Source organism: Planococcus citri, chromosome 3, assembly GCF_950023065.1.
Source record: "Planococcus citri chromosome 3, ihPlaCitr1.1, whole genome shotgun sequence".
Taxonomy (NCBI): Eukaryota; Metazoa; Arthropoda; class Insecta; order Hemiptera; family Pseudococcidae; genus Planococcus; species Planococcus citri.
Window position 1 is genome coordinate 35,936,498 of NC_088679.1, and position 426,715 is coordinate 36,363,212.

The 426,715-nt window shown below is 34.5% G+C and overlaps 9 protein-coding genes across 17 annotated transcripts in view; 6 read left to right on the plus strand and 3 right to left on the minus strand.

Moving 5' to 3' along the window:
• The window catches only part of LOC135840692 (uncharacterized), a 3,400-nt gene extending 3,338 nt beyond the window's left edge, over positions 1 to 62 (plus strand). Inside the window, exon 13 of the mRNA XM_065357338.1 lies at positions 1 to 62. This exon is cut by the window's left edge and continues 163 nt beyond it. The gene's annotated coding sequence lies outside the window, so the exon portion shown is untranslated.
• Positions 63 to 1,300: 1,238 nt separating this feature from the next.
• Positions 1,301 to 2,408, plus strand: LOC135841255 (uncharacterized). The gene has a single exon (XM_065358126.1). It carries the CDS (start codon positions 1,421 to 1,423, stop codon positions 2,237 to 2,239), a length of 819 nt encoding a protein of 272 aa, XP_065214198.1. The 5' UTR covers positions 1,301 to 1,420; the 3' UTR covers positions 2,240 to 2,408.
• Positions 2,409 to 3,496: 1,088 nt separating this feature from the next.
• On the plus strand, positions 3,497 to 5,845 carry LOC135840152 (uncharacterized). Of its 2 annotated transcripts, none has more exons than XM_065356526.1 (9): positions 3,497 to 3,736; positions 3,829 to 3,963; positions 4,061 to 4,222; positions 4,305 to 4,445; positions 4,567 to 4,704; positions 4,787 to 4,918; positions 5,025 to 5,189; positions 5,272 to 5,406; positions 5,588 to 5,845. In XM_065356526.1, the coding sequence occupies exons 1-9, from the start codon at positions 3,608 to 3,610 to the stop codon at positions 5,762 to 5,764; spliced, it is 1,314 nt and encodes a 437-aa protein (XP_065212598.1). In that variant the 5' UTR covers positions 3,497 to 3,607; the 3' UTR covers positions 5,765 to 5,845. The 2 variants fall into 2 exon arrangements, with proteins under 2 accessions (XP_065212598.1, XP_065212599.1); XM_065356527.1 differs by having other exon boundaries at positions 3,614 to 3,749.
• Positions 5,846 to 9,724: 3,879 nt separating this feature from the next.
• On the plus strand, positions 9,725 to 12,060 carry LOC135840859 (uncharacterized). The gene is made up of 9 exons (XM_065357585.1): positions 9,725 to 9,950; positions 10,038 to 10,172; positions 10,244 to 10,408; positions 10,504 to 10,644; positions 10,737 to 10,874; positions 10,986 to 11,117; positions 11,218 to 11,382; positions 11,500 to 11,634; positions 11,766 to 12,060. The coding sequence occupies exons 1-9, from the start codon at positions 9,822 to 9,824 to the stop codon at positions 11,928 to 11,930; spliced, it is 1,305 nt and encodes a 434-aa protein (XP_065213657.1). The 5' UTR covers positions 9,725 to 9,821; the 3' UTR covers positions 11,931 to 12,060.
• An 18,893-nt stretch (positions 12,061 to 30,953) lies between these two features.
• Positions 30,954 to 33,401, plus strand: LOC135841172 (uncharacterized). Its single transcript, XM_065358007.1, has 9 exons — positions 30,954 to 31,289; positions 31,408 to 31,539; positions 31,639 to 31,800; positions 31,883 to 32,023; positions 32,152 to 32,289; positions 32,358 to 32,489; positions 32,632 to 32,796; positions 32,887 to 33,021; positions 33,113 to 33,401. Exons 1-9 carry the CDS (start codon positions 31,104 to 31,106, stop codon positions 33,242 to 33,244), a joined length of 1,323 nt encoding a protein of 440 aa, XP_065214079.1. The 5' UTR covers positions 30,954 to 31,103; the 3' UTR covers positions 33,245 to 33,401.
• Positions 33,402 to 47,332: 13,931 nt separating this feature from the next.
• LOC135839718 (hemicentin-1-like) lies at positions 47,333 to 395,658 on the minus strand. Of its 7 annotated transcripts, XM_065355873.1 has the most exons (17): positions 338,480 to 338,637; positions 313,238 to 313,448; positions 312,463 to 313,136; positions 191,815 to 191,947; positions 188,630 to 188,844; positions 169,390 to 169,503; positions 164,224 to 164,427; positions 131,029 to 131,180; positions 114,412 to 114,562; positions 72,744 to 72,874; positions 71,757 to 71,916; positions 70,327 to 70,620; positions 63,743 to 64,039; positions 62,031 to 62,237; positions 58,204 to 58,301; positions 55,853 to 56,056; positions 47,333 to 48,093 (listed from the first exon to the last, which is right to left on the minus strand). In XM_065355873.1, exons 3-17 carry the CDS (start codon positions 312,560 to 312,562, stop codon positions 48,001 to 48,003), a joined length of 2,553 nt encoding a protein of 850 aa, XP_065211945.1. In that variant the 5' UTR covers positions 312,563 to 313,136; positions 313,238 to 313,448; positions 338,480 to 338,637; the 3' UTR covers positions 47,333 to 48,000. The 7 variants fall into 7 exon arrangements, with proteins under 7 accessions (XP_065211945.1, XP_065211944.1, XP_065211946.1 ...); XM_065355872.1 differs by lacking the exon at positions 338,480 to 338,637 and having other exon boundaries at positions 313,238 to 313,868; XM_065355874.1 differs by lacking the exon at positions 338,480 to 338,637 and having other exon boundaries at positions 47,333 to 48,075; positions 313,238 to 313,867.
• Positions 86,493 to 90,075, minus strand: LOC135839721 (uncharacterized). The gene is made up of 5 exons (XM_065355882.1): positions 90,033 to 90,075; positions 89,885 to 89,917; positions 89,089 to 89,540; positions 88,648 to 88,857; positions 86,493 to 88,569 (listed from the first exon to the last, which is right to left on the minus strand). The coding sequence occupies exons 3-5, from the start codon at positions 89,534 to 89,536 to the stop codon at positions 87,254 to 87,256; spliced, it is 1,974 nt and encodes a 657-aa protein (XP_065211954.1). The 5' UTR covers positions 89,537 to 89,540; positions 89,885 to 89,917; positions 90,033 to 90,075; the 3' UTR covers positions 86,493 to 87,253.
• LOC135839720 (neprilysin-2-like) lies at positions 295,961 to 322,059 on the plus strand. Of its 2 annotated transcripts, none has more exons than XM_065355880.1 (14): positions 295,961 to 296,226; positions 317,459 to 317,555; positions 317,630 to 317,707; positions 317,781 to 318,026; positions 318,117 to 318,325; positions 319,644 to 319,820; positions 319,918 to 320,135; positions 320,297 to 320,407; positions 320,483 to 320,629; positions 320,707 to 320,803; positions 320,889 to 321,057; positions 321,130 to 321,248; positions 321,357 to 321,488; positions 321,572 to 322,059. In XM_065355880.1, exons 2-14 carry the CDS (start codon positions 317,495 to 317,497, stop codon positions 321,908 to 321,910), a joined length of 2,103 nt encoding a protein of 700 aa, XP_065211952.1. In that variant the 5' UTR covers positions 295,961 to 296,226; positions 317,459 to 317,494; the 3' UTR covers positions 321,911 to 322,059. The 2 variants fall into 2 exon arrangements, with proteins under 2 accessions (XP_065211952.1, XP_065211953.1); XM_065355881.1 differs by lacking the exon at positions 295,961 to 296,226 and adding an exon at positions 308,988 to 309,125.
• A 3,465-nt stretch (positions 395,659 to 399,123) lies between the features above and the next one.
• LOC135840583 (uncharacterized) lies at positions 399,124 to 400,332 on the minus strand. Its single transcript, XM_065357205.1, has one exon. It carries the CDS (start codon positions 400,330 to 400,332, stop codon positions 399,124 to 399,126), a length of 1,209 nt encoding a protein of 402 aa, XP_065213277.1.
• Positions 400,333 to 426,715: the final 26,383 nt, after the last annotated feature.

Here is a 426,715-nt window from a genome sequence, read left to right on the forward strand (position 1 = left end):
GTATGTACTATGAATGTTTTGTGACTTCATTAAATGACTACGATATTAGCAATTAATTTTGATTGCGGTGTACATTTTTACTTTGGTACCTACTTCACTGATGAGGATCTGAAAACCATGCTTAGCAACACAACAGTCAAACAAATTACCAAATTATCATTCTCTCTCACAAAACGAGGAGGTTACATGTACATATTAATGAATAACAATTGAAAATTTCTCGGTTTACAATTTGAATTTGTAATCTGTTCTCTTATCACTTTTTCAATATTTGAGTCTTAGCAGAACCTATAGAGTAGATAGGTACATATTACAACTTTAGAATGACATTTGGATCTATGCCTATATTCGATTCCCCTGGAATCAATTGGCAGTGCTACCAGCCACTTTGAATTCTCCTGTGATTTTTTTCAATTTTCTTGTTTAAAAAAATCACTAAAAAATTCAAAATAAAATTAAGGATCTGGAAACTCAAATCTTTTAATCGGTTCGAGCACGATTTTCAAGATCAACTTTCACTGGTTCCAATTTAGATAGGTAGGTAAGTACAATTTCTATGCAGTTTTTCAACAACTACATAAATAAAACCCTGCAGAAATCCGTTCATGGTTTCAGAACTGCTGAAAACTGCTACCAAATTGATTTAGGGAGCTAAGGGTGGGATAACCCATCAGGATACTGGAATTTACTTAGCTCTTTTCTTCAATTGAATCGGATCTTCGATAATTGTGGTGGGCCGAGTATAAACATAAATTTATTTTTTGGGATATCTTCTTACAATATTAGAGTAGTCCAAGCTAAAAATTTTATTTAAAAAATAGTTTTCTCAATAATGTTTTTAATGCTTCGAAAAGGGAAGAAGTCACGAAAAATTGCATAGTGATTTTTCCGTGGAGTGTAATATTATGGTGTCATTATGAGTGGCATTTTTATCCCGCAAAAAGCCCCGGAAAAATTGGAAGTTGAGGCTGAAAAGTATTTACGTTATGCAGTAGCTACCTATCAACCTAAAAAATTGACGTTGGTTTCTGCAGATGCATTTGATAAATAGGTACCTAGGTAGGTAGGTAGGTCGGTCTAGGTATGCATGGGAATATCTACGCGTAAAAGCGTGTGTATCAACATGTGATTTTCAATGACGAAAAACTCATATTTTCTAATTGATGTTCAGTGAATAAACAATGGTGTCTGGCATCCATACTTTTCACTTACACAACGTGAAAATTTCACGATGACTTTCAAACTTTTATACGTATGAAATACAAATATTTAAATAAGATACCGGCATGTGAGGTATTATTCAGTTTTAACATGCAGTTTTCTTGGTGCACGCCCAACCATGAATTTATCAGTTATCATTATTTAGTTCATACGAATCAAGTGCAGGTACGTTATAAAATTTTTTCAACTACAATTCACCATGTTCTACATGAAGCTTGCGTTGCTGTGCGTAACTTTCCACCAATTTTTATACACAGTGGATTGTAAGCCAAGAGGAGGATTTGGTTTAGGATTAGCTGCTGGGGCGGTAACAGGAGCTGTAGTTGCACATGAACTGAGTCATCCACCATATTATTATGCACCTCCGCCAATTGTGGTTGCTCCTGCAGTTGCGCCACCACCAGCGGTGGTTGTTGTCCCAGCACCTCCACCACCACCACCTCCACCCCCTCCAACTCCACCACCGCCGACACCACCACCACCACCACCACCACCACCGCCGCCGCCACCACCGCCACCGCCTCCGCTGTATTATCCTCCTCCACCGCCACCTCTATATTATCCTCCTCCACCGCCACCACTATATTATCCTCCTCCACCGCCAGCACCCTATTATCCTCCCCCACCTCCTCCCTTACAACCACCGCCCGCAATTCCGCAACCACCAGTAGTTTACCCACCTCAAACACCCACACAACCTTATACACCTGCTCCCCTGCAGCCGCCAGTTGTAACACCGGCGCCAGTGCCACAATATACACCGGAAGTGATTTTACCAGCAGCAGGAACACCTTTGATGGGACCACCTACAGCAGCACCGCCGCCTCCTCTAGCAGCGCCTCCACCAGCAGCCCCACCTCCAGCAGTTCCTCCACCACCTCCACCACCTCCAGCAGTTCCTCCACCACCTCCAGCAGTTCCTCCACCACCTCCAGCAGTTCCTCCGCCACCTCCAGCAACGCCTCCACCCGCAACACCGCCACCAGCAGTGCCCCCACCCACAGTACCACCACCATAGGTAGGCTAATGTGATGTTTTCAGCATTAATGAGCTCAAGTTTACTTTAAGTTCGGCTAAAATTATTTCGAAAGCAAACCCTGAAAAAATAATTCATAGAATGCAAGAGCATACATTTTAATATTAATGTTATTTGAATAAATTATTCAATAAAATATGAAATATGTAGAGTTGTTCATTCAACTTTGAGTTGATAAGTATGTACTTAAGAAAGGTAATCTCTCACATACCTACATTATGTAATGTAGGTATAGTAGGGTGCATTGCGAATAAAAATTCATCGGATTTTGACTAAATTTATCAGATACCTTCATTTTGAGCTGAAAATTCTTCAGAAAGAAAGGAATGTCAGCTTCGGAAGTAGATATGAGCCGTCAAAGAGGGAGAATTTTCGAATAAACCGTGGTTTTTTCGCTCTAGCCCCCTACCCAACCTGTTCTGAGAAGAAATGGTCCAACCCCAAATAAAAGTACGAGTAGGTATTTGACATTCTGCGTCGGTTTTTGGATAAATTCATGTTTTGACATTTTTTTTCTCGCAAATACCTACTCGTATTTCGCATTAATTATGCCAAACGATTGAAAGATATAATTTTTGAAACTGGGGAAATGTTTTAAAACGCAGTGGTACCTACATTTTTTTTGTCATTATTGCACCTAATTTTATAGATTTTTAAAAATTGGGGTGATAATGATCGAAACTATATTTTATCCCCGCATACTATTATCTGCCGTACCTACCTACCTACCTACCTACCTACCTACCTACCTACCTACACCTATGTACATCATCATCGAGTCGTATAACCGCTCGTGGTGGTATCGCGTACAAATCAACGCGTACCCTTATGCATTGGGTATTTGGGCTAACATCCTTTATGTTGGTGTTGCCTACATATCTACCTAAATTTACAAAAACTTTTCGTTTCGCTATGCTATTTGTGTTCTAAAACTGCAGTACCTACCTACCTAATTCAATACATATCTGCTGAATAAACTTCCGTTTCATTTTTATTTTGTTTTAAGTATTATTATTTTTTTTTTTGCAAAAAAATAATAATGGAAAAAATGTCGATTATGAACTGTGAAAGTACAGCTGCACATACCTACCTATTTACCTACGTTAAACATCGATAGGTAGGTACCACTGCAATAGAAACATTGGGTGTGTAGTGATTTATCGATCACAAAGTAAACACGAACATTATAATGATGCGTCATTTCCCAACTGCGTTCTCCTCTCCAATCAAGAAGCAATGGTTATTTCACACAATTGACATTCGACAAACTCATCTTTAAAAACTTACAGTGATTGTCGCCATCAAATCTATATATTTTGACATCTCATGAAGTGAAATCGTCCAATAAGTATGATAATTTGTTGGTTTTGTATTCTTGGTTTGATTTTCGACTTGACTGAATTCGCTTCTAGTGATCTACCTAATGTTCCGTCAACCATAGTGATAAAACCACCATCATCAACATCATCATCAGTATCGGTACCAGTACCAAGTATTATTTTAAATTGCCTATCTATTTTATATATTTATCCCACTTTTAACAAACGATTATACTTATTCGTATGCACTAGAAACCAAGTCTGACAATTTACTATGACGCGATGGAAGAAAATTCGCAAGTGTTTTTCAACACAACTTTGGTAAAAGAATTCAGCTGCTTTTCAACATACATTGATGTCAGTTTTATCCCATGTCAGCAAGCTACGGTGAGGAATTTTTACAAACCATTGCTACATATAAACATAATTTCGTTCTCAATTTCAAGTCTTTGAAAGTATGCATTTTATGTATTTTTGATAAAAGGATCAGAATGGTGAACTGACTTGTCCTGCAAAAGCTGATCCTTTATGCAATTTAGATAAAATACAATCATGCGCCATTGCCCAAACAACGGATAAGACACAACTGGTCAATTTTCTGGCTTGTTCAATGAGCAGTGTGAAAAAACTTCCTGATTTCTTGACGGTATAAACGATGACTATGTTTTTAAGGATTCTGCACATTTTGAGTAAGTTAGAAAACTGACGTTACTTTTCTACGATCATAGTGCGCTATTCAAAGTAAAATTGATGACAAGCAGCTTCAATCGTGTGCCAGTTCAGATACTGGAAAGACTCTGTGCAAAAATAATAGTGCGCAGAAAATGCCTAATTGCAATACAATGCCAGGATTTATATTCAAAAATCCGGTAGGTACGAGGTTTTCGTGTTCGTGTACCTACCTCCTACCTACATAATGCAGATACTCTATCCAACTTTTCAAAGATGTGTTCTAATTCAGTGTATTTTCTTTCAAAACATTTCATTCAGAATGATATTCAAGCCACCGATCCTTTCGAACATTTGGATAATTATATAAACGACGTTTGCGTGACTGATTTCAAGTCAGCAGTTTGTGCTCAGCTAATGGCTACTTCAACAACATCTGTACCTCAAGAATGTAATCAGGTTTGATAATCTGTTCTTGAGTTCTACTTTGACAGGATAAATCTGTGATTATTTCATCTCAAATTTTTCCTATTTTATTTAGAAACTTGTCATTGGAATTTTTTACAAAGCTATGGATGAAAAATCGCAAAAATGGTTTCAAACGTTTGCCAAAGTATATGAAAGTTTCAGCAATTGTTTGACAATAAAATACGAACCTTGTATGTTTGCTGAGGTATGTACCAAATAATAGCTAGATACGATCTTTTTCCAACCTGACACGAACAATTTTTCAAAAATAAATCATAAGTTTACTTACCAACTACCATAAACACGTACAGCTTCCTGATGGCGGGGATTTAGACTGTAAAGATCCAACAGATACTGGCTGCACTGCTGCCAAAACACACGCCTGCGCTGTATCTCAAATAACTGACCCCAAGGCTCTTTACCAGTTTTTAAGTTGTGCGATGAAAGATGCTACAAAAGTACCAGATTTTGAAAAAGTATGCAAATTTTGATATCTAGCGTAATCTATTTATTATTTATTTATGAATCCTTATTACTTACCTACGTATTCAATTATAGTGCGCTACCGACAGTAATATTCCATATGAACCGATTAAAACATGTGCTAGCAGTGATACGGGTAAACAACTATGCTATGATTACAGTAAAACACGACCAAAATCCGATGAAATTCCATCCTTCAGCTATGAACTAGTAAGTTTCCTTGTTTTCAAATACCTACTTGAGCAAATCACTTCATGTGTTCAACCAGGTATTTTGATAGCTAGAGTTTTTATGTACCTACCTAGTACCTACATTTGCTTTGAAGTATTGACTATTACTCGTACTACAATATTTTCGCAATTTCTTATACTTACGTGAAATATTTCTATAGACCTTTGATGATACAACCAGCAAGGAGACTGCAACTGCAACAAACTTGCAAACTACCTTCTGTCAACAAATGAAAAAGTACAGTATTATCTGTGCTAATTGCACTTGTAACACACCAACTCCACCTCCCTACGACGATGAATCTGACGAGAGCAAAGATGATGGCGTGTATGAATAATGATCCCTGCTATTTAAAAGAAAATGAATAACAGAACCTGACTTCGAAAATTTTTGTATTAAAGGAATGTTTTTCATACGATGTATCGGTCATTTTTTTCTTTCTTTCACTTAAAAGTCAGGCAAGTATCCAAAGTCCCAATAAAAAAAATGTATGACCACTACCCATAAACCTTAAAAATCAAGAAATTAAAAAACGGTGAAAGAAAAAATGTTCAAAATGAATTTTATTGTGGCAAAATTGTGGCGTTCACTCCTCAAAAAAAATCGTTGAAGCTGATTTTCTACTCTGCTATAGGTAAGTAGATACCTAATAATCGTCTCAAAAACAAAATGAAAAAAAAATGAAAAAGAGTTGTCAATGGAAAAGCTTTATAGTGTAACTATCTCTCGTTAATTTTATTAAATGATATTGATTGTGTTTTAGGCTCACGTGATTCAATAGACTTACATGTTTATTGAATAAAAGTGTGATTACCTACCTACAATCTTATTTATTTATTTTTTTCACACAAATATATTGCAAACTGTGAAAAATCAGATTTCAAACGGTGTAATGCATTTGTATTTACTTTGAAAATCTGTAGGTATAACAGCAATATTATCGATTCACTGACGACAAAGTGAACGTGAACATGAAATGATAGGTACGTAATTTACCAACTAGGTAGTAGGTACATTCATTCTTCTTTTCTAATCATAAATCAATTCCTGATCTAAGGGCGAACGAAATTTCGCAAAATCGACTTTGAAAGCCCACAGTGATTGTTACAATTGAGTCTATTTTGACATCTCGTCGAGAGAAATTTTTCGATGCCAAAATGAAAATTTGCTCGATTTTCATTGTTATTGTGGTTATCGGTTTGCATGATTCAGTTTCTGGTGATCTTCCTAACGTTCCTTCTACTATTGTGATAAAGCCACCTCCAGCAGCACCTTCAACAATATCGGTAGGTACCTACCTATACTACCTTAGCAGATATTATTCTTATATAATTTGTACCTATTGATATTTTTTCTTTCTTAAATAAACGATGCATACTTAATGTTTACAAATTAGCAACCAAGTCTGACTATTTATTATGACCCAATGGAGGAAAATTCGCAAGTATTTTTCAATACAACCTTGGTGAAAGAATTCAGTTACTTTTCTTCTTATGTTGATTTCAATTTTATTCCATGTCAGCAAGTTGTAACGGTAAGAAATTTTCACTAAATATTATTTGTAGTTATATTAGATAGGTACCTACCCAATTTGAATAAAATCACCAGCACAAAATTTGCTTTTAAATTGCACATTATGCTTTGAATAACAGGATAAAAAATTTGGTGATCTGACTTGTTCTGCAATAGCAGACCCTACGTGCAACTTGGACAAAATACATTCATGTGCTATCGCTCAAACACTGGATAAGACACAATTGGTTAACTTTCTCGCATGTACAATGACTACCGTGAAAAAACTTCCTGACTTTTTGACAGTAAATAACTAATGGAACATCCATTACTATAGAGCAAAGTTTCCAGAAAATACACGTAAACAGATCCGCTTTTCTCAATAGTGTGCTGTTCGATACAAACTTGATGACAAGCAGCTTCAAACGTGTGCCAGTTCAGATACAGGAAAAACTCTATGCAAAAATAATAACGCACAGAAAATGCCACATTGCGATTCAATGCCAGGATTCATATTCAAAAATCCGGTAAGGTTTTTAGTTACAATGAGGTAAAGTGTCCAAATATGGCAACCCCTATAGGCTTTTTGGATACATGCAGTCTAATAGCAAGCTATACGCTAGTTATAGATCATACTTATTAGCTTCAAAACCACGTCAATCAAAATTGGAGGGAGTTTCCCATTTATTGAGTAAATTGATGTTTTGTTGTTTTTTTTTTTGAAATTTTATTCGTAGAATGATATACAAGCTACGGATCCTTTCGAACACTTGGATAATTATTTAAACGACGTTTGTGTGACTGACTTCAAAAATGCAATTTGTGCTCAACTTAAAGCTACATCAGCGACATCTATGCCTCAAGAATGCAATCAGGTTTGACGAACAACCCAAAAAAAACCTAGATAGGTACATATATTATTCAATCACAAATTCAATTTTTGTCATGAACATTTAGAAACTCGTTCTTGGAATTTTTTACAAAGCAATGGATGCAAAATCTCAAAAATGGTTTCAGACATTCGCTAAAGTATACGACCAATTCAGCGATTGTTTAATTATTAAATACGAACCTTGTATGTTTGCTGAGGTAGGTCAATGAGAACTGATATATTTTTAATTTCAACTTACCTACCAACCACATTCGATTTATCATTATTTATATGTTTACCTATTTATCTAATGTATCTAATCAAAAAATACCAGATTCTTCCAACGAAGGTATTAGATTGTAAGGATCCAACAGATACAGGGTGCATAGCTGCGAAAACCCACGCATGCGCCATATCTCAAATAACTGACCCCAAGGCTCTTTTCCAATTTTTGAGTTGTGCCATGAAAGATGCTACAAAACTGCTGATTTCGAAAAAGTATACGTTATTTTTTTTCGTACTTGTAGGTAATAAACGAAATATCTGCGCACCAGAAGTTATTTATTATTAGAACATTTTATAATTTTTAATTGTAGTGCGCAACCGATAATAATATTCTATATGAACCAATAAAAACATGCGCTACTAGTGAAACTGGTAAGCAGCTGTGCCATGCTTATAGTAAAACAAGACCAAAATTTGATGAAATTCCATCGTTTAGTTATGAACTAGTAAGTTATTTGCTTGGATTTAGGCACAGGCACACCTACTCGAATTTTTTCGATATTTTTTGATAAACTAATTGAAAAATGTTTACAGACTTTTGATGAAACTACAAGCAAAGAAACTTCCACAGCAACGAATCTGCAAACTACATTTTGCCAACAAATGGAAAAGTATGGAATTGTCTGTGGTATTCGCCCTGCTGGTATTTTGTCTTCTGCTGCTTATTATTTGTATAGTGGATACGAAGTGTACACATAATCTGATATTTTACACGTATATTCTTAAAGACAATAAATGGCAAATTATGAATTTGAAAAACAAATTTTAAAATTATTTAGTAGTTTTTCTATTTCCATTATTATAATATGAAGCCAGCTGCGATATCTGTTCTTATGCAATGATCAGCAATATTCTTCATGAAGGAGCAAGATAACGTGACAAATCTGTACAGTGTATGGTAGGGAGGGAAGGGGTGTCATAGTATTTTAATCACTATCAGTCTTCGACCTACGAAGTTCATCAACACGGTTAGTAAGGTGATCAACATTTTCGCACCCCTAATTATAATAACGCTCATTTGTATTCAATTTCTGACTCTGAAATGAATTTCAAAGACTCAATTATTTTTGACTCATCCTGAATTGAATTGAAAAAAGTTTCTAAGTGTTTTGAACACATCTGTAACTTTCAGAAAAAATTTTTTGTTGCAATTTTCAATAAATTTCATCCAATTACCCAAGTTGAAAAACTGAAATTTGGTGTTATTTTTAAAATTCTTCAAGCTATCGATTCAACATAATACCCATATCATTTTCAAAAATCTTTTGTTAATTTTTTTGAGGCACTTCAAGGGAAATGAAAACATTCAATATTGACTACCTATGATCATGTGTACATATGTTCTAAAACTGCAGAAATGATTCAATAAACGTTTACTAAATAAATTGGAGTTTATATTTTTTCATTTTTTGAAAAATGTGAAAAATGAATTTTGAACCATAGAGGTCACGTCATAAATCGATAGGTTATCACAACTATATAAACACGACTAGTACGTAATGTATAGGCCTATCAGATTTATAGATGAAAAAGCAAACGTGAACAAAAAATTGTACGTCATTTACCAGCTGTATTTTGTTCACCAATCAAAAAACATTCTAGGTACCTAGTTCATTTAAGAGAATAAAACTATGCAAACCACTTTGAATATTCACAGTGCTCGCAGCGATTAGGCCTACTTTGACATTTCAACAAGATAAACTTTTTTTTTTGCAAGACAAATAACATGAGAATTTATCCAATTTGTATTTTTGTTTTGATTTTCGACTTGTATGACTTGGCATGTGGTGATCTACCCAATGTTCCATCAACTGTAGTGATAACGCCACCTTCTGCTACGCCATCAACAATATTGGTAGGCAACTGCTTCGGTAAATACTTTTTACAATTATTTTTTATTTATGTCAATTCGCATTGAACAAACGATAATAATTGCATATAGCAACCCAGTCTGACCATTTATTATGACGCGATGGAAGAATATTCGCAAGTTTTTTTCAATACAACGTTGGTGAATGTATTTAGTTGCTTTTCTTGCAGCGTTGATATCAGTTTCATTCCATGTCAACAGGCCAAGGTAAGTCATCATAATATGTACCTATATCTAACACTCATTAAAATTTGAAACCATTATTTCATTTTAAATAGAAAGATCAAAACGGAGATCTATCTTGTCCTGCTAAAGCAGATCCTGCGTGTAATTTAGACAAAATACATTCTTGCGCTATCGCCCAAGCATTGGATAAGACACAGCTGGTCAACTTCCTCGCATGTACAATGAGTACTGTGAAAAAGCTTCCTGATTTTCTGACAGTAAGCATAATTATCTCGTGTTTATGGAAAACTCGTGATTACTAAACAATTGGCCAGGAAATACTCGTAAACAGATGCATTTTTTTTTTCAATAGTGCGCAATTCGGTACAAGTTCGATGATAAGCAACTCCAATCGTGTGCCAGTTCTGATACAGGGAAAAATCTGTGTAAAAATAATAGCAACCAAAAAATGCCAAATTGCAATACAATGCCTGGATTCGTATTCAAAAATCCGGTAAGATTTTCAATTAGGTACCTACATACAATATTTATGTACCTAACATTGTCAAGAGATCTTAGTGTGATCCCAAAAAATTTTCCACATAGAATGATATACAGGCCAACGATCCTTTTGAACATTTGGATAATTATATAAACAACATTTGTGTGACTGATTTCAAGTCAGCACTTTGTGCACAGCTTAAAGCTACAACAGCAACCTCTATACCTCCAGAATGCAATCAGGTTAGAAGATGATCAATTTCCTTTTAGAAGTATATAAATTGGATGTATGTAGGCCTGCACCTATCAACTTACACGTTCACTTTCCTCACCATAATTGTCAACTTTATCTAGAAACTTGTGATGGGTATTTTTTACAAAGCAATGGATGCAGCCTCTCAAAAATGGTTTCAGACATTTGCCACTGTATATGAAAAATTCAGCAGTTGCTTAACGCTTAAATATCAACCTTGTATGTTTGCTGAGGTAGGTACCTAATTAAAAGCTCGATTATTTCATTTCAACCAATACCTTCAATTTTTCAATTTAAATTCATGTACACTCCTATCAATTACAAAATGTGTAGCTTTCTGATACGGGGACATTAGATTGTAAAGATCCAACAGACACTGATTGCATTGCTGCCAAAACACACGCATGCGCTGTATCAAAGATATCTGATCCTAAGGCTCTCTTTCAGTTTTTGAGTTGTGCCATGAAAGATGCCACAAAAGTACCAGATTTTGAAAAAGTGAGAATCATTATTTTCATAACGAATGTATATAATTATCATATTTGTCATATTCGCAAGAAAAACAAATGAAAATTTTCAATACTGAATAACTAAATAATATGTGCTTCATTGTAGTGCGCAACCGACAATAATATTATATACGAACCAATCAAAACATGTGCCAGCAGCGATACCGGTAAACAGCTATGTTTTGATTACAGTAAAACGCGACCAAAGTCAGATAAAGTTCCATCTTTCAGTTATGAACTAGTAAGTGCTTAAAACTTAATAATACCTACTTGAACGCACCTGGTTTCCAGTTGGGTGTTCATAGTTTGGATCTTCGCTGGAATAAGTACAGCCGTTTGGGTTGACTAACTTTGAACTTTGAATATTTGTAGACTTATCACATACGAGCAAGTACGGAGACTTCACTCGCAGCAAATTTGCAATTTACCCTCTGTTCCCAAATGAAACTATACAGTGTTATTTGTCCTGCCTGCCCTTGTGGTACTTCAAGTATGTCTGCCTACAATCAGCCTGGCACCGGCGTCACGCATGGTTAATGTGAAATGCATATCAAAGTTATTTGTAAGCCTACTGTTTCATGCACTGAAGCATAATAAATGACAAATCCATGATCTTAAAACATATTTTACTTATACGAACGATACTTTGTATCTTTTTTATTGAGTCGATTAGAATAAACTGGTATTTGATCTTAAGTAACGATCATTATTCATTAATATAATCCCTCATACCATAAGCTGTCCATCTCACGTTCGTGTATTAGTAATCGGATATTGTCTAGTTCTGAGATTGAAGGAGCACAAAAAAATTATGAAATTGATATTCAGAGCATGAAGTAAATTAAAAATAGCCACCCCACTTATACAAAAAATGTTCGCCGTACCTGATCGAGTCTTCTTATCCAATCATTATAGGCAGCCAAACATACACAAAAGTATGATTGATTGAATTTTTGAAAAACAGCCAAATACTCAAATAAAAGTAGGAAGAGCCATGACAAAAAAATTAGCACAAAATTGATGGTACGTATAACTTTTTGCTTTTGGTATTTTCAGTTCTAGAAGGCTGACACTTGAAAATTAATAGCTTCTTCAAAAATAGAGATCAGTGAAAATCGCCTACCAAATACCTATAGGTGCTGTATAATATTTCGTGGCAAAATTTCTTCCCTATGTAAGTATCAGACTCTATCATTTAAAATACATACCTACTCCTGCGTGAACGCGTTCGAAGTCAAATTATTAATATTCAAGTTTTTCTGAGTCCTTGAATTGATATTTCTCGCCAATTCCTTACATAAAAAATTAAAGAAGCATCGAGATACAACTAGATAAAATTTATATTGGAAAAAAAATCGTCGATCCCCAAGAACGAAAAACCCGGCGATTTGACGTGAAATAGTTCAGTAAGTATTTGCTTATACACTTACGTGCAGCAGTCCAATGGATTTTCGAACCCTTTAAACAAATTAATTGGGAAAACAAATCTGTGTAGCTCTATCAAATTCATGTTTTTTCGTGAGATGATCAAATAGAAATTTCTGCTCCCAATTGTAAAAAAAACAAAAAAACTAGTATTCATTGCCACCAAATAAACACCAACATGTAAATACAAAATAGTAGGTACGACTTGGATTCATATTGAAATTCAGTGAATTATGAAATTGTAGATTTTTTCAATTGAAACGCACATCGCTTTACACTTCAATTACCAGATTTAAAGGTCGAAGTTGACAGATTTTATCTTGGGAATTTACCTATCACTTTGAGCCCATTTCATTAGGAATGAAAGTAATATTCGCGTGTATCATTTTTCATCATCTTTTCTGTAAGTCGTATTCGGATCCTAGGTACGGAGGGTATAGGACGGCATTCATAACCAGTGGTAATGATGGTCCGTCACCTGAACCTGCGCCTGAACCGGCACCTGAACCTGCACCTGAACCTGCACCTGAACCCTCACCACCACCTCCCCCACCCCCAGTACCGGACACGTTTTCGACAGATTCTGTAAGTAAAATAAGATTGAAGTAGGTACTTACCTACATCCGTTGATTTTTATTTATTTCATGTTCAGATTATTAATTTGGGTAGTTAACGTTTCAATTAATGAATACTAATTACAGGGCGCAAGTTTGACAATTTATTATGACGCGATGGACGAAAATTCTCAAAAATATTTCAAAACAAGTCTATTGCAACTGTACAATTGTTTCTCTTCTAACATCAACATTACCTTTGTGCCGTGTCAACAAGCCGAGGTACAAATAAGAAGTTTTGAATCGATTCGGTGTTAAAATTAGAATTAATAAGTCGTTATTTTTCATTCCCCCTCCCCCCATGATTAGGATAAAGATGATTTAACTTGTTCTGCTCAGGCTGACACTTCGTGCAAGGTAGATAAAATGCATTCTTGCGCAATCAGTCGAATTACTGACAAGACGCTCCTCCTTAATTATTTGACATGCACCATGAGTAATGTAGACAAACTTCCAGATTTTCCAAAGGTAAGTCTAAGTTGGTGTTGGTAATTGTATTCGAGAATTTTGATTTTTGCTGCGAACATTTGCGAACATTGATCAAAATTTTCAAATTCTAAATAAGTACCTACATAATATGTAGTTTATTTTCAAACTTTCAAGTAACAATAACTGATGCAAACTCTTTTCAAACATATATGTTCAAAGTTTTGTCAAAATTCGGCCACTTTTTTCCCCAAACGCGAAGATTTCAGAACTCTCAAAATAATCGCATGAGAATATTCGCAAGAACCTACTCATATTCGGGAATGTTTGCACTGAACTCAAGTACATTTTTACAGTGCGCTGCCTCAAGTAAAGTGAATGATGATGACCTTCAAAAATGCGCGAATGCTGACGAGGGAAAAAATCTTTGCAAAGACTACAGCAAGCAGAAAATCCCAGGTCTAGATACACTTCCAGGATTCATCTTTAAACCTCCTGTACGATTTTTGTCTTAGTATTTGAAGGAAATTACAAAAATCTACTAATTATTTCTGATTGCAGGGGGATATCAAACCTGATGATCCCTACGAACATTTGGATTACTACAGACGCAGTGTTTGTATTAAAGATTTTCGATCGGCTATTTGCGCCAAACTTGTAGCTTCTAAAGCAAACAATGTGCCCAAAAAATGTAAAAAAGTAAGGATTTAAAATACAAAAAGTGTGAGAATACGTTCTCTCTTACCTAACTTGACTAAATGCCTATTTACTTAGTTTTTGATTCATTTCATTCCAGAAACTTGTCCTCGGATTCTTCTACAAAGCTATGGATAGTAAATCACAGAAATGGTTTCAATTGCTTTCTAAAATCTACGATGAATTTAGCAGTCATCTAGCTCTTCAGTACCAACCATGTATGCAAGCAGAGGTAAAATCGACATTTTTGCTTTCAAATTCACATTTTATTTTTTCATTTTAGCACCTACTTATTCCTCAATCAGACATAATATGGTACCTAGGTATCTATATCAATTTTTTTTTTTTTCATTATCACAGCAATCTGAAGACGGAACACTAGACTGCAAGGACGAACGAGATACAGATTGCACAGCTGGAAAAACGCATGCATGCGCTATATCGCTTATTCAGGACCCGAAATCCCTTTTTCATTTCTTAAGCTGCTCCTTGAAGGATAGTGCGTTGCTGCCAGATTTTCAAAAAGTATAGTGACTTTATTTTGTTACGTACATGTGTTCAATTACAATCAAGTTCAGGGCGGCTCTAATTTGGGACTTAAAAAAATAACCTTCAAATTTTTTCAATTTTTTATTGTAATTTCTGGTCATTTTTCAATTTTTTGTTTCAAATCGACTTGAAGATCTTTTACATTTTTCAATGAAATTTCGCAACACAGTTTCTTTTAAAAAAACACACACCTACCTACTTAAATAAATAAAAACAGTTGATATGTAATGATAAAATTCTGAAATACCCAGGTACATTACAATTTCGAACAATTTTTGTATTACTTATTTCAGAAACCAATATGAGAACTGTTGGGCCTTTTTAATCTTTTTCGTCATTTGGAATTTTCAATAAGAAATACAATAGCATATTCGCAATGAATGATTCGGTAATTTTTTTGGTTACCAATTTAGTGCGCAACTGACAACGGAATTCAATATGATCCCATAAAACAATGTGCCAGTACGGACGAGGGTAAACAATTATGTGTTGCTAGTAGTAAAACACGACCAAGTTTCGATGACATTCCTTCGTTCAGCTATGAATTGGTAGATAATATTACTCGTATTATCCACATTCTACAGATTCATTTTCTTAAAAAATATAACACCAACTAAACTTAATATTACGAATGTTTAATTTTTTTTCATTCAGACTTTTGACGGCGACACAAGTAAAAAAACGGCTGAGGCAACAGATCAAACTCTAAAAACAATTCTTTGCGATCAATTTATGAAATATGGCATGGTGAATCCATGCATTCAACAAAATAAGAGCACGAGTAAGTATACTGAGTAGAATATTTTCCAAATTAATAGAATGGGCCAGCCTGGCAAATGAGGCTTCAAGAAAACTGGCATAATTGTTGTGATGAAGTATTTCAATTTTTTAATATTAAAATCAATCACTGTCTAATTCATATTTTTGTTTTATATTATTTAATATTCAGCTTCTACTTCATTACCAAATGTTCCACCAACTACTGTAGTACATCCAGCCCCAGCCAGTAACACATGAGTGCCGACAAGAGCTAGCACTTGAAATTTTTCGTGACATCCATAAATGTACCTATTTATTGAACTGTACCGAGTTTGGGACCCATAATTTTATTCCTCTGATTTTATTATTTAATTGGAAATAAAGTTGAATTAACTCAAGATGAAAACAATGTGAATTTTTTAATACCTAGGTACCTACATAAATAATTATGATCATTTTTTCAGCTATCAATTGATAAGCATTGCTTGGTCTCATTGTCAGCCATGGAGGGCCGGGTACCTTAGCACCTCACCAGTTATGGACTAGGGTCTACTCATAATTATTTAAAATCACAATATAAAATTATAAAAAAGTATTCGAACTTAGGTACTATATACGTGAATGGTCTCATAAAGATAGCTAGGTAGGTACCTACATTTGAACCAATTTCAAAAAAATCTACTGTTAATTGCAATTTTGCCCTTTTTTGAAATGATTAAGAGTTCAGATAGTGATCTAAGAATTATTGTAACACGCGTTATATAGCTAATAACGAAAAGGATCAACTTCTACTCATTAATTTCCAAATCACCTTTCAAGGCCAATTTATTACCTTTAACTAGATATGCTCTATATGCCTAGTACCTATGTATTGTATTTGAAGATTTAAAGGAAAAGAAAAAAAAAACGAAAAAATCCATTTTGGGAAACCGTTGCTTAAAGCACTGGTGATTTAGATTTCACAGGTTTCAACATGATTAGGATAACCTCATTAAAACTTCCGCTTTTTTGAAAATTGTCGGTCATTTGACCATTAAAATTAAGGTAGGTAATGGTGCAAGAAATACACAGCCATATTTTTAAAGAAATTACCTCAAATTTTGTGCACCTTGACCATATTGAAATAGAAATCGTCGACCCTAAGAGTAAAAAGCCCGCGGTGGTTTTACATGGAATGGCCATCTCGTAGGTAGGTCTAGGTAGGTGCCTACTGCCTACTTTATTTGAGTGTAGCAGAAGTCTGACATGATATACTTAATTAGATAAGTAATTTTTGAAAGTTTGGCATACGTAATTCACTAATTTCTAAAAGTCACCCTGCTTCAATTTCAATAAAATTTCAGAAATTGTAATTTTTTTCATTTTTTAAAAGTTTGATATACTGTCGAAAATTCTTCAGAATTTGTTCCAAGTTCTTAAAAGCCAGACAAAACATTGGAAAATCAAATGTTTTACTCAGCTTTTGAAAGTCTCCCAAATTTGAAGTCAGTGTAACATGAACCGGAATCGTGAGAATTTTAGACCCCTCCAAACATTTCATAAAAAAAAAATCGACATCTTGTCTGAATCAGAAAACCAATGAGTATTTTCCCTAAAATCATCGAAAATCACTTTTGCTCCCTAGTTGAATAAACATCTATTGCACAATATTGATGGTACCGTGTATAACTTTTTGCTGTAAGTCATTTCATTTCTGGATGACTGACACCTTTCAAAATTATACTTGTATATACAGCTTCTTCAAAAATATTGTAATAATTCAGTTTGAATTCACTAAGAAAAAGGGAACATTTTTTCGATTGATTTTTTTTTTTTTGAAAATAACTTGAGATCTGCAGGAATATTGGCTAACCTAGGAGCTGCATAATATTTCGCAGAAACATTTCTTCGCCATGTACCAGACTATTATTCAAAATACGTACCTACTTACTCCAATAAAAGTTTTCAAAGTGGAATAATTATCAATACTTACTTATTGTAATAGTTTTTCTGAGTTCTATGAATTGATATTTCTCACTAATTCTTATATCAAAAGCTGAAGGGATTTGAATAACTTTCATTCTTTTGTCATTTCGCGAACATACGAGTAAAAAAAAAAACGTCGACCCCAAGTGCAAAAAACCTGCGATTCGACGTGGAATGGCCCAGTAGGTATTTGCTTGTTCACTTACGTGCAGCGCATCTACAAATATTCGAACCCTTTAAACAAATTAATTAGGTAAACAAATCTGTGTAGTTCTATTAAATTCGTGTTTTTTAGTTAGATGATCAAATAGAAATTTCTGCTCGCGATTTAAAAAAAAAAAAAAAGAAAAAAAATAGTATTCATTGCCACCAAATAAACGCCAACGTGTAAATACAAATAGTAACTTGGATTCATATCGAAATCCAGTGACTTGTGAAATTGTACATTATTTTCTATTGAAACTCACATCGCTGTACACTTCAATTACAAAGTCGAAGCTCACAGATTTGATCTTGGGAATTTACCTAAGTTATCCACTTCGAGCTCGTTTCATCAAAAATGAAAGTAATATTCGCGTGCATCATTTTTCACTATCTTTTCTGCAAGTCGCATTCTGATCCGGCGCATGGAGGATATAGGACGGCAGTCGCAACCAGTGGTGGTGATGATGGTGGTGAAAATGGTCCTGAACCTGCACCTGCTGGTTGTCCAGTGGAGGAATGTCCACCACCACCCCCGCCGCCACCACCTCCGTCACCGGACACGTTTTCGACAGATTCCGTGAGTAAATAAGATACCAAAAGTACCTATACTAAAATCCGTTGAAGTTATTTTTATTTAGTTCATGTTTAAATTATTATTTTGTGTACCTATTAATAACTAATAAACGTTTCAATTAACGAGTAGGTACTAATTACAGAACCCAAGTTTGACAATTTATTATGACGCGATGGAAGAAAATTCTCAAAAATATTTCAAAACAATTCCATTGAAACAGTTCAATAGTTTCTTTTCTCACATCAATATTACGTTTATGCCGTGCCAAGAAGCCTATGACGTACAAATTAACAAGTTTCGAATCGATACCTAGTATTTCAGTATTAAAATTCCTATTAATAAGTCGTTATTTTACATTTTTTCCCTCATGATTAGGATACCTTAGGTTCATTAACTTGTTTTGCTAAGGCTGACACTTCGTGCAAGGTAGATAAAATGCATTCTTGCGCAATCAGTCGAATTACTGACAAGACGCTCCTCCTTAATTATTTAACTTGCACCATGAGTAATGTAGAAAAACTTCCAGATTTTCCAAAGGTACCTAAGTCTAAGTTGATTTTGGCAATATTCGCGAATTGTGATTTTTATTCAGCGAAAATTCGTGAACATTTTATTTTTACATTATTTTTACAGTGCGCCGGCCTAAGTAAAGCGAATGACGATGACCTTCAAAAATGCGCGAATGCCGACGAGGGAAAAAATCTTTGCACAGACTACAGCAAGAAGATGCTTCAACGTCTACCTCTACATTCACTTCCAGTATTCATCTTTAAACCTCCTGTACGATTTTTGTTCATGGCAACAATTTTGAATCCCATCTTTTTTAATTTGCATGATATACCTACCTAGTATTTGAAGGAAATTACAAAAATCAATTAATAATTTCTGAATGCAGGGTGATATTAAACCTGATGATTCCTACGAACATTTGGATTACTACAGACGCAGTGTTTGTATGAAAGATTTTCAGTCAGCTGTTTGCGCCAAACTTGTAGCTTCTAAAGCAACCAATGTGCCTGAAGAATGTAAAAAGGTAAGGATTTAAAACAAACAAAAGTGTGAGAATGCGTTCTCTCTTACTTAACTTGACTATTAAATACTTACTTAGTTATTGATTCATTTCATTCCAGAAACTTGTTCTTGGAGTCTTCTACAAAGCTATGCATGATAATTCACAAAAATGGTTTCAGTTGCTTTCTAAAATGTACGATGAATTTAGCGATTATCTAGCTCTTCAGTATCAACCATGTATGCAAGCAGAGGTAAAATTGGCATTCTTTGCTTCCTAGTTCGCATTTTATTATTTCATATTTACACCTACTTATTCCTCATTAATACAGATTATGATAAGTCCCTATACTTTTTTTTCATTGTCATAGATGTCTGCTGACGGAGTACTAGACTGCAACGACGAACAAGATAAAGATTGCACAGCTGGGAAGACGCATGCATGCGCTGCATCGCTTATTCAGGATCCGAAATCACTTTTTCATTTTTTGAGCTGCACAATGAAAGATAATGCATCGCTGCCAGACTTTCAAAAAGTACAGTGACTTTAATTTGTTACGTATGTTCAATTAAAATCAAGTTTAGAGAGGCCCTGGTTTTTTGGGAATGTTGAAAACGTTCTTTCCCTCTCCTGGCACGACTGTTTGCATCTTTTCCAAACTTTTTTATTGAAACAGCTGGAAAACATCACCTTTAAATTCTTTTAGCTTCTAATTGTAATTTGTGGTAATTTTTCGGTTTAAATCGACGTGAGTGGAGATCTTTCAAATTTTTCAATGAGCCATGGGCCATTTTTAATCTTTTTCTTCATTTGGAATTTTCAATAAGAAAAACAATAGCACATTCGCAATGAATGATTCGGTGATTTTTTGGGTTACCAATTCAGTGCGCAACTGACAATGGAGTTCAATACGATCCCATAAAACAATGTGCCAGTACGGACGAGGGTAAACAATTATGTGTTGCTAGTAGTAAAACACGACCAATTTTCGATGACATTCCCGCATTCAGCTATGAATTGGTAATATGATCCACATTCTACAGATTCACTTTAAAAAAATATATAACACCAATTAATATGTACTTCATCACAAATGTTTGATTTTTTTTTCATTCAGACTTTCGACGGTGACACAAGTAAAAAAACGGCTGAGGCAACAGATCAAACACTAAAAACAATTCTTTGTGATCAGTTTAAGAAATATGGCATGGTGAATCCATGGGATCAACAAAATAAGAGCACGAGTAAGTATACTGGGTATGATGTTTTCCAAATTAATGGAATAGGCAAGTCAGGCAAGCATGGCTTCAAAAAATGATTGCTGCGATTATGCGTCTCAATTTTTTCAGTACCTAGATAGATACCTATTGTAATCAACCATTGTCTAATTTACATTTTTGTTTTGCATAATTCAGCTTCTAATGCATTACCAAATGTTCCACCAACCTCAATAGTACAGCCAGCCCCAGCCAGCAACTAATGAGAGGGTAGAAGAGCACTTTAATTTTTTGTGACATTCATATTTTTATTAAACTATAGTTTAGGGCGCATGATTTTATTTTTCTGGAATCTTCGTCCGTTGTCTATGTAATAGCAAGAAAAAGTGATTATTAGGCTATAATAGTTTTTATGAAACACATGAGTGCCAAGAAGAGCACTTAAAATTTATTGTGACATCCACATGTATTTATTAAATTATAATTTGGTACCCGTACTCGTAATTTATTTTTTTGAAATCTTCGTTCGTTATCCATGTACGAGGTGAGTACGAGGTACACGTCTTATCACTTATGCAGTTATTAGACTGTTTCCCCACTCTCATTATACCACAGAGGAAGGAAGTTGCGGAGAGTACTTCTGGAAAACTAAAAACGTGAATTGTCTCATGAAAATAGCTAATTACCCTAATTACCTACATTTGAAACAAATGCAAAAAAATTCCAATGACAAGAATTTTCAACAAAAATTGCAGTTTTGCCCTTTTTGAAATGATTAGGGTTCAGAAGGTGATCTAAACAATTAGATATTATAACACGCGTTATATGGATTACAATGGAAAAGGATCAACTTCTACTTGTTAAATTCTAAATCACTAGGTACTCAAGGCCAATTTACCCTCAAAGTTTTCGATTTCGATTTTCGTTTAAATATTGAGTGTAGGTTTACTTACCTACTCAATTACTTATTTACTTATACTACGTACTGCAGGTCATAAACATTCAAAAAATTTGCGTAATATTGAGTTCGTGTGTTTTCATGATACAATCAAATAAAAATTCCTGATCACGATTGCATGACACAAGTGTTCATTTTGTCGCCGCAAAATGAACAATAACAAGTAAATAGATGTTTGGTTTCACTTGGAAATTTACTTACTGATACATACCTACCTACCTACATGAAAGCAGCTAGGTATTCCTGTTACATTACAAGTTATCCAAATTTTTGAAATTTATTCATTTCGAGCTCATTTTATTCAAAATGAAAGTACCTATGTACATATTCAATTCACGTTTTTGTGTAAGTTTTTTTACCGCCGTCTCTACAAATGTAATTTTGAACCACCGTTTGGAAGATAAAGTGTGAGTGATGTATTTTTTCAGTTTGAAAAATTTCCACTGGATTGAAGTTGAGTGGGGTAGATTTATTTTAAAACTAGAACATAATATATGTAAAACTCCGCTCGTGAGTTGGGGCTCTGATGAGCGAAATTACGAGTAAAACAAATAAATTGGCCAAAAATATAAATTCGCTAGAGGTGTGCTTATGGAAACCGCAGTCTTGAATTTTTCTCTGTCGAGCCAAACAACTTTTCTACCGATTGGAAAAATTTGTCTTGCACAGGTATTTTTTGACCTCACTTATGTAGATTTCACCATTCCAGAGGTGTACGTGGTGGTTATGGTCGTTACGATAGTGGCGCTACCATTGCATGACCCATTTGAATTGAGAACATGACCTTTTGTAGAAGTTCTCAGCAATATGTAGGTATAATTCATGGCAGAAATGTCTCAAATTTGTAATATTGCATCTCCCTACACGTGTACCTACTTACATAACTGGTATTGTGTATCAAAAAATTGTCGGTTTTCTATTTGAAAAAAAAACATGAGTACCAAGTAAGTACATAACAATTAATTTATAAAATTTGACATTTTCAATTGATTTTCTGCTGCATTTTGAATGTAGGTAATTTATGAGTTGAATATAGGCTGTGTCCTTGTGTAAGGCTCTCATATCAATTGTTTCTAATGTAGATAAAAACAAAAACATGCTGTACCTACATCATTTCGAGTAATTGTTGGCGGATTTAATCTCCTGATTTGCTATTTGGTTGAAGAGATTTTCAATCCACGATCTATCTCACAGCACTATTAGTTGGAAGTTTCGCGGAATGACATTGGTGGATTAAAATTTACTGGTAAGCTATTCAGTCGAAAGTACCTATTTCAAGTCCACGATTTATTTCGCAATACTATTATCTACCTATCTAGTTAGAATTGAAGTTATTGATATGATTTCATTCAATATGAAAGTTGTTTTACTATGCATATTATGTTTACAAATTCTATACTTGGTTGATGGTGGAACTAATCCGATTAGTATGTTCTGGTATAATATTGGGAAGATGTTCGGCATGTACAAACGTCGTCATAACAAGTCATCGCCAGACTTGTCTGGTAATCCAAAAATAGGGCCAGCAGCTCCAGGCAGATTCAATGACTGATGCATTGAATTTCCTACCCCATCTTCATTTTTCAATACCATATTCAACTAAAATGTTTGTTTTATAATCATGTTTTTTATTTTACTATGGATGTTCTACAGATTACTTTAGAATAAATTCAAGAATGTTCTTAAATTTAAAATAAAGTGTGTATTATGCTGAATAGAAGTTATTAATGAATTCTAAAAGCTCAAATCTTTTGGTGCACGATCGGGATTCGGAAACTCCGCAGAGGTAGGAGTTTACCAGCTCCAGGACAGGAGTTTTTACAATCTGCAAGAGCTCCAGAAGACTTCATCGCTATTGGTCATACTTCGTGTTCATCATTCGTTCACGACAAAGGTAAGATGAAAATTTGAAAATCTTACTCTTACATGGTCTTTATACTTGGAGATTCACAACTTCGATAAGTTATGATGAATATTTAACGTAAGGGAGCTTCTTAATGGAAACACAAACAGGCTTTGCAGAGAGGGGGGAAAGGGGGATTTCCTCCCCGGACTCGTGAAAAATAATTGAATTACTCGTAGATTGAAATCTCCTAATTAGCCGACAAAGTCACCAATATTTTCAAAATTCTTATTTTTTTCAAACGCTTTTGCCTCTCGATTCCCTTCTTTTCCATCAGAATTTGAAAAAACCATTCATTAAAATTGATATTGTACTTTTCGAACAACAAAATATGTATAACGCAAATTATTAGGTAGGTAGAGGTACCTACTAATGACAGTACATTTATAATGAAGGTACTTAATGAAAAATGTTCAATTTTTTTTCATTCAGACTTTTGAAGGCGACACAAGTAAAAAAACGGCTGAGGCAAAAATAGATTAAACACTGAAAAAAATTCTTTGCCATCAGATTAAGAAATATGGTTAATCCACGTGATCAACAAAATAAGAGCACGAGTAAAGTACTGTGTAGAATATTTTCCAAATTAATGAAATGGGCAAGCCAAGCAAGCGTGGATTTAAAAATTATTGTTGCAATTGAGCATGTCAATTTTTTCATTAGGTACCTATTAAAATCGATCATTGTCCAAAATTTACATTCTTGTTTTGCTTAATTCAGCTTCTAATGCATTGCCTACCGATTGTTCAACAGTTCAACTAACCTCAGTAGTACATCCAGCTCCAGCCAGCAACACATGTGGGCCTAGAACAGCGCTCAAAATAATTTTTGTAACATACATATTTTTATTGAACTATATTGTTTAGGATCCATGATTTTGTTCTTCTGGAATTATTGTGGTCCGTTGTCTTATAGCAAGAAAAAGCGAATGTTACCTATACCGTCCTGTAATGGTTAAATCTAAACGATTATCATAATTATAGGCAGTATTTATTTGAATTATGATTTTTCATTCGTTTTCCCTCGTTTTGATTTGTTAATTCAAAATGGAGTGGTGTAAAGTTGTACTCGTATTACATAACTAGTGAGATTTTTATCAAGTTTGAATTATTTAAGTCGCAAAACAAACAGAAAATGTAGTTTTGCAGCTACAGATAGGTACATAATAAATGGTATTGCGTGATGACGTCGACTCAATAAATTCATTTTAAAAAAAAACAACTGTGAAATGTAGTATATAGATACGTACATTTTTTTCATGCATATACATACTCATTGTCATTGAAAAAACAGTCTCATGTTTATTCAGTGCGATTAATAGAAATCATGATAAACGATCGACTTGAATAGTAAAATTATTTTCGTTTAGGTACATTGGATTCCTACTTCAATTTTTTTTACTTTCCGAAGTAAAGGCTCCTACCATAAAAATGTGTTATGCAATTTTTGACATTTTTTTCCATATTTTTATTATAAAGATCAATTTTAAAACTTTTCAAAATAATTCTTACGCAACCAGTCAAGTATGAGCTGACAAAAATTTTGTTAAGTAGGTATTTGCAAAATTTCTCAAAACTTTTTCCATTTTCATGAAAATTTTTTGAATTTTCCGAATAATATAAAGTCCACCTAAATGAAAAAATAAAAAAAAATTGAATGAATTAGGAACTACCCTTTTACGTGAAAATACGTAGGTATTTAAAAAAAGAAATAAAACAGAATAAAAAAGTGACTTGGATATTCCTTCCTTCAGGGTAGGTAAGTAAAGTGTAGCCTACAGATTTTAAAGAAGCAAAGATACCTAAAACACAAAGCTGGCGTTTTCAAGGTACGACATAAATTTCGTTCCCTTCATGAAATGGACCAACAAAATTTCTCTTTGTAATATTACTTCACCCTATCTACACATACGTAGGTACGTAACTGGTACTATGAATCAAAAAATTAATGTTTTTTTATTTGAAAAAAAGTGAGTACATAACAATTAATTTATGAAATTTGACATTTTTAATCGATTTTCTGTAGCATTTTGAATGTAATTTACGAGTTGAATGTAGGCTATGTCCTTGCGTAAGGCTCTCAAATCAATTGTTCCTGATGTAAAAACAAAAACATTCTTTACATCATTTTTCGAGTAATTGTTGGCGGATTCAATCTACCGATAAGCATGCTATTTGGTTAAAGAAATTTCTAGTCCACGATCTATCTCTCATAGCACTATTGTTGAAAGTTTCGAGGAATTACACTGGCGGAGTAAAATATACTGGTAAGCTATTCAGTCGAAAAGATTTTAATTTCGCAATTTATTACGCAGTACAATTACCTACCTAGTTGGAATTGGAGTTAGGTATTGATATTATGTCATTCAAAATGGAAGTAGTATTACTATGCATATTATGTCTACAAATTTTATACTTGGTTGAAGATGTAAGTGGAAGACGTGGTGGAGGTCCAACTAACCCATTTAGTTTTTTCTGGTATAATATTGGGAAGATGGTGGGCATGGCCCAACGTCGTCATCAAAAGTCATCGTCAGACGGATTGTCTGGTCATCCGATAATAGGGCCAGCGGCTCCAGGCAGATTTAATGACTGATGCGTTGAATGTCCTACTGCGTGCAGTTCATTTTTTAATAAGTACAATATATACCATATGCAACTAAAATGTTTGTTTTACGATCATGCTTTTTATTTTACTACGCAGTGGCGACCCCCCCCCAAGCTCTGCGCCGCGCCGTCGCGTAAAAATACATTTTTTTATGATATCTTGTATGTTGATTTCAACCCCCTCCCCCGAAGGGGTGTCATGTTACGCTACTGTTACCTACTACGAATGTTCTTCGGATTACTTTAGAATAAATCTCAAAAATGTTTTTAATTACCTATAAAAATTAAATTGTATGATGCTGGATAGAAATTATTACTGAACTCTAAAAGCTCGAATCTGTCGGTAAACGATCGTGGTTCGAAAACTCCGTAGAGCCTAAAGACAGGAGTTTTTACAATCACTATAAGAGTTCCAAGAGACTTTAGCCATTGATACGTACCTACTTTAGTCTACAATCCACGAGGCAAAAAGTGTTCACCTACCGGGATTTTTTTAGGGACAAAAAGTTTACCTTGCTTGACGTTAGTATCACTTCAGCATTTACGAAAATCACAAAAAAAAAATTTTCGCTTGCACATAGGGTGGGGGGAGGTGAAAAAGGGGTATTTTTTGACCTAGAAGGGGGACAAGAAATTCGACCGGGGATGGATAGGCTGGTGTCTTGGGATGCTGAAAATACAAAATTTTCTATCAGCCTCCTGCACAATCAAAAGTTATGCAACCCTAAACGCAATTTTTGCCCATTTTTTGAGGTTTTTCCGCCCTAGTGCCTGTTGTATTCGGAGGGGACAATTTTTTCTCTCATATCCCGTTACATCTCACCTCTACCTTTCCAAAACCACCACATTCACGAAATTCGACCGGCACATTTCGTTGTAATTAATTTTCAAAGTTGGGTAAGTACGACTTTTCATAAAATACAAACTTCACAATTTTTTTTCAAAAGTGGCCGTGTGACCTATCAAAATGGGTTAAAATTTTGCGCTGGACTCAAAAATATCAACAGTTTTTGTGCTACCCTCTTCCCCCCTGTACTAACCCCATAAAACCTGAAAAAACGTCAAAATCACGTTTTTCCTACTCTCTAAATTTGAAACAGTCAATTTCACTGCTTAGCAGTCACGACATTTTGCCTTTTTAAAGCAGTAGTTTTTTTTTACTGCAAAACAGTGAAAAATTACTGAGTTGGTCAGTAAAAAATCATTTTGACTGACCAATTCAGTAATTTTTCACTGTTTTGCAGTAAAAAAAAACTACTGCTTTAAAAAGGCAAAATGTCGTGACTGCTAAGCAGTGAAATTGACTGTTTCAAATTTAGAGAGTATTTTTATGGGAAAATATAGAAAAAATGAAAAACTGATAATCACTAAAAGTGTTCAGAATTAAATTTCCTTTCAAATGAGCTATATCAGGATAGATTTCACCCTCTCCCTCCTCCTTGAGAATCTCCCCCCTCCCTCTTTTCCGACCCAAAACAGAGGGATTCATGAAAAACTCGCAAAAAAATAGAGATGGGAAATTTTTTAAATTCTTTGGAGGTACTGGAAAGGCTTTGGAAGCTTTTGAAAAAACATCCATAAATTGAAGAGCTCTATTCCAAACTGGATTAATTCATTTTTTTCTCAAAAAAATTCGTTTAAAATTTTTGATGCTAAAATTTGTTCTGTTTGCAAAGGTCGGTGCACCTTTCCTTTCTTTGAACATAGAACAATTGCTTGCAGAAAAATTCACTTTGAAAAATCGATGACTTAACCCACTTTTGAAGTGAAAATCTCCGTAAAACGTGCTTTTTTTTGAAATGACTTATATTAACCCACTTTGGAATTTAAAACTTTCACTCAACTTGATAATATAATAAATGACAATTTTTTATGCTAAAAATCACAATTTTTCAAATTGTGAAATCATTCGGCTTTTCAATTTTTTAAGCCTTCGATCGTGGATACATACACCTTAATCAAAATTTTATTTAAGTAATCAAACTTGAAACTAAGATCAGCCGAATGATTTCACAATTTGAAAAATTGTGATTTTTAGCATAAAAAATTGTCATTTATTATATTATCAAGTTGAGTGAAAGTTTTAAATTCCAAAGTGGGTTAATATAAGTCATTTCAAAAAAAAGCACGTTTTACGGAGATTTTCACTTCAAAAGTGGGTTAAGTCATCGATTTTTCAAAGTGAATTTTTCTGCAAGCAATTGTTCTATGTTCAAAGAAAGGAAAGGTGCACCGACCTTTGCAAACAGAACAAATTTTAGCATCAAAAATTTTAAACGAATTTTTTTGAGAAAAAAATGAATTAATCCAGTTTGGAATAGAGCTCTTCAATTTATGGATGTTTTTTCAAAAGCTTCCAAAGCCTTTCCAGTACCTCCAAAGAATTTAAAAAATTTCCCATCTCTATTTTTTTGCGAGTTTTTCATGAATCCCTCTGTTTTGGGTCGGAAAAGAGGGAGGGGGGAGATTCTCAAGGAGGAGGGAGAGGGTGAAATCTATCCTGATATAGCTCATTTGAAAGGAAATTTAATTCTGAACACTTTTAGTGATTATCAGTTTTTCATTTTTTCTATATTTTCCCATAAAAATAGGAAAAACGTGATTTTGACGTTTTTTCAGGTTTTATGGGGTTAGTACAGGGGGGAAGAGGGTAGCACAAAAACTGTTGATATTTTTGAGTCCAGCGCAAAATTTTAACCCATTTTGATAGGTCACACGGCCACTTTTGAAAAAAAATTGTGAAGTTTGTATTTTATGAAAAGTCGTACTTACCCAACTTTGAAAATTAATTACAACGAAATGTGCCGGTCGAATTTCGTGAATGTGGTGGTTTTGGAAAGGTAGAGGTGAGATGTAACGGGATATGAGAGAAAAAATTGTCCCCTCCGAATACAACAGGCACTAGGGCGGAAAAACCTCAAAAAATGGGCAAAAATTGCGTTTAGGGTTGCATAACTTTTGATTGTGCAGGAGGCTGATAGAAAATTTTGTATTTTCAGCATCCCAAGACACCAGCCTATCCATCCCCGGTCGAATTTCTTGTCCCCCTTCTAGGTCAAAAAATACCCCTTTTCCACCTCCCCCCACCTTATGTGCAAGCGAAAAAATTTTTTTTGTGATTTTCGTAAATGCTGAAGTGATACTAACGTCAAGCAAGGTAAACTTTTTGTCCCCAAAAAAATCCCGATAACATCGATTTCTAGTGCACTTTTTGCCTCGTGGATTGTAGACTTCATTCGTTCACGACGAAGCGTGGGATGAGAACCTAAAAACCTTACTTTTACAGAGTCTTTGTTTGGAGATTCACAACTTTGATAAGTTTTAATGAATTTGTAGGTAACCTATAAGAGAAATTCTTAATGGAAAGGTTACAAATACCTACTATCCAGAAAACTATAGAATTTTTGATAATAGATAGGTAGGTACATACTTAACTCGATGTTTGTCGATATAGGGTCTTTTATTGCTTTGCTAGGTCGAAACATTCCATGTGACAACAAAACAAATTGGAAGTATAAATCAGCAAAATACCAACTTTTTCATAATTTATTAATCGAATTCACGCTCATGCTCAACGTACTTATCTATTCAAATAAAAATCGAATTGCCCCAAAAAACAACAAAAAAATGAATTTTCTACTAAAGTACACAATTGTATCTGGTTTTCGCATTCGAGTACGTGGCCTACTCGATAACTAATCGTAATTACGAGATTATAAGCATCTAGGAAGCTGAATAATTTTTTCTCATGAGCAGATACAAAAATGTAAAAACATGATCGGTTTGAATACTTTGTTCGATAAGAGTACTTTTTCAAATCTAGGCGTGTCTTCTCAAAAAGTCACATTTTTCAGGGGGTGCGTGAATATTTTCACTCAATTAAATTGATGAACATACGAGTACCTAAAATATTGCATGAGTAAATTTTTGTCAAGGTTTAAAAACCTTACGATGTGACAAAATTGTTTGGACCTAATAACAAAAATCAAAAAGGCGTCTATAATTGTACCTCCAGATCACACTGATCAAGTTTTCCATGAAATAATTAAAATTTGGTCAAATTGAAGTACGTCATACGCTACATAGAAGTAGAGTTGAATTTATACCTATCCATTTTTGACCTCCCAAATTGATTGAAGGTGATTTCAAGATGTTCTGGAGCCTTCGTCGGAATTTTGGATTTTATTGTTCTGAATAAATTCCCACAAAAGGATCAAAGTTGCATTACTGATTTTTTTGCAGTAAGCTGTTGGTATTTGTCCTCATTTAGAAGGAAACTAGATTGATTTTTTAGGAAAAAGGTAAAATTTTCAACGTCCTCCTACAAATTCATTTGATGAGTTGGGTGCTCATTAAAAATTAGCATCACAGCACCCCCTGCTTTGCCGACATAGGCTCATTATGGCACGTGTTACTAATGTTCTTTTTGTTTCATTCGATAATTTATTGCATTAGAATTGGAATGCTTCACTTACACGCCTCGAAAATCATAGGTAGTGATTTATTCGTTGAAACTACGTTTGTTGGTATGATATTCAAACAGAACTCCAACGATTGAAAAACCATGTGTGATGTGTGGTGGTAGTTACAAAGCAAATAGTGTTGTCTTTTTGTGGTATATATCATTCGATGAAATCACTAGTTAAATAGAAAAAATGCATGAAAAAAAGTAGGCGTGTAGTAGGCAGGATTGTCACATTGAATATAGAGCTGAACTGCTTCGCTTGCCACAGCCAGTATCAGTGGATACCTCTAGTTGAGTGATTCTCCGAGTAAGTCTTCAATAAAATCTCATAAAAATCAGAATGAAAGCCATATCATTCAGTATCATTCTTTATCAACTTTTGTGTACTGTGATCACGGTACTGGCACTTGAGAATTGTACCCCAAACTCCTCTCCAGTCCCTCCTCCTACAAGCCCTACGCCAGCACCAGCGCCAGTGCCAGCTTCATCGCCACCAGCAACATTAGACACATTTGCAACGACAACGGTAAATAATCTAAGAGATTTATATGATTAATTTTTTACCATAATATTACATTATGTTGTAGTTCTAAGCGATATTCTAAACTTACGTATTAATTGGTTGCATATTTTATGCATTGTAGGATCGAAGCCTAACAATTTTTTACGATGCTATGGATGAAAGTTCTCAAATGTTTTTCAATACAACTCTGATAAAACAGTACGAATGCATGCCTTCTTATACGCTGACTTTTATTCCATGTCAAAAAACAACGGTAAAAATATTCATCGGATTTTCGCCCAGTAATCATTATCTAACTTATTTCAAAACTTGTTTAAAATATACGCATATTTTTGGTTGTCGAAAATATTAGGAATCGAATGGAGTTCTAACATGTCCGGGCAAAGTTGACCCCACATGCAGCTTGAATAAACTGCATTCTTGCGCTATTGAGCAAATTCCAGACAGGAAAAAACTCATTAGTTATTTGGCATGCACTATGAAAGGTGTAGACGTACTTCCAGATTTGACTGTTGTAAGCATTTTATTTTAAACTGGCTTGGGCAAAATCACTAAAGGGATAGATTAACTGATTTTTAACCATTTTCTTCATCCAGTGTGCGATTCAGAATAACGTTGATGATGCGGCGCTTCAAGCGTGTATAAGATCTGAACATGGAACAAACGTGTGTAAAGTGTATAGTGCAAAACAAATGCCAGATATGAATACGTTACCAGGATTAATTTTCAAAAAACCGGTAAGTCTGGGATATTTTTTTAGTGCATAATTTTTGAAAATGTAGCTCTCGTGTTGGAGTATAGGTAGGATCCTTACTATTCAATTTTAGAGTAACCCTTTTCTATTCAATCACCTTTTTTTTTGTAGGAGGTTATCAAACCTACAGATCTCTTCCAATACTTGGATTATTATAGAAATCATATCGCCAAATTTGACCTGAACGCAGCAATTTGTTCTCAATTAATGACTTCCAACGCACCTTCTGTGCCACCACAATGCACCAAGGTTGGTATCATGAAACGATTTAAACAACCCTAAGTTTGCATTTCACTCATTTCCCTTTTTTTCAATAGGAGCTTATCCTTGGGATTTTTTATAAAGCAATGGATGAGAAATCTCAAAATTGGTTTCATGCGTTGGGTCCAGTTTATGATCAATTCAAAGGTTTTGTGAAGTTCAAATACCAACCTTGCATGTTCGCTGAGGTAAAATAACTTAATTTAATTCACTTTAAAGTGCAGCGCTTTAAAATCAATCGGCATTTTTGAATTTTTATGGCATAATCACACAGCCTTAGATAATTATTCAAAAAACTACACCTAAGTTATCATGTAAAATTTATCATAGCTTTCCCCAGACGGAATATTGGATTGCCAGGATGAAAATGACAAAGATTGTATTGCGGGAAAAACTCACGCATGCGCAATATGGCTTGTTGACGAACCCAAAACTCTGTATCAGTATTTGAATTGTATAATGCAAGATCCTAAAACCGTACCGAATTTTGAAAAAGTAACCATCTAAAATTTTCAAATTTGCATTTTTTGACTCGTCAAACATCAAATGAAATTTAACATAAAAATGATTATTTTTGTAATGTAGTGCGCAACTGATTTTAAAATTCCATATGATCCCATCAAAGCATGCGCCAACAGTATCAGAGGCAGAGACCTATGTTACGAATCCTCGAAAAGTCGACCAAAATCTCAAGACATTCCAATGTTCAGCTATGCTTTGGTAAATTAATATCATCTATGCGGAAGTCTATTTCTTTGAAAGTGCCAACGATGCTCATCACTGAAATACATGATAAATATTATTTTTTCAGAGTTTTGATGCAGATGCAAGTAAGAAAACATCAGAGGCAACCGATTTACAAACTGTATTTTGCGATCAGTTGACAAAATATAAAATTACTCCACCTCAAGTATGTAGCGCCCCGAAATGTGCTGGAAAATGAGCAAGAAATTTGTTTCGATGGAAACATAGATATCTAGGTACTTATGTATGTCCAATAATGAAGAACCAAAATTTAAACTTTTATTGAAGAATTAAAAATTACGAAAAATACAAAAATTAAATGAAGTTGAATGAAAGTTATATTTGTATTTTCATTTTTACTCAAGATAGAACACTGAGCAACTCCTGGAACAATTTTTATTTTACAAGAGAACCCCTCGACTCCAGAATTTTCTGTTTAAAAGAAACTTACATAACATTTTTTTCAAAAAAAAACTTTTTTAATTGATTTTCGATGTAAATATTAAAATTTGAAACCAATAGAAATGTGATGGTATTAAAATTTATAAATCCAAAATTTTTTCCACAGTCTTTTGAGGTTCTCCGTTCTCCTACAACTTTTTTTCGAATTCCCCGTCCAATTTTCCGAAAAATGTTAAAGACAGGCCACCCTAGTATCTACCTGGGGAACAAAAACTTCAAATAAATCGAAAAATTAACATCAGTGGTTGAAAACTGAGACATAAACGCAAGTTTTGTTCAAATCAGAAAAACCGCGTAGTCTGAGCTTGACTATAAAGATAATATGGACCGAGCTACAAACTTCTCGAACCGTTTTTTTGAAATGTGTGCTCACAGTTAGATCTGTTGATTTTCCATCTATTTATGTCTAAAACTTAATCCTTTATTAATTCGAGTAATACAAATTTGATGAACTTTTATAGTGATTTCATCATCAGTAATGCGTGTAATTTTACAAGCTGTTATTTTTCTGGAAAAAACTCATTTTTAAGAATTCAGCCCCCCCCCCTCACAAATAGCTCACGTTGAGCGCAAAATATGTTCTGTCGTGTATGAAATAGGCTTTATGTGGTGTCGAATTGTGTCATTTTTTGTCGTTCATTCAACTTCTATATGAATGTAAAAATTCTAGTAGTGTTGGCGCATGACGCCCTTTTTGTCATCTAAAAAATTACTTCCCTTATTTATGATGATACTCAAAAAATGTTCTCAAAATTATAATTCATGAAAGAAAAATCGATCTGCGCAGTTTTTGTAGAATTGAATAAATTCCAATTTTTAGGTTCGCAGAATTTTTAGTTACGATAGTGTATACGAGTAGTACGTACGAGTACTAACGAGTATTTCATAAATATGGCAAATCACAGTGAAAATGATTTGTTGAAACTGCCTCCGTTTATAAAAAAATCAAAAAAACTTGTGCCAATAAAAAAAAGGTGCAATGGTTGTTACAAAACAAATACCAAGTTTTTTACCAATACAAAAATTAACGAAATCATCAGAAAAGTAGAAAAAATTGATTTAAAAAAATATAGGTGCAGTAAGCAGGTAGGTAGGTACTTGTAATAAACTCATCAAAAAATGTACGTTAGGTATACCTACAGTTGAAATCATTAAATCAGTTAATACGTGAAATAACCAGTTATTTCTGGTTATTTTATACAATAACGACGAAAGTGTTGATTCTTGTTTTTTTACGTAGGTATAGGTACTTTAACTAGGTAATGTGTAAAATACGTAATATTTTGTACAATAACGAGTAAGTGTTCCTTCGATCTTAAATCAAAAATTAGTTCACTAAAAAACACAACGAAAAAATCGAACATTATGAAAAAAATATGATTTGAATTTTAATTCAATTGGATCACAAATCCGAGGCGACGAATTGAGAAGTGTATTTTTCTACAAACCGGATGTCTCAAATTAATCGTCAATTCTCAAAACTTCGTCTACTCTTCCCCAAACTTGACTAATGGACTCCACAAATCGATTCCGACCACTTTTAGGCCGATCCAGCGCCTTCAGAACAAAATAAGTTCTCTCCAGCGAATTAAAAATCGCTCCAGAAGGCGTTGCAATCAACTTCGGCGGATGAAAAGTTCAAAATTTCGGATGGATTAGGGCTGTATAGTGAATCGCAAATTCGATGTAACGACTTGAAAATTGTATTTTTTTTTTACCAGTCAAAAATCACAGAAATTGATGGTTTTGGGTAGGTAACTTTTTCAATTTTATGTTTATATTGGAAGAAGTTTCAAGTAATTTGTTCCCAGAATTGACGATTCATTTGAGGCGTCCAACTTGTAAAAAAAATTTACCCCCCCCCCCGCACAATCAAAAATATATATTAGAGGGGCAACTGAAAGGATAGAATTTATTTTCTAACATTTTTAACTTTCTGTCCTTTGAAACATGTCTATTCATAAATTTTAATTGATCTCGTAACTGAATTTTTTTCAAGTAATAAGATTTAAGGTGGTTCCAGTCAAATAAACTAAAAACTACACATACGTCAGCAAAAATTAATGCGCACAGGATCCGATTTGTCATCTTGCATACAACCTACCAGCCTAGCATCTCTGACGTGTAATCATTACAACTGCACACGCTCTTTGAATTTCATCGATAATTTTTTGGATTGTGTTAGATACTTTGTTGATACGCCTGGCAAATCATTATTATTCATTACATAAAATTACGTTTGTTTGTAAGAAATTCAAACAAAATTCCATAGATGAAAAAAAAAACAAGGACAGGGATTGTCACAAAACAAATAATGGTGTTGTCAATGTAGGGAAAAAATGTATCAAACAAAAGTAAATGCAGTGGATAGAATCATTAAATTTATGTACTTACATCACGAATTCTCGAGTTATACCCAGTTCAGTGACCAAGATCGATTTACCGGACGCAACTGTAAGCAATTGAAATGAAAGTCGTATTCCTCGTTATAATTGTTCATAAATTATTGTGCGTAGTGAATTCTTTACCTCGTTTTGGAGCTTGCTGGACTTCCCCCGGCGTATCATTCGCTGCTGGAGCTGGAGTAATGGATGCACCAACTCCACCGCCTGTGCCTGATACCACAGTGGTAGAAGACTCGTCTTCAGATTCTTCAAACCCTGCGCCAGCTCCACCACCGCCGCCACCGCCACCAGCAACACCAGATACATTTGCAGCAACAACGGTAAATAATCCAAGCAGTTTTCCCCTCCAGTTTTTCAGGTTGTAATGCGGACTTACGTTTGATTGGTTCTTAATTTCACGCGTTTTAGGATCGAAGCTTAACCATTTTTTACGACGCTATGGAAGAAAACTCCCAAACATTTTTCAATACAACTCTCATAAAGGAATTTCAGTGTATACCTTCGTTTATAAATGTGACATTTATTCCATGTCAAAAAGCAGAGGTAAAAATTGTCACCTCATTTTTCGCTTAGTAATGATCTTAAATCAAAATTGAAAATTAATATTTTTATTTCGAAAATTTTAGGAATCAAGTGGAAGTCTGACGTGTTCAGTTCAAGCTGACCCTACTTGTAGCTTGAATAAAGTACATTCTTGCGCCATTTCTCAAATCACAGATAGAACACAACTGATCAATTATTTAGCATGTACTATGAAAAGTTTAGAAAAGCTTCCAGATTTCATTACTGTAGGTGTTCCATTTCAAATTTACCTATATACGTTTAGTCGTTTATGCTTAAAGTATTAATTTTCATCATCCAGTGTGCCAATCTGAATAACGTTAATAATACTACACTTCAAGAATGCGCAAATTCAGACCAGGGAACGAATCTTTGTAAAGACTACTGCGCAAAAAAAATGCCCGACATGAACACGTTGCCAGGGTTCATCTTCAAAAAGCCAGTAAGTAAATGAATTATTCAAAATATTGTTTAAAGTTTTCAGTAATTCAATTTCCAGTCACCGAAGTTGATGACAGTACTTTCTGAAATTATTTGAAATTTTCTAGTGAAAATTCAACCTTTTTTTTGAAAGCATCCAGATCGATAAGAATGTGATAGCAATCGATTTAAACCAAATATTTTAGAACAAAAACAGGCTTTCAGATTTTTATCCTCAAGATTTACTGTTTTGTAAAAAATTAATATGCCAATGGGAGCTTTCTCTCTCATTTTTGAAAATTTGCCAAAAATCAGATAATCACTTTTCGACAGCTGAAAATTGATTTTTGAGGTGTGAATAACATGCAGTTCGTGTGAGCTCAATTTGAGGATCTATTTTCTACTCTCTACTTTTTTATTTTATTTGTTTTTTCTTCGCAGGATGATATCAAAACAACTGATCTTTTCGAGCACGTGGACTATTATAGAAATCATATTTGCTACAACGATCTCACATCGGCTATTTGTTCCGAATTAATAGTTTCTAACGCGCCTTCTCCGCCATCACAATGCTATAAGGTTGGTCAAATGAAATGATTTTACAAAAACGTTAGCTTACCTGTGTTTGAACTTCATATTTGTCAAAAATAGGAACTTGTTGTGGGAATTTTTTACAAAGCTATGGACGAGAAATCGCAAAAGTGGTTTCATAATTTGGGCACAATTTATGATAAATTTCGCGACTACATAAATTTCAAGTATCAACCTTGCATGTTTGCTGAGGTAAGCAAATTTTGTTGACCCAGATCCAGAACTTGGTATTGATATCATCAAACTTACTTTAAGTCGGATTTTTGATAAAATTCATCATGTTGGCAGCTACCTCCAGATGGAAAATTGGATTGCCAGGATGATAATGACCAAGACTGTATGGTGGGGAAAACTCATTCATGCGCAATATGGCTTGTTAAAGAACCCAAAACTCTGTATCAGTTTTTAAATTGTACGATGCAAGACACCAAAACGTTACCAAATTTTGAAAAAGTGGGTATCCTTTACTATGCCTAGCACACATCTGATGATATTCAATGCATTTTTGATTTTTTTAATCGTTGAATCCAATTTAGTGCGCAACCGATTACAATATTCAATATGATCCTATTAAAGCATGCGCCAACAGTGACAGAGGCAGAAACTTATGTTACGATTCCTCAAAAACTCGACCAAACTCTGTAGACATTCCTATGTTCAGCTTTGAGTTGGTAAATGAGGATTATATATGTATTGTAATTATTTTCAGTAAAAGGTATTCGTTTTGAATCATATATCATTCTTTTTCAGACTTTTGATGAAGCTACAAGTAAAAGCACATCCGAGGCTACCGATTTACAGACCGTATTTTGCGATCAATTGAAAAAATACAAGATTACAACTCCTCAAGAATGCAATGCAAAATGTTACACAAAATAAGCGAATCGTTTTCTAGATACAACACTGTGCTACATCTTAAAACATGTTTTTAAAATGAAAATTCGGGTACTGTTTGCGTTTGATGCAGGATTTTTTTAAAGAAAATTTTTGTATAAGTACTGAAATATGTGAACTTTACTTTTATTGTGAATTACTTCATACGTTAGAACTTATTTGAGCAACATGCCATTCAACCAATAAAGTTTATGCCCAGAGGCTAGGAAGTCCAAGTTGGAAAATTTCATATCTTAGGTAATACCTAGATCAAATACAAATTGGTGAAAACATATGCAAAAATACTTAGTGGTTTCCATCACAGTTGACTTTATTTACTCAGGAATTCTAGGAAATACACTGCTCAAGCTAGTCAGGCTCTCATTTTTATGGCGTCATTATTTTGAGAAGCTGGTGAATTGCCTAATCAATTTCTCAACGTTTTTCCCTCCAATGATTGGATGCTTCAGGGACTGTCCCTGGATGCAGATGTTATTCTGATGTACTTATTTACATCTTGTTTTTCACCTCTCAAATCAATTGATGAGGGTCTCGAGCCCTTTTAGAGCTTCCAGTTGATTTTTGGATTTTCCTTCGTTGTAAAAATAATCCCAAATATCTCTTGTTTTCATTTTTTAGAAATTTTCCGAAAAACGGGAAACTGTAAAAATCTGCTGAAATCGATTTGAAAGATCAAAACTACCTAAACATAAACCAAATTTCAGCAATGTATCTGAATTTCGTCAAATTTCAATATTTTTCATGGAAAATGGATCTAACTACCTCTATACCTACCCATCACACTGCGCAGGCGCATTCAACTTCACATTAAAATTAATGATGAATAATCTTTTAAAAAGGTCTTCGAGACTGTTTATTAAACATTTGGTCATTGTCGATTCTCTTGCCAGCCTCCATTTTGAAAAAACTGATTATAGAAAGAACATTTAAAAGTCGAATATGAAAAAATAATTGGATAATACACGCTTATTTAGGAATCGACATGTTACCCCAAATTTTATTCCTTTCTCAATTCTCATAATTAAAAAATGGGAAGAGCATTGGGGAATTGATTTTAGAAATGGTTGAATATTTTTTCAAGTGGCAGAGGGGCAGAGGATTCAGAACAGCCAGATATACCTACGTAAAAAATAAGAATGTATTCAAACTCAGCACTTTCAAGTTCATTTTAGAATTCACTTTGATCAGAACTGGGGCCATTGTTTCCTTGTGGGGAGAAAGAGAGAGGGCTGTTAAAGGTCCCATTTTGAAATTTATTTTATTGCAAAGAATATAAAAAATCGTGTTCAATGCACTTTTTTCAGATTTTCAAAATGGTTTGCACTATCATAATAAGTTGAGCTTCAACCTGAGCACCAACAAAATTCGAGAACTGGGCTTCTCATTTGATTTGAGTCAGTGTGTAATATAAGCCCATTTCGAGATTTTTACTTTCCTATAGCGACGATACAAAATGTTGAATTGCATCACATATCCTCATTAAACCCAATGCCTATATAAGCTCGTGTGATCGTTGACAATTATTTCATTCCACGTTTTTGATACTTCAAATTGTTTTCGGCTTATTAGACGAATTCAGGATAATTTATTAGTTGAATTTACATCCACGCTCGTCGTATTCAAATAAAACTTGAACTCGCCAAAAAAATATCAAACAAGTAAACAGTTTTTTCCAAATACACATTCGTACCTGTTTTCACATAGATTAGGTGAAAGAAACGCTCAGTTCATCGAAAACTTATGCTGTAATGCGTTCGTCAACTGTGTACAATAATTATGATTTTCAAAATTAAGGTGATATTCTTTTGCCTAATCGTAGTTCAGATCATATGCATAGCGTACGTAGATTCCAGAGGTGGAGGTGGACGTGGAGGTGGAGGACGTGGTGGTTTTGGTGGCAGCCGTAGTTCAGGTCGTAGTATGAGCAGTGCAAGCCGTCCCGGTTACAGAGGCGGTTATTCGGATCCGTTTGGATTACGAACATGGGCTATTCTAGATTCGATCGGAGCATTATTTCATGTCAGCAAACACAAGGACAAGAATTCATCCTCTGATGATTGATAAGTATGTTCAACTCAAGAAAAACTGCATGGATGCCTGATTTTGTTGACTAATTTTTCAATAGGAACTTATCAGTGCACGTATATTTCCCCTCTGATGTAAAGTGAATGAACCTTGCACGATTTTTTTATTCAATTTGTTAAAATATTTCCACATTTATGCAAGCAATTTCTCAATATATTTCACTATTTTTACACATTATTCTAGTTCACTTATTATTAGGTACATACATCGAATTGTGACTTATTTTCAACTTCCTTGAAGTGACTATTCCAATTTGAACCGATTCCTCGGTGGATATCTCAAGAATGTTTTTTTTATCGACATATTTTTTAATGATAGGTACTTGATTTGTGAATTCTGGTAAAAAAAAAGACCACGAGTTGTTCGAAGAGAAAACCTGTTCAAATCGCAATGGGAATTTTAAAGAAGTTGAGAATAAGCCACAGTTCGATTCTTAGCTGATCAAATTACATAGTTTCGACGCCTTCTGGAGAAATTTTTAAATTATGGAGCAATCAAAAATCAAGCCAAGAGCTCCAGAATGACCAAAAATGGTGAAATTTTTCACAATGGAGTTGATACGTATTAGTTTCAAAAATAATTTTCTTAATTTTTACGAATAAATAGTAGGTATAGCATGTATTTCGAAAAATCAATTTGGGCAGGTGAAATTCTATGTACTTGTAGGAGTTTCAAGCTACATATTTATCAAGTAGGTAAGTACCGATTTTTTTCATTTTGTTAAAATTGTTGCCTGACTAGATAAGGCATCTTTTCATCTCTCATTCTCACAACTGAAATTTTATATGTACTTACCTACGTTGTTTAGGTGCCTACCTACCTGGGTGCATATTGTTGATTCTCATGTACGTCACTTGATAATTTTTTGTGCTGAGATTCTTCATTAATATGGTGGCAAATCGTAATGATTTACCTATTTACTGAAATTATACGTCTGTTTGTAGAAAAAATTCAAACCATAATTTTGCCGATGAAAAAACAAGTGCTGTTGCGATCGTAATAAAACAAACAATGATGTTTTTATTGTTTCAATAAGTTGATCATTGCAAAAACATTACCTGGAAAAAAAGGTAGACTCTGTAATAATTGATACCAACATAATTCACAATGGAGTCAGGAATTTAACTAGGTAGGCATTCTTTTTGTTACATGAAATGTAAGCAGATATGCACCTTTACCTTGATTATCATGGAAATGAAAGCCATATCGTTTGGTCTGATTCTTCATCAAACTTTTGTCGGTGGTATAAAATGCTGTACCAGGATTTGGAGGTTGTTGGGGGTCTTCGGGAATTGAGTTTTCAGCTGGAGCCGGAGTATGCTGGACGCACAAAGTCCACCGCCAGTTCCTGAATACAGAAGTGCCCACCTGGTAGAAATATTGATGGATTCGGACCCCTGGGGTGTTTTTCTCAATAGTACTTTGTCGTTCACTATATCGATTTCAAAATGTTATTTCAACCATCTTCTACTCACTACGACGAGAGTTGATGCATCATAGCATTTCTTGGGATGTGAAAAAAATACATTTTTCTCTCCTACATCTCGGATGGTTCACAAATAGTTAGCAAAACTTTGAAATAATGAACAATAAATCTAAATACAAGATTCTTATGGTGATACCTATTATTTACATCCCGTGAAATTTCATCATTTTTTCCCAAAAAATTTCATGTATTTTTTGAAATTTTCACCTGAGGGAGTGGTGTGGTGGTCAATGATATCTAGCGATTTAAAATGTTTAGCATAGCCGGAAGACCCAAACCCGAAACTGGGTGAGCTGATTTGAGGTGACGGAATGACCTTTCTGTGTTCCCAATTTATGCTTCGAAATAAATTTTTACACGTGTTTGAAAATTGACGCCTGATTCATTTTCAGTCGAGTACCTATTAGGTATTGGTTTTATTACTAAATCAATACAGGTTCGTATCAAAATTGTGAATATAATCAAAGAATTGAAAAATTATTAAAATGAATGAACAATAAATGCCAATACTTACCTGTTTGAGTTGAAATAATGCGTACCTATATTTTTAATGAAACACTTGTGTAATCTGTGCTGTGACAATTTTAAACGCAATGAAAATAGGCACCTACATTCTCAATAAATTTTACGAAATATGATTACGAGTATTTCTAGTACAATTACATTTATAGTCAACACCATGAAGGTCGAAACGATTACACTATTTTATAGACTCGGATTAGGGTATCAAAAATTTTTGTACATCAAACAATATATAAAATAAAATTTGAAGAAATTAAGTCTATAATTAGGAATTATTTTGGGACATCAAAAAATAGGTTGGTGTTTCTTCTTCGAATTCAATGAAGCATTTCTTCGAAATTTCAAAAATGAATAATTCAGCACATTTAGGTGCTAGGTGATTGGCAAAAAAAATCTATGCCCAAGTTTCAAAAATTGAGGGGAAAACCATATTGTAGGTATAATAATTAGAAAAAAATAAAATTGTAAAATTGTCCACATTTCATATCATTTATTGGGATGCACTCATATTAAGAATGACCTTCGCGTTTCATTAACATTAATTTATTGAATAGGAAAGTTGATCGTAAAAATCTCAACGTGAATTTGGTTTATTGATACAGTGTAAAAATACATTTATAAACATATGCTTCGAACTGACGTAGGTACTTAACTATGCAAATACCAGTCCTACTGATAAATGGAACCCATGGAAGCCCATATAAAGCTATAAAAACAAAACTATTTTAGCAACGAGTTACACTCTACCCATTTTCAAAGTTGTGCTCCTGAGTCACTGATTTTTCACACCCTCTACAAGATGTTTCGTATTTTGAAAAATATTATTTTACTTTTCGTCATTTTTTCTTCAACTGTGAAAACAAATGTATTGGATGAGCAGGTATGCTATTATATGTGTAGTTACTGGTACATTTACTTATTCCAGAAAATTTTAAGAAGCGTCCCAATTTCGTAATACCGTAACACGTTTTCATATGAATAGGCACTAACACTTTACATATATTACGACGCAAATCAAAAAGCATCAATTGATTGGTTCAAAACTGGTCTTCCCGGATACATCAAAACGTTTCGAGATGGCTTCTACTTATTTAACTTTAATCCCTGCCAGCAAATAAAGGTTAGTGTACTGCTGATTTTTTTGAACATCGTACATATCTGATTCCACATGTACCTACTTATAGTTGAGTTCTGATGGTAAAAAAATTACATGTGACGCACCGGATGAAAATTGTGAAATGAATATACTCCATTCCTGTGCCATTTCCAAAATCAAGGATGACTCGTTTTTAGGTGATTTTCTTACTTGCTCTTTTGAAAAAGGTGCCAGCACTGCTTCGAAACAGGTAAAAAAAAAAGTATACACACAGAAACTATGAAATAGTTAGGTAAGGAACTTTGTTCCAGTTTGTGACTTATTATATCTACACAACATATAATTTTCATACACGTACTTAGTGCTTAAAAGATCAAAATTTAGCCAATGAAATTGACGCCTGCACAAAAAAAGAAGGATTTCAAACTTGCGTAAAATTTTCAAAAGCTTTTGAGAGACCTTTACCAACGGAAGTGACGCCTTTTTTCTTGATTCCACAGGTATCTTTGAATTTTTAAACTTTGTTCTCGAATGGCTGTAATAATAATAATATGCACATGCCTGATCTGTGTTTTTCGTAGGATTTCTATTATTATCCTCCATATTTATCCACTGATGTGATGTGTCGTCACTTGCATGTTTTACAGCGTGCACATCCACAAATATGCGTGAGAGTGAGTACCCTTTTTTTTCTCTTTCCGAATTACTCTTTATTCTTGACTATCCTATCTTATACCAACCTGACGTAAAAATTAGTATTTTTTGGGTAAATTCGACTTTTTTTACCCTATTAAATGTAAGTAGTTTAATCTTAAGAGCAGCCATGTCTCTCACTCATTTTTTCCTGCATTTTTGAAATTTTCTACCTTTCTCGCTCCGAAAACTCTCACAAAATATTCGATTTTTTTTTTTAAATCGTCACATGGGTACTTACTTTTATACACCGATCTAGTGACTGCTTCTGTGAATGTTTCAAAATTTTTTTGGATTACTCTCGTAAGAGATGAAATTGAATTTGGACATCTAATTAGACTCAAAATAATTCAGAGATGTTTTTAATTTTTTCGGTGAGTTTCATGAAATTTGGTGGGATGTGCTGATTTTCCAGCTTAACCTTAACGGCTCTTTAATAGGTATTTATATTTTGAAACCATCTATAGGTAATGTAATGTTGTTGTGATTTAATTATGTAAATCACATCTCGGTGCATCCGAAAAAATCGTGAACTTGATTTTTAAAATCTTTGCCTGTCAGTGTAAGTAAATCCCAGTCTTGTATTTATCCGACCAAATTCTTGATTTCCTCACTTGAAATAGCTGTAACTTTGAAAATTCGAAAACCTTTCTTTTAAGTAGGTACCTACCTCAAAAGTAAAATCCATTTGTAATTGTGAGAAATCTTATTTTATTTTCGTAAAATGTTTTAAAGTACCTACCTAATTAATTTAGGTATCAGGTAGTGTTACCTCTAGAATGATTTTTGAGCATGAAAATAATGTAGTTGTTCATTTCGTATGCTCTTATAAAAATGTTTCGCTAATTTGACATAATTTTTCAGAACGATCTATAAAATTACCACAAAGAATGAAAAAACTAGTCAATTTTCTGTGCATGCCTATTAATGAAATTTAGCTTCATTTTCCACAATCAAAAACCTATACCTACAGATGGTTTAGTAGATACCTCACACAGAAGTGCAGCATTCATTCAAAACCTGCAGATTTCGCATTTCAATTTACTTGCAGTGCATCGAGAAATACAATTATCTTATTCATGCGCATAAAATAAAATGTTAATAAGATTCTAACCCCTCCCCACTTGACAATAGATTCGCCGCTTTAAGCCGAAACGCCGGCTGATTTTTGTAAATCTGCCACTTAAAAGGCGCTCAAAAATGACAGTAAATTTGCCGGTGAAAAAACGCCAGCTAGAAGCGGCTAGTTTATAAAATCAGCCATTTAAATCAGCCGCTTTCCGCCACTTTTAGAAAAACAGCCGCTTTTGAGCCGGCGTTTTAAGCAGCAGTTTTTTATTTTGTTGATTTGCCGATTACAATGCACATGCGCAACCTGTGTTCAGAACTCATTTTCAAAAAATTTAAAGGAAAGTACGAAGTGCGGTACATGTATACCACTTGAAAACGAACATTTCATTGTTGCTGTGATAGCTGAATGGTGAGCGCTCTGGACTTCCACGCAGGAGTCGCGGGTTCGATCCTACCTTGGGCTAGAAATTTTTTGTAGCTTGGTAGATTTTTCGGCGTTTTAATGAATTAATCAGCCACTTTAAACAGCCGCTTTTGGCTGGCGTTTTTTTACCGGCAAATTTACTGTCATTTTTGGGCCGGCTTTTTCACCGGCTTTTTCGGGCGGCGAATCTATTGTCAAGTGGGTCATTTCCTCTCATTGAACGGAAACAGACCAGTTTGGATATTACCTATGTACTTACAATATTAGATTACCTATGTTATTTTTAATATTTTTTTAAATAATAAAAAAATAATTTAGGAAGGTACTTCGATTTTTTTTCTTCAAAACACAGTGGCAGGGGGGTGGTATGAAAATTAGGGACTTGAAACTTCAATTTAGCGTCGTTCAAGGAAGGAAATAAAAAAATGTCTGCCTATATCATAAAAAAATAAGTAGGTTTGGGTACCTATTTTACTTGATACTTATCAATTTCATAATCCACATACGTAATGTACTACTTACCTTCACCCAAGGCACCCACTTAGCAGATACCCCACGCATGCATTTGGAAAAGTTACCTTCAAATGAAATGATACAGTATGAATTTAACATCTGGCTTTTCTTCGAAAGACGAAATGTTGGTTTCATGTAGTTGTTATCACGACAGAATACAATTCATACACGCTGCGGTATACCACAAGTTACTAGGCTGTTGTTTTAAACTAACAAACCCTCCCTCGCATATGCCAGCATATTTCGCATACACCTATACTCACCCGCCATACACCAAGGTAACAGTCCTTCAGGCTTAATTTTTTTGCGCCTTTTGCGCGATGACGCGTTGAAATATTAATATATACGAGTAGTATGTAGCTCTCTAGGTATGTTACACGCGGTGTTATTTCGTTGTACCCACTACCTACACGTAGGAATAAGTACGCAGATACATTTTTTTAAAAATGCGATCTTTTTGAATTTTTTTTACGACCGGAATGCCGCAAAATTGCGACGATATTGAGCTCGAGCAAGATGTGCTTCATATATCAAAATGTATGATGTCTAGACTATAATATTATGCTTTTTTATAGGTACCTATTTTTTTCGCAAGGTGAAAATATACATAATTACGGGTAGGTACCTAACTACGAACTTGGACTTTTTAAAATTTTAACCTTCAAAAGTATACACGTGCTGCACATATGTATAGGTTTCCCGCATCTTCATCATTTCCAGACGATAAAATTGAATTAATTGCTACGTTTAGTACTGTTTTAAAAACATACCTATGTAGCTTTTTACTCAGAAATATCGCCAAAATGGGATCGTATTGAAGAACAAACCAACTGTTCATGGTGATTAATTCTTGTGAGTTGTGAGAGGAATTCTAAATTTGAATTGTATTTTTTTCCAAACACTTTAATACAGAAGTACACAGAATGCTTCCAACAAATTCTCAAAAAGAAATTTCGGTACGTAGTTCAATTTTTTTCTCGTTTCTTAAAGGACAATGTTCTTTAAGCTCTGAAAAAAAGTTAATTTAGACTTAATTTTCATCTCAACACAAAAATGACGTAGGATCAAATTAATTAGAAACATTTATTGAAATGAATACATTGAGCAACATTTCTACAGAATAAATACATACAAAATAAAAAATAAATAAAATTGAAATTACATAACGCGCAAAAAATCGTTAAAAAAAATTAATTACGACCAGAAAATCGTAAATAGGTACACAAAAATCAACGACGAGTAAACTTAGGTGTACGTAGAAAATATATACAACAAAAAAAATGGCACGAAAAAACAAATCTATAAATACACAAATAATCTAATCAATCATCATTTTGAAAAAGAAAACAAAAATATCACAATTTAATAAAACTTTTAAGGCAGTGTTGGCCGTTACAATATCATTTAAAATTCAAACATTAAAAAATACTCAATTTGAATATCATTTTGCCCGTAAAGGCGCAGTCTTTTGTAAAAAATGTTTCGATTAATGCCAACACTATTAACAAACCTTAAAAAATATTACAGGTAAAACGTAGTAAGTAATACAGGTAAAATACAAATTAGGAAAAAAAAGTCAAAACGCGATTGTGTAGTATAAAAATGCACACCGGATTAAAGCATTTTTATAAAATAAAAAAAAACATTAGGAAACATTTATAATCGCAGCACCAGGTTGCTTTTGAAAAATCCATATTGGTGGGAATAGTGCAATCGCGAGTTTCATTTCGTTTCAAAATCTAGTAGCGACGAATTGAGGAGGGTTACTAGGATCACAAGGGTTTCTCGAGAACAAATCTGTGTCTTTCTGCAAATCATATAAACACTGTAAACAATCAGTTCAACGGTCTTAGGACTTGGCGCAACAATAACAAGGAAATACGAGTAAAAATCAATAACTATAGACACATTAATTTTAGCAAGAGATTTGGGTAGGTATAGGTAAGGGGAAAAAAGATTCAATCTAAAAGCAAAACACCAACATGCAACGAAAAAAGTGATCAAAAGAACAACTCGAACGTAACATACCTTTGTTATCAAACCATTTAGTGTAGTGTAGGCAAAAGCCTATAAAGGAATTAGTCGTTTATCTGTAATAATGCAACTTTACCATTATGGCATTACCTATAGCACACAATCAGCAAAGTACGTTGACTTTTATCATCAGATTATACTACACTAGAATGATCCTTGCTTTCAAGTTTCGAAAACTCTCGTTTCCCTTCGCAAATTTGTTGGTTTTTGTAAACAAATCGATTTCATGTAGGAAAAAAAAGGATCACTTTCCTACTTTGTTGTTCATTTGACGTGAAAAAAAAAACACTCAAGTTTCGGAAAAGCGTATTTTGATGACATGATGTAATTTAAAATTTTACGTCGCAACTGAAAATGATGTGCTAAGAAGCTCCCAATATTTGAAAAAATGAAAATAAAATAAATGAAACATTCTTTAAAAATTCTCGTTTTTCCCATTTCCAAAAAAAAAAATCCTGCTCTCGATTTTCCAAGAAATGTTAACCTCTGAGTGCAGCGCTTCAAAGAAAATGTTTAATTATTTCAAACAGGTAACGTATGAAAAAAGTATACGAGATTCAGGTTCTTTTATAAAGAATCTCCCAACTTGAAAAGAAATTTTAAAAAAATATGGAATCATTTCTGATGAAAACTTGGACAATGGCAAAGTGTCAATTTTCAAGCTCATCAATGTTTGTGAAAATCCGTGTATGTACCTAAAAATATTTTGAGTCCAGTTTTAAGACCCCCCCCCCCTCAAAAATTAATTTAAAAAAATTGATCAAATTCTGATATTTTAGACGTTTTTACTGCCTGCTAAATTCTGACAGAACCAGTGACTAAAACTGAAGAACTTCCGCACTTGAGTGTCTTAAAATTTAGTACTGTTGATTTTTCCTGGTGAAAATCAACATCGTTACGTGTGGATGAGAAAAGAAGCGAAGAACTAGAGAATAAATCTAAATAACAACCACCCCAATACATCATCTTAAAATCAACACAAATTCCCCAACGAGGCGATTCTTTAAAGAACACCAAGATTCTTCCTTCATTATCTTTGCAATTTCCACCGCAAGCTTACCCCGATTAAAAATTTATTAATTTCGACTAATACTCTGTTTTTTTTCCTCATCTCTCAACAAAAACAAACAAACGTAATTTAATTAATTTTATTTTAATTACCTTATTAATAAGTATCCCCTTTACGCGTCATAAAAATCTCATTAAAATGAAAGAGGCTTTTTACTTAAAGATAAAAGACCATTTATACAGGTATCATTTGGGAAAACATTAACTCTTTCTGTTTTAAAAGTTAAATGAAAAGTCATTAATCATCTAGCGCTTTTTGAAGATATCCTCAGCTTGGTAGTATAGACGTGCACAGAATGACAACGTAAAAAATTTAAAGCTTAATCTGTCATCACACCTATAAAAAGCTTTTTTCCAACGTTAAAAACGTTGATTATAAAAATTTACAGAGAAAGAGAGCGAAAGGGAAACAGAAAAAAACTACGCCTTATAAGAGTAGGTATAAAAAAAAACCAACGCAGGTAATGAAATACTACGCTTCTCAACTATGTACGTAGTCTTTCGTATACCTAACTTTGCCTCCCTCATCTTGACTAGGTGCCTTATTTTTTCGAGCCTCCTTTACCAAAACGACCACGATAAATAAGCTGATAATAAAACCGTACCGATTGTAATACCCGAGTCTAAAAGTTCACAAAGATGAAGCGTTTCCCATTGATGTTTAAATTGTGTATAATACCCGGTGGAATTTTACCTAGATGATTGAGCCATCTCTGTGCATGCACTACAAAGGTTTGATGCCCTTTTATACGTATATCTCTATAGGTAGCAGGTAGGTACATAAATAGGCATATCTACCAGAACACGTCACGGTGTTGTGTGAATACTAACGTGTGTGTATTTTAGGCACGAACACGCCGCTAAGGTAGATACTAGATAGGTGCCTATTCGCTAACAATTTATTAATAGAGACGGATTTTGGATTGAAGGAAATATCTATATACTCGATAATCTCGTAAACAACAATGAGAAATGTATTCGCTTTGTCTGATGACAGTCTTGTGTACCAGTCATACATTCATCTGTATACCATACCCATAGGTACACATTTCGTATGCTTCAATACCAGATTACATAGCTTCTAGTAAATATACCTACGCTTTATATGTGTACTTGTATGAACAGTAATACTCTCATCAAATTAGCTGTCACGTCGAAACACCCACCGTAAATTATTTATTGGAAAATCTGTTTCGTCGTTATTGCCCTTACACTGTGTGCTACATAGGCTAAGGTGTAAAGGTATGCTGCGCTAGGCTTGTCGTCGTACATCGTTTTCGATTCAATTACATCGTTATGGTTCACTCGACTGAAATACAAAGGTGCGCTAATTACTTCCTTATGTAAGGAATTCGAATACTTCATCACACCCTATAAGAAATAAGCTCATTGTTGGTGTGATCGTCGATTAAAATAATTTTGGGTATCGAGTCAAAAGAAGGCCCAATGCGAAATATTCTCTCAAAAATTTCAAAGAATGTGGAAAACTAAATCCAGCAAGAATTATTTACGTCAATCTATGAATGAAAAAATAAAAATTACATACGATAGGAATTTAGAGTAAGTTATATGTAAGTTCGTACTGAGACAGTTGCCCAGTGCACTTATTTGTAGTGGTGAATACATTGTTTTTATCAAAAATACTGTCTATCATTTCATAAGACAGAATTGGCGCCCAACAATGAAGATTCAAGGTAAATATTTTGTTTAATTGAGTAATTATTGAGTTGTATTATTATATTTGCACCTTTTGCGTAGGTAATTATTTTAATGGTAAATGAAAACATTGTGAGCACCACTAGTGAATTGTCAACAATTAATATTTAAAGTGGATCAGTCTGGATCAATGAAATAACAAAGAATCATTTTGAAAAATTATTTAAAGAGAGTAAAATTAAACCCCTAAGAATATTTAGAAGGTTATTGTAGTGAATTGCAAAAACTTGTCAAAGTTGATAAAATAAAATCCAAGGCAATCAAAGTAGCCTACTTCAGAGATATTTTTGAAATTTTGAGCAATAATCCAGAAGCACTGGAAGCCCAACCAAGTAAGTATTTGTAAAAATGACAAGTTACATACCAGCCCCAACAACATCCAAAATACTCACTTTCCACTCAGACTCATTAAGTGTAAAAATATGAACTTTATGCAAGCATAAACGAATGGGATGATTCTAAAAAATACAAATATTTCCCTGCCTACTTGACTGACATAGCACTGAATGTGTATGAAAATAATAGATAAAAATGAGGTCAAGGACTAGAAGACATTGAAAGAACAACTTTTGGATGAATTTGATGGAGGTGCAAACAGAAATTATAAGACAAGGAAAGATGTGAGCATGAGGAACGAAAGAGTACAGAGTTACAGCCAAGAGATAAGATCATCTGAAAAACAGGTAAATACTAATCATTTTCATTTTCATAATTGTTCAATAAATTCAGAGCATAAAATAAAAAATTTTCACTGAGTGACAGTAGCCATAATTTTTCAACATCAAACAATGCTTCCCTTTAAAAAAAAGGCCCACCTTATCCGAAATTTTTGCCAAATCTTATACCCCAGCCAGGCACAATAGTAGTTCACTAGGTGGCAGTAAGCTGTTACTAGGTGGCACTGGTGCCACCCAGTTTATTTGTTATTTTATGCGCTTGTTCAATTGCCAAGTTGCTGTGTATATGTACTTCCTAGCTCATATTTTTTAAATTTTTTTAATGAAGCATGATTTGACTACTGGTGCATCAAATGAAAGCAGCACAAATGCTAAACTTTCACCATCCCCAAAAGATGGCAAAGAAAATCATTCAGCTCAAAACGATGAAAAAAATTCACAGTTACTGAAAGATGTTGCAAATAAGCATCTTGTACAAAACAAAGAAGAGATCCACCATCAGATGAAAAAGTGATTAATTATTATTTTTAAACCCACGTTTCTCATAAATTTGCACAATTCAATTCATATTATATGTAATTATAGATTTCTAGGATAAAAGCTTTGTCATCTGATACAGATATGAGAGTAGTGACTCAGATGACAAGGGAGAATGGCAATTATTTGGGAAGAATTGTGAAGATAAGGTATGTGCATGTGTTTCAGGTCAATTTTAGACAAATTTTTTTAATTTTCATATTTTTTTGGTGATGTTGTATGAGGATCGGAATTTATAGAGAGTGAGCTAACTGGATGAGTCAGAATTCCAGGAATAGCAGAGTACTCTATTTCCAAGAACCCCCAAAGCCTACTGTGAGAATTATTAATTTTATTGGTGTAATATTGTTAGAATAAGGTGCATTTCCCCAGCCCCCCCACCACCGCCAAAAAGGGTCTAAGTAAGGTCATTCGTTTGTGCTTCGTTAGTGCTTGTTTGTGCTTCAAGTCCGGTCGTTTGTGCTTTAACCCTTTCGGAGATATTGAGAAAAGTTTGTGGGGGGGCTGGGGAAATGCACCTGTTAGAATAACATATACATATACATGGACTGACAAACGATGACATCATGAGGCCATCCTAATGGTGAATTATAGCAAGCAATTGGAAAAGATGACATCACCAATCAAGAAAAAATCAAACCAGGGGGATACCTGATGACCAGCAAGAAAAATATACTTAGGGAAAAATTATTATAAACTGGAAAACTGAATTTGGTTGCAGTATTGCGATAGTTCAGAGAAGTATTGTTTCATTTCGCGAATCAAGAAAAATGGATCTATATTACACCAATGGAAAATATGACAGAAGTTACTTCCATAGGATTTATAAACCCATCCTAGAGGAAATGATCAGAAATCGGCAGGCCATGTCACCAGCAACCAGAAGGAAGATAATGGACCAGATGAGGAAAGAGATCAACAATGATAACATCAACTAGGAAGATGTGCAGATGATCGAGGATGGCCTTAAGAGGCTTGAAGAACAAGAGAGAATCAAACACGAAGAAAGATTGAGGGCTGAGATCCTACCTGAAGCACCTGACAACAAAGTCATAAGCATCTACTCAGAGGACAAGGTATTCTCAATTCCAAGTGAGCAGGAGACCGAGCTAGATGAAAATGAAGTGGGAGACCCAAAATGTGTGATTTGCCACAGTTGGCAATCAAATATTATGCTAAAGAAGTGCAGACACGCTAAACTCTGCAGATGTTACCTTGGACTGATGATGTGGAAAAAGAAAAAGCCTGAATGCCCAATATGTAGGTGTAACATGAGAGGCCACACAGAAATTTTCACCTGAACAAGTCAAAAAGAAAAAATCATCAACCAGATCCAAAAAAAAAAAACATCTCCAAATCAACAAGAAAAACTTCAATCAAGTCATTCAAATAAAATCAAGAAATAGAAAATCCATACCCACCTAAGATGGCAAGGTCAATGACCTATAATGAAATGTACACTCATTGTAGTGCACATAAAATACCTATTTCACTTATACCTACAAAGGACCTTAAAAGAGATTTAATAGCACTGATTGAAAAACTTAGAAAGAGAAAATTGACTTAGCCATACCAGTGTCCAAAATACTTCAATACTACACACTAGAAATCACCCACTATCAGTTTTCAAGTTCTTCAATTTTTGTTGAAATTAGAGTACCAGTTGAAAAACTTCATGCTAATTGGAAATCAGCTCTCAGCCAAGGCTAGAGATGCGATCTTACAGTGTGCTGAAAATCTCACCAAAATGAAGAACTGGGTTGCAGTCCCCCACAAAGAGCTGCTGAAGAGTATGACATAGCGGATCTGCGAGATCAAGCGTGATTTACACAATTGCAAAGAATGCAAATGAAATAGTGCACTTTTCATTTTATCAATTTTATGTGTGTTATATTAAATTTGATCAAAAATATCCAGTTGCATTTTTAATTTTATCAAGTTTATCAGTAGGATATAAAATTTGATCAAATATATTAAGTTTTCAAATTCTATCAGATTTGATCCAAATTTTGACCCGATCAAACCTGATAGAATTCCTATATTTATGTAACTGGATATAATTTTATCCAGTTCTATCAATTTGGTGAAATTTGATATAAATACATATATCAAATTATATGTAAGTAAAATATTGTAAATACTTTTAAAAATGAGAATGTAATTTTTTCTTATCTACCTGAAAATACTTTTGGGGAATTTTGTAACACTTGTTAAGTATAGCCTCAAATCAAAGATTTGGGAATTTTTGCATTTTTAAATGTGATTCTCAGTTGAAAATTCATTTTTCAGAATTATTAGCACTGAAGTATAACCTTAAGTCAAAATTTTGTTTTACTTGAGTGGTTTTTTATTTTAATTTTTTTTTTGAGCCACCCTGTATGTGAAGATACATAACAAACAATGACAGTAAAATTTCCTCACATGATGTGAAATTTTTTCAAGTACGAATACCATAAAATCTGAAAATCACTTAAGGTACCTACACCTTGAGATATTTGAAATTTATGAATGTTCAAAAAATTCATGAGATCGTGATTTGCAAACCCCTTACCCCCTCTCCTGGTCATGCCAGAAAGAGAAGTCTTCAGAAAAAACTACGTTAAATTGGAGGACCCAATATTTCATTATTGTTGGTTCAAGTTTACGCATTATCCATCTACAGCTAAGATGTCATGGTGGATCTTATGCACTGTATTTACGGCAAACTGGTTATGCAAATCCATTAACACATGAGTGTTTTTCAAGCGGTTTGCTAAAAACTTGGTGAAGTGGAGAGGCACAAGGATGTTTTAATGTTATGCGCGTTGATATTTTTACAAATTGACTGCGATATCCCCCCCCCTTGAACTTGTTTCTCCCAATGCATCCTTCCCGTGGATATTTTTTGGCATTCGTCACCTTGCTTTTTTATTCCTAGGTATTGCGATTTTCAACGCTGCTCTGATATACAGGTCCTTCTATCCAAACACTATTCTGATTTCAAAGTCCAAGAAAAAAAAGCCATTTTACCCCGGTGACTTATTTTTCTTAGGTTTTGATCAAACAATACTAATACCTAATCAAATAAGCATCATCGTGTAATTGCACTCACTTTACGATATTGTAAATTTACTTCGGAGTAGAAAATCAAATTCGATGCGAAAATCAAAACTTCATTATATATCTACAAAAAAAAAAAAACTGAACTACGAGAAAAAAACTGAGCTAAATACAGGTGGAGGGGGGGGGGGATAAACCAAAAAAAAGCATCAAAAATATCTACTCAAATCTGCCAAATATGCGTTAGCCTAATCTATCAAAACTAATTCTTCACAAGTGGATGATATGACCTTCACACAGATGTAACGAATCACAGCTCGGCTTGCCTGCCCAAATATGTACTTAATCCAAATTGAACCAGCCATTTCAGACTCTTGAAGAAAATCAGAACTTTCTTTACAACGATTATGGAACCGTTCTTAACACTTTTGTAATATGTACTTATTTCTAATCTACATATAAGCGAATAGCAAAAGCGAAAAATTCTACCTCAAATATATTCGAGCATTATACCATGCTTTCTCGATGATGTCCATTGAGCAGCGGCGTCTCTTGCGTTATATCCGCGTCGATTTTTGTACACGTTTCTATTTGAGCGTAAATGGTTGGCTCTTCGATATGCGATCTAGGATTATTACTGATACGTTGCACATCGACTGGATGAATATTACGTGGTAACGATAACTCAGCATAAGTAATTTCTTCATTCGTCATCGGCTGTAAGCAGAACACAGATTCGAGTTGCAATACATTCTAAATAAACCCTCCGTTGCAAAGGCGAAGTACCTATCCTATAAGCTGTACTACAAGGAAACGAATCGGTTGTAGAAGTAAGATGGCAAATCCGATAAAGTCGTGTCTTTCGTTTAAAAGCCATTTCAGAATTTGACACTTATTCGCTTCGAATCGTTCATCGGCACGTTTTTAAAAAGGTTAAAAGAAAAATATTTTAATGATTTTCAACGTTTATGGTATTTGGATTTTTTTTGTGAATTACTACATTTAACCTTTAGCTATTTTAAACGATGGTAAAAGTTTTCTTCTTATATGCTATATATAAGTTGAACTTATCCGTCGTCCAATAATTTAATGTAACAGCTGGTTACGCACAAACGAACACGTTTCGCTAGCTTGAGCATTACAACTGGCTTCGTTGGAATTTTTGACTTAGTTAAGTTATTTATATCGATCTTATATAATACCAAAATACTATCGCAATGTGTATAAAATAAATTCTCCGGCAAAAACTAACAACTACATTTAATTCCAAAGTACATATATTTTATGACAATACTTTTCTCTACAACTTTTTCTCCTTTAAATTACACCACGAATTCGCAAATCGATTGCTACCTATACAAACTCTTAGGTACCAGAATATCCACACTTGTTAGGTTCTTAAAAAAGTGCGATTTTTTTGCTCCCTTTATTCTCAAGTTGTGAGATTTTTCAAGAGAAAAAAATTCTAAAAAAAATCTGGCCCTCCAAGAAAAGTTAAAACATTATGCCCAAGTAGATTTGAGAAATCAGAAGGACAGCCTATCCACATTTATGGACACTGAGCTCCATTTTAGTACTTTTATGACATTTTTTCTGTGGCTAGAAAAATTAAAAATCCTCAGGAGATCCTAAAATGGTTCTAAAACTCCATCAATGGATTTGTCAAGTCAAAAATTGAAAATAAACTAAATTCCAACTTTCTTCCTTAATTTTATCTATTTTTTCATATTTAAAATTTCAATTCACCAAAAATTGAAATAATAATTCAAAACCTGTTATTTGGTCTGGTAGGGTATTTTTGGATAGGTAGGTAGAGGTACTCATTTACACCTACTCCTTAAAATTTTGGGACTCGAGCTAGGTCACATGAAAAATTTCAAGTTTGAAAGTGCTGAGAGTTTTACTATGTAGTTTAATTTTATTCCATTTTGGCTACCATTTGTCTGTTTGTGTGCATGTAGTTTTTTTTTCAAGACAAAATGATTTCTTCAGTACCTATCTTTACATACAATTTCACTATTCGAAAAAAAAAAAGGTAGGTACCCTATATCAATTTTCCCCCATCTTACAAAGCACCAACATCATTACACGTATAAGTACAGTAAGCAAGCAACATATTTTTCTCACAAGTACCTTCACCAGATACTTCGTACCCTACTTGTGAAATCTTTTCTCGACGATTAACACAACTGCCAACGCATTATTAACGTCGATTTTGCTTCATTTCGCGACAAACAGGGGCAAAAAACCGAGCCAAATGTGTAGTACGCGAATTTTCCATATCGAAATGCTTTTTATGTAACAACAACGTTTCGCGCCGTAGAACGTTTCGAGACGCGGGAGGCTGACGTAGCAAACGAATAAAACAGTGATTAGGGAATAAATATCTCTAGAGATGTACCCGAAACTATTTTCACGATAAACTACGTATAAAATATAGCGTCAAGTTATATTTATACAGTTTCTCAATAGGTACTTTGTGTGACGATAAAATTCAAACATGATTACATTCGAGTATTCGAATTTATACAATGAAAAAGCGAATTTGCATTTTCGTACCCATAAACAGCATATAATAAAATTTTACTCTCATCTTTCTGCTCCAGTTTTACTTTTTCTTTTTATTATTACTTTTTTGGCATCGGATTAAAGTAGATATCTAAAGAGATTGGTCTTGTAAGGTTCGTGTTGAAATCACAAACCCGAATATTTTCCGACGAGTCAGCGTTTCAACCGCGTTATAAGAAAATTATAAACGTTTACGTTGCGCGAACGTTTCAAATGAAAACTCCGCAATGTGGATGCTAAGTACGTACTTATCCTATCTAAATAATATTCAAGAAAAAATATACAGTCGTAATTACCTTTGGTAACGTACAATTATCACGAATACATTGAACACCGTAACATCTGGAGCTATTGTTTAAGCGCTCAAATGCTTTTTCATCTTCGTCCAAGTATTCTGCGAACAAGATTAAGAAAATATATTTCAAATTTCATCAACCCCGCGAGGGAATTGCATAAAATGTCAGACGTTCATTTTCATAGGATTCGTATGTATTATTGGGAAATGCTTGCTTGACAACTGCGAATTCAAATTTTTGGTTCCTGATAGTGATTTATTTTCTCTGATTTGAACGTTCGAAAGTTCCAAAACAAAATTCAAAATAGCTTAATTAAGAAAAAAATATGAGAGAAATCAGCCAAGTGCTGGAATTTTTTGCTTATTGTCAAAGAAATACTATAATATGAACTTTATTTAGCGAAATCACCTGAAATTTACTGATCAAATTCTGTGGAAATCCACCTTGAGTTGTAGGTTTGTATCAAGAAAATATTGTAGCACTGGAGATGCCCCCTGGAGGGGAAATATGGATCCTCAAAGAGAATATTTTTGGAAAAATCGTGATTTTTCGCTCTATAGCTCCTACCCAACAATCCCAACATGTTTCTGAAATAATTTGAGGCTCTGTGTCGATCTATGCTATCGCCGTCAAAATCCAATACCATTTTTAGGGTTCTACTGAACGATTAAAAATTTGCAAATCGCACAAATTAGGCTTAATTTTGGGATAGGATAAGATAAGATTGGGAAGCCTGTAAGAAAATCGGAGGGTTTACAGGGCTGGAGAGATGATTCTGAGAAAGGGTGAGGAAATAGTAGTACATATATCCCTTACCCATCGCATCCTCAGAACCTCTCCTAAATTGTGAATCTGCCTTACGTATATGAATAGGTATAAGTTGCTGCAATAATTATTGAAAAGAATTCAACGCCACTCCAACAAATACAAATATCCAAGAAACATCAAGAAACATGCCTTATGTTATTTGCTCTGAAGTCTAGAAGGACTTTGTTCAGAGAATTCAAGAGGAGAATTCTTTCCTGTACAATCAAAGTGCTAAGTAGGTCCCCCTTGGATAAGTGACCTTTCATATCTCAGCTTCTCATGGCCCTGGGGCATCCCAATAGGGTGCCCTGGGAGCACCAGCTGAGAACACACTCTGAATTGGACAAATTGGACAATCAGTATCAACAAGATGGTCTTCAAATTCCACTACCAGCACCAGAAACTGGCCATACGATATTAAGAGAGATGCACCAACCTTGATATCCTATCCTAGAGATGAAGAATTTTGGAAATTTAATCAAACATCAGCACATAAGATTCGATTTTTCCGGGTATTTTTCAAAGGGTAATTTCTCTTTGAAATGCCAGATTCTACAAAGGTATGGCGATGAAATCAATAGATTTACTTGGATTTATTGATACGAGGGGTGTTTCATAAACCATAGCCACGCTCTGTGGCACAGCTCCCATGAAAGCTACAGAAACGAACGGCCGTTTGTTGGATTCAGCAAGATTTTCTGAGTTGGAATACAAAACTTTGTGTCGCTAGGTACATTTTTGTGTGTTTTGCATTCATTTGAAACGGAAAGTGCTTTGACGTGTCCGTCCAAATTTGGTAAACGACATGCAGACATCCATTTTCACATTGAGGAAACAATTTTGAGGAAGAAAAATCACTGATCAATTGAAAAATGTTTATGGAGAGCGTGCCATGCCATTTGGAACAGTTAGAGCCAGTGTAGAATGATTTAAAGCGGAGAGAGAGTGAATACTTGACAGAAACCGAGCGAAAAGGCCGAGCCAGTTGTCAGCTGCAAAAATGTACCTAGCGACACAAAATTTTGTATTCCAACCCAGAAAATCTTGCTGAATCCATGGAATGGTCGTTCATTTCTGTAGCTTTCATAGGAGCTGAGCCACAGAGCATGGTGTGGCATCGTAAATCGCGCCATATTCGACGACTCGTGTTCTCGTAAGAAAACATGAGCCGTCGAATGAATTTTTGTTGATTCTTGAAAAAAAAATCATCCGCCAATACGATGGCTAAAATATCACGCCATCGCATCGGCGGATACAAAGATCGTGCCCAAAACAGTATCAAACGTTAACGAAGTGTTTTAAATCGGTGACTCGAAATTTTGCCATATAAATTTCAACGATCAAAATTTTTCCAACGATTCGGTACATCATTTTTCCTACCGGTAACATCGAATTGAACCAGTACCAAGAAACAGAAGTTGCAGATTTAATCGACGATAATATTTCAAATGAATCTGGAGGAGGATGCGAATACGAAAATCCAGTTACTGAGATATCGTCCGTTTTCAATAGAAATCAAAGCTGATACAAATTCTCAAATTTCGAGCTAGTTCACTCTGGAGATCAATAATTAAAACGTGAAAAATCCAAAAATTCAAGATCCTGATAACCAACTGTCAATTTCACAAAATAATCCAAAAATTTAATGTGCGTGGCTGAAAATCTAATCGAATAATTTCACCTATCATTCGCCTATGAGTTGGTACATAATCAATATCGTGAATACGCCAATAAATTTGCCGTTTAAAATATAAACTGACCGCGGACGTGCTAAATTTTCCTTGCCAGTCAAACATCATTATTCGAAGATTATTCAGATCGTTGACTACAGCAAACCGCCCCCTAAAGAAGATATCAGAACGTGAATTTATTAAATATTGCCTTCCATTCGTCCATGCGCTGATACAACATTACTATCGCAAATTCGTCGATCAATTTTATGGCTTATGAAGATTTGAAGAAGATATCAGAACGTGAATTATTTTGGCCGCCCAAAATTATCGTCATTTGTTGCTGAAATTGTGAAATATTACCTGTTGTCACCGAAAATTATCAACCATCCAGCCGAAATTCGTGGGATCCATCATCAAGTCAAAACAGAGAAAGTTCGGTGAGTTCATTGACCCATAATGAAATGTACACTTCTTGTAGTGCACATAAACTACCTATTTCACGCATACCTCCTTAGAAGAGATTTGACAACACGGAATGAAAAACTTGAAAATGAAAAATTTACTCTAGCCATACCAGTGACAAAGATTAATGGAACGTTGGAAGCCCCCATGCCCATCAGAATTAGACAGACTCATAAGACAACAAGAAGAGTATGCATTGGAAATTCCTTCCCTGGTGGCCAGAGGCTGAACCTGTCATTTGGAGGGACGATCCGACCATATTGTCATATCCCAGAGATGAAGACAGTAGGGTTTGAACCAGAATACAGGCTCCTGGAGGAAGGTGTAGAAGAGCCAAAGCAGATAAAAAAATGTGCGTTATGCTGGGAACATCATACAACAGAACTATGGTAAAAAAAAACATAATTTTTTTGAAAATGCCTCTTTCTTGAAGACCCATACCTATACTTCTTTCAGGTTCACCTTCTTGAGTTGAAAAATTTTCTTAGGACTTTTCAACTCAAAATGAAGATTTCTACCGAATTTGATCAAAATCCTCCAATATTGTTTTGTTTTTCACAATCCATCCTCATTTATGCAGACTGATGAGAAAATTTTAGAAAAATTCAAGTATGTACCTACTCAAGTGCCTATTTGATTTTGAGAGTAAGTATAAGTATGATTTGTTGAAAATTGCCGAAACAAGCACATTGAACTTTCAAGTACTTGCTTGCTTTTGAACAACTTTTGAGTTGAACTTCATAAAATTGCATTTTATTAAAATAAATTATTTGTAAGAATTGAAATATTACTGCAAAAAAAAAAAAAATTATTTTGAAAATAACGCTTCGTTATCTGCAAAACAAGTAAAACTTACTCGTATATCAAGATACGGTATAAACTTACCTTCATTATGTGGTATAATATCGGGATCTTTCTCGACGCTATCGACGCTATTGCTATTCTGTTTATGAATTTCTTTTTTATTTTTATTTGACGACCTGCATCGTACTTTGATTACGATAACGATACAAATTAGTAAAATCACAGAAACGCCTGTACCGACGAACACACCAATTAACGAACGCAGATCCAATTCCGCCGGCGTAATGCCTGCAAAAATAAATTATAATTATACGTCATCTCTACCACAACCACACTTCAGAATAATTTCGTAATAACTAACATTAAAAATAACGACAAACTCGCGAAAAAAAATAAGGAAAAAAACTGCCAACGTAATAACCATCACTGCGCTGTGATTCATTTACCTATCGTAAACTTTTTACCTTGCAACTATTTAACCGCGTACTTGAAAATTTTATTCATTTTTCAAGACAGAAAACTTTTATCTCCCTAGATGGTCCAACTTTGAGATAATAAGATAATTTTTTTAAATAATTAAACTTCATTTATTTAGTGTATCAACCTCCCGCCGTATTTTTTCGCTCAACATTAATGAAGATGTATTATCTGATGGACAAAGTTGCAAATTGGTGTTTTTATAATTCATTATATTCTAAACAAATGTTTCTTCGCGATATTTCGTATTTTTTAACCAATTTTAGACCACCTGCGAGGTTGATTTATGTCGATGTTAAGCAGAAATGGGCAGTAAAATAATTCGTCAGAATTTTACAAGGAGAAAGTGGGTAGGTACGTATTTAGAAAAGCGTATTCGATGATTTTATTCAATTATTTTCTACGATCTACGACCTAAAGTACATATGTTCAAATTCGCCATCCCCAAACCAACAAGAATTAAGCCCTGAAGAAAGCACATGGCATTACGTACATTATCGCATTTCATACACCCGGGATATTTACGAGTATAATACGAAATAAGACTAAATCAAGTCACGATTTTTCATACCTTCGTATATATATTTTTTTTAATTCGCAGCCAAGCGGCGTAAAATGTCCTTTTAATATTTACATTTATCTAAAGACAAAAGTATACACTTCTGAGGCACAAAAAATTTCCAAAAAAATATATACACGCGTATTCGCACACGAATATGAAATTCACGCGGTGGAAAATGCCTTTTAACTCGAAATCAAGGGGTAGAAAAAACCCACGGCCGCAAAAAACAATACAAAGAATTTTTTGATTTAAAAATGGAGCGCGAGAGAGAGAGAAAAACACTCTCCGGCAAAGGTACCGAAATGAGGAACAAAGCTACTGTTAAAATGATGCCGAAAAGCTAATTGTAATAAATCATTACTATCGGGTAACGTAGTACGGCATTTGTCAGCTAGAATCTTTTGTTATATAAAATAGAAAACGAGATAGAACGAGTGAGAAGGAACGCGTATGAGCCGCAAAGGCTATTTCTGATTTACTGTTTCCTTTTATGCTGAACAAAATCGCCATAAAAGCGTATCCGTTTAACAAGCTTTTTCTGACTTTATACGATATACGCACATATCTCTACACCACACCGTCACGTCATACGAGGCGACGGTAGCGAAAATCTCGGCCTCTAAGAGGCTCACTGCGAAGAGAAAAAAAATCCGCTCAAATGCCGCCTTCGCGTCGTGCACCATCATCCATCAATCATGACACGCGAACTGGCATAGTCTTAAGTACTCAAAAACTTTAACAACTTATCACTTACCGACGTGTTTCTGCGGAGATTTCAAAGTGAACGCTTGTATTGGTACCATACGACTGCGTCCTTTCGAATTATAAGCGTACAATCTGATGTCATATTCGACGCCCGAAAATAGACCGGTAACTGTGAATACCGGCTCGCTACCGGTGGAATTTCTAATCAACTCTCCGTCGAACGTTTCGTAAACTTCCATGCCGAATTCTTGACTTAGACCGCCGTCAAAACCGCTGTCACAGCTGATACTTAATGCGTCGTAAGTTCGATTAGTTATGCTACAATTTGATACTGGGTCTGGCCGTCCTGCAAATCATAAATTCGGCGTGCTTTTTTAATCGCCCACTCGAAGCATTTCCCTTCGCGCTTTTCTTATTCATAGTGTGTTTATCATAACTTCCTTCTTAACATTTCGCTTTCACGCTTTTAAAACATGATTTTTTTTCGACCTCAAAGAAAATTATATTAAAGTCGTGTCCTGATTTTATTTTGGCAAGCAGTTTAAAACCCATCTGACATTTTCCATCGGAATAATAAAACATGGAAAAGGCCCGCGACCGCTACAAAAAAAAATCGCTTTTTATTTATTTTGAAACGAAATATCAAATGAACATAAGTTTCAAAGTTACTGATAAAAAAAGAACCGTAGTGAGAGGTTTATTTTTAACACAAAAAGGAAGAAATATAACCATGTAATTTTCAGCTGTTCTTTTAAGCAGATATTAAATTTCTGAATCTTTTTTTTTCTTCTTTGACTCGACAAAATTTTGGAAAATTATAACACAAAATGTTTAGGTTAAAGTAGATTTTTGTAAATATTGTCCTTTTAAAGAAATGGAAATTTATTCGCAAAATAATATTACTTTGTTGCGAACGAATTTATATCCCACTGATTTTTTTCCCCTTGGTCGCGTTGGCCGAGGTAAAATACCTACCTACTCATTTCATATCGTTTGAAAAAAAAAATGAACAAAACCCAGGAAACAAATTGAAAAAATATTTAAATATCTTTCAAGTTATATCATAAACGACAAATTTTTGGTTGCATAACTGGTTCGCCTTAAAAACTTGAACGTGTGAACAAGCTGTATAGCTAATTTTATTACCATTATGACCAACCTTTAAGATAAAACTCAAAAATGAAGTGTCAGACCGAATGCAATACTAATTTAAAAGCACTGAGGTCGAATTTTTCGGATTTAACTCGTCGTCGCGTCGGTGCCACCCTTACAAGGAAGGAATCCCATCTGACAGGAAATTTTTTCGAATTGGACAGACCTAGATCAAAAGAGAATATAAAGTATACCCACACCCAAAATAAAATTTCCGTTGCTTTAAGTGCATTTTTAAACTTTTCGTGAATTTTTGAAAATCAAATTTTGGCCCACTAAGTATAAAAATGGAAAAAAAATCAAAATTTCATTGACCTAGAAACCTGAAATTTGATGTGTACATATACTTTAATTATGATCAGCAGAATAGATTGAAAATAGTTTCGAGCCGCTTTGAGCAATTCTGGAGTCTCCAGCAACTTTCTGAAACTTCAAGTTTCCACCAAATTTTACGTAATAAAGATGGAAAACTGAAACTCACGTTGTATCGCAACACGTTGAGTCAACTGGCGGTGGTTTCAAACCATTTTGGAGTCTTCGTCAATTTTTTGGAAATTTCAGTTTTAAAAAAAAACACCATAGAATCTGTACAAACTGACTTTAGCACAAATGCTCGAGAATTGGTGCTTCCTCTGAGCTGTTTTTGCGTTGAGGTCAACATTTCGTGAGATATTAGTCAAAAAACTATTTGTGGAAGGAGCCGAGAACCACAAGGCGCACACTCGACACCATTATATATGTATGTACTATTCGTGTTCATTTTTAGAATTTAAAAATTGACCTCTCACTATCAGTAAAAATCCTCGTGTTAAAGCATTTTTCAATATTAAACAGAAATTTAACGCAAACAGAGTATGCAATTTAATCAACATATGGTGGGATTTACGGTGAACTGAGTATGCAACTCATCGAACTGATAACTACCACACTACCAGTCAAGTTGGTACTTCTTAAGGAAATAAGGGTAATGTATATGAAACGTAGGTAGTTAGGAGAATAATTTTGCAGGTGCTCATTAGACTGACGTGGTCAGTTCTTTTAAATATGAAAAACTGAAATTACAATTGAATTGAAAATTTATCATGAAGAAAAATACTTTTGATACCATATCAAACAGACTCATTTTTTTTAAATTTATAAACAAAAAAATAATTGTAATTATAATTTATTAAAATTAAAATTGAATTAAGAATAATTGTGACGCGGCCAGCGATACCATACCATATGTTGGCAAAAAAATTTTTCGTTTTATTGTGGTTTCTGGTAGTGTTTTTCTTCCTCTTTTCAATGGTGCAAACAGATTTTCAAAATATTAAAATCTGACAAATTTTCAAAATTTCAAAGTTGCGTATTTTTTGAAATTCAAAAACCAAAATTCTGAGAAAAACGTGTTTGAAAGTTTGGGTTATTTTTGTAACATTTTTAAATTTTTTTTTTTTTTTTTTGATTTTCTTCATCTTTTAATGGTTTTACATCATAATATTTTTTTTTTTTTTTTTGACATTTTTTTATGAAAAGCACTTTTGTAAAACCGGGTTTTCACCACTAAAACGACGTGTTTGAGATCGGTGAGTACACCCATTCCAAAGTATAGGCTTCATAGTATATGAATCGACAAAAAAAATTTTTTTGATATTTTCTGACTTTTTCCATGAAAACGCGATTATCTCAAAAAAAAGTTTTCCGACATATGGTATGGTATCGCTGGCCGCGTCACAATTATTGATCATTTAAAAAAATTGAACTAACTTCTCATTAACATGTTTTGTTTTTTGTTTTTTTTTTTTCAAAATTGGTTTTATAACGCCCTTTTCTGCAGGAATCCCAGAAATCATGACCTGATTTTGGGTTAACAATTCTTCAAAATTATTTTTAAAAAAAAGGAAATCTTTGAATTTTGGGAGAAGTAACTATGTGATGAGCAGGACTGCCCTGACCGCCTATACGTGGTCTTAATGTAATTTCTCCTCAACATAGTTTTATGATCTTGCCGACCTTATAGGCAAGATTATGTGAATCTTACTGTAGGGGTGCGTTCAAGGCTATCGTGCGACAATTCTGTCAAAGCTGAGGTTCAGCTCCAGCTTTGTATTCCTTAAAAAATCAGTCTTAAAAGTAACGAGTTCGCAATAGTTTCTCTTAAGCTCTAACCAGCTAAATAGGTGACCTGGTCGGCTCTCTGGAAACCACACATTCGTTGTACCCATCCATAGATGGTAATTTTTGTACTTATAACGTGTCAAGTCGTTAATTTCCTCATACGGACATGGTACTATTTTAAATAACGCGATCTTTGTTAATTTCCCGCGTAAGATCGTGGTACTTTTTAGTCACTGGCCAGATTTATCCGGAAATCTGAGCCTTTGTCTCCACAAAAATGGAACTCCGACCCAGACCTGCCGAAGCGACTATTATTGGGGTTGCCAGGGAGAGGCAGGCAATGTGAACAGGTAAAAACAGAAATGTACTCAAACCATCTTAGGTAATTGTGTATCCTTTTATTCAGGGTTATGTGCGCCCTTAATTTATCTAATTATGTTAATAATATATCTTGTGTAATTGTATCAATTGGTAGATGACGATGTGTTAATCATCTATCAATTGATCTATTTTACTTAAGAAGCTGTTTTACTTTGCTTCGATATGTATTTTAATTCACCCTTAAACCAATCTTCCGAGCCTAGCTCATGTGTGTTGTAATCTCGCCACATAATCTTGGCCGATTATGCTGTCGCCATCGAATCTCATGGCAATACAGAATAATTTACGTTTAGACTCTTGTAAATTATTTGGTACACTTTGCTCAACTATGTATATATGTATTTCTGATTAAACTAATTGTACATAATTGCTCCTTGCATTATCATTTCGTTTAATTAAAAAGGTAACCAAAGATTGTTCTAAGTGAATAGTGTAGTTTGATTGACTAAGTCTCTCCATCTTGAGCTAAGCAGGCATCTAAGAAATATTTCCCTCTTAACGAATATTTCTTAGAATTAGCCTATAACAAAATTATTAGAATTCTTCTCATACACAGTCAATATCATACTTTTTCCTTATACGAGTCTTTCTCACTCTCACTATTACAACTAAGTAATTTTAATATACATAATACTTTTTCATCGAAAATGCACCATTCCAAACAGTAAAGGTCATTCAATTTAGGCTGCTTATTATTTTACATTAGGTATTTATAAATATTCCTTCTGGAAATTCAGATTCAGAAATGTCTGACAAGATGAATGAAACGTACCTACTGGTACAAAGAAACCAGATTTACACAACACTTTTTCTAACTGGAGTAGGAGGTATGTTCGAGCTACATGATTTTTCACAACTGAGATAGGAAAGAGTTGATTGTGATACCTGATATAGTGAAGGAAAAAGTGATGTATCAGGCACATATCATCTTAGGGGGTGCACGCCAGGCTATTGCCACGGCGTATGGAAAAGTAAAGGACTTATACGAGTATTATTGGAGAAATATGTACACAGACATGAAAAAATACATACAAACATGTAAGGCATGTCAGGAAAGGAAATAGGAGAAGAAGATAAATGGGCTTATGCAGCATGTAAATGTAGGAGAATGCAGAGTCGTGGGTCACCTACAATATTAGACTTTGTAGGACCTCTCACAATAAAGAGTGAGGGGAAGGAAAACATCCTAGTAGGAATTGATGTAGGCACCAAGTACGCAATTTCTTAGAGAATATAACAAATGCCAATGCAGATCTTGTAATAACCTTTACAATACAAACAATCACTTGGACACAAGGTACCTAATTTACTTTACTATTTTAAATTTTCATTGAAGTAAGTAATTTTTTTACCTAAGTTTCATTATATTTTAATTCATTCATCAATTTTTGTTAATTCGTCGTGTTTTTATTGCTTTTTCAACTTGTGTTCAGAAGAGATCTCAGAAATTTTTATGCGATGTACTCATATGTTGTATGTAGGCCTATGTAGAGATAAGGTTATTATGATGAAATCAACAAAACAAACACACGCTGAATGAAAAGCAAATGCCAGGATTTTTTTTCCTTAATTTCAATTTAACTTATGTACCTATTATTCGCGTGAAAAGTAATGGTTTTCATTTTCCAAGTAACTATGTATCATAAAGGACCCTGTATTCTTAAATATAAAATATACCTACATAGTACCTATTCTCTTAAAATTTGTTCCCTCTGCGGCTATATCTTTTTTACTCTCCTAACATAAGTAGGTAAGGTAGTGTAACGTTCTAGAGAATGGCCGAAAACTTGAACACATCAAGACAAAGTAAAACGAAAAGTAAGTTTCATAGACGGATTGAGAAAACGCTCGTAAATTTTAGCGAAATACAAAATAAATGCGGAATACCGCACCCTCGGCTACATTCGCGAGGGTGTAACTGTAACCATCCGGTATGTATATTGTAGAAACACTTCACGTTCTTTTTCTAGCAATAAATCAAGTAATCTTGGACTATGGTATAAAAATACCTACACAACAAAAACAAAAACACCTCACACGATAAGAGGTTCTCGTCTTCCAACACCTCGTCCGTTGAAGTGCCATCATGAGGGTGAAACCTCCCCGAAGAGATAAGCAACAATTAAAGATATTCTTTACAGCGCTTACGTTGCAATAGCAATATTATAAAGTGGGTATTTGTTGAATTTTCAGCAAACATTTGTTAAGAAATTCGATTCAACTTTTACAGTTGACGTTTGATTGCACTTGTATTAAATTCAGATCGCTACAGACAGAGACGCGTTAACTTTTCGAAAAATATCAAAACAGTATTTTAAAATATGATTAAACGAAAAATTGTTCACTCTATTATAATGTAAAAGCACCCCGGAGATTTGAAATTAACATCAAAGGGCTGAGAACATTGGAACCACACGAAAAAACAATCGTCTCACTCAGACGGTTTAAAATAATCGAAGAGCTCTTGTCTTCGACAAACTTTGCCTTTCGCATTATTTTCTCAAGAACTGCATGGAAAACCGTTCGACTTTTCCCCGCCTTTTTACCCACTGTCTTGGTATAAAATCCAAAAACCTCTTTCATAAGCCAGAGTTTCATATCCGATTGCGCACTTTTGATGCAAACGGGATAAAAAAATAGAAGAAGAAAACTCGACGAGAGTTTGCATTTACTCGGAGAAAATTTCAAAATCTCATTTATACAAAAGACGAAATACCTATAAAAATCGAATCGCTATTAAAAACAATATCAAAAGCGTATTCGTCTACGTAGCAAACTGGATTAAGTACATTTGCAGCGACACGTAAAAAACTATGAAAAAAAACTTTTTCACTGCTCGCTCGCGATTATCAAGTGTAATAGTTTTCTTTGCAATAAAATAAAAAGAGAAAACAAGGTACACGGTACGACATTCTCTCTTAAATCCCCCTCTATCTTCGAACCCCATCTATATAAAATTAATCTCGCGCTAATTCCCGTGAAACTTATAATTTATAATACCTGCCGGAATGATGTGGTAAACGCAAGGTTCACTTTGCATGCCAAGTTGGTTGCTAGCCCAACAATACAAAGATCCATAATCCAGTTCGGTAGTTGGGATAAACTTCGCTACACTTCTGGTTCCTTCAATTCGGAAGCTCTCCGATGATATATTCGTGCTCCCTGATGTATTATTAAATTTCCAAACGAATTTCAAATCTGTCGGATTAGCTTCGATTTCGCAGGCAATGAGAGCTACCTCGCCTCGGCCTACTCCATATGTCGTCTCTTGGCCTGGTCTACAAATTGGTGCATCTGGAATGAACAAAATCTCGTCATTATTGTCACAATTTTTAAAAAATTATAAATTGACTTAATTTATAATTTTTGGTATTTCAAATCATTAAAATTAATCTAGGAGGCCACACGGAGACAGATGTGAGATCATGATCAAATTTTTAAAATTTAAATAGGTTCAAGGAATCGATGTTTCCACACTTTCTAATTTTGTATCAGCTCATATAAGTTTTCTATGCACTTAACGGTAGAAGTCACTTGTTGATATGGCATAAATTTACGTTTTTACTAGAAACAAAAAAGCACGTCGCGACAAATATTGTTTCGTTGCGAAGCTGTTTCAGTTTTCTCTAATTAATCAACCCGTTCGTTTATTAATTATTAAAATGTTCTACTCGTCGAACAACTGTTTTCTTCCGTGAGTTTTTTCCACTCGATCGTAAAAACCCTTCGTCGGTAAACCGATCGTCTGGTTTTTTTTTCCATCGCTAATTTAACCAAACTTTACCTTACAGTATGAAAATTTCGCCCATCGAGCAAAATATGAAAAATATACGTTCGACAATACCGACAACTTTTTTAATCTCTCACAGTGCATTTTTTTGCAGCAGCAACATTTTACATTAATTAATTCATTTCGAGTATAGCTCCAGCGATAGAGAGAGAAAGAGAGAACGAAAAAAAAAACTAACACTGGAAGATATCGCAGGGTAAACGAACGTAATAGAGAATTCATTTTCACGGACAAATTATGCAGATTTTAGACAAGTGAAAAAAAGTATGTAGTACTTTTTTTCACCTAGTTATTTAAAAATTAGTGCAGAAAAAAATCAAATTTTTCCATTAAACTTTGCAGGGATAGCATCAGCTCATCTCGTTATACATAGAGAATTAAATAGTATAATCTCATCAGTTGATTTAGCTATAGCTGTAAATAAGCTTATACTTGGTAAAACGAACTATTTGTAGTTACGTAATTTGCTTAAAATTATAAAATACTTTTATTCGCTCTCTCACTCAGTCTCGTCTATAGTACGCGCATTTTAGCATACACTGAAGCGACAAGAAAAAATAACTAATTGTAATTTTAAAAAAATATCACGTAGCGGCCATTTTATTTAGAGAATACTTACACGATAAAAAGGTAAACTTACATTTGACATCCAGATAAAGTGGACTGCTTTCCCCATCGCCTTCTTGATTACTTCCAACGCACGTATATAAACCTGCTTCCATTCTGGATACCTTTTGAAGGACTAAACTCTGATTACTCACTAACATTCCCTTACTCGGATTATTATGTATGGTCTTGCCCTTTTTACAAACAAATAACAAACACATATATGTAATCTCATTATGTTCTCTTTTTTTCATTGCTTCTTTTGCTTTCTTTTTCTCTACTTTTTTTTTGTTCGCGTTATCCCCGAGTTTTTATATATTTTTATCTTTTCTACGCGCTATAAACCGAATAGGTACCTAACTACCTACCGTCCTTGTTATCCCGTAAAATTGAATTAAAACGTAAAATCGTATTTAAACATACCTTTTCTTAAAGATACACACGTATTATCAAAGGTTACCAAAATGCGAGATGTTCATTTTAATTCCAAATAAATGGCGAGTATTATATCTTTATCACTTTATGAGGAGAAGGAGGGCAGTACAGAACTAACAATAAATAACATTATTATAATTTAAGCGACCGAAGTTATCTAAATGAACTGTTCTGGGGGGGGGGGGTCTCAAATTTAGGGACATCATTTTGAATTTAAAAACCATGTCGTACAGTTTCTCATCTTTAATGTGATTTGGAAACCAATGTAATGCAAATGCATGCACAAATTACTGAAGAGCATTTTTTTCTTTCGATCATTATTCGTTATTCAATAAAATTTGAATCTTTAAATGTTTTTCAACGATTATTTTTTGAACATTTGAATGCAGATGCCTGAATACAAAAATTTTAATTGAATTCTCCAATTATTTTTTTTTCAATTTTTTGTTTTTAAATCTGTGAATTCTTTGACATCATTCAAGAAAGCCTTAAAACCATCAATTTTTTCAGTTCTTTTTTCTTTCTCAGACTGGATTACATTGATACTACTAAAAATAGAAATAAAAAAGAAATAAAATATACTTACATTGAATCTCCAATTCACTTTGTATACCCAAGGATTGCTTTTAATATTGCATTCAAAATATACATCCACACCTTCTCGTATAATGCTACTGTTCAATTTGCTGCCAAATGCCAGTGAAACTATGGGAATATCTGCAGAACAATCGAAAACAAAAATTATTACTTACCATCATCATTATAGAACTGTGAACAGCTATGAGGCAAGTGAATGGAAAATCCAAAATTGATTCTTGAACTACATTATAATTAGGTAATACTTCAGAAGGTGGGTACTGGGTAATATAGAAGATATAACCCAACAGACACAAAATCTTTAGACCGGGCAGAGGGAAATCGAAAGAACCAGAGGACCTCAATGTACTTACACCACCAACGCAAATTCACATTAAGTACTGAAAATTCATGTTTCGACTTTTAGACAGTTTGTTCAAATTTCAAAGAGCTATTAGGTACCTATTTCCCATCAAAAAATCAAAATTAACATGAAAGGCTGAAATTAGGTAGGTACACTTTTATGTTGTATAGGGAAGATCGCCCAGAATAGTCGGCGAATTTTGACCAAATTCGGCAGAGACTTTCATTTTGAGTTTAAAGTTGCCCACAAGCATTTTCATGCCCCAAGGTGTCCCTAATTTTTTTTTTCAAAAGTCGAGGTTTTTTCCCCTCCTTGTCACTGCTCAACCTGTATTGGAAGAAATGATCAAGTCTCAAGTCCCAAATAAAAGTATGTGAGATTCTGCGTCTATTTATGCCATTGCCGTCAAAATCCAAGACCAGTTTTAGGGCTCTACTGCGAGGTTGAAAATTTGCAAATCGCTTATTTTTGGATTGATTCGTGAATTTTGAAAACTTTTTCGTTGCAAATATTTCGCATTAAATTATGCCAAAATATTGAAAGATGTCACTCCTGAAACTGACGAAATATTTTTGAACACTGTGGAGTAAACTTTTTAAGTCATTTTTGCCCACTTCGAAAAATCAAAAAAATTTCATACATAAGTTTTTGGATATTTTTCTGACTTTTTTTGAAATTGGAAATAATGACGAAAAAATTGACTCTACTGCGTTTCAAAATATTTCCCAATTTTTAAGAATGATATCTTTCAATATTTTGGCATAATTCGAAATATTTGCAAAGAAAAACTTTTTGAAAGACAAATTTAGGTACATACTATACTTAGTATTAACTTATCCAAAAAACACAAATTTTCAACTGCGCAGTAGAACTTGGATTTTGACAACAATAGCAAAGATCAGCGTAGAATCTCAAATACTGAGATTGATCATTTTTTTCTAAAACAGGTTGGGTGGCGACAGGAGCGAACAAATCACGATTTTTTTTTAACAAAACCCCCTCTTTGAGGGTTTATATATCTTCTCAAAGAAATTCAAAAATTTCGGAGAAAAAAGAAATCATGCCAGGGGTTATAAAATGGCTCAAATTGATGATATTCGGTTCGAGGGAGTTGATATCATTTTCAGGACTAATTTCCACCATATTTGCTGAATGAATCCCTACTTTTCCAAGAATCGTGGCCCCCCTCAAATTGAAAGTGAGCTGGACACCTCAAGTTAATTCAAATCAGATGGATCTGTATTTTGTCGTAAAGTTGATATCCTTCAGTTTTGAACATATCTTCGAATAACCATCTCCAGAAATTTGCACTTGCTTAATTAAGTTGCTTGAATAAAACGAGTAGGTACCTACCTATTTCACTTAATCTCACCAGTTGCTTATTATTTTGCAAAAATGATCGAATCAGTACATCCACCTACATAATAAATTTCATTTTGATAAAATTTTTGAAAAAAAACTCGAACTGTTCCACATGGTTACAATATATGAGTCAATTCGCTTCATTCGAGCAATCTCTGCTTGATAAAACAATTTCGCTAATTTTTTCGTTTGCTCGACGAGACAAATTTAAAATTATAAACTCGTCGCACAATCTTCGCAACCTTTCTCATAACAGCGCAAGCCTCCTCACCAGTGAGAAATTTCTCTCGAAAAACCATATTACGTTGACAACCAGCCGTAAAATAACTTTCAACAAAATTCGAATACAGAACAGTAGGTAAGTAAAATACGCTCGAAAAAACATGTCTTTCGAAATCATTATCCTACACACATACGCATTCGCATTGACTCAATTTTAAGCCATACGCATTCTTGAAATCAAGCCGAGTTGAAGAAATATAAAGTAATAAGTAAGGAAGCAAAAAAATGCAATATTGACGCGAATCTTAAAATCACCTACACAATCCGCACAGTAAAAATGTGAATCACGGCGAAACAAGTTTCCACAAAATTACAACTCGTACGAACATTCACTTGTGAAATATTATTGTTCAATTTCAGACACAAATTAAGGAAATGAGAGAGGGAAAAAAACTCCTCCTAAGTTCATTTTTAACGTTTCTTCTTCGAAGGAAGCGAGATGAAAAGCGTCATATTCTTTAATATTTTTCACGTATGTACTACGTGAACATCGAAATTTCACACTTCACCGAAAGCAATGAAGCATGTAACAATCTCATCAAATAGCTTAATCAACCGAGGGATGATGACGACGACGATGAGTTGAGGACGAGGGAAAAAACATACTGCCGGTTGAAATTCAAGAAAGCACTTAACACGTCAACCTAAGCCCTTTTAATTAACACGCTGTAAACATTAGAAAAATAATCACGATTGAAGGGCCCATTTTGAATACAACGTATTTCCATATAGCCTACATAAGTTTACACACTGTACGAAAAGTTGCTCTCGGCTGCGGCGCGGCGCATACCACAACGACATCCTTTTACTCGGCATCAATTTCCATGTATCACGTTGTGTTTCATTAAATAATAGTAATTATTTATCGCGTGATTTTCTCGGCTGGATGACGATTATTCTGGTCTGTTTTTTTTCGCACTCTCCTCAGCCCAGTATATTTTCTCAACGCAACGTCCCTTTCGGTAAACGAATTTCAATTAAAATTCTCAATTATACCGAACAAAAAAAAATTTAATTTATTAAAACGTTCGTTTGATCCTTCGAAGCGTTTCATGACTGGTTAACGTTACACAATATCCTCCTCCTTAACGACAAAGCCGCAACATTTAGCTCTTAAGAGTTGTACTTCATTTTGCCTCGGTTCTGCTTTATCTCCTAGCGTTAATTAAAAACTCCTCTCCGTGCAGTCCCTTCCGCGCTTTTAGAGGTCCCGATCTTTTTTCCGGCGCGCCGCACGCTGCTTACCATTATTTACATAACGGAGGTTTCGGGCATGATGAAATTCACTCGTTAACTACCGCGTAAAAATAGGTATTAAACGGAGAGGTTTCATCTCTCGAATTTTGTTGAATTTTAAATTAATTACAAAACCTTCTAATAACAATGTCTATAAAACGGCATTTATTATCGTCGGTTATAAATGAGAAAATTTATGGATTTATTGCAAGTACCTGCAGTGAATTTTTACCTACGTTGTCAGCCTAGTAAGTAGGTAGAACACCTGATGAAAAATTACCCGAGTGTTTGACGATTCAAAATTCCTCGAAAGTTTAATTTCCACTTTGGGGCAAAGTTGTTTTTAAAAAATGAATCACGCATGTTATCGTACCAAATCACTGTCTAAACAAATTTAAATTCAAGCACATCTGAAATCTAGAGAATCATGACTCAAGTTTGCATCCAACAGTCTTCAAAAGTGCACAAAAAAATGTTGTGATGAGAATATAACGAGTTTCTGCTGAAATAATAAGAATAACCTAAGTATTTTGATATAGGTTGCAGGACGCTATTTTTAACAATCCCAAAAATACGATCCAGTTTTGGGGACAAAATTCTTCAAAAGTGCAGAAATTAAATTTGGATGAAAATTATTCATCTTCTTATCAAGTTTATCTTGAAATTTGAAGCTTTCAATAAACTACCCTGACAGGGTACTGTTACGTAGAAAGTATACCGTTATCGAATTTGACAGGATTTGTTTTATAAAATTGATGAGGTTAACAAAAAGCTCAGCTCGCCGAACCCAACGAGCTGACATAAGAAAAAAAAATGCGTCATCTAATGGTAAAACATAGGAAATAGGGAGGGGAATAGGCAAAATCGTATTTCTTGATTAATTATTCGAATACTTAAGTATGTTTTTTTTGTGACTAGCATTCGAGTCAGATAAAAAAGAACCACGTCTTGTTCAATACCCAATATCTTCCACTTCTCGTCGGATTAGAAAATTAATATTACCGAAATAGTTCGATTTCTTTTATCTTTTTATCTTGTGGATTTTTATCGAGATATTAAATTGTGGATTTTGTTTGATATACTTACCTATTTAATAGTAAAACAGGGAAAATCTCGTTGAATATGTCATTGTGTCAGTCATTTTCATCCGAGAAGTGAGTAGTGAGTCGAGCTGACCTAAAATCTCTTCTATATCTCGTTGGGATTGTGAAATCAGTGTCACCGTAATTGTGCAAGATTTCTTTAAAATATGTTGAAAATTTGAATTGTGTCAGTTATATGTATCTATTAAAAAAATGGTACAGAGATAGGTGGTTTTTATTTATGAAACGGTCTGAGGCCAGTGGAACAGTACCATGGAACGATCAGCCCAGCATAAGAGCAGAACTGGAGGGGCTAATGGAGCAACACTGGAGGGATAGGATGGACATCCTCCTCCTGAGCCAGAACCAATGGTGCGGAGAGACGAAATGCAGTTTATCACATACCCTGGATATAGACCAAGGTACCAACGAGAAAAATGCAGTATCTGCCAATAAAATGATAGGGAACAAATCAAATTACTACCATGTGGACACAACACCTATTGCCAATGGTGCATTGGCAGATTACTGATGGAGAGGAGGAAAACCCCATGTCCATTATGTGGGGCTAATATAGAAAATATTGTGATTCTAGTAAGTAGACTAAGATATAAAACATATTTCCATAATAAAAGACAAATAATAAATAAATAAATACATAAATGACTAGCCGAAGCTAAGAAATATTCTAAGTACGGATTGAAAGATATAACAAAACCATTGTTTGAGATTTACGAGTACCTAGTTTAAACTGCTGAATCCGCAGAATTCATTTTTTTGGTGAAATTAGCAATTTCTAAAATAGTTTTTCCACATAGATAAGTGGAGAGAGGAGTTCATTTTATGGGAGATTTTCTCAATTTCTGCTGCGATGCAATCACCAAAAAAAAAAGTTTATCCATTGTAGGAAAACAAAAATAAAATCTAAGAAAAAATACAAAAATGTGAGAGAAGTAATCCTCAAGGATCATGCCAACCTTATCACCACAACCACTTCTCTGAAAATTTTGAAAACATCACTCGAGTGTTGAGACAAGTAGGACTAGATCTTGACAAAGAAAAAAATGAACATTTTTGTGTTTGAGAATTGGCAATGGGTTAACTCCTTTGTGTATTATTGCATTATTTCTGAAATTGGCAGCCATACCAATTTCAGAAATAATGGAATACTACACAAAGGAGTTAACCCATTGCCAATTCTCAGGCACAAAAATTCATGTGGAAATCAGAATACCAGCCAAGAAACTCCAGTCAATATGAAAATTATTTCAGTACATCCCAGTGTACTTCAGACATGAAGATGAACTGTGTAGATCAGATGCTGATAGCCTATGACAAATCAAACGATGTATTCAGAACTACAGCAGGAAATGCACAGAAGAATTGTGACTTAACTTAAACACAGGCCTATGCTACATAGACTACCTACTTTGATTATTCAGACGAAGCACCTAAATGGGCACAATACCTCTTTCTGAGCAGAAGTTACTTAGAACTCAACAAAGTTCATCACTTCAAGTGTGAACCAGCTCACACAAGAGTACTTGTGAGAAAACTTAATACAAACCCGTCCCTGATTTACAAACTAGGTAATTAAGTATTCACAACACCACAGAAAAAAATAGAAAAATAGCTCAAAATCAATTATAACCTGCCAGGAGCAATTTCAACCCATATACTATGTGACATAGCCTCTGCCAGGTAGTCATTTTCGAAAAATGGTGCTGGTGGTTTTATGAGCTCCAACTTTGAAAGTTTTTCCTCCAATTCTTTCTGACTGGTTTTGATTTTGAAATGTGGTGTTTGGTCCTTCCAATTGGTGTTGGAAATTTTACATTTCGAAATCAAAACCAGATAGATGAAGTACACTGGGATGTACTGAAATAATTTCCATGTTGAGTGGAGTTTCTGCAGATATCATATACCTCACCTAGTTGATAGGCATCACTGCAACCATAGGATGGGTTGTATATATTATTATTTATAAGATAAATAAAAGAAATTTTGAAAATAAGGCTAAGTTAACTAGAGGAAAGAAGGAAAAGTTTGGAAGAAATAAAAATTGATTTGAAAAAAGGAACAAATTTCTTTAGGAAAAAAATTACCCTGTGTAAAAATGAAGACTTTCCTTTTTGAGAAGAGGAAAATTTGCAGTGTGCAAGTACAAATGTATAGGTAGAATGAAGGACAACGAACCTAAACAAGGCTTAGGTAAAATAAAAGTATGCACTTGGTAGGTACGTGAGCGGTAAAAAGACATTTGCGCACACTTTCCCTTTCGTTTGAAAAGGTATAGGACACTTGGGCACACCTATTAAACGAGGGACATTTGCGCACACTTGATGAATTTTCGTCAGTGGTTCCCAAACGAAGGAAAATTTTATTTATGCGAGCATTAAAATGAAAAAATAAGTTCATATTCGTACTCAACGACCTCGAAAACATACCATTCGATATATCACTCAACTTTTTCACGATTTTTCAAAATTTTGGCTCCCACAGAGGGACATTGAGGGGTTGGACTCAGAAAATAAGTCCATTCATATTCGTTCTCAGTGACCTCGAAAACATACCATTCCATAGTGTCGCACGACTTTTCACGATTTTTCAAAATTTTGGTCCCCTTTTTGGGGCACAGAGTGGCTTTGAGGCGTTAGGAACCAGAAAATAAGATCAATACTATTCGATATATCGCACGTCCAAATTCGTTTACCAAATAATATATGATTCAGGTGTGTGTTACTTGAAAAATCGAGCACATCCCCCCCCCCGCAAACTACGGGAAGGGTTGAAGACCAATCGATAGTGGTTTGATTAGTAGTTGGGTGATTATTTTTGTCAATATTTTGGAAACCCCTGACATAAAATGAACATTGTGCGCAAATGTCCGGTTTTCCAAAAAAATCCATTAATCATTTCTCGTCCTATTGTTATAAAATTGTGCGCAAATGTCCTACAATTTTCTTCTTCAAACAATAGGTGTGCGCAAATGTCCTATAGCCATGTGAGCAGAGGCACGAGAATGAATTATTAACAGAAAAACAACCAATGCTAGTTTTAAGCATAAAATACCCATAGGTACATATAAATATAATCTAATTCGTAGCTTAATTTATCATTGTAAACTCAGTTTCAATTTGTGAATAAACCTTGTTCGTGTTATATTTGTGTTCTCATTTGGTAGACAGACTCTGACTTGAAATGGAATACCTATCCAAGTGGATCATTTAATCAAAAAACTCTCCACCTATACCTACTTGATAAGACAACTCCGTGAAATTACACACTCACATACTCTAAAACTTGCATATTTTGGCCTATTTCATTCTAATCTGAGCTATGGAATAGCACTTTGGGGTGGAAATCACAGTCAACTTCAACGTGTACTTCTAATACAAAAAAGAGTTTTAAGAATAATGTTTCGAAAACATCCAAGAGAATCCTGTAAATCTGTCTTCAATGATAATAACATACTGCCAGCTCCATGTGAGTACATAATGTACTTCAACTGTGTATTATGATAAAGAATGGAATAATTAACCTAAAGGTACCTTCCCACTCCTATGAAACACGATTTAAAAATTTGGCAATTGGTGAAAATTTAAGAACAAAAATCATGCAAAACAACGTTGATTTTATGGCCTCAAAAATGTATAATAAAATACCACAGGATTTAAAAGATATTACCATCAAAGAAACATTTCAAAAATAAACTTAAAAATTGGTTACAGAGATATGCGTTCTACAGTGTTGAAGAAATGCTGCAGCTAGATGGATAGCAGTTCTTCAAGTTTATTTTGTATTGTTTTCTATATTTTTTATTTTTTTACCTAAATCTTCCTTGTAACATAATTATTTTCAAAACGGCATGTACTTGTAGGGGGAGATTAATGCACACGTGATGATTAAAGCATGTAAACCCTACTTGAGAAGGTTATTCACGTCAGTCTCAAGTAGGAACTAATTTAGCCATATTCCTGGGTTCTAATCAGGGGACTAATTAATTATGAATCTCACCTTCCACTACCAGGACCCCCTCGAACCAGAGAATTCCACTTAGGGGTCCAGCCCTATATACGAGAGCGGGTATGAGTCAGGATAATAATTAATATTTCGTAAATGAACTTACTCAACATTACCTATTACCTAAGTGAGGGACCCACCCCAGGTATAATCATAGGACGAATTTAGATGTGTAGGATCGTATGTATATAAAGAAATAGAAACACAAATGAACTTCAAAACTGTTTATAATTACTTCATCACGTAGAGAAAAGATCAACATTCGTTGGTATCTCAAGAAACGTAATTATAATTGAAGTTAAAACAAGAATTACTACATTCATAGCCTATTCTTGTGGATTTGGGGAAAAGGAAAGTATTTGTTATAAAAACTAAGAAAATAAATGATAAATACCTTGGAATTGGGAAAGACAATATAAATACCATTCCAACACCAGAATGATAATTAAAAATTGCTGTTTGGTGTTGTATAGGTATGTACTTCCGGAATAGTACACACTACTATTGACTCAAAATAAATAGAATAAATGGGGAAAAATCCGAGCCATAGGAAAATAATCCCTCGTGAGCATCATCTCTGTGCTAGTTTCAGTACATTCGAATCAATAGAATCAATGCACTGGACTAGACCTCACACTTCCCTGGCAGTCCAAGCTCGTAGTCTTGGAGCTGACCAGGTCAGGTGGCAGTAGAATGAATACTGAAGTTCTTAGAAACTAGCTTGAGAGAGCTCAATGATGAAAATATGAATAGGGGACGAGCTGCGGATGCAGCGGCTGCGCGCGATGGTGCGCTGTGATTGGCTGGATATTAGGTCATATTTCGCGGAATTACCCCTTTCTATGGTAAGGCTCGCGGCGCGGATATTCGCGTCAGGTTGGGTAATACAGCAATACTTTTTATCCCAGCTAAGTGGTATAAAAAGCATGATTTTTCTCCCTCTACATATGCCCCGATTTAGGTAACACATGTAGCGAGGTCGAAATATGGTACGTAAATCCAAAAAATAGCAGGAGAATCAATAGAATCAATAAGTAGATGACCAATATCCAGCGCCACTGCCCCGATTTATGTACGTTATTGTGTACTCGTGTAGTGTGTACCGGAAGTAATAGAATTAATAAACATCTTCAAGAATTCAAGGTATAGAAAGATAGAAGTAAATAACATGGAAAACATCCACAAGATTACAAAAAGAAGTTACAATTCGAAACCACGTAATATAGAAAATACAGCTTAAAGTAAGTTTGAAAAAAGAAAAAATACGTAAAAATAAGATAATTACGTAATGCTATAGAAAATGAAAATTTACAGAAATTTGAAAAATGGGAATGAAAAGCAAAATGTGAAAAAAAAAAAAAAATAATGATTTAACAAGTAGGACAACTGTCCAAAAGGTAGTACAGTGTAAAAGTAAATACGTACCTATTTGCTTTGGATGTATCAATAAAATAATATAACTTCTGTAATAATTGAGCTTATGTTTTTTTTTTTTATTTCAGATGTAGCAGTTGGAAACGGATACAGCAGTCAAGTCAGGAAGTTGAAGATTACTTGATCGTCGTATAAATGATGAAAGTAGGTCTAAATCATTTACTGTGTAATAGATTAATTTCGTAGTATGACGGCTAAGCGCTACAATTATATGTGGAATACTATCAAAAATTGAATTGTTCTGATTGATTAAACGAACTAATATAATTGTGGCTGACTGTTTCCCTTGGTATTCATGTACCGTGTTAATGGGGAATCCGTTGCGTGCTAAGATCTGTTTTTCATTTTGAGTAAAACATAAGTAATGAGCGTCGACTATATGAGGTAGGGAAATAATATTTTTTAGTTTGACGAGATTCATCTCATGATGTATTTGCGACGATGAAAACATACCTTGATGATAGTATTGAAACAATAATGCTGAGGTGGTTAATGTACACCTATGAGAAATTGATAAATAGGTATAATTCGAAACGGAGTCATCTGATATTGTAGAAAAATGCACAGTTGGTAATAAAGAACGATTGATATATGGGATTTGATTTTTGTCTCCAACAAGTATTACTTCCTTCACGTTGGACTTCGCTATAGCAAATATAATTTCACCTAAATGAACCAAAAATGCTTCATCTATAAATAATCGTGTATAATTCTTATTATTTGTACCCATTAGGTAAGAATCAATTGTTCTGTAATTACGTTTTAAATGGTATTCATCCAAAGTATGTTCATTTTTCAAAATCATTTTATTTCGAAAATTTTCAGCTCCTTCTTTGGTTGGAAATAATACAAGATCTGATTGAATATTTACGTTATTTAGAATAAACGATGTTTTCCCACAGCCTGGTACACCTTGTACAATTGTAAATTTCGGAATTAATGTGTTGCTCAGATCAATATTTTTGCAAGAAAAGAATAGGTCATAATCACTTAATATTCTGGTTTCATTTGTTACAATTAATTTTTGAGAATTCAAGGTGTCAGAATTAATATCGTTAAGAACGAGTAAGTTTTTTCCGTCGCAGGCATATTTGTAATTACTGTATGGTGGAGAATGAATAAATTTTCCAAAGTTAGTATCGTAAATTCCTATTTCCAAATTTTTAGCAGGCATGATTCTTGAATTTTCAAATGAAGAATGAAGTATACTTGCATTCCATAGTGCCGAAACCGAGTTCAAATACCAGATATATAATTGCTCATTAGCAGCATTCAAGAAATTGATAGTCTCGTCGATCGTAGAATTACTCATTATGTAATAAATGAAACAATAATTCAACTCAAGAAATAATATATTCAATGTAATAAGGAAACAATAGTGTCCAGCAAAAATAATAATCGATTATTAAATAAAATTAAATAAAATATTCAGTCTTCGAAAGAGAAAAAAAAAAAAAAAATATGAAAATTTGGCAAATTTTAATTCACACTTCTAATTGGTCCAATAATTGATGACGTAATAAATATGAGTATCGATAATCTATCTGTAATGATAACAAAAATTAACAGCGTTTGTTTTTAATTTGTTTCAGATTATGCGCAAGGATAATTACGAAAATATCGGCAGAATAAACGGGAAGTAATTATAGATCGCGATATTATTTAATATGATACATTGGTACTTTGTTAATCATTATCGTCTTTTTTCAGCGTGATCGGGCTCATCCGTATTGGCGCGTTTCATGAATGGTTTCAACAGTCTTCGCTCTGCAAGATAAGGAATTAAGCCGAGTAGAACTTCAAGATGACTACTCTGTGTTAATGCGGGAATGTTTGACCAGTGTGCAATTGGTAAATGATGATCTACCACAGTTTCCACTTCGTGTAGATAGACAATTCTGGAGGAACGACTTAATAATACTGCCGTATATCGAAGCCAAGCTCGTAAGTCCTTACATGTCTGCTCCGTCTCGCTAGTGTAGATTGGAGGGATTATAACGATTTTACAAACATGCGTCTTGAGAATAAACTCCAATAAATTTTTAGCATCTTCGGTGATATCAGTCAACAGTGTACCGTTCGCTATGTCTCGATGTCCAAGAGAAAGAATAATGTATTTAGGGAGTACTACCACATATTTCCGTAAGATCCTCTGAATATCTTTTATTGCTATAGATCGGTTCACGAAGAGATTCGAGGGAAGCTGATCGACCAAATCAATGTTTCCGGCGACAGCATCATCTACAGCACCACATAGGATGCCATCTCCAATGATCCAATGGCCCTGGATAAAATAGACTGGTTCACGTACGCCATCAGATCTACGTAGCTTGCCCGATACGATGTAAAAATAGAATTTGTGGTCATTTATGTACTTAGCAACGTCTCGTGGCACTTGACGATCGATGTAAAAAGGTAATTCGGAAATCAACATATGAAAAGTCGCAGTAGTTATTACACCATCAGCTGGAATTCTCACCTTTGGGAACGAACCGATCGTCGGACGATGGTAATATGTAATAGGAAAATTATTACGAATATCAAGTCGATTTACTTGTAAGCGACGATTTTCTCTCATTACAGGTACGATGGCAGCTGCTGGCTCAGGTACGGGTACTGGAGCAGGTTCGGGTACAACAGCATCGAGAATCGGATGATAAAGTTGATCGAAATTCATGGCAGAATCATTCGACGAAGCGGACGATGGCGAATATTGATCGGCTGGGATCGGAGCTCGGTAGCCGGAAGTTGATGGTGGTGAGTTGTCAGTTTCGAAATTACGTAGTGCGGCTTGTAAATTTTCAACTGTTACCTTGGGTCTAGGTGATGCGGAGGTAGACGGAATTGATGACTGATTATCGATCTTCTGTTTAGGTTTAGACTCCTTGGAATCGGAATCAAGCGTCTGCATAGAATCGATCGAAAGTTCCAGAGATGCGAGTTTGGCACGTAAATCTTCGATTAGACGGTCTCTTGCGCGTAAATTAGCTTGCAATTCGGCATTACGATCTAAGGTTCGTTGGATTTCACCGTTGAGTCGATTATTCTGCTCGTATGTACTATTCATTTCTTGATTGAGCGACATTATTTGAGCTCGCGTAGAATTATTAATGAATAAACGTAGGCTCTCTGATATAGGCGATACTTTAACTACGATTTCATGAATTGAAGTAACAGAGATCGACGCACCGCAATTATCGTATAAGCAATTTAATTTCCTATCCATCATACCCTTTGTTTTTAGCATCAGGCATTTGAGATGCATTACGTGGTGGCAATTTGAACCGGTTACCAAGACAGGAGGTGCTGTAGATCCAGCCGGCGGAGCAGCTAGCGTATCATCGCAAATGGTACAGACGGCGATACTCAGCTCAACGGAGTGCGTTAAATTAGCAGCAGCCATAATCTCGTTCCACAAAATAAAATATCGAACTTTACGGAAAACAGCAAAAAATAGCACAAAATCGCGTACGTCAACTGAAATGGAGCACTAGCAATGATCACGTCAACATTCAAAATACTAATGAAGGCTAATAGATATTTGCGTAAATTCCTTGTGGATATTATATCGGAAAAATGCTGTAAATGGAAGGGATTATCTTTATAAGGCTGTTAAGTATCATTGTATTTAAGTAGGTGGGGATTATCCATGTAGCAAAGGCCTACAGATTATTGTAGTATTCGTCTGGCAAATTCTATTTATACCTTGTTATCTCTAGTAGACTGATTCTTCCGATAAATTGTACCTGTAAAATATTTTATCTTAAATAAATGGCTGTGAATATTTCCGTATTGTAAATTATCAGAGTTTATACGATTTCAGCATATAATAATTTCAGGTGAAAGCATGCATCTACTAGTATGAGAATTGAGTACACGGAAGATGGAACCATAATTAGAATTAATTGCGGTATAGTATGGTCACCAAGTGACAGGTTAAATGGAATATTGTTTCGTAAGCGGTAAAATAGAACCTATCTGTAGTAAATATCATGAACATTAAACCAATCATATTGCAAAATTCCCTCAGTACTATGTCGAGTTAATTGAGTCGCGAAATTAACCAGATTGAAACTTTGATACCGATAATCCCAAGTAGTGAATAAATTGCCTTAAATCATCTTCCAATAGAAATAATCATGAACAAATAAATAATGCGATTTCTGCAGAAGAGCGTATACTTCTTACAGCTCTTGAATATTTATTATCAAAAAAAAAAAAAATAAAAAAAAATCATAGCCTATTAATACTGGCATACTAGTGAATACAACGTATACACGAACTCGAAAAAATGATTATGCATAAGAAATATAACAAGAAAAAAGAATCAAACAAGGAAATACAATTCACAAACACGTAAAAATAGAAAATACTTCCGAAAATTCCTATTATATCATAGAAAAAGTAGAAAAATTAATCATAATAAACAATATACGTAAATAAATGCTTCGTAGAACAAATTAGCTTAGTTTTTATAATAGAAATAATTTCGTAGAATGCGTAATGGTACAAAACATAAGTCCTAACATAGGTACTTATGTTGATCGAAAAACAGCGAGCTTTGAATTGAACAAATACCGATCCATGTTCAGCTTGTTACCGCATTCTTGTCAAATAAACAACTTAAAAATAGGAAAAATTCAACGAAAATAAATTCACAATTTGACAAACGAAAAAGTAAAAAAAATAAATGAAAAATGTCACCTTAAAAAATAAATATTTACGTAAATGTCTGCTTTACGGCCTGTAGGCGAGAAGATGGCTAATTCTGTAGATTACGTCGAATACCACGAACGGATGAACGTATAGGATACCACCCATATCGCAATGATAGGGCTCTACGCGATCGATAGTTTCTTCGATGAATTCTAAATAGTGAATTCTTTCCGTATCCATCTGAGGCATGATACTTCTCTGCCAGTCGCGATATTCTAACAATCTCTGAGCGTCTTCTCGTCTAGGAGCTACGATAGTCGGAAGAACTAGAATTCGCCGTACGCCGTGGTCAAGTAAACATTTCAGGACAAGGTTGGTGTTTAATCGAGTAGCCAATTCATTTTCAAGCGTATTGTCGTGGGTTCCCATAGAGAGAATTACGTAAGGCGGGACGTTTGTCAAATGGTTGTCAATATTATGCATCAGCCTTTTGGCGCTAATGAAGCTCCCTGCAAATCTTGACCTATCCCACCGATTCTTCAGAACGGAGTTTCTTCTTAATGGCTCTCTCGCCAACGAATGTGCCAAGCCATCACCAACCACCCACCACCCATTGAAGAAACAATGGGTTGATGGCTGGTTATCGTTCGAAGACCAAGTCGTAAAAACCGATGAATACATTTCTTGCGTTTGAAATGAAAATTCTTGCCTCAGCTGATGTTGAATTTGATGGCCATAATGGTAGTTCGCTCTTTCGAGAATCGCCATAATATTACTGCGGCGGTTAGGAAAGATCGCTCTTTGCATTGAATGGCCGTTTACTCCTCCGTCGTAAATGCGTATTTCACGTTCATTGCGGAAGTCTTCATTCGGAGCGTCTTCATCGTCCATTAACGGTCTTTGAGCTTCGGCGATGGTGGCCACACGTGGCGATATTACGTTACGGGTCCGCGGATCTCGCGACATGCGTGTAGCGTTCGCAGACGGTGCCACGATGTGGTTGACCAGCACGTTATGTGCGTTGAAAAAACTTCCCAATACGTTGCGGCCACTTGGACGGAAGGTGTCGCGAAATCGTGAAGTCGATGGTACAGCATCATTTGCCAATACTGGCGGTTCAGTTGACGGATGAGCAGGTGGCATGTTCACATCATCGAGGTTGATTTCTGATGTTTTCGAATGAATTTCTTTATTTTCCTCGATAGTCTTAGGCGACACGATGACCGACGATGAAGTCGAACCGTAGATTGATACTTGATCAGTATTCGTCGATTGGCGTGATGGACCAGCTTCGCCGATTTTTTCGATTGGAGGTAACGTATCAGGAACCTTGGCAATTAAGCCATCTTGCGCATCCAATTGCAGGTCTAGTTGTCGTTGGAACTCACGCTCTTCAGCTTCAAATAAAGAAAGAATGCTAGAATTAGATGAATCAGTTGACTTGTTAATTGAATCAATAGAATGATTAATAATACCTTCTTTCGCGGCGAATATCGACGATAATCGATCAATCGGTTCGTTCAGGTCGTTACGTCCAATTGGGCTTGTGTTTTCAGCTTGTATTGTATCTTGCGACTCTTCGTTATTATTATCGGTATTTACGCAATTGTCTACTTCATTAATATCATCGTCAATCGTATCTTCGACGTATTCACCGTTTTCTTGAACTAATTCTTCATCAATATCTGTGGGAATACATGGATTATTAAATTTTCTTAAATTATTAAATTTTGAAACGAATACATCTTTAGAATTAATGTCAACAGGTATAGGTAGTAAATTCTCGTTTCCACAGGTGAAGTAATTGAAAAAATGCAATTCGCGTAGAAACAATTTCTGTTCAGCGTAATTAAAGTAATTGGTACGATGATGATGGGTACGTGTATATTCAGGATGGTTAAAACAACAAAACTTACCGTCGAGATGATTAACTTCATTTTCACGTCTGATATTATACAATTGTTGTTCCAAATCCGAAATTCTATTCAACCGTACGACACACACCGCCTCAGCATCTTCGAGAGATTCTTGGAGATGGTTAATGCGTTCGGATTGTCGACGGATTATTTCTCCTTGGTTGTCAATACTAATTCGATGTGATTGATTCGTACAGACGCATGATGGTGTACCAAAACGGAAGGATAAATAGTTGTACCGTTGGCGTACAAGGAGCGCGTTACAATTTTTGTTTGGACATTTATTTTTCACCGTCTTAAAATTTCCAGCCGGGGTCCGTTGTTCTGTTGCATCTTTAATACAGGTTTGATGGAATACGTGCGGGCAATATTCGTTTTTTACAACTTCTTGACGCATCTCGAAACCGTCGCCGCAGCGTTCACACATAGGCACTTTGAACGATTCCATGACCCTAGAGGAATGAATAGAATTAGTGTCAGAATCCGATATATCTATGTCTATAGATTGGATAAAATCAGTTGGGAAATCATTATTAGGCTCTGCACAAATAATGTCATCGACATACGTTTTAGTGATTGGTCTATCAGGGTCGAAAATTTTTGATCGGTAGAATGAGTTAGGTTCGTTGAAATATGCTCGAACTAATTCGGGCTTGTAAAGAGATAGGTCTTCTTTGTATAAAGCTCTACGAGCGTCATGAACATCATTGTCAATCTCTTTCTTCGAAAAATAGTACCGGTTTCCTTCCCATTTAATAAGATTGTGAAAATTCATCGTATAAAGAGTAATAGGTACCTGGCAAAGAAATCCGCGTCGTCAGAGTCAGATCTAAACAGTATCGAAATAATTCCCGGTTAGCCTATTCGAACAGTAATTACGTAAATTCAATAGCTTTGTGAATAAATCGGTAACAAATAGCGACAAATTGTAAATGGTATTTTACCTGGTCGTGTTGAATTCAAGTTGAAGAAACCGTATCAACAATTCGCCGAATTAATCGAACCAATAATCGTCTAGTAAACAAATCGAAATTGCTAAATTATGACGAAATTTAAGTAACGAATGAATATGAACTTAATTCTTACCAACAACGTTGAATATTCTTCGCTGATATCGTAAATCACCAATAAAATCACACAGCTGGGCTGTTGCCAAAATACCACGTTGACTTCTGATTAATCAATGAATAAATGTTGAAATTAATGAACGAATTGCACGTAATTAATCAACAAATATCTATACGACTGGAGTATTTAGTCTTGTCTATTATGGAATAAATATCCTAGCTGATTTCTTACCTTTTAAATTCAATTCTCACGCATAGATAGATATAGCCGTAGAAAACACACACCGATCGGAATCAATGCTAGTGAATAAGTTTTTCGGATTAAAACCTTGTCTCGAGTAGAACAAATAGGTATATCGTGTGCTTGCTTACCGTATTCAGCTTCCAACTTATAATTAAATCAAGATTCGCTTATTATAAGGATGAATCCACTGCGACACAATCTGACCAAAGTCACTGAATTAATATCCAAAACTGAAAGATATTCACGAATCAATCAAATAGGCTATATAAAATGGTCGTAGAGATTATGGATAGAAAGAGTATCGCAATAGTAGCTTCCAATCAAATATGGTAAACAATAACAACGTGGCACTTACAGCAGGATAATTTGCATCAATCTAAATTAATCCAATCGAAATATAATACCGCATTAATCGCATAAAAACACCACTGAAATTAAAAAAAGAAGTTCATGAAATGCCTTTAGGCTAGTATGGTGTAGAAAAAATCAAATAATATTCACCGAAAAAGATGGCGACGTAAATAAAAGCACACACAATTCGAGAGAGACATTCGCATTGAAAGCTAAACGTTGAATAATCGTATGTCAGCATCGATGGTATAGGTTCAGTTCGTAGAAGCAATAAATGCGATAAGGAATCTGCCTTTTGTATAATTTTTAGGCGACGGTTCCTTATCTGATTCCCCTCCCCTCCTGTCGTCTCGTACGGCTATCAATTTCCATCGCTAAATATAACTTCTTATGCGACAGAAATCAATCTGGTAAATTTTTGTTCAAGGTTGAGAGGAGAAAAAATGAAACAATTCGTACACGTTAATAGGTAGTTTTTTTTTTTTTATTTATTTGCATAATAAGTAGGGACGTAATTATAAGACAAAGTAGAAAAAATAAAATCAAACTTCTTCTCTTAAAATTAATACAGTATGTACAAGTGTTGGACAATAGATAATTACGTAAATATCGGTAGAAATGATTAAAGTTGGTTAGAAGCTTCCAGGGACTGTGTGAATTTTACAATTCTGTACGCAAGTTCTGCATAAATTAGAGGGTTTGCGTAGTAATTTCCAGCTCCATCTTTAAAGAAAGGGTCTGCTCGATCGATAATTTCTTCGAGAGCGTGAGCATACTTAAGTACTTGTGGGTTAATTTTAATTAGATCTCCTTTGAGCCAATTTCGGAATTTACCACGCAATGATTGATCTGGAAGGATTCTGGAATTAATATTGGGAAGAATCAATATGTCTTCGACACCCTGGTCCAGCAGAAAAGCAATTAATTCTTTAGTGTTGTAACAACATTTGGTAAATGACTCTTTTAAGATGTCGTGACTACCAATAGAAAGAATAATTCGTTTAGGTACTTTAATTTTATGATGCTGGATGTTGTGGCATAATCTCTTCGCAGAAATATTCGTACCTGAAACTTTTGAGGTATCCCATAGTTTCAAAACCCTTTTTTCTTCTTTTACAACTTGACGTACGATAGCGTGTGAAATGCCATCGCCAATCAGCCACCAACCGTTCAGAAAAGCACTCATAATGTGCATACCATCGTAACGTGAGAGAGAAATATAACGGCTTATGAAAAAATGTTGTTGAGCGTAAATAAAATGTTCTTGATATTCGAGAGGCATGATTGGTCCATAGTCACATCCTTCGTTGACCAATTTATCTTCGAGGTTTTCCCAAGTAATAGGTAAAAATACGTCTTGATATACTCCATCAAATCTTCGAATTCTCACGATGTTTTCTGCTTTATTTACATAACGTAGAGGGTAACTATTGTCCAAAGCATACATATTGAATAGAATTAATAAGTTCTTCCTGAAATAATAAAATATTCTTATTTGAAGTAATGCTGCTTAAATGGGATTAATCGAGAACAAATAAAACGAACAAATAGGTAATATATTTGTAAAGAGGTATTTGCGAGTTAGAGATGATCGTTTGAAGAAGAATTAATATCGAATGAACAAAACTTGAAGTTACTTTTTCAAGGTAGGTAGAAAATATTCAACAGGTGAGATCGAGGGAGATTGAGGAAGCTGTCGACCAATCGGGGAGTTCTGATAACGAATGCACCAACGCAATTCGTTGATCATGGTTAAGCAAACTGAGTATAATAGAATTAACGTGTTTGAACCTTTTCCTCTCCCTTCGAGGTTCATCTTCGGGTATGTCAGTTCCTTCGTCGTAATTTATCTCCATACGCCTGCGCATATTATATCGTTGATTAGCCTGTTGTTTAAGATCTTCGCGAGATTTTTCATCTGGAATAACTTGTGATAATACAGCATTAAATTGCTGAGATTTATAATCATCTACCTTTTTTCTAAATTTTCGACGAAATCGGTTAAATTGAATCAATTTCTCATCCTCAGTCATATCATCGACTTTTGATGTGGTTTTCTTCTGTTTTTGTGATTCGAGTTCTTGTATAAATTTCTCTAGCAAATCACGATGCTCAGCAAATTGTTTCATTCGTTTCTGCAAGGATCGATTATCCCATTTAGAACGAAGCTTAGGTTCCTCTGTTAGCAGCTTTAAATGACGTAAATTCAGGTAAGTTGTAATTTGTCTAACGTTGATCAATCGCTTATCACTTTTGTGTGCAATATTGCATACTTCATAGCAATTTGCCCCAGTGTGAGATTTAATAACATATGGCCCAAAACGCTTAGGATATAATTTATACGTAGTTCCTTTATCAGCCGAAGACTGCTTGTGATTAGTAATCATAACAAGTTCTCCAGGCTGATAAATCCTAGGATCTCCATAACGCTTATTATGTTTCTGTTCTTTAGATTGGAAAATATCTTCGCGTTTCTCTTTGATGTATCGAATAAGAGCCTGGTGTTCAGTCAGCGAATCAATCAACGCTAAATCATGATCCACGGTATAGACAGCTTTACGAGCTAATCTATCAGCGGTAAAATTCCCAAAGTCCGTTTCACGAGCATATACATGGGTAAGTTCAAATAATTCAAATTGTGATTTCAAATTAATAATCTCTTTGAACAAGTCCTGATGATGAACTGGCTTCTTTGCAGAGTTCTTCCAATCATTTTCGCTCCATTTTGAGAAAGTATTATTGACGGCAGATGTCAAATACAAAGAATCAGAAATAACTCGTAATCGAAGAATTTTATTATGAATGGCTATTTTCATCGCGGTAAGTAGCGCAACAGCCTCTGCTAAATTGTTCGTTGGCGTATAATTTTCGAGCTTGATTCTTTCTGAGATGTTTTGTTTACCTTCAGGATGCCAGCAGATGCCAATGCCAGCGATGGCATTATCTGAACCGTTATTTGCACAGGCTCCATCAACCGAAACCCATACGACATCTTCGCTGGAAATATAAACGTTGTTCAGTAAATCGAGCTTGGAATTTAAGAGCTCTTCGCTAGTAATTGAAGGTAATTCATCTTGTTTTCTTTTTTCTCGGAATTTACGTAAATGATATTTAGCATCAAATTTAACTCTTTCAGAAGGAAAATCAGTATCGAACTCAGAAATGCTCCAGATTTCGTTAGGAGGAACGTTAACGTCGTTAGGAGTATTATTTATTTCCTCTTCGATATCCCTGATGTAAGTGGACCAACCATGATGCGAGTAAGCTCCATCAGCAGTACTATTCATCTTAATTCGTAACCGGTCACCAATTATACGCATAGTACGTTCGACTAAATTGGATTGGGGGTTGTAGGCCGTGGAGTGCCCAATTTTAATTTTATATTTCTTCAGCAATTTTCGCCATATAGAATTAGTAAACTGAGTTGCATTATCTGTGATAATTTTACGAATTTTACGTTGATCTGATGTAATTTGTTTGATTACAGATTCCATAGCAGTAGCTACGGTTTCTTGAACGATATTCTTCAGTGGTGATAACCAAACTCGTCCTGATAAAACGTCCTTCGATACCAATAAATAACGCGGCTGATTAGAATAGTTTGCAATCGGACCAAGAATATCAACGGAAATTACATCTCCAAGTGAGTGAGCTTGCGTATATCCAAATTCTAATGGCTTACGTTCTGAATAAGTTTTATTTGCTTTACAGTTTAAACATTCGCTGGTTATGTGACGAATAAAGTATTTAGCATTCGATGAATAATACATTCGACGGAAAATAAGTTCAAGCTTATTAGCACCAATATGACCGTAAGTTTCGTGTAAAAATATAATAATATCTTTAAATATTTCGTCTGGTAAAACTGGTACTCTACTCTCATCGGGATAATTGAACATTAATAATTCTTCATCGTTGGTAACATCGATGGAATATCGTTTAGCGAGGTTGTTTTTAATCGATAATTCCCTGGAGTTTAATTCTTCGTCAGGGGTTTTTAAACGTCGAATAATATTTAAACATTTTGAGTCTCGTTTTTGGAAATGACTAAGTCGTGATAAATACTTCAAGAGCTGAGCTCTGATACGTGTGGAAATATCATATTCATCGAGGATAAAATTTGAACAATTGGCACTGTTGATAGTGAGTTCGGGAGCTTGCATTCCGAACCACTTCTTGTGTCTCTTTCGTAAATCGTAAATTAAGTTGTAGCAATTGAATAAAGTGATCCACCCGGCCGCTTTACGGTGGACTTCTGCTATGGTTTCAAATTTATGTACGATGGATAATAAGTCGCTTCGGACATGAATTGTCCGGCCATGGAGCCATAGCTGTAACTTTTTGATACTTTTAGCAAGGGTATACATCTCTTTTTCAATCAACGTATATTTCTTTTGATGACTTTTGAAACTATGACTCGTAAACATTATTATTTCATCGTTATTCTGATAATTCTGATATAATACTGCGTTCATCGCATCACTTGAAGTATACGTATCTAAATAGAGATCAATATCGTCTCTCGGTGGAACTAAATCAAAATCTTTGGTATATTCTTTCTTCAATTCTACAACAGCAGCATCTTGACGAGGTCCCCATTCAAATGGTACGTTGTCGCACGTTAGTTCATATAATGGCGCTATTATCTGCTGGTATGTAGGAATAAATCTACGATATAGGCCAGTAAGACCTATAAATTCGAGTATTTGAATTTTGTCTTTAAGAATAAATTTACCTTTCTTCGTGTGCTTCGTAATATAATCGTTAAATTTATCTATTTTGCACGATTGTTTCGAAATTTTAGCATGACTTAAATCGAAACCCAGATGTTCAGTTTTTCCTTTGAAGAAAGTTGTCTTTTTTGCATTCAGGCGTAGATTATTTAACCGTAATATCGTAAGTACTTCGACCAATAATTCCAACATATTTTCAAAAGTCGCAGATCTGAGTAAAATATCATCGACATATTTAGTAATTCCCGCTTTATCAGGTATTATGGCATTAACCATTTTTACAAAGAGAGCTGAAGATACTTTCAAGCCATAGGGCAAACGAATAAATTGATACACGCGTCCATCAACCTGAAAAGCGCAATATTGGCGAGAATTCTCATCCAATACAAGTTGCCAAAATCCTGAGACAAAATCGAGAGTGCTGAATAGTTTGGATTCGGCATCTTCAGTAATGATTCTATCCAATAATCCCGCTTCATTGTAATTAATGGCTAAAATGGGGTTTAAATCGACAGGATTTAAGCACACTCGTATCTCACCACTTTTCTTAACGTTAACTACGATGGGGTTAATGAACGTGGAGTCTGATGGTTCGATGACATTCGTGGCCATCATTACTTGTAATTCTTTACGTAAATCATTCATTAACTTTTTTGATGGATTATACTTAGTTCCTTTATATTTTATTTCTGTTTCAGGAATGATGAACTTCAATGGAATCTTCTCACCGACATATTTTCCCGGGAATTTTGAGAATACATCGTAAAATTGGCTCAATTTGTTGAAAGCTTTCCTAGCTTGCTCGGTGGTGATTCGATTATCATCGACAGCATCTTGTAAGTCGGACTCCAATTTGGCAAGAAAGATTTCTGGTCCATCGTCGATGATACCGTAAGGTAGGCGATGATAATTATCTTCAGTATTAGTTCTTCGTAAAATATCGTTCATTACCAACCTATATTCTTCTTTCATTCTAGCTCCGGAAACAAATAGCTTACCCTCATATTCTGATGGCGACATAAAATCAATAACCTCAGTATGGACTTTGGCGGATGGTCGACACAAAGCTTTACGTTGTCTGATACGAGGCTCAATTCCTAAGTATTCCATGGACTGAGTACCGATGAGAAAAATATGATTGCAGCCTTTGAGTACATAAAAAGGTATTTTAAGAGCATGAGAGCCGAAATATAACGTAGGAACAATAATATATTTCGCAGTTTCAGCTTCCTTTGAATCAGCAAGCACACATACGGCCGGTTCGTCGAGTGCAATAAAATCTAAATCATCAGAATGATTTTTGATCAAATGTAAAGCTGTTTCTTCGGACATGATGTTTGGAACTGCCCCAGAATCGAGTTGAGCTGGGTAATTAGTATTTCCTAATCGTAGTGGTATTACGCAAGTAATTATTTCGTCTCTATCGTGAAGTAACTGCGATCTTAAATTATTGTTCATTTCAGAAACTTTCATCGGAGTTTTGTTGAAGCTAGAAGGATTGAATGAATCAGTGTTTTCTTCGTTTACTGAAATGCGATTAACCATACCTACGGAAAAAGTCGGAAAATTACGTAATTCTGTAGGAGTTTTATTAGGATCATCGTTATGCGTTGACTCAGGTGGAACCGTATCATGAATAGCAAGACTAAAGTCATCAGATGTATTCAGTGTATCAACGAGAGATTCACCCGCACCAGTACTAGTGTTCAGAGTTTGCATTACATCTAAAGCTACTTCTTGATTTGGAGCGCCTAATATTTGTTCAATCAATCGTAATGAATTGGTTGTCAAATGTTCCAGCGACCCATCTGGTCGAGCCGCAAATTGAGCGCCTTCATCTTCACTAATTGAGATATCTTGAATCGTAACAGAATCACGTGTATCCATCAATCGTTCAGTTGGTTCGCACAAATCATTGATAAACCTGAGAATGGTATTTCGATTTTGGATTCTCAATTTATAAATTTTCTGATCTTCATCAAGGTAAAATAATTTCTTATCTGGAATTACGTTATCGTTAGCATCAGTAGCAACTAAACATTTTCTTCCTAGATTTTCAAGTTTTACTTCTTCTGCAAAAAATATTGCTGGGTATAATGAGTAACGAACGTTCCGTGCTGGACAAACATCCTTGAAAACGTGGAGAAAATCAAGCCATCGTCTATGTGAAGTTGTTGCAGTATCATCGGCCTTGGGACGAACTGGAGGAAATATAACGAGTATGTCTTTAAATTGTTTATTGACCAATAATCGCATAATTCTGTCTACATAGGTATGAACGTACTTCATGTCTATTGAAGAATTATTTAACTCGAAGTCGCCTAATGAAATCAATACGTGTGGTTTGGTGAATGTTGCATTTTCTATTTCATGAGCCAATTCTTTTAATAAAATAATTTCCTTTAAATAAGGTTGTGGATCGAGATCGAATAATGCAGCACCGTGTTTAATATAATACGCAAGACTGTCACCAATAATTTCATAGTCGTCGAGTGGATTTGAAGGTCGATTAAATGAGATGGAATTAATTACTGTTCGTTCCCTTCCACATTCGTCGTGGAGGGTTTCTTCAAGTTTTTTGAAACATTGATTTCCTCAGCGTCAGATTCGGAATCAGAATCGGAACTTATATTTTCTTCATCTTGTTGTTCACCGTAATGTGCTAATGCTTTCTCTAATTCATTCATATTGATTCCAACTGAATGTAAATAATTACGCATTTGTCGATAGGGGTGTTTTGAACGTTCTTTTTGTTCGGTTTGTGTTCCTGCAGCAGCGTTCGATGTACCACTAGGTCCAGGCATGACAGCATTTTCCTTTTGAGTATCATTTCCTTTATTCTTCGTCTTATTGAATAAATTTTTTATCGCACGATTATTTGGAGCACGATTCGGAGTCGACATATAGGGAGGCATCCAGAATTTGTAAAAAGGAGGAACACTTTGATCTTTACTTTCAGAATTAGTATTGGTGTATTCTTCGTGACGTCGCATAACTTGTAATTTATTTTTGAAACGAATACGATTTTCTTGACATTCCGAAAATTTGAACCTCAAGTCCTTAGGAACTTTCTTATAGATCGTGTCTAATAACATGGCATCGGTAATATCTGAATCGGCTAGAATATTGAACCACTTTAATAGTTCGCCAGCAAGTTTCTTCGATGATTTGGCGTTTAATTGCATTTTCATAAAATGATTTCGAGCGTTGTTTTGCTCAACACCATCCCATACCTTCTGAACAAATCCATCCCTAAAATCGAGATAACGTAATTTCGGATCAGCATGTTCTTTATAAGCCTTAGCTTCTTCACTTTGAATTAATTGCGAAAACAACTGTCGATACTGTGATTCGCTAGCTCTTTAATCGCGCATGAAGTGTTCAAACTTCTCAATGAAACTCATTACTTCATATTTATTAGTATCGTCGTAATAAATTCCGTTATCCTGTAAATGCTTAGCTTTTAATTTTAATTTACCTTCCAGGAATTCAAGATCATATCGAAGAGTTCGTTGACGTGGTTTCGTTCGGGAACTGGTATTTTTCTTTCGATTAATCTTATTGGAAAAAACGCCTGATTCATTGAAAGGATTAATATTTCCATCTTGATCATCGTCGTCGTCGCTGCTATCACTGTCAGGTTGCTGACTGCGATTAGTTCGATCATTCGAACCACCGGGACCGGAACGTCGATCATTATTACGTGTTTCATCGGAGATATTGTCTCCGCGTGACGTCGACTCGGGAATTTTCGTCCTGTACTTACCATGAGCATTGTAATAGAACAAATCATCTACTGAATCAGTAAGTTCATTGGTAACCTCTTCAATCGCATCAGTTTTACGATCAATATGAACAACGTCCTTTTTCAAAGAAGCAATCATTTTATCGAATACATTAAATTTACGTGAAGTTTTACCTAATTCTTCGTTCAAATATTTACTCATATTTTTATAATCTGCAGACCGTTGTTCTTGAACAGTTAAGTAGACATCCTTAAGATCGCCTCGAGTGGTAGAAATCCCACTTTCTAGACCTTTAATTCGATCCTTAACTGCAGACGTCCGAGAAGCCCATCCATTGTTTTCTCTTTTAACCCAATCAATAATTCCTCGAGCATGTTGTAATGATAAAACTGCATCTTCAGGAATGTCGAAATCGTCAACATTGATTTCCGGATAAGGAGTTTCGGGATCAAAAGGTTCGAAGCTATATACTCTTCCGTGTTCCTCTTCTTCTTCTTCTCCAGTGTTAACACCTACAGAACGAGTTATCGGTTGTCCATCATTACCGAGAGTAATAACTTCATCTTCTTGGTCATCTTGTGCTGGAGGTGCTCGTCGCAAAACAGCTGGAGGAGGTACTTCTAAATTAATTTCAGGTACTTCATCAAATTCATCGATCCAATGATATGTTGCGTCCAATTCAATACGTTCATCTTCATCGTCATCTTCCTCTTGAACGGCGGATAAATTGACACGAATGGGTTGATGTTCAATAGATTTACGTGGAGTTGAAGAGGAGGGTTCCAAAATGGTACCATCTGGAAGGGTATATCGAACCTTCTTTTTGCCATTGACCTTAGTAGTCGTAGGACTAATAATTACGGATTGTTCAGAAGGAGTCTTCTTTTTGGCATTGTAGAATCGTTGGGTTTCTTCAACGAACCTTGATGTAGCTCCCTTTTCGGTGCTCTGAGTTGGATGGTCTGATTCTGCAATTCTTCGAGCAGTTTCACGAGTCCATCTCGGACGTGATAATAACTGTGATGGTTTGGAAGGAGTTGACTTTTTTCTTTGTTTTCCGTTGGAATTACGGTCGTTGTCTCCATTGCTCATAATATAGAATTAGTAATTACGTAAATTTCTGATGCAGTAATATTTTCGATTCGGAGTTAAACGTCAATATTATTCTGATTATTACGAATAAGAAAATACCAAATTAATTCGAATTTTATTAGAATGAATAAAATTAAATAAATATCTCCGTGTAATGTTTCAGAAATATCAGCGTGATCGAGGAATGAACCAATGGATCGTTCGATCAATTCAGATAAGTACAGCACTCCAGAAATTACAATTGTCAGAAAAAATACAATCTGGCAGGGTAGACGTAAATGAGTCCAAAGAAATATCCACATAAATAATTACGAATAAATTGAATAATTAATTCTGTATTTATTCACCAGGTTCAGAAGACGTTGACAGGTAACGAAGATTAAATTCAATAATACTCACCGCGATGTACGTAGAGGTAAATAGTCAAGACACCAGCGTAAAATCTGCTAATTCCGGAAAAATGATAAATTTCAATAGAGAATAACTTCTCCAAGTATTTCCGCAGTATATTATTAACTAGTTGGTTAATAGAATTAGTAATTACGTAAATAACTGTACTATATTTCACAGGTCGATATATTATTGCACCAATATCAAAAAATGAATGAATAAGAAGCAGTAGCAAAATTAGAAGTTAACTAGTCGAGAATGAAAAACATAATGAAACTTCTATCCACTGGCTGCTGACCTATCGACCTACTACTCATATCGTGAAAGAAGGGGTGTGTCACTTGTTTCCGGGAGTAGGGATAGATAATCGCGAAATGTAGTCGCTATTTCCGATGGTGGTGGCGTTATAAAATTTTACCAATATCGTTATCTCATAGATAAGGGATTCTGCAGGTTCTTTCGCACCAAATGATTATGTACGTAACGTTCGCGGTTATTTATTAAGGGGTAGATAACGATACACCGTTCGCAGCGTCTTGCGGATGGGTAGCTACAATCACTCCTCAATGCGATATAGAATGTATTATACTCAATCGTAGGATGCTGATTAGGGAATCAATATGTGTAAAAATAGCTCAATTATCTAGCGATTCTCGCGTAATCGCGAAGGGTAAACAATAGGTTGCTATTTTAATCTTGATAAATACACGTACGTATTTCCCCAGTTACTGGCCTGTAGGTACTCTTATTGCAATAATTGACAGGTATGAGATAACAATCGTGTATAATGTGTCGTGAATGTGAGATAACGATCTTGTAGACATTCGCGGCTATTGTATTATATCGTGAATAATTCCTCTATCTAATCTAAGCGCCAGCTTTTGGTCCGATTTTAGGTATTTTTCATCTAAACATGTATAGAATGGAAAGAAAATGGAAATGGGAAAAAACCCAGTGCAATTTTTGTCACATTTACGACTTGTTTGATTTCTAGTTCAAGGTCGTTCGTGGGCATATGAATAAATCCCAATACGTGTATGAAAATTATAATTTCTTGTGTCATATTTTCGTAGAATTAATGACAATACGTATTCCATAATATTTCCTCTCATAAACAATGAAAAATATAACTATCATGACCATTAATATGTCGAAATTGGATGAACTGGTCTTCTAATCATCCAATATAAAACCATGGAGAATAAATAGCATGAATTAGATATGAATTCGACTGATAATTTCATTCATAAAAGGTGATAAAAATCCTATGCTTAATGGAAGCTGGAATGAACGAATTTTTTGATAATTGAATTTGAAATAATATGTAATCGAGTGGATATATTTACGTTAAGCTGCTGAATGGTGAATAATTATGTGTAATACATAATTTGAATCAATTTACTCCGATGTATTTGGTGGTAGAATTGCCCCAGGGGGTTCGAAGTCCAAGGGTGGCTAAAACGCACACAAATAACAAATTTTTCTGCAGCATACGAATACGATTACATAAATAATGCGGAGATTTACGAATGAATAAATATCTACGAGGTGTTATATTATGGTGTGAGATGTTAAATTCGAGCTCGAGTAATTTTCAACACCATAATTAATCGTTGAGAATGAGAATGAATTCCATGAGTGGGTAATTTCATGGTAAATTGAATCAATAAGTTGATAAATTCTCATTCTTCATTTTCGTGAATCGAATTAATTGATATTTACATAAATCTCTGTTGTATTTGGCATGTTTCGTGAATTAATCGCTGACTTGATAGAATCAATTCTATTGGCGGGATTAACAGAAATACATGGATACAATAATCATGAGAAACTTATTTCCTTCTCGCAGTTTTCTCTGAATTTTAATTCATCTGCGCAAATGAACTAATCAGTTCTTCTTCCGGAGAATTAATAAATTCCTCAATGAAATACTGTATCATAGAGAACCAAGAGTATTTCTCTTCGAAATATCTTGGTATGTAGAAATAATTGGAACTAATAGAATTAATTTCTTCTTATTTCTACACCTATGGGTTGGGTTCGTCATAGGAATTTTTTACTTGAATTAATATCTCAGTAAATAAATATCGTTCCCCACCAAGGATGCCAAAATGTAGGGGGAGATTAATGCACACGTGATGATTAAAGCATGTAAACCCTACTTGAGAAGGTTATTCACGTCAGTCTCAAGTAGGAACTAATTTAGCCATATTCCTGGGTTCTAATCAGGGGACTAATTAATTATGAATCTCACCTTCCACTACCAGGACCCCCTCGAACCAGAGAATTCCACTTAGGGGTCCAGCCCTATATACGAGAGCGGGTATGAGTCAGGATAATAATTAATATTTCGTAAATGAACTTACTCAACATTACCTATTACCTAAGTGAGGGACCCACCCCAGGTATAATCATAGGACGAATTTAGATGTGTAGGATCGTATGTATATAAAGAAATAGAAACACAAATGAACTTCAAAACTGTTTATAATTACTTCATCACGTAGAGAAAAGATCAACATTCGTTGGTATCTCAAGAAACGTAATTATAATTGAAGTTAAAACAAGAATTACTACATTCATAGCCTATTCTTGTGGATTTGGGGAAAAGGAAAGTATTTGTTATAAAAACTAAGAAAATAAATGATAAATACCTTGGAATTGGGAAAGACAATATAAATACCATTCCAACACCAGAATGATAATTAAAAATTGCTGTTTGGTGTTGTATAGGTATGTACTTCCGGAATAGTACACACTACTATTGACTCAAAATAAATAGAATAAATGGGGAAAAATCCGAGCCATAGGAAAATAATCCCTCGTGAGCATCATCTCTGTGCTAGTTTCAGTACATTCGAATCAATAGAATCAATGCACTGGACTAGACCTCACACTTCCCTGGCAGTCCAAGCTCGTAGTCTTGGAGCTGACCAGGTCAGGTGGCAGTAGAATGAATACTGAAGTTCTTAGAAACTAGCTTGAGAGAGCTCAATGATGAAAATATGAATAGGGGACGAGCTGCGGATGCAGCGGCTGCGCGCGATGGTGCGCTGTGATTGGCTGGATATTAGGTCATATTTCGCGGAATTACCCCTTTCTATGGTAAGGCTCGCGGCGCGGATATTCGCGTCAGGTTGGGTAATACAGCAATACTTTTTATCCCAGCTAAGTGGTATAAAAAGCATGATTTTTCTCCCTCTACATACTTTGTTTATTTGTATCTATTAATACCCAAATTTTTGTTTGTACTGCCCTGACATTGTAATACAGCGAAAGCTGTCGACTGCAATAAAGAATTTGAATTTGAAAACTCACCCAACCAACACCCAATCTCATACAACAGAACTCAAGATAGAAGTGCCAATAATCCCAAAGAAGTACAACGGACATTCTTTCTTAAGGATCTACGAACCTGTGCTAAAAGAGCTACTAAAAAATCGCCCCCTCCCCATTAACGCGGATACCCACAGAAAAACATAGAACATCAACATCATATACGAAGGCAAAATAAACTGGGATAATGCAATTCACATAAATACAACCACTGCACTGTATACATATAAATGTTTATAAATGTATTCTTACAACCTACATGACCATCAGCAATGACGATAAATTAATGGAAAAAATAAACATTCCATCACACCGCGGTCCAAATTGTAATATCATCATCACCCTTTACGAGGCCCATAGGTTCGACGAATAACAACGAACAAAAATCCTATCAGGAAATGACATTTAGAAAGAATGAAAAAAAAGGTTCATTTGCACAACTCAGTGAATTGGCTCAGTCCTGCTAACGTACCACTTGCAGATAAATAACTGTCCACAGAGACGCCAAGCGCATTGCGATAGGAAAGAAAAAAACACGTTAATACGAATTTAAACGAAGTAGAAAATTACACATTGAAGAAAATAAACCCCCGCCATATTCGTTATACGGGTGAATTTAAATTACAAAGAAAATATACTCTCGTGTGATTTTTTTTTTCGTCTATGAACAATCCGCGAATACGGTTCGGCTTACTGCTGGTAATATTTTTGAAGAAAATGCAATATCTCAACGGTCTCGTATAACGCAGGAAGCGGTATTACTGTTTAAAGAAAAACGCGCGCAGGAAATGAAATAATACGAGAAAGTCTCAGCAGACATATTCGCTGCTAGGTCATTATAATGAACAAAGAAAGTTATTAATGGCGGCAATTTCTTCCATTTGAAAAGGGGGGCAAATTCAGAGATTTAGCAACTCCGGTAACAACGGACGATGCTTATGACAGTTCCGTTTTCGAAAGAAGTTTCGCGCCGGAGCAATTTGCTATCTCGATTGTAACATATTGTTATTTCTTCAACCAACCCGGACCGTCGGCGTTTTCTATTTTAAACGTGTCATCCTCTAATTAAATCCATCCAGCTATTAATTCCTCTTCCCTGTTCCCCGGCCTATACCAGTCCCAACCTTGTAAAACGAAATTTTCCATACAAAATACGAATTATAGCTTATTAACGAAAATGTTCCGCAACGACGACAACTCGCAGCAACCGAATTCCCATCGCATCGTAGGTACGTACCTCTACCTATAACGTTTCTCGCCAGCTTTTCGCGATATTCATCTATACCTACATATACCACCAACACTCTACAATACACTGGAAACTATTACGAGTTACTTTGATTCGGAAATATTTTATCAACCTGTCTATTCTTTGGACCTTTCTTCTTTATACAAGCCGAAATCATAGAGCACAAAATGTCGCTACGGGATGTAATATTTTCCACACCTTGGGTACGTTTTTAGAGAAAATTTCATCTCACAGACACGTGCCAACGTTCATCTTCTTTATCGAATGCGAGTTTTTGATGTGTTTCCGCCTTCGTCTATGCGACATTTTTCATTCCGACGTCAAAATATGCTACACGACTAACCTCGGCTCGTTTAATTGTTTTCTTAATTTCCGACCTTTCGCCGAACCAGCATTTTAACGCGTTATCGAAATTTTCGCTTTGGCATATGAAAACTCGGCAATCCTCGCGGGAGACCAGAGAGGTTCGTGACAATATTTCGCTAAATACTGTAGATTAACGGTTTCACCACATTGAATAATCTTATTAATAACAATCCCTCAACAACGGAAGGATTAAAAGTCATAATCGTTGTTATTTAGATTTAATTTTAGTTTCAGCTCTCGACGCATGTAACAAACTCCAAAGCTGTTTTCTTCAACTTGGTGCTTTATTCCATATCTTGAATTACCATCGAAATATTGCGAAAAAAGCCTCGCTGCGTGTCAAGCTGTGATCCTGTTTGAGCCGGATTTCCTTCATACTTACAAGGGAACCTTTACACGACACGTCGACTTAGATTGAGCTGGAATATAGCGCAAAGAATGAGCATGCCACCTATTTTCAAAAATTCGCCAAGAATTAACCCAGGAAGCTCAAAATTTGGTTCTCAGGCCTGGCCTGCACGACATGCTGTTTCAGTGACTCAAAACTGTTTATGTGTGGAAAAAATGTTCTTTGGCTAGATATACGTATTCATTTAAAGAATCTTTTTTATTAATTAATTTTTTATTTTTGCATAATGTATTGGGACACATTGTGAAGTGGTTTATATTATTGGTTTCATAGGTCTGTCGTAGGCAGTAGGCACCTACTCAATGCAGAATATGAGAAAACTTCAATTTAAAAGCAAGTCGAATCACTTTCTTGTAGAAATGATTCGTGATATGTGATTCAAATCATATTTTCTGCGATTTATTACCCAACCCTGCGTAATAAAAATGCCTCTCCTAGAAAAAATGAGGGTAAAGTCTCCTCTCCGAAGAAGTTTTGAATCAGTCATGTTACCAATCTCAATAGGCAAAAATTTTACGAGAAATTCAGCATCTGAAGAATCTCAAGTTGAAGTTAAGATCATGATTTTTAAGGTTTTGGATTTTTTTTTGAGTAGGTAATTTTGAGCAGAAAATTTGGTCATAATTTTCGGAATTTTCAAACAATCAATGTTCAATAATGCACACGGCAACTCTATAGCAAAATTTTTTCATTTTAACTTTACTGAAATTGCATTGGATTTGCCGGACGACAATTCTGACTGCGAGTCAAAGACCCAAGAAAGGTCAACCATTCGGCCTGGACTCAGAGGCGATGGGAAAAAGTGACGTCAGTTTCTCATGAAAATATACTTAACGCTGATGAAGGTTACAAACACCAATAATTCGAAATGATACATAATCTAAAAAATTTAACCATGGCAGATGCTAGCAGCCTTATTTCTGGCATCAAAAATGCACAGTACTATGAAAGTAAAACGAGGAACTCATTTTCTTGGTACATTCTTTCATTTTTGCAGTAATCTGGTGAAAGATAATGAGATATCATTTGTTCAATATATAATGAGAAAATGCTAAAATAACATTACGATATTTTGAAAGATCTGGATATAGATCAACATAAAACTATTCTAGAATCTTAGGAAGTCCTAGCTAACCTCTCTTAGATAAAAAACTCAAATTTTGCTAAATTTGCTTTTATTCCGCTAAAATTAATTGATGCTACTGCTACTGAGGTCAAAATGATAGCGTGACTCAGTATCCAAACAGTTTTCCAAAACTATAACTCCATTTTAGACCACTGCCGACTAAAAATCATCCCAGCATCCAACATTATTTCAAAATTCATTCTTCTATCTGAATGAACAACTTAAAAAAAACCTAAAAGAATTCAATATGGAACTTGCCATTCTATCCTCCAATCCCAAATCCTATTTCGAAATATAGACCACCTATTGCCATTTTTTGAAGACATCAATACCCCAATCCGATCTTTATGAAATAGTAAGTAACTTTTTTTCTGGAGCTTTGCTACAAAAATGTAATTCAAAAGGAAAACTATGCCATATGCAGCCCCACATCCACCAATCAATCCATTTTTGGTAACTGTGTTCATCTTATATTCAAAAATAAATCGACATTGAAATGTACAAAAACAGATGCTTACTTAAATGCACCTAACCTCTATTAAAAACTATAATAATCCAAACAGATTCATATATCTGTTACCGTTAAAGTATTTATGCCAGGTAATGTATGAAATAACTAGTTATTTCATACATTAACGAAAAAGTGTGAAATAGAATTTTCTTCTACACTTTACCTAGTTATTTCATACATACACGAGGTGTGTTTAGTTAAAGTGTGAATTCAATGAATGAACTAAGATAAAGTAAGAAATGAAGGTTAATTCAAAGCTGCAACATATATGAAGGGTCATTCCACTTCAATTTGACCAAGAAATGGTAAGGGTCGGAGATCATTTTTAATTTTTCCTGTGGAAAGACCTTCCGAAGGGATGACCAATGGCGCAAATCGCAGCCCTCTAGCCCTTTTTAAAGGCTGCTAGGGGGTGTCAAAGTTTTCAGTGAACTTGAAATATCATCCATTCAGCAGTGGATTACTCCATAACCACGATACCTACCAAAATGGAACTTTTTCCCATAGTTAGGGCTTTGAAAGGCTTTTTTGGTGATATCATAAAATCAGTGTTATTGCCCTTTTTTTTCGTACGAAAAATCAGCTCGAAAAGTTTCAAAATGTAGTTTTCATATCGTTCCAACTCTCAAAAATGCTGAAAAAAATATATTATGAACAACTTTTCATGCTAAGCAACATACTAAAAAATTGGGATGGCATTATGTCGTAAAGTCGATTTAAAAAAATTGAAAGTTTGCGAAAAATGTGATTTTTTTTATTAGAACATGAAAAAAAGTGTTGACTGGTGAAGTTGAACCATTTGACTTCCTGTTTTTACGTATCCGTTGAAAAAGTTGAAAAACTCCCTTCACTTGATGAAAAACTCACCACAAAAATATTTTCAACAGCTCATTTCATGATTTAACTGATCACACATAGCTATTTCATGGAATAACTAGATAATTCATACATTACCTAGGTGAACTGTGAACAATTTACTAGCATTAAATACTTTTTCGTTAATGTATGAAATAACTAGTTATTTCATACATTACCTGGAGTAAATATGTACTTTAACGGTAACATATCCAATTGGTTCATTAATGATGAAAAATTCTGATAATTCCATCAATCATTTATAAATTGATAATGGTGCATTGAGGTCTTACAGAATAAATCTGGATTCCGATGCACAATTAATCGAACGTACCGCAACAATGAATACGTACGTTATTATTGACAAAATTATCCCCTGCAAAAAATCGTTCAACTTTAACCCACAAAAATTAATTCCAGCAGCGTGGACATCTTAGGAAAAAAGTGGCATGCTTGCCAATGATTTAGATGAAATTATAATCCTAAATGTTTCTAAAATCCTCAATCCCGGTTGGTAAGCATTTACACCTTATTTCAATTCACTTTTAAATGAATCCCGATTACATTAAAAATTGAAAGAATTTCAATAGAAAAATACCTATAGATGATTCCCAATCAGAAGGTACCTTCCTTAAAACGTCTTTAATTACCTATTGTAAGTTTCGTGTTATCCATAAATAATTGACATAGCGCTGACCATGTAGGTATACACTTAAGGAAATGAGTAATCGCAGAAAACCACACTTCATTGACCAACCCATGAGAAAAAAGTTGAGAAAAATGGTCAAAATTTCAAAAATAATCAAACTAGGTATTATTGTGTTATACTTTATGCCGCACCACACTTTTACTGCAGAAAATTCTACTAAAAATAACCCATTTATCGCAAACAAATTGGGCGATTTTTTTCACCTAAATATTCGAATACTTTTATCTAAGTAGATATTTATTTTTAGGGCTAAAATACCGCTATTTTTAACACCGTTTACTCGACTAATTCCTAACGAAAAAAGGCTCAAATAACGGCGAACCAAACGATAAGTAAATACCTACCTAACGCAAGAAATTTCCATATTTAAAAATACCTGTCATAAAATCTGTAAATACCTTTGATAAAAAGCAAACGCACTCGTGAAAAAAATACCGAACAAAAAAATTCTACACAACGCGGGCAGGTAACAACTTTTTAATGATTTTTATCCACCAAAAAAAAAAAAAAAGGATACATAGAAGGGAAGATTTTACAAATCGCGAATAAAATATTAAAATATTTAACATTCCGTAATCATTACCGAATTATATAACAACAAAAAGAATAAAACTCATACCGCAAATGAATACTGGTTTAATTTGAAATTAATGATGCGCAATTAAACGCTCGCTGGCGGAATTTGCAAACACGAGGACGAAACTTCATTAAAAGAATGTTTATTAAAATGACGTTGTTTGGTGGGGAAAAAAATTTCGTCATTATCGTGCACGCGCTTCGTCAGCTAAAAAATTTCTTTCGTTTTTTCAGGCGTGCTATAATTAGCGCTATTTCTCAGTCTATATTTTATACAGAATCGTGCAACCAACTGTTGTACGTATTCGATTTTATTGGTTTTATTTTCAAAAAGACATACCTACCCTAAAGAAACTCTTCTCTTTTAAAAGTACACCTACCTATCTACACCACCTTATACATACGTACAATCACAATATTGAAATTTGGATACATTTTTGCGCACTACAGGCCCATCAAATGCCTCAAGTTTTCTTTTTGTTCGCCCTTGTCGTCGTTCAAATCCTTCAGATTCTTGACGTGAGCATTTTGCCATGTTTTTTATACGTTAGTAGGTATAAGCGACGTTACAGTTGAAATTTCATTGAAAATGAAAGCAATTCGGTTACCGACTGATTGACGTGTTTGAGTGTGCTGAAATTCCAAAGAATTTATACATTCTCGAGTGTTGACATTTTCTGGTAGGTATTGTAAGCTTTAACGACAACGAAGTCAAAAAAAAATAAAGAAAAAAGCAACGTTTTAAAAAAACAATTTTACACGTGAAATTGTCGAAAATATCATATCGTGTGTCTAGTTCCATACTCTGCAATGGTTTTTTGTTTTTCAAACACACCTATAACTATTTGGCCACCTCAGAGACTTTTGAAGCAGACAAGGTAATGCATCAAGGAGTGCTATCTGTTGAAACTAAAAAATGAATAAAACCTGCCTCTAACTGTGGCAAATAAGCTAGGTATATAAAAACAGGCTCATCAAAGTAGAATTTTAAAAAATACAAAGCGAATGAGAATATTAGGTTTTTCTTTCGAGCTCATCTACATATTATTTTAATTAATATGATAATTAGCTGTATCTTATTAAAATTAGAAAACTATCCAATGCGGCATTAACTGGTGTTGAAATTTCATCATTTTTAACACTTTTGCTCAAATGAATTAATATGTCATACCTAGCTGATGGTTTTTTTTTAGTTTTATTTCTCATAAACCATACTTAGAGAGAAATGCGGTGATCTACAAATTTTTGAACGGTTATACATACTTTTTTTTATAGGTCAAGTATATTCATTTTTGGCAAAATGATTAATTTTGAAAGAAAATATAATGAGTGATCGACTAAATATTTTTGTATTTTAAAATATCATTAAAACAGCGAGGTGCAAAACTTTTACAGCCCCCAAAAAAATTCAAATCAAATTCAAAATTTGGGAGGGGAACTTTACAGAAATAACAGTACAGCGAAAAAAGATCAAAAAATTTGGTTCAAAAATTGCTAAAAACAAAACAAAACAAGCAACAAATCCAACCTAAGCCTAGACCCACATTCGCTTCAATAATGAAGCAACCAGTTAATAAAAAAAGACAACCTATTGCACAACAATCTAGTGTTGTGCAACAGGTTCAAAAACCCATAAAAGAGGGGGAAAATGCAACTACAATTCTTGAACATACCTACTGAACAGGGAATCAAAGCTACCTATCGACGAATTTAAATAGAGGGCAAACCCATATGACATGGGGTTACCTACCTAAAAGAAACAACAAACGGAGCAGTGAAAACTTCTTTTAAAACCTACCATGGAGGACTTCTACAGCACCCTCAATGGGCATCTGTTAGAAAATGCAGTGAACTCAACATCAAAAAATTAACTGTCCCGAGAATGGGGCGCGGGCGTGGCGTGGACTCGACAAGCTGGACTGGTCCAACCATTACCCACTACAGATACAGCCTGGAAGTGCAATCTGGCAACGTCGCGCATCTAGTCCGGCTTTATCAATTGTTCTTATGTAGTTATCGATGCGTAACGTTGAAATTCGAATTTTTCTCGGAACTGAAGGGGTTTAGGAAAATTTTTGTCACAACATAAATTGAAGAGGGTGAAATTTCCTATCGATTGGTATATTTTTCTTCGAGTTTTGTACAGAAATGGCGATTTTTTTAAAACATTTTTATGGACAGATTTTTTAAAATGTCAACTTTAAATTGAAATTACGCAAAATTTTGAGTGGATTCATAGGTACTTTAACATACCAAAATGTTCAGAATTTCATCACCTTTCAAATGGTTTTTTATCAAAAGCGCTAGCAGTTACCGTTCAAAAGTTTCTAAAGCTCAAAGCTTTGAACTTTCACAAGTTTTGATCGAAAAGCGCTAGAGCTCTGGGGGGGGGGGAAATCGAGGTTGTAGAGGAGAAAGAGTAGATCATTTTTCATGTTTCAAACACCTATGTGCTCGATCAAATTTTTGATTTATTAAAGTTCAAAGTTTGAAGGTAGGAATTTTTTTACAAGCTGGTTTTAATTCAAATCTGTAGCATTAACCATTCAAAAATTAGGTATTCAAGAAAAACTAAGAAAATTGGGCAATATCCCATAAGACAATGCAGCCGTATAGGACTACACACATCGTATGGTTTTTGAGACGTTGCCGCTCTGCACTTCCAGGCTGTACCTGTTAGAAATAATGTAAAATTCGCGTATACATTGTAATCGTTTATTTACTTCATAATTACACGTAATTCGTTGTATTATCGAGATACATTGTATAGTTTACGTTTCCGAGAAGTCAACAAACATAAATAGTGACTTTTAGATTTTTTCTATTCGAATATCCGTTTTCGTATTCGATTAAGTATTACCGTATTACGTTTTCCATTCGCATTATGGCGATTTTATTTTTGTTTGATTAATGTACATATTTTAATTATTATATATTCGTGTAAATACATCTTTATTTCGAATGTGCGAATCAAGTTTATCGCGTTTGTAGTAGGTAATGGTCCAACAGAAAACAAAACACAGAAAATTTTTACAAAACAATATATTTACCTCCAACAGCCTAAGCCAAATTGTATTAAGAAAAATGGGTATAATTTCGAAACTTTGTAATTTTAACCAATTTCACTATTGTGTGGTCCGGATAACTGGATAAGGTTCTCTCCGGCCATCATATTATTCTATATTCAGAAAACTGAAATCTTGTTAACCAACAACTGACGAGAGGGGGGAGGGACAAAAAAAATCACGATAATAACTACGTGAATTCTTTTAAAATACATCCAGCTTAAATTTTACTGTTCTCACCAATAAGCTTTTTTTCACATAATACAAAACCCTGGCAAGTTCGAGTTTATCTATCACCTCATTAGAAACCATTTACCACTTCTTATTTTCCCCACAGGCGTAATTATCTAATCAAAATCGTCTACTAAAGTATTACTAGCTACTATCTAACGTAAGTTGAATTTCATTACAAAACGGAAAAATATGGTTATTACATAAAGCAAAGCGAATAGCATAAAAACCATCCTTTTTTCCAGCATTATTTTTATCCAACAAGATGCTCGATGTCTGGGTTAATAAAATTTAATACACTTAAACGCCACAATAAATAAACCACCAAAAGGTTACAGTAGCTAAGTACTTCGCTTAGCTTATGCTTTTACATACAAAGGTGAGATTTTTCCCATCACTTTTACATATAGCTTTTCCTCTCCTTCAACACTTTACAATTAACACGTTATAAGATTCTTTCTGAAACACCTTTCATTTAACGAGAACCGACAAATGTGTAATTCGCGTTGTAAAAACCAACTTTGATCTTCGCGTATAATACCTCTAGGTATGTACGATGCAAAGAATAAAAATTAATTGAGATAAAATAAAAAGTACATCTCGAGAGACCTCTCCGGAGGGAAATATTAAAACAAAACAGAAAAAAAACAACTACCTTTTCGAAGAACGAATATTTTGTAGTGTTATTTTCAGTAGGTGGTACTCTTCTTGTTAAGCCATTATTCAGAAGAAATTTGATTTCAAACAGAAATAAGCTTTAATTTACCCTTAAAGTGTTTTCCAGTTTCGCGAAAATGAAACACTTTAGAATGGGGAAAAAAATCTTGTTTCTTTTTTTTTGTACATTTTCATCGTGACGGTTGAGCATCGCCATTACCGTAAATGTTGATTAAAAAAGTTACCAAGTACCTATCGTTGAATTGTGCTCTATTCTTTCCATTATACAATGTGTATACATCGTGTTAAACGATGAATAAAAGTGATGAAATGCACCAATTTTCAAACAGCTGCCATACGAACGTATATGTTAGGTAGGTATTCGTATTCCAAATAGAGTAATTCTTCACTCAGTGAGTAGTACATATAAGTACGTCTTCGTGTATCGAAAGAAAATGGTATTAATTAAACCCCCTCTCTCCTATTACCCTCCTTTACCATCTTGCTGCTTAAAGTACTTACACGATTCGAAATTCACACTTCAAGAGGAATACCTACCTACGCAAAAGTATACACGCAGCATTGCATAGAATAATGTAAAAATACTCACGATGAACGTTCAGTTTCCACGAATCTTCGTATACTCGGTCGTTTTCAGATGGATATTGCGATTCCGCTCTACAGGTTAATGTTTTGCCAAAATCGTCTACAGATGGTGTAAAGGTTACGACGCCGGTGGTAGTGTTACTGTCGTCGCTCACCTGCGAATAATTAATTGAAAAATTTCCATCAAACGTTAAAAATTATTCTATAGAATACCGCTAGGTACCTAGTACCTACTACCTACACCTTCAGGGTTAAAAATCTATCGAGTTGGCGTCTCTTTTTTCTACAAACACAAACTTTGTTTATAGGAGGTAAAAATTACCTTTAAAATACGAGACTGTGCAAGAGTGTTCGATTCGTTCCTTTTTCAGGTCAAACGAAGAGTAGTTTTATGGTTCAATAAAAACCATTAGAAAAGTTAGTAGGTATTTGGTTGGTTTGAAAACGTTGATATCTTCGTTTAACGTCGATATGATTTGTAATTTAGATGAAAACCACTTTTCCGACCTTATTCTCGTCTATAGCATCTACATTTAAAATACTCTAAATTCAAATCAACACTAAAAGAACTAACCGAATAGAGTTAGATCTGGACCAGGTTAGGTACACATTACACACACTGTTTTAGCGACCATTTGACGGATAATCTCGCACTTGATGAATTTGAAATATCGCCATTTCCCGCTCACGTGCGCAAAAATTAGGCGAAATTTTGACAGATGAAAATACCAGTAGCTCAACATAGACCCACTCGCATGAAAACAATATGAAGGGCGTAGTCAGCTAATACCCATCATCATTTTCACTCTCGCTTTTATTTTCATTTTTTTTCCAAACTTATACAATAATCATCTTTATGCCATCGTATCACAGAGTCACATTATAAGGCTATTGTTTCAACGCGTATTTTTTCCATATCCGTTTTACAAAAATTTATCGTATCGTGAAAAGCTTGGATGGATGGCTTTATCATTATTTTTCAGGTCATAAAGTTAGTTATATATCGCACATCGGCCACTTGGCTAGTTAATCAAAACTTTTTTCAACGACGTATAATTACCTCGGATTTTTTTTTTTTAATGTTTCGTGTCTCCAGTTGCTCAGTGGGCGTAACTTGCCGAACTGTCAAAATGTGAAAAAAATTTCAACGCGTTGATTCATTGCCTTTAAAAAAAAACAGGTACAATAACCAACACGTTTTAATTAAAATATATACGAGTCGTTCTTTTTTTTTTTTTTGGAACGTTTTTTCTTAGGAACGTAGAATAAGGTAGAAAGTCAACACACTTCACACTTGAGAATACACAAACAAGAGCTTATTTCGTGGAAAACTAATCTTTCAGACATTTAAATGAAACCGTACGTTGTGCCATCATCGTCCGTGTGGTGAGCTTTAATCGTACCAATGTACCGGGTCACGAAAACAAACAATGTCCTTTTCCTGCATTGTGTGTAAGTAATAAGTTGGTAAATAGGTAGGTAGGTAGGTAGGTAGGTAGGTAATAGGTATATTTGGTAATTTAGCCATCTCAAGATATTACGTACATCAGAATATATAGCATACATCATGATAAATCACATTACATTTTGAATGTGGTAAATTTGAAAATACATAATAACCAATTCAGACTGCTTCAATATTACTACAAAATCAACTACGTCGTAAAAACTTTGAAGCTCAATTGTAGCTTTTTAAGGCAAAATTTTGAAAATCGAATGTCCAGTGGACCATCTAAGTACACCATAACATCTACGGTCAAAATTTCAGTCGTTTAGCCGTGATGCTGTGACAAAGAATTTCGAACTTCCCTTTTGTATAATAGAATATTGCCGAAAATTGTTCATCATTATTATTTACTTTTTACGAACCTTCTTACGAGACTTATCATCTATCTACGCAATTTTAAAACCAAGTGGAATAAATTTAACTTTTAAATAGGTACCTTGTTTCAGGTCTAACCATTGACGAATTGACCAACTCGTTGTATTGGATAAATAAAGAATCCTTATGGAACAAAGTGATCTTATCATCATGGCGAATATATGGCTCGACTAATACAATATTTAGAAGAACTAATACTGATTTTTTTTAATTTGTAATTTTTGGTAAGAAAATTTTTTCGAGATCAGATATTTTTCAAGAAAACGATCATAGAGCAAGTGAAATTGAAGTTTTTTTGCCAAATGGTCTATTAGATACAAAAACAGACACAAAAGACGTTAGTGTTAGCCCAATTAAAATCAATAAAAAAAAAAAAACAAATACAAACAATGACAACTAATATGTACATGTACAGGCTGAAACCCTTCTACTCGCTCAACCTATACCCTAATTTCTTCACCATGGCTGGTTTCATCACTCCAGAAGGAAAAACTGCATCGGCGATTGCAGCTTTTAATATTATTATCATCGCTACCCAATTTCAAAAAAAGTTTTCGTTTGCAATAATTTATACTTCCTAATCTAGGGCGTTGTCACCTTTGTCCAAAAGTGAGGGGGAAGTTTGTGAAGACAAAAATTGTCACATTTGACCCTTGTTGTAAAACACGAGCCAAATTCATTTTTTTTTTATAAAAAAAACAAAGGAAAAAAAAACTATTAAATCATACATACGATTGCATGCAAATTTTCCATACGCAAATTCGTTCACAGCGAAGTCCAGGCGATCAAAAAAGAATTTGCGACAATTCAACTAATACTTTTAAAATAGTGTACATATAAACAGCCAACATTCATAAGTATTTTTTATAAAAACTCTAAAATCAGCGTATAAAATCTAAACTATCATTATGACGATGAAAATCGCAGTAAGTACTTAAAATATCAACAACTCAGCATCAAGTACCGAGAAACTGAGTAAGTAAGTACCTATTAAAAACTCTAAAATGAAGGAACATCCAACAGGCGTGAATTTTAGTATCGTCACCAACGACAAGTACAGTTACCTAGTTATTGATTCACAGTGAAGTTCTGAAGTGGTAAAATCCACTAATTAAACGACACTCGACTTGACGAAACTTTTGTTGAACTTGACTTTGAGGTAGCTACAACTGTTTTGAAATAAGAAACACCTACCCGGTGAATATTACTTCCGACGGGGAAAATGAAAAGTTTTAAAGTACCTAGGCGAATGATGGAAAACAAAGCAACAGCTGAGGAAAAAAATTTCAGAAAATATGAAAGAAATTTCAATTATGTAAGTATGTATAAGTGTATGTTTGTGTTCGTATTTGTATTTGCATTATTTTTTTCGTTTAGAAAATAAGGACCATAAATAATAATATTAATAATTATTCATGAAATTTATAAGTAGTAAGTAGGTACACATTTCATCAATATGTAGGTACTTTACTCACATCAAAAAGAAGTACAAATATGAAACTATCAAAGCAAAACGAAAAGCATGGGAGAACTTTGTGACTCAAAAAGAGGCATGGGGGAAACCCTATAACACTGTAAAAAGATTAATACAAGACAATTACAACTGTATACTACTCTTGAAAAACTCATCAGCCAAAAACGAAAAAGAAAATATTCAATTCCTCCTCAACAGCATGGTTCCACAAGATGGTGAGCCACTATACTCAACGAAGATGTAGAACTCACGATTGAAATGGGAGCGCAGATAGCAGATATCTTAGAGCAACCGAAACAAAGCCAAATAGACGTGATAACAGAACAAGAACTTAGAAACATAGTCAATGAGTTAAGACCAGGGAAAGCCACATGGGCTTGACAAAATAGACAACCGTATGTTCAAACTAATACACAAGTAAAACCAACAAACCATTCTGGACATCTACCAAGCGTGCATGGACTAGCCTACTTTCCGCAAGCTTGGAAAAGTGTGCGTTTGGTGGTTCTCAAAAAACCAGGCATAAGATCCTGATAATGCAAAATCCTACAGACCAATATGCCTCCTAAAAACAATGGGAAAAATTTACGAAAAACTACTCCATAGACGAATTTCATCATTTCTAGAAGAAAATCAACTCCTAACCAAGAACTAGTATGGCTTCAGATCAGGATTATCCACCGATCACACCCTGCTGGATATAGAGATCTTATTTTTGAGTGATTTCCAGTATCGATATTTATCGATATTTTCTCCCCAAGTATCGATAATATCGATAAATATCGATACTTTTCAATTGACTTCAATGACCAGTTATTTTGCTCATAATTTTCAATTTATTAGGAGTATTATTAAAATGAATTGTCGCCAAGCTGGACAGAACTCAATAATTTAAATATTTGTTTTCTTGATAGAAATTACATAGTTAACACCAAAAATTAATGCTCAAATATAAATTACAAACCAAAAAGAGGCGGAAAATGGAGATAAGAACGTAAAAACGAAAATATCGATACTCATTCGATACTACAAATTAGTATCGATACCTTTCGATACTGCGAAGTATCGATATTATCGATAAATATCGATACTCATAAGACCTCTAGCTGGATATGATAGCTGAAATAGAAGTGGGATGGGAGGAGGGCGAATACGTCACAGCAGTGAGCTTCGACGTTTCGGCAGCCTTTGATTCAATCCCACATAACGTCATCCCAATTTTTGTGTTTTGAATTAAAGTAAGTAATTTTCACAGATTTTTTTGCATGATTTAAGATGGGTTCTAGACTACACATAAGTTATTTGTGAATTTGCCCATTTCCAAGAACTCTCATAATAAAATTCACCATCATACACCAGAAACGAGATCCATTATTTTAGATACTAATTTAAAATTTTTCAATAACTTATATTTGTATTCTTTTGTTCTCCTCATTGGTTTCAAAGATTGACTACGTTCAATTTTCTTGCAGAAAAATATCATTACCTTCCGGTGTGTAGTTAAAGGACCTAATTGATAATTTTTTTTCTCTCTATTAGAATATGAAAGTTTGCTACCGACGACCCCCCCCCCTCTCCCAGTATTTGATTTCTACAGACAATTTTTAGGTAAGATAAAAACACAGTGTGTCTGTCCTACATCCGCAACTACACTTTTTTTGCATAAAAATATATTTCATTGACGAACAACATGCTTTAAAATGTTGGGAAATTTCAAAGTGAAAAAAAAAGTGCGAGGATTTCCGCATCTACGAGGGGTGATCAAAATGAACATAGACAATTGCTCTGGTAAGAGTTCTATTGAAGCTACACAACTCACAAACATATCATCTGAAAGCTGCATCTTTCCTCTATAAAATCATCCTTAGTATACGTATTTCTGTTCAGTGGTTCCCAAAATATGGTACATAGAACAAAAGTTCTCAAGGTGCACTCGGCGATTTTTGTTTAAATAACAAAAATTGGGTGAAAAAAGGTTTATTTGTTCGATTACACGAGGAGTATTAATTAATTTTACATCACCTTCAAAGTAATAACCAGCGATATCAATACATTTGCCCCAACGGCTTGTCAACTTTTTAAAAAACGTTTTTGATTCCACGACACGAATGGCACAAAATCGAAAATCATTGCACAGTGTTTATTGAATTTTGCTGATGGACTGAAACCGCTCCCCTTTCAAAAATGCAAACATGTTTTAAGCAGTTGAAAGGCTGTTGGGCTAAATATATCGATAACGGTAGTTGTTAATTTGAAAATGATGAAAAATTAATTGTGCATAAATATTTTTTTCATCCAATTTTTGTTATTTAAATAAAAATCGCCGAGTGCACCTTGAGAACTTTTGTTCTATGTACCATATTTTGGGAACCACTGAACAGAAATACGTATACTAAGGATGATTTTATAGAGGAAAGATGCAGCTTTCAGATGATATGTTTGTGAGTTGTGTAGCTTCAATAGAACTCTTACCAGAGCAATTGTCTATGTTCATTTTGATCACCCCTCGTAATTAAAAAACAGCATTCTATAAACGGTTTGAAATATTTCAAAATTTTCAAACCTATAGCAATAAAAATTGCACACATTAAAACTTGTTATAATATATTTTTTTTGCATGTAGGTATAAACGAGCCGTGTTACACGTTCATCATAGTTTACATTTTTGCACGCGAATAACCATCCCTATCCAGATACGTGCATTATTTTATCACATTTTTGTATCACCTGATCCATCTTTGAAACTAAACCACAGTGGGGAAGGGATTCAATATGTATACTCGTACTCGTACAAACGAAATGTAAACAATTGCGTGTGTTTCAAGAACAACACTATTCAGTAATTTATTGGTTGAAAAAAAAGTAGGTACCTAAGTAAGGTACCTAGTAATTATACATACCTAATTGAATCGATAGATAAGATTTAAATTCGACGAAGAAAAAATAACATTAAGATTTCAAAAGAAAGTTCGCACCAGAAAAAAAGCTTTTCAGACTTTTTTTCAACACTCATTTTGTAAATTTCTAACCACCAAACAGTTCATTTAAAAAGGTCCTTTTTCTACGATACTTTCAAGTTTCGATAACGTGACCAGCTTTTTTTCTTCCAATTACTTTCCCAAAGTTTAAAATCGTTAAAGACTTTAGTGCACGAGTTTTTTCTCATGTTGTATCACTTTAGTATTTCAATGTCCTCTTAAATATCCTCGAATAGAAAGATAATTTCCAAATAAATCAATGCAAACAAAATAGGGTATGAATTTTTTAAAAATTAGTTAGGTATTTTTAAAAATTATCTAATTTTGAAATGATCGGCAATAATCCATTATTTCTGTTTCATTTTATTTTACGTATTTTTCAAAATTGAGAAACTGTTCTAAGCAATTTCTTCATTTCCATAACAAGAATTGATGCGACTTTCCAACTTTGTTTTTTTTTTTTTTTGTTATAAAAATCACAATCTTGTTTTTATTGAAGTTTGTTCTGTGTTACGAAATTTCTCCAAGTTCATTCCTCGAATTTTATTCCCTGACGTGAAAAAGGTTAAACGTTGAAAAATATACCAAACACGATAGACTAGCCAAATATCCAGGCAGATATCTAGGTCCAAGTACCAGTATCCAGGGAGTTGGTAAATTTCTCAAAGTTCAAAGGCCGTTCAACAAAAGATTAAACGGTTTACTGCAGGGAAAATATTACAAGTTTACTATCATCCATCTCAATTGTACAGGGTTAAAACAAGCAAATAAGGTGAAGCGTGCTGAAACGAACCCTCGGTATGAAATTTTTATCACCTCAGACCCAGATTTGTCGAGATGCACGCGGAAATTTAAATTTTTCAGCGAGTTTGCGAACAAACGTACGAACCACAAGAACCACAAAATAGGGTATTTTAAGCTTAATCAAAAATTTCAACTAAGATTCGAACTCATTAAATATTTGTCAAAAAAGAGAGAAACTTCGGTACACGAAAGACTCAATTATCTAATTTAAGATACGCAGTATAAAACCTTTATATAAAACTGGAATTCACTTTTGAAAATCGTGTTCGAAAGTTTATACACTATACAGAGCGAATTAATTCCCTCGAACCTCGACAGGACAAAATCAGTCAACTTGTCATTCGTTTCCATTACAGTATAGAGCAAGTAAGCACTTTCATGATATCTGCGTTGACATAATCGTTTATTTGCTCTTTTTTTCATTCTCCCTCGGTTTTTGAAGAAATGACCACGTGCGTGAAAACGTACGAGCGTAAAAAGTACAAAAATTGTATCACGATGAGAGGAATCATCGAGTCTGCTACATATATTGCAGTATAATTTTATTATTCAATTTCACGAGCCGTCAAACTCTTGTTGGTACACCCTCACGACTTGGGTCAATTTTCCATCATACACAAATAATTTGATGTCTGAAAATAGCCCTTAGCGTGCGCATGTATTCGCTTGTAAAGAGCGCCTTTAAAAAATTCCGCCTTAATCTGAAAGAAAACCATAAACTGTACTTGGAAATGTGACAACTTATTGTTTTAGTTATAAATATCGGACAAACTGAGACCCTTCTTGGGAAGCGATTGACGCGCGTCTTTTCCAATGCGATAGAGGAAGCACGAAGCAGGGAGAAGGAGAGGGAAAAAGCTCGATTCTAAAAAAGAAAAAAAATATCGCTTCCAACTCGATTCTCGAGTATCACTTTAAGTGATTAGTTTAAAGCATCTACAAAGAGGGATTTTCATTTGAGTGACACGGCTCGAAAAAAATGGACGTTTCTAAATGAATTTTTTATTTATTCTACAAACAGTTAGGCTTTTTTTTTTTAGCCATACCCTCTATCTATTATCTTCTGTTTTAAAGCTTGTCACATATTTTCCGACATTTCATTACGATTGACGCGATACATACTTTTAATTGCTCATTGAAAACAGATCCGATATGTTATTATGACCGCATTACGCTCGATAAATTCCACTTTACGTATGAAAATATTCAAAATTTTAAGCTCTATTGATGTGGTGCTTCATGGCGAGAGTATTTTATGTTTTTTTATTGGCTTTTTAACGACAAAGTCACGTCGCCGATAAGTTAGATTTTTAATTGCGATTATCAGTCACGACTGACGAAAATAATCGCCTGAAATATCGCGTCAGCTTTAGGATGTTGACCTTTTAAGCCTACTACGGTATATTTTTAACGACCAACTATATTTTTCACGATTAATTTTTCAACTTTGTAACGCGATGCTCTCTGTATTCGAGCATCTTGGGTCTAACAAAGTACCTATAATACTTAGTTTTCAAAGATTTAAAAACTATTTTTCATCCTTTTGAATAATATATACCATCGGAAGGATGTCAATTAACCGAGGTATAAACAAAAAATAACCCCTCGTATTAATTCGAGTCTCGTTTTTATTACGCTTTGTTCACGCGACACTCGTTTCTTGTCCTTTGAGAAGACTTGGCCTTTTCTTTTTAAAAGTTTAAACGAGTTTGAAATTTTCAATTGAATGTACGAATGAAAAAATACATCCATTATTTCTCCCTCTTCTCGAACTATGGCGTAATGTTGTAAAATTCGGATAAAATTTTCACCTTTTTTTCTTTCGTACTGCTTCTTATGTTCACGTGGCTAAGATTTTTCTCTTATTTCTTGTCGAAAAAAAAATATAAAGAAGAATGGCATATTCAATGATAGACAATGTCGAGAGATGAAGAATGGAAAATGGGCTCCTCAGCACTTCTGTTAAGTACTTACATAATCAAATAATGTGAATTTATTTTCAATAAAATTTGAATTAGCAACAGATTTATACAAAGAAGATGGTTGCGCGAAAAAATTGAGGTGAATACCTCCCTTGAAGCCCTCAAAAAACTTTCAATTGACAATAAAGGTAGGTATAAAATTGCTACCATTACAAGGCCATGAAAAATATACCTCTACCTATTGAATTCAAAAATTATGAAGATAAGAACGACATATATACTCGTACATATCTATCTATGTATATGTAAGCTATGTATAGGGTAAAAATGCACTTTCTTGAAAAAACAAAAAAAAAACAAAAAACACCAATTATTTTATGACAGAGTTAAATTTTGGGAGAAAATTGTTTGTGCTTCTTTTATGTTTTCCAAAGTGCAAACGATTTAAAAAATTCGTCGATTGTGCTTTCACTTTTTATTATGGCTGTTGAGGTTAGATGAGGTCTCAAAATGCGTTATTCATCTACCACCTTCTTCCAATGGTCATATTGGAAGGAGAAACTCAACGCTAATGACTAGAATAAAAACTACTATGCTAAATAATAAAAATTTTGATCCCGAAAAGTCACTTAAAATAACATTGTATGAGCCATATAATGCAACGCCAAATAGGACTATCAACCAAATGACGCAATTCTATCCGATGTTTGTTAAGCAAGATACATGAATTCAACAAAAGTTGAATATACCCACAGAAGAAATTGACCGAAATGAAGAAACTGAAAAATTAAATCGAAAAATAGAAAAAGTTCCAGAATATATTCACAAAAAAAAATTGTTTAATGCAAAAACTGTGAATAAAATCAGGAAAATGGACCGGTTGAATTGGGAGAAAAAGTATTGCTAAAAAATATGCAAAAAAAAAGAGGATAAGTGATCAGGAATTCCTAGGACCATATATAGTTTTGGAAATACTAGGCAATTCCATTTTCAAAATACGTACCTAGCTACTTTAGAAAATGAAACAATTGTACACATTAATTGAATAAAAAAATATTATGAAAGAGATAATATTGATGAAAGAGAAAATATTGACAAAAATATGAAAACTAGCTAATGATTTGACTCAAACAGCTTGATGATAAACAACTCACTCAATAACACTCTCTTCCCTTTCCTTCCTAATCCTTAAATACATATTTTCCTAACAAGCGCAACTTCTTAACCAAATGTTTTCCTGATACAGGTGGTTGAGGTGGTTCTTATTGGTGCTGCTTATTTTCCAAAATGCGAAACCAGATGAAGTGGTGAAGAGAATATTTCCTGGAGTTCATTTCACAAAGATTCCAGATAAAATACTTATATGTAGATACATCATAATACTAATTCCAATTTTATTTACTCAACCATTTATAAGACGCTTCATCATGATACGTCTAGCCTTGTATCCATACCCAAAAGTCCTGCCAACGATTCTGGAGATGATGTTCAGGGACATGAGCGCTTTTAGATACGTTTTTCTGTAGTGTGCTGTGAACGATAGATGACTATCAAAGGTCACAGTGCTTTTGCTTGATACATTCTTGCTGGTAGGTACCTAGTTTAGGTACCAGGTAACCTACTAAGCAGGGTAGACGTTATCCTACCCTGGCGATGATGTAGGCCCACTGAGAGGGAGCACTCAGCTGAAATATGCTGAGATATGCTCAGACTCATTTGTTTAGACCAGCACTTACCAGGCAACCTATAGGCGAAATGCGGACTAGGTTGATTGTTCTGGTAAGTAGGTACCAGTCTGATACTGTACCTGGGAATGGTTTGCTGAATACCTATTTACAAATTTGTTAGTGCTTTTGGTTTTGAGTTTCTGTACTCAAAAGTACCTGTAATTTTTGTTATAGGTAAATACCAGCCTACCTAGTTTACCAAGGTCCAGTTATCCAGATGCCTACTCATGTTTTTATTACTTACGTTTCGATTTAAATTATATTTGTTTATACATTAGAAATTACCTATTTAAAATTATACTCTCACATTCGATCATTCGTTTCTCACTAAATTCTTTACAACCTCAACAATCCTGAACGCATGGATGTTGACCCAGTGGCTTTGAAGATGGTGTTCATAGAATGCAGACAATAATACTACCATGATAACACATTCGAAAAGACAAAAACTACAATTAGACTCTAATTAAAAAACATGTTAATCAAGCCGTTTCCTTGATATTTTGCAAAGTATTGAATGAGATGGGGGTTTTCTCCAAATATGACCAAGTGAAGAAAACTCACAAATACACCAGGGACTTCTTCAATCTACTCCTTGGAAATTCCATTATCAATATGTTCCTTACTGTACACAATGGCCTGAAACAGAAACACAGCAGAGAACAGCAGAACAGCCATACATATGAATACTTATCAAAAGATCACAAGTTTGTAACCAGCAGCCAAAGAAATAAAAGAAGTGAAGGGAGCTGTTCTCCAGAAAATAGTGGAAGAAACATTCAAGATGTTTGGATTCAAATATGAAGCAAATGCTAGAGAGAACCACAATCATTGGTATGGAACTATTATGCGTTATACCTACTCTATACACAAGATTATTATGTTTAGTTGATATCAACAAAATAGAAAGGTGACTTAGTATTTATAGTTAATTATCTGCAGCCTACAGAAGAATATCGTAGTGTTTATAATTATCTTACTCTTTGAATGCATATAGTAATCATACATATTATCCTTTATTATCTAAGCTGATATTTAAAATTAGTATCTCGGAATTCATATGTATTTAATAATTCTACATGCAAGTATATTATCTCATTATGTCATTTACGTTTGTTTTTTTTTCTATCTAAGAAAGGCGGCATGAGGTACCATCAGCACATATTTTGCTGGCTCAAAAGTCCTGGAAATACCGATCATAAGGCTGTATAGTTTCATTGTGTTCTTTATTGGGCAGTCCTGGGCACCACAGCGAGTCTAAAACCAAACTGGTTGAAGGAGAGGACGCAGATCCAAAATGTATTATCTGCTAAGACAGGCAGGTAAATAAATGGTGCTAAAATAGTGCGGCCAAGTAAAATTATAATAAAAACCTGAATGCCCAGTATGTCAACAAAGTATCAGAGGGCATAGAGAAGTCTTACATAAAGAAAGAAAGAAAAAAAAAGAAAAACCTCAAGAAAAACTTTACCTACCTGAAAAACTTCAAGGAAAATTTCACCAAAATTATCAGATAAAATCCAATAGAACCAGCCACCAGAGACGGACACACAGACCCCCCCCCCACACACACACAATACGTAGCAACCTGAAACCGTTATTATTCTATTTTTTAAATATGTACAAGTAAGCAATTTTCAACGATTTTTTGCCATAGACTTTGTATGATGCAACACCTTCACAAATTATTTATCTCGCTTCAATCGATCAGAATTTTTCAAGCGAATAAAACGTCAAATAACACAACCACCGAACAGTGAAAGCTTCATCATTTTACGACGCAAGAAGACTAGAAAATTACCGAATCTTCCAGTATGAAAGTAATCCTGGTAATAGAGATGGTGAAAATATTAACACTCTCGTCATGAAACGATGTTCCATTAAACGTTCACGAATAAAATACCTGCTTCTCAAAAAACGTCATTATTTTATAAACCTTTAAATTTACCGCCTTCTAAAGCAGGTTAGAAAATACCCGCATAGCTTCCGCAATACTTATTGTAAACCATCCCTCGCAACAAAAAAGAAAAAAAGGAAGTAGGTAAGTCTACATTCCACAATTTAGCACAAAATCTTTATACCGGCGGGAAAAATTAAATTCTTTATCATGCTTTAGATTTCAAAGCCACACGATGGAGGTTATCGTTTGTTAAAATGTTTGTTGGGTGGTTTTTAATATTTAACTTTATCGAGCAAATTTCGCCAACTACATATAACGCCACCCTGGTTTACACTCGGTGTACTCGATTTAAAATGAACTAAACCTTCTTTACCACATTCTGTCGCCTGGAAGAAGAAGCAAAGAAAGTGCAGCAACACACGAAACTCGTAATGTATCTTCCATTAATCAGCACATTATTGCACGATCATCCAAGTTCTTCCCAAACTGTAGAACTGCATTATACCGTGTGTACTTATCGACATTCAACTATTGTTTCGAGTTTTTCTATACACACTTTTCTGTAATTTAAATTCTCATGCTGATGGTGTTTCGGTGAAATTTTCAAAATGAGATTATTGTGGTAACAAAAGTACGTACGACAACTGCGATCAGTTTGAATATATTTATAAGTGAACTAAAATATTACAAGTTTCTTTTCTAGATGTGATGTGGGGTAGGTTAAGTGTATGGTACGTGTTTCTTTGGATATATTATGCGCGCTATTTGTATTAAACTCTTTCATCGTGCTCTTCCTTTCTCCGCGCCCTACAACCCTGTCTTGCTCTTATACTGCACAATCTTTATTTTCAACTAAGTACGTACTTCGCAAAACGTTCATTGTAAACAATTACCATACATTTTGAAGCATTCTACGTAATTTATCGTATTCGCCCCAGAGAATTGGCTTAAAACTGCATCAGTGTATTCGTTGTTTGTTGATAGTGGTGCTTGCCTCTCTTTACTCTACCTACTGAGTACCTACTATCAACACGACCGTCATTTATACCTACTTTTACTCGACGTGTTTCACAATTTGGCCAAACTTTTGTGCAAGAGTAGTTTACCACACGGATATGAATAAGTTACACTGGCTGGTGGAATAATGCAGTAGCGAGAGAGAAAAAAAAATCATCTCAGATGGGCAAAAATTTCCGACCAAGTTTAATTTTCACCTCAACTCGTCTGAGCTTTATTATATACCTACGCTGCACTTTAATTTACTCGAGCAATATGCTATAAAGCGCAGCATGATGACTCGGTATGGGCAAAGACTTAAGCATCTCTAGTTAAAATCCACCCAACTCCATAATGGCTTTAATTTTTACACGAGGAAATGCAAACTTTCAACGTAAGTAGAAATAATGGAACAGGAAAAAAAACACGTAGAATTGTAGATGTGAGAAAAAATGTTCAAGTTTGAAAAAACGCCCCCTTCTGACATTCGCTGTACAAGACTATGGACAATTTCCGTTAAACAAAAGAGACAACTATATAGCGGCAAACTTTCACGTATCTTTGATAAAAATAATCTCACCAACATTTTTATAGTGATCACAAACGTTGTTAGAGAAAGAGAGAAAGAGGGGGAGCTTTGTGATAGTTTCTAATTTCCTTTCACATGGCTGAACTTTAAAGCCATCCGAAATATATTGGACTGTTTCCTCTCGCTATGCTACGGGTTAGTAAGATAACCACAAATTGATAACATTCAATGCCCTCCAACAACTCCTCGGTTCACGCGTTTGTTGCTTAAAATGAGAAAGCATCGTCTAGTAAAGTTTTCGTTCGCAAGTCGCCTCCTAATTAGTGTTTTACAACCATCAGCCAGCAATGGCCGGAAGCTCGTCTCGAAAAATTCGTCATAAAACTCGACTTGTCGATACTATCGCCTTCCAACAACCAAGACATTTCAATTTTAACGTTTTTTTTTACCCCTTCTTTCTCGTTTAAAGCTTTGATTACAAGGCGTTTTAGTCTAATTGCCAAAGTAGTCCGAGTATACGCGGCGGCGTGAGGAGGCTTTCTCGATATTAGCAAAGATACAAGAAAATTTCACTGGCTTGAGAAAAGAGAAAAAAAAGAGCTGTAGCCTCGTTTCTGTGACATTTAAATTAATTTTTTCTCTTCTTTCTTAACCGTAATAAAAATTCACTTTTCAATTTAAGCGCTTTAATCAACGAGCTCAATTTTAAACGTTCAAACGAGCTTCGCCACTACGGCTAAATTATGAATTTTTTATCGAATGGATTTCAAAATAACGAGCGTAAAGGAGCTCCGCGTCGCATTAAATTACGAAATAAATTTATCCTCCCCCCCACCACCATTTTCATCCTATCGGCCGTTTATAACCTGTATCCTGCCCCTCGTCGAATTAAACTTGGCAGCTGAAATTTCTCCTATGTTGCACTTTGATTGCGCGTCTCTTGTCCCTTTGCAGGGTTATGTTATCGGGGCTACATAGAGAAGCTATATCTACACACCATCGTCGCTATGTAAATATCATCTATTCGACCGAAAACCTTTGAAAATGACATATATCTTTTCATAATAACCACGTTAATGAGTTAGTTAACTTGCTGACCAAAGTCAATGCGAATCCAACTTTTTATTTATTGCTTTGATTATCGCCATATATCTATCGTTTTCCAAGTAAATGATGTTACACGTGTTTGAAGTTTGATGAATATGTTCAATAAAACAAATAAGCTGAAAAAACACAGAAAAAAGAAGTGGAAAAGTGTGTTTTTTTTACATTTTGATTTTCAGTGAGTAGATTTTATTTTTCCTCATTTCCAATTTATTGTGCAGGAGGCCTCTTAAATGTATCTATAGTCATACTTTGGTAGGAACTAGTTGATGGAATAATAATTTTTTATACTTATTAAAGCAAGTAAACACATACTCGAGATACCCACCTCTGAATTGAACGAGACCACAATTTCTGACGATAACCTGATTTGAAACTTCAATAACCAAAATTTCAGCTGTTCAAATTTATTTTTTGATTTTTGATGAATTTTTGAACAACTCGATTTTTGGTGTTCAAATTGATTTTCTCACTTTTTGAAAAAATTTAAAAATACCGGAATGATCAAACACCGAGCTGAAGGCACCAAGATGGTCGAACACGATGAAATTCGGTACACGTGATGAGAGTTGAAATCAATTTCAAAACTTATCATCAACAATTTTTCTGAATAAATAGATGCATTTTTTAAAAGCCTAAATCACTGAAAATTTAATTTTGAAATTTCAAAAAATTCACCATAAATCGAAAAATTAATTTGATGAGCGCTTGAAATTTTGTTTATAAGGGTTTAAGACCTCTTTTTTTTTTTTACCAAAAATCACGATCCCGCTTAAATCAGGGGGCAGAGGGCGGACACTTCGAGAGGTTCCCTTATTTCTCGTAATATAATATAATTTTAATTCAGTGCTTCAAAAAATTTGACAAGCAGTATGTCTGACACAACATCATCATTTTTTTCATCTTTGAACCAAAGCGGCATACTTTTGGTAGATATTTGCAACCATGTTTGTTCGACAAACGCCTCGCTGAATCAAGAAAATTTGATTAAAATTAAATTTTTATTTATTTTAATTTTTTTGTTTTGTTTGTTTGTTTTTTTTTTACTCTTTTTTTGCGTTGTTTTTATTGGTTTTGTGTACCGCAGCCTCCTCGCTCACCTTTGTTGGTATAGAGGGGCATTTACTTTCTTTATTTAAAAAATTGTTTATAATTGAAGCTGAAGAAATATAAATATTCTGTATTCTGTATTCTGTAAATTATGATTCAAAATTCCAACATCAACAACAGCAAGACTGATCAAGGGGGTAGGTGTAGGTACTTAGCAATTCAATTAAAAAAATCGTTACTTAAATTAGCACTTACCACTTTCTTCGTGCTCTTCAGTGGTGTATTGCCCTTCCACCACGTGACCCTTGGTGGGGGTCTAGCGCCTACCACTTGACATGATATGTTATACTTGTTTTCTGCAGAAAATGGCCTATTCTCGCCGAGGATTTTCACGCTCAATGGTTTCACTGAAAGGAAAAAAAATGAATAAGTTATATCATTAGAGGCAGAAAATTCAATCGAATTCATGTAACATTGGGTCTATAACTGTATAGACTTCGGTGTTCGTTTTTCAACGACAATTTATTCATGTTCTCTCGCACACGTCTCCATTCTTTGCAAACAGCAGAAGCGTGAAGACGGTTTTAAAATGAATGAAAACACTAAATGGGTAACAAGTTACTAGGTTCAGTTCATTCACATTTCACCCTCGATATGGAATAATGTGTACAAATTGCATATAACATATCAATAGACTTTGCATTATGGAGACATTCAGCTCCATTTTATTTTATTTCATGATTCAAATATAATTATTGCATTTAGTTTTTAATTGGTAAGTATTCCATATTTTCAGAAAGGAGGGGAGAGGGGAGATAAAATATAAGGCAACTGTATCTTATAACTAGAAAAAATCTACTTAAAATCAACTCCCAAAACTTGAAATTCTGAAACAACAGTGAGACGGAAATGGAAAAGATAAAAATCCGGTAGGTTGGTACAGGTAGAGTTACCAACGAGATTGATAGAAATATTCCAATCACGCCTGTCGTCAATTGTCACGCGTCGTAAATAGTCAAACTGCGAAATACTCTAGTCTAGACGTTTCAAGTAACTATCACTCTATATAGAGCACATTGGCAGTTGGCACTCACACCTATCCTGTACACTCGAATAAAACATCACAGAAGCGTCTCTTTTCTCATACACAGCTCAATTTCAGCATTTCACTATGCGCTATAAAGATAAACATTTGCCATAAAATATACGCATTGATTTCAACGTTGTTGTTGGAAAACGTAACAAATCGATAATTTGAAATAAAAGAGCTTCTAGTTAAATGGAGCGTGGAAAAATTCATAAAAAATTTATAATATACGATTTCGCATTCGTATACATGTATAAGCCGTCATAGATATATGGCACAGACATAGACACGAAAAGAAAACGCGTTTCGATGTTTATTAGCCGCGCATGTTTGCACATACGAACATCGGTTTTAATTTTTCCATAAACCTTAATAGCTCAATTGCAGTGGTAACTATTTCTGGTATGGTTGAAAAATTGGCATTGGCAAAGTTCGCTATGGTTTGCTTCGAAAAGCTAAGCTATGGTATACCATACCAATACCACACATCTCTATGTCCGATTAATCAACCAACCCATACGATAAATCGAAAAAAGAATCGTTACGAGAAATAAAATATCAATTAAATTCGCATTTCCGGTAACCATAAAATATCGCCCGAGTGAAAAAATTACGCGCGGAGTGTGACGAGAGGAGCACGACGAAATATTGGAAAAACCTTATGAAATATCGCGAACGGGAAATCAATTAGAAACAAAATACTGCACAGGGTGTTTCGAAAAGTGAGACGATTCTTTTACAAAAGTTCGAAATATGTATGTACGAGTACCATCGCGAAAAACCCCAACTCGACGAGAAGAATTTGATTTCGGCTTGTGCCGGGGGAATTTCCCGCGGTAGATTAAATAAAAAAAGAACTTTGCAGACAATTCTGGCAAATAACATAACAAGGCCTTCTTAGAATAATTTTGCCAAAAGCAAGAATTTTTGAAATTTTGGCTACTAACAAAGTTTTTTGGTCATTTCTACCAAAAATATTAGGACTTTTTTGATAACGTCAAAAAAAACATTTTTCGACACTTTTGGTAAAAAACAAGACTCAATTTTGGGTTTTTATAAATGCAAAAGACACCATGTGCGGCGTATCGTTTGTTATGTTTTCGACCATGAAGATTTCAAAAATGAGGTTACTTTTTCGGTATAGGACTCATATGAAGTCGTCAAATTGAATTTATTTTCACAAAAATGGGGGGGGGGAGGAAATAGTAAATGAAGTGTATTATAATACATCTTTTGCGGGGTTTTTAGGTATGTAGATTTCAAAAATCACGTTATTATTTTCGTACAATACATTCGGAGCTCCCAAATTTGAATTATTTTTCCAAAACTACGAGCATGTCGTGTGATATTGTTTTTAATGTTTTTGAATAATATGGCACCGTGAATTTCTGTGTAAAAAAATGTGAGTGTAGTGACAGATTATGCAACCCACATTATAAAATTGACCTATTTAAAAAAACATCATCATGACAATGTCTACCTCAATTTTTGCCTGGTTCTAAAACGTAATTTTAGGTACCAACCATATCTAATATCCTCTTATGAAATTATCATACATAAAATGTAATTTTTGTAACTAACCATACTTAAAATATCATCTTATGGATTCTCATACATGAAACGTCATATTAGGTACAAACTATACCTAAAATATCATCTTATGGGTTACCATATTGGAAACGTCATCCTACTAATGAGTTGGAAAACAACCAATAGGATGACAAATGTGACCAAACTTTAATTTAGTATATAAACCCATGAAAACTTATCAAATGTATTCAGTTCTCTTCCTAGTTCTATAAGAATTTGATATCCTTTTATGTGAACTAAAAAGAGGCCGCAGTAAACATTACCTACCTATATGTTTATTTAAAATAGTTTGCAAATGTTATACTACATACGTATGTTCAAAAATATGTTGAAGTATTCATAAGTATTTTTATTATAAAGTGAATAAACCTTTTTAAAACGTCTTGACTTCGCATATTCTGTCACCACAAAATGGCGCCCAAACAGGGATGTTATGAGTCTCTCCATTATGGACCAATTGTGTCATCAGTTGTGAATGGTAGGACAATCACAAGGCGGATGTCCTATGAACACAATAGTTACCATGCAACCTGGTTTTGCACTCAAACGGTCAAGGATATTGCCTGTGCCTCATACAGGTGCCACTACTTCAATTTGATGTATTGGAGGACTTTGGTCAATTTTCTTTATTATTATTACTTATTTTTTATTCTTATTATTTTTTTCATTTTATAAAAAAAAATTCATTTTTTGTATTTTTGGGTGTGTTTCAGAACTATATCACTGTCCTAGTGTGATCATGAGTTAATGGGGGAGTGAATCCAGGGAACTTCACGTTCCCTCCAAAATTTTGCAAGATATTCCCAGTATTCACACAATGGTACTGGGATTTGGAGCTGAATGTCCAAACAAATACTGTGCAAAATGTAAACGTTGCCCTGCAATTGTTTCCATCTCGCTTGTCATTTCAAGGATCAGAAATGGAGTTGGGAAGTTGAAGTAAGTATGTGTTGAATGTGGAAAATTTATTAATTTAATGTGTAATTACAAATTTTTAAAATAAATATTATGCTGAATTTTTTATCAAGTTTGGAAATTGTGTTATATGTATTTTGTTAATTTTTTGAAATCACCTACGTACTCAAAATACGATTTTATAGTCTTGAAGAATTTATAGCATATCTTTTACATGTATATGATCATATGTGGGTGTATTGTAGGCTTACTGCTATACCTAGGTACCAATCTACGGGTAGATTTTTTTTTTTATCACAAATGAGAATTTTTTATCTGTTATTTTTCAAATTACACCTACAGAAAGGCAAAAAACACAAGGACACGAAGAGACGCACGATGTGCACCAGTTATTTTTTCTGATGGACATTACACATTTGTAGATCTTAAAAATGCTATCAGTAGGTATTGTAGAGACATTAACGAGGCGATGAGATGCTGGATTTCTGCTAAATAGGTATGTTACTCTTGATTGTAATTCTACCTACAAAAGCTCGCATACTTTACATCGATGCATAGGTATTACCTACAGATAACATATGCGTGGTGCATGTGGTGATTTTAGGTGTAGTTCAATAAAATGAATGTTGTAAATTTTCGGAAGATGTTTTGAAAAATTTATCAAATGTTTATTTAAAATAGTTCGGGAATGTTATACCAACTATATTCAAAAATATGTTAAAGTGTTCAAAAGTATTTTTATTACAAAGTGAATAAACCTGTTTAAAACTTTACTTTGCATATTCTGTCACCATAGTGAGAAATAATTTTTTTGGGTTGGTTTTAACTTATCAAAACAGCTTGTAAAAACCTTTAAAAAATCAAAAATCAAATTTCTTGAAATTTTTTCTAGATTTTGTTTATATCTTGTGGTTGAGTATGTATCAAAATGCATCAAAATTTCAAGCTGATTCCAAATATGTTATCCATTTTGATGCATACTCAACCCCCAATTTTTTCCCCCAAATTAAATCGACCAATCTTTTTTTTTTTCAAATGGTCCAAGTATTTGAACTTTCATTGAGGGTTAGAAAACATGCTCTCGCAATAGCTTATTATTTCATGCAGGAAAATACAAATGTTATGGTATACTGTGGGAATAAATACGACTGGGATCCTACAAAGCTTTTGGCCCCCTAGATAGATATGATAATGATAATTTGACTGAATTGGACTCATTCTTCCATAGAATTTTTTACCTACTTGACCAAGAAATTCATGTTTATTTTGTCCCCATTCGCTTTTACAAAAATCATTTTGACGTAATTCTTTCAAAATGTCCGATCAACATTAATGATTTCAAATTAGAAGAATCTAACGTTTAATAATTCAGATTTTTTCAATTGTTTTTTGTAATTTTCTATTCATTTTATCGTATTAAATACGTATATTCACGTTTTATCTTATTTTTAAATATACCTATGTACTTAATTTTTATGTCAAGTTTTATTTACCTTTTCAAGTTTTTATACCTAGGTACTTAATCTTTATTGTATTTTCATTTCTTCATTTTTTATCAAATACGTACATTAGTCTACTAATAAAAATTTTTTAAATTCATAATTCTTTCATTACTTATTTATCTGTTTTTTTTCATGCTACTGAGTTTCCTATCATTCACCTGCTCTGAAAATCTAAAAATTGAAATTACCACTGGCTCCTTTTTGACGAGATTGGAAGACGTTGTTGTTTACGAGAAAACGATACCACTCAAATTTCTGGTGAACTACAAATTTCCCTCATTGGATTTTGCGTCGTGTATAAATGTACCTACAAAATATACATAACTTCTGATCATTCGGGCCAATAAGTAACAACTTCCTTTTTTTAAAAAAGAAAAGAACATCGAGTCGAAAAAATAAGAACAGCGGTTTTTAGTCTTCTATTTCTCGTCGGGTTAAAATATATTAATTTTTCTGAAAAAGTTCGATGAATTTTGTCTTTTTTTTATGCTGTGGATTTTTGTCGAAGTATTTTGTTGTAGATCTTATTCTATGTGTTTAATGAAATCTTATTGAATATTTCGTCGTATTAATAATTTGTATCCGAGAGGATATTGTCGAGATATGTAGTTCGATTTCTTTGATTGTGTTAATATACCTATTTGGAAAAATAAAAAGAGAGAATATCTCGCCGAATATTCCATTGTGTTGATTAATTTTCATTGGAGAAGTTTGCTGAGCTGATTTGAAATATCGTCGAAAAGTTCGAGGTCTCAAGAACAATTTATTTTCGAAAAAAGGTCCAAATCCTCCAGTGTGCTGAGCAGATTTGAAATAGCGTTGAAAAGTCCGAGGTCTCAAGATCAATTTATTTTCGAGAAAAAGGTCCAAATCCTCCCAACAGTACCTACTACCTACACAATAATGATATTTTTTTCTTATATTTAATAAATTAAACTAAAATTTAAACAAAAATATTAATTCAATTTGCATGTTACAGACCGCAGGTTCTTTGTTGAAAAGAAAGATAATGATGGCGAATAGCGATACTGGGTTTTTAAAGAAACCCACTGTAATGGAAAATTATGTTTAATAATTCGATGACACTCAAAGAATTTACCAGATGAAATTAGTGACGAAATAGAGATCAAGGAGGTTGGTGACATTGCTAAAGAAGATAGGTCAAAGTACTTGAAATTCTTGGAGATAAGAGCTCTCAAAAAAGCAATTTAAATTTTGACTTTATAAATTTTTTTCTCTACTGGAATGGTACATAGCTTAATACATATGTATTTTTCAATTTGCAGGAAGATGATGACGAAGATGATGAATTTCATTGCAAATCATGTGATGATTGTCAAAAAAAAATTTCAAATCATTCAATAACAAGGGGGCATATCTACCTAAATATAATTTACACAATTTAATTTCGGGTATTCCTATCAAAATGTGTAAATTTCTATAGTAGAATGAAATGCGTTTAAGGGGAGGATTATTTCATACTGCATCTCAATAATCAATTTTTTAGTACTGAATTTAAAACTGCTTATGTTAATATTCTTATACCATAATAATATTATTTCTAATATAATTTCAGTTTTTGATTGTTTTTTCTTTGTGCGCATTTTTTACTTATATGCTTGCTATTCCTTCTTCTAGGAGATGAAAATGTAACTCAGACCATACACAAATGAGCATTTTTCGATTTTTGAATCAACTTTTTCAAAAAAGTTTGCTTAGACGTAAGTTTGTTATTCTCTGAAAAATACTTGATCATAGAACATGAAATTTTTTTAGAAAATTATATTGAGTTTCGACTTTCTCATGCCATTTAATAATAAAAATTTTATAATTATGCGAAAAAATCTAAATGACTTTCTAAAAGCGATGTTCTATGTAGTATGGAAAACAGAAATCACATTTTATAATTAAGTGGATAGGAGGGAGGACGACTGTTGAAGCAAAAACTCATTACAAGGAATTTTTCTCTCATTCGAGGAAGTGCAATAAAATGAAAAAGTGAAAAAGCAATGTGGCAAAAATAGACAAACATCTTCCTAGTCTGAAGGGTGCGTTTGAAAATATTTTGAAAGCTTTGTACAACTCCGTATCCCACAATGGAAAACTTTGGGCAAAACGCAAAACCAAGACCACAAACCACAACTTTATAAGTTTCTACCTATCACGGTTGTAACGCCAGCCAAGTTTAAAAACGAAGAGCAAAACAGGAACAAGGTTTTAAATGAAACTACCCTGACCCCTGCAATTCGAAGGTCAAGCAAATAAACACTTGAATGAAATATAGATTGCTTAATCTTCAAAATTTAAACATTTCTTACTTACGAAACACCCTGTAAGTACAACGAACTACCTAACGAATAGTTGTTATACTTGTAATAGTACCAGTGAAAATCTAGTTTATGGATTAAATTTTAAGCTATTACAGTATATAGCGAGCATTAAAGTATGTACCTACTTTCCAATACATCATGGCTTGTGAAAAAGTCTTTATTCAAACTCATTCATTTGGCACGCTTCTCAAGTGCAGACGCACAGTTCGCTTTCGGTTCTTCTCGTTATGTATACCTAACTGTAACTTGTCAACACAGATTGCGAACTTTTTTGCGAGCTTGGAAATAGGTGTAAAGTTCAAATCCGCACAAGGTGAACAACTTCCTTTTGTAGATACTGTTTTAAAAGTTTCGTTGACGGTTACAAGTATTTATTAAGAATACTTCGCCAGTCTCGTACTTTTTCGTGCGTCGAAAAACACCCGATAACTGATTTTTCCATTCTGTTCAACACGTAATACGCAATGAACGAGCATACCAGAGGGGACAAGAAGAGGGAAAACTCTCGAATTCGAGCTTCGCATAGGTATATTACATAGGCTGTTAAACTGCTTAAATTTCTTATACCTACAGCCGTTACCTACAGAGAATGTCTAAAACCATACGAAAAGTTTTTCATATAAACGAGTAGCTCTAATTATATCTGGCGTAAATATACGTAAAACTCATACGAACACGACATACTTTCACGTACATATAGGCTGCAGTCTGAAAAACACCAATCAATTACACCCATAACAATCCGACGTATAAAATTAAGAGATGAAAGTTTCAACATAGTAAATGTTACACATTGCCATTTTCAGCCATTATTCGTCTCGTTTATTTTATCGCGCGTATCAGCCGCTCTTCTCGTCTCACACTGTCTACTATCACTATACTACTACTACCACGTTTGGCAATTTTCCTCATCGTCGTCGTATATACAGACAGACATAGACATACATGCTGTAGTATTATGCACCCTATCTAGATACGAATCGTTGAACTCCATTGTAATTAATAAAATTACCCTTTAATCATTTCTTTATTATTGAAATAAAATAATAAACGTTGCTTCTTTATTACGTCAACGCTGCAGCAAAACGCGTCATTAATTTAAAACCGCGCACTGCGCCGCGCCGCCTCGTTCGCTTTTGAATATTATTACGTATGGTAGTCTCGTTGCGGTTTTATGAACAACATATAAGGCGCTTATATAGGCAACTTCGTAAAACCAGCTCAAAGCTCATCTTTAAGGGGTTTTGCCGTATACGTTTCCACAATACACGAATACAAAAAGGTGATTATACGGTTATGAATGGCAGCATACGTTCTGCCATCGACGTACGTATAAGCACCCAAAGTAGGAATACAAGATTGACACGAGTGTCAATCAAGTTTTAGAAAAATTCTTGTGAAAGGATGAGAAAAAAATGACGAATCGCTGGGAGGAGCGGCCCTGAAGAGACACTATCTTTACCTATAAATTTTATGTTGAATAATATACCTAAGTATGAGAAAAATTTCAAACAGAAGCAATGCGTTCTGAAAAAACGCAAATATGTACTTGTAGATAGCTGTAGTGGAAACTACATAAAATGTGTTATGTCTACGACTAATAGTAAAAAATAATTTAAAGGGTTTGCCAATAATTTTTAAATTTTCCAATGCAAATTTATCTTGGAAGAAAATATTAATAATAATGACTAAGTAATATGACTTTATTTGAATGTGTTTTGTGATTGTTGGTTGAATTAATTTTTAAATAGTTTTAACAATCGTGTTGTTTAACATTGTTAAAATGTTGAGCATTTATTTGAAAAAATATGATTTTTATAATTTTTGCGGAATTTACCCAGAAATTTTCAAATTTATTTATAAAGTAGTTTTTTCACAGTAATTACCGTAATATTACCGGTTCATTGCGGTTTCCCGTTTCATGGAACAGCTGGTGATAGAGATGGGGTGCCAGGAAAATTGCTGAGAAGGCATCATCATTAGAAAAATTTATATAACTCTCAGGTATGTAAGAACAATCAATATGAGATTTATTAGGAATGCTTTTATTGTTCATTTTATCATCGAAAGTGGTTGTCGGTGATTGTGGTAATAAGTGAGGTGTGAGGTCACTTTTCCTGGGGGAGGGGGGGTGAGGAAAATTTGTAATGGAAGGAAACGAAATAAAATAAATACTTTAGCGATCCTTGTACAGGTGTTGTAGCATTAAGCTGACTACCTATCAACTATTGACGCTTTTTCTGTATGTTGCTACGAGATAGGAGTGTTCCACCAAAGTCATGAAGAAAAAGAAGATTAAATTGAACAGTCATTAGATTTTATTTTCGCATTCAACTGGCTATTAACTATATTATATTGATGCTTTTTCTGTTTGTTGCTCTGAGTGTTCTACCGAAGTCATGAAGAAAAAGAAAAATGACAAATATATGCCTGACTTCATAATATTATATAATGATGACATGTAAGTACATAAAAAGACCCTTTTTAGAGCGACCAAACATAATTTCTTCACATGTGTTTGTGTGATTTTTTTTGTGCTCTGTGACCTAAAGTTACCCCAAAAAAAGCCGCGTCTCGTTTAAAATTACGTCGACCTGAGCTTCTCGATTGCTCATTGGTCATCGGTCTATTAATTTCGACACATCGTCTTTTACCTTACCTACCCCGCAATCAGATTTGAACGTTTTCATCTTTCACACTGTGGAACCGTTAGGTACACATGTCACCAATTCGCGACTTGTACTTATATAATATTAATGGCGTTTAGGTGGAATTCACCTTGGAAATGCTGACGCGAAAAAGACGCTGATGACTGGTGAGTAACCGCACATTGAGGGTGCCACTGAATTCTTTAAAAACTCGATTTGGAGGTTTCCATCAAATATTCGCGTGATTTCCAATTGGAATAGCGGCCCAGATAAGGAATTAAAGGTCGATGGTACTACGTCACCCGTCTAAAGTACCCCTGTTACGTACTTCGAGTTCCATTGTACCTACTGTGTAAGCACTCTTTGCACTTTACTTTTTTTCATTGTGAATGTATGATGTCCATTAAGCTATTAATCAGTGGCGTAGCCAAGGGGGGCGAAGGGGGCCATGCCCCCCTTGCGAACGAAAATTTGAAAGAAAACATGCAAAAATGGGCGTTTTTTTTGTTGTTTGGACCCATTTTTTCTAAAAATTTTCGCTCTCGCTTCGCTCGAGCAGTAATTTTGCCTTCATTTTCATGAAATCATCACACTTGATGATAGGTGTCCAGAAAATTACCCTTCATTTCGATTTTTCATGCCTAAAAGTCTGGTTTTGCCCCCTCCTTGAGAAAATCCTGGCTACGCCACTGCTGTTAATTGTTTAATTACCAGAGTTAATTAAGTTGTTGAGATATTGCTTGAATATAAAATACTAGGGGGCCTACGGCCCCCTGGCCGCTTCGCGGCCCAACCCACGTTACTCGTTCCTCGGGCTTCGCCCTCGGAACTCGCTCTTGGGGGCTGCGCCCCCAAACCCCCCTTTATTGTATACTTCCTCATTCAAATAGATGAAACTTTGAAAATTTGCCTCGCTTACATTACCCATTTAGCATTGTTAGTTTTTGAGATTAATTTAATTCGAAATTTGGATTCAAAATAGCCCAAGGACTAAGAACCCTCGAAGGTAACTTAATGTAAGTGAGAGAAATGTTCGAAAATTTAATACTCTCTAAAAAGAGACATTAACCACCTTTATTTCTTTTTTGGTTTTTGATAGGTCTATACATTGGAGCATGATCGAAAAAATGGCAAGAACATCTCATTTTTGAACTCAAAATTTGGACCGGTCCTTTAATTTTAAAAATTGTTGAGCTGAATATTTTTTCTACATTCTATTTCTAGATATGTTAACGTGTCGAAATAATAAAAAAAAATATGTAGCTCTCTAGGTTCCATTTTTTTCGGGTATTTTTCCATGTAGAGTATTTTTTGGGAGAGGCGCTTTATTTAATAGAGATAAATACACAATTGTACATAGATGAGGTAGATAGATAGATTGATAGATAACTTCACTTGATGATGTTAACACCTCATAATTCTCTGAAACGTGTAATCATTCACACTATACTTAGGTATTTTATATTTGCCATCTATTCGTAGATTTTTTTTGAAAAAAAAGAAAAAATACTTTAAACACTGTAGGTATTTACATGACATGTACTTTTTTTGTAGGTGAAATGGATTTCTTTTAAATTGAAATGACTAATTCCGTGAAGTCTTTAGCAATCTCTCAACAAAAGACGTTTTTTCTGTGTTTGGTGATCAGTTATGGAATGAATAGGAAGAACTGGTTTAAGGGTGAGTTCGTGCGGGGTAACGTTGACAAAACACTGGCTCGATATGTTAGCTACCTCCTCTCACCGCACATGGTTATCACCACCGAACAACCTATGCATCTAATTCAAGCGCTGAATGACCTATTTCAACTCGTTTCGGCACTTCAACATCAAAATTTGTTTGTCTGATAATTTTTTTCATATTCTAGAGACTTTGAGGCGTCGATTAAAAAAAAAATTAGCTCTCTAGGTGCCATAGGACGGGCTAAATAATTTTTTTAATTTTTTACGTATTTTTTCGTCTATTTTTCGGGTATTTTTGAACTAAACAGTAAATTTGACGCAGATGATTAATTTTGATCTGATAACAGGTTATACCATTTCAAAGAGCATAGAATTTTGAACATTTCCCTCGTTTACATTACCCATCCAGCGTTTTTAGTTTTCGAGATAATTTAATTCAAAATTGTGTAACTGAAATTCAAAATTTGCATTCAAAATAGCTCAAAAACTAAGCACCCTAGAGGGGTAATGTCAGTGAGGGAAATGTTCAACATTTAATGCTCTTTAAAATGAGACATTAACCACCTTCATCGGTTTTTTCGTTTTCAATATATTGGAGAATAATCGAAAAAACGGCAAAAACAGCCCATTTCAACTTGAAATTTGGGCCCTTTAACTTCAAAATTTGTTGGTCTGATAATTTTTTTCATATTGTAGACACGTTAAGGTTTCGATTAAAAAAAAAATTAGCTTTCTAGGTGCCATAGAACGGGCGAAATAATTTTTTTTGATTTTTCACGTATTTTTCGGCGACTTTTTGGGAAGGCGCTTTATAATATAGATAAAATGCTTATTCCGAGCCATGATTCGTCTGTGTTATTTTATTTCGCACCTCGTAGCTGTACGCTAATATTAGGTACCTAGTACCTACCTACCTATGCAGATTTAGAAAATCACGTTATTATTTCGGTACAACACGTTCGGAGCTCCCAAATTGGAATTATTTTTCCAAAACTATGATCAAGTAACTAGGTAGTGTGATATCGTATTATCGTATATCGTTTGTGATGTTTTTGAATATGACAAATTTGAAAATGAATTGATTTTTTTGATAGAGGGCTTTGAAGATTTGAAAGTTCATTAAAAATTCAACCAATTAATGGTCGTTATTTCAATTCGTGAAAGAATGGTGATCAAAAAAAGCATGAAAACATCGAGACAACACACGCAGTTTACTCCGGACATCGTATTTTTCTACGAAAATCGTCCTTTTTACAAACTAAATCGTCAATGTACCATCAGACCATCAGAATAGTAGCAGCAAAACAAGGAAAATTGGAGTGTCAACGTAGGTAAAAACGACGACGAGACCTCGATTAAGGAAAACAAAACCTAAGTTATGTTAGAATCAAAATTAGGAATATCTGGAAAAACAAAAATATAATTTGATACACAAAACAAAAAATTTGAAGCAAACTGCATTGTATCAAAATCAATAGACACTGAATGCATTTTAGGATGTGATTTTATGTTGAGAAATCTGATTCGGCCGCATATTCGAATGTACCGATTAGTAGAATACAATAGAACCACAGGGGGTAAAAACTGTATCCGAATGTCCGAAGCGAAATGACCGCCAATGTTTCAAAAGGTGTATCCGAATGTCCGAAGTAAAAAAAACCTTGTATGACTAGGGATTCCCAAACATATCTGGGTTTTGACGCATATGGAACCCAATTGAAAGTACAACTATACATATACCTTGCATGTAGCATAAAAATACCTAGATAAGCGTAAGGTCGATGAAGATGTGCTCATGAAACCCCAAAATAGATTTATGAGAGGCCCTACTCCCAATCCTGGAATTATGATCGACTGTATAGCCTAAGCCTTTTTGCATTTTTACTTCAGGAAAATCAGGCTAAAAACCATTGAGAAGGCACAAAATTTATTTATTCATTCATTCATTCATTCATTCAAGGCACAAAAATTTACTTTTTTACAGCTGAAAAGTCTAAACCCTTGAAAGGCATATCAAGGACCCCCTCAAAACGCACATGCAAATTTTCCAGCCTTCCAAGTCGATTTGTGAGGTTTCTCTTCTCCAAATTGCTCTAAAAAGTTGATTTTTAATTTTTTTGACCTTTATCGCCTGCTTTTGTTTCTCCCTCTTAAGAATTTGGACATACTTACCTGAATTTTTTAGCGAAAGTAATCTTCACTCATATTTTTCAAATCCAAGGTAAAATCACACAGAATATGAAATTCCTCTGGCTAAAGCTGAAATGTTCTTATAGTCCAAGAAGAGGGGGAGGGATGAAAAAAAAATTGTTTAAAACGTATGTGCCTATAATCTTGATTGAGAACTGAAGAAAATTCTAAAATATATTTCTTGATCTTACAATTACGAGTAGATCATTTCATGACTATTAGGTATACCTTTTCTCTGATATCTAACATTTGCCTATAGGCTAGTACGATTCATATTAATAATCACCAAATTTTCAAAACGTAAACCTAAATGTTCTTTTCCAATTTCAAAAATCAAAACAATTTCACAGCCTCACAGGTAAGTTTTCAACTATTTTTTCAAATTTTTGAAATTGACAAAAATTATTTAAAAATTGGCACCACTGCCTAACAAAATATTTCCCTGGTTTCAGAAATGATATCTTTCTACAATTTAGCATAATTATTAATTAATGCGAAATATTTGCCAAGAAAAATTTTTTGAACTAGGTACATTATATTCAACAGATGTACCTAGACCTAGACCTACTTTAGAAACCCCTGTAAGCGCAAAAATCCAAACGGACATTCAGATACACTTTTTGAGACATTCGCAGTCATATTGCAACGGACATTCAGATACAGTTTTTACCCCCCATGGTTCTACTGATAACCACTAATCGGTACATTCGAATATGCACCGTCTGATTCTCATAGATTTCAAAAATAAAACCATTAAATTCAAATATGTATTTCAAATTCAGTTATAACTGTTAGGCAGGAGATTATAGTACCTATTGGCTAAATCAGAAATTATATTTAAAACTTGCTGTCTAACAAAAAAAATGGAATTTCCAAGAAGATGTTCAAGTTAGTTGGTTGTGCTAGACGTGTGTTTTCGCGTTCGTTGTGGCATGACTTAGGAAGAATTCAAACGATTAAAAACTATGATCGTTGGTGAACCTAGGTACCCATAATCAGCTGGTGGGTATGTACAAAAACCGGTATCAGCAATATGAAACACTGCAAAAAGAAATGGAACTCCTACATGAAGACCACCATGCATTGAAAAAGAAGTTGGAGGAAATTAGGCCTCAACTTAGTCCATCCAAGATGTCAATAAATAGTATGGACATCGGAGTCAGTCTCATCTAATAGCCAAAGTAAGCCAATATACAGTGACAAACTAAAGACAGTTGGAAAACGTATCCCACCAATTTACGTAAGTGGAATTAAAAATATTAGTCTACTAACCACTATGTTGAAAGGCAAAAACGAATGTGAAATTCCAATAATGCAGACTCTGTCTAATACCTAGTTTAACAAATAAAAATAGTTCCAATTAACTTGATAAATTTTATTATTTTTTTTAAATAAAATTTTTTTTTTAAATTTGTAAAAATTGTTTAGGTACCTACTTACCCATGTTATTCTATCAAATTTTTGTATAATATATTAAGTGGTTTGTTATGAGTGTTCTTCATTTGGTTTGTCGTTGGTGTATATTTCGCGTACGTTTGGAGTGTGCATAGAGTGCCCACATGACATGAGGTAAATTTTGAAAAATTTTGTTTCGAATTATCCCACATATAGTAAATCGTTGATGAAAACAACTTGGCACTCTCAGTCTTGTTGATCATCCGAGATGGGTTAGGTCACTTTTGCTAAACGGATATAAAATGTTGTTCACTTGATGAAAAAATTAGAATTGAATAAATTGAGTTCGTTAATTTCCTTTTGCTTTTGCCAAAAAATTATTTTTTTGTTTAATTTTGTTTCAAAAATGTTCTTTTATCCCCACGGAAGGTTGTTTTTACTTGCATTTTTTATTTGTGTGCTTTTTCATCTTTTCAACAACAGGAACTTTAATTTCAGTTCAATTTTGTCTTGTACCTAAGTTTTTTTTTTATTTTGATGAAAGCATTGCTGTGTTAGATTTTTTCCCGAACCCCCCCCCCCCCCCGGACCGTTGAAAATAGGTTTTTATGGGGCGAATTGAAAGTATGGTGATTATAGAATAGCCTAGGGCGAAAAATTCCTAGTCCGCCTCCGATAAAAATGGTCCCTTGTAAGTGATGCGAGGTTCAAAAAATGCTACGCCCTAAAATTAGCATGTTCATTGACAGACATAACGACATGAAAGTTTTAAAACCATCTTCAAATCTCGACACTGCGAAAAATTCTCTTTGATAGCATCGAAAAGAACCTGAAAAATCCATTTAGGAAACTTTTTCATTGGAAAATTAAAAGCGTGGAAAAAATGAGAAAGTGAAAAGGCTGAACGTTTTAAACGAGCTTCACGTTAAGTTTTGTCAAGGTAATGAATAGCTTTTACTGAACTTACTGCATGTCATGATTAATTTATAAAACGCGCCAGCCAACTTTGCAACAAGAACGTCGGCAGATTTCTTATAAATATTTTAAGAAAAAAATTACACTATTTATTTCCCACCTGCCTTCGTTACTTTTTTGTTTTTGACACTTCATGAAAGAGTCTTCGCGAATAGACTCGTACATTTCTGCATTCCGTGGAGATGTCGTCGAAATGAGAAAATCCTCTCAACGAGAGTCATCTTTCGTTGCTAACACCTCTCGGTCTCGTTCAAAAACTACCAAAGCAAATTATTACTTACTTCTTTTTTTTATTATTATTATTTTTTACACCAACGAGCTTCCGTGCTTTGGTAAAATGACGATGGGGGAAAAAAGAGGATATTTCGACTTTTATCACGCTGGTAAAAATACCTAATGCTATTGGAAGCGCGAAATATAATTTAACACGCTCTAAAGTACCTTCAAATTCAATTTCTGTCATGTACCGCATTCGTGTCAATGTAATACCAGAAAGAAAAAAAAACACACTAAGAAAAAAAATGTGTAAGTAAGAAACACATCAATTTCACGACACGATACGACAAAACGAATAATACCCCTTCAGAAAAGCTTAACATATCGTAATTCTTTTCTTCATTGTGTCATATCTATCTATTAAAATAATATTCCTTACGTATTTTTCAAAAGAAATTTCTTCAGTTTTTTTTCGTGAATGGGTTTTTTTAGTTGTATTTCAGGACTCATCGAGGTATATTCTTTTCAAAAAATGAATAGTGTATCTTGTAGCCCCAGTTGAGACAAATTCAGAGATACTAATATCTCAATTCTGAAAATTTTGGACTTATCTACTTCGGCTTTTTCCGTGGGCCCTTCATTTGATTATTTTAAAAACAAAAGAAAATCAAACGAATTGAAAAACACTCGAACAGAGACTGCGTTTAGATAGAGAGAGAAAAGTAAACTGCAATGAAAATCCTGCTTTTAAAAAGCTCTCAAAAAATAATGCGCATAAATTTAAATATAACTGAAAAAAAAAACTTTTACCGTATTATTTACTTAACAGGATTAAAAATACGATGAAAAAAGGCCTTGATATAAGACGCGTCGGCGAGTTTCGTCGTTGAAAGGAAGCCGAAAAAAAAAAATAGAAAGCTCAATGCTTATTCTAACATCGCATTCTTTGTTTCGATGCTTTCTTCGAATGGTATGAAATTTACATCGTTACTTCACATCTCAACCCACGAGGACTTCATAAATTGAAGATTTTCTTCAGCAGATTGCGAAATTTAAGATTTAAGAAAAAAAATACAGGGGAATACTTTCATCCCGTCAAGTATTTACTTAATAAGATTAAAAACATGAATATTCGGCCTTGAGACAAGTATCTTGCAAATACTTGGCACAAGTGGCAAGAATCATCGAAAATTTCCAGAGAGGAGGTGTAAAAATACCATTCATATCGATGTTTAGCTCAAGCTGAAAGATATTTCACTGGAACAAAAACTCGTCTAGATTGGAACATTTCTACAACCCTCGAAGGCTTCATAAATTGCGAATATTTTTCTCGCAACAGTTAAATTTACAATAAAGTTCTCAACTAGTTGATTGTTAGGCCATTTAAGTTGCTGACAAGTTATTAGTAAATTTATACGGTGGTCGGTCAGGGGGGTAGAGGAGATTTAACAACATTAAAGCTTCGGCTTTCCGACAAAGCGAGAATTTTATCATCGTAAGTATCGTTTTCGTCGCTAGTATACCTAAAAAGTAAAAAGCCATTTCGGTAAGTGCAGAACGCAACAGCGAACCAAGTATAACAAATCATCACAACTTGCAATCCGAAGCTGCGCAGCGTTCGCAGACTTTCGTGGCCGTTACGTGTTCGGAAAGTTTAATTTCAAGAATAAAGATAAAGGGACTTTTGAGAGATATCTGCTTTATTCCTACTTTTTGCGCTAATGTTCAGGGACCGAAGCAATTTACACCGTTCGTCTATGTATTATGTGTATAGGTAAGGTCCTTATCACAATATGCAGCCAATGTTCGTTTCGAAGAAATTACTTATGGCATGGCAGAGCTGAACTCGCGAGTCGATCTCCTTTTTTTTAAAAAAAAAAGCATACTCGACGTTTTATTTATAAGAAAAAAGGTATCACCATCGTACCTAAATAATATATCGTACATGTTATAATCGATCCATTCCCTTTTTATTACTCGTGACCGCTTTATTAATGTGAACACAATATAAAGAGCACGTCACTCATTTGTCATGTAAATTGATAGGTGAGTAACTTTTCGCAATTTATGAGAAGTCTTATGATTGTCAAATGCGTTGCTGCCTGCTGGCTTTAACAAGAAAAGCATTTTGGTAAAGCACGAAAGGATCGGAAATGATCGTTCGCCACCTTACGAGATGATACAAGAAAAGTTATTTACCAAGGCAAAATAGCTAGTTTTGTCCGCAAATTAGGCACCTAAAATGTACTGAATTTTTGAAATTTGTTATGAGCCCATTTTTGATGAAAAAATAAGCTTTGAATAGTACAATCAATTTTTGTTCACTTTCACATCAGCAAATCGACCAAAATTGAATGATATTTTATTTTGCCTTTTTTTCACACAAAATATGGCGAACAATTTTATCGACTTCTGCAGGTCCAATCCAATACCTTTGATGGGAAAAAATGAAATTTTTCATAATTTAAATTTATGTTTTCAATACTTTTAATGAAATCATCGCCAAAGTTTAATGAAATCTCGTCAGTTTTTTCTACCTATTATATTTTAATTACCTAATACCTACTTATTGATTTTTTTTTTGTTATCATACCATTTTAACGTGGATTGAATTTTCCTGTGTGGTGATTTATTTTTCCACCAGACTGAGAAATACTACTGTTGTTCTTCAATTCTTTCGACTCAACTAACTATAAGAACTAATATTTCAATATTTTGACCCATCTGTTTTTCGTGCAACAGAACGAACGTCAATGTTACACTATTTTGACCCTTCTTTTTTCCTAGATCGTGAATTTCAAAGTTCACCACATTGCCCAGAAAATTGTAATAAGCAATTTTTTTATATGAGTATGGTAATTCTGCCTCTTCAAATCCCTAGCTATAGGTAAATACAAATAATCTCGAAATAGGTTACCTACTCTTCTATTTGAAGGCGACATTCCGCATAAATTCTGATGATCAGATTCTCAGACATTCCTCACAACGAGATTTGATCGAAATAAGGTCACGAGCTTTATTGAAGATGAAGAAACTTGAAAACTCTGTAAGGAAATCCATATCAACAAATTGAATTTTAATGACGAAGAAATTTTTTCCAACTCATATTTCTGATCTGAACGCAGTTCGCGAATCCCTTTACTGTCCTCGCCATGCAAAGACATTTGCACATCATTCCCTTTTACCGACACTACTAGAAAATAAAACTCTTAACGAACGATATAAACATTACGATGCAATACAAAGTTAGACAACATCGATTCGTTTATACAATGAAACTGCAATATACTGCAACTCTTACTCAAGTTATAAAAGGTGATGGTAGCATTGAACGAGAGAGTCTTGACGTGAGACGAATGAATATATGTACAGTTGACGACCGAAGAAAAACAAAATCACAATTTCTCGCGAACGTTGTGCACACTACGAGTAAGTAGGTAACTCACTTCGCGAAGTCCCGTTTGTTTTGTTGTACTCGTAGTAAGAAAGAAAATACTACAGCGTAATCTAGAAATAAAATGCTTTTCTTTTTCTCGCGTATTTTCACCATCGAAAAGTATAGCGAAACCTAATGAAATGAAATTTTAAATAAATATATCCATACGTTTGAACGTTATTAAAAAATTCCACCGTATTCTTTCTCTTCCATTTCGAATTTTTATAAGCCACTTATTTAGGTTATTTATATATTTTCGTTCTCAGGTAAAAATGCTGAAAAAAAGGCGCCTTTGCAAACATTTTCTATACCAATGTTCATTTGAAAATTTCCCATTATTTTTTTATTTATTTATTTTTATTTTTTTTTGTTATGTATAGGTAGTCGACTAAAAACACGCGGAAACTTGGGTTAGTAACCGACGTTGGTGAAATACCGACATTCAAGTATTACGTATAAACATTTTTAGCTAAATATTTTCACTATTTTTTTTTCTCTCCGTTGAAGGAAATTTGACTACCTACTGGAGTAACTACGGTTAGGGTAATTTTATCCGCGAGAATTGAAATTTTTCCATTTTCTCGACAGAAGAAAATGCGAAATTTGTTAGCGAGGTATTGTAATACGATCCTCTAACTGAATAAAAGCAACTAACACTGGAAAAAAGTTTTCAACCCAATTGATTCAAAGTTATCAGGGGTTTCAAAAAATGTTTACTTAACGAATTTGAATCCGAATATAAGGTTATGAGATTCAGTAGGATGAGATTCGATCTAGATACAGTTGAATCCGATTAGATTTTCTAGATCGAATTGGATGTGATTAGATGCAATTTGATTCAATCCTCATTGTTGATCGATCCAACTGGACCAAAATTTGATATGTATTATTAATTAAGAGGTACCTGATGCAATGGTAATCTCATATCAGCATCCGAGGAATATGCTGGCGCATTGTCAGCAGTATTTACACAGTAGATATGTGGTAGATTGAAGAGATTGTGTGTTAGTAAAGTTGGTATTCGAAGTCTTGTCTGGTTGTGTGTCTTTTGCTTTGTGCGTGTTTATATGATTTTGTTTTGATTTTTTTTTCTTTTTTTTCGGCATGAATTTTACTGGGGTTTATATAGATTTTCTATCGGTTAGCAATGTTTGCATGTTTAATGATAATGATAAGACTTATATTTTTATCAAGGGGAGGGCCCATGGTGCTTACAGTCCACTAGTTCAAAGGGAGGAATGGCCGCCATTAAATGACCACTTGTTTGTTGTAAAGATACCTATTATCGACCCCCAGCTAGGTAATCATTTTTTCAAAATTTGTTTGTTGACGTTTTTGAACATAGTAATTTGAACACAAATTTAATGTTTATAGTGGAATATCTCGTCACCCATCCGCATTCGAATAAGTGTGCCTCAGGGTGCTGATACTCGATCCATCTCTCATCTTCTGTGGTGCCCAAGATTGAATGTTTTGACCAAGCAACAAGAACAAGACACGAATTTAGATATGCTGATGGGGGTGGAGTATTTCCTTTGCCCAAACAACCCTATGTAAGTATAAACTTGAATTCAATATTTTGGAGTTATTGTTGTAGGTTTTTTCAAACTCATGGTTGTAGTAGGTCAGTCCTGAGTTCCCGTTTGAGAAAATGCCACGCTGGCCATTTCGGTGTAGGAAACACCTAACTGTGCTAGGTGCTGTCAAGGCAGAGGCACCCAGGAGGGGAATAGGAAATATTGTAAGTGAAATTGTTCATAACAATTTGCATTTTTAGCCCAATATATACTTAGCAGTGAGAATGTTTTATTTATTTATTTTATTTTATTTTATTTTATTTATTTTATTTGTTTTATTTTTATTTATTCATTTTTTCTCAGCCATTACCTCCTGATTTTGTAGAAGAAGAATATGACAATGTTGATGTCATGGGGGCGGGCACCCTCAGGAGAGGAAGGACCCAATGAGCCCCAGGAATAAACAAGAATAGGAGAAATACATAAATCAAAACAGAGCTTGGAAGAGAAGATAGAGAAAAAACTTAATATTGACGCAATAAAATTTTTGTTTAGTTATGTAGTTTCCTCTGTTTTGTTTTTAGGGAATAAATGTAGCTATGGTGTGAAAGCAATTATTTTATTAAATCAGAATTTAAATAAGATGATATTTTGGTAAAAAAAGAAAAATTTTTTCAGATGAAAAACCAAAAGAGTAATTATTTGAACCCAGTAATCACGGACTTGAGTAAATATTGTATTACATCATATGTGAAAAATTTGCCTCGCCCATCGAACTCAGGCCATTTTTTAAGATTTTTCCACTAGGTGGGCAACAGACAGCGACGTAGTCAGGTGGAGGGGTGAAAGGGCAATTTTCCACTACTCGTGAGTAAAATTTTTAAATAAAACTTGCAAAAATAGCATTTTTATCATTTTTAGGGCCTAATTTATCAAGAAGTGTTCGATCTTGGTTCACTCGAGCAGTAAATTCACTGTGTTTTCATACAAGACATTGACCTACCGCACAATGCCAGTGTAGTGTTATTGTGGTGAGGTATGGGGTGATCAATCCCGTTACCTTTTCCACAACTCATCCAATCATTTATGTGTTTTCGCATAGTATTTTGCCGTATGGTACCAACGAGACGGCAACACCGCATCTATGGTAGGTAAATTACTCACGATAAATTCACGATTATAGCGGCATTCGGAAATTTTTGAAGTGGTGATTGAGCGAGACAGGGGCGCGGAGGGGGGAGGATTATTCCGCGTATTTTTAGAAGAATTATTAACCTTTAATTTCATACCAAAATCGTTTTCATACGTATGGATCGTCTATATGAAAATGAGATTTGTTTTCCTTTGATTTTTCTCAGTTTGGAAACTCTGAAATAGGTGACATATTATGGTTACGAGTAAAATAATACAGATCAGTCTCGTTTTCAAGATACCTGTTGTTAATATTGGTACGGATGACGTTGTTGTTGATTGAAAGAACATCCGAATTATGTGTAGTTTGAAGTTACAAGCACCTTCTCAATAGCTATCATTCTGCGATGATAGATTTTGAATTAGAATTCTGAAATTTTTCGCCTTTCAGTGTTTTTCTTTCTTTTATGTTGTATGCAGATGAAATTTAAATCGAGACTCTAAATTTTTTTCCTCTCCTCTCTTCCCCTGGGGTTTGGCTTTTTTTTACGCTCGATTATCTTCTAAACTAGGATTTGTGATGAATAATTTTTGTATTGATTTTTCAATTTTAATGTGTCTTTATTTAAATTTCTCATTTTTTAAATTTATAATTACCTATGTAATGTTTAATGTATGTATTTCTTGTGTTTCTGTCTTTAGTGTACGTATGTACTGTGACAACGAAATTCCGAGCTGAATCTCATGCCAAGGTTCGACTCGTTCGAATATCATCAAAATTAGACTTTTGAAAATATGATCCCGATTTCCGCCGGCCATTGGCTGAGCATATACATGGCTCGCGAATTCGGTTCTACGAGTGAGCGAGCAACTAATTAATCGAGATCCAATTATCTTGTCGCCTTTTGACAGTTGAATCTATTTATATGGAACCATTACATAATTTTCAATGAATTTTAAAAATCTGAATTGAAAAAATGTTGATTACGAAGTAAGTAAATATTTTTATTTATTTTCAGTTTCAAAATACAAGAAGATAAGCATTTATTACGTAATACGTACACGTCTATCTTAAAGCTGGACATAGAGGTAAGAATTTTCGGAACGTACTTACCTACGCATCGTCCTAATGCCTCAATTTGCCGTGAGAATGTGTGTTACATATTTGGAATAGAAATCATGGTGCCTTAATCAATTAGTAAGGTCGAAGTGAGAAATGCGTAGTTACACCTGGGACTGAAGAAGATTCCCAGCTCGCTATTTGAAAGCGATTAAATTGAAGATATACTTTACCTAACCCAGTTATCAAAACTTACACTGAATATTGGATTAATTTTAGCAGGAACTTGAAAAAGTCAAGATGAAAGGTACCTATAGAAGGTGGAGCGAATATTGAGTTAATGACTAAAGGTAAAATTCAAAAGAATGCAATTAATGAGATAAAAACAATTAGAAGAGATAAGAAGTACCAACTCCTATGATAGTAGCTGAGCCTGATACAAAGGCATCTCCTATAGGACACCTTGTATACTACACGTAGGCACATCCATACAACAGAATCCTTTTAGCTATTATCGTATAGACAGCCGAGTAAAAATATTCGTGATATTTTTACACGCAGCTTTAGGGCCATTTCAAAATGACGTTCGGGCTTAAAATACCCGTCGAGCAAAAAAATCCTGACGGGAAACTTTCGACGCAACGACCACATAAAAATTCTTCCCCTCGTGTCAAACACGCCAATAAAAATCGCATCAAAATAAATTTAATAAAAGTCTCGAGTAGGGTTTTTTTTTCTCATACAACTCTTCTCAGCATCAGCAGAAGCTCTTTCGCTAAACGTTTCTGCGAAGAGTATATACGACTGTCCAAATGGCATGAACACCCACGTCAACGTTTACAATGAAAACTACTCTCGCATCTTAGGTATATGCCTTCGCCTTTTATACGTAAACAATACGCCAGCTTGATGATTTACACGGTGCTGTTAAAATATTCATCTTTACATCGTCTGAGCTGGGTGACTGGTGTGGTCAAGAGCGGGGAACACGAGATACCGATACCGATACAAGCCGAACCGAATTCAAAGACGATTTAATTAATTACGCGTTCAAATTATTGAAATGTAATTCGTTAGCGAAATTAACCCGTCTTTTGACGATGAACGAGCTAAGAAAATGGACGTCGGTTCGAACACAGGGACACCAAAATAACACGAGAGTAGACTTTGCTCAAGATACACGCAGCTTTCTTAAAGGTTATTAATTAAGCTGGTCGAAGCTTTCTGCGTGCTTTTGTTGTGTTTTCCATTCGCATACGTATCGTATGTTTGTATAAGGCATTAGGCAGGTAGGTTTCTAGCAACGAACTGAAAAATGCTCGAGAATACGACCATTTTACGCGTACCTATACATACATTTGTGTGCGTAGGAGTATAAGGCGAAGACGACCGAGCGACTCGACAAACAGAAAACTAAACATTTCCTGGCTAAATACGTTTTTAGCCGAATGGTTTGAATTACACAGAAACGCACGTCTCTTTAAGCTCGACACAAAAAATATGTTAATAAAGCTAGCGTTGAAAATATTCAAAATTTTACTTCCCAACTTGCGGGTGCGCGAAGTTACGCGTTTAATTATAATCGCGGTTGCGAATACATTTACAAAAGTTTTCTCAATGATAAGTTTAACTCGATGGCTGCTCGTTCGTGTATTTTGAAGACCTTTTAAATAACTTTCTACACGTACTTACGGTACAGTACGCGTTTTACAGATAATCAAAAAACTTATCCTCTATTATCAGTCGTCAGTTCTTTTGAAAAACTCGCCACGACCAATCATCTTTGTAGAAATATCGATCATCTTTTTCTCTATCTTCTTTTTTTATACCATAAATACATAGCTGGCGATAGAATAAAGAAGCGATGAATAGCTCTGTACATGGCTGGCCTCTCGACCCAACGTTCTGTATGCTTCGATATTAAACTTAATGAACTAAGACAACTAGCGAGTTTAATTTTACACAGAAAAGGTTATACCAAGAGTTAAAAACTAGCTAACTTTTTTATAACATTTTAACGGGAGTAAGCGTGAAAAGCGAGTTCCGCTTCAATATAGCGAAATTATACCAAAAGCTAACATCAAATTAGCTCTTCTCTCTAGTACAGCAAAACAACTTTATACTAACAGACATTTTATACTGTCATCGTATATATACCTATACAAAAGGCAAAGGCTAGCGACAAAAAAGCCCAGAGCTGAGAAGGTTTTACGAAGGGAATACTTTTCGTCGTCTGCTTACGTATAATCTGTACGAAAATACACTTGGGACAAAAAAAACAACCTACAAGTATGTATAAAATAGACTGGACACCCGATATAAATAGATAGGTAAAGTGGCGAAATGGTTTCCGAAACGACATAATATTCGCGGCTCAATTCGCACGTTTCATTATCAGTTGGGAGGCTGAAAAAAGCGCAAGAAAAACTCAGAAATAATGAAGTTTAATTTATAGAAAGCGTTCCGACATCCGTAGCGAAAAAAAAAGAATTTCCCGAGACAGCAATGAAAATGAACGGAATGAAACGATCGTGTACAGAATTTCAATATACGAAAATGGAAGATCGTATAAAACTATATAATTAGATCAAGCCCAGGAAGCCGGATACCTCGATGATAAATCAAAGCGTGGTTCCCCGGAATAGTTTTTCTTTTTGCCTTTGAACCAATTCTCGGCGTGAATACGGGACAAGGCGAAGGCATAAAAATTTTTATAAACCCGCAGCACGGCTTCGTTTTAATGTTACTTTCGCCGATGTAACTTCCTATTCGCGTTTTGTTAGAACAGAAACGCCGCTAACAAGCCCTCAATATACTTCATTGGTATTCAGTTGCCATCTGTAATAACATTTAACAGTTCAGAAAAGTTCCTAAATTGGCTTCTTTATTACCCATCATTCTTGTTATAATTTCCAAGTGGGTATTGTAAAATTACAACAGTTATAAGCATTCCAAATTCGCGGTATGTGTGAAGCGTGTGCCATTCCAGTCTTTGCGATACACATGTATAATGCTCGGGTATTTTCCAACCAAGTACGTTATGGTATCATTCGCATCATTGAAAATAACTCCGAAGAAGTCTTGAAAATCAGCGACAAGATTCAGTGGATGATTATTCACAAATTTTACAAGATTTTAGTCAAAATTAAGCACAAATACTCAACAAATAGTCTCCTAAGTATTTCAAGTTTCCAGTTGAGGTATGTAGGTGCCTATGGCGAGTAGCTACTTATTATGAGTGAACTACAACAACCATATGAGAATATTTTTCAGAGATCAGAGTTCGATCAGCATAAATTTAGAATGATTTTAATCACCTGATACTCGATGAATACCAAGCGAACTCCCAAACCCGAGGAATTCAGAAATAGATAGGTAGTATTAACGATGATACGAACAGCGCGCTATTATAAGACCTGGACGACTATCCAATCTATGAACGCAACATGTCGAATCGTTTAGTAGGTATTGGTGTTTTTAATTTTATTATACCGAGTAGTGATGTTATGAGAATATGCTCGCCGAGCAAATTAATAAACTAGGGTCATTCCACGTCAATTGAACCAAGAAGTGGTAGGTGGGTTCGGCGATTTTTTTGAAATTTTTCCTGTGGAAAGACCTTCCGAAGGGATGATCAACGGCGCAAATCGCAGCCCTCTAGCTCATTTTTAACGGCAGCCAGGGGGTGTCAAAGTTTTCAGAGAACCCAAAATATCATCCATTTCAGCAGTGGATTGCTCGATAACCGCGATACCTACAAAAATGGAACTTTTCCCCATAGTTAGAGGTTTTGAAAGGCTTTTTGGTGATATCATAAAAATCAGTGTTGCCACTTTTTTTCGTACAAAAAATTAGCTCAAAAAGTTTCAAAACGTAATTTTCATATCGTTCCGACCCTCAAAAATTCTGAAAAAAATATATTATGGACAACTGTTCATGCTGAACAACATACTAAAAAATTTGGATGGTAACTTGTAACATAGTCGATTTAAAAAAATTTTAACTTTGCGAAAAAATGCGATTTTTTGATTTAAAACATGAAAAAATGTTTTGATTGGTAAAGTTGACCCATTTGACCCCTATTTTCACGTATCTGTTGAAAAAGTTGAAAAAACCCCTTTCACTCAATAAAATGAACTCATCACAAAAAAAATCAAAATTCAAAAAAAAGCAAATTTCATTTTTTTTGCTGTGAGTGAGATTTTTATCAACTTTTTCATGAAATACGTCAGAAAGTGGTCAAAATAAGACAACTGAATAAATTTAAGCTTTTTTTGATGTTTGAAATTGAAAATTGAATTTTTTCAAATTTTGATTTTTTTTGTGATGAGTTTATTTTATTGAGTGAAAGGGGTTTTTTCAACTTTTTCAACAGATACGTGAAAATAGGGGTCAAATGGGTCAACTTTACCAATCAAAACATTTTTTCATGTTTTAAATCAAAAAATCGCATTTTTTCGCAAAGTTAAAATTTTTTTAAATCGACTATGTTACAAGTTACCATCCAAATTTTTTAGTATGTTGTTCAGCATGAACAGTTGTCCATAATATATTTTTTTCAGAATTTTTGAGGGTCGGAACGATATGAAAATTACGTTTTGAAACTTTTTGAGCTAATTTTTTGTACGAAAAAAAGTGGCAACACTGATTTTTATGATATCACCAAAAAGCCTTTCAAAACCTCTAACTATGGGAAAAAGTTCCATTTTTGTAGGTATCGCGGTTATCGAGCAATCCACTGCTGAAATGGATGATATTTTAGGTTCACTGAAAACTTTGACACCCCCTGGCTGCCGTTAAAAATGAGCTAGAGGGCTGCGATTTGCGCCATTGGTCATCCCTTCGGAAGGTCTTTCCACAGGAAAAATTTCAAAAAAATCGCCGAACCCACCTACCACTTCTTGGTCCAATTGACGTGGAATTACCCACTAATAAAAACGCTATCAACTGAACTCTCCTTCCCCAAGTCAGAAAATGAAATGTTTTGAGACATTTTTACTTTCGTTCTATAACAATTTCTCAGTAAAGAGTGATGAATTTTAGTATATTATTTGATTCCCAACGGATGAAATATTTGAAAAAGGGTGTCCTTCAGAAAATTCTACTGCTTTACCGTTTTCTTTTTCACGATATGTCCTGTTTGTTTGATACTTTCTACTCACTTCTTCTATTTTTTAATCATAAAACAAAAATTTTGAGACTCTCCCTTCTGAAAAATATTGAAGTATTTTTGAGAAAATGAATTGTTTCTCATTTTATTCTTCCCTTATTTTTTTATTACTTTTTTATAAAAATATGAATTTCCAAAAATTGTCTTCATATGAAAATTTTGGATTGAAAAAAAAGTCGAAATGCTTTCTGAAGTAGAGGAAAAATAATATTGAACCCCTCCGCCTTCCATTCTGATTCAAATAAAATTTGAGAAATTGTTCTACTTTTACCTTTTTTACTATTTTTTAATCATGGAACAAAAAATTGGGGACCCTACCCATTCTGAAAAATATTGAGGTATTTTTGGGAAAATGGTTTGTATTTTAATATTCAACTTATTCTTCCCTTATTTTGGAAATTTTAATTTCTAAAAATTTTCTCTTGAGTAATGAATGATAAATTTGGCGGAAATGATCTAGAATTTTGAATTGAAAAAAAAACGAAATTTATTTTGAAGAAGTGAAAAAATTGATTGTAATAATATCGAACCCTTCCCCCTTCCATTTAAATAAAATAATATGAGAAATTGTTCTGTTTTCGGTCCATTTTTTCATATTTTTCCGTTTTTTGGACAACTTTTTATGTTGAAAATCACAAATAGAAGCATATGTAACATCCATTCGTGGAATGCATTTTAGCATAACTATACGTAATACCGAACAGACTATTACGCGAATTGGTAATTTTACACTTAATCTTACACCAACATCATTATTCCACCATAAAACTTTTTCATTTCACTGTCTGTCTGGTAAGTTTTATTTTTTTTTCAATGGTCTTGTGTGGCTTATCTCTCAACCACAGAAATTTTCTGGAAATTTTGCTGGGTTTCCAAAATAATTTATCATTTTACTGATATCTTTCGCAATCTCGCGTCAATTTTTCCAGTTATACTAACACTGTTGAGAATACGTAGAATTCGACATTATTAAATCAAATATTGTCGAGTGAAGCAATGTATATTGTTCAGTCGTCTCTAGTCTTTAATTTGATGTTTTATTTTGCGTGTAGGGTTGTGTTCCTTTATTCTTTTTTTTCCATTTTTTTTTTAATACCTTACATAACAGATACATGTAATTAATTCATGAGGTACGTAAGCCAATGTTTTGGTTTTCGTGACGTATTTTTGACATGCTCTGTTGATCCAACTATTTTGGGTTCAAATTTGAAAATTTTCACTTTTTTATCAAACTAAAATTATCATTATGAGATTTTTTTTAGATTTTAATGTTGTCTTACTTATAGTTTGAGTAAAAAGCAGGTACCAAAAATCACTTGAATTACAAAAGCTTTCCGATTTCTGCCTAACTTTGGGAAATTTCGATTTTCCCCTATTTTCAGATTAAGTACATAAATCTATTAATACTTTGTCTCGTTAATAGATATTTATTATCTTAGTCTTCGTTTTAATTGTTTCAACTCTTACTTAGTTTTAAAATTTGTTTAAATTTTTAATAATTATGCTGTCATGTATTTTTTTTTCTTTTTTTGTTATTCCTGGAGTAGTAACGAAACAAGGTAAAGCATTTGATTTTTTTTAGAATTCAAAATGCAGACATAGGCCGTGTTGATGGCGAAAAAAAAGATGAAAGGATCTCTGACCAAATTCAATGATGACATTCATTTTGAATTGAAAGTCATCCAGAAGAAATATTACTAATAGCACTACAGATGTTCCTGGAACGAAGGGGCAATTTCAGTAAAATCGTAATTTATTTGCTCCAGCTTTCAGTCAATTAGTTTTGGCAAAAATACCTCATTGTCAGTTCAAAAAAATATTGATGGGGGGAGGGGTCAGCGTAGACCTACGCCATTGCCATCAACATTCAAGACCTGTCCTCAGGAACAATGAATAATAATTTTAAAAAATGTCAAGCAACCAGCTCAAAAAATGAAGTTTCACCAACACCTCAAAAAAATCACTGTATAAATGAAACGTATGTAGTTGTACCAAAGCCTCAGAAAAAATCAAAACGAAACCTTTCTGGTTACTACTAATAAAAACGATGAGAAGAAGCCAAAAGAAGCGACTAATAAGGAGAAGAAAAAAATCCCGTTTTTTTATTGGGAGGTCAGGAGAACTTCACTTTAACTTTTGCGTCGACAATGGCTTTCATTTTTTCATATGGTCCATCAAATGCACTTGAATTATCCACCTCATCGGCTCCAGCCCCAGTTCTTCCCCCAATGCCGGAGAGGATTCTAGTCATTGACAACTCCCCAAGGGAGATTCCAAGATTGATAAACTTTTAATTAAAAATATGATGTTCTGAGCTGCACCGGAGACGCTGAGGTGCTCCAGCTATGGATGCTGGTGGTTTAACAACCACTGGCACCGATGCTTGGTATAAATATTGCATAATTTCACATTTATTCATTATTTTTTAAAAAATGCATTTCTGTCATCACACAGGTTAAATGATCTCACATTCTTGTGCATTCAGGCAGATTTCATCAAAACACTGAATATTGACGAAATTATCAATTAGTTTGCCAGCCTAAAATGTCGCAGACACTTTTGGACCAATTTTGAAAGAATCTGCATTCATTGTTTAGATAGAAAGTAAATTGATTTTTTAAAATTTATTATCGTTTGTTATGTATTATCTGTAGTTTACATGTTTGTTTGTTGAAAAATAAAATAAATGTTGAATATATTATTTTATATGAAAGTTGATGTGGAGGGGACGGAGCGCAAAGTCCAGAATAAGAGATGAAAGCGGGAACATGCTTAATCCGGCACTGTACTCCCACCATAAATTTCACTGGTAAATCATCCTAAATCAAATGTAGGTACTTCCCTATACTTTGAAATTACAAAACTTTCACACAAAAAACAGCTTGACACTAAGTATAGCAGCAAAATTACACGCAGCTAATTAGTGCAAAATTATAATACCCAAAGGTGAAAAAGATTGAGTAAATAAGTTTTAGGGGGAAAAAAAGGAAAAACGACAAAAATCTGCCAATAACACTTGACTATCTAACCAATTCTCAAATGAAATCTATCTCACCACACTCCTTCATTAATCAAATACAAAAATCCTCATCAAAGCATCGCTCGTATGGAGAACTGAAGTAGCGAGGAACCGCAACTATACCGATGCAGTGGTAAATGTAACAATAGGTTTGTTCGTTTTAACTCGCTTCTTATGGAGATTCGTGTAAAGAATCTGATTCTACGATTTTTGCGTTCGTTTTGAAGCGCGTGACGTCACATGCAGTTGTTTATTTTATCAGATTCTTGTTCGATTCTCTACAAAACGGAGCAGATCTATGACTGTTTTGGAGCACCTCACAGCCGCTTCTCCAGATCGCTTCTCGCTTCTAGATTATTTTTGTGTTTATCCAAATGGGTTTTGAGTTTAAAAATTTTTTTTGTTCACCAATGTGATTTTTTAAGAAGTCCTGCTGAAAATAAATCATGAAATTTAATTAGCACAAAAATTAACATATCAACAAACTAGTCCAAATCGAACAGAAAAACTTCACTAAAAAGAATCGTCGTAGAATCCGCTCCTGATGAGAATCGATTCTTTTGAATCTGGTGGTTAAAACGAACAAACCTATCATATCGAATATTTTATCGAATCTTTTCACTAGTCGTTTACCATTTCCGCTCAAATGTTTACATTTAAACAAACCTGACAGCCTAAAATCACACATAAAGCGATAGGGAAACAAATGATAAAACAATTTGATTAAAAACTACCACAGAATGTGGTTTCGTTTGGTAATTCGGCTTTATGTACTATACCGATGAATTGGTTAAGGTTGTTTGATTTTTCGAAACAAATTGCGGCGCTTTTTTGCCGGCATTATTGAATATTTACGTTAAAGTTCATTCGTTCAGACTATAGCGATGGTAGCGGTCTTTATGATGAATGAAGACACACAGTTGAGTTATAACCAAGGGTATATTTTACATGGTCAAAAAAAAAGAAAGAAAAACGAATTTGTTTCTCTGGGTTTCCTGTTCCTATTTTTTTTTCAACTCCCTGTTTCACTCTTTGCCTTCATTATGTGTACAAGAGCTTTGCTATACACGAAAGCAACACTCTGTTGAGCGAAATTATTAAATTTATATAATTTTTATTCAAATTGCGATATTTTTACGCGCGTGGTTATACGTGAACTTCACTTATACCACGTACCCCGACCTCGCTGGCATATTTGCCACAAGTCTTCAGTAATTTATATTAGCGCTAGGTCGCACTGTACTTGGAAACTAATTCATTTAATGCCTGTTAACTGTTTCCAGTCTTATTTTTCGCGTGGTGTGCTGAATTCACAAATACGTTGTTATTTATATCGTTTTGAGTAAAAACAAAAATATGAAATTGTCTTTTATCAAATAATTTAACATCGTTATTTTTCGGTATTTTGTTGTTTTAACATCCTCCTTCATTTTTCTTTCACTATAGAAGCGTAGTTTATAGCTTTTATTGTTGCGGTCATGTTGAAAGAGAAATTTTTTCATTTTGGCTCACTAGAGAAGGTTTCCAAGTGGTGTATTTTATTATATGTACAATATCAATTAGGTAAATGAAATGTTTCTTACTTACGTATCAAATCTAATGTAACAGCGCTGGATATCGGTGCTACAAGGTTATTATTGCTGGCTTGGCATGTGAACACGGCGTTAAGATGCTTTCTTTCTAATTTTTCCAGCCTAAGAACATTACGAATCTGTCTATTTGGTAGTTTTTCGAAAGTTTCGTCTAATAAGGCGTTTTCCTGCCACCATGTCACTCTCGGAGGCGGTCTTCCTGTAAATCAAACTTCAATGTTTAGCACTCATATTGTCATACAGGAACCTACATAAACAACATTGAAGATAAGGACGAGTTGGAAGGTCTAATCTATAAAGGTTTGGAAAAAACAGAGAAAAAAGCATTGGAATCAAAATCGGAAAACTTGGTAGTAAATTATTTTTTTTATTGTTTTGATACATCCTTACTTACACTAATCACATCGCACGAAAATTGAAAAATTTATTTTGATTATGGGTTATACCTAATATCGAGTTACAAGGTTAGATAGGTGTCCAACCAGTCTGAATCTTGGTAAGATTTCTAATCTGGCGCCAATTTTGACGTTGATTTTGAAGAAATTAGGCACCAATTGTAATGAGAAAAAATTCTCACTCCCAGAAAACCTCGCTTCATTTTTTGAACACGAACTCTTTTGTCATTTTTCAAACGAAGACCCCCTCTTGCACTTGAGCAACTCTAACCACAGAAACTTAGAAAAGTGAAAGTTATAAAATTGATTTCAAAACCTCACACAACATTAGGAAAAAAAGAGGCATTCAAACATGTAGGAGAGATCGAGTCTTAGGCAACCGCCTAGGGGTTTGGGTCAGGGTGGACGATCCGTCTCACTCTCCCCCCCCCATTCCCCTTCCCGTCCCTTGTCTTAATCTTGGGATGAAGGTATAGCTATATTTTAGAATAATTAATAGTAGTTAATATTAGTAACCCTAAGATTAAGATTGTTTTTTCTTTTATAAATAAATTAAACCCTCAGCGCCTAGTGAGTCAGAGGTGTTTACCAAAAAAAAAACCAATGTCGAAGACAAATTCCTAAAACTTATCGAAACATGCAGGAACCTACTCGCCAACAGCGGCAACATCAAGAGAGAAATAAGAGATGGCATCACCACCGCTCTTTTAGAGATGGAGGAGATAGCCGTCAACTTGACAAGTTCAGTCAAAGACAAAGTAGCCAAATCGGCGAAAAGGCTGGCTGAAACTTTGATAGCAAAACAAACCAACAAATCGCAATCTCAAAACCAATTCTCCATGCTGTGGAAATTTTTTTCAAAAAATTGACAAAATTTGGTAAAATAATTGCTAAACGATATCAAAAATATAAAAATCAGATTACCATGACACCTTCAGACATAGAAAATTTTAAAAATGAGATAGAATGTTGCATTTGTGGAAATTACTTTTTTGGAGATGAAAAAGTCAGACATCATGATCATGTAACAGGTGTGTACATAGGTGCAGCTTGTAATTCATGCAACTTGAAAGCATGTACCCATTGTACCCCAAATTTTCTACCCATTTTTTTCACAATTTATCTCGTTATGATATTCACCTTATTTTGCAATGTTTTCTTCCAATGGTTGACATATGGCTGAAAACGCTGACGCAAAAACGCTGACACAAACTTACCTACTGGGAAGGAATTAAATTTGTATTATTTTGTTTTTGAATAGAGTCAAAAATTTTAATATTTTGATAATTGGCAATAGATGCGAGATTTTTGTCAGTGACATTTTCAATTGTCTTAAAATTTCTGTTTTCTGTTTGTAACAGATAGCCACTCAGTACCCAATTGAGCATATTATGTAAAATTAGCCCTATTAGTTTTGTTATGAATGCAGTCCATCAGCAGTGGGGTGGAATACACACTTTCAAGGTAAAATATGACAAAAACTATTGGGGCTCTTTGAAAATAAAACCTCATTGCAACATGGAATTACAAGACCACACTAATACCAAAATGATTCCCATGTTTAAAATTAAATCAAAAAATCTATACTGTGAGAAGGGTTCTGCCAAAACAGTGGGAAAAATTGGACATCAATTCTGAAGTCCATCCATTCCCAGAAGCCACTTTATTCCGAAATCTATTTGAACTGTTGGATAAAAATTGGCTATTAGGTAAATACCTCAAATTTTGAGATAAAATCCTCTATAAGTGACTTTGACGAAAAATCAAAATCTATTGAACTCGAAAAACCAAAAAAAGGATTTCTTGACTCACAATTTTTTGGAGATATTCCAACATTTTGTCTTATCATAAATTTTATTCTTTTATTTAAAATTTCCATAAATGTAATCAAAATCCTGGCATAAGGGTATGCGTTGATTTGTACGCGTTACCCCCTGGAGAGGTAGTACACATCACGATGATGAATCAAAATCCGGAGCTCCCAATAACTCCGTCACTGCCCCTCGCAATTAAATTAAAAATCAAAATTAACAAATTATAAAACACAGCAGCATATGGTAAAGTAATATAAGTGATGTTATCTGATCGCATGAATAATCTGAGGAAATGCTATAAAACAATGTATGAACCATGATTGGTGTATGTACATATAAAACAGTTTGTGATCATTATGTCGTATTAGTATTGGTATATATTTTGCTTTTGAGACAGTTCGTCTCGTTGAGTTTTTGTTGAATTTTGGTGAGAGGTTGCAACTTCACACATAGCTTCAAACAGCGGTCGAGTCCAACAGCCCACTCATGCTAGACCCATCATTTGCACTGGCTCGCTGTGTCAGTCAGGAATTAAGAATGTCTGCTAGGATAGCGAGGGATTTCATCCATCACTTTGGAGAAAGGGAGGTGCTACTGACCCAACCTAATATAAAGTGGGGGAAGTGGCAACTCTGGAGCAAAAAATTGAAGAGAGAATGAGCCAGGGCCACTTCACAATATTTTGTATGAACTTCTCCCTCGGTATCCAAAATCTTGTGAAGAAATGTTTTAGTACTTAGAATAATAGGGGAAAACTCGCTATCCCACAGATTGGATGTGGGCTTGACCAGCCTTACTGGCACCAGGCATGATCCATTATTGTTGGAGTGTTCAAGGAGGTTCCAATCGAACATACCAGGCCAAGTCCAACAAAATCACCTTCAGACATCAAAAATAGTAATATTTCTTAAATTGTTAATTTGTTCAGTAAATTTTGGAGAGATTTCGCCCTCGCTTCGTTTGGTGTTCGTGATTGCTTTGAAATTGAAAAATGTCATATCAGTGTTCAAAGATGATCTCCTCTAAAAAAAATGGTAAAAAGTGGTAGAGGGAGTGAAACTGTCTTCTAAGAAAAAACTTTTAATCGGATCATATCCCTTGGGGTTTTGAAAAAATCCTCAAAGAAGTTCTTCAGCAGTTTAGAATTCATTAAGAGATCAAATGAAATTTTTTATTCAGTATAGGTAACTCAGGCAAAACTAAGAACCTAATAAGTGTATTAATGAAAAGACCGGCACAATTTTTCTCTGACATTTTAAAATTACAATAATGTACTTAATCATAAAAGGAACACTGCATTTGCATGGAAGCAAAACAAAATACAAAACCATCAACACCTCAAAAAAAAATCCATGTTAACATTCTTCTCCTATACGTATGTTTTCATGTATCCAACGTTTATACGCAAAACTAAAAACCTGGTAGGTAAGTATATTAATGAAAAGACTGGCAAATTCTGTAAAAGCATACCTATGTAAGATCGTTTTACATAATTTTTCTCTGACATTTTCAAATTACGTTACGTACCCACTTAATCATATGTGTAAGGAACACTGCATTTGCATGGGAACAATAAACAGGACCATTTTTTAATTTTAATGATTTTTAAATTTCACATATACATTCTTCTCCTATGTTGTCATGTATCCAACGTTTATATCTATCAATTCGAGTGTAATTGGTTGGAATTCAAATTTTTAAAACGTACATGTGAGCAAAAAAAACACCATTTTTTTGCGTTCATAAAATGTGAAAGAAAGATTGAAATTCTTGTGACAACAAGAAAGAACTGGGCATAGGCCTACCCTACATGTATGATAATGATAGTAAAGGCACAATTTAAAGTCTATTAAGTATTTCTAAATAAATGTTTTTTTTGTTTTTTTCTCATGCTGACAACTTCTGGCTATTATGAAGAAGAAAAAAACATGCGAGTTTCAAAAAACTATACATTTAATAGAAATTTCGAAGTATTATTTTATTAATGAACCTTTTTTTTAAATCACAGTGGATCAGTATATATCAGTGAGAACTCATGGCAGATGAATAGACTTTGCCAATTCTTTGAAAATGCGATTCCGCAGAAATATGTAGACGAGAAAAAATGTGAGTATTAACCTGTTAATTTCACAAAAATTAATATTGATATAAATAAGTACCTACCTAGTTTAAAATGTATTTTTGTGCTGGTTTCAAAAATGTGTATGAAGACCAAAATTTAATCCGTCTAACATTTTCGCGAGCAAATTAAATAATCATTCAACATGTGCTGCGAAAATGGAAGCAGCAGCAATGCGAGTACATAATCGGTTTTTTTAATGTAATTTTTAATTTGAAAATCGTGTATGAATTCATTTTTATTTCAAGTGTTTTTACTGAAGAAGAATCTCATTTTCGAAAAAAAAATAGGTAGATATCTACGTAATAATTAAGATACGAAATCATGAAAAATCTCAATTTTTTCTCAATCACTTACCTACTTGAAAAAACGTATATTATATGTATGTTTTAATTTGTTGGCGTGTTTTTTTTTTCTTATTATGTAGGTAGATACCTACCTAATTCCAAAAAAACATACATATGCATTTCTCAACTTTTCCAGTATGTGTTTCCAAATTATTATGTAGGTAGTAGTAGGTACCTTGATATTTTTGTAAGCGTGAAACATCGTTTTAAAACTAGGTACGTGTATGAATATCATTTTTTCAAAGTGTTTTCCTTCTTATGTACCTTGAAAATGAAGTGCTTTTTCCTGATTTTCATCTCAAAATGATAACCCAGGCATCAATACCTACCTAGTTTTAAAACGAACACTTTTTCAAATTTTCTGGTATTTTTTTCCTTCAATTTTTTGATAGAATTTTTCTCATAAATATCAGGGGTACCTACGTATTATTTTATTCATAATGGCAGCAATGTTGGTTCAAATCATACGTAAATATGAAAACTTACCTCCTGTTGCTATACAGGTAATATTGACGGATGATCCTTCGGCATATGGTCCCAGTATATAGTTGGGAATATGGTCGCCTTTTTCATTGATCACACTCAAGCTGTCAGGAGGAACTGTAACATGAATTTTAAAAAAACATAATACATATAAGTATGCAAACCGCTATATTTTGTACAAAGCCATTACTATACGTTACGTAATTATGAAGAAAATATCGTTGTAAATTTATAATTATAGGTGTTCAACTTTCAACCTCCCTACAATGGATAAATTTTTCAACAAAATGGGGCTATTTCTTGTGACAACATTTCGCCATTTCCTGTTCTGCTGTTGTTACTCTTTAGAAACCATGCATTATGCAAAGCTTAACATGGCGTGTTATAAACGCATTTCAAAAAAACTTGCACAATATTAAATTATACAACTGAAACAAGAGCAACTGCCTAACAATTATGTTTTTACGCTAACGCAGCTTCGTCGTCTTTACATGTTTTAATTCGGAAAATTTTGCAAATAATGAAATTTCACAAAGACTGCGAGCCTAAAATACGAGCTCGGCGTTTGTAATAACAACGTAAATTACATTTCTATATCCAAAAAGAGCTAAAAAAATAACACGTTACAAATTATAAGAATAATAAAAACAACGAACCTAAGACACGAGCGACTGGAAAAAAATAGCTCGACAATCGAAACAAAGCGTCGAAATATAAAAGATGCATAGACAAATGAAAAATAATGATGACTTTTAATAAGAAATGAAAAGAAGGACTTGAAAAAAGTAAAAGAACGTGGAAAAAGCCGTTGAAAAATGAAAACCGTCTCAACTTCGTCACCCTTTTATTACAGGTTAGGTACAATTGTAAGTAAAATACGACGAGAAAACCTTACAACAGCCAAAAAATATCGAAGTAGGAAAAAGAGAATCAGATAAAGTAAGAGAGAAAAAGGTACCTATATAAACGAAACGAACGCGAACAGGAAAAAAAAGAAATTGAAAACGGAGCAAAAAATTAAGAAAATTCTCCAATAAATCAGCAGCAGTATTAGCAAGAAGCAGTCATATCGAAAATAATCTTTCTCCTGTTTCAATTTTAACACGTTTTTCGTTACCCCTTTTCTTTTTTTTTTTACTCTTTTAATCCCAGACGAATTCGGAGTCCTTTTCATAAAGATTCTAATAACGAAATCGGTTGCTTTATCACGTCCGAACATTTTTCTTCGAGTTAAACGGCTTAGAGAGGCGCTTACATAGAAAGGCCTTATTTCGTAACTTTGTAAAAATCACAAAAAGGTATTCTTCGGTAAAAGACGCTATCGGGAATACGAAATCGAATCAAGTCGGCTACTTATTTCCCAGACTCGATCGCTACACTGAAAAACGGCCACCTTTGAAGGGGTTAAACTTGCCGAATGAATTCATGTAAGCGTTCATTCTTTCACTGGTTGGCCACCGCTACCCCCCGAACCAACCTCCTCACAACCGACAGCCACACTGCGGAAAACCATACACAGTGTAACGTAGAAATGTGTATAGATTTCGTTTGGCCCGCGCCTGCCTTCGCCTCACGGAAGGCACAACGAAGGGTGCACGATGACGCCCCTAAGTTTTTATTGAATCTCTCTTTAACAATGATTTACTGTAATTGCTTGCTATCTGTTCGGCTAAAGTGGACGTGTACGCGTGGTATACGATTGCTCTTTAAACTTTTCTGTGTAAACTCTTCCACGTTCTTTTGCACACATATACGGGGTACAACACCGTTCATCGGTACAAAGTTTTTCTTCTTCTACTTCGCCTCTTCTCCGTTCTCTCTTCTTTTCTACTTTTTTTTATGGCTATATTGTTGTTCGTTTTTAAAGCTTTTTACTACACAATGGCGGTTTTAGAAAATTTTATTTCAACGGCCTTTTGCACTTGTATACGAGCCCCGAAGTTCTATAAGAAAAAAAAACTATATAGAAAGGGTAAACGTAACATCAATTTCGTTAGTTTTTCTCTCAAGTTTTTTTCTTCTTCCTCTCTCTTTTAGTTCGTAAATGAATTTTATACCATTTTTTCTCAATTGGCGAACCTTCCCTTTAACCATACCTCTTATGGTAAGATTGATTTAAAGAAGCACAAAAAATGAAAAAAAAAAAAGAGGAAAAAACAAAGTACACTGAACAAAAAGGAAAACAACCCAAGTATTCGTGAAAAGAGAAAGAAAAAATTCAAATGCGGAAAAAATACATTCTTTAGCGTTCGACGAAATAAACGCGGTCAACGGCGTTGAAAACAAATAACCACAAAATACATGCAAATGACATCAATGCATATATAGTATACACCTTTATGTATGGCCAGTGACCTCAATCAAAAAGCAATTGAAAATGGTCGAGTTGCGCTGTCTTTTCGATATGAATTTTCTCATTTTTCTCATCAAAAAATATTCATCAACAATAGTGAATATCTTCGATACTTTTTACCAGTGTTCATTTTTTTCAAGCATTATACGTAGATTTAATTTACACCTTGTGTATTGTGGCAGAATCGGAGTGTAGGTGAAAAAATATGCAATTTTGGTTTGGGTCCCCCGGTTCAAGAAAATGCAATAGTTACTCAGGGTAGGTTTTTTGCATAGAAAATAGCACTGACGAAGTAAAGTGCCCACTAACTATGTTTACACAAAAAAGACTCTCCAAAGGATGAAAGATCTTGTGATTGGGAAGACATAGGGTCATATCTACTAAATGAAATTATTTCCATGTGTTTTTTTTTTACATCTTTCTATGTACCTACATGAAGGTACTTACATAAGATTTCAAAATTCTCCCTATTCTCACCACCCCTCTCTCCCCATTTCACAATTTTATTCAAAAGAACGAGAGAATTGTCAAAAAAAATCACGCAAAATCTCGCACGATTCTCACAGTTTATTGAAATCCAGAGTAGACAGTTTTGTGATTTTTGGACTACTTTTTTGAATTAAAAAAAATGAATACCTACAATGACCTGCAAAGTTTTCATTTTTCTCCTTACTCAAGATTTTGTGAAACTATCTAATTGTTTTTGAACAATTATGTTTCAGAAAATTTGAAAGAAAAAAAAACAGTAGCCCAAGCAAAGCGGGGGCGAAAGAAAATTTGTGAATTAAAAAAGGTTTTTCGGCATTATCTTGAACCATTATGGTGAAAAATTTTAGAAAACCAGGTAGAAGATTCGCAATTTCGGATGAGTTGCGCATTTTTTTTACAACTTTAGCAACCAACTGTTGAATTCGCAAAAAAATTTCGAATTTCAAAAGTTAGTTGCGAAAATAGTGAATAAGATGCACAATTCATTTAAAATCGCGAATTTTCTCATAATTTTCTCAGACTTTATGTCAAGTAGGGTAGAATTGAGCAACCTGGCCCAGTTGACGTATCGTCTGCTAGGAGCAGGCGTACTTATTGTTTTGTTAATGTAACATTATTTAATGCAGAAACGCTGAATTGTCGAATCAGCTGTTTCAATTACGCTTGCAAATTTAGGAATTTTATCATATAGACGTTAGATAACTTGATGTTTTATGTTCAGCTGTTTTTTTCACGTCATTTTAAAGAATTTTTATCGTGAAAATTAAACTGTGTTATTGTTTGTTTTTTTGATAAAAAAATCAACACTTTCTTGAAAACTGTGTTTTCATCAATCGAAAAATCAAAATAATTTTTATCGTGATAACCAAACAGTTTTAGTGCTTGTTTTTTGATAAAAACAATCAACAATTTCTTGAAAGCGTGTAAAAAAACAGGTAATTCTCACCATTATGAATCGCATAATCGAATCGATAGATTATGCTCGCGGTTGAGAAATATTCCATCTCATTCCTTGGGCGGATCTCAAGAACGTACATATCACTCAAGGATTTCGCCTCTCGTTCAGATCGATTCAGGCATATTAATACCTACCCAGTTTCAAAGTTCGGTGTGGGTATATAAATCATTTTGCTGTTATAGTAAGTAGGCATCTATTTGTCTTTTTTTCATTAATTTGTCTTTTTTTCATTAATTTGTCTTTTTTTCTTTCTTGTGGTACCTATAAGAAAATTATGGGTTGTCACTTGTCCTTTTTCTTAAAATCTGATTTTTTTTCTTTCTCATGGTATGAAAATTATGCACTCCTCAAGATGGTTTTTGAGGAAACAAAAACTAAACCTGATTTCTTTCTTTCTTGTGGTATAAAAAATTATGTACTCTTCAAGATGGTTTTCGAGAAAAACTTTTTTTCAGTGAAATGTCGTTTTCTGATCTCAAAAAATGTTTGAGAATTCTGGTATAAAAAATTATGAGCTCCTCGAAATAGTTTTTACGAAAAAATGGTTCAAAGCAGTTTTCATCAAACAAGTGAAATGTTGTTTGCGGATCTCAAAAATGTTATTATACCAATACCTACCAGTCAATGATTTTTTTCAGACCAACAATCAGATAAAAGATTATAATTCTCAGCGACCTGTCCGTCATTATAATCTTGGAAAACATATTCGATGAAGCAAATTGATAGGTACATATGAAGTAAGCACTTTTTTTTATTGTTTTTTTTTTTTCATATTTTGTGTAATTAAGTATATGAATAATTGTTCGTTTTTTTTTTTTCAACAGAAAGGAGAGAGTACCGTTGAATTCGTGATTCCATTTCCTATAAAATTGCAAACAGTGGTAAAAAAAGGTGGTGGAAGCTGGTTCTACCAAATTTAAAAGTTCTTAGCAACTTTGGAAGATATGTTCAAAAAATACAAGGGTTTCAATGGTTGATCATTAATTTAAAACTATGTTTGTATAATAGTGTAGGTAATTCTAAAAAAATAATCGTATAGGTATCCTTTCTTCATGTACGTTGGTATGTGTAATAATTCGTGAAAGTAAATAGCTGAGATAGCATTCCAGAGTACCACCTCTCAAAAAACGACAAGAAAGGTTCATATTCATGAGCCAAATAAAGCAAAAATTTGACCAAAAAATGCCTCAAATTAGACATATTTTTGAGTAGATTATGATAAGATAAGGAGCCTGCAGGAACATCTGAGGGCCTGCAGGGATGGAGAGAAAATTCTGAGGAAGGATAAGGAAATGGTAGTACCTTATCCATTGTGTCCTCAGAACCTCTCCTGAATTGTGAATCGGCCTTCAATAGATATAGACTAGTAAGTATAATAAATATTTTAAAAGGAATGACTACTCCAACTTATTACAAGCAAATGGTAACATGTCTTACAAATGAGATACTTTTGTCTGGGAGGATTGGATGGCAAGGGTCTATGGAGACCATCTTGATTACTTTGAAAATAATCAAGTGGTTCCTCCATGGATCAGGGGCCCAGACCAGGTGCCTTGGTACCAGCAATCTAGATTGATTCGTGAAAAAAAATCAAAATTGTCAAAAAAAAATTTCGGATTTGAATCGGTGCAGATCCTCCTCATAAGAATATTATTATTGTCAAATATTATCGTATGTGTATGTGTCATTAATCACTATCATCTTCGTTGAATTGAATAATCACCATAATCCATCTGTTCCGATGAAATTTCACTCATCGTCGATTTGGTCAACCTACTGGAAAAATTTCAAACCATCGTCGAGAACATAGAAATTGAAAACCAAATTATTGATACGTACATGGAAGTAAGTACAACAACTACAATATTTCGCATCTTATAGTGGTACCATGGTTAGAAAATTGAATGAAGACAATGATGAATTGACGATAAAAATATATAACTACACCGCGATACCACAACAACTCCACCAACATCAACAAATAGCCAAAACAGAATCATTGGATAAAAATGTAAAACCTAATATGAGCAATATCCATCAAGGAACCCCAGGTTTAGACAGAGGAAAGAAGTATCATCTTGTATCCGGGAAATGAAATTGAAGAAGAATTTGTCCCAGGATTCTAGCCATCATATGAAAAAGAGAAATGTGCCATTTGTCTGGACAGTACAGGAGAGCAATTGAGTTGGAACCATGCAATCACAATGCATTCTGTCAAAGATGCATAGGGAGACTGATCATGGATAAGAGGTAAACCCCTTGCCCCCTCTGTCTCACCATTGTAGAAAAACTTATAATTTTAGTATATTACAAGTAAGATTGTAAAATATTTCTCAAATAAATCACAAACAAAAAACAAACAAACGTATCTACCAACATAGCTGAAGCTAAGATGTTTTATAAGTCCAAAAAATAATCAAAGTCCATATTAAAAATGATTGGAAAATATTACATTCGCGATGCATTAACAGTGAAATTAGCAACTTTTAAATACCTATGTAATATTGAATAGGCAATTTCTTCAACATAGATGTAAGGAAAATAGTAAGTATATCTAAGCTAGCATTTCTCATTTTTTTATTAAAGAGTAATAATGTAATTTTTTCTAAACATAACAAAATTTGAATTATTTCTAAACTTGACAAAATTTGAATTATAATTATTATTACAGCTAATCTTCGATCAAAATATAAAATTTATTAATCTTTTTTTTTTATCGTCTATTATTTAGTTACATACTTTTTATTCACTGAATTATATTATTATTAGTGTATTTTTGTAATGAAATAAATCTGTAATGTCTTAAATGGCGGGGTCACATTCTGTGTATATACTGTATCATAGATTTTCATATTGAAATTTTTAATTTTAAAAAAAAAAATATGTTTTATTCAATTTTTTTAATGGATGAATATTCCTCAAGTTGGTGGGCGGGGGTAGGAATTCTTTTTAAAGATTTTTTGTGGGATTTATCTTTCATGAAATCTTATGTAGAAATAAACAGGTGATTTCAGGAATAAATCTAGGAAAAAAAATCGAAAAATCGCCCGAATAAGCTTTTTGTTAATACGTGTTAGGTATGTAAAATTTATTGAAAATTCAAAAAACTGATCTGTGATTCAAAAAAATCGGAAAGAGCAACTTCAAAAACAACATTTAAAAAATCAGTAATTTTTGATGGAACTTTCATTGGAGTTCATTGTTATGAAGCCAAATTGTCCATAAAAAAAATATTGTTTGTGAATAAACTGTACCATTAAGTGACCAGCTGGCTACCTTAAAACTAGCATTGTAGTTTACCTCGAATGTGCAAAGAAAATTAATCAGGTTTATAGAAAGAGGAAAAAAGATTCATCAAACCGGATAAACTGCAAAATCGCAGCCATACTATTTATTAGATCCTATAGATAGGTATACGTACTATAAATCGAAAAATCCAAAAAAATGTATTATTACTTACCTACATATTAAAATAAAAAGCTATAAATCTTAGACTTCTTACAATATCGAGATTTAAGCAAAAAAAAAAAACACGAACGGAGAAAAATAAACTATATTTTTTCTCGCCGAGTCGAGTACATCAGCATTTTACCAGTATACAAAATGCATTAAGCAAGTTCACTGGTGAAACGGCAAATCGAGTTAACTCTATGCATCATTGGCTAAAGTACTCGCGCGTCTATGGGATAAATTTTTTGGAAAATCCGCGCGCTTTTCGAAACTAGGTATACGTTGTATGTAGTATATGGTCACCATGTGGGAGGATTTTTTCGCTTTCGTTTATTCGGTATAAATTTCATCGTGAATGCACTGTGTAGTGTGTAAGTTACCCTATTATGTTGAAAACTTTTCGAGCTTTTGTCAAAGATTGCGTTTCTCTTAATAAACTTATCGTTAAGTTTCATTTAGCAGATAACTTTAGCTTATGTCACTCGATTAAGCATTACTTGGTCGTAGCTATTTACGTATAAATACCTACAGTAGATTCTCGTACTTGTACATACCCCGTAGTTGCTCAGCTTTCTCAATGTAATGCGATAAATATCAACTCCATCGCCCAAGATAAACCCACCTCAAAGATGAATCTTCTGAACAGTCACGAGTCAGATAAGTACCTCAAACGAACAGTGACCTAATACCATAGAATAATGGTTAAATTTTCACGCTTCATCTACTATATTGCCATTTTATTCGCACGTATTTACGCGTCAAGCTTCCAGCTAAACAGCGAATATTTGCTAGTTTAGCTCATTTAACCGTGTAAGCGTTTGATAATAGATTTCTTAGCCGGCATTTGTTTCTGTGTGAACGTTTTATTGGCTATCGTTACCGTTAATGGACATTTTACACTTTGTGGGGTGAACCGATGAATATTTCATTGAAGTCCAAATGGACACCGAGGCGTTTAAATTAAAATGTATGGGCTGGCTATCGTATTTATTTTTGCTCCAATTTCTTAGTTCATTTTGATTCTCGTTATAACCTGGTCAAGTGGTCACTAACAACTTCTGGGCTAATCATTGTGAGTTTGAGTAAAAATTCAAGGTCAACGAAGGACAAAAATGATTCCTATTTAAGCGTTCGATTTGCGAGTAATACACAAGACCAATATTCCAAAAACTGGTATTTTTGGCAACATGCAAAAGTCATCTCGTGACAATTTATTTTCTACACGAATGAGTAAGTACTTACTCGTATTTGAAAAATAAACCACAATTTCAGCAGTTTTTTTTATCGGTGAATTTTATTCAAGTTTTTTGCTATTTTATTTCACTTCGTCTGCTTAAAGTATACACTTTTTGTAACGGGCCAAAACGTCATAAGTAATGATTAATGTATAGAGCATGTATCTGTGGCTACACGACGTGACTCGAATTATCAAGTATTTTTAACGTTTCGACAAAAAATAAAACCAACGTAGATATCAATGAGAGAGAGAGAGAGAAAAACTGCATCCCATCGAACGAATATTCATTTCGATGAAAACAAAGCGCAAAAAATTTAATATCAACGCTGCCATAGATAATTACTCAATTACAGCCGCAACCTGCGTGTTAGTTCGGCTCAACTCTCAGCAGTGGGAATTTACGATACGAGTTTTCACTATTTCCCCATTCCCAATTGACGAGGTTGAAAAAAAAATGTTGCCAATATCGCGCTTATAGATCGGTTAACGTTTAATTGCAAAAGGTGAAATGCCAAAATACAAAAACATAAATTTTTCAAAAGGAAACCATCAAATGGAATAAAACTTTGTGAATAAAACTTTTTGAATAAATTTAAAACAACTTTGCGCATTGAATGAGCAACTTAATTTTAAGTTTCTCTCGTGTTCGCCGATTTTTTCCCTTCGCTCTGTGTTTCTTATTTCTTCCATACTTTGCAGGGCCTATTCTAAGGTTTTTTTGGAGCTACACAATACTGAGTGAAATTTTTTGAGATTCGTTTTAAAGGATATCTCCCCCCCCCATCCAAAAAAAGAGAGAAAAAATTCAAAGCAATTCATATTTTTTTGAAAAAGAAAACTTTTTACTTGAAAAAATACGTGATGTTGTTTTATTTTGAAAAATTATTAAATTTTCTAAAGCTTTTGCCCTAGCTTAGCTCCAGCCTTTAGGCCCTTGTTTCTATTTTTGAAATTACATATTATAATTCCCTGAAAACTATTGTTAGAATTTTTAAATGTTGAAGCTATGAAAATCAACTTTTTGCATCAGCCATCAACAATGAAACATTACCTTCAGAAATTTAATAGGCATAACCCAATCAATACAGGGTTGGTATGGGTGCGAAATAACGAAACAGCAAAAAATTATTCTATATGTAACTCAGAATAGCGAAAAAAAAGTGCGAGGATTCATTCGAAAATACCAAAAAGCTTGAAATTTAACGTTGAAACTTTTATATTGAAAATCATTATTTGAAATTGTGAGTTTTCTTAGTAAATCTTTTACCCTCACTTGGCTCGGAAAAAATTGAAAATTTTCCAAAAATTATGTTCTGTCCTCTTTTTAAATTTTGTTTTCACAGACCAAAAGCCGAAGAAAATCCACAAAAAATACGTAAAAGAAAAAACAACCTTGCAATGGAACAATTCAAATTTGTTGTGATTGTAGGTAGCATCGTATTTGAAAAATTTAAATTATTCAACTTTTTTGCTTCCAACTCCTGGCTAAATATCTTGAAAAATCCGTGAAAGGGGGGGGGGTTACTTCGGGTAAAAAGTTGCAAAAATCTGGCGAAAAAAGTTGAACATATTTCAGTCTTACCCCCTCCCCCTGGAGCCCTGTAACTAAAATCAACTCCCATGAACTAACTTAAATTGTAATTTCTAGCCATTTAGTCATTCTGGAACTTCCAGCGCGATTCTTGTCCCCCCCCCCCCGAAATATAATTTCAAAATTGCTCTTACGAAATAAGTATGTGGAAATCAATTTGGGCAGCTAAAAATTGTGGTCCATTTTTGGGTCTATTCAACAAGTTTGTCCACATTAAATTTGATTTTCAGGCAAGCACATCAAGGACATTTTTATCAACCAGTATTCTCCACTAATCAATCATTTAAAAAAAGGTTGGTTAAAAAAATGTACTGTGTGTGACTGTCTGAAAATCAGCTCAAATTTGGATAAACTACTTTAATTTGTAGATCGAAAATAAGCTGGTTTTTAGCTCTTCAGCTCATCAAATTTTTTAAAAATGTTTTTAAAATAATGATGGATCGACATTATTGTAAAACTTGAAATAGGTAATAGGCATACGTTTCCCCAAGATTTCTTCAAAAGAGCCTCGAAAGTTTTTTTTTCTCCACAGAAATAGCTCATTAACAGTAGGAAGAGCGTTACAAAATTGTCTTCGGATTTGTTTTTTCATCATTAGAAGTGAAAAGAACTGGCCCATAAAAAAATTTCACATAACTCATGGCAATCATTAGGGTTTTTCTGAAAAAAATGGGGGTCCTCCTGAAAAATTTTTGGAACCCCCAAATATTCTGCAATAGCACATTTCCATCCACTGGGTACCACTACTACTTGGTAATTTTTTCTACTACATTTATGTATCTACCTTTTACCTGATTATTTGTTTGATAGCATTGTGCAGTTTTTATATGTAGTGTACCTTTAGTATTTTTTTTTTTTTTAATTTGGATTCTGAATATTTTTTTTTCAACTGCACAATTTTTTTTCCAACTGCACATCGATTTTTTGGAGCTACACAATATTGTTGGAACTACACGTTAGAATAGGCACTGATACTTTGCATATGTTTCAGCTCCTAAGACTATGTTTCTCATCTGATGAAAACGCTACCCTGACCTTTTTTTTTCGGAGTTTAATTATATGTACATTATGAGTAAGGTACTAAAGGATTAGATATGGTTTTGTTTGACACGGGTTTCGCTAATTTGATGCAATTATGAGGTCTTTTATAAAGGATACTCTTTCATTCGCGTTTATATGGCAATTTGTTCAGCAAAAGTCTGTCGTTGCGAATGAACTTCTTACTCGGAATTACAGCAAGTTTCTTACAACTTCTCCCCAATTTTTCACGGGCGTTTTACTTTTTAAACACTGTATGGTCTCAATCATTTTTTTTTCACAAAGGCTGGGAATGAAATTTGAATTAATAAATTTCTTCCAAACTGCTTCGCATGATTCATTTCCTATCAATATTTTCAAACCAATCCACATAAAAGTACATTCAGTTTTTTCAAACTTTTCACGCAGTAATGCCTTAAGTAGCTCACGTACCTACCAATCGTCTCAACTCGTCATTCACTATTACTCATCATTATCTCACATCCAATCGCATCTGTCTTTAAAAATGTTCGCACAAATCATACTCGAGATCGTTAAAAACTCGCAACTCCGCAGCTCAATAAAGCTTAAAATCAAAATTTCCCATATAATGATTCCATTTGCGGCGGTGATATGTTGCGAGAGCGAGTTATAAAACCGCGCGCGAAAAACAAAAGTATAAAATTTTTATCACATCTCGCAACATAACCGAAGAAAAGTGCAATTTTAATAAAACACCCGAGTTTGTGATTTCCGTAAACACATAAAAATGTGTGGTACGTCAGAACAGTACTGTAAAGCACGCATCGTACTAATCGAAGCCATAAACGTTTTTTCTAGCCAGTTGATGGCGCACAGGGTGCACCTTGTTATCATACTCGTATCTACCAAAGGCTGATCGAGCTCACAGGGTATCTCATGTACCGCTCTTCGAGGCCATCTCTTCTACGTTAATTTTAATTCGACACGTAGGTAAAAGCCCAATGAAATAAACTTATTATACTATATATTCCCAAATGAAATGGCCTTTCAAAATATCCAACTTGACTACCGTTAATAAACAAAATTCCTTTATTAGTATCGCTTACTTTGGGATAGAATAGAGCGAACAACGATCCAATGACCGGCGCGCCTGGCTATAGCAGTGGTTCTATATGATAGGAGGGTAGGAGAAGAGCGACGCGCCGAAACAACGTTAACGTTGTATCATAAACGATAAAGTAGTTTGCATAAGCGATCGCCTATGTCCATAACGAACCTGGTTTGAATATTAATGGAGATGTTTGTTGTTACAAAAAGGGTGAGAAATTTTGCGATGAAATTTTCTTGCCTATTATGATAATGCTTGCGGGTTTCTCGATACTACATATACGCCTATGCTTAGTTTTTTCATGGCTTTTTCATCCTTATTATCAACATAATACTATATTATCGTGAAAAAAGAAAAAAATTATTGTGTACTTCGAGATGTTTTTAAAGATACTGTAATAATAACATAAATAATAGACGATCCATTCGATTTTTGCTATGATAGAATTCTTTAAAAATTTCATTTATAATGTTGATCTGTTTTTTGGCAAAAATGTAAAAACCAAAACTTCGTTGGAATATTACTGAATTTGTCAAGCAGAAACCTAACGATCCTCACTAAAACATTCACAATTTTCTTTTACTAAAACTTCAACAAACCAAATCGAAGAAAAATAAATTCAGAACCTGTCGAAAATTCCAGTCCAACTAGTCCCAGAACCAGCCTCATGAGGTCCGAAATTCTAGTCCAACTAGTTCCAGAACAGAAGTTGTTGTTCCTCATAGTACAAAACCCCCGCGATAAAATTTTCAGATCGCCAAATCACCTACAACCCCTTCAAAAAGGATGAAATTGCAATATATCAGAACTTTTTCAAACCTACTATCAAGAGTTGTTCGTGAAAAATTTTAAAAAAATTATAAGTATCTTCTGGGAAAAATGTGCTTTTCTAGCTTTTAAACGGCACTTTCAGTAAGTTCTGTTCTTTCAAAGGTGCAATCATAGCATGGGAAAGTTGCCAGTGAGCAACGACATTGACAGCAAAAATTTTACTGTAGAAATATGTTTGTAAGGTCCATAGAAGTAAAACCACACAACTTCCCCCACCCAACCGCGCTTACGCTCTCCCACAATGTGCATCTTGACCCTCAAAAACCAGTTTTTCGCCATTTTCTTTCCCGCATTGCATTTTAGCGAAAAACACGTGGTTAGACAAAAGAATCTACGTCGAATTACCGGATCAAGTATTATGTATTTTATCAACTGTCCTTGTATCTACAAGGGGGTGGGGCTACAACCATTCGAATGAGAGGGGTTTTCTGAAAAATACATAAAGGCTATAAGCGCATAAGAGGGGTGAAATGGCCTCAGAGAGTTGAAAAGTATGGGATGTTGGATGGATGTGGGTTCATTTCTGCAGAATTGGCATGGGGGTTTTGGTTCTTTTTGGTACAGGTGCAGGGGACGGTTGTTTTTTTGTGTTGGAAGAGTTTGCCTGCCAGTTTGTAAATGTGCTGTGACTGATTAGAGATTTAATTTCATCAAGAGTTAGAGAGGAGGGGACAGCGGCTGTTTTTGCTAGTCTGATCAGAAAAAATGTTTTGAATGGATAGCAGTGAACTTATAGAAAGTCGCTTTGGATTAGGAATGTTTTGTTTTCTGTTTGAATGGAAATTACACCTATCTATTACGCAATGTTTTATGGCAGTGAGTTCTGCAGTAAAAATTGAGGCACAGTTGTGAATTTTGAAATTGAGGACTTTAGTCATTAATTGAGTAAGCATAGCCAGTATGAATGTTGGAAATTTTTGAACCATCTGTGAAGCCTAAGTTATATTCTGTATAGTTTGATATCAGTTCCAAGTAATAACTCTTGATTAATAACGGGGAGTGATCATGTTTTGGATAGTTTCTTAAATAGAGTTTCATCTGTATAGGTTTGAGAGACCAAGGTGGGGATAAGATATTGGTTTATGGATAAGGTTTTCTAGGTCAATTTGTAAGTTATTCATTTTTTTGATAAATTCTGGGATTGGACCTGAAGTATGGAGGAAATGCTGAGAGTTGTAGATATTGAGTGATTTTTGAAGAGGGTGAGATGGATTATTTGGAACAGTTGTTATGAATTTGTAATTGTCATGAGAATTTTCCTAAAATCAGGAGGAAGCTCTGCAGCTTCACAATAAATGCTAAGTATTAATTGGAGATGAATAGAGAGCACCTATGCAAATGCGCAAGGAGGAATTTTGAACAGTTTTGAGAATGTTAGTAGTTTTATTTGAGAGATTTGTAAGGCATGGACTTCCATATTCAATTTTACTACGTATCAGAGCTTTATACAAAAATCAAAGATTTTAATTCCTCTGAAATGAATAAACTCGTATGGTGTATTACGAGTTGAATTTTGTCTGGGCGTTGACTTTAGCCACTTGGCAGATTAGGAAGAGGGTTAGGGGTTCCCAAAATCGCGAAAATCAATTATTTTTGGTAAAAATTACCTACTTATCATAGGAAAAATTGACAAATTTGTTCCAAATTCGGATTATTGGTGTAGTTAAAGGTATTGAAATCACACAGATCTGACAGGTCACGAAAATTCAAAACAGATCGTTTTCAAAATTACTTGAGATACAGCTATACAGAATAAGTACTGAGTATAAGTAATCAACTTCATCCATCTTTATTCCTGAACCTAGCAGCTAGGTTTAATACGTAGGTATACAAATTGGCCCATGTAGCAGGCACTTGTAACACGCTGCTTTGTTTTATTCATTCGACGAATCAACTAATCTTTCACTGCGGTCATTAATAATTGCACTGGGATATAGACGTTAATACTCTATACGATTACCATGTCACCGTGAACTGACAATGCTATAGGCTGGAGGTATTTAGTTTACATCTTGAATTAACACAATCCCTTGGCCGACCTCGCCTCATAATGTATACATACATAAATAGCCGAGTCAAGTTTACCCTTTTGTACACATATTCCATTCTATATAGAACATTAAGTATAAGCTATACGCATACGCAACATACATGACCAATATCACACTCGAAACATTTCTGTTTAAATCTTGATAACCCAGAATCGTCCTCACAGTCTTGCTCGCCTCGGCCTCGGCCTTACCCTCACCCTCGAAAACAATGACGTATTAAAATTGTACCGAGCATATTTAGTCTAAGCATGTCTAACCACACGTTAAAGTAACTGTATATTATAGTTTCAAATTGTATGTAAACTTTTGCAGTGACAAAGCTGCCAGCTAACAACGGTTCACTTGGACTTGTTAGGTATACCTAAATGTGTATTGTAACGTATTCCTTGCCATCATCCCTATACACATATAACGCCGTTCATACGATTTACAAGTATTACAATGAGAAATTTAAACCTCGAAAAGTTTATTTCCAAAACAATGAATTCGGGTTAACTAATCTTGAAATACCGGAATATGAACCGTCATGTACGTCTTTTGCCGTCTTACTTGCACGCTATATACGTATAATACTTACTATACACAGTTTATAAAACGTTTTATTCGACTATTGTGCAAAAGTTTAAAATTTACGCTGCAAATATACTGGCGAAGATTTCGTCGCCGCTGTCACCCTCTCCTGTTCACCAACAGTGAGAAGTAGCAGCCGAACTCACGTCATACATAACAAGACGGCGGCAACGTTTGCGCAGCTACGCGGAATTTCAAAGAAGCAAGCATCACTAGAGAAGAGAAGATGCCATGCTACAGAACTGAAATTACTCCTTTAAACATTTTATAAGTTAATAAACTTCACAGGGCGTAACTTTTAACAACATAACAATGATATGAATTGAGGTCGTAGTTTTTAGCTACACCAAGCACATCTCATCTCTTTTGCCTCGTTCAATGATTTCCATAACATTTATAATCGTACGTATACTTTACGTCTGTATGATGGGCTTTTAACACAGTTTCTTTTCTCTCTTTTTTTTTTTTAGCTGTTTAATGGTCTTGATCAGGTTGGGTTAGTTTTCATAGATCAAGTTTTATTACTAATGAATCAATATTTTGAGCCTCACCTCAACACTTGAAAGAATCCTACTTTTGATTATTTGTGAAATTTCACCTTTCAAAATGAATTGGACAGGAATGATACAAGATGTAAAAAATTACTTATAAAAAGTTGTCATTCTTTCCAGCTTCGAAAGAGGTAAGTTGATTTTACAATTTTTAAAAGATCTCTTGTGTAGTAGGAATACCCAAAGTAATTTTTTTTAAATACATATATTTACTTTCGTGATCATGTGTATAGAAGAAATTAATTAATCGAACTAAGTATGCACGTAATTATAAAGCCACAAGTTAATTTTGGCAGCCAATAGGAGCCATAATATTTATCCAGTCCATGAGCAGTCCATTGCATGTCAAAGTTGTTTTCAAAGGTGTAGCCCAAGAGGAACCAATGAGCTCCATACCAAAGTCAATTTCTAAGTTGTAACTCAATTCAAGAGGAACCAATGAGCCCAAATGAAAGTTTAAAATTCAAGCACCAAAGAAAATAATAGGATCCTGCTAATGAAGAATGATTAAATTGAGCACAAGTACCTAAGAGTGTCGTGGATATATTTAAAAACCAATGAGTAATTAGAAGAAATTATCAAAGAGTCATTCCCAAAGGAATAAATACAAGAAAATGCCACAATTGAAGTATTAAGGAGGCCATTATTTTCAAGACAGGGAACAATGACTTCCCATTATGTCTCAAACACCTATTCAGGGATGAGACCCGAAATTCTTTAAATACAGTTTGTAACTTTAAATGTGAACCTCGTCACAACAAAACGTTAATAAAAAAAATTTTAAAATGGGATTATGTCATTACAAATCCGAAAAATCTCTATCTAAAAACTGAAAATATAATAACAAAATTGAACACCTCGTAAGACGATATTGGGGCATTAAGACTAAAAATCCCTTGTGATTCCGAAATATATCAAAAATCCAACACTTTTGTAATATTAATCCCAAAATTACTCCAATGTCTAAAATTCCTAAATACTTTGAAAGTATACCAACTACTTCCACTTCAGTGGACAAATTTGGATTCGTTAAAATTCACATTAGAAACTAGTCATTACTTTGATGACATATCATCAAAAATTTTGAATGAAAATTGGAAATTATCAACTCCCAATTTTGAAATTAAAATCTCAACTGAACAGTTGAGGAATAAATTAAAACTATTAGAACTTTCAAAACCGCCAAAAAGCTTATTCCAATCTGATTTTATAGGTGAATTATTGTTGTACTTAATCTGGTTAATAGGGCTTACCATTATATCCTCCATCAATATTTATCTATTCTTCAAACTATGGTGGGATATACCTAAATGTAAGGAAAAATAGACCCCCACCAGTAGCCCCGCAAAAATATAAGGTAGCAAAAGCACAAATTGATTCCGAATTTAATGAGTTAGAAACATCCCAAATGTGAACTTGTATATTTTATGATAGGGGACCACTATAATCGTCCTTTGCAAACTGATTAGTTCATGTGAGACTACTGTGTTGAGTGCAATCAAAGTTATTCAAATGTTGAAAAGCATGCTGGAATATGAGACCAAAGATAGATCTTGATCAATACTTTTTGCCAAATGTTGGCAGCTTAACCAATCTTCTTAATATGTGAATGTTGAGAGAATTGTCTTCTCAGAAAAAAATATTTCTATGACTTACTCATTGACTAAAAGATGTTTTCGGATTGGTTGACCAAAGTGATGGTTATCATCCTTATTTTGTCTATCAGTTGTGGGTTATAAATTAGTTAATCTTAATTATTTTCCTTTGACCAGTTGGGATTCTTTAAATTATTTTTATTCAATAGGCAGATAATTATGTCCTATTATCAAATCTATGTGATTATTTGGTTCTTATAAGTATTTTTATTCATTGAGTGTATATGTGCTATTACTTTGATTCTGTTAATTATTTTTATTCAATAGATGGATAAATATGTGTTATTACCAAATTCATGTGATTATTTGTTTTTTTAAATTATTATGAACTAATAATTGTAGAAGAAAAATAACCTAAGAAGTAAGTAACTATTTTTAATTTCACATGATCGGAAAATGAGTAGTTTCCTAGACAGTTTTGTGTTTGGAAAATACGTCTTTAACGCATCTATCAAAACATGTGCGGAAAACAGTTACTTTCCTCCCTAGGGAGGAAAGTAACTGTTTTCCACACATGTTTACAAATTCGAAATCAGCCATTTTTTTAAATTTTAGCATTTATTTTCCTCTCATATGAAATTAAAATAGTATACGCGACAGGATTGGACAGTAACGCGATTAACTTGTGCGATTTAAGTCGCTCGGCTTCGCCTCGCTCCTTAAACTTCGCACTCGTTAATCGCATACTTTCCGCTCCTGTCACGTAATATACTATTACTCGATCTTTGTTGCAGGTACCTGTACAGAGTGAATAGGTACAACAGAAAATGAAGTGCTCGCAACATCGTATCATAATAGTATACACTAAGTGTAAATATTTAAAAAAAACACCTCGGTTTCGATGTAATTTGGCAAACACGGTGAGGTAATTCAATTAACGAAACAATGCCGCAGCAGATACACGTTTTTCTGTAGAAACACAGAGACCGATGGCGGCGTTGGCGGTGGCACCAGGTCCGCTCCGGTTCAGCAAACCTTTTCCAAAATACCTCAACTTCTCCCTTACTCCTGCGGCAATCAACGGTACACCGGCGGCTTTACGTATTAAAGAACGAACCAGGATAGCACGTTGATCTTACACCGCAACGTTTTCCAATTCAGAATTTGCTAACCACCGAACGAGAGATGAATACGTTAAGAGTGTTGTTTAATTATTTCGCAAACAGGGCCTCGAATTTATATATACGTAATTATTACGCTTATTGTACCGACGTACCAACAGCTTTCAATTCCCATAACAATTTCATCGTCGCCGAGTTAGAGACCGACTCGTAAACGACAACATAATTATAGCTAATGAAAACCAACATGATGAATTATTTCATTACCAAAACCTATATGTATGTACATTTGTAGCTGCAAATACACATAAAAGCTGTATTGTTCAAGGTATTACTTACGTATCACCGTTAAATTGACATTCTGATTCCTGGTGGGCGATTTCTTGAAATCCACTCGACATCTGTATAAACCGCCGTCCGAGTCACGAACCGCTTGCAAAGTTAATCTGGCCGGATATTTGCCCGATCCTAATTCGAAGGTAACTCGACCTCCGACTGTCTTGTCATCCGCCCAATGTGAACCACCTGTAGTTGTTTTATCTCGACTATCATAGCTGTAACATTCAAGATACAAACATAATAAAATATAGAATGATGTCGAGTAGGCACATTGTAATCATGTCAGTCAGAACGATCATAATTTTGTTAGGTTAAGTCAATGCGAATACTTTAATAAATTTGCAAGAAGCTATGTGGAAAATGATGTTATTGCCAAAACGTTGACTTATCTCAATCTATGAGTTTGCGATTTGGGAATCAAAATATAAATTCAATTCGGGAGAATGGAGATGAATTTTTCTATCAAAAATTAGGTACCCAAAGAAATTTATAATACCCAGACCCAATTAATAAAGGCACATATTTGGAATATCTTTACAACTCGGACATTTCTTCGCATTCATCTCCACACGACTTGACAAGTAAACGTAGCCAGGCACCCTCTTTACAGGCAGGTAGGTCTTCTATACCTACCTCATCTACAAAGAATAATCCAACCAACCAAATTCACAAGACACAGGTAGCTACTACCTAACGCAACGTTTACCTTAAGTAAAACATACAACCTACTTAAAATGATTAAATTCGTTGACAGTCAAAGAATTTTCATCACTGTAGGGTACGTAAGTCGTTCTCGTTTAATTTTTTCTCCATTGATTTTCATTCGCCTGTACACGATGTAATTTTATATACGTAGTGAGTTTCAATTTGAACACAGAATTTTACAAACTACAAAGTAAAAGAATTACTTTTCGTTTTACGCTTGTTATATTCGTACTTTAAATGAAAACACTTGGGTTAGGTCTGAAGTAGCAGTACTGCGGGTTATTCGAGTACAAAATTAACATTTTTCATTACAACAGCTAGTTCAAAACGTTATCTTCAAATTACATTCCGAAGAACACTACTTCTTATGCGTGAATTAAAAACTGATTTTTTTTACTTTATGTTATTGGTTTAGGTAGTTAGGTTAAGTATTTAAATGCCTGCAACTAGGAGGTTTAGTTTTTTTTTTCCAAACTAATTACCTATTTCTTTTGATCGGTACTTGATTTAATGCACGGTTCACTTAAGATGAATACGAAAAAGTCATCTGAATACGAGTACCCTGCGCAAATTACGGCGCTTTTTACGCTTTCAAAGACTTAAATCGCTTTAATGTCAACATTTTCAACCTTCCTGTACCCAGAAATTGATCCAGAAAATAAAATAATTAATTAGACGGTCTGAAGTCTATAAAGATAAGTCAATGACCCTCCTAAGACTCTTTAAAAGATGAATTTTACCTTTCAAAAATAATAACTAAATAAATGAACACTAATTATTTCGGGGTGACGAAAATCGCCAACTTCGATAAATATCAATGCTTTCTTGAAAATTGTGTTTTCATTAACCGAAAAATCAACATAAATTTTATCGCGAAAACTGAATTGTGTTGGCGCTTCGTTTTTGATAGGAAAAAATCAACGCTTTCTTGACTGGGTTTACATTAAGCAATCAAAAAAAAATCATAAATACGAGTACTTAGAATATGTACGTACATCTGCTTTAACCAATGGTAAGTAGACATTTTTTTTTTTCATTCTTGTGGCATAAAAAATTATGGGTTGTCTTTTTTTAATCTGATATTTTTCTTTCTCATGGTATAAGAATTAAAGACTCCTCAAGATAGTTTTTGAGAAAAAAAACTCAATATAATTTTTTTTCTTTCTTGCAGTATAAAAAATTATGTATCTACACTTCGACATAGTTTTCGAGAAAACAATTTTTTTGAATTAAATGTCGTTTTCTGATCTCAAAAAATGATTTTTCACGTGAGAAACTGACTTTTTAAATATTTGTGATATCTGGTACAAAAAATTATGAGCTGCTCGAGATAGTTTCCACGAAAAAATGGTTCAAAGCAGTTTTCATCCAAAAATTCTTTTTTAAAGTTTGCAGATCTAGAAAAATGTTTGGCCACAATCTGAAAAATCCGAACTTGAAGTTATAATTGTTCAAAAAATTACAAAATTTTCAACTTTTCTTGTTGGGTCACCTTTGTTGTTGACCCAACTTTCGATTTTTCCAGGATTTTCAACTGGTGGATACTTCGATCATATTTTTTTAAATAGCAGATCTATTAGGAAAAAATCGAAAAAAATTCAAAAAAATTATCACTTGAGGTGTGTGGATGAAAATTGGAGCAATTGTAGAATAATTCGTTAATTTTTTTAAAAAGAATGTAGGATGTACCTATACTTACCTACAGTAAAAGTTATGAAAATCAGTACAAAACTCATATTAACTACCTCGAATCGAAATTCATTTCATATTTTCACCCATTCTAAAATCTTCAGCTCAAAATAATTTTCGATTTTTCCATGATTTTTTTTCAACTGGTAGAAGGTGTCCGTATGAGAATCGGATCATATTGTAGAATAATTCGTTGAACATGATCGAGAATAAACCTTGAATTAATTTTCACTCCTTGTGGTAAAATTTAAAATCTCCAAAATCTTTCTCGAATGAACAGAAATAGATTTTTGATTTTTGCTTGATTGTAAATCGGCTAATAAGATAAAAACGATCGAAGTGTTCTCTTGGAAATCAGCTCAACATGGATAAGTTCGTTAAACAGATCAAAGTTAAGTCTATAATGTTTCAATTTTCAAAAAAAAAAGAGAGAGAAATGAATCAAAAACACATCGTTTTAGTAAATTTTTCAAAAAAACAAATGAAAATAAAAATAAAGATTTTTTCGAGTTTTGATGAAACCTAACAAAAAATTGAGTTTGAATGACTTCAATAAGACATGAGAAAAATTTTCAATTTCTCGGTTACCGTGTGACCTCACAGCTCGAGCTCGAAGTTTATAAAATTTTATGGGGAAAATGAAAATGTGCCCACTTTACATTTTCTCATTATCATCGATCATAGTTCAGCGTACTTAAGAACATCGAACTCAAACCATCATTATTTTTATGCAGCCCAATTCGGCAAAAAGTTTACCTAAAAATAAGTTTAAGAAAATATTTTCACATTACCTGTAGATAGGCGACGATAAACCTTCTTTATACCAGATAACCAAGTACATCAGATCGTTTTCAAACGGTGGAGTAATATTGCAAGACAGCATAGCAACGCCTCCAGCAACAGCTTCTGTTTCCATAAACGATACTGCATAAAAACAAAAAGAAAAACCTCGATAAAAATAGGTTTGGTACATACATATCTATTGTAAATTCACCCTCTTGGGAAAATTTTAAAAAATTAAAAAAAATGAAATCGACCACACAACGAGGAGAAAAAATTTATATAGTGTAATTATAGGGGTTAATAGGATTTGGTTAATTTATGGATATATTAAACGTTAAGCTATTTATCAACGCTTATATTCGATAAATCAAATATTTGCCTTGAACTAAACATACAGATGGCACTTTTACCCTCGAAATGAACATTAAATAATCCTCGTATTAAACACGCGAGATTTAATAGTCTAATTATTTCGGGGCTAGCCGATAAATATATAGACGTAGCGAAATTTTATTGACTTGTCGCACGCTATACAGCCGGCGTCCGACTAACAAATAGATCAAAAATTTTATACAAAAGGGGTCGTATGTTGACAGCGCCATATAGCCGTTATTTCGTCTACAATTTCCTTTATTAAACATTGCGCAAACTATTTCAACATGGATGTTTCAATTTCACGTACTTGGGCGAAAGCGCGATAAGAACACCGTAGCGTATATATTGGTTTCGTGCCAATGGAATAAACATACATAAACATACGTAAATACGCCATTCAAAAGCCCGCCAATGTGCTTATGCTTACGTTATCTGTGAAAAGAAAGTCCACCTAAGTAGATGAGAGGTCTACCGTGGATCGGATATGCTCGAATGTACGCAGATATTTATGAGATTATGAATGGTGGAACAAAATGAACCGTCTACACTTTTTTTTTATTGAAACAAAACGAGGTAAATGCATTCGTCAAAAATACTCCTACTTCACTTTGTTTTCAACTCTTCATCAATTAGTTAAAAGCTCTTAAGCTTTTTTGAAATGCACTAACTGTATATGGTACCACATAATAAAGCAACTGCGCAAAAATATAAAAAAGTTTCACAATGCGGATGTGCGCTCTTTATTGTGCCACGAGGCTAATAAACCTTCACTCGACAATAAAAACCTTTACACCATACTCACTCATCGAACTCGCAAGTCTACGAATGGTATCTTTCTATGTACTTACGATACGTAGAATTATTGCATATATTAATGATTATAGACTCATTCACTCGTACACAAAAATTCTTACTATTGTAATTAGAAGAGAAAATACGGGTATATTTATGTAGCTATGGGGTATTTTATTACGATAGGTAGTTAGATTTGATCGAACTAAAAACATGATTCATTAGATATTAAACACACTCCTTGTCTTAGTCAACAGATGACCTACCCCAAGGATGTGAAGATAAGGAGGAAATGAGGCATCCAGTTTATGGGAGATGAATTCAATTGGTGCTGCAATGTAATAACAGATAGAGAAGTGGTTTCAATTTATGTTAACCCAACAGAAATCGAAAGCAGTGTACAACGAACTGAATAATGCATGTCATTGAGGATCACAAGGAGCTATTTAACACTACCATCGAGCATATTTTGGTAAAAACAGGGTGTATGAGAGTTGAAAGTGATGGTGAGGTCTCAGTTGAGCAAGAGCTCCCTTATCTCGTAGGAAAAGAAAGGAGAGAAATTAAAAGACTGGTTTCACTACAATGCAGGTTTGAAGGGGAATGGTATCAAGTTCGACAGTTTGGAGGAAATTTTGGATCAGAATTGGGAAGAAAAAGTTTCCACTTTTTCTATTAAAGAAACAACTTTACTAGTGACCTGGAAAAGAGATTGAAAAATATTCACTTGGATAAGTTTGAAGAGGAAGGTTACTATATAAAAAATTCAATGTTTTTAATATGGAATATTACATTAACAATTTTAAGTATAGGTACCTAAGTCTAGTAATAGGCATTGTAGGTATTTGTATATTTATATATGATAAATTTATAGAATTAAAAAGCAAGGTAAATATATGTACTATTAGAGCCATGTGGGCACCAAGGTTTCTGCCACAAGATGTATTGGCAGAACATTGGCAGAACTTGGGAAGCCCACGTGCCCATTATGTCGAACAAAAATCGAAGAAAGTGTAATAAATGTGTAAAATTGTACATATTGTTTTAAATAGAATCTAATGATGAAAATTTAAAAAAATAAAAAAACTTACAAAAATAGCTGAAGCTAAGAATTCAAGTTCAAAAAATAGACTAAGTCGGTAAGTTAATTTTTTGAATTGAATGTATGTAGTGTTGTATTTTACCTATACAAAGCCATTTGCAATTGGTTTGATCTACATAAGTAGCAGCATAGTAGGATTTTTCATTTTAGTAAATATATTCTTACTATTTTGTTAAAAATTATTATTTTTTTTTTGAACAAAATCATGTATGAACTGATTGAAATGAATATACCAAAATATATTATCATTTCAAGTTTAAGTTGATAAGTAATAAGTCAGAAGAATGAACTCGCGTATTTACGGCGAACTGCTTATGCAGTTTTATCAACATCCTTGAAATCGGACAATTATTCGCGAGGAATGGAGATTTGAAGGAAAAATAAGATCAAATTGCCAATGTACAAACATACAATTATCTGAAAAATCTAGTTTTCCAACATTCGATTTTGAAGCCCGGTTTTCCAATACTGCCACGCTCTTTCTCCCTAATTTTTTTTAAATTTTCCAGCTTATTCTAACAAACAATTGACCTTAGGGAAAGTTTGAGGTTTTTTCAACGGTTTTGCAATCTCAGCACCGTTTCTAGACAGTCTAGCCATCAAACAACAAAAATTATTCATTATCCCCCCCCACAATCAGTTTTTAACCTTTGACCTCTGAATTTACGCGTAATTTTTCCTGCTCTCCGGGTCTAAAAATCCGTAGGGACAGACAGGATCTGTTAAGCCGAGCCGGAGGGAAAATGGTCCATATTTAACCTGGTTATACCAGAAAAACATCTGACCTTGACCCCAAGGTCAAATTAAAAAATCTGCTCTGGGGAATTTGTTCTTTGGCCCAGGCCGAGGATAACGCCCCAAACCGCTTAGAAATCCGATTATATCTAACCCGAAAAATGACGAGGAAAAAGAAAGTGAGCTGACGAAGATCAGCACTCACAAGGGAACTACCCAAGGTGTTACACGCCGATCGAAAAAATTTTTTCACAGGCGGATAGAGCATCAAAAAATATACTATGATCCAAAATTTCAGCTGCTGAGGTTCACAGGGGGCGAAATTATGGGGGTTTGAATATCGAAAAATCACAAAAATACACAAAAATACACTGAAAAAAATATAAAAGTTGAAATCATTCGGCACTCTGTTCGCCTCAGCAGCTAATTTTTTGGCCACGATCTACCATCGATATATGACGCCTTATGGTGGACAAGTCGCCGCGATCTGCGTGTAACACCTTGGGTAGTTCCCTTGTCAGACTCAGCGTCCCAACCCAGGAAATCCGCAAAAGACAAAAAACCAAAGAATAACCGCAAAAAAACCCCGAAAAATACCCAAACTAATGATGGAAACAGCGAAAAGTCCTCCCCCCCAAAGGCGGACTCAGCAGCTGAGTACAAGAACAAGTTCGTTAAACGTATCAAGAAATGTAGGGACCTCCTAGAGGAAAGCCAAAACTTAAAAGGTACCGTTAGGGAGGGACTAACTAAACTTTTTGCCGAAATGGAAGAAATTGCCATTAACATGTCTAACTCCGTATAAGGATGAGGTGGCCAAGTCGGCTTCTGGTCGTTGTTTTGAAAAAAAAAAAAGACAAAACAGTGTACCTAATGATTAATGAACTAAATCATACGTATGGTTTTAGAGATTCTTATGATAAACGTAAGTTCATTTTTTGATCAGTTTTTCCGACCCCCTCCTCGTTTCTCTTCCCTTCATCGATACCATAGAATATAGAAACTCAAGGCATGTAAAATTTTCACTCTAATATTCGCATAAATGACCAGCGTGCTGTGAAATAATTACACGACCGATTAAAAAGGTCCTTCGAAGTATTTGCGAATTGGTTAACAATGAAAACACTACGCCGCCATAGAAAGCCTTTCAAGTGAACCCCGAACTCCATCTGTGGTAAAGTTTAAAATTCAAGATGGGCCGAGTTATTTTCGTTTAAAACTTAAAGCTGGCATGATTATTGGATAAAATTACCGCAAATTCATTGGTAGCGAAAATTAATCTGTTACTAATTAAATTTCAATTTGCTTTAATGTGTTGTTACATTAAGCCGACGAAATACACATCAATGTTTCAACATGGCTACGTTTTCGCAACCGGGCCAAATACTATACACTTACAGCTCGCTGCTATTCCGTCGAACAAAAACCTTGATTAGTACTTACCGAAGACTGTCATTCATTAGTAATGCGGCTACTATACAGAGATTTCCTTTTAGCAAGGAGAAATATTCAGATTAAAAAAACATGACAGTAAAGTAAACCGCACCAAAAGCTCGCAAGTCGAAGACGTTTTCGGTGATTTTATATCTTACCACATAGTCTGGCGGTTCCTTAAGAAATGTTTTTTATGAACTTGAAAGAGAAATAACGAGACCTTGACTGAATTCATTACGTATCTTATAATCGCATTCCGAAAATACGCGCTTTCTAGCAACTAGCTGCGCTCTGTGGGTAAAACATCTCAGAGCAACTTGTCGCGCGAGAAAATATTCAGTAAGGGAAAGTGGAATTTTTCAACATTAAAATAAATTTTTTTAATTAAAAATATTAAATCATTTTGAGGTAAATATAATGAAGAATACGGCGGCTATGAAGTTCTCCTAAAGTACAAGTCATAAGGAAAAGTACAAAATTATTATGCCTGCTCTTGGTTTTTTCCCCCGTTGGAAAATTTACTAGGACGCATTTTTTCACCGAAACCCGTATAACAACCCAACTTACCGGAGATTTATTGACTAAATTCCTAGCATTTTTACCTTTTATTCATTCATTTGTCGTTTTTCTCACAGCCGAATTCCTAACGTGCTTGTGTAAACTAGCATGTCAAACTTTTACGCCTATCGAGTTGAGACGTGTATCGTCAGAGCAGAAATGTACAATCTTTCTTTCGATATACTTTGTTCTTTATTTGTTCAGCGAGTTCATTTGTAACTTTTCCAACTCTTTTTCAATTTCAAACAAGAATTCTTTCAACTTAAATAATGATATCGATGTTAAATAAAAATGTTGCCGCGATACATTCGTCGTGTCTTGTGTACAGTATAAAGAACGTGATTACATAACCCCTTGTTTTTTTTTTTTTTGCTTTTACGTTTACGCCACTGTGTAGGGTTTTAGGTGAGATTTTTAACCTTTTTGATCGATTCATTAATCAGCTTCGAACTTGGTAACTTTTTAGTGTTTTTTTTTTCGAAATTGAACTTGCTACACCTTTTTATTTCGCATTAATACAACGCCAAGTTAAAATAACTGAGCTTCCAGGGTGTTCCCTCCGATTTGAACAAGACAGCCACTTTTGAAAAGCGCATGATATGAAACACCCACATCCATCAAACGTTTTGCAGCCCAAAGAATTAACTTTTCAAAGATTCATCGAATGCGACTCTTCACCGAATCGATGAAAAACGTAAGAAAGATAAAATTCGTGAATATGAGGGTAAAATAGACTATCTAAAATTGTCATTATTAAGGTGAAAATTCCAGCCTTCCATAATGGTAACAATAAACGCGTGCATTCGGCTCACAATACACACGATGCTCATGAAACCGAGAAAACAACGCGTCGAGGGGAAGAAAGAAAGAGCACGAACGGAATAAACTTTTATTTAGAAACAATAGCCTGTCGGCTTCATTCTGTTACAATGAAAGACCGCAGGTATTGTTTCGCAAAACCGCCCCGAAGTACGATATCTGTTCTCTGTAATTCCTATACACATATATTCGAATAGGTTGTGTATCTGTGTACAGTATGTGCTGCCACATTCTCAGCTTTATGTGTGGTGTAAGTATATTGCTGAGCTACGAACACATCTTCTCTACTAACGCTCTGTCTCTCATCTCTCTCATGTTACGAAGTAAATAGGTAGTCTATAAATTCTTTATATCTTTGCCTAAAAAACACAATTTTAGATAAATAACGACAAATTCCTTCAACTCAAACACAGGAGTTGCTTTAACCAATTACCCATGTGTTCTCTTGTATGGAAAATTGGACATAATACGCATTTATTTATTTTCTCAATTAAGTACCTACCTAGTACCTACTACTAACAGTAGCAACTCCAACTAGACAGTGGCGTAGCCAGAGGAGCGAAGGGGGCCAATGCCCCCCATTGCTTTTTTGCCGACTTTTCTTGAGAAAAGGTCAGTAGGTATATCAATTTATGTATAAATTTGTGTCACGCTGAACTCGAAAGCTTCGAACTTTAAGTCGAAGGTGATTATGGCAAAATATTGGTATGATGCTGAACTAGAGACATTTTTTCAGCAGATCGGTGCGCCGGAGGTCGGGGGTTCGAATCTCACGCGAGGCATGAGGCAAGACTTTTTTGTTCACTTTTTTGTCAATTTTATAATCCTTCCAATTTTTTTCAATAATACCCAAATAATTTTTATGCAATCAAAAATCAAAATTGTTTCGAAATTTCTAGTATGACATCGCGACTTGCAAATCAATGGTTATTTTTGATGAATAACTGATAATTTTTATTTTAAAAAAAAAAACTATAATTTTTGGTAAATTTCCGGTAACTTTTGATCATTTTTTTTGGTAAATTAATAGTAATTTTTAGTAAGTAAATAAAATTAATTCTTTTCTTATCGATAAAACTGTTGGATTGGAGTCATTCGTGTATGGTAATGTGAATGTCTCGTGTTTTGTGTCTTGTGCATTTGGTGAGTTACTTATTTCATCATGAAAAGAACTATTCCAAGCTCCGATATTAGGAATTTCTTCGCAAAAAAGAAAATTAATTCAAATTCTGAACAATCATCCGGAAATGTAGAAATCAATGTGCCTCAGGAGGAATCTCCACCCATGTTATTCGAAGATGTGATTTAGTTCCTCTACGAGCGTCGACATTTTCCTTTTATAATTACACGTATTTTACTCATAATATTGTTCATGCTAAATTGTATTCGTAATTTTATATCTACCTAAAAAACGTGTACCTAGGTATTCAAATCGGCTAGGTATCTTATTGCTGGTTGTTTCACCATATTTTATCGACTAGGCTTCTTTCGTTCTTTTCTCTGTGAGTTAGGGTTCGATTTCTCGACTGCCTGGTTTAGGGAAATTAAAGGGAATTCGATGAATAAAAATTCACATATTTTTTATACGATTAAAATTGAATGTTTTGGAGATTATACCTTAAATCATCTACATTTAGATAACAGAACATAGATATCTTCAACAACAACAACCCCCCCCCCCCTTAATAAATCGTATTTTCACATGACGAACCAAAGCGAATAAAATTCTTCTCCATATGAACGAGGAAATCACGTAATTTGCCAAGTTTAGCAATGCATAATATAATATTCATATCAACGTCGAGACGCCAACACAACGGTACAAAACCACTATTACCCCCATATACCTACCTATAGTACACCGTCCACACCAATACACGCCGAACCGAAGATTTAAGCCGCTGTATTGGAAATTCTAGCCTCACGAAGAAGAGACAAAAAAGAGAAAAGAGGAAAGACTTGCAAAGGATTTACAATGTTTTCCTGCTCCTTACCTCGATAGTGTAAAAATATGCAAAAGTAATACGTGAAAGTCATGCGTTAGGTGGCGTGAAAAAACGACAGAATATGAGTAAAAATTGTTCCTTTAAAAAAGCGTCACGTTTCGAGTGCCCCTTTTCTCGCTTTTTATTTTTCTTATTTCAAGGATAAAAGGTATAAACATGAAGAAGTTAACACCGACTTGTCATTTTTTCCGATTTATCATAACACGACCATTTTCATCTTGACAATACCTTTTTCTTATTTTTAGATTTTTTTTTTCGCTCTTATCTATAAGCACTTGTCAATCGAAACTGCACTTTTTCAGCATCGATTGAAAAAAGGCCTCAGAGAGTTGCTAGAGAAGTTATTTTATTTTTTAAATTTATAGTAAGGGAAATGTTGAAAATAACTCAATTTAAATTGGTATGAATTTAAAAGAAAGTCTTTGCTGCGTCTGTTTCACGTTGAATATGAATTATAATTACTAGATAAGAAAAAATGAAATAACATTGATATGTAGTAAGGTATTTTAAAACCAGCATCAAACTAACTATGTACTTACATAAATTACTAACAAACTTAAAACAGGAACTTTACCTTGACAACCCAGAAACCCATGAAAAAACAAAACTGAACCTTACATTACACCACTATGGAGCCATGAAACTAAAAATACCATGTAGTTAACTATGAACTGACTGATAACTCAAAAAAACTAATTGATACTCAATTTCCATGCCTGGAAAAAAAAATCCTGAAAATACACATACCATATAGGTTCTGTTGGAAAAATAAAGATCGTTTTAAGGGAAAATTGTCTCCCTGAGTATATAGTGATTTTTTGAGTGTGAATCGTTTAAAAATGTTTAATGACGCGAATACTACTTATATTGTTATATAGTTTTGAAGGGTCGCCGGCATGAGGGGAACCATGACCCACTGGTTCAAATTGAACAGTGGCCACCTTTGAATGCTCACACCTATACTCGGAAGATTCCAATTTTTGATTCCCAAACAGGTAAGGAATAATTTGCATATTTTTTCTGTGTATGCCCTTTCATTTTTAATAGTAATTTTTTGGTAATTTTGATGTGTGTTCTTTATAGTGAATGTGATAGTGTCTCACTACCACTGCCAGAAATGTGCCGATGGCTGCTGTTTTACCATCAATTTGAAATTTCCCCTAGTCAACCAAGCTGTATCCTACGATGGCGAAAGTTTCATTAGGTAGACTTTAATACCTGCCAACTCGGAAGGAATACCATTTCCATAAAATGAGCCTCTAGTGAGTATATATTTCCGTGATATTTGTATTGGAGTAGTAATAAACAATATGTGTAAGACTAAAACCTTCATATTTTGCTTTTTAATAGGTTATACCTACCAGCGTTTCCTTTGGAAAGAATGCCGAATTGGCCGTTTTATTGCCAGCATGTACTGCTGACCATGGATGCTGTCAGAAGGCAACGTGTGGAATCAAGAGTGTGAGAGTCATTTTCAATACGTGCATTTGAAGTTATAAATCATGAACTAAGTATGGTTTTTTTGGGGAAATGTTGTATTCTTTTTATTTATTTATTTATTTATTTATTTATTTATTTATTTTGAAAAATGGGACTCATAAATTCAGGGACTAATTCAGAAAAATGTTTCTGAATTTTGAAAGGGGTCCAAGAGGCACTGAATCTGAAAAATAATTTTTGAAAAAGGTTTGATTTTTTGATTTTTTACAATTTTTGCAATTTTTATCATAATGGCTGGAATATTTTATTTTGTAAAATAAAATTCGAGACTTTTGGGGATATTTTTCATAAAACGTTTAGGTGAAAAACGAGACTTTTTGAAAAATAGGCGTAGACAATTTGTATTTCAGCAAAGGGCAGCGTTTTTCATCAATTTTTTGCAAAGAAAAATGAAATTTATTGTAAATGTTTGGTGATAAAAAAAAGTAAAAACTTTACACAATTTTTTTATCGAGAAGGTTAGAATATTTTGCAGCATTTTGGTAGAAAAGTTGAGATTTTTGTGGGGAAAAAAATGATATTATTGGCATTTTTGAACAAAATCAAAACTAACAATTTTAGCAGGAGTGGACTTTTTGGAAACATATCTACTCGAAAACCAAAACTAGATGATTTCCTGCTTTAATACAATCACCAAAACAGAAATATATTCATTGTACAAAAACAAAAAGTAAAATCAAGGAAAAATACAAAAATGTGAGAGAAGCAACCCTAACACTAGGGATGACATCCTCACTAGAATATATAGAGAGATCATCCAGTATTATCAATGTACTAAGGATGTCACTCCATGGATTAGGACCCATCTGAACAGGGTGCCATGGGATGACCAGCCCAACAATCAGGTAGGAACTTCAAAAGTTGGTTCAGCAGCATGAGATGGATGAAATGCCTATTCCTCCGGCAGATACAGAACCAGAAGTCTTGCAAGATGAAGTTAGGCGTTGTATAAGATATTACATTTTGTACCTATGAAGAAAGAGAAGAAGGCCAAGAAGAAGAACTTGAGCCATATGTCCTAGAATATACAAATACATATACCTCCTGAAGAGGTAAATGAAGAAGAGGAAGAGGACTTTCCCCTATGGAGAACGCTGTTGTGTTTGACTCACAAAAAAAGTGTGGTATGTCCAGTTCCAATGTGGTAATGCAGAGTTCTGTAGGTAATGTGCAGCCAAACTAATGTCAGAAGACAAACAGATGGTGTGCTCTTGTTGTGGGACTTCAATCATCTAAATGATTTTACATTTTTACCTATAAATATACAAAAATATTTACAGTATCTATGCATAAAGGTATCAACAATCATAAAATTCGCCGCGGCTAAGAAAGGTAAGTTATGAATTTTTTTCCTCGATTAATTTTTGTTCTATGTAAGTACACATAGAAAAATTTTAAATTGCAGTAGAAATTCTTCCTACATGATTCCAAATTGCATTTCAACTGAAAAACGCGGAACGTTTAAATATTGAGCAGAAGCCTGGATTTTTTTGAGAAAAATCAAGCTGAAAACTCTTTAAAACCTACTACATGTATCTCTCGAACATAAATACTTTATATTTATGGTTCTGTTATTTTTCCATGTCAAGTATTCGCCGGTAAAGTTTCTCTGATAGCAAGAGTAAAATTTTTTGAATACTTTTACATTTCTTTCGGTACATACGTTGCTTACTATTGGTATACACAGTATACATTCCTATCGGCGAAACTTTATTGTATTCTTATCCGACGACCAAAAAATGCAGGCTGCAAAAGTTTTGGAAACATTTGAAATTCGCTGGTACGAATTTATATTCGAAACTGGCCCTGTTTCAGTGTTATATAGCGAAATGGCACTCATTTCATATTCATCACACAAGTTGGAAGCATTCTGCTGGCGATAATAAATATCGCAATGATGGAAACCCATCGCATCGTCGTCGTCGCGATCGCATCCATTAATTTTATCGACTACTTCGACGACAAATTATAACCGCAGACAACACTTGCAAATGCGAACGTGTCAAGGGGAAGAAAAAAAGCTCGCAGGGAAAGTCTCCGAATCTTGGGCATATGTTGCAATCTGTTCGTTTTCAAATATCTAATGCCATTGCCAACACCGTGGAAGGAAAAAAATAATCTTAGGTACGAATTTAATGCAGCGAGGGTTACTTAACGTATAGTACTATACCTTCGTTTTCGCCATTTGATCCACTACGCGAGGTCGTTATTTAATAACATTTACAATAGCTTTTCTTCAATATGGTTCGGGTGCAGGGGCAGGAACAGGGGCAGCACTTTAAACCAAATACACGATACCGTTCATTAATTTACCATTATATCGTATGTTGCCTACAATCCCTGTTCGTTACTTTGCCCGAGCATGGCTTTTCCAGTGCTCTAAACCTTAGTCACCCGTTTTCGCCAATTTGGCGCGCCTCTTAGTAGTGTATCTCGTTATCATTTGCGGTTTACGAGGTCTGTTCTGTAACAGTTTGCATTGCTGTGTGTATACGCGTCGACCAGCCTAAGCAATGATGCGGCTACGACTTTACCTTCAATAATAGCTAAATAGGGATACCGTATGTCAATTATTTCCCTTATATTAGTGTTCGACGTAGGTTACTAGGGACTATGGAATCGTGTATGTGTCCTCATTTCACAGCCATGACAGGTATCACATCACCGAGTCCTTTTTGATAAATATTTCGCGTTCGATACTCGTGATAATTGAGTCCAGAGGCGAATCTAAAGTTTAGTATTGATAGATTACGTTTAAATTTTCAATATTAATATAGATAAATAACACTAGGCAACGGCATATTTGTTTTCGGGTCGAAAATGGGCTTAATCGATAGTTTAGACCCTAAAACAAAAAACAGAGTGGGGTTTTTCAATTTGAGTTGTTTTTGTAGTCAGGAGAGATGATCAAAGTTGCAAAAATGGCCGTTTTTGCCCTATTTCACGAGTCTGTGGCGACATCAGTATCATGTTTCAAAAAAAACCACGGTCATATTCGGATTCTATGCACTTTTTTAAGTAAACATCTTTACCGGATTTTTGATTTTCGAACATTCAAGCGCATACGGAAGATTTTCGTTTGTAACACGAAATTTTTACTGCACGAGAACCTCGCCCGCGTGAACACGGTTCCGCGCCACGATTACATCGTGGAGTAACGCCAGCGTCGCGCGCTCCGAGTTTTAAAATATGTTACAAACAAAAATCTTCCGTATGCGCTTGAATGTTCGAAAATCAAAAATCCGGTAAAGATGTTTACTTAAAAAAGTGCGTAGAATCCGAATATGACCTTGGTTTTTTTTGAAACATGATACTGATGTCGCCACAAACTCGTGAAATAGGGCAAAAACGGCCATTTTTGCAACTTTGATCATCTCTCCTGACCACAAAAACAACTCAAATTGAAAAACCCCACTCTGTTTTTTGTTTTAGGGTCTAAACTATCGATTAAGCCCATTTTCAACCCGAAAACAAAAAAAAGGTCAAAAATTGTTGCCTAGTGTAATTTATGGTTCAGTTGTGATATTGTATGTATGTAGCTGGCATCAGAATGACAACAGTGCATTACGATTATTCTGTTTTCCTGTTGTTCGCATGCGATAAAACCAAAGCAACAAAAATAGGAATGAGGAAGACAAAGTAAGTAAGTAAGTAAGCTTACATATGTACTTATGTGTATTCATTAGAATGCAAATCAGTCACGCAAAAGTCACAAAAAAAATCATGGATTTTTGTTCGAACGAAGCCAACAAAACATCTTTCATGACATAGGTACTCGTACCTACTTATTGCTGCACAGAATCATGAAAATATTTCGATAAAATTCACCTCAGGAAGACCTTGGAGATGATACACTCGAACTATAAGTTCACAGTAGTCGATACAAGAGGTATATTACCTTGACGTCGAATTCGCGAGGGAAAAGAAGTCTACAATTTATAACACCGCCTACACCAAACTAAGCAGAGGGAACACTGCGAACACATCTGAGTACTCGGCAACGAATAAAAACAAGAGATTATTAAGACTCGCGGCACACCGGCATCGGCATCGCATTGCTTCGGCAGCGAGTTTCATACGTGAATTAATCATTCACTATGCAGTAGAAATTATTTGACAGATATTAGTAAAAATTAAGCGCCAAGTTTGCTTCGTGTAGCGCATATGCGAGTATCTTGAACGTAGAAGCTGGATTAAAGTTTCTCTCGTGCGAGTGTGATTTTTATCCTTTCGACAGAGTTTGTCATATATAGCGAACTGAGAACGCTTCCTTGCACGAGTATACAACACCAAAAATGGTAGAACATACAACTCCGATAATATATTTTATTAATTTTTCCTCCCTTCGCGATGGTATTATTGTGCTGCGTGAACAATGTATAGCTCGTACAAGCGAAAATGTAATCCTTTGAGAAAATTCTCATTTATTCGATACATGTACCATTTGGAAGAATTTATCGTGTGCCAAACTATACTATACTAACATATACGTCAAACTTTACGCATTGATTTAATCTGTAAAATTAAACTGCCAATATAACACCCACCCAAACACATGCCCATTCTCTACTTTAATGAAATTAAACAATTCAACCAATAATACCTTATATGTCTTTGGCACACGTGTAATTTGATTTACGTGTCTGTCTACAAATTTCCACCTCTTACCATTGTATCTATCTATATACGAGTGTCGAGTGTGTAGCAACAGTGGAACCTCGATAACTCGAAGCAACGGTCATTCCCCTAGTAGGTATGTGATAGGTATAGGTATGGTACCCTTTGTAGTAGACAGAAAACCGATGATGACACGTTTCAAATAAAATTCACAAAACGAGTTTAATTAAATAGAAATAAACAAAGGCAATTTTTATCCGTGAGCTTTTAGCCTACACCCAAAGGCGCGAGGTACTTCGTAAACAAAAATTTAATGGTATTGTTTTAATTAAATACTTCCATCTCTTTCTTATCTTTAATAAAGGACAATGATATCCATTTGTTCCGCAGATTTTTCCGCGTAATTAATTTTCCAAGAAAACGAGAAAACGTTTTTCTGCAACGTCTGCTAATTTTTAAACGTTATATTTGTAATTGTCGTCTGTTTGTGTGTGAAAGAGTTTAGAAAGCGTTTTGAAATTTCATTTTTTTTTTTTTGCTAGCATTTCGAATGATTTGCATTTCTGGGTGCCCTGTGTGAGAAATGCGGCCAAAAATGAAACACGAAACGAGCACAGTATTGATACGTATCAAAGCGATAATTTGACACGGAATTACAAATTTCCAAATTGGTGAATGATTTAATGAGATTTTGTGGTAATCAAGACATGATTCGCAACCCTTGCAGTGAAATCCTTCATCACAATTAATACCACACTAAAAGCAAATGCGAGCGTTTGGGACAATTTTGTGGAAAGGAGTTATTGAAAAACTCAACACCTTTACCAGTCGGAGTAAATAGTAGCACCATGGACAAGAACTCAAATTATTGGCAAAGTTCCATTACTACAGTTGAAGTTTCATAGAATAAATCCAGCTTTCAACTTTTTGAAATCTGTTGAACTTTTTAAAATGTATATGTACATGTATCCAATGACCTTTTAAACTGGTTGATCACCAACGCCCATTATTTTGATTCAAAAAAAAAAAACTCTCGTTCACTATCAAAACGATGCACTTTTGCCATAACAAAATCACCCGTTTCCACACATCCAAAGCGCCTAATGAAGCTACGTGTTAATAAAATTGCATAACCAGTCTGCCGTAAATCTGCAAGACTCATACCTATTTACGGCGAACAAAGTAGGCAATTTTATTAACACCTTCTCATACATTTAGGTTTTACGTACGAAAACGAATTATTTTTCTCAAGTTGACTTTTCTCGTTTGAGCTTTCGTTTTGCGTGCTCTCATAATATAATTACTTCATTTTTTTTTTTTTTTTTTTAAATTGAAATAGCTTTACATGAAAATTTATAATGAAAATTCAAAATTTTTAATTTTTTTTCTTCTCCCTCCCACTGATTTTTCTTCTGTAGTTATTATTTTCGAATTATGATAATAGGTAAGTATTACATTACCTATGTTTCTAAAATTTTCCCAGTTTTGCTGAAATATTTTTCCGTTGTGTTAGTTTTCGTGAATTAGAATTCTGAAACTTTTCCTTGATTTTTCTTTTCAAATGGTTCTAAATTTTTTCCCCTCTTGATGGTTTTTTTTCTTCGGGTATAAGCTCTTAATTTTTCGAATTGAATGTCTGCATCGGATATTCAGACATCTTGGATTAACTTATTAAGAAAGTCCGAAATTTGCGAAATTTTTCTGACCTATGACTTGTATATAAACGGAAAATTAGATAGTCTCCGCAAAAGATTACGTGATTTCGCTCGTACCTGTCCGGAAATAGGAGACAGATTATAAAAAATATAAGAAGATTATAAGAGGAATAACCAAAACAGTGTAGAAAAAAATTGAAGAATTCTTTAATTCCGAAAACGAGTGGGTGACTGCATCTAAATTTTGGGAAGGGAAGTCCAAGATCACTTTGTCAAAAGACGACGAATCAATAAACAACAACAAGGATTCAAAAAACGATAACAACCCCCCTTCCCCATCAGTTTATCCCTACGAAATTAAATCTCTTCAGAACAAAACTAAAGAACTTCATAAAAAAAATCGAATTAATTTCAAAACGTAAATCAATTGGAAATGAAAAAGCGTGGCTCAGGCACCCAAATTTACAATACATAAGTTTGGGGGGGGGGCAAAAAATGAAAATATTAAAATATTCATGACAATTTTTGAAAACCCAGAGTCGATTTTCAAGTAGTCTCATAGTCTGATGAATTGAAATTTCAATATTTGTCCTTGTATCTAACTGGAGAAGCTCCAGAAATCATTAATCGAGACTTACACCCCAATGAAAATAACTTTGAAGGCAAATTACAAACCAGACCAGCTCACCATCAAAAACAGTATTAAATCCAAAATATTTCGAGAGGGAGAAGATATCTCAAATTATACTTCAGAAATTCGAACCTTGTGTCTTAAGTGGGATCTTACTATGAAAGAAGATAAAATTTGTAGAAAATTATCAAGGGGCTAACCCCTACCCTTATCGAATGGCTCGCTCCGCTAGACACATCTACAATAGATGCTCTTAAAGAAAACATAGTGAAGTTCGAAACAAAAAACTTGGTAAAAGGCAAAACGTCCTGGAGCTGATCCTAATTCTACGGTATAAAAGCCCACTGAGGAGCTGGAAAAATTGAAACTGGAAAAAGCAACTACCCCAATCATAAATATAAATACTGATATGCTTAACTATAAAAACTTTAGGAAAACTAGAAGCTACCACAACAACTACCAACAAAACTATCCGCAAAACTATTCTCAAAACTTTTTTCAAGGTTCATCTTATTACCAACCACATCAATTTGCCTCACAATTTTTGACCTGGAAAAACCCTCAAGGTTATTATCAACCACCACAATTCCAGCCTCCAGCTCCATACCCGCGTTTCCAAAATCCAGCTCCCCAAAACCAGGGTTATAATTTCTTTCTCTCACCGAATTATCAGGGAAGGTTCCCAAAACCAAATTTTTGTGGATCAGGAACCAATAGAGGATCAAACACTCGAGGTTTTAATTGATCAAACGGTGGACAAAATACCGAGGGAAATAACCAAAATAACCAGACAAATTCCCAATCCCAGGGAAAAAACTAAAACGATAAAGGTAACTCTGGGTAACGCAACTAATGAAAATTTATGTCTGACTCGCATAAAAAAAATTGAACCAGTGATTATTTTTCGGTTTTGTGAAGAATAAATTCTACGTAGACGATTTCGGATTTGTTAATTTGTTCAGTGAAATCTGTAATTCACAGTACATACTGTCACGTACAGAAATGCGAGTACGGAAATGCGACGAATTGTATAAAAAAACATCGCGAAAAATTCCACAAAAAAAGTACCGATATGTGGTTCGATTCATAAACATAACGGTACACTCGCACGTTCAAGGGCGAGGTGGATAGCCCAAGCATAGCGCCAGGCGCTAATTAATAATCAGTCGCGAAAAAATAGAGACAGTAGAAGAACTATCCGCCTCCTCGTAATGATAATCGAATATAATTAAATTGAATCGTGTACATTGTATTGAGAATTAAGAAAACGTCTATGTTATCTGTTTTAATCGGAAGATTATCGATCTGTGTCGGATATATTAATTGGTAAATATTTATTCTGTTTCGAGTGCAATTTAAATAAGTATATGATTATTTGGTGATCTGGATATTCGTGTTGACGATTCTATTACGTGTCTTATGATCTATTTAATTGAAGTGCATTGTGCGTAAAGTTGAGAATATTCGTCTCGAATTTGGTTCGAAGGGGCGAAGCTACAATACTTTCATTTTTTTCAAACTCAATGCATGTAAATATTTTTCACTCTAGAATTTTGGCATCGTGACCCCTACCCCTTCATCTTTGTGAAATTAAAAAAAATTATGTAAAACTCACTCAAAAACTATAGGGCACGATCAACAATGATATTTTTTGATAACGTTGATTTTGAATTTCAAAGTAGGTAATTTTTTATATTGACCCCTTCCCTCTCCAGCTAAAAATCTAAGAAAAATCGTGTCGTCATGGTTTGTTAGGTCAGAGGTGCAAATTTCGAATTTCGTTTCACTTATTCTCATCAAAATATTTGGATTCCTCGCCAGATTTCAACTCATTTTGATATTTTGTGTGTCATTTCCCGAAAACACAAATAAATAATAACCAAATTTCAAGTCAAGAATTCTTAATTTATTCTGTTTCAAAAATTTTTAATCTCCGAGTTACGTTATCTACTGTTCAGAATATCCAAACCAAATGTCAATTTTAGGACATCCTAATTGAGATAGAAAAGCCAGCGCAATTTCTTTACTAGGTAGGTACATGTGTGCTTACATTATCGACTGAAATGCCTACAGAAATATCCAAATAATGTAAAGAGAATGACATCGTTTCACTGCTGAAAAAATCTTTCGATTATTCAACAGACTCAGATGCGCGAAAAGATTAAAAATAAAGACTGAAAGTTAATGACCATCTCGACGTTTGTTTTTCCGCACACATTTCATTACGTAAAGCAAGACAAAATCAGACTGGTGAAAACTAAATTTCATTTCCGTTGAAAATAACGAATGTTCTCTGTTTAAAAAACTCGTTTTTTTCGCGAACGGTTCCTAGCTCGATTTTTCCACCATTGTTTTTCTGTTTCTTTTTCTTACAAAGTTTTCATAGTACTTTGAATGAGGAACATTGCCAGACTAAACATTAATTAATTTTTTTATTTACACAATTTACTTAATCACAATATCAACTGGTAAGCTCGGAGAATAAAAGACATTTTCCTCAAAATATAGGCTAAGTTGACAGCAACATACGTATTACGTATACAGCTGACTGAAACTTCATTTACCAGCTTGAATAAAACTGTGACATAAATATAGGACTTTTTTGGTTACATCGAGGTTGCTGCCTCTTTAGTTGAATTTCACGTCGTCGGTGAAATTTTATAAACGAGAGGACTGTAACGTTGTTGCTTTTTTAATAATTGGGTTAAAATCGATAAAGAAACTATTACAATTATTCATCACGATTCAATCCACAGACTGTGGCAGAAAACTCGACGAAATTAGATTTCCACTAAACAAACCTGCTACGAGCTGGAGAAAAAAAATACAAAAATCAACTTACAAAACACAGAGAGAAAGAATAAATTTTAATTTTCAAATTAAACAACTCGTAGCTTAGAGGTTTCTCGACGTGATTATTCTTACTGAAACAACCGTGAACCGTGTAGCGAAATGTCGAAAAGGAAAAAATTCGATAAGCGTTTGACTGAGAAAAGGTTACATTTTAATTTTACTGTTCTTTTTACAAAGACATATATATGAAGGTTTTTGTAAACACGTAAAAACGATAAAATAAGCTATACCTATACCTCGTATGTAATATTACATAATTCGAACAAGAGTAAAATAATAAGTATTTCAAAATAACACTGTTACGAGTAAGTGAAGCGAATGTTGAGATGAATGACATTGATAAAAAGTTTTCCTTCTTTCACGTTTCGCATTTTGGTGTCGTTAAAAATGTAAAAATACCTCGGTTTTTTTTCCAACGTGTCTTACAGATTTACATCTTTCTTTTAAACCATCGCCGTTGTCTACGACGACGTCGTCGAGAGTATTGTGTTAAATCAAAAATCCAATTTTCTAAGTATTCTGTTGGCTTTGTTTTCATTTCGGTACACGAATTAAAAAGGTAAATAGCGCGTAATTTACATTATACGTTTACGTTTTTTTTTTCATCCTGAAAAGTCCTCCGACCCCGTTTACATGTTTTCTGTGTTGTATTTTTCTTTGTTATGTTTTTTTTTTTCAAACACCTCTCTTGCTCTTCACGTAGGTAGGCGTATGGTGACGTGTTAAAAAAGAATGATACTTTTTAATTTTTTTAAATGCGATTGCCGGCAACGATTCGTTACTGTCAAAGACTCTTTTGATAACTGCGAGCAACATTTCGGCTCAACGTTCGAAAAATACTCGCATTTTTTTAAACCTCTGTGTTTATTTTTCGTTACTGCGCCAACGGAGATTTACGTTAGTCGTATTTGCTCTTATACTGTAGACAAAATTTTTAAATTTTTCAACAATTTAAAAACTAAAATTTAACGTTTTGTTGACTTTAACGTTGGCATGGGGCATGTTTTTGAACATAGATTTGGTAACACTTCAATATTCCTTATGCAAAAAATAACATCAGATTCGAAATGTATTCTTTCAAAAGCTCATAAGCTCATTAGTCATACCCACACTATAAGACATTCCCCCTGCGTTAAAGTTGGGATGATTACTAAAATTTGAGAAAACAAATTCAAAAAGGCTCGCCAAACCGAAATCGAAATTGAAACCGTAACTGATGAAAAAAAAAAACAAAACGGGTTATCGGAAATTTTTTTCAGTTACCTAAATTGAAACTGAAACCGAAACCGTTATTTTTCGGTTTGGCGAGCCTTGCACAGAATTATCTACTTACCTACTCAGTAGGTACATGTATCACTGTTACTTAGCTATATTCCTAAACTTGATTTCGTAGAAGAAATTCATTTTTTAATTAAACATAGGTAAGTACTTATTTATTGAAATGAGCTCACTTTTACACATACTCGTATCAGAATACCTACCTTTACGTACTTATTCACTTAAAAATTCTCTTAGATTAGCGTTCGTTTCAACGAAAACATTGAAAAGTAGTGTAAAAGTGTAGAACTTCGAGTCAACATATCGCCTTCGTTAAAATTTAAGGTAACTGCCATTTCGGCAGTTTCTATCTAATAGAAAAATTTTTCATAAATAAGTCAAGTTGGTATACCCAAGAGGTATGCGTGTGTAGTGCATCGTTACTCAGTTACCCCTGAGGAAAGTCTACACCAAAAATTCTGCAAAAAGTTAGCCATTTTTATCGTAGAATGGGTTTGTTCAATTCCAAAATACATACATTAATATCTTCACAGTGGCATCGTTTGTGCCAAAAAGATGAGTAACTACATACATACATATAAGGTAAGCGTAAGCATTAACTCAGTAAGTAATTTTAATATTTTATAAATCAAGGTAGTAAGTAAGTATAGTATTCTTTGTAGGAGAAAAGGGTATTTTTTTGTTCCTCGAAATATGCAGGAAGGATTTTGGAAAAATTCACCGCAATAATGACAGACTACCTGTCTGACAGGGACGTCATCTTCGAGTACAATAACAACACAGTACTATTCAGAAAATGACGCTCTGTTCAAAGTCCATGAAGCACCAAGGGCGATGTTCAAAAGGGTCGATGGGCTCAAAGCACCTATGTACATAGTTTGTTATATGTCATGCTGGTACTTCAACAAGTACTACTGGAGAGCTCTGGTGAGTTTTTAAGTTGCCATTTCTATTCGAATAGGCATACAAGTATTCGGAGATTTTTTGCACTTCTGTTGCAACACCTCAACCATAGAAGAAATTCATCCATTGAATATAGATGAACAATATAAATGTCCTTCATTATTATACTAAATCACAAGGAATGGCTATATCTATTCCTAGGAAAATGTAGGTATCATAATTAATTACCTCCGTACCAGGCGGTCTAAAACAAGGGGAAACAAAACATACTTTTCATAATTATTATAAATATGTACTTATACTAAATTGTTTTTGTGACTATGGATTTCATGTATTGACGAATATGCCAGACAGTTTGCTCCGGAATATTGTTACTGTAATAATAAAGCGGTAAGTAACCGTGCCACCAATTCGCTGTACATATATCAAATGTACCTGGTATTTTTTGCCTCGTGTACAGATGTTCTATGGCACATGGTTTGCATAGATATCTTATTTCTTCTTTAAACTGTTTCCAAAATTTTTTAATCACATAGGACCGTTTATATGTAAAATATGTAATCAACGCTTCAAAACGGCAAAGTTCACACAGCGACATAATTGTGACCATTTGCGAAAATTCCGCCGAAAGAAAAGTTATCCGTTGGTACCCTTTAATGGAAAATGTTAAAAATAGCATTTTTGATACTTCAATGGCCACAGTAAAATTACTTATTTTTTTTACATTTACATTTTTTTGTGGTCATGTTACTATTCTAATTGTGTTTCTGTATACAGTTTTCCTGTAAACAAGAACAAAAGTGTTACATATGTTTTGTATTTCCATCACAAACAAAACATTCACTCACACTGCGAGTATATACAATATTTTAAAGACGCTACCATTGTATGTGTTTTTTTAAAATCTAATCTAATTAGGTATTCATACTGAATTATATATTATATATGTTTATTTCAGTGTATACAGACACATCAAACCACTCAGCACATAAATAAAAACGATTTGACTTCCAAAATATATCGTATATGGACTCAAAAGGTGTTATGTGGATGTATCCCACATGTTTCCCCATCTTAACTCAAATCGACTCAAATCTATTCAAGTGGGAAGTAGATAAAATTCTGACTATTTATCATATTGATTGGGAATACTTTCTGTTATTGAGACATCATATACAATTTATAAATATACTGATACGGCATATTGACCCTTATAAAACCGAATCACAAGAAATTATGGAGAAAGAAATTATGCTATTCTGTATCATGGGTTTAAATTTAAGAGGACAACTATCCAGTACATTGAAGTTTGCTGAAAAATAAATCATCGAAGCAAATATTCTTGATATAACACCATTCTGGGAAGAAGTGCCCCATGAATACAGCATTAAATTAAAAAAAGAACTTGCAAGAGATATATTGGAAAGTTTTGAAAAAGATAACCAATCAAGTTTAATTGAAAAATATCGAGATTACCTCCCAAACTTAAAATCAATGCTACCCATTATGGGAAAGATTAATGGTCTATATTTTAGTGGTGATCAAGTATTCTCTCCATTACAACCTACACCACAAAGATCTCTCATGACTCATGTAGGAAAGATAATGCTGTATACCAACAAAGTTGTCGTTATTGAACCAACAAATAAAAATTTCTTTGTGGATAAAGGATATTCATTCAGTGATGAGGGATTTTTCATCCAAATGCTACATTAACATTAATATGGTGACAGTTTCATTATGTGGTGTGGAAACCAAATATTAATTTCCTTTATATATCTGATCCAATAATTATTCCTTTTTAGATCCATATAATGTGTTTTCCTGTTTATCCCAAATTCCTTTTCCTGCACTACAGAACATAAAGACATCACGATAATGAAAGGCATACATTTTAAAAATGTAGATAACGTTATTTTGTACAAAAATTCTGTACCACTTCTATATAGGGAAAAATTTGAATTACCTCAACCAAAATCGATAAAAATAAATGAAAATGATGATATTGAATGTAACGACATTCAAACAAATTTTGATCTGTGCAAAACAAACCTAAAATTTCTGGAAGTTTTAAATACTTTGGCATCATTTTCTGAATTGAAAATAAATAATTATCAAGTAGATTTGCTAAAATTTGGAAGGGAAAAATGGGGCTTAGAATTTCTAGGAGACTTTTACTCATGGTGTTGCGACTTGGTAACAAGGAAAGAAACAATTCCCTTGTATGATAACCAAGAAACATTACAACTAAATTTAAAAACCATAAAAGATCAAATTGTAGAATCCCATACAGATTTATTTCGATTTCATAAGACATTAAACCACTTCTCTAAAGATGCAAATTTGGGATTCAAAAATGTAAATAATAAATTGGGAGAACTACTAAATGTATCCAAAAATTATTAAAACAAAATGACCCATTCGGCTATTCAAAGAAATGAAATTTTGAGCAAAATTCTATACGTTATTCAAAAAAACGTGATAATTGACCATTTTCAAATTATTCTATCACACTGTAAAGAAAACAAAATTCCTGTAGTGCTCATTTCTCCCAAAGTTCTCCTTAATGATCTCCTAGACCTTCAACAAAAAATTAAAGCTGAAGGTCTGACGTTATCCATCCATATAGAAAAAATATCAAGCTATTACATCAATCCTTTGGCAACATGCCACATAACCCAAACCAAAATAAACATAAAAATTAAAATCCCTCTTAAGCATATGAAATCAGATTGGAAATTATATGAGGTTATCCCTATTCCCTTTGTCCAAAATTCCCAGATCTGCATGATCCATTCTGAACCTAGTTACCTGACTCAAAGTTCTGAAACTGGGGATATCAAAATTATCAGTGGAACAGAACTCGAAAACTGTGACACTGAAATAGGTCTGTGCTATTGTAGATATTTTCAAGACAGGGAACGATGACTTCCCCTTATGTCTCAAACACCTATTCAGGGATGAAACCCTAAATTCCTTAAATACAGTTTGTAACTTTTACTTCCACTTCAGTGGACAAATTTGGATTCGTTAAAATTCACTTCAGAAACTAGTCATTTTTTTGATGACATATCAAAAATTTTGAATGAAAATTGGAAATTATCAACTCTCAATTTTGAAATTAAAACCTCAACTGAACAGTTGAGGAATAAACTAAAACAGTTAGAACTCTCAAAACCACCAAAGAGCCTATTTGAATTGGATTTCATGGGGGAATTGTTGTACTTAATCTGGCTAATAGGGCTTATTGTTAGGTATGTCCTCCCTCAACATATATCTATTCTTCAAACTATGGTGGGATATAAATATAAGGAAAAATAGACCCCCACCAGTAGCCCCAAGAAAATATAAGGTAGCAAAAGCACAAATTGATTCCAAATTTAATGAGTTAGAAACATCCCAAATGTGAACTTGTACATATATTTTATGATAGGGGACCACTATAATTTTTATATGTTACTTGTATTGTTATGTCCAAGTAGCCACTAAGGTGTGAGGTCACCCCTTCTGAAAGGAGGGGGAAGCCTTACACCTTCCTTAACTATAATTAAACCATTCTGCAATAATCTGTGATTTAAATTTTTCTCGTTGTTATTACTATTTTTATACATGTTGAATTTGAAAATCTTGATCAATAATGTTTACCAAATGTTGATGGCTTAACCCACAAAATAACTGAATTAAAAATGCTAGACCGTGCACTTTTGTGTACCTATACATAGTTTTATGAAAGAATACATTCTGATGTTTTTTTTTTCATCAATTAACTAGATGATGCATGTAATGTATAAAGCCACAAAAATAACTTTTGCAGCCAGTGAGAAACGCAAATTGATCCAACCAGTAAGCAACCAATACTGATCGAAAAGAACCAATGAGCATCCCATGTCCTACCAAAATTAATTGCCATTTGTCCAGCCAATGAATAGTGCAGTCCATCCCATGTAAAGACAAAGGAAACAACTGAAAAGTTGGAAAAAAGACTGAAAAATATTCACTTACAAGATAAGTTTGAAGAGGAAGGTTATTTTTTTAAAAATTTACTGTTTTTTATATGGAATATTACCTAGATATGTTAACAATTTTAAGTATAGGTCTAGTAATAAGGATTGTATATTTATACATAATAAATTTAGAATTAAAAAGTAAGGTGAACATATTATTGGATTTAAGAGCAGTTGAGAATGAAGGATGAGCAAGGGTGCTCATCTGAAAAACAGGGGGGAATTTGTAGTAGGTAAGTATATTTATAAACAGATAGGTATACATTTATGTACTATGATTAGGCACGCACCTATCAAGTGCTAACAGCACGTAGGCACGCGCCATAAGCCTATATAAATGTGGTTGAGCATTGGCAAAGGCCTAGGGGTATGGGTTGCGATAGAAAATTTGTCTCGCCTCCTCCCTTCCCCCATCTCATTGCTTAAGCTTGTGATGAAGCTAGGTAGATATTTCATGTAAGTTAGATCATAACTAGAGTACATATAAAAGTGAACAATTCTTTGTGTTTTGTACAGTTTACAAGAATGAAAATTTTATGTGTAGGCGTTAGTCCAATTCTGAACATGAGGAGAAATTTGTAACAACAAAAACTCTAGCTATGGGACTAAGCTATTAGAATTGTTAAAAATGAAAATCACAATTCCAGTTTATACATATGTATAAGAGAAAAATTGAACCATTCTCCTGATGAACCATATGTTCTACTTCTATGCATATGTAGACAAGGAAGGCAAATGAAAAGCAATGTTTTAGAGAATAAAACTTCATCTCAGAAGAACAAACCAAACATTACTTTCACAAAAAAAAGTCACCTAATTTCATTTACTGTATTACAATATTTTTACAATTCTTTCTCTGCTGTTCAGTTCACAAAGAATGAAAATTATACACGTGGGTGTTAACCCAATTCTAAAGATGAGGAGAAATTTGTAGCGACAAAAAACGATGGCCACCAGACTAACCTATTAGAATTTTCAAAGTGAAAAATCACGAAGAGCAATGTTTCAAAGAATAAAACTTCATCTTGGAATAACTATAACCAAAACTAACATTTACAAAAAACAAGTCTTGTAATCTCATTTACAATAATCACACATTACGAGTCTAACATTTCAACAACTGGAAAATGAAAAAAATGTTAAAAACCAGAACGAATCTATTCCTGACGACACACAACAATTCAAACTTCACACAAATTTATAATTCAAGACGAGTAAATAATTAATAACGAATTCTAAATAAGCTATCGGACAATTGAAGATTTTGCTACGACTTATGGCATATGGCGGGACATCCAAAGCGTTTAAAAGTTTTTCAGACTTCATTGAAATTTCATAGAATGGACGTCGCCCCAACCCTTAGGTAAAAATCGAGCACTTAATCCCTGGAAGACTTTACCTCCGTTGCCGAAACATCTGTTCCATTAAAAAGCGACGATAGCTTTTATGACGAGCCGCAATTATTAATGGTTCGATAATTGCTATCGACATTTAAAAGCTCTTCATTTGGACCTATTCTTTTGTGTGTTTCATTCGCAGAACGTTGGTCGAAGTACACGATGGCCGCATGGTGCGCTTTGTAATTGTTATTACAATAACGGCTCCATTAAACGAAATCGCGCGGAAGCTATAAAAAACAGATGAAATGGATGCTCGTCGAGTAGAAATTGCACGCCATGTACCACGTTACGGTGCGATTTTCACGTGTACGTCTACGTACGTATGTACATGAGAGAGCGAAAGAACGAGAGTTGGTGTTGTGGCAGAAAAAGAGAGCAGAAAAATGCCAAGGGAGAAAAAGACAGAAAGAAAGGCGATTAATTCGACGACTTATGAGCGACGTGTAAATACAACAAGGTGTTTCTCGTGTATATATCGTCTTTTATGACTGTTATATATAAAGAGGCCCAACTAACCGGTATGCCCTTGATATATCAACTTTTTCATTGGGTCGTCTCTTTCGCTTTAGCGATTCAACGCTTTAACACGATCCCGAGAACCCATACATCCTGTTAAAAAGCATACGCCATTCTTCTTCGAGTGGATGCGAGTCTTTCAAGTTCAACAATACGGTGCTATTTTCATCGAACACGAAAGCCAATTTCCACAAAATATCAACTCTCCGATTACAGCGGAGCATACTCGCACATGTACACCATCGCACGCGAATACGAAACGATACTTTGTTACACGGTTTCTCCACAATAAAGGAGGTTATTCCGTTGAAAGAAATTACCACGTAAAGAGACCAACGTTGCTCGAGAACATTATATTATTACATTATTACCATTATTAATTCGAACACTGCTGTGTGATGAAATTTTCTATCATCTTGTACCGCGTGAAACTTACACAGCCAACCACGCCTTTGCCTTTTAGCATTTTCGCTCTATTCAAAACCCTTTTCTTAGCACACTATCATTATTCGCCGAATACGAAATAACCGTATGGAGTAGAATTTACTTACGTACGATACCAATTTTAAATACAAATTCTATCTGTAACTTCGACACTGCGGATGCCGTACCGCTTACTTATACTTACTCGTGAAAATTCTTTCTTGAGAATTTACCACATTAAAACCCCCGCTTTTATTGTATGTAATAGGTACCTACGCATTCGACGCACTGAAATTATCTATCGAGCGAATTCTACATAAATAGCACGTCTTTGTGAAATTTTCACGCCAAAGTTGGAAAGGATATCTGTGTACGTTCAGGATGAGTTGGTAAGGTTTTCATCTTACAAATTTGCTTTAAATTGGCGCATTGTCTTATATCGATGTTCTGTATAATTATAAAGGTTAAATTTTATAATTATACAGAACATCACTACTAAATTAATTAGAAGTATTTATAAATTTTATTTAATTATTTTTGTCGACGTAAGTATTCTTCCAACCAAAAAATACACAAACTGTCATTCTCGTAGAAACTTAAAATAGGGACTTAATTACAACAATCAAATTGATGTGATCAGTGTACTATATAATGCCCTACTAACTACGAGTAAGATTACCACTCTAACCATCGAAATGATAAAACATTGATTTGAAAAATATCTCAAAGCGATCATGCAAACTATACTAATCCCAAATAATACGAGTAACATTTATTGTGAAGACGGAAATCGCCAAATTCGCCTAGTGTTGTAGAACATGAGGCGAGTTTAATCCATCGATCTCTGCAAAAATTTGTGAGAACGAACAACTACACGAACGACTCTGATTTTCAGCAAAAATTTAGAATTTTCTGATAAATTTGAAAATTTTCCAAATTGAACATTTTGATAAAATGATTGCTGTTCCGAATGATGAAAATCCAAATTACTCTGATACCAGAAAATTATAATTTCTTTTGAATGATAAATTTATTAAGTATAGATTCTTAAATTCGATTTTTTCTTACTTTTACTGTCTATCCTGAATTTTAAACCTCGTTCACCAAAATTATTATCTCTTGCCAGCGGATAACTCTACTTATCTATCTTTAGCTTTGTCGTTCTGAATTACTAAATTTTCTCTCTCCTAAATTCATTTTTTTTTTCTGTCTTCCAAATAACAATGTAAAATTCAATTAAAAATTCCGTGAAAATGTGGATCGCAAATAAATTTGCGCTCATCGTGTACGAATTTTGTTTATGAATCAAAGCGTCATACCTACCTATATAACAGCAAGTTTACACTTTCCCCTTTCACTTTCGAAACATATAAGTACTAATCATTATCATCTCTTTTTAAACTCATTTTCCCTATTGAAATTTTGAAATTTTGAAATCATCCAAATCTTTCTTTTTTTTCAAATTATTGCAAAAATTACACCAAACCCAAATAAATTTGCGCTCCTCATGCACGAATTTTTTTCTCTTTTCGTGAATCAAAAACTTCCTACCTGCCTAAATAGTTTGAAAAATCGATTCTTAAAATAGAGAATAAGTAATACCTCGCTTGCTTAAATTTTTTTTTCTTTTCTCTAAAAAATTTCTGCTCAAACTTGAAGCAAAATTCAGCAAACTCTAATAAGAAATTCGATTTCCACATTTTTTCTCATTACAATAATACACAGAGCAATTTAAAATTACTATCCAATGAAATTGTGATTAACGAATCGTGGTTTTTGCTATCATTCCTCGGAACCTCGACTTTTAAAAAAATGTTTTTTTGGTCCCTTAAATTCAAATTTGGTCCTGATTCTGTCGCACGAATCCTATCAACAAAATGGTCACACTCCAACGCGACAACAATCGTGTCCACTGCTCTAACATATATTACGAAGACGACTTCTCAACTCACGTCAGATATGCGTCAAATATGTAGAGTAGCGACCATATTTCTTATGTTCATTCTATACAATAAATAATTGGGTGACATATTATTCGCAAATCATTATTGTGGAATTTGTAAGAATTTTTTTCTGTAATTTTAGGTGATTTGTTTTTATTCAACAACATAATAATTGTCTTATTTTCTGTGAGGTCAGAGTGATTAGAGTGTGAGTAATTTTGAAAATTTTTTGCGATTTATTTTTTGTTTGTTTTCTGTTTGAGATCAGGGAAAGCCCCTGGCCTTGACAAGATTGACAATCGTATGTTCACGATAATCCACAAATATAACCATCACACTATCCTGGAAATGTATCAGGCGTGCATGAACCTTGCCTACTTTCCGCAAGCTTGGAAAAGTGCTCGACTGGTAGTACTTAAAAAACCTGGAAAAGAATCCGATAATGCCAAGTCATACAGACCCATATGCCTTTTCAAGACTATGGGAAAAATCTATGAAAAATTGTTACACAAACGAATTTCGTCTTTCCTGGAGAAGAATAAACTGCTAACTAGTCATGTCTCTAACTGTACATTTCCAACTGGTAATACAAATATTAATATTGTTGTATAAGTCAATTTTTGATCGGAATACCCGAAACAGAGAAGATTTTGGTAAGTGTTCAATTTTCTATATAAATAAGCACCTTTTTTAAACCTATAGGATTGGTGGGACCGATGGGGGGGCTCAATTTTTTGCCCCAGACCCTCGCTGGCACTCTGCGACCATGCAGTATTCCACCATGTTGATCGAAATTATGTCTCTAACTGTACATTTTTTAATCACAGAGACATTAATATTCGTTGTAGGTATAAGTCAAGTTTTGATCGGAATACCCGAAACAAAGAAGATTTTTGTAAGTGTTCAATTTTCTATATACCTTTTTTAAACCTTCTGGATTGGTGAGACTGACGGGGTTGGGCTCAATTTTTTTCCAAATGCCCTCGCTGGCACTCTGCGAACCTGCAGTATTCCACCATGTTCATAGATCAAATGGAACTGTAGAGGGCAAGAAACCGACAGCTTTTGTTAACAACGAAAAGGACAATAATGCTGTCTTACAGATTTGTAGATCTGTAGAATGGCTAATCCTACTTTATAATTCAAAACTCCTTCGGGTCATAATCAGTATTGTTAAAATAGGAAAATATGTATATCAACAAAAAAATATTCTGTTAAAACTAAGTACGAGTATATACTACACTTTAAAAGATGAAAAATCAGAAGATTTTACTTAAACAATTTATAATGATACAGACTGATAATGTTGAACCTATGACAATCACATATCCTAGACTTATGAAAGCTTGGGGAAAACATTATGACTCTTATGCTTATGAAAAAGCAATTAAAGAAAAAACAATAATTGATAAAACATTTACAGAAATAAATTGATAAATTCATTACACAAAGAAACAATGATCGATCTTGTCGCTACATGTTTACCCAAATTCAAAGAAGAGAGTTTCCATAGATTTAATTAAGAATCTCAACTGAATAAGCTGGCATACGTATTAATAATGGTGAATGCAATGTCGGCAACTCAGAACACAAAACCGTAACTCATGCACTTTGATAGGACAAAGCTAATTTGTGGAATGAGTAAGTATTTTTTTTTTTTTTTGTACTTGGATAATTATTGGGTGATTTGCTTTTATTCAACAACACAGTAAGATACATTTTGCCTTATTTTCTGTGAAGTCAAAGTAATTGTAGTAGGTATGACTTACCTAATTGTGAAAAATGTTCGCAAACTATTTTTTTCTTGTTTTCAGTTTAATAATTTAAACTTAACTAGCATTGAGGAGCTGTGATGCAGTTAGGTACCTATATGTCGCTTAGTCTACGACTCTACGTACCTATACCTTCGGCAAACGGTATGCAAAAACGCTGACGCGTCTTAACCTACCAATGCCCAAGGGCGAGTTATTTATCGTATTATATAAGTTGTTGGTTCTGGTGTAACTATTGTCAGGTTGAAAATACATATATGTACATAGACATACCTATTAATTTAGCGTTGCTTTGCGTACTCTTCAGCTCAGTGCCTACTCGGATTTTCGCTGCTCGCGAGGCGTTTGATTGGCGTGGTGCTGATGACCACAGGAGCCTACTTCGAAAATATTCTATAAACCCACCTGGTATAAGATGTGTAAAGTTTTAGAAACTGCATCCAAATCGACTAAAAAAGATTCTTCAAGATATTCACATCCCTTCCCCTACGACAATAAAACCCAAACCACACATCTAAAAAATGCTGCAATTCTCGCCACCATCTTCTCTTCTGCTGTTCTACTCCAGCATGATTTTTCTTCGCAAACAAATTCGCAATTAGAATAACGAAAGAGATGACAAATAATCGAGAAACAATACACATAAGCGACGACGAATACGATTAGCGAAGCGTCATCGTGGAACCATTGTTTCAACTTCGTTTGCCGCCAAACTGCTACGTTTTCGAAATTCTTGCACCAATAAAACCATAAAATCTCGACTCGACCTCGCGCCTGTACCATGGTAACTAAATAGCTCAGAAATTATGGCCTTTTTTTTTTCCTCTGTTCGTACAAAAGCAAAAATTAAAGGCTTAACAATAATTGCCGCTGTTCACAACTCGATAAGCCAAACACCCCTTTGTGTATGATATGTTAAACGCGAATACATTTATGTAACATTTCTTTTAATAGTTGGCAAAATCATCGCGAAGTCTAGTAAACCGCTAGCATAAATTCTTTATATCCTTATTATGCGAGCACTTAAAGAAATGAAAAGATAAAACAACGCAACTGCTGTTGATAGTATTATAGATGGCGGAATTATATTGTAAACAAAAAATATTACTGCCTACAAGACAGTGCAACGCATAAAACGCCAAAAAGTCAACCGCAACGGGTGCGCGTTTTTACAGTAGTTATATACCCTAGCTCGAGTGGCTGAATACGGCTAAGTTGAATATCACAGTGTTTTAAGACTTTCAGAAATAAGCAATTTATTCGCATCATGAAGTCGTAAAAATTTTCAAGTACGATTTATAAAATAATTCTGACATAAGAATTTTCATTTTCCCAGTCAAAATAGAACGGGAGTAGAAAAATTATGCTCCCATAAGAAATGACTAATAAAGCACGTAATAAGTATGTACCTACCAACGGTAAATTGTAGAATTTTGTAACGTTGAATTGAAATTATTCGATAGGCATATTTTTTCGCGTTTTACTGATACAAATATTCAAAATGGCCATGAAAACAGCCTGCTGCGGACATTCTCTTCGTTCGATTACTTTAATCTTCCTTGTACGTATACTCGAGCACCAAATCAATGGAGGAATTTTAAAACTTAGAACTCTCTCACTTACTCAACATTAAAGCGTGACTGAACCAACATTTATGTATAAGTGGGGGGAGGGGGGATGACGAAACACTAAAAACCCTGACCGATTTAATTTGATTAAAACCTTCAACACCGAGATCAACGATGAATACAACAAATAAGTCTAAAAAAGGTCGTTGAAAATTCATTATTTCAACTTTCTATTAGTCCGGCATATGACAATAGGAGTAATTGCACCCCCCCCCCGCCGATCCTCCGGGACACAAAAAAAAAGTTGGCCTTACTAACAAAATGGCGGCCATTTTGATTGACAGGTCAGCCGAAATCGCAGATTTTGCGTTTTAACATAGGACTTGCACGAACTTTTTCAAACTTTACAAAGGTAGATCGAAAGATCATGCAAAAATTCATCACCTGTCAAAATTTCAAGTGCTGAAATGCGTTTTTCGATTTTTGGTGAATTTTTGAAAATCGAACTTAGGCCAAAAATGAGGGAAAAAATCAAAATTTTACCAAATTGACCAAGAACGCTGAAATTTGGAATATACCCTATTTTCGACATGCCAAATCGATTGGAAACGGTTTCGACCCGTTTTGAGAAGTTCTGGAGCCTCCATCAGATTTTTGAAACTCGAAATTCCCACAAAATTTCATGTTGTAAACCTAAAATTTATTATAAAAACTAATTTCAATACGCTACGAAGTACTGCAGGTGAATTTCAAGTCGTTTTGGATCCTCCAGCGACTTTTTGAAAATTCCTGAAGCCTCCAGCAGATTTTAGAAACTTTAAATTTTCACAAAATTTCATCAAATGGAGATGGAAAGCTGATATTTACTCTACACTCCAATTTTAACACCCTTCTGAAGACGACTTCAGGTGGGTTCAAGTAATTTCAGGGCCTCCAGTGACTTTTTTTGAAAATTACTGGAGCCTCCAGCAGATTTTTGAAACTTTAAATTTTCACAAAATTTCCTCAAATGGAGATGGAAAGCTGAAATTTACTCTACACTCCAATTTTAACACCCTCTGAAGACGACTTCAGGTGGGTTCAAGTCATTTTAGGGCCTCCAGTGACGGGGGGGGGTGCAATTACTCCTATTGTCATATGGCGGACTATATGGTATAGAGCAAATACCTAAAATTTCATAAAAATTAATTATTGTTTAAAAATGTTCAATTTTTCAGCAAATTATATTCCCCACTACAACCACACATGCCTTCTCCTCGGAAACTCTTCTTTCATCTGTGCGAAAGTATTTTTCAATAAATCGACCAGCGTTATGGTTCGTAAAAACGCACCCATACTCGAATGTGTTTCTTATGAGAGGAAATTATTTCAAAAGAAGTGCATGTAATATTTCATTTTTTGCTGGATTGTTCATGTGTATCGTAATTTTTTTTGGTACAAACCCAAGAAGGAAAAAAAACAAAAAAAAAACACCACAACTTGCGCGTATAAATTTTCAACATTTTGTCGTCAACAGACAAAAACAGGTTGTCGGAACGCGATCTAATTTACACATGGTCCATATGCAGCAAAATCTTGGAATATTTTTTACACGTAACTTGAAAGCCCTACAGGAAAACACGTGGTACGTGAGTTTCTTTCGGAAGCGAGCCTAAAATGATTTTTATGTCGCGGATATTAAACGTGTATTACGAAGGTTTTCTTTAATCCTACGCGATACTCGATTTCGTGTATAAGGTGGCTGGAAAATTCCACGTTTTTTTTTTTCAACGATGGTGAGAAAAATTTCATAATCACATTAGTTCGAGTGTATTTCACACACGTCGTCGCAATTTCCTCGCTACAAAAAATTTCTCTACACAAAAAAAATCAAATTTTTCCCGCGAGTTTTATAAATATAAAATACAAAGCATATAAAGACGTGAAAAACTCTTTAATATCTCCAGAGAAAAGAAACACGATCGCGTAATATGTTACATACGCGTTGAACAAAAAAAACACATATATACTACACATTTTCACCATATAAAAAAGGATATAGTACATAGGAAAGAAACCGGGAAGGGGTACGAAGAAGAAGAAAAAAGTAGAAAAAAAGTGAGATTCGTTACACGCACCGATGTCCCTATTTCTTGGTGTTTGAAAGTTTTTAGATTTGTTTTCTTTAATGGGCTCAAACGTCTCGAAAAATAGTTTTGCGATAGCAAATTTTACGATTGTAGACATTGGAAATCGTGTCATGTTAAGAAAATATGTGTCAATTGGGAACGTTGCAGAGTATAAATTCTATCTTTATGACAGTTTGGGCCGAGTTTTAAGGTAGCGATTTTTTCAGATCAATGTCTATTTCGTGCATAAAAGTCAGCCTTTAACGAGTATTTTCGGCGCTATTTTTCTCTTTCTTCGATTCCATAATATACTACGTTCAACATACCCTAATTAATTCGTAAAACTTTTAATGGCACGCGTGGGATGGTAATAGATGAGGGTAGCCTTTTTTCTGCATCTTCTTTTATGAATGAATATACTCGTTGCTCGTATCCTATGAGCTGTAGTAAATCTCCGATACGTTGACGAGTTTATGGCTAATATTGTCTACGAGGTAGTTTCATGCCGGACATTCTTTCTTATCGAGGTTTTTCTTCTTGCGTATTTTTTTTTTCAGCGTATTACTCGTGGTAAAGAATATTTTATCATCTCGGATTATCCCTGGTTTATGGGGTGGGTATTTTTACGCTAACAAAAGATCCAGAAGAGATCTACAAAAGATTTTTGTAGATGATCCATGGATACAAGTAGCACTGTTCGAAGGGGAAACATGAAAATAAACTTCTATGACATGAAATGAAATGTTATCTTAATAAAAGGTAGGTAAGTATATTATTCACCAATTTCCTTCAAGTACGGAGAGTAGTGGATCCCACTTCTCCATCATATATTCCGCCACCTCCTCCTCCTCGAAATGTATACCTATGTACGATTATCTTATACACACGTTTAGTTTAACAGGAAGTGAACACAATATTAATAACTTGAAAATCTCCATCACATACTTCTGCCAACACAAGACAGCTACATCCAAAAAAACCACCATCAAAAATGAATCTCTTTCCATTTATATTTCCATTAGTAAACGTATGGAAAAACACCGTCTGAAAAACAGATGTAAAAATGACGTCGACTCTCCTCAACAACGCGAGTAGGTACATCTAATCTTGAGCGTAAAAAATACATTCCACATTTTCCAGCCTAGTGAATCACATTACTTCATTATTTTTTCAATATATACCGCCGAACAAGCGCCAGAAAAATGCGTTAAAAGTTGAGCAAACGTTGACGCCGGTATATACAACAAGCAGTATTATTTGTCATATCTTGATTGAGCTGTCATAAGTACCAAAAATTACCTTTCAGTCTCGTCTCCGTCTCGTATAAGTATTGTTGTTACCCTAATATATTAGATTTTTCCTCCTTCTCAACATGATTCATTCCTCTGTATCCTCTGTACATAAAGAAAGAAAACGGTATATTCGCCAAATACTCTTAACCAGAAGTGAATCTGATGAAATCATCTCGCATTTTCTCTCTGAACATCGATGCTTGTGTATATGTATGTTCATTGTAGACTAGACTGGGAAAAATATACGTCAATTCTTCGCACATTCTTCCAACTAATGGTGAGCTCGAGATGGGAACATTACCATATATACCCATTCACGTGCATTTCGCGTCTTTCCATTGCTAAACGAAATAGCAAGAAACATCTGTCAGTAAGGTATTTTTCACCAACATCCTGTATAATAAATTGTTACACGCGTCGAAATTGATTACCGAGCCAATTTACTGAAATGCGCTGCGAAATACTAATCAATCTAGTTGGCTGTTTCGTACTTATTTTCATGTTGACACGGTTTTTAGATTTTACCTATTCTATCTAAAGTATTGTAGATACAACTTTTCACTTTAATTTTTTTTTAATGTAAGATGTTCAAGAAATACTGAAAATTCATAAGAAATTTTGCAAAAGTATTGTGCTTCTTGAACAACTTGCCAAACGGGAAAGTGAAACCTAGCACACTCGCAAAATGTGAAACAAGTCTTCACGAAATGCCTCTAAAATGTACCATCCTTATATATTGAGAACAGAACTTGCATTGGCTATCAATAAGCTGGTTTTTCAGGTCCCAATAATTCATTGCTATAGGTAGGTACTTGAATTCTACGCTAAATTGTAACACTTGAATTTAGAAATTAAATAAAATGATTTTTTTATCTCAATATTATAAGGAATTATCTCTTAATAAAAAACATTATTATGTATTTCGGAATCGGTTCATAGAGTTGCACGAAATCGTCATGGACGTCATCAGTTGCTTCTGCCCCACCCATAATTGTCATAGGCTGTTGGAGGGGCCATAATAAAAAATAGATAAGTAAATAACACACCTTTTCAATTATATCTATCTTTCATTAGGTGTACTTAAATTTAAAGGTGATAAAATATTGTACCTGAATATTGAAAATTAGATTACTAGTGCAAAAAAAAGGTTATGTGCAAACACTTAGTAACGAAAATTAAACAAATACATACACCCAATACTTGAATCTCGATAATTCTGCGTACATACCGACTCCGAGAAACTTTGAAGACTTGGTTCATGAAACCAATAAATTGTTCAACTGTCAGTGCTTGTAAATTGGAAACGTATTGTTGAATTGAATTGGAAATTTTATTTTAATCGCATTATTGTTAATACGATACCTATTGCTGACGAAAATCGGGACAAATCAGACTGAAAAGTTTGTCTGAATTTCAGTAGAAGGAGTCTAGCAAAAGTACAAAAAATCCCCAATAAATTGCACTCCTCTTTCAACTTTTTTGATTTTCTCTTACACGAGTTGATACTTACAGATACTAAATACTTATACCCATCAATAAACTTAAAACTAAATTGTGCGCAAAAAATTGGGGGAGATTTAAAAATAATACGTGCATAAAACAAAAAAAGTGCAGGGTGCAAATTTTAAAAATAAGATACCTAACCTTGAAATAAACTCGATGTTGTAAAATTTTTGAGAAAGTTACCACAAAAATTCAGAAAATCTCCGACCATTTGTATGCCACTTTTGAAAACTCCTTAAAATACAAATACCTATACTTGTTAAATGTGAGCCATCATGAGTCAAGACATACAACCTTTCTCACCTTGCTAATTTGGTAGGTTTACCCCTCCATTATCTCCTATGCTTGACGTCGAAAAAGCCGACAATCCCCCCCCCCCTCTAAGGGAAAATTGGCAACCGATGTCAAAGAAAAACTGTTAAAACATATCGAGACATGCAGGAATCTGCTGAAAAATAGTGGCAACATCAAAAGAGAGATAAAAGACGGGATATCCATCGCTCTTATGGAGATGGAGGAGCTAACCATCAATCTCACGAACCCAGTAAAGGATGAAGTAGCCAAATCGGTGAAAAAGCTTGCTGACTTGCTGATAGCCAAAAAATCCAACCAAACCCAACCCCAAAGTCAATCATCCAAACATGACAACAATAAACAAAGCCATAACAAACCAAGCAAACCAACTTTCGCGTTGATACTAAAGGCGCCAGTTGAGTTAAGGAGCTTTCCTCCACTCCCACAGTCCCAACGACAACCACAAGTTCAGCCTAAAAAACCCGAAAACCACAGAATTATACTGAAAGCAAAGACAGCTGGTCAAAACCCAGTGTAGCTATTGCAGAAAAGCGTCGACCCCTACAAAATGGGGGTCCATTATGTTAAGCCCACTACAAATGGAGCAGTGCTGGTCACTTGCTCGAACCAGGAACAGATTAAGCAATTAAAAGAACAACTTAGTCAAAGAAAACTGGATTCTATAGCCAAAAAAACCAAAAAGAACCCACAGTTGGCTGTGCGCCGACTTCCAGAGGGCACAGAAAAAGATGATGTGGACAAAGTGATATTAAATGCAACCGGTGTACCAGCTCAGTTCATCCGGATTATGAAGTAGGCTATAAGTACAACGACCCTACCTCAGGTTCGTTTGCAATCTGCACAGTATCTCCAAAAACCTGGCAATTGTTAACCCCTAGGTGAAATTTCTCTCTTTTCATACTTCACCCCGAGACGGGCTGGGGGCTCGGTTGTGATCTGAACAGGTATGCGTGCAAACAAAACCTGGGAAGTGACAACCGGGCCTTAGGCAACCGCCTATAGGGGTCTGGGTCAGGGTGGACGATCCGTCTCACCCCCCCCCCCATCCCCCCGTCCCTTATCTTAATGTTGGGGTGAAGCTGTAGATTATACTTGAGTAACCTGAAGATTAAGATTGTTTTTTCTAATAATTGATATTAAACCCTCGATGCCTAGTGCGTCCGAGGTGTTTACCAAAAAAAAAATATTTTACCTATTTCTAGTGAAAAATTTACTTGTTAACATAATTGTCTTGGAGTTATTCTTTATTGTATTTAAGTTAAATTACCTATGTGAAAATTTCCCCCTTTATTATTGATACGTTGTGCCTTGTGCCAATTTGACGGTGTTACCTAAGCTTAGGAACAGAAAATGATGAAAAAGAAGATTTCACCAAGACAACTCACTGGCATAGCCCAATAGATGGAGGGCTGCATAAGCTATATGCTTACTTACTGTTAGTATCATTTAGATGGCCATATATGTAGTATAATGTAGAATGGAGCCATAGAACCTATAAATGATTCATGGTTGATATAGTCACATCAAAAATGTTGATAGGGGAAATGAAAGAACCAACAACAATAAACAATTTGGATGTAATCTCCTATATGGACGGGATAGGTGTTGTATGGATATATCCTAAGTATTCTCCTGTATTTACCCAGATTGATATGAACTTATTCAAATGGGAATCTGATAAAATTCTTAAAATTCATCATATTGACTGGGACTATACTTTCAAAAACTAACAAAGAATATTCAATTTATTGACATTCTATTTACTTAAATACAGTGCATTGTACAAACTTGTGTCTTTTGTTTGTGTATTTTATTGTACAGTATGTTAAGAGACACATCTTTCTCTCTCACAACCCATTACCAAGTAGGTATATGTATAGCAAAATTAATACTGCATGCAGAAGTGATATGTTCTACTCATATAGATTACCTATACCAAAGTAATACTCTTACTGAGTACATTTTTTCCTCTATTCCAATTTTAAATTTTGTTTAAAGTGATGGATCACAATATTGTGTGACATATTATGTTTTAAACTACGCTAATTTTGTAAATAAGTAAATCATTTTTTTTTCAAAATATGTTTTATTGTTTTACTTAGGTACCTATTTGCTTTTTCATTTGTGTGATATTTATTTAAAGTATGAAAAACATATTTTTTCAGATTTTTTTTAAAAATTATTTGGTAGGTAGATATACTCACCTACTTTGAAAATTAATTCCTTTTTCATGTTACGATTTCTCTTAATAGCTGTTGCAGGAGCGAATGCAGCTGAAAATGTTGCAGAACTCAATCTAAGGTTTTAAAAGTTACAGAAATATTATGGAAATTACCCCCAAATAAGAGTCAGTGGTGCTGTAAGAGTGCAATTATTAAGTACGTATAATCAGACAAAATCAAGATCCATCAATTCTATTCAGTTCTTGGAATTGTCAACTGTTCTTGAATGAAATTTCTTATTTGTAGGAAATCTCTACCATAAATTTTCAGAAAAAGCAATATATCATTTTGTAAGTACCATATGTTTTTCTCCGCATTTTCAATTTGAAAAATTTTGTAATAAGATTTTTCAAAAAGTGATCGTAGAGTTCAACATCACTCTCATTCTTAGGGAACATACTCGTACATGAGTCCTGCTCATGTCAAGTGTAATCTTAAGGTGAAATGGGAGAATTTTACATCATTTTTTTCATAATCATTTTAGTGTGTAAATAAAATTCACATTTAATAAAATTGTGAGAGGATTTAAAAAACTGATGTATCAGTAATTCCTTTTACATGAAGAGAATCACATCACATTTTCCAAACAAAATTGGAAATGGTTTTCTATAAAATTTGTTGATTCCTTCCGATTTTTAAGCAAAAGCTCACAAAAATTATCGGATGATTTGCCTATTAAGGAACAGCATTTCCGTACGAAACAGTATTTTCAAAATACAGAGCTGCAGTGTGAGACAAATATCAAACCAATAAATCCAAAATAATGACAAAAAACGCATTCTTCACTAAATCAAAACAAAACATCAAGTTAAAAAAGGAAAGTAGGTACCTAAACATAACAGGCTATACCGCTAATATAAAATAATGGGAAAACGCCCATGCATTTTGCGTGTGCAGAATTTCAACTGATAGTTTTAAAAATTCTTTCATTTCAAGTAAGTAAGTACATTTAAATTTATTTTAGCGAAAAATCTGTATTTTTTCTCAATATATTCGGCATATTTTGAAACCGTATCGAAAAACCGATCAGCTGCAAGCTGCATCTTCTCATCTCTATAAAGACATATCCAGCACATTAACTAAAAAAAATTCCACCACCCAACTAAAAGTCTTTACAGTTCAAAAGAAAATACTTTAAAAACACTTGTTGAAGCTGCATCAACATCCAATTGGCGGATAACAATTTGTTCAATACGAATAACCTCCTCAAAAATTTTCTGACTCGATTTCTTCTTGAAAACTTGCACGTTTAATTTAAACAAAACTAACAAAACGAGAAAACAACCGGCTGCCTATTCGATCATCGCTCACAAAAGCAAATAAGTATACAAAGCCGTGAAACACCACGAAGGAATAGTTTGGCAAAATTTAAAACGTTAGCTTTGAAATATTTACGTTAGCAAAGTAATACAGATTTTGCAAACACGCTGTAGCGATATAGCCTAAGATAACAGCTATATCTCAACGTTCTTAATTTCAGCGTCGTTTCTGGCTTTCACACAACTGTACATTCCCTGCGACCCTGTCTGGTCTTGCTGTCTTTCCATAATACTATACGACTCCGGCATAGAAGAAAGATCTTCTTACGACGATGATTAGTGTTAGTTATTACCCCCGAAAACTGAGTTGTTATAACTTCAGCGATAATTTGATCTTTTAGCGCGATAAAACAGTTCTTGTAATCTATTCCTAATGTTCTGCTATGCTCGTATATAAACAGCAGTATTTCCCTGTTGTGCGTGCGCTACCCCAATCCCTCGTATAACACACGTTGCGTTAATTGAACCAAAATACCGACACAGGAGAGAAAAAAAAATTCCGCAACGTATCTCGAGTTTGGTATGGTAATGTAGATAGAGATACAGATAGCCCAGTATCGAGCAATTGCGAATACGTGAGATATTTTTTAAAAAAGCTTCCACGTACTTAAAAAGTTATTTTCTTCAGTTTATACTCCAGTCTTACATATTTCTTTTTTCGATATTTTTATTTAGTGCGGCAATAGTTTTTCCATAACGTACGATATACCTTTTCCATCATTCAACACTTAGTATAACATGTTTTTTTACATTTAAAAAAATAACTATTCGCCTATATCAATACGAAAGTTGGTGTTTTTTTCGCTTTCGCGTCAAACAAAAGGTGGAATTTCGCTTTTCAATTTTACATACCTCGATATCGTTGAAAAACTTTTACCGAGAACTTGGTACGCTATAGCTATTCTTTTTTGAGAATAAACTTTCGACGAATTCGACGATATTTGTAGTAAGCATTGAAAACAGTGGTCTTTGTAATTTTATACGATGCGAAATTTTCTTCATTTTTTGTTGCTTCGAGATATCTCGACTCTTTGCTCTCATTCCAGGTACGCAAGTATGAGTACCTACCCAGAATAAAAATCATTTTAAAAGGATAATGCCAGGAATTTAATAACTTTTTGGACGGGTACGACATCGAGGAAATAATTTCACTATATCGAATCAGCCGGCAATTTGGGAATAATGCTCTTTGAAATGACCAAAACGTACATTGAGAAGGAAATTCACCATTGATTACCCTTCGGCAATTGGTAACCGTTTCACATACGATGAGTCCAAAGTACCTATATTGAGTAATTTTATCAAGGTCTATATCGTGTTTTCCACGAATTCGCACTGAAATTTAACGAATTTATATCAGGAGTCAAAAAGCAGCATAAATTGTATTTTCGTCGTTCGTAGTAATTTTCAATACCTTTCTGTAATATGAATATATTATTTTGATGAAAGATGAAGATACGAGGTCTGCTTGGCATCATACACAAAGATATACCCCCTTCATTATTCATTAATACACGATTTATAGTATGAAGGTAGGTACATACATGACCCCTGGTAGTAACCACAAACAATTTTAACCTAAAGATACAGATAGAAACCTATTCTGATAAATTGAAACTCTAATTACTTTTTTTTCACTTTCGCTCTTTCTCATGGTTGTTTATTTATACGAAAGAAATTAAAAATTGAAAAATTCACATTTCTTAACAAAAACTCCAAAATTATGTTTTTTTCTTTTGAATTAAATTAATGTCTTCTGAGGTCCAAACAGCCTGGATAAGATCTTTAAAAAAAATCTGTGAAATATTTTTGGCTTACGATTTAAATATTGATGGGAAATTAGACAGCCTTTGTAAAAGATTAAGAAATTTTGCTCGTGGATTTCCGGAAGGAGGGCAACGACTACAAAAATTTTACAGCGAGTTTGATTGAAAGGACCCAAAAGACAAGAAAAAACTAGAGGAATTCCTAAATTCTGAAAATAACTGGATAATTGAAAGCAAATTTCGGCAAGAGAATTCTAAAACCCCTTTCCAACCCACTGAAGACGAAATAAGATTAGTAGACTTATCCGACGACGAATCAAAAGATGAAAACGCCACCCTTCCACTGTAAACTACCCATTTGGCATTTGATATCTTTTTGAAAACGCAGCTGCGATCTATGGTTGGGATGATAAAAAGAAAATATTTATTTATTTGATAAGATTTATTAAAACCTTGAAAGACACTTGAAATGAGAAAAACGAATGCATCTAATTTTGAACAACTCTCTCCAGTGAAAGTAAGTACCCTGCTATTTATTATCATCATCACCTCTCGACTAAATATAAGAAACAGAGCAATTTTCGAAGAAGTGAAAGGAATGGTTCTGTACGAGCATTCCTTATCCCCCTCCAGTATACAATAGAAGACACCAAAACAAGGACAGACAATCCTATGCCACAATGCAATTTATACATAAATGTAACATGCAAAGGAGTAAACAATTTTATACAAGTAGAAGAGCAAAATCAAAGAGTAAAAGAGACCATTAGGAGTCGTCATGTACTTGAGAAAATATTGTAAGATTTTCGGGAAAATTACAATAAATTTCATTCTCATTTTTTAGAATTTTACGTAATTAATGGAATTTTCTTTACTTCGAGCTTGTTGTTTTGTAACATTCTAACTGGAGAAATTATTTTATTCGTTTTTTGAAGACATCACTGCTCTAACTAATTCTGTTTTAATAGATTACTTAATAATTTTACCAATTCGTGTATTTTAATTTCGTCGGCTAAGTGCGAAAAGGTGCCTCATCAGTCCAAATGTTAAAACCAAAAGTTATGTTACCTCAAGGCACCCTTCCCATCACCGAAGATGCCTTTAGATTTGAACTTGGACTGATTGATGGCGCTCAGTGTGGAAAGACCGTTTTACACAGGTATCAAGTAACGAGTTGCACGAGGCACCCTTTCGCACTTAGCCGACGATTTGTAAGTACGAGTAATAAATTGAAGTATAGTGTGTCGCTGAAATATGACAGGTACAAGCAATGGTGACCCCAACATACAACCAGCTGACAGCTATGTAAGATGACACCATAAAACAGAGTAAACTTCAATAAAACAAATTAAAGAAGAGCAGCAGCAGATCAACCATACTCAAGATATTCCCAATTGCTCACATATCAAGCAATGCCAAATAAACATGAAAACCCCCCACCTCAGAGAACAAACATCATCCACAGATGAATCTAAAAAAATAATGATGATTCATCACTCATCAGGCAACATTGAACAGCTGATGCAGTCAAAACTTAAAAAGTAACGTGCAGTGAAAAACTTGAAAATAAGTGTATTCCACCTTTTTCAATGCAATAAAAAAGTAATATTTTGACGATTTTCCATAAAATAATTTGTAGGTATTTGTACAGTGCAGTACCTAATAATATTCAAAATATGAAAACAATTAAACTATTTGACTATCCAAACAACAGGTTCGAATTACTGTAACAATTCGCGGTATAAAAACGCATCTTTGCATTCTTCGAAAATCAAAATGAAAACAATTGTTTGGTAAACGCAACAGGCTACCTCAAGCGTACATCGTGATTATAAAATAACAGGGAAACGCCTGAAAATAGTGTAAGTAGTCTCTCTATCTCATCGGTTCGCAAGCATCGTCGGCTGTTGTAAAAGTGTATATATATCGTCATAAATAGTCAAATAAAATCATTATTCGGTTGTTATTGGTGCGTATTGATTTCGATTATTTTAAAAGAAAATTTTTTCAGGATTTCGGGAAACAAAGGATTTGGAATTTTGGCATTCGGGAAAACAGATTCGGGAAAACGGTATTCGGGAAATATCCCATTCGGGAAATGTCCGTTCGGGAATTCGGATTCGGGAAAATGACCATGAATCATCCTACCACATAGATATAGCGAAGTTTTGTTTCAAGAAAACTGCTTCCATTGACCGACAAAACATGTGATTTGCTGTGGAAAAGGAGCAAATAAGTGAAATTAGAAATATTACACAAGGAGATTCCCTTAATTTATGGCACCTGTTTATTTACATTCCATGTTTTGTCTTTCGCAGGATTCGAATAGACAAATTCCTAACCAAAACAGCCACAAAATACCAATCTAATTTGTTTACATTACCAGTATCATCACCAAAAAACAGAAAAAATTCAGACGTGACCATAAAAACGTCAACCTAAGAATAAAACCAAAACCAAGCTAGAAATAATCTTTGAAGTAGGTACTTTACATCGTTATAGGTACTAGGTACATTTTTTCCTCCATTGATAGTTTTTTTGGAAAACAGTTTTCAAATTCGAGGCCCAAGGGTTGCTCTAAATGAAATGCTGGCGATGATCAAAAGTAGAAAGGTACTTTACATCATTATAGGTAGGTACATTTTTTCCTCCACTGATAGTTTTTTTGGAAAACATTTTTCAAATTCGAGGCCCAAGGGTTGCTCTAAATGAAATGTTGGCGATGATCAAAAGTAGAAACAATCTCCCAGCGAGCAAATTATAATTTGAGACATTTTTTCGTAGAAGCGATATAGGAGGAAAATATACTGCTAGCTACAGAGCAGGTTAGAGCCAGACAAGAGGAGGGGGCTGGTAAAAATGGCACCCAAGCTTATATTCTCTTCTAAATAATAAATATGTCCTAGATTAAGAATCAGTCATCATATCACTTTTTTTACATTCTGATCACATGAATTAGAGAACATCACTATACAAGCTATGGTTCAACATCCAAAAAACCTAACACACAATTTCATCATACGAGCCAACGAACATCATTCAGACCTATTCGCCGTACCGCGGAAACTTCGCACATGGTAACTCGATTATGACCAAATGCGAAGAAATACCTCGGATGGAAGGGAAAAAATACGTTGAAACTTTTCATTTCCGTTCATCTCGTGTATGTGACCGGGTCAGGCGGTTCAATTTATCCAAATACTATGTTATTTGGGTGCGCACATGTTGGAAAAGTCGACAAACACGATGTATATTTCTTATAGGGGTGCAGCATCACATCGGTATCCACACCATAGCCAAGTCTTTTGCGGTTAGAGTTGCTCGGCAATAAATTCGCTCAGTTGGCGTTTTTGCTAAAACGTTTAACAAACGTTTCAAAACGCATATGAGCCGAGACCTTAAAAACGCAGCGAACATTTGCCGAGTCCGACTCCAGCAGCAGACCATTATACGCAGGAAATTTCCAATTTAAAAGCCATCACATACTATGTGCTCGTGTGTCCCTATGCATTGGAATCTAGTGTTTGGTGTAGGTACGCCCATCGGCTGTGAAAAAAATTTCCGATCTGCCAAAAGCAAAAGAGAAAAAACACAGATACGAGATGGTTGTCTATGTATAAACCAGATGCAGGGAGAAATGAAAATTATATAAAATCAATATAGGAAAAACTCGTGTTCAACGGCCAGCAAACTTTTATGCGCGAATAAATCGGTCATTAATAGGTAAAAGGCGTAGGTAAATCATTGCCAATTTGGGTATCCAACTTTAATTACCTTGTTCTGTCATTTTTTGGTAAACGAAAATAATAAATTCGACGTTTGCCAATTTTCGACGTACCCTATACAGGGGGATACCGGTGTAATGGCTTAAGCTAACTTGACCGTGGTTTGGCAACTTGCTCCGAGATTGCGTAGACGTTGCTAATACGCGAGCGGCGGGTTCAAAAACGGACTATTCGCGGAAAACGACGAGCAACTTTATGGTGGCAGTTATATACGTTTGGCTCGTATCCAATTCAAATATTGAAGAGTGAATCTATTTGATTATCGCTGTTCTCGTTGTCGACGTTGTCGTCGTCGTCGTCGTCGTCGTCTTCACGTTCTTTTATACTCTATATCTATATATTAAAACAGTAACGATACTTGTGTTTTACTAAAAAGCAGAATATAGAAGGCAGGAAAAAAAACAAGCGGAAAAAAAGATTCGTAGAAATTTTTCATCTTATTTCCCTTTGTTATTCTTATTTCACTTCTTACGCTACATCGTTTGTTCTTCATTCGATCATTTTTATAGAAAATTATTTCCGTTTCGACGCGTTCCCGATAGAAATTTAATAATATCAAATGCCTGCAGCCAACATCCCCGCATCATCTTGCAGTCAACCGAAGCTCGACTTCTCTTTTTCTCATCTTTGTTAACGCGCGCCTATCATCGTCGCCACTGTTTTACGCTTGATTCGGTATATTTTTTTGTTTTGTTTTATCAATCGAAAATCATCTACATTTTTCACGCGTTCTCACACAGAAAATACGTATATATTCTCTTTTGAGAATACACGCTTGGCAAAGTTGAGGTTTTCCTCCTACAATTACGAGCGATGCTTCGAGGGGCACAATTTAAATTTTATCTCGCTCAAAAGCAAGGATGCCAACAATTTTTCAAATATTAGGTAGTATAATTTCAATTTTGAAAAATTCCTTAGTGCTCGAATTTTTTTCGAAGGGCAGGTTGAAATTATAGAAAAAAATAGGCAGGATTTTCATCTCGAAAACTTTAAAAAATCAGTTTGGTTTTTCAATATAAAATTCAAGATTTTTACAGGAACAAAAAAACTAACTATTTTGTTAAACACTCAGGGACAAAACACCGATTCCATACACAGGGTGTTCACTAAAATTCAAAACGCAAAATTTGGGTTCTTCGAATTTTAAATACAACTTTTACCTGTAGTGCAGCATTATTAACTTCACCAAATTTCATAAATTAAGCGTGAGATTTTCCAAGGAATGATTTTTTAATAACTTACTACTTAGTAATTCTCATAAATGTATGCATCCCATACTTCAAGGGCAAGAAGTTCGTACTCACCTGAAACAACAAAATGAAAATACATGTATGTTTATGTGTGTATATTTTTATGATATTTACAACTATGAACTTTTTGTGATAGGATTTGTAAAACCATGAGGAGGAACAAAGCCCCAAAATTTTGGTCAAAATTCAGCAAAAATGTAAAATATTGTGTGACGTAATCGTATGACATATGACTCATGAAGCAAATTCTATATTGCCCGCCGACATTGTTACAGCCTTCGTCGATAATTTCGTTTAAATTAAAACTCGGTAACATTGGGGTCGAATTGTTGTGTCAAATATTTTCAAGTGAAGAAAACCAGCATCACAATGATGAAGACAGATCCGAGTCTGACCAGTGACCACCAAGAAAATGAATGTCAACAATCAAGATGTTGAAAATTCACTTCAAAAACATAGTGACTCGAATACCTACTGCTTTTTACTATTTATTGGAGGACCTTTCACAAATAAAATACACTCTGAAAGATCTCTTTGTACCTTTACAATAATAAGAGAGTTACCCTAACAAACTGTTTGACACCATTCATGGTCATTAATCAATCCATTGGATATTTTCTCAAACCACAGACACTGAGAAAGTACATACATACACGAAACATAAGAAAAGAAAAAAATCTAACCCCAAAATACACAAGCCACACTCTTTACAAAATGCAGGGTAAAATTACCAGTAAATATTCGGACGATGGGAACTTTTCAAATGATACGTACGTAGGATGGCCATTACAGTAATCTCTCGAGTTACATCTAGTCGGGTTTTCGTTTTGAAATATCTACTTTACGAGAAGCGCAGGATAAAAGAACGCAACTTTCACGCTTAATCTTCATAATGTTCCATTTCGGGAGCAGAAATCCAGCAGTACTCGTGTATTTTTCTTTCAGTATTTAAGCAAGCAGAATTCCACAAGTACCGTCGATATCGCACCGTTGTTGTTGTTGTGTCGTCGAAAGGCGAAAAAATAAACGACACCGGCATCGCTTTATTTCGTTCCAAAAAATATATCGATCATGTAAACAACAACAACAACTCGTAAATAATATCATAGGATTAAGTTTCCCAAAAAAAAGAGAGGAGAATTCGACTGCTGCGTGTTTTTATGCGGATTACATTTCGTGGTACGTACCTAGCACCTACCTACCTATGGTAAGGCAGCAACGCATGCTAGACGTCGACATTTCTAGAATGGTTTCTGTTGATGGATTGATTTAATTGAAAGAATGTTGATGGTACATAAATGTAGGTATTTGAGCATGTTTTTTATCAGTAGGTTCTCTTTCATTGATTCTTATCACATACGTCTTATTCTTAATATTTTTCTCAAAAAAGGAAATGGAAAATCATTTTTTTTTTTCTTTAAATGTTAAATTTATATTTTTCTGATTTTTTTTTTTTTTTTTGATTGAATAAATTAAAGGACTTGAGATCCTTGTGAGATATTCGATTTTTTTCATTCCATATTGTTTTGAATAAGTATGTAAATCAAAAGGGAAAGAGAGATACGAAAAAAAAGTTTATATTTTAAATTTAATTTTGGGGAAAAATTTTTGATGTACCTAGTTAACAAAATTTTTTATGTTCATTCATCGAATTGAATGATTTTTGTTTCCTTTTTTTTCTTCAACTTACTTATCTTTTGACTATGAAAATGAAAATGCAAAAATTATAACAGGTACCTCAATAAAAAACTGCAATGAAAATTCAGGACTTTGCTACATTTCATCCTATGAGGATACAGCCGATGAATTTCCTCTATGTATAGAAGCCATATTTAAGAAGAAATCTAGAAACAAACTTAATAACATATGCGGATTTATGTGTGAAAAGAACCACAACAAAATTATTATAAGAAAAATTGATGACACTGAATTTATACTGACAAACCTGAAACAGGAACTCTACATTAACAACGCAAAAACTCAAGGAAAAACCAAACTTAACTTCACACTAGACCATTACGGTGCAATGAAAATAAAACTACCATGTGGCTACGAACTAACAGATAACGTAAAAACATTAATTGAAACACAATTCCCATGTATACAGAAATCTGAAAAATACTTGTACCATAGAATCCTACCCATCCAATGGACAGAATTTGAAACTCTTTTAGCCGATGCCCTAACGAAAAATACTATATTTTTCAAAAACGTATCAAAAATAGTCAACAAAAACTGGAAAGACCTAACCCCAAATTTTGCTATAAAAACTTCTACAGAAGAAATCAAAAACAGAATAAGACTGATTGAAATGAAAAAACCCCCACAAGGGATGTTTCAAAATCAATTTTGGGGGGATATTTTCTATATATCGTGGCTAACAATCCTGACCTTCATCATAACTGTTGAAACAATAATCATTCTAAAACTATATTCCCTATACCTCAGCAGACAAATTCCCATTACTACCACTAGAATCGACAGCTTTAATTTGTAATTAATTTAAAGAAAACTATTATAATAATCAAAATAAAGATGATATATGTTTATTTGTAAGGTTGTTAAATGCTCGGGACGAGCATTTTCTAAAGGAGGGGGATAGTTGTCATGTACAGAAATGCGAGTAGGAAATGCGACGAATTGTATAAAAAAAACATCACAAAAAATTCCACAACAAAAGTACCGATATGTGGTTTGATTGATAAACATAACTGTACATTCGCACGTTCAAGGGCGAGGTGGATAGCCCAAGCATAGCGCCAGGCGCTAATTAACGATCTGTCGCAAAAAGAATAAAGAAAAGTAACAACTGTCCTCCTCGGTGATAAAATAAGTAAATTTCGAAGATTGTGTCATATGGAATTTTGAATTGATCGTGTATATATTATCTATGTGTCGTTTATATTACCCTGTAGTTCAAGAAGTAACACCCCAAAAAATTTGTATCTTCACAACCCCGTAGGTTCAGAGTTATAAAAACCATCTTGTAAGGTGGTATATGATTGTATCTATGTGATGAACTGGTAGTCTGCCCTCTTGTACTCAGTAGGTAAATGAATTCCATGAGCGAGTAGAAAGGTAGAAAATGCTAACTGCAACTCTAACCAGATGTGTTTGTGTATGTAGGTACTACTGCACTTCCCTTAATATCCAAATGTATCAACAAGGATTATTCCAATCCAAATCAGCCATTGTATTTTATTTTTCATGTATTATTTTATACCTACTTATTTTGATTTATTCCATGCCTTATTCTCATTTCTTCATCAAGTAGTACATTTTATCAAAGAACACATGCGTGTACAATTAAGTGCATTATAGGCAACACGTAAATGCTGCAAGCAATAGCTTACAAATAAAGGTTACCTATTGAATTATTGAATGTTCATAAAAGAAGCGTCCGATTGTTTCATAGCCTCACTCCTCAGATTGTTCCAATATTACATCGCGATTATACCTATCATATTATTATAATGTATTTGCTCTTTGAATTCGTTTGCGAAATTTGCAAATAAAAATTGTTGCAAGTATAGGTAAAGTTTGAACAGTGTTTATGTTTATTCTGATCGGTAGAGATTGGGGCTCCCCTAGGTGCTACCACACCCTCGCCCCCTAGTAGGAAAAAATCGGGTGGAAGATTTGATTCACCTGAAATAAGCAGGATATTCGATGCCACGAAGGGTTTGATTCGAAACATGAAATAGGTATTTCCAAGGTATCGAATGTACGATCATACATACATATAAACCATACACATAGGTATACCACGATATTAAAAACGTTCAACGTTTCGGCATGGTAGCGCAATTGTACACTATTAATGGTACCCCCTTCGATTAACCGTAACAGCAACACGCGGCATGTAGATGTTAATAAATTTACATACTCTGTTCGCCGTGTATTCGCGTTGAAGGGAGATATGGCATTCACAACCATGCGCCTGATGCCCGTATAAACGCGAATGGTATAACAACGAAATTTCTTCAATGCGGTTCGTTATGAATTGGCGACATAATAATAATGGCCCTTACAATTCCATTTATTCGCGTCGGCGGGGTAAACGTTGTAAACTGCGGTCGTTAAGGAATTCGAATTTCGAAATCTGCGATGAAAATTTCTTAGCGCGTTCAAATTAATTAAGAGATGCTTGTCGACGGGTACCGGTATATACGCGAGTACGCCACGCCATCGCCACCGCGCCACTTTGGTATCGCGCCGCGCAACCGCGTCCGACCCATTCGAAGACCCAACGTGCAAATTAAATATAGCGAAATTTCGCTCTCCTAACACATTTTCCACAGGTACCTAGCAACCCTCAAGTGGTCCTAGGTACCAGGTATCTAGCCTACCAACTACCAAGCGTTAGGTGTAGGAAAAAGCAGCATTTTATGTCGTTGGAATTTCATTTTACAACACTATAAAGTACCTTAATTCGCTTCCTTTTTGCTCCAAATTTCGGTCGTCGATACGATAGTAGGTACATTCAAGTAGACAGTAGATACCTACCTACGTCAACGAGAACCGGGTGAGATGAAGGGACTGATAGGCCAGAGGAGAACAGGGGTGAAAAAAGTCAACCAAAACGGAAAGAGGAAAGCTATTTAAAAATGAAAAATAAACGTCCCGATATCGATTTAGCCGCCGGCCAACAAACGTAAGCCGAGAAGCGACAATACTCAGCGCGATAAAATCTTTCATTCGTTTAATTGAATTATTTCGTTTAAACGACCAAGTCTGCCGGTATATTTACATTTTGGGAAAATTCTTCCTATCTCTTTTACATTAATTTTATCCGAGAATAAATCTTCATCTTTCCGAAACCGTTAGGTAAAATAAAAAAAAGGAAAATGGTAGCATTGATGAGCTGATTAACTGAACTGCGGATGAGAACACATACCCAGATCTATCTACTATACAACCACAGTCGCCTAATCGTAATATTTTCATTTCAAGAAAACTATACTCGAGTAATTATGAATACCTATCCAGAGCCGTCGAGAAGGGGGCAAAGGGGGAAGTTAGCTCCGATCCTGCGCTTTCTGGAGGGCCAGGCAAAAGAAAGGGTCTTATATGAAAGAAAATCCTGTTTCTTTACTTCTCAAAATACAAATTTTCGGAAACTTTTGCTTTCGCTTCGCTCGGGCTAGCTTTCTTTTCTTTCTCAGAATTATTTTTTTTTAAATATGATTCAACTTTACATTCTGAAAAAAATCTTTAGGATCTTAAAATTTTTAAATTCAAAACATGAACTCCTTGCATGAAAAACATCGTTTTTAGTTCTCTCAAAATACAAATTTTCAAAAGTTTTTGCCTTCAAATTCTCAAAAACCTTCGCCTTTGCTTCGTTCGGGTCAATTTGTTTTTGTTTTAAAATAAAAGAATCCACGAAAATTTTTATATGCTTTATAGTCCGGCATATGACAATAGAAGTAATTGCACCCCCCCCCCCCCCGCCGATCATCCGGGACAACTTTTTTCTTAAAGGGGACATCCTAAGGAACATTTTAAAGCAAACTTGCCAAAAAAAAAGTTGGCCTTACTTACAAAATGGCGGCCATTTTGATTGACAGGTCAGCCGAAATCGCAGATTTTGCGTTTTAACATAGGACTTGCACGAACTTTTTCAAACTTTACAAAGGTAGATTGAAAGATCATGCAAAAATTTATCACCTGTCAAAATTTCAAGTGCTAAAGTGCGTTTTTCGATTTTTGGTGAATTTTTGAAAATCGAACTTAGGCCAAAAATGAGGGAAAAAATCAAAATTTTACCAAATTGACCAAGAAAGCTGAAATTTGGAATATACCCTATTTTCGACATGCCAAATCGATTGGAAACGGTTTCGACCCGTTTTTAGCAGTTCTGGAGCCTCCAGCAGATTTTTGAAACTCGAAATTCCCACAAAATTTCATGTTGTAAAGCTAAAATTTATTCTAAAAACTAATTTCAATACGCTACGAAGTACTGCAGGTGAATTTCAAGTCGTTTTGGATCCTCCAGCGACTTTTTGAAAATTCCTGAAGCCTCCAGCAGATTTTTGAAACTTTAAATTTTCACAAAATTTCATCAAATGGAGATGGAAAGCTGAAATTTACTCTACACTCCAATTTTAACACACTTCTGAAGACGACTTCAGGTGGGTTCAAGTAATTTTAGGGCCTCCAGCGACTTTTTTGAAAATTACTGGAGCCTCCAGTAGATTTTTGAAACTTGAAATTTCCCCAAAATTTCATCAAACTAAGATGGAGAGTCGAAATTCATTCTACAAACTAATTTCAATGCGCCATGAAGTTGACTGCTGGTAAATTTCAAGTCGTTTTGGAGCCTCCAGCAACTTTTTGAAAGGTTGTATGACGTTTTTTTTTAAAATTGAAATAATTTCCTAAAATTAGCTGGACGCTTCAAAACTATATGAAACCACCATGTATGTAGTCTGCGAAGTAAATTTCAGCTTGCCAACTCTATTTGATAAATTAATGTTGGGGAAATTTCAAGTTTCAAAAATCTACTGGAGGCTCCAGAACTGCTCAAAACGGGTTGAAACCGTTTCCAATCGATTTGGCATGTCGAAAATAGGGTATATTCCAAATTTCAGCTTTCTTGGTCAATTTGGTAAAATTTTGATTTTTTCCCTCATTTTTGGCCTAAGTTCGATTTTCAAAAATTCACCAAAAATCGAAAAACGCACTTTAGCACTTGAAATTTTGACAGGTGATAAATTTTTGCATGATCTTTCGATCTACCGTTGTAAAGTTTGAAACAGTTCGTGCAAGTCCTATGTTAAAACGCAAAATCTGCGATTTCGGCTGACCTGTCAATCAAAATGGCCGCCATTTTATAAGTAAGGCCAACTTTTTTTTTGGCAAGTTTGCTTTAAAATGTTCCTTAGGATGTCCCTTTTAAGAAAAAAGATGTCCCGGAGGATCGGCGGGGGGTGCAATTACTCCTATTGTCATATGCGGGACTATTATGAATATGATAGCAATCAGCAAAATTAGTAATCTTTCCTCTATATCAGTCGGCAAATTTTCGTTTAAACCCCCTCTCCACCCCCTCCCCTCCTCTCTAACCATTTCAAACAACCTATATACATAATATAGTTTTGTTCCTGGTAATGAAACCAAATTAGTCCCTATCGAGTTATTTTGCTCGTCAATATTGATCATGTGATCTGAGAACATAGGGGGAAATCTGACGAGTGAAATATGCAATAAAACCTTGATTTTTCCTTTTAAATTCAAAATAACTCATTAATTTTCCACGAAGAGCATAATTCAACATACTCGTATTTTGCATGTTTCTCAACTAAACGGCTAAATCTCCGTCTTATCCGAGCAAAAAAACAATTTCAATAGAGTAAACTCCCAAAACAATAATAAAACATGGTAAAACTCGCACCAAAATCAAAACAAGCGCGGCAAACAACACTGTAGAAATTAAAATCGTCCGGGTTAATAAACCGTTGCTGCGGTCGAGGGTCTCGTGCACAACAAGACGTATAAAAACACAATAAATATGTAAAGTATTCAGGAAAAAGAGCAGCATCTTAAAAATAAAAAAAAAGGGAAAGAAAGAAGGAAGAAACAAAACAACAATATCTACAAACAAAAAAAAAACCAGTCTCGCGTATTCCAAGAACCGCATCTCGGTGTTCTAATATCTGTACAATTATCCATTAATTAAGTCGACTCGACTAGGATACGATGCCAGTGCCAGTCACATCGCTCGGCGATACAAAGAAGATGCCAGTATTACATTTTTAACACTTGAAACAACGCATTTTTTGAAAAAACCAGTCATCTCGCCGTAATGTTGGGGCTTAGCAGCGTGTCAACAATATACACGTTTTAATTGGCAACCGGTTATTTTGTTATAGAAACGTTTACCGTGCTACTTTTCAGATTAACGCGATAACAATTACGTTTTATTGGAAGAATTTCCAATATAAATTATTCGGCGCGATGCACGAATATCTGAAATAGTTAAAATCTCAAATTGGAATATCTTCATCGAGATCCGATGTAAAATTTTTATCAAGAGAATATTCCAAGCAGGGCCTGAGCGTTCAAACGCGATGTGTTTTTTCTATTGCCAGTGGCGTAAGAATTTTCCAGGATAGCGATGAGGCGGAGGCGTTTTAAAATGAACAAATTTCATAAAATTATCGAGAATTTTTTCGCAATGAACTGAACAAACAAGTGCAAAAATATTAGAATAGAGTTGACGAGTGAAAAAAACACCTCGGTAAAAGCGTCTATACGGTGAATTTCAACATATAGCTTACATTTCGCTAACAAATAAACAAACCGAAGAAAAGTAAACCGCATTAGAACAAAAATAGAAGTTATTTGAGTAGCAATGTGTAATGAAGAGCATTTTTCCCAAAATAAACAAGCCGCAGGAAGCGAAAAAATATTCCCGATGTTTGTATGATCCGCGGCGCAGCAACCCCTATGACAACGACCCAGCTAAAGTTCAACTTGCTTTTTTCCTCTATTCGACATCGCCAGAGAAATTATTTACCGTTTGAGTTCTTTTTCTCGTGTGCTAGCTCTCTCTCTCTTGCCCCTTTCTTTCTCGATATCGCGTAATCAAATATCGCTTATTTTACCTTTGGCGACGTAATCAACCGTTTATACATATCCGTACATATCGAAGAAAACTATAAATTACTCCGTTTATAAATGATCACCGATCACGTCAACGTCACGTGTTTAACAACCAGACGTCTACAGTCATTTAAAACTATTTGAAAATTTCAATCGCTATCGTGCATATGCTGAATGCTCTCCTTTTCCTCTGCATCTACATTCGAGCAGATCCGGTGATTTATTTGCCAACGTAATATGTAATACCATGCATCTACCAACAAATTAAAGCGCAATTTGATGTGATATGTAATGTATGTACCGTCCTTCCTCTTATTCCTCCTTTTTTATTTATAGTCTCCATGGCCGGAGAGCGTATATGGATTCCTTACTTGGAAACTGGTCATGCTGAAAAATACGCCTTTCTGATTGGCTGTAGCGACTGCTCCGCTGTTATCAGTCACAGTCAGATTCAGATTATTAACAATTTCATATTATTTTTTTCGGATTCCGCATAATTATAACAATAATCATGAATAATATGTACAATAATGATTGAAATTTGGAAGATTTATCTTATATGGCTCATTCATTTGAAACAGTTTTCTTATCAATCGAACAAAATAACAAAAACCATTTGCCGCAAACGGCTAAAGTTTCAGCACTTTCAGCATCAAATTCTTAATTCTAGAATTTGATAATGAATTGGGCGAATGTGTGCTACGTTCTAACATCAAAATCTATGCACAATATCGAAGTTTGGGTAAATGCATTTAGTGAATCAATCAATACAAACGCAATGGAATAAGTGAGATTGAAATTCACTGTTCACATCGTAAAGCAACTCGTAAAATTAAAATATGGTCAGTCTACTTGCTTACTACATTTACCAAAGTTGATAAATATGAAAATAAACGAGGTCTGTAAAAGAAATAAGAATGCTTAATGCATAAGCTAGAATTATTCGTATAACTATGTATAAGTATATCGATTGAGAATTGAGATTGATGATTGATTTATCAAGCCGCCGAAATCGTATTTAATTACCTACGTTGTGTTTGCACTCTTTTCAAAAAAAAAAAACATCCTCTATTTGCCAATGTTTATATTCTAGATTTTTAGATGACCCATTATGATTTTTCATCGACTTTTATTTTTTGGAATTAGGAAAAAAACATGAATTATTTGCATTTTATCTTCACAAAAATGCGACTGCGAGATGATAAATTCAAACCTGCAAACTGCTAAGTGCTTAGAAAACGCCCACTGGCATTTTGGCCAATCATAGGGCTGTATTTCTTAGCATGACCAGTTTCCAAGTAAGGAATCCATATACGCGGCCGGAGAGAATGCTGGTGCAAGTGTGCTCTTGCACCAGGCTAAGCGAAAAATTTCCAAAAATGGCCTTGTTTCTTGAATGAAAATTTCACAAATAAAAATTTACCCCTTGAATTGAAATTATTTTAATTTAAAAAAAATGGAATTTTCATTTCTGTAGCATAGATTGTGTAGCTGACCACTCTGTCATGTGTGGCGTCGTGAAAAACACGCCACATTAGGCGGCTCGTGGGAGCCGCCAAAGTGAAAGAATATTTGTGATTTATTCATTGATTAAATGATGTTTTCAGATTGGTTGACCAAAGTGATGGTTATCATTCCTTGTTTTGTCTATTGGTTATGGGTTACGAATTACTTAATCTAAATTGTTTTTCCTTGATCTTTTATTCATCAGGTGAATGTGGCCTTGTCATGTAATTTTATTTTTGTTATCTAATTCTTTTATTTACTAGGTGGACATGTTCTACTAACTAATGTGTGTGATTATTTGCTATGTAAATTTTAAATTTTCATGCTCCTTCTGTTATTAGCTACTGGGATTCAAGTTAGGGTGTGGTTGCCCTCATCTACCAACAACTATATTGTTGGTGGATAGTTAGAATTAGTCGCGATCGAACCTCTGAAAGGTTTAACATCGTTGTTTATTGCTCATCAATCGAATCGTGAAAATAAAGTATTTATGTTCTATTGATAAACCAAAAAGTGTCGTTATTTTCCTCCGGAGGAACAAATTTCGTTGTGACACATGTAAAGATGGAGTGAAAAAAAATATCCTGAATTTTGATGAAAAATTGCAGGTGACAAAGATTACTGGAAAATTGATTAGTAACCATTAATCAAGAAAAAGAGCGAATGAAATGAAATCCGTTATTGAAATTGATTCTTAAAAATAAAACAATAATCAAGTAAGTGGTATCAAATATCATTTATTCATTAAAGATTTTATACTAAGAAATCTCTTAAATGAATTTAATTTTGTTCTAAGTGTGCGAGTTAGAATGTGTAGAGAAAGAAGGGACAGTTATCGCGAGGATAGGGCCAAGTGAGATAAAACCATCATAGGAACAAAATAAGGTAGCTTAAGATTAAAAGTGCCATGTGGATATCAGGTCAGAGAAATAATCAAAGGGAGAGAAAGGACCTTAATAAGTGAGGAAGTACCGCGTAACCAGGCGGTGTTGGAAGAGGAAAAAATGGTAAGTGCTGGTACAATGGACCAAGTTAGAAGGAGCAAGCATGGCGATAAAAGGTAGGATAGAATTTGCAAAGATGGACAATATACTGGACAAAAAATGGAATGAAAATGTGCCAATCAAATTCAATAAAAAGATTGAGAGAATGTTAGGAAATGTTGAACTGGAAGAATACGAGGGAAAAGGAGACTTTTTGGTAATAGTATTATTAATTTGGAACGTCTCGCTAACTTTAGGCTTATTATTTGTTATAATCACTGGCTTCAAGTATGTTTTGTACATAAAGAATACGTATGGGAGTCAAACTAGACAGTCATAGAAACCCACAATAATCTATAAATATAAGAATGTATAAATATGTATGTGGTAGTATTACTAAAATAAATACATATAAGTAAGCTGTGAAGACACAGACTCAAAAAGAGAGGAGAGATGTAGCAAGAGACAAAACGTGAGAGTATGAAATTAAGCAAATACCTAATGTGTTAAACACAGTAAATTAAGGTACCTAGGCACATAAGTAGATGAATAACACGCAGAATTAGAGTACTTAAGAACAAAAATATAGTCAAACAGTTGTAGTTCAGTATCAATCAATAAATGAATACTGATACCTTATCAAATTCTGTTACTACATTTTGTTCATTTATTTGTTTGTTTATTTATGTATTTATTTATTTATTTATTTATTCATTTGTTTATTTATAGGGTGAGGAAAGCTCTTGATGAGTTCAAGGATAGGCCACATAAAGCCGAGTTTTCAACACTTTTCACCCACTTTTATGAGTGTTTCACTTTCAATTTTACAAAAAAAAAAACTCTCTTTATGAAAAATCAGCTTCAATACTACACAAATCCAATGATGTACCTTGAGCTGGTAGAAAATGAATCAATTCTAATTTTGCTGACTCACTTATTCCACAACACAGCCCAAATACGACTAATTACGAACAAAGAAGAGGTAGGAGAGTGGAAGCATCAATTATATAACTATACCAGCATATCTCAACCAGTATATGATACACAACAAATAGGCCAAGTGCATGTTATTAAACAGGGAAAGGAATATGATGAAAATAGCACCAAAGGAAAGAGAATTTTCAGCCAACAATAAGGTGAGAGATGATGAAGGAAATATTATTATTTCTAAAAATTTAAAAAACAGAAAATAGGTTGAGAACTAATCAGATTGGTTGAAAAATACAAACTCCTATTTATAATGAATTCGCTTGAAATTAGCAAGGCTAATGTAGATAAATATGAACTAAAAGTGAGGGATGATGAGCCAGTGGCCTTAAGATCACATAAATTAGCTACTATTAAGAGGAGAGAAATTTGGAGGCAAATAAATGCAATGATACCAAAGTTTCATACTATATGGATTGGATCCAGAGTATAGTTTGGCCTTGATAGAGATTTTAAGGAGATCAATAACAAATTACTGTGCTCCAGCCTTTCTAGTGAAGAAAAATGGGAAATTCAGATTCATCAGCAATTTTCAAGAGCTGAATAAAAAATTAATTCTAGACAGAAATTTTGTAAGTTACCTAGCATTAGAAATAGCATGCAAGACTTTTAATATTATACTACCTTTTAGAAAATTACAATCTATCCATTTTGGGCAGCCTGTGTAGAGCCTAAAGCAAGTGCACTGGCTGTCCACAAAAAGACCCAACAATTCAGGAACTCTTAACTAGGGGCCCAACTTGGGTTGGCCTCCCCTAGGCGCCAAATTTATCCCTATTACCTTACCCTTGAGACAGGTTGGGGGCTCTGGATACGGCCGTTTAGGATGAGTGAAAACAAAACCTGATGGGTGGTGTCCGAGTCCTGGCAACTGCCTAGGGGAAATGGGCTGTGGTGAACGACTCGTCTCACCTCCTCCTCCCACTCAAGTTCAGGGTTAAGTCATAATTAGAATTAATTAGAAATAGTTCTAAACTTAAGTTTGTAATTTTTGTTTTCAAAATAAACCCTCAATACGTAGTGTGAGTGGGAAAACCAACGTTTTCAAATTAGGTAGGTAGATACTATTATTAAGGTAAGCTTTCATTTAATACTTCGTTATGTTTATGTCTATGCGTAAACTTTCATAGAAAATATTGTTATAGTTAAGTATTTTTCTTTTCAAATGACTATTATGATTTATGAGAAATATGCTGTAAACTAACTTTCAAGTTGGCCTTCAGTTTGGCCAAAGTCACAAATCATCAACAAAAATATTCATTACAATTCAGCAAATCTCGATAACTTCGCATCTTACTTATTAGACCAAGTTATGAACCAGTTTCCTTCGGCGTATCAATCCGTAATGCAAAATTTACTCTTCTTTGATCAGGACATTGTAGAATAGGAAATTTTTGCTGATTCATCAATTCCTCAATGGTTTTGTCAATTGGATATCAACTTGTAAAATGTAATGACTTTATAAAGCTACTTGAATCCAACCGTTAGGTCTACTCGTAACCACAAAAGGTTGAAATTTTCTCACAAGTTGTACCTACTTACGTTCGAATCGGATAGAAAAAGATTTGAAACCTCGATTTAAATATTGTTATTTTCACCGCAAGATATATCGAGGAAGAGTTGAGGGAATCAACCAATATCGAATTTCAATTACACCAACCTTTTCGGCGGGGAAACACGGCGAAAAGTTGAAAAAGTAAAACTTTAGCGAATGAAAAAAATCCCACGACTGAAATCAGTTCAGTTCACTAATTAATCAAACGGGGTACCATTTTCTCGTCCCAGTTTTGGTATCGAATTCAATGTGAAATTCACCAACACCTACACTCGGTATAAAATTTACGACGTACGTCTACGCAATAAAATCAAGACCATAAGGGAAGGGAAGTCGGACAGAGAGATAGAAAAACACTCCGGTTAAAAATTTATCGATTCAGCGAACACCCATGTCTAAGTATAATTCAAATCGCTATTAAAAATTGAAATAAACATACATAAAAAGATTAAAAAACTTTGGGCGGGTATAAAAGAGGCGCGTGTAGATTATACGCCGACTGGTATATACAAGTCCGAAAACATTAAATGACACATTTGAAATATTGTTAAAGAATAACTTAACGGATGAGTTATTTTTTCTCGGGCTGCGGCATAGCACTTGGAATTGTAAAAGAAAAAAAAACTCGTCTGGTTGGAAAAACTGCGCGAATTTCCAGTGATCCGAGGGAAAACGATGAAGAAAAGTTGGTTTAAAAAAAACTGAATCACAAAGTGGCAACCATTACGATTATAGAACCGGACAACATTTATGGTCTAACGTTATTGTTAGCGTCATTTTAGCGTTCATCCGTGACATCCAGTTTAACAATTCATTTATATATATAGAGAGAGACTCGCGACATTTCGGCGGCCTTTGCCGTGCTAAAAAGAAATATTACACCCTTTACACCGCAACGTCGTCGTCGCTGCCTCCTCTTGCCCCGATAAGCGTCGAGTAAAATCACGATATCGTAGAGGGTTTTTTCTTCTCGCTATCTCTAGCGAGAGAGCAAACTTATTGAGATGATAATAAATCAAATATGGCAATTTTTTTTTCTCTATATTCAAACAAAAGCCATTTTCCAAAGTTACCACAAAATAGATGGATTTCGGATGAAATTTCTTCTCTTAGTTCGGTTTCATTTTAATGACTGTTCGATATCGACGCGTGCTACTACGGTGCTTTTCACCATTAACCTCATCATACCTAGAGTCAACAACCCGACTAACGCTTATGTACTTCAACTGTATCATTTTAGATGTCATTTTATCCTCAAAAGTGTACATAATACGTTGGTATCATTCTACGAATAACTAGACAAGCATACCGCCACACCGTATCTACTAGATACTATTTCTCTATCTCTATCTCTCTCTCATCGTCGAGTACTACTTCTAATTATTTATTATTTGTACGACGAAAAACGACACACGCAAATTGTAATAATGACTTCGTGCCTCGTAACTCTGTCAGGACATACTCTCTAGTCTACAACTCCTGTGTACTATTTGCTAAGAGCGAATAACTTTTAACGAACGCGTGCCTACGCTTTTAAAAGCTTCGTTACCAGAGTGCAAAATTAACAATCTTAATTATAAATGAAATCATAGTGTTCCACGTGTGAGCAAATTTTACCCAAGATTATATTACACAAAGAACACGCGAGAGTAAAAAATTACCTAATTTTTGCCAACTTGCGCTCATCACATAGTTTAGTCAGCATTATTTGGGCTGAACAGTTGAAATTGTCAAGTCTAAAATTCTCGCAAATTCCCAAATCCCATAAATACAAAATGGAACGGCAAAAGAGCTCAATTAGGCTATTGCAATGGAAATAATGACGTAATAGATCACGACACATAATGGCCTCGTTAGACTCTGATCCTTGAAAAAAATTGTCGACAAATTTTTCAAAGTCTTTCCTAGAAATGGTTTCATTGCGTCAGCTCCAATTAAGCTAAAATTTGGCTCGCTGAAACAGCATTCCACCCAAATCTTAGAATCGAGTTTTAAGCTGTTGTTGAGATTCATTTTTCGATTTTTTGGTAAATTTTCTAAAATGGCGGAAACAACCTGTTGATGCATCAATTTAAAAAGAGTAAACATGGGAAATGGGGATGAAAACTGCACTAGTAGAGTGGACAACTCGATTCGATTGCAATCATTTTCGAGTCTACCTAGAGCATCGAGTGAGTAAAAGTGATCGTTCTTCAGCAATTTCAAGTCGTTTCAAAAGACGTTGCAATCAACTTTGGCAGCTGAGAATTTAATCATGTCAGAAGTTCGACATTACAAATCGATTGAGGCGAATGAATCGCAAATTTGAGGTGACAAGTTGAAAAGTTTATTTATTACTTAGTCTATAATCTAAAATTTTTAAAAATTTCAAAATCATTAATTTTTGCAACAAGTTACTAAAAACTTTTTCTACCCACTGAAAGATGATCCCCCACGCTCCCCGAATGAGTTTTCGCCATTTTCCGGGTCGATCTGGAGCCTCCAGCAGAAGTTGTTATTTTTTCAAAAATTTCAAATCACTCCAAATGTTGGTTGTAAACAACTTCGGCAGCTTAAATTTTGATCTTATCATAATCTTGACATCACTAGTTGGTAGTTGATGAGGGCATGGTGAATTGCAAGTCCAAAGCGATATGCTGAAAAATAATTTTTTTTACAAGTCAAAAATCCCAAATTTTCAAATAATTTCAAAACCGTCAATTTTTGCAAAAAAAAATGATTAGGTAAGTACATGAATCGATTTCTACTTCCTCGGAGCCGATTTCCTTTGAAATGTCAAGCAATAATTGCAGAATGAAATTTTTAGCAGGTGAAACGATTACAACGCCTCCTCGAGCGGTTAGATATTGCTGGAGAAAAGTTCAAGTTTTCTGGGACCTCCAGACTGACTGGAAAATTATGGAAATTGTAGGATATCACTAGGCTAATTTTTGTAATTTTCAAAATTTTGCCAAAAAATTTGAAATTCAACTTTGGCAGCTTAAACTTTTATTCTGAGGTCTGGGTAGTGAGCCAAATTTCAGCACAAACGGAGTTGACAGGTTATAGAGGTACCCTTTCAGAAAGATTTGATCAAAATATGTACTTGGATTTTTTCTATCCCTTACAGGTTTACATTCAAATGCTTCACACGAGTCCCCCCCCCCCCCCGGAACTTGAATAATTCCATCAAATCCGCGAGAAAACCAAAATCCTCTATTTATCATCCTCCCATGTTCAATGTGAATATATGTCACACAGGTACTACCCCCTCTCTTGCTTCTTTTACATCTCCTTCTGTTCGACGAATATGCCAACTCAAATAATCCCACATATGGGAGAAAAGAAATCTTATGCAGTTGAATATCTCGACGTACGAGTATAATTGAAACACATAAACTTGGTAAATATTTCGAAAATATTTATTCCGCTATACTTTTTTACGTCTGGTTGAAAAACACGATGAAAAAGCTAAAACGCCGAGAAAAAAATCCTGTCGCCCCGTAATATATTTTCGTCTGCTGGTGCAATATGAGCCAAAAGGCTGAAAACTATGAATTGATAATTGTACTCGGCTATATACGGAAGCATTTTCTACCAGATAGACGTATTTTTTGGCCTTTTTCCAAATGTACGAAAGCTGTTCGCGTCGAATACCTTATTTTTTTGCCTGACCGAAGAAAGTTTTCAATCTGGAATGCAATAATTCGTAATCGAATAAAAATCGCTGACTAAATAAAAACAAAACACTTGATGCTGAGAGTATTTTAACGAGGAGAAGTCGCGATGGAAAAAGGGTAGTTGGAGAACAAAAAATCCGTTTTATGGTTTTGTACTATAAAAGCGAGATTTTTACGAGCGCTTTTTATCAATTAAATGTATTAATTTTTCACACACACAAAGTTGAAAAAGTATTCTGTTTCCTTATGCCAATAAAACTCCCTCACACTTTTTTTTGCGTTTTAGAAAACTTTGGTGTATTTCATACGTTTTTTTTTTATTCCTGTTTGGAAAAAATACGAAAACTATATGTGTACTTGCCATAAATACCATTAGCGTATAGAGAATCTACATAAATCAACATGGACTTTTTTCCCTCTGTACTTCGCACATGGAGAAGTAGACATACATAGACAGCTAGGGCAAAAAGAAGATTCAAGACTTCGCAGTTGTAATCGTTTCGTCACGCGTGAACAGAACCCGGAAACCCAACCGAATAAGGGCGACAAAAAACCTATAAAAACAGCGGTTCTTCATCGAATCTATTCTTTTTCCAGCAACTTTCACTATTGGTGTCGAGGACAAAAAGCGAAAAACCGAGTATTTTGTACATTGTTTATACGTCGACGAACTCGACGTCGTGTTTATTGAGAATGTAAAACGAGAAACTTGAAAATCGTGTAAAATTGACCCTTAGTTTCCGAAATCATTCTCGTTCTTTTTGAATAAGTACCTACCTACTGTTCTTAAGTATGTTGTATAATAAATGGTGAGAAGGAATGGGGTGTTTATCTGATAATTATAAACTAGACACTCGGTAAGATCGCGCATAAATGCGCTACCTTTGAACGGATTCATAAGTAAAAATAATTGGATAAGTATTATCTTGTAAGGTTGAATGTTACTGAAATGTTTTGTGAAGAATTGAAGACAGTACATAAGAATTATGAAAAATAGAATTGGAAGGAACGATGTAAAAATAAGTATGGAGATGATTGGTGACAGTTAATATTTTACCTTAAAAGGATTGCGAATAAATGACATACGTAGCAAGTAGGTACACGACAAAAATCGAACAATTTCACAAAAAATGTCGTTTTCAACTAATTTGAGGAGTGCAATGAAAATTGACACTGAAGGGAGAGGAAGTGACATTTTTTATCCCAGGTTTGCAGCGATCTATGGTGATTAGATGTGCATTTTACTGATTTGAATTTATTATTGCGGGTTTGCTGTGAATATTGATCTATACTGATAAGGTGTTGATTTTATTCCAAGAATTACTTTAATCATACCTACCTTATTTTTCACCCCCCCCCCCCCCCAACAAACAAAATTCCATGTCGAATGAAACTACAATCAATCGATTTCAAGGGTTGAAATGTTGAAAAAGTGTATCAACGTCAGCTTTTTACGATGGAGATTGAAAATACATATACCTAATTGATCAATTTAAAACATTAACTATACCCTCCTTATTTTTCATCCCCCTCCCCAAAAAAAGTTCTATGTCGAATGAAACTACAATCGATCGATTTCAAAGGTTGAAAAAGTGTACCAACATCAGCTTTTTACAATGGAGATTGATCACCCCCCCCCCCCAAGTTCCATGTTGAATATTTAAAATACATATAATTGATTGATTTCAAACTTTAACAGTATCCTCCTTATTTTTCATCCCCCCTCACACAAAAGAAAGTTCCAAACTACAATTGTAAATTACATACTTTTTAAAATTACTTTAATTATATACCTACCTTATTTTTCACCCTCCCCCCAACCAAAAAAAAAGTTCCATGTGGAATGAAACTACAATCGAAATACATATAATTGATCAATTTCAAACTTTAACCATACCCTCCTTATTTTTCATCCCCCCCTCACCCATAAAAAGTTCCATGTCGAATGAAACTGCAATCGATCAATTTCAAAGGTTGAAAAAGTGTACCAATGTCAGCTTTTTAAGCTTTTTACAATGATGATTGAAACTACATACATACAATCGATTGATCGATTTCAAAGATTGAAGAAGTGTAGGTACAAATGTTTAGGCTCAAAGCTTTCTTCAAAACTTAGGCGAAAATCAATTATTGAGCTTTTTGACGAATATTGAGCTTTTTTGAGCTTTACAGCACAACTATTTTTGTTTACTTTTTTCTTCAACATCCCACTTCTTTTGATGCTCTTTCAAGATATAATATACGTACTTCTTTGTACATGCCAAATGCGCTGTGTATAGGTTAAAATCAATTATTGAGCATTTTTGAGCTTATGGCGCAACTTTTTTGTAAACTTTTTTCTTCGACTTTTTACTTCTTTAGGTCCTCTTTCAAGGTATCAAATATCAAATCAAATAATTTATTGCTGTAAGAGACCGCAAGCGGCATTTACAAGTCATGTTACAATATATTACATGGTATTGCCTATTGAGCTACTCTACAACATTAAAAATACAATAAAATGAAACAGATAGAAACAAAACAATAAGATAAAGTAATGGATACATATAACTAATTAAATAGGGTTAGAGTTTAGGAACTCATCTACATCATAAAATGACCTTTTTAGTAGCCATTTATGAAGAGCTTTTTAAAATAGCTTTGTATTATGAATATCTCTGATTTGTGGAGGGAGACTATTGAAGATTTTGACTGCCATAGTATCTATTCCTTCCCTGTTCACTTTAGTACTCATTTGATCAGCAAAGATTGAGTTTACCCCTCTAGTATTATAAGTGTGGGTCAGTACTGAAGGCTGAATAATATTTTTTTTTATCATTAGTGATACCTGTATAGTATATATAGGGATGGTGTTGTAACAATTTTTTCATCAATGAAGGTTTGTCTACAGGATTGGGTAGGGGCTAAATTAAACATTGTCCTAATAATTCTTTTTTGGATAAGGAATATCCTATCTAGAAGGGTTTTGTTTCCTCCCCAGAATGCAAGTCCATATGACATATTGAAGTAAAACAATCCATAGTAGGCTACTTTTAGTGTGGGAATGGATGCTGTTTTCTTCAATTGATATAGAAGGTAGTTGTAAGATGATAGTTTGTTTGAAAGCTTATTTACATGGTTGGTCCACTTCAAGTTAGTTTCTACAGTAATGCCCAAGAATTTTGCAGTTTCCCGGAATTCTGGTAAAAGGGAATTTCTAGAATTGTCCAAAGTGTGCTGTATGCCAGAGGTGAAGGGGACTACTACAGTTTGATATATGTACTTCTCTGTATACATCAAATGCGCTACGTATAGGCAAAAATCAATTATTGAGCTTTTTTGAGCTTTACGGTGCAACTTTTAAAACTATTGATAAAAACCTGCATATCTACGGTTCAAAAGCTATTTTTTGAGAGGTCACTGAGCAAAATCGGTTCAGCCGTTGCTGAGATCTCAGTGTCATAAGAATTCGGTCATACTATTAATATATAGATAATGTATCAGGTGAGACAGTTCTTTTGTGCGATTTTTTTTTTTTTTTTTGAATTTCAGACTCGAAATCGAATAATGAACTTCAATGTTGGTAAGTCTTATTTCCATTGGTCGGGTTTCTTTACACAGAGAGCAGACAACTACACTGCTTCTTTCAAATTTTTCTCTTTTTTTTATTTTATTTTTTTTCAAGTGTCCTAATGATATTTTATAAACAAATTTTAACGGTATTTTGTGCAGTTTTTACTAGGTAAATCATACCAAAACAGTTGGAATCAACAAAAAAAAAAAATTTTAAACGGAATCTCAAAATTGAGAAAAATCCAACTAAAGAATAAAAACACAGGGAGTATGGCAAAAATGATCCAAACTCTTCGAATAGATGTTACTCGTGAAATTTCGAATAAAATCAAAATATGTACCTCCGAAGTCAGACATCAGACATCACAAAAGTTCGCAGAAATGCCACAAAATGACCTGGCTACATTTTACATCAACATTAAGCACCGAACTCGCAATCGTAAAAATGAACATGGAATCTAATAAGCAACAAAATACCTCCATCGATGTGAAATTTTTCTCCCGTCTCGACTCTTTTCTCTGCTACACAATTCAAATGAACCTCGATTAAATTCACTGTATAATTCGTCGTATTGTATTTATTAACCAATAAAATTGTTCTCTACTTTAATAATTCAGCGACTCGACGGACCAGCACAATATCCGGAAGCGAAACAATTTTCGCTGGTTTGTCGTGTAAATCGACTGGGCTCGTGTTCATCGTACACGGCGCGCGATATGCATCCACTACGTCGTTGTTTCTAAAAAGGTTCGTCGACTTTTCGAATCATTAACGACATTCAATTTAATGCTATGTACTTAGCATTTTAGCCATTAACAAATATTCTTTAGATACTGCGAAGATGAAGGTAAACGATAAGGGAGTTTTTTCTACCCACTTGTTCAAAAAGTTACAACGTCGAAGTACGAAATTTATCATAGAACATTATAACATAATTATGAATCTGGGCTAATTCAGAGTCTGATAGCTTTTTAAGAAACGTGAACTGAACACTTGGCGTTTTACTTATAGCAATATTACGAGTATAGAATAGACTACCTTTTAAAGAGTTCATTTAGTGAGGAGGTGCGTGTAACATCAACTTTACCCTTCGTACCGACTACTTCGTCAAAATGAACCTTTTACTTCACCCTCAAAAGCGATTCCGGATCCTTTTAGTTTCAACACGATTCTAGCTTTAACTCGATACGTTAAGTTGACACGAAAAATATACCTCGAAATGCTACCTCCCTTACTTCTTCCTCCATCCAGGGTAAACCTTTCTCATTAATTTGCTCACTTCATGTACGAGGAATGGGAATTACCTGCTTTTGCAATCGCAATGAAATTGTGATACATTAACTGTGTTTTGAATTTTATACGCGATAAAGAGACTTACACACAGATAGTAAAAATCGACAACCTACGTATCGTACGCTAATTATTTCGTTTTTGAACGTTTTTCGTTCGAAAATCACTGAAACGAACGACCGAACGAGCGTACGAATACGATACGAAATATGTATTTCAAAATCACCAATATAGAAATAATGTAGAATATACGGGTGCGAATACGATAACCGAGCCATCGACGACGTTTTATATCAAAAAATAATAATGAATTGTAAAACAAAAATTATAATCCTTCGACATGGAAATGTTGCCGGATAATAAATAACCCAAGATCGGGTATAAAATCAAAGCCAAATGAATTAATGAGTTTCCATACAGAAAACGAATCCGTCCCGGCGAATAAAATTAAAATATGACATCTCCAGCCAAACGGATTAAATATTCAATAATTCCAGCCAATTAATCAATGGCATTTTACAAGTAATAAATTTCGCCAACGTCATCTAGAATTATTTGGCCATTCGTTGTATGATTTACTCGCCGCTAAAAAGTGCCAAAGGTAAAATTAAGCCAATTCATTCCACTATTCATCAAACAATCACTGACTGAATTTCTCTCAAGAGAAGAGGGGGGAAGGAGGGATACAACTCGACAGTGCATTTAGGAAACTGCGACATAGTTTTTGATTTCTAACTACCTACCCGAAAAAAAAACTAGGCTAATAAAACAATTAGCGTAGCCTTAATTACACCACATATATCTTTCGGGAAACCACAAAACAAGAAAAAACAATTTACGAATTTTTCTCCCCTCAACTAACCCACACCCTTTCTTGCAAATACTCTCAAAACGTAATAACTCGCATGATAACGCTTTTAGCTAAATAAAACTATAATAGCTACTAATTCTTTTAAACCTATTTTCGAGCCAAAATAACGTAACATATTTTAGAAATAATAATAAAAAAAGAGCAACCCGGAAAAAAGGTAATAAATTACGAGTTGTAGCGAAATTACAGCAAATACTACGTTTACGATGGTGATAATCTCATCATTCAACGTTTTTCCTTTTTTTTAAAACTTAGCAACTTTTTTTTGAACCCTCACTAAAACGTATCGGCTGATTAATGATTAAATTTCCGTAACCTGTAAAAAGTCACAGTGATATATCAAACGGAAACGACATATTAATGCGTGAAAACTTGGAGAAAATTTCGCTGTAAATTAAAAACCCGCCTATCTCTAACGCCTACCTAGTACCTCTACCTACCTACATCAAATCCTAATACCGATGTGATTTAAAATTATTAAAAATTTCAACCAGCATCGATAAAAATTATGCGTAGATATGTGTTTCATCGAAACGATGAATACTCGGGGGTTAGGGGGAGGAAATCCCTCTCACGAATAAATAAAATACGAAAAACCGCAATTTCAAAACATAAAACACTGTCAGTTTAAAACTAACGACCACACAAAAAAAACCACCACTAGACAACTTATCCGTTTCCAAGATAAATGAGCTGTAAGTTAAAGAAACGCTCGACACGAGCCATCCGCAAAAACTCGCCCGAAATTCCTAATTAATCGAACGTAAAACGAAAAAAAGCTCGAAAAAAGAATTACAAAGCTGTTGAATCTTTCTACTTCTACATAAACCCGATGCACTTCAAAGAACTTACTGGTGATATTTAACCGCTTATTCAACTGCATTTAAAATTACCTATACATAAATACTGGTAAATATGTATTTTGGAAGAAAATTTTTCATCAATTCCATTCAAAGTTACTCGTACCATTTTATTTCATGGGAATTGAATAGATCTATAGGTACGATACCTTATTCCAGTTCCTTGCTTAAAGTACAATAGTTAGAATCTTCTGAGAAAGGTACTCACCTGTAACAAAGATTTCAAAATGTGTTATTGGTAGGTAGATAAAGGTAGGTAAGTAGGTAGGTATTATAACTAAAAAATAAAACTCAAAAGTCAATCGACAGTTCTTCATAATCTTTCGATCTCTTGGGAAATGAAAGATCAAGAAAATATCATGAGAGACACATACTCTTATTACGAGTAAGTAGTAAAATTTTCTGTTCTGAAGAAATTTCTCATAATTTAGAAAATGTGATGCATGAGTCAGTTTTCTATAGTTGAAATATTCATTGTTATCTACTATTAGAGCAATTTTTCTAATTTTTAAAGTTGAAATATTCATCATTATTATGCAGAGTGAACACATAAGGATATAAAATGAATGAAGTGAGATGAAACACTTACTAAAGAAAATAATGGACTGTGCAATACTAAGAAAAAGCTTGTCATACTTATTATACCACTCCAACATTTTTAAATAGAAAAGGAGATGAAATATTTTTTAGGTTTCTCAGCAAATGCCAAAAATTAAATGAAAAAATAGCCACTGACAATTTTTTTTAGTTGAATATTTAGATATAATTCTTATAGTTAAGTAGTATTTTAACATCATTATTTTTTAGGTTTAATAATATAAACATTAATTTTTATTCAATTTTAATCATATTATTAATTTTAATTTGTGGCAACATGAACGAAAACAGGAGCTGCCGAATTTTTCTAAGAATCATGGATTCACCACCTGCCAATATGATGGCAAAAATGTCAGGCCATTGTATCAGCGGATATCAAATTGCTGATGTGCAACTTTGCACACGAAGTTGCACTCAGCTCAAGTATATGAGGTGAACACACCACTTTATGCAAAAACTGCTAAATCAGTAGTTTTGGTGGGAAAAAACCCCAAAACAAATTGATTTCAGAGTGGACATTAGTGCGATTGGTTGAAATCACAAGTAAGTAATTATTTAAAAGAATGGATGACTAGTAACCAAACCAAGTGGCTATTGTGACGACGATTTCGCCGTCAAATATGACCGGGAAATACTTGGGAGAAAATTCGTTGAAAAATTTCACCGTTAGGCGATGAAATGTAACTTTGTCATTGTCTAACGATGCATTGGTGGTAAACTTTGCCGATTCAGCAGAAATGCTGAGTCGGCGGAGTTTACCCAAACCGGGAAGCTAACGGTAAAATTGGCCGTTGGTTATACCTAGGTTAAAAATCGCAAATGCGATCGGGCTAGTCGATTAAAGTTGGTTCTAAAAGGCAGTCGAGTGATTTTTCATCAATTGTTGAGAGGGTTAGAATATTTTTCAGTATTGTGGTAGGGAAATTGAGATTTTTTATAGGGAAGGAAGAAAAATTGATAAAATTTGCATCTGTGAACAAATCTTAAAAAACCATGTTTTAATCTTATTTATTTATTTATTTATTTGTTTTTTTTGTTTTTTTTTGTTTTTTTATTTCAGAACGTGCCACCCGAGTTTAATGAGAACGATTTTTATCAAATTGTGACCTCAGAATGATATTCATGTTAATTTGTTAAATACAGATCGCCTTTAATGATTAACGTATGTGTATGAGTGTTTATTTCGTGGGTTGGTTTCGATATTTTCGTAATTTTTGTGTAGGGTTAGCACATATTGTAGAATTTTGTGTCAAGAGAGGGATTTTTAGGAAAAGAACAAGAAAAAATGGAGAAACATTGAAATTCAGGATTTATTTTCCAGTCAAATGCAGTTTTTGGAAGAAGAAAAAAGTTTTGAGTTTATATGCATTACCTAATCACTTTGATAGTGGATTACTTTTATGGGAGATTATTGTTTCGAGCATACGGGAGGCTTTCTAACTTTCACCATTTTTTAAATGGATTTGTGGTAAGGATCGACATTTGGAATGCCACGTGATTTTCTCCATGACTCGAATTGAATTTTAGACAAAAAAGGGGGGAAAAATAATAAAAATGAAACTGTGTAAAATTTTTCCTGGGTAACTCGAATTCGTCTACATTATACGTAAAGTAATACCTCTAACGCCATCTATTTGAAGATGAGCGTATCTTTATAGTTGAATGTCTGGTTTTTTCAAGACCACCCATTTAATGATGGCCGGTTGTTGTTATATACCTTTCTCTCTCTCTCATTCACTCTTACTTTTCATCATTGCAAAACATATGATCGGCGCGGTGATGTATTTTTAGTACTGTCAGTAGGTCAAGTCACAAGTGCACATTGACCTACCTCACACTGCCAGTGTATTGTTATTGTGGTGAGGTGCGGGGTGATCAATCCTGTTAACCTCTACTGCAACTCGTATAGTATCCGATCATATGCGTTTTCGCAAAGTATATCGCCGTATGGTACCAACGAGACGGCAACACAGCATCTATGGCAGGTAAATAACTCGAGATAAATTCATGATTATAGCGGCATTTAATTGGTGCTGCAATCTCATTACAGAGGATGATATGCACCCCCTCTTTGAAAATCAGGGTATGCTTTGAGAAAATTATGAAAATATGAAACAAATTTTGATCCAAGATCATTCAGAAATGATCAATATAACCACAAAATTAAATAATTTTACATCAGAAATCAATCTGGGATTTGAAAATTATTCCAAAAAATTAAATGATGTCATAAAACACACCCTAAATTTAGATACCAGCTACTCTTTTGAAACGACATCCCTTCAGGAAATTATTTCAAATACACTGATTTTATTGAAAAAATTGACATTTTCATCACATTTGGAAACAATCATGAAATATTGCAAAAACCACAAATTGAACCCAACCCTCGTTTATCCTGAAAATTTACGCCAAGACCATTTAGAAATTGAATCAAATTTGGAATCAAATAACTTTTCGTTAGTTATCCCAAGAGAAAACATTATGGCATACTTTATCCATCCTCTAGTTACATGTCACTTTTCCGAGTCAGATATTTTAATAAATGTAAAAATCCCTATCAAAACAAAAAACTCAAACTGGAATATTTACAATTATGACCCAGTCCCCTTTATAACCTCCGACAAAATTTGTAGAATTTATTCGGATACGCTTCTGTTGGCATTTAATTCGGATACTGGACTTTTGAAAACCATGGGGGGGAAATTCAGAAAAATACTGCAACGAAAAGGAGGGCCTCTGTTACCTAGACCCTTTTGGCGACACAGCAGATGACTCATCTCTGTGTGCCAAAGCCATTTTTGAAAACAAAAATAAATCTGTTCTGAATGACTTATGTAACTATGTGTGTGAAAAACGACATAGTAAAATTATTATAAAAAAAATCTCTGACGACGAATTCTTGATCTCAAACCCCTCCACACCACTCCAAATTTTTGATTATTCTTCAAAACGATATTTTAAAGTTAAATATGACACAAATTATTGGGGCTCTCTAAAAATTAAAATACTTTGTAATATGGAACTACAAGAAAAATTGAACACCTCAATCAATGTTTTAATACCAAAACGATTTCCCTGCTCAAAATTAAACCAGAAAATCTACACTGTAAGAAGGGTCTTACCTAAACAATGGGCAAAATTTGAGTTTAATTCAGACGATCACCCTTTCCCAGAGGCAACTCTATTTCAAAATTTATCAGACCTTCTTGATAAAAACTGGTCACTCAACACCCCAAACTTCGAAATAAAAACCTCGAAAAAGGATATTGAGGAAAAATTAAAATCATTCGAACTAGAGAGACCCAAAAATGGATTTTTCAACTCTTGGTTTTTCGGAGAGATTTTGACCACCTGGCTGACACTCTCAACCCTTGGTATAATCATCAATTTCATTTTACTTTTTAAAATTTACATCAATGTAGTAAAAATTTTGAGTTCCCAAAAACCTCCAATCCCAGCCCCTTGTAATCTAACTGAAAACCAAACCTAGAAACATCAAATTAAACAACAAAATGGATAACAAACATGATACAAACTCGTCTATTTAAAATCAAAAATTTATTCGCTAAATTCACGTTTTATTACTAGGTACCCTTTTGCTTAATTGTTAGAAAAAGTATGCAACTTATAAATCTGCATATTTCATTAGTTTGTTCTTTTTTTTTCACATAAACAATTTGAATACTTTATTTTATTTTCAAGTTTTTATAATTGCATATCTTTTTATTTTTACATTTTTCCTGAATTGGAATATTATTTATTCTATTCAAATTTGTTTTTGTGAATTTGTGTTTCAAAGACAGCTTTGAACTATTTGTCCCATTATTTTAGTTTTTTTTTGGTTTTATTTTATTTTTATAAATTGGGAATATTCTCTATTTTCCCTAATACTTTTGAACTTCTTTATAAAACTTATCTTGTTTCATATAATTTTTTAAATTTTTATATTTTTTTACAAATATTTTAATTTTTTTTTACTCCATTTTTATATACTTCTTGACTTGGGAAGATTTGATATTTTTACACCTACGTTTTTATGTATTTTAATGAAATTATTGCATTATTTTTGTGTGTTATATTACACTTTCTTTTTTAAATGTATATTTCAATTATGCAAAGGCATCTTCATATGGGACTATAATAACTTTAAATAGGCCTATTATTTTATGGGACATTCTTATAATATTAATGTTTTTTTTTCTTTTACTATTTTCTCTTCATTTTCTTTCCTTGTTTTAGGGATTTAGATATTATAAATATTTAAAACTAAAATTCTTCTGTTAGATTACCTTTTTATACTTTTATGTTTTTATACCAGTTATTTTGAAAATCGCCAGGCTAGTACTCCATCTGAAATCGCGTGGGGTCACGCTTCCGTGGGGGGAGGGGGAAATTTGTGACGACGATTTCACCGTCAAATACAACCGGGAAATACTTGGGAGAAAATTTGTTGAAAAATTTCACCGTTAGGTGACGAAATGTAACTTTGTCGTCGTCTAACGGCGCATTGGTGGTAAACTTTGCCGATTCAGCAGAAATGCTGAGTCGACGGAGTTTACCCAAACCGGGAAGCTAACGGTAAAATTGGCCGTTGGTTATACCGAGGTTAAAAATCGCAAATGCGATCGGGCTAGTCGATTAAAGTTGGTTCTAAAAGGCAGTCGAGTGATTTTTGGTGTCTTGGGCTGGTCTGGCGATTTGTTAGGATATGTGTTGTACATTTTTATCTGTTTTTTCGTCCTAAGAATAAATGGTCATTTTCGAGGCAAAAGTCTCTTGTTGTTAGTCTTTTACCAGCCAAAAGGCCGACTTTACACTATGATTTTGAAATAGAACATCAAAAAGTGAAAAATAATATTGTGCCTGACACATTGAATCACACTGTACCTAATCAACAAGATGAAAATTAAAGATGCTAAAAAAACAAATGTCTAAATTGACATTGGGAAGACGCAAAATGAAGATAAGTTCTGCAAAGACATGGTACTAGCAGGAGGAAAATACTTATTGTAATGACAAAAATCTTCCATATTTGTATTCTTAAGTTGAAGAAGTAGGAGGAGATGTTGGGGAAATTCCAACTCTGTGGATGCTGTCACCATGTGTAAGTATGCTTACTTATGTGATGATTATATTATGTTTAATGTGGTTCTTCTTGGGAATTTTCAGAAATTAAAACTGATAATAAAAGACTTGAAAGACTGTAATTCACTTTTAGAGACACATGTATGCAATCTTCAAAAGGAAGTAATTGACTTAACAAAGAAAAATTCAACTTTGGAGATGGATGTATGCAAGCTCAAAAATAAAGTAATGGACTTGCGAGTCAAAAATATGAACTTGATTTGGGACAAAAAAGATATTAAAGCACACTGCATATGGTAAGTCGTTTTCATTGATGACTGTATATTTATTTGATTTATATATTTTATACATTCCTTGTTATAATGTTTTGTGTAGAGTGAAATATTGTTTTTATATTTTTAATTAGTAATCAGATAATTGTGGTGACTATACGAGTAGACACTGGACCTGCCTATAAGACAACCAACTGGCAGCCATCTTGGCAAAATATCCTGTGTAACGCCAATTTATCCCGCTGGGTGCTCTTTGCAGGCAACAGGGAAAAGGGAGGGTTGTGTAGTCGGCGAGGAACTCTTGGCTGCGCGCGCAGTCAGGAGTTCCTCGCGGACTACACAACCCTCCCTTTTCCCTGTTGCCTGCAAAATCAAGTACAGCGCTACAAAGAGCACCCAGCGGGATAAATTTGCGTTACACAAGTTTTTGTTACCGTTTCCATTCCCCTCGGCCTGCAGTTGGTTGTCTTATACGCAGGTCCAGTGTCTATAGTGGTGACAAAAAAATTGCCACATTTGGCGACTCAGGGCACTCAGCCTACATGAGGCGATCACACCACTTCCACCAGTGGTTTTGGCAAAAAAAATCATCAACAACTATCGTATGTCGTCAATGAGCATAATAATCAGTCGTGATTGTACAGTAGTTAACATAACATCATCAAAAACAAAAAGACAACTGAGATTGCTAAAAAATAAACTTAGAACTAATGCAGGGTTCCTATATTAAATGTTCAAATGTTAGTTGTTCTTAAATATTTTAAGACATTGTTTTTTAATATACTGGTTATCTGATAATTAATTGGTTCTTTTTATATATTTATTGTTATATTATTGTTTCTACGCAGCTCGACTTTGTTCAACTAATTTAATTATGACTGGATAGAATGTAAATTTTTAGAGATACGTTTAAATTATGAAACCTGTAATATGTATCTCATGTGTTGATTGAAAATGTCATATTATAACGTACATGAATTATTAGAGAAGGTAGCTGCAAATTATTTCTTCTCGATTACTTTGTCATTGTTATTTTAATGGCAACTGGGAACCCCCTGCATAGCTCTAAGGCAAGGTCAACAGACAAACCGACTACTTAGGGTGTATGGTAGCCTAAGATTTGAAGTTCACGGATCAGAGTATGAGATTCACCAATACCTTAGAAACAGCTAGAGCACAGAAGAATGATATTGATACCATTTCGACAACATCCTTTCCACACGTCACAATTCAAACAAAACTTTACGCATTTCCGCATCCTTAACATGAATTCCACATCACGTAAACTTAACAATACCATTTCCTTTCAATAAACCAAAACGAAGCGTTCAACTCATTAAACCCAACAACCGATCGGTACTACCTACAAGGAGAAGGAACGGTAAAAAGTGAAAAAAAACTCGACGTGTGAAATCTCTACATTCTCTTCAATCACGTAAAACTCCGCCAGTTTTAAAATGAGCTTCTCAAGAAGAGGGCGAAGTAAAAAAACACACACAAAAAACATTATTTTTCCATTACACCCTCATTCATGGTATCGCTAACCATCACGTAATCAAAGTTTCATTCGCAGATTACATCACCCCACGTTTCGAGTGAGAATTTTTAACAAACACGAACTCCTGCTCGGTATGATTCCGTAAAAATTAAACCAATAAATGAACATCTGCGAAAAACGTAATGTAAACGCGCCCAGACGTATCAAAACACATACTAACTCGAGCATATCGTCGAACGAGAGAATACGTCGAGTCTCTCTTATTCGCCATCATCTAACGAGCAACAAAAAATTACATTTGTTCGATGGCACCTCTCTCGTTCGTGTATTTTTCTCGCAGTTTCCTCCTAGAGACGTGATTTTTCGCACCACCACTCTCGTCATCGTTCATTTATCTTCATAAGTATCCAACCAAATCATGCTACGATTGGTTTTTCTTTTTTACGTTCGTTTCTTTGTAAATTAAGATAATTTAATGCCTTTAAAGCCTGCCTGCGATCCTACGAGTATACCGATCGCAGAAAGAGAAAATTCCACTGGCTTGTACACGATTCCGATTCGTTGTAGTATATTATACGATAAAGTACACGCAGCTTTAAAGTACACAATATAAAAAAATTTCCCCTGTCACCTCGCGATACCGCTATATGCCTTCAACAACGGCTAAAAACTTCGACGAGAGACAAAAAGCTAAAGGATTAAAGGAATAAGCTTCGTTAAAAAGGCGTCTCTTCTTTTTTTCCTCTCTCTCTCACTCGTCTACCGCTCTGATGGCATTCTCATTTCATTACAAAACGAGAAAGACGGTAAAACGAAAACGACATGCTATCGCAACATTTGATGCGAAATGCGATTATTTCCCTCTGCTTTGTTGGGCTTTTGCAAAACCCAGTACTCTGTAGTCTGTACTCCTCTCTATAAGTCGGCCAAATGCAACTGAACGCTAATTTTCCCAATGAGAGAATGGTATAAACATATTTTACGTACGTACGGACACAGATTATCCTGAAACTTGGCAAAAATTTAAGCCTAGTACGACTTTTTTTTCCTTTTCTGCGATCAATCGGACTTAGTTCGAGAAATTTCAGAAATGTTTATTCGAATTGCCTTACTTTATACCTACTACATATTTTAGGTAGGTAGGTACTAGGTACTACATGAAATTTTTCAGAAACCTAAGCGAAGCCTCGTGCAGCTACAACAAACAATGAAATGGTAAAATGAAATTACTTCTTGCACAACGAAACAATATGCAGAGAAGGGAGAAAACTAAAACCACACATATCGAGTACAATAGCTGATAAAAGGCTGCGTGCTGCCTTCGTTCGAGTGATACCCGTAATTACACAGACTAAAGACGATAACGTCTGAGAACCCATCACTGACCACAACAACACCACGTCAAACACACCCTTTCGAATTTTAATCAACTTTCATAAAATCAAAATGGAAAACGAAAAAAAAAAAACATGGCAAAAACTTCCATCGCAAATCAATATTATTACATTGAGGCTTCGGCGGCGATGACGTTTGCCAAAAGTGGAAGTTTTAAAAACCTTTTCTTTTTCATCTATACCAACACAAAGTTAAATTGTTTTGTTTCCGCAGCGGACTTTAATGCAATTTCACTTTAACTTCCTACTAAGTAAATAGTTTTCTACACCACAAAGGAAGCGCACAATTGAAGGCTTTTATCAATTTGTTCCTTTCTGCGTCCTTTATTCCCAAGAACCTAATAACAAAAGGTTATTATTTCTGTATCTGAAAGAAGCAGTATTCGCTGTAATTACGCGATAACTTCGCAATCGGCGCGTAGTTATTCGTTTATAAACGTAGAAACGATGTTTTCTACATTTTGTATTTGGCCGAATTAAATTCTAAGTGGAGAAAAAAATCGTCCCAAGTTCGCGTGCGTTTAGCGAATTTGTTTCAAGAAGGGTGTTCTAGTTGGGATCAGAAGATAAGCCAGAGCTGGTGACGAAAGTTGTGAAAATCAACAAAAATCCTCTCGTGAACAAGTTGAACTTTAATTTAGATTTGTAGCTAACGTTTTATTGCTTTGAAATGTAGTACCTACGTGATATACGAGTAAAATTGGTGTTACACAACATAGCGAGAAGTACCTAAAGAATTATGTTGAGGCATGAATTCATGTTTTTCTATGGACCAAAAACTAAGGTGTGCTCAATTTTGAAGCCTTTTTTTACAGGGTTGTTATGCGTTAAATATCCATTAGTCCCACCCGAGATGAAAAATATGAGATCTGGAAACCCCCTGCAGAAAATATGCGCTACAATCCTACCCAGCCATACATAGTGATAATTTATGTAGGTTTTTCTGTGGGAAAATTTCAAAAATATCGAAATATTATCACCAAAACTGAAAACAATGAATGCATTTAAGGGAAAACAAAAAATGAAAATTGACAAAAAAAAATCTGTTAGGCGATTTTGTACTTAAATGAAATAGAACTTTTGCTAGGAAAACGTTGAAACAAAAATAAGACTTAGGCAGAAAAGACAAAAATTAATGCTTTTTGGACGTTTTGAAAAAAAAAACACAAATTTTTGATTAATTATGGCAAAAATTATGACCACTCCACAATTTTATCAAGAAACTACTTCTTGAGAATTCCAACTGCAAACATTACAACTTTTCGTCAACTTGCCAGAAAATGACACTCTTTAATAATTTTTACAAAAAAAGGGAGTTATTTAATTTTGCCAAGAACAGGACTGCTTGACAATTTCGACAACACTTCTTGACTATTCTGCCAAAAATTGAAGCTTTTCAATATTATTTCCCAAAAATTGACAATTTTCGACATTTTCCCCCAAAATTGACATTTTTTGATTTTGGCAAATTTTGGCCAAAAAAAACAAGACAAAACAAAACTTTATAATCAAGTTTGAAAAAAAAAACAGGACTGTTGTTTGACAATAAATTTTGAAAAGGACTTTGCAACTAGATAAGGTGAAACAATCATTTTTTGGGTGTCTAGGGTGGGGAGGGAATTTAAAAATTATCGACGTACAACTTTCGAGAATTACCGTGCTCTCAAAAAAGAAATAACAAAAAAGCCCTGGTGATCAATCCTCCAAGTGAATCAAAGCTAAAGGAGCACTTGAGTGTCTGGCTCTGATTATAATAATAGGAGCGCGATTTGTGGAAAGATGATACGAGTTATTCGTGAAGCTAATACCGACTACTGCAAATTTTCCAGACATTCCCGAGTCGGCCGATTTCCAATTTTACCAGAATTTTTTAATCTCTCCAGAAGATGCTGAAATAAATTGTACACCTAAAAATCGATTTCTGGCTCATTTCTAACCTGTTTAATGAGTTCATCTTCAATTGGGGCAATTTTCAAGCTGACTCCTCCAATGTGTTTTTTTGCCAACAATTTTACAAAAACCAAAACTTTTCAAAAATCCAACATTTTTTCTGTTCGTAAAAGAATTTTTGCAGCTACCATTTCACCTCTAAAAACCAATCCTCTGGATCCAATTGTCACCATTTTCAATCATTCCGGAGCCTCCAGCTCAATTTTCGATTTTTTTTATGGATACCTACTCAATATTCAATAATTCAAGTCAACACTACCAGATCGTTTTCAGCATATCGAGAATACATCTTCCATAACCCTTATACGATGAAAAGCGATTAAAAATCTAATTACCAGGCTACACCGTTTATTGGATCGGTGATCGCACGGATCGCACGAACAGTGTGGACTTCCTCTTATCATCGTGTATTAATCATTTTCCATCGTTTAGATTTAATATGATGGCTATTTGATTGGATAAATCTAATTTAATGCGGGTACGTTATAAATTCACGCCGCTTAGAACGCATTATTCTAATGGATTCGTTTCAATACTGACACTACGAGAAAATAACTACTCTTTGACCACGTCGTCACACGAGAACACATAAATTCCAATAACATCTCACTAGAAAAGGGAAAAAAACGAAAACGAAAAACTAATCAAGATGAAACTTTCGTATCAACTCCAAAACTAGATAAATATACTGGAAAATACTGCGAGTTACAAGAGAGCGAGAGGGGCTAAGACTATACCTAATACAATGATAGGTGAATAAAACCATAATTTGAAATCCTCTTGAAGATCATACGCAAACATAAACCCTTTTACGAATTACGCCTATATAGAAGGCCCAAAGACAGAGCCGCTCGAGCGAATTTGTAGCAATTTCAACCTTTTCAACCCTGATATTAAAATCATTACGGTTATTTTGGTTCGGCTTATAGTAATTCAAACAATATGTACAGCGATAATGGATACGCGAGCGCCACGATGAGACAACGATGTCACGTATCAAAACCCCGCCAATGCTGGAGAAAAATCCTATACCCACCCAGACGGTATACATAATGTATACCTCTCTGCAAGTACTCCCGACGATAATATTGCATTGTTTTAAATAAAAACCATCGCGCCGGTTCACCCATAAAAGCTGATTACCTAAAAAACACCACACACGCGTTTATTCTGCGATGAAATATTTATATTAAAACCACGTTTCCGTTTAGATTTTCATAACGAGGCACAAAAATATGAGTCTGGTATTTTTATCGATTAAAATTATTGCTGACGAAGTGAAAATTTTCATGTATCACGAATGCATATCGCTGAAACAGCTTTCGCATAGTTTACATCGTCGACGAGCTGGAAAGTAGTGTATCGTTTCACTTGGTAAGTTACGCCATCAAAATGCGTTTTGCTGTTGTTGTTGATGTTGTTTTGTGTTTAGTTTCAAAACAAATTAAGTCGAAGACGACGCGAAACACGCCAGCCAATAAGAAGCTAAATAGCGTGTTGGAGTAACTTTTATATGCACTTTATTATCATCTTAACTACTTATAACGAGTTCAAATGCAATTAATATCACCATTCATTTTTCTCAAGAGTTGGAAAAAGGGGAACCAAAATGTCAAGAGACATTAACGCAGAACGAAGGGAACGGAGGGAAAAATTTTTCTATACAAATCAAAGAATAAAATCTCGAGTATTTCAACCAGTCATAAAAATTGAAATAAAAATTGAACGATAGTTCGAAACAATTTTTCACAACTCTCACAAAAAAACTACGAGCAAATTCAATAAAAATGATAGGTACTATAATAATTTTTAAAAAAACAAATTTTCATCCTTAAAAAACTACCCACCTTTTTCTAAAAACAAAAAATTCAATTTCCCAAAAAAATGAAAAAATAACCCGAAAAATCTCATAAACAATGTTTATATACGCGAGAAATAATAATAAACTGCGGAGAAAGCGAAAGAGAAAAAAAGGTTACATTTCAATTAGCTCATTAATTGATTTAAATGCGGCTCAAAGTAAGCGAGTGGCGGAAGTGAGAGAAAAAAACCATGGTACTTTTATTTTAGCAACACAATACCTCTACTTCCCACGAACGGTAGAAAAAGAAAAAGGCTCCACGCCCCAAAGCAAAGTAATACCCTATTCCAACCCCTTCAATTTTCGTAAAAAGTAACCCTACGCGTTTAACTACCCCATAAAGTTGTAACCTTTCCGAGTTAATAGTTTTTATCGGATTTTTTTTTCTTTTGCGTGATTTACTTTTATACCTTTTATTCAGAAGTATAGTAAAAGCATTAGACAATATTATTTATTTATTAAAGCCAATCTTCTAGGTTAATAGGACTATGAAAACAACAAATTATGTAAAGGGATTTTCGAATGTGTTTGCGCTGATTTAACGACTTTCGTGTGCGGTTTGTTTGAAAGAAATGTCGCCTGGCGAACTAGGTGATGTCTTTATCGAGATAGTTTTCGAGTTTTTACGAGCTTTTATTTTGTTGAATTTCAGAAGTGGAATTTTTTCCTAGATAAAGGTAAGAATGTGTATGTACTTATACATGCGTATCAATGCAGGTAAGCATTACGTAGCTGAAGTAGCTGTCATATTTTTTTAATCGTTTGCTCAAGAAATTTTGGGATCGATTCTTCCTATTTCAATCTTTTAATCAAGTCGATTTAAAAACTTCCGATTTCGATCCGAACAAAAGATCAATCTTTTTAAAAGTGATCGGAATTACTTCAAACTCTTCCCAGGAAATTCAAGCATTGGAAAAAAGAAGAAGTATGCTTCATTTTGTTATTACAGTCAACATGTTTTGCAAAACACAGATCAATCGCGATTAAAAGCTCATAGAGTAAATAGTGGACTTCTGTACGGTTCTGTATCAAAATTTATTCAATTCAGGATTGAAATTGGCAGAAAAAGGAATTCTTCTAGGAGAGGCAATACAAATGATAAAATTTCAAGAATGTGTCTATCATCACCAACACACACATAATCAAAATTTTCATTCAGAGAGGCATGTTGATTACAGTTGTCCTGCAATAATTTTTCCGAGCAGATCTCTACAAACTCTTGCATAGGTATATCGTTTTACATTGCTTTATAAAGTTTTTTCCGACCAAATGGGAATGACCATTGTTTATGAAATAAATTTTTTAATAATTTTACAATATTCATGGAAATATCTGAATGAAAATTTATCAGAAGAAATTCAACCTGGTATGTGTCGTAATAAAAAAAATTAAAAATAATCAAATCTATGCTGTGTTAATGCTGTGTTATCATTATTAAATTGAAAGATAATTAATCTGTGTCGTGTACCTATGGTATCCTTGTTAAAAAAGGAATTTGGGCTTATTAGCCATCGAACATTGTGAGTTAAATTTATTTCGTGGTTCCCGAAGAAAAAACTCATCAGCCCACAAATCGAAGGTTGGGGCAAAGCTACATACAAGTGGCACCCAACGAATCCGTATTAAGCAGGTACGTCCCATTGAGTCGATTTGTTGATTAATCCGTTGTAATCTATGAAGCTACCTACATCCCTTCGAGTCCAGTTGCTGATTTTTGTGTTGTCAATTGTTTGAAAAATAAAGGCGACACAGTCATCCCAGGGAAATTGAGTCCAGATCATGAGCCAAAAAATTCAAAGTTTCCAAAAAAATATTCCTGACAGTGCCAGAAATCAAAGTTTGAAGAGGAACATCCCAAAATTGAAAATCTACGCATCCAAAAATCGAAAATCTCCGCACCAAAAAAATCAAATTTAGTGCAGTTTTATGAAATCATTTGCGATTGGATCCATTCAATTCCAACTACATTTACCTATTTACAGTGCATTGCCTTACTACATTTTTTCAGTGAAAAAATCCTTCAACAATGGACAAACGAAAGCTTGTGAATTTTCCAAAAACAAATAACCTATCTACTATGTCTCACTTGGGTACATTTAAATCTAATTGTTTTCGGAAAATGTTTTCCCTTGGTAAATAAGTAAGATACATACGTGAAACAAAATACAACCTATTCTTAGTCCTATAAGTGTTGATTTACCTAATTAATTAATTTTTCTTGTCATCATACTGTACGTAGTTCTGCATTGATTAATTCACTTTTAATTTACCTATAGCTGTTCGCGATTACAAAATACCTAATAAATATTAGTGATGCGCCAACTGCTGAACAGAATTATTCATAAGCAAAATAAGTAATTCTTTTCCTTTTTTGAAGGAAAATAGCTAGGTAATGGTTTGAAAGGTACACACATACCTCATGAAAAGATGAAGTTTAAGTAAATTCAGTATAATTTGAGGTCATCAGATCGATTAAATACCAAATAATTAAAAGTGATCTAGTAGAATCGGACTCTGAAATACTTGATGAATTATTTCAGCGAGATTTACTTCTCTAACGTGAGACCGAGATGGGCTCCTTGCAAGTATATTCTTCAGTGTGGTATTCGTCTTTTTGTTTTTTAAAGTAAGTAAGTAATTTATTCGTTTATTTGTTTTTTCAAGTCAATACTAGGTATCTATGTGCGTATATGTTATTTGGAAGGGGAAAAAAATACAAATTTCAGTGATTTCAATTTTTTATGGAAAACCCTTTCATCATATCTTCAAAATGTTCAATTCAACAAGTGTATTACACAACCCCGAGTGATTATCAAAGGTTAATACTATAGTTGAAATAAGAATAGAGTTTAATATTGCTGATCCAGTTTTTGTGTAGTCAGCATCCAGGATTTTCAATTCCAACCGTCGAATTGTACTCGTAGTTTTGGTACATAAATAAGCTACGTACAACCTCCTGTAATTTCGTTCTCGAATTTGACTTTTTGGGTGTTATAACTTTTCAGAAAATAACTTGGGCACTAGAGAGCTCATTGCGAGAAAATTAACGCAAAAATTAAACCAAACATTGCCTATGGCACTGAAGCTGCTGATGTAGATTGAACTCGGCATGCATATCGTTAGGGTTTTTAGCATTCTACTGCGCGTTTGAAAATTTGCAAAGCGCTTATTTTTGAATGAATTTATGTTTTTAAAATTTTTTCTTGTCAAATATTTCGCATTAATTATACGAAAATATTTAAAGATATCATTTCTAAAACTGGGGAAATATGGAACGCAATAGTGCCAAATTTTTGATCATTTTTTGTAGATTACAAATAAACGAAAATATTTTTTGATTTTTTACAAGAAATGATGTCTTCAAATATTTTAGCATAAGTACCTACCTAATTATAATGTGAAATATTTGCCAACAAAATTTCAAAACACGAATCTTCCCAAAAATGAGTGATTTGCAAATTTTTAACCGCTCAGCTTATTAGAACCCTAAAAGCGGTCTTGGATTTTGAAGGCAAGTGGATCATTTGGGACTTCTTTACTTGCACCATAAACAAAAGATCCATTCACATTGCGAATATATGCAATATTTTCCAAACTCAGCCACTGTATGTATTTTAACTCTAGTTTATAGTACTGTGGGTAGTACATAAATGCATTTACGCACCTATGATTTATTTCAGTGTATGGAGACGAATCAAACCATCCAAAGTGTATACCAATAGATATGATCTATAGTTTGCTGTAGATGTGATATATGTATGTTAATATCTTCATACGGAAAGATAACTTTTTAATCCCATACTTTTATGACTCGTTTAATTTTGATAATGAAACAATATTTAAAAGTATTTTGGAAGATGACGACGAATCATCACCTGTAAATATTTCCAGCGCGCAATACGGAAAAACACATGAGCTTAAAACATAAGCCAAAAATTTAAATGCAGCTAATGAGACTATACAAAATTTGAATATGGAAACACAAGACGAAATCGTTGAAAAATTAAAGAATTGTATGATGCAGAATGCAATTTAACCATATGGAAGAAATTATATCGAAAGCAGCTGACTCGTCATCGTCATCATCAGACAAAAAAAATGGTTGTTGGTGTTAGCTACCTATTTGTTCTATGTTCATCTTGTTTGAAATGTTTTCCATTTCTTGGTGTTAATGTTAGCATAATAGCATATCTATTGTTTTATCAAATTTAAAACTTAAAAGTAATCGACAAATTAGGCGTTATGGTAAAGCCAATTTGCAGCTTATTTAATATCTCAACACTTTTAATTGAAGAATTTTCAATGTTGTCTCTACTTATTTTGTAATATGTAAAAATATTTGAGGCGAATAGAGAGAATTTAATACTCATTGTCTGTGCTAATTATTGAAGTCACTTCAGCTTGCGTTGGTTTTCTTTGTGCCGCGGGGTTGGGACATGCACGTGGATTAGGCCTATCGAGGATACCACGTTAAAAAAAACGCGCCAACTATGGTACCCCAAATCAGGGTGGTGTGGAAAATTGGAAATCCGAGTCCATCAACAAATGATTACACGTTGATCATATTGAAAACATGACACTTTGCCGGCACCACTGGTGGTGGTAGGTAATTAAAATACGTTTATCTGTGTGATTGTCGAAAAAAAAAACACATACGGCTCAATCATGTCCAACATATCGATGGTGTATTGTAAAAAACGTATTTTTGGAGATTTAGTAATGTTTGGTGGTATAAGAGTAAGACATTTTCGATTTGTGAACGTCGAATATTGCATTAACAAATTGTTAAATGCATGAGATGTGTATCTGTATAAGTTTCATGTAACGAAATTAATGAAGCTGGTGACAGTACCAAATTTTCCAGATATTATATGCTGTAAAAATATGGTATAGATGGGAAATTGGGAATGTTAGGTGGAGTGGATTAAACAACGATTATGATATGTTACATAATTCCAGACGCTTCAGTTGACTATTATTTGCATACACAAACTGCTGAGAAGAGCGTGATAAATTTAATGTTAATACACGTAAGTTTGTAAACGTCGTCATAAACTTAATAGGGACTAGCCCATTTTTCTCAAAACATGTTGTATAGAGGCTAGAGAGAAAAAATGCTTCCTCTTTGACGGTCAATTTTTCCCCTCCAGGGACACCACCGCAGCTAAAAAAAATTCTGAGTGACTTCCAACTCAATATGAAGGGCTTTGCTGAATTTGGTCCAAGATCCTACACATTATTATAGCATAGCAAAATACGGTTCGTTTTCCTGCAATTATTTTACATATTTTTTTTGAAAGGTAAGAAATCAACTAACACATTAGCTCAAGATACACAAGATACCTGTCATCAATTACCTAACACACACATATCAGCAACGAGAAGATGGCAATATATAGGAGGCAATCGACACACAATGGTAAAACTTTCGTATCACTTTATAGACAATTCAACGGTTAGGTCGAGTTGTTTGCAGAGCTTTTCTCCAGACGTGTACGATTTTATTTACCTTGACCACAAAAATCACATCACGTTGAACCAGGCAATGCGTTGGCAAAGAAGGCAGTGCGGCGTCACCGCAAACCGAAACACGCAATTACAAACACTCTGACGGGTAACATATTAGTCGCGAAGATTTCAATGAAATGTAAACCGCCACTATTTATCTCGTACTTGAGAATTAATCCATTTTACTCGTTCGAAAACGCTCGGTTAGTAATACGACGTTGCTGCACGTAAAATATCACAAAGTATTGTCTGGAAGGGAACTACAGTAGTATGTAAGTACGAGGCTAGGAGGAAGGTACTCCACCGAACGGATACGTCGTTTTGCTACAAAAGCTGTGCGGAAAAAATTCACACCATTAAGAACGATAAATATCAGCGAAATGAGTTCTCTGCTCGACTAATACGAGTTACCGCACCGAAAACACCCGCCCGCCGCGTCCGTCCGTACTTGGCTGGCCTCGAGTTGTTCCACAATCCACACACACCGAGCACTGAGCACAGAGCAGCGCCTCGCTAAGCAAAACTGTCAAAATGGACTATTGCCAGTTTTTCTACAATGCTATCTCAGCTTTGAAAATCTTTTTCATAAAAGCAGTTTGATTGAATTTTCGGTAATGCGAAGCGGATAAAACGTTTCGACGTGAATAAGACATATCAGCTTCGAAATGACGACCAACTTCGTAACAAAATTTTCCTCTTAAAGATCTCCCATCTCGTAAGTAAACTTTCGTCTCTCAATGTGTAGATAGGTAGGTATACTCCAGAGAAAGAGTGAGAGACAAGAGACAGCGAGAATATCTTTTAAACCGCGCCATCGCATCGCATCGTACCGCCGCGCCGTTACCGAAACCAGCCCATATCTATTGATATCGTTAAATTCTTTCATCTCTACATCTCGCGCAATTTACTCTCTCGCTACGTATAATTAATCTTGAAAGCCTATTTCGCGAGCTTATTAGCCTCACCGCCGCGCACCTTGCAGGTACCTATCCTTAACTTATTTAGAAACATAATAAGCTCACAGTAGGAGAGAAAAAAAAATCGCTACCCTTGCTCTTCAAAAAATATACGCAGCTGTTCTTCGCTGTGAAAATATAATCCTTTTATTCGCGCCGGCGACCGGCGAGTAGATATTTTTTTGCACGTTTTTACCAGAGAAACCGAGCAGAGCAGCAGAAAAAATATGAAAAATTCTGCTATTTATCCGTTTCTATTCAAAATAACCCCGAAATGTGCGAATAAAAGCATACACTTTTATGTTAAGGAAACCAGAGAACACGTAAATCAAATGTCATATTTCGTTGCCAACTCGGAAACAAAAGCCAATGGAAACTGCTTTCCAAATTCTCGTTGCGGCTGTGCAAAATACACACGTACGGTACGACAATAAAGTATTTTCACCTGCTTTATCGCATATATTACTATAACACCGTTCGTTGCTATAACGTATATTACATATTATTATCGCGTCTTTTATAATACAAACCTACATACACACGCTGCACGCTGCAGATTCTCAACCGAGTAGCGAATAATTACGCTCAGCCGATGGTACGTAGGGTATATTTTTTCCAAAACCGTATATACTACCAGAGTGTTTCCCACACGCAGATTTCTATCTTAAAGCCGCACTAAAGCTCACATATAAAGCAATTAAATTACGAAATTAAGTTGCTCCGCAAGAATCGCGCCGCGTAGGCACATTCTCCACTTTCAGGCTACAAATTCTCTCGCAAACGTTCGGCTTTTGCTTTCGCTATCGTTTCTAAATCACGTCGAGCTTTCTTTTATATAGGAATTTTCCTAGTCGCACAATGAACGCTCAAATGGACACCATTAAGGAATTTTTTTTTTCACTGTTTATCTTCGATACAGACGAAACTATCGCGATTAGAAAGAAAACACTTAAACAGCATACGTACGAGTACGTGAAGAAGCCAACTTTTCGTTTTAAAATTGAACGATAACTAAATTGATATGGTTACGGAATAGTAACACTACCGGAAGAGCGATTCACCCACTGCAGTGGGGGACTGGATGGCCTATGATGTTGACTGGCGATCGCCAGGGGCCCCGAAATACCAAGTGGCCCCACGTTAAAACCAAAAATATACCATTTTCACTCTCTCTAAACATTAATTTTTGCACGCTTTTGCTCTCTCGCTTCATTCAGACGTGTTTTCGTTTCTTTTCTTTCATAATTGAAATTTTTAATCACACAATACTCAAATTTTAAAATCGGGAAGTTATTCTTTTTCATTTCTTTTTTATTCGTATACTTCATTTTTTATTGAATTTATGAATTCCAATAATTTTTCTGTTATCATTTTTTATTGTTTTTTTGCTCATTTTTTTCATTTATTCATCATAAATTCATTTTTTATTTCATTTCAACCTTATTTGTTTTATTTCACTTCAATAAATTTTTCCTTTTTTTTTTGTTAAGGGAGGAAAGGGCATTGCCACGCGGTGCGCGAGCTAAAAAATGCACCATGTGTAACGAAGCCAATACTTCGTTCAATATCGTAATAACCTAATTTTTTTCTTTGCAGTTTTCATTTCAATTAATTTTCAAATACTTTACTTACTGCTTAATTAGCGTGCCGTGTACAGCCGCCTGCGCTAGAGGCACGTTTTGGAAAGTTATTGTAATACTTTAATTTCCTTAAGTAAGTAATTTTTTTTTTGTTTTAATTTTCTTCAATTCGTTCTGTTTTTTTTTTTTTTTTTTTTTGTTTACTTACATACGATGATATCGAGATTCAAAAAAGAAAAAAACTCATTGATCATTTTAATTCTCGTAATTTGTGTTTTTGTTTTGTTTTAATTTTCTCCAATTCTTTCTGGTTTTTTCTTTGGTTTACTTACTTTTTCAATTTATTCAATTATACATACTCTCATTCTCAATCGCTATCTTTTTCCTTTGTTTCATTTTATTGAGTTTCCTCACTTCTTCAAAAATCAGTTGAATATTTTGTTTACTATTTGATGATAAGGAAAATGCCTAGCAAATGAAAATATTCGGCCGCAAAATGAAAAATCGAAGTTAAAATTGTTCAAAATAATGCATTTTCAATGTTTTGTGCTCAAACTAAATAATTTTGAATTTTGAATGTTTCATAATACATCTACATGTCATAAGGAACATTTTTCTAAAAATTTAAGCAAAATCGGTTCAGTAGGAGAGGCTGGCGAACCGTTTTCAACAAACTCTTTTAATATACACAATACACATATAAGAATCTCTTAAAATACATACAATATTTTTGAACGCTTTTGCCCTCGCTCCGTTTGGGCTCCTGTGCTTTTTTTCAAATTGAATTTTTTAAAAATATATCACCTTTCAGCCCAAAATGGCCAAAAATCTCACAGTTCTTGCCAAAAATTGTCACTTTTTCGCGAAAAAATTTAAGAAGTGTCCATTCCCCTTCCTAAAAATTACCCAAAAATCCCGCTATTTTGCCTTAAAAATGTCAGTGACCAAAAGGTTTCTCCGATTTTCAACGAAGATTGCAAAAAAGTGTCATTTTTTTTACCAATATCTAATTGCCAAAAATTGTGCCTTTCCCCAAAAATAGTCAGTCTTGCTTTTTGCTTAAAATTGTCAAAACTCTCCGTTTTTGCAAACAATTCTGAAAAGTTTAATTTTTTCCCAAAAACTGTCCAAAAGTCTTCTCTATTGCTGTGAATTTTCATTTTTTCACATTTGAAAAGTCTCAATTTTTAACGTAAAATTGCCATAAATGTTGCGGAGTGAAAAATATAATTTTTAGAAAAAAAATTATAAAAAGATGTAGGTACTAGGTACTTTATTTTTATTCCTAAAAATAGCTGATTTTTACTAAACTTATCAAATTCTTTCTTTAACATTTTCGTTTTTTCGAAATTATCTGAAAGCCCGGCTTCGGTATCTTACAAGAAATTGCCAAAGTGTCTCTTCTTGCCAAAAATGCTCACAAAGTTCTTATTTTTGCTGAAATCGTCAAAATCCGGCTGTTTGTCAAAAATTGTATCTAACAAAATTTTCAGAAAATTTCGAATTTTTACTGGTTTAAAAAATTGTCCAAATGTCTCGCTTTTTTGACAGAAACTGTCAGAAAACCATTCCTTTTGTTAAAATTGTCAGTCTCGTTTTATTTTTCCAAGAATTGCTTTTTTCGTCAGAAATTGCTTTAATCCTTACTTTTTTGCCAAAAAATTATCAAGAGTTCCGAAATGATTCAACTTTTTAAAATTAAATACATTTCAATTCGTAATACTCATTCTGGTTTTTTTTTGTGATTTTTTTCTGTATTAAAACGTTTTTCTCGCATTTTGTCACTTTTTTGGCTACTTTACAATACTTACTTTTGATCACTTTTTCGAGCTTTTTAGTTACAAAATTATTTTTTTTGGAGGGAGGAATGGAGTACGAGCCCTGCCCTCGCTTCACTAGGATCTGCTTACTTTTCGTTTTCAAAATTAAAATTTTTAAAAACTCATCATTCACATTCTAAAATTATGGATCAAAATTCAAACATTGTTTTTACCTCTCGAAATCCAAATGAAAATTTGTTAATGAACTCAACTTAATGTGAAAATCATATGAATTAGCAAAATATCGTCATTTCTTTTCGGCGAGATTGGTATTTTTTATCTCATACCAGTCAGAAAATTTTCAGTCAACATCCCCTTCCCCCACTCCTCTCAAAAAATCTCCACTTTTTTCTTGTCTAATCGATTTATTTTCACAAAAGTGAATGAAAAATTTTAAAAAACAATTGTACAACTCGCATTCAAGTTTATGAACCTGAGAAAAAAACAATAAGCGAAAGATTCGGGGGGGGGGAGTCCGCGTTTGAGCGATTGTGATAGGTTAATGCACACGAGATCTCCCTCGACGATTAATGGTTGGTTTTTCTCTTTTTCAAAAGATATTTGCATGAAATTCAATCGAAGTAAATCACCATATCAATGCTTGCATCCTTCTCAGTTCTGAGCTAATTTCTGTCTTTGCAGTGGAAAATCACCCTAATAACCTTAACGTATGTTAAGTCTGATCAAGGCACACGAGCATTTTTCAACTCAGTCGACAAAAATTGGTACTGTCGATGACATTATAGGGAAAACAAACTCACATAACCGTAACTTGTCATCTTATTTGTAAAGAGAAACCATGTAGAACGATATCGTGATAGAGTGAAAACCATCATTAAAGCATACCAATTGTTATATACCGATATGACGTCTAGTTCAGCACAAATTCTATTCATTGGTGCGCAAATTTTTCTCATACCTCAATATTCTGAGAAAAAGAAAGCATTTATCTGGTCCTAATTTCAAAACACACCACGTGTCATTCACATACATCTCAATGTTTCGGACTAGTTTTGAAAATAAAAAACCCCCGAACTTCGAAAACAATGGTCGTATCAATATTCATTCCGAACACTAACCACAAACTTCCATAAACGTATGGTAATCTTTGAAATGAACACAACAACGACACTAACAACAAAAAAAACAAAAAAAGCAAACAGAAAACTTTCTAAAACATCTTCATCGTCCCAATGATTTTTCGAATATCGTTTCATTTCGATATAATTCTCAACGGAACGATCAGTCTTGCCACTCCATTTCCTAAATCCGTACGACCTCCGTGTAATAAGTCATTTTCATCTGTGACAGTAAATAAATTGCTATTTCCAACAAATCAGCCGAAAAAACAAATCTATAATAAAAACTCCAACTTGCCAATACAATACACCAACAGTACAACAGTACCATATCCAAGTGTAGAATAAATTGAGCCGACGAAAAAAAAAATAACCATTGCCAATACCCAAATCGCTGAATTCTCAACCCAACCATATATCAATTTTAAAAGCTCGCGCATTATATCGATGACGAGGTTCTTTATAATAAAAGCTTTAAAAAAAAAAAGCTCGAAAATAACTTACTTATGAATTTATTACTTTAAATATACACAAAAGAACACCCTTTCGCGAAACAATCTCGTCGATATTGAAAAAAATTCACGTTTAAAAATTAATCATTGACAAATCGACCGCGTTGAATAGAAAACAGGCGCCAAACTATCGGCTTTCCATATACTCGCACGTTTAAATTTTTTTTTCAAATTGTGGGATGAGAAGAGAAACAAAATGAGAAAACTTTCCAAAAAAAAAAAAAAAAGACTCGTTCGCCTATTAATTCTTTTTTCGCAGTATAAACTCGCGAAAATGTAGAATTAACCTTGAAAAAAGATTTGTTCACAGGATGTTCCAAAATAAATGTCATATATATGGGAGTTCCACTTCAACGCGTTACCGTTCTTCGAAAAACTTTCACCCTTAGAAAGTTCAAAGATGAAATTTACATCATTTTTATGGTGAACGTGAGAAAGGGCGCTTCAAACGTGTTCGAATGATTCAAAATGAGAAAACGCCGAGAGCGTATCATTAAACTCTCAATGAACGAATCATTGTTAATCACAAAGCTATATTTTTCAAACGCAATGAGAATTAACAAATCTTCCAGAAGCACACGATGCTAATTTTTCAAAATTTCCAACATTCCTTTAAAATTGATAGAATTTTTCAAAAATATCGAGTTCTAGATCCCTGTCGTTTAAAAATTATTCCTTTCTTTAATTTATTCTTCTGTCAGAATTAATGGCTTGAAAAAAAGTTGAAAAAGTCAGATATAGATCCTCTTGGCAATTCTTACCTCAGACTTGAAAGTTCATTATAAATTTATAAAATTCTCACAACCTAAGTAAGAATTTGGAATTACAAAATTTTCTCAGGAATTTCCACATGGGGATGGTTTATTGCGGTATGGCCTGGAAACATCGCAAAAGACAAGAGTACGTATTTTACATTGATAAAACCGATGGTATTTTAGCATCACCCTGTACTAAATTTTTTCGCCTCGTGCACGCAGAATAAAAATTTAACAACAATTTTATTATTATATAAAACTGACCAAAAAAAAGTCAAACGTGTGTTTCGCAACGTCAATAATAAAGAATTTTCCGAGAAAAAAAAACCACACTACCCATATCCAACTTTATACCCTTAAAATGAAAGAGATTTAAAAAATTTAATCTTCTATATGATATTACTACCACCGGAATTAATACATCGATTATAAAATTCTCGAACGTTTAAACTTCTTCGCGGGAGTTATTTATTATGGTCGATTACCATTGGATGGTACTTTGTGTGAAATTTTATTGCCAGTTTGATTACATCTAATACATAAAATGATTTCCGTACTCGGACGTGTTATTGAAAATATTGCTTCGACGTTGCTAGCAATTTTATGTAAACCAGCCCCAAGTTCATCAGTGAAAGAAATATAAAATGGAAAAAAAAAGAAGAAAATAACGAGTTTGTCGTCAACTCGAAATACGTCCTATATATTTGCAAGTAATATTTTTTTCAAATTACGCACATTGTAAGAAAATAAGGAAAATTCCAAGAAACAGTCCACGTTCCACTGGAGAAAAAAAGTTCCTTAAATTACACAAAAACCACACGAATTAATATTTTACGCGTTGGCGAAAATAAGAAGGGAAAAATAACGTCTGTGTGCATTCCTCAAGGAAAAGATATAAATTAAGCCTTAGCCAAGCTAAAAATATTTAACAAAATTGGTTACTAGAATACGAGAGAAGGGGTAAAAAAAAATACATTTCCTACAATGGTTTTACTATATAAATTATATAATTGGCCCTAAATTAATATTTGTGCAGAAATTAAAGTGCCCTGTACCGTAAACGAGCAAAACATTCGCATTACAAAAAAAAGTATTAAAATTTTCTCAGCAGTATTTTATCGTAAACTTAGATAAAATAATATATAAATCTGAGATGAGGAGCAACGTGTATTGTGGGAGGGTACAAGTACGTCGAAGGAGTAAATTACATAGAAGAAGCGAAGGGTATAAGTATGATGTTGAATTTGCTGTAGTACAGTGTTGTGATGGGTGTAGGTACGTCTTTTCTGCGGGCTCTTTTCGAGCGTATTTTTTCACCGACTTGAGCACGGTAAACGCGATGATTCTGTGCTGAGATGGCGCTTATTTCTATAAAAGGCTTATTGTCATAAATTAAATGTTAGGTAAAGTACTCGAGATACCGAAGCTGGTAAATTAAATGTTTATTAAGTATAAACCAGTCGGTATAACGTTATAATACGCTTCCATCAATTTACACGACCGCCTTTTTTCCTCTCTTTAGGTTTTCAGAGGTATACCTACCTATGTACTATGTACCTAGCTACCCACGTTATTCGTTGGTAAAACGATTATATACGTAGGTATTTCTTTCCTATACTGCATTTCATCTAACCACCACAAGTGTGTAGCAGGCTATAATTTTGGTACAATTTTACCATTGCGATTTTTTAAATACGCTGATTCGCAAGCACCGATTCAAAGAGAGAATCATCAATCACGTCGTCGTCTATGTATGTATATGGATGAAAAGCAAAACATCAAACACTCGTATCGAACATATCGCATTATTAAGGCAGCCTTTACGGTGCCATGTTTTAGCGGTTAAATTATCCTACATGCCTATACGTCGAATTGAAAATGAAAATTTTCACCAAGTACCGTCGTCGTACATTTTCTCTTACAAAGGCTTTGATATGCACGTACAAGTGTTTTTCAAAGTCTTCCCTTCGAGCTACCGTCAACATAAAAACTATACCGACGAGACTATTGTTTAGGGCGTTCATATACCTACAAATATGTATTATTAACTAGACGATCGTACATAATATGTACTACACGAAAACGTTTTACTACATTCGAATCCAATTTACTCTAGTTGATTTTTACTTTTAGTATATTCGCCTCTGTGAGATTATTCGAATTGCTAAACCCGAACTATAGATTCGTTTCGTCGAATTTTCGAGAGCTTTTTTAGGCATTTTTACGTACCGGGTGCCCCATCAATAGCCTTTTTTGAACCTGATATGGATCGAATCCTCGACAGGATTGGCCAATTTTCATTTTTTTTTCCTGATTTAAAGAAGCCAATGTAAAACAGCTTCAAAACAGAAAAACAAATTGAGATTTGTTTGATTAGTCTCCCCCCCCCCTTCTGCTTGAAAATCATGATTTTTTCAGAATTTCAAAAATAAATTTACAAAGAAACGTGAAAATGATTTAACAACAGCTGTACGGACAGTAATAATCCAAAAATTATTTTATTTTAATGATTTTTCCATGATCGTAGAATTATTCAAAGTGTTGCTGAACATGACAGTCCAACTCTAAAAATGAAGGCGCTACGAGTGGACAACCATTCAGTAGGTTTCTCAAAATTTTCAAAAGTTGGATTTTTGTCAATTTTGAAGATAAATTCTTGAGTAAATGAGCAAAAAATATTGTTTCCTGAAATTGAAAGAGCTGGAAACAGTAGTTTGTACAAAAATTTTGGGACATCCTTAAAGATTGATTTGTCTGTAGAGGTTTCAATTTTAGAGACAGGTTATTTTATGAGAGAACGTTTTTTGTTTGTCTTGAAAAGTTGTACTTTACCAGAAACCACAGTCAAAAATGGGTTTCATCTCTAAAATGTGTACACCGTTGCCCCTTCAATTTCCAGACTAGGCTCATGTCAGACCAACCAAATACGCGCGAGTGTTACCCCCTTGAGGACCTAAAAATAGGCAACCACTCGAACAGATTGGCGACTAACAGTTGAAGTACTTCCCTCGTTAGATGATCATTATCGGCCAAAAAAACAGCTTTTTATTTTCTATTGCGTCTCTTTTTTCATGATCTTTTTCAGCTTTTATTTGATCCCTGAAAATCAATAGAAGACAACATTTTGTTATCCGAACGAAGCGAGGGCGAAAGCTTTGGAAAATTTACAATTTGTGAGGACGAAAAATCCGATTTTCTTCAGTTCATTCTAATTTGAATCTTCTTATATAATATTCAGAAAAAAATATTTCTTTCAAAATTTCGTACGCAAAAGGAGGAGTCCTGATAAGGTCATATTTTGGCCCCCTGACAGTTATCGACTAGACCACTCTTGAAATGTTGTAATAAATATCCAAAATACGAATCGGTGGTTGTTTAACTCAAAATGACCATTTTTTGGGCTCCAGGGGTTCCCAAAGTTGTGATTAGAAAAAGAATTTTAGGAACCACTGAGTATTATTTTCAAAAACTTTTTTAGGGTAAAATATCTGTTTGAACTCGATAAACGTTATGCGAGGTGATTTTCCTATTTTCGACCCTCGGGGGCAGAAATTAGGGGGTTTTGATTTTTGGAAAATTTTGGAACCACAATTTTGAACCTACCCTTTTGAGCCCCCCTAAAAAGCTTTTCACAGTATATTAGTATCTGAAAAACCTTCATCCTACCAAATTTTGAGCTCAATAAAATTTTCCGCTGGTACTCAAAAATCCAGTTTTCCATTTTTTCGCAATTTCGAAATTTTGGGAATCCCTGGAAAACTAGAAACCTACGATTTGCGCCAAACGTAACGTTTTGAGGTATACATATAAATCAGTTATCTTGATGAAAAAGTTGAACTAAGCTCCCTGCATATTTGTAATTTTGAACCCCTTTTTTTAGAGCCCCTCACTTTAGACACCCCTATAAAAGGTGTTTAAGCACATTTTTTCAAATAAATTGAAGAACTTACATTTGAACCACACTGGCAAGCGCTCGATGATTTTTCATTTGATTTTTCCAGTAACTTTCAAAATTAATCGAAAATAGGAAAATCACCTCGCATAACGTTTATCGAGATCAAACAGATATTTTACCTTTAAAAAGTTTTTGAAAATGATACTCAGTGGTTCCTAAAATTCTTTTTCTAATCACAACTTTGGGAACCCCTGGAGCCCAAAAAATGGTCATTTTGGGTTAACCAACCACCGATTCGTATTTTGGATATTTATTACAACATTTTAAGAGTGGTCTAGTCGATAACTGTCAGGGGGCCAAAAAATGGCCTTAACAGGACTCCTCCTTTCGTGAATTTAAGATTTTGATTTTTTTTGTATTTTTAAAGCTCATTTTCAAATTTTGTACTTTTTCGTAATTTTATACTTTAGGAACCATTCTTTTGAAATATGTATGTTCCTCTGAAAAACTCGTATACAGAGCTGAAACTAATACAATTGGCGCATTAGAAGGATGTAAGTAGAAGACTTTAAAAATGTGAAAAAAATTAACCTCCCCAAAAATGAAAGAATCAAATGGTGATGAAAAAAGAAAAAAAGGGACAAGACAAAAAAACGAGTTGGTAAGTATGTAAATAGGAGGATTTTAAAAAAGGAAAAAGTTTCCGTGCCTGTATTTGGCACCTCAGGTTCAAAAAAAAATCAAGCTGACCTATCCTCGTGCCTATATCTGGCCACTTAGAAAGGCAATAAATAACAAAATTTCAAAAAATAAATTTTGTTGAGGTCTATTCGGATAGAATGTATATATTTTGTTTCTTGTGTGTACCTGGTTACATCGAATTCACCCTTTATATTTCTTACAAGGATAATAGCTATAGGTATCTTATATCTTTTTTTCGGAATAAATTTATACAGGCTGGTCAAAAAGAAAAAGGAAGAAAGGAAGAGTAAATGGTCGAATTATTATTACGCTTATAAATTCTAAACAAATAAAAGAATTAACATAATTCGACGCTTAAAAAATCAACCTATATTATATGGTTGAGTAGGCCGTTTGAAAATTCCAAACATCGATAATCAAGTCTTGTAGTACCATAAAACCATGTAGTAAAATGTTTATACACCTGATTACCTCCTTGTAGTAATCAATTTACTACGTACAGAGCGCCTAGCCAGGCTACTGATAAACGGTAGTAAAAAAAAATTTGTGAATTCAAGCAAAAGCACCCTTCGCCAACAATTTACGTCGAGAAAGCGATGATTTAGATGCGATAAATTTTTCATCGCAATTTTAACCGTCTCTCTTTCAATGTAACGGTCTTTCGTGCACATACTACGTACGTACAACATTTAGCTGCGAAAAAAAAGGAAGAAAATAAATTGCCAAAGTCTACTAAAAAATTCCGCATCGTTTTTCACTGCGTCGTTTTAAAATTCTCCGCATACCTATCTATTCACCTGTGCGCGAGGAATCGTCCAAAATGATGGATTAATTGGTATTTGTTTGTTCAACGGCGAGGAAGAATTGGAGGTTATCGTTTATGGTAAGGGAATTACTCCAAATCTTCAAATAATTAAAATCATACCGAGCTGGTTCAGTTTGAGTTGCGAGTCTTTTGTGCGAAATTTGAGACTCCCTGCATTAAAATGAGATCTTCTTTTTCTTAAGAAATACAACAAAAAAAACATAGATTTTTGCAACACTCACAGAATCAGTAGGTACGATTGTGAGGTATCTTCTGCTTTTAGAAATGAATCTTGATATAAATTCACTGGTAGGTAACTAAATTTACCTACATTGCAAATTCATATCGTGGGCTCAAATACAGCTATAAAGTCAATTTGAGATTAAATTCAATATCATACACATACAGAGAACCTCTCTTAGCGACTCAATTCCCCACTCGAATAATTTTTTCGACTTGGTAATTTTATTTTTTCTAAAACCCCAGCTTATTTTTCGTTTGCACATTTGCCACGTGAAAATTCCAGACGATGAAAAAAACAAAAACAAAAAACCATCGTACACTGAGAAATGGAAGGATTCGACGATACACGCATCTCTTTTATATACCACCTGTATCCTGGCGCCTTTGCATTTAACGCCCTGTACAATAAGTCCCCTATACATATTTGGCTTGATTGAAACCACAACAAAGCCCTCTTCAAACAACACGGATACAAGTCAAAAAAGAAGAATATGTAAATACGCTATGACGAATGATAAAATATTTTGCACGTTTTCGAGCACGCTACCATCAGCAATTTGCCATTATACGTAAATAATAAGACAAAGCGCGAGGGGAAAAAAAAGAAAAACACTCGATTCAAGTTCACATCGACGTATTTGTAATAATAAACTTCTGCGAAACATTACGAGGGAATTTTCCAGCCAAACATAAAAAACCAATTAATAAATATTTAAATGCAAAAACTCGTCCCGCAATCGCGTCGTCTATACGATAGCACCGTTGAAAAAAAAAATGGCAACAACACAATTTAATGAAATTTTAACGAAATGAGTTCTCATAAAAAAATACCCCATCATTTGGAAATTCAAAAAATCCCTCGTCGAAGGAGAAAAAAATCTCCGAAATTTTCATAATTAAATTTTTTTCGGACCAGAGCTCGAAAATATAGCGAAGTTTTCATACGACGAAAATCCATCTCGCGGTGAATAGTATCATCGTTTACAGGGTGTCCTAAAATATGTCACCGGTTTGTTGTTTTTATCGTGCATTCAACCTAATTCCGATCAGCATCAGTTCACGGCGTCGATAAAATGCATACATTAATTCGATGAAGCTGATTCATAGCCTGGAATTTTGCTCGATCGAATATTCACCTATGTCCGCAAATTTACCGCTTTATTTGACCGTCAGCGTCACGATTCGTATGCGCGGTTTAGTATTATAGGTGTGTGAGCTCGTTTTTTAAAAAATGCGAATAAACTTGAATGAATTCCAGAATTAACAATTCCATTAATTTTTCGCCGTACTTAATGTATGTTTATCAACACTTCATGCGAGTAGTTACTTTAGTTGTCCGTTCGGAAAGAACCGCGGCGCGTGTATTAACTTAAATAAATTATATTTTTATTATTTTCGTCATTTTGTTTGCCTTCGTCATCGTTGTCATTTGTATATACTACAGATGCTGACCCAAGATCGTATGTAGTTTTGGTCAGTCAACGGGTTGTGAATGTTTGCTCGTAATATTAAGTTTACACGTATCTCGGGTCGTGCGAAATTTTTTCAACTGATTAACGAATTTTCACACATTTGTTGGATTATAACGAGGTAAGTGAACATACAAGAAACATACATTATGTAGGGACCTATAATATAAATCTGTGATAGTTTTTTCTTCAGTGTTCTCCAAATTTTTTAGTAACTAGACTAGTGCAACTAGCAAGAATACACATATTATTATGATGCACTATGCACTTATCTAGGATGATTTTTTGCTTGTTTGATGGAGGGGCTATACAGCAAGTGAGAAATTTGCACCGAGCCCTAATTCTTTATGGTACAGGGCCCGAGTTTGATAAATGATGAGTTTAAGATGCATTATCAATTGTATACAACTTAAATGTTGAATTTTTAAAATTAATTGAAAAATTGTAATTCTTGAGAAGGAAAAATTTAAAAATGAGCTAATAATTCGATGATCTGTTAGGTACAAGCTAACTTTTCATCAAATGAAGGATTTCTCGCATCATATTCTAACGTGTAGTTCCACACATATTGTGTAGCCCCCAAAAATCGATGTGCAGTTGAAAAAAAAATTGTGCAGTCCCAAACTTTGAAAAAAATATTACTCACTAGGTAATAAATGATCAACGACCATCAATTAAATGCAAAAAAAAACATTTGGAACCCATGTATAACTTCAGTATGAAAGGTACATACCTATACTATAAAAACTACACATTTCTATCAAACAAATACCTAATCAGGTAAAAGGCGCATGTAGTAGAAAAAAATTACTAAAAGGCGGTGGTGCTAGAGGATGGTAAAGTGCTATTGGAGAACTTTTATGAGGATTCCAAAATTTTTCAGGAGGGCCCCCGTCTTTTTTTTCAGAAAAGGCCTAATGCTTGGCATGGGTGATACGAAATTTTTTTATGGGCCAGTGTTTTCACTAAAATCAAATTCAAAGACAATTTTGTTACACTCTTCCTAAGCTGTTAATGACCTATTTCTGCAGAGAAAAAAACTTTCGAGACATTTTTGAAGAAATCTTGGAGAAAGCAGGTATCTATATGTCTATTATTTCAAGTTTTACTATAATATCGATCCATTTATTTTAAAAACAAATTTTTTTAAGTTGAAAAGCTAAAAGTCGTGGCTTATATTTTGATTTGATCTAGATACTATTGCATGAGTTGATCCACCTTTGAGCTGATTTTCAGACAGTCACCCGCAGTGCGTTTTCCTTACCAACATATTTTTTTGATAAGTGGAGAATACCCGTTGAAAAAACATCATTGATGTGCTTGCCTGAAAATCAAATCAAATATCGATAATCATGTTGAATAGATCCGAGAATGGGCCACAATTTTTAGCTATCCAAATTGATTTCCACACCTTCTGTAGGACAAATTTTGAAATTTCATTTTCATTTCTGGGAAGAACAAAAATTGCACTGGAAACTCCAGAATGAACAGAAATGACAAAAATTAGTTCATGGGAGTTGATTTTAGTTACACGTCTGCAGAGGGGAGGCGATGGAAGGGTGAGACTGAATTTTTCAAACTTGTAAAAGTACATTGTTATCCTTCTGAAGGAAAGTTCAATAAAATTTTGTGATGGTAAGAAGAAGAATTATTTTTCGTATTTATTAAATGTTTTTGAAATTCAGATATGCTTGAACTTGACAATAGAACTACATACAAGAAAACTCAACGACCATATTACCCCAATTTCAGCTGCCCAAATTGATTTTGGATAAAGTTACCTAAGATCTTGCGATATGAAAAATTTAAGTTGATGCTTATATTCACGTGTGGTCCACTTTTGCGGTGATTGACCGTTTCAGTTGAAATTGACTAAAAATGCCTTGATGAATGCAAATGGCAAATTTTAAAATAAAATTTGAAAATGTTTAGCTCATAAATAAGTAGTAAGTACTGAGAAAATCAAACGTTCAAAAAATTAGAAGTTCGTCATGTCAATAGACTAAGAAGTTGAAAAATTTAACGTAAATCATAAAATTCACTCGAGCAGGTAAAAATTTCAGTCAAAGGTGTAAGTAAGCTGATCTTTCAATGAACCAAATTTTAGCCTGATCAGCAATTCTTGTAACAATTCTCTTAGGTCTATTAGCATACACAGCGCAGCGACCAAATTACACCAACATACACCTACTCACAGAAGATATTCTTACACGTTGTAGATCATTTTAAATATTTTAATTTTTAGTCTCACCAACGTGGAAATTTAATAACGTCGCGTCGCTTTTAAAAGGCGAACGTTTTAATTTTCTCGTCGTCGCAACATTTACCCCGAAATGAATTTCTCCTCGTGTGTCGCTGCCATCCGCCTTCCATGTACTCAAAAGACGAATCGTTTAAACGCGTTGAAAATCCAACTACTGTTACCTCCCCTTGGAGAACGATAAAGTAAACTACCTGCAATTTCATCAACGCATTTACAAGGTACACGCGAGTCAGCCCCTTTATATGAAATTCCGACAACATGGTTCTTCGGACATAAATCCGATCAAATGATCTTTCGGCACCCGTGCTAATCTTCGAACACGTTTAGAAGCCATGCGCGACTAGTCGGTAAAAACGTGTAAGTGCATTTAGCGCCACGTTCGTCGCTCGAATTCCCTGGTCGTATTCTCGAGAAAAAAACACGTTCGTCGAACCAGACATCATCGTGCATCGCGGACCTTGATCATCGAGAATGTAAACAAATAGCATCGCCGATCGCGACTTTCGGTTCACTTCGCAGCTGTCCCAGTGGTTTCTCGCTCGAGTTCGACCACGTCTACGTACAGTCTAGCTCGTCTGCTCTTAGTCCCACAGCATGACTAACCTACATCAATAGCTAGTTCATTACCAGAAACATGAAGACCGATCGCATAGCCTCACATACGCGTTAAAATAGTACACACTACACAAAACAAAACGATCGTAAAATTTTACTCGTATTTCCGGCCGACATTATCGCGTCGCGACGCGACGAAGCGAATGTGGCCTACAAAAACATACACACACACAGTCGTGTCGACCAGTAACCGATTGCGTTCTCCACCATATGCCAAAAACTTGCTTGTAAAAAAACTTTTTCTCTCGTGTTTTTGCATCAAATTTATTACAAATGGATACAGCCTCTTATAACAATCTAAGCAAAATTACTACGATGCAGATCCGCAAAATATTTTTGGCAAACGAAGTAGGTACTTTTTAAAACACATGCATCACTACAACAAACCTGACCCATCACTGCGAACTCAATGGAAATCAATTTTTTATACAAGGAGGCATAACACGTAGAAATTTCAATTTTGAAAAATTCTTCAGCCTCAAAAGTAACCTTCAAAGGGCAGTTTCAAATTTAAAAAAGACAGGGCCTTCATCGTAAAAGCTTTGAAAAATCAGTTTGGTTCTTCAAGCAAAATGTGAGGCTTTTATAGGACCATGAAAACTGGTAGAATCGTTGGACAGGGCACTTGACATAAAACACCAGATCCATACACAGGGTGTCCGTAGAAAATTCAAACGAAAATTTTTCAAGTTTTTTTGTTATTCAATTACAAAATTTTGTGCAGCGTAAACTTCACCAAAAAGCAAGAAAAATCAATGAAATAGGAATACTTTTTGTTTTAAAAAAAAACAAACAAACAAAAAGTCTCGTTTTTTACAAAATAATTGAAAAAAAATCTCCATTTTCAACGAAGATTGCAGAAAAGTCTTTTTTTTTGGCAAAATTGTTCAAAGGTCTTGTATTTTGCCCAAAAATTGTCAAGAAGTCCATCTTTTTAGCTCTTTTTTTACTTAAAATTGACAAAAATTTCAAAAAATATGAAAAAGTGTTACTTCTTGTCAATATCAATAATTCCCGAAATTGCAATATTTTTGCTTTTTGAATTAATTCTGAAACATTTTCAGTTTTTTCCAAAAATTATCAAAAAAGCCTCTGGTATTTTTCAGAAATTTCCGAAAAGTGCCATTTTTTTTGCCAATCAAGTTCTGTTTTTTGCTAAAATTGTTATTCTTGTTTTTCGCCAAAAATATTCCACTTTTTTTTATATGTTTTTAGGTACCATTACTATATGTCTCGATCACATTAAGCGGCAACCACTGAATAAGATTTTCTTATAAATATTCATAAAATAACTTACTGATTCTCATATACATGGTAATAAATATCCCATTACTTGAGGGCGAAAATTCGTACTCACCTGAAACAAAAAAGAAAATACAACGTGGATAAGTTGACTTTAATCTATCACTCAACAAACAGTCTATTGATAAACACAATAAGTTCTGCTACTCTGACAAGGGAACAACCATTCAACTCCGATAGGGCTGAAATTGGACTCGCTGAAAGAGCATGTTAATTGACTCTTCTCCAGAAATCTCAATTTATTCTAGAAGGTGTTATAATCAACTTCGACAGATGAAACTTCAAACCTGTCAAAAAAATTTGAGATTTCGAATCGATGACGGCAGGTGAATTGCCAATCAGAAGTAGACAGTTGTAAAATGTATTTTTTATTGCAAGTTGAAAATCTCAAAATTTCAAAATAGTCAGTTTTCGCAACAAACTACTAAAAATTTCTACAAACTATATAATTTGACTGCCACTATTTTTGAAGCGATTTGAAGCCTCCAGTAGATGTGATTTTTTTAATTTTTCAAGTTGAAAATCTTACTCGATTCTTTCCCCAGAAGAAAGTAACTTTGGTGACCAATTTGATAAACCGCAATTATGAACACCCAAGAAAAAAAATTCAGAAGAAAATTACCGAACAAACCGGAAGTACATTTTAGCAAAAAGTAGGACTATTTGGCAATTAGTGCCAAACAAGTGATCCTTTTTCGTACCTAATTTTTACCAAAAAAGTTGATTTTGAAACAATACATTTTAATAAGAGCGAGATTTTTTTTCAACAATTTTCAATTCTGACAGCATCAAACAGATGGAAAACATTCTTTGATTCATCAAAGAAATCAATCTGTCGAACCAAATCTGAACTAACTCCTCGAAACTGGGCGTAAAAATCCTGGTAATTATACACTACACGCCCAATATAAAAAAATTTATAAAAAAATTGAAAAATTGAAAAATTGAAAAAAAATTTTGAGCAACGTAAGGGAGGATTTTGCAAATTTAATAAAAAAGCGACATATCAGAACAATTTTTGGAAAAAGACTGCAACTTATTGGAATTTTTTACTTGAAAACCACAATTTTCAACAATTTTTGGCAAAAAACGAGAATTTTTGGCAATTAAGACTTTAATAGAGGCTTTTTGCATATTTTTGCAGAAAACAAGATTTTGACAATAATTTTAGCAAAATGCAGCTTTCTCAGCAATTTTTGGCATTTTTTCTGAAAAACGGGATTTTTTGCAATTTTTGCAAAGAACAGAACTTTTGAGTACTTTTGGGTAAAAAAGTTCAATTTTTAGGTACCTACTTCATTTTTGAAAAAAATACAATATTTTTCAGCACTTTTGCTAAAAACAGAAACGTTTTGCGAAATTTTTTCTTATTTTTAGGAATTTTTGACAATTCCTGCCAAAAATTATGGAATTTATTGCGAGAAATCACAATTTTCAGCAATTGTTAGCAGGAAACGAATTAAGTGTATGGACTTTCACTTATTGCTCACTGTTGATATTTTCAATATTTTTTCTTGTTTTCTTCACAAAGCAGAGCCGAGATAGAAAAACTGAATTTTGGAAAAATTGGATTTTCGAAAAGTAACAGAGTATGAGCCCCCCAATCGATCGGGGAGGGGGGAGGAAAAGGGAAAGATTAAATTCAATTTCAACTTTCTACCTCAACTGCATAAAATTTTGATATTTTTTTCAAACTGAATTCGAGTTGTCAAAAATCGAAAAATCAAAATACAAAACCATAAGTTTGGATGTTCTTTCGATTTTTCCTTTTTCCATTCCAAAGTTTCTCAGTGAGGTGGGATACGTTTCTTGTATGATAAAACCTATTCTAAAGTGAAATTCAAATATATTCACTATTGGTGACTTGTTTCCTCAAACGGTCTTGTCTTCGCTAGGACAGCGCTCAAAAATTGTGTTTTCGCAATATCAAGCTAAAACAATGAATGTAATTTAGGTAACAATTAAGTAAAATGAAAATGTGTAAATTTTCAATGCTTTACGGATAAATACTTTTCATTTCAAAAATTTTCAAATTTTCTAAAAATTGTGTCTTCTTGTTTCATTTTAGTCAAATAAGAAAAAAATTGACGTATGAGTTGAAAATAGGTATTCTAGCAAAATTACAATATCTAGAGATTCAAACTTCTTGAAAATTTGAACATTTCGTATTTTTTGTTGAACTTAGATATATCCCCCCCCCCCTCACATAGAGGACAGTTCAATTTTCATCCGACATGCTACGCCTGCTAAGACTAATGGACGATACTGTACATGTACTCGTACATTGCACAATGCACACACTCGACATTTCATCACCCCCTCCCCGCCTCTTCTCCTCTATCCTGTAAATGAATAACCTAAATCAACCGCAACGCTAAAAAGCTCGCCGGCTGTAGACTTGCATTTGAAAAATTCTCTCGAAATTCGTAAAATGTAAACCAAACATACACACACGGTACACTACTCCACGTACGTACGTTTACGTACGTTCGTGCAATACAAACTTTTACCCTCTCAAAATTCCATTTTCGCCGTCTCGGCAATTAAAAATCGCCCGTAAACACGAAAACAACCGTGTAAAAACCTACAATCGACATAGTTCCTGGCTCGGCGCAATCTGCCCTGCTTCGCCCACCTCACGAATTGGAGCTTTTTGTGTAACAGGATGTTTACATTAGAAAAACACACATTCGTATAGGAATATTTCGCCACACACCAGGCAAGTAGGCACAGACACAGGCATCACCGGGCAGATTTTAATAATACGATCACTCGCCGAGCCTTCGTCAGCGCCACCAAGGAAAAAGCGAGCACTTTTCGTTAAAATATCACGTATTAATGAAATGCTTTCAATACACGCGCTAATTTTTCATACCGGCGACGTGACTATATTCATAATTGTAGTATACGCGCCGATGGCCGTTTTTTTTTCATCTCTCGCACAGCATCCCCATTCCCCTTATAGTAGTAGCTTATACTCCAGTCAATTTTTATCGATACGCGTATTCCTGTACATGCTATTTTTAGCATTGTAAGTGTACAGCGGGTAAAAAAAAAGTGAAAAAATAACGCACAGTTCTTTTTTTCTCTCATTAGAATTTCAAATAAGTCGGATATCCCCGCGCTTCCTGCACTTCGATGCGGATTCTGAGAAAAACATTCATTTTTAATTGTCATGTAAATACGACCGAGCAATTTTTTTCCTTTTCCTCCTCGGCATATCGCGAACCGCGGCAGGCGCCATATACAAAATATCTCGATTGTCTTTTACGAAATGAGAAAACTTATCGTGCCTAGAATAAGGTAAGTATCTGGTGTAAAAATAAAATGAGAAAAAAAAAGTAAAAGAAATCCGCTACACAGCTCGATCTCCCTCTTTAATGAGTAAATTATTATCGAAGTTTTTCGTTATCGAATTTTCAGTTTTTAATGAAAAAACCTCCGGATGAAACTTTACCGGTCAATTTTAACTAGAAAAACACCACACCGCATTCTCACCAAAAACACCCGAGTGAGAATCTAAACAAATAACAATCCTGCCTTTTATAAATTCACGTCGCCGTATAGCTTGTTCCTCCTATTATTAAATCATTTTACCCAATTGAACTTTTTCAATCAACTACGAGTACTCTGGTATGTTTTCAACCGAGAAGAAAAAAGCTAGGGTGGCAAGATGCGAGTATAGCAGCTTCATAAGCGATACAACCCAACACTTGAGAAAATAATCATCTACGCAAACGTATTATACTTGTACGAATGGGCATGTATGCGTATGAATGAATCGTAAACCCAAATATGACGTGATAATTATTCTTTTATAGCCGTAAAACTCACACCTACTAGTCCACATACATAGTGTAATACATCAACACATGTACGTATATCAACATACTGTACATGTAAGCTTAAAAGACGTAGGTATAAACCAACAACTCATGCTGACTTGTGTACTTGAACAATGACGATGGCGACTACCAGTGTTATAACACGTTGAATTAATATACCACAATCGTTATAAAACATTGTTTAATACTGAATTCGTTCCAAGCGTGAAAACAACGACGACGATTAAAAAATTTAAACATTTTTTAAAAAATAGCATCGTTAAAGGTTATAGAGCATCATTGATGTAATCACAAAATGAGAAAATCTCCCAGTTACAAGGTGATTAATAAAATTTGTTCAAAAAAAAACTTGGGCTGCAAAATGCTGCTTTTAACCTTCACTTTTTAATGAACTAAGTACCTGTAGTTATTCGAGATATTGTTTTAGTACTTAATGCTTCAAATCAGGAAGCATGAGAGTGTCAATTTGGATCAATTTTTTGATTTTTACTTCATAATTTGTTGAGCATACGTATTTATGAAAAATCTATTTTGAAAATTTTCAAAAATTGGTCAATATAATTTAAAAATTAATTACAGCAGCTCCTTTGATTCTGCAGTAAAATCAATTTCAGCTCAATCTAAATGTAAAGTTTTTTCGTTTTGAAAGATAGAATGCCATGATATATGTTTTACATTAATTTTTTATATTAAAATTGTTTAAAAAAATCCTTGCAGAAAAACTGGAAAAATTTTTGAAAAAATAAGAGTAGGTACCTACTTCAGACATAAAGAGATAAATACCCAAGAAATTCACAATTTTAGATTTGGAAAACGAATACTTATGCGTAAAATTGAATTGAAACAAATTTTTGAAGTACAAATTGAATTAAAATTGATAAAAAGCCATAAAAATTCTTTCAACCTGCTGACACTTGCTCAAACAACAACACCAAGCCTAAAGATTTAATTCAACACCAATCGTTTTTTTGATTCTATTGGTTTACGATTAATAAGACTTCAATTTCTTCCAAAAAAGTAATAAAAATATTTTAATGGAGAAAAAATCATGTAAAAATGAGAAAATGTTCGATTGAATTCAATGTGAACAAAAATTACAAAACAGAACATTTTCAATTAAAATCGAATAACAGGGTGTCCACTCATTTTTGGAAATGATTTTCCCTGACTTTTCCAGGTTTTCCAGACCAATTTTTCCATTTTTCCAGACCATTTTTCTCAATTTTCTATGCTCACCCCGTACTTTAATTTTAAAAAAAATTTGGGGGGGGGGGGTAATTTTTTTCATAAGCTTCTCTTCGAACTGGATACATCTTCGGATATAATAAACAGCTTAACTTTGATTATTAACTTTTCTAATTAAAAATAAATAAAACATGCATCAAGTTTGGCCAATTGATAAAATACCTTACCTATGTATTCATATAACTTAGGAAAATTTTTCTTTTCTTTTTTTGATTTTTGAAGGCCTCAAAATGTGAAATTTGTCCATTCCAAAATGAGAGACAAATTGGCCCGAGCGAAGCGAGGGCGAGAACTTTCGAAAATTTTCATTTCAAGATGCCTAAAAACGAGTTTTTTGTTTGAATGCGAAGGGTGTTTATTTTTTGGTTTTTTAAATTTTAATATTGGAATGGATTTTTTTTTGAAAGAAGTTTACTCTTGAAAAAGAAAAGAGAACAGGCTCGAGCGAAGCGAGGGTGGAAGCTTCTGAGAATTTGAGTTTCGAGAGTCATAAAAACGAGGTTTTTTTATGTGAGGACGAGTAGCTTTTTTTGGCTTTTAAAATTTTAGAATATTTGAATTATGTTTTTTTTTTGAAGGAAGTTGATTTTGAAAAATAAAACAGAACAGGCCCAAGCGAGGGCGAAAGCTCTTGTAAATTTGTATGTACTGTATTTCGAGATGCTTAAGAACGATGTTTTTTTCGTGAGGAGTTCATTTTTTGGCATATAAACTTGATTTTTATAATCTAGAAATTTGTATGTTGCCTTTGAAAAAGAAAAGAAGCCCGAGCGAAGCGAGGGCAAAAGCTTTTGAAAATTTGCGTTTCGAGAAGTGAAAAACAGTGTTTTTCTTTCATCACAGGTCCTTATTCAGAATTTTCAATTGATCGTTTTTTCAAAATTCCAGGGATTTTGCGTGAAAATTACGAAATTCCCTGACTTTTCCAGGTTTTCCAGGTTTTCCAGACCTGTGGACACCCTGAATAATGAAACTCAATCAGGATTTTGGCAATTTCAGCAAAAAGCAGGAATTTTGAGAAATATTGGCCAAAAAGTGGTATATTTTTTACAATTTTTGCCCAAAAAACGAGATTATGCAAAAAAACGTTAAAAAATTTTTGAAGGAAAAGTCACACTTTCGGAATTTTTTGCAGAAAAGTAAAAAATGAGACTTGATGGCGATTGTGATATATGGCGAAACTTTTTGCTATTTTTGGCTGAACGTGTGAGACTAAACATTTTAGCAAAAGGAAAGGCTTTGTACCAAGTTTTTGCAAAATGGTGAAATTTTTCAACAAAAAAGAAAGAATTGACAATTTAAGGAAGAATTTTTACGTTGTTCTTGGCAAAAATGTGAGAATTTTTTGAATTTTTCTCCAAAAAATGCTTAGAAAGTACCCGAGTAAGAGCCCTGAAGAGTCCTTTGGATAAGCAAAAACGCTTTAAATGTTACTTTAATTTTTTGGAGAAATTGGATAAGGCAGTAAAATTTGATTTCTTGTCAATTATTCTAAAACGTTTTAAAAAATTGATAAAGTGTACACTGATTGAGAAAAAGAACAGAAATGAAAAAATTGTGAAAAAAAAGTTTACATGGCAGCTGTTTCAAATTTTTTTTTGGAGAAAGAAGGGGAAAGCAAAATTGAATTTCAAGTCAATTTTCATAAAAACATTCGGACGTCCACCTACTCATAGTAATAACTAAGGAGAGGGGTAGGGAGTATTTTAGGCGAATTTCAGAAAATTCATTGCATGAAAAATCAAAAAAAAAAAAAAAAAACCTTGTTCTTATGGTAAATTCCCTACTTTTATAAAAAGGGTTTCTTCCTCGTGCAACCAAACAAACAAGCCAATATGAATAATAACTCCTCAATAAAAATTTTCTCGGTCTTTTCGGATTACAAATTTGAATTCAAAATTCAATTTTTGACCAACATATCGAGCGAATTCCAGAAAAAATACCAAAAAAAAAACAAATTTTCGAGAACGATGTACTTATTACGAAAGTTCACTCATTGAGATTATCGTTAGATAGGACGATACAGTTGTTCGACGAGGAAGCAACTGCTTTTGAACCATTCCAAAAAATTTCCAAGTTTCAATCAAAAAAAGGTAGATAGTTTGTTTGATTCAGGACGCACTGCAAGTCGAGCAAGCTCAGTCATAACATGAATAAATGAAAGGAAAGGAAACAGGAGAAACGAGAAAATTCGTGAATTTTTTAAATGGAAATCTGCTTCTAGTGGCCTAGACCTTCGTGCAACTTCCTGAATGATTCACACAGACTTTACACATAGACATGGTAGATTCGATACTCGTACATGCAGAAAAAATTGAAGGGCATCCAAGTTCGGGTTTCACGCCGGCAGGTATATCATTCAATGCCCCCCACCCAAAAAAATTGAAGATACGCTTGAGACAAAAAGATTCGATAACATTTGATTCCCTTCGTAAGTGATAAAAAACAGCACGATCACTTTTTTTTCCCTCAAATTGTAATGCTCATTTTGAATCTACTTACAATTAGTATTTCGGTATTTCAATTCGACAAAATGAACTTTGCAGACTTCTCTCAAAAAATTCGTTTTACACTAGGTACATGGAAGTATACCTTTCAGAACCTCTCGTTTCCAAAATTGACATTATTTACACACCTCGAGCATTTGAGCAATGAACAACAAATATTAAAAAATAATAAAACGAGCGACGAAAAGCATCCGAAAGCAAAATTTTCTGTAAAAAGAAAATCAAAGGAAATAGTTGTCTTTGCTTTTGTTTCCACATGACACAAATGGACACGACGTAGTCTACCTCCTCTTGAAAATAAAATAGGGCGTTTCAGACTCGATTCATAAAACCAGCTACAGCTAGCACTTGAAAACTGAGGCCTTAACCGTGAACTAGAAAGAAAAAAAGTAAGTAGGTACATAACAACGAAAATATGATTCAATATCTTAACTGACCAGTCGAGAAAACATATATTTCATTGACTCGTAGTCGTCGCGTCGTCCATCAAGTCTCCTTTTTGCAACTCACCTTCACCCTTAGCTCGTTAACTAAATATGTTTACATTTAATTTAACACTCTTATATCCACTCTACGATTTCCTTCTACACCTTTTCTCGCGCTTCTGAAGAAACCACCATCGACACGAAAAAAAAAATAGAATAAAATAAATTCTACGTCATTTGAAAGAGTATCTTTTAGAGGAAGGGGAAAAAAAGAGTATCATCTCTTACGTATAAAGTATAGGAACGAAATCGTGTAATATAGCAGAAGGGGGTAATCTATCTTCGTCTGAACGAGATTTTCTCCTACTACACGTCCTGTTGGTAGCTTACTAAAGTGATATTAATTGTTGTCCGTGTACGTGCAGACGTTAACACATTAATTACACGGCAACACATGACAGACAACTCAGTGTCACGCATATTTTCCGCAACAAAGTGAATCCGTCATCCGTCGATGTTATTTTCAGGTACCAACCACTTAACACGGTACAAGCGCAAGCCTGCGGTCGCGGAGCTTGCGGTAATTTTTGCCAACTATGAAAATTCAAGCCGGAAGCCTAAATTGATTGTTCTTTTTGCTTAATCAGTTCGCCGATCAATTTATTCGAAACGATGAATTTTCAAATTACAAACTCGAGGTAATCTGCGGCGATCGAGTTCGTGAATTTTAGCCAGTCCACGCGATTTGCATAGTTTTAGTCGACGTGTTCGCGTGTTAGCCACTGTTTGATGTTCGCTTTCATCCTACACGGTGGTAGGTAAGTGATCGAAATTTTTTCCGCTGAATTTCTCGCTTCTAAGGCGAGAAAAGCTCGCTTTTAATCCGTCCAAGGTCGAGCGATTCTAAAGATTTTAAACTTTGAGCTAGACACGGAATTACCGAAATTTACACGCTTTGTTTATCGTAACACGAAAATTTCATTACAGCCTCCGGCATCCGTTTAGCCTTCTTCGCGCCTGTTAATTTGTAACGTTAACGATTTCGCCAAGTTTCTTTTTTTTCTCTGTTTCTCTCCCAAGTAGTATACGATAGTTGTTTAGTCGTTAGAGCACAGAAACCCAAAATGGTAGGCTTTATATTTCCGAAAACGCTGCGTGTTTTCAAATTAATTCCGAGATATTTTCCCTTTATTTACCGGTATTCGCCAGCGAACCTCGAGCAAATTTGGGTACGAAAATAGCCTTCGATCGGGTGATATAAAATAGCAAACTTGAAATTTTTCAGAGGGAAAAATATAAATTTGGAATTAATTTTCTTCTTAAAATTTGCGTGCTTGGCTAAAAAAAAGTTCTTAATATTGACAAGGAATTCCGAGTTTATTTTTAAGTTTTGATTAACAATCATCCCCTTGCATGAAAATCGACAGGGCTCTATAATATCGTCGATCAAATTGAAAATTTCCACAGAGTGGCTCATATGTTAGGTCCAGATTAAAAATGTTCGAAGTTATAAGCTTTATTAAATTTTTCTTGGAAGAGCATAGCCGGGTAAAATAGGCGATTTGGCCTGCCAAATCACTCTTTGAAAATTTTCAACCTATACACAAGAAATTTTGAAAAAAATACATGTTGTAATGTACATCTAGGTGAGATATATTGTACATATTTATTTCATAATTCCACCTCTGAAAAAACTTACTAAAAGTGCCACTTGAAAGCAAAAATTACGCGTTTTGCACTGAAGATATGCTTGAAATTTTTTTTTTAAATTTCCATGAATAACCCTTGATAGAATTCAACATCCCTGCAAGTTAGAAAAAATAATGGTGACAACCGTCAAAACAGGAAATTTTCAATTGGAATTGAAATTTCACCCCTTTTGAGGGGGTTTGGTGGAATTAACGATCTGAAAATTTCATCACGGGATTTTTTGACCATGAGTAACAACTTTCACCGATTAGTTTCAAAAACCAAGAACAAGACCAAATCGCCTATTTTACCCTACTATGCGTTTTCTCAAAATTATCTTAGGAGGTGGAAAAACCGTTCGAGTCGAAAATGTTTCAAAATTGAGTTATACACAATGTTGGATTCGTCTTGAAGAGTACAATAATCTGTACTACTCATTCTTCATGAAACAACAACCAAACTCGTGAAAAATGACGAAGCTTTTTAGAAATATTAATCATGTTTCATTGGTAGGAAATTTTAAATTCTGAAATTTCATTTTTATCTACATTTTTTTTTTTGCAGAACCTACAATTTTTCTTTCAAAAATCAATTTTTTGTTATGAAAAAATTTGAAGAAAAACTTGACATTTTTCGTCACAATTGATTCAAGTTGAATTTACCACTTTTTTTCAAAATAACTCAAGAATAATGCCTCGTAGGAAAAAGTTGAGGAAAACCAATGTATGTTGTACCATTCGCTTTCGCTTCTTTTTTTCTCACAGATCTCTAAACCCATCAAGTATTTCTTCTCAAAAATTGATTTTTCCTAAAGAAGTCATAAGAGAAAATCTCAATTTTTCATCTCAAAAAATCGATCCATGTTAACTTTCAAACTTTTGGACAAAATCACTCAAAAATGGAGCCTCCTTTTGAAAAATTAGAGAACATTCACACTTCAATTTTTTTTCGTAGATTCTTTGCTTTGATGATAAAAATATCAAAAAACAGAGGGTTTCGCAAAAAAAAAAAAAAAAACAAAGTTTGTGAAGCATAAAATTTCCTACTAACAGATTAAACTTATTTTAGGAAAATTGCAATGACTGATTTTTTATCACGAAATCTCAGAATAATATAAAAATTTTGCCAGTTTAAAAACGTCAACCGAAAAATTTAGTTTTGAAAGTGGATTAGGCCATAACGTCGAGTTTCATCTAAAATTTATTTTTTCTTGTCAAAAATACTAGATTAATCCAAATTTTCGGATCATGAAGTCAAAATGAACCCCCTCCCATCATCCACAAACAGTATTCGCTAAACATCACACTTTAATCGTTTCCAATGAGATTTCTAAAGTCAGACTTGACGAAGACTCGTCCAAAATCCTAGGAATCTAAAGATAGAACTTGAGCTAGTATCAACAGATTGGAATAGAATTTCAAATGAAGAATATGATCGCTGACATTTTGCAACAATTTTTTGTATGGGGTCGTCGGGTGCATGTTATGTAAATTCAACACAGAGAGCAGTTGATAAGAGACGACGGGTAGACAGTTGAATTAATTTTCAGGGATTCTGTTTCATTAAATTATTTCTAGTTTTTTTTACATCTATATCATTGCATAAGTTCAATTTCACTATGATAATTCAAATTCTAGACTAAAATAATGCCTGAAAAATGACTGGCACAAAATTTTCAGGTTGACATCCCTTCAGAAAAAATTAATTTTTATAGATTTTGTTTTCTTTTCTTTTCTTTTCAAATAATAGATTTGGTGTAAAATTATAGGATGAATTGAGGAATGGGGAGTGCAAGAGAGACAGCCATACTCAATTTTTATAAACAAGGTGTCTAGCACAGTTTTGAAATCGAAGAGAAGGATTTTCAAAAGTCGTCTTCAAGTCTTACTTACAATTCGAAGAGGAAAGGGATAATGTGAATGATACTTTGAGGCAAATTTGCAAAAAAGAAAAGTGAAGTAATTACTGAATTTCATCTTCACATTTTTCGATCCATGAAAAAAAAAATTGAAAATATTACTTACTTCAAAAACGAGATAACTGATGACAGTGATGACTTGAAAAAAAAATCACAATAATAAAACACGTAATTTTTTGAAAACGGCAAGACTTTATAGAATTTTAGGACAATAATTGGCTAAATTACAGATTAAAAATCACAAAAAATGAAAAATAAATTTTTTGACCAATAATTATGTAACGTAGATTTCGTTTTTAGACGAAGTCATTTCAGCAAAAAAATCTTGATTTTCAAAAAAACCACTTTGCCGTATGAGTAGAAAAATTTCTGCTCAATTACCATTGATTTTTGTGTAAAAAGGACGTCAAATAATTTTTTTAAAATCTACCTAAACGCAAAAAAAAAACTACACAAAATAGTTGATAAAACTACCTAACTCCTGCTAATTCACCGGTATGCAAATTTATTAACATATTGGCATATAATCGAATAAAATTACAACTCACCGGCTTCTTCAACTGGAACAATCCCAGTCAGGGAATTTTTCGCGCATAGCAGCACACCGATAAAAACCAGCATATTGAAAAGGTTTTTGCTACACGCCATCGAAAAAAAAAAAGTAGTACTATAAAATTCACACAATCACGACGATTAGAAAATTACCTCGTGCGATAAAATTTCACGCGACAACACTCCCGGAAAAAAGTATACTACGACGGCACCGCAGACACCAATTTACTCAAAAACACTCGTAAAATTCATCCAACATCGCGTAATTTTCCATCATCGCGAAACAATTCTCGTCGGAAATTCGATCACCAATTTTTTAAATTTCATGACGAAAAATTTTACGAAAATACGTACGTAACAGAAACGACACGACACGAAAAACGCAACGCATAAACGAGGCGCACGAAACGCATTCGGCGAGTCACAACACGTATATTCCTCCGGTAGAAAATACACTCTCGAGTTTTCATCCGAATTCGAGAGCAGCCAGTGTTGCTCGATTTAAAAAGCGAATGTTTTCCCGTTGAGAGAGCTTTACTCTATCGAAGGGTTGAAAAGAACAAAATCGTGAAACGCCAAGTGGTGGAAACTTCGACTGATAAATCACGTTCGAAAAATTTTCTGATACGTATTCGATCTCTTTCGTTATCGCATTCAAAATATTATGGAGCTGAAAGAGAGGGCAAAGTTGCATTATGTTAATGATTTCATAACATAGAAATGTAGTATGTGGTATGTGATCTTAAAGTAAACATAAGTTAGTCTACTCACTTCTTCAATGGTTCTGGGTTCCCGAATCAGCATTCTGACCAGTGACATTATCAACATACGAATCATTAACATTATTCACCGTGAGGTTATCGCTCGATCGTATCAAACTGCGTTCAATTGTTCACGACTTCGAGCTACAGCGATTATTTTCCCTTTGAAAAATTCACTTATTAAGCTAATACCTAGGCTATACGTCTTCAGAATGTACGTCCTAAAAATAATAAAAAATCACACACGATGGTCAGCAGATAAATTTTCTAGCAAAATTTGATATCTTTCTTCTCCCATACTGGTATAAAAATGATACAAGGATCGTAAAATTAGAAAATAAAAAATATACTACGTCAAAATTACAAAAAATAGCAAAAAATTGTTAAAGAAGGGGCCCTAAATTTAAACTATTAAATTTGTGGCGAATAAAAGTTCTCACAAAATTTCCTTTCTCATAAATAAAAATTTTTAATTTCACTTCCAGACGAATTTCACAAATGAAACAGAAATTACAAGAAGTTGTAGGTGCAGTGAAATAAGATTACCCGGGTGAAAGGGAAAATGAAAATTTTTCATTTGACGTATTCAGAAGAAACTGAAAAAAAAGGTTTCTCATTTTTTTTTTTTTTTCAAAAAGAACAATCCTACACGTTTTGGCCTCAGGTTTTATAGACGAAAGAGCAAATAATCTAGGAAAGCTAATTTCGTTCAAAGAGAGCAAAAGTCGAGAAAAAGATAGGTGTAAAAAAAATTTCAAAGAAACTGAATTTAAGAATCAAAAAAAAATATTTACTTGCTTGGCAAATAAAATGAGAAAAATCATAAGTGAAGGAGGTAGGTAGAGGTACACGAATTATGAAAAAGACAGCGGTTTTCAGCAAGAATAATGATTTACTTTTTCAGGACCCGTAGGTACTCATTTTTTCCAACAAAAAAAAAGTAACTTCAGTAACCAAAAAAGCTCGCAAAAGTAGGGGAAAAGTAACGACAACAGTGAAAAACAACACGAGCAAAACGTTTTATGCAGAAAAAACCACCGGAAAAACTTGAACTTTTCGTTTTGGTGAAAAGCAGGACTTTTTGGCGATTATTGTCAAGAAAATTGAACTACGAGTATTTCACAACTTTTTGATTGAAAACAAGTGACATTTTTTGACAATTTTAGGCAAAACAGCGAGAATTGTTGCATTTTAGCAAAAAGCGAGACTTTCGACAATTTCAGCTAAACGAATGCTTATGATAAAAAAACGACACATTCGAACAATTTTTGGAAAAAAATTAGGCTTTTTGTAATTTTTTGAAAAAAAACACAATTTTGAGAATTTTCTGGAAGAAAAAAACGAGACTTTAACAACAATTTTAGCAAAAAGCAACAGGCGTATCAGAAATTTTTGACAAAAAAACGAAGACAAAATTAGACCTCCGACAATTTTTGCAAAAAGCAGGACTTTTTGGGAATCATCGTCAAAAAAATAAGGTAAGATTTAGAAGCAATTATGCTGAAAAAAAACAGGAATTTTCGTTTTTATAACAAGACTTTGATATTTTTAGCAAAAAGCAAAACTATAGACAATCATTAGCAAAAAAAAAAAAAGGTGATATTTTTTCGCTATTTTTATCAAAAGAGTTGGAACATTCTGCAAGGGACGTTTTGATCATTTTTGTCAAAAAAGCTGAACTTCTGGAGACTCAATACTTGAGGAAAATGTGAGATTTTTTCGCCAATATTTTACAAAAAGCAGACTTCTACAATTTTAGCAAAAATCAGGACTTTTTTTGGCAATTACATATTTACAACAAAAAAAAATGTGATATGTACTTATTACTTACCTACATTTTTGCAACTTTTGTAGAAAAAAAAGCGAGACTTGGGTACTTTTGAGAGAAAAGTGAGACTTCGGAATTTTTAGAGAAAATCCGCAACTTTTGAAAATTTTAGCAAAAAACAAGCCATTTTTGTAATTTTTAAAAAGGCGGGATTTGTTGCTTTTTTTCGAAATATTAAGCGAAGCTTTGACAATTTTAGCAAAAGACAGAGCTTTGATCCGAATTCGGGAAAATGTCCGGAAACCGTATTTACTGTTGATATTTTTAACATTTTTTTTTAGAAAAAATTATTTCTCTTGAATCTAGAGTTTTTACATGAGCTGCTCTTTTGGCTCAATTTCTGCTCAAGCGTTTTTTTAGAGAGAGGAAAGAGAAATACTCCAGTCCACAATCGCTGGAGGTATACAGTATTAAGTGATACAGTTTGAGAAAATGAGAAATAACGTTTGAAATTTAACCCCCTTAGCTTCTCTCCACCATCTCCATCATTAAACAAGCTTTTTTGACAAACGCTTCTTTGCTTCTTGAAGGCATGGAGAGATCTTTACACCTTCGAAAAAAATCAATTCATTTTTGGACCCCAGCGAGTAGTTGAATACCAATCCAGGAAACAAAATAAGTATACAAGTTATTTAATCTATATAAGACATTCAAGATGTTATCAACACGATAAATAAAAATCAACTCTAAATGAGTAATTTTTCACTGTTTATAAAAATACTGCACATTATTTCAAAATTTACGAGCTATTTGTAGGTAAACTTTACATCATGTTAATATCCCCATCCTCCGCCAGATTTCTACATATTTGGGATAAAAACTAGAAATTAGGAAACATTTACGAAGTACCCATACCATCACGTATTATTTAAGGGGCGATAATTTACCACTTAGAAATTGGTAAACAAGATGATTTTTTTCTCTGGAAAAGAAGAAAAAAAAGGTAGGTACCTTAGCGTAACAAGTTGAACCGAATCAAACCTGATTTTCTATACATCACCCAGCAGAAGCCCTAATTAAGATGCAAATAGACGTAACGAAAAACATTCTATGTATTTAATAACGATGGCTATTTGTTCGTCGTACAATAAACCCAAAAATATACATAGAATAAGATGAAAAAAAAAACAAAAAAACAAAACGCATCTCGAGGAGAAAATTACTCGTCGTAAATCATCTTGGCAATACGATAGAGCAACCGGTTATGCGTATGTACTAAATTACCCTAGCGGCCGCATTTATCATCAAACTCATCATTAAATTCACCGTATAAAATATCCGAACGATGAACGTTCATTGAAGAATATCAAACGAAAAAATAGGTACCACGTTTTTAATAAAGCCAATTAAAAAGATTACGCAAGAGATCGCGGTCGCTGGTCGATCCACTCTATAAAGGGAAAAACATCTCGGATACGATTTGTTTTGAAAATGTCCTAAGGAGAAAGAGCTGAGTGGTGAAAAAAAACAATACAAACAACGGCTTAAAAATTGAGAACACCAATTTGAACGAAAATCAATATCGTAAAACTTAATTAAATTTTTACATCTTTTACACAAACGGTTACACCGGACGATAAATTTTCAATTTCCCGCTTTTCTCTGTGTAGTGTCGTTCGATAAAATATTTTCATCATCGGTTAACCGACGTCTAATTACACTCTAATAATTGCGTCCTTTTCGATGGCGAATACACATTCTTCGCAGCAATACTGTGTTTTTTTTTATCTCGTTTAGTTTATTTTTCTATATCAAGTATATACCTACTGTACTTACTCACAGAACGTAGCTATAGCGACGTGTTTTTCCTTTAGTCGTCGTTATTTCGTTAAAAATCCGCCGCAAATTTTCCAGCTGAATTATAAATAAAAACGCAGATGGGATAAAGAAAAGGTTCGACTGCGTCAAAGAAAAAAAAAAAGTTAAACAGATACAGTCGAATTTTAAATAATTCCTCAACCCCGGCCATCCTAAATGGCTGTCTTTGCTGTTTTGCAATTCATAAAATCTCTGGTGGTTTTTTAAATTGACCTTGTGCCTCACGTCGAGCATCATCATCAACAACAAACCAAAAACACGTAACCATTTTTATAAATTTGTTCACACGTATATCTACCAGCAGCCACCTACCACATCGTAGGACGCATTTAGTGTCAACCTTTTCATAGCCCTTGACGCTTATCTAAGTGAAAATATCCATTTATCTAAATTTCATCAATTTAATTTCCTGTACATCTGTGACCGCACAATGTTACAAAATCCATAATACGAAATGTAGAACAAACGTGTAGCAACACACTTCATCACCTCGAGAATAGAAAAAAACCTACTTTTAAACCTATTTTTACGTTTTGTTTTTGGTAAATGAATCCTGAACAGAAGAAATTTTGAATTTTGTTACAGATATTCAAGTCTTGAAGGTTGTCGGGCCCTTGAAAAATGTTAAATTGCAGAATACTACCGTTAGTCTTTATTTTAACATTAACGCCGATCATCCGAGGTAACATAGTGTACGGATTTTAAACCGACGGCGGTAAAAATTCAAATTAAATCGAAATTTTCCAAACTTTACAGGAAGTACGATACCACGAAGCATAAATGACGAACCTAAAAATGAGAAAATTTGTCGCACGGAAGGATGTTTACTGGCGGGTAAAAAGCTTTACAAATTTCAGATCGAGTTTTTTTTTCTTTTCATGGCTTGAAACACGATTTATTACTTTAGCTGAGATTATATCGAGCAGCATGGATACCAGTGTCGACCCATGCGATGACTTCTACAAATTCGCTTGCGGAGGTTACATCATAAATAACACCATACCAGCTTTCAACATGAAATTCAACTCCTTTTCAAATATCACCGATATAATTACCAATCAATTGAAAGAGATAGTTGAAGAGGAGTCGAACGAGACTGAAATTAGACCTTTTCGAATGGTGAAACAATTTTATAAGGATTGTTTGAAGGCAGGTAGGTAATGAGATATTTTTCCAGATTGATTTTATATATCTTCGAAAAAAATTTCCTTTACTGAATTGACCTGTTTTATTTTGACTTCAGATATTATAACCGGTAGCGCCCTTAAAATCATACAGAAAAAAGTGGACTTGTTGGGAGGATGGCCTCAAACAAACGAAACACTTAAAATTAATAATGCAACTTGGATATCGGTGCTGGAACAATCGAGAAAAATTGGATTCAGATCGAATTATATTCTGTCGTTGTACATCGACGTTAGTCATAAGAATGCCACCAAAAAACATATTCATGTAAGCAGATTTCGTTCTTGATATGTAATTTAATTTCACATTTTTTGGGATCCAGGGATATCTGATGTGGTCAAACAAGCCTGAACAAATCTAAGTAGATCAAAACTTCGATCTGATAGATGCAATCATTTTCCGCTGGTTTGTCACTTGAAAGAAATTTTTCAATGAAATTTTCTTCTTAAACAACCCTTCCCTTCACATTGGCAATCAAACACTTGAAAAAAAAATTCAGAATGAAAAATGTGGCAGAAAATTTTTTGAACTGAACAAAGCTAAATCGAGAAATCTTGCAAAAATATATCACCAGCCAACATTTTATGAGCTAAAAAAGTGCATTTTTCGATTTTTGGTGAATTTTTAAAAATCAAATTCGAGCCAAAAATGAGGAAAAAATTGAAATTTTACCAACTTGATCTAGAAAGCTAAAATTTGGTTCAAGGTAGGTACCCTTACTTTCGACTCCCAAATCGATCGAAATCGGTTTCAAACCGTTTTCAGCAATTCTGAAGCCTCCAGTTTGAAAAATCCTAAAACAGTTTTTATGGAACTTTTAATAATCCAATGTTTTTAAAATACGACTGGAGACTCCAAAATCGCTTGAAACCACTTCTAACAAGAATCGACTCGGCATGTTTAAATTCGGAGAATTGAGTAAACTTTAGCTTTCCAACTCTATTGAGCCACATTTTGAGGTGATTTCAACTTTCAAAAATCAGCTACAGGCTCTAGAACTGCTCAAAACGGTTCGAGATAGATTCCAAAAAATTCGGGGAAGCCACAAATGGTTCATACACCAAATTTTAGCTTTCTAGGTGGTAAAATTTCATTTTCTTATTTTTTATTTTTGACTTGAATTTTTTAAATTCACCAAAAATTGAAAAATGCACTTTGGCACCTGAAATTTTAGCTCGTGATGAATTTTTAAATGCTCTCTCGATTGGTTTAGAAAAAAATTTCTGCCAGTTGAAATACCTCCCTTGTGTTTTTTTTTTTTTTTTTTTTTTTTCATCTTCTCTAATAATTGAGTAGGTTGCAAGTCTTTTTTATTTTATGTAGGTACCTACCTACCAATTGGAATTACTATGCAAAATATTCAACTCATAACTGCACCTAAAAATCTATTAGGTAGGTTCTCAAAAATGTTTGTAGTGTTGTCTGGTTCTTCAAAAAAAATTTCTAACCACTGTTCTTTCCCTTTATATGAGCTTCTACGAAAAATTCCCACGAAAAAATGTGAAACACCTAACAGAAAGTCTTCCTTTTTTGACATCAAATTAATAAGTTCACGTTTTATTAATACTTCACGTTTGTTTACCAGATAGAAAAACCATACTTGAGAACCAAAGTATACTCGTTACTCGGCATGCGACCCGATTACTCTACCAATACGTATTTCAAAATGATGACGAACATAGCAATGAAATACAAAACACCATACGCAACAGCCATCCAAGAACTAACGCCCATACTTCAATTTGAAATCGAATTAGCTAAAGTAAGGTCGCCATTCGAAGGAGATAATAAAATTCTCCAACTCTAACTATACCCACTTCGAGGATGATTTAATTTCAGAAAATCGGCCATTTTTACAGATTTATGAGCCAACATTCACTAAAGCGGAAAGAATAAATAATTCCATCGTTGTAACGGTCGAAGAAGCTCAAAAACGTTTCCCATCGATTGAATGGTTAAAAACCATAAACGCTTTGTTAGGATCGAGTATATCTGTAGAGAAAAATGAGACTATTGTCATCATATCTCCAAAACTAATGGACAAATTACAAAAATTATTGGATCAAACGCCCAAAAAGTAACCAACATTTTTACTATTTATCGTATTTTATCATCAGAATATTATAATTGCTTTCAGATAAAGTTTTTTCAACGTATATGATTTTTATGAGAAATTAATTTAAATAACTTTTTTTTTTACGGAGACATCATCAATTTCTTTTTTTTTCTTTCTTCCAGAGTTATAATAAATTACATCATATGGCGACACATTCAAGAATCGTTACATTTCTATTTCATCGATAACGTCCAACCTAAATGGAAAAATTGCCTAGCTGTTATACAAACGAAGTAACCTTCATTTTTCATTCGATTCAATAATTTCAAAGCAAGAGCTGTGTATGTATGATTCGTAACTTTTTTCAGTTTAGACGCAGCATTGAGTGCCATGTACATAAGACGTCACTTTAAAAATGGAACCGTTAAGGAAAACATTTTGGAAATGGTGCAGACGATTAGAAAAGAGCAGTATAACATTCTATCCGCATCGGATTGGATCGACAATGAAACCAGGTTGGAATAATAATTCTGAAAACGTTTTCTTTTTCAAATGAATCAAATAAATCGAACGAATTTCTACCACGTTACAGACAAGCAGCTTTAGAGAAAGCTCAAGCCGTAACAGAAAGAGTAGCTTATCCTGATGAATTATTGGATGATGATATCCTTACTCGACTTTATCAAAACGTAAGTGATGACTTTATATAGATTATCGAAAAAATTTAGAAAAACTCTTCTTCACAGAGTTTTTTTTCTTCTTCTTTCAAATTAGCTAAATTTGGAACCCAATCAATATTACGATAATATACTCAAGATATCCGACTTTCGTATGAATCTGATATTCTCATCGGTTCGAGAAGCAGTAAATAAGACTGATGTGTTATCCTACAGATATTTATTTTTAGCCAATGCTTTCAATGTTTTTGAAGAAAACAGCATAGGTAAGCTCCATGAAAATGCATTTTCGAGGCAGGAGTAATTAAATTTATACTAACAAATACTAAAATTTTCAGAAATCCCTGCAGTAATGTTACAAGGTAAATTCTATTCTATTGATCGACCAAATTATATGAACTATGGAGCAGTAGGTTTCGTCATTGGTCACGAATTATCACACGCATTCGATTCCAATGTAAGTTTCTCATAATTTTACTCAACGACCAACGTTACCGAACTAACGTAGGTACTCGTAAGTATACACAGCTGCAATATTGATCACGTACCTATCTACCTTATACAGGGCCATTATTACGATAAACAAGGAAATTACATAAATTGGTGGCAATCTGAGATGGAAAAGAAGTACGCCGATAGAATAAAATGTTTCGTCGACCAATATAATAAATTCATCGTAGAAGATACAGGAGAAAATGTGAGTGATTTTCAATTTTTCATTTTCTCTACTCTGAACAACAATTTTGTCTAAAAACTAAACCTTTTGTATATCCAAAATAGGTAAACGGTACTCATACTTTAGCCGAAAATATCTCAGACAACGAAGGCGTCCGAACAGCGTATTTAGCATACAAGGCATGGGCACGTGAACATGGGCCGGAAGAAAAACTGCCCGGATTGGATTACACACCTGAACAAATGTTCTGGATAAGTGCAGCTAATTCGTGGTGTGCCAAATATACGTTCTTGTATATGATAGAAACGCTATCTAAAGATGTTCATGCCCCAGATAAAATACGTATCTTGGGAGCTTTCGCTAATCAAGAGGATTTCGCTAACGATTTCAAATGTGCCGTCAACTCTACAATGAACCCATTACAAAAATGTACCCTTTGGTGATTATCTTCGGGATAGAGCGTGTGATAATGTGTCTTTACAGCATTTAATTTTAAATTATTGCCACAAAGATTGTTTTTGATCTCATTTAGTTGTCTTGAATGTTTGTATAAGTGTTGAAAAAAATACTCGAAATGTTTTCTTTTTTTAAATTATGAGTTTTCTTATTTTTACGAATAACTTGGCCCATTATGGTCCATTGATTAAGTACTTGAATATTTTGCAGGATACTTATCGTTCAAATAGGTGAATATTAGGTGAAACGAATTCGACGAGGAAAAAATTCTCTATTAAATCAAAATGACCACCAATGCGTTAAAATGGAAATGAAAAAAAATTCAAATTTTCTCAAAGGGATTAGAGTAAAAACGATTTTCATCTCTTTTCGAAATTTTTACAACAGAAACGGCAATCGAAAGGTCGATGTACCTACTTAGAAAAAAATTCCAATTTTAAAATGTTCTTTCTCAGGCCTAAATGTTTTTTTATTCCGCCAAGGACACCTTTTGAAACTTGGTGAAAAAATTCAAAAAAAGTTCATCTGTCGCCCCTTACAACTATTTATGTCAAGTCTCGGTGAGAAATATCTCTGCACAGTATTAAAAGACAAGGCGTTAAACTTACAGACACATATTCGAGAAAGATACACAGAATCTGAACTGCACCTGAAGCGAAAATGCGTTCTCGTTGGCATAATTTCAGCATAGTACATAAGATAACGCGGGTAATTAGACCTTTTAAAAGGGGCACGTAAACGTTGTAAATAATATTTCAGCATTTACACAACGTTTTACGTTTTGTGCCCACAGGAATTGGTACAGTACGCAGTGTACATGAGAAGACGCAACACAGCAAGTTTAATTACTTCTCGCATGTGTGTGTATGTATAGTTTTCTCAACAACCAAAAGGCAACATATATAAAATTAGTCAAGAAGTTAATTTTCGAAATTATTTAACGATGAAGTAGGCAGGCAAGTAGGTACTGTCTAACACGTAGAGCAGATGTGCTTATCACATAAACCACCATGTTAGGTAAGTTGGCAACAAACGCCAAACAAATCTACTCTCACGCATTCGTGTTGTTATGAAAAAATTAAGTAAAAAAAAAAAAATAAGAAAAATTTTCGCATCGAATCTTTTTTGAACGATTAACGAGATTAATTCGGACGGAAATCTTTCGACGTTCGCGTAAAAACCGAACAAATATTTCTCCAAATTCCCAAACGTAACTTCTTTCTTTTTTCTCAGAAATACACGTACACTCACTTTGAAAACTCTTATAACGAATTCTGCCCTTTTTGTTCTACCATCTTCTCAAATAACACGAACTCCGATGCGTACCTTCGGGAAAAATCAACAAGCGTCTTAACATATTTGCGTGTATGGAGCGAAGTGAAATACGACTTTATACTCGACGTTATGTGTACAGCATCTTTTTTCTTCTTCAAACTGATCCTGTAGATGTACGCTTTTTGTCAGTCTTCTTCGCTCTCTGTGTACAGTGCTCTGCGATTTTTACAGTCTGATGAATCGGTGACGCTGAAATCTCGACGACGAATTTCGCAGCGAAAACTTCGTTGAATATTCTCAGTTCTTCGTCATAATTTACTTTTCAATGGTTTTTACGCATTACTACTTTTTCAGCCGAATTTTCCCATCTACGCTGTCGACAACGACGACGACGTCGTCGAGTTACTAGTTTGTTTTTTCCATCCTCGTGTACATTTTTCTCATCGCAGAGCGTGGCATTATCTTACGACTTATGCCCGACTTTCGGCAAAGTTTCCATCCTTCAAATACACTTACATACAATTCATCTTACAGCATACGCAGTAAGTATTTTCAGCTTCTCAGTAGAATGAGAATGCTACTATTGGGATACAACTAGAGAGCCAACGAAGGAAAAGGCTGAAGAGACAGAAATGATTTTTATCAATATTTTATGAATTCTTTTTCTGTTTTATTCCCTCAATTGATACTTTTCACTTGCTGAAAAAGTCAGTCGGTGAGGTTTTTTTTTGGGGGGGGGGGGGGGGATCTAGATGACCATAAAATATTTTAATACACTGGAGCCAATGTTTTAGACATTATTGCCAATTCCAAAAAAACAACAAATTGAAAATTTTTCGGCTATTTTTCGATTTTTTGAAATTGGCAACACTGCATTCCAAAATACTTTCCCAGTTTCAGAAACCCTATCTTCCGAGGTCATTGCTTGATTAATGAGAAAACTTTTAGGATGAAATATTTTGAAAACACGAATTTACCCTAAAATACGTAAGATTCGTAAATTTTCAATCGCTCAATAGAGCCTGAAAATGGTTTGGTATCTTGATAGCAATGGCCTAGTCCGACGTAGTCCTGCAGAAAAAAGTTCCACAAACGAGTTTCTAGAATTTTCATGGGACAAGTTGGAACTAAAAAAATAAATGATAAATAATAAATCATATTAGAAGCAAAAAAAAATTGAAACTGAATCATCACTCACTTTGGAAAATGAGGATTTCGTCAAAAAACGATTATGTGGATTTTTAGAAAGCCAAATAAAAAGAAGGAGACAAAAACAAGAAGTCAAGCTGATGAAAATTTGCTATAAAATTCATCACCTGAAAATGTTTTTGATTTTATTCCCAAATTTTGCTACGGGAACATCTAAGAAAAAATGTATTGCTCTAAAACACAAACACTTCATTTCCACTTTTTCACAACTTACATCGTGACAAAATCGGAATAAAATGGCACAGAATAACGCCGAAATTGAAATGGAGTGCTGTTTTAGGGCATTATAATTTCCCTCCGGAATTCCAGAAGTAAAACTAGAGGAAAAAATCAAAAAGCAATTCATATTATTATGATGAAACTTCATAGCGAATTTTTATTAATTTGATTTTGTTTGCCCCCGTCTTCCAACATCCCATGAATTCAACAAAATGTTTGTAAGTAGGTGACATGTCAGAAAACAAAAAGGTCTATGCCTACCCGTAGATGAAATCATGAATACATCATGAATGAAACCGATGAGTCTAATGTGTACGACTTGATACATCCCAGCCCTGTCACACTGGAATTTCTTTGAAAAAAGTACGTATTGAGTAAGTAAATTCAGAAATCTAGAGCCGACCTAGGACAATACCTGAATGAGCTTGAGCATCAAACAAACCAATGAGAACAAAAAAATCTCAGATATTCAAGGTCCACCGTTCTTCCAAAACCATCGAATTCTCTATTGCCTCTCTCCCGATTCAAAAATATTAAATTCGCTTCGAACCGAAACTTTGGGAAGCCCATTTTTAACCAAAATGATGCTAATTCGAGAGATATAAAAAAAATCCTCATTTTGAAAATTGCGATCAACTTCTAGTACTTGGAGCTTTACAGTTCATATTATTTTTCTTTATTTCCACTGTAAAGAGGTATGTTTGCGAAATTATTTCCAATTAATGCGCGTATAATTCGGTTTTCGTGGCTTTCAATCATGATAAATGATTTCCTTTTTTATTACATTATTCTCACCTTTCGCAGGCACTTTATCAGGATAGTAGAGTAACAATGGCATACGAAGAAGGTACGCCAACTGGAGGCGGCGGTGTATATTAAAACCGCGATAATTCGTAACAAAATTCACCCTCCAGCCCTTGCCACCTTCTACACAGGTTTTTCCTTTCGGTGCGTTAAAAAATTTCATATCCTGCGTATTCGTAATGTATCAAAATACGTCTTTGTCTATTCCATCATATTTTCGCCCTCCTGCGTCCGCGTCGCGCCGACGATGCAACCAATTCACATGATTTATGAAGGTGATTTTGCATCTAAATGCGAAGCAGTAAGGTTTCGAACCTCATAAATAGAAAAATGTTTCGCCTTAACACAAAGGGGTTACACAACCTAAATCGAGTTGTTCCGTTATACATTTATTTTGCAAAAATGTTTTTTCGCCTATCCATAATCGTACGGGGAACACAGGAAAGCGCGGAACCAAGTTCGGGCAAAAATATGTTTTTTGCTTTACATGTTAATGGCGCTCACATTTTTTATTTAAATGAGAATATCCTGCTTCGGTGATGTAGTACACGTTTTTTAATAAATAGCGAGCTATTGAGAACTTACAAAAATTCACCCTATGTGCAACCTTCGTCAAATATGAATAATTTTTCTCTCGCGTTGAAAAATTTCGCAGCGAAAAAAAAATCATCGTCGTCTTTTAATACTTTGAAACTCGATTGACTGGCCAATGACGTATCGATTATTCACCTTGAATTGGAATTTAATTTGGAATTCGTTGCCCTGCTGGAAATTGGAAATACTACACAGGTATCCGACCGACGACGCGAGGCGAATCCCCTCGCTCTCTCACGAACGTTTCTGTCTTTTGAGTTTAAAAAGTCGCTTTGACTTCAACTTATGGAAATTTAAAACGATTTTTAAATGAAAAAATACCTATGCTAAAATTTGATACTTTATCGACGATAAGTGATAAGATAATTTCCGTTCGTTATTTTATTTACATGACGCGGCTTTTAGGGATTTGGTTTTTCATGATTTTTGTAGGTACCTACGTGATAAGATTATTTATATTCCGTTGTACATATACATATTTTCTTATACCTTTCTTTTTTCTTTTTAGGAAAACGTTGTTGAATTCATTTCGCATAAGTGTTTCTATATCTCGAGTATTTTTTCCTTCTTCGCCCGCGTATTTCATTTTTTCTGGTGATTTTCCTCCCATATCTATGGCTTTCTTACATTTATTTTTTGCACGCAATCTCAACCCCTCCCTCAAATCAAAATTCGCGGCGTACGCGACATGTTCGTTTTAAAAATTTATATCCGTAGATATTCGTAACGTGAAACAAATTTTACAACCATATACAAGTCAACTTTTTCAATTAATTTTAGACAGTCTTATCTTTTCGGCAGCTTATTCAAATCATGTTCGTAGAATAAGTTTATTTTTACGCGTTGGCGCCACATCTTCCAGCCATTAACGTTAGCCTTTGAAAAATCACATTCACCCAGCACTTTATCTTCACATGTTTGGAGCACCGAGGGTGGAAAAAATCACATTCAAGCTGTTATATGTATGGTCGTAGAAAATGGGAAAAAATTTTCAAACAGAATGGACATAGGCTATATAGGTAGATACAGTTCTCTAGTGAATCGAGTAGAACAATTTCATTCGCATGATAATCGTTTCTTCGTCGCGTGTAATTCTAGTAGGTATGTATCACTCCCATAACGATTCGTTCTAATAAGCCTCACCTCTTGTAAAGAAATAAAACGTAAACGAGGAAAGACACACCGCACCAGTGCTCATATTTTATAACCGTGAGGTAAAACTCGTTACCAACAAATGCGCGGCTACCAACGACCAAAAATTACTACTGCTACCGGTACAAATAAACATTGCGATAAAAAGGTCACCCTCGTTGACGACGACGATTAAAACGCGTTAAATTTAATTACCCCGAGCCTCGGCCAAACCAACTGATATCGTGTTAATAGGCGAATATTACAATTACGTCGACGTACAGCGAAACACTTGCTAAATGGCTAATTACAGTGATCGATGAAATAGCTGGAATTTCCGTCATCGAGCCCATTTACTGTACAAGTGTTGGAAATGTTGTGTTACATATGCAATTCAATCGAGTGCACATTAATTGTGAAAAGCACACAGCAGAGAAAATCGTCACAGGAAAATATATTTCTTTTATACATACTAGTTGACTGTTCAGGTCATGGAAGGAAACTGAGTTTTACACTCCACAATCAAATACAGAGGTAGTAGGTCTAGGTACCTAAATACGAGTAGGTACGTATGTAGAAAAAGCAAAATCAAAAAAACTTCTCATTTCGCTCAATTCAGGAACAACAAAAAATGCATCGCCAGATCTAGGAGCCTGTTTACAATAGCTACCTATTTACAATTATCTTATTTCCAAAACTTTCAGGCCAAGAAAATCGCCTAAAGTTTCTACAGTAGAACCTCTATTATCCGACTTCTCTATTATCCAACAAAAAAAATGCATCCAACTCCATCTGATTAACCGATCAAAAAAAGTCGGATAATGTAAAGCTGAATTTTTTTATCAAATCACTGTTTCTGCATTTTGTACTTCATACGTACTAAGATAAAAAAAAGTGCTCAATTTGCTACCTTGTACTTGTAGTTTAGGATTTGTGCTCTCATTACTTTACTGATGTAGTGTCCCTTAATTTTTTTTTCATGTTAAATTTGTTTATTTTATCAAGATGAATTCAAAAGTAAAATCTAAACATAGAGTATTTCTTTAAAAAATGCCTAAAAAAGTACTCGAGCCAAAACGTACAAGAGTAGTAGTTACTTCAATCGATCAAAAAATTGCATTCTGGAGAGAAAATGAAGGTTATTGCTGATTTTTATAGTGTTCCATCCAATACTGTCAGAGATTGGTATCAAAATAAAGGAAAATTGTTGAAGTTTGTCACTGAGAGTGCTACAAATGCAACTGATAGAAAATCCATGAAGTGTACCTGTGGTTTCATACAATCAAGCAGAGTACTGCCTACATTGGGAACAATCATTAAAGAAAAGGCTGTGATATTAGCTCAACAGTTACCTGATGAAAAGCAAAATTTCAAAGCAAGTGAAGGTTGGTTACATAGGGAAGTCGTTTTACATAGCATTCATCAGCTAAATGTAAGTGGAGAGAAAGTATCTGCAGATGAAGTAGAAGCTATATTGTACTGCAACGAATTAGCTGACTTGTATCTACCTATGATAAAGGGTATTGTATGGACCAAATTTTCAATGCTGATGAAACCGGATTGAACTACAAAATGTTACCTACCAAAATGTTGGCGGCAAAAGTAGTCTACCAGGAGCAAAAAAAGCAATGAACGTGAGACTGTTTTAACATGTGCAAATGCATAAGGATGATTTAAATTGCCCTTGTTAGTGATTGGTAAATCTGCTAAAACCTCGAGTGTTGAAGATAATGACTTTAGATCATTACCAGTTGTGTATACAGGAACCAGAAAAGCGCTTAGATGGATGCTACAATTTTTCAAAATTGGTATTTCAAAGAGTTAGCTCCAACAGGAAAATTGTTTCAAAGCAAATGATCTTTCCCAGGGGACCATCACAGCCAATAATTATGTCATTAAAAAGTGAAAATAGCATCGCAAAATTTTTGCCTCCAAATACAATAAGTCTAATTCAGCCCATGGAACAAGGTATCATTAAATCCTTCTAAAAAAATTATTGAAAAATCCTTTTTCAAGATATTTTTCTAAATTGTGATGAGAATGATGTCAATTTGACAAACTGTTTAAAAAGAATCACAACGAAGGATGTTATATTTTGGGCATTGGTTACCACAACTCTGATCATACTGCTTAGGGTAAACCCTATGAGACTGTGAAAGGTTTGTGCTAACCTATTTGTAGTAGCATTATCAAGTATACTCACCTCAACTAAATGGATTTAAAGCAAAAACCGAGGAAGAAAATAGTAAACTACTATGGTAAAATAGTAGGAAGGTAGACAAAAACAAACTTGAAAAATAATCAAAAAACTTAATCCTGGTAATTTTTTGATGTGATAGAAAATACAATGAAGTTGTTATTTAAAAACTATGTAGAAGTGGCCACCTATGACAGTTTAATTCCACTCAAGTACGTACATGTTCACTCATGACTTGAGAATTCTGGAAAAAAGAAGAGTAGATGTACCTAATCTAATACCCATGTTCCAAATCAGTTGTATGTTCCACAACCCTGGGAAAAGCATTGATTGGCATCAAGAAAGTATTTATTTTTTTCAAATCTGAAAAAAGAGAGAGCTGAATATGACAAAAAACATAAAGAAGTAAGCCATTCATCTGATGATATGGAACGTACGACTCAAAATTCCATTTAAGCACAAGGGAAATTTTGCAGCAAAGCACAATGGATCCTATAAAGTGATTAGGAAAATGAATGACTTGAATTATATGTAAAACAGCAAGAGAAGACAAGCCTGAAACAGTTCGTATTATTATTAGGTGTCTTAAAAATACATAATTTGAGACTGAAAAAAATCAAAAATTTGCTGGAAAAGTTAGTGTTAAGAGATAAATTTGCAAAGTAATTTAAGAGATTTACATTTAAAGATAATTTTTAAGCCATCTATGAGCTTGAGAGCATAGATTTAACCATTAAAAAATGTATACTTATGAAAATTATCAAGTACCTAAGATAAAATTATGAAATAATAGGTAGAAAAATACAGAAATCATCAAATTAAATGTGCCCAATATATAAACAATGCAAAGAACATTACACAGTACATAAATAGGAACGGAGATATGTGTAATAATTTGCCAAAATAAATAGCTGAGGTAGCATTCCCGTTCATAAATAAAAGAGACGAGAAGAAATTTGAAAGGTAGTAAGTACTTTCAGTAAGTAATCTCTACAAAAAATTCCTCAAATGTCAGGAACTTTCAATTTTTTTACATAATACATGTAAGATTTGAAAATCATGCAACGATTATTCAACTATAACCTCATTTTTTCTTGATGATTATTACGTACTTTTAATTAATGTAGGAAAATTCCAAAATTGTTACTTTGATCAACCGATCTAAAACTATCATTCCTTCAATGAATAATTTGCAAAACATTCTCTCACTTTACGAAAACGAATAAAAATATTTTTCGAGAGAAAATCAAACCGCAGATAAACAATGAGAAAACTAACCAAGATTACGAATATTGAATTACAAAGCTAAAAGACAATTCTCTCAACATTTACATACCAAGGTCGGTTAAGCTGTCAACGAAATGATTTTTTCGTTTGCTTTACAGATTTAGGTGTGACTTAGTACGTAGACACCTTCAAAAGAGCTCTTCGTTTTGTTCAGGCCAACAAAACGCGGACGGTTTGTTAAGTGATACGTGAGCACAATGAAAAACGTTCAGTCCCTTGTTTCTATTTTTCAGCAGCGGCGTTTTCCTTACTCGAAAGCTTGCCACAATTTCGTATGCAATACCACATTATCCAAAGTTTTTAACGTTTTTACTTCGCTTTGTATAGTACCTACATATAACCGCAAACGTTATGAAAATTATTTTTACCAGCAGGTACAGGTGATCCAACACATAAAAACGAAATCGTAATAAGCATTACTGGAAAATCCCTCGGATTTTCTGCTACTTAAAAATAAAGACTCGAAACAAAAAGGAATCCTTTATAATGAAAAAACACAAAGGATTAATTGGGATATACCTGCCAAGTTTTTCTATACCATTTCTCAACTCCTTTTTCTATGGCAACATTTTAAAAATATTGAAAAATTTTCAAAATTACCCGTATATTTTCTTTTACCTACTTTTAGGGGTGTATCTTTTTAATAATTTTCACTTGGTCAGTCTCATTCACCATTCTTTTCCTTTACTTAATTACAACCCGAATACAACCCCAAACAGGCAATTACACGCTGACGGCGATTCAAAAACAGACCAATTCGTATTTCCATGTCTCTTGTCGCGTACGTTCCACTTTTGTTGTGCGAAAAACTAAAAAATTTTTCACGGCAAGTAGTTAATTTTTTATGCTTTTAGAAAGTATTCAAGTATAATAAAAACTTGGTAAAAAAGTTTCGGTGCCGTAAAACGTGAAAAATTAATTAAAACTTTTCCATTAAAAAAAAAAGGAAGAAAAAGCGGTTTAAGATTATCCAGTTTACAAGTATTCGCATTCAACTTTTTTTTGTCTAGGTCTAACCTTTGTAATAAACTTTATAGTAATTCGCTGTTATGATGGTTCTAAACCGTCGACAGCCAAGTACACATATCAAGTGTGTTCTGTATTTCTTACTTTTTTTTTTTTGAATTTTTTTCACTTTTTTCGATCTTTTACTAATTTTTTTTGAAACGATATTTTTTTTCAAAATTGTATAAATTTGAACGTCCATGCTCGCTCGGCATATCGATCATAAGTAGGTATTAAGTTAATTACAATTTTATAGTCTCTTGTTTTTTTTCTTTTTTTCTGAATTTTTTCTTTCTTCGTTCATTTAAAAATTTACTTGCCTAATTTTCTAACATTTTTTTCTGTTACATAAATTTAGGATGGTGAAAATTTCAATGTTTATGTTGGGCAAATTTTTCCTTGAATTTAAATTTTTTAGACTCCCCTTTTCCTCTTTTTTTTTTTGAGGAACAATTTATTAACTCCCATCATTTTTTTTTCCAATAATCTTAATTTCAAGTTACGAAAACGGAAATTTATGTATCTAATTGTATAAAATTCTCTATTCACCAAATCAATTGAAAAGATCGGATCTCAGGCAAATTTGAGTTGCATATTGATGTTCGAATGTTTTTTTTTCTTTTTTCATTTCTAATATTTTTTAATGCTATTTTTATTACTATTCATTTTCAATTTTTTTTAACAATTTTTTCTAGTTTTTTTCACTTTTCAACGTTTTAATACTTTTTCATTTCAGATTTTTTTACATGCAATTTTTTTTGGGCGAAGACCTCTAAAAAAAAGTTGAGATTCATAAACAGAACCGTAAAAATAGTTCTAAGCCCTGAAGCATTTATAGAGAAATTACTAAAAGTAATATTTGAAAATGGATTTGTCAAAAAACCCACAGAAAAACGCATTTCAAATGTATGGCATAATCTTGCTTCAAAAATGCACAAATTATTGAAATACCGACCAAACCTGATTACGCAACATGCTCATAAAATTATGCATATTCGGGTTCAATCACCCTTACCATTATTTCACATATTCTAATTGATATATTCAAGTAAGGTATTTACAGCTGATGTGAAAAAAATACACCATACTTCGTCTTGCTACAATCTGCCTTCCTAGCGCAGGTACGCTGAACCAGTAGGCAAAGAGCAAAAGACAGAACAACTCGCATATTACACTGTGTGATAGATGATAAAATTCAATTGAGCTTGAAAGAAATGTGATAAATGGCAACAGCGTCTTCTCTAAATGCATATTACGATTAAATCAAGTATTCATAGCTAGACAAACATGTCCAGTAGGCAAGTGACAACGTAGAATGAAAAATATTCTTAGATATTCTCCATAATATATTACACCAGTAGACTGCATAGGTCGATGACAAACGTGTATTTTCAGAAACTACTTGAAGTAATTTCTCAAATGCAATAAACTATATAGGAAATGGAAATGATAAATTCGCATGAAAAAATTTTCTACAGAACACCCATCAAATGCAAATCACGATATCATCACATATGCAACTCAAACTCGCAAAGATGGTTACCTACTTCCAATAATGAAAAAAATTGATGCAAAAATTTCAAAAATAAGCACGAAGAGTCAGTCATTGACAGTTTATAATCACAACAAAATTTACAGTAAAATCGAAATGCAGAACGATGGACATGGATTTCATCAAAACAATTTTCTAGAAATGAAACCAAAAACAGACCAATCTGCACACAAATATCAATCATTTAATACTCGTCTAGAGGAATAATTTTCATAATAAAAGATGGTTCATAATAATAGGTCGTTTTCGAAACGTGTAAAATTTAACAAATCAATTAACAAGCCGTTTTGTTTAAATGTCGAGTAAACACAGAAATCGTTAAGGGTTGTTTTTAAATTCTCGTCAAATAGTGGAAAAGTTTGATTTTTAGCGAACGCTCGAAGCATACGAATTTCGGAGGAAATGCTCGAGCGCGGTAATTTCAAAGGAAAATAATTTAATGAAAATAATAATAACAATAATAAATGAAGTAAAACTTTTCTCGTAAACTAATTATAGAAAAGTAACAAATGACAGAAACAAAATCGTATTTATAATTTCGAAGAAAAACTTGGGAATTCATGAATTTGCAATGCTAATCAAGAATGTTTGCTATTTTTCATATTTTAATATTTTAACGACGTCATAGAAAATTCGATGACTTTTTGCATGTGTACGCGAGCGCGAAGGGAGATGCGCGGGGTGGATCATTTTTGCGCGAGTGAAATTTGTTCGCCGCGCCAAAGCGTGGTAAATAGAAAAATGCAAATAAACCGCGAACAAGGAAATTTTAAACAAAGATATTTTAAGTTGTTTACGTTTATTAAATAGTAAAGATGACGGGGGTTTAATGTTTATGAAAATTATACCAGCGAAATGTACCAATTGAGAGTTACTTCACGTACGTATATTTTTTCCTTGCTGGATGAAAGTTTTTGCTCTAATAGATTTAGATAATGCGGTTGTACTTGTATTTTTCATTTTTTTTTTGTGTTTTGAATGCGCTGTGAATTTTTTTATAAGAGAATATGAACTGGTTATTCTTATATGTTTTGGTTGAATCGAAGAGAACCTACTTAAGAGAAAAAGTTCGCCATCTTCGTACATGGATTGGATATCTTCTATAGTGGTAGTTTTTGAAAAACTCAAATTTCCTAACAAGAAACAAGGCGTGAAATCGAACATAGAACGTATCTAAAGTTGGGCTTTTGGTGAAATTAGATTAATTCAAGCTGTTGCCGTCGTATAGACCATGTAAACAGACCAGTTCGCTAATTTTTGTATACAAACGTATAGCGCGCCAATAAAAGCACGAATGAACTAATACGAAAAAACTATATACACTTTGGATAGTTTGACGTGCCCATTTAACTCGCTACGGTTTTAGTTCCCACGAGATTTGTACTTTTTCAAACAACTTTTGATTTTTAAATGAAACTCGCTTCTTTCCTTTGTTACTTTTTTTTTCCTCGCAAATTTGTTCGAAAAATAGTTCGAGTTGAGTTCGACGTATGTAGGTAATAACCGTGTGTCCGTTTTTCGGTGTTAAATTAATTAATTCGCTGAACGTATTCAACTTTGAAATTTTCATCGTTTTGATGATATTTCTAATTGCTTTGTACGTGATTTTGAGAATTTTTCAGAGTTTTATTAATTTGAAAATTGACAAGTTCGAGCGAGGAAAACACAAAAGTGCTCAAGGTAGACTAACTGTTGAAAATTTATTGGAGGATTTGTCAGATAACTTGGTATATTTCACCTAACAAGGGAACCTTTTGAGGTGTCCGCCTCTAATTTGAACGGAACTGCGATTTCTGGAAAATGCATAATCTAAAACCCCCCAAAAAAAACAAATTTTCAGCTGCTCAATTTCATTTTTAAATTTTTGGCTAACGTTTAAAAATTCAAATTTCACTGTTTTTGGTGATTTATGCTTTCTTGAAAAAAAGTACGTTCTTGATCAGTAAAAATGATCAAAATAAATCCTAAAACTGATATTAATTCCTCAAAATCCAAATTTCACCTTTTCTAGATATTCTGGAGCCTCCAGCGCGATTTTCAATTTCTCCAGAAAATCGAGTTGTGTGCTACACTCGACCTGTTTAACGAGTTTATTATCCACATTTGAGCCAATTTTGGGAAGGACACCTGAAGAATGGATTTTTCACCAGTTTTTTTATAATAAAAATTTCCCGTTTGCGAGGAAATTTTCAAAATTTGCGCGAATCGCTGTATTTCGTCCAGAACTAACCCCCCTTCCCCCAAGAGCGAATTTCGTCATTGTGCAAATTCTTCAAAATCAAAAAATATGAAAATGAGATTAAAGTGATCCCCTTTCCCTTTAAAAAGAAACCAGACCCGCACTCCAATTTCAAATCAATGTTCCAACAAGAAAAAATTGTCACCAAGGACCAAACACGCATATTTGAAGGTAAACACAGGGTGACTACAGGATTAGTTGGCGTGACAAAAAAAAACCAACCGCCAGAAAATTACTAGTAAACGAGACCGGGTATAAGTTTTTGTCGAGTACGAGCAATAAATAACGTCGCATACATCGGTAATGCTAATATGATTTATAGCGACATTTTTTTTTAGCAATTTTTACGGGGTTTTTCTTTTTACTTTCTTACATATATATGAGAAAAACGACGACGGTACGCACACTGAACAGCGCTTAGGTGTAATAAACACAACGACACAATTCGTTAAGCCGTTTTTAAAAACATTTGCGAAAATATACGAAGAAAAACAAGTGGCACTGCGTCGAGTTATGGTTATTCTGTTTCGATGTGACACTGCACACAAAGTTTTCAGCACAGCGGTTACGTAACCATGAAAAGTACGCGCGTTTCTAGCTAAATAATGACAAACGACGAGTTTTAACAGTGTGCAATCCTGCGGTCCGATGTTTTCACGAAAATTACTATTTATGAGTGAAACAACCAGAGTATTTGTGTGATTTTTTTATCATCATAAAACTAAAGACCTGTTGACGGTCAAGATATCGTCGGAAGACCTTGCGAGATATACTTTTCTCCACTTTGATAAATTAGAACGCCGAGTTGTGTTCGTTCTCATAGTGGTTACTTTGAAGACGTTGAAAATTTAAATCTCTTCTTAAAACCATAAGGTCAAACTTTCTCAACAACTTTTGTCTAATTTGCAAAATGAGTCGTAGTAAGAATCTACAGGCTTCCTTCGCAGAAGAATTCACAAGGGCCGTATGTTACACATCAGCAAAGAAATTCAGGAACCAATAAAATTTCAAATTTGGGAGGAAAAAATTCGAAATTTAATTTTATCATAATAAAAACCTAAACTGTGACACGTAACAAATTTTCAACCTCCTCCCCCCCCCCCCCAAAAAAACCATTGGCAGCGAGGTCGAGTTGTACTAGACAGTAATTCAATTACTCGATCAGACAAGCAGATCGATCCTTCAATCTTCAATTTTTTTCTGCTTTGTTGAAGGATAGGTAGAGGTACTCAAAAAATGTTCAAAACGAGAAACTTCCAAAATGAAGTGAAAAAGTAATATGTACTCGTATATTTTAATGAAACAAGCGAATAACAGAAATCCGTTGCGGAGAAAAACGGTCTTATTAAAACGCTCTACAATAACTCGGAGATACGATGCGATGCATTTAGAAAATCCAACCGTTTTCCGGCGATGAGAAGCCTGTTTGTGAATTATTAAAACTTTTAGTTTGCAACTTTGGCGACGCAACGAATGATTCGCTAGATGCACTCTGATACACACGCGAGCTAGCAAACTGCCACTCAAAGCTTTTCATCCAGTTTTTCGCACTTGGTTCGCCATAGTCTGGTACGCGCGTTTTTCTTTCGTATACAGAGAAGGCGGCAGTGGAGGAAAAAAACGAGACTTATATGGTAGAAAAACGTTAACTATTCGCGAACAAATTCGAACTAGGAGAGAAATACGTTAAAAGTTACGAATACTCGAGAAAGTTGCAAGAAACATAATTTAGTTTTTAGAGAGAATTTTTCTGCGCGAATATATCGTGACAGGCGATATTGTTTTTCACTGTATGGCAAAAGATACGTAGTTTCATAATTTTACTGTTTACTTAAAAAAGAAAAACATTTAAAAGGGAAGTTGAGCGAAATTTTTCCAACTGTCTTGTTGACTACATGACTGTAATTCTTGAAAAGTATCAGTAACCATTCATTCTGGTTGAGAAATCGCGTATATAAAAACAATATACGCGAGTGAAATAATATCGTCGTTGGATTTTAATACTCGAGTACGACGTATTTCTCGAGGAACGAGAAAAATGGAAAACTTTTTAGATTATGGTCGAAAAGATGATCTTTGATTTGTTCCTAAATTCCTACTTAATTAACCAAGGCCTGAATATAATGATTCATAGTACTTTTAAACGGTCTCACTACTAACATTAATCTCGGACGTAAGAAATCGGTGAGAAAAATATTAAAAAATGATAGGAAAAAACACCAATCTCCATCACACATTTTTCAAACGTTGATAATAAGTCAGAAAAAAAAGAAGCCACAACACTTCACAAGATACTCATACATCATGATCTTATCATCAGTTTAAATTCATTCGATCATAGTAGGAGGTCTTCAAACCGAGATTATAATTTTGGTTAATTTTTTAATTTCTTTAATACTTCTAAATCAATTAACGCATCAAAAAGACTGGACCATCGATCCATCAAGCCATGCTTTATCTTGGATCACCCAGTTAATGAAAATTTCACAATATAATACCCTCGTAATGATGTTAAACAAGTTTCGAGTAGGCCTATCAACCTTTTCATTAATTCGATATTTTTACTTTCTATATCCAATCAAGTACCTATCACATAAATCGAACCACTACAAACGAATTTCAATACCCCAAGGTTATGCAAAACGACTCGTGGTGAAATGTAGAGGAAAAGTGAAAAGAGGGTATTGGCAAAGACTTCACCAATCGATTTCCAAAGCCAAAGGGATGATGATAGAAACAGTATTGATATCAAACGAGAAACGTGGAAAGACAAACGGTTTCGTTATTTGGGCATCAATATTCGAGTGTAGCCTGTGATTAAGGCGCGAATGATTTATGGGCAACGATCCCCCATAAACAATGGACATCTTTCCTATGCACTAATTATCGCGTAGACAGGCAATAAATGAACATTTCATTGCGCTACGCCTGTCTTTCGCGCCTTCACTACGGTAGATAATTAACGCACGTCGACGACGTTTTTTCCTGCAAACTAATTTAAGATAGGTACCTAGCGAATAAAAAATTAAAATTAATAACGATACCGAAATCTTCAGTCTATGCCCAGTCCACGGAGATGAACGAATCAAGTTACATTAAAATAGGTACGTAAAAATACGAAAGCTACAAAAAAACAAACGACTAGTTTCACGAAGGCAAAATTGGCGGAACACATTCAACGTTGTAAAGGAACGCGTCGCGGTATGATGAAATAATACTTATATTTCCATAACGGATGCGATGGCCGCTGAAGTTAGCCAGCAGAATTTGCTGATGGCAGCAAAAACTCCCATCGAACCATACCATACACTGTGGCGTGATCGTTTTAGGGCCGTGTGCACATCCGGTTGAAGCGGCTATGCTAAGCGTTGAATTACTACAACGATGATACGATTTTTGCTAAGTAGGTAAAATTCAACGATGGAAATGCGACATACACTACAGTAAGATCCATGATCCACGTAGAAGCAATAAAGTAAATGGTATTTTGCAATGTCTTTGTAAAATGTCTTTTGGTTGTAGTGAGGAAAAAATTATATGCAGGGGAGAAGCTAGAAACGTCCTACACCTTCCCCTCAGAATCTCATCGACGATTTTTTCTGTACAGTAAGTGTATTGGCTTGGCTTCCAAGAAATGAATCATTCATTCATTCGATAGAATTCATCTTTCTAATTTTTACTCGAAATGAACGAACATTGCATTTTACTTGCTGCTAGGGACTTTTACACAAATATACCCTACAATTTTTCAACACTTCACTTCCTGGTAAGATTATTTGTTTTCCTTAAAAATTAACTTTCCCTTCGAATTGAAGGCCCTTTCACAGTTTTCATCCCGAGAATCAATTTTAGGACACTAAAGATATCGAAAAAGTGATCAACATTCAAACTTTTTCAGGAGCAATAAACGTATGCTTGATTTCATTACCAACATCTAGGTATGTGAAAATGTGGCATTCTGTTTGATCTCAGGTTACTCAATGGAGAGGGTGAGAGGGCGGAGGGGGAGGAGTAAAATACCTCATTTTCTAAACCTGCATCTTGAAGCACTTCAAGTGCAAAGAAATTTTGGCCATTTTTTGGCCATTTTTTGGCCAAATTGTGTCATAACATTCGCAAATAGCGCATGAAGGGATTGAAGGGCCAACAAAACTAATCCATCTTAGGCACCACGAATTGAATGAATGAAAGCTTGTTTTTGAAATAAGTATGATTTTCACAATTATAGGCTCGGTGAATTCAAGGATTTCGAAATTACTCGATCGTACGCGAATCTACAAATGTCAAATAAGAATACTGATACGCTATGAAAAGAATTTTTAGGTAGGTAGGTAACTAGGTATATTAAAGGAAGGGAATGAGTCAGGTTTAAAATATGAAGGCAAAAGACGTGATGAAATTGAGAGTTTTGCTGATACGAGTTTAGGCAACTGTAGTAAAGGTTAAAACATTCAACCAACGAAATTTTGAGATTGTTCAGTGACGTGTTTTCAAATCGTCGACTAAGGCTAACAAGGGAACCTCTTGAGGTGTCACATTCCGATTTGAACGGGACCGCGATTTTTGAAAAGAGCATAGTCTAAAACCCCCAAAACCAAATTTTCAGCTGCCCAAGTTCATTTTTCGATTTTTGGCGAACGTTTGAAAATTCAAAATTGACTGTTTATGGCGATTTATGCTTTTTTTTTGAAAGTACGTACTTGATCCGTAAAAAGGGGCAAATCAAGTCCAAAAACTAATATTAACTACCCAAATCGAAATTTTACCACTTCCAGCCGTTCTGGAGCCTCCAGCGCGATTTTTAAATTTCTCCAGAATTTTGAATTTGCTCCAGAAGGCGTTGATATTAAGTTGGGCAGCTAAAAATCGAGTTGTGTATTATACTTCATATGTTTAACGCGTTTATCCAGATTTGAGCCGATTTTGAGAGTGACACCTCAAAAGTGTGGTTTTTTGGCCAGCTTTTTTCAAAATTGAAAAATCAAAAAAATCAAAAGTTTACCGTTTGTAAGGTGGATAAACTCGTTAAACAGGTGGAATATAATACATGAATCGATTTTTAGCTGCCCAACTTGACATTCACACCTTCTGAAGCAAATTCAAAATTCTGGAGAAATTGAAAAATCGCGCTGGAGGCTCCAGAACGGCTGGAAATGGTGAAATTTTGATTTGAGGGGGGTAGTTTTGGATAAAATACAGCGATTCGCGCGAATTTCACAAATTTCTACGCAAACGGGCTTCTGATTAGGTAATAACGACAGGCTAGACAATCTGAAAATGCTCTTGAAAATTTTGAAATCCCAAAACCCATCTCATAGCGGTTTAATTTGGACAGTTTTTTCACTGGTATTTTTGTAAGCAGTTTTCCTAATGAAGGATGAATTTTATGTGGTCAACAACTTCTTAAAAAGCAAAATGTCTTGTTTAACAACTACCCCTTGTTTACAATTACCCACATCGACCTTAATCAACCTGAAACTTGACACAAAATACATTGAATAAGACATGGAATTTATGAAAAATTCGCCACCCCAACGTTGGATCTAATCAGAGAGGCTAGGATGACTTTCTACATAGGTACACAGGAGTACTTACAATTCACATGTGAGAAACATGAAAGAGGCAAAACTCGCTCATTAGAAAAAAAGGCAACAACTCTCAACGAACAATAAATTCGTACCAGCCAGGTTTCTAAACATACGTAATTCAATTTCTCAACACATTTCAATTTCTAACCAACCGCTTTGGTTTCTCATTCGAATACCCACAAAGCGGCCGAAAATCCGATAATAATATCCGGCAGCACCTTACACGACGTTTTTATTGCTCCAAATCGTAATTCAACTAATAATTACGGATTAGCGGTTGGTAGACTTGTTAAGAAACGCAGTCGCTTCAGGGTACCGGATACCTGCGGTCTCTCGAAGCGCCTTTTTTTTCCTCGCTCGTAATTTTAATTGTTATCAAAGTGATTTTTTTCTTATTCTCAATTAGACCAAGGGTGATACGGAAACTAGGAATACAAGCAAGCATCTCTCGAACCGGTTTCAAATCCAAAACATTTCTAATACATTGGTATTAAAATAACACTTCTAATACAATACGATCTTAACGTGTTAAAATCGTCGTCTAATAATTCAACATAATACAGATTCACCTAGGTAGTACGTACGTACATGTCTAAAGGAGAATACCACCGATCGAATTCTTTTACCGCCCCTAAAACGCGTATAAATGTAAACATTACACCTGCGTGAATGTTTAAACTAGGTATATAATTATTCAAAACTGGGGACCTTGAACTTGTGATGGAAAATACACTGACACCTATTTACCAAGTACTTATGCTTGTACAACTGTACGGGGATAATTTACATAATATATTCGAGTGTCTGTATCTTGAGATCGGTTTACGTGTATCGTGCTACTGATCGATATAAGAACAATAAATTATTAAATTTTTCGACGAATTAGCCGGTTGAACCGCAGACGAAATACGTGCAATTCGAGTCACGTCAAAGTAACTCGAAATTGGCGAGTAATTAATACGTTTCACTTTGAAGTTGGCTACTTAGATATGATAATAACTATATCGGCGAAAACGAGAAAAGGTTCAACGCAACGAGCGACGACGTCTGCAGTTGTTTCTTTTTTCACTGGAAACCGAGCTGTATAAAAACACCACACCGTTGTAAAGAGCATACTTAAACCAAGGCTGGAAACTCGTTTCGTACTTAATTTTCTTACCGCGAAAACAAGCATTAGCAAATTCTGCAGGCGAAATCAAGTCAAAATCGTTTTACCTACTTGTAGTTAGGTACAAGAGCATCGAGGTGTTTTCGGCTCGTCGCTCGTAACAAAACGTGAAAACGCCCGAAAATTAAACTCCCTTTAAATATCGTTATAACCCTACACGCTTCCATAATATCCGACTAAATCCCTTGAGAAATGTCCGTAACCCACGATGAGATATTCTCGACTCGCGCTGCTCGCTGCGTTTATCTCAACACTTAAAACGAGAATGAGCAATTTTTCAGTTTTACTTACACTACACTCTCTCTTATATTTTCCACCTAACGGCTTACTCGCTACTACGTGCTGCCACGTAACTGTAGATAACGACTGCGTAAACGTCTATAAGTTGTCCTTTCGCGCCAAAAACATGCATACGAGAAACGACGTCGAGATGAAAAGAGCCAACGAAAAGGGCACAGTGCGGGGGCTCCAAGAAACGCGCCAATGTACAAATTATATTTCCCTAATGTTATCCGTTTTTTTCACTTAAACTTTCCTGCAAATCCTTCTAATTTGCGAGCTTATATCGACAAATACCCGGTGATTCATTGTAATAACCATCGTCGACTTAACCATTACCTTGTTTCGTGTTGATGGCCTGAAATTCACCTTACGTACACGCGAGCTACCTAAAAGAAATTCTCGATTCGATGGAAAGAGAAAAAAAACGCCAGATCGTTTCAAAAATCGTAACCGAAGCAATTTTCAAAAAAAAAAAAATCCAACATTCGTAATCAGCATCTTCAGCTTAACGAATAAAAAACAATAAAACGTTCGCTAATCCGCGAATCAAGATTGATCGTAGCAATGCTTCGCATTTAAATAAGCTTCGGCGTGAATTTTCGTACACAAGTTGAAAAACTGACAAAGTCGAATGAGCTATTTCGTGACTGGTAGGCGAAGTAGGGTGAAAAAAATTCATTTTTACGAAAATATTAAATTTCGACTTTGAAAAACTATCAACGGGACCTGGAACTTGAGCGCAGTTTGGGCGACAAAAATAGAAGGGAAAAAAATCATTTGTACATATAACTCGCAGCTGAAGAAAAAGCGTAAAAAAATTCGCAAAGTATTAGCGGAACGAATTACATCATAAAGACTTTTTAATCCAGTTTTCTTTATCTTTTCAACTCATTTTTATATATTTTTATTTTTGCTTTGCTTTCACATTAATACGGTAGACAGGCGCAGCTACATTTACAAAGTTAACTTCATGGTATCGAAAAAGTTTTTTCATTTTCATTATTTCTCCCTTCATCATTTTTTCTCTCTTCTTTTTCCTATTCTTTCTTCCTGAGGAGTATTTTTTTCTTTCGTAGTTATTCTTCTTCGTGATTTTTTTTTTCAGGCAACGGAAACGAGCAACAATACCATTTTTTAAGTTAAAAGTATTCTTTAAAGTCTTCTTAAAGGGGTATTCCTTTAAAATAAAATTACGCCCAACAAAATACCACCGAAACAATTTCCAATTTGGTTTTCTATTTTCGAGATACTTACGCGGTGCATTCTCTTCTTCCATTCTTTGCTAAGTGAGCCTTGCTTGTATTTTTCCTGTCAAAGGAAATACTTCGATGGTACAATTTATATCTGATTTAGTGATACTTCAGTTTCTCGTATTGACACCGGAACGAGTACTTATGCTAGTACAAACTTATACAAAGTCGATCAGAAATTTTTAAAAGCACCCTAACTGTTTATATTATCTGACCCGGATATATTTATGCAAAACAGCAGCGAAATGTACTCGTAGCAACAAAGGGAATTTAAATGTTTATATAAAGGCAATTCGAAGAAGAATGCGGGCTGTGCTTCGGTATAGAAGTTTTTTTAAACAAAAAAATAAGAAAACTGGAACAACTTTATTAGTAGATAAATAAGGGTCGAAAAGTGGAATTTATTAGGAAGCCTTAAACATCACCTTCGAGGAGTTAGAAAGGGGTATTTTAGCAGAAGTATGTATAGGTAGGTAGAGTGGTGAGTAACGAGCAAAATTGATCTTCTAAACAGAAGTGAAAACGATGGGGCGTAGAGGCGTAACATTCAACAAGATTTTAAAAGCATCAATTTCCACTTTTCTATACTTTATCCCTCTTCATAACTTCCTTGTTTTAAAAAGCCAATGAGAAAGTATTCAAAAATTCGGCTCAAATACTGAATTATGGCGAATGGTCTTTTAAAGCAAAAATTGTACTTCCGAAACGATAACGAACAAAATATGGAATTTATGAAAAATTTCAAAGCAGACAAATTGAGAGAATATTTCAATTCATGCCTTTGAAGAAGGTATAGGAGACAATGGAAAACGCAAACAAAATTTCAATTCCTAACACGGAATCTTTGAGGTAGCTATTTAGTTTATTCTACTCGATGAAGCTGCGTTATTCTTCCGAAACTGGAATACATCTCGATTAGTAAATTGATTCGAGATTTATTTCTCGATGAAACGTATCTTTTTTTCATCCATATAGGTGTTGGCTTTATTTATGGTTTTTTAATACTATAAGTGGTTATAAATTTGTGGGTAAAAAACAAAATAAATTCAACCATTTTGGAACATTTCCAGTATCAATGTGAAAAAGGACGTGAATAATCGAGCCTCGAAATAAAGTGAAGTACTTCAGGTTGAACGAAGACAAAAAAGAAGCTAAGAAACTATTTTTATAGGCGTGGGTTTGGAAACATTATAAGTTCCAAAAATTCAGATTTTCTCAACACCGATGACCCCAAGCCAATGAAAATAGATGTTCACGAGTTATCTCAATCAGGGTGTCGCTGTCCATCATTTTTGGCAAGTCATTTTCCCTTTATGAGGATGATTTCTCGTCATTCAAACGACTGGAAAATACCTCTGAGAAAATTCCCAGAAATTTTCACCCTTAAGCAACAACATATCTAGTACCTGGGTAATTCTCAAAAAAAAGGTCAATTTTGATGTGCATAATTTTGAAAAACAAAAATCATTTTTTTGGAAAATTTCGAATGGGGATCATTTGTATAGGTGTCCCAGATCCCTTTTCTAGTGTTGACTCAATTCAATCTGCCCATAAAACTGTCAGATATTACGTAGCTGAAGAATATTTTTCTAATAGAAGGCTTTGACAAACAGCTCTCATGGCTATACCTGCGGCAAATTTCAAAAGAATGGACTGAGCAATGATCTTTTTAGCTAATAGATTTAAGATGTACATAGGTAGATTTAGAATTACTTTAACCTCCCTTACCCCTCCGCCACCCGGCAGAAGAGTATTCATCCGCGATCCATGGTCATCATGGACATAAAATAATTGTTCTTTTCTGACAAACAGAACTATTAAACTGCTTTATTGCCAAAATTCTCTCGATTTCGATTGTAATAAAATCTTTTTGAAAATTATTTATCCATTTAGAAGACTCTCCAGTCTCTCTTCTTCAACTCTTTTCGATAAACAAAGTAATTAATTTCAAGGACAACACATCCGTTGAAACCATTTTTGCAATAGATACTCATAGAATTCGTCCTTGTGAATCTATAAATCTTATTTTTTATCCTCTAACCAAGGCCAAGTTAACCATAAAAACTCCAATTCACATGGCGCAAATTTTAGCCAAAAGATGCCGAAATTACTCTATAAAAATTTCAAAATTATTCAAGGCTCTTCTTCTCGCATTTGGCTATAAAATCTATTTTGTTAACCTTCATCCAAGGCTAAAATCGTAAATTCCAGCTAAAAAACAAAGCTATAAAATTCATCTTTCCCATTCATTTTAGTATAATAAAATCTATTTTTTATAAATTCTATAGATCATTAAAACTCAGTGGATGTAATAAAAAATTGCCCTTGAAAAACCTAACAAACAACTTCAAGGACCATCCTACCCATCCTTAAGATAGGTACCTAAATTCACTCTTTTTTACAAATTTCCGATCTCTATTCTTCTTGAAAATTTAAACAGTGTAATAAAAGTTGTTTGTCAGAAAACACAGCAGTTATTTTGGAGGACATTTTAGCCATAAAATCCGTTCATTGTCAAATAACATCTTTGACCATTGCCGACAACATCCGGCAAGAGGCTACAATAAGGAGTTCCAGCAACTTTCCAAGGTTTTCAACTTGAACTTGTTGGTCAAGTTCAGCATATGTTTGGAAGGTCAACCATCAAGACCTCTCCAGCACTCAGCTTCACTGGAAGTTACAACTTTAGTATCGTGACTTCTTTCGTGTGATTAACATCTCAGCTTTTTGCGACTTCGCGAGTGAATGTGAACATGTTTGATACACGCATCTGTACTAGGTAAAACTGCACAGATTTGAAATTATGAAATTCGTTATCGTGATTCCTTTTTAATTTGTCCGAGTGAAATATTACGATTCTTATTTTATTCAAAATCAGTATCAAATCTGAACCTATTGATGATACCTGGGTGATAGTTTCCGCATCCCCAGACAAGGATAATTCCAACTCATCCTTGAATATGAAGCTGAAAAAGGAAATCAAACAAGAAATCAGTGAAGACAACGAGCTGAATACACCTATACTTGACGACAACTCTGAAGCCTTGGAAAAAATCAATCCTTTCCATTTTAATCCTGAACTCTTGAAGAAAAAATCAGAAGAAGTAATTGAGACAATGCTGAAAGATATGACTGGCTCAACTACAACCAATAAACTTCCTCCATTTTCGACTCTAAAATCTCAATGTAATACAATTCACAATCAACTGAACCTGATGACTAGAAACCTCTCAATTCCACCACCAAAATTGGAACCAGAACCAGAAATAAATCAACCAACTACCAACAGTTTAAATGAAAATAGTAAAATTCCTCAGATGTCCATTTCAGAAGCTTAGGAAGTAATCATCACCGAATCTGAGGAACCTGAAACCAATCCAACTCCGCTTAATATGATGAGAACTGAAATAATTCCATCTATTCAAAATTATGAAAATGAAAAATCAAGATTTGAGAAGTTTAAAGCACCAATGGAACGGCTATGTAAACATTCAACCGATTCAGGTGACTACATTTTTATCTGTGATGGTTTAGTGCATTTTCTCGGGAGAGGAGGGGTACTACTTTCAACAGCCCTTCCAAATTATTTACGTGATCAAATTCGAATTGCTGAATTATACAACTGAGTGAGATTGGCAACCTTTCCACAAAAATTCAATGTCATCCTCTCAGCCTGCCAATTGGAGTTAAATTATACACGAAAACCACATCACGTGATTGAAGATCAACTCTGATTGATAATTAATGTGTTATTTCAAAAAGGGACAGAACACATCATACTGCTCTTTCCATTAGTCAAACCACAAGCATCCGGGGAGCTATCTTTTAAAATCTTTTGATACATTGATTATACAAATATGTTCATGAAAATCGCCATTGATCCAAGGATAACTTTCCTAAGAAGTCCTTCGATGAAATTCCTGGAAGTGGTTACGACTATTCGACATGGAAACTTACACATCAGGCCAAAAAGGGATGCTAATGATGGAGTTATTCCAATTGCAGAGAAATTTCATTATGCCCCAAATCTAGACAGATATTTTCCTTCTATCCTAACATACCATGAAATCTACAATATGCTCGCAGATAAAATCACAAGATTGGAAAACTCGTGGAAAGAGGACCCAGAAAAACTCAGACTCAGTGTGTGTGGTGAATTAAAACAACTATACAACCCCCACACTGCTAAATATATTGACCCAGGTTGGCCAGAACATGAACTCGACGCATTTGAAGGAAAAACCGCAACAGTAATACCTAATATACATCGCCAACCCGAATATCACGAATCTTTCCAAAACTTGCAGTCAGAGTTGCCTATCGAAGGTGTTTTAGGCACCATAGCTATGGAAAATCAAGTCATACCTCCACAGCAAGATGACACTCGATCAACATCATCCTGGACACCTGACTCAAGATTCGAATATCAAAATATTGAGAAACAAAAAGACTTCAAAAAGGCCCTTCTAACATCACCTTTGAGACAGAAATGCTGCCTTCAACTGAAGCTCAATTGTTGAACGAAAACACGGATGATCCGGCATGTATTATTCCTATTCGTGTTGGAGAAAAACATATAGCACTTCAGTTGGATACCGGGGCACTCCCCAATATAATATCACGTCCAATGGCCAATTCATTATTTGAAGATGCACCTGAGTGGCTACATCACATCACGCTACAGAGCAGAGTGCAATTGAATATGGCCAATAATACATTGGTGACAACCTCAGATTAGCCTTAGAAGTCAAAATGGTGTTGGGACAAGCTACCGTCAAAGTTCAGTTCTATATTATTCAATCATCCGAGAAAACCTTCATCTTGGGCAGACTCACAATGAGTCAATTTCGATTCATCATTGACATCCCAAATCGATTAATGAGATGCCAACCTCCCGCATACAAAAAGTTTGTGGTACATTTTTTGCCGCCCAAAGAACCAGCTAACTTCTATAAGTTACACGTATACTCAATGGATACTAAGCTGGAAGAAATTCTTGAAAATCAACTTATGCCCTCTCTGCTAAATGAACTGGATAAAAAATACTCGTTTAAAGGTTTTCCACTCGACGAAGCAGCCTACATAACAGAAGCCTGAAAAAGGATAAATGGAAAGCCCAGTAAATCAAAGCCTCTGAAACATCGTTATTTTGATGACATTCCAGCTGCTCAAAATTTACTATCAAAAATGTCAAAAACTAAAGTGTTACAAGCCAGAATCACCCGTGAGAGAAGAGCATTGCACAGACGGTTTCCATTTAACAATCGAAACCGCCCCTTCTATAATCGTGACCTCACAGGGTTATTCTTCTATATGGTATTTCATACACCGCCCAGTTCGCCTACCAACGAATTCCCCAGTGAAAGGGAAATACAGGATCAAATCGCCGATGCACTGGAAATCATTAAAATCGACCTAAACAACAATGTTGATGAAGAGAATCCAAATTTGAACGGATTACCTCGTGGATAATTTGAGTAAACCCAACCAGTAGATTTATAGCTGTAAGTGCTAAATTGTAAGACAAATTAGTTATATGGATAAGTTTTTCAAGCACTAGGCTTGACTAGAATTAAGTATACGCTCTAACCTGCACCGCTTTGATTATTTTTAATGCATATTTTTAAGTTTTTGCTTTACCCCTCTTTTTATTTGTCACTATGACGCATTGGTGTCAGCTAATAGCAGATGAAATAATCTGCCATTCACTCTAAATTTTCAGAAGCCAGCACTCCTTGTTGTTGTTCAATTTTAACTAATGGGAACAAACTAATAACCTAACTATAACAAACAAATGTTCTAATCAGGAACTTTCAAGATAGGTTACATGTCAAAATTGACTACTTTTGTAGTCTGGCGCCTGACGTGGATTGAACCTTTTTCGGAAAAACTCATACATGTCACCCATCTTCGAAGTTATAGAGCATTTGTGCTAAACTTTAACGGATGACATTGACTGTAAAAAACCAACAGATCTGTCAAATACCAATCAATGCTGAGAAATTGTTTCATTACGCTTTCTCACCTAGGTTAGGCAACCAGTTCAACTCACGTTATTAGACGAGGAAAATTTGCTTGAAAGTGCCTACAATATACCAAATAGGCAACTAATTCATCGAGATTGTTGATAATTCTCCATAAATTTCAATAGCCAGGAAAAAATTCAGTTAGATACCCCTTCAAGTTTGAAAATCAGCAAATCCATAGTCAAGTTAGGTCAATGGGATTCAGGTTCATGAAATTCAGGCACAGGAGAGGGGCATCTTTTTTCGCCCCAATTTATTGTGAAAATTTGTTATTAAATGAATTTCTCACCCAAAATACCCCATTTTTGAAAATTCTTCATTTCAGAATCGTGATCGTTAAAATTCTGAATTCATTCCTATTATACCCCTATATCACGATTCATCCATTCCCAATTCACCAGCTTTCATTTCATGATAAGCAAACCACCCCATTTTTTCAAATTAAAACTCCATTTGACGTTAATTTGAAAACGTTCGAAAATTATTTTCAAATCAATCAATTCATAGTCAACAAATTTCAATAGTATCCAATTATATTGGATCTATCTCCCCTCCTTCAGTTGTTTGCCTTGCTCTTTGAGCTTGTTAGATTTCAATTCAAAATGCTACTTTACTCAAAGGCAAACACATTTGTTTCAAAATTCCCCTTCATATTGCCAAATAGGCAACTATACTCACATACAAGTATTTGCAGCGAGCACAGTAGAAAAAGCACGATTTTTCTATACCCAATAAAATACCCAACGAAGATATTGTTTATTTTCTCAATACAAAGTTTGCAAAAACTCACCAGTCTTTGTTGGTACCCATTTCTTCCCTCTTCAGCTGTGATGGAACCTGAAAAATGAAAAAATCCATCACAAAGTATACTTCTCTATTCATGCGTTCGAAAAAGCGATAAAATTTTGGCATGTTTATACTTACCTATTTAAGTCGAAACATCCGATTGGAACTGGCTCACGTCGGTCTTCCACATCATCTATTCACTACATTGTCCAGAATCACTCTCATGCTTCTAGGAACTGAAAGCAAAAGGGCAGATAAGAACCAACTCTTTCTATCACACCCACTGTAAAACGTAACACGCGGTAGAAAGTCTGTATTTGTTCAAGCAAATTGTCATTATAATTGTTTTAAATTTTCTTTTATATGCCGTTGGTTCGCAAGTAGTGAATACTTTACTTTCTTTTCCCATTGTTTGTTTCATCGAATAAATTCAAGTAAGATCCTAATTACATCAGGATAAAATCAATAGATCATTCAAAAAACATGCTTGCCAAATTTCGTTGCTTTGCCTTCTATTCTCTCTATAATAGCCAAACCATCATTCCTTTTTGTCTCACAGTATGTTGTCAAAATTTAAGAAATAAGAACTACAAAACATCATCATAGATCAAGATGAAATACGTGCGATTCGCGCCGCATACCAACCAGTGGCGCAGGTAAAGCAGCCTGTTCCGAGACAAATCCCACCTCCGGTCATCAACAACCCTCCAAACAACCCAAATAATAGTAATAATAACGCTAATAATCAAAACTAATGTTTGACATATAGAAATATACTGTTTTTTCTTTATAATTCGCAATTCATCACATTCTTCAACATTATCAACGTCGCAATGAAGGGTATTTTGTCAGTGTTTCTAAATTACTGCTGGTCATGTCAAACATGACCAGTGATCAGAAATGATCTATTTTCGAAAAAGGTAAAAAGTAATAAAAACACTTACTCGAATCAGGGTTGAATGTTCTTGTGCTAGTGATGAACTAGTTTCCGAAACCGACATCGCGGTATTCACAAGGTTCGCGCAACTATTTCAACGTTGCTTCTGTCAAAAATTCAATGGTATAAATAAATAGAATTAAAACTAAATAACTATGACCGAACAACGATGAAAGTACTTTAAAACTACAGCAACAAAAGTTGAGATCGAATTACATCTACTTCCAATGAAGTAGATAGAATGAATTGCTCAAGGTAAAGGTTAACGAGATAAAACCGAACAATACATAATGGAATAAGGTTCGGTCATGATCAGTTCATCGATCATTTTTGAGAGCTAACTCCAAAAAAGAACCGGTTGAATTGCTCGTACGATTACTCGCGATCGAACGTTATGAAAGTAAAGAATATTCAATCAAAATTCAATATGATCGTACGAGCTTTATTTGGCAAAACTTATTGAAAAACCTTAAGTATCGTTTTCGAAAAAATCCTGTGAAGATTTCAAGCGTTATTACACCATACTCGAAGCTACCGTTGCAATTATCAAAAACTATCATCATGGTGCCAAATTCAATAAACTAAAACACTTACCAATAACGTTGATTATTCTTACGACAACTGACAGCGTCTGAGTTCTATTCTCTTCATTCATTTGGGTAATTTGTTCGTTTGAATCTGTTGAAAATAAAAACATTCTAAATTAGCTCAAGTACAATATTTGAAAACGTTTGTATGGTTTCTAAATTAGCCTAACTTTTTGATCAATGATAAAAATCACACCCGTACGAACACCATTTTGATGATTAGTATTAAAAGTAACGTAAATGTCGATTATTTCATATACTAAGGTAAAAAGTTCAGCATCTAAATTTTAATTACCGAATCATTTCCGAACATAAAATTACTCTCCTTTGAAATAGTTGATATATCACTACAAATTTGCTTTGTTGATCTTTTTCTGGCCATTCTTCTGTATGATCGAGTACATTTTGGATTCCTGTAATCAAACATAAATGAGTTAGCCAAAGTTTGAAGAGCTAGTACGGTTTCATTGAAACTAATCGTACGTACTAGTAAAGTTAGGTAATAACTAACGAATACATCACTACTAGAAAGAACCAACGTCATCAGGTTATTGGTATCGATCACAAAAATATCGTTACGATGAAACTAAAAGCTTTTGCTTACATTGTAACAGAATAACGTAAGAAAAAGCAAAGCTCTAGCAAACTACACTTCTAAAATACAAGCTAAATTGAAACTTAACCCACCTTCGTTAGTTGGCTAGAATGGTCATAATTCCATCCAGTGATCCTTCCGAACAAATTTTTCATCCATCTTTCCGGTTATTCCTCTTGATCCATTCATTTTCTGAAAAGAAAACCAAAATTATCAATAGATTATCAATAGGTACCCATTCCTCTGTTCTAAAAATATTTGACACCTACTCTGTCCTAAATCAAAATAATCCAACTATCTACTTCACTACAACTATATTGTAACAGTAAGCTCGTATTGACGTTGTGAAGGATCAAAATTTGAGCTCAATGAGAAAATTCTTTTGAAAAAGTAAAAAGAATTCGACTCTAAAATTACTAAATAAACAACAAGCAAAAAATTCCTGAGTATTTCAAATAAAGCTCATTAAAAGTAATAAAACTCGTAGATTACCATAAAATAAATCAATTCCAAGCACTCATGATCCATTTTTTGGCAATTTATTCAAAATTCAAGCAAATCTTTTGATTCATTCTGATCCTTTTTTCCACTTGGTATCTACAACATAAAAACAATCAAAATTTAATAAAATTATGCAGATCCACTATTCATGGCTCATAGCTGTTGACGAAGAAGAGACCGAAGATGAAAATATGAGTGAATGATAATTTTGACTGGTAATTTAATTGCCGAGGGTGTAATTTTTTTTGAATTTATATTTAAATTATCATTATTATTTTGTTTTTTGTCAAGTAAAATGTGAATTTGGTATGACGTTGCCCAAAAGTCAATATGCCTATTTTTCTTTATTATTATTATTTTTCTCGATATTTATGATTAAACTTACGTTATATTTATATGTTTACTCTATTGTTGTTGCAGTGTTATTAGTTATTACTGTATTTTTTCCTTTCAACGTAACATAATGTGATACCTTTTTATAACTTGCATCAAGTTTTACAAACTACTATCATTGTACACTATACATTATTATTGTTTGAAGAGCGAATGTACGTTTTTGATTTTGTTATTTGTACGAAATTTATTTGTTCTAGAAAATATACGCAGTAGCATTTTTTTGATTGCTAAAACTTTTGTGTGATTTTATTACTAATCCTCTTTTGCTCCATTTTTCAAAATACAGCACACTATTTACAACAGTGTCAATGCAAAATCCACACACTTGTGAGTACGTTATGATAATACTCAATGCGCAAATCTGCTGACGTATCACTTTGCTGAGCCACATACTAAGACGGATACGAGTTCAAATTTTTCATTTCTCTCCAATTTACCTACGCTAATTAGTATAGAAAAATGCTAATTTGGTTTACACAAAATTTTTATAATTACGTGTTTACTTACCTCTTTGGGTTTCTTTTGCAACTAGCTTCATCCGAACTGATTGTAAATTGACCAATGTCACGTTACTGAGTACTGAGCTGCATAAAATTACAATGCAGATGTCATCTTGAGTACCTGTAAAAATGCAAAGAGAAATAATATTTGATATCGTCAATCTGGAATCATCATCTACCTCTAAGAAGCTGGGACAACATCAATATAATAATCAGCACCTTACTTTTAAGAAATTATTGTTTAGTTTGCACATTTTAATAAAGCCCACTAAATTGATGAATCTTTTACCTCGCATTTGTAAATATTTTTATGTCATGATTGTTAAACATTTATGCTACGTTTAACCTTGCAATGCACAATTTTACTAGATTTAAATTCAGCGATTTACGCTTGCACATTCTTTTTGAAAAATCCAATAACAGGGTGACATCAAACTAAAAATTTATTGCACTTATTCTAAAATTTTCAATTATTATTCAAGAAAAAATATTGTATATACCTATATACTTAGAATTAAGACTTACCTTTAAGAATTCTTTGAATTTGGTTCAATTTTTTCATTTTTTCATCCCTTTGGTCGTCACCCTGAAACAAAAATTAAAATAACATCATTAAAAAACGTTGTAGGTACCTATAAAAAGCAATTACAACAAAATTAAGAACGTTTTTACATACCTGTGACTGAAAAGATTCCGGATTCCTGATCTTGTACCTGCAACATACAAAATTATAATTAAAATTCTATATTTCTAAATTCAAGTACCAGCCATTGTACATACACCTACCTGATATTGATACTTACCTAGCTCGCTCATACACACTTTCATAGCATATACCAAGTGATTTTCTTGTCTAAAAACCACTCTTTCTTGAGTCAAAATTCATCTTTCACGGAAGGTATTCAAAATTCACTTTTTCAAAACTGTTTTCACCTTTATATAATAACCTCAAAATTGTTTCTCTCTTTTCTTTCAAACCTGTCAAGATGCTGTCGGCATACTGATGTCTTTTTTGATCATTGATGGCTTATTGGTAATGTAATTTCTCTGAAGTTGCGCACTGATGATTTATTAATGTAAAAAGGGGCAAGATCAGTGCTGATGTCATCTTCTTGGGCAAAATTCCATGCCTCCCATCCATCTTTTGATAGCTATCAAAAATACATACACAAAATTAAAAGAACAACACAGCTATTTACAATAATGCAATATAGTTCAATTCCATTGCTAACAAAATTCATTAATGTAAAAATAAAACAATAGTAATACCCAGTCCACCTAAATCGCCAACAAATTCTGTTATTTTCAGTAAAATAACACGAAAATTGACGAAAAGACAGCTGCATTCACTGGAATACAGCCAAAAATGATCGATAAAAAACTGTTATACAGTAGATATAGCATTATTATATTAATTAGAACCTAGTACATACACGTATTAAACTAATTACGTGATAATAATAAATCAAATAATTACTTTGGCAATTCTCCTACGTTTTCTTGAAAAATATCCATCCAAACTCTCGTTTTCCATTTCTCCTAAATAAAATAAAAATTTCATTAGCAATAGATAGGAATTCATCAGATGTCACAGATTAATTAATAGGTAATCAAACTCTGACATCATAATCAAACTAAGAGCGACCTGTTACTAACGACCATGATTTGTTTTGATCTGCTTTGAAATTTCACTTTAACAGTTGCTTTATTATTATCCGAAATTCGAAACAAGCTTTTATAGTTTTCTTGATGTATATTTACGATTTATAAAGCGTTTCAAAACTTTTTTTAACGACAAGAAAGTAATCGAGTATTTTTGTGCAAAGGCTGCAACAGGCCGCTTGCCCAACACGAAACAAGCAATGTGGTGGATATATTGCAATGTCGGCACGTATATCATCTCAACTGTCTACGCGCGATTACGGATAACCCTACAGAACAGTTACATGGAAACATAATATCCAGATGCCGAAAATGCTCCCGCATTATTGGCCCGAACGATTGGCACCCAATTGAGTTTTTGGTACACACTACTCGAGATCCACGCATATCGCCGCCCAACAACGACGCTGCAGCGCAATGGCACACGTTCGCCTTACAGTTTTCGAACGACACCAACATGCTGAGAACCGAGCTCGCGAGATCGCATACCGAAAATGCTGTGCTACTCAATGAAAACACTACTCTTCGGCAACAACAGGCCGCGTTATGGGCAAACCCAATGGCTCCAGCTGCCATCCCGCCTGTGAATTGTCAGTTAGAAGCTCCGGCACCGCCAAATGCGTCGAGCCAAAGAGTTGCGCCGCAACCAGTACCACCGGTAGCCCCAATTCAAGGCATTATACGACCACCGAACCCGGCGCAAGTATTCCTAAATCCCTCCTTCCCGCAGTTGCAAATAGACGTAGTGTCTCCGGCAGTGCATATTCCGCGACCTGGCGAGCCCTTCTTGAACATGCCGGTGCGGAAGGAACTGATGTTCGACAAGCTACACAGGTCAGAAAGCTGTAACAAAGAGCTGGATCAACGCCGCGGGGAGCGTACGATATCGCCTCAAAAACGGCCATCGTCTACGACAAATAGCTCGCAGTGAACATCGACTACACAACCAACAGCCAGGAAACATTCGCAGCGCACCGCTACGGTAACTTCAGCCTGCGGAAAGGATTCAATGCGCGCCAACGCTACCGACAATACGCCATGTTCCCGAGCCAGCTCTGGGGCATGAGCAGAGCCTACGGAAAACCCTCCAGTACACCCCGAAGACAACAACAGCCGTCCTCTGATTAAACAGGGAACAACGCGCGAAAAAGGAAGCAACAAACGCCGCTACTGTAATGAATACCGCTTAAACTCGGAGGAACTTCGACCATTCTACCCACTTGATAGCTTCCAGCATGAATTCATGGCCGGTGGATTCGAAATTGATCCAGACCACCATTACATAGTATTCGTCGCGCGAAACATCATCTTGATCGGCGATGGCCATATCAACTCTATTGTCCACAAGCTCGCCCTGGGAAAACCATACGAACAAAAGCTGCACCTGAAGCTGTACGGCGCAGATCTCTCGATTGAAAAACTTGTAACGTTTTTTGAACATCTTGAACGCTTTCCCCAGCATATAATGATCTCGATCTGAAACTACAATGCGCACAGAGGCACCGACCCCAAGGTATTTTTAACGCACCTCGAGCTCCTACTGACCCGATTTCAAGAACTTGGCGTAATAGAGATCATATTTGTACCAATGCTACCCAACCCAAGAACACGACGCAATCAAGCAGCGATAAATACTCATCTCCACGCGAATTACAGAGAAATTTTTATGGGTACTGTATCGTGGCTCGAATACGAATTCCGAGCGCTACATACCCTACGACCACGGTACAGCGAAAATGGAACCGGCCCATATTACCATCGAAGAGATTACGCTGGAGTGTTACACGCAATCACCATCTGTTTCATCACCATCTTACCAACAGCAGCAGCCAATCCGGATCAAGATCAAATGGAAGAGCCGATACCAATTGACGATGACGACCAAGAGGATTATGAAGAACTCAGTTCTCCCAAGGTCGTACCGGATGAACAATCCCCGGAATCGATATCTGACGAGGAAGAAATTCAATTCAAACCGTTACTGGAACCGGTGAAGACAAAGCCAAAACAAGCCAAAGCTGCTCAGACTCCAGCCTCAACACCACGAACATCACTTGGTCCCAAATACGAAGACTGCATTTCTGAAATTTTAAACACCGCTAAACGATAGCGTCGACTTGAAAAGAAATCGCCGATGAAAACTCCGATGAAAGCAACACACAAAACGCCAACTCCGTCACCGAAGAAAATTCCCATTGCTGGAAACATCGATCCGGCAACGAGAAATTATCTATTACAGGTACTTAAAGCGGGTGAGGAACATATGCTGGCAGCCAAAAACGACGACAATCCGCCGGAACAAACTCAGGCTTCGTTAAGTGCTGAAATCAACGATGTTTTCAATTGCGCGGCACTTCAACAACCAACGCCAATGCAAGTTGATCCACCAGCAGCCACCGTGACCCCTAGCTCGTCCAAAACAGCAAAACCAGAACCGCAAGACGACGACTCAATGCCAACACTCAAGCGATTTGATATGCCTCTGAAACCGAAATCGCACATAGTCATTGCGGATCAGGCGAAACGAGCGAAAACCGACGCTGAAAAACGCCGAACATCAGCGGAATTGGAAAGAGCCTGTGAAACGGAAACGGAAACGGAGTCGGATGATAGCGACGAAGACGATGATTGCCGTCAGCTACGATAATTTTGGTTCTTGGCTTTGGCCAAAGATTTTTTTGGGGGTTTTTGTTGTTGTTTTCTTTTTGTCAATTTTTTTATATATACATATTCGTTAAACCTTTCGATTTTGGCATATAATTAATTTGTTTTTGTGTGTAAATATTTCGAAAACCCCTTTAGTTTGGCTGGTGTACCCCAAATTTTGATTTTTTTTTGTCATTACCCTATTCGATATTAGAACTATTGTTATTTTTTCGTTAAATTTTGTTTATTTCAACAAAAGCCAACTAATGAATACTGCAAATATTGTGAATTTTCTTTTCTATTCTTATTATTGTTTAAGCATTGCTAACTATAACAGCACATTTTCCTAATGTATAAAAATTCTGCCAGGTTGGATATAATAATCATAAGATAGGCTTTTTCCCAAAACATTTTGTTTAGAGTATTAAGTATATTTTGCTCTTTATTTTTACAAAAATATCTATTTACCATGTTAATCGTGAAATTATATACTTGTTATTTTTTGGGTATTTTCTGCATTTTTTATTAAACGAAATATAATTTAATTTTATTCTTGTAGAGAAAACCACCGAAACAGTGCAATTTTCCACAAAAGTACAAAATGTCAAAGTGATCCAGTAGCAGTCACATATAAATTTTTCAGAAAATTTATGCAGAAATGACTAATGAACTTTGAATGTTTTATTTACTATGAATAGGTAAAAATCATTACAATAACTAATGCTTATTGTACCTCTTGTTGACAGATATCTTGAGATCCAAATACTCCCAGTGTTGTCAGCAATTTCGGGATTGTTGTATTGAATTAATCACCATCTTGGATTCACAAACCGTTCAATTTTCACTCGACACAACAATTATCAACTAAAGCAACAAATTATAATTAAGCACAATTAGAATAGTAATGAAATGTCATACTATATGTTATAATAGCTTAATTAGATTTTAGATTATTTTACTACCTAGCCCAACTCACGAAAATTTTTACTTTCATTCACGTTCTGCATTTACCAAATTGAGCACATGGAATCTTTTTTGAACTTTCTTTCTTTTCACTTTTTGAAAATTCATTTACTTCATCGAGTGACTAATTTTTTTTGAAAAATCTAAAATATTTACCTACGGTCTTGATAGTTTCTTCTCAACTTTCCATCACCTTTTTGATTTTGCCAGCAGTCACTCCTGTAACAAAAAAGATAGGATTAAAATACGATTAGTTGCAGGACAAAAATGAAAATAGGTCTAAAATACTTACTATCCTTGACTATTCTTCAAAATTACCGGATTTTGAATAATCGTACCTGCAACAAACACAAAAAATTGAAAAAATGTAGGCTAAAATTGTCTCGTTATACTTACCTGTCAATACGTTATTTACCTAGCCATCATAGCAAAGAATAGGTAATTAGTGCCTACATACCTTCTTGTCACTTACAAAATTTCTAAAAATTTTGAAATTTTGTCTTTCTCTTGGAACTTGTCTTCGAAATTCAGAAGAGAGCTTTTTTGGAATCAGACAGCTCCAACTAGATTATCACTAAAATTACCTCTTTATTAGAAATAGGTACTGGGTACCCATTTCAGTTAAACGTTAGTTTTCAAATCTTCTGTCTTACTATTTTTGATCTTGTGGTATTATTGTGAAAAGTATTGGCTGTACATACTGGTGACCAGTCTCAGGCATATTGCAGATTCTTTGGAAACTGTGTCATTTGCGGTGCACTGGTGCCAGGAATGCGAAAATACTCGTAGCAATTATACACTAAAAATTCCCACCCCTCGAACCTTTTCGGCCACTGTGTTCAGTAATTAAATTAATTGCTGTGGATTTCCTGCAACCGTTGCAGTTAAACGCGAAGGGGCAGGGGGTCTCCCCTAAGGTGGTGATGAAGGGGAGGGGGGACTTAGGAGAGACTTTTTTGGCTACGATGCTCTATTTTTTCTTATTCGTGTTTTACTTCATCAGTTTTGCTTTCTCAAGTCAACCCACAAAGAGGCATGTGACATAGTGCATCTTGCCTACACCCTGTGAGGTGATGCAGATTTTATGTACCTACTGTACTGAAAGTATTCGGCAAAGTGTACTTTATAGCTGTTTATAGCATTAGGTCGTTAAACCCTTCGCTCTCATCAAACATGGCGGCTTTTGGCGGTGAATATTAAAGGAATACTTCGCGCCAAAATACAACTTATCGTATAAATAGAGGTATTTTGGAGCTAAATCTTCACTTGATGTTTAACCTGCAGTAAACGACGTCTTGTCATGTGAATATAGTGTTGACTTCGCACTTTTGACGCGGACTTCCATTTATTATAAAAATCCTTCTATGGAAGTATAAAGTAATTTGTTTTTAATAATATTGCAATCCGATGATTGCTTATTAGATATCATAATTGTTTATTGAGGATGTTACCAGTCATCTCTCAGTATTACAACGTTTTTATAAGTAGACTTCTTTTAGTTAAGGATTCCATGCTGCCCTTAGTATTAGTAGGGCCCCTGATAGAATGGAGAATGTGAACAGTGTTATTTGGATGCTGAAATGCATTCATTCTTGAAGTCAATTAATTTCATCGATTGATTGGTGAGTTGGGATAGGTACCTACCTAGAGGTATAGCTACCCATCTTATTTATTTTAATGGTTTGATTACATAACTTAATTATGTATTTGATTGAGTATCCTTTTGTACACTGGTGATGATTTCAAATAGGTAAATTGTCACGAGTCGCCTATAGCTACTTGATAATTACTGGTCTGTTGTGTAATTATTCTGCCTTAATACGGAGCCTAGGCAACTTCATTGATCGTGAGGTCTATTGGGTACCTTTGTATAATTACGTATTAATAAATCAGTTAAATTGTTGTGTCAAATGAATTTATTTTATTTATCAACAACATAGTATGTATAGTTTGGAACTTATGAATGAGTAGCTTTTAAGTGCTTTGAGCTATCTTGGCAAATTGATGGAATAATTCTACCTTTGGTAAATTATTCTGATTCTCACCACTTAGGTAGGGATCTTTATCTCTTTCTCCTTTACTCAGGAATGAGCTTCCCGCCTATTACACGGTTATCAGAACCATAATATTTCAAGTGTTAATTTTTTTTCCGGTGATGAATATAATTCTTTTTTCTACTTTTCTTTATACTGTCTATTTTATTTCCTCACCAATATTCGAATACTCAAACTCAGTAATCACACTCACGGCTCAAAATTCAATTATTTTCCATTTTCTTTTTAATTTTATTTTCGACATCAAAAATTAAAAAATTACAAAAATGCAAAAACAATAAAAAAAAAGGAGAATTGAGGAAAAATCTTCAAGTATGATTGCATTGAGTAAGAAATATCACTCTTATCAATCAAATATTGAGCAAAATGGACAGCCTCGATCCTACAAACCAAAATAAATGCTCATAGAATTTGGTCAGAAAAGTGTGAAAATACTCAGCGAAAAAATAAAAGCAAAATGAAAGAAAAAATTAAGTATTACCTGAGAAAAAAGCTTCTGTGCAACTTTCGAGAATTCTAGCTTGCATCACTGATGTGAATTTCAATTTCACCAAAAAATTCAAATACTCTGCTATTTTTTCAGGTTTTTTCTGAGATTTGAGGAAAAGAATAAATGAATGGATGAATACCTAAAAACAAAATGAAAAAAGAATGAGGAAAGAAATAACCCAAAGTTCTGGGTAAAGATTAAGAGAAATTATACTTAGCTTAAAATCTCCAGCTGCAAAGACGGGAACGTACATAACTAACTTATTAACTAACATTTATGCTTCCTAGAAATAGAAAGTGTAGAGAAATAACATAACGAATAACTAAAAAAACCTAATAACTAACAAAAGGATACTTTCAAAGCAGGAACTGAAACTTTTTCAAAAATTTCATCGAATCAAAAGTTGACCAGAACCCCAAATCTGAAACAAATAAAAACATCACAAAAATTAGTTACACATAAAAATGTCTCTCAAAATACACATAGACAATGAAAATAACTAACTATAAACTATGTCAAAATTGATTCAAAATTTATCAAAATTTAAAATTCATGGTTCAAAAATTTAACAACAACTAGCAACGTCACAAAGCACATAATTGCAACGTTGCCAATTATACGATACTGTACTCTTTTTGGCAATTAGGTACAGCTAATAAAGTTGACAATTTCTTCTCCCCCCCCTCTTATCCTCCTTATACCCACCTTTCGATACAACAAAAGGAGGATCAATTTTATCAATATTTTTTTTTGGAAATTTTTCGTGTATGTGCACTAAAAATTTGGTATTTTTTTTCCTCAACATCTGTTTACAGTGTAGTACGTGTATCCTGCTACGTTGCGAATAAAGCCTGTTGTGGTATCTACAATTCCAGATGAAGACAAGTAAGAAAAAATACTAATCCAAAATTTTGATTAAATTTTCAGATATTTTATTCTCTATTTTTTTTGAAACATTCCTAATTATCATTGGTGTATATTTTGTGTGCCTTGTGTGTGTGCATTAATTTTGATTTCAGATTTAGGAATCATGACATATAATCAGGCGATTTGTGCGAAGTGCGGCGAACCCCTCTTCCCAGTGGTACACTACAACCAAATACACGATCTACCTGCTCCACTCCCCAAATATCACCAACCATCCCTGATGTATCTACTTTATCAGTAAATTAGTCTAATAAATCTCCTTCTGTTCAGCCTCAGGCACAAGATACGCCTGATACTTCTCAGGCAGATGCTTCAGAAGACAGATCAGAGCCCAGTATGGTATCAACATGGTTGGAATCCATCAAAGAAGGAGATGAATTCGACGAAGCGATCAACAACGTTGTCGACCAAATCGAAAATGCACCGACTACCGACAATGATAAAAAACCCGACGATGACAAAAATCCCGACGACGACGAGAAAAAGGCTGATGATCCAGAAAATAAAGGACAGAAATCTCTCGACTGATTCGAAATCATCAAACTTGATCAGTATTGTATCAGTTCAATTTTTTTTCATTTTTATTTTAATTCAATTTATTTTTAGTTCATTTTTCATTAATTTTTGAAAAATTTAGATGCTATGTCATTTTATTTTTTAGTTTTTTGCCAAAGAATTCATGTTTATGTTTATTTTTGACCCTTTTACAGGACTATTTTTTGTGTTTATCGTAATATTTTTTGTGTTTTTAATAAACAGGAGAAGATGTTGAGAAGAAGACAGTTTATTAGTTTTATTTCTTGAATCGAACTAATTTTACCTTTTTTTCAGAAATGTTTCTTTTGTGTTTGCAAAAGAGAAATTTAACAATTTTTTCCAGCTATCAACACTTTATTCAATTTTTGGCAATATTTTGGCGTAATCTTGTAATTTTTTTTACAGCATTCAACAGAGACAGAAGCGTCTCAGTCAAAATTCAAAATTCAATAACTAGCTAAATTAACTTACGATAGACTAAAATAATGTTAATGCATTATACTAACCTTGACTATTTATTTCTTAGATCGAACCACTCTAGTCACACAAGTATATGCTTGTAGTATGAACGCAGCAGGCTCAGCGTAATAATTATTGCAATTCCATCTTCAATTTTGCATCCTGCAATAAAAATAAGAATCAACATTGGACATAATTTCTTCGAATATTTGATAATGATGTACAGAAATAACAATTAAGCATAGAATTTATATTTTTTTTGTGTGTTTATTTTGTCGTATACTTTGTATGAAAAAGCATTGCAAATTTCCCCCTCTTTTTTGAAATTTATTGCTGACAATGTCTACAAGATGTACAAATTATATTTTATCATGTATTTTGTTCTTTTCAAAAACTTTAATCGATCATATTTTTTTTTTTTTTTTTTGTACCATGTTCAATAGATGTATTTTAAATTTAATTTTTTTTGATTTTTTTTTACATTCAAAATTTTCCCATCCCATCATTCAACCGCGAGAAATTGTAACCATTTTGATCCCAAATTTGCATTAATTTTCAAATTTTTCTTTAAATTTAATTTTTTTTGTGTAATTTTCGAACTTGACAATTTTGTCAATTTTTTCAAAAACTTTTTCAAAAGCATTGACAAGCATGTGCTTGGACTCTGCTAGTAATTCAAAACAAATTGTCATTTTTTACATTCTTTTTTGTATTTTTGATAATTTTCTTCAAAATTAATCTCTAAGCTGTACTCTTGCTTATTTACAATTATTGTGTACTTAAGTTAACTCTCTCGTTGCACTCAATAGTTAAGTTAGCAGAGAATATCAATTTTTTTTTACCTTTAAAATATCTTCAAAATTTCCATATGACCGCGATTTTCATCTTTCTTCTTTTCTTCGAACCTAAAACAAAAAAGCACAAATTTTCGAGTTAACACAAAAATTTAATAAAAAAGCAATAGTCATACCAAAATTGTAACGTAAACATACCATACCATCAATTTTCTTCTTTTTTGAATCCGGAACCTTAAAACTGAAATAGCAATAAAAATAACAATAATTCAAAAATTACATCAACGAAGTGACTTACTCAGTTTGCTGTGAGAATACGCACCTAAAATGAATTCTTCATGCTAGGTAAAGAGATTCGCGCAATTGACCAATACCAGAGCTCTATCAAAAACATTTTTTTTTGTTTTGTAAAAAACTTTTTCCAACTTTTCAAAATTTAACTTTTTTCAAAGATCTATACCAACCATGACCATCTTACATTCAGAGTCTATCCTCTTGATCCTGTTGTGTTTTGATTATTCCATTTGATCCTTCATCAAGCATTGATTGATCATTAGTGTTCCATCTTACCCAAGTTGTGCACTGTGGTTTAATGAATGTTCATGAATTCAAATGTTGTAATCACTTCACCATTGAAATTTCCCGCCTCCGACCCATCTCTGGCAAAAAAAAATTTTTAATTTCTTTTCTCCAAATTAGTCTGCAGCTCAATGCAGCAAAGTATGGAGGGGCAGTGGTAGGATGCTTATCATCAAATTAGACAGGGTAGGAGGGGTGCAGGGAGTTGGACCACACAGCATCCTTTATTCATGATCCGTTCTTTCCTTCCTAAGCTGCTCATCGGGAGCAAAGGACAAAGGGGCATATGTAAGGTACAAGTATGGCCCAACTGCCTAGCAGTTATTCTCGTAATAATCACAGTAGGGGAAATGATGATAATCATCCCTGAGAGGAGAAAGTGCGATCTGTTCTCCTTCTTCTAAAAGAACAACCCTTATACTGGAAGTATGGTAAAGTGGGCGTTTCTAATAGACGCTATGTTTTCTGGTAGCTACCAGGTACATCGCGAAAAATAAGATCTTTACTTAGCATCGGAATCTCGAGCTCTCTGGAGTTAAGTCACCCTCGATTGATGTGTCGATCCATTGGCATATCAGATGCACAAACGCACAGGCATCTTGCCTGTGTCTTTCTTTTTACTGTCTGTACCACTTCTAGCGTGGAAACTTAACCATGACAATAGCTGTTTAAAATATCTGTTATTGGTTTCTATCATTGGTTTTTATTCTTGATATTCACGGTATTGATTGTAAAATCCATCTAAATAACTCTCTATAAATGACTTGTGAATTGGTGAAAATAACTCAGAAATAACTTGTGAAAACTAAATAAATAACTCTAAAAATCATTCAAATAACGCATTAACGTAATTTAAATATCTCTGCTAAACGAAACTGAATAAAATTATCATTTTGATTAAATATCGCGAACAACTCTTAATTGTCATCGAATGCCTCAAGTATTGGGAGTGCAACGGAGAGACGGCTGGACAGTGACAGTGTCAGTAAATATTGCATATCGCTACTTAATTGCAATGAGTTGCAATTAGCAAATCTCAGTAAGTCTGCATGAATATTTTCAATGTTCTCATTTAAATATATTTATGTTGATTTAATAATATTGCTTTGACCCCAGTGAATAACATGAATATGTTATATTTCCCATTTAATATGTTCATGCTATTTTAATTATGCTTAACCTCGGAATCACATATGTGTGTGGTTACCAAAAGACTCTGCTTTATAAATACTGTGTATTACGACGATTAAACATATTCAGTACACCTTACGAGTATTGTTTATTTCTTGTTTTACACTCTCTAGTATGATGTATAAGGAGGGTTGGAGTTACCCAGTGTCCGCATTTGAGCTAGTCTGGACATAGTAATTATTCCCCACGTAAGGAATAATTCTTAACCTAAACACCTTATAGAGGGATGTCAGCCCTATTCCTCTATACCAATAATTCCAATCCCCCATATAACAATGTGGATGCTAAAATGCATTCACCTCCCAAATTAATCAACTACATCGATTAATTGGTGAGTTGGGATAGGTACCTATCTAGAGGTATAGCTGCCTATCTTCTTATTTATTTTAATGGTTTGATTACATAACTTAATTATGTACATAATTGAGTATCTGTCACTGCATTTGTAGTTGTTTCACTTGAGCAAACTGCCACGAACTATTTTATAGCTATACATGATAATTAATTGCTAATCTAGTTATGTCATTATTCTGCCTTAATATGGAGCTTAGGCAACCTCTTTGATTGAAAGGTTGAATTAGTGCTTTTGTACATATAAATACATATTAATAAATCCTTTAAATTGTTGTGTCAAATGAATTTATTTTATTTCCCCACAACATAGTATGAATAGAATTGATACTTGATTGGGTATACTTCTTATGTTCTCATCTATCCAGGCAACTTAGCTGAATAATTCTACCTACTGTGAATTATTCAGAGTCTCGCCACCATAGGAAGGGATTATCATCTTCCCCCCTTTTAACCAGGGGTTTGTTATTCTCACATATAGTTAGCAACCTTATCTCATACCCACGCTCAAACTCGTTCCTTTTTTCCATACAAACATCAATCCAAAATTCCAAAACCCCAGTAGTCTCTTTTAATACTATTACAATACAGCATGCTAGTTTCAGTTTGGTTAGCCATCCATTACAAATTTTATAATAACCGGGATTATGTCTCGTTCCAGAATGCAACGATCGTGTATTTTGTTACTACATAGTACATACTAATATACTATTAGTTTTGGTAAGGCACTATAGCTTCAGTTTTGGGACAAATTCGTCTCCCAGTATTTTTATTCCATTTTGGAGTAAGGCGAGACTTCACACCATTCGCAAATGATCGTTTTTGTTTTTTTTTGTAATTCCAGAGATTTTGCATGAAAATTACGAAATTCCCTCTGTGACTTTTTCAGACCGACCAAATTCCCCGACTTTTCCAGGAGAGCAGACACCCTGTCAATTCTGGATATCCTTTCAGAATACCAAGAGTGTTGTAACTTTACGCAGTATGTGAAAAAATTATTCAATTTTGAATCCTCGCAGAAGCTAGGACTCTCCTAAAGAAAAAAAAATACTAAAATAGGTTCGATTTTATGAGAATATGAATTTACAATTTTCCAACTAGAATCCAGCGCGCGAGAATTCAACACATTCCACGATGTTTCTGAGGAAAACATTAAGCGATTCATTCTTTTCAACGGCAATTTTTTATCCATCTCTACCGCAGCATCAGATTTCAAAATGCATCCTACAATACACTTCAAACCTCACCAACTGTGCAACGAGTACAGCACACGATGCTGTACAATATGCTAAAAAACACCAACCAAGCTATACATTACCAACTTGCCATCCCATGGCGCAGAAAACGGTGTGTTTTTTTCGCAATGTGTTTTTATCTACATCGTTCATTCACTTAATACCATACTAGAGAACTAAGCGACTGGAAAAATTTCTTTGATCCTTTTAATAGTCCTCGATTTGGTTTGGAAAAATAGGCTTCTCGCGTTTCACGGGCGTTAGTTAAAGACGCATTTGAATTAGCGTCGGTCGGAACAGATTGAAAAAGAAGGTACCTCTATCGAATGTTTGAAAAAGGAGAAAATTCATTGTTTAACTTGAGAAGCAATAAATAGGAAAATTAAAGACAAGTTTGAGGAAACAATAGCGTTTTCCCTCGTATTTTTTTCTCTTTTTCTGATGAAGTGGCACGCGAAATGTAATAAAAGAGAAAGGTTTCATGGTTTAAAAAGGACCTTCATTTCAGTGCAAATAGTTCAGTGAGGCGTATTCAAATTAGAATTTTATTCGTATCCGGGGGCAGATATCATTCGCGGTATTCATTGTTTCGAATCAGTACCCTTGAATTATTCTTCAATCAGCGGGAAGTTTCGTTCTTTAGTGTACTTGCGCCTCGTTTGCGGTTTGGTCCGTACTGCGGTGGCAATGAAGTGAGAGCTGTTGGTGACGACGAGTTGGTTTTTTGCGAAAAATCTGGGATTTTCTTAATAATTTTAAATCGTAGTTAATCGTCAACGTAAAAAGGGGAACACTGATAAAAATCTGCAGATATGAGATATTCAACGATATTTCTGTAAGATAATGAAAATGTACTGGTGTTTATGCGGATGAAACTTCAGTTTGCGAATTTGGATTTTGCACCGACTCCCTTATTCCACACCATGATCTAATAAGAGCTTTGAAGAACCGATCGAAGAAGATTTGATAATTTAATTCACACAATTACGTTAACAATGGTAAAATGGAGAATGTAGATGGCAATTTGGAAAATATGGGGGGAAAAGTTTCATTTGCAAAGAAATATACAGCGTCAAGGGGTTTTGCGATTCGTGATCAGAAAAATTCAAAGATTTTTTTCTTCTCTAAACTTCCTCGTCTAAAATCTTTGCAAATTGTAATTTTGAGGTAAAAAATATTGAATCAGGTAATTTCCTCTCATGATGAAAAAAATTTGAGTTTATATTTTCAATGGTTCACCTATGTAAATTATCAATTCTCGTTCGTAAATTCATAGAATCCCATCATCGATACTGGAAAGGTCACGACAGCGTGAAAAAAGTTATATTAACATAAGAAAATTATTGAAACGACAAAACCAGAAACGGAAAATGAAAGTATATTTTCAAATTAAGTTGAGAAAATAATAAATATAGGTATACGCATATTATATGATCGTTGCAATGCGAAACGTAATCAAATAGGTACGTATCTGAACTACACGAGAAGGAATTTTCATTTTGACGTAAAAATTACCCATATATGTATGTACTTCCTTTTTCTCGAGGAAAAAACTTCAACCAATCCAATATACTCAAATGACAGCTTTGAAATTCGATACAACACGTCAAATCAACCCCGTGCAAATAAATCTGGCAAATAACTAAACCCTAAGCGAGGAGGAAGTGCGCGAATATTCGACACGATTTTTTTTTTTTTTTTAAAACCTCGAAATTAGGTCGTTTTTAGTACATCATAACTATAGTTGTTAACGCTTATATCGTCATTTATCAATATTTAATCAAAGTTGACGAAACGTAACTTTTTATTCGGATGGTGGAAAATTTATGTGCCCGCTTGAAAGCTGGAAAAAAGTACGAATAACAATGGTACGCGTATCGACATAGACAGTTCGCGCCTCAACCGTGGAAAAAGCTCCGAAAGCAGACAACAGTTTTCCACTATATGATGAATCGATTTCCTTAACTGACAGCTTTATAAGTGAAATTTATCTGGAAGTTTATCGAAACTTCGCCAACAGCGAAAACAATTTGAGACTTTTGCGAAAATTTTCATCGAAATATGGGCGTCCTTTGTGGTAGCGACGTATAAACCGTACAAAGAACAGCCGGCGAAGGGTTAGTCGGTGGTTTTTCGATGGGAAAAATAGTGAAAAAAAAAAAACTTCGCCAGTAGTTCGTGGAAGCGAAAAATTGTTTTATTAAATTTTTTTTCTGCAACGCTTTACCAATTTTCAATATAGCGAGAAAATGTCAAAATTTTCAATCTTCGTGTATATTGAAACCGATCTGAGTTATAAAAGCGTCGAAGTTCATCAAACGTTAGAGAAAATGTCACCAAGATCGCGCGAATTTATCACAAGGATCATGTAAGGGGAAAAATCTCGTTAAAAGAATCACCAACCTATCGACTTCGAAAAGAATGCCGAGTGATTTTACCTGTCAGTTATCGTTAGAAAGGTTACACCTATGTTGATAAAATAATAGGGTATCGTTAATCAAATATTTTCGATCAGTTTACTCAACGTATAGGAGTATAGGTAAAGATAAGTGGATTACGTACACATTCGACTATCAAGTAATTAAGTATCTACTCCAGTTATGATTTTTGGCGTTTGGGAAGCTCGCGGCCAAAAAAAAACCAGGCATACCTGATTTATAATTTATTTACCAACCGTTGCTTATAATATACTTACTAGAAGACAGCGCCTAGAAACGCGTAAAGATGTCGGCGCATGTGAAAAGATTCCAAAACGATTTATATTACTTACTCTATGATGAGTTGTTTTTAATGATGCGTAACTAAGCTACGTGAAAATGTTCAATTTAGTGTAACTATATCGTAATATCAAGCCCGAGAAGAGCCCGATACAAAAAAAAGTGGAAAATTTCGCTCGGTCTTTTTTCGCACAGCAGCCCTTCAACATATATATAAAATATTTTAAAGATCGAAATTGGTTAGAAATAAAACGCGCCACCGATAATATTTATGGTGAGGCTAAAAGCATCCACGACTGTCTACAGAAATAAGGAAACCGATAATTTAAAAGGGGTGTACGAGAATTGAATTCGCGACCGAGAATTTTTGATTCTGCAAACTGATATCAGACTTCATTTAATTTATAACTTCCCACCGACAAGTTTCGTAATAAAATTAATTTAGTTATAATTCTTTTTTTCCCTCTTATTCCACCGCAGCTTCTTCATGTTGGTTGCAACGCGAATAAATCCCTCTCAAGAATGTAGCCTATTTCTTTTCTAAAAGTTTGCTTTAAATTGCACGTGTGAAAGAAATAAGCATCGTCCTTATCGCAAAATATATATAGCTGATTTCAGCGCAGCATATACCATATCCATATACGTATAGGAAATTACGTCGTATCTATATACGAAAAGAGATTTTCTCTACCTATTCAATTTTTCCTGCGCTTTTTTGATCAACTACACTGACTCGCACTCTGCCGGTATTAGCTTACTTTCATCAGGTGTTTTGATATTCTCGTATAAAAATAAATTCATAGCAAATTGCCCGAAGAGAGAAATTTGTAAAAGTGACCATAAAAGAAAAGGTTAAAAAGCGATTATATGATATTGAAAAATTACGAACTGTGACCGAAGAAGATCAGATATTCGTAGCCTATCGTGTTTTTTCTTTACGGATAAGATTCACCATTGGTGTTTTTCCCCCTCTTCCAGAGTGGTCTCATGATCTCACACGGTCTCGTACCATTATCGGATTTGTTTTTGTTACAAAGAAACTTATTTGCATATTTTTATTGCGCAAAGTGATGGCTCGTTAGGTTGAAAAGGGAAAAAATTATCTTTATGCGGAACAATAACAACAACAACAACGCCAAATACACGGCTACGTTAAAGGAAAGACATTGTTCGTCGGTGTTCTATATTTGACAGGGCTTTTGTCGAAGTAATTTTGCAATTTTTCTAACGCTTTTAGTCGTTAAGGGATAGCAATTCATGTCTGGAGGATACTAATTTCGCGTGACTATGTTTTTAGCAGGTATTCCTGTTTGAAAGCCAAAGCGAGCAAAAGCTTTCGAGTAAATTTCAATTCGAATATTTCGATTTTTTTTCTACGAAGGCCGATAGCTACGTTGCAATTGATTCTGATGAAATGCTCAAATAAGATGTAGAAAGTGCTGTCAATGGAGATCCCAGCGATTGCGAATAATCAAGATGACAGGTGAAGTTTTCAGACACCTATAAACATAAAATGAGTGCATACAACATAACTCTCTATGGATCATCACTTCATCAGGTTCATTACAATCGTGTTCTGAGGATCCTTTTCAGCAGAAACGAGAAAATATGCATTGATTGAAGCTCAAGTTTTCAAAAAAGGATATCATCAAATCTCATAAAGAAGTTTTTTCGCTTCAACTCCTGTTTTGGCATAATTATAATCAAATTGACACGTAATCGTCGAAATGAGAATAAGTATTTTCAAAACGCGAATTTGCCCAAAAATTAGTGATAACAAGTTTTCAATCGCTCGGAAGAACTCTAAAAAGGTCTTGGATGTTGACGGTAATGGAGTTAAAATTTTCTCAACACACTTGTTATCTCATCAAACATAAAGTAACGCAACTTCTTCAACACAACATGACGTTATTGCCTACTTATAAGTTCGAAGGGAAAATCACAATCGTCGAGTTCGAGACTAAGCGGGGGATCTGATTAAAGCAATTCTTCTCGTTTGTAAATTCAAATTAAATGATAAAGACGTAGAAAGGCCGAGTAAAATGTAAATTTACACGTAACAAAACCTTCTGTTAAGCAATACATTCTGTCATGGAAATAAATAATTATTGCCTTTTGGGGACAATCTTAAACATAAGGTATCTTATTATACCAAAATATATGTCCCTTTTTCCTGTTTTCTTGTTTGTTCTTTTATGAACATGTACAAATGCAATATTTCATTGTTGCTATAGCGAAATTTCTATAGGTTATTTACATTAACAAAGGTGTTCTATGTATTATTTGTTTTATTACAGTAATAACATTCCAACAAATTGGAAACGTTAAGGCTTGTTTCTCATTCGGTTAAATCTCCAATATACAATATACAATGAGGATGTTGTGGAAGGACATAGAGAGCGAGGAGGAGAGTAAAATATCCCTTCCAGCACCTGCAGTTGGTGCTGAAAATTTAGGAAATGAATGAATGAAAGATGTGGAGGTGGAGTTGATGAAATAAATTTATAAAACTTTTTCAACCAATAATTTTTCTTCCGCTCAAACATTATTGTTCATTTATTAATTTAATTCTCCGCAACATTTGAAAAACACTACGCTGGATATTTCACGAGTAATTTCGAACTGCATTTTCTTTTTCGCAATCACTTCCTGCACTTTTATATCTCGACAGAATTGAGAATTGACCGGCGAATTAAAGTTTCCTAAATAATTATTATTCTTATTGTCAATATTACGAAAGAAAAATTTAATTTTTTTCTCGCTCACCGTGTAAAATACTTCTTATGCATTATAAAACGAATGTATAATATGAATTTTAGTCTTCTCACGTATGGCGAAAATAAGCTAAATAAAAAAGCGGAAATAAAGTGAAAATCCATAAAAACTGTTATCCATTTCACCAACAACCGTATTCAAAGTTTCATTTTGTAAGAATAAGAAACAAATTGCGTTTCGACTTTCCCCTTTTATTTTTCACCCCCTTCTTCAACGCATATCCAACCGCGCGCCATACTGAAAGAAAAAACCTCAAAAAGAAACTATCAGTTGAAAACTGTGAAAATTCGCAATTTGTATAAAAAGTTATTAGGTATACTAAAGGATTGTTTACGTTGAATACATTAAAAGCATCGACAAAAGTTTCAACTTTTTTCACTTTTATTTTTTTCTAAAAAAAAAAATAATAAAAAACCATCTTCTCCATTTCTGTTCATGCGAAAAGCTATATAAAAAATAAAAAACCAAATAAACTTTCCTTTTGTCGTAATAAAGTATGTGTATTTCGCAGCCACTCGCTTAAATTATTTTCAAAGGGTTTTCCTCGTGTAAAAAAAATTATAAACGTGCGCATATTTACACAATGTTTTGAAAACATAATACCGAAACAGGCGTAATTTTTTTTCACAATGAAAATGGAAATCTCCAGAGATCGATCTTATCTATCGTTTTGAAAATTCCAGTAAAAAGCATTTTCTCGTCGATGATTCCAGTATTCCTCGAGGGGGTAAAATTTTTCGATTAATGATAACCGTGTTCTACTGCTCGATTCGTGGTTCATCGAACGCGCTTTTCTGCCTCATGTCACTTTTCCACGTTTCCAACTTCTTAAGAAATTGTACGTACCTATCGTAAATTAAGAGAGATTGATAAAACAGATGAAACAATATGAAAGAATTTTCCAAATTTTTTTTCGACTCGACTCGAAAAGAATTTAATTTTATCATCCAACTAATTTTTTTACCAGGGTTCGGCGTTTTCAAAGAATGGAATTTTTAATCATTTCAAACGACAGATCTGGATCTGGGTACAACTGAAAAATGAGTAGAAAAATCACCTGATCGTCAAATGGAAGAGGCTAATGACCAACTAGGAATTAATTTCAAACAAAAATGTTTTCAAAGGGAAAACGAACTGTGTAGGGTACTTAATGAAAAAAAAGTATGAATCTGGATTCATTTTGTCATGTAAAAAATTCAACTTGACAAATTGAAGAGACTTCCGAGAATTCTTCAATTTTAAATTTAATAATACGTTTTCAATACTCATCGGAGAATATCGAAAAAAAAAGCATCTCTTACCTACCCTTAGATTTTGACAAAATTGGAGGGGAAGTTGTTAACTTTGAGTGGAGGACTACTCAGAAAAATTTTGAGGCCTCAGCTGTTTAGGGAACTGAGCCAGCAATCATCAAAGTGAGGTTATTTTTGAAGAAGAAAAAAAAACGTGTTTTTGTCACTTTGGGGCAGCATAGCGATCCACCATAATCAACATGACTGCTGATCTGCAATCCAAGTACATCGAATCATCAATTTTTACGAAAACCCGCTCTTCTTAATATCATTTCATCACAAAATGAGCTGCAACCCCTTCAGCAGGTTTTACGATACGATTAACGAAAAATTATAATCTTTGTAAACTTAATCTGGGAGACTTTGACCGAGTCTTAAAACACTCAAAATGCGAATTTCTTTTCAACAACCCAAGGAATTTTCAACAATAGCAACATAAAAGGGTTAAAAAAACAATAACCATAAAACTTTATAATTAAGAAAATTCGAAGAGCTTATATCGCCAAGATGAAAAAGCCATGTTGGAAAAACAACGAAGTGAAATTTTAATTGAATATTATATTGTGAATGAAACCACCAGCACGGTACCCGCTTCTGTGACAACAAATTTACCAACTTGATAAAAGTTCAATTTGCGGGTTTTGGGCTATCGCACGATACACCAAACCATCGGAGATATTTTCACATTTTCGTAAAATGCTCGTTGACGCAGAAACGAGTTAAAATGATCAAGACACTTCACTAGGATCATTTTCACAGAGATTTTTCAAGAGAGGGGAGGGATGGCGAGGCAAAATTTTATATTCTTTATAAAAACATACAAAAAAAAAAACAATCGAAAATTTGAACGTCATTCGGAAAAAATGTACCAGTTTTTCTATGAGACGACGAGTTTTGAAGTAAAAATAATCTCAAAACTTTGAACATTTCTCGAATTTGAACAATTAGTTCTTAATTCGGTAAAAGAAGAACAAATAGCTCAAATGAAGTGATGGCAAAAAATTTCAAAAATGTGTAGTTCAAGTTCTAAAAAAGTAGGCAAATGAGCCCTTTTTAACAAAATTTTTTCAAAATTCCAGAAAGAGGAGAAATGAATTGAAAATTTGAAGACTGGTTGAAAAAAATCAGGACATTTTGATGAAAAGTGATGAAAAGCAGGACTTGCAGGACCGTTACTCCGTTAGACACACTGATTTTTCGTCATCATAATCGATTAGGTAGGTAGGTATACTACCTAGAGAAACATCTTAGCCAAATTTCCAGAACAAGGAACTTAATTCGTCACGTATCTTCGGTAATGTTTATGGTACAAATAGCAACGCAGCATAATCCTCTATATTATCATTAACGTCATATACAATGTAATGGCACTCGGCTAAATCTCTACGTGACTGGTAAGCGCTATCATTTAAAAGTTACCATTGTTATATTCTGTACTACACTACATCTTACGTTAGTATTCTCCGTATATAATACATTGGACAGGCGGCCGGTAGAAGCAGGGGCATCTACATGCTTAACTATCTAATCTACTTCGTAAGTAGCAAACATTCTCAAAAATTTACGTACAGGGTTAAATTTTGCAGGTAAACAGGGCCGTTTTATCGATGCGCTAATTAACCGAAAACTCTAAACTATCTTTACTACATAAATAAACCTACAACTCGTAAGCCCATACATTTCACCAGAATACACACTAGAGTTCAAATTTACCCTTCGCTGCGTTTTTCGTTCCCTCGCCTCACCTTTCCCAGTGGTAAAACTGGTTTCAACATTGAAACGCTAAAAATTATCTTGAAAAATTAAACGAACTCCGTTGCATAAAATTTTACACAATTGCGACGCTAGAACACCATTTTTATAGCATTTTCAAAAACCGCTTCATTTCTGTAACAAACGTTGGTATAATAAAACCAATGGTATCAAAACCGCCTGCGTCTCATTAAAGGTAATTTAAATTAACACGACGATTCTGTTTCTGTATTAACTGCTTCGTGTAATTAAGCTCAAAAATGGCTCGAAAAAAAAGGAAAAATCGAATTTTATATCAACTTTTTCCCTCGTTTAATGATAATGAACTTAAAATTCCTTTTCTTCCAGTTTTTTTCCTACTCTTTTTGTATTTTATGTAAATATATTTTTATTTTTTTCCCACTGGATGGAGGAATTTGTTAAGCGAAGCTAAAACTCGGTTTAGCGGTTACAAGCTTGAAATTAATTCTTACTCGATGATTTTAGGATGAAATTTTCTAACGAGTTTTCGAATAACGAGAAAAAAGTAGCTAACAATTCTCTCATCGTCAGATTTTCTCAAAGATAACTTTGAAAACTACCATAACGAGAGCAAAATTGTATAAATGACGTCGCGATTCGATGCACCGGAAACGAGAGACGATTTCACGCCGAAGATACCCTTACATTTACGTGTGTACTCGTAATGGAAAATTTCTGGCGTACGGCATACAGAAATGTCACTATAGACATAGAGTCGATTTTTATCTGTTTTCATAGCCAAATAGAATCTAATAACCTTGTTCGACAAAGGATTATCCCAGCTTTTTCATTGATTCGACCAATATTTCAATTCTAAAAATAAAAATAGAAATATTCTCACATTAAATTTTTGTTTAGACTTTGGAATTAGGTACAGTAGGTCACCGAATGATAGTTTGCGAGTACCTACATTATGTTGATATGAATATGATGTTTGGCGTTGTATTTGAATGCAATGTAATGTAATGTCAAGCCTAGCTTCATTTCCAAATTTAAAGCAAGAATTCAAGAAACAAAAATAAGAAAATGACAATTCAGTAGGTACCTATGTGATCTGATTTGATTGAAAATAGCGATTAAATTATGCTTCATAGGCAATTAGGCATAAATAACAAAATTGCTTGATTTTTAGCAACAAGTCAATAATGAACATTAATTATTGTATTGAAACACAAGAACAAGAGGTTCACGGGTAAATTGAAAAACAACAAAAAATTTGTGAGAATATTCTTACTTTATGCCTGTTACCGTAATATAATGAATCACTACTTCAAAGGGGAGAACTAAGAAATACTCCGAGGAGAATAACTTACCTGGCTAGCTCAGCAGGATGGCGTTATAAGAATAAACCACAGAATGTGGATAAAATACACACACATGTTACACAAATGGTATATTTTATCACGAAGTGTGTCCCGATGGACGATTAAACCGAAATTAACACCAAATTAACCAAGATTATCCGAAATTAACCAAGATTCACAGATTACAACACATGTTGGTCTGAGAATTAATATATCAGTGCATCCGAGCACTTCTTTAACACGGAAGTCCATCTCTCCGGCCGAAAGAAACAGAACTACGCCGTTCCACACGCTCGTAGCTGCGTCTAGGGTGCAGCTCCGAGTAGGACAACGCAGTGTTACCATAGGGAGTAATACATAATAGTACACACAGGCAGGTTAGGCATATGAGGATATAACATATGCCCCTCCGAGATTAGCTTTGATGATGAGCTTCTTCATCGGAGACAATTACGGATACATTATATACCACATATGAGCTAGAACCTGACTATGAGTAATATTATGGGTATATACTTCTGCCCCCCGTATTTTCTACGATGAGAAAATTACGAGAGAGACAAAAGTGTGTTAAATTTAGAGGTGTGAGGTTAAGCGCTATTCACAACGCCGTATTGCACCAATTGGCCACCAGTAACTGGCACCCTAAGGCACCAAATCACCAACGCACCAACCAATAACAATACGTCACCATGAACGCATACTAAACGACACTAAGACAGGATCAAAAGAGAGTTGAAGAAACTTCGGCAGGTAACACCGCGTTTTGATCACAAATGGATCGAAAACAAGGGAGGGAGTGTGGAAGGCGAGTTCTTCCCTTCTCTGAACATAATAGTTCGTAGAAGGGGGGAAGGGGAGCTGTTTGTCATATACCATGATATGAAAAAACAGACGATGTTAAAAAGGGAAAGTTTTGGAGAGCCTAGGCTAAAAGTGCTAATTGTTGGGAAAAAGCTTGCACAAATGGCAACTGCTATCATAAGCAAGGAATAGCAATAACACAAATGGTTATTTGGGTTCAGAATTATCACAATGGATATTTTGAACAGACAAGGTACAACTTAAAAAGATAACACAACTTAAATTCTAACAAGTACTCAATTCCAATTTTCATTAATTCGTTTGTTCGTGTAGCTTTTTGATCGTTAAAAACCAGCTGTTGATTTGATATTCCACTGTATTGACGATTAAAAGGTTAAATATGATTATCAACTGGATCACAAAAAGAACATCCAGACTATGCAGGTGTGATACAATAACACAAGAAAAATTGTTTTTAAAAAAAAAAAAAAAAGAAAAAATAAAAAATTTACAGTGAGCAATCTATGTGTTACAATGCACAGAAATAAATAACAGTGGAAAGTTACATCAATAAATAATAAATACAATGTTTAGAATCAATCTTGAAAACAATAACAAAAAATACAAAAAAAAAAAAAAATGTTAATAAATTTACAAAGAAACATAGCATAATTACGTGTGTGAGAAAGAGAGCTTATTATAAAGCATTCTCGTTTGTAGCATTTGGTACTTGTAGAAATTGATTTTCAGAATCGAAAATACTTCTCAACAATTGATTATAATTTGAATTTTAGCATCAAAATTTCAAATTTGAACAACTGTAGGTTGTGAAGTTGTGTTCTTGGGATATTCTTGAGTATCATAACTCGTAAATATTCGATGAAAGAGGCGGGGGAAGATACATATGGACGTGATAGTAACCATCATGTAGATTTTCTTATCTTGTTGAATCACGAATCAGCAACTTGGTGAATCTTGGTTGATAGTGGTTGGGAAAAATAAATGCCTTTTAGGGGAAAAAAGATTCACCTTATTTACTGATTTTGCTTGTTGAAATTGGAGCTGAAAAATTTCAATCTTCCAATCTCAAGGTCTGGTAATTTGATGAAAATTTACCCTTTCATCGGAAGGTAATTAAACTGAAGTTGAAAAATTTCAATCTTCAATTCTCTGAATTGAATGTGTGTTGGGACATGCAGCACATCTGTAGTTGGTAAGGTAAATTTATGATTAAAAAAAAAAAAAAATGGGAAGAATGCATTCATCATAGAATGGATTTTTGAAGAAGTTTTAGGGAAGGGTATTTTTAATTTCCAACTCGTCATGTTTTGAGAATTTGGTCTCTTCACATGGTTGAAGTATTGGAAATTCACTCTACTCTGGGCCAAAAAGCAACTAATTGTGCAAGTTTGACACCTGGATACCACATATGCGGGGCATACGTTGTATCAGGTGCATTTGTAGAGTGGTTTTTCAAAAAAAAAAAAATTCTGTTTTGAATTCATTTTTGGGGAATTTTACTAACATTTTTCTCCAAGTTATTAGGATCAATAGCTTGAGGGGGAGAGGGGGTGGATGTTTTTGCCCCTGTTGATGGTTATATTCTCTCCAATCAATTCGAAAGAAAAAATTCACCATGGAATTTATTTTCAAATGAAATTGTTTGGAATTTTGGAAAACTACTGTCTGATTTTTTCAGCTGAGAAAATCTACCCTATCTTGGTTTTGAAATTTGGGAATAGGTATTGTGTTGTACCTATTTTGGCTGAAAGTAAGGTATTTTGGAGCATACGTTACATCCACCATTGGTAGGCTAAATTCTCTCTCAAAAATTAATAGAATTCATTATCGAATCAATTTTTTGAGAAAAGAATTTTGTGGGGGATTTCTGTAAGGTGAAAAGTTGCTCGTTTTGGAAATTATTTGAGTATAATAACTCGTAAATTTCAAAACGAGAGAGCAATGTGGTGTTGGTGGTTTTAGTGCCACTGCTTTCACTTCTCAGGAGTGTTATTGTTTATTTTCAGATTTCAACACGTTTCAATTTGGATAAAAATGTCTACGTGATATTATTCATCGTGTGTACATTTTCCATCTTGTTGAAATGAGAATCAGCAGTTTGGTGAATTTTTCGAGATACAATAAATACATATCTTTTCAAAATTCAACCAGTCTGTTGATTTGTCTTGTTGGATTGGGTATTGAAAAATTTCAATTTTCCCACTCAACAACTGAATGATGCGTGTTTTACCCTGTCTCTGTGAAAACAATGGGGACATTGAATTTGAAAAATTTTGAATTTCAATTTTTGGATATGACGTAGGGAGTTGAATTAAATTCACTATGGAATCAATTCTTTTGGGAATGGTTTGGGACAGGGTTATTTTCTTCAGAGAAATTACCTCACTTGGAACCAAAATGCAACTATGTGCCATTTTAGTCCCCTTTGAGTACCACATATCGGGGCATATGTTATACTGTTTGTTTTCGTAAGGTAGTCTCTCCAAAAAAAAAAAATCAATAAATTCAGTATCGAATCTATTTTTGAAAGTTTTGGGAAAATGTCATATAGTGAAAATTCAGGATGGTAGGAATTTTGGCCTATCTTGGTTTGAATTTTGAAAATCAGTATTGAAATTCTATTCTTACCTGCTTGGAGTGGACACAAACTTCCTTGAAAAAATTTCTCGAAAAATTTCACAATGGAATTATTTTTCAAGATGGGCTATTTCAGTTCTATTGGAATCAATGGCAGGGAGGAGGGGGAAGTCCTTGCCCCTGCTGAGGGTGTTTTTCAACTGGTAGGGATTTTTGAGCAAAGATTACAAGTCAAAAATTTGTCAAAATTTGCATAATCGCAAGTTTATGAGGTTTTTTGAGTGTAAACTTCCCCAGGAAACTTTGCCCTACCTTATGGTGGATAAATGACACTGAAACATTTCAGTTATCATGGTTTGGGACACATGTTATCTTGGTTACTTGGATAAATTTTCCAAAAAACCAAAAAAAAAAAAAAAAAGGAAAAAAGGAAGAAAAAAATGCATTCAGTATCGAATTGCATTTTTTTCAAATTGCAAAATTTTGAAATGATTTCTCCCAACCTATTAAAATTAATAGTTTGAGATCGTGGAAAATACTCTTACTCCATTTGACAACATTGTCACCTGGTTTAGAATTTCAATGTGGGAAGTTTTCGTTTCAAAATTTTCATTGATTTGGGAAAAATTCACCTGAAGTAATTTTCTAAGACTTAGCTTTTTGAAAATTTTCAAGTAAATTTTTAAATTGCAGTTATTTGAGTATTTGGAAAAACCTTTGGTTCAAAAATTGCTCAAGATTGAGCACTTTCTGATGGATTTTCTATTCTCAATTTGGGTATTTGAAAATTTCAACCACTGTGTTGCAAAAAATAGGATCATTACTGCTCAGTGATTGAACTGGGGTGTGAGATAGAATTGGATGAAAGATCTTCCGCACTCTTGGCTTCAGATACCTTGGTAGGGCTGAGGTGTGTGACAGAGAGCTTGCACCCCTCACAGAGATGATCGAGGATTTCAGTTGTTTCTAAAATCTAACAGAAAAGGTGATTGGGGGGGGGGGTCAGTTGGACAGAATTCTTGCGAAAATAATAAAATATTACCGGAAATGCGTGAAAAAAGCAATACTAGGGATAAATAATATGTCTGTCAAGTTGGCGTTGGGAGCCTCGTTGACACGTTTACGTTAACACTTTGATTTTAAATTTTAAAAGCATAAAATAACGATTGTACTCACCAAGTATCAGGAACTCCAAGTATCAGGAACTGTCAGCTTACATTAGAAATTGAAAAACGAAAACGATTATACATACGCGTACGACACATTTTATTGTTTAAAAAAAAAAAAAAAAATCACGTCACTTGAAAAAAGAGCTTAAAATTTCCAAAAACTGGAAAACTTCAAAAGAAATCATCATAATCAACATTTTTCACAAATGGAAAAAAATGATTATGCCTTCTTACAAATAGCATCAAAAGTAAGAAGAAACACATGTATAATAACAGTGTGGGTAAATCAATTTCAAATAAAAAGGAATAAATTTCTCCAATATTGGATTTGATACAAGCAGGAACACAAAAGAAATGATCGGAGAGCTCATAGCAGAATCGCTTGTTGGCTCGTGTGCTTATCACATTCACCCTACCCCGCACCTTCTAACAAACTGTCGAGACAGATGTCTCGGTGCCAGGATGGCGGCAAAATGCATAATGCGGCCTGTGCTGATGAGCCGATTGCTGGAACACAAAGAACTACGTAGTTGTAAAATTACAACTGTGTAGTGCCAGGGTTTCTCAACTTGGGGTTTTATTAAGATGTGCTTTTGACGCAAAAAAATTCTTCATTTTGACGAGGGAAACAATTATTTAACATTAAATAACTTGTTTTTGGGGTAGAATTTGGAATTTTCAGAATTTTTGAAAAATGACAAATGCATTTTTGACTCAAATTTTCTGAAAATCGTGAATTTTTGAACAATTTTGGACACAAAATCATATTTGGTGCCGCATTATTCGTTGATGGGGGAAAACATTATTCAAGATTGAATAAATATTTTTAGAGTTGAAATTGGCCTTTTCGAGAGATCTGAAAAATGACAATGCATTTTTGGCTCAGATTTCCCAAAAATTACTAATCATGGGAAAAAATACTTTTCAACATTGAATAAGTATTTTTGATTTGGAAACTTGCATTTTCAGGTTATTTGAAAAATGACCATGCATTTTTGATTCAAATTTCCCAAAAATTGCAAATTTCTGAACAATTTTGGACTCAAAATCATATTTGAGACCAAATTACTCGTTTTCATGGGAAAAACTACCATTCAACATTGAATTAGTATTTTTTGGACTCGAAATTTGCGTTTTTAGGGTATTTGAAAAATGACCATGCATTCTTGGCTCAAATTTTCCCAAAATTGCAAAGTTTTTGGGCGGTTTCGAATGCAAAATTACATTTCACATTGAATTGTTCAAATTTGGGGGGAAAAATATTGTTCAAAATTGAAATAATATTTTCGAGGTAAAAATTCACACTTTTGAGATATCTGAAAAATGACAATGCAATTTTGGCTCAAATTTTCTCAAAATTGTGAATTTTTGAACAATTTTGGAGTCAAAATCATATTCGAGACCAAATCATTCGTTTGAAGGATGGGAAATTGCTAAAAATGGAATCTATTGATTATTATAAGTCAATAGATTACTCATCTGTTGAAAATGACCATTTATTATAAAATAGGTATTTATTGAACAACATGGGGAAGCTTATTATAGCTAAAAATGACAGTGCATTCTCAACTATTTACAAGGCAGTGGTGACTGTGGTTTCCATTTGTTGTTCTATAGAGTCTGTGGGGGTGTAAAAATTGACATTTGCCCCAGCTGACATTGATGGAGTGGAGATGCTGTTATTCACAGTATCGTGAGTTTGAGCATCGGAAGTGGGGGGAGATTGTACAGTGGGGGTGTTAGTAACAACACTCACCCCTGTTGAAGTACTTGGTTCTTGGTCCCAAACTGGCTCTAGGTGAATTTCAACCTGAATTTCAAGTTGATTTTCAGCTTAGGGTGTGACAGGATCGTCATTACTTTAGGACTTAGGACAGAGTTTATTGTGGGGGGGTTTCTTCATCCTCAGATTCCTCTGATGAACTGCTTTCAGAATCGGAAGCGTGAATCGGCTCCAGCCCATGTTTATTAAAAATTAGAGCAATGGGATTCGAGGTAGGAGGGGGGTGAGATGGGATTTTAACATGGAATTTCTCTCTGGGATGCTCAGGTTTTGCAGTATTCGCAGATTTCTGAGCATCAGAGTTGGAATTTTTAGTTTCTGACTGACCAAACTTCTTTTTAGGGGTAATGATTAAGACATCGTGTTCGTTGACGTTTCCACCTAACATTTTCCTAAATTGGCGTTGGAGGGTAGCCATATCAGAGAGTTCAACTTCCTTGGAACCATCGTTATTATAAACTGGGGTTCCAAATTGTTGGTAGCTGGTCTTGGAGTAAGCTGGACCTGAGAACACAATAGGTACCTCGTTTTCTGGGTCAACATCATCGTTGGAAAAAAATTCCAATTTACTGATGAGTTTTTCCACAGATTGGCCATCTTCCTTAAGGTAAATTCTATACTCTAAGGGACATTTGCTGACAAGAAGGTCGACAATGCAATCTTCAATGGCATATTTTTGTTTCATGAGCGTTTTAGCCCAACGAATCATTTGGTCAGCCATTTCTTTAGGACCTGAGGGGGATCGGAAACGTAATTCGCATTCCCTAAGTGCAGCATTCTGATGAGCTTTGTCCCAATAAAAATCGAAAAATTTCTGGATAAGCATATCGTAAGAAATCACATTCTCTACTTTGCTTCTCCAGGTGTCGGCATCTTTTGCTTTTACTGCTCCGATGAACAAGAATATTTTGTGAGCTTCCACAACATTCGAGTTCTCGAAGTATTTTTCAAATTGTGAAACGAATTCATGGGGGAAAAATTTCCTAGACTCATCATAAAAAATACCTGCACTTTTTAGGGAGGTGGCATCAAAGGGCATGGTTTTGGACTTCGGTGCATTAATAGCGTTGCTGCAATTGTGGGAGCCACCAAATTGGGCTTTTTTCACTTTTGCAAGCTCCGAAGCCATCACCTGGCAGTCTGCCACGTGTTGATCCATTTTGGTATCCCTATCTTCCCTATCTTTGCGAAATTCGCGTGCAGTATTCGCTGCGAGTTCGCGGGCTTCTGAGGCTGTATTAGTGGCTAGGGTGGCATGTTCTTCAGCTGTTTTGACAATATTGTCAGCCCAAGAACTGCATTTTTGTTCAAATTTCTTGAACTGTTTATGGGTTTTTTTAATTGCTTTGGTATTAGCAGTCAATACCTTAGCAACCACCTCCTTATCCTTCTCTAATTCGCGAATGTACTTATCATGTACAGCCTGGCCTGCCCTAACTTTCTTAATCATCTGCATCTGTGATGACCACGTGTCCTTGAATAATCCCAGAAGTGGATCGTTAGTATCAACGTCTTCTGGCAATTCTGGGAATTCTAGATCAGTAGTATCAGTGATCAATGAATTCTTGTGTTGTAATTGTTGGTCACTTTGTGCATTCGATTCAGGAGTAGGCTTAGAAGGAGGAGGGAGGGTGGTTTTAGCTAAATTAGTGGATTCAGAATCGTCAGAATCGACCTCCTCTGAATCCTCTCCATCCACCTCAGAATCGAGTGGAGTAACTGGAGAATTATCCCTACTTTTGAAAAATGAGATGTAGGAAAATGGGCTTAAATTATTAGCAATCTCAGCCTGTTGGGTGACAGGATCGCTAGTATTCTGTTCACAAATGGAATTAGAATCACGATCCTGCGAATTATTTACATAGTTTGGGCAAGACTTTTTGTGTCTACCTAATATGCAGAGACAGTGGTAGAATCTTGGCATTTTGGGAAAAATTGATACGAGACAAAATTCACAAAAATACACAAAAAATAAAATGCGGAAATATGCACAGTATTTAAAAGCAATAATAAGCTAAGCGAAAAATAAATATGCACAATTTGAAATAAAATTGAAAAGCATTAAAAATCAAAAACGAGTAGTAATTACCTGGACACATATGTAACACACGAGGCACACAGAGAAAATAACTACTGGCTTTAGGCGCGAAGTGTTCTAAGAATAGAAAAGGGCGCAGCCGCGGCAACAGCACAATAGCTGGAAGCGGTCACGTCCGTTGGTATAGGGAGGGTGAGGTAGCTATAACAGGCCGATGTGGCTTGATATGGCGGCTCGGAACGTTCGTTGTTGTTAGGGTGGGGTGGGGTAGGTACAACAGCACAATATGGCTTAAAGTAGCTACTGCAACGTGATTGGTTCGCGACTTCGCGCTCTTTCTATGACCTTCACGCTGTTTTTGGTACCAAAATTGGCGCGATCCTATGCTGGGAGGTGGCAGGGGTAGCGGAGGTATAGATTGCACCACGTTTTCGCGTCTTTAAGTGGGTTTTGACTATGCAAACCTACCTAAAACTGACGATCACGTTTTCACATTCTCTATGACCTTCACGCTGTTTTTGCAACCAAAATTGGCGCGATCCTGCGTTGGGTGGTGGCAGGGGTAGCGGAGGTATAGAGGGACCACGTTTTCACGTTTTTAAGTAGGTTTTGACTATGCAAACCTACCTAAATATGACGAGAATAGACAGAAAAAATTACTCATTTTTCAGTTAGAATCAACTTTATTTGAGTTTGAAATATTTACACACAATGGTATTAAATATCTATTATGATATTACATACGATGATGTGAATATCTGAGTAAGGTTAATATATAATAATATCAACTCTCACACTGACTAAAAATAAATTATACCTAAATTTATTGTCCTTACGAGGGGACAAACACAAATGGTTTTTTCAGTGGGAAATTTCCGCTCTTTGTTGCAATTTCACACACAATGGTGTGAAATTTCAACTGGGAATGGAAATTTAAAGGCAGATGACGAGTGTAAGTCACCAATCTGTCTTTTTCGAAGATTATTGGGCGCCAATGTGAGAATATTCTTACTTTATGCCTGTTACCGTAATATAATGAATCACTACTTCAAAGGGGAGAACTAAGAAATACTCCGAGGAGAATAACTTACCTGGCTAGCTCAGCAGGATGGCGTTATAAGAATAAACCACAGAATGTGGATAAAATACACACACATGTTACACAAATGGTATATTTTATCACGAAGTGTGTCCCGATGGACGATTAAACCGAAATTAACACCAAATTAACCAAGATTATCCGAAATTAACCAAGATTCACAGATTACAACACATGTTGGTCTGAGAATTAATATATCAGTGCATCCGAGCACTTCTTTAACACGGAAGTCCATCTCTCCGGCCGAAAGAAACAGAACTACGCCGTTCCACACGCTCGTAGCTGCGTCTAGGGTGCAGCTCCGAGTAGGACAACGCAGTGTTACCATAGGGAGTAATACATAATAGTACACACAGGCAGGTTAGGCATATGAGGATATAACAAATTTAAAAATTTAAAAATTTATATAGGTAAATAAAATTATTTGATCGAATTAGGTATTTGAATTAAGTATATTAAAATTAAAATTGTTTTTGTAAATTATGTAAACTAGATTGATTTTTGTCTTATACCTATTTAATTTATAAATTTAGTAAGAAACTACTTCTAATCAGTTTCTTGAGAAAGTTCATCATGTTATTCATGATCAGAGTCACTTGTATGGAGGGAGGAGCAAACCTTGCCAAGTTATCCAAATGATGAAGAAGAAAAATATGTCCCTGGATACATCCTAAGATAAAGTGGCGAGAAATTTTGTATCTGCCTAACCAACAATGAAGAAGAGGTCAAAATGGAGCCATGTGGGCATTAAGATTTCTGCCAAAGATGTGTTGGTAGGATCCTAATAGAACTTGGGAAACCTACACATCCCTTATGTAGATCAAAAATTACAAATAAATTGTAATGTTAAATGTATAAAATGACACTTGTATATTTTAAATAAATGGCCAGAAAAAAATTATTGTAAATTCATTTTTATTTCGTTATAAAATCATGTATTTTGTATTATTTTGTTCATGTGATGTTGTTTCTTAGTTTGAGTGTATGATTGTATGTGTAACATGAATAAACCTTATTTATGTTACTCTAACATTGTTAATTGGTAGAAGACCTCACAGATCAACCCACAACTACATACAACAAATTGGTGTCCTGACTAGGCTATCAGGAAATGAAGTGTATAACATGATCAAGGTAAATGAATGAATGTTCTAATATTAATCACAGCGATACTAATTCTAAAAGTGAACCCAGTGAAGTAACCACTAGTACAGAATCTGAATGGAATGGCAGCCCCTTACATAATTTTTCACATCCTGTGACATTCCAGTCCAATAGTATTTTATTAGAATTTTTTTCAACATTTTATTTGCTCCAAAGTGTCCACTACTTATAGCACAGTCATGATATGCATGTAGTATCTCATTTATAAGTAGGCATGGCACAACTATTGGCCTTCTAATTCCCATTGGAGTTTTTTCATTTATAACCAATATTTCATTTAAATCATACCTTCTACTCGCCCTTTTGTACTGTTCATAATTTGGGCGTTTTTTTTATCAAGCTGGTTTTTTTTTGCTTTGATTAAATTACTACAATATTAATCTTTCTGCTGTTCTTACTTAAAATTTGTTTCAATTTTTATTTCATTTGCAACTTTGGTTCTACTGAGCACATCAGGTACCACAATTTATTTCCCTAGTTTATACCTAATGTCAAATTTGTAGGGGGAGAGTTTATCTATCATTCTCCCCATTCTGGCATTTGGGTCTTTCATACCTCTATGGCTGACCAGAGCTGCATGGGCTGTGTAAACTGTGAAAGGAATTCTAAATAAATATTCATAAAAATGTGTAATATGTAGTTTGTTTGGATCAATGCGTATCTACTTTACTCGGCAATTAACTTTACTTAGTGAATGCAACTCGTCCATATTCAACTTATGTAGTGAATAGATTAAGTAGAAAGCAATTAAAATTAATTGGTTAGCAATAAAACATATACATATTAAGATATTTTGTCGGGCACAAAAGATTTGAGTTCAAAATTCTCAGGTAGGGTAATCTATGCAAAGAGTCTGGAAAAACAACTACAGGTTAGATAGTAAGTAACTTTATTTAGTAATGCAATTTACTGGAGAACTAAGAAACAAACTCACTGATGGAGACTGAATACAAGATCACTATGTCTCTAGCAGCAAAGATCACTATGTCTCTAGCAGCAAAGGAGTTAGTTTATACATATACTCGTAAGAGAAATGTGTAAGAGAATGCTGAAAATTGATTCAATTCCCATAATGTACAAAGATTGTAGTTTGGCAATTGATGTGCGAAATCAGAGGAATCACAATCTCTCAAGCATGTTGTAAACCTGTGCTATCATTACATTCCATTCAAAGTTGCACAGAAGAATTCAATTATTAGATGGATTAGCACTGAAAATCAATTAGCTGATTTACTCGTATTTACAAAAGCTTTAGGATATGAAAAGTTTCTTAAGTTTTGATCAAAAATCTTGTTTCCAATTAATTAATTAATTAATTACATTTGTTTTGTGTTACAGAAATGCCGGATTCATCATACAAGAACGATGACTGGGGAACTTACAAGTGATTACGTTTTTATGTCGATATTGTTGATATGCGGCATTCAAGACTAGTTTACTTTATATTGGTTTACTTGCATAGTTTTAATTGTTTTAATATCTATGTGTTTTTGATGGTTTCATATTAAGTATAATCATATTAGATGCAGGTCAAAAAAAAAACATAACCTGGATTTTGACCAAAATTAGTGGGGAAGTTCACTTTGAGGAAGATTACCCAGAAAAATGTTAAGCCCTAGCAGTTTAGGAAGCTGAGCCAGGAGCCCTCAAAGTAGGGTCATTTTTGAAAAAAGAAAGTGTTTTGTCACTTTTGGGTAGTACTCGTATGACTTGTGCAATACCTCGGTCACCTCCCTAAAAAGTTGCGATTTGAGTTTCTGAAACTACTTGACCCATTGAGTTCAAAATTCGATATCACTTTTAGCCCTCTACCAAGTGCTCGAAAATGTTTGACTATTTTCTTGCGTTTTCCAGAATCCATATTCCAGACAATCGTTCAGATTCTTATTTCATGATCAGTAATCCTCACTTCGCAATACACTACTCGTAATACATTTACTTAAAATTACCTTAATTTTAATCGAAATTAGCAACAATGAAATGCAAGTTTTAGAGAGAATCTGGCTGGAAAATCTATCAAAAGTACGCACCCCCCCCCCCCAATGGGAATCGAAACTCGCGAAACAAACGACACAAAACGTTTCCACGATTCATCATCGCTATCCGCAGAATTGCGCTAAAGAAAAAAAAATAATAAAATGAAACACCTATAGTACGCGACAAGTGCAAAAAAAAGAAGGGTTATAAGAAGGGAAAACCCAACGACAAAGATTGGGAAACGCGGTCCCGGTGTGCAAAAAGTACATAGGGTATCAAGAAAAAAGTAAAAAAAAGAAAAAAAAAACTAAGAAAAATGTTCCAAGCATGTTACCCGTAACAGATGTCAATAATATCCGCTTGCGTTTGATAACAGCCTATGCATATTTAGTTACGAAAAGCGAAGATTTCCTATGCGATGGGGATGACGACAACGACAACAAAAAAAAAAGTAAATAACGGGTTACCGTCCTTATATGTATCATTTTGCCGACGTGTCTCGCTGATACTTTTCAATTGGAAAGAGTATCTGAATATTACTATTTGCGCTTATGCCGAAACGAGCACAAAAAGAGCGTATTAACAAACAATGGTACTCGTAGGTGCTTTTCTTCAAGTCGTTTATACAGGCTGGGTTTTATTCCGCGCGAAAAAATATAAAAAACGTGATTTTATTCAACCCTCTTGTTAACCTTGAATACGCGAAAAGATAGGCCTATAAATTTCATATTCAATTTTTGGTCCGGCAATTTTTTCGCAATAAATTTCACTTCGTATTATCGTCTTCTAAACTTGGTGCGTTTTCTCTGTACCAGAGAGCGCGTTGATCATATATGTACACGTACTCCTACGAGTAAGCATGCAAAAAATTCTGCTCGAAAAACTTCGCTCCCTAATCGACTACATCGCTCATAAAAACGTCTTCTTATGCACTCTCTCTCGTTAGAAGTTTAGCCTATAAACATTCTTTTTCAAACGCAAATATAACAAATCATTTACAAACTCTCTTAGTACGAACACGAAAAATAAATCCGATTCTTTAATACCTCCCAAGTACAACTATCACCCTTACTTCTATCTTTTTTTTTTACAGCCATTTTGTTATCAACATTTTTATATGAAAATTGTTTAACAGACGCTTTGCCGAAAACTTTACACCATCATATTTTTTGTTTTAGTACCACTCGTACGTATATAGGATTAAATTAGTTTTATTAGTTGTACGTATTGTAGTACTGATGGTCAAAAGTTTGCCGAATTTACTCGATGGTCGAATCGACAGTTAATCCACTATGCAGTAGGTGGCATTTCCATCTTTCGTTAAAATGATTCTATTTTATTATATCTCAACACATAACGATAAAATACAATAGAAAACTTTGTATTTTTATCGTATACAAAAGCTTTATCATATTTTATAACTTGGAAAAAAATATATCTTGCAGTCGATCAACGAGAAAAAAGAAACATTTTTAAAATAAAAAGAACACGCGTCAAAGAAGCAATACGTCGTTTCTTTTTTTTACCCCTTTATCTGCTCGAAATTTTTCATTTTATTTTAGTTATTATTCTTTTTCAATAGGAATACCATAGGATGATTATTATAAATAACCTTAGAATGGAAACACGTGCACGTGCAGTAAGCGTATTTGTAAGTATGTATCGTTTTCATCGCACAATTCGCAAATTTTTCAAATCGTTTTGTTTGATAGCTCATCTCTCTCAATTTTCAATTTGAATGATGTTCACTTGATCAACGAATTGGGAAATGAAGCCCCCTCCCCCTGTATGCCCCCTACAGGTCTGAGGAAAGTAAAGGTGATTTTCGGTGGATGGTTTGAGATGACCTCACACAACAATTTCGGGCAAAATCGGAGGACCTCTGTGGGAAAAAAAACATGTTGAACTGCTATACAGGGTGTCTGGCGAGCGGATGTTAAAACTTCAGATTTGAATATAACCCCCTACGCCTTTAAAAAAAACCTTTACGGATAAGTTGTCTATCTTTAAATTTGAAGGGGCAACCGAGCTTTGGAAAAAATTGGAGAAAAACGTATTTTTGACCTTGGGAATGGGTATTACATACTTGGTAAAGTACACAAATTTTGTTATTATGAATTTTTGCCCAACTTTGAAATTGAAGGGGCTAGAAACATTTTGAACAAAAAATTGAGAAAAATGTGTTTTCGACTTTGTGAATGGATAGTACTTTGAAAAATAAACAAATTTTGTTATTATGAATTTTTGCCTAACGTTAGAATTGAAGGCGTCAGAAAAATTTGTTTTTCTTAAAATACTTTCTTTTAAAATATTTCTGACGCCTTCAATTTTAAAGTTGGGCAAAAATTCATAATAACGAAATTTGTTTACTTTACCAAGTACTACCCATTCCCAAGGTCAAAAATACGTTTTTCTCCAATTTTTTTTCCAAAGCTCAGTTGCCCCTTCAAATTCAAAGATAGACAACTTATCCATATAACGTTTTTTTTTCAAGTCATACCCGGTTATATCCACAGCATCTTTGTCAACTTTTGAACTTTCTCATACCTCGCAGGACCTAACAAATATCCTAAAAACTCCTTCAAAAATTACGTATACGCTCAAAAAAATACTTCACGCAAAAATAAACAAAAAACCAATTCGAAAATGTAAAATATTTTAAAAAATTACATTTTTTTTGACAGTCAATGAATTAGGTAATTTCTCTCGCGGGCATTTATTTACTTGAAAAAGTGACTCGTCTAGTCATTTGAAAATTAAATGAATTGGTATGAGTACTTGAAAAATTGTATTTAAAAAAACTTCATAATTACGTACCTATTTGAAATCCAAAAATTTGGAAAGTTTCGAAAAATCAAAAAATGCCAACTGTTGAAGTACGTTAATTCTCTCTAAATTTGAAACAGTCAAATTTCACTGATTAGCAGTCACGACATTTTGCCTTTTTAAAAAGCAGTAGTTTTTCACTATTTTGCAGTAAAAAACTACTGCTTTTAAAAAGGCGAAATGTCGTAATTTAGAGAGTTCATAGAACAATAACGAGCAAATTCACCTGTCAAATCATTCGATAAAACACAAAAATTTTCTCATTTTCACAAAAAAACGAATAAATCGAGTCAAAAAATTACGAGATTCAGTGGAGACTCCGCAGCGACAGAACATATTATAAAACTGATAGCGGGTAGTTTTTTCCTTTCTTTTTATTACACTCGAGCCAAAGTAATAACAAAAAATTAATTTCAAAAGATCGAATAAGCACACCGAAGAAATTTTTCCTATAGGCGAGAAAACGGGCACAAATATCGAGACCGTGTTAAAGGAAACGGCGTAGCGGTGGCGCGACTTTAATGGGTTTTATTATTTTTTTTAAACGTTTGACAAAACACGTGGCTAATATTTTTAAGGGAAAAATAAAAGGGAGCCAGTTTTCTTTATTGATACAAAATATCGCTTGTAAAATTTAAGATAGGAATTTTTTTATAGGGTCAATAGTTCATAATTCAATTTAGCGATAAAAATGATTTAAAATGGTCATTACATTTTGCGATCTTTTTTTCCGCTATTATCACAGGGTGTTCGGAGATTATAGGCTAGATAGCTGATTGTTTTTATTTTGGGTCAAATTCGAGAGCAGAAAATGATAAATGAAGCGGAGGATTTTTTTTCGTTCGTTTACAAACATACTTAACTATAAGTGCAGCAATCGCTTCGGGAAAAAGGTCTTAATACTTATACGCGGTAACAGGGTGTTCCGAAAATGAAGCGAGTGAGGCTAAAATGTTTGACATCAAGTATAACAAGAGAATGAGAGGCAGACGAGTCCAAAAAAATTATACCAATTGAAAACAAGCAGGCTTCACAACAAAATAAAATGAAAACAACTGGTCTTCCCTCCAATTATTGACTCTTTAAGTGATTGAAAATATTATCGATTACACCTCTGGAAAAACTGGTCAAAAAAATTCCAAACTCAACATAGACTTTGACGCTGTCGTGTCAAAATCGTCGAAATGTAAATTTGTACGAGACGATGCTAAACATCTGCGCAAGAAATACGCTTTAATCGGTTGAGCTTTCGATATTAAGTGTTAAATTATGTAATACTTAACAAGAATGTGAACCGGCAAAATGGAAGATTTAATCCCGCGCATCTCGCTCACCCAGCTTCGTTCATCCTTTAACATCATCTGCATTTATTAATTAAAATTCTCATCCGCCGAATTTCGCAACTTATGCAACAAGTAACAAATCTTGTACAAATTCACAATTAACCTTAATACCTGCTCGACACTTTGTTCAAAAGGTATTTGCATCGCCGACATTTTACGTGGCCATCTGCAACGGTACAAGACCCTGTCTTCTTTGCCATGTACCCGAAAGCATGTTCAAAAAAACATCCAATTTCCCGCAGTCTTTGAAATCTCGAGGGGTGAAAACCGCCAGATAGGTAGCTAACCTTTTCGCATACCATAATTTCGACACAATGGATGAAAACTGTTTAATACGAAAATAACGAGCGATGGTACTCGCGCAAAGGAAATAAATAAAAATCGACGTGAGTCGGGAAGAAATAAAGAACAAAATAGATTTATAAAGAATGGAAAAGATAAGTTTCGCTGTTTATGTTTGTCGAATTGAAACTCTTATCTAAGTATCTCATTCGCCTTCACTTCAACACTTTGAAAAAGCGAGGGGTCGGGCCGGTTGGATAAAATCAAATTACTGATTCGTGTGAAAGTCCTTTTCGTTTTCTCATTTCGCGAGCTTCCAACTAACGGATAAAATGGCTAAACTAAGTTCTCAAAATTTCAAACCTTCCAAGTGTCTGCAATTCAACATTTCTTTGTACTTTTTTCCTCTCACATACTTCCTGTTACTCAAACTTACGATTACGAATCGTATGTAAAGGTTTAATTATGCGAGCAAAGTATCGTAATTTGTAGAAACAACCGAAACATAAAGATTACCCATCTAATGAAACGTGCTTGAAAACTATTTTCTACTCCAGCCTCCAGCTCTTTCTCTTCGCTAGCCAATTCTGTTTCAGACAGCATTTCAGTTTTGTTGTTTGGTAACTAGCTAGTAAAGACACACAGAAAAGCGCTAAAAAATATTATAACATGCGTATACGATACCATAAGCAAGTACAGGACACAGGTAGCCACCATCACGAAGTCTACACCACACGCGTTCAACGACAACTAATAAATAAAGTGAACTGAACTCAATAAATCACAACAACCGAAGAACCGAACTTCGTCGAGATCGAACATCGACGGCCGGAAATGTAGAAAGAAATTTGCTGATTAGTTGAAACACTAACGAAGCTACTGCAGACTAGAAAAATATCGCGGAGTAAATCAGTCGAGGCATCAATTATTACTTATCAGTTACAAAATGACGACTGATAGAACAGCTCACAAAATGTTTACCAATTCTGCAATAAGATAGACCACGATACAAAAGGAAAATAATCGACGAGCTGGAATGGAATTTTTTATGAAGACACACACTAGGTTACTTGCTTATTGTTAGATGCTTACTCAGAAGATGATGCAATTTAATTTTTAAAATGATACTCTTACATTAAATTTAAACAGGCTGCAATGATTTCTTGAGAAGAAAAATTCATTTAGAGGGAAACCTTGGAATAAACGTGGGTAAGACTCGGGAAACAGAAAAAAATTGTCATGAAGATAATTCACTCAATCAAAACTGAAAGCACGAGTTTTCAATTCTCATTCAATACGAATAATCCTCCGAAAATTCATTCATTACAAATCATCAACGATCCCAGCAAGTTTTAGAGTATGGCAAAATATCACCATGACTTCTTGTCCAGAACTTGAGGAAAATCCAAACGACTTGTAAGGCCAATCAACGAATCAAATTTTAGATCTGCAATAGCTCAACCATGCACGGCAAGATTTCCTTTCCGCATTTTTTCGACAAATACAGTAGGTACCTACTAAATCCCCAGGTATATAAAATCACAAACATTTCAAATCAAGTCGAATTAAAGCAACATGATGGGTCGAAAATTTATTTGACACCCTGTTTTTCCTGTACATATGTATAATGTATTTCAGAATTGTAGGCTGTAGTGGGGGAAGTAGTGAACTACGTCAGAAAAACGTGGTATAAATAATTGAAGTTTTTAAACTGATTCTACTCTAACACAATTAGGTAAGAACTCGTTAAGTTATAATCCTCTTCGAACAGCTTGTACCCTGATATACCATACCTACTCACTGTCTTCCAGAGGTACTGTCATCATAACTGATAAGGAACGGTTGAAAAATACTGTATCATTTCTGAGAATTGTGCGATTTTATCTCGTAGCCTTATCTCAATTCTGGAAATCGTACCGAATATTTGATAAAAATTCTCCTAAAGACGATGGACATTCTGATTTCTGTTCTCAAACGTTCTACGCTTTTCAAATTGAAAAAAAAAAAAATGACTTCGAAAGTGGTCCTGTGCTGTCGATAGAGCAAAAAGTAAAATATGATATTAATCAATAATCAAGCCGACAAAAATGAAATTATGAACGGTGGTACACTACGATAAGGCGTCTCAAGTCATACGTCATGTGAACGTTTAGCACGCAAAAAAATGATTTCTTCATTTTTATGAAAATATTCATTTCGAATCGGGACCACAGCGATAGCTTCTTTGGGCAGAGCAAGTAAATTTTTAACCAAAGCATGAAAATAATTCTTAATTCGAGGAAGTTCTCTAGAGGGAGGAAGGTGTATTTATCGCAGGTACTTTTGAATAATCGAAATGAGCCTCATTAATTCAAATTTCAGAGATAAAAAATACTGGTTATTCATGTTAAACTAATAAGGCTCAAAAAAAGTTGGCATAAAAAGAACGTTTCCCAATGTGCGGATCAAAGAAGATTTTTGGAAATGAGAAAGTCGAAATTTATTAAGATTATTTTTTACAAAACATTCATATTATTATGTACAGTTGAAATAATCGTGAAAATGAACATTAAAAAATTATCTATTGCATAGGAAGAACATTTTTTTGAGAACATTAACTATTGGAGCAAAAAATCCACTCGAGAGTGCATACAACTCGAAAGTTCCAAAAAATGTTGAGAATAGCATAAAAAAATTCGATTTACTTATTCCAGGTTAAAAAAGGACAGTATTTCACGTGTTCAAATGATCCCAGCAATCTCCAACTCTCCACATTGGGTGGGAAAACTCAAAATCTTAACAGCAGCCACTTCAAATACGACGAAATAAATGAAAGTCGACGAGTGATTGAAATAGAGAAACAAATAATATATTCAAATAAAACAAACAACTCGTAATTAGCAAAAATCAGTAGGAACACCAAATTGACATTATTCACATACAACGAACAAACAGCAAGTGCGGTGAGTTGAATAAGCTCAGGACGCACATCGTAGGCTTAAGGCCTGGTTACACAGAGCAAGTATCACAAACAGTTAAGCGGTAGGGAGCGCAGCCTAGCGGCCACCAACACTCCCTCCCTGCGCTCGATAGCGCTTAAACAACGTATTTACAGCTTAAATTATAAATTCAGGTAACAGATATCAAAAACGTACAAATAAATCACACAAAAAAAATAATTCATCTTCGGGTAATCAAAATTAATACTAGACAAACCAAAATCAGGAAAAATCGGGCAAAAATCAGTCTCTCGGATACGCTTGTTCTAAAAGCGGATGGCAGGGTTGCGGAACGATAAAACAAAACGGTATCAGTACGTGGTATTGGTATTTCAAATGTGGTGGCTAAAACGGTATTGGTTTTTCGGTTTTCATCAATTTCTACCTCAAAATTTCGGTTTTCGGTATCGGTTTTTCCAATTTTTGTGAATTTTATTTCGGTTTTCGGTTTCGGTATTGGTATTTTATCACCCAAAAATCAAGCTAATTACAGAACACTTTGGCTTAAAATTCAGAAATTGAGAGAGTAGTAGTATAAAAGTTGAAATGAGAATGAAATGAGAGGAAAATCAACAAAGAAAAGTGATCATTGAAATGAATAAACTCATTTTGTTTGATGTTGGAATTGTTTCATTTGCAGAAATATGCAAAAATGAGTACCAAAATACAGATTTTAAAATAATTTCGGTATTGGTTTTCGGGATTTTGTACCGATTTTGAAATTATATTGGTATTTTCTAAATCGGTTTTTCATTTGTCAACTTATTGGTATCGGTTTTCGGTTTTTTCAATTTTTTTCAAAAATTAGGTGGTTTTGCCGGTATTGGTTTTTCGGTATCGGTATCGTTCCGCAACCCTGGCGGATGGTTTCCCAAAGGTCGATCCGGAGGATTATCCTTATGGGAATCGGATTCGGCGCTTGAGATATAGTCTTCGCAAACGCCTTCGTCGAATTCGGCGGCAGCTTTCTTATGCGCTTTGTTGCGCTTCTTCGCAGCTTTCGCCTTATGACGTTTTTGGTCAGCAATATTCATCCGTTCCACACGTAAAATATCATATGTCCTCTGCGGGATTTCTTTCAGCGTCAGGTTGTGATCTCGGGATAGCCGTAACATGAATTCTAACGCACTCAAAACCATATCCAAATCTCCGGGATCTGTGAACAAAGTTTAGAAGAACACGAAAACATATTTCTTCATTAGTACAGGAAATCGGGCGAATAATTTAATCAGGTATTTCAGGCGGACAATATCGGGAAAAGCTCATACTACACTCAACAATCTGTCTCTCAGCTTCTGAAACGCTTCTCTCGGTAACGCTTTAGTCAGGATATCGGCGTCTTGTTCGGCAGATTCTACCCATTCAAGTTTCACTTTATTCTTAATCACGTAATCGAGAATTGTGTAAACTTTAATTTCAGTCAGGTGTTTCAGTTTCGGGGATCCGGGTTTGTTGGTACATTTCAGGGATGCTGTATTGTCTCCGTAGATTAAAATCGGGTCAAGACGTTTTCCAGTAGCTCTTCTTACGGTTTCGTTAACTCCCACGCTTTCGAGGAGACACGAATTTATAGCTACGTACTCAGCTTCGCATGTCGAATTCGCTACAGTACCTTGTCTCTTGCTGGACCAAGTCACTAAATCTCCATTCAGACGTACTAAAACTCCGGCTGTTGACTTCTTCGTGTCGTCACAGTCACCAAAACTGGCGTCAGAGTGTCCAACAATTCCTTTCTGGGTTCCAGTATATTTCAGGCCAAGTCGGGTAGTGCCTTTCAGGTATCGGAAAATCTGTTTTACAGCTTGCCAATCAGCTTGAGTCGGGTTACACTGTTTTCGGCTTAACCAATTTATCGCGAACATAATATCAGGTCGGGTGGCATTTCCTAAGTATAATAAGCTTCCAATTGCTTCTCGGTACGGAAACGGGGCTCCATCAAATTTTGTTTGATTTAGACGATTCATTCGTCTACGTTCTTTCTTATTGTACTTCTTTCTCTTCTTTTTCTCAGGTACTTTTTCGGGTTTCTTTGATTTCGGGCACATCGGGATTTGCGTGGAATTGCAATCTTGCATGTTGAAACGCTTCAAAATTTCTTGACAATAATCGGATTGATCAAGCGTTAAAATTCGGTTCTTTCTATCTCTCTTTACATTCAGGCCTAAGAACTTAGTCGGTTCTCCCATATCTTTCATCTTAAAAATCCGTTTCAATTTCTTGATATATCGGTTCAGTATTTTCAGGTCATTTCCGGCAAAAATCATGTCATCGACGTAAATAATCAGGAAACCTTGGAACTTTCCATTACGAATCCAAAACAGGCAAGGGTCGTTCACATCAGCTTCAAAGCCAAGCTTTTTCAATTCTTCTGCGAACTTTTTATTCCAACACCGAGGGCTCTGTTTCAAGCCATATAAAGACTTCTTTAACCTCAAAACGTATTCCTTCTTTTCTTCAGCTGTTGGTTTCATACATTCATGATTGAGAAACCTGTTCTCACTGTTGTTATTCGGGAAACTGGTGCGTAAATCTTGGAAATTGCCATGTTTCGGGTGTCTTTGAATCCTCGGGCAACAAGTCGGGCTTTGTACTTAACATTTCCTTTCGTGTCAATTTTTCGTTTGAAAACCATAGTCGAATCTACGACGGTGTGTACTTTGTGTTTCGTATTAGTCGGGCGGCAAACTTTTTCCCAAACACCGTTGTTTTTCATCGACTTTAGTTCTTCATCAATGGCTCCTTGCCACTGAACTTGTTCGCTGGAATTCATCGCTTGTTTATACGTCATCGGATCAGCAATCATTGACGTCATTAACGCAAAAGTATTCAGGTCTTTGTTTGAATCGGTTATATCATAGTACTCTTTCAATCGGGCAAATTCAGCGTCGAAATGTTCCTTTATTGATACATCTTTTTCCACTTCTTGAGCATTCAGGGCAGTTAATTCAATTTCCTGTTCAATCCATTCGGTTTCAGTCTCGGAATCAGAGTCGGAATCAGAGTCAGAATTCGGTTCTTTATCAGGTTTACACAGGATGGATATCTTGATATCAGTTTGGGTTCCAAACTCTCGTGTTTCGGGCTTATCAGATGGCTCGTACGGATCAGTCTGCGTATCTCTGCTAGCTGTAGTTAACAGTTTATCAACAATCGTTGGCAACGGAGTTGTTCTCGGTTTGTCTTCAGGTTTTCGGTAAATATCCTCGAAATCTTTCAGCCATTCAGCTTCCGGTACTACAGGACCATACTCTTCGGAAAGACCTTGTATGTCTCTGTAGTTCTTGAATTCAACACACTTTACATGCGTAGATCGTATTATCTTATTGGACTGCGGTAGTAGGACTTTGTAACCAGTTGCGGTGTATCCAACAAGAACTCCAATTACAGCTCGTTGATCACATTTCTTCAAATTCGGGTCGTTGCGATGAACATACGCAATACATCCATATCTTCTCAGGTACTGGGCTCGGAGTTGAATATAAGGAAAAATCATACGAATCGGGAGTTGATTTTTAATTCGGGAATGAGGTGTTCGGTTGTAAATTTTTATAGCTGTTGTGAGGGCTGTATCCCAGTGATACTGTGGTACTCCGGAATCAAGCAGCATGACTCGTACTTTATTCATAATTGTTTGATTGAATCTTTCAGCTGTTCCATTGTGTTGAGGTGTGTTCGGTTCCGTGTATTCAATACGAATTCCTCTATTTTCACAGATTTCTTTAAACACGTTGCTGGTATATTCACCTCCATTATCACATCGTAACGTTGCAACTCGGGATTTTCCTCTGGTGTACGTATTTACCAAATTCAGGAATTGTATAAAACAATCGGGGACGTCTGATTTAAACTGCATCGTATACGCGATTGCAAAACGGCTGGCGTCATCTATAAACGTGACAATCCAGCGACGATTTTGGTATAAGGTGGGTGGGTTCAATGGTCCCATGACGTCAGAATGAACTCGGTCGAAGATTGTGTGCGCTTTAATACGAACTGTCTTAAACGATGACAGCTTCATGTTTGCTAAAACGCAAACTTCACACGCACGAATCTGTTGACGATTGAATTTCACGTTCGTAAGAACTGGATGTGTTTTCTTCAGCTTTACTAATCGGGAATAACTCATGTGTCCAAGTCGGTAATGCCATCTCATGCCTGGACTATTCTTGAAATCGACATAATTCATTGGCTGCTTCACGGTGGTGAGATTTTCAGGTTCCGGTGGTTTTTCATTGTTCAAATCAGGTATTTCTCGGCCAAGTGTTATGTCGTCAATAGCCTCAGGTATAAAGGTAAACGGTAGACGATTCTCACCTTCGTCAGGGGTGGGCTCCCTCCTACTGGGAGAACCCTCCCTCCGTTTCGAAATACCTTTATCGCTGGTTTTCTCTTTCTTCTTCGGAATTTTACTCGGTTTCATTTTCTTCTTTTTCTTCACCTTTTGCGGTTCGGGTATCTTAGGTGTATTCGGTGAAGATGATTCGGGGTTGTCAATCTTCCTTTTCTTGACTGTTTCCGCGGCATTTGCGCTGCTACAGGTAGGTGCCGTCGGTGAGCGGTGTCGTTTACGTGATTTCTTCTCGACAGTAGTACTCAGTGCTTTTTCACATTCAGCCGTGGTCATACGAAATTCCCAATACGGCTTATGATACGTTCCAGTCAGAACAGTTCGGTTCAAAATCGGGTCAGTAATCCTTGCGCCTTTGTTGTTTGGAAAAATATCATATCCTAGGTCCGCGAACTTCCTCAAAGAGAGTAAATTCTCAGACAGGCCAGGAACGGACATTACGTCACTCAGATATAACTCAGAACTACAAGAATCACTCGTACCCAAAATCATACCTCTCTTATCAGACTTTAACAAAGCACTCGGGTCTCCATTCGCTCCTTTAATCGGTATCACACTATCATACGCTTGGGTCAAGTAATCGGGGTTGTTGACGAAATGGGAAGTGGCTCCGGTGTCACCTATAAAAGTGATTTTCTTACCTCCTTCCACTTGTCTACAGACAGCAATCGCTTGCTCCAGCTCTTCGGTTTGCGAGAAAATAAACGCCGTTTCTTCTAACGACAAGACGGAGATTCCGTCGTCGGCGCCTTCTGATCCGGGTTGAATAATTTTGGCATCCAAAATTTCACGCTGCGCAGTCAGGACGGGGATGTTGTCTGTCATCGTCTTCTGAACATGTGTGAATAACACGCTGCGATAATTCGCTCGGGAACGACGAATCGGTTGAGCATCTGCGTTGTACGCTTCCTGCGTCCAGTCTTCTTCACTCGGGATTTCCACAGTCTGTCTCAGGTTCGCATGTAACTGCGGCGGTGTAGTCGGGCGCGGCGGATCAACTGGGTTTCCCAACATGTTAACGTGAGGCGTTGTTGATGAGACAACGTTCTGCGTTGTGGAACTCGGTGCGGTCGTCGTCGTATTCGGCGTAGACGTTGTGATGTCCAAATCCTCGATTCTAACCGTCGGCGTCGGCGGACGTATGAACGTACCAGACACCCTCGGCATAGGTTTAAAACCATTCGGATGAATCGGGAAATTCCGGTTCGGAAAGGGCGGCGTAATTCGGCGCGGTCGTGTACTCTTCCTAAATTCAGGTCCAGTTTTCGGTTGCGAATCAGTTTTTGCTGGTGTTTTCGCCTCAGCCTTCGGGTTGAACGTATTGTCCGCGAATTTCTTTAGCGGTGTTTTTCCGGCATCAGGTTTTGGCTCGGTAAATTTCTTCGCTGATTTCTGTACAAACGGCTCGTCGTCTTTTAACTCGGCTTTCGTCGGTTGCCGTTTTTCCGGTGTCGTTTTCGTGCTTGAGCCGCTGGTGTGATTAGTCGGGGGCGGTACGGGAGGGTGGTTCAAAATAACCGGCCCTAAAGCGTCCATCAGCGGAATCGGGATCGGGTTATTGGATGGAAATAACGGAATAACTTCACGCGCAGCTTCCTCTTCGACATTTAGCATCTGGACACGTAAATCCAGACTCTTTTTCAAACACGATAGCCAATGTTCGAGCTGGTGAATTTTATTGTGAACTTCAGCTATCGCCGTTGGGCTCATCTCGTTCACTGGCAACTTCGGGAACTCAATCTGGAGAAAATCCATATACGGATCACTTTCACTGGTCTCCATCGGTTCAGGTTTGTTCAGGCTCAGCGCTTGTAACGCTTGTTCGGGTGGTGTCACTTCCGGCACTGGCGCTTGCTGATGGGTGACTTTCACGTTATCAGGGTTGCGATTCGGTGATCGGCGGTCTTCGCGGCGTTGATCACGTCTGTCGGGTGAAAATCGGGAACGTCGATTATCGGAATCGTAGTCGCGATTTCGATGCCTGGAATGATCGTCGTGATGTCGGGAATTTTCGTCGTAATACTGATCACGATGATGTGACGATTTATTATTATTCGGGTAGTCGGGCATAGCGTCGCGCTTTTTCTTCAAGCCAACCATCCGTTCAGCTGAGATCATACCTGTGCAATATAACCCCAACAAATCGTCGGGCATCTCGAACTCTGTGAACAAATACACATTACTTTTTACTTTCAGTTACGGTTTTCGGCTCTTTCTTCGGGATTGGTTTCTTCGGGTCTTTATTTCCTTGATAGCCTTTTCCCTTTTTCCTCCAATTTGACTTCGGTGGCTTTCGTCTGTCCGTCTGCCAGTTTTTCTTGGAATTATAGCCCCTATCATTACGATAGTTTCTATTGTTCCTCAAATACTGGTTCGGGCGACGATCTCGGTAGTTATTTCTCGGGCGGAATTTTGGATTTCAGGGACGGAAAGGTCTACGGTTACTTCGGTGTTGTTTACCTGATCTATAATCCCTGTATTCGTTCGGGCAGTCCTTGCTTCGGTGTCCCCACTCTCCGCATTTGAAGCATCTCGGGCCTTTGTCCCAGTCCGGGCATTCCCAAACATAATGATGCGGACTGCTGCAATTGTAACAATTATGCGGCGGCGGTCGGGCTACGTGGGCAGCGTTGAACGGTGGAGCCGGTCAGGGATTCGGGTTTCGGTAATACGCCAGGTTTGCCTCTTCCGGCTTCCGGTACTTTTCGGATTCTTCCTGCAACAATAGAATTTTCAGGTCAGGTATGGAAGGTTGATTCGAACCTCGGGCTTTTAAAATTGTCTTAACGTTCGGGTAAATATTTTCAGTTGCCTCAACTAAACGATCGTAGACATCAGATTCGGGTATTTCGGATTTGGTTTGCATTTTATAATCGAGTAATAACTCGTCCAATCGGTTGAAGAAATCGTCCAACTTTTCACCTCTTACGAGAGTGAGTTTGTTGAACTCAGACTTTACCGATGAACGACTCACATTGCGTTCAGTTCGCCTTATCTCAAACAATTTTTCAATTACTTTCTCAACTGGAGAGATACAAGTTACTCGGGGTAGGTAGTGGGGGTCCAGCCTGTGCAATACGAGGTTCATCAGCTGTTCTCCTTCGATCTTAGCAGCTTTCTTTTCGGTTTTCCGTTTGTGTATATCGATCTGATAGATTTTCGCATCCATTTCCAGCATCTTATACCAAGTATCAATTCGGGTAGTTTTGGTAAGAATCGTTCGTGATTCATGCTGGCTTCGAAACATATTCGGGTTAAACGATTGATTTTTCTTCTTTTTCTTTGATTTCGTCTTCTTCTTCTCCTTTGACTTTTCCTTTGTCTTTTCTTTCTGCTTCGGCGGTTCTGGAGGTGAGTCAGAAGGGGAGGAGTGGTTGCTAGTTCCACCCGCTCCGCTCCCTCCTTTGTCATTATCGCTTTCGTCGTCAGAGCTCGAATCAGAATCCGAATCAGAATCAGAGTCTGAATCCGAGCTGTCGTCTTTATCTTCGCCGTCTTCCTCTTCTGAGCTGTCCGAACTCTCTTCTGAGTTTGATTTTTCATTCTTTTCATTTCCGCTGACTTCATTGTCACTAGCGTCGCTAATGATTGGTTTCAGAGTCGGAGCTCTTTTCTTCAAAACTCGGGGTTCAGGGATTGATTCGGGTTCAGCTTTACGTTTCAGATTATTCAGCATCGTCGCAGCTTGTTGTCCTAAAACACTCAGGCTAGTCAAACGTCCAAGAAGATCCTCTTTTTCCAAATTCGTAGCGTTTTCGGGAACGTTAATTATCGAACGTAATTCGGGAGTGACTTCGACGTATTCAGGTTGATGATTCGGTGCAGGTTGACTAGTCGATTCAGGTTGCTGCATTGAGACGCTCGGTTCATTCAGGTTGCTAATCATTTCTATATTTAACGAGCGGTTCGACGGTTGCTGGGATGCTGTATTTGCTTCGGAAGTTTTATCAGATGATTTCTTCTTCTTCTTTTTCTTTTTCTTCGTTGGTTCGTTTTGCACAGGCGGAGTAATCGGGGGTGGAGGGGCGGTGTTCGTACTTGTACTTGAATCAGGTTTAGACTTAGGCGCTTTACTTTTCTTTTTGGATTTAGATTTCGATTTGGGCTCGGTAACGCTTTTCTTTTTAGATTTAGACTCGGGTTTAGATTCAGGTTTAGAACTTACTTTACGCTGTTTACGATTCTCAGCTTCCTTTCGACGTTTGCTTTCTTCTTCTCGTTCCTGAATACCCAATAAAACATATGCGTAAGTTCAAAGTTTTTGATTTTTAACACAAACCAAAACAACATAAATCAGGGTTGATGTTCATGCTTCGTAACTCACTCGGTCTTTACGTTGTTGACGTTCAATCCTCGCGTTAGATTCAGCTATCCGGGGGCGTTCAGCTTCGATATCATAATCACCGGAGCTGGACCGGCGTTTCCTCCGAGAATCATCTCTGGAATCCGAACGAGATCAATACCACCTATAGTAAAAGGCCTGAGCGCTGAATCGTTATCACCTTCTGACGTCACCACTAGTAGATGGCTCGATTGTGTTTACCATTTGAATTTTAACGTACATTTAATGGCGAGTTCGTGAAATAGAGTAAAACTTTCGTTAAAAACGTTATTAAAATGATGACATTTTAATTAATATTCGTTCTAAAATGTGGTGTAGGGATGAGATATTGTTGTTTTCAACTACTGGTGGTGTTGGATTACTTTATTTTTGTACAAAAGTGAATTTTTCGCGATCTGTTTGTGTTGTGACATTGTGTGATTCGGATGTGTAGATATCTTGTGAAGTGCATAAAAATGAAAACTGATGTGTATTAGTGCCTGTGTTTTACTGGAATAACATCGCAGTGAAATGAATAGTGAACCATATAATCTAAAATGCGTTTTAAATCTGCATTGTGAATACAACCATCCAACTACAATGGATGGATAAGGTTATCTAATCAAGAATCAAGAAACCATCAACATCTCAAACCAATTAGATGATTTTAGTGGGATTTTGACAAGATTCGACGATTATTTAATTATATTTCACCAGTGAGTGTTGTAATATCCGCCAAAAGGTATAATTTTGTCAAGTTTATGTATAACTTTCATCTTTAATGTTGAAAAACAGTGTTGTTTATAACCTAATTTCTTCATTTTTTTTCATTAAAATCATTCCTACATGATCATAAATTCATTATTCATGTAGATAAAATATGAAAAATAAAATTTTCGCAGGATTTAATTCGTTTGAGTGCATTTTTCATTCAATTCTATAGTGTATTATGATATGTTAGATACGTAAGTACTACCAAGTAGCGATGACGTCACAAAACAGCGCTCAGGCCTTTTACTATAGGTGGTATTGACGAGATCTCTTCGAGCTGCGAGAACTAGAGTGATATTCACGATCATCTCTTCTTCTGTCTTCATCACGACGACGGTCATCTCGACGATGGTCATCTCGGTAGCGGTCACCCTGCATGAACAATCACAAGTTTTTGGGCTTAGAATCAGGTAGACGAGATCGGGTGTTTTGTGCTTCGGAAATAGCGTAAACTAGAAGCTAATTACAAAACAACTTGCAACTTTCAACCGGAAACACTCCTTGTCAAAAATTGAGTCTAATAAGCTGCGATTCAGTTAACCAGATCACACTTCTCAGTTAACTTTCACGTAGCAAATTAGCCCGAAAAGTTAAGTAAATGCTCAGTTTCGGAAAAACTTAGTTTCTTACCGCTGAGAATGTTCATCGTACGTTACAAGTGCTTAAGTCGAAGAAAAATCCGGCATGTGCTTAGTGCGACCATTGATTTTTTACGTATACAGATAGCCCGTTCAAATGGATCCAAACATAACAGTTAAATAGTTGTGCATCCGACTACTAGACATCGCTGCGATGTCCATTGGTACTTTTTCACCATTCTGAACGTAACATTTCTTTTAAACGTTCTCTTTTTAGCGTTTCCATCATTAGGAATTACAACAATAGCAACATGCATCCGAGAATACTGAATACACATACATGTGCATCCAGGGTAGTTTTTTTATTTAAATGGAATTCTTACGGTCTGGAACTGTTAGAGAGGGCATGAGGGGGGTGTAGACTGTAGTATTGTTTGGTGTGGTTAAGAACTTGTTCCATCCCTCTCTTCAGTTTTCACTTTTTTTGTATTATACTTCGTAATGATTTTTAATGTAGCCTCTCTAAAAAGAATTGGAATGAGAAATAACATTTGCTGACTGGCGTAAGAAAAGAATACCACTTTTGCCAAATAAAATGACAATTTTTTACAGAAAATGAAAAAAATATGACAATTTTGCCTACATACTCGTACATATTATGTAGGTGTTCTTTGATTTGAAGAAATGTTAATTTTCTGTTTTCAATTTTTGGATTTCATTTTGGAAAAGAGAGATGAATGTAGATACCTGAGCGAAGTGAAAAGTAAAAAAAATGATATACTTAGGTATGTCAGAAATTTGTGGGTTTCAAAATTATAATGTGAATGAAGTTTTTTTTTTTTTTAGAAATTTCAATAGAGAAAAAAGTAAACAGGCAAGCAATCGAAAATTTGTGTTTTGAGTATAAAAAAAATGTTTTGTTTGAGAATATTACATTGTTATCAAAACTCTTAAGAGTTTTGATCTTGAATCTATTAAAAAGTTCTTTGAAAAAATAAAATAAACAGGCCCGAGCGAAGCGAGGGACGAAAGCTTTTGAAAATTTGTATTTTAAGAAGTAAAAAAACGTATATTTTATCCAAAAACTTCATATTCTCGAAATTTAAAATTTTTTAAACTTGAATGATGGAATTTTAGAAATTTTAATTTTGAATATACATATTACGAATAAGAAAAGCAACGTGACCGAGCGAAGTAGAGACAGAAGCTTTTAAAAATTTATATAATTTCAGCAGTTTTGCCTACTTCAACAATAGGTATTTCTGACCAACCAAATTTTCCTTAATTTTCTAATTATCAAATTCAGAATTTTTAAATTGACAATTTTTTTTTAATTTAGTCATTTTTTAAACTTTTTTCTCAACGTTTGACAATTTTTCAAAATTTAGGGCAAACCTTTGTCAAAATCATAAAATTTGATTTTTGATATAAATTTTTCAAATTTTTTGAAAAATTTTTACTATGGTGGTAAATTTTATAATATGTACCTGCCGATTTTTGTATTGTCAATAATTCTTCATTTTTTTTGAAATATTTCACCCAAACATTAAACTTGCGTGTTATGATGGAAACGTGATCAATTTTTGAAAAATTGCCTACCTTTTGCCTAATTTTTGAGTGGGAAATCCAGTATTCAATAATACCAAATAAATTTTTGAACTACTTACACTCGCATTTGGTACTTGTCAAGTATCCACTTGACTATCGACACACCACAATTACCAACATTGGTGGGATCAGTAACCCAGTTAAAAGCCATATTTTTGTCCAGCAAATTTTATACGTAGGTATGCTGACTGAAAATTTGGAAAATTCGAATTTCCAAAATGCCGCTGGAGCCAAAGCGGTTTGAAAGCACCGCTAGTCGTCTCAACAGTTAACAATTAGGGTACAGTGTGAATTTTAGCTTTCCTTCTTCATACTGTTAAAATCTATAGAAATTTTGAATTTCAAAAATCTGCTTGGATTTCTGAACTGCTCAAATGCCTCGAACCCACTTCCAGTCGTTTTGAAGTCGTAAGTAAGGTACCTCCTATAAACTAAATTCAGTTTTCTAGGTTAATTTGGAAAAATTATTATGTTGTAATTTTTTCATTTTCAGTCCAACGATTTTCAAAAATTCACCAAAAATTGAAAAATACACTTCAGCTCCTGTAATTTTTGGTGATGATATTTTTGCATGTTCTGCAGAGCTACCTTCGTCTGGTCCAAAAAATCTTCTGTCATTTTCTCACTCGAGATAATGTACATAGACAATTAGACATACTTCTCTTGTTTTTCTATACACCAAAACTTCATTAAAAATCAATCCATATTTGACTGTACAAAAACGTAGTTATATATTCACATGAATGATACATAATGTATGAACATGTACTATGTACCTAAAGAGGTACTAAGATAAAACTAAAAATGAATAAACAAAAATATCAGAATATACACGATACCAAAAAAAAAAAAACGTCAACAGTTTCAACAAAAATTGCATTTTTAAATAAAAAAATCAAAAAAAGTACAAAATAAGCTAAAACACTATACAATGTGAAGTACATAGATACATATAATCGAAAAGTAGGTAAATTAAAAAAAAAAGAAGTCATATCAGAGAGACAATGAAAACCTATGGGTTCAATGAAATTTGAAGCTTCAAAGATTTGAGGAGAACAAGAAAAGCCTATTGGCCCAATAAAACTGAACCATCATCTACCTAATTTTGAGCTGCAAATTTGTCAAAAATATTCAAAAACGTTTTTGTTGAAATATTTGGACTTCTTGCAAAATTTAATTTTGTTTTCATAGCTCACATGGAAGGTATCCTTTCTGAAAATATCCAATAAAGGGCATTGCTTTTTTACTGCTGAAAGATGAGATCACAAACCAAAATATCAAGTACATATTTATGCACAAGTAAATTGAACCATAAAATCAATGAAAAAGGCATGACAAAAATTTACGATCCAAATTCTCCAAAAATTGCCAAAAAAATTATAGTCTAAATATTTTGAATTTCTTGTGCATTTTTAATCCATTTTGATCGGCCACACATCCATGATATAAATATAATTTCCCTCTATTTTCCCATTTTTTGAAATTAAAATAAAATTACAAAAAAATATGTACCTATTAATACACATTTTCTCAATTTTGATTTTTTTAAAGGCAAAAAGTAAGGGAAAAAATGAAGAAATCGCAATTACTGACTTTAAAATATTGGTACCTATAAAAAATGACCTGATAAAACTGCTCAAAATCTCAAAAAATTTTCATATTTTTTGTTCAAATTTTCACAAATTGTTCAAAATTTTCAATTTATTTATTTTATTAGCCTTATCAATGGCATTTTGTTTTTTAGTGGCATCAAAAATTTTTATGCGTAGTGCGAGGTCCAAGATTGCCAAACGATGCTTTGTACAATCATCAGACCCCAGCCATGACATAATCGTTTCATCTTTTTTGATAATGGTCAAAATTTTCTCTCTCAATTTTTTTTTATGGGATAATGAAACGAATTTTTGTTGAAAAATATCTATCACGTGATTAAAAACGTAGGTGTATATTTCTGCTGGATATAATAGTCCAACAAAAGTACCATCTTCGTTTTTAGTGCATGTGATATTATCAAACGTTTTTTCAAAAATGAGTTGGTTATAAGGTGTCTCTTCTGGAAAACTAGCAACCAGATTGCTCAAACATGTTTTACAATCCACTTTATTAACAACTGATCTAATTACAGCTCCTGCAAAGTAACTCATTGAACATTTTTCTAACGTTATGTTTTCAACTGGAACACTAGAAACATTGACACTCCTCTCCCCTGCTTCAAGATTCTCTATCCTTTCCACCAACTCAATTGCACTCGTAACATCCACATCCATGTTCTCTGTTTCAAAATCGCCTGTTTCTTCCACCCCACCACCTTCACTCTCCATTACATTTTCGTTATCGTCATTCAGAACCACATTTTCTATGCTGCTCACCTCTCCCCCTGCACCTGCGATTACATTTTCATTATTGTCATTCACAACCACATTTTCCATACTGCCTACCTCTCCTCCTTCACCATCATTTGCAGCAGCTACATCATTATTATTTATAACCACATTTTCCACTCCTTCCACCACCTCGCCACTCACACTTTCTGAAACTTTCTTCACCCAATCAAAATCTATAAACTTCTCACCGTCAGACTCGCAGTTTCCATTTGTTTTGAAGTCGTTGTACATAAACCACGTATATTCACTTCGAAAAGAAGTTCGAAGTGTGCGAGCTGTGGGATTACGATTATAACCACCATTCTGACGAAAAATGGAAAAAAGATTTTCTAATGCATCTTGATTTAATTTATTGGTGCACAAATATTTAATATTTTGGTGTGTGACCTCATCTTTGAGCAGTAATAAAACTGCTCTTATGGTCTGAATCAGGCCTGTGAAACAAGGTGGTTGATACGGAGTTTTTTTTTCATCAGAATGCAAAATTTTTTTTAATTTTTTAAAATAAATGACACCAGATCTCAATGTGCGCTTAGCTTTTCCTGTTTTTCTCAATGGTCGACGATAGGGATTTTTATCCAAAGGGTGCCGACTGTTTAAAGAATCAAAAAGATTATTAACAAATTTTACAAATTCTGCCGTATTTTTTGCAGATGAGCTTTTCAGCTCACCTGATTCGTGACAAACCTTAATTACAGATGAAACACTGTGACTCAATGTTTGCACTGCTCTTTTTACACTCATTTTTTGAAATGGTCCTGGTGCCACATGACTATCACTTAATTTTGTAAGTGCATTTGATTTACCATTACGCTTATTGATATTATAAGCCTGCCTAATATCGGACCAACGAATAAATCCCTCATCATTTACATAACTTCCATTAAGAAGATTGTTTCTTAGGTTCTTAATGAGGTGAGGAACGTCATAAAGAGCATAAATCTTCTTATCATCCACACTAAAATATGGTTTTCTTACAGTAACGCCTAATAACTTGAAGGCCCCTTGATTATTTGTGCCTTGGTCACATACAACACCTTTTACTATGAGACCAGCTGCAAATAATTTTTTAATAGCTGCGGTAACAATATTCCTCAACATGTCTTTATTCACGCATTTTCCTGAAAGAAAATATCCAATTGGAATTTTCCAACTTTCATAAATACCTCTCACCATCAGAACCAAGGCATGTTTAGCTCTCTTTTTTTTCCTACCAAATTCACCAAGATCTTCATATCCTTCGATGTAATCGCCAAATTTATTATACTCAAGGTGATTTTTGATTGTCATTTCATCGAATAGTAAAACACATGCTTTTTTTGTGTAAAGATGCCCATGAAATTTTTGTTTAATACCATCAAATAACCTACTTTGTAAACCTGGGGCCAAATCAATTTTACCAAGCCATTTATGGACAGTTGACAAACCGGGAAGAACTATTCCCAAATTTCTCAAAAATCTGTAGGTGGTTGGAGATTTGTAGTACAATTTTAATGAAAGTTTCTTCTCATCCACATTCCAAGGACGTTTCTTGGTTTTAAATTGCATTTTAACCAGTGTTTTCGAGCTTTCGGATTTAAGTTTGTGGGTTTCAATCATAGTAAAAACGTTCCTTGAAAGTTTGAGTGATTTTATGCAGTTTTTAAAGCGATACATTTTGTGGTACTGTTTACGTACCAATGCCTTCTGCTGTTTCAAATCCGTTTTTAATTTTTTTTTTCGCGGGGTGTCTTTTTCATCTGCAAAATCTAATCGACATCGGCGGCGTTTTCTGGGCATGGGTAATGGCATATCAATAATTTTCTGAATAAGAGATGGTGTTGCTGTGCCATGTTGATTAGTACTGTTGACGGAATGATTATCCAAAGAGTAGTAATTGAGCAGTAAAATCAACTGAATTACCTTGAAGCATATCATTGAGTACAGCAGCATTATCTCGAAAAGCACCATTTGTATAGATGAGATAATAGATGAATTCTGAAATATAACATTTCATTCATGATAGATCATTCGCCATAAACAATTGAGTATATTTTAGGCAACAAAGATAGGTACCTACCGAAGAGTTGTGCTGAGTATTGCTTGAAGATGGCCTCGAAGTTAATGGTTCAAGGGAATCTATTCGAGAAGAATCAATCGAATTATTTTGGGGGAGAACATGGTAATTGGAATCAAACAAATTATTTTGGGAGTCATTTTCATTCAATGAATAATGTAGAGGAATGGCTGTATTGATGAGACCCCTTTTTTTTATATTCTTATTCTTAAAGTCAGATTCCTTGAAGTGATTCTGACATACCCTGCGATTATAAAGTTCCGTTCCATTAAGCGAGGTCAATTTTATGTTCCCTGTAAAACAAAAAACATCATTATGGATTGTTCACCTTATATGTACATAGCACCTTGAAAGTTGAAACATTTCAACCTGAGTAACTAAGTACCAATTCAGTTTTCTGAAATTAAAATTTGGAATAGGTATGTACTTATTTGTATTTAACAATTTTTGAAAATCTGTTCTTGAAAGTTTGAGTACCTACCCACCTTTAAAAGTAACCTACCTACTGAAAATTTTTCCCATAAATTTCCAGAAACTTTCCGAGGAAAATTTCATAGCGTCTATAATTTTTTTAAAGTTTTAACTTTCAACTTTTGTGATTTTCAAACAAAGTTTTGAATCTCATTTGAATTTCTTTTAAAAATAAAATCCTCGCGCACCTACTTTTCGAAACACAATTTTTCAATAGTTTTCGCCTTCACTTGGGCACTGTTCTCTGACTTTTTTTTGTCAAAATCAACATCCTAATAAAAAAATCTTTCCAGTTCTAAATTTTTTAAAACCAAAAAACGAACTCCTTGCATTAAAAAACATTGGGTCAAATCGGCGGATTTTTGCACGTTTTGAAAGTAGCAACACTGATTTTGACATCATTCGTCAATTACCCTCTCAAAGTACTACAATTTGAAAAAAAAAGTTCAAAATTTTATACCATGTACAACCGGAGCAATTTGCAACTGAAATTTTCCATTTTCGCCATTTTGGGAAATTTTAAAACCCCACAGCTCTACCAAAAAAATCGAAAAAATGTCCGTTTTTGCCCTCGCCTTGCTTGGGCCTTTCCTCTTTTTTTTTTAAAGTATCATTTTCAAGTCTTTCGAAGTCAAATTTTCAAAAACTTTCGCCCTTGCTTCGCTTACAAGGGAATTACCTAAACTGGAAGAAACGAAAATGAACGAATCAAAGCTAGATCGAAAGGGGACCACCTCAGGACCCCAAACCCAAAATTTCAAGTGCTAAAGTTGATTTCTCGATTTTTGGTGAAATTTTGAAAATTGAAAAATCCGAAAAATTATTAATTAATAGGTACCAAAAATAGAAAATATTGATGACAAATGGAATTTTCTCGGGAAATGGCTCAGAAGGTGTCCCTAAATCATTTACGACCATCGAAATTCGAAAAACCTCAATTCCAGTAATTCTGGAGCCTCCAGCGATTTTTTATCATTTCTCCAGAAACTTGAAATTGCTGTGGAACGGCTAAAAATCAACTTTAGCACAAATAACTTTATTTGGGGTCTATGTGGGTTGCCTTTAGCCATTTTTTGCGGTTGTCACGAAAATCGGCGTCTGCCGGTTCAGATGTGTATTTTTGGCCACTGGAAAAAATGACAAAATTTGAAAATGTTTTATATATTCCATCTTTTACGATGCTACGTACCTATCCGAAATCGAGCTCTGACCGATTTTCGACATTCCGAATAGGCAAAACCTCCATTTCGACCATTCTGCAGCATCCATTAACAATTTTCAAATTTTGTCATTTTTTTCCAGTGGCCAAAAATACACATCTGAACCGGCAGACGCCGATTTTCGCGACAACCGCAAATAATGGTTAAAGGCAACCCACATAGGCCCCAAATAAAGTTATTTGTGCTAAAGTTGATTTTTAGCCGTTCCACAGCAATTTCAAGTTTCTGGAGAAACGATAAAAAATCTCTGGAGGCTCCAGAATGACTGGAATTGAGGTTTTACGAATTTCGATAGTCGTAAATGAGTTAGGGACACCATCTGAGCCACTTCCCGAGAAAATTCCATTTTTCATCAATATTTTCTATTTTTGGTAGGTATTAGATAATTGATAATTTTTCGGATTTTTCAATTTTTAAAAATTCACCAAAAATCGAGAAATCAACTTTAGCACTTGAAATTTTGGGTTTGGGGTCCTGAGGTGGTCTCCTTTCGATCTAGCTTTGATTCATTCATTTTCGTTTCTGCCGGTTCAGGTAGTTCCCGGCCAATTTTTTATCTTCTTTTAAAATTAGAAAAAAGTCTTATTTGGGCCCCCAAAAATTCAATCAGAAAGTGAAAATTTTTGTAAGTCTTTTGAATATGCTATCAATCAGCAAAATGGGTATTTTCCCCCTATTTCCTGTAGACAAATTTTCAGTCAAACCCCCTCCCCCTCTCAAAAAACCTCTATGGGCCAGATTATATTCGTTCCGGGCTCGCATTGGTTTTCAACGGCCCAGACCACACTGCTCAGCACGTTAAAATTTTGATTTTCATGGCTAAAATGACATGATACACCTCCTCCTCCCCCCCCCCACAATGTCGCTACAAAGTATAACTATTAAAAATACAGTATATCGTACGAAAAAAATACAATAAAAGTATGAAATTTCGTTTTCTGGATTTAGTAGACACCTTGAAACTGTAAATTCCAAAAAGTCGTTGAGAGCTCCAAAGCGTCGTGAAACTATTTTCAGCCAACTCAGCAAGTGAAAATTTTACGGGAAACAGAGTAAATTTTGGCTTTTCAAATCTAATGGAGGCTCTAGAACTGCTCAATACCATTCGAAAACGTTTCCAATAGATTTGGCCGATCAAAAATAGATATGTACTTATTCTAAATTATGTCTTTCTTAGACCAAATTGTTGAAAATTTAATTTTTTCTCCGATTTGATTTTCAAAAATTCATCAAAATTCGGTAAATGCACTTTAGCGCATGAAATTTGAGCTTGCATGCTCTTTCGATTATGTGGCTTTGTCCAATAGTTTAAAATTTTCAAAATAATTATACTCCGGTGTATGTATTTTATAGGCAACTTGTCATTTAAAAAAAAAAAAAGTAGAATTGATAAGTACTCGTAGGTTATTTTGTAAGGTAATTTATCCTCAGGAAACTACATAGGTATAATAAAATCTGAAAAATTGGTAACAAAACTACTGAAGAAAATAGTCTCGAAAAATTGGTGTCACATCGAGCCACACGACACTCACTGAAGATTTTAAAAATTTGAAAAAATTCAAAGAAATAATTACTCGTAAATAAGCTCAATTTTTGTTTGTACTTTGTAGGTAGGTATGTAGGTACTCATATTTTTGTTAAAATAAAACAGACCACTAACAAAAAAATTGAAAGAAAACTTTGAATTCACCGCGATTAATTTTATAAATTACTCATCATTTTCTAAATCACTTAAAATGTTGATGAAAGAAATTGAACTTACCTGAATTAGCTACCCATTGTAGTGCTCTTTCTTCCTCTTTCGGAAAGCGAAAATAAACCAATTCGGGATTAGTCTTTCTTGACTTCCGACAACCAAAAAATTCACATATATTACCAGACATTTTACAAAAATCACATTTTTTTGGAAACCATTCCAATAAGTTACACGAACGAAATTTAAAACAGGAATGAGAAGAACCTGAGAAGCGAGCTGTTATTTATACATTTACATAATTGAGGTATCTATGCAAAAAAAATCACTTTTGCTAAAGGCCTTATTGAGAAGTTCAAGAACCTTTTTCTTTGCCTGTTGCTGAAAAGAAATGCATTATGTTTGCTCGCGAAATGATATTATTGTTTTCTTTCATTTACAACAACTATTGTCCCCAAATAATGAACATGCTCACCTGAGTGATGAACTTTTCCTGGAAGATTGTATTTCTATATTTACGAATACTAGCGGCTTTCCTTTTTAAAAAAAATATGACCACATTTCACATTTTTTTCTTCAAGTAAAGCAGGTAGTTTCGAATGATGAAATCATATTGTTTAAGAATAGACGCCACATCAAGCAAAAAAAGAAAACTAGCTGATAATGGATTCAACTGGGTCAACCACCCTGTTAGGTACAGTACCAACAATATCACTGAAAGATTTATAAATGGCATGCAGAAGTAAAAGAAGGTTCGGCGAAAAATACTTGCGAAATAGCATTGACAGTGAATTTTTAAGATAATTAATCTTATTAGAACGTTGTAGAGTGAGAAGAATAGTCTTCAGGATGTCAACAAAATAAACAATGCGTGTACTGTATTCAACTTGAGAAGAAACCTCTCCTCTCCAAGGTATTCACATTCCATTCGATTGAGACGGAAATTTTTTGTAAAGAGTATGGTTTGAAACGCACATACATAATTAAAATTTCAGCTGCAGAAATTGACTTGTTAATTTTTGGCGAATTGTAAAAAATCGAAAATTGACCATTCTCCGTGAATGATTTATGCTTTTTACAAAACTGTACCTATTTATTATTTATTTATTAAAAATAATGAAAATTAATTCCAAAAGTACGTACTTGGCCTTTGGGTAGTCAGTAAGTCAGTTAGTTAATTCAGTAAGTAGTAGGTACCTACCTAAATAAATTTTTAAAATGTGCCATATCTTCTTTATTATTCTAAAAAAATTGAATGTGGCTGAGAGATACTTACTCGTACTTACAAAATGTTTAAACAAAATCTGCAGCGGATTACTTTTATTTATAATTTTTTAACCTTTAAAATTGGACAAAAAAGCCAATAATCATTTCTTTCAAAAGTCCGAAAATAGATCTCTCTTGATCAAAGATAGGGTTAGATAACTTTATTGTGCTGTTTTTGAGGAAAAAACACTGTTCATATCTTATGGCTCAAGTCAGCATTCCAAAAATATATCGTGTAGTCAAGTTTTGGAAAAGTGAAAGGGAGGGCGAGGAAAAAATGAAAGCTGTTGGCATTTTTTATCTCATCGAGAAAGTTAAACCACAACCAACTTTTATCAATTGAGTAGGTACCTACACCTTTTACAGCACGAACATTTCATTCACGAAAAAATATCAAAAATCAATGTTCGTTATGTAAATGGTGTACCTACTTAATTGATTAAAAATGTGTGAAAAAAGTGAAAAACAATACATTCATATCAATTAACAACCAACTTTAATGGATCACACTACCTAGTTTGAGAAAAACGTTCGAGTACTTGAAATATTGAAGGATTAGCAAATATAAGGGCGAGGTATCCTAACTGGAAGAGCTAATTTTGAACCCGTCAAGGCTACACTGAAGAACCATTCCAAATCATACCACACCACCACTCAACATTTCAGGTGCTGAAATGAATTTTTCGATTTTTGATGAAATATTGAAAATTAAAAGGCTCAAAATGGAAGAAAACAAATTTCACCAGATTACCCGAGAAAGCTAAAATTTAGAGTACCTAAACCCCATTTTATGACCCACCTAATCGATTAGAAACAGTTTTGAGCCGTTTTGAGGAACTCCTGTTGCTTCCAAATGATCTTAGAAAACTAGAAATTACCTATCACTAAACTTCAAAATATGAAGATGGAAAGCTCAAGTTCGCGTGTGAATTGTTTTTATACTTCAAGATTTTAGGATTTAATGATTACTAGTTTTTTTTTGAAATCCAAATTTGAAAAAGAAAACCGAAGAGTCGCGAGGGCGAAATCTTTTGAAAATTGATATTTCGATAAGTAAATCGAAAAACTTCATTTTTTCGAAATTTAATATTTGTATTTGAATGATGGATTTTTAGAAATTTTAAATCCCTAAGAAAAGCAAACGAGGCAGAAGCTTTTAAAAATTTACGTAATTTCAACAGCTCTGCTTACTTTAGCTAAATTTCCAACCAATCAAATTGTCCTTAATTTTCAAATTATCAAATTCAGGTGTTTAAATTCATAAATTTGCCGACTTCAAAATTTTTGATGTTTAAAAAAAAAAAATCAGTCAATTTTTAAACTTTCTTATTTTTCAAGTTTTTGAATTTTTCAAATTTTCTGGAAAAATTACCCGCATTTACCGTTTTTTGAAGTCAATAATTCTTCAATTTTTTCGAAAGATTTCACCCAATGGTAAAATTTGCCAATTTTGAAGGAAATGCAATCAATTTTTGAAAAATTGCCGACTTTTCAAATAGTTTTTGAGTGAGTGGTGGTCTACCCTCACCCCCCCCCCCCCAGTAGTTTTGTCTCTGATTCAGGAAACTCCAGCTACTTATGGAAAATCCAGTATTTAATAATATTCAATGAAATCTGCCCAAATAGACCTTAGTACGAACCTATACTTACCCGCGCATTTGTTGCTTGTTATATAGTTATTCACTCGAATGATTACACATCATAAATACCAACATTGGTGGGATCAGTCACCCAGTTCAAAACCATATTTTTCTCTAGCACTTTTATAATTATGAAGCTCAATTGAAAATGTGGAAAATACGAATTTCCAAAAAGCTGCTCGAGTACTGGAGCCTCCAAAACTTTTCAAAAGCACCACCAGTCGACTCAGCAATTACAATTATGTACAGTACAGTGTGCATTTTAGCTTTCCTAGGATTTATAAAAATTTTGAATTTCAAAAATTTGCTAAAGGCTCCAAAACTGCTCAAAGTGGCTCGAACTTGCTTCCAGTCGGTTCTATGAGTCATAAGTAAGGTATACTTACCTAAAGTCATTTTCAGCTTTCTAGGTTAATTTGGTGAACTTTCGTCATTTTTTCATTTTCAGCCCTTTGATTTTCATAAATTCACCAAAAATTGAAAAATGCATCACTTCTGTACATGCAATTTTCGATGCGGGTATTTTTGCATGTTCTTTAGACCTAGCTGTGTCCGGTCCAAAAATTTTTCATCAGTTCCTGAGTCGGAATGTACCTCTCTTGTAGGACTTGATTGTTAACATAAGTGTTATCAAGTACTTATTTGATATGCATCTTGGTTTGATGCAATGAAATAGGCATATTCTAATTGAGTTATATTATCTCCATTCGAAATCTTTCACATATGTACCTCTACCTACCAGAATTGATTTTTTACGTAAAAAACCAATGGTACCTATTACAAATCGGGGTACTTATTTTCTGGTTAAACAATGATATGAAACAGTTCGTCTGCCTTTTGTACATATATTTTTTCCACCTCTGGAGATCAATGTTCTTTTTCTTTAGCATTTACACCCTCATCACCTACCCGCGTCATGCATTGTATTCAATGGTCTGTTCTATTCATTCACATATTTCTTGTCATCTCGCTACACTTGAACGCCACTCCGTAGTCACCACTACAGAGAATAATTTTACACATTCGCACACTCACACAAATACACTTTCTCAAAAGCGCCATCTTTCGCACTAGATATGAAGTATGCTGCATCCGAAGAGTGTTCTGTCGGATGCAGCGACTGTAGCGCGGCAATGTGGTCGGATGCATAAGGGCTGTTCGTTTTAGAACCATTACATGGACTATCTGTATACGTAAAAAATCAATGGTGCGACTTGCAGTGGCGACGCCAGACAATTGGAACAGGTGTGCCAATTTTCAAAATTATAAAACCAAATTGTAAAATCCCCCCCCCTTCCAAAATTCTCATTCTGACCCAACAATGTTTTAAAAATTGAAGTAAGAAAAATGATGTTGAAGCATCAAGAAATGAACTTAAAATTATTCAAAAATAACTTTTGGTGTAACAAAAATTGGTTTATATGGTAAAGAATTTTTTAATACTTAGGTAATTTGTAAAAGTCAAGTAAAAGTACCTTTTTTTTCTTTTTGGAAAATGAACAGGTGTGCCCGTGCACACTGGGCACACAGGCTGGCGTCGCCAGTGGCGACTTGTATCCAGATCAACAAAATTAAGAAAGCTAACACTTTTAAAGCAATAAAATTAATCGGGTAGTTATACTAAAGCTTAAAATCGGGAAGTGAAACGCACTAGTAACTAAAATCAGGCACATGTAGCTCTCGAACGTACGATGGAACTTTCGTCTACGAAACTTTGACACGCCTGTGTAAAATACAAGTTCACATCTTTGAAATCGGGTAAACGAGCTTTTATCCAAAATATATTTGTAAACACCATAAGCCAACCATAATGAGACTTAGCTTGGACGAACGATTACGAACTGCGTTTTCCACTACGTGAAAAATACATCAACTTAGGTACGTTGGCTGGAACTCTTTTTCATTTATTCGGGAGCGGCATTAGGTAATCGGGACCGCTTAAACGTGGGCTTTTCGAACTCTTTTTAAATCGGGTAATCTACTCAGTACTTGGAAATGGTCGTTTTATGGACAGGAACTCTTTTATAACGCCATGAGTCATCCCATAGCTAAAGTTAGCGTCCTTTTCACCACGTGTTGCGTCATCTTTTGCATTCGGCAGCCATTACGTAAATTCAGTCATAAGTTCAGGATTAACGCATTTACATGTACTCAGGCAGTCGTAATGTTCGTCGTGAGCATAAAATCGGGTTAATTACAAGCACTTAATAGCTAATTAATGAAATGCGAGGTATTTCAGAGTACCGGCAACATGTGCCGGCCGCTCACGAAACCCATCGCTCTGCTTACCATAACAGCAGCCACTTCAAATACGACGAAATAAATGAAAGTCGACGAGTGATTGAAATAGAGAAACAAATAATATATTCAAATAAAACAAACAACTCGTAATTAGCAAAAATCAGTAGGAACACCAAATTGACATTATTCACATACAACGAACAAACAGCAAGTGCGGTGAGTTGAATAAGCTCAGGACGCAACATCTATAAACTAAGAGAGGTTGTCTCATAACCCGTATCCGGCGTTGGCGCCTGGGAACAGTCCCCGCTTTTCCGCACCGCGGCGCGTGACGTCACTGGAGGAAGCCAACTTCTTACTGAAGCCGTAATAGCCCATATTTCGTGGTTTTTTCGATTTTTTGGGCAAACGAAGGGGTTTGGGTAAAATTTTTATAGAACTTAATTTCAAGATATTCAAATTTTCTATCGATTGGTGTAAAAATTATTGAATTTTGTGCAATAATGACGATTTTACGAGCATTTTCATTCGTGAAGTTTCACCAAGTGTTCAATTTAAATTGAAATCAATCGAAATTTTCAGTAAACACCTACGTATTTTAAAAATCCAAAATGTTCAGCATTTTCTGCTCTTCAATATGGTCTATCATTAATAAAAGCCCTAGCTTCTAACAATAAAAATTTTTCAAAGTTTGAAGTAGTAAAAAAAGCCGTGCACTATAGACATTTGGATTGGAATCAAAAATACACAAAATTTTCAGTGGACTCACTAGTATTTCAAAAATTAATAATGTCCATAATTTTATTCTCTGTAGCGTGGTTCGAAAACTAAGCAATTACCAGTCAGAAGTTGCTGTAAGGCACAAATTATTTTACACACAGCTGACGTAGCTAACGAAGAATGAGAATTTCGGCGATCTTTTTTTTCTCCAAAAACATGATTCATCAGGAACAGAAAAATTCTGTAGAATGAGATTAATGATTGATAGTTCATTTCAATTCAACCATTTATTAGCAAAAATTGGGAATTGAATTCTAATACAAAATGAATACACTTTCACAACAAAAACATAAGTAGAAAAAGTTCAACAAAAATATTAACAACCAACGAATCACTGAAGAAAGGAAAAAGGATACAATTGATTGATGGATTTCTGTATCAGTTCTCCTTTTATTCACATACTTCTTCAATACCGCCGATCACACTGAAACAAAGCAAAAAAAAACATATCATAAAGTTCAGAATATTTGCACTTCCGATCCGTAGTGTATACTCATCTCATGACCAGTTCTGAAAGGTGTCTATTTTGATCCTCAATGACGAATTGCTATTGATTTTCTGTCTCCAATCACTCGAAAACGTGAAAATTTCCTGCAAAAACAAAAATATTTTAATCATACTGCTACTTAATCAGTGTTATTAGGGTACTGTACATTGGGTATGATCGACGTCAGCCATTTTGGTTGTCTCGCGTGTAAATGTTGTATAAGTGTGAGTAAGTCTCACCCACACTTATACCACATTTACTATCGATGCATTGTACACAACGACGTGAGACAACCAAAATGACTGACGTCGATCATACCCATTATACAGTACCCTAGTGTTATTGATACGTAATGATAATGCATATATATATCTATTGTTTTTATTTACTATTGTTCAAGATAATATCAAATAAATCGTATCACACAAATGAATTGTCATTTTTCATTGAAATGTTATATGGAATGAAGTTTTATGATATGCAAATAAGTTGAAGAAGTTAAAATGGTACTGAGCTGCAGTATACAGTCCTGTACAAACAATAAGGGGAAAAACAAAGCTGTAAGTTTTCACAGATTTCCCCAAGATGAAAGATTGAGTAAAATTTGGGTCCAGAAATGTAAACGATTAGATAACATCAATTTACAATCAGGTAAGCAGTTATTAAAACACAATATGAATCATGATAACATCACTACAACCAAGCCTCTTCAATTCTAGCTAGAATATGTTCAGCTCACTTCGTAGAGACGGATTTTGAGCGCGACTTGAGAAGCGAGCTACTCAATATTCCATCCAAAAGAGCGCTAAAATCAGATGCTGTGCCATCTATCAACTTACCCAAAGAAACTCCAGCATCTTCATCAGCAGTTCAGAGAAAGGAACGAATGCAACTGAAACGAAAGAAAACAGTTCAGTTAACAATTTACTTTATACTTTACATGAGGTTTATTTTAATAATAATTTAGAGTAGACAATATCTAATGAAAATAATAAAATCTTATTATAGGAACATGATGAAATGATACGTAACTTGTCAAGTTCTTCTGCTCCTAATTCAGAAGTTGATATTCCATCAGAAAATAGCGATCTCATCGTTCCTTCTCTTCCGGCACCAGAACCAAATGAAAACCAGCTTCAGATCAAATACGACGAATTGTTGACAAATTATGAAAGTTTACAGCAAGCTCTTCATGATTCAAAAACAACAGTTCGGCAGCTTCGTCAAGCGATGAATAAACTAGCAAAAAAAGTACAAAAATTAACCAAACAAGTTGAAGAAGGAGAAGCAGAATCTAAGAAACTGAAAAAATTAACAATGACACAAGCGAAAGAATTGAGAAAATTGAAAACAGCAGATAAGAAAAACGATGACTTTATTACTGGAGCTAAAAAAATTTTTACAGAAAACCAAATTAAACTAATATCAGGAACTCAGTCCAGAGTATGGTGGAGTTCCGATGAAATTAGCCAGGGGTTCGCGATCCGATATTGCGGCAAAAAAGGGTATATTTTCTTAAGAAACGTACTTCATTACCCATTGCCAGGTAGGTAATAGGTGTTTACTCCTGCTCCGTTTTCAATTTTTAAATCTTACTTACCATTATGCTTTCAAATTCAATCCCATTCGATTGTTATAGGACTGTCAACTCTCCAAAGATGGGGTCAAAGTATAGATCTGAAAAACGGTTTCTTGGATGGTATCATAGCTGTAATGGCTCGAATTGGGGCCACGATGGACCCATTTGACCGAATGACAGTATTATTATTTGATGAGATGAAGGTTAAAGAGTGTTATGAATATGACCTGAAACATGACGAGGTAAACAGATTTTTCCCACAACATTATTAAACAGTAAAAACTAGATACATGAATAAATTTTAAACTTTCAACACATTGTTCATTTTTTAAAGGTAGTTGGTCCTAATAAACAAATGCAGGTTATTATGGCCAGAGGCCTTACCTCAAAGTGGAAACAGGTCATTTATACGGATTACGACAAAAAGATGACGAAGGAAATCCTATTTACTGCAGTTATGCTGTTACATAAAATAGGATTCAACGTAGTTGCCTGTGTAAGCGACCTCGGCGGTGGCAACATTTCGTTGATGAACGAACTAGGAGTTGATATGGATCACCCCACATTTCACTGTCCGGAATATGACAAACCGATTGTTTACTTTCCTGATGCGCCGCACCTTCTTAAACTGCTGAGAAATTGGCTAATAGACTACGGATTCTGTCATAATAACAACGAAATTTCCATCGATCCAATCTGTGAGCTGATCGCCATTAGTGATAGAAGTGAAGTAAGGGCTGCTCATCGGCTTACTACGGATCACGTGCCAAAGAAAGGAACTTTTGCCAGACAAAACGTGCGTAAGGCAGCTCAGCTACTTTCCCATACCACATCGAAATGCCTGAAATATTTTAAAAATGTAAAAAGTTATTTAAATGATCACCGTTGCGAAAGCACTGCTAATTTTATTGAGCTGGTGGATAAATGGTTCGATCTAGTCAACGTCAGATTCGTAGATAGAGGTCAATACACACCACCTCAGCGAAAACCTTATGGCATGGATCTTGAAAATCAAAATATTATCTTGGACGAAATGGCAAAGACAATGCGAGAAATGAAAATTGCCAACTTCAGAGCTTTGCAAATTTTTCAAAAGGGTATAATTCATCATACAAATGCCATGAAAGCTTTGTATAAAAATTTACACCCTGAAGGACTAAGGTAAACACATACGACGAACTGTTTTTTGGTACTCGTAAATTATGTTTTAATACTTACTAATTTAGAATATTCAATTTTTTAAACAGTTACTTCCTATCGAACAAGGTGAACCAGGATGCTCTCGAAAATTTCTTTGCCCAAGAAAGGATTCACAGTGGCAGCAGTAATTCTCCAACACCGTTGCAATCCAAACAAAATGCCAGGCTCATTTTCTTAGGTAAAAACCCTGGTGCAATCGTAAAACAAAAAA

Excerpts from the sequence above, each read along its gene's own strand:
- LOC135841255 (XM_065358126.1), top strand. The coding sequence starts at position 1,421 with ATGTTCTACATGAAGCTTGCGTTGCTGTGCGTAACTTTCCACCAATTT.
- LOC135840152 (XM_065356526.1), top strand. The coding sequence starts at position 3,608 with ATGATAATTTGTTGGTTTTGTATTCTTGGTTTGATTTTCGACTTGACT. Across the intron at positions 4,705-4,786 it reads TACCTCAAGAATGTAATCAG|AAACTTGTCATTGGAATTTT; the intron begins GTTTGATAATCT and ends TATTTTATTTAG. Across the intron at positions 5,190-5,271 it reads AAGTACCAGATTTTGAAAAA|TGCGCTACCGACAGTAATAT; the intron begins GTATGCAAATTT and ends ATTCAATTATAG.
- LOC135840859 (XM_065357585.1), top strand. The coding sequence starts at position 9,822 with ATGAGAATTTATCCAATTTGTATTTTTGTTTTGATTTTCGACTTGTAT. Across the intron at positions 10,173-10,243 it reads TTCCATGTCAACAGGCCAAG|AAAGATCAAAACGGAGATCT; the intron begins GTAAGTCATCAT and ends CATTTTAAATAG. Across the intron at positions 10,875-10,985 it reads TACCTCCAGAATGCAATCAG|AAACTTGTGATGGGTATTTT; the intron begins GTTAGAAGATGA and ends AACTTTATCTAG.
- LOC135841172 (XM_065358007.1), top strand. The coding sequence starts at position 31,104 with ATGAAAGCCATATCATTCAGTATCATTCTTTATCAACTTTTGTGTACT. Across the intron at positions 32,290-32,357 it reads TGCCACCACAATGCACCAAG|GAGCTTATCCTTGGGATTTT; the intron begins GTTGGTATCATG and ends TTTTTTCAATAG. Across the intron at positions 32,797-32,886 it reads CCGTACCGAATTTTGAAAAA|TGCGCAACTGATTTTAAAAT; the intron begins GTAACCATCTAA and ends TTTGTAATGTAG.
- LOC135839721 (XM_065355882.1), bottom strand. The coding sequence starts at position 89,536 with ATGGAATCGTTCAAAGTGCCTATGTGTGAACGCTGCGGCGACGGTTTC. Across the intron at positions 88,858-89,088 it reads TGAAGTTAATCATCTCGACG|ATATTGATGAAGAATTAGTT; the intron begins GTAAGTTTTGTT and ends GTATTCCCACAG. Across the intron at positions 88,570-88,647 it reads GATATTCGCCGCGAAAGAAG|CTGAAGAGCGTGAGTTCCAA; the intron begins GTATTATTAATC and ends CTTTATTTGAAG.
- LOC135839718 (XM_065355873.1), bottom strand. The coding sequence starts at position 312,562 with ATGGCGTGTAGCAAAAACCTTTTCAATATGCTGGTTTTTATCGGTGTG. Across the intron at positions 56,057-58,203 it reads ATAATTGTACGTTACCAAAG|CCGATGACGAATGAAGAAAT; the intron begins GTAATTACGACT and ends TTCTGCTTACAG. Across the intron at positions 48,094-55,852 it reads GACATCATCGAGAAAGCATG|TGTTTATATGATTTGCAGAA; the intron begins GTATAATGCTCG and ends GATTGTTTACAG.
- LOC135839720 (XM_065355880.1), top strand. The coding sequence starts at position 317,495 with ATGTTAAATTGCAGAATACTACCGTTAGTCTTTATTTTAACATTAACG. Across the intron at positions 317,708-317,780 it reads GGAAGGATGTTTACTGGCGG|CTGAGATTATATCGAGCAGC; the intron begins GTAAAAAGCTTT and ends TTATTACTTTAG. Across the intron at positions 320,408-320,482 it reads CTAGCTGTTATACAAACGAA|TTTAGACGCAGCATTGAGTG; the intron begins GTAACCTTCATT and ends AACTTTTTTCAG.
- LOC135840583 (XM_065357205.1), bottom strand. The coding sequence starts at position 400,332 with ATGAAACCAACAGCTGAAGAAAAGAAGGAATACGTTTTGAGGTTAAAG.